The 576,716-nt window shown below is 45.6% G+C and overlaps 5 protein-coding genes across 13 annotated transcripts in view; 3 read left to right on the top strand and 2 right to left on the bottom strand.

Moving 5' to 3' along the window:
* The first annotated feature begins 24,121 nt into the window (after nt 1-24,121).
* TOM1L1 (target of myb1 like 1 membrane trafficking protein) lies at nt 24,122-160,286 on the top strand. Of its 3 annotated transcripts, XM_068262552.1 has the most exons (17): nt 53,232-53,276; nt 61,027-61,103; nt 88,429-88,513; nt 93,779-93,857; nt 98,483-98,632; nt 105,822-105,953; nt 119,859-119,939; nt 120,638-120,754; nt 122,882-123,015; nt 129,875-129,935; nt 130,410-130,578; nt 142,526-142,616; nt 144,682-144,742; nt 153,794-154,022; nt 155,790-155,865; nt 156,655-156,728; nt 157,612-160,286. In XM_068262552.1, the coding sequence occupies exons 3-16, from the start codon at nt 88,476-88,478 to the stop codon at nt 156,713-156,715; spliced, it is 1,479 nt and encodes a 492-aa protein (XP_068118653.1). In that variant the 5' UTR covers nt 53,232-53,276; nt 61,027-61,103; nt 88,429-88,475; the 3' UTR covers nt 156,716-156,728; nt 157,612-160,286. The 3 variants fall into 3 exon arrangements, with proteins under 3 accessions (XP_068118652.1, XP_068118654.1, XP_068118653.1); XM_068262551.1 differs by lacking the exons at nt 53,232-53,276; nt 61,027-61,103 and adding an exon at nt 24,122-24,447; XM_068262553.1 differs by lacking the exon at nt 61,027-61,103 and having other exon boundaries at nt 53,223-53,276.
* A 6,606-nt stretch (nt 160,287-166,892) lies between these two features.
* COX11 (cytochrome c oxidase copper chaperone COX11) lies at nt 166,893-185,519 on the bottom strand. The gene is made up of 4 exons (XM_068263628.1): nt 185,263-185,519; nt 171,468-171,623; nt 168,564-168,689; nt 166,893-167,209 (listed from the first exon to the last, which is right to left on the bottom strand). Exons 1-4 carry the CDS (start codon nt 185,503-185,505, stop codon nt 167,027-167,029), a joined length of 708 nt encoding a protein of 235 aa, XP_068119729.1. The 5' UTR covers nt 185,506-185,519; the 3' UTR covers nt 166,893-167,026.
* Nucleotides 185,243-375,382, top strand: STXBP4 (syntaxin binding protein 4). Of its 4 annotated transcripts, XR_011025330.1 has the most exons (18): nt 185,671-185,738; nt 193,459-193,506; nt 199,792-199,924; nt 225,712-225,818; nt 227,439-227,568; nt 229,712-229,787; nt 231,762-231,841; nt 239,587-239,683; nt 245,597-245,709; nt 251,722-251,811; nt 260,690-260,755; nt 264,518-264,694; nt 272,081-272,197; nt 279,120-279,169; nt 288,005-288,132; nt 337,350-337,407; nt 371,131-371,771; nt 371,802-375,382. XR_011025330.1 is itself a non-coding variant. In XM_068263627.1 (17 exons), the coding sequence occupies exons 2-17, from the start codon at nt 193,484-193,486 to the stop codon at nt 371,243-371,245; spliced, it is 1,560 nt and encodes a 519-aa protein (XP_068119728.1). In that variant the 5' UTR covers nt 185,243-185,567; nt 193,459-193,483; the 3' UTR covers nt 371,246-375,382. The 4 variants fall into 4 exon arrangements, 3 of the variants coding, with proteins under 3 accessions (XP_068119728.1, XP_068119726.1, XP_068119727.1); XM_068263627.1 differs by lacking the exon at nt 185,671-185,738 and adding an exon at nt 185,243-185,567 and having other exon boundaries at nt 371,131-375,382; XM_068263625.1 differs by having other exon boundaries at nt 371,131-375,382.
* A 74,402-nt stretch (nt 375,383-449,784) lies between these two features.
* Nucleotides 449,785-490,002, top strand: HLF (HLF transcription factor, PAR bZIP family member). 2 transcript variants are annotated; one of them, XM_068264039.1, is made up of 4 exons: nt 449,785-449,946; nt 459,830-460,165; nt 484,048-484,268; nt 488,527-490,002. In XM_068264039.1, the coding sequence occupies exons 1-4, from the start codon at nt 449,838-449,840 to the stop codon at nt 488,743-488,745; spliced, it is 885 nt and encodes a 294-aa protein (XP_068120140.1). In that variant the 5' UTR covers nt 449,785-449,837; the 3' UTR covers nt 488,746-490,002. The 2 variants fall into 2 exon arrangements, with proteins under 2 accessions (XP_068120140.1, XP_068120141.1); XM_068264040.1 differs by having other exon boundaries at nt 488,530-490,002.
* A 72,151-nt stretch (nt 490,003-562,153) lies between these two features.
* The window catches only part of MMD (monocyte to macrophage differentiation associated), a 190,236-nt gene continuing 175,673 nt past the window's right edge, over nt 562,154-576,716 (bottom strand). For all 3 annotated transcript variants that reach the window (XM_068263061.1, XM_068263060.1, XM_068263062.1), the window contains exons 5-7: nt 576,278-576,379; nt 574,650-574,719; nt 562,154-572,743 (exon numbers count right to left, since the gene is read on the bottom strand). In XM_068263061.1, the coding sequence (XP_068119162.1) occupies nt 572,540-572,743; nt 574,650-574,719; nt 576,278-576,379 (376 nt within the window). In that variant the 3' untranslated portion in view covers nt 562,154-572,539. The remainder of the gene's footprint in view (nt 572,744-574,649; nt 574,720-576,277; nt 576,380-576,716) is intronic.

Genomic DNA, 576,716 nt, shown 5'->3' on the forward strand with positions numbered 1-576,716 from the left:
TTGACTCAGGGGGCCGAATAATTACGCACACCCCACTTTGCAGTTATTTATTTGTAAAAAATGTTTGGAATGATGTATGATTTTCGTTCCACTTCTCATGTGTACACCACTTTGTATTGGTCTTTCACGTGGAATTCCAATAAAATTGATGCATGTTTGTGGCAGTAATATGACAAAATGTGGAAAACTTTAAGGGGCCCGAATACTTTTGCAACCTACTGTATATGCCACGTTGGGGGCGTGTATCAAAAAAGGACACCTGGAAAAGAGGGCGAGGGATATAGCCGAAATTATAGGTTGTAATGTAAAACAATAATTTTCGTTTATAGCTTGTAAACGAATATGTAGTGCTAAATAGGTTAAATAAACGGAAATCAGACTGCAAAATACCGTCTGTAACAACAAACGAATTCTGAAATGAAACTTCAAATAGCGTCTATAACAAAAAAACAATATTTACACTTGTAGCCGTCCCCTGCACACCATGCAATTTTTACTTCAGATCCTGTTCGAGTGAGTGATGAGATCGATATTTAGATCTGACATTGATGGGATGTGGAAGAACGCTAGGGCAAACACGTATGTGATTTTCCGATCAGATTTCCGGTCATTTTTCTGATTAGGTATTGATCAAACATGAATCAAAAGGACATACACATGGAGAATTGAGGAAACTATAACGCTCGCCTTATAACTCTGCATTTTGTGTGTGTGTGTGTGGGGGGGGGAGTGTTTGCTATTCTGGGGGTACATCTGCCCACCTATATGGGGGAGGGGGGGCGACCTACTTAAAGGACATCCGAGGTGAAAATAAACAAGAATTGTATCTAGCCTCGTTCACCTAAAAATGACTTTTATTTTAGACAGTTTTATTTTGTACATCTATTTTTTACGTTTTCACTGTTTCATTGTCTCTGCTCGATGACATATGCATTGAAGAATGCCAGAGCTAAAATCTATGAACTATTGACCCTTTTTATTTCTTCCTGCTCCAGGAGGCCATTTACTGACAGGAAAGTATTTTATGTCTGTAATTACTTATCAGTGAGGGTTATGCTATAGTCTGACCCAGTCCTGACCCGGACAGAAATTGTCACTTGCATACCTGATGTTTAACTCTTTCAGGCAGAGAGAGAAAAAAAGGAACACAGCCTAGTTATTAGTGTGCTTGATACTGTACATACACATGTCTATCTCATCATGTCACATGTCACCTCGGTTGTCTTTTAAAGTGTACCCAAGGTGGTACACGTTCTCCTCCAGACCACCGCTGCTTCCCGGGACCCTCTTGAAGAAAAAAAGAGGGAAGCCTCTAGAATAGATCATTTCCAGTCTTCCCACGTCCGTGCTACTACGCAGGCGCGCCCATGTTCATGCGGGTGCAGCACAGCCATGCTGAGGCATGTAGAGTAGCGTGGATGTGATCTTCAAGAGGGTCCTGGGTAGCAGTGGTGGTCCGGAGGAAGTGCTTTTTCCAGAGACTTCCCACTTCTTAGGTAAGTATATGTGTTTTGTTGTTGTTGATTTGTTTAATACTGGAGACACATCTGCTCTCTATACAGGCACAATTCAGTGGAGGTGCACTTTGGAATCCCTGCCCCTTTGGTTACAGCAGGGTTATCCACTAGGCAACCTAGGCAGGTGCTCGGGGCCTAGTGGGCGTCAAGGGGCCAACCTGCCACCTTCTCTGACCACTCTCCGCTTAAGCAGGGCCGGTTCTAGACTTTTCGTTGCCTGAGGCAAGCTTATGATCGCACAGCACCTGACAATTTGCACTGCACGTTATAGCTACAGTAAGCCCCCCCAAAAATACCCTCAGTATAGGTAGGTATAGGTGCCCCCAGTATTGGTAGCTAAGTACAGTTGACCCCAGCCGCAGTATAAGTTGGCCAGGTACAGTTGCCCCCAGTATAGGTTGGCCAGGCACTCTCTTCACTTCCTATTTCTGTCTGGTGCTGCCTGGAGACTTCTGCCGCCTGAGGAAGTCACCTCACTTGGCATTATGGGTGAACTGGGTCTGCACTTAAGCTTACCAACATGACCACAAGGGGTCCCCAAATCTACTACCTTGGCTTGGTCCTTAAGCCATCTCTGCATCTGGTGCTGGAGAACGTTCCTTGCAGATGCCCAGCCCAGATGCTCTTGCCCATAGCTGGGAGCGCGGCTAGAGGATGAAGAGGGAGCATGCACTGGAATGGTGGACTCTACAAGGATTCAGGAAGTTTATGCACCATCCAGAGGCTTCCAACTACTGAGGCAAGTACATAAGTCACCCCACCACCACCATTTTGAGGGTGCTTTAACCATACCTCCCAACTTTTTGAGATTAGAAAGAGGGACACTTTAAGACACACCCCCGCCACACCTCTAATCACACCTATACCACACCCCTAGCCACGCATACCACTAAAAGTTCATAAGCAATGATGTCATTTTAGAACTCAAACCACACTGGTCAATTCTATCATCACTAGTTTTTCTTCATATTCTCATTTTTAATAAAGAAAGATATCAATTTAAAAGATAATAATCAAGTTTAGAGTCGATTCAATACATTTTTCAGTAGAAAAAAATACAAATATTTACCTAGATGTGTACATCAGTCCTAAAAGAGGGAGGAAGAGGGACAGAGAGATTTGGTTCCCAAAGAGGATCTGTCCCTCCGAAAAAAAGGGACCTGAAGTCGGAACTTCCTCTCTGCTCTAAAAGATAAGCAGCAGCATAATAACCTTTAAAGAAAAACATTTCTACAGCTGATACAAATCTTGCAATAAATCTGCACTGTTTCTAATTCCTGCTTTCAAGGAAGCAAACATATTGTTAACATCTGTGTTTACAAAAGGGATCAAATTACAACTTGTGATTAAACACAGATGAGGGGGAATTAGACAGGCTAAACTCCCTAAATACATACAGGGTGCATTTCTCTGTGTTTTCCTTCTGTCCTGTGCAAGAGTTCAGGTGCACTTTAATCAGTACAGTATACTATGCTGCAGCCACTCCAAACTGTTTGCCACCAATATATACAGCTGAACTGAAGATATTCTTTGGTTTATTTCATTTCTTTTTTATCCACAGCGAATTTGGAGCTGTACTTTCAATCTTATATATAGTCTATTGACTCCCATTAAGTAAACATTACAGATCTGGGCAGCGACGGCCAAAAATTTCCCTCAGCAGCTGGGATTCATGTTTTGGAACGCCGGCCGGCCGACATCCCAGCCTGACAGCCATATCTGGCCCAGGCTTTTTTGCAAGACAGGATTCCGGGTGCCAAGCCAGAAACATATTACCGTGGGCAAGCAGGCCCTGTTGTAGTTTCAATTATTCATGGCAAAAATGAATGCAAAGCTGACAAGGGAGATTCGCGATGTGTAGATGTGTGTGTTTCCTCTCCAGACGCGGCCGCGTATACCGGGGCCTCCAAATTCACCGTGATGTGATTTAGCTGGTGGTTGTCGAGTTTCAATAACGAAAATTAAAAGTCAGTTTAATTAAATAGCTGGAGGAAGATGGAGGTTGTCAGGGTAAGGAATGCTTGGGAACAACTGCAATGCAAAATAATCACTGGTTATAACCGTTTTTATTCATTCATCATGTTCAATTCTAAATAGTTTATTATTATTATTATTATTATTATTATTATTATTATTAGGGAATAGGAAGTGTTACTTATGAATATTTCACATTTCATTTTTAATTACCGGACTCGATACCACCCATAGCATTTACGCCTGGGACCCACTAGGGCGATTGAGGGCCAGTGCACAGCAAAAAGCGATAGCGTAATCACAAACGCTCAGCACTTTCTGAAGTGATTTTTCAGAGCGATTCTCTAATCATACAAGCAAACAGTTTATCAGCGCCAAGGAAATAGAACATATGATCGCTGCTGAGAATAAACAACGTCCAAAGTCCACAAAATTAGTATTAAGATGTCAGCACCAGGGCCGGCCCTAGACTTTTTGCCGCCTGAGGCAAAATTAGAAAAAATCGCCGCCCACCCCCCAATACAGTGGGCGGCGTTGCAGGAAGTGACGTCAGTGGAGCGCACGCTGGAACGCGGAAGAGGTGAGTGATCCCCGCCCGTTGCCTCTTAATCATAGAGCTGGTACTTCACTTTTTAAAGCTGGAGGGGAGCGCAGATCGGGGGACCCAGGCGAGGGAGGGGGGAGTCCGACCCCCCTCCCCACCGCTAGGCCCAATACCCCTTTCTGCCCGCTACCCCTCCAGCTTGGCGGGCGGCCCCCCGCACCCATAGATAGGCGGGTGTCGCCCCCCAGAAATGCCGCCTGAGGCAAATGTTTCACCCCGCCTCATGAGCGGGCCGGCCCTGGTCAGCACAGATCAAAGAGGAATAAATACAGTCTGTAAAACTTCACCACGGTGATATTCCGACCTCACATGGTCTCATGGCCAACCATCACCAGAAAAGAGTAAGAGGGGATTCCCTGATGACGCTAGATTGCGAAACCGGTCGGAAAAAAAGACAGGCGGCACCTTTAATGTGTTATTGGCTGTGGACCAGCTTACACGCGCAGGTTTTTATTAGGGGTTCTCCAGTTCCTGGGCCCCGTATGTAAGTCTCTGTTTTTATCTTGTTTTTTACGGTCTATACTGATTGTTTTTACAATAAACGGTTTACACTTAGAGTTGCCATTTTTGTTGTGTTTATATATTGGCCATCCTGGATACCATACCATATATCAGAGTGAGGGAGTGGTGGAAGTTTGGATCCATATCTGCTCCAGGTTCGTTAGGATTACCACTGAATGTGAGACATACAACCTTATAATGTGGGTCGTTGGCAGCTGGTAAGCTCCTCTTATTCTTTTCTGGTGATGGTTGGCCACGAGACCATGTGCGGTTGGAATATCACCGTGGTGAAGTTTTACTGACTGTATTTATTCCTTTTTGATCTGCGCTGACTTCTTAATACTGATTTTCTAATCATGCCTAGCGATTTTTGGAGCATTTTGGTGTAGCGTTTTTGTTTGTTTTTCTTACAGTACGTATAGCTGTAAGGGCCCATTCACACTTGCGTTTTCAAAAAGCGGGCGTTTTTGCCTGCGTTTGCAGGAGTGATTTTTCTGCGATTTCACGTGGAAAAATCAATGAACACTGCGTCGATTTTTCCGCGATTGCGTTTAGCGCTTCTATAGCACTGAAACGCGAGCATCGGGAAATCGCTGGAAAATGGTGCAGACGACGCATTTGCGTTTCACGTTTTTGGGCTATTTTGGGCAATTTGCGGCAATTAGCGCAAATTTCCCAAGTAAGAACGGGCCCATAGGGTTTTACTACACTAGCGTTTGAGCATTTTGCCGAAATCGCGGCAAAACGCTCTAGTGTGAATGGGCCCTAACTGATCAGGTTTTGTAGCAAAAACCCTTGGAAAATAGCTCTTTTCTAGCACTTTTTAGAGAGATTTTCCACTTTCCTATACTTAACATTGAGGCTGAATTGCCTCAGAAATCAGCATAATTGCAGCAGGACCCGCGTTTGGGAAAAAAATCACATCGCTCTGGTGTGCTCCATCCCATTCAAATACATTAGCCAAGCACTTTTCAAAGCGCTGGCATTTTTAAAAGCGCTCAAAAGCGCTCTTGGTGTGCACCAGCGTTTTACAAATTAAGAGTGAAAAGCAATAATTCCCAGATTATTGGCATCAATTGCAAATAATAATAATTCAGTTAGATAAATAACAGGCCATGAATATATATATATCGCACCAGGAAATATTCACAGCGTCTCTAAAGGCCGAGGCTGAACGCATCATTTGACAATTTACACGCTACTTGAGCAAGTACCAGCGGCGAATCATGTATAAATACACCCAGCTTCTCTAGCGTTTGGTCGGCTTGGGTTATTGCAACGTCAAGCTGAAGAAAGGGAATTATTTGCATGCAAAAGACCACTAACAATGGCTGCCAGTGACCAGGCAAATTGAGGTCAGGCCTACAGGGGGTAACTCCAGTGTAGCTAAGGAAGGGTGGAGGTTATACTATAAGACATTTTCAACAAATCATTAAATGTTACATTTAATTTATATACCAAATCTAGCAAAATCTTTTAAAAATCAATTGATGTTTGATCGTATTGTCCACTGAGCCCTGATCCAGGAAGACTGTTTACAGAGGAACTGTAGTAAAAATAACATAATGAATATAATTGCTTATTGTTTACAATATTCATTTATAGAGTTTCTAGTCAGTGTTTGCTCATTGTAACGTCTTTCCTCTCCCTGATTTACATTCTGAAATGTATCACTGGTGGTGAGATCTTTAGTTCTGTCAGGTGATCTGTACGGAATGTTCGTTACTGAGAGTACTATGCACAAAGGGAGATATTGCTTGCTTGGCAGTTGGAAAAAAATGTTATTTCTCACAATGCAACAAGGTTCACAGACAGTAAACTGTCAGGACCATGGTCATGACATCACACTGTGGGAAGGTTTTCACCACAATCAGACATACAGACCCCTCCTGATGATCTATTCATGAAAAGGAAAACTTTTCTCAGGGGAAAGGGGGTATCAGCTACTGATTGGGATGAAGTTCAATTCTTGGTTCCAGTTCCTCTTTAATGTGAAAGCGCGGAAGTGAGTGCGCCCCCAAATTACCTGTTTCGCCAGTGTTATTTTCAGTACAATTTAAACAACCACTCTAGCGAAAAAAGAAAGCAGTTAAAATTTGACAGAACCAACAGGGTTTGGACTAGTCAATCTCCTCATGGGGGATTCTCAGGGTTTTCTTTGTTTTTAAAAGCATTTCCTGAACGGCAGTTGCTATTGCTAAGTCTAATTGACAAAATAGTGTGCAAGGAGGGAGTAGGGGGGCTAGCTGGTATCTAACTATTTTGGAAATTAAACTGTCATTGAGGAAAGGCTTTTAAAAATAAACAAAAACCCTGAGAATCCTCCATGAGGAGATGGTCTAGTCCAAAACCTGTGAGTTCTGTCAGATTTGAACGGCTTACTTTTTTCGCTGGAGTGGTCCTTTAACCACTTAAGGACCACAGGCTTAAAGAGAACCCGAGGTAGGTTTGAAGAATATTATCTGTATACAGAGGCTGGATCTGCCTATACAGCCCAGCCTCTGTTGCTATCCCAAACCCCCCTAAGGTCCCCCTGCACTCTGCAATCCCTCATAAATCACAGCCGTGCTGCTGACAAACAGCTTGTCAGAGCTGGCTGTGTTTATCTCTATAGTGTCAGTCTGCTGCTCTCCCCGCCTCCTGCAGAACTCCAGTCCCCGCCTGCATCCCTTTCCTCCCTGCTGATTGGAGGGAAGAGACGGGGGCAGGGACTGGAGCTATGCAGGAGGCGGGGGAGCAGCTGAGACTGACACTACGGATGTAAACACAGCCTCACAGCACGGCTGTGATTTATGAGGGATTGCAGAGTGCAAGGGGACCTTAGTGGGGTTTGGGATAGCAACAGAGGCTGGGCTGTAAAGGCAGATCCAGCCTCTGTATGCAAATAACATTCTTTAAACATACCTCGGATTCTCTTTAAGGACTACTTAAGGACCACAGTTGTGATTAGTCACTGATGAGAGGGAATCAGTCAGGCTACACTCTCTAAATACATACAGGGTGGATTTCTCTGTTTTCCTTTTGTACAGTGCTAGAGTGGAGTTCAGGTCCACTATAACTGGGGATATTGAAGATTCCAGAGAGTGCCTTTGCCGGTTGCGCAGGCCAGAGGCCCTCAGAGCGTTTTTAATGAACCGTAGCGGTCGGCTTCCACCAATTAATCTTTCTATAGGTGTTGTTCCTTAAAATGGCAGACGGGACGTTTCCAGACATGGAGAGACTATTGTGCTCAGCAAAGCGCGGTGCTATTGATTGGAGGCCGCCATGGCGGGTCAGACAGGGAGGCCCCGGCGATAGCTCATTTTCTTTCCGCATCGGCGAGCTAACACTATAAAGCGCGGCTGTGGAGGTCTGGCCTGCGGTTTAAAGGTAAAAGCGTACATTTACCGCTGACATGGAGCGTGTCTGGTATTATTGTGTCATTCCGCTGATAACGATATCAGTTCCCGACTGCTTCCAACACGGGCAGAGCGAAAATCGCGCTTGTCACAGAGCCAGCGTATCCTACCGTTCGCCTCTGGCCTCGCAGGGGATCCATCAGAATATAAACCAGAGGAACAGGATTGCTAGCCTAGTGTTTAAAGAGGAACTTCAGCAAAAAAGGGAAAAAAATAAAACAATACATTGCAAAGAGAGAAGTTATAAAATAGAAGCGAGATCAAGAAATGATTGATATTCGCCATGTAATTTGCTCATATTGTTTGATCCACTATACTATTGGAAGATAAGTAAAAAAAACAGTGGTAGATGAGATGGCAGTTGGAAACGGAAACAGGAAAAAAGGGCGCAGGCAGCTAGTGGACAAAATGGGCGCCGCCATTCACTCCCAATATAAATATCATTTAATGGGCGCCGAACAGGAAAAAAGGGCGCCGGAGAATAATAACGTTTTACAAGCGGCGTCCGGAGATTTTTTAATGTTTTATAACTGTGCTTGTGATGATTTACGTTTAGAAAATGCACCCGTGACGAATAACGTTTATAAAGATACTAAACATATTTAACCTATTTAACCAAAACGTTATTTAAAATTTTATCCCTTACTGTTTGTAAAACATTATTATTCACAAAATAAAGCGATCAGAACGTAACGTAAATTGTAATATATTTTATCCTTTACTGTTTTTAAAACATTATTCTCCACACAATAAAGCGACCACTAAGGGGGGGTCTTAGGTTTAGGCACCACCAGGAGGGTCTTAGGTTTAGGCGCCATCAGGGGGGTCTTAGGTTTAGGCACCATCAGGGGGGTCTTAGGTTTAGGCACCACCAGGGGGGTCTTAGGTTTAGGCACCATCAGGGGGTCTTAGGGTTAGGCACCACCAGGGGGGTCTTAGGTTTAGGCACCACCAGGGGGGTCTTAGGTTTAGGTACCACCAGGGGGGTCTTAGGTTTAGGCACTACCAGGGGGGTCTAGGGGTTAGGGATAGGTTCAGGGAGGGTTCTGTGTGAGAGTAGGATTAGGTATAGTTTTAGTTAAATTTTAGTAATACTTACTAACGTTTTACAACACTTATTACGAACTTAGTTATCTTTATATCATCGTTATAAACAATATTTTCAGATTTTATTATACGAAGAAACAATAAATGAAGGTTATTCACAATAATATACGATTACAACCATTAAACATATATTATCTTTTTTTAAGAAACGTAATTATAAGTTTCACTTTTGAAACAGGGAAGATTAACGTTTTCACAATTGCCGATTTCATACACATTATTTAATGATTTATAAATTTGTAAGACATTATTTTTAAACGAAAAACAGTACAATATTTTTATAAACGCTATTAGTGCTTATCGTTTACACCCCACGCCCTTTTTTCCTGACGCCCTTTTTTGACGTGCGCGTTGGAAACAGCTGCTTTGCAGAATTTCCCACATTGCAACAAGGCACACAGGGAGGAAACTGTCCTGACATCACACTGTGGGAGGGGTTTCACCACAATATCAGCCACTCAGACACCCCGCCCGATTATCTCTTCGAGAAAAGGTAAAGATTTATCATTGGAAAGTGGGTATCAGCTACTGATTGGGATGACATTCAATCCTTGGTTACAGTTCCTTTTTAGGATACCAGTATGTATACAACTTGCATTTACAAAATCATCCTGAAATTGGCCTATATAATCAATCATGATAAAAGTATGGTGACTGTTAGAACATTTAAAAGACCACTATCACGAAAAAAGTAGGCAGTTAAAATCTGACAGAACCAACAGGTTTTGGGCCAGTCCACCTCCTCATGGGGGATTTTCAGAGTTTTCTTTGTTTTCAATAGCATTTCCTGAACAGCAGTTTAACTGCCAAAATAGTTAGATACCAGCTAGTCTCCCTACTCACTAGAGATGGCCCGTAATTCCAAATACGCGAATCGGGCGAACCGCAATAGACTTCAACTTGCAGGTGATTTTTAAAAACTACAAAAATTGTTTCTGGCCACAAAAGTGATGGAAACGTGATTTCAAGGGGTCTAACACCTGGAGGGAGGCATGGTGGAGTGGGATACACTTCGAAAGTCCCCGGGAAAATTACGGATTTGACACACAGCTGGGTTATAATCCCTAAAGGGCAGAAATCACATTGCATTGCTAAATTGGAGGCATAAAGTGCTTTTACATCATCTTGCGTGTCTATACATGGACCAGGTAGTGCAAATAGTTTACTGCTTCACACTGACAGACCAAACTCACTGTTTAACGCACCGCCGCAAAGGCTGTTTGTATTTGTGTGCTGTTTTTATTAATGTGTGCATACCATTGGTGTTTGTGTTTTATGATCAGGTGCCTTCGCAAAGCAGTTGTCCCTAGTTGGGTGTTGGGCTTTCCACGACTCAAGTTTCTTTTGGCAGAGGTTGCAGATGGCATTGCTGGTATCAGAGGCACACACACAAAAAATGCCACACTGGTGAGCTTTGGAATGTCGGCATTCGGGTGGTGTCAACAGCAGGCCTTGAAGGGCGTGTATCACTAAATGTATCATGTATGAATAACTCCTCTGACACATCAAGTGGAGCGTCTGGGTTGCTACTGGTAGTAGTGTTAAGTTTTTGTGTGAAATCAGAAGATGAGCAGGAGGAGGACGGTGCGTCAAGGAGTTCTGTGCGGAAGCTGTAGAAGATGTGGTGCGCTGTTTTAGCCAGTCAACCATGTCCTCAGAATTTTAGGGTTTGAACATACCTGCCTTCTGAACACTGTACATTGGTTGAGGGCCACACAGCATCACGCCAGCACTACCTCGAAAATACCAGCGCAGTAGCCTGCCTCTGCCTGTTATTTTTCCCATATTATTATGCAGTACTACTAACAATATTCAATAACAGTCTGTGTAATCACAAAGAGGCACGCAATAAGTGCCAAATACACAGCAGCTGTGTGTGTGTGTGTATCACTTTGCTGTGTACTTTAACACACACACACAGATATCCACTGGTCTAATACACTGTGCTGTCGCAGAAATACAGTGGAAAGATATGCACTGGTCTAATACAGTGTGCTGTCACACAAATACAGTGGAAAGATATGCACTGGTCTCATACAGTGTGCAGTTACACAGATGCAGTAGAAAGATATGCACTGGTCTAAAACAGTGTGCAGTCACACAGATACAGTGGAAAGATATGCTGTGTTAGACCTGGGCCGGCGGCGGGGAACGGCCGATCGTTGGAGGACGGCGTGGGACACTGCAGCTGCAGGGGGCCGTTAGAAGCCCCAGTAACTGCCCGTTTTTATTTTCAACACCTCCCTCCCCCAGAGAACCCCATGTGTTAGATATGCACTGGTCTAATACAATGTGCAGTCACACAGATGCAGTGGAAAGATATGCTCTGATCTAATACTGTGTGCAGTCACACAGATACAGTGAAAGATATGCACTGGTCTAATACAGTGTCCTGTCACACCGATACAGTGGAAAGATATGCACTGGTCTAATACAGTGTGCAGTCACACAGATGCAGTGGAAAGATATGCTCTGATCTAATACAGTGTGCAGTCACACAGATACAGTGAAAGATATGCACTGGTCTAATACAGTGTCCTGTCACACCGATACAGTGGAAAGATATGCACTGGTCTAATACAGTGTGCAGTCACACAGATGCAGTGGAAAGATATGCACTGCTCTAATGCAGTGTGCAGTCACACAGATACAGTGAAAGATATGCACTGGTCTAATACAGTGTCCTGTCACACCGATACAGTGGAAAGATATGCACTGGTCTAATACAGTGTGCAGTCACACAGATGCAGTGGAAAGATATGCTCTGATCTAATACAGTGTGCAGTCACACAGATACAGTGAAAGATATGCACTGGTCTAATACAGTGTGCAGTCACACAGATGCAGTGGAAAGATATGCTCTGATCTAATACAGTGTGCAGTCACACAGATACAGTGAAAGATATGCACTGGTCTAATACAGTGTCCTGTCACACCGATACAGTGGAAAGATATGCACTGGTCTAATACAGTGTGCAGTCACACAGATGCAGTGGAAAGATATGCACTGCTCTAATGCAGTGTGCAGTCACACAGATACAGTGAAAGATATGCACTGGTCTAATACAGTGTGCAGTCACACAGATGCAGTGGAAAGATATGCTCTGATCTAATACAGTGTGCAGTCACACAGATACAGTGAAAGATATGCACTGGTCTAATACAGTGTCCTGTCACACCGATACAGTGGAAAGATATGCACTGGTCTAATACAGTGTGCTGTCACACAGATGCAGTGGAAAGATATGCACTGGTCTAATACACCAGCAGGGGCGTAGCAATAGGGGGTGCAGAGGTAGCGACCGCATCGGGGCCCTTGGGCCAGAGGGGCCCCGAAGGGTCCACCCTCTATCACAGTATTAGCTCTCTATTGGTCCCGTGCTGGTAATAATAACTTCTATAGATGCTTTGAATAGTAGTAATCCTTAACAAGCTGTTCCCCATCCCCTTCTTGCACCTCTGACACTGGGGTTGTCCTTGGCAGGTTTTGGTGCGCCGTATCAATTGTTATGTATAGAGTGCTTGGGGGGCCCCATGTAAAACTTGCACCGGGGCCCACAGCTCTTTAGCTACGCCACTGTACACCAGTTTAGCCCAATGAAAAGTAAAGGAGGTGGCGAACGAGCATAAAAATGTGCTATTCGCTGCAGACACGAACAGCAAAAATGTGCGCGAACTACCCGCCGGGAAAACCGTTCGGGCCATCTCTACTACTCACTTGCACACTATTTTGTCAGGCAGGTCTCTTTCACACCACAGCTGATTTTTGTTGTTTTGGTGCAAAGTCAATACTTTGTGTTAACCAAGGTAAAATGAAAGTCCATAGACTTTCATTTTACCTTTCACATCCAAAGCTGCGTTTTGGCACGTTGCGATATGACGCAGCCGGGAGCATTTAATCGCCCGACGCAGGCCTTTTCCCGTCGGATGAATTATAACTACCGCTGCTAATCAGCGTCGCACTGCAACATCCCGACGTCCACACCGCAGATCATAGCGCTTGCAGGAAATCGGCTCCAGCAAGCGTTATGTAACGTAAAAGAAGCCTTAGGCTACTTACACACCAAGACGTTGCGTTTTAGGGGACGTTGTGGTCGCATAACGTGCCCCTAAAGCAACGCATGGTGGTGCGGGAGAGGACGGTAGAGTGAGCCTCGTTAGGCGGCTCTATCCGCATAAGGTCTTCCAGGGTGGTGCTGATTGGCCGGCGGGACCACGTGATGCCCAGCCTGCATGGGGGACAAGGGGTTAAAATGTTTCAGGAGAGGGGACCCCACATAATTAAAAAAAAAAAATGACCACACTCTAAACATAAAAAAAAAAATTGGGAAAATAGGAAAAAAATGCCAGGGATCTTCATGAAGCCATATTGTGGCTGTATAGCAATCCCTGGCCAAAGCACTGCGGCTGCGTATGGACCCCCTGGAAACCCCGTCAGGAAATGTATTGCTCCTTCTTTTGATACATGTAAAATTACACTACCGTTAGGTACTAAAAGTGACATTTAACGCATTTAAAAGTATACTTTTATCCTTCGAAACGTTAAAATCAATTTTCTCAAAAACTATAAGGTCTTTTTGAAAAATTGTTTTTTTCCTCTTATTCCCAATGATCTTAACATATCCTGCAAATGTAGGGTTTCTAGAATTCAAGGTGGATTTGCTATTAGTCATTAAAGTCGGCTAGTTTTTAAATGTGTATTTTTTTTTCCTTTGAAACTTTAAAATCGATTTTCTCAAAAACTATAAGGTCGACTTGAATTTTTTTTCCTCTTGTAGCCACTGGGGGCCCCTACAAGCTCTGGGGCCCTGGGGCAGCTGCCTCCTTTGCCTCTATGGTAGCGCCGGCCCTGGTTGGAGGAGCGTTACAGGCTGCACTAACGTGCACCTGTAACGTCCCTGTGTGGAAGCAGCCTAAAGGTGCGTACACACGTCAGATAAAAATGAAAGATCACAGACCAATCTTACCCCCTTTCATGTAGTATGAGAGCCATACTCTACACAGACTATTCTATGGAGCTGAACTCCCCATCAGACAGAAATCTTTGCAAGATGCTGCACACACAGATGCTGTACACATGCAAAAGATCAGTATCTGCAAAAGATCTGTTCCTGCAAAAGATCCGTTCCTGCAAAATGCATTCAAAGTCTATGATATCTGCAGATCTCGTACACACCTTGTTTAATGGACAATTATCTGTAGATCAGATCCACCAGGTTGGATCTTCAGATCGGCAGATAATTGTCTGATCTGCAGATGAATGTCCATTAAACAAGGTGTGTATGAGATCTGCAGATATCATAGACTATGAATGCATTTTGCAGGAATGGATCTTTTGCAGGAACAGATCTTTTGCAGATACTGATCTGTTGCATGTGTACAGCATCTGTGTGTGCAGCATCTTGCAAAGATTTCTATCTGATGGGGAGTTCAGCTCCATAGAAAAGACTGTGTAGAGTATGGCTCTCATACTACATGAAAGGGGGTAAGATTGGTCTGTGATCTTTCATTTTTATCTGACGTGTGTACGCACCTTTAGACTTTGAACTGCTGTTCAGGAAATGCTTTTGAAAACAAAGAAAACCCTGAGAATCCCCCATGAGGAGAAGGACTGGCCCAAAACCTGTCGGGTCTGTCAGATTTTAACTGCCTGCTTTTTTCGCGATAGTGGTCCTTTAAATGAATAAAATTGCTTATTTTTTTCAGTATTCATTTATGAATTATTTGGGTCTCTTTTCCCCTAACAAATGCAATTGTGATCTCGCTGTGGTGCAATAGCATTTCTTTCTGTTTCCCCTACTGCAACTCTGTATGGCGCAATTGCGGTGCATGTGCTATTTCATTTGAGAGGAAAAAACTGGGCAGGAAAATATTTAGAATAGCTAAATTGTGCGCTTGGCCCAGCTACAGACCTGCACTGCACCTACGCCTACCTATTGCCTGATGAAGCGGGGTCATACCTGCGAAACGCGTTGCATTTTTCCCTGGAGTATGTAAATAAATTTGTTCTGCTAAACTTTGTTGGCATATCTTGTGTCTGTTTGGAGGAAGTAAGTCCACCACTGCCTCCACAAATTTTACACTTTTTAGATATTTTTATTCTTCTGGCACCTCTGTATCCCTGCTACATTGAATTGTGGAGGGGCCACCAGGCCGTGAAGGGCACTAAGGGGAGACAAGAGAAGGGGTGTGAATATTGGGGGGCTATCAAAGTTTTGCTGGCGGGCCCCATGTAGATGAGCGTAATGACTTAATTACGATTTCGCGAAATTTCACGTAATTAGTGTAATTACGATTATGGCCGTAAGTACATAATCATAATGAAGAAGGATTTTGCGAAATTCCGCGCAAGCGTAATTTTCGCGTAATTTTTGCATTACAGTGGGTATCGCGAAATTACGTTTGCCTTGCATGCAACCGTTTGTAAGCGTAGTTACATAACGTAATTTCGCGATAGTTCATATTACTGTAAGCGTTAATTTTCGCGTTGTTTTCGCGTTACGGTGGGTATCGCGAAATTACGTTTGCCTTGCATGCAAACGTTTGTAAGCGTAGTTTACACCCTTGAACTGCGCATGCTTAGTTTTTACATTATTTAACGCGAAAAAGCGTTTATATGCGAAAATTCGTTAGCATTCGTCTGACTACCGCTGATTCGCTTCTGACTGGCTAATGCGAACAAGTAATTTTTTATAGCTAACAAGTAATTACAAAATTCGCAAAATTACGAAGAAATGCGAAATTACGGTATGGTTTAACACGAAATTACGTTATGGTTTAACGCGAAATTACGTTATGAACGAAACGCGAAATTACGCATTGAAAATTACGCTTACGGTATTTTCAATTATGATTTTAATGGCAATTACGCTACGATAATTTCGCATCGTAATAGCAAATTTCGCCTGCGTAATTATAGTAACGCGAAATTTCGAAAATTTCGGCTCAACCCTAGCCCCATGTACTGTAGTTACGCCACGTCTCTCTAAACACATCCTTCGGCAAGCGCAGAATGATGTAACAAAATAAGAGAACCTGTCTTGTAATTTCAGCATGTATATAGGGAACTGATTACATTGCATACTAATATGTAAAAAAAAACACTAGGAGTCCACAGATCATCTAATGCTAGGTACACACGATACAATTTTCTGTCAGATTTACCTGCAAGATCGATTTTTTCCAATATGTCCGAACTGAATTTCGATCGATTTTATGATCGATTTTTCGATCGATTTCCATACAATTGAATGGAAACTCGATTGAAAAATCGATCAAAATTCAGATGGGACATGTTGGAATGAATTGATCTGCCAGAAAATTGTACCGTGTGTATCTAGCATTATACAGATGGGCAAATATAGAGCAGTGTCCTTGTAAAATGTGATTCACCTGAAAATTATCCTCTGGCAAACATGCAGATTTCCTTTTATCATAAAGAGCAGAAAATGCAACATATTAAAGAAGAATTATACTTTTTTTTTGTCTCAAATGGGTGATATAATGAAACGTTTACTATATTACTATTATTACAGAACCTACGTCCAGCAGGTGGTGCTGCGGACCTGACTGGACGTAGATTCAATGTCCTGCTGAATTGCGCGTTCCCGCAGATACCGCCAATACCGCCGTTTTCTCCCGGCCTCAATACACTTGCCCTGCCATCTTTACGACGGCAGAGCTCTGTGAGCCGGGCAGGAGACGTTTTCGTTGGCTCCTGGCCCTGTCTTCACTGTAAGCCAATCCCATTGTCTTATATTGATTGACAGGGTCAGGAGCCAATGAAAGCGGCTCCTGACCAGCGCACAGCTTTCTGCCATCATAGAGACAGCAGATAGAGGGACCTGTGGCGGGGACAGAACAGAGTGACTGGCGAGACCGGAGGATTATTGCGGCGATTCGTCGGGAGGCGGCAATTTACTGTACTAGCAGTCTCTTTGGGGGTGAAAATAAAATCTGACACTTACTTGGGGCTTCTATCAGCCCCCTGCAGCTGTAATGTCCTGGGCCGTCCTCCTCTGATGTTCCGTTCCCCGCCGCCGGCACCAGGCAATTATTTGTCGAACGCATAGACGAATAATGCGCGCTCCCGCTCTCGTCATCGAGAGCTTACTGCGCAGGCGCAGTACGAAGCTTTCTTGCACTGCGCCTGCTCAGTAAGCTTCTGATGACACGTGCGGCTACGGCTACGCAGCCGCAGTTGGATGAGATGCCGCGTTAGACCTGGGCCGGCGGCGGGGAACGGCAGATCGTTGGAGGACGTTGTGGGACATTACAGCTGCAGCGGGCCTTTAGAAGCCCCAGGTAAGTGTCTGTTTATATTTTCAACACCTCCCTCCCCCAGAGAACCCCTTTAGGGGGGCAGAGGCTGCTGTTATGGAAATGGTTAATTAGGCCAGTTTGAGAAAACTGGAGCGAGATTTGCAAGCAGCACGCACCACCAGGCGCTCATGTTCACCGCACGCATGCCCACGCCTGCCGTCCAAGCCAACGTTTGCCGCATGCGCCACAGCACCTTCCCTGCGATCTCACATCCTGACACGGATGCAGATACTAGGGCTATTATCAGGTAGGATATGTTTATATAGCACTGACATCTTCTGCAGCACTTTGCAAAGTACATAGTCATGTCACTGGCTGTCAGAGGAGCTCACAATCTAATCCTACCGTAGTCATAGTCTAATGTCCTGCCATGTTATTATTATGTATTTATACAGCACTAACCTCTTCTGCAGCACCTTACAGAGTACATAGTCATGTCACTGGCTGTCCACAGAGGAGCTCACACTCTATTCACTACCTTTGTCATAGTGTAATGTTTTACCATATTATTATGTATTTATATCGCACTGACATCTCCTGCAGCACATTACAGTGTACATAGTCATGTCACTGACTTTCCTCAGAAGAGCTCACAGTCTGCTCCCCACCATAGTCATTGTCTCGTGAGGCCTGGTAGATTCCCTGCCTTTGTTGATCTGAACAACTGCCATCCAGGATGTGCTTTTGAAAATAAAGAAAACCAAGGAGAATCCCCCATGAGGAGATGGGGTAGTCCAAAACCTGTCAGTTCTGTTTCTACTACCTTCTGTACGTGACAGCAACATAGGAGAAAAGTAATTTATAGCACATTTTACTCTGGGGGAAATGTACTTTTTATTTATGTTTTCATGCATTTAAAATGTTACAATTTTCTTTGCGATAGTGGTCCTTTAACTGCTAGCCGACCGCGTAGTGCCGATGGGCGTGGCCGCGGCGGCAGCCCCAGGACCGCCTAACGCGTAAAGTCCTGCAGCTCGCTTTTGAAGTAGATCGCGCGCACCGCTGCGTCCTTGGGTGTGACACAGTTGTCACTTCCAGAGGCTCGGGGGTGATTCGCTGTCATAGGCTGAAGCCTATGACAGCCGATCACAGTGATTGGCTGGCTGGGGGAGGGAGGAAGGGAAAATAATAAGAAAAAATACCACATTTTATTACAAAAATAAAGAAATAAATATTTGTAAAAAAACAAACAAACATTGGGGGAGCGATCAGCCCCCACCAACAGAGAGCTCTGTTGGTGGGGAGAAAAGGGGCGGGGGAAGCACTTGTGTGCTGAGTTGTGCGGCCCTGCAGCGAACCATTAAAGCTGCATTGGCCAAGTTTATGAAGAATGGCCTGGTCTTTAGGGGGGGGGGGGGGGGGGGGGTGTTAAAGCCTGTGGTCAGCGATTTAAAAAAAAAAAATGTGCATATACAAATAAGAAGTACGGTACTTCCAGAGTAGTATGGACTAGTCCAAAACCTGTAACTTCTGTCCGATTTCTACTACCTACTGTAAGTGACAGCAGCATAGGAGAAAGTAATTTATGGCTCATTTTACTCTGGAAAAGATATACTGCTTATTTGTCTATGTTTGAACATATTCTAAATTTCAGAATTTTTCCCCATAGTGCTCCTTTAAGTATTAGACTATCGATATTTTGGTTAATTTTAATATTTCACTAGCAGCTTTCTCGAGCACCCAAATCACCTTAGTGCCCTTATTAAATGTACGTTTCACTGAGACGCCAGCCGGGGGATCCTTAAATCTCTTCACATGAGCAATATCAGTAATCGATTATATCTGCCCAGCCAGTCCTGTCCCAATCAATGGCGTTTTTATCTGTGGTTTATTGTAGTGCGTGTGTGATGTTTAGGCTGGCTGTCTTGCGTTGCGCTCTGCCCCCCCCCCCCCCCCCCCCCCCCCACCAAGAATAAATCACTCTAACACGTGCACACGAGAGGCTGAATTTCGATCGGGCAGCATCTTCAGCGAGAACGCATCACATTATGTCTATCCGAGCGTCTTCACCCGCCTTGGCAGACTCTGAAGAGGTTCAGCATCTGCCTTGAAATACAACAACGCAGATTAACTCTCTTAAACAGTACACAGGAAAGAAAAAAAACTGGTAATTCCAGTCCAAATTATAGCATTCCCTTTTTTTTCCGTGCCTTTTAATGATGAATTGAGTTGTCCTAATATAAAGCAGCAGAAAACATCCAAGGTGGCCGAGGCGGGATGCATCAGCTAGGTCACACTGCCCCCTGGTGTTGGATGTTTGAACTTTTAGATAGAATTGGAAGCAGGGAACTTTAGCGAAAAGGGGGAAAAATAAATAAACACATTGCAACGCAATAGAGAACAAGAAATTATTGGTATTCAACATGTAATTTGTTCATATTGTTTGATCCATAATCAGCCTGCAGGTATCATCTTTACTGCTGGCAGACAAGAAAAAAACACCAACTGCCGTCCTACCTAATAAAACCTAACTGTCCCTGTGTCCCTGGGACTGTGCTTTTTGCTACTGTGCATGTGCGCAGCATGGACAGCCGTTGGGACAGGAGGATGGGGACAGTTAGCCGGGCGGGTGCGTGGACAGGTGCATGAGCACTAGCATGCGGCGGTGAGAGAAAGTTTTTAAAGGGGAACTGAAGTAAGAGGTATACGGAGGCTGCCATATTTATTTCCTTTTAATCAATACCAGTTGCCTGGCAGCCCTGCTGGTCTATTTCTCTGCAGTAGTAACTGAATAACACCAGAAACAAGCATGCAGCTCGTCTTGTCAGATCTGACTTTAAAGTCTGAAACACCTAATCTGCTGCATGCTTGTTCAGGGGCTATGACTAATAGTATTAGAGGCAGAGGATCAGCAGGGCTGCCAGGCAACTGGTATTGCTTAAAAGGAAACAAACATGGCAGCCTCCATATACCTCTCTCTTCAGTTCCCCTTTAAACGGGCTTAGGTCTACTAGTCATCTATAACCACACCCCCTAACAATGTGATAGGCTAAAAGGTTTTTTTTTTTTTATAGCTATACACATGTACAGAGGGAGATGGTTGATTGGCAGTTTGAAACAGCCCACAATGCAACAAGGCTCCCACAGTGTCATGTCAGGACATTCCCTCTCCATAGGTGAATATCTGACTTTATTCTTTCTTGGCTTCAGTGTCACAATTAAAGGACAACGGTAGTGAGAAGATTATGGAGGCTGCCATATTTATTTCCTCTTAATACCAGTTGCCTGGCAGCCCTGCTTATCTATTTGGTTGCAGTAGTGTCTGAATAACCCCAGAAACAAACATGCAGCTAATCTTGTCAGATTTGGCAATAATATCAGAAACACCTGATCTGCTGCATGCTTGTTCAGGGGCTGTGGCTAAAAGGAATAGAGGCAGAGGATCAGCAAGACAGCCAGGCAATGGGCATTGCTTATAAGGAAATATAAATATGGCATATACCTCTCACTTCAGTTGCCCTTTAAACCTGAAGTAAGAGGAAATGGAGGTTGCCATATGTATTTCCCTTTACAGAATACCAGTTGCCTGGCAGCCCTGCTGATCCCTTTGGCTGCAGTAGTGTCTGAATCACCCATGTAAAACAAGCATGCAGCTAATCTAGTCAGACTTCAGTCAAACATCTGATCTCCATGCTTGTACAGGGCCTATTTGAATTGTTCAGAACCCAATAAATATGGCAGTATCCATATCTGTCTCACTTCAGGTGTCCTTTAACCCATTCGCGTTCCGTCGTTTTCACTTGAGCAATGTTCACCTCCCATTCATTAGCCTATAACTTTATCACTACTTATCACAATGCACTGATCTATATCTTGTTTTTTCCGCCACCAATTAGGCTTTCTTTGGGGGGTACATTTTGCTAAGAGCCACTTTACTGTAAATGCATTTTAACAGGAAGAATAAGAAAAAAAACGGAAAAAATCATTATTTCTCAGTTTTCAGCCATTATAGTTTTAAAATAATACATGCCTCCATAATTAAAACTCACGTATTGCATTTGCCCATATGTCCCGGTTATTACACCGTTAAAATTATGTCCCTATCACAATGTATGGCGACAATATTTTATTTCGAAATAAAGGTGCATTTTTTCCGTTTTGCATCTATCACTATTTACAAGTTTAAAATAAAAAAAATATAGAAATATTTCATCTTTACATTGATATTTAAAAAGTTTAGACCCTTAGGTAAATATTTACATGTTTTTTGTTTTTTTTATTGTAATGTTTTTGTTTTTTTATATTAAAGGGGAACTGTAGTAAGAGGTATACGGAGGCTGCCATGTTTATTTCCTTTTAATCAATACCAGTTGCCTGGCAGCCCTGCTGGTCTATTTCTCTGCAGTAGTATCTGAATAACACCAGAAACAAGCATGCAGCTATTCTTGTCAGATCTGACTTTAAAGTCTGAAACACCTGATCTGCTGCATGCTTGTTCAGGGGCTATGGCTAATAGTACCAGAGGCAGAGGATCAGCAGGGCTGCCAGGCAACTGGTATTGCTTAAAAGGAAATAAACATGGCAGCCTCCATATAACTCTCTCTTCAGTTCCCCTTTAAACATTTTATTTGGGTAGTTTTGGGAGGGTGGGATGTAAACCATAGTTTTATAATGTAATTGTGTGTTGTTTTTAATTTTTTTTACTTTTAGTTGTAGTTTTACTTTTTGGCCACAAGACGGCGGCCATGAGTTTGTTTACATGACGTCACTCTAAGCGTAACACACGCTTAGAGTGACGCAGGCAAGAGCCAGAAAAAGCACAGCTTCCGAGAGAAGCTGTCGCTTTTTCAGCGGGGGAGAGGAATCAGTGATCGGGCACCATAGCCCGATTCACTGATTGCCTGGCTAATGAACCGCGGGCCGGGAGCACGCATGTACGCGCGCAATCGGCCGCGGGAGCGCACGGTAGCGTGCATGGTTCCTGGACGTAGTTTCTACGTCCAGGAACCAAAATAGGTTAATTACTGCCAGGGAGGACGGAGACGAGCGGATTTGGATGCGATCCGCCGGCCGCATCCGCCTGTAAATCCCCTTGGCTATTGTATTTCAATGGGCTGGTGCACACCGGCGGTTTGAGGTTTTTAGCAAACCGCAAACGTGCAGCAGGAGGCGAGTTTGCGGTTTGCTACAAACCTCAAACCGCCAGGGTGCACCAGCCCATTGAAATACAATAGCCAAGCCGATTTACAGGCGGCCGGCGAATCCGCTCGGTGTGTACTGGGCCTAAGCCAGCATAGCTGTTTGTCCTACAAATCCCCTAGCTCCTGCATTCCTGGTGCGTGCTCCCATCCAAATCGCCGTACAAGAGGGATGGATCAGACATACTGTGCATGCGCAGCCAAGTACCTCCAGGTTAAAGGTTGGCAGGAAGCCTCACTACTGATAAAGACATCCCATTAGCATCCATTTAAACATACCAGTTCGACTCCAGTATCCTTTAAAGTGTACCAGAGATGGGGCTTCCTAAATAAAATATACATACCTGGGGCTTCCTCCAGCCTTCTCTGGCCTGATTCTTCTCCCTCTCCGTTAGCTACTAGCCCTGGAAAATCTGTCAGTCGGGGCCAGTTGGTGAATGCGCAGTCCAGCCAGGCGCGCTCCCCTGTCTCGCTCTTGCCACCGGGTGCATTCTGCACCTGCGCAGTAGTACTGTGCAGGTGCAGAATGCTCCAGGTGATGTGAAAGTGGTGGGAGCCGGGCTGTGCATGCGCAGCTGGCCCCAGACCAGAGGACTTTCCAGGGCCAATTGTGGGCGAACGGAGAGGGAGAAGAGGGTGGCATGGGAGAGATCAGGCCGGTGGAGGCTGGAGGAAGCCCCAGATATGTATATTTAGACGTTAAAAGGCCATCTCAGGTTCCCTTTAAGTTCATATGAATTTGGCTGCACCCATGACCACACCCACATTCTGGTGTAAAGCCCCACCCATTTTTGAGACAAAATATTGGTAGGTTTTTAGAAATCATTGCAGAACTGTCTCAGACATCTTAAGAAATAACTAAATGCAGTGCAGTTTCCTTCTAAAACTGTTGTAAAATAGGAGGAGTTAGGAGGGTCTCTCAGACAATGCAGTGTGTAAAGGAAATTGCTGTTGCCGAGGTAACCAATACATCTGCTGTATTGATACCAGCAGGCTCTGAGGAGGAATTCATCAGGGGGGAGGAGCCCTTCACAAATCATGCTTAGTCTAGTCTGCACTATCTGTAGAAGTGCTATTAAGCACTTATTAATCTGCAGCAGTTTAGGGATGGATTTGCAGTTTTCTTAACTGTAGTGCAGCTCAAGAAATTCACGCTGAACTGCAACTATTAAGTAGGATTTGAGAAGTTTCTTATTTTCATGCAGAACAGTCTCCCTGCTGGTTAGAACAGTTTAAGAAGAAAAAACTGTCTGTAATGCTTTGATAAATATAGCCCTGGACCAGTAAAGGGGCCAGCCAGGCCCCTAGGTGCACATCAGGCCCTAGACAGCTGCCTAAACTGTCTTGTGGATAATCCGGCTCTGCTGGTACCTAAGCTGAATGTATCTATTAGACTGTTATGCTAGTGTTGGTATAGCAGCTGGAATGGAATGCTGAGAATCTGGACTGTGTGTATCTCAGCATCACTGCTGCATTACCAGGGTGACACAGTGACTCTGTGTGCAGGAACAGTATAAACATAGGAGAGAGCAGATCTAGTCTTCTTCTTCCCAGCTTCCCTCCTGTATTAGAGGACTCCAGATCCTCCCTGTTATTATCAGCACACGTGACAGTCACAGTCCACCGAGAGAATTACCTAGAGCTGTTTCCTGGCTTTGTGTTCCACCCAGATCCTTCCCCGCCCCACAGTTCCCAGCCAGGTAACCTTTCTCCGCTCACACAGCTCATGACTCCTGGAAACTGCAAACACAGGGCTGACCTCACTGAATCAACACGCCTCACTGTGGATCTTAACTGGTGAAAGTTTAATGAGTGGAAGGACTGTGGCATGGCTTTCACCAAGAACGTCAAGGACCCTTTTAGTACTCCGGTGGGGCATCTCATAGGTAAGCAATGCCAGAGGTTGTGTGACAACATCTGCAGAGCACAGGAGGCTGGATCTGGTCTCAGAAAGAGTGATTGAGTGCAGGGTCAGGTGTAGACTTTTTGTTGCCTGAGGCAAACTTGTGAGGATCCCCCCCCCCCCCCTTCCCGATTTGGAATGATCGCACAGCACCTGACTATTTACTCTGCTTCATTTAATGTTCTCACATTACATGCTGCAGCTCAACACAATAGCACGCTGGCTGGCTGTGAGTATGTGACAAACTAACTGCTCACCCTCAGCCACTCCATTCCTCCTCAGTCAGGACAACAGTGTGATCTCCTCTCTTCTGCTGTGAAAGTCAAATAAAACACTGCTGCTCTCCTGCCTCCCCCTCCTCACCCACTGTCAGACTCCTCACACAGCACAACAAGCTGCTTTTCCCCAATGATGACCTCTTTACCTCGCTCTCCTTTCGCTTCTCCTCCTACTCTGACTGCATGCTGTAAGTGTAAACAGTACAAACATTCTGCCCCTGTAATCTCTGCCGCCTGATGCAACGGTTTCACCTTGTTTCCTGAGAGAACCAGCCTTGATTGAGTGTTACGGCTAAGGAAAGAGACAGTTAGGGGGCCCATACATCACTTGAGTTTGTGGGTTGGTCGACCTTTCGATCCAATAATTTTATCGGATCGACGGAAAATTGATACAGCAACATGGTCAGCTGACCAAGGATCAATTGGGAATGCTGGCACGATCTAGGTTGCAAGGGCAATGGTAACAGCGTTCGATATACCAAAAACTAACATGGGGCAGCACGGGCGTAGCAGTAAGCATTCTTGCCTTGCAACGCTGGGTCCCCGGTTCGAATCCCAGACAGGTCAACATCCGCAAGGAGTTTGCATGTTCTCCCCGTGTCTGCGTGGGTTTCCTCCTGGCACTCTGGTTTCCTCCCACATACCAAAAAACATACAGATAAGTTGATTGGCTTCCCCCTAAATCGGACCTAGACTACAATACATACACGGATTGTATAGACATAGACATATGACTGTGGTAGGGATTAGACTGTGAGCCCCTCTGAGGGGCAGTTATTGACAAGACAATATACTCTGCACAACGCTGCGTAATATGTCGGCGCTATATAAATACTTAAATAAATAAATAAATAAACAGACCCCCAGACGGTCTTCACAAAAGCGTATGTGTGTCTCCCTTGCCCGTGTGCAGTGTTGAAGGCTCATCTGACACTCCGGCTTGAATCCTGTCGCTACATGCGCCAGTGTCACATGGTACAGGCCTTCAGAGTGATGCCAGAGACTCCAGAGGACAGAGTCGGGTCAAGGTCCTCCAGCACCCAAAGCTGAGCCACCAAAGTGCGCCCCTCCACCCCTCCCACCCCATCCGTCACACACTGATACTTATTAGACTAAGAGGCGCCCCAGGGACCCCAAACCCCTACACCTTAATCTCTAGTTATCTGGCTTGTAGTCACTGCCATGTATCCCCTTTTCTGATTTCTCTCTGCTTCAAACACAATAGGGGAATGATAGCTGAGTGGGTTGTGCGCCCCATGTTACACTTCACCCCTAGGCTGGAGCCTCTCTTGCCTCTCCCTCAGCCGAACCCTGCCAGAGGAAGCCAGGGTTCATGCCAGCATGTGACAGGTAAACCTTCAACACTGGAACTGATTTTTTGCAGGATCTGATCTGTGCATGTGTACACCATCTTTTTGCACAGCATCTGGCAAAGATTTTTATCTGATGGGGAGTTCAGCTCAATAGAATAGACTGTGTAGAATATGCTCTCATACTACATGAAAGGAGGTAAAATTTGTCTGTCATCTTTCATTTTCCAAAGACTTTTATCTGATATGTGTACCCACCTTTAGTCTGTAGGGTACCAAGTCTTAATGACTGTCTGTAGGGTACCAAGTCTTAGTGACTGTCTGTAGGGTACCAAGTCTTAATGACTGTCTGTAGGGTACCAAGTCTTAGTGACTGTCTGTAGGGTACCTAGTCTTAATGACTGTCTGTAGGGTACCAAGTCTTAGTGAATGTCTGTAGGGTACCAAGTCTTAGTGACTGTCTGCAGGGTACCAAGTCTTAGTGACTGTCTGCAGGGTACCAAGTCTTAATGACTGTCTGTAGGGTACCAAGCCTTAGTGACTGTAGGGTACCAAGTCTTAATGACTGCAGGGTACAGAGCCTTAGTGACTGCCTATAGGGTACCGAGCCTTAGTGACTGCCTGTAGGGTACCGAGCCTTAGTGACTGTCTGTAGGGTACCAAGTCTTAATGACTGTCTGTAGGGTACCAAGCCTTAGTGACTGCCTGTAGGGTACCGAGCCTTAGTGACTGTCTGTAGGGTACCAAGTCTTAGTGACTGTCTGTAGGGTACCAAGCCTTAGTGACTGCCTGTAGGGTACCGAGCCTTAGTGACTGTCTGTAGGGCACCAAGCCTTAGTGACTGCCTGTAGGGTACCGAGCCTTAGTGACTGTCTGTAGGGTACCAAGCCTTAGTGACTGTCTGTAGGGCACCAAGCCTTAGTGACTGTCTGTAGGGTACCAAGCCTTAGTGACTGTCTGTAGGGTACCAAGTCTTAGTGACTGCCTGTAGGGAATCGAGCCTTAGTGACTGTCTGTAGGGTACTGAGCCTTAGTGACTGTCTGTAGAGTACCAAGCCTTAGTGACTGCCTGTAGGGTACCAAGCCTTAATGACTGTCTGCAGGGTACCAAGCCTTAGTGACTGCCTGTAGGGTACCAAGCCTTAATGACTGTCTGCAGGGTACCGAGCCTTAGTGACTGGCACTGACTGCCTGTAGGGCACCAAGCCTTAGTGACTGCCTGTAGGGTACCAAGCCTTAATGACTGTCTGCAGGGTACCAAGCCTTTGTGACTGCCTGTAGGGTATCGAGCCTTAGTGACTGTCTGTAGGGCACCAAGCTTCAATGACTGCCTGTAGGGTACCGAGCCTTAGTGACTGTCTGTAGGGTACCAAGTTTTAGTGACTGTTTGTAGGGCACCAAGCATTAGTGACTGCCTGTAGGGTACCGAGCCTTAGTGACTGTCTGTAGGGTACCAAGCCTTAGTGACTGCCTGTAGGGTACCAAGCCTTTGTGACTGCCTGTAGGGTACCAAGCCTTAGTGACTGTCTGCAGGGTACCAAGTCTTAGTGACTGCCTGTAGGGTACTGAGCCTTAGTGGCTGTCTGTAGGGTACCAAGCCTTAGTGACTGTCTGTAGGGTACCAAGTTTTAGTGACTGTCTGTAGGGTACCAAGCCTTAGCGACTGCCTGTAGGGTACCAAGCCTTAGCGACTGTCTGTAGGGTACCGAGCCTTAGTGACTGTCTGTAGGGTACCGAGCCTTAGTGACTGTCTGTAGGGTACCAAGCCTTAGTGACTGTCTGTAGGGTACCAAGCCTTAGTGACTGCCTGTAGGGTACCGATCCTTAGTGGCTGTCTGTAGGGTACCAAGCCTTAGTGACTGTCTGTAGGGTACCAAGTTTTAGTGACTGTCTGTAGAGTACCAAGCCTTAGTGACTGTCTGTAGGGCACCAAGCCTTAATGACTGTCTGTAGGGTACCGAGCTTAGTGACTGTCTGTAGGGTACCAAGCTTTAGTGACTGTCTGTAGGGTACCAAGTTTTAGTGACTGTCTGTAGGGTACCAAGTCTTAGTGACTGTCTGTAGGGCACCAAGCCTTAGTGACTGTCTGTAGGGTACCAAGCCTTAGTGACTGTCTGTAGGGTACCGAGCCTTAGTGACTGTCTGTAGGGTACCAAGTCTTAGTGACTGCCTGTAGGGTACCAAGCCTTAGTGACTGCCTGTAGGGTACCAAGTTTTAGTGACTGTTTGTAGGGTACCGAGCCTTAGTGACTGTCTGTAGGGTACCGAGCCTTAGTGGCTGTCTGTAGAGTACCAAGCCTTAGTGACTGTCTGTAGGGCACCAAGCCTTAATGACTGTCTGTAGGGTACCGAGCTTAGTGACTGTCTGTAGGGTACCAAGTTTTAGTGACTGTCTGTAGGGTACCAAGCCTTAGTGACTGTCTGTAGGGTACCAAGCCTTAGTGACTGTAGGGTACCAAGCCTTAGTGACTGTCTATAGGGTACCAAGCCTTAGCGACTGTCTGTAGGGTACCAAGCCTTAGTGACTTTCTGTAGGGTACCAAGTTTTAGTGACTGTCTGTAGGGTACCAAGCCTTAGTGACTGTAGGGTACCAAGCCTTAGTGACTGTCTGTAGGGTACCAAGTTTTAGTGACTGTCTGTAGGGTACCAAGTTTTAGTGACTGTCTGTAGGGTACCAAGCCTTAGTGACTGTAGGGTACCAAGCCTTAGTGACTGTCTATAGGGTACCAAGCCTTAGCGACTGTCTGTAGGGTACCAAGCCTTAGCGACTTTCTGTAGGGTACCAAGTTTTAGTGACTGTCTGTAGGGTACCAAGCCTTAGTGACTGTAGGGTACCAAGCCTTAGTGACTGTAGGGTACCAAGTCTTAGTGACTGTAGGGTACCAAGTCTTAGTGACTGTAGGGTACCAAGCCTAAGTGATGTCTGAAGGTTACCAGACCTTAACGTACTCTTGATAGCTTACTGGGTAAGGGCTCTGCCTCTGACACAGGGGTCCAGTGGTTGAACCTCGGCTCTTCCTGTCCAGTAAGACAGCACCTATTCAGTAAGGAGACCCTGGGCAAGACTTGGAAGCACTGGGAGATACTTGGAAATTAGAACATTACAATTTTTAAAATTTATATTGTTTTGAGAAAATTTGAACGTTACAGTTTTTTACATTTTTATCGTTTTGAAATTTGAAAGTTGTTGTGTTTGAAATTTTTTGTCTTTTGTATTTACGATTCATTTCGTTTTTGAAAATTATTGCTTTGAAATGTATATTGGTAATTTTGAAAATGACAAGGCTGGGAAGGGAGATGTTACGAAAACATAAAATTTGTACATACAAACAAAATAATATGACAAAAACTAAAACATTGCAAGTTTCAAAACAATAACATATTTCAAAAACTTTAATGTTCTAATGTTGAAAACAATATTTATAGGGTGCCCAAATTTCTGCTTTGGGTGCCGCATTAATGATATTTGCATTAGCAAATTAGGGTTAGGTTTACGTACCACCTGGGGGGGGTCTTAGGGTTTAGGCACCACCAGGGGGGGGTCTTAGGGTTATGCATCACCAGGGGGGTCTTAGGGTTACACACCACCAGGGGAGGCTCAGGTTTACGCACCACCAGGGGGGTCTTAGATTTAGGCACCACCAGGGGGGGTCTTTGTGTTACGCACCACCAGGGAGGTCTTATAGTTACGCACCACCAGTGGAGTCTTAGGGTTCCGCACCACCAGGGAGGTCTTAGGATTAGGCACCACCAGGGAGGGTCTTAGGGTTAGGCACCACCAGCCAGGGGGGTGGTTAGGGTTAGGCACCACCAGGGGGCTCTTAGGCTTAGGCACCACCAGAGAGGGTCTTAGGGTTCTGCACCACCGGGGGGATCCTAGGGTTACGCACCACCAGGGAGGGTCTTAGGGTTAGGCACCACCAGGGGGGTCTTAGATTTAGGCACCACCAGGGGGGTCTTAGATTTGCACACCACCAGGGGGAGTCTTAGGGTTAAGAACCACCAGGGGGGTTAGGTACCACCAGGGGGGAGTCTTAGGGTTAGGCATCAGTAGTGATGTGTTCTGCGTGAGGGTAGGTTAAGCTGTATTAAAATATCAGTAAGGTTTTCTAATGTTTTGTTAACGTTATTAACAATTGAACATGTTTTCAGCTCCACCCCGCACCCAGTTGAAAACTTATTAAGATTTCTGCTTCACCCCTGCGCCCATTTTTCCTCGCTCATCTATTTCACGCACTCATCATTATGTTTGCTTTTTAGCTTGTAATTCCTGTGTGTTCCTTCACTCTGTATATTATTGTGTATTTGCATGTTACATACGAGCTGTGCTACACTCTTAGCATATACAAATGAGAACCATTAGGTCGTCTCTCCAGGTACTAATGTAGTCAGAGTATTGCAGGCCGAATGGCAATTGTTATGTCACATGAACACACTGTACATTGTTTTTATGAGAGCTTTACACTGTCAGATGGTAATAAAATCCCCCTGAGAGCCACCATATTGCACTACAATAGCATCCTGCTCTGTTAGTTAAATAAATAAATATACAGCATCCCACAGGGTGAGCACACGTCTCACATTTTGGCTAATATTTTATTATATCTTTTCATGGGAAAACACTGAAGATAGGATACTTTGATACAATGAAATGTAGTCAGTGTACAGCTTGTATGACAATGTAAATTGCCTGTCCCATCCAAATAACTCAACACAAAGCCATTCATGTCTCAACTACACAGTGGTGTAGTGGTAAGCGCTCTCACCTTGCCGCGCTGGATTCCTGGTTCTATATCCCAGCCAGGGCACTATCTGCACGGAGTTTGTATGTTCTCTCCGTGTCTGTGTGGGTTTCCTCTGGGCACTCCAGTTTCCTCCCCAAAAACATACAAATAAGTTATTTGGCTTCCCCCTAAATTGGCCCTAAACTACAATAGAGATAGAGTTTGCAACGAACAAGGGGTGTTTGCGTTCGCATCGGCAGGTGAACACTTGGCGTGTTTGACCCGCTCCCGCTTGACCCATTATAATGGAGCCAAACTTTGACTCATCACTGCAGAGTCAGCAGACACATGGCAGCCAATGAGCTATCCCTCCAACCTGGACCTTCCCCCCACCTATCAGAAAGCCAGCACAGAAGCCATTTTGCAGTCTGTGTTTGGCTTCTGTGCTAGGCAGATGAGGGACAGTGTGCTGTGACAGGAAAAGAGTTAGGTAGGCCTGTGTTCTGTGTCTTCTCAGTGCAGATTCTTGCTGCTACTAAATTGTCCTAAACAGCTAAGTCCTTAGGGCTGGTACATTGTTTTTCTTGCTATTGTGTTGCTCTTCTGTGTCCAGTGCACACGTTAGTTGCTGTAGACAGGTCTGCTGGTCCTAGTAGTGCACTGACCATAACCCAATAATCCTTCACCACCACTACTGGCATCTAGTATCCACTACTGACCCCTGTATATAAGACCTCAGTGCAGAATCAGTGTTTTTTGGTCACTTAATTGTCATTGAACTACCTCAGCCTGACCACCATAGAGGCTGGAAAACCGCAATCGCCTGCACTCCCATGAACGTGCTCACAAGCATGATGGCCACTACACAAGGATTGCCGCCGAGAGGACTAACATTTATGTCCTGGGGGTGTCAACTAGCAAAAACAATGCAAAGCTCACCTGATGTTATCACTAATGGTCTTTGCAGTTGTTTGCAGTGCATTAAATGCTGTGTTTGGTCTGTCAGTGGGCCTAATCCTTACACTACCTGTTTTAAAGCACTTTATTCCACCAACTTGGGAATGTAATGTGATTTCTGCCCTTTAGAAATTAAAACACAACTCTGCATCAACTACGTAATTTTTGGTGGGACTTTTGCCATGGATCCTCCTCCGGCATGCCACGGTCCAGGTGTTAGGCCCTTTAAACAACTTTTCCATCACTTTTGTGGCCAGAAACAGTCCCTAAAGGTTTTAAAATTTGCCTGCCCATTGATGCCTATGGTGGTTCGCCAGATTCACCTGTTCAAGAACTACAAGAAGGGGACCCCCAGATGCCCACCCCCTCCCAGGAGAAAGGGGTATAGGGGTACATAGTACCTCTTACCCATTTGCACAAAGGGTTAAGTGACATAAAAACAGAACGATGAAAAAGTCCTTTAATATTTTTAATTAACCAAAAATACTTACCTGTACCTTTAAAACAAAATATTCCCATGAGAGACAGCAGGGACTCACACCGGCTGGACAGGTGATGTATTGCTGCATCGGTCGTTGAGGTATCGAACGCTGCTAATGAAGCGATCCCAACCCGCCGGCAATCAAGTAAAATTTTCCACCTGGGCAGATCGGCGGAATCAATTTTCGGATGGCTTTTGCGTTATCGATTTCACAGCAGATTCAATCACAGTGATCAAATCTACTGTCTATAGGCGAGAAATCAGGCTAGTGTATGGGCACCTTAAGGTACAGCTTATGCTTGTCGAGAAAAATTAATTTTGAGGGACCAAAAAAAATTAATTTTGAAGATATCAAAGGTTGGAGAGTAACGGATGTGTTGTGGAAGGTCATTCCAGAGGAGAGGTGAAGCACGTGCAAAATCTTGTATACGTGGAAGGGAGTAGGTAATTCTAGAGGACAAAAGAAGGTCATGAGGAGATCTATAACAAGATTATACTGTAGTAAAAAAATAGTGGAACAGTACTCAACAGTTCATATTACCAATACAGTCCGTATGACTAAGTTCAAATCAATGCATACTTCCTGTTATATTTTCATATGCCTTCCAATAATACTTCCAATAATACTCATTATATAAACAAACGTATATAATAGTATGTTTAAACAAAGATAATTTTATATTTATTATATATAATTATCGTATATTATATCTTCCACCATAAACTTCATTATTCAGTGCAATGTCCAACTGAAAAAATGGTACGCTCCTTAAAGGAGTCATAAGGGGAAAAAGGATAAAATAAGTGGTGCTTACTGGGGGCTTCCTCCGGCCCCAAGCTCCCCCCGCAGCCGTTCGCCGCAAGTCCGTCCCGGTCCCCGGCGATGACCTCAGAGCGACCTCCAGGTTGGCCTGTACTGCGCCTGCGCAAGCGGCGCTGTCAATCACCGACACGTGGGCCAGTGCGGACTGCGCACTACACCGTTGCGATTCCATGGCCGGGAATGTTCTGTGCCTGTGCAGTAGTACTGCTCACCTATGGAGAGGTCCACCGGTGGGTGGGATCACTCTGCTCCACCCCCCTGCCCCATTTGCTGCCCATAGAGGGCTTTGTAAGAACTCGTGTCTCCCAGTGCTTCAATAGATGGGTGGCTCCATAATGTGAATGTGTAAGCATATGTGCAGGATAGAGCCGCCAGACATCAGGTAGTGATGAGCATAAATTACTCCCATGCATAATTACGCATCGAAATACGCAATTATGCATCGTAATCGTAATGCAACATTTTGGAGGAATAGCATAACTAATTTCGTAATTAATTGTTACCATTTGTAATTACGCACAAATTTAGGAGTAATGTACGCATAATTTCATGCCGACTGGCGGTGAATAGCAAAGCCCCCATACATGCTATTACTACCACGATTGCTACATATGTGTGTACAAATTACAAAAAGAACTGTTCAAAAAGATCTTGTTGTTTTTGAGTCAGACTTGCTGCAGATAGGTAGGGTAGGTAGGGAAAGCATTAGCTAGGCCTGTGTTCTTGTTCCTAACTGACTACTTGCTGAAAGCACCCCAAATATCCCTTTTGAGGGCTAGTACATCGGTCTCCTGTTTTTTATTTCGTGTGTGACACTCCACAGCCCACTGACACCCACAGCTGTTCACACTACTGCTATTGTGGCCACATTAAGTTGCAGGCACAGAGTACCACACCAGTGCATTATTTGTAGGAAGATACTGTGATTTCTGCGCTTTGGGGATTAAAACCCGACTTTGCATCAACTTTGTAATTTTTGGTGGGACTTTTGGCATGCATCCGGCCTCCGGCGGCATGCCACAGTCCAGGTGTTAGACTCCTTGAAACCAATTTTCCATCACTTTTGTGGCCAGAAACAGTCCCTGTAGGTGTTAAAATTCGTCTGTCGTCTCGTCTGCAAACATCTGCGGAAGTTTGCAAAATGTGATGTTTGCGATGTCTCTACTACCACTCTGTATAACTGCCGAGTCCTCCATACCGCTGGCTCCATCCACGCTGACCCTGGCCTGAACACTAGCGGTGCACTGTGCCGGGGGTCACACATGACGTCAGCGGTAGCTTCCCTGAGCACTCAGTATAGCTATATTCCATCGGATCAGTGAATAATGGCACACAGTGCCTATGCATAAAAATGGCGCCGCATTAAATAGATATGCTTATCACTATTTATCGTAAGTACTGCATAATGATGGTGCACAGGACAAAGGAGAAAGACGGCACACAGTAACGTTATTTATCAATAGTGCTGTTCATATGCCAAACAGCAGACGTTATTTAACTGCAAAACGGTGAATGGATTTAATGTATCACTGTCAAGGTTAGGGTTAGGCACCACCAGGGGAGTCTTAGGGTTAGGCACCACCAGGGAGGTCTTAGGGTTAGGCACCACCAGGGAGGTCTTAGGGTTAGGCACCACCAGGGAGGTCTTAGGGTTAGGCACCACCAGGGAGGTCTTAGGGTTAGGCACCACCAGGGAGGTCTTAGGGTTAGGCACCACCAGGGGAGATTTAGGGTTAGGCACCACCAGGGAGGTCTTAGGGTTAGGCACCACCAGCGGGGTCTTAGGGTTAGGCACCACCAGGGAGGTCTTAGGGTTAGGCACCACCAGGGAGGTCTTAGGGTTAGGCACCACCAGGGAGGTCTTAGGGTTAGGCACCACCAGGGGAGATTTAGGGTTAGGCACCACCAGGGAGGTCTTAGGGTTAGGCACCACCAGCGGGGTCTTAGGGTTAGGCACCACCAGGGAGGTCTTAGGGTTAGGCACCACCAGGGAGGTCTTAGGGTTAGGCACCACCAGGGAGGTCTTAGGGTTAGGCACCACCAGGGAGGTCTTAGGGTTAGGCACCACCAGGGGAGATTTAGGGTTAGGCACCACCAGGGAGGTCTTAGGGTTAGGCACCACCAGCGGGGTCTTAGGGTTAGGCACCATCAGGGAGGTCTTAGGGTTAGGCACCACCAGGGAGGTCTTAGGGTTAGGCACCACCAGGGGGTCTTAGGGTTAGGCACCACCAGGGAGGTCTTAGGGTTAGGCACCACCAGGGGGGATTTAGGGTTAGGCACAACTAGGGAGGTCTTAGGGTTAGGCACCACCAGGGGGGGGGTCTAGGAGTTAGACACCACCAGGGGGGAGATTTAGGGTTAGGCACCACCAGGGAGATCTTAGGGTTAGGCACCACCAGGGGGGTGATTAGGGTTAGGCACCACCAGGGGGGTGATTAGGGTTAGGCACCACCAGGGGGGTGATTAGGGTTAGGCACCACCAGGGGGGTGATTAGGGGTTAGGGATAGGTACAGAGAGGGTTCTGTGTGAGAGTAGGGTTAGGTATATATTTTATATCACCGCTTTTTACAACGATAAATAACGATACAATGTTAATGATAACGATAAGGCTTTAACGTTAAATAGCGACAAACGAATTATTATTATTTTAAATTATTATTATTATTTTAGAGCCAAATAAATGTGTGCTATATGAATGCTGCACTGGTAATCATTAGGAGGTGTAACAATAATAGGGAGCAGCTCGTGCAGCCACAGGGGGCGCACAGGGCTATGGGGGGCCCCAACTATTAATCTTCCCTCCCCCCAGTATTGGTGTAAAGATCATGTTGGTCACACTTATTTTATAGCCCTAGCAACACTGAAGGGCCCCATTGAAGTTTTGCAGGGAGGCCCCTTGATTTACCTGGAGGTAAGTGTTTTTTTAATACTCCTCATTACATTTTAACTATTTTATTGTTTTAAAGGTACCACCCATTGCCTTTACCATACTTTACACACCCTGTATTGCATTAGGTTAATTTTTAGTCTTGAGGTCAACAGCATGCAGCACACAAGGCCTCCATTTGTTTATTGTGAATAAGGACCAATAGCAGTTTCTTTCTTGCTGTTTAACCACTTCAGCCTACAGTGTCGTTTCACCTTATGCATCCTAGCAACTTTCACCTCCCATTCATTCGCCAATAACTTAATCACTACTTATCACAATAATTGATCTATATCTTGTTTTTTTCGCCACCAATAAGGCTTTCTTTGGGTGGTACATTTTGCTAAGAATTATTTTTTTTAAAATGCATTTTAACAGGATTATTAAGAAAAAAATTGAAAAAATTCATTATTTCTCAGTTTTCAGCCATTATAGTTTTAAAATAATCCATGCTACCATAATTAAAACCCACGTATTTTATTTGCCCATTTGTCCCGGGTTATTACACCATTTAAATTATGTCCCTATCACAATGTATGGGGCCAATATTTTATTTGGAAATAAAGGTGCATTTTTTCAGTTTGCGTCCATCACTATTTACAAGCTTAGAATTTAAAAAATTATAGTAATATTAGCTGACCTAAGCCTGTTTAAAAAATGGGCTCTAGGTCTTTCACCGCCTGCCATGTGCACAACCGCTGCACGCACCCGCCCGTCAATGCATGCGTCGTGTGCACCCGCCTGCCCACTCGGCCAGTCAGCCCGCCTCCTGCCCCGCCCTGCGTCCTGTCCCAACGGCTGTGTCGGTGCAGGGCATGCACAGTAGCGTAAAAGCACTGACACAGGGACACTTTTATTTTATACATAGAGATACTCGCTTGACATGCATATTAAAAAAAGTTCAGACCCTTAGGTAACTATTTATGTTGTTTTTTTTTTGTTTTTCTTTACTGTTTTTTTTTTTTTATTAAAAATTTTATTTGGGATTTTTCGGAGTGGGAAGGTAAACAGGTTATTTTAAATATAATTGATTGTGTATATTTAAAAAAAATAATTATGTAGATGTAGTTTTGCTATTTGGCCACAAGATGGCCAGTGATTTTTTTTATTTTTTTTTGTCCTGTAAGCGAGAGCTCTTGCTTACAGGAACTGAAGGGGTGACGTGGGACATAGAAAAATCTTGGCTTTTCAGAGAAAGCCATCAGTTTTTCTTAAGGTGGCCACACACCATACAATTTTTTAAATATCTGTTCAATCAATTGCAATCAATTTTTCTGACGGATTGTAACATTTCAAAAATATGACCAATGTTCCACACACATATGTTCAATTTCTCCCCCAATTATGATAAAAATGATTGGAAACTCTAACAAAATTGCTAGAGTGTGTATATTAATAAATTGACAATCCAACACACACCATACAATCTTTAGAAAGATTGAAGAAAAATATCTGGCATTCCGGATCGATTAAAATCGAAGAAAACGGGAAATCCGATCGGATTTTTCAGTCGAATAAAAAAAAAAAAACTTTCGGTTTTTTTGGGAGATCCGATCGTTTTTATTGAATTACCGTAAAATCGGATCATTTTATTGTACCGTGTGTGGCCACCTTTAAGGTGGCCACACACCATACAATTTTTTTAAATATCTGTTCAATTTAAGAATTGCAATCAATTTTTCTGACTGATTGTAACATTTCAAAAATATGACCAATGTACCAATATCACTATGTTCAATTTTCCCCCAATTATGATAAAAATGATTGTAAACGCTGAGAAAATTGTTAGGGTGTGTATATTAATAAATTGACAATCTAACACACACCATACAATCTTTAAAGAAATTGAAGAAAAATATCTGGCATTCTGGATAGTTAAAAATCGGAAAAAACGGGAAATCCGATCGGATTTTTCAGTCGAATGAAAAAAAAGCTTTACATTTTTTGGGAGATCCGATCGTTTTTATCGAATTGCTGTAAAATCGGATCATTTTATTGTATCGTGTGTGGCCACCTTTAGGGGGACATAGATGAAGGAATGGGATCAGTATTCCCATTCATTGATCTCAGGTGCAGCGGAAGACAGCGGGAGTGCGTTCGGGAGCGCGTGCGGTGCCGCAGCAGCAGTGTAGGCTATCTGGATGGATATATCCATTTAGATAGACCCAAGTGGTTAAAGTGGGATTGTCACCATAAATATCAAGTTTCAACAGCAACTGGTCTGAATGTATTAAGGCGATAAAGATGCTAATCCTGCATTCAAAACTTTTTCTGCTGTTATGGTTCGGAGTTTTCACATACCTTAGGAGCACCGGCCCTTTAATTGCCATTGCCATCGGCTGGCAAAACAACTGCATGCTGGGGGGTCTTTTTAGCTATAATATATTCCTCCTCTTCCCTTTATTTCCCCCTTCTTCTAATGACATAAGACATTGCACTTCCTAGTATAGACTTCAGTGGGAATGTCTGAAGACGATGGGAGGACGGTGGGTAATGAATACACAATTAGCAAGAGGAGAAAAAAGAGTGAGAGAAGAAATGATGTCAGGATTAGCTTCAATCAAAGGTAACCAAGATGGAAACTGTCTAGAATAGGATTCTCTGCTTTTCCTTTATAAAATTCACAGGAATCATAATGTGGACAGTGCAATACATCTGTTATGTAAGTAGAACTAGTATTTATCTACTTATATACAGTATGTGATTTTATTTCTAAGTTGGCATGGGTGTCACTTGTTAATTAACCACTTGAGGACCCTGGGCTTAAAGCCCCCTAGTGACCAGGCTATTTTTTTATAAATTAGGCCACTGTAGCTTTAAGGCCTCCCTGCAGGGCCGCACAACTCAGCACACAAGTGCCCCCCCCACACACACACACACCTTTTATGCCCACCAACAGAGCTTTCAGTTGGTGGGGTATGATCGCTCCCCCAACGTTTATTTGTTTTTCTATAAATATTTTTTTTGTTTTATTTTTAAATAAATGTCCCTATTTTTTCCCACCCTCCCCTCCCTCCCTCCCCCCACCAGCCAATCACCGTGATCGGCTGTCCTAGGCATCAGCCTATGACAGCCGATCACTCCTGAGCCTGTAGAGGGGACAGGCCATCCCCAGTACAGCGCTGCTGCTGATCGCAGCGCTGTACAGAGTAAATAATGGTTTCGCTGTCTAACAGTCTCCTAGCGGCGATCGCCACTGGGAGGCTGAGCGGCATCGGCAAATCCCCGTCCCAGGACTTTATGCCGACCGTGACGCAGTCACCAAGAAGTTAAGCACACCTGAAGTGAGAGGTATATGGAAGCTGCCATATTTATTTCCTTTTAAAAAATACCAGATGCCTGGAAGCCCTTCTGATCCTGTTTCTAATACTCTTAAGGTGGCCGATCGACCATCCTATTCAATGATTATCGAATCTGATGAAAATCGGTGCCACCAAAAGCATGCCATTGCCCGATCAACGATGTATTGATCAGGCATGCTGTAAAATCTCGAGCCGACAAGCTCGATATTGTGTGCGCGGCAGTAACACCCCCTCCCCTTCCCCGGCGCCCCTGCTTTAATACTTTATCTGACCGGTGTCTGCCGATGTGTCCGCACTCCACTTCCGGATTAGCGCCCCACGTTGCCGTGGTTGCTGGTGCGTTGCACGAACTTGGAAGAGAAGTGTGGACACAGTGGCGGAGACAGTGGCGGAGGTCCATGCACATTTGGGGGGCGTGGCCAGGGGTGGCGAGGTGATCAATTCCTGAAAGATTCACTGAAATCGATTGGGAATCAGCCTGTGACTTATGGTGGCCAACAGATCTCTCGCCGGTCAGATTCGATCGGTCTATTCTTCGATCAGCTTCCAAAAATCGCTAGATGTAGGGGTAGCTTTAGACATAGACCTTAGACAAGCACACAGATCAGGTGTTCCTGACTGAAGTCTGACGGGATTAGCTGCATGCTTATTTCATGTGTGTGATTCAGCCAAAGAGATCAGCGGGGGCTGCCAGGCAGGGATGTGCTCACGAGTAGTTATGAGTAGCTGGCTACTCAAATTCGTGATTCTTATGAGGCTTAATTGCCTCAGGTGTGTGCACGGGGTACAGGGGTTAATTACCCAGATGTCCGGTGCTTCTATGCGTATCACACTCTCGCACGCGTCCAATCGGACGCTTTCCATGTCTCACTACCGCGCACTTCCTCCTTCCGGCCAAAGCTAACTACTCGTGAGTACCTCCCTGCTGCCAGGCAATTGGTATTATTTAACCAGTTGCCGACAGCTCCACGCCAATTGGCGTGAACGCTGCGGCAGCCCCAGGGCCGCTCCGCTCTGATTGGCGTGAACACGGCGGCAGCCCCAGGACCGATCCACGCTGATTGGCGTGAACGGCTTTTTATGGGGCTTGCAGGAGATCGCGCACGCATCTCCGCTTGGAAGGCGGAGCTCCGCCTTCAGTCTCCCAGCGGCTTCAGTCTCTTTAGTCTCAGCCGACCATCCATCATTGGCTGACTGGGGGGGAGGGAGGGAGTTAGGGGGAAAAAAATAAATAGGTAAATTTATTTAAAAAAAAATAACAAAAATATTTATTAATATAAATAAATAAATAAATAAATAAACACTGGGGGAGCGATCAGACCCCACCAACAGAGAGCTCTGTTGGTGAGGAGGAAGGGGGGGGGGGGGGGGAATCACTTGTGTGCAGAGTTGTGCGGCGCTGCAGCGAGGCCTTAAAGCTGCAGTGGCCTAATTTACAGAAAAATGGCCTGGTCTTCTTTAGGGGGGTCCTCGAGTGGTTAAATGAAATAAATATGGCAGCCTCCTTATCCCTCTCACTTCAGGTGTGCTGTAGCACAAGAAACACTTGCAGTTTGTACATAGAGAAAGAAAGAAGTCTTGTGATCTATAGTATGCGCTGCGGCTCTGCAGTTTGCACGCGGCGATGTCACTTAGCAGTGACTGGCAAATAGTGTGTCAGGGTAAATGAATGGTTTGGCGTGACATATGACAGAGGAACCAGGGCTAATAATTAACTCCTGACATGACGCGGAGGAACGGCAGAGCCTGTGTCATCCGCAGCCAGCCCGCATTTATTGCTTAATTGTCAATAGTTCAGCAAAGCCTTTCACTGCACGAAACAAGAAATGAAATAATAACATGACTTCCTTTCAGCTTACTCATCTAAAAGCAAACCTGAATTCCTGTTTCCTCCTCTCGACCTTTATCTCTGTCATATTTTATATACAGAGAGAGCATCACTTCATCCCCGCACATCTAGAAATGCTATCTAGGGCTGCAGAATATTTTGTCTTCACAGGGCAGTTTTGAGGCATAGGCAACCAAGGCAGATGCCTAGGGTAACACAAGCAGGGTAGGGCACCATTAAGCTATTCCTAAAGCAAACCTGAATTTCTGTTTCCTCCTCTCGACCGTCATCTCTGTCATATTTTACATACACAGGTAACATCACTTCATTGCCGCCAGGGCCGGCCTTAGGTTTCACAGCGCCCTGAGCATAACCAGATTTTGGTGCCCCCCCCATTCATCCTGTTCACACGCACGCACGCACCCACCCACCCACACAGTGACAGTTAGTGACAAGACAATATATACTCTGTACAGCGATGTGTAATATGTCAGCGCTATAAATACTTAAATAAATAGTGTATATATACAGGATCTTCTCAAAAAATTAGCATATTGTGATAAAGTTCATTATTTTCTATAATGTACTGATAAGCATTAGACTTTCATATATTTTAGATTCAAATACACACAACTGAAGTAGTTCAAGCCTTTTATTGTTTTAATATTGATGATTTTGGCATACAGCTCATGAAAACCCAAATTTCCTATCTCAAAAAATTAGCATATTTCATCCGACCAGTAAAAGAGAAGTGTTTTTAAAACAAAAAAAAGTCAACCTTCAAATAATTATGTTCAGTTATGCACTCAATACTTGAGTATTAAGCTCATCCAGAGTGTTGGATCTTGCGTCTCTCAACTTTCTCTTCACAATATCCCACAGATTCTCTATGGGGTTCAGGTCAGGAGAGTTGGCAGGCCAATTGAGCACAGTAATACCATGGTCAGTAAACCATTTACCAGTGGTTTTGGCACTGTCAGCAGGTGCCAGGGCGTGCTGAAAAATGAAATCTTCATCTCCATAAAGCTTTTCAGCAGATGGAAGCATGAAGTGCTCCAAAATCTCCTGATAGCTAGCTGCATTGACCCTGCCCTTGATAAAACACAGTGGACCAACACCAGCAGCTGACATGGCACCCCAGACCATCACTGACTGTGGGTACTTGACACTGGACTTCAGGCATTTTGCCATTTCCCTCTCCCCAGTTTTCCTCCAGACTCTGGCACCTTGATTTCCGAATGACACGTAAAAGTTGCTTTCATCCGAAAAAAGTACTTTGGACCACTGAGCAACAGTCCAGTGCTGCTTCTCTGTAGCCCAGGTCAGGTGCTTCTGTCGCTGTTTCTGGTTCAAAAGTGGGTTCATGCTTCCATCTGCTGAAAAGCTTTATGGAGATGAATATTTCATTTTTCAGCACGACCTGGCACCTGCTCACAGTGCCAAAACCACTGGTAAATGGTTTACTGATGCTAGTATTACTGTGCTCAATTGGCCTGCCAACTCTCCTGACCTGAACCCCATAGAGAATCTGTGGGATATTGTGAAGAGAAAGTTGAGAGACGCAAGACCCAACACTCTGGATGAGCTTAAGGCCGCTATCGAAGCATCCTGGGCCTCCATAACACCTGAGCAGTGCCACAGGCTGATTGCCTCCATGCCATGCCGCATTGAAGCAGTCATTTCTGCAAAAGGATTCTCGACCAAGTATTGAGTGCATAACTGAACATAATTATTTGAAGGTTGAATTTTTTTGTTTTAAAAACACTTTTCTTTTATTGGTCGGATGAAATATGCTAATTTTTTGAGATACGAAATTTGGGTTTTCATGAGCTGAATGTCAAATTCATCAATATTAAAACAATAAAAGGCTTGAAATACTTCAGTTGTGTGTATTTGAATCTAAAACATATGAAAGTCTTATGTTTATCAGTACATTACAGAAAATAATGAACTTTATCACAATATGCTAATTTTTTGAGAAGATCATATTTTATATATATATATATATATATATATATATATATATATATATATATATATATATATATATATATATATATATATATATATATATATATATTTGTGTTGTGTTACACTTTGCTTTGATCTTATGGGGTCAGCTCAGCTGGGAATATATCTGCTGGCTGCTGTATATTATAAGCAACTAAAAGGGGATCTGGTAGCTTAAAGGTAGCCATACACTGGTCGATTTGCCAACAGATTCGACCAACTGACAGATCCCTATCTGATCGAATCTGATCAGAGAGGAATCGTATGGCTACCTTTTACTGCAAACAGATTGTGAACCGATTTCAGCCTGAAACCGTTCACATTCTGTTGTGGTGGTGATGGTGCTGCCGCCGCTCCCCCCGCCCGCCCGCATACATTACCTGCTCCGCCGGCGCGACTCCAGTCCCCAGGTCACCGCTGCTCCGTCTCCGCTCTGGTCTCTGGCCCCGGCATGCTTTACTTCTTCCTGCCCGGCAGAAAGTTTAAACAGTAGAGCGCCCTCTACTGTTTAAACTTCCTGCCGGGCAGGAGGAACTGAAGTATGCCGGAGACCAGCGCGGACACGGAGCAGCGGTGACCGGGGGTAGTCGTGCCGGCGGAGCAGGTAATGTATGCGGCTCTATTGCATTGGTCGTCGGGTACTCGAACGCCGCTAGCGACGCGCTCCCTACCCGCGGGCGATGGACGCTAATTTTCCGCATGGAGCGATCGACGGGATCGGACGAAAAGGATCGAAATTAAGCGTGTAGCGCGAACGATTGGCAGCAGATTCGATCCCAGTGATCGAATCTGCTGTCGAAACGGCGGCAAATCGGGCCAGTGTATGGCCAGTTTAAGCCCATATATAGCCTAAGTATATATATATATATATATATATATATATATATATATATATATATATATATATATATATATATATATATATATATATATATATATATATATATATATATATGGGATGGGGAGCGGAGCCTTACTTTTAGTTGGGGAGATGGCCAGCCCAGGTCTCGAGGGACAGTCACACCGACTGTCACACAGCCAGGTCAGGGCAGGGTGGCTGGCACTGTGCCACTGAACACGCTTCCATCCTCCTCCTATCATGGGGCCAGCAGCGTGGGGAGGAGACTCTCACACTACCTCCAGGAGGCTGCAGCAGTTGTTGCTGGTCTTCGCCCCTCATCACCCCCAGCGGTACCAGGGGGCGGAGCCAGAGGGAGACAGTCGAGCAACTAAGCCGGAGCCCGCAGCCGCTGGCCGCCGCTGCAAGTGAGCAAATAAATTAACAATATGCGGCCGGGTGGCAGGAGAGCGGTGCCCCCCCTGGAAGCCGGCAGCCTGGCGCCCTGAGCGATCGCTCCGGTCGCTCAGGTCAAAGGCCGGCCCTGATTGCCGCTCATCTAGAATCGCTATCTAGGGCTGCAGAAGGTATTGTCTTTGCAGGGCAGATTTGAGGCATAGGCAAATCAGGCAGACGCATAGGGTGACACAAGCAGGAGGGTACACCACAAAGCTATTCTTAAAGGGGGCCTGAACTCAGAACCTCCTCTCTGCTCTAAAAGATGCGCAACAGCATAATATAATATTTAAAGAAAAACATCTCTCTGCTACAGCTGATATAAATCCTGCAAGAAAGCTGCAGGGTGTGTACTTCCTGCTTTTATGGAAGCAGACATATTGCTAACATCCTCTGTTTATCAATTAGCTCTCTGCCGTGGCAGTCAGCTGACACAGGAAGAGATCAAATTTACAACTTATGCTTAGTCACAGGGAAGGGGGACTTAGACAGGCTAAACTCTCTAAACACATACAGGCCTAGAGCCTTGTACAGTACATTTGCTAGATGGTTCTCAATGGAGGTAGCTGCTCAGGGCCACTTCTGCTAAAAATCTAGCATGTGTACAGCGACCACCGACCTCTCTCTGTGCCTTGGCCAGCGATTGGCCTGGCGGATCAACTCAGCTTAGGGATGGCTGAGGGCATTGTTCTCCCCACTAGCCCCGCCTACATGTGCCGCTCTGCCAGACCCCTCCCGCCTGTATAGCAACAACACGCGTTGCCACCTTGTAGAGACTCTGCCTCGCACTGTCGTATGAGTGATTGAGTCGGATCCCTCCTTAGAATAGGTTCACTCTTTTAAAAACTTATCCGTGGCTACGTTGTTTTGGCCTGGATCATATCAATGTTAAAAAAGCAGCCTTCTTCACTCAGTTTCAAAATGGATCCGTCTGCATTCCGGGGGATTCGTTTTGAAAAACTGAACGGACAGTCCGAATTTGCATGATTTTCACGGATACACGGAGGGGTACTGAAAATCATTAGTGAGACGGATCCCCCTCTACACAGGCAGATTTGGACAGTTCTATGTCTTAGCCTGTGGGTGGGGAGGAGGCCCCATGCTGGAGGAGGTAGCAGCCAGGACGGGGTGACAGCGGGTGGCGTGGAGGGGGGGGGTCGACCCCCCCTCTCCTGGGTCCCCTATCCCCGATCCCCCTCCAGCTATTTGTGCAAAAGATGTTAAAATGTAATATCTGCAGCGAGCAGGGAAGCCAACCTTCTCTCCTTACTTCCTCCCCTCGCCGCGTCACTTCCTGCAATGCCGCCCTCCGAAGTATAGAGGGCGACAATGCAGAAAGTCTAGCGGCGAGCTGTGGAACGCAATGAGAGAAGGTAAGCGTCCCCGACATCACCTTTTAACAAATGTTTGTGCAAATAGCTGGAGGGGACTCAGGTGAGGGGGGCGGGGGAAGACCCCCTCCCCGCCGACCGCTGACCTCCCGTCCTGGCTGCTTCCCCCTCCAGTTCGGTGGACTGGAAACATAGTTTCAAACATAGTTAAAAACTGAGGGAAAAAAAATTACCAAACCAAACGGATCCGATCTGTAAACAGACAAGTGTGGACCTAGCCTTAAGGCAGCCACTAACGATCCAATCTATTTCATCCAATTTTACCAAATGTATGTAGTATAAGGGTAAACTGAGTGAATATATTGAATGGATACTTTAGGCAGTTACCTTCTATTACATAGAAATGGTAAGATTGGATGAAAAAGATTGTATCGTTAGTGGCCACCTTTAGCGTGCAAGACTTTACCCATGTGAGCATACTGGCCATTGATCAGCATTCTACTGAAGCTACACAGAGATCTGAATTCTGTACTTGATGTTAAGGTCTTCCATATGCTGCAGTCTGGAATCATAACATTAAGGGCAATTGTAATGAGAGGGATATGGAGGCAGCCATATTTATTTACTTTTAAGCAGTGGTCTGGCTGTCCTGCTGATCCTCTGCCTCTAATACATTTAGCCATAGCCCCTAAATAAGCATGCAGCAGATCAGGGGTTTCTGACATTAGTGTCTGATCTGGAAAGATTACTGTAGCTGCATGCTTCTTTCTGGTGTGATTCAAGCACTACTGCAGCCAAACAGATTAGCGGGGCTGCCAGGCAACTGGTATTGTTTAAAAGGAAATAAATATGGCAGCCTCCATGTTCTTCACTTCAGTTGTCCTTTAGTATATACAGTGGGATGTGAAACTATGTAACTATATATACAGTGGCATGTGAAAGTTTGGGCAACCTTGTTAACCTCCTTGGCGGTAACCCCGTGTGTGACACGGGGTAAGCCGCCGGAGGGTGCCGCTCAGGCCCTGCTGGGCCGATTTACATAATTTTTTTTTTGCTGGACGCAGCTAGTACTTTGCTAGCTGCGCCAGCACCCCGATCGCCGCCGCCGCGCGCCCGATCGCCGCTATCTGGTGCGGCGCGCGGCCCCCCCCCAGACCCCGAGCGCTGCCTGGCCAATCAGTGCCAGGCAGCGCCGAGGGGTGGATCGGGTCTCCCAATGACGCATCCCGCCCCGTCGCCATGGCGACGGGGGAAGCCCTCCAGGAAATCCCGTTCTTTGAACGGGATTTCCTGATCGGTGATCGCCGAAGGCGATCGAAGCGGGCGGGGGGATGCCGCTGAGCAGCGGCTATCATGTAGCGAGCCCTCGGCTCGCTACATGATAAAAAAAACAAATTTAAAAAAAAAACTGCTGCGCTTCCCCCTGGCGGTATTTTTCATACCGCCAAGGGGGTTAATCGTCATGATTTTCCTGGATAAATCGTTGGTTTTTACAATAAAAAATGTCAGTTAAATATATTATATAGGAGACACACACACAGTGATAATTGAGAAGTGAAATTAATCACTTGTCATTTGTCAAATGTCATTTTATTGCTTCCAAAACCTTTAGAACTAATTATTGGAACTCAAATTGGCTTGGTAAGCTCAGTGACCCCTGACCTACATACACAGGTGAATCCAATTATGAGAAAGTGTATTTAAGGGGGTCAATTGTAAGTTTCCCTCCTCTTTTAATTTTCTCTGAAGAGTAGCAACACGGGGGTCTCAAAACAACTCTCAAATGACCTGAAGACAAAGATTGTTTACCATCATGGTTTAGCGGAAGGATACAGAAAGCTGTCTCAGAGATTTTAGCTGTCTGTTTCCACAGTTAGGAACATATCCAGGAAATGGAAGACCACAGGCTCAGTTCAAGTTAAGGCTCGAAGTGTCAGACCCAGAAAAATCTCGGATAGACGGAAGCGACGAATGGTGAGAACAGTCAGAGTCAACCCGCAGACCAGCACCAAAGACCTACAACATCATCTTGCTGCAGATGGAGTCACTTTGCATCTTTCAACCATTCGGCGCACTTTACACAAGGAGATGCTGTATGCGACAGTGATGCAGAGGAAGCCTTTTCTCCCCCCACAGCACAAACAGAGCAGCTTGAGGTATGCTAAAGCACATTTGGACAAGGCAGCTTCATTTTGGAATAAGGTGCTGTGGACTGATGAAACTAAAATTGAGTTATTTGGGCATAACAAGGGGCGTTACGCATGGAGGAAAAAGAACACAGCATTCCAAGAAAAACACCTGTTATCTACAGTAAAATATGGTGGTGGTTCCATCATGCTGTCGGGCTGTGTGGCCAGTGCATGGACTGGGAATCTTGTCAAAGTTGAGGGACGCATGGATTTCACTCAGTATCAGCAGATTCTGGAGACCAATGTCCAGGAATCAGTGACAAAGCTGAAGCTGCGCAGGGTCTGGATCTTTCAACAAGACAGCGACCCTAAACACTGCTTAAAATCCACTAAGGCATTCATGCAGAGGAACATTGCAATGTTCTGGAGTGGCCATCTCTGTCCCCAGACCTGAATATAATTGAAAATCTGTGGTGCGAGTTAAAGAGAGCTGTCTATGCTCGGAAGCCATCAAACCTGAATGAACTAGAGATGTTTTGTAAAGAGGAATGGTCCAAAATACCTTCAACCAGAATCCAGACTCTCATTAGAATCTACAGGAAGAGTTTAGAGCATACATGTCAAACTCAAATCTGGCCCTTTAGAGCCATTCAATTTGGCCCTGAAGGGGTTTCCCCACTTTGCATTATGTTCGGCCCATTCTACACCAACCAGGGAAGCTATATTGGAGGTGAAGCCCTAGATCACCAAGGAATCTATATGGGGAAGTAGGGGGGAAATAACCAAATACTAGGGAACTGTAAAGGGGAGAGTGGGGGTCTCTAGACACCAGGGAAGTATTGTATAGGGGAGGGAGGACCACTAGAGAACTTTATAAGCTAGGTCCCAGTGTACAGTTTCGGCCCACTTTGTATTTGAGTTTGATACCCCTGGTAAAGGCTGTAATTTCTGCAAAAGGAGGCTCTACTAAATATTGATTTCATTTATTTTTTGTGGTACCCAAATTTATTCACCTGCCTAATTTTATTTAAACAATTATTGCACACTTTCTGTAAATCCAATAAACTTAATTTCACTTCTCAAATATGACTGTGTGTGTCTCCATATGATATATTTAACTGACATTTTTTATCGTAACAACCAACGATTTATACAGGAAAATCAGGACGGTTAACAAGGTTGCCCAAACTTTCGCATCCCACTGTAGTTTCATTTCTGGATAAACAGCAAGTAGCAGGTTTATTACAGATTACAAATCTCTCTGAGTAAATGAGTAATGCGTACAGATAAACTTATCTCCTCTTTTAATTTGTTAGCGAGTGACTACGCCTTTAGAGTAAAGTTTGCTGGGAAAAATGCAAAAATAAACACCCACTGAGCACTTTATTGCACTGAGCTTTCCTTAGCAAAGCTGATCTTTACCTTTAAGGCTGGTTTCACAGTGGGACGTTACAGGCGCACGTTAGAGCAGCCTGTAACGCACCCCACCGCACAGCAATGAAAAATCAATGGGCTGTTCACAGTGCCCACGTTGCGTTACATAGTAACGCTGCGCCACCAGACAACGTACTGCATGCAGTACTTTCTAAGCGGCAGAGCCGCGTTAGACTGCTTGCACATGCTCAGTAACGTTGGGGAGGAGCGGAGAGCGGCCAGGCACATGGCTAATTAATATTCACTGCACTCAGTGACGTGCAGTGTTTACTTCCTGGAGCGGCCGCTCTGTGCAGCGATTGGCCGGCGGGACCACGTGATGCCGCATGCGCACAAGAGTATGCATCACGGCATCACGGACGCCAGAGTGAACTGCACAACGCGGCTCACTCTGACGTCCACCTTAGAGAGCACCAGGCGTTGCGTTAGGGGCACGTTATGCGACCATAACGTCCCCTAAAACGCAACGTCCTGGTGTGAAACTAGCCTTAAAGTGGACCTGTACTCTTGCACAGGACAGGATGAAAGCATAACAGAAATGCACCCTGTATGCATTTAGAGACCTGGTTAATTCCTCCTCATTTGTGTCTAATCACAAATTGTAATCTGATCTCCTCCCCTGTGTCACATGACTGCCTATGGCAGAGATGGCAGATAAGTCCATTTGAAAGCGCTGGATGTTAACAATATGTCTGCTGCCATGAACCGGGAAGTAGAAGCAGTGCAGAATTGTTATAGGATTTGTAGCAGCTGTAACACAGAAACACTTTTTTTTTTTTTTTTTTTTTTGAAGGTTATTATGTTATTGTGTATCTTTTAGGAGAGGAAGTTCTGAGCTCAGGTCCACTTTAAAGAACACCTGAAGTGAGAGTGATATGGAGGCTGCTAGGGCCTCCATCAGAAAATTCTGGGCCCCATACTTGGAAAAGCTGCTGGCCCCCATATAACACACACACACACACACACACTCACTCACACTCACACTCACACACACACTCACACACACACACACACTCACACACTCACACGCACACACACACACTCACAGTCACACTCACACACTCACAGTCACACTCACGCTTGCACACACACACACACTCACAGTCACACTCACGCTCGCTCGCACACACACACACACACACACACACACACACACACACACACACACACACACACACACACACACACACACACACACACACACACACACACACCACACACCCACACACCCACACACACACACACACACACACACCTTCTCTTGAATCAGAACCTCTTCCCCCTTATATTCTAATGTGGAGGGGGCCACAGATGGTTTCACACCCAAGTTCCCCCCGCAAAGTAGAGATGGGAAGTTCGGATCTTTTCAATGATCCGGATGATTCGAATCGGATCATTGAAAAGATCCGTATCTTTGATCCGAATCTTTGATCCGAATCTCGGATCATTTTACTACCGAAGCATTCGGGGGTGAAATGACTAGCAGGACAGGTCTTTCCCTGCTGTGGACAGGAGAAGGGGAGGGGGGTGGACACACAGAGAAGGGGAGAAGATGGACAGAGGGCAGGGAGTGGACAGAGAAGGGAGGAGGGACGAGCAGAGAGCAGAAATGTTTCTTGCACACAATACCCACATGCTGCAATCATATACTTTACATATATTTCACCTATATGTTCATCTGTGTACTTTGAAAGCAAACGTCGCACAGTGAAAGGAAGCATACCCCAAAGCATCCCCAGAAGTGAAGTGCAGCTGTTTAGAGCGAGTGCAGGAGGATCATATTTCCCTGCAATCACAGTGCCTGCAAAGTTACTGAGCTGTGCTGAGCTGAGCCAAAAGCTTCCAATGTGTTCACTGTGCACAACTACGGAACAGACAGCCTATAATCAGCAGCACGTTATAGCCAGTATGTGTGCTCTACACATATCTGGCAGTGGCACCCATGTCCCCTCTCTCTCATCTACCTGTCTCCCTGCAAGGCTGCCTCCCATCCAACAGAGAGATCCATCTCAGCTCTGCTTCCAGGACCCCGCTGAGAGGGGGCGTGTCGCTCCTGGCCCCGCCCCATTTGCGATCCGAATCACTCATTTTGATGATTCGGACGATTCGACTCACAAAATAGATTCGGATCAAAGATCCGAATCGTTCATGATCCGGACAACACTACCGCAAAGCTGCCCATCTTACTTCTACTGCAGACCAGCTCAGTACCACACATACTCCAGCTGCAGTTTGTGACCGGTGGCAGCAGAGATGTGCACTCGCGGGAGAGGGTGACGGGGGGAGTGTGTGTGATGTGTTGGGACCCAGCCTGTATCCTGGGGGGGGGGTGAAGTGTGCCACGGTTCGGGCCCCAGCCTCATCTTGGGCCCCATGCTGTTGTCCCTCCTGTGATGCCTATCGGCGGCCCTGGAGATATTTATTCCCCTTTAAACATTATGAGGTGCCTGCAATGCCTAGCAGTCCTGCTGATCTTCCTGGCATCAGTAGTGGCTGAATCACACACCTGAAACAAGCATGCGTCAAATCCAGTCAACTTTCAGTCAGGAGGAAAAACGGAACGGCATTCCAAGAAAAACACCTGTTACCTACAGTAAAATATGGTGGTGGTTCCATCATGCTGTGGGGCTGTGTGGTCAGTGCAGGGACTGGGAATCTTGTCAAAGTTGAGGGACGCATGGATTCCACTGAGTATCAGCAGATTCTGGAGACCAATGTCCAGGAATCTGTGACAAAGCTGAAGCTGCTCAATAAACTTCATTTCACTTCTCAAATATCACTGTGTATGTCTCCTATATGATATATTTAACTGACATTATATTTAACCAACAATTTATACAGGAAAATCATGACGATTAACAAGGTTGCCCCTCTGTAGCCAGTAGTAGGTGGCCGCAGCATAGGTAGCGAGGGCTAGGTGTAGCCAGTAATAGGTGGCCGCAGTATTCGTAGCCAGGGATAGGTGTAGCCAGTAATAGGTGGCCGCAGTATAGGTAGCCAGGGACAGGTGTAGCCAGTAGTAGGTGGCCGCAGCATAGGTAGCCAGGGACAGGTGTAGCCAGTAGTAAGTGCTTGCAGGATAGGTGTAGCCAGTAGTAGGTGCTTGCAGCAAAGGTAGCCAGGGACAGGTGTAGCCAGTAGTAGGTGCTCGCAGGATAGGTGTAGCCAGTACTAGGTGCTTGCAGCAAAGGTAGCCAGGGATGGATGTAGCCAGTACTAGGTGCTCGCAGGATAGGTGTAGCCAGTAGTAGGTGCTAGCAGCAAACGTAGCCAGAGATAGGTGTAGCCAGTAGTAGGTGCTTGCAGCATAGGTAGCCAGTGACATGTGTAGCCAGTAGTAGGTGCTCGCAGCATAGGTAGCCAGGGATAGGTGTAGCAAGTAGAAGGTGCTCGCAGCATAGGTAGCCAGGGACAGATGTAGCCAGTAGTAGGTGCTTGCAGCAAAGGTAGCCAGGGATAGGTGTAGCCAGTAGTAGGTGCTCGCAGCATAGGTAGCCAGGGATAGGTGTAGCAAGTAGAAGGTGCTCGCAGCATAGGTAGCCAGGGACAGATGTAGCCAGTAGTAGGTGCTTGCAGCAAAGGTAGCCAGGGACAGGTAGTAGGTGCTCGCAAGATAGGTGTAGCCAGTAGTAGGTGCTCGCAGCAAAGGTAGCCAGGGACAGGTGTAGCCAGTAGTAGGTGCTTGCAAGATAGGTGTAGCCAGTACTAGGTGCTCGCAGCATAGGTAGCCAGGGAGAGGTGTAGCCAGAAATAGGTGGCCGCAGCACAGAGAGCCGGGGGAGGGAGAGCGGAAGCAGCAGCAGTGATAAATACTCACTTGCCGTCAGCAAGGTCCTTCACCGATGTACGGCTTCATTCTACTTCCTGTTCTTGCATCATCTTGTAATAGCACCCAGGGGGCGCTGTTTCAGGGAAATGTGATGCAAGAACAGGAAGTACAATGAAGCCAGCACATCGTTCAGGATGGAGCTGACTGCCTGCAAGTGAGTATTTGTATCCCCACCGCTGTTCGTGCGCTCGCCGCTGCGTCGCCCCGCCCCCTAAAACCGGTAAAACGAGATTGTGCACGGTATGGTTACCGTCCACAATCAAACCGTGGTATACCGTAATACCGCGGCAACCCTAATTTACATAGCACTGACATCTTCTGCAGCACTTTACAGAGTACATAGTCATGTCACTGACTGTCTTCAGAGGAGCTCACAATCTAATCCTACCGTAGTCATAGTCTAATGTCCTTCCATGTTATTATTATGTATTTATATAGCACTGACATCTTCTGCAGCACTTTACAGAGTACATAGTCATGTCACTGACTGTCCTCAGAGGAGCTCACAATCTAATCCTACCATAGTCATAGTCTAATGTCCTACCATATTATTATTATTATTATTATTATTATTATTATTATTATTATTACTGACTGTCCTCAGAAAAGCTGACAGTCTAATACTATAATAGTCTAATGTCCCTACCATATAATTATTATGAATTTATATAGCACTAATATCTTCTGCAGCACTTTACAGACTACATAGTTATGTCACTGACTGTCCTCAGAGGAGCTCACAATCTAATCTTCACCACTGTCTAATGGCTGGTACACAATTTATAATCTCTACCATAGACATAGTTTAATGTCCTACCATATTATTATTATGTATTTATATAGCACTGACATCTTCTGCAGCACTTTACAGAGTACATAGCCATGTCACTGACTGTCCTCAGAGGAGCTCACAATCTTATACTATTATAGTCTAATGTCCTACCATATTATTATTATGTATTTATATAGCACTGACATCTTCTGCAGCACTATCAAGACTACATAGTTATGTCACTGACTGTCCTCAGAGGAGCTCACAATCTAGTCTTTACCACTGTCTAATGGCTGGTACACGCAATGCAATACTTTTCTAAATTCTCCATCTATCTGTATGCAGAGCTGGAGGACCTGTCTGATAGCTGCAAAGATGCCAGATTACCACCACAAGGCGGTTTTTGACAGTCGGCCTAAGGCACTTAGAGATACAAATCCGGCCCTGCATAGACCCTGAACAAGCATGCTGCAGATCAGGTGTTTCTGACATCATTGTCAGATCCAACAAGATTAGCTGCATGCTTGTTTCTGGTGTGAGTCAGACACTTCTGCAGCCAAATAGACCAGCAGGTATTGTTTAAAAATATATAAATATGGCAGCCTCCATAGTCCCCTTGCTATAGTTGCCCTTTATTTCTTGGCCAATAATATCTCAATGGAATATGATTTCCCACAGTGGGGTGCGTCCCTCTCAGTTGTCCCCACCACATACAGTGTCTGCGTTTGTGTTGGGGAGGGGGTGACACAGGCTATCTCTAAATTTCTATTGCCCTGGGCTCTAGCCTAGGAAGCCTTCTCACAAGCCCAGGCCTGAGTCTGGGATATCTGTAGATAGCAAGCCTTGGTTTCGCTCTGCAGATATTGGCATAGTTACAGTATCGGCTGCAAACAACATTTTTTTTTTTTTGCTCTTTCCGCTGTAACAATTGATGTGGGAAGTTATTGGCTGCGGAGATTGTAAACATTGCGCTGAATCATCACTCCGGGCGATTTACAATTTACCTGCCGAATATTCTTACTGCTAAGCAACATTCATACGTTTGATTAACAGCGAGCGCTGCCTTTGATTACTGCGCTAATGAAAAGTACGCAGGCTGGTGATCCGTCCGAAGTATCTTTACAGCGCGAAAACAACAAAAAGGAAACATTTATAGAAGCAGTTTGCAACTTGCCATTGTAAGTGTGAGGCTATTATGATTTAACAGCAGGTAAATTAATCTCATAGCTTGTAGTGAGATAACCGTGCCATAGCTTTTCAGCCGTACGCCCACGTATACATTCTACTCCGCTCTCCAGCAGAGAGTTACTTAAAGAGGAACTCCAGTGAAAATAATGTAATAAAAAAGTGCTTCATTTTTACAATAATTATGTATAAAAGATTTAGTCAGTGTTTGCCCATTGCAAAATCTTTCCTCTCCCTGATTTACATTCTGACATTTATGACACGGTGACATTTTTACTTCTGGCAGGTGATGTCAGTGGTAGGAGATGCTGCTTGCTTTAGTTGGAAACAGCTGTTATTTCCCACAATGCAACAAGGCCCCGACAGTGTGATGTCAGACCATGAGAACTCATGGGAAAGGGGGGTATCAGCTACTGATTGGGATGAAGTTCAATTCTTGGTTACGGTTTCTCTTTAAAGGAGTTATCCGGGCTATATAAAGAAATAAACGCTACTTACCGGGGGCTTCCTCCAGCCCCAAGCTCCCAGGACCTCCCTCGCCGCACCTCTGCGCGCAGCCGTTCGCCGGAGCTCCGTCCCAGTCCCCGACGATGACGTCAGAGCGACCTCCAGGTCACTCTGTACTGCGCCTGCACGAGCGGCGCTGTCAATCACCGCCACGTGGGCCGGAGCGGACTGCGCAGGCGCAGTACAGAGCGACCTGGAGGTCGCTCTGACGTCATCGGCGGGAACCGAGACGGAGCTCCGGCGAACGGCTGCGCGCAGAGGTGCGGCGAGGGAGGTCCTGGGAGCTTGGGGCTGGAGGAAGCCCCCGGTAAGTAGCGTTTATTTCTTTATATAGCCCGGATAACTCCTTTAAGAGCTTTCATAAAACAGCTGCGATAAAACAGTACTAATGTCCGCCAGGGAGTGATGGACGGAGCACTGCGCTTGCCCAGACTGCCCGCGACCGGCCGGAGTTCACTCGTCTCTGGTACACTTTAAAGAGGAACTCCAGTGAAAATAATGTAACAAAAAAGTGCTTCATTTTGACAATAATTATGTATAAATGATTTAGTCAGTGTTTGCCCATTGTAAAATATTTTAAATCCCTGATTTATATTCTGACATTTATCACATGGTGACATTTTTACTGTTGACAGGTGATGTAGCTGCTGCATGCTTTTTTGGCAGTCGGAAACAGCTGTAAACAGCTATTTCCCACAATGCAACAGGGTTCACAGACAGGAAACTGCCAAGAGTATGTACTCAGAATCTCTTTGTGGGAGGGGTTTCACCACAATATCAGCCATACAGCGCCCCCTGATGGTCTGTTTGTGAAAAGGAATAGATTTCTCATGTAAAAGGTGGCTGGATGGTGTAATGGTTAAGGGCTCTGCCTCTGACACAGGAGACCAGGGTTCGAACCCCAGCTCTGCCTGTTCAGTAAGCCAGCACCTATTCAGTAGGAGACCTTAGGCAAGTCTCCCTAACACTGCTACTGCCTATAGAGCGCACCCTAGTGGCTGCTGCTCTGGCGCTTTGAGTCTGCCAGGAGAAAAGCGCGATATAAATGTTATTTGTCTTGTCTTGTCTTGTCTAAAAGGGGGTATCAGCTACTGATTGGGATAAAGTTCAATTCTTGGTTGGAGTTTCTCTTTAAGCAATACCAATTGCCTGGCTGTCCTGCTGATCCTCTGCCTCTATTACTTTAAGCCATGGACCCTGAACAAACATGCAGCAGATCAGGTGTTTCTGACATTATTGTCAGAACTGACAAGATTAGCTGCATGCTTGTTTCTGGTGTGATTCAGACACTTCTGCTGACAAATAGTTCAGCAGGGCTGCCAGGCAACTGATATTGTTTAAAAGGAAACAAATATGGCAGCCTCCATATCACTCTCACCTCGGGTTCACTTTAAGAATGTAACATTTTTTAATTTTAAAATATAAGCCATTTTTAATCATTAAAGAGAACCAGAGGCGAACAGATGGGACACAGAGGCATGTTCTTCTCTGCCTCATGACATGCCTCTGTGTCCCCCCACCATCGCACTATAGCCCCCCCAAATTATCAGCAATAGTTGTCGCTATCCTGGAGGGTAATGGGAGGAGAGGGATTTCCTGCTCAAAATGCCCATTTGGGGCGGTCCTGCAGGCTTTCCAGAGCTGCCATTGGGTGGGTCTCCCTGGCCATGCCCCCTGCCGGCTGCCATTGGGTGGGTCTCCCTGGCCACGCCCCTGCCGCTCCCCTGCCTCCCTGCACACGGAGAGAGATCTCTCTCCTTCCAGCATCGTCACCCAGAGGTCACTAAAGTGAAAGTGGGGCAGTGCGGGCCTCAGGAGCGGCAGAGAGCAGAGGAGCCCAACCCCCGGATCACATAGCCTAGGTTTTTTTAATTATATGAGCCCACCTCGGGCCTGAACTAAGACCTGAACTAAGAACTTCCTCTCTGCTCTAAAAGATACGCAACTACATAATAACCTTTAAACAATAAACACTTCTTTGTTACAGCTGATACAAATCCTGCAATAAATCAGCAGTGTGTCTACTTCCTGCTTTCATGGAAGCAGATGTATTGTTAACATCATGTGCTTTCAAATGAGCTTATCAGCCATGGCAGTCAGGTGACACAGCTGAGAGATCATATTACCACTTGTGATTAGTCACAGATGAAGGGGAATCCGAAAAGCTAAACTCTCTAAATACATGCAGGGTGCATTTCTGTTTTCCTTCTGTCCTGTGCAAGAATTCAGGTCCACTTTAAAGTGCACTTAAACTGAGAGGGATATGTGTGTTCCTTTTAAACAATACCAGTTGCCTGGCAGTCCTGTTGATCTCTTTGGCTGCAGTAGTGGCTGAATCACACATGCAGCTAATCCAGTCTGACTTCAGTCAGAGCACCTGATCTGCATGCTTGTTGAGGGGCTGTGGCTAAAGGTATTAGAGACACAGGATCAGCAGGAGATTCAGGCAACTGGTATTATTAAGAAAAAAAATCCATATCCTGCTCAGTTTGGGTTCACATTTGGGGCCTTGTTCACATCTAAAAGCCGGCATTTTGCGATTCTGTGAGTGATTTCTTTCCCCCTCCCGGCGCTTTCCTGCGCGCTACGATTTTGTGTACAGCGCTTTTCAAATCGCTTTTGCGAAGCGTTTTGTTTTTTTACTTCCTATTGCAAGTCAGGAAGTGAACTATTTGACCTGGAAAGGAATAAATACAATGCATTTATTCATAAAAGCGCTAAACGCAATCACTGCACAAAGCGATTTTGTGAGTGTTTTTGCATTTTTCCTATACCTTCCATTGTAGCAAAATCACCCTTAAAATGGTACAGGCAGCGCTTTGCTGAGCGGAAAGCTGGCGAAACGCTCAGATATGAACTATCCCATAAGGATTCATTGCACTAGCGATTGATAGGGCGTTCTTTTTTAATCGCCAGCACTCAAAAAACCCACAAAATGCCCTAGGTGTGAACAAGCCCTAAAAGACGATGAAGTGAGAGGGATATGGGCGCTGCCATATTTATTTCCTTTAAACAGTTTCCTGATAATCTTGAAAATTATGCAAATTAAAGAGACTGTAACGAAAAAAAGTTCCCCTGGCGGGTACTCCCCTCGGTAGGGGGAAGCCTCTGGACCCAATCGAGGCTTCCCCCGTCCTCCTGTGTCCCACGGCGGTCTCGCTGCAGCCCACGGAACGCACAGCCGACAATTTGTCAGGCTGTGCAATATTTACCTTTTCTGGCTCCAGCGGGGGTGCTGTTGCGGCTCTCCGCTCGGAAATAGCCGATCTCTGTCGGATCCGCTCTACTACGCAGGCGCAGGAGAATTGTGCCTGCGCAGTAGAGCGGGCCGACAGCGATCGGCTATTTACGCCTACCTCCGAGCAGAGAGCTGATCCTGCGCTGGAGCCGAGAAGGTAAATATTTACCGCTGCCGCCGTGGGACACAGGAAGACGAGGAAAGCCTCGATAGGATTCGGAGGCTTTCCCCACCCGGAGTGAGTACCCCCCAGGGGAACTTTTTTCGTTACAGATTTTCTTTAAAGATGATCCACAAAATCGTAATCACAATCACATTTGTAATTTTCTGAAAATAAAGCAAAAATTCTCAAAAGCAAAATTACACACTACAATCAACACTAATGATGTTCCTGGAGGTGGGGACACTTTATCCCAGTGACTTAGGGCCCGTTTCCACTACTGCGGAAACCGGGCCGAATCTGCAGAGTTTTACCACAGGCGAATCGTGCAGGGAAACGCTGCCATAGAAAACTATGGCGCCGCCGGCCGAATCGCTTACCTTAGCGATTCGGCCACTATTGCCGTCAGTTTCCGTGCGGGAGGCTGGGAATCCCATAGCCGTTCATGGCACGGCTTCTGGGATTCGTCAGCGTTCCGCGCTGACAAGGAAGTGCCACCGCGTGTCTCGCAGCCGCGCGCGGTAGCCAGTGGAAACGGGCCCTCACGTATATAAACAAAAAAGGTGCAGGCACTCCAGGTATTTGTGATGGTCCGACAATGACAGCGTTTTGCACGGTGTGGGGAAGGTGACAAGGTGCGCGGTAGCTGTCCAAGTCAATAATATTCAAAGTCCACTTGAGACAGATAATAGGAAAATGCCTTGTCAAGGCAAACAAAACGTCTTTGTTAGGAAATGGCAATACAATTAGGTGATCAACATTGCTGCATTGGCCTTATGTGTTCCGTTGCAAGGAAAGCCCCATTTTAAAGGTGGTTGTAACATCCGAAAATAAAAAATTGCCTAAAAATAGTCACTGCACCAAATATATATGTAAACCCTTTTTTTCTAAAATGGGTCCCTATACAGTACTGTATGTCCCCTTTTGTTTGTTTGTTTGTTTGTTTACCTGGTCTGTGTACCTCTGCTGAACAGTGCTGAACTGTGCAGTGCCAGCAGGAAGTGGGAAATCTTTTTGTTTTGTTTTTTTAGCTACAGTAACAAGCTTATCTCAAAATGCAAATAACAGAAACTTCCCATATCAGATAACATAAGGACACTGTGATTAGAAGGTAATTTAAATCCCCTCCCTTTGAAGAGTTTACACAGTGATGTAAGCTTGTTATCTAGGTGATGTTTGCTGTGGGAGGGACAGTAAGGTTAAAGGTGCGTACACACGCACTACTAAAGAGAACGACAGGTCCGTCAGACCCTCCCGCTGGGCGGTCGTTCTCTTGACAGTAGTGCGTGTGTACTGTCTATCTGCAGACTACTACTGTCTACTCCCTACTACTGTTGGGAGAACGACCGCCCAGTGGGAGGGTCTGATGGACCCGTCGTTCTCTTTAGTAGTGCGTGTGTACACACCTGTAAAATAAGCAGGGTTAAAAAAGAAAAGGGCAGAGCAGTGATGTCACTTTTAGCATCGCAGAGAAACAGTAAAGATGGAAACCAGCAGAAATATAATTTTCCTTTTTCATATAATATGTCTCGGGCCCGTTTCCACTTGTGCGGTGCGGAATCGCCGCGGATCCCCCACTGACGAAATCGAATGCGGGTGCGATTCTGCGTGCGTATTTTACCGCGATTTTGCATAGGTTAGTAGTGATGCGATTTTAACCATGTCACTGCCGGTGTGATTTAACATTACTTTCTATGCGAAATCGCATGAGAAATCGCGGTAGAATACGCATGCCAAAACCGCATGCGATTTCCCTATTAAATACATTAGCGGCGATTCGCATAGCGATGTACGGGCTGCGAATTCTGACGGCTCTTCCGTGCAGATTTCTCCCGCACAGAAAAACACTTAGGATTACTGACAAGTGGAAACAGGGCCATCCACTTGTATTGGCTATGCGAATCCGCATGCGGACAACCCATGCGGATTCGCGATAGTGGAAACGGGCCCTTAAAGCTAACAGTGAACCCTAAAATGAAAGGATAGGTAAGCTAAATAAATAGTTTCTTACTGGATGATTTAATTTACCGTATGTTTTTCAGATAATATGGAGTTTCATCCCAGTGGACCTGAACTCTTCTTGCACAGGACAGAAAGAAAACACAGAGAAATGCACCCTGTATGTATTTAGAGAGTTTAGCCTGTCTAATTTCCCCTCATCTGTGACAAAGCACAAGTTGTAAATTGATCCCTTAGCTGTGTCAGCTGACTGCCAAAGCAGAGAGCTAATAGGTAAACACAGGTTGTTAGCAATATGGCTGCTACTATGAAAGTAGGAAGTAGACACACTGCAGATTTATTGCAGGATTTGTATCAGCTGTAGATATGTTTTTCCTCAAAGGTTATTATGCTGTTGCTTATCTTTCAGAGCAGAGAGGACGTTCTGAATTCAGGCCCGTGGGGTGGACCTAGCCCTGTGGGTGAATGGAGAGCGTTTGTTTTATACTTCTTACATCTCTGCATGTCTTTGTTTTGCAGCACAGATGACGTCACTGTGATTACCTTATCGGTATAACGTGACTTTATTGCACAACACAGGGATCAGGTGCTGCTGTGTATTGTGCCTGTATGTAAACAGCCAGAGCAGGTGGTGATTGTGTATATTACTCTCTCCCTGTGGTACGTGTACATTTAGCTGGTTTAAAGTGCACCTGTGAGATAAAAAAGTGAAAAGATAGATACTTTCCTCAGTAGAGGGATGCCTCTGGATAGATCAGGGGCTTCCTCTGTTCTTCTCAGCCTTTCCGTTCCAGAACTGGAACCCTCTGAGACTAGCCAACAACCCTTGTCGCGTATGTTGTCGTGGCCTCGCTCCCGTTCATGTACGAGCGCAGGTGCAAGTACCACTGACAGGGTCGGATTTACTATAAGGCACTGTAGGCACATGCCTACAAGCGCCTGGTGATGGAAAGGCGGCTCAATCTCCTCCCCTAGTGCCTCCATCCAGCCTTGCCAATGCAGAGTTCTGATGAGAGTGTAAATGAGAGGTTACAGACCCGGGTCTCTGCATTCCACTGACCAGATCTCCCTTCAGTTGGGGGCACCTCTAGCTACCTAATACTTGGGGGCACTTATAGCTACTTAAAGGAGAACTGTAGAGAGAGGTGTATGGAGGCTGCCATATTTGTTTCCATTTAAACAATACCAGTTACCTGGCTATCCGGCGGATCCTTTGCCTCTAATACTTTCAGCCATAGACCCTGAACAAGCATGCTGCAGATCCGGTGTTTCTGACATTGTCAGATCTGACAGATTAGCTGCATGCTTGTTTCTGGTGTTATTTAGACACTTCTGCAGCCAAACAGACCAGCAGGGCTGCCAGGCAACTAGTATTGTTTAAAAGGAAACAAACATGGCAGACTCCATAGCCTTCTCACTTCAGTTGCACAATAAGGGAAAGAGGCGCCCTGATTTGAATATAAGCTTTTAAAACCAGTTTAAAAACGAAAAAGAAATATGAGGTATCTTACCTCAATGACGAAATCTCTGTAAACCTACAAAAGATTTTTATTTGAGCACAGGCAACGTATTTCGCGGGACTGAGCCCGCTTCCTCAGGCCAATACAGTGCCTAGAACAGCAGGAAGAGTTCCTCAATATACATATTTCATGAAAAATTATAAAAATAATAATGGTCAGAGTACATATATAAATGAATAAATAGCGTAACATGATTTAATTTGGCAGATTTATCCATGCCCTAATAGTTGATTCCATGCTGTGCATATGCAAACGCATATTTATGCGCACGCACACACACACATCAAAGAGAACACACTACTGTGTCTCATATCTAAGAGCAAACTTGATGGTTTAGTCTAAGCTCCATTTGCCGTAATGCACAATACCATTATTGTTATGCACCTTCTAGATGAACGATAAATATACATATGCATATACATACACACACACACATATATGTATGTATATATATGTATGTATATATATATATATATATATATATATATATATATATATATATATATATATGTGTATGTATATGTATATTTATCGCATGGAATCAACTATTAGGGCATGGATAAATCTGCCAAATTAAATCATGTTACGCTATTTATTCATTTATATATGTACTCTGACCGTTCTTATTTTTTATAATTTTTTATGAAATATGTATATGCATGTATATTGAGGAACTCTTCCTGCTGTTCTAGGCACTGTATTGGCCTGAGGAAGCGTGCTTAGTCCCGCGAAATGCGTTGCCTGTGCTCAAATAAAAATATCAGAATCATCTTTATTATCGCCAAACACACCGAGTGGTGTGCCTGGAATTGCTTGTGGTTCACATGGCATATACATATAACAACACATAACAATGCATGGTAGAGATAGCAAAGGCAAGCAGGACGTACATACATACATGCATACATACATACATTTAGAGCATCTCAGTATTAAATGGAGTCCTGGGGGGGGGAAGTGATCGCTACTGTGGGAGTCCATGTTTCAGTCAGAGTTTACAGCTGAGAGGGAGGGATGCCTGGGGCTATGGTGACCCCGGGATGTAGGCCGGGAAGGGGGGGGGGGGGGAGTTTTGAGTTCAGTGAGTTCAACAGAAGAACTGCTTGTGGGAAGGTGTTCATGCGCCTAGTGGTCTTGGCGGGGATGGATCTAAGACGGCGTCCCAGTGGAAGGGTCTCGAAGTAGCGTCTGCCCGGGTGGGAGGGGTCAAGTAAGATCTTGGAGGCCCTTGTCTTCATTCTTGTGGAGTAGAGGAGATCTAGGGAGGGCAGGTGGGTGCCAATGATCTTTTCTGCAGCTTTAATCACTCTGTGGAGTTTGTATTTGTAATCTTTTGTAAGTTTACAGAGATTTCGTCATTGAGGTAAGATACCTCATTTTTCTTTTTTGTTTTTAAACTGGTTTTAAAAGCTTTTATTCAAATCAGGGCGCCTCTTTCCCTTATTGTGCATAGTTATACCCCCGTACATATTTGTCCGAGGAGTGGTGACAGAACACCCGTTGTTTTACCACGGTTGATGTTTTGTCCATCCTTTTTCGTCTAAGAGAGCGACCGCAACCAGGTCCGTCCAGGACCACCCCGAGTGGAGTCAGGTTTATGGTCTCCACCTGCTTCCTGTGGTCGGTTGCCCCTTGCAACCCTCCTTTGTGATTAGCCCTTTCAATCAATTGATTTCTCCACACACCTATTATTGACATACTGCACTATTGGGCTCCCTTTTTTGTCTCCTGTATTTTTTTCCATAGGGTGCCAAGACCCCAACCACAATTTCTCACTTCAGTTGCCCTTTAATACTGAGGATAGCTCTGGCTACCTAATGCTAAGGGGCACCTGTAGCTACCTATGAGGGCCAACAAAGAGAGAAGTGACAGCTGGGCCAGCCAGCACACTTGTGGTGTGGATCCTAATCCCAACAGGCAATATTAAGGTGTCCATAAACCTGACAATTATGGGTAGATTCGACAAAGAGACAAATGTATCTCTAATGGAATATGATTAGAGATACATTTGTCTGTTATGCAAAGCTGCCCATATACTGCAGGCCGATTCCCGTCTGATTCCAGCATGAAATCTTCAGGGAATCGGCTGAGCCCGCCACATCCGCACTGCTGCTGCCCCCAAATGTTTAAATGTACCCCCCCCCCCCCAGTGTGTACATTTATACAGTACCTGTCCTGTAGCAGCCTCGGCGCGGTGTCCGTCTATCTCGCCAGGTTGTAAGAGCCGCTTACATACCTACACACCAGCAGGGCATAGCGTCTGACTTCAGATGCTATGCAACACTAGCATGTATACGGAACCCGGCGAGATGGACGGACACTGCGAGGAGGCTGCTACAGGACAGTTAATGTATAAATGCACACACCGGCAGGAAGGGGAGGTACACACATTTATACATTGCGGCGGGGGTTTTCTCATTTTGTCGCTCATTCCAAAATCGTCCGCCGTACCGCCGCGCACCGGACCAACCAACTTCGGCCCGACTTCTTGCAGTATGCGCGATCGACCATGCGACCAATTCCTGTCCTGAAATTGGTCGCTTTTTGGGTCAGGCATGCACTTGGTGTCATCACTGGATGTTCATCCAATTCGATTATAATCATCGATTTGGATAGTCGATCGGCCGCCAATTGATTGACAGAGTTCAAGTGCACACACAAGGCACCATGCATGTTTTGTTTCTACTAGACCACACAAGCATGGGGGGGGGGGGGGGGGGGGGGAGCCTGTTGAACTTTGTTGGGGGGCTGGCCATATGAAAGATACGCAACTGGCAGGGGCTTAACTACAGGGGAACAGGGGGCCCAGAGCTTTCATTCTTCAAATCAGGTGTTTTTGTGGCTACACTTGTTATTGGTGGACAGATTACATTACAATGTCCGCACTTGCTTTATGACCCCTGTAAGATGAGGCCTCCAGGCTGTGAGGGTCACCAGCAGGGGCATAGCAATAGGGGTTGCAGAGGTAGCGACCGCATCGGGGCCCTTGGGCCAGAGGGGCCCCAAAGGGAAATCCCTCAACTACAGTATTAGCTCTATTGGTCCTGTGCTCATAATAATCACTTCTATAGATACTTTGAATAGTGGTGATCATTAACAAACTGCTCCCCATCCCCTTCTTGCACCTCTGACACTGTAGTTGCCATTGGCAGGTTTTGGTGCGCCGTATCAATTGTTATGTATAGAGTGCTTGGGGGGCCCCAATGTAAACCTTGCATCGGGGGCCCACAGCTCCTTAGCTACACCACTGGTCACCAGGCAAGAGAAATGGTGTGAGCATTAGGGGCCCCATCAAAGTTTAACTGGGGGGGCCCTATGATTTATAATTAGGCCCCTGGCACTGGGCACCAGTTTGCATGTGTGTGTGTACGAGATTTATACCTATGAGGGTAGTTTCACATATGATGTGGTGTGATTGTCCTGTGGCATGAGATCCCGGGGCAGGACAATCACACCGCAGCATTTCCCCTTGCACATTACTCTGTGGCAGACAGTGGCAACAGGGTAATATGCATAGCTCCACCCCGAACAGCTGGACTGGAAGTACATCACTGTTTTTCGGCCAATCAGCACATGCAACACCACCGCAACATTCTTGTACTCCTCGTTGGCAACGCACTGCAGAGTGTCGCCTCTGCTTCGTCGGAAGAACTACTGCCACATCACGCTGCACCACAGGTAGTGTGGCCAGTCTCAAAGAGACTAATGCCCACTGCGACGGGGGAGATCAGTGGGGGAGCTACCATTATGTATGAAATATTATAGTATATTGATGTTTTTTTATCCCATAATACTTACATAACACATTTGGAGCACACTCTCACTTTTTCTTACATAACTGTGAGAAAACGCGGAGAAGCCGCCGCGTGTACTGGCGGCAAGGCGGCTGATTCCGCGTCCAGCGCGGCGGAATCTGAAAGAACGCGGAAGAGCCGCCACATGTATGGACAGCAAGGCGGCTGGTTCCGCGTCCAGCGCGGCGGGTTGCACGCAGCAGCGTACATCTGGTGTGGCTGAGTCTGTTAATGCACATAGGTTCAGGAATACGCGCGCTGAGAGGCAGAACTTTTATGATGGCCAAGGAGGGATCAGCTGACCAGGCTGGTCAGCTGACCTCAGAGCTGGTAACCATTGGTTCATCACTTAGGGGTGGCACCAGAGAGCGCTGCTCTATATATAGTTACTGCTAGCCACTCACAAGTGGTCTGCCGTTGCGAACACTACGTGGAAGCACTCAGACCTTTGTCAGATCCAACAGTGTGTTTGAACCAGGAGGACCTGGGAATTCACACTGAGCCAGATTACTTGTGTTATTATTCTGTTATACTTCAGACTAGTTCCAGGGTGTAGAGACCACAGACCTCACACCCAGACTAGGGAACTTGTGTTACCATTCAGTTATATATCAGACTAGTTCCAGGGTGTAGAGACCACGGACCTCACACCCAAGTCTAGGAAACTTGTGTTGTCATTCTGTTATACTTCAGACTAGTTCCAGGGTGTAGAGACCACGGACCTCACACCCAGACTAGGGAACTTGTGTTACCATTCAGTTATATATCAGACTAGTTCCAGGGTGTAGAGACCACGGACCTCACACCCAAGACTAGGCATTGTTTGATAATAGTTATGACCTATTGCTTTCCTGACTATTCCTCTGCTCTCTGATTCGGTACCACGCATATCTGATATTCCGTTGCCAAACCCTGCCTGTCTTGGATACCGAATCAGCTTTCTGTCTTTGTACTTTGTCTGTCCGTGTGTTGCCGACCTGGCTTGCCCGACCTCGAGAGCTATCTCTCCCCTTAAGAGATAGTCTCCAGATCTGTCAGTGACATCCACCTTCAGGTGTCACTCACTCTCTGGTCCTTCCTACCTTCAGCCTGACTCCACCCCTTGGAGAGTCTCAGGCTGCTGGGAGGTTTCTGTACTCTCTAAGAGCAGTATTGCCCATACTGCCTAAGATCACCTGCTCAGCAGGTGCGTTACTCAAAGTCATACTGTTACACCACACTCACCATTACATACAGGTGTCCAGAGGTTAGTACTATATCTGTATTATTGGTGATTCTGCAGATCATCAATAATCAGGTATATATCTGCATTCTTGGTGATACTGCAGATCACCAATAATCAGATTCTCTCTGCGTGCTGACACCAATCGTTACAATAACCTATTGGGATTACCAGGATCCGGGTCATGTACTTGCACGTCTGCCATTGTTGCTGGCGGCTTGTACTTTCTGATAAACCAATTATGTGCGATTAGACATTTTCTAGCTGCCAGAGGGTTTTCTTTTATTGTATATTTTTGCATGTGTTATGGCACCGGATGGCCACTTTGATGCCAAGCTGTTGTTTTAAGTGTGTTTGGATGTCTTGTGTTGTCAGTATCTTTGATGTAACAAAGAAAGTATTAGATATTCATCCTCAGTCCAGTACTTTTCTCCCTTTGTTTGATGGTTTTTAGCCGCGTCTGCTTATAAAGCGGAGGCAGATCACAGAGAAATTGTTTTTAAAGAGCTGTAGTAGTTTTGTAAGGAACAACGTCACTGCGATGCCAAAGTCATTATAGTTACATAGTTATTCGGGTTGAAAAAAAGTCATACGTCCATCGAGTTTAACCAGAAGATACACACCAGCCTGCACCCTCACATATGCCTGTTGATCCAGAGGAAGGCGAAAAACCCTTATAAGGCACAGTCCAATTAGCCCCAAAAGGGAGAAAAATCCTTCCCGAATCCAGATGGCAGTCAGATAAAATCCTTGGATCAACACCACTGGGCATTACCTAGTAATTATAGCCATGGAATGGATGCCTTTCAACACAAATAAATCATACACCTAAACTACACCTACACTAACCTCTCCCCTACCTATGCCTAACATTAACCTTCCCTCTACCTACACATAACACTAACCTCCCCCTACCTACGCCTAACACTAATCTCCCCCCTACCTACACCTAACACTAACCTCCCTCACTACGTACGCCTAATACTAACCCCACCTCTATCTACACATAACACTAACCTCACCCTACTTACACCTAACACTAACCTCCCCACTACCTACACCTAACATTAACCTCCCTCCTACCTACACCTAACACTAACCTCCCCCACTACCTACGCCTAACACTAACCTCCCACCTACCTACACTAACCTTCCCTCTACCTACACCTAACACTAACCTCCCAAATACCTAACACTAACCTCCCACTACCTACACCTAACACTAACCTCCCACTACCTATGCCTAACACTAACCTCTCCCCTAACCATGCCTAATACTAACCTCCCCCCTACCTACACCTAACACTAACCTTCCCTTACCTACACCTAACACTGACCTCTCTCCTACCTATGCCTAACATTAACCTTTATCCTACCTACGCCTAACTCTAACATGTACCCTACCTACACCTAACACTAACCTCATCCCTACCTACACCTAACACTAACCTTATCCCTACCTACACCTAACACTAACCTCATCCCTACCTACACTTAACACTAAACTCCTCCCTACCTACACCTAACATGTTATGCCTAACAATAACCTTACTTCTACCTACGCTTGACACTAACATTTACCCTACCTACGCCTAACACTCCTCCTCTCTACCTACGCCTAGCACTAAGCCCCTCCTACCTACACCTTACACTAAAATCCCCCCTACCTACATCTAACACTAACCTCCCCCCTACCTACTGTACACCTAACACTAACCTCCTTACTACCTACACCTAACACTAACCTCTCTCCTACCCATGTCTAACACTAACCTCCCCCCTACCTACACCTAACACTAACCTCTCTCTTACCCATGCCTAACACTAACCTCCTCCCTACCTACACCTCACACTAACCTTCACCCTACCCATGCCTAACACTAACCTCTCCCCTACCTATGCCTAACACTAACCTACCCCCTACCTACACCTAACACTAACTTCTCCCCTACCTATGCCTAACACTAACCTTTCCCCTACCTACACCTAACACTAACCTCCGCCCTACCTACACCTAACACTAACTTCTCCCCTACCTATGCCTAACACTAACCTCTCCCCTACTCATGCCTAACACTAACCTCCCCCCTACCTACACCTAACACTAACCTCTCCCCTACCCATGCCTAACACGAACCTCCCCCCTACCTACACCTAACACTAACTTCTCCCCTACCTATGCTTACACTAACCTTCCCCCTACCCACATCTAACACTAACCCCCCCCCCCCCCCCACACCTGCACCTAACACCAACCACCTCACTACCTACAACTAAGGGTGGCCATACATGGTACAATTTTTAATTTTTTTCGATTAGATAATTTAGTTAGATTATTCTGTTAGATCGAATATAAAGATTTTTCCAGCATGTCTGATCTAATTTTTCTCGAAAAAAAAACGGGCTAATCGTTCGAATTTCTTGATAAAAAAAAAATATATATTTTCAACTTTCATTCGATTCGATCATTTAGATCGAATAAACAGGATAATCGAATGTTTTTATTGTACCATGTATGGCCACCATAACACTAACCTCTATCCTACATACACCTAACACTAATCTCCCGTATCCTTCACCTAACACTAAACTCCCCCTACCTACACCTAATGGTGGCCATACATGGTACAATAAAAACATTCAATTATCCCGTTTATTCAATCTAAATGATCAAATCGAATGAAAGTTGAAAATATATATTTTTTTCCATCAAGAAATTCGAAGGATTATCCCGTTTTTTCGAGAAATATCAGATTGGACATGCTGGAAAAATCTTTATATTCGATCTAACGGAATATTCAAACTAAATTATCTAATCGAAAAAAAATTAAAAATTGTACCATGTATGGGCACCTTTACACCAACCTTCACCCTACTTACACCTAACACTTACCTCCCCACTACCTACACCCAACACTAACCTCCCCCCTACCTACACCTAACACTAACCTCCCCCCTACCTACACCTAACACTAACCTCCGCCCTACCTACACCTAACACTAACCTCCCCCCTACCTACACCTAACACTAATCTCCTTTATCCTACACCTAACACTAACACCCCCCCCCCCTCCCCACTATCACTACCACCACCAGGGGCGCCGCGAGGCATAAAGCGAACCAAGCTTGGGGCCTCAAGATTGTAGGGGCCTTGGCGGCTCAGTGACGTCGGCGTGACGTCACTGTTTCCCCGCAGCCCCACGGGGCTGGCAGAGCAGAGCAGGGCAGGGCTACGGGAAGATGGCCGCCGCCGAAGCCCTGCTCTGGAGACTATTTATATGCCTCCAGTACAGGGCTTCGGGTGGCCATCTTCCCGTAGCCCTGATTCAATCAGCGCGGGAGATTGGAGGAGGGAGGGAGCTCCGTGGGAACTGCGCGCCTGAGGAGCCGGCCAGGAGAGGAGACGGGGAGAGAAGACTTCTGCCAGTGCCACTGCCAGGGGAGTAAATTCTTTTCTTTTTGCAGCTCTGAAAATGTGCCCTAATTGTGTTTGATTTCTGCTGAAAATGTGCCCTAATTGTGTTTGATATCTGCTGAACTGTTCCATAATTGCGTTTGATTTCTGCTGAAAATGTGCCCAAATTGCGTTTGATTTCTGCTGAAATGTGCCCAAATTGCGTTTGATTTCTGCTGAAATGTGGCCCTAATTGCGTTTGATTTCTGCTGAAATGTGGCCCAAATTGCGTTTGATTTCTGCTGAAATGTGGCCCAAATTCTGTTTGTTTTCTGTTGAAATGTTGCACAAATTGCGTTTCTTTTCTGCTGAAATGTTGCACAAATTGCGTTTTTATTTTCTGGTGTCTGGGGTAACTGTTGCTGCATTTATTATTTAATGGTCATAGTTGGCTACGGTTAAGCTCCGCCTATACAATGTCATGGCCAAATCCATCTGCGCGCGGCTCAATCACCCCCACATCCATTTTCCCCGCAAACAGCCCCGCCCCAATCCGCCCTCCAGCTCCACCCACATGTCATGGCCATGCCCACTTATGCGGGATAGCCACACCCATTTTTCGCCACGGCGCGCTTCTCGCGCCGCAGGATAAGGCCACTTCCTACAGTCCGCTTGGGGCCACAAAAACCTTAGCTGCACCCCTGACCACCACAAATGCCTAACGCTAACCACCGCTACTACCACCATCACCATCAGCACCACTTATGCTTAACACTAAACCCCCACACCTAAACCTCACACTAACTTCTCCCCAAGCTATACCTAGTCCCTGTTTGCTGATGTCTAGGGTTCGGCCCCATAATATGTCGCTAGAGCCATGTCAAGCTCATAGGGCCTGATTCACAAAGCGGTGCAAACTTTTTTGCGGACTTTTGCGCGCGCAAAGTGCTGCGATTTGCGCGATCGTGGACTTTTGCGCGCGAAAAAGTCAGCGAAAAAGTTTGCACCGCTTTGTGAATCAAGCCCCTAGTGTTTGTGTGTTAGTAATATCAGTTTGCCTCTTTATAAGTAGGTCTCAGTGTTTTGTTTTTCACTTTTCTTTTTTTTTCTTTGCATCCACTAGTCAGCAGTGAGCTACTGCATACCACTGAGTGGTGAGCAGGAATAGGGAAGCATCTGTGCCTGCAGTGGGAACGTAAAAATCACAGCATGACCGTTCCCAGAACTTCCCAGACTGCCCGTATCTGATTGAACTTCAGTCTCATTCCGGCATGCATGTTACTCCATTATTGCCAATAAAGCAGTGAATTTGTAAGCGATCGCCCGGCGCCTTTGCGCCTCTTCCAGCCCGAGCCGTGCCGCATTTGTGGAACTCACTGTTATTACTCTCCAGTCAATAGCTGTTAAGTCACCCCTCTCGGAGGAGGCAGCCCGTAGCCCCGAGCAGCATGTCAATGCCGCCTCCTCTGTGCATTGGGGAGTGCTGTGTCTGGGGTCGCACTGTCAGAACAGATTGCAGAGTACAGCTCTGAGACACAGATGGACTCCCAGCATGCACCCTGCTGAGCTCACACAGCACTGAGGCACATCAAATATTACTGCGGATCAAATGACTCCCCGCAATCATATCCTACCACCTCTCTCTGCCTTCATATTCAACCACTGCCCTTCATTATTAACCACTTCACCACTGAGGGGTTTTTCCTCTTCTGGACCAGAGCAATTTTCACCTGTCTGCACTCCTCCCTTTCATTCGCCAATCACTTTATAGCTACTTTTCACACCAAAACAATCTATATCTTGTTTTTTTCACCACCAATTAGACTTTCTAAGGTTGGTATATTTAGCTAAGAATTTTTTATTCTAAGTGCATTTTAACAGGAATATTTAGAAAAAAAAATTAAAAAAATCATTATTTCTTAGTTTCCGGCCATTATAGTTTTAGTATAGAACGTTCTACTGTGGATAAAACCCACACATTTTATTTGCCCTCTTGTCCCGGTTATTACATTTAAAATATTTTCCTAGTATAATGTATAGTGACAATATTTCATTTGTCAATAAAGGTGTATTTTTTTTTACAGTTTGCACCCATCGCTAATTACTAGCCCATATTTACAAAAATATGCGGAAGCACGCACAGCGGCAGACGGATATCTACATCCGTGGGACTTCAGATGAAGTCCTGCAGAGCATAGATATACTGTACGCTGTGCAGCAACTAGTTAAGCCGTACTCTATATTCACCTTTGCACATCAAAAATGAAGCAAAGCACTGAGGCATCACACGGGATGGGAATATTAAAAGCCACTCTAGTGAGATAAAACACAAAAGGAAGGGGGGGGGGAGTGGTGCCCAAGGTGTAATAAAACAGGGGGGCCCTAGATGAGTGGGGGGCAGAGGTGTGTGTGTGTGTGGGGGGGGGGGGGAACTACTAATCTTCACTTCTTCCGATACAGGGGACAATACTTTAGATCAGGTGTTCTTGTGACCACACTTGTTATGGATGTGAAGATCAGGAGGGCCACACTTGTTATGGGTGTAAAGATCAGGGTGGCCACACTTGTTATGGGTGTGAAGATCAGGGTGGCCACACTTGTTATGGGTGTGAAGATCAGGGTGACCACACTTGTTATGGGTGTGAAGATCAGGGTGGCCACACTTGTTATGGGTGTGAAGATCAGGAGGGCCACACTTGTTATGGGTGTGAAGATCAGGGTGGCCACACTTGTTATGGGTGTGAAGATCAGGAGGGCCACACTTGTTATGGGTGTGAAGATCAGGAGGGCCACACTTGTTATGGGTGTGAAGATCAGGGTGGCCACACTTGTTATGGGTGTGAAGATCAGGAGGGCCACACTTGTTATGGGTGTGAAGATCAGGGTGGCCACACTTGTTATGGGTGTGAAGATCAGGAGGGCCACACTTGTTATAGGTGTGAAGATCAGGGTGGCCACACTTGTTATGGGTGTGAAGATCAGGGTGGCCACACTTGTTATGGGTGTGAAGATCAGGAGGGCCACACTTGTTATGGGTGTGAAGATCAGGGTGGCCACACTTGTTATGGGTGTGAAGATCAGGGTGGCCACACTTGTTATGGATGTGAAGATCAGGGTGGCCACACTTGTTATGGGTGTGAAGATCAGGGTGGCCACACTTGTTATGGGTGTGAAGATCAGGGTGACCACACTTGTTATGGGTGTGAAGATCAGGGTGGCCACACTTGTTATGGGTGTGAAGATCAGGGTGGCCACACTTGTTATGGGTGTGAAGATCAGGAGGGCCACACTTGTTATGGGTGTGAAGATCAGGAGGGCCACACTTGTTATGGGTGTGAAGATCAGGAGGGCCACACTTGTTATGGGTGTGAAGATCAGGAGGGCCACACTTGTTATGGGTGTGAAGATCAGGAGGGCCACACTTGTTATGGGTGTGAAGATCAGGAGGGCCACACTTGTTATGGGTGTGAAGATCAGGAGGGCCACACTTGTTATGGGTGTGAAGATCAGGGTGGCCACACTTGTTATGGGTGTGAAGATCAGGAGGGCCACACTTGTTATGGGTGTGAAGATCAGGGTGGCCACACTTGTTATGGGTGTGAAGATCAGGGTGGCCACACTTGTTATGGGTGTGAAGATCAGGAGGGCCACACTTGTTATGGGTGTGAAGATCAGGAGGGCCACACTTGTTATGGGTGTGAAGATCAGGGTGGCCACACTTGTTATGGGTGTGAAGATCAGGGTGGCCACACTTGTTATGGGTGTGAAGATCAGGGTGGCCACACTTGTTATGGGTGTGAAGATCAGGGTGGCCACACTTGTTATGGGTGTGAAGATCAGGGTGGCCACACTTGTTATGGGTGTGAAGATCAGGGTGGCCACACTTGTTATGGGTGTGAAGATCAGGAGGGCCACACTTGTTATGGATGTGAAGATCAGGAGGGCCACACTTGTTATGGATGTGAAGATCAGGGTGGCCACACTTGTTATGGGTGTGAAGATCAGGATGGCCACACTTGTTATGGGTGTGAAGATCAGGAGGGCCACACTTGTTATGGATGTGAAGATCAGGGTGGCCACACTTGTTATGGATGTGAAGATCAGGAGGGCCACACTTGTTATGGGTGTGAAGATCAGGATGGCCACACTTGTTATGGGTGTGAAGATCAGGGTGGCCACACTTGTTATGGGTGTGAAGATCAAGATGGCCACACTTGTTATGGGTGTGAAGATCAGGAGGGCCACACTTGTTATGGATGTGAAGATCAGGGTGGCCACACTTGTTATGGATGTGAAGATCAGGAGGGCCACACTTGTTATGGGTGTGAAGATCAGGAGGGCCACACTTGTTATGGATGTGAAGATCAGGGTGGCCACACTTGTTATGGATGTGAAGATCAGGAGGGCCACACTTGTTATGGGTGTGAAGATCAGGAGGGCCACACTTGTTATGGGTGTGAAGATCAGGGTGGCCACACTTGTTATGGGTGTGAAGATCAGGGTGGCCACACTTGTTATGGGTGTGAAGATCAGGAGGGCCACACTTGTTATGGGTGTGAAGATCAGGGTGGCCACACTTGTTATGGGTGTGAAGATCAGGGTGGCCACACTTGTTATGGGTGTGAAGATCAGGGTGGCCACACTTGTTATGGGTGTGAAGATCAGGGTGGCCACACTTGTTATGGGTGTGAAGATCAGGGTGGCCACACTTGTTATGGGTGTGAAGATCAGGGTGGCCACACTTGTTATGGGTGTGAAGATCAGGAGGGCCACACTTGTTATGGGTGTGAAGATCAGGAGGGCCACACTTGTTATGGGTGTGAAGATCAGGAGGGCCACACTTGTTATGGGTGTGAAGATCAGGAGGGCCACACTTGTTATGGGTGTGAAGATCAGGAGGGCCACACTTGTTATGGGTGTGAAGATCAGGAGGGCCACACTTGTTATGGGTGTGAAGATCAGGGTGGCCACACTTGTTATGGGTGTGAAGATCAGGAGGGCCACACTTGTTATGGGTGTGAAGATCAGGGTGGCCACACTTGTTATGGGTGTGAAGATCAGGGTGGCCACACTTGTTATGGGTGTGAAGATCAGGAGGGCCACACTTGTTATGGGTGTGAAGATCAGGAGGGCCACACTTGTTATGGGTGTGAAGATCAGGGTGGCCACACTTGTTATGGGTGTGAAGATCAGGGTGGCCACACTTGTTATGGGTGTGAAGATCAGGGTGGCCACACTTGTTATGGGTGTGAAGATCAGGGTGGCCACACTTGTTATGGGTGTGAAGATCAGGGTGGCCACACTTGTTATGGGTGTGAAGATCAGGGTGGCCACACTTGTTATGGGTGTGAAGATCAGGAGGGCCACACTTGTTATGGATGTGAAGATCAGGAGGGCCACACTTGTTATGGATGTGAAGATCAGGGTGGCCACACTTGTTATGGGTGTGAAGATCAGGATGGCCACACTTGTTATGGGTGTGAAGATCAGGAGGGCCACACTTGTTATGGATGTGAAGATCAGGGTGGCCACACTTGTTATGGATGTGAAGATCAGGAGGGCCACACTTGTTATGGGTGTGAAGATCAGGATGGCCACACTTGTTATGGGTGTGAAGATCAGGGTGGCCACACTTGTTATGGGTGTGAAGATCAGGATGGCCACACTTGTTATGGGTGTGAAGATCAGGAGGGCCACACTTGTTATGGATGTGAAGATCAGGGTGGCCACACTTGTTATGGATGTGAAGATCAGGAGGGCCACACTTGTTATGGGTGTGAAGATCAGGAGGGCCACACTTGTTATGGATGTGAAGATCAGGGTGGCCACACTTGTTATGGATGTGAAGATCAGGAGGGCCACACTTGTTATGGGTGTGAAGATCAGGATGGCCACACTTGTTATGGGTGTGAAGATCAGGGTGGCCACACTTGTTATGGGTGTGAAGATCAGGAGGGCCACACTTGTTATGGGTGTGAAGATCAGGATGGCCACACTTGTTATGGGTGTGAAGATCAGGAGGGCCACACTTGTTATGGATGTGAAGATCAGGGTGGCCACACTTGTTATGGATGTGAAGATCAGGGTGGCCACACTTGTTATGGATGTGAAGATCAGGGTGGCCACACTTGTTATGGGTGTGAAGATCAGGGTGGCCACACTTGTTATGGGTGTGAAGATCAGGAGGGCCACACTTGTTATGGATGTGAAGATCAGGGTGGCCACACTTGTTATGGATGTGAAGATCAGGGTGGCCACACTTGTTATGAATGTGAAGATCAGGGTGGCCACACTTGTTATGGATGTGAAGATCAGGGTGGCCACACTTGTTATGGGTGTGAAGATCAGGGTGGCCACACTTGTTATGGATGTGAAGATCAGGGTGGCCACACTTGTTATGGATGTGAAGATCAGGGTGGCCACACTTGTTATGGATGTGAAGATCAGGGTGGCCACACTTGTTATGGATGTGAAGATCAGGGTGGCCACACTTGTTATGGGTGTGAAGATCAGGATGGCCACACTTGTTATGGGTGTGAAGATCAGGAGGGCCACACTTGTTATGGATGTGAAGATCAGGGTGGCCACACTTGTTATGGGTGTGAAGATCAGGATGGCCACACTTGTTATGGGTGTGAAGATCAGGGTGGCCACACTTGTTATGGGTGTGAAGATCAGGGTGGCCACACTTGTTATGGGTGTGAAGATCAGGGTGGCCACACTTGTTATGGGTGTGAAGATCAGGAGGGCCACACTTGTTATGGGTGTGAAGATCAGGAGGGCCACACTTGTTATGGGTGTGAAGATCAGGAGGGCCACACTTGTTATGGGTGTGAAGATCAGGGTGGCCACACTTGTTATGGGTGTGAAGATCAGGAGGGCCACACTTGTTATGGGTGTGAAGATCAGGGTGGCCACACTTGTTATGGGTGTGAAGATCAGGGTGGCCACACTTGTTATGGGTGTGAAGATCAGGGTGGCCACACTTGTTATGGGTGTGAAGATCAGGAGGGCCACACTTGTTATGGATGTGAAGATCAGGGTGGCCACACTTGTTATGGATGTGAAGATCAGGGTGGCCACACTTGTTATGGATGTGAAGATCAGGGTGGCCACACTTGTTATGGGTGTGAAGATCAGGGTGACCACACTTGTTATGGGTGTGAAGATCAGGGTGGCCACACTTGTTATGGGTGTGAAGATCAGGAGGGCCACACTTGTTATGGGTGTGAAGATCAGGGTGGCCACACTTGTTATGGGTGTGAAGATCAGGAGGGCCACACTTGTTATGGGTGTGAAGATCAGGAGGGCCACACTTGTTATGGATGTGAAGATCAGGGTGGCCACACTTGTTATGGGTGTGAAGATCAGGGTGGCCACACTTGTTATGGGTGTTAAGATCAGGGTGGCCACACTTGTTATGGGTGTGAAGATCAGGGTGGCCACACTTGTTATGGGTGTGAAGATCAGGGTGGCCACACTTGTTATGGGTGTGAAGATCAGGGTGGCCACACTTGTTATGGGTGTGAAGATCAGGGTGGCCACACCTGTTATGGGTGTGAAGATCAGGGTGGCCACACCTGTTATGGATGTGAAGATCAGGGTGGCCACACTTGTTATGGGTGTGAAGATCAGGGTGGCCACACTTGTTATGGGTGTGAAGATCAGGGTGGCCACACTTGTTATGGGTGTGAAGATCAGGGTGGCCACACTTGTTATGGGTGTGAAGATCAGGGTGGCCACACTTGTTATGGGTGTGAAGATCAGGGTGGCCACACTTGTTATGGGTGTGAAGATCAGGGTGGCCACACTTGTTATGGATGTGAAGATCAGGGTGGCCACACTTGTTATGGATGTGAAGATCAGGGTGGCCACACTTGTTATGGGTGTGAAGATCAGGAGGGCCACACTTGTTATGGGTGTGAAGATCAGGGTGGCCACACTTGTTATGGATGTGAAGATCAGGGTGGCCACACTTGTTATGGATGTGAAGATCAGGGTGGCCACACTTGTTATGGATGTGAAGATCAGGGTGGCCACACTTGTTATGGGTGTGAAGATCAGGGTGGCCACACTTGTTATGGGTGTGAAGATCAGGGTGGCCACACTTGTTATGGGTGTGAAGATCAGGAGGGCCACACTTGTTATGGGTGTGAAGATCAGGAGGGCCACACTTGTTATGGGTGTGAAGATCAGGAGGGCCACACTTGTTATGGGTGTGAAGATCAGGGTGGCCACACTTGTTATGGGTGTGAAGATCAGGATGGCCACACTTGTTATGGGTGTGAAGATCAGGATGGCCACACTTGTTATGGGTGTGAAGATCAGGGTGGCCACACTTGTTATGGGTGTGAAGATCAGGAGGGCCACACTTGTTATGGATGTGAAGATCAGGAGGGCCACACTTGTTATGGATGTGAAGATCAGGGTGGCCACACTTGTTATGGGTGTGAAGATCAGGGTGGCCACACTTGTTATGGGTGTGAAGATCAGGGTGGCCACACTTGTTATGGGTGTGAAGATCAGGAGGGCCACACTTGTTATGGGTGTGAAGATCAGGAGGGCCACACTTGTTATGGGTGTGAAGATCAGGAGGGCCACACTTGTTATGGGTGTGAAGATCAGGGTGGCCACACTTGTTATGGGTGTGAAGATCAGGATGGCCACACTTGTTATGGGTGTGAAGATCAGGATGGCCACACTTGTTATGGGTGTGAAGATCAGGGTGGCCACACTTGTTATGGATGTGAAGATCAGGAGGGCCACACTTGTTATGGATGTGAAGATCAGGAGGGCCACACTTGTTATGGATGTGAAGATCAGGAGGGCCACACTTGTTATGGATGTGAAGATCAGGAGGGCCACACTTGTTATAGGTGTGAAGATCAGGGTGGCCACACTTGTTATGGGTGTGAAGATCAGGGTGGCCACACTTGTTATGGGTGTGAAGATCAGGAGGGCCACACTTGTTATGGGTGTGAAGATCAGGAGGGCCACACTTGTTATGGGTGTGAAGATCAGGAGGGCCACACTTGTTATGGGTGTGAAGATCAGGGTGGCCACACTTGTTATGGGTGTGAAGATCAGGGTGGCCACACTTGTTATGGGTGTGAAGATCAGGATGGCCACACTTGTTATGGATGTGAAGATCAGGGTGGCCACACTTGTTATGTGTGTGAAGATCAGGGTGGCCACACTTGTTATGGGTGTGAAGATCAGGGTGGCCACACTTGTTATGGGTGTGAAGATCAGGGTGGCCACACTTGTTATGGATGTGAAGATCAGGAGGGCCACACTTGTTATGGGTGTGAAGATCAGGAGGGCCACACTTGTTATGGGTGTGAAGATCAGGAGGGCCACACTTGTTATGGGTGTGAAGATCAGGAGGGCCACACTTGTTTTGGGTGTGAAGATCAGGAGGGCCACACTTGTTATGGGTGTGAAGATCAGGGTGGCCACACTTGTTATGGGTGTGAAGATCAGGGTGGCCACACTTGTTATGGGTGTGAAGATCAGGAGGGCCACACTTGTTATGGGTGTGAAGATCAGGAGGGCCACACTTGTTATGGATGTGAAGATCAGGAGGGCCACACTTGTTATGGGTGTGAAGATCAGGGTGGCCACACTTGTTATGGATGTGAAGATCAGGAGGGCCACACTTGTTATGGATGTGAAGATCAGGGTGGCCACACTTGTTATGGGTGTGAAGATCAGGGTGGCCACACTTGTTATGGATGTGAAGATCAGGAGGGCCACACTTGTTATGGTTGTGAAGATCAGGAGGGCCACACTTGTTATGGGTGTGAAGATCAGGGTGGCCACACTTGTTATGGGTGTGAAGATCAGGAGGGCCACACTTGTTATGGGTGTGAAGATCAGGAGGGCCACACTTGTTTTGGGTGTGAAGATCAGGAGGGCCACACTTGTTATGGGTGTGAAGATCAGGGTGGCCACACTTGTTATGGGTGTGAAGATCAGGGTGGCCACACTTGTTATGGGTGTGAAGATCAGGAGGGCCACACTTGTTATGGGTGTGAAGATCAGGATGGCCACACTTGTTATGGATGTGAAGATCAGGAGGGCCACACTTGTTATGGGTGTGAAGATCAGGGTGGCCACACTTGTTATGGATGTGAAGATCAGGAGGGCCACACTTGTTATGGATGTGAAGATCAGGGTGGCCACACTTGTTATGGGTGTGAAGATCAGGGTGGCCACACTTGTTATGGATGTGAAGATCAGGAGGGCCACACTTGTTATGGATGTGAAGATCAGGATGGCCACACTTGTTATGGGTGTGAAGATCAGGAGGGCCACACTTGTTATGGGTGTGAAGATCAGGAGGGCCACACTTGTTTTGGGTGTGAAGATCAGGAGGGCCACACTTGTTATGGGTGTGAAGATCAGGGTGGCCACACTTGTTATGGGTGTGAAGATCAGGGTGGCCACACTTGTTATGGGTGTGAAGATCAGGAGGGCCACACTTGTTATGGGTGTGAAGATCAGGATGGCCACACTTGTTATGGATGTGAAGATCAGGAGGGCCACACTTGTTATGGGTGTGAAGATCAGGGTGGCCACACTTGTTATGGATGTGAAGATCAGGAGGGCCACACTTGTTATGGATGTGAAGATCAGGGTGGCCACACTTGTTATGGGTGTGAAGATCAGGGTGGCCACACTTGTTATGGATGTGAAGATCAGGAGGGCCACACTTGTTATGGATGTGAAGATCAGGATGGCCACACTTGTTATGGGTGTGAAGATCAGGGTGGCCACACTTGTTATGGGTGTGAAGATCAGGGTGGCCACACTTGTTATGGATGTGAAGATCAGGAGGGCCACACTTGTTATGGGTGTGAAGATCAGGGTGGCCACACTTGTTATGGGTGTGAAGATCAGGGTGGCCACACTTGTTATGGGTGTGAAGATCAGGGTGGCCACACTTGTTATGGGTGTGAAGATCAGGGTGGCCACACTTGTTATGGGTGTGAAGATCAGGGTGGCCACACTTGTTATGGGTGTGAAGATCAGGAGGGCCACACTTGTTATGGGTGTGAAGATCAGGGTGGCCACACTTGTTATGGGTGTGAAGATCAGGAGGGCCACACTTGTTATGGATGTGAAGATCAGGAGGGCCACACTTGTTATGGATGTGAAGATCAGGGTGGCCACACTTGTTATGGGTGTGAAGATCAGGGTGGCCACACTTGTTATGGATGTGAAGATCAGGAGGGCCACACTTGTTATGGATGTGAAGATCAGGAGGGCCACACTTGTTATGGGTGTGAAGATCAGGGTGGCCACACTTGTTATGGGTGTGAAGATCAGGAGGGCCACACTTGTTATGGGTGTGAAGATCAGGAGGGCCACACTTGTTTTGGGTGTGAAGATCAGGAGGGCCACACTTGTTATGGGTGTGAAGATCAGGGTGGCCACACTTGTTATGGGTGTGAAGATCAGGGTGGCCACACTTGTTATGGGTGTGAAGATCAGGAGGGCCACACTTGTTATGGGTGTGAAGATCAGGATGGCCACACTTGTTATGGATGTGAAGATCAGGAGGGCCACACTTGTTATGGGTGTGAAGATCAGGGTGGCCACACTTGTTATGGATGTGAAGATCAGGAGGGCCACACTTGTTATGGATGTGAAGATCAGGGTGGCCACACTTGTTATGGGTGTGAAGATCAGGGTGGCCACACTTGTTATGGATGTGAAGATCAGGAGGGCCACACTTGTTATGGATGCGAAGATCAGGATGGCCACACTTGTTATGGGTGTGAAGATCAGGAGGGCCACACTTGTTATGGGTGTGAAGATCAGGAGGGCCACACTTGTTTTGGGTGTGAAGATCAGGAGGGCCACACTTGTTATGGGTGTGAAGATCAGGGTGGCCACACTTGTTATGGGTGTGAAGATCAGGGTGGCCACACTTGTTATGGGTGTGAAGATCAGGAGGGCCACACTTGTTATGGGTGTGAAGATCAGGATGGCCACACTTGTTATGGATGTGAAGATCAGGAGGGCCACACTTGTTATGGGTGTGAAGATCAGGGTGGCCACACTTGTTATGGATGTGAAGATCAGGAGGGCCACACTTGTTATGGATGTGAAGATCAGGGTGGCCACACTTGTTATGGGTGTGAAGATCAGGGTGGCCACACTTGTTATGGATGTGAAGATCAGGAGGGCCACACTTGTTATGGATGTGAAGATCAGGATGGCCACACTTGTTATGGGTGTGAAGATCAGGGTGGCCACACTTGTTATGGGTGTGAAGATCAGGGTGGCCACACTTGTTATGGATGTGAAGATCAGGAGGGCCACACTTGTTATGGGTGTGAAGATCAGGGTGGCCACACTTGTTATGGGTGTGAAGATCAGGGTGGCCACACTTGTTATGGGTGTGAAGATCAGGGTGGCCACACTTGTTATGGGTGTGAAGATCAGGGTGGCCACACTTGTTATGGGTGTGAAGATCAGGGTGGCCACACTTGTTATGGGTGTGAAGATCAGGAGGGCCACACTTGTTATGGGTGTGAAGATCAGGGTGGCCACACTTGTTATGGGTGTGAAGATCAGGAGGGCCACACTTGTTATGGATGTGAAGATCAGGAGGGCCACACTTGTTATGGATGTGAAGATCAGGGTGGCCACACTTGTTATGGGTGTGAAGATCAGGGTGGCCACACTTGTTATGGATGTGAAGATCAGGGTGGCCACACTTGTTATGGATGTGAAGATCAGGGTGGCCACACTTGTTATGGGTGTGAAGATCAGGGTGGCCACACTTGTTATGGGTGTGAAGATCAGGGTGGCCACACTTGTTATGGGTGTGAAGATCAGGGTGGCCACACTTGTTATGGGTGTGAAGATCAGGGTGGCCACACTTGTTATGGGTGTGAAGATCAGGGTGGCCACACTTGTTATGGGTGTGAAGATCAGGAGGGCCACACTTGTTATGGGTGTGAAGATCAGGATGGCCACACTTGTTATGGGTGTGAAGATCAGGAGGGCCACACTTGTTATGGATGTGAAGATCAGGGTGGCCACACTTGTTATGGGTGTGAAGATCAGGAGGGCCACACTTGTTATGGATGTGAAGATCAGGAGGGCCACACTTGTTATGGATGTGAAGATCAGGGTGGCCACACTTGTTATGGGTGTGAAGATCAGGGTGGCCACACTTGTTATGGATGTGAAGATCAGGAGGGCCACACTTGTTATGGGTGTGAAGATCAGGATGGCCACACTTGTTATGGGTGTGAAGATCAGGGTGGCCACACTTGTTATGGGTGTGAAGATCAGGAGGGCCACACTTGTTATGGGTGTGAAGATCAGGATGGCCACACTTGTTATGGGTGTGAAGATCAGGAGGGCCACACTTGTTATGGGTGTGAAGATCAGGGTGGCCACACTTGTTATGGATGTGAAGATCAGGGTGGCCACACTTGTTATGGATGTGAAGATCAGGAGGGCCACACTTGTTATGGATGTGAAGATCAGGGTGGCCACACTTGTTATGGGTGTGAAGATCAGGGTGGCCACACTTGTTATGGATGTGAAGATCAGGGTGGCCACACTTGTTATGGGTGTGAAGATCAGGGTGGCCACACTTGTTATGGGTGTGAAGATCAGGGTGGCCACACTTGTTATGGGTGTGAAGATCAGGGTGGCCACACTTGTTATGGATGTGAAGATCAGGGTGGCCACACTTGTTATGGATGTGAAGATCAGGGTGGCCACACTTGTTATGGATGTGAAGATCAGGGTGGCCACACTTGTTATGGGTGTGAAGATCAGGGTGGCCACACTTGTTATGGATGTGAAGATCAGGGTGGCCACACTTGTTATGGGTGTGAAGATCAGGAGGGCCACACTTGTTATGGGTGTGAAGATCAGGGTGGCCACACTTGTTATGGATGTGAAGATCAGGGTGGCCACACTTGTTATGGATGTGAAGATCAGGAGGGCCACACTTGTTATGGGTGTGAAGATCATGGTGGCCACACCTGTTATGGATGTGAAGATCAGGGTGGCCACACTTGTTATGGATGTGAAGATCAGGAGGGCCACACTTGTTATGGATGTGAAGATCAGGAGGGCCACACTTGTTATGGGTGTGAAGATCAGGGTGGCCACACTTGTTATGGTTGTGAAGATCAGGGTGGCCACACTTGTTATGGGTGTGAAGATCAGGGTGGCCACACTTGTTATGGGTGTGAAGATCAGGGTGGCCACACTTGTTATGGGTGTGAAGATCAGGAGGGCCACACTTGTTATGGGTGTGAAGATCAGGGTGGCCACACTTGTTATGGGTGTGAAGATCAGGGTGGCCACACTTGTTATGGGTGTGAAGATCAGGGTGGCCACACTTGTTATGGGTGTGAAGATCAGGGTGGCCACACTTGTTATGGGTGTGAAGATCAGGGTGGCCACACTTGTTATGGGTGTGAAGATCAGGAGGGCCACACTTGTTATGGGTGTGAAGATCAGGGTGGCCACACTTGTTTTGGGTGTGAAGATCAGGGTGGCCACACTTGTTATGGGTGTGAAGATCAGGGTGGCCACACTTGTTATGGATGTGAAGATCAGGGTGACCACACTTGTTATGGGTGTGAAGATCAGGGTGGCCACACTTGTTATGGATGTGAAGATCAGGGTGGCCACACTTGTTATGGGTGTGAAGATCAGGGTGGCCACACTTGTTATGGGTGTGAAGATCAGGAGGGCCACACTTGTTTTGGGTGTGAAGATCAGGGTGGCCACACTTGTTATGGGTGTGAAGATCAGGGTGGCCACACTTGTTATGGATGTGAAGATCAGGGTGACCACACTTGTTATGGGTGTGAAGATCAGATTGGCCACACTTGTTATGGATGTGAAGATCAGGGTGGCCACACTTGTTATGGGTGTGAAGATCAGGGTGGCCACACTTGTTATGGATGTGAAGATCAGGGTGGCCACACTTGTTATGGGTGTGAAGATCAGGGTGGCCACACTTGTTATGGGTGTGAAGATCAGGAGGGCCACACTTGTTATGGGTGTGAAGATCAGGGTGGCCACACTTGTTATGGATGTGAAGATCAGGAGGGCCACACTTGTTATGGGTGTGAAGATCAGGGTGGCCACACTTGTTATGGGTGTGAAGATCAGGAGGGCCACACTTGTTATGGGTGTGAAGATCAGGGTGGCCACACTTGTTATGGGTGTGGAGATCAGGGTGGCCACACTTGTTATGGGTGTGGAGATCAGGGTGGCCACACTTGTTATGGGTGTGAAGATCAGGGTGGCCACACTTGTTATGGGTGTGAAGATCAGGAGGGCCACACTTGTTATGGGTGTGAAGATCAGGGTGGCCACACTTGTTATGGGTGTGAAGATCAGGGTGGCCACACTTGTTATGGATGTGAAGATCAGGAGGGCCACACTTGTTATGGGTGTGAAGATCAGGGTGGCCACACTTGTTATGGGTGTGAAGATCAGGGTGGCCACACTTGTTATGGATGTGAAGATCAGGGTGGCCACACTTGTTATGGGTGTGAAGATCAGGATGGCCACACTTGTTATGGGTGTGAAGATCAGGGTGGCCACACTTGTTATGGGTGTGAAGATCAGGGTGGCCACACTTGTTATGGATGTGAAGATCAGGGTGGCCACACTTGTTATGGGTGTGAAGATCAGGAGGGCCACACTTGTTATGGGTGTGAAGATCAGGGTGGCCACACTTGTTATGGGTGTGAAGATCAGGGTGGCCACACTTGTTATGGATGTGAAGATCAGGGTGGCCACACTTGTTATGGGTGTGAAGATCAGGGTGGCCACACTTGTTATGGGTGTGAAGATCAGGGTGGCCACACTTGTTATGGGTGTGAAGATCAGGAGGGCCACACTTGTTATGGGTGTGAAGATCAGGGTGGCCACACTTGTTATGGGTGTGAAGATCAGGGTGGCCACACTTGTTATGGGTGTGAAGATCAGGAGGGCCACACTTGTTATGGGTGTGAAGATCAGGGTGGCCACACTTGTTATGGATGTGAAGATCAGGAGGGCCACACTTGTTATGGATGTGAAGATCAGGGTGGCCACACTTGTTATGGGTGTGAAGATCAGGGTGGCCACACTTGTTATGGGTGTGAAGATCAGGGTGGCCACACTTGTTATGGGTGTGAAGATCAGGGTGGCCACACTTGTTATGGGTGTGAAGATCAGGGTGGCCACACTTGTTTTATGACCCCTTTGAGATGGACCCCCAGATCCTGAAGGGCACAAAGGGTAGGCAAAAGAAGGGGTGTGAACATTGCGGGGGGCACAACAAAGTTTTGCTGGGGGGAACATATGACTTGTAATTACGCCACTGACTGTACACAAACCAGATCATCAGCAGTGGTGGTCGGCATTGACCGCCTCAGCTGACTTTAATCTTGTGTGTGTGTGGGTGTCACTTTAGCCTAGGCTGTTTATGAAGTATTCTCCTTCTAGGGAGATCAGGTGTTGTTTCTACTGACTTTGGAACACAAAACAAACCAACATTCCGCAGTGATGCTCCTTGTCTGCAGTAAAGATGTCCCTACCTGTGATAAATGTAAGAACATAAATGGGGCGCTGATCCTCTTTGAGGCTGGTGTGACCTGCACCATGCTATATTACACATAATGCAACAATCAGATTATGCAATACTAATGGATTGTTTAGGACTTGTGCTGTGTGTGTTTAGGTAGATGAAGCATCTCTTATTTAGAGGGGCGGCAGTCACAAGAGATACCTCCAATATTAGTGCTGTATGCTGAGGGCAATGTGACGGTGATAGACTGTTGTTCTCACCCATAATAATGGTTTAGCCCGTAGCATACCTTATATACTCACGTATAAGCCTAATTTATCAGCTCAAAAAAATGTGCTGAAAAGTTACCCCCCGCGGCTTATATGCGAGTCAGTGGAGCAGAACGGATGGTGGAGCAGGTTTTGTTACTGGCAGAGGAGCACAAGGATCATGCACTGGTGATTCTACTTGTACCAGCTGGCTCCCTGCTGTGTCTGTGCCCCCCATCCCCTGCAACCTGGTGTGCAGAGTGTGCTGCTCTAGACAACCTGTGTCCCCTGGCTTGTGGAGCAGAGCTTGCAAGCAACCTGTCCGTGCAATGACTGGGGATTCTTCATGTGTGGCATTCGCTGTGTCTCATATCTATGACGCCATCTATGTATCCTTGGGGTACATCTGGCTATGGAGAGGGCGACTGACATGTACTGGGGGCACAACTGGCTATGGAGAGGGCGGCTGACATGTACTTGGGGCACATCTGGCTACTGGGGAGGGGCTATACTGGGGAGGGGCTTATGCGTGAGTCAATTACTTTTTCCTGTTTTCTGGGGGAAATGTGGGTACCTTGGCTTATGCGCAGGTCAGCTTATATTCTAGTATATACGGTAACTTCTTCAACTGGTTTTTGTTGGTATTCTGCCTCTTAGCAAATCAGATAACAAGATACTTACTTTTTAGGTTATAGACAAGGCAACAACTTTATTTAACCTGCTGTGCTCTCCTTTTCAGACATAAACACAGTTGGGACAGTCCGAGAAGAAGACTGGGGCCAGTATATGAATATATGTGACCAAATTAACTCGACGGTGGAAGGGTGAGTGCATAGTGCTGCTTGAAGGAAAGCAGAGTAAGTAGATTAATTCATACAGTCTATAAGGGCTTGTTCACACTACAAGAGCTTTTCTTAGCGCTTGTGATTTTAAAAGCTCCTGCTAATGTTATCCTATGTGAGTGTTCACACTGGAGCGATGTGATTTTGTAAAATCAGTGACTCAGCAAACTTGAAGGCCTTGTTCACATTATAAATCGCCAGCGCTATCGCAAGCGCTAAGCAATTTATTGAGCTTTTTTCAAAGCACTTTTCCCTGCGCTTTGAGCTTAGAAAAGTGCTTTTGTAAGCGCTTTTGCTGAGTGATTGATATTTTCACTTCCTGATGTCAGTCAGGAAGTTAACTCTTTGACCCGGAAAAGAACAAATACAATGTATTTATTCTTAAAAGCGCTGGAGAAATCGCTACACAAAGCACTATTCCAAGCGTTTTGCGCTTTTTCCTATACCTTCCATTATAGCAAAAGCGCTAAGAAAATGGTACATGTAGCGCGTTTGCTGAAAAATGAAACGCTCATACTGTATGTGAACACTCTCATAGGAAATCATTGCACAAGCGCTTTTAGTGCGATTTCTAAAATCGCCAACATTTAAAAAAAATGCAAACACTCATAGTGTGAACAGGCCCTAACTCAGTATTGAAACTTCATCCTAGTCAGTAGCCAAGACACCCTTTCTCATAAGAAATCTTTACCTTTTCTCAAATAGATCATTAGGGGGAATCTGTGTGGCTGATATTGTGGTGAAACCCCTCCCACAGTGTGATGTCATGACCATGGTCCTCCTGACAGTTTGCTGTCTGTGAACCTCATTACATTGTGGGAAATAATGGCTGTTTCCACCTGCCAAGCAACCAGTATCTCTGTATATGCACATAGATATAGATATAGAAGGCTTTGCTGTGATTCTCTACAGCCCTACGAGCAGGGCCGGATTTAGGCCAAGGCCACCTAGGCCAGGCCACCTAGGCCATGGCCTAGGGCACCACAGTAGAAAGGGCACCAAAGCAGAAGGCTAAACTGGTGCAGCCTTTGCAAGTTTGCAATGCAGGGAGGTCAAGTGAGCGCCTGACCATGGTACTCTGCTGCTAGCTGCCTGTGCAGCAGCCACCTGGCTCTCTGTGCACGTTTGCATTGTGGCCGGTGGCTATGGACTTGGTCAGCATTGGAGATGGAAAGGAAGAGGAAGCTTCTGCACTGGAGAAGAGCAGATAAATGAGTGACACAGATGGCTGTTGTGGTGTGAAGGCGAGCTGGCTACCTATACTGAAGGGGGGTGGGAAAAGGAGGGATTAAGGGAGTCATCTGGCTACCTATACTAGAGGGAAAGTGGGGAGGAGTCATCTGGCTACATATACTAGAGGGAAGGGGGAGGGGTCATCTGGCTACCTATACTGGAGGGAAAGGGGGGAGGAGTCACATACCTATACAGAAGGGGGCGGCTGGTGACAGTGGCCTAGGGTGGTAAAGAGTACAAATCCGGCCCTGGGTACGAGCCCTATCTAGTCTCCTTAGCTCACCCTGAAGTCTGGTATAAGTTTTTGAACAAATAAGTATTGAGGCCCAACAGAGTTTGATTTTTTTTCTTCTCTAAATTCTCATGACCAGACCTCCGCATTTTGAAATCAGAAAAAAAATCTGTTGGTCATCTTCTATAGCACTTCGGTTTCAGGGCCGAATCATACACTTTCTTTTCTAAGATGTTTTTGTTTTCTCCCAAAACTAATAAAGCAGAATTAATGAGAATTAGTGTTTTTGAAAAATATTGTTTTGAAATTCGTTTTGACAATTATTATTCATTTTGTAAATTATCATTATTTTTTTTTTTTTTTATCACTTTGAAATCTGCTTTGAGAATTATTAGTTTGTAAATTATTGTTTTGAAATGTATCGCTTTTTGTATTTATGTTATTTGCAACAGAGAAAGGGGGGTTAAGGGTTAGGCGTCAGGAAGGGGTCTTAGGGTTAGGCATCACCAGGGGGGAGGCTTAGGGTTAGGCACCACCGGAGGGGGGGGGGGGGTGTCCTAGGGCTAGGTACCATCGGGGGGTTCTTAGGGTTGGGCACCACTGGGAAGGGCTCTTAGGGTTAGGAACCACCGGGGGGTGGGGGGGTCTTATGGGTTAGGCACCACCAGACCAATAGGTGGTCTTATGCTGGGCATACACGGCTCGATTTTGCCGCTTGATTCTCCCGCTCGATCGTTTCGCCGCTCAATTCCGCAGTCATTTCTATTGTGTTCCGCTCATTTTTCTTAGCTTTTTCCATTCACTTCAATCCTGAATCAAGCAGCGAAACGATCGGGCGAGAGAACGGACATGTCGGAAATTATCTATCAGGCTCCCTTAATGGTTCAAAATTGAGCCGTGTATTCCCAGCATTAGAGTTAGGCATCGGTAGAAGGAGGGTACTGTGTGAAAGTTGGGTTAGGTTTAGTTGTAGTAAATATTTACTAGTGTTTTACTATACTCATTACAACTGTAAATATATTTTCATTTCCATTGTTATAGACGATATTTTGCCCATTTTAATATCATTATTTTAATGTATTTATTATTTTATCTCAGCTTAAGATGAAGAAATTATAAAAAAAAATTGTAGACAATAGCTTAAAATTTCGGTTATACCCCATGCCCTTTTTCCTGGCGCGCTTATTTGATGCATGCAGTATGGGGACCGGAGGAGGCACGACTGGGAGTACTCAGTATGGGAAGGAGCAGCGCTCAAAAGCCAACATGAAAAAGGATTGGAAAGGTCGTCCATCAGAGGCTGATGTTATTATTTCTTTTATAAATATTTTACAGTCCTGTTACTTCTGTGCAGCCAGAGATTTCACTCGTCCTGTTTTAGCTGCTGGTCTGTAACTGCCTACTAAACCGCAATACAAGGGGAACCGTTTTGGGCAGCTGCTCAGAGTTAAAAAAATCAATAAATAAAATAAGAAGCAAACAGAAAGTCACGGAGCGCGGCGTCCTGCTGCTGCAGCTGTCTTTCTGCCTGGTACACCTTGCACTAGACTGAGACTATTCAACTATGACAGCGAACTGAACAGAGACTCAGGGCCCTTTCACACTGGGCGGTGCGGTAAATTTACCGCACCCCACCGCAGCCTAATGTTAATCTATGGGGTAGTTCACACTCCTCACGTTGCAGTGCGCTGCGCCGGAAGTGCCCTATCAAACGCGCTGCCCATACCTACCTTATCTTGCAGCTCCTGCGGCAACCTGCAGCGATCTGCGTCGGACCGGAAGTCATGTAAGTCTATAGCAAATAGACTACATGCATTTAAAAATCCCACTGCAGTTTTTCACGTCGCACATGTGCGGAAGCATATTATAGCAATACGCGTCAGCGCACATCATGGATTGGCCAACAGGAAGTGAGCGTCACTTCCTGCTTGGACAGATGCCAGACGGGAAATACCGCATACTAACTCGGCCTGTTTTTGGTGGTGTGCACCGCCACTCCCCGTTCACCCTACCCCGAGGCCTGTTGATTTCCAGCTCACCACTGCTGGAACCCCTTGCTTTAGCTTCAGGGGCAGGCCTACCATGAAGCCACCCAAATCACGTGATCGAGTCGACCTGCTGCTGCAGCTGTCTTTATGCCTGCTACACCTCACACTAGACTGAGACTTTGCAAATATGACAGCAAACTGAACAGAGACTGAAGATCTCCAGCTCACCACTGCCGGAGACCCTTGCTTTAGTTTCACATGCTTAAGGCGGTAAAATCTAGGAGGTGGCGTTTGGACACACAGTTTGGGCCACTGAGCACCTGCCTGCACTCTGCTCCCCAACCCTCCTTCAAGACACACACACTACTCTTCTTATCCCCGTATCCCCAACCTCATTTGACCAGTGGCACCTGCCACCCTTCCCATCATAAGCAGGTGAGGTGTCGATATATGCTTCTTTTCGAGGCATGCGTGACCAAGCATCCAGAAGGACGCGGAACGGCCGTCTCTTGCCCCACCCTAGTGCCCACCACCCCTCCTCTACTCCCACGACTGCCTTAGCTGTCTATATGCAAGACATGAGCTAGGAGCAATTCCAGTGTATGGACTTAATGATGTTGAAGATGCTGCGATAAATCACTATTGGCAAAGGACGGTATGGTTCACGTGCTTTTCTCTGTTCAAGAAATTGATGCTATGGTAAAACCCCATCACCGGCGAGAAATCACCATTGCCAGTCAGAGGGGAAGCTTCGCGACCAATCAGGCAGGGGGTGCTGACACCAGACCAGCCAATCACAGCCGTCCGCTGCTCCTTTTGCTAAGTGGTGCCAATCGCCTCGCGGGCGGGACTACGGCACTGTCATTGGGCCAATCACTGCGCTCAATCATTAGCAGTGACATCTGATAGGTCACTGCTACTGATCGAGTGTAGTGATTGGCTCAACGATGGTGCCATGGTCCCACTCACAAGACCATTGGGACCAGTTAGGCAAAGGAGCAGCGGGCAGCTGTGATTGGCTGCTCTGGTGTCAGCACCCCCGCCTGATTGGTCACGTGGCAAAGCTTCCCCTCTGACTGGCCATGGTGTTCTCTTAGGATCATTGGAGAAAAGAAACAAGTTCCAACAGGCACTGCAGTTAATTCATCTTTATTTGTGTTTTCAGTGTGATTTAAATCACAGCGTGCGAGGTTCTTGTATTCAAAAGGCAGATGCATAAGTCATAAGCAAACAACTTGTGCTATGATGACAGCATCAAAATTATGCATGAGATAGATCCTACCATATCAGAGGGTGGTGGTGGGTGCAGGGAAAAAAACGATAGCATAATGGCCGTTTCGCACCGCAGTGCTTCTTCCGAGGCTGATCTATGTGGATCAGCCTCGGAAGAAGGACCGCCGTTCGAACCGGCCATTAGGCTATCGTTTTTACTGACTATCGGGATTACTGAGCCCCACAAATTTCCACGCACCTTTTTTTATACACGCTATGGCCACGTCGACCAGTTTATGGCCACCTGTGTTACACTTCAGAGCTAGCAACATTTTGGATTTTCACAGCCAGCCAGAGGGGGAACATAAACAAAAATCAATAATAAAAAAAAAATCCTCCCCCTCCCTGCCTCTGATGGTTTATTTGTGACTTGTGATATTTCAGTGGAACACTCGCTTCAGAAATCTCCAGCCCCCGCAGCTTGATCCTGCGTGTTCATGTCTCTGCACGTCTCCTTGTATAATGAGTCCACGCAGGCCAGGCCATGGTTATTCATCAGTAATGCGATCTCTCTGTCTCCAGGCCAAAAGATGCAGCCAAAGCCCTGAAGAAAAGGATCGGCAAGAACTACAATCAGAAGGAAGTGAGCCTCTCCCTCTCCGTAAGTAAACTGACAGAATCTGTGCTCGTCACGGAGCCAATAGGGGTGAGATCGCGTGTGGCCGCGCACTCAAACGGAACCTGAATTCTGGATAGCGTGCTTTAGGGCTGGTGCACGCTTAGGCCTAGAACCCACTACAAAGCTCTATGGCTAATCGCTAGCGTTTTTAATGAGCGTTTTGTAAGCGATTTCATGAGCGTTTTCTGGCGATTTTAAAAAGTGTAGGCAATTTGCCAGCAATTGTGTAGCGATTTGCGATTAGCGTTTTTAATTCTGATTGGTCCATTCAATTAATTTACATTTTTTGCAGTGTGCAGTAATTTAAAAACGCTAGCAAAATCACTCTGTATAGCGATTCATGAGCGATTATGCCAGCGTTTATATATTTTACATTGCAGAAAAGCTAACGCAAAATGCTAACGCACAAAGATGCTGCATGTCCTGCATTTGTGATTTTGATCATCGCAATTAATCCAGTGGAATTTGACCCGTCCATTAACATTAGCTGGGCGTTTAGGGAAATCGCTAGCATTTTGAATCGCTCCCTAAATGCTCAAAAAAATCGATCTAGTAGGTTCCAGCTGAGCTTTTCTGGGCCCATTCACACTAGAAGCGCTTTTCTGAGCATTTTGCGATTGAGTAGACTGCGATTTTAATGAAAGTGAATGAGAGCGATTTTAAAAATCGCTAATCAATCGCAAACGCTCAGAAAAGCGCTTCTAATGTGAATGGGCCCTTAGAGCGCTTTGTGATTTTAAAAGCTCCTGCTAATGTTACCCTATGTGAGTGTTTACACTGGAGCGATGTGATTTTGTAAAAATCCCCCATTGCATTGCATTAGCAAGAGCTTTTAAAATCACTAGCATTTAAAAAGCTCTTGTATTCCTTGATTACATTACAAGTGCTAAACGATTTGGTTAGCAGTTTAAACAAACTGTGTGAATGGTAGCTTTAGGTTGGTGCGCACTACGACACAAAGAGCAATTTCGCTCTTTTTTAAAGAGACACTGAAGCGAAAAAAAAATGATGTTATTATGATTTGTATGTGTAGCACAGCTAAGAAATAAAACATTAAGATCAGATACATCAGTGTAATTGTTTCCAGTACAGAAAGAGTTGAGAAACTCCAGTTGTTATCTCTATGCAAACAAGCCATTAAGCTCTCCGACCAAGTTAGTGGTGGAGAGGGCTGTTATCTGACTTTTATTATCTCAACTGTAATTGAACTGTTTACTTTTCCTCTGCTAGAGGAGAGGTCATTACTTCACAGACTGCTCTGAAAGACTCATTTTGAATGCTGAGTGTTGTGTAATCTGCACATATTATAGAATGATGCAATGTTAGAAAAAGCACTATATACCTGAAAATAAAAGTATGAGAATATTTTCTTTGCTGCTAATCTTCTATTAATTATTCATAGTACACAACCAATTCACTATATCATATTTTTTTTTTCGCTTCAGTGTCTCTTTAAGCGCTGGCGATTTTAAAAATTGTTAGTGCAATGGTCGCTTATGTGAGTGTTCTCACATAAGCGATCCGCTTTCTATTGAATCGCAAATGCGGCTTCTGCACCATTTTCTGAGCGTTTGTGTTTAATAGAAAGAATAGGTAAATCGCAAAGCGTTAAAAAATGGGCTTTGAGTTGCGATTTCCAGAGGTCTTTAAAGAATAAATGCATTGTATTTATTAATTTCCGGGTCAAAGAGTGCACTTCCTGACTTGTGTCAGGAAGTGTAAAAAATCCTCGCTCCACATAAACGCTTAGAAAATCGATTTTCTAAGCGCAAATTGCAGGAATAAGTGCTTTTAAGGGCTCATTCACACTATAAGAGCTTTGCTAAGCACTTGTGGTTTTAAAAGCTCCTGCTAATGTTATCCTATGTGAGTGTTCACACTGGAGCGATGTGATTTTGTAAAAATCCCCCATAGGATTGCATTAGCAAGAGCTTTTAAAATCTCTGGCGTTTAAAAAGCTCTCGTAGTGTGAACCGGCCCTAAGGCCTTGTTCACATTATAAATCGCAAGCGCTGAGCAATTTACTGAGCAATTTTGTTAGCGCTTTTCTAAGCGCTTTCAGAGTGATTTGCGCTTAGAAAAGCGCTTTTCTAAGCGCTTTTGTGTTGGGTTTTTTTTTTTACTTTCTGACATCAGTCAGGAAGTGAAATCTTTACCCTGGAAATGAATAAGTAGAATGTATTTATTCATTAAAAGCGCTCAGGAAATCGCTTTTCCAATCGCTTTTTCAAACGTTTAGTGATCTCCCTATCCTTCCCATTGAATTGCAAAAGTTCTGAATATGGTGCAGGAGCCGCATTTGCGATTGGATAGACAGCTCATTGCTTATGTGAGAACACTCACATAAGCTACCATTGCACAAGAGCTTTTAAGGCAATTTTTTTAAGTCACCAGCACTAAAAGAAAAATACATTGCCCCTAATGTGAACAAGCCCTAAGTGCGTTTGATAAAACATTATTTTAAATTAATTATGCTTAACCAGTTCACCTCTAAGGGTTTTTTCCCCTTATGGACCAGAGCAATTTTCAATTTTCAGCGCTCCTCCTTTTCATTCACCAATAACTTTATCACTACTTGTCACAACAAAATGATCTATATCTTGTTTTCCTTTGCCACCAATTAGGCTTTCTTTCTTGGATGAATGACAGCTGGCTTAAACTAAATGCTGACAAAACTGAGGTTCTTGTCATCGGAGGTCAGGCCCTAGCAGCAAAGCAGCTCCATACATAGTGAGCACCACTGAGGTTAGGGAACTCAGACCTTACTAGCTCCAACACTGTGCACAGCTTGGATTTACTAATACTAATACGTAACTCCCAACTGTCCCTCTTATATTTTTCTTATGGAATCTTTATGGTATGCGTGACTAGGAGTGTGCTGAGAACGTGACTAGGGGCGGGGCAGCGGTGTGGCTTAAGCAGGGCCGGATTTACCATAAGGCACTGAAGACCTGTGCCTACAGGCGCCTGATGATGGAAAGGTGGCTCACTCCCATCCCCAAGTGCCTCCCTCCTGCACTATCTAGGCAGAGTCCCGAGCAGAGTATAAATGAGAGGTTATGTACCCGGGTTTCGGCATTCCACTGACTAGATCTCCCTTCAGTCAGTTGCACCTCTAGCTACCTAATACTTGGGGCACCTCTAGTTACTTAATACTGAGGAGAGGATAGCTCTGGCTACCTAATACTAAGGGACACCTGTGGCTACCTATAACGGGAAAGAGAAGTAATGGAGAAGTGGCAGCTGGGCCAGGTTTGACAGGTATTTGTAGGTTCATGGAGGGCAAGTCAAGGCAGGGTACCAGGACCTCTTTGCCTATGGGTTCCTGAGACGTAAATCCTGGGCCTGGGCTTAAGTGTTCCACTTTCCATATCTTAAAAAGTTGGGAGGTATGGGTTTGCTGATTGATGGGGAATTAAACTTCAGGAGTAAAATCTTAGCTGTCGTGAAACATTCCTTCTTTCACCTAAGGGAAACTGCAAAAATTAAGCACCTCATTCCTTCAGAGGACCTTCCAATCCTAGCCTTCAGCACATCACGGCTGGACTATTGCAATGCCCTCTATGCAGGCCTTCCAAATAAAGAACTACATCGCCTGCAGCTAGTACAGAATGCTGCCACAAGACTGTTAACAAGCCAACCCCGCCATTGCCGCATAACACCGATCCTTTGCTCACTACACTGGCTACCTATAAAATGGAGAAACCTTTTCAAAATTGGCATGCCAATATTCAAATCCCTACACGACCTAGGCCCAGGATACCTGAAGCATCACCCACAACCTCAGATCAGGGCCGCCGATAGAGCATCACAGGAAGGCCTGGTGTATGGGGCCCAAGTGTTTCTGGGACCCAGCAAACAACCCTGTATACTGTATACACAGATTTTTTCCCCGCCTCCAACTGCTTCGATTGAGTTGTTGGGAGGGAAAGAGGGTGGGGCAGTGAGTGGGGCTTTCTCCCAACTTGATGTGTCACATATTGCCACGGCTTATAGAAATTGCTATGGGACTACAAGAAAATAGCCAGCGGAGTCTGCATTTGCAGACATATCTTTCTCCAGCGGCCATTTTCTTGTATGGGGCCCACACATTTCTGAAGGCAACCCTGCCTCAGATCAAAGGGATCCAATAAGGTCTCTTTCACACGGGCAGTTGATCTGTGTGCTCACCAAGCAGTTACCAAGCAGCAGTAAGCAGTTGCCAAGCAGCAGCGAGTAGTTGTGAGAGGTTGACAGGCATTTCACAGCCTATCAACTGCCCGTGTGAAAGGGCCCTAACTTGACCACCCTCAGATTCCAACAAAAAACCTTTAGAACAGTGCTTTTGGTCATGCTGCCACTACCCTTTGGAACACCTTGCCAAACTTAATCAACACAGCTCCAACCCTGGACACGTTTAAATCAAAACTGGAAAGCCACCTGTTTAGTCTGGCATTTATGATCACATAACTTTCCCCTGTACACATCACTATGAACTGATCTGAGACAAGCTTATGTGCTTTGGGTCCTAAGGGGGGAAAGCGCTTTAAAAAATGTTTTCTTGGTGTTGTTGTCATTCAGAATAGTGTCTTATCTATATGTGTATGTTCTCTCTGCCTGTTGCCCAGCTGCTGGAGTTCTGCATGCAGAACTGTACCCCAACCTTCAAGTCTTTGGTGCTGAGGAAGGAGTTCTGCAAGGATGTCTTGGTCAAGCTTCTAAATCCAAAGTACAACTTGCCTGTCCACTTGCAAAACAGAATCCTCCGCTTCATCATGGTGAGTTGCTTATAAGTAAAGTCTAAATCTAGACACTGTGGTCATACGGATTTCACTGAACATTTTTTTTAAAGGGGAACTTTAACCAAGGACTGAACTTTATTTCCAATCAGTAGCTAATACCCACTTACTGCGAAATCTTCACCTTTTCTCGAATAGATCATCAGAGAAGGTCTGTATAGCTGATATTGTGGTGAAACCCCTCCCACAGTGTGATGTCATGACCGTGGTCCTGACAGTTTGCCCTCTGTGAACCTTGTTGCATTGTGGGAAATAATGGCTTTTTCCAACTGCCAAACAAGCAATATCTCCCTCTGTGCATTGAACTCTCAGTAACAAACATTCTGTTCAGATCACCTGGCAGAACTAAAGATGTCATCACCAGTGATACATTTCAGAATGTAAATCAGGGAGAGGAAAGATTTTACAATGGGCAAACACTGAATAAATAATCTATAGGTGAATATAGTAAAAAAAATAAGCAATTTCATTCATTATGTTATTTTCACTACAGTTTCTCTTTAACTACAAAGACAGCCCCACGCCAATGGGCATGGTCGCGGCGGCAGCCCCAGGACCGCCTAACGCCAATTGGCATCAAGTCCTTGGGCTGGGATTTACAGGAGATCGCGCACAGGCTGCGCGGCATCTCCTTCTTGAGGGGCGGAGCTCCGCCCCGACTTCAGTCTCCGACTTGCCGCTCGGGACCGCTTGGGAAACCACCATCTTTACACAGTGTACAGCGCTGCGATCAGCAGCAGCGCTGTACTGGGGACAGCCGTGTGACATGGCTGTCCCCCTGGGGGACTCAGAAGCGATCCGCTGTGATAGGCTGAAGCCTATCACTGTGATAGGTAGATGGGGGGAGGGTAATTTTCATATAAAAAAAATAAACAATCATAAAAAAAGACACAGCAAATGTTTGTTTATAAACAAACAAACAAACCTGGGGGTAAATCAGACCCCACCAACAGAGAGCTCTGTTGGTGGGGGAAAAGGGGGGGGGGGGATCACTCATGTGCTGTGTTGTGCGGCCCTGCAGCTTGGCCTTAAAGCTGCAGTGGCCATTTTCACAATAATGTGCATGGTCTTTAGGGGGGTTAATCACTGTGGTCCTCAAGTGGTTAAAGAGGAACTGTAGTGAAAATACCATAATTCATAAAATAATATTAAATGATAACATATTTAGTCAGTGTTTGCCCATTGTAGCAACATCTTTAGTCCTGTCAGATGATCTCTGCAAAATGTTGGTTACTAACAGTTCTAAAGCCAATTCAAAGTATGGGCCAGTACACACCAAAAACCGCTAGTGGATCCACAAACGCTAGCAGTTTATGAAGCTGTTTTTCAGAGCGAGTCTAGGCATGTTAGAGCGATTTTCTAAACATACCTAGCATTTTTGAAGCATTTTTGTGTAGCAGATTTTATATTTTGTTTCAGTAAAGCTGTAACTGAACAGCTTCTGTAACAAAAACGCCTGGAAAATCGCTCTGATCTAGGGCTTTTCAGAGCGATTTTTCACTTTCCTATACTTTACATTGAGACAGAAACGCCTCAGAAAACTGCAAGAATGCTGCATAAGTTTGTAGCGCTCGCTATGTTACTCTGAGAAGCTGTGATATCTTTGATAACGTGTGATATTTGAGTTATCACAGTTTAGTGAATCAAGCCCTTGGTGTGCACCAGCCCTATATCTGGTCTCCCAGAATGCACAGGGGGAATTCTGCATAGCTAATCAGCCTAGAATAAGCCTCACTGGGAAGGCAGGATACATACAATATACAGCAATACAGAGCTGTAGGAAGAGTTTCTGATGCTGAAACCAGGATATTTAACGTAAAAGTGGGTATTCTGAATTATTTACTGCATTCTACTATACGTCTTTAGGGTTCCATTTTTAAAATTAACATACAAAAAAAATTCATTTTTTTCAAAAGTAAAAGGAAATGGCCCTTATCCCATTAAAAGCTATGAAGCCTCATGCCCTTCCTCTCCTGCGCACCTCCTCATCAATTGTGTTCCCCAATGGCTGTGCACAGCAGACATGGCCTGGAGCATTCTGGGCATGCGTGGTTCATAACAACTGTAACCGTGCATGTGCAGGATTCTCCCAGCCGAGGCTGATGTGCACACCCATTTACTATAGGAGTGCGCAAGAGTGTGCAAGTGGATAGAACATGAGTGGCTGAGATAAGAATGGAGGGGAAAAGCAAGGAGACAGAGGGGCAAAGCACAGGGAGGGAGGGACAAAGCACAGGGAGGGAGGGGCAAAGCACAGCGAGGGAGGGGCAAAGTAGATAGAGGTAGGGGCAAATCACAGAGAGGGAGGGGCAAAACACAGAGACAGAGAGGCAAAGCACACTGGCGGAGGGGCAAAGCACATAGACAGAGAGGCAAAGCACAGATACGGAGGGGTAAAGCACAGAGACTGAAATGAGGTCGGCAAAGCTGAGGGGCCACCAAGATTATGGGGGCCCTAAAGAACCCCTCATGGTTAGCCACTTCATATTTCTTATTTTCAGTGCGGGTGCAATTTAGTACACTGCATTTAAAGAACTCAAAATATTCTCTTATGAAATCCACCTCTATGGAAATGTGCAAGGACACAGTGGAGGCGTTTTAGGGCATTACGTTTGATGGCGTCCAAGTTGCTGTAACACGTACTGCTCAAGAACTATCCGCTGGGAAACAATGCACCCATTAACTTAGGAAAATGTAGCAAAATGTGTGAAAATGCCAGATGTCCAAATAATTGTTAACAGTTTCTTGCTCAGATAAACTCTCGCAAAATGTCCATGTGTGTGTGGAAGGCCCTTTTCCATTGGCGAAAGTGATGCGATTCTGCTACGCATGACTTTCGCGGTGCCCGCGTCACTTCCCCAATGCGGAAGTCAATTGATGAAATGGGACGTGGCTCCGGGTGGATGCAGCCGTGCGAGAATCTGCAGCATGCTGCAGATTCTTGGATCGCACCGCACAACATGCACGCAGTGGAAACTATTCCATTGCCATGCATGTGTTTCAGCACACCCGCGGTGCGATGCGGCTATGTGGCGCTTCTAGTGGAAACGGGCCCTTACTGTAGGGCCCGTGGCCCGGCATCTTTCTCTGTTTAGATGAAAAGCTGTTTCGGTCCAATGCTCTGGTCGGCACAGGTGCACTATGTCCATGGCTGTACGCACGCATTCCTATGGGAAGAAGTATCCTGCACACACGGTCAGAAGGTTCCCAAGCGGACATACTGCGCATGCGTATGTTGTATGTTCGAAGCAGAGGGCACTCGGGCCATCTACATCTTCCCACGGGAGTGTGCGCGTTCTCCCATGGACATGCTGCACCTGCGCCGACCCTGCCCACCAGGGCTTTGGACTGAACAGCTTTTCTTCTAAATGGATATCGATTGAAAATTAATCGAAAGGACATACACACGGAAAGATATCCAGTATTTCAGTCGATATTTTCCAGCTTGTCCGATCTGCTCCCAATAGAGAAACAGATCGATTTTGAGCTTAGGAACGGTTGCTAGCAATCAGTAGGCTGTATAGTTTGTAGCCCAACCCAGTGGCATACCTAGGCCATTTGACACCCGATGCTGGGTATTAAATGACTCCCCTTCCACCCCTGAGTTAGTGTGGCATGCTAAGCGCGCTACGACACTGCTCTGGTTAGGCGTTGGTAAGTGTGTGTGTGGAGGTGGGGGAGTGCTATTGTTAGGCATAGGTGAGGGAGGGCAGTGTTAGATATAGGTATAAGGGAGGTTAGTGTTAGGTGTATGTTAGGCATAGGTGGTGGGGGTCAGTGCTAGGTGTAGGTATGGGTGGGGGTGTTAGGTGCAGGTATAGGGTTAGGTTAGGCCAGCATATGTGGGGGCCCCAGTTAGTGTTAGGTGAAGGTGAGCAGGTTCTAAGGCATAGGTGGGGTGGGGAGACCTCAATCCTCAATGCAGACTCTGCCTTCTCTGCCTGCAGCCCACCTTCACCTAACGCTAACTACTGCAGAGTATTGCGAGCGGAAGGAAGCTGTGGTGTGCCATTAACTCACCTGTTCCATCGCCGGAGTCCATGATGCGTCCTCCTGTCACATTCCTCTCTTTTCCTAGCGCAAGGCGTGTCTTAAAGTGGGATGCAAAAGTTTAGGCAACCTTGTTAATCGTCATGATTTTCCTGTATAAATCGTTGGTTGTTAAGATGTCAGTTAAATATATCAAGTAGGAGACACACACAGTGATATTTGAGAAGTGAAATTAAGTTTATTGGATTTACAGAAAGTGTGCAATAATTGTTTAAACAAAACTAGCGGACTCGCTGCGTAGCATACGCCGCATAAGAGGGTAGCGGGCAGGAAGGCGGTATTGGGCACATTGGCGGGGAGTGGGGACGGACCCCCATCTGCGCCCCTGCCCTCCAGCTTAAGCTCAGCAGCAGCCGTCACCACTATTAGTAAGAGGCAGCGGGCGGGGATAACTCACCTCTTCCGCGTTCCAGCGTGCGTTCCACTGTCGTCACTTCCTGCAATGCCGCCCACTGTATTGTAAGTGGACGGCATTGCAGGAAGTGACGGCAATGGAATGCACGCTGGAACGCGGAAGAGGTGAGTCATCCCCGCCCACTGCCTCTTACTAATAGCGGCGGCTGCTGCCGAACTTAAGCTAGAGGGAGAGCGCAGATGGGGGACCCAGGTGAGGGTGGGGGGTCTGACCCCCCTACCCGCCGCTTTGCCCAATACCCCCTTCCTGCCCGCTACCCCCTCCAGCTCGGCGGCAAGTGTAGAACCGCCCCTGGGGGCAGGGCGCTACTTCTTCTTCTTGCTTGGACCGGCCCCTTCTTTTTGCTTGGACCGGCCCTGGGGGCAGGGCGCTACTTCTTACTTGGAGGTTGAGGCACTTAGCCTATTTTATATATATATAGATTAGGCAGGTGCGTAAATTTGGGCACCACAAAAAAGAAATGAAATCAATATTTAGTAGATCTTCCTTTTGCAGAAATTACAGCCTCTAAACGCTTCCTGTAGGTTCCAATGAGAGTCTGGATTCTGGTTGAAGGTATTTTGGACCATTCCTCTTTACAAAACATCTTCTCTAGTTAATTCAGGTTTGATGGCTTCCGAGCATGGACAGCTCTCTTTAACTCACACCACAGATTTTCAATTATATTCAGATCTGGGGACTGAGATGGCCATTCCAGAATGTTGTACTTGTTCCTCTGCATGAATGCCTTAGTGGAGCAGTGTTTAGGGTCGTTGTCTTGTTGAAAGATCTAGCCCCGGCGCAGCTTCAGCTTTGTCACTGTTTCCTGGACATTGGTCTCCAGAATCTGCTGATACTGAGTGGAATGCATGCGTCCCTCAACATTGATAAGATTCCCAGTCCCTGCACTGACCACACAGCCCCACAGCATGATGGAACCACCACCATATTTTACTGTAGGTAGCAGGTGTTTTTCTTGGAATGCTGTGTTCTTTTTTCCACCATGCATAACGCCTCTTGGTATGCCCAAATAACTCAATTTGAGTTTCATCAGACCACAGCACCTTATTGAAGCTGGCTTGTCCAAATGTGCTTTAGCATACCTTAAGGCTCAAGCGTCTCTGTTTGTGCTGTGGGCGGAGAAAAAACTTCCTCTGCATCACTCTTGCAAACAGCATCTCCTTGTGTAAAGTGGTTGAACGATGCACAGTGACTCCATCTGCAGCAAGATGATGTTGTAGGTCTTTGGTGCTGGTCTGTGGGTTGACTCTGACTGTTCTCACCATTCGTTGCTTCTGTCTATCCGAGATTTCTCTTGGTCTGCCACTTCGAACCTTAACTTGAACTAAGCCTGTGGTCTTCCATTTCCTCAATATGTTCCTAACTGTGGAAACAGACAGCTGAAATCTCTGAGACAGCTTTCTGTATCCTTCCGCTAAACCATGATGGTGAACAATCTTTGTCTTCAGGTCATTTGAGAGTTGTTTTGAGACCCCCATGTTGCTACACTTCAGAGAAAAATAAAAGAGGATGGAAACTTACAATTGACCCCCTTAAATACTCTTTTTCATAATTGGATTCACCTGTGTATGTAGGCCACTGTGCTTACCAAGCCAATTTGTGTTCCAATAATTAGTTCTTAAGGTTTTGGAATCAATAAAATGACCAATGCCCAAATTTATGCACCTGCCTAATGTTATTTAAACAATTATTGCTCACTTTTTGTAAATCCAATAAACGTAATTACACTTCTTAAATATCACTGTGTGTCTCCTATATGATATATATAACTGACATTTTTTATCGCAACAACCAACGATTTATACAGTAAAATCATGACGATTAACAAGGTTGCCCAAACGTTTGCATCCCACTGTACTGGAACGCATGGCCAGCACTGGGGGAGAGGGCTGACAGCTGAACACTGAGAGGAGGTCGGACATCACTGGACTCCGACGGTGTAGCAGGTAAGTTAATGGCACGCAGCAGCTTCCTTCGGCCCGTAAAACGCTTCCTTCGGGTGGTTGAAGGAGGTCTACTCTCCAGTATCACCCTCCTTGCCATGGTGACACCTGCCGCCAGCCTGTTCGTACACAACTGGCCCAACCCAATCATTTTCTGGAGTAAAAATTGCCTGGTGTTTACCAGGCTTTAGATTATAATGAGTTGTGTTCTTTTCTGCTCTTGTGCCATCATTTTATGTGGTATTGCTGATGTTTGTCATTGACATCCTTTATTATCTGCAAGGCTGGATGTATGCCTTTTGTGCCCCTAGGTCAAGTATGTTGTGGCTCCGCCTTCATGTGCAGCAGCACCCCTCCCATTCCATGTGCAGCCCCCTCTTCCATGTGTATCATCCATGTACTGCAGCCCCTCCTATTCCATGTGCAGCCCCCTCTTCCATGTGTATCATGCATGTACTGCAGCCCCTCCCATTCCATGTGCAGCCCCCTTTTCCATGTGTATCATCCGTGTACAGCAGCCCCATTCATTCATGAACAACTCTTTTGAACATCAGTTTCCCTTTTTCTTGTGTTGCTACCCATGTTCAGCCTCCTCTTTATGTAGCAGCCCCTCTTTAATGTCCAGGTGCCCCCTTGGCCTGCAGCCGCCCAAGGCCCATGCCTTCAAGCCTTTCCAGAAATCCGGCCCTGATTATTTTTTATACTGCTTTGTGCAATATGGCAATGACAATGTTGATAAAGCATCTCTGCCTCTTCCTAGACGTGGTCCAAAGGTTCATACAACAATGTAGACCAGACAGAGGTCAAAGAACTCCACCTGGATATGATCAAGAAAGGGATTCAGTTTCCGCCTATGGAACCCAGCGCGGATGAAATACGGGCATCCCAAAAGGTAAGGACAATGAATCCTCCTATGCATAGTTCAGGCTGGTCCATGCTTGTGCATAGGCTAGCAACGCAGGTGGACGCACATTTTACAGGAAGACATGACACCTGCATTGCTGGTCGCTTCAGTGCTGATCCCAGAAAAGGATTCACAGAAAATGAGGCCCTAGGCAATGTAGCGTATTTGTCTCCTCCCCGCTAGCCTCAGAGCTTCTTTGGTAACACACGGGGTTACCGCCAAGGAGGTTAAGAAGGCAATCTTCTGTTTTGGGATCAGAAAAGTAAGTGAACTCCCCGTGACTCTGTCCGCAGGTTCAATGCTGAAAGGTGCCAAAGTGCAGTTTTCGGGTACATTTTTAGAAAGTGAAAATGAATTGGTCTAAGAACAGCAGCTTGGTCCTTAATGGAGAAGTAATTATTACTGCAGATCTTTTTTGATACTGAGAAGTTGTGACACTATTCTCCTACTCAAGTTGGTGGTTCTTACCAATAAATGGAGGCAAATGTTGTTAGGATATTGAGATTTACATATCTGATCCACCTACAGTAACATAAAAGTACTGCAGTCTAGGTACTGCATTCTAGCTGTATGTTAATGTTAATGTTGTGTCTCAATAAAGTTTGTTGTTGTTCTACTGACCATGAGGCTGATCAGACAACCATACCTCCCAACTTTTCGAGATGAGAAAGAGGGACACTTAAACCACACCCCTGCCACACCCATGAGCACACCCCCATCACAACCCTAGCCATGCATACCGTAAAGATTTCATAAGAAAAATATGTTGTTTTATAATTCATACCACATTGGTCCTTTCTATCCTGGTTCATTTTCCTTCATATTAACATATTAAAATGAGTATTAAATCAATTTAAAGGATTGGAATAAAGTTTAGAGCCAATCAAACATATTTTTCAATAGAGAAATATATATATTTACATAGAAAGAGGGACAAAGTCCTGAAAGAGGGACAAATGAAGAGGACGGGGGACAGGGCTCCCAAAGAGGGACTGTCCCTCCAAAAGAGAGACAGTTGGGAGCTATGAGACGACTGTAAAAGAGACATCAACCAAAAGTGTCAATTATTTGTTCTGAGCTCCTCCAGACTATAGGCAAGTCCACCCCAAATAACTGCAGCCTAAAATATGGTTTTACACGTTACTGGGCTGCGTCTCTGTTTGCTGTACATTCCTATTGTGCATCTGGACTCTGCCCATTAGAGTCTTAGTCGTCTGTCGGAATGAATTAAAAGTTTGACAGGTGGCAAAATGTTTTGAATTCTTTGCCGAGGCTTTGAAGGGAGGTGCCAGGGTTGGCCAGTTTATTGTTCTTCCCAGGCAACGTGGCCAATTTAAGGTTCCCCATGCAGATTATGCAAAGCACATGTGTGGAGACATAAAATAAGTGTAAAGGTGTCTCTGAACATTAAAATGAACCTAAATCGAAAAAAAAAAAAATGAGTTTAACTTACCTGGGGCTTCTATCAGCCCTCTACAGCCGTTGTGCCTGCCCCTTCTCTGAGCGATACTCCAGGTCCTTGCAGTGCCGCTCCTTCATATGGATGCGTGGCACCGGTCGGAGTGCCTCCTGATCGCCCTCCCGTGCATGGGAGTGCTCTGCGCATGTGCAGTACGGGGAAATCTCTACCGTGCATGCGCACAATACTCCCGGCAGCGTGATCGAGGATGCGTGCAGCTGCGCATGTACAGTGGCTGTTGACTCGATAAGTTGCCTGGCCAAAAGAGGGGCTCTGCTGGGGGACTGGAGACTCGGTTTGTCCCGGCACAGGGCGGCTGCAGGGGGCTGGCAGAAACCTCAGGTAAGTTAAACTTGTTTTTTTTTTTCTTCAATTTAGGTTCCCTTTAAAGTATACCTGACCCAAGACTAAGCCACTGAAACAAAAAAGACCAAGGTAAGTAAAAGACTGCCAATTTTAGTTCCGTTCAGGTTCCCTTTAAAGGGGAACTGAAGAGAGAGGTATATGGAGGCTGCCATGTTTATTTCTTTTTAAGCAATACCAGTTGCCTGGCAGCCCTGCTGATCCTCTGACTCTGATAATATTAGCCATAGCCTCTGAACAAGCATGCAGCAGATCAGGTGTTTCAGACTTTAAAGTCAGATCTGAGAAGACTAGCTGCATGCTTGTTTCTGGTGTTATTCAGATACTACTGCAGAGAAATAGACCAGCAGGACTGCCAGGCAACTGGTATTGACTAAAATAAATATGGCAGCCTCCGTATACCTCTTACTTCAGTTCCCCTTTAACCTCTCTGTGACTGCCTAATGCAGGATGGCGGCTGCAGAGTGGCTCTCTCGTTCCTCAGTCACGCCATAAGGTGTGATCTCGCGAGAGGCACGATTTGCAGTGAACGGGCGCTCGCTCGAGCGCTCGTTCCCTGCAGTAAACACAGGGGACCACCGAGATCAGCCTTCCAGCCTCCATCGGGAGCTTACAGGTTACCGGCGACGGTGAATGGAGGATTCATCGGAGGAGATCGCTGGTCATAACAGCTGCAGGGAGCTGATAGAAGCTCAGGTAAGTGTCAGTTTTAGTTTTTTTAGACATGCCACAGAACCCCTTTAACCTCCTTGGCGGTAACCCCGATTTGTTTAATTTTTTTTTTGCTGGACGCAGCGAGCACTTTGCTAGCTGCGTCAGCACACCGATCGCCGCCGCCCCGCGCTCCATCGCCGCTATCCGTCGCGCCGCGTGCCCCCCCAGACCCCGAGCGCTGCCTGGCCAATCAGTGCCAGTGGCTGTTGAGAGTACACAGGGGTGGTATGCAGTGACCCAGAAGATAACCCAAGGTCAGGGTTGGCACAGAAGCAGAGTGCTGTACATACAGTGTGTGATTACATCCCTACTGATTACCAAGTGTGGTGTATTTTGTTGCTGTGTGGACATTGTTTGACTGAAAAAGTGGTATTGTTTTGTTTTAACCCTAAGAAGACTCACTGGCTGGTATGTTGTGACCCTTGATCTACCAATGAGCTAAAAATCCCCAGAATATCACAGGTGCTAATACTGGGGGCAGTTCTGGCTACAGCCAGTGGCGTAACAATAGGCCCTGCAGCTCCTGCGCCCCCCCTGGGGCCCGCTCAGGGCCGTTTTGTGGGGGCTGGAGGGGTGGCAGCATGAGGGGAAAGCCTTGGCCACAGTCAGCGGGGAGAGGGGAAGTTCCCCCCCTCTCCCTCACCTCGGGGTTCTCCCCTCTGCGCTCCCCTCCAGCTAGTTACAGTGTGGGCAGTGGGCAGCGGTGGGCAGATACATACCATCTTCCGTGCGTTCCACCGCATACTTTTCGCTCTAGCGGCTGACGTCACTTCCGGAAGTGACGTCAGCCGCTAGAGCGAGAAGTCTGCGATGGAACGCACGGAAGAAGTTATGTATCTGCCCGCCGCTACCCACACACTGTAACTAGCTGGAGGGGAGCGCAGAGGGGAGAGCCCCGGGGTGAGGGAGAGGGGGGGGAACTTCTCCTCTCCCCGCCGACTGTGGCCAAGGCTTTCCCCTCATGCTGCCACCCCTCCAGCTCCCACACCACGGCCCCGAGCGGGCCCCAGGGGAGGGGGGGGGGGCGCTTTTAAAATTCTGCAGGGGGGCCCGGTGGGGTCTAGTTACGCCCCTGGCTACAGCATCACAGTTGCACAGCTCCCAACTGTCCCTCTTTTGGAGCCCTGTCCCTCTTTCCTCCTCATTTGCCAATCTTTCAGGACCAATGGACAGATCTGTGTAAATATATATATTTATTTCTTTACTGAAAAAAATGTTTAATTGACTGCAAACTTCATTCATATCCTTTTTAAATGTATATATTTCTTATTTTCAAATGTTAATACGAAGGAAAATTAGCCAGGATATGGAGGACCAGACCGGTTTGAGTTATAAAACACCACATTCGTCCTATGAAATCTTTATAGTATAGGTGACTAGACTTTAAGTATTCCTCTTTCTTATTTCAAAAAGTTGGGAGGTATGCAATTGTGTCCCTGAGTCTACGGTAGGGCCCAATTTATACTCCCTCTATAGCCTAGAAACTGCCCTGCCTGGCAAATACCTTTGCGGAAAAGACTCGATTTCCCTCACATGCCTACATAGCAGAGGTTGGAGATTATTATCACAAGCTGATATCATCATTTTTCCTGTGTACTTTGGCAGCCTTGCAGAGCTTTGTGTGGCTAAGTATCGGTAGCAGGTTTTTTGAAGGAACAGAGAGTTATTGTGGCGTCGCGGCGACCGCCCTGGGGAGGGTATCGTGTTCTCACCCCCTCCTCTGACTTCAGAGGTTATCGGCGAGTTCCTGTGAATTCCGGCCCACTGAAGCTCCTAATTATGACGATGTACTTGGATGTAATGAGATCCTGTTTATCTCGCTCGTCCAGCCTTATTGTTTATATTATGTAATTAATCAGCGTGTTCAGACATCGGCGAGCTCTCCGTCTTCGGATTCCCTTCAGAAATGGGAAATAATACTTTCGGCCCCCCTTGTGTGAATGAAAGGGGGATCTGTGACAGCGCAAAATACCCGTGTGACAAGCTCCAGATGGAAGCTGCCATTAGCAAAATGAAAGGCTTAAAAAGCTGTAACAAAAAGAAAACCCTCTAGGACAGGCATTGGCAAACTTGGCCCTCCAGCTGTTGAGGAACTACAAGTCCCACAATGCATTGCAGGAGTCTGACGGCCACAGTCATGACTCATAAAGGCAAATGCATTGTGGGATTTGTAGTTCCTTAACAGCTGGAGGGCCAAGTTTGCCCATGCCTGCTCTAGGAGATACTTACCTCAGGAGGGGGAAGCCTCAGGCTCCCAATGAGGCTTCTCCATCCTCTGTAGCCTGGGGAAAGCCAGCACTGTCTTCCCCAAAACTTCCACAACAAAGCCTGACAATTACTGTGCAGGCTCGGCAATATTTTCCTACCGCGATCCTGCGCAGGCGTACTAGCGGCTCTTCCTTTGGGCTAAGCCGGAAATAGCCGAGCCCGATCAGAGCCCGAGTAGAGCTGATACAATCTGGCTCAGCTATTTCTGCCTTAGCCTGAACGGAGAGCCGCTAGAGCTCCTGCGCAGGATCGCGGTAGGTAAATATTTACCTCGCTGCTGGATTGCCGTAACGGAGGAGAACAGGGGAAGCCTCGTTAGTATCCAGAGACTTGCCCCTCCCGAGGGAAGTATCCCCCGGAGGGTTTTTTTTTTGGTACAGGTTTTCTTTAACCTCTAGGCGACTGTGTCACGCCGATGGGAGTGGATACGGCGCCAGCCCCAAAACCGCCTAACGCCGATCGGTGTAAAGTCCTGGGGGCGTGTTTTGCAGGAGATCACATCTCCACTTGGATGACAAAGCTCTGCTCCACCATTGGTTTCCCAGTGGCAATTGCCGCTAGGAGACTGTTAGAGGGCAAACCCGCCATCTATTTACAATGTACATCGCTGCGATCTACGGCAGCGCTGTACTGGGGACAGCCTTGTGACATGGCTGTCCCCCTGGGAGACACTGGAGTGATTGGCTGTCATAGGCTTATACCTATGACAGCTGATCACAGTGGTTGGCTGTCGGGCTGGGAAAATAAACATTAAAAAATGGTGACATTTATTTAAAAAATAATCAAATAACTATTTATAAAAAAAAAAAAATAAACACTGGGGGGCAATCATTGCCCACCAACAGAGAGCTCTGTTGGTGGGCAGAAAAGAAGGGGGGATCACTTGTGTGCTGAGATGTAAGGCCCTGCAGCGAGCGCTTAAAGCTGCAGTGGCCTATTTTGTTAAAAATAGCCTGGTCTTTAGGGGGGTTTAATCACGTGGACCTTAAGTGGTAAACCTGAAGCGAAAATAAACGTATGATATAATGAATTGCATTGTGTGTAGTACAGCTAAGAAATAGAACGTTAGTAGCAAAGAAAAGAGTCTCATAATTTTATTTTCAGTTATATTGTTTTTTTATAACATATCATCATTTGGTCACAGTTGCAGTTTTAGGCTACATTTCCACTAGCTGCCGCGCGTCCTACGAGACTCATGGCGGCACTTCCTGTAGTGCGAGTATGCAGCCGAATGCCGGAAGCCACGCCATGCATGGTTATGGGATTTTCTGCCGCTTGCGCAAAAACTTTCTGCAATGTCACCCGAATCACTATGGCAAGCGATTTGGACGGCTGCCGCATTATCCCCATGGAAGAGTTTCCCCGCGCGATTTGCCTGCGGGAAAACTCTGCGGATTCAGCCTCTTTTCCGCACTAGTGGAAACGGGCCCTTAAAACCACAGTCTTTTAATCTGGAAAACAAAGTAGAAATAATGGCCCTTTGATCTTTCCTGCAATAAAACCTTATCTCAAGCTGTCTTTCACTGTTTAAGTGCTTCAGAAAACAGGACTGTATTCTTCCCAGTGGGTCTAATGCTGGGAATACACCATACGTTTTTTTCGACAGATAAATGGTTCGATTAAAAATTTCTGACATGTCCAATCTGATTTTCGATCGTTTTTCTGAACAATTTCTCATAGAAGTCAAGGGCAAACCCAGGATTTTCAAGGGGGGGGAGGGGGGGCGGATTCCTGAAAGGATTCCCTCAGCCATGTACAATACAATATAATAATATTGTATGACATCATGCTGGGTACACGTAATGTAATTTCCCGTCTGACTGACAGGATCTGACCTTTATTTCCTAAATGTCCAATCTGCTCCCGATCGACAACGAGATCGATCAGGACTCAGAGCAGTTTGGATACAGATAATAATGAGGACAGCTGGGATTGCTAATGAAGGGTAAAGTAAAGCATTCACACAGCAGGGCACAGGGCTGTGCTCATGGCTCCAGTCAAAAATGGTGCATATGAAAAAATGGCGCACGGTGATGCCGCTGTTTTTTTGCCGCTTATCGTTATTTAACAATAAGCTATAAACCTTATTAAACATTATTTAACGTTTAGCTATAAAACGTTATCAGCCAGATGGCAGAGGCTACAAATATAAATGCCAGGGCTCTGCCACTGAAAGTACTTTCTTACCCTGTGCATGATGCTCCAGGCTGGTGGCTGGCTGGCAGTGGCCGCTGTCTAGTGGTGCTGGAAGTGGTCAGGCAGCCGATCCCGTGTGGGTGACCCAGCACACTGCTGCCTGCGTGGCATTCCGGCTCCTGCTGCTGCACTCTCCTCCTGCCAGCATCATCCTTGCGCTGTGCCAACCAGCCTCATCCCGGGATCTGCTCTTCCTAGACGGCAGAGGTGGCAGGACTAATGTGTCCGCTCTCCACCCGTCCACTCCTCTCTATCCCTCCTGCTGCTGCACTCTCCTCCTGCCAGCATCATCCCCGCAGTGTGCCAACCAGCCTCATCCCAGGATCTGCTCTTCCTAGATGGCAGAGGTGGCAGGACTAACGTGTCTGCTCTCCACCCGTCCACTCCTCTCTCTTCCCTCCTGCTGCTGCACTCTCCTCCTGCCAGCATCATCCCCGCGCTGTACCAACCAGCCTCATCCCAGGATCTGCTCTTCCTAGATGGCAGAGGTGGCAGGACTAACGTGTCTGCTCTCCACCCGTCCACTCCTCTCTCTTCCCTCCTGCTGCTGCACTCTCCTCCTGCCAGCATCATCCCCGCAGTGTGCCAACCAGCCTCATCCCAGGATCTGCTCTTCCTAGATGGCAGAGGTGGCAGGGCTAACGTGTCTGCTCTCCACCTGTCCACTCCTCTCTCTTCCCTCCTGTTGCTGCACTCTCCTCCTGCCAGCATCATCCCCGCGGTGTGCCAACCAGCCTCATCCCAGGATCTGCTCTTCCTAGATGGCAGAGGTGGCAGGACTAACGTGTCCGCTCTCCACCCGTCCACTCCTCTCTCTTCCCTCCTGCTGCTGCACTCTCCTCCTGCCAGCATCATCCCCGCGGTGTGCCAACCAGCCTCATCCCAGGATCTGCTCTTCCTAGATGGCAGAGGTGACAGGGCTAACGTGTCCGCTCTCCACCCGTCCACTCCTCTCTCTTCCACCCTGCTGCTTATTTTGAAACTTGAAAAAGCCACCACATACGAGGAAATTGTGTCAGTGAATGATCCAGCAGCCGAGGAAACACTCCTCACAGTGGGTTAATTAACGTTAAAGACGGTAAAATGATAATTAGCGATATGCCGCTTAACAATTTAACCTTTCAATGAGTTTTTCGTCTGTGCGCCATAATTAAACATTGATATTGCTAAATAACGTTAAGGCTATGTTTTCAATGCAGCGCCATTTTTAAACATCGGCACTATGCGCCATTTTTCTCTGACCCCGTGCTCATACCTGACTCTGTTAAGTTCCCTAGAGCTGCTCCATGATCTGTACACACACTGCTGCTCCATGCTCTGTACACACGCTGCTGCTCCATGCTCTGTACACACACTGCTGCTCCATGCTCTGTACACACACTGCTGCTCCATGCTCTGTACACACACTGCTGCTCCATGCTCTGTACACACGCTGCTGCTCCATGCTCTGTACACACACTGCTGCTCCATGCTCTGTACACGCTGCTGCTCCATGCTCTGTATACACACTGCTGCTCCATGCTCTGTACACACACTGCTGCTCCATGCTCTGTACACACGCTGCTGCTCCATGCTCTGTACACACGCTGCTGCCCCATGCTCTGTACATATGCTGCTGCTCCATGCTCTGTACACACGCTGCTGCTACATACAAAGTCAACTATAGCAGGGAAAGAAAAGGGGCGGTGCTGTTAGCTGCAGGATGCCTGCACATATTCTGGTGTCTAAACTTGTGCCTGTCCCCAGACACTGCACCGCCCTGGTCTGAGGGGGATTCTGAGCAGCTGTAATCCCCCCCCTACCTCCTGCGTTTGCCTATGGAAGTGAATGGAAATTGAAAAGCAAAGATAAGAAAATCGATCGGAAAATCGATCGAAAATAAGATTGGACAGTAAATCGACTGAAAAATCTCATCGTGTATTCCCAGTATTATAGCTCAGAGAAGCTCTTTTGCATAGATAACTGAAGTTTTTTTAACCCTTCCTGTAGCGGAAAACAATAGGAGACTCTTCTTTGCTACTAATGTTCTATACCTTAGCTGTACTACACGTACAATTCGTTATCGCATAAGGTTTTTTTCACTTCAGGTTTGCTTTAAAGGACAATCGAGGTGACATGTGACATGATGAGATAGACCTGTGTACGTACAGTGCCTAGCACACAAATAACTAGGCTGTGTTCTTTTTCTTCTTTCTCTGTCTGAAAGAGATAAAATTCAGGTATGCAAGTGACAGTTTCTGTCCAGGTCGGGACCGGGTCGAACTGGGTCAGACTATAGCATAACCCTCACTGATAAGGATTTACAGCCATAAAACACTTTCCTGGCGGTAAATGGCTTTTGAGAGCAGGATAGCGATAGAAAGGGTCAATAGTTCATAGATTTGAGCTCTGGCATACTTCAATGAATGTGTCATTCAGCAGAGACAAAAACTGTAAAAACTTAAAAACTAGATTGAAATATGAAATAAAACCGTGGGATATCTAAAAAAGTTATTTTTAGGAGACTGAGGATAGATACAATTGTTTTTCTCATCATCTTAATTACACCTTGGATGTCCTTTAAGGCCAGCGAATGAAAATTCCCCACAGAAGTGTGTATCTCTGTGTGTGGGCGTGTGAGTAGGGATCCCTCGTTGCGCATTGTATACTGGCGCCCGCCGCTGCGACTGGCCCTTAGCACCGAGGTAATAAACTACCGTCACTTGGCACATTGACTGTCCTCATAACGCGCTCTGGGAGGACCCAATCTTCACAGCGCAATCATTCCTGGATTAAATCCTTCACCTTGCCGGACCTATATTTATAGTACAAGCCTTCTGGAGAAAATTAGATCAGTAAGTAATTTATCGTGGGAGAGACTTCGACGCCCTCCTTTGTGTTTGCCAAACTCTACATCGCAAAGCAAGCTTCTGCAAAAAAATAAAATAAATTGGGCTTTAAAGACGGTAGCTGTTGGGCCACTGCAAAAAGGCCGTTATCATTTCCAAGGCTCTAGAACGCTCTCTGCAGAGAGGAGAGGGAAAGCCGAAGACACACTTCTCACTCAAGCGCCATGACGGAACAAGTCAAAAATGTCAGCTCCAAGAGGTACCAATGGGGGGTAAGAGTCACAGGACATGGGAGAAACTATCACCCCTGCCATCGCAGGGGGGCCGGGAGGCTTTGAGAGCCCCTCCCCCCTCTCCATAACGGCAAGTGTAGCCAATTAACAAAAAAAAACCTCCCCGCTCGCTCACAGAAACCGTCCCTGCCACCTCCTCCCACCATGCAGAGTAGCGGGAGGATCTCTCATTTTTTGCTGCTTCCAGACGCTGCTTTACCGCATTTGCCATTCGCCAGCTCCCAATCACATGATCCCAATGGGGTTTGGGGACCAAGGGGCCCAATGCTATTATTTTTGCAGGTTATGCCACTGCTCAAGCATATATAATACTGTGTTAAAAACAACTAAAATGAGAAAAGTGGAGGAGGTTTACCTCAAAAGTGACAACTTCATGTAACAAATGACAATATATTATGCAATGCATTTTGTGAGCTCCCAGAGGCATTAGACCTGGGGGAGTAGGCCCGGTACCTGCTTGGGACCCACGGTGGTTATGGAGTGGGGGGGGGGGCTTATTATTCATATTATTCCCCCTCCCTGGAATACACAGGCCCACACCAGAGCAGGAATTGTTGTAGCCATACTTGTTATGGGTGGGTGGAGTCAAGGCTGTTTCTGGCCATTTTGGCGCCCCAGGCCAGGCACCTTTTGCCTCCCTGCCCCAATAACATGATCAGGAAGATCATAACCTACATCACTTAGTTTTGTGGGCACCAATAAGTAATTGATAGTTTACATAGAAATAATGTTGTTTCACAAAATAAGTATGTAAATGATACACACATTATTAACAGGCCATATACATACATCTCACTGGCCCAAACACACTAAATCCATATATCAAACCTTTAAAATAATGTTTGCTTTTGTTTTTTTGGAGGGTTGGAGGTTTGTATCCACTTTATTAACATTACACTGATTATGTACTGCCTGGGTCTTTATAGGTTGGAGTATTGTCCTGGAAAGCCAACAGTCGAAACAGCGGTGTTCATTCAGGTGCTAGGTGCAGGGGGGTAAGGGGGGACTTGTGGGTGTGTGTGTGTGTGTCTGCATCATTGCCACTGTTCAGACTACAAGGGGGCGGGCCCAGACTGAACTCTTTGAGAAGATTGTGGCTTACAACACAGGCAGTCTGTTGTGCAGGAAGTTGCCAGTGCCTGGGCTCCTGGCCAGTTTAAGTTATTTTTGTGACATCAGCTAATTATGGATCTTGTAAAACAGATAAAAAAGAGTGTCTACACAAATCTAGGAGCACATTTGTGCTTGGACTGCTGCTGTGGTTATTTTCACCTTTGTGGTGGGACTTTATATGAATATAGCTACTGCAACTACTTTTTTAGTTTGCTCTCGTTTTATTGCCCACTTTTATTCCTTTTCCTAGTTTCCCTTCAGGCCGTGCTAGCGCGGGTCCCTAAACATTTCCGCCCGCGTACTTTGTGATTTACAGTCGAATAAAACGTTTTGAAGCATTTTCTTGCTGGAGCGCTGGGTGATTTGGAGGAATAAATTCTTTAAAGTGGATACTTTAGCAGAATGAAAAGATTTTCTCTTGTGTGACTCAGGAAGTTACGGCACGCGCCGCATAAAATAACTTTTCCCAAATATTGATGTAAAACTTTGCCAGGTAAATATCTCTCAAATGGGTGATTCAGCCCTGCATTACATATAAACGTAGATTATAGCGGCTTTTATGTGGAAAACTCAGCGATCAGTCCTCATTTAGTAAAGCGAGGCCTAAAAAGCAAACGGGATGAACCTTTTACTGATCTGACAAAAAACTGCGATCTGATTGGGTACAATTGTGAGTATAAAAAGTGTATAGAAAGAGAGTGCTGGTCCGTTTCATTGGTCAAATGTGCATTTTACTGCTTGCTTCCTCTCCTCTCTAGATTCAGCAAGTAGGTGGGACAAGTGTGACGATAAGAACAATAGACGTCAGGCAGGCTACATTTCCCAGCATCCCTGAATGATATCAGAAACCATGTGAAGAGGCGGGGCTTGAAGTTAGCAGGAAGTAGGAAGTGAGACCTCAGCCTGAGAGGTCTTAAATCTGTGTAGATAGGTACACCGTTGTACAGGAGTCACATGACACCACCTAAAGGGTCGGCACAGCGAATGCACAAATGACTCTGAGTGCATTCTTCTCCTGCTCACCCCACTAGCAGGGCCGGATTTAGGCCAAGGCTTACTAGGTCATGGCCTAGGGCACCACAGGAGCAAGGGCACCAAACCAGCAGGCTAAACTGGTGCAGCATTTGCAAACTTGCAAATGTTGCAATGCAGAGAGATTGGGTGAATGCCTGACTGCAGTACTCTGCTGCTAGCCGCCTGTGCAGCAGCCACCTTGCTCTCTGTGTACGTTTGTATTGTGGCCGGCGGCTATGGACTTGGGCAGCATTGGAGACAGTAAGGAAGCTTCTGCACTAGACACGAGCTGATGGCTGCTGCGGTGTGCAGGGGAGCTGGCTACCTATACTGAAGGGGGTGGGAAAAGGAGGGATTAAGGGAGTCATCTGGCTACCTATACTGGAGGGAAAGGGGGGAGGGGTCATCTGGCTACCTATACTGAAGGAGGGCGGCTAGTGACAGTGACTTTGGGCGGTAAAGTACGAATCCGGCCCTGCCCACCAGCTGGAAGCGGTTTTGTCATTCGCAGTGTGTTGTCCCTTCTCCTCCCTCAGGAGGCTGCCATCTTCATTCCCTTATAAACAATGCCAGTTGCCTGGCTGTCACGCTGTGCTTTTGGTTTTAGTTGTGTTGGAGCCATACACCTGCAACAAGCATGCAGCAAGCGGAGTTACACAAGAGTCACTGCATCTGCACTGCTGCTCATTCTGGGCCAGTGACTTACAGTATTAGAGGCGGAGCATCAGCACAGAAGTCAGGCAACTGGCATTGTTTATTATTAGAAAATGAAGATGGCAGCCTCCATATTCCCCTCACTTCAGGTTCCCTTTAAATTTATGTGCATGTCAGTGTAAGTAGCATATCACTAAGAAACTCTAATGCTGAGCTGGGTTCTGTGAAGGACATCACTATAGTCCTTGAAGTTACAATACGGAACCAGATTTCTGGGAAGGCCACAAAGGCCCGGGTCTTGGGCGCTCACTGACCAGGGGGGGTGGCTAAACATGGAGGAAAGCTTCCTGCATGTGGAAGAGGAGGCTGCAAATGGAAAAGGGGGTCAGCAAATGGAGCAACACATGGAAGAGGGAAGCCGCAGGGCTGTTTTCATGGATAGTATAGATGGAAGAGGGGGCTGCACATGGTATGGGATAGTGGCTACAGCAATGTAAGGGAATCCACAAGAAAACTGGCCTAGAGGCGTAAAAAAGTATAAATATGGCCTTGCTGAGCAGCAGGTGTTTCTTTACGAGCCTTCTTCAGCCTATCACACATAGCATCACTATTTTATTAGGGATCCAAACAGTAGGTTAGATGCGTAAAATTCCAGGGAGACATTTATCAAGCATTATTGCAACAGACTCAGGTAATCCTTATTTTGAGTAAATCCTGCTTCATTGTGTTCATATCAAAGTACTGGTGTTTTTGTTTTACTTTTGTGACCTCCAGGATCCCAGACAGAAAACTGATTTATTGTGATTGTCCTGCAGGCATTCGCAACAGATTTTTGTCGTAAGAGCAACATGTTCTAGGGTTCTAGGTATGCCTCTGATCATATCGGTACTGTAGCTACTACCCCCCATATATCATGTGCCATAAAAGTACTAAACTATTGCACCAAAGTGTGCCACTTGACTTTGATCAGTGCGTTGTCATGTTTCTGCAGACCAGCACACCTCGTCCTTCGGACACTGTCCCAAGCAAGTCTTGTCCAGAGGTATCTGTGGACCATCTATCACCTGAGCAGGTACAGTGAGATAAAAATGTGTGTGTAACGCTGGCTGAGTAAACACGACACACCTGCTATATCATTTAACAAATGTCTGAGAAATGTACAGCATACACTGCAGTCCACGGCCCTTTTCTAACTGCACGAGTCACAAGATAAACAGAAGAACATGAGACGGTTAAAGCGAACCTGTGAGGTGTGCATTGGCTTAATTTAGATACCTACCTTGGTAGGGAAGCCTCTAGATCCTATAGAGGCTTCCACCGTCTGCAACAGCCAGGCCGATCCAGTACTGGGAGCCCGGAAGAGTTACCTTTCTGCGCCTGTACAATAGCACCACCACCACCACCAAAAGACGAGCCCGATCGGGTCCGTGCTACTGTGCAAGCAGCTCGTGGGTGCGCAGTAGTATGAGTACGATCTGGCCCAGCTTTTTCTGAAGAAAACCAAGCAGACATGCACAAGCTGTCAACAAGCTTTCTTTCGTGGCGTCCCAGTGCTTGAAAGGCGTGCAGAGGAGATGGGGATCCAGAGGCTTCACCCTCCCAAGGTGAGTACCTTATAGTGGTACTTTTTTTTAAATCAGGAAAAATATCACCTAGGAGAAAAAGTGAATTGAATAAGGGCCAGGGTGTCTGCCACATATCCACCACATAACTAGCAGTGATGTGAACTGCTAAAGACTATACAAAATGACGTGATGATGTGTTCTCTAGATCGGCAAGCTGTACAGCGAGCTGGACCTGGTTAGGATGAATATGAAGGTCATGTCAGCCATATTGCTGGAGAACTACCCGGGACATGAGATACCAGGAGACATGGAGCTCTTGCAGGTAATGGACTTCTCGATTATACTTGATGATATGTAAGGTATTGATCTACAGCGTGTCTACTAACGATTCAATACAACAATGTCTACTAACAAGTTTACTTCAAATTGTGCACTTTATGGTTAGTCATGGTCATGTCTAGGAGAACTTATGGAGAAGCATGTGATTTGTTTTAGCATCTGATTCACTTTACACCAACAACTGCATCTCCACAGATCCATCTGTACAGGTTCTGAAGGTTGCAATGGGGATGAGTCAGTGGGACAGCTTTCTTCCCGGTGCAGCCGCAACAACTTGGAACCTAACGCCAAGACTATGGAGATGATAAGTGAGAGACTTTAGGAGAACCTTCCCTCCCCCCCCCCCCATGCCCTTTCCCTAACCATAATAAACAGATCTAGAGTGACCCAAGTAGAGTCATTCAAATTTCTTGGGTCCATAATCTCCAGCATCTTACAATGGGGCAACAATACTGTCACTATCATCAAGAAAGTGCAACAGAGGGTGTACCACCTACGGCAGCTGGCCTACCACAAAAATGAATGGTGCAGTTCTATACTGGGATCATTGAATCCATCATGACATCAACTATGATTGTCTGGTATGGCTCAGGCTCTGTAAGAGAAAAGGTGAGACTGCAGCCCATCATCCGATCAGCAGAAAGAATAGTTGGCTGTAGCTTACCTTCCCTGCCTCTGACTCCTCTTACCCTGCTCACTCCATCTTCCAACTTATGCCTTCAGCAGGCCTGGTTCTAGACTTTTTCCTGCCTGAGGCAAACTTGTGACTTTATTTCTCTCTCTTCCTTCTCTCTGTTCTCCCATGGTCTCCTTCTTGCCTCCCACCTTCCCCCAGCTCTTCTTTTCTCTACTCTGCAGCTCCCACTCTCTCTTTCCATGACTTCCTCTGTTATATCCTCTTCCTCTCATTTTTCTTCTATCCGTCTTCACCCTTTGTGGTTTTCTCACCTTTGTCTTGCTCTTCCTTTCCTTTTCCTCTCTTATTGTTCTGCCTCCGTATTTTCTTCCTCTTCACCTTCCACTTTCTCCTTATTCATCTCTACAACTTTCCTTCTCTCTCTTTCCTCCCCAGTTTTTTCTCTCTTGCCTTTTCCTTGTTTGCTTTCCCACTTCTCCTCTTCCTCTCCTCTTCTATTCTTCGAAGCAGGGAAAAGGGGTGCCCAAGGCGCTGTGGAAAGAAGGGTGCCACCATAGGCAGCAATGAGCGTACTGCGCAGGCCCAGTATGGTCTGTGGCAGTGCAGTACGCTCCTAGTGACATCAGCGGGAGCGAGGACACGGCAACGCAGGCGCAGTGATTTTAGTCTGAAATTCCAGAAGTGAACCTGAGGCGGGGCCGGAGCATTGGTGAGTGGCTGCGCGGGCACAGGATGTCTGCGGGGACCCATTAGAAGCCCCGGGTAAGTTCAACTCATTTTCCTCTGACCACCCCACAGTATTCCTTTAAGTAGTAGAATATCAGTAGTTTTACCAATATCCTACTAGCAGCAATATCCGGTGCCTTTTTTTACATATACACCTTTTCTGCCTCTCTTCATGGTTTCTCCGTTTCCTCGGACTCCTATCATTCTTTGTCGCCCTCTCCTTTTCTATCTCTCTCTTCTTTCTCTTGCACTCCACACCCTCTCCCTTTCATGGACCTTCTATCCTTCCTGTCCTCTCTCTCTCCTCTCCCCTTTACCTATCTGTTTCCTTCTCTGCTTTATATCTCCCTCTGTGGCGCACACAGCTTCTCTCCAGTGACTGCTAACTATCCACTAACAATGTACATTTCATACTGCGCCTTATTAAAAGCGAGCTCCTGGCCTGGCGGTGCCTCCTGTCTCCGCACACAGGGTGTAGATCAATGGCGGTTTTACTGCTTCCTCAGCTTTTAACACGGTCCCTCTACCTGGCTGTGCCTGCAGGCGCTACAAATGAGGAGGCAGCCCGGGAATCCATATCCCCAGATTATATCTACAGGAGCTGCATTGTCAGCAGAGGAGTCATCGCACTCGGCTGTCACTTCAGATTCACATTGCGACCGGTGATCTTCCGCAGCATAAAGTCATGTGTGTGTCGGCGGCGTGTCACTCATTAGTGCCTGACGCTTGTTGTTGCTGCTTTGACAGGAGTTGCAGAAAGTGTGTCAGGAGATGCAGGCCCGGATCCTCAAGCTCCTGGAGACGGTACAGAACGAGGAGGTCATTATCGAGCTGGTGCAAGTCAATGACGATCTCAACAATCTCTTCCTGAGATACAAAAGGTAAACATCAGCTTCCATTAACGATCACCCGCCTCCATGTAATGGAGAGGGAAAACCAACAAATGTATCATCTGCCTGCATAACATTAAAAGAAGCTTTCCACATCCACTAAAGAAAAAAGTAATATTTTCAAAGTCAACCGGTGACAGGAGGAAGCCATCCAGTGTCAGGAGGAAGCCATTCAGTGTCAGAAGAAAGTCACTTAGTGTCAGGAGGAAGTCACTTAGCGTCAGAAGGAAGCCATCCAGCATCAGGAGGAAGTCACTTAATGTCAGGAGGAAGTCATTCAGTGTCTGGAGGAAGTTATTTAGTATCATTAGGAAGCCATCCAGTGTCAGGTGGAAGTCAGTGTCGGGAGGAAGTCATTCAGTGTCAGAAGGAAGTCACTTAGTGTCAGGAGGAAGCCATTCAGTGTCAGGAGGAAGTCACTTAGAGTCAGGAGGAAGCCTTTCAGTGTCCGGAGGAAGTCACTTAGCAGTTTATTCATTTACAATAGCACGCTCAAGCAGCGTGGGTTAATACATGTGTGCGCATGCCAACAGTCCTGTAGGGTAGCGTGCACTCTTAAGTAACATGCGACCATTCCTACTTCCACATGATGTGATGGTAGTGCGACCGTGATACATAACATAGTAACAGCCACGCTAGTAACGGGATGGCATTATCATTACATCATACGTAAGTACAAACGATCGCGCGTAGGTTAAGAGCACATGCTATGCTGACAGGACCACGCATAGCGTACACTGGCATGTATTAACCCACGCTGCATGAGCGCAGTACATTTAGTGAACCAACTCCTTAGTGTCAGGAGGAAGCCATTCAGTTTCAGGAGTAAGTCATTCAGTGTCAGAAGTCAACCAGAGTCAGGAGAAAGTCAATTTAGTGTTAGGAAGAAGTCATCCAGTCTCAGAAGGAAGTCATCCAGTGTCAGGAGGAAGTCATTCAGTGTCAGAAGGCAACCAGTGTCAGGAGGAAGTCATCCGGTGTCAGAAGGAAGTTGATCATAGTCAGGAGGAAGTCATTCAGTGTCAGAAGAATGTCATCCAGGAGGAAGTCACGCAGTGTCAGGAGGATGTCAGTCAGTGTCAGGAGGAAGTAATCCAGCTTCAGGAGAAATTCATCCAGTGTCAGGTGGAAGTCATTCAGTGGTTGTGAACACAGTTTGAACTCTTACAACAACTGACCTCTAGTATATTGGGATGGGGTACCCCTATATTTCAGGTACATAAAGATCGTGAAGCGCAATACCAATATTTTGGAAGTAATTCAGTGTCAGGAGGAAGTTATCTATTGTCAGGCGGAAGTCATTCAGTGTCAGAAGTCAACCATTGTCAGGAGGAAGTCATCCAGTGTCAGGAGTAAATTATTCAATGTCAGGAGGAAGATAATTAGTGTCAAAAATAAGTCATCCAGTGTCAAGAGGAAGTCATTCAGGGTCAGGAGGAAGTTAACCAGTGTTTGGAGGAAGGCCTTCCAATTTAACTTCTCAAGCATGCCTGTTGTTCCTGTGATCCTATGCAGAGATGGGCAATGAGATCCTAAAAATTGCAGCTCATATGCAAACCTCATGTCTGCTGTACACAGCTTTGCATTTGCACAATCAAAATGAACAGAAAGTGCATGACTAAACATGAAAGAGACACTGAAGCGAGAATAATTCTCACTTCAGAGCTGATAGTTAGCAGGGGCACGTGTGGCCCTGCTAAAACGCCGCTATCGCGCGGCTAAACGGGGGTCCCTTCACCCCCAACCTTCCCCCCCCCCTGCAAAATCAACACTCAACAAATTGGTCGTAGATTTTGCTGCTCCTAGAGGCTGCAGCCCTGCCTCTAGTCGCGTCTATCAGCGGCGCATCGCGGGGGAGGGGCGGGGAAGAGGCGGAGATACGTGCTGACAGACGCGCGTGGGGCAGGGCTGCGGCAGTTAGCCCTGCCTCAATCTGGAAGAGATCCCCGGCTGCACAGAGGGGATTTGTGAGGTAAGGGACCCCCGTTTAGCGGCGCAATAGCGGCGGTTTAGCAGGGGCACACATGCCCCTGCTAACTATGAGCTCTGAAGCGAGATTTATTCTCGCTTCAGAGTCTCTTGAAGCGCTGCTCGACAAAGCCATATATTAGTAAGTAAAGAAATATTGTAAAAGAAATAAGCACATTTTTTTATATATTATCTTTTTATTCAATTTTAAAGCAAATTAGATAATATACAAACATATATAGTATATATATCAGCCATAAACAGAATATAATACCAATATCTGGATAAACAAGAATATGCAAATAAACCTGTCACACAAAGAGACAAATAAGAACAAAAGAAACACAATATAATTTCAACCTGTCGCAGCCTAGCCGTCACTCAAATGAAATGGGATTATTAATATCAAGTAGGAGAAGGAAGGGAAACACATTCCAATAATATAGAATATCTGAATAACATCAAACAATACTGCCATATTCCTGTATAGTCCACCAAACTTCCCAAGGTCGCCAAATGTCATTACATTTATCTAATGAATCATTCAGGCGAGCTGTACGTTCTTCCATTCGCCTTACCGCCAGAATTTCATTGATCAGAGCCTCTTTAGTTGGCGGAGTTCGAGAACGCCACAGTGCAGCATTCCAACATTTAGCAGTATTGAGGATAATGCCGTGAGTTTACTAGCTAGTCGCGATTGTTTAGGAAAGGGGTACCCCCAATAACATCTTTAAAGGGACTCCGAGCAGTGCAAAAACTATGGAAAGATGCATATCATTTTAAAGCTCTCTTTCTCCTCTTTCGAATGATATATAAACCGCCACCCTACGCCTTTTAGTTTTCGCTATTTTCGCGATTGAAATTGCCGTGGCCGCGATTTCGATCGCGAAAATAGAGAAAACTAAAAGGCGTAGGGCGACAATTTAGGGGTCGTCAGAAAGAGGAGAAAGAGAAATGATAACCATCTTTCCATGGTTGCATTGTATTACACTGGGTGACTTTTTCTCAAAGTCAGCAGCTCCATTTAGCAGAAAAAGTCGCCCTGTGTAATACAATGTAACTATGGAAAGATGGATATCATTTTAAAGCTCTCTTTCTCCTCTTTCTGACGATCCCTAAATCGTCGCCCTACGCCTTTTAGTTTTCTCTATTTTCGCGATCGAAGTCGCAGCCGCTGCAATTTCAATCGCGAAAATAGCAAAAACTAAAAGGCGTAGGGCGGCGATTTTTATATCATTGGAAAGAGGAGAAAGAGAGCTTTAAAATGATATGCATCTTTCCATAGTTTTTGCACTGCTCGGAGTCCCTTTAAAGGTCTACGTTCTAATTGTGTTTCCCATATTTTACTGAAAATGTCTTTCATTCTATTCCAGAAAGGGATTATGCGAATGCACTCTCAAAAGATATCATATATAGTACCTCGTGCTTCAGAAATAAGCAATTTTAATCATGTTATATTCACTACAGTTCCTCTTTAATAGGCACCTTTAGGCGTGGTTCTTATTAAGCTGTAGTCAAATCAGGGCCGGGCCGAGGCATAGGCTGGAGAGGCTCCAGCCTCAGGGCGCAGTGTAGGAGGGGGCGCACAATTCATTCAGCTGTCATTCCTAATTGTGTTTGAAGCAGAAAGAAATAAGAAAAGGGGATACATGGCAGATATTAAGGTGTTGGGGAGGTTGTGGGCCCTGTGGCGCCTCTTAGTCTAATAGCAATCAGTGTGTGATGGCTGGGGTGGCAGGGATGGAGGGGCACACTTTGGTGTCTCAGCCTTGGGTGCTGGAGGACCTTGTCCCGCCTCTGAGTCAAATCATAGGAGAGGACACAGGACTGTCTGCTCTGAACAGGCCATTTTGAATGTGCCGCATTATGAACCAAGACTTAGGGGAAAACAAAAATACATTTGCCAGTAGGTTTGTGGGAAGTGGGAGGAGAACTTTATAAACATGGAAACTATGCAGATAATAACCTGGCCAGGAACTTAACCTGAGACTTGAGAGCTCCAAGGTAGGGGTGCTCGGATACCACTTTTCACTATCTGGAACTAATTTGGATCCGGATACCCAGGTATCCGATCCGGGTCAGATATCAGAGTTCAACATTTTCCAATCCGGATCCGAATGGGATATCCGACCCCAGTATCTGGAATATCCGTCCGGATTCGGATATCTGGATAGAAAAAACGGAAGTGCCCTTTAAATTGCTTTAAAAAGGGTTTTAGGGTATATGAGGCATGTATCATCATTATTTTGCAGAGGGGAGCACTAATTGATGATGTGGGGACTTAAAATCCCCCCCCCCGCCCCAAAAAAACGGCTGTCAATTAACATTAGGCTTAGGTTCCAGACAGCGGTTGGGCAGCCCACATTGTGTCCAAAGTGCAACGGCACAACTGGGACATGACAGTTTTCAGCCAAGACACCTCCAAAAAATGACGCAGCAATTGTGTTTTGGGTTAAATATAGGTGGTATCAGTGGCCTGTGGCACACTGGCATGGCAGCAGGAGCAGGACAATGCAGCAGCAGCAGGTGTAGCGTGTGCCAGGAGCATTCTGGAAGTGGCAATTGGCATTTAGCACGTGTCACGTGTGCCAGGAGCATGCCGGAAGTGGCAATTGGCACTTAGCACGTGTCACGTGGTACTTGGCACGTTCCACTTGGCACGTGTCACGTGGCATTTGCCATGTGTCACATGACATGTGCCAAGTGACACGTGCCAAGTGCCACATGCCAAGTGACACGTGCCAAGTGACATGTGCCAAGTGCCACGTGGCAAGTGTCGAGTGACAGTCAGACAGCAGAGGAGAAGACACTAGTGCACACTAACTGTCACACTGGCACTGCTCACAGCACAGCAGTTCTGTAGAAAGCTAACACAGTGGTACTACTACTCTAACAACTACTAGCACACTGACTGCAATACTACAGTACTAACTACACAATAACAGTAATCCTATCCCCTAATCCCTAAACTAACCTATACCTAAGGCTAATAGCTGGCCAGCAGACAGCAGCTGGCCTGGTCTGTGCACAGCACACACACAGACACATATCAGCTGTCTGCACCACACACTCTGACTGTCACACAAATTACATCAAGCTAATTAATGGTTTAACAATAGTGTAGTGATAGTGAAGGGGTTAAGCACTGAACAGCTTTCTGTTTATCAATGCTAGGCCAGTAGCACTGGAGCACACACTCTAACTGTCACACTATGACATCAATCAAGCTAATTAACGATTTAACAATAGTGTAGTGATAGTGAAGGGGTTAATCACTGAACAGCTTATCACTGTGTACAGCCCTAGGCTAGCAGCACTGGAGTACACACTCTAACTGTCACACTAGTCTATGACATCAATCAAGCTAATTAACGATTTAACAATACTGTAGTGATAGTAGTGAAGGGGTTAATCACTGAGCAGCTTTAGGTTTATCACTGTGTACAGCCCTTTGTAGGCCACCAGCACTGGAGCATGTCTCTCGGTGTGCATTCAGCAAGACGCTCTGTCTCATCATGGCAGCCCTCCTTATTATACAGGGGGGCTGGCCAATGTTCCTTTCTGTGATTGGGTGCCAGGGCTTAGGCTGGGAGGCCATTGATTGGCTCAATGAGGTCAGGTGGGGCTGGCCAAGGTTCCCCTCTGTGATTGGTTGCTAGGGCTTCTGCTGGGAGCCCTCTTATTGGCTCCAGGATGTCCTCTCCTTAGTTACAGTATTTGGGATCCTGATACCCGCAAAATCCATGGATATCTGCGGTATGCGCCCAAATATCCGCAGATAGCTATCCGGATTTGGGCCCAGGTATCCGGAATCTGAATCCGGTCGGATAGTTGAAAAAAGTTTGGATATCTGGGTTACCCGGATATCCGGAATCCGGATGAGCACCACTGCTCCAAGGCAAGGGAGCTAACAGCTTATTATAGACTGTACTGCACTGTAAAAGGTACGCTTGTATCAGTAGCCTCATACTGGCAGGTTGCAGGGGGAAAACGAAACTGGACACCCTACACTATGGCAAATAGTGGAGGAGAGTGGTGAGGCTAGCAGAGCAGTGCTAAACCAGTCATCACTAGCCCTGCTGCACATTTATTTTTGGAGTGGTGGGGCGGGCCAGAGGTACTGCCTCTAACTGTGAAGCATGAGATCTGAGTTTGACCTCTGTTTCAGAGAAAAAAGGGGGGGGGGGGCATTAAAAAGTAAATGACAATCAAGTTGTCTGTGGCTATTATCTTATCAAGTTGATAAGTTATTATTCAAATGGTTTATGCAAATACAGGCAGCTTGATGATGGACCACTCGAATGTCAGCTCGGCTTCATTGCATCCATTTTCCAGCTGCATACATTTGTTTAAAAATTTGCATAATTCTGCGTAATCTCTGAAATATTTAGATCTCATTGACCATCTTTAGGTTGTGTACACACATCCAATCTCGACTGGCCAATTGTGCCACTTCCTTTTAGTCCAACAGATTTTGAATAGTATGAAGAGATTGTGTTGGCAAACTCTTATACTACATGGAGGTGGTAAAATTGGCCAATAATTGGCCAATTTAAATTGGATGAGTGTATGCACTCTTAGAAGAACCAAGTTTAGCTATGTGATTATAGCCCTATGTGGGTATTGCAGTGGCTGGATAGTTAAGGGCTCTGCCTCTGACACAGGAGACCAGGGTTCAAATCTTAGCTCTGCCTGTTCAGTAGCCAGCACCTATTCAGTAGGAAACCTTGGGCAAGACTCCCTAACACTGCTACTGCCTATAGAGCGCACCCTGGTGTCTGCAGCTCTGGCGCTTTGTGTCCACCAGGAGAAAAGCGCAATATAAATGTTCTGTGTTTGATACATCATATTATTTTATGATACAGATAATGTTTTATTTCAGGTTTTCACGCACTAGGGTAAGCCAAACGGCGGATACTGTGAGACGAGATGAAACAGTAACGGTAAGAGGATGAAGATAAAAAACTGATTTTGAATATATTAATATAATACATGGTAACATTTTATATATACAGAGGGGCTTCAGCACACAACAAGAAAACAGTGACAGGGGCTCTTGGTTACGCTTTAACGCGCTTAACCTCACCAACTGCGCCAAAGTGTACCCAGTCTGGTGAGCCCCGTCACTGTCTTCCTGTTGTGTGCTGCAGCACATATATATATATATGTGTGTGTGTGTGTGTGTGTGTGTGTATACATAAAATCGTGTGTGTGTCACCACCACTGGAAAACTCCTTGACCAGACTACCTCAGAAGATGTGTTCTGGGGGTCTGACGCGCCCCCCCACAAGATGCCATAAGCTCTCAGGGAGGGGAGTGAGCCTCCATCATCACATCATCAGGCGCCTGTGGGCATGTACCTACAGTGCCTTATTGTAAATCCGGCCCTGCTTACGCCCTCTTTCTTTGACTTTCAGGCTAACACCAATCAGCCTTCGGCACCTACCAGTGAACTGATTGAACTTAGCCTTGAGCCCTTACCCAGCGTACAGAACCACATCAACGGGTACCCTCCTGCTACCGCCACTGCCAACGTGCTGCCACCCTCTGTGCCAGCGATTACTCCACAACAAGCCCGTATTTCAGGTATGTGTTGGGTTTTATGGTCCATTTGCAAGTCGTTGTGTGCTAAAAACTCCTGCTGCCAAAAAAGTCATTAGGACCAGTTCAAATAGATCCGTATGGAAGGAAATGATTTATGAGACCCGTTAAGCAAGAGGAAACCAAACACAACAGGATTACGGCCTGAGAGGCAAAATAAATAAATGTAGGCATACACTATGTGAGTTTTTATAGATTATACATTCAGGTATTAACCACTTCACCGCCTGGGTACAGTATATCTACGCTCCTCTGGACTTCAGTTCCCCGCCCGGAGCGTAGATATACACACCCCCTGCCGCTGCCCGCGCTCTCGCACGTGCTAATGTGGGCAAATCTGACTATCTAAAGGGGAGAGGCACACCTGGCTAGCTAAAAAACAAACATTTGTACATTTGGCTCCACCCATGACTACGCCCACATTGTGTTGCATAGCCACACCCATTTTTTGTCCTTAGGGGGCTTAAAAACTGTCTTTGTCCCCAGGCACTGAAAACCCTAGCTACGCCCCAGTGGGACGTTTTATCATTTAAACATTGATCTGACAATTGAAGGAAGCAAACAGAGAGCCCACTATAGTGTAGTCTGTATACTCAATGGTTATTTAAAAATGCGAAGAATGAAATACACCTTAAACTTTAAGGCCTAAAGGCAACCACTGTATGAACAGGCGGGACGAACAAACCTCAGAAGCAGTGTAACTCCTTCCTGTGAGCGGCGATATACACAGAGCAGCCCAGCGGGGCGTGAGGGAACATCGCCTGGAGCGCCTATGGTGAGTCATTGCAAATACCCCTCTGCCGCTGCCGGACACTTCTTTAATGGAGGGTGGAGCACGGAGGTGGACCTGAGGTGAGGGAGGGAGGAGTCTAGCCCCCTCGCCGCAGCTGAGTCCCAGTGTACCGCTGCTCTACCCCTCCTTCACTGCGCCCCTACCTCACAGTGCCCTGGGCAGCTGCACGCCCTGCCCGCCCCTCGAAGCAGGGCAGCTGGAAGCACATGGCGACGCCCCTCCACCAAGGGTAGACAATAAATACTGGTATAATCGATAAAATAGAGGTGCCAACAAGTGCAGACTCGGTGCCTCTGTGACACAAACTAATGGCCCAAAAAATCAACAAACTGATCAGATCTAAATGATCTGATCGATCCAAAAAAACAGATCAAGCTCATTTATCTGATCGAATTGGTGGTTAGCAGGTTTTCAGCCGTTAGCGGACATGATCATCTGAAATGAACGATCCTCCATGGGAATGTATCATTAACCTCCCTGAGCTCGGGCTATGCCGCGCAGGAGGATTTCTCAGGCTCTGTTAGGGCGATTCGCCCCATTCAAAGTGCTGTGCGCGCAGCCAGCACTTTGCTAGCCGCGCGCACAGCTCAATCGCCGCCGCTGTGCGGCGATCGCCCGCACGCAGCGGCGGAAGAGGGGCCCCCCCCCCACCAGAGCCCTGCGCTGCCCGGACCAATGAGTTCCGGGCAGCGCTATGGGCTGGATCGTGTGCGCCTGACGTCAGGACATCAGCTGACGTCCATGACGTCATGCCGATCGTCGCCATGGCGACAGGAGAAGCCAAACAGGGGAACGCGTTATATACGCGCTCCCCTGTTTGCTATTGATGGCGGCGACGATCGCACTAGAGGGACACATGCGCCCTCTAGTGGTGTTTCATGTAGCTACCACTCTGGTAGCTTTACATGAAACAAAAAAAAATTAAAAAAAAAGGATTTTTGCCCATTTGGCAAAATAAATTAACCGCCAGGGAGGTTAATAGCCACTTTAAGGCCCTATTTACACATTGAGTTGTGTCGTGTTGCATCCCATTTGCCAAATTAGGACACAATGCGACAACTCAGCGCAATGCATTACGTGTAAATAGGGCCTTAAGTTGTGCCTTTTCTTTGAAAAACTTTTTTTTTTTTTTTTAATTAAAATCTTTTTATGCAGAATAGGTCCAGAATGATAGTCCTAGTCTCTGTTCTAAAAGATTAGCAACAGCATAATTACCTGTAAGGAAAAACATTTATTTGTTACAGCTGATGCAAATCCTGCAATAAATCTGCAGCATGTCTACTTCCTGCTTTCATTGAAGCAGGCATAGGGTTAACATCCTGTGTTTACAAATTATCTTCTCTGCCGAGGCTGCCAAGATTCCTGAGCTGACACGGCTTGAGAGATCAAATTACAGCTTGTAAATGGTCACAGATAAGAGCGGATTAGACAGGCTGCACTCTCTAAATACATACAGGGTGCATTTCTCTCTGTTTTCCTTCTGTCCTGCGCAAGAGTTCAGGTCCACTTTAAATGTATGTAAAAAAAAACATATATTACATGCATATAAAAATATGTTGCCTGCATAGAGACTTTAAATAAGGTAATAGTACTACTTTAGTGGTAACAGAGGGTTAGGTCTTCTGCACGCCTCTTCCTGCTAGGACTCTATTCCCCGCGGTGCGCACATTGCTATTGATCAGTCTGGATGAGCGCTCAGGCAGAATGACCTCATTGCGAATGCACACACCTATCGGGCTTTGTGCCTTTTGCTGAGTATCTGCTCCGTAAACAAGGTTCAGGGGTAGGAGTTTGCTAAAGAAAAATCAATGTTGACAATCATTTCCATTTCACCTACTTTTATGGGTGTGCAAATACTCAGAAGTGGAGATCAGTATCCTTCCAGCGCAGTGCTGTCTCGGGGGATCATGGGAAATATTTCTACCAGCCATATGTGAATGTCAGGCAGCTCTGTTAAGACAGCGTTCACATTTGTCCATGTGAATTCCCCATGTCATTATTCAGTTTTTCCGCTCCTCCGATCCTGCATTTTGCATTTTATTTTTTATTTTTATAATTTGTGTGTGTGTGTGGGGGGGGGCTAATTTAAAGTGCACCTGAGACAAAAGTCTTCTCAAGTGTTATACTCACCTGGGGCCTCCTTCAGCCCCCTTGAAGCCACTCAGTCCCTCGCCATCTCTCCGGGCCGCTCCTCTCCCCCGCTGGATGACCCGGTCTTCTGTCCGATTCTCACTTTGTCGTAACTACTGCAGAACACTCCCAGTCGCGGGAGCACAGTGAAGGTGAGCATGCAGCTTGGCAGCGCATGTGCGATGAAGCACGACTCGGACAAAAGAACGTGCCATCTAACAAGGGACAGGAGTGGCCTGGGGAGACGGCGAGGGACCGAGCGGCCTCAAGGGGACTGGAGGAAGCCCCAGGTGAGTATAACATCTGAGACGACTTTTTTCCTTTGTGATTTAGCATTGTTGCGCATGTTTTTCATGCGATTTTTAAATTACACTTTTTCCGTGCATATTGAGAATGTATTTAATTAAAGGGAGATGAAACTCTATATTAATTAAACAAAAAATCCAAGAAAAAATATTACTTTTTTAGCTTACCTATACTTTTGTTTTTAGTGTTCACTGTCATAGTTTTCTTCATATCACATTTCTTCTAAATCTATTTCTGCTGGTCTCCATCTTTACTGTCAAAAGTGACATCACTTCTGCCTTTTTTTCATTTTTTTTCATTAAAGCGGATCCGAGATGAAAAACTAACTATAACAAGTAACTTGTCTATATATCTTATCTAAAGTTTAGATAATTTACACAGCAAATCTAGCTGCAAATGGCTTCAATAGAATATGATTATTTCTTCCTGTGATACGACAGCAGCCATGTTGTTTGTAAACATTACACAGAGGCAGGCTTATCTGCATCTTCTTTGAAAAAAAAATGAATCCCCCCTCCTCCTCCCTCCTCCCCTCTGCCTCTGAAATATCTGGCTAGTAATACCTTCCCCTCCTCCTGCTCAGACTGAGCTCCCATGAGCCCTTGCTACTTCCAAGGCTCTCTGAAAAACTGTGGGCGAGGCTTGTTTAGTTTATAGGGAATTAGAGTATTAAAACAAAAACAAGAAAGTATTTGGCTTGAGGAATGCCCTATAAACAATAGGAAAGGAACACAATTATGCAATGAGTAAAAGTTCATCTTGGATCCACTTTAACCCAGCACTGGCCCCTTCCAGGAGAAGTTGAAGGTGGCAAATTCACTGCCTGTCAGCTGTTCCTCCCCACCTACCAGGCACTTGCTAGCGGTCGGCATGGGTGGTGAACAGGCGGCCCCCGTGGAGTTCTATCTGAGCATGGCAGTTGCTTTGCTCAGACGCTACATGAGACATTTTTTGGCCCCCAGGTAATGCTGCCGCATGTCAAACATAACATGCCAGGTGTTACTGAACACTGTCATACGGCGAGTATTCTCGTCCAGATAGGCGCCACTCAAGGCTAACTGGACGAGTTTCCTCGTCCAGCATTTAAGCCGCGGGCACGTGACCATTGCTACGAGCGGCAGTATTTCCATGTCGGGGGTTGGGGAAGAGAAGCAAGGCTTTCCCGAACCAATCGCAGTGCCTGTAATGAATGGACCTGATCCCGATCAGGGGCCATCGTCCATTCATAAGAAAGAGCGTGAATGAACGTAAAAAAAAAAAAAACTAGGGAGTGTTTCTAGCACCTTCTAGTGGCGAAAAGTTAAATAACACACACCACACAAGCGAATAAATGGGAAAAAAAAATAACTTAAAATTAAATGAATCCATAAATAGTTGCCTTAGGGAAGTGTTTCTCAAACCTGTCCTCGTGGATTTTCACTTGTAGTGCAGCTCTAGAAATTCATGCTAAATTGCCACTATTACCTAGGATTTAAGAAGGTTCTTATTATCATGCAGAACTGTTCTCCCTGCTGGTTAGACCTGATTAAGAAGGAAAAACTGTCTGTAATGCATTGATAAATCTCCCCCTGAGACACTAATTACCCCACCTGTGCATAGGGGAGGTTGCCTGCAAAAACATGCACCGTTTGCCACGAGGACAGGTTTGAGAAACACTGCCTTAGGGACCTTTTTTTAATATGTATGTCATGACAGTATATTACTGTTATTTTAGTACATAAGGGCTTACAATTGATGGGACACAAAAAATCCCACCAAAACAGAAAAAAATACATCTTTACTTCCAAATAATATATTGCCGCCATACATTGTACTAGGTACATCATTTAAATGTTGTGATAGCCGGGATTAATGGGCAAATAAAATGGGTGGGTTTTATTTACAGTAGCATTGCTTATTTTAAAACTATAGGGGATGGAATTGGAGAAATAGTATATTTTTTCTTTTCTTTTTTGTATGTGCCTAGGAAATGCATAGAAAATAATCACTGGAAACGAGTTTGTGGCGAAAAAAACAAAGATATAGATCATTTATGTGTGATTAGTAGTGATAAAGTTATTGGCGGATGAATTCGCTATGCTGACGGGGAAAATTGCTTCCATCCTGAGGGTGAAAACACCTGCGGGCTGAAGTGGTTAAAAGCAAAGCAAGTAAACTAAAATAGACTGTTTGCCTGTTTGCTATTATTCCTGCAATGCATAGAGCTAAACTTTTTTTACTCCACTAAGAAAAGTGAATCTCACTTTAGAGCTCTTTGCAGCCCTAATTTCTAAGATTAAATTCTGAACCAGTTAAACCCCACACCGCAAAGTTAACCACATAAGTATACTTAGCAACCGTTCACTGAGAGCCAGAAAAGAACTTGAAATACTTTAGTAAGGTAGACAATAATTGACAGGGAGATTTAACAGGTGTTGTCATGCCAACCCTAGTGCGCTATTTAATTATCCAGCTACTTCACAATTTAGACCATGTCAACATTGGCTTTCTCCTGGCCTGACCCTAGAACTGGTCGCCACGGCAACAAATGCAATCTAACATTTTTCTTATTCTGCATATTGTACTTTGTACCAGAAGAACTCCGCCCACGGCACTTGTTTGATTGCTGTCTCAGTACAGGTAATACCCCCTTTCTATAAAACTATTGTTTGTTCAACCTGACTTAAATACCATAGTCCATGAATACCAGTGACTTCACTTTTACGTAAGAAAAAAAATATAGTGTGGTAGAAAGAAGTAGCATTCCTGGCACTGTCGCTTGCTAGGAACATGTTTATTCATCCATGCTGGCATTCAGCTTACAGTAAAAACAAATGGCAGAATCACATCCCAACCAAGTTGCCATTGACTAAGTACAGTGGGCACCGGGCAAAAAAAGCCTGACGACTGGTTCGCGCCAACCGTCTTCCGAGGCTGGTGTTTTTTATATTAATATATTTTAATATATTAACCACTTCATCCCAAGGGTTTTTGACCTTAACGGACAAAAGCAATATTCACCTTCCTTTCATTCGCCAATACCTGTATCACTACTTGTCACAACAAAACGATCTATACCTTGTTTTTTTTCGCCACTAATTAGGCTTTCTTTGGGTGGTTAAAATGCATTTAGAATAAAATAATTCTTAGCATAATTTAAGGACCACTATCGCGAAAAAAAAGTAGGGAGTTAAAATATGACAGAATAGTCAGGTTTTGGGCCAGTCCATCTCCTCATGGGGGATTCTCAGGGTTTCCTTTGTTTTCAACAGCATTTCCTGAACAGCAGTTTAACTGCCAAAATGGTAAGATACCAGCCAGCCTCACTGCTCATTTGCTTGCTATTTTGTCAGTTAGACTTTGCAACTGCTGTTCAGGAAATGCTGTTGAAAACAAAGAAAACCCTGAGAATCCCCCATGAGGAGATGGACCAGTCCAAAACCTGTCGGTTCTTTCAGATTTTGACTGCCTACTTTTTTCACAATAGTGGTCCTTTAACAGGAATAATAAGGCAAAAAAAAAATGAAAAAAATTCATTATTTCTAAGTTTTCGGCTATTATAGTTTAAAATAAAACGTGCTACTGTGAATAAAACCCACATATTTGCCCATTTGTCCCGGTTATTACAATGTTTAAATTGTGTCCCTAGTACAATGTATGTCAAGAATATTTTGTTTGGACATAAAGGTGAATTTTTCAGTTTTGCATCGTGGCTAATTACAGCCCCATATATGCAAATACAATAGTAATATACCCTCTCATGTCATACATAGTAGAAAAGCGGAGTCCTTAATGCAACAATTTTTTTAAAATGCTGTCATTTTTTTTAAAAAGTGTTTTTATTTTAGTAGCTGGGGGGGGGGGGGGGGGTATTCATTTATTTTTATTTAATTTAATAAATGTAAAATGTAATGTGAAATGTGTTTATTTATTTTTATATATTTTTTTTTTTTACCTCTAGATGTCCTCACACTCTTTGTCTCTGTGAGACTGAGAGGGTGTTGTAAGGGCAAAGCTCACTGGCTTCTCGTTGAAGCCATGATCTTTGGTTACGGGCACTCTAATTGGTTCAAGGAATGCTCCTTCCCTTTCCCCAATCACTGCCCTGCGGGTCCCGGTAAGCAGGGCAAGGGGGGGGGGGGGCGTGATCGCAAATGGCAGTAGCAGCGAGGGGGGACATTTTAAAACGTCTGTTGGTCCGTTAACAGGGACCAACAGGATGTTTTAAAACAGCGGGTGGGCGGGTAGTGGTTAATAATATTTTTATATTGCAGTTGTTATTTTGTATTCTAGATAGATAGATAGATAGATAGATAGATAGATAGATAATCTTTGGGTGTACCCAGCAATAAAGATTATACAGTATACAGTAGTATACAAATATGATAAAATAACAAATATGAAAAAATTAAAAAAGAAATAACAGCAGGAGAAAATAACAAATAGGAATAAAGTAAAAGCAAAAGAAGATCATTAAAAATAGAAATAAAGTAAAGGTAAGAGTGGGATAAAATTCTAGACAGAAATAAGTAAAAAAAAAAATTAAAGCAATAAAAGCAATTTAAAACAACAGTGAAAAAAATAAGTAGGAATGAAAATAAGAAAACATGACAAATAGATGTAAAATGAAATAAGAAAAGATAGCAAATAGATGTAAAATAAAATAAGAAAAGATGACAAATAGATGTAAAATAAAGTAAAGCGTGAGGTCACAGTATGGATTACACAATAGTACTGCGTGTGAACTCACTGCCCACACAATCACACAGGCTAATAAAACAATAAACTGAAGCAAAGGAGAAATGGAAGCAAACAATATTACGCTACGTATAAACAAAACAGTGTATATCAAGCGCTCACGCACATAAGTCAACTTTTCCTCAAGTAATATACTCCATATAGTCCAGACTACATCCACCAAATCCAATCAATTGGTCTATTTGTGGATGGAGCACTTCCCAGATGATTGTGCAAATCAAGAGTTAATATAAAAACTTTGGCCTCGATTCATAGCGCATAGTGCGGTAAATGTGAAGTGTTTTCGGTAAATCACCGCATTCGGTATTTTAGGCTGGGAACACACTAGGCAGTGTGCGGGAAATGCAGCGTTTTGCTGCATAAGCGTTTGTACGTTTTCTGTGCGTTTGCAATTTTCATTTTTTTTCCCGCATGTGTGTTTTTCTTGCAATTTGCGTGCGTTTTAATGCGTTTTCGGTTCGCATAAATAAATAGCATATGCGTTTTGTATGCTTTATTTTTTATGTGTTTTAAAGGGACTCCGAGCAGTGCAGAAACTAGGGAAAGATGCATATCATTTTGAAGGTCTCTTTCTCCTCTTTCCAACGATATATAAACCGCCGCCCTACGCCTTTTAGTTTTCGCTATTTTCGCTATCAAAACCGCGGCCGCCGCGATTTCGATCACGAAAATATCGAAAACTAAAAGGCGTAGAGCGGCGGTTTATGTGTCGTTGGGAAGAGGAGGAAGAGAGCTTCAACATGGTTTGCATCTTTCCATAGTTTCTGCATGATTCCCCCCTCCCTGCGGCCTCCCTCCCTACCCTTCGATCGCCGCCGTGGCATTAGTCCGTCCGAAAATCCCGTTCTGAATGGGATTTCCTTTAGGGCTTCCCCCATCGCCATGGCGACGATCGTGATGACGTCATCGACGCCATGACGTCATCCGGAGTCCCGATCCACCCCGCAGCGCTGCCTGGCACTGATTGGCCAGGCTGCGCACGGGGTATGCGGAGGGGGGGCTCCTTTCACGTTGGGTAGCGGCGGATCGGCGGCGAGTGGCGGCGATCGAATCCCCCACGCAGCTAGCAAAGTGCTAGCTGCGTGATTTTAAAAAAAAAATTGCAACATCGGCCCAGCGGGGCCTGAGCGGCGCCCTCCGGCGGTAATGGACGAGCTGAGCTCGTCCATACCGCTAAGGAGGTTAAGCCAGGTACACACACACTAACACTGACTGATTTTACCAGCACCATGTAGTATGTAGGTCAATAGATAACGAATACTATGGCCTCAATTCACTAAACTTATCTCCTGTCTTTAATAACTCTTCTAGAGTTGTTACCATGGTGATAAGGCATGTCGTATTCAGGAAACATTTTACCTCAGGCAAACCTAAAGTTAACTCTTCTGTCTTTAAATTAACTCTCCAATCCTTAAAATAACTCCAGAGTTAAAGACAAGCTGCATGTGAAAATAACTACAGAGGAGGTAAATTAACTACAGGAGAGGTAACTTAAGGAATGAAGATGTAAGATAACTCTCTCACGTGTTGAGGTACGTTTTCTCTTGCCTTATTATCTCTAGCATGATCTTAGTGAATTGAGGCCTATGAGTGTTAGCAAGAAAAAAGAGCGCCAGCTAAGGGTGGACGAAAAGGGTACCACCATAGACTTTAATGCAATTATCGTTAATGCGGTGAAAAAAGCAGAAAAAAGGGTGCAGCGATAAATATCGTTAACAACATTAGAACATTAGAGTTTTTTAAGTATGTTATCGTTTTAGAAGCTTACAACGTTATAGGTTTTGTCATATTAATTCATTTGTATGTACAGATTCTACATTATTAAAGATATTATCGTTTTTATGTGTAACAGGGTGTTTCTGCAGAGGGAGTGGTTAGGGTTAGGCACCACCAGGGGGAGTGGTTAGGTTTAGGCAACACCAGGGGGGGGGGGGGGTTAGGGTTAGCCACTACCAGGGGGTGGCTAGGGTTAGGCACCACCGGGGGGTTGGTTAGAGATAGGCACCACCGGGGGGTGGCTAGGGTTAGACAACCCCAGGGGGGGGGATGTTAGACACCACCGGGGGGTGGTTAGGGTTAGGCACCACAGGTGGGTTAGTTAGGCACCACCGGGGGTGGGGGGGGGGGGCGGTTAGGGTTAGGCACCACCTACAGGTGGCTAGGGTTAGGCAACACCGGGGGGTTGGTTAGAGATAGGCACCACCGGCAGGTGGTTAGGGTTAGACAACCCCAGGGGGGGGATGTTAGACACCACCGGGGGTGGTTAGGCACCACGGGTGGGTTAGTTAGGCACCACCGGGGGGTGGTTAGGTTTAGGCACCACCTACAGGTGGTTAGGGTTAGGCACCACCGTGGGAGTTATGCACAATTGGGGGGGGGGGGGGGGTTAATGTTAGGCGCCACCAGGGGAGTGGTTAGTATTAGGCTCTACCAGCGGAGGGTTCTGTGAGAGAGTAGGGTTGGGTTAAGCTGTATTGTTGAATTACATAACAATTCTTAATGTTAATATATTTTCGTTATTATTTCCCATCTGTTTTTACGACGGTATTTATCATTAACCAAGTTTGACAACGATGTTCTTTTTTTATGCACGCCTATGAGCAGATTGTGTCGGTAATCTCACATACTACAGGACATGGAGGTTGTGAAATTGGTCAGCGATTGGCCGTTTATATATGAAAGTGTGTACCAGGCTTGAAGATGCATACACACGTCCAATTTTTATTGGCTGATTTTACTAATTCCATGTAGTATGAAAGCTAAAATTGACCAATTAACCACTTTACCCCCGCCCGTACGGATTTCTCCGTCCCTTTTTCCATCCTTTAACCCCCAGGGACGGAGAAATCCGTACTTTGCGCACTCCCGCCGCTGCCCGCGCTCCCGCTCGTAAACACGCCGCCCGCCGCTAGTAAACACGCCGCCGCCCGCTCGCCCAGAGAGCAACGAACGGGAAAATCCATTCCCGTTCGTTGATCTAAGCCCCACAATGATCTGCTGCCGCTCGGCTGAGCAGCGCGATCATTGTGAGCAATAACAAAGTTCCAGCCTCTTTCTACTTCCTGCAAGCGTCCTTCCGGACGCTTGCAGGTCGCATGAAACAAAAAGTTACTGTTGCCATCTTGTGGCCAAATAGTAAAACTACACCCTAACCATTTTTTTACACACAAATAAACTAGTTTTACACAAAAAAATTAACTCCTTACCTCCCACACTCCCCAATTTTTTTTTTTTTGTAATTAAAAAAAAATAAAAAATGTACAATTTAAAAAAAATACATAAATAGTTACCTTAGGGACTGAACTTTTTAAATATTTATGTCAAGAGGGTATAACACTGTTACTTTATAAACTATGGGCTTGTAATTAGGGATGGACGCAAAACTGAAAAAAATGCACCTTTATTTCCAATTAAAATATTGGCGGCAAACATTGTGATAGGGACATAATTTAAACGGTTTTATAACCAGGATAAATAGGCATATACATTTAATGGGTTTTAATTACAGTAGCATGCATTATTTAAAAACTATAAAGGCCGAAAACTGAAAAATAATAATTTTTTCCCACATTTTTTCCTATTTTCCCATTAAAACACATTTAGAATAAAATTATTCTTGGCATAATGTCCCACCTAAAGAAAGCCTAATTGGTGGCGAAAAAAACAAGATATAGTTCATTTCATTGTGATAAGTAATAATAAATTTATAGACGAATGAATGGAAGGAGCACTGAAAGGTGAAAATTGCTCTGGTGGTCAGGGGGTAAAACCCCTCAGTTGGGAAGTGGTTAAAATTGTATGTGCGTACCTCGCTCAACTAAGCCGCTTCCATTGAATAAAACCACTGTGGAACTGAGCCTGCAGAAGGGTTGCGATGGACGTGTCTCTTTCCCCACCGCATGTAAATATGATGGGCATTGAGTAATAGTGTGAGGAATGTAACTCTGATTCATTGTCACATTTTAGATGCTGCTGTCGCACCGCAACCTGCTCAGCAGAGCAATTTCATGTATCCACAGCAAGAACTGCTGGAGCTGAGGGAAGCTGTGAATAATCCGTGAGTGACAATTTATGTACAACAACACCCCCACCTACTGGCCACCCTGATTTATGCCGCTTGTCAACTTGTCTTGTAGCATCGCTCAGCCTGTCTGTGGTTAAAGGAAACACGAGGTGACAATAACCTGATGAGATAAACAATTGTATCTATCCTTAGCCTCCAAAAAAATGACTTTTTATTTTTAGATATTCCACAGTTTTATTTTTAAATCCACTTTTTAAGTTTTTACTGTTTCATTGTTTCTGCTCGATGACACATTCATTGAAGTACGCCAGAGCTAAAAATTGATGAACTATTGACCCTTTTTACCACTTCTCTGCTCTCCAAAGTCATTTTGTGCCAGGAAAGTGTTTTATGGATGCAATTCCTTATCAGTGAGGGTTAAGCTATAGTCTGACCCGGGCAGAAATGGTCACTTGCATACCTGATTTTTAACTCTTTCAGACAGAGAAAGAAAAAAAATAAACACCTCATGATTACCTGTATGCTTGGCACTGTACATACTCACATCTATCTCATCATGTCACATGTCACCTCGCGTATCCTTGAAGTGATGTAGCTGTCAGAGCGCTGCAGTGCAGATTACTGCCGATTACACCTAAACTGAGAAGGCTATGGAGGCTGCCATCTTTATTTATCTTTTAAATAACACCTGTTACCTGGCAGCCCTGCTGATCTCTTTGGCTGCAGTAGTGTCAGGCAGAGGATCAGCAGGACAGCCGGGCAATGTGCATTGTCTAAGAGGAAATAAATATGGCAGCCTCCATGTCCCTCTAATTTCAGGAGTCCTTTAAAGGAAACTTGTAGTGAGAGTGATAAGGAGGCTGTCATCTTTATTACCTTTTTAAAGCGAACCTTAAGTCAGAAAAAAAAAATGACTTTTACTCACATGGGGCTTCCAATAGCCCCCTGCAGCTGTCCGGTGCCCTCGCCATGTCCCTCCGATCCTCCTGGCCCCGCCGGCAGCCACTTCACGTTCCCAGCCACAATATCGCCACCTATGCTGCTATAGCATATAGCACATAGCATGTAGCAGCATAGGTGGCGATATTGTGGCTGGGAACGCGAATAATCACTCACGTTCCCAGCCTGTCGGCTCCTGACGGCGAAACCGGAAGTGGCTGCCGGCGGGGCCAGGAGGATCGGAGGGACACGGCGAGGGCACTGGACAGCTGCAGGGGAGTATTGGAAGCCCCAGGTGAGTAAAACTCATTTTTTTTCCTGACTTAAGGATCACTTTAAAAATGCTACTTGCCTGGTTGTTCTGATAATCCTCTGCCTCTAAAGCCCTGTACACGCGTTTGAAGTCGGCCGAGGCAGCTAATAACAACCACCTCAGCCGATAATCAGGTGTATGTACAGAGGCTTGCGACCCCCTGACCTGCAAGCAATCCGGCCAGCAGATCAACTCGTCCCCAGCGACAGCAACGGCCAACTTCGTAGTGCACCGCCCACCGCGTGATGTCATATATGCTGCTCTGTTGCTGATTTAGCACCCTTCCTCAAAGGCATCGCAGCATATCCGCTCCCTGGAAAATACGCTGGATTGCATTGTATCTTGCTTTGCTAGTCTCTCCGGGCCCCTAGGTCATATCAAGAAAGTATAGTATAGTATAGTAGTCAGATGTGGCCCTAACGCCCCCCACCCCTGCAGAGTTACAGAGGCAGTTGTGACTGGGAGACATTTACCTCCTCTGAGTTCCAGGCGCAGGAAGTCCCATCTGTCTTCTCTGTAGTGTTGTTGCTCTGCACTTCCTGCTCCTCACAACAGGAATTTTACTGCTGGCAGGTGCATCATTGTGGAATGTTTGGTTACTAAGAGTTCTGAAGCCAGTACAAAATATACCTGATCTCCCAGAATGTCTGGGGAGGAGGGGGAATTACATACCAATATATAGCAACATTTAGACATAGGAAGTGTTTCAGTGGTGAAACCTGGAAAATTACTGCAAAAGTTGGCATAGTGATGATGCTTTACTGCATTCTACTATATGTCACTACAGGGCCTCTTTAAAATGAGATGACATTAAAACATTTTAATCAATGTCTGTTTCTTTTACAGGCTTCCATTTGCGATACAAAGTCAACTGCCGCCCCTTCCTCCCAGATATGTGTATGACAATGTAAGTTTGTCTCTTCCAACTTCAGTGATTGTATCAACCAAAAATGATGGCAGCAGGCCCCCTGGTTGTCAATCAAGCTTTAAAAGACAACTGAACAGAGAAATATATGGATGCTGCCATATTTATTTCCTTTTAAACAATACCAGTGGCCTGGCAGTCCTGCCGATCCTCTGCCTCTAATACTTTAAGCCATACCCCCCGAACAAGCATGCAGCAGTTCAGGTTTTTCTGACATCATTGTCAGATCTGGCAAGATTAGCTGCATGCTTGTTTCTGGTGTGATTTACACCCAACTACAGCCAAAGAGATCAGCAGGGCTGCCAGGCAACTGGTATTGTTTAAAAGGAAATAAATATGGCAGCTTCCATATCCCTCTCACTTCAGTTGTCCTTTAAAGAGACACTGAAGCGAAAGAAAATTATGATATTATGATTTGTATGTGTAGCACAGCTAAGAAATAAAACATTAAGATCAGATACATCAGTGTAATTGTTTCCAGTACAGGAAGAGTTAAGAAACTACAGTTGGTATCTCTATGCAAAAAAGCTATTAATCTCTACGACTTTCAAAGTCCTGGAGAGGGCAGTCTTCTGACTTTTATTATCTCAACTATAAGTGAACAGTTTTCTTTTTATCTGCCAGAGGAGAGGTCATTACTTCATAGACTGCTCTGAAAGAATCATTTTGAATGCTGAGTGGTGTGTAATCTGCACATATTAGAGAATGATGCAATGTTAGAAAAAACACTATATACCTGAAAATAAAAGTATGAGAATATTTTCTTTGCTGCTAATCTTCTAGTAATTATTCATAGTACACAACCAATTCACTATATCATATTTTTTTTTTCGCTTCAGTGTCTCTTTAAGTGTACCTGATCTCTGCATATCATTTCATTTTTTAATACAAGCTAATTGTGTGTTTTTTTCTGAATCATGGCTAGCTGCATGCTTTTATTTGCTCTCTGTGAAGCCCCATTCTCAGATATTTCCACTCCTTGCATAGGGACTTCCTACAAGACTACAGGCAGGATGAGAACATACAGTACGTGAAAAAAAAATGGATCCAGTGTCATAACTACAAATAATGAGGCCCTCCAGCAGAACTTTTAATGGGACCCTCTTACCCTGTATGTGGCCCTCACAGCCGTGGGACACATCTGGCAGTAGTCGTAAAACATGTGTGGCCACGTTTTCCTCCCTTAAAGGGACTCGAGCACCCGTTCATGAAAAACATAAAGTGAACATCCCCATAAGGGGGGAGGGGGGCTGGGGTTTATTACTTACCTACGGGAGGCTGCTCCTCTAGTCTCCAGTCCGTATGGGGTTCACCATCTATGGTCCATCTTCCCCGGGGGCTGACCACAGCTTTAAACTTCCAGCAGTGTTGTACGCTCCCGGACGCCTCACATCGACCAACTACATCTCTCGGCCTACATTACGGCGGTCAGATGCATGTGACACCATCACTGGGGCTTCAAACTGTGGTCACTTCTTGGGGAAGATGGCGAATTCCATACAGACAGGGGCTAGAGGAGAAGGCCCCCATAGGTAAGTAATGATGCTCACCCCAACCCTGCCTGTCTCCACTAGGATAGCCACATAATGCCCCCTAACCCCAGGTAGAGAAGCAGGTGCCATTATGGCTGTCTGTCTTACTGTGCTGTGCAGTCTTTCTCCCTATTGCCCCTGCTTCCCTGCATCACTCTGCAAGACCGTGATTGGAGGATACAGGGAGAGATCCGGAGGGGGGAATAGAGTATGAAGGAGAGGCCCTCCCCAGTCTGGGCCTCTGTACGGCTGCACTTGCCATGGTGCCAACCCCCATTAAGAGTGTACATTTAGTGGCGTAGCTAAGGACCTATGCCCCCCCCCCCCCACACACACACACACAAGCACTCTGCACATAACAATTGATACGGCGCACTAAAACCTGCCAAGGACAACAGCAGTGTCACAGGTACAACAAGGAGGAGCTAATACTGCAGCCCAAGGGCCCTGATGCGGTCGCAACCTCTGCATCCCCTTTTGCTACGCCACTGTGTACAATAAATATAATATGTGCTTGATAAAGCAGTCTGTTGAAAAGGTGCAGAAAACAGCTGGTAGTAGAATATCCGTAAATGTACCAATATTCTACTACCTCATTCATATAGTAGATTATCTGTAATATTTACTGATATTTTACTATGACTAGTGGGCAACTAACCTTAACCATCCGCAGTGGACACCAAACTGTACCCCCAACACTGTAACACCCCCCCCCCCCCCCCCTCCTTTCACTACTGCTCTGCACTAGTTATGCCTCTGCATGGGACTTCACAGACACAAAGTAAAGGTACACAGCTGGACATACAGTGAAAAATTCCTTTTATTTAAACAAACATCCAGATTTTAGGCACACTTGGCTGCTTCAATAACCTGTCCTCTACAGCCCACGTTCCCAACACCAAGTTTCTGCACCCCAAGGGGGACTTATATAGGGCTCAACTTGTTGCAGTCATTTGGAGAATAGAGATTAAAAACTGACTATTTATAAACAATTCTGAATAAGCAGTCTCAGTACAGTAAAAGCAAAAGAGAAAATCTGAAAAAGCATTCATGTATAATTCTAGAGTACTTCTAGCAGGGGTGAGCCTGGGGTACCTGGCACCTGGGTGCAAGATTTTCTCTGACACCTATGGGAGTGGTTAAATTAACCGCACCCAACCACATAACCACACCCATGTCCTGCCTAATCACACCCACACCTTCCACCTCTTTACGCATGCATGTGATTCCTACCCCTCTTCCATGGGCTTACTCCTGGCTGGCTTTGGCTGCCTGCCAATCTGCTAGTCTCTGGACTGACTCAGGCTGAGAGGCTCTGCGAGTGCGACGCAGTCACACACTGCGTATTTATGGCTGCCTGCGGCCACCCTACTCTCGCTCGCTGTCGTCGGCTCCTCCCCCCGCCAAGCCCAAGCGTGAGGTGGGCTGCCTGTATCTTTCCCGTTGCGCTGCGCAGCCTGCCAGGGTTGCCAACCTTTCACGTTATTTTTTACTGACAAATACTTAAAAATATACTGACAAAAGATTATTTTTACAAACAAAATTTCCCCACTAAATGCACATAAGAGACAGCATTTCACCAGTAAATGCACGTAATGACAGACAGCCTTTCATCAGTAAATGCACATAATGAGAGACAGCTTTTCCCCAGTAAATGCACATAAGAGACCGCTTTTCACCAGTAAATGCACATAAGAGACCGCTTTTCACCAGTAAATGCACATAATAAGAGACCGCTTTTCACCAGTAAATGCACATAATAAGAGACCGCTTTTCACCAGTAAATGCACATAATAAGAGACCGCTTTTCACCAGTAAATGCACATAATAAGAGACCGCTTTTCACCAGTAAATGCACATAATAAGAAACCGCTTTTCACCAGTAAATGCATATAATAAGAGACAGCTTTTCACCAGCAAATGCACATAAGAGACAGTTTTTCACCAGTAAATGCACATAATGCCAATCAGCCAGTGTCCCCAGTATATGTAGCCAGCCTCAACCCCCTTTAGGTAGTGAGTGACAGGGACCCCTTTAGGCAGTGAGTGACAGGGACCCCCGTTTTGGCAGTGAGTGACAGGGACCCCCGTTTTGGCAGTGAGTGACAGGGACCCCCGTTTAGACAGTGAGTGACAGGGACCCCTTTAGGCAGTGAGTGACAGGGACCCCTTTAGGCAGTGAGTGACAGGGAGCCCTTTAGGTAGTGAGTGACAGGGACCCCTTTAGGCAGTGAGTGACAGAGACCCCCGTTTAGGCAGTGAGTGACAGGGACCCCGTTTAGGTAGTGAGTGACAGGGACCCCTTTAGGCAGTGAGTGACAGGGAGCCCTTTAGGTAGTGAGTGACAGGGACCCCTTTAGGCAGTGAGTGACAGGGAGCCCTTTAGGCAGTGAGTGACAGGGAGCCCTTTAGGCAGTGAGTGACAGGGAGCCCTTTAGGCAGTGAGTGACAGGGACACCTGTTTAGGCAGTGAGTGACAGGGACCCCCGTTTAGGCAGTGAGTGACAGGGACCCTTGTTTAGGCAGTGAGTGACAGGGACCCCCATGTAGCAGTGAGTGACAGGGACCCCTTTAGGCAGTGAGTGACAGGGACCCCTTTAGGCAGTGAGTGACAGGGACCCCTTTAGGCAGTGAGTGACAGGGACCCCCATTTAGGCAGTGAGTGACAGGGACCCCCGTTTAAGCAGTGAGTGACAGGGAACCCTTTAGGCAGTGAGTGACAGGGAGCCCTTTAGGCAGTGAGTGACAGGGAGCCCTTTAGACAGTGAGTGACAGGGAGCCCTTTAGGTAGTGAGTGACAGGGAGCCCTTTAGGCAGTGAGTGACAGGAAACCCTTTAGGCAGTGAGTGACAGGGACCCCCGTGTAGCAGTGAGTGACAGGGAGCCCTTTAGGCAGTGAGTGACAGGGACCCCCCTCTAGCCGCCGCTCCCCCCTCACCTTGCAGTGTCAGTGTCAGACCTCAGGATCAGCGGGCGACCCGACCAGTAAGAGCAGGCGCCGGACGCACCCGCTCTATATGCGGAAGTGATGTCACTTCCGCATATCAGTGCGGTGTGCTAGGTCCTAGCACCCACACTATTGGTCGCCGCCTGATCGAGGTCTGACGTGCTAGAGGGGGGGAGGGGAGCGGCGGCTAGAGGGGGGGAGCGGCGGCTAGAGGGGGGGAGCGGCGGCCAGAGGGGGTGAGCGTGAGCAGCGGCAGGGCGGCGCCTGTCAGAGACAGGCGCCTGGGTGCACATGCACATAATGAGAGACAGCTTTTCCCCAGTAAATGCACATAAGAGACCGCTTTTCACCAGTAAATGCACATAAGAGACCGCTTTTCACCAGTAAATGCACATAATAAGAGACCGCTTTTCACCAGTAAATGCACATAATAAGAGACCGCTTTTCACCAGTAAATGCACATAATAAGAGACCGCTTTTCACCAGTAAATGCACATAATAAGAGACCGCTTTTCACCAGTAAATGCACATAATAAGAAACCGCTTTTCACCAGTAAATGCATATAATAAGAGACAGCTTTTCACCAGCAAATGCACATAAGAGACAGTTTTTCACCAGTAAATGCACATAATGCCAATCAGCCAGTGTCCCCAGTATATGTAGCCAGCCTCAACCCCCTTTAGGTAGTGAGTGACAGGGACCCCTTTAGGCAGTGAGTGACAGGGACCCCCGTTTTGGCAGTGAGTGACAGGGACCCCCGTTTTGGCAGTGAGTGACAGGGACCCCCGTTTAGACAGTGAGTGACAGGGACCCCTTTAGGCAGTGAGTGACAGGGACCCCTTTAGGCAGTGAGTGACAGGGAGCCCTTTAGGTAGTGAGTGACAGGGACCCCTTTAGGCAGTGAGTGACAGAGACCCCCGTTTAGGCAGTGAGTGACAGGGACCCCCGTTTAGGTAGTGAGTGACAGGGACCCCTTTAGGCAGTGAGTGACAGGGAGCCCTTTAGGTAGTGAGTGACAGGGACCCCTTTAGGCAGTGAGTGACAGGGAGCCCTTTAGGCAGTGAGTGACAGGGAGCCCTTTAGGCAGTGAGTGACAGGGAGCCCTTTAGGCAGTGAGTGACAGGGACACCTGTTTAGGCAGTGAGTGACAGGGACCCCCGTTTAGGCAGTGAGTGACAGGGACCCTTGTTTAGGCAGTGAGTGACAGGGACCCCCATGTAGCAGTGAGTGACAGGGACCCCTTTAGGCAGTGAGTGACAGGGACCCCTTTAGGCAGTGAGTGACAGGGACCCCCATTTAGGCAGTGAGTGACAGGGACCCCCGTTTAAGCAGTGAGTGACAGGGATCCCTTTAGGCAGTGAGTGACAGGGAGCCCTTTAGGCAGTGAGTGACAGGGAGCCCTTTAGACAGTGAGTGACAGGGAGCCCTTTAGGTAGTGAGTGACAGGGAGCCCTTTAGGCAGTGAGTGACAGGAAACCCTTTAGGCAGTGAGTGACAGGGACCCCCGTGTAGCAGTGAGTGACAGGGAGCCCTTTAGGCAGTGAGTGACAGGGACCCCCCTCTAGCCGCCGCTCCCCCCTCACCTTGCAGTGTCAGTGTCAGACCTCAGGATCAGCGGGCGACCCGACCAGTAAGAGCAGGCGCCGGACGCACCCGCTCTATATGCGGAAGTGATGTCACTTCCGCATATCAGTGCGGTGTGCTAGGTCCTAGCACCCACACTATTGGTCGCCGCCTGATCGAGGTCTGACGTGCTAGAGGGGGGGAGGGGAGCGGCGGCTAGAGGGGGGGAGCGGCGGCTAGAGGGGGGGGAGCGGCGGCCAGAGGGGGTGAGCGTGAGCAGCGGCAGGGCGGCGCCTGTCAGAGACAGGCGCCTGGGTGCACATGCACCCGCCCAGGCGGGGCCCTGACTTCTAGCGAATATATGCGTGTCAGGGGGTACTTGAGATGATGCTGCCTATGATGAGGGTACTTAGCGAAAGCAGTCTTTCATAAATGGTACATGCTGGTCTAATGCTGAGAAAGACTGCTCTGCTGCAAGAGGCAATGAAATTTTACAGTGGACCTATAATGAAACAAGTGTACCTGAAATGATCAAAAGTTGTTAATATATACTGTACTTACCCAGAGGCTTAGCTAGGGTTTTCAGCGCCAGGGGACAAAGACTGGTTTAGCGCCCCCTTCCCCATGGTTAGGCCTGTGGTGCTTGTAATTCCCTCCTCTGTGCCCTCCAGACTGTCTAGTCAAGACATTTGACCTAACGAATGGCTGCCGCATGCCCAGTAGCTTTCCTTTATTTGGGTAGACAGCGCTGTCCCTCCCAGCGGCTCTCACTGCCAGCCACACATTCTCCTCAGCTTTGGTTCTCCAGTGGGGGCGAGCATCTTTCAGGCAGGGAGGGGGTTCCTCCCAGTCCCAGCAAGGCACGCTCTCCTCTACTGCTGTATCTAGTTTCTCTGGTGGGGTGGAGTGGAAGAGGCTGCAGGATAATTGTTCATTCTGTGCATCATGGTAGATAAAAAACAAAGGGAAGGGAGCACCGACCAGCAAAAGTGAATAAGCAGCGTGCCAAAGTACCAGCCCAGTGCCTTCTGGGGTGTACAATCCACTAGCACACAAAAGGACTGGCACCGCTTAATGTATTCAAAGCTCTTTATTCCATGTCAATGGCAGCAGTGACAGACCGCTGTTTCGGGTGAGACACCCTTTATCAAACTGCAAGAAGCCCAAGAAGGGTGTCTCACCCGAAACAGTGGTCTGTCACTGCTGCTATTCACATGGAATAAAGAGCTTTGAATACATTAAGCGGTGCCAATCCTTTTGCCTGCTAGTGCATCATGGTAGATATGCTGCCAGCGGCGGCCACTAAGCGCACCTAAATCACTGCGCCGGGGACATATGTTCCCTCTTGCCCACCCTTAGCTACGCCTCTGTACTTACCTCTATGTTCTTCAGAGCCCTAGTCGTGACTGGGTCCAGTTGCAGCCCGGTGCATATGCTGCGCACTCCATGTGTCTTCGTGGATTGAGCTCCAGCATGGCAGCAGCCATGGCCGGGAGTGTCATGGACATGCGCAATTGGGAAAGAATAGGAACTGTGCATGCCCAGGCCATTTATGGCAATGGCTGCCAGGAGTTGTATCATTAGGCCAAAAAGTTCAGAGCTAGCGCCCCCAACCTCTGCCACTGCGCCCGATTATCTGGCTCCTCCTTCATATTGTCAGGCAGACCTCAGAGACAGACAGCGAGTAACAGTGCGCAGCTTGCCGGGAGGTGGACATATCTGATCCACGGTCCCACCCCACTGTAATAGTACTGGGCTTTCATCTTCACCATTCCCCATGGTGTGTGGTGCCCATACTTAGGGCCGGCACTTCAACAGAGGCAAAAAGGGGGGGGGGGGGGGGTAACATCACCTTAGGGGCCCTGGAGGTGATGTGGTTAGAAGGGGGGTGTCAAGGCCCCTTTTACTTTTGCCCCAGGGCACCATTGTAGCTAGATCTGGCCCTGCTCGTATTGGTAGCTATTGGTAGCTAGTCCCGATTTGATGATCAGAATATCCATACACGGCCCCCTCATCAGGTCGGGACAAGCCTCTAGTACTGGGATCGCTCACCATGCGGGGAGGGAAGAAAACAGAAGCTTTGCATTCGTACAGCCGGGCAGAATGTGAGTGACTGAGGATCAGGGATGTCCACCTCCTGGCCAGCTGCAAACTGTCGCTCCCTGTTTGTCTCTGAGGTCTGCTTGTGCTCTGAAATGTGGGCTTGCTGCCTGATGGGGGGTGCCCCAGATTCTCTCAGATCCTAGCGATGCCCCTGGCTGCTACACACAGCAACGTAGGAACGAGTATAGAGAGGCGGGTGTATGGACAGAGCATGGGTTTTCAAGATCTAAAGATCCAACCAGAGTTCCAAACAGGGCATACAGTAGCAAGACGGTGGGATGGCCGGATGAAATAGGGAGCCTGGAGGGGTAAACAGCCTATAGATCAGTGAGGTAAGTATATATTAACTATTTTTTCACCTTAACTTTCCTTTAAGGTGTACCTGAACTGACCTGTTACATGATGAGATAAACGTGTATATATAGGACTAGTCCTACTAAGACTTTGTCTGTGGTCTCTTTCTACTTTTTTTGTGCATTCCGATAGTTAAAAAAGTGTGCTTTTATGTATGTATTGTATTTATGTATGTATGTATTTATACTTTTATGTATTTATGAGGCAGTTGCATGCAGCTGCAGCTCTTCTGGAAAGTAAACAGAAGCCCAAACACTTCTATTTGGCTGAGGAAACACTGCTGATAACAGGATGGGCTGTAAAGATCAAACAGCAGAATTAAACAGATTTTACAGTATGTCATACTGACATGGCTTCTGTTTAGAATTCATATTCAGAAAAAGGTGGTCCGCATCCAAAGTTCTCCACAAACAGTAATGTCTTTATTTGGGACTTATTAGAATTCAGTATTAGAAATTTAGCAGCAATTGATAGTTGTCCAGTCATAGCAAGATGTGGGATGATCATGTATTTCTCTTTTCTTAATACTTTAGGTTCAGCATCCTGCTGGTCTCTTCCCGCCCCTTCAAAACCCAGCCCTGCTCATGCCTCCTTTCCAAACTCCTCCCCTTTTCATGCCAACACCTCAGCTTTCTGCACCTTTCCTGCCAGCAGCTCGCCAACCCACGCCGTTCCTACAGGCAGAGCCAACACTTCTTCCTGCCATCCCGACTCTGAGCCCTACTGCCGCCCCGCTAACGAAAGACACCACAAAGAAGCCAGGTAAGAAATGACATCAACCCAGAAATGTGTAAACCTAATGGATTATTCCACTTAAGTGCAAAGATCAGTAATGTGTCATCTTGATATAGTACACAAATGAGAACCCGCCACTCATCTACTATAAACATACGAAACTTTATTACTTCAAACTTGCAGTGGATATAAACTAGTTCTCCACACCCCTCCCAAACCCATTAAAATCCCCCAGACACACTGGTTTCCATAAGGAACGCTCCTATGAACATGCACACTAGCTTCCACACCACACATAGTCCTTTTTAAATTTTGTGTGAACCAAGCTGGGCCATACAAGTCCACCGGGCGTACAGTATCAATTGGGCCTTCTTATAAGAGCACCTAAAGTCCTGTGTGATAGAGCACCCTCACTCAGATGCAATTCCACGTGCTCACCAACTCCCATCTTGATATAGGTCATTTTGTAACACGCTGTTGACTTTGCGGTGGGTCGGCATCTGATCGGGAGCTTCCAGCGCAATCGCATAGCGCCCAACTGTCCCTCTTTTGGAGGGACAGTCCCTCTTTGGGAGCCCTGTCCCTCTTTCTTCCTCATTTGTCCTTCTTTCAGGACTTTGTCCCTCTTTCTATGTAAATATATATATTTCTCTACTACAAAATGTGTTTGATTGACTCTAAACTTTATTCCCATCCTTTCAATTGATATATTACTAGTTTTAAAATGTTACTATGAAGGAAAATGAAGCAGAATAGAAAGGACCAGTATGGTTTGAATTATAAAACAACATATTTTTCTAATGAAATCTTTATGGTATGCGTGTCTAGATTAGTAGGGCAGCCAGGCAATTACCGGTAGCAGTGTTTAAGGGGAAAAAAATGTAGCCTTCATATCCCTTTACTTCGGGTCCTTTAAGCTTGATGACCCACCTCTTCTCCCTGTGCCCCTCCTTTGAGTTTGTGTGATACCATTGCGCATTGGCATGATACAGTGCAACCTGGCTGAAGGCCACAAATGGGAGGGCTGGGATCAGCATCAGGTAGACAGGCATGGTGTACAGTGATGTGGGGTGAGGGGGAGGAGTCATTGTGGGATAGGGTACCAAGGGGAGGATCCATGAAGGAAAATAGCTTTTATTAGGCAAATAGGAGTATTTTTCGCTCTAGGTTTATGGCAATTTACATGTAAAGATCCTGCTTCCTTGCCAACAAAGAGTCCTGTGACCTCACAGTAACTCAGCCTCCACTTGAAGGAGAACCAAACAGATAGAAATTCACCTTTAATGGTGAAAGAAAAAAAAAAAAAAACTTGCTTCTTTGCAGCCTTGTCATGTGGTAGTATAAAATCACAATTTGGCTGAATTTGTTATCAGTATGTGTATAAGAAATTGGTCGGTGCGTTGGTCAGGGTCCGTTTCCTGGAAAGGCCACCAAGGCCCGGGCCTTGAGCGGATGCAGCCCAAGGGCGCACCTGGACATGAAATAGGGGATGCTACATATGAAAGAAAAGGCTGCAAATGGAGGGCAACACATAAAAAGGGAAGCTGATGTCCAAGAGTGCTGTGCATGAAGAAGAGGTGCTACTGTACAGGAATGCTACACATGGAAGAGAGGGGCGGTATATGGAATGGGAGGGGCACTGGCACACTTGGAGGGGGGGGGGGGAATATACTTGGCCTAGGGGCGAAAAAAAGAAAAAAATCCAGCCTTGGTGTTGGTTTAATCAGTGTTGTGTTATGCAGTGTTTTATGTTACATAATATATATTGCTATATGATATATACTTCTATTACAGGCGATGCCAACAGTCCAGCACCAAATTACTACGAGCTCTTAGAATTCGATCCTCTTGCTGAAGGCACTGAGACAGAGTAAGTTGGAGACATCATTTAAATGGGTTTATATGTTTAGTTTTTTATACGATAATTATCATATTCAGAACTTAAAAAAAAAAAAGAATGTGGGAAAGCTGGGGCCTATTCAACGGAGCAGTTCAAAAGGGCGCATTACACATCCTACTGAAAAGGGCGCCTGCTATAATATTTATAGCCGCAGCTCACATAGCAGGCAGGCTCAGCACCTATTTTAGCAGGTGCCCTTTTCAACCGGGTGCTGGGGGTTGAAGTTAGGCACCCATTGGGTTAAGTTTAAGTGCCCATAGAGGGTTCAGATTAGGTGCCCGTGGGGTAAAGGTTAGGTGTCCACAGGGGGATTTAAGCCTAGGCACCCACCAGGGGGGTTAAAGTTAGGCTCCGACTAGGCACCCACCGGGGGGGGGGGGTTAAGGTTAGGCGACCACTGAGGGGGAGGGGATAAGCTTAGGCAGCCACCAGGGGGTTAAGGTTTGGTGCCCACCAGGCAGGGGGTAAGCACAGGTGCCCACCAGGGGGTTAAAGTTAGGCTCCCACATAGTCCAAACACTTTGATCACAAGAAGATGGCACTGCATCAGATTTTAATGGCAACAGCGCCATCAACTGGCAGCCAGTTATTCCTACGTCAGGCTATGTCTGACATTGATGCTATGGGAGATGCCGGACATAAGATTGGAAAGGGTTAATGTTACTGAGAAGGCCATTAGTGATGACCCCACATTTGATCTCGGATCCACTTTAATAGGAGAGCTCTGCTGAGTAATGACCGAGTTGTTTTGTATTGCAGAATAATATATGAGGAAATCGACACCACGTCATGGAAGCCTACGAAGGGTTCGAGCTGCTAGCGTTCTCCGCACGGTAATAATCAATACTTTGTCTCCATAATCTGACCCTCGTCTTCTCTTCTATCCTGGGTAACGTGACTGCAGCTGTGTTAGTACACTTGTAGCATAGAACAAAGCTTTGTAATGATGACAGTTGCACAGATGTCCATCAGTGTCAGCAGCCTTCCTTCAGTGACTCTCTATGTCAGATCGGGCGATTGCTTTTGAAGTTCTCACGGTTAGCTGCAGCGCGACATCTCCTGCTTACCTTCCCCCTGGCAGAGCGCCCAGCAGCTCATCTGTACTCTGATTGGGATAAACTGTCACCCTAGACTGGGCCACCTTCAAGGCATCACAGGGAGAACTACTGTATGGGGCCCAGCAAACAGTGCCACACAGGGGCCCCAGCTGCACTCTGTGTCTGTCCCTGTCTGCCCATTAATATGATGAGAGGTGCCAGGAAACCCATCCAGGAGTTACCTTAGTCAGTTAATGAATATCAGAGCAGTTCCTGGTCGGTGGAGTGAGTGTGGAGAACACGCAGCAGCTGCATTAAAGGCTTACTTTGACCTGAAGAAGTGCCTCTGGGCCACAAAACGCATTGTTCTTCCTTCTTACAATGAACTGTGAAAATTGTAATTAACTGTTATTGTTTCTAGAAAGTAAGCCAATACCGGTGTTCTTTTTTGGACAGTTTTTCATTATTTGATAGTTTTTGGGCCCTCCTGCTAGTGTAATCCTAATGGGTTTGTGGGTTGTTGGGACATGTTGGATCTTTAGGCAACATCATTAGGTGATTTTGACCTATGGGGGGACCTTCGGGTGCTGGAGGACCTTGGCCCAGCTCTGGATGTTACATGCTTTGATCTCTTTGAAAGAAAAATGTGACCGTTTCTCACCTTATGTTTTAATTGTAGACTCCATGGTACGTCGCTGCAATTAACCCCGGCAGGATGAATTCCCATTCTTCAGTACGGTCGGAGAAGATGAAGGCCCAACCCTCTGAAATGAAAAATGGTTCGGTGCTCGGGGGCCGAAGGAGGATAATGAACAGAAGCGCCTTTCAGACGTAGTTTTATTTTCAGATGCAATTAAAGAAAATGCGTGATAGATCTGGGGACAGACGAAAAGACTTAACCATTTACAGAAACCGCGCCAAAAAATGTGACACTGCATTACCACCGAGGTGATCCTTAGACTTTAGAGGGCAGCTGGATGTGCAGGCACAAGCCAACTGCCCTCAGGGTGAGAAGGGCCATATTTACCGCTGGGGCCTTAAAGAAAACCCATAGTGGGATGAGGGTAAAAGTTGGATACTTCAGTAGCTGGAAGACTCTGAATGGTCTACAGGGGTCCTGGATCCTCGTAGAGCCCAACGTTCCAGTGCAGTATCCCTCTTTATCTTCTGGCCACACTCTTGGCCATGGACAGTGCATACATAACGTCTGCACATGCCCAGTAGAACAAAGCCATTCGTGGATGCCTTTTTTCTTCTGTGCCCAAGCAGTTTGGTCTATTAAGAGTACCATAGCTCATGGGGACCAAGAACCACTAGGACTCTTTTAGCCCAATATATATTTACTTGTACTTTAGCCTGCTCAATAATGGGCACTAGAGAACAGTGGCGCTCACATGTGCAACCTGCACACCCGCCCCCGACATAGCGTGCCTGTGCACGGCTGCAACTCTGTGCGCACATGGCGGAGACCCTCAGCAGCAGACACAGCCGAAAGAGGACGCAGGCACCTGTGGCTTTATTAGATACGTTTTAGCAAGCACTTGCCATCCTCTGTGGCTTTTTTCCCCATTCCTATTGGACTGCTGGACAGTCTAATACACGCAGCTGCATATGCACAAGTTTGTGTGCTACGCATGCCCAGTACACGACAACAATACCATTTGCACTGGGAAGTGCCAAGGGTAGCTTCTAAAAAAATGTTTTTCCATTATTTTGAATGTTTCCTTCCTGCAGCCACCAGACATTTGTTCTTAAACGTACATGTTATTACAGAGATTATTGGAATATTTCATGTTATTGTCATCTGTTACTTTTGGGGAGATGGAGAATTTACAACTACTGATAATCAATGAGATCCAAATTCTTCAGATATTATCCAAATTTTTATGCAAATATATGCAGTTTGAAAATGGACCAATCAATTTAACCTCCCTAGTGTGCAGTTGTTGCGGCCGCGGGAGGGACATTTTTGTTTTAAATTGATTTTAAATAGTGTAGCTAGCACTAGGTTAGCTACACATGTGCCCCAAGTCCCCCGGGCACCGCTCTGGTTCCCCCCGATCGCTGCTGGCTATATTTACCTAGCCGTGATCCCGCAAGAACCGCAACTTCCCCGAACAGCTTCTGTCATCGCTATGGCGACGATCGGACATGACATCATGCGCAGGCCCGATCCTCCCCATAGCGACGCCTGGAGGCTATTGGAGAGGCTGCGCCATCGTGGCTTCCAGGGGAGGTATGTATCAGGGCAGCGATCGGGGGGATCAGAAGGTGCCGGTGGCGATCGGGAGACACATGTGGCTAGCCAAGTGCTAGCTACATGATATAATACAAATGTGTTTAAAAAAAAACAAACTCATTCATAGTCTATGATATCTGCAGATCATCATACACACCTTGTTTAACAGACATTCATCTGCAGATCAGATCCACCAGGATCTGCAGATGATTGTCTGATCTGCAGCTGAATGTCAGTTAAACAAGGTGTGTATGATGATCTGCAGATCTCATAGACTATGAATGCAATTTGCAGGAACGGATCTTTGGCAGGAACAGATCTTTTGCAGATATTGATCTTTTGTGTCTGTACAGCATCTGTGTGTGCAGCATCTTGCAAAGATTTCTGTCTGATGGGGAGTTCAGCTCCATAGAATAGACTGTGTAGAGTATGGCTCTCATACTACATGAAGGGTGGTAAGATTGGTCTGTGATCTTTCATTTTCCAAAGACTATAGTCTGATGTGTGTATGTGGCCTTACAATTGGGTGGGGGAGGTGTATCGACTGAAGGGCAGGACCATAGGGAAACCTAAACAGATATTTTGCATTACATTTCAGCATCAGATTGTCTTCTCCGATCTCATGTGGGATATTATACGTGATCTAGCAAGCCTAGAATTTTTCAAAACTGTCAGCTAATGAATGCTTACGAGTTTTCATTGTCACCTGGGTCCTATCAGAACATAGCAGTGGCTGCTCAGAGGTATGTTATTTAAAGCAAACCCGAAGCGAAAATGAAACTTATGATATAATGAATTGTATGTTTAGTACAGCTATAGAAATAGAACATTAGTAGCAAAGAAGAGTCTCATATTGTTTCCAGTAAGAGCCAGGTCGGCATGTTCTGCACTTGCGCAAGCGCACCGCTCAATGGTGCTCACGTGGCCTGGAGCGTACTGCACAGGTACAGTACTTCTGCACAGGAGGAGATCACGGGACCCCGAAGCAGCGCCGAGAGTCAGATAGGCTGCCAGGGGCTGGAGGAAGCCCTAGGTAAGTAGATCTGAAGGGAAAATAAAACTTACGATATAATGAATTGTATGTGTTGTACAGCTAAAGGTGGGTACACACTTGAGATAAAAGTCTTTGGAAAATGAAAGATCACAGACCAATTTTACCACCCTTCATGTAGTATGAGAGCCATACCTACACAGTCTATTCTATGGAGCTGAACTCCCCATCAGACAGAAATCTTTGCAAGATGCTGCACACAAAGATGCTGTACACATTCAAAAGATCAGCATCTGCAAAAGATCTGTTCCTGCAAAAGATCCGTTCCTGCAAAATGTATTCATAGTCTATGAGATCTGCAGATCCTCATACACACCTTGTTTAACAGACATTCATCTGCTAATCAGATCCACCAGGATGGATCTTCAGATGATTGTCAGATCTGCAGATGAATGTCTGTCAAACAAGGTGTGTATGAGGATCTGCAGATATAAATAGACTATGAATGCAATTTGCAGGAACGGATCTTTTGCTAATTCTGATCTGTTGCATGTCTACAGCATCTTTGTGTGCAGCATCTTGCAAAGATCTCTGTCTGATGAGGAGTTCAGCTCAATAGACTAGACTGTGTAGAGAGTGGCTCTCATACTACATGGAAGGGGGTAAAATTGGTCTGTGCTCTTTCATTTTCCAAAGACTTTTATCTGATGTGTGTACCGACCTTAAGAAATAGAACATAAGTAGCACAGATATAAGTCTCATATTGTTTCCAATACAGGAAGAGTTAAGAAACGTCACTTGTAATCTATACAAAAGAGCTTCTGAGCACTCCGACGAAGCTTGGTTGGCTACAGTGCTGTTTACTGAAGCACTTATTTCAACCTGTTTCTTGTTTATTTAAAGAGAACCCGAGTTGGGATTTAATTATGCTAGTGGGGCACAGAGGCTGGTTGTGCACACTAACACCAGCCTCTGTTGCCCCATGGTGTGCCTCCAAGCCCCCCTGCGCGCCGCTATACCCACGCAGTGCTGGCGACACGCAGCGCTACCCACCCGCGTCACTTCCCTCCAATCAGTGAAGGGAAGGGACACGGGCGGGTAGCGCCGATACGGAGGAGGCGGGGGAGCGGCGCTAACAGACAGGCAGAGGTAAACATTGTGCTGGCGACACGCTGCGTGTCGCCAGCACTGCGGATGGTATAGCGGCGCGCAAGGGGGTCTTGGAGGCACACCATGGGGCAACAGAGGCTGGTGTTAGTGTGCACAACCAGCCTCTGTGCCCTACTAGCATAATTAAATCCCACCTCGGGTTCTCTTTAAGGTTTTACTGCAGGGAAGTTCAAAGGGTCATTAGCGCTGCTCGGTTTCATAGTTTAAAAAGCAGTGTAGTTTGTAGGCTGCAAATATTAGAGAATGATGCAATGTTCTAAAACCAAAAAGCTATATAACTGAAAGTAAAAATATGAGACTTCTTTTCTTTGCTACTAATGTTCTATTCATTATATCAAAAGGTGTTTTTTTTTTCGCTTCAGTGTCACTTTAAAAGATAAACAAACGTATAAGTATGGTGGATGAATCCAAAATTGCCGTATAATTTGCAGCTGTAACACATTACCTGTACTGAATGTACTATCCCGCAGAGATCTGCAGATTCTCAGTTTCCTCATTGTTTACATTTGCACCACCCATCTGTCCACATCCACCAGGGCTGCTGTATCTGCGGCCTGCTTGTCTGACATGCCTCTGTCCACATCCACCAGGGCTGCTGTATCTGCAGCCTGCTTGTCTGACACGCCTCTGTCCACATCCACCAGGGCTGCTGTATCTGCAGCCTGCTTGTCTGACATGCCTCTGTCCACATACACCAGTGCTGCTGTATCTGCAGCCTGCTTGTCTGACATGCCTCTGTCCAAATACACCAGGGCTGCTGTTTCTGCAGCCTGCTTGTCTGACCCATCTGTCCACATCCACCAGGGCTGCTGTATCTGCAGCCTGCTTGTCTGACATGCCTCTGTCCACATCCACCAGGGCTGCTGTATCTGCAGCCTGCTTGTCTGACATGCCTCTGTCCACATCCACCAGGGCTGCTGTTTCTGCAGCCTGCTTGTCTGACACGCCTCTGTCCACATACACCAGGGCTGCTGTATCTGCAGCCTGCTTGTCTGACATGCCTCTGTCCACATCCACCAGGGCTGCTGTTTCTGCAGCCTGCTTGTCTGACATGCCTCTGTCCACATCCACCAGGGCTGCTGTTTCTGCAGCCTGCTTGTCTGACACGCCTCTGTCCACATACACCAGGGCTGCTGTATCTGCAGCCTGCTTGTCTGACATGCCTCTGTCCACATCCACCAGGGCTGCTGTTTCTGCAGCCTGCTTGTCTGACATGCCTCTGTCCACATCCACCAGGGCTGCTGTTTCTGCAGCCTGCTTGTCTGACACGCCTCTGTCCACATACACCAGGGCTGCTGTATCTGCAGCCTGCTTGTCTGACATGCCTCTGTCCACATCCACCAGGTCTGCTGTATCTGCAGCCTGCTTGTCTGACACGCCTCTGTCCACATCCACCAGGTCTGCTGTTTCTGCAGCCTGCTTGTCTGACATGCCTCTGTCCACATGCACCAGGGCTGCTGTTTCTGCAGCCTGCTTGTATGACATGCCTCTGTCCACATACACCAGGGCTGCTTTTTCTGCAGCCTGCTTGTCTGACATGCCTCTGTCCACATCCACCAGGGCTGCTGTTTCTGCAGCCTGCTTGTCTGACATGCCTCTGTCCACATCCACCATGGCTGCTGTATCTGCAGCCTGCTTGTCTGACATGCCTCTGTCCACATCCACCAGGGCTGCTGTATCTGCAGCCTGCTTGTCTGACATGCCTCTGTCCACATCCACCAGGGCTGCTGTATCTGCAGCCTGCTTGTCTGACACGCCTCTGTCCACATCCACCAGGGCTGCTGTATCTGCAGCCTGCTTGTCTGACATGCCTCTGTCCACATCCACCAGGGCTGCTGGATCTGCAGCCTGCTTGTCTGACATGCCTCTGTCCACATCCACCAGGGCTTCTGTATCTGCAGCCTGCTTGTCTGACATGCCTCTGTCCACATCCACCAGGGCTGCTGTATCTGCAGCCTGCTTGTCTGACATGCCTCTGTCCACATTCACCAGGGCTGCTGTATCTGCAGCCAGCTTGTCTGACATGCCTCTGTCCACATCCACCAGGGCTGCTGTATCTGCAGCCTGCTTGTCTGACATGCCTCTGTCCACATCCACCAGGGCTGCTGCAGCCTGCTTGTCTGACACGCCTCTGTCCACATCCACCAGGGCTGCTGCAGCCAGCTTGTCTGACATGCCTCTGTCCACATCCACCAGGGCTGCTGTATCTGCAGCCTGCTTGTCTGACATGCCTCTGTCCACATCCACCAGGGCTGCTGTATCTGCAGCCTGCTTGTCTGACACGCCTCTGTCCACATCCACCAGGGCTTCTGTATCTGCAGCCTGCTTGTCTGACATGCCTCTGTCCACATACACCAGGGCTGCTGTATCTGCAGCCTGCTTGTCTGACATGCCTCTGTCAGAGCTCTCTTGTCCCAATAATTGTCTGTTTTAATGACTAAAATATAATAAATGTTTGAAAAAAAGATTTTTAATCTAAATATGCACTGTATGATATTATGTGCCTATATACCATAGTTTTTTTTTATATATATATATTTGCTTTTTAATTTATATAATGATTTTCTAGTATCAATAAAAAATGTGACAGCTGTAAGTCTCAGAGTCTACTTATTTTACACTAAATTTATTTAAAGAACTGTAATGAGAGGTATATGGAGCCTGTCATATTTATTTCCTTTTAAAGAGAAACTCCGACCAAGAATTTAACTTTATCCCAATCAGTAGCTGATACCCCCTTTTACATGAGAAATATAATGATTTTCACAAACAGACCATCAGGGGGCGCTGTATGACTGATTTTGTGCTGAAACCCCTCCCACAAGAGGCTCTGGTACCGTATGGTACTCTGGGCAAACTGCCACAATGTAACAATGTTCACAGACAGGAAATGGCTGTTTATAGCTGTCTGCAACAGCCAAAACAGCTAGGAGCAGCTATATAACCTGCCCACAGTAAAAATGTCACCATGTAATACATGTCAGAATGTGAATCTGGGAGAGGAAATATTTTACAATGAGCAAACACTGCTTCATTTTTACCATAATTATGTATAAATAATTTAGGCAGTGTTTGCTCATTGTAAAATCTTTCCTCTCCCAGATTCACATTCTGACATGTATTACATGGTGACATTTTTACTGTGGGCAGGTTATATAGCTGCTCCTAGCTGTTTTGGCTGTTGCAGACAGCTATAAACAGCCATTTCCTGTCTGTGAACATTGTTACATTGTGGCAGTTTGCCCAGAGTACCGTACGGTACCAGAGCCTCTTGTGGGAGGGGTTTCAGCACAAAATCAGTCATACAGCGCCCCCTGATGGTCTGTTTGTGAAAATCATTATATTTCTCATGTAAAAGGGGGTATCAGCTACTGATTGGGATAAAGTTCAATTTTTGGTCGGAGTATCTCTTTAAAGGCAGAGGATCAGCAGGACAGCCAGGCAACTGGTATTACTTAAAGAGTAACTGTCAGGCTGCAGAAGCTAATTTAAACCTCTATTCTCCTGTGTTAAACAGTTTAGACAGAAGCCAAAAAGGCATTACTAAAGATAAAAATCTCTCTTACATTTGATGTGTGCTTATCAGCAAAGCTAAGCTCCTAAGGAGGACGCAAGCCGCATTCCATACTGCAAAGCATTCTGGGGCCCTCCCCTCGGCTGCTAAGGAGAAGACGGGATCAAGTTTCAGCAGCTTCTAACTCAGTCCAGCCACAGCACAGATAAATCTCCGGGCAGAGTACACTGCAGGAGTCCGCTATTGTTCCTAGCCACATGGCTCATTAATATTCACTGCACACTGTGTTATTCTGTACGAGCTCCTCTGTGATCAGGAAGCAGGCAGGACATGACGACACATTTGGCTTCACAAACATGGAACCTGCCATGAGCTGTCAGGAGCATCATTCTCTGCATATACTATATACAAATTCTGTGAAATCCAAACGTGGACAGTGAAATGCATATGTAATGTAAGTACAGCCAATCTTTAGCTACTGATATATGTGTTTATTTTCTCTGAGACCTTATACCTAACAGCTCCTCTTTAAAGAGGAACTCCAGTGAAAATAATGTAATAAAAAAAGTGCTTCATTTTTACCATAATTATGTATAAATAATTTAGGCACTTTTTTTTATTACATTATTTTCACTGGAGTTCCTCTTTAAGTAATACCAGTTGCCTGGCTGTCCTGCTGATCCTCTGCCTTTAAAGAGATACTCCGACCAAAAATTGAACTTTATCCCAATCAGTAGCTGATACCCCCTTTTACATGAGAAATATATTCCTTTTCACAAACAGCCAATCAGGGGGCGCTGTATGGCTGATATTGTGGTGAAACCCCTCCCACAAGAAACCCCGCCCACAAGAAAAGTTCAAACTTTTGGCAGTTTCCTGTCTGTGAACCTTGCTGCATTGTGGGAAATAGCTGTTTCCAACTGCCAAAAACCATGCAGCAGCTACATCCCCTGCCAACAGTAAAATGTTCACTGGAGTTCCTCTTTAATAATTTTAGCCATAGACCCTGAACAAGCATGCAGAAGATCAGGTGTTTCTGACATTTTCAGATCTGACAAGATTAGCTGCATGCTTGTTTCTGGTGTGATTCAGACACACTGCAGCCAAATAAATCAGCAGGGCTGCCAGGCAACTAGTATTGTTTAAATGAAAATAAATATGACAGCCTCCATATCCCTCTTGTTTCAGTTGTCCTTTAAGCATTTGCACTAACATGCCTTTGTAAAGCGGGCCTGAACTTAGAACTTCCTCTCTGCTCTAAAAGATAAACAACAGCATAATAACCTTTACAGAAAAACATTTCTTTGTTGCAGCGGATACAATCCTGCAATAAATCTGCAGTGTGTCTACTTCCTGCTTTCATGGGAGCAGACGTATTGTAAACATCCTGTGCTTTCAAATGAGCTTATCTGCCATGGCAGTCAGCTAACAGTTGAGAGGTCAAATTACAACTTGTGATTAGTCACAGATAAGGGGGTATTACACAGGCTAAACTCACTAAATACATACAGGGTGCATTTCTCTGTTTTCCTTCTGTCCTGTGCAAGAGTTCAGGTCCACCTTAACACGAGGAAACAAGAAAAGGAAATATATCACTAAATATTTTTTTCTTTACATAAACATGTATGCGACACGATTTGCATGCAGTAAAAAAGCAGAAAGCTGTATGATTTAAAAAAAAAAAAAACCGCAAACTGCAACTTACAACTGTAATTTGATCTCTCAGCTGTGTCAGCTCAGGAGTTTGGGTAGTCCTCGGCACATCGGCTAATTTGCATCACCCATGACTGCGCCCATATTCTGCTGCGTGGACACGCCCATTTTTGGGTGCTTCCTGGCCCATCCAGGTGTGTGTGTGGGTGTGTGGGTGTGTGGGTGGTGGGTGGTGGTGGTGGTGGTGGTCGGAATGGTCTGTCCCTGGACGCTGAAAACCCTAGCTACACCTCAGTTTTTTTTTTTTCTTTGCTTAGCTTACCCAATCTGCATTTCCTTTCACCAGGGGTTTCAGCTGCTTTTTCAGTCCCCGATTTTCTAGAATGGATACGATTGTATTTTGTATAATTTATTTATTTAAATATAAAAATCTAGAATCTCCCAGTATTCTGTTTCAATGATTAAATAAAGATAATCAGAGTCCCCGAAAAGCAGCAGCAGCAACAGTCAGTGAACGAAGTGATTGGTCAGTTGTATCCCGGAAGCGGCAGTTTGTGACCGTCTTTGGCTTCGAAAAATGTGTACGATAGCATGATGTTGTCCACCAAGCCCATCCTGGGGTCCTCCGCAAACTCCGGGTCAATGAAGAAGAAAACGGGCATGTCCACCTCCTCGTGGGGGTTCAGACGCTGCTCCTCAAAGCAAAAGCACTACAAAACGGATGATAAAACACGAGGAGACGTTATTTTCCAACTGACTGTTAAGTGCACACAAAATAAAATACTTTGGAATTTACCTCAGATTGTAAATTTAGAACAGTGTCTGAGTTGGCCTTCAAGGCAAATATGATGTGGGGGGGAATCAGTTTAGGTTTCATATATACGTACCTTTCTGGAGGGCACACTGCTTCCTAATTCTGTTGTCTGGGGGGGCATGCAGCTGCCCAAATCTGTTTTCTGGGGGGCACGCCCGGCTATCTAATTCTGCAGGGGGGTGGGGCAGATGTTTACCTCATTTTGGTGTTTGGCAGCATGAGGCTACTTAATTCTTATAACTTAAAGGAGAACTGTAGTGAGAGGTATATTGAGGCTCCCATATAGATTTCCTTTTAAGCAATACTAGTTGCCTGGCAGCCCTGCTAAGCCATCTGCCTGCAGTAGAGTTCTCCTTTAAAGAGAAACGCTGACCAAGAATTGAACTTTATCCCAATCAGTAGCTGATACCCCCTTTTACATGAGAAATCTATTCCCTTTCACAAACAGACGATCAGGGGGCGCTGTATGGCTGATATTGTGGTGAAACCCCTCCCACAAAAATTCTGAGTACGTACTCTTGGCAGTTTCCTGTCTGTGAACCTTGTTGCATTGTGGGAAATAGCTGTTTAAAGCTGTTTCCAACTGCCAAAAAAAAAAAAAAAAACATGCAGCAGCTACATCACCTGCCAACAGTAAAAATGTCACCATGTAATAAATGTCAGAATGTAAATCAGGGAGTTAAAAGATTTTACAATGGTCAAACACTGACTAAATCATTTATACATAATTATTGTAAAAATGAAGCACGTTTTTTAATTACATTATTTTCACTAAAGTTCCTCTTTGTCAGATTTTACACATGATTGTTGTTCAAATGACTTGTTATTCAAAGGTCTCGTACACACACCAACACAACAGCTGATATGCTAATCTCAGCTAATTTACGTCTTTTGACTGGTCAATGGACTGGATAGAACAACGGAACAGATTGAACGACTGATCAAAAACCGTTATGTTTGAAAGGCCATTACATGTACAAACGTCTCCCGGTCGTTTGTTTACACGTTCGGACCTAACGGTGCGTACACACGCACTACGGCCGCCAACGACGGGTCCGTCAGACCCTCCCGCTGGGCGGACTTTCAGCCGACAGTAGTAAGTGTGTACGCACCTTAACTGTCGTTTGAATGACCGGTTAGTTTAACTGTCAATCAAACGACCGATTTGAACTACAAGTCGTTCGGAAAAAGCAGATGTATGTACGTAACTTTAGGGGCACAAAAGATAGCTTAATGGTAGGATACCTTACCTGAATTTTGTTAAAATATTGTCCAGCTTCATAGGGGATGACATTGTAAGTGGAGATTCCGATGATCGGCTTGTCTGTGGAGTTTTTCGCCTTGTAGAATGCTAGTGCAGTCTCCCCTGGGACCAGCTGTATGCAGAAACAAAAGGGCATGAGATACAGGGGCTTGATTTGCTAAAGTCCTGTAAAAAAGGATTGTCAGCCATAAAATCAAATTCCGTTTACCCACTGATCTGTGTTTATTATGTAGTCTACATCCTGACCCTGCACTGCAAGCATTCCAATATAATCATAAATGTTTCTGCTACGATGAATCTTATCTCAGTCAGCCTGGCTCTATTTTGGTAGATTAATGGGGAGGGAGAAGCTTGTTATCTCCCCTCCCACATTCCTGCTCCTCACTGACTGGCTGAGGGCAGTTTAGTGTGACAGGAGGCTGAGAAGGGAAATAGAAGATAAATCACCTCACCCCTCTGCAGAAGCTGCTGAAATCCGATCTATGTATCTATGTTGTGCTCACGTGTTTACAAAGCAAACTAGATGTGACAGTACAGTTCTGCATACACCATTTCAAGCAGAGGAGTAAGGGAGGAAATAAAATCAGGAAAGGCTTCAGAGGGAGAAAATGCCTAGAAGAGATGGACTAGTCCAAAACCTGTCGCTTCTGTCAGATTTCTACTACCTGCTGTAAGTGACAGCGACATAGGAGAAAAGTTATTTATGGCTCATTTTACTCTGAAAAAAAAACGTACTTCTTATTTGTCTATGTTTGTACATATTTTAAATTGTTACAATTTTTCACCATAGTGCCCCTTTAAAACTATAATCGCTGAAAACTGAGAAATATTTTTTTCAATTTTTTTTTCTTATTTTTCTCATTAAAATTAATTTAGAATAAAATAATTAGCAAAATGTACCTCCCAAAGAAAGCCTAATTAGTGGCGAAAAAAACAAGATGTTGATCATTTTGGTGTGATAAGTAGTGATTAAGTTATTGGCAAATGAATGGGAGGAGCACTAAAATGTGAAAAAAAATTTGTCCATGAGGGGAACGCCACCTGTAGTGGTCAAGAGGTTAATATGCTTTTCGCACCTAAAAAGATACCGTAACCAAGAATTTAACTTTATCCCAATCAGTAGCCGATACCCACTTTCCCATGAGAAATCTTTTCCTTTTCACAAACTGATCATCAGGGGGCTCTGTATGGCTGATATTGTGGTGAAACCCCTCTCACAGTGTGATGTCAGGACCATGGTTCTGACATCACACTGTGGGAGCCTTGTTGCATTGTGGGAAATAACAGCTGTTTCCAACTGCCAAAAAAAACAAACAGCATCTCCTTCCACTGACATCACTAAAAATGTCACCATGTGATAAATGTGAAAGGGGAACTGAAGTAAGAGGTATACGGAGGCTGCCATATTTATTTCCTTTTAATCAATACCAGTTGCCTGGCAGCCCTGCTGATCATCTACCTCTAATACTATTAGCCATAGCCCCTGAACAAGCATGCAGCAGATCAGGTGTTTCTGACTTTAAAGTCAGATCTGACAAGACTAGCTGCATGCTTGTTTCTGGTGTTATTCAGATACTACTGCAGAGACATAGAACAGCAGGGCTGCCAGGCAACTGGTATTGATTAAAAGGAAATAAATATGGCAGCCTCCGTATACCTCTTACTTCAGTTCCCCTTTAAAGCGGAACTGTAAATACAATTTAAGCACACTGTTTCACTTACCTGGAGCTTCTGCAAGCCCCCAGCAGCCGCCCTGTCCAGCGCCGGTCCTGCCCGAGCCGCCGTTCTCCCGCCGCCAGCTCCGTTCCGTTGCTAGACTTCAAAGTCGACGCCAGCGCAGCCCTGCCAAGCGTATCCTTTCTTTGTGTTTCCCTCTGCAATAGCAGGGGACGCAAAGAAAGGATACGCGTGGCCAGAGCAGCGCAGGCGCAGTGGCCCGGCGGTGAAAACGAAACTAGCTGGCGGCGGGAGAACGGCGGCTCGGGCAGGACCGGCGCGGGACAGGGCGGCTGCTGGGGGCCTGAAGAAGCTCCAGGTAAGTGAAACAGTGTGCTTAAATTGTATTTACAGTTCCGCTTTAAAGCTAGATTTTACAATGAGCAAACACTGACTAAATTATTTATACATAATTACTGTAGAAATGAAGCTTTTTTTTTTATTACATTGTTTACACTGGAGTTCCTCTTTAACGCTTAATGTTGATGAGCCATTTCTACTGTGCATTGTTTAGTGTTTAAAGAAAACCTGAACTGAGAATTAAAAGTCAAATAAACATACACAAGACATACTTACCTTCCATGTAGTCTACTCCTCAGTGTCTTTCTCCTGTCCCACGTCCTGTTTGTTCACTGTGATCAAGGGAATTTTCCGTCCTCCATTTTGAAAATGGCTATTACCCATAACAGCTTTCTGGTCAGCACACAGTTAAACTGTAACATCGCCCACTTGAGCCATAGGGAAACATGGACATTACCTGGTACATCAGTTGACCTCTAAGCTATAACTGACAGCAACTGATATTTTATTGACAGCAACTGATATTTTATTGACAGCAACTGATATATTTCAGATCTGACAAAATATTGTCAGAACTGGAAGGGATTATTGTCAGAAGAAAATGGCGAGCTTCTGAAAGGAACTGATGGCAAGGTAACTAGGTAATGTTCATTTGAAGTTACCTCATGTGTTTATTTTAAATATTTTTACTCAGTACAGGTTCTCTTTAAACATTACCATATTGGCCTTGAAGCTGTAATGCAAATAACCCATTTCTCTGATTACCTCATGCCTTATATACTAGGCTATTCCTACCAATCCAATAAATCTGCAAGAAGATCCCCTTTAATGTCCCAGTGCTTTCATTCAGTCCTGGGACCACCAGAACACTCACATAGATCTCAGACTGCTGCGGCCGAAAGTTCCACTGAAGGCTGGCGTGTACATCAGCGTTAAATGTGACTTTTATCACTCGATCTTTCACGGGCTGCATAGACTCCACCTGGTCCGAGCTATGTCCCGCCACTGCCTTCCCACCGAGGCCTGTAGCCTAAATGACATAAAAACCGTGTGAGATTCTAAGACATACCGTATATACTCGCCTATAAGCTGATGCGCGTATAAGCCGTGGTACCTACTTTTTCCTCAGAAACCAGGAAAATGTGATTGACTCACGTATAAGATACAAGTAGTATGGCCGGTAGGGGGCAGCATTAGGGACTGTACAGTCGGTAAGAGGCAGCATAGGGGAAGGGGGTAGTATACCTGGCAGAAGGGGATAGCAGGAGCAGTAGGGGGCAGTACACCTGGAAGTAGACCGGCAGTATAGCCGGTAGGGGGCAGTATAGCCGGTAGGGGGCGGTATTAAGGGCAGTATAGCCGGTAGGGGGTGGTATTAGGGGCAGTATAGCCAGTAGGGGACGGTATTAGAAGCAGTATAGCCGGTAGGGGGCGGTATTGGAGGTATATACATGGCAATAGAGAAGGTAGGGGGGATATAGAGGATAGTAAGAGGCAGCATAGATGGCAGTTGGCGTAGCAGTTGTATACCTGGCAGCAGTGTAGGGGTTAGTAGGACCAGTAGGGGGCGTTATACCTGGAAGTAGGGGTAGCAGTAGTACCTAGCAGCAGTATAGGGGTTAGTAGGACCAGTAGGGGGTGGCATACCTGGCAGTAGGGGTAGCAGTAGTACCTGGCAGCAGTATAGGGGTTAGTAGGACCAGTAGGGGCAGTATACCTGGCAGTAGGGGTAGCAGTCGTACCTGGCAACAGTATAGGGGTTAGTAAGACTAGTAGGGGGTGGAATACCTGGCAGTAAAGGTAGCAGTAGTACCTGGTAGCAGTATAGGCATTAGTAGGACCAGTAGGGGTAGCATTAGTACCTGGCAGCAGTATAGGGGTTAGTAGGACCAGTAGGGGGTGCATACCTGGCAGTAGAGGTAGCAGTAGTACCTGGCAGCAGTATATGGGTTAGTAGGACCAGTAGGGGGTGGCATACCTGGCAGTAGGGGTAGCAGTAGTACCTGGCAGCAGTGTAGGGGTTAGTCGGACCAGTAGGGGGCTGTATATCTGGCAGTAGAGGTAGCTGTAGTACCTGGCAGCAGTATAGGTGTTAGTAGGACCAGTAGGTGGTGGCATACTTGGCAGTAGAGGTAGCAGTAGTACCTGGCAGCAGTATGGGGGTTAGTAGGACCAGTAGGGGGCTGTATACCTGGCAGTAGAGGTAGCAGTAGTATAGCAGTATAGACGGTAGTTAGTAGGATCAGTAGGGGGCGGTATACCTGGCAGTATAGGGGGTAGTTAGTAGGACTGGTAGGGGGCAGCATACCTGGCAGTATAGGCGGTAGTTAGTAAGACCAGTAGAGGGCAGCATACCTGGCAGTATAGGGGGTAGTTACTAGGACTGGTAGGGGGTAGCATACCTGGCAGTATAGGGGGTAGTTAGTAGGACCAGGGCTGTGGAGTCGGAGTCGGGCAATTTTGGGTGCCTGGAGTTGGAGTCGGGAAAAAATGCACCGACTCCGACTCCTAATGAATTTGTAACTGTAATTAAAATAGAAAGTATGATAAAATGTTCTATTTCTCAGATAATAGTCATTAAAAATAATGTATATATACAGTATATATACAGTAATAGCTGTGCTTAGTCCACAAAAATGAAATAAACCAATTAAAATTAGTTACTTGTGCTGCTTCAATAAAGCAGTCCCCGTATTTTTAAGGTCAGATATACATATCTGATTGTGACTGTATATATGATGTGTACACGGGAATCTCTTATATATACTGAATAACATCTATGCTGTAAGAATAAAGCCTGATGTGTAGCCGTGTCACTAATAGAGATGGTCAACGAGATGGAAATAATTCTGCATTGATGCTGATTTATGCAAATGTATGCACTCCCTTTGCTGATGAAATCAAATAATTTGATATGTTGTTAAAATTTGGTTTGGGGACTACAAATTAAAGGGTAACTGAGACGGATGAAAAGTAAAGTTTTATACATACCTGGGGCTTCCTCCAGCCCCCTTTAGGCTAATCGATCCCTCGCTGTCCTCCACCACCCGGATCTTCTGCTATGAGTCCTGGTAATTCAGCCAGTCAGCGCTGTCCGGCCGCATACCGCTCCCACAGCCAGGAACATTCTGCACCTGCGCAATAGTGCTGCACAGGTGTAGTATGCTCCTGACGGCGGAGTGTGTGCATGCGCACTACGCCCGACTAGCTCAAGTACCTGGACTCATAGCAGAAGATCCAGGTGGTGGAGGAGGACAACGAGGGACTGATTATCCTGAAGGCGGCTGGAGGAAGCCCCAGGTATGTATAAAACTTTAATTTCATCTGTCTCAGGTTTACTTTGTTACACAGTAGTACTATACTCTACATATGCACTCCCCACAGAGCTGCAGGGAATCCACTGAGAATGCTGTGCACATTGAACACAGAGGTGTCTGTTTACAATCTCCTCATTCCCCTGCAGAGTACCTGCACATCATTCTTACATGTACCCACACTTACATTGCCTAGGGCCTGATAGATGTTCTTTGTTCCGGTTTGTACCTTTTACAAGTACTCTTACCAAGGACAAGTTTTAGTCTAAAGGGAATAAATATAGTAGTCTACATATCCTTCTCACTTCAGTTGTCTTGTAAAATTCCTAAGCGTTGGCAGTTAAGAGACGAATTTCATGTTACATACTTTTAATCAACAAAATTGTAATATGCAAATTAGAGGAGTCGGAGTCGAGGAGTCGGAGTCGGTGGAATCCTAAACTGAGGAGTTGGAGTCAGTGGATTTTTGGACCGACTCCACAGCCCTGAGTAGGACTGGTAGGGGGTAGCATACCTGGCAGTATAGACGGTAGTTAGTAGGACCAGTAGGGGGTAGCACACCTGGCAGTAGTTAGTAAGACCAGTTGAGGGCAGCATACCTGGCAGTATAGGGGGTAGTTAGTAGGACTGGTAGTGGGCAGCATACCTTGCAGTATAGGCGGTAGTTAGTAGGACCGGTAGGAGGTAGCATACCTGGCAGTATAGGCGGTAGATAGTAGGACCAGTAGGGGGCAGCATACCTGGCAGTAGGGGTAGCAGTAGTACCAGGCGGCAGTATAGGGGTTAGTAGGACCAGTAGGGGGCAGCATTGGTGATATATACCTGGGGGGCTGTAGAGGGGATAGGAGGACCAGTAGGGGACAGCATACCTGGCAGTATAGCCGGTAGGGGGCAGCATACCTGGCAGTATAGACAGTAGTTAGTAGGACCAGTAGGGGGGAAGCATACCTGGCAGTATAGGCGGTAGTTAGTAGGACTGGTAGGGGGCAGCATACCTGGCAGTATAGACGGTAGTTAGTAGGACCAGTAGGGGGCAGCATACCTGGCAGTATAGGCGGTAGTTAGTAGGAATAATAAAATAAAATTGATACCAGCGCTCAGCAGGATCTATAAAAATGATTGGGTCATAGACCTCCTAAAACCTCTAGTCTGACATCACTCTACAATTAATATTGGTAATAAATATTGTATGGTTTCACAAGTTCAGCCCGTTTCTTACCCTCTCTGCCAAAACACTAAATGTGAAACGTTCCAAACACACACATTAGTACATGTTATATGACAGCAAAAAGTCCAAGTGCAAGAGTCCCAAAACCTCAGACCTCAGAATTCAACAGGAAGTCCCGGAGATCTGATTATTAATACTCAATAAAACAACAGATGATATCCTTCTTCAGGAAACCAGATATGCTCACCAGATATATATGCCAAGCATGACATTTGGCAAACAACGCAGGCGGCCCAGCCAGTATCTCATCGGATCCTCCTGAGTATCTTCAAACTCGTCCAGCCATGTGTGAATAAGGAAAAAAAGGAGAGAGAGCCTCTATGGCGTAGTATGTTAAACCTCCTCACCGCAAAGTGCTCATAGCACACATTAATATGCGCTGTGACCCATCACCTCCTATGTCCTCTTCACACAAGCAATAACAAATTAAGCCTCTTACCAAATAGCGTGGCTGACCCGATCAGACCAGCAAAAGCGCTTTGGTGAGTTCACCTTGTATCTGCTTTCCAATTTCATAAACTTTCCTCAGCCCCTTCAACTCAAACAGAGACTGACATAGCGTAATACCGTCTTTATTCCAATAAAAAAGGATTAAAAGTGCACTTACAAGATTCAATTTAAAATTGCGCATATCAGAGAAACATCCTCGTGGTTCAGCGTCTCCCTCTGTGGCTAACTCCGCCCGACTAGTTTCGTCAATGATGACTCATCAGGAGCTTAGCCAACCACCAGAGGAGACGCTTTAAATACTCAATTGTCAGCTCCAATTCTCAGCATGTTGAGGTGACGCCCACCAACTACCGGTATCTTACAGTCTCCACCATTGGCTGTAAAACTTTTGCCATTACGTGCATACGAAATTCCTAGTTGCTACGGAAGTTGTCCGTTACAGCCCATCTACAGTACGCAGCTCCTACGGGATTCCTGATTGTTACGGAAAATATCCGTTATAGCCCATCTCCAGTGCGCAGTTACTCCCCCACATATATACCATCCCAATACGTTCCACCAACCATTAACATTACCTCCATCCGGAATTCCGGATTACTACAGAAGGTATCCTTTACCTCCCATCTGACAAGCGCAGTTCATACCCTTAAAAGTGTGACTCCCATTGCATTTCATCACCCATTTGCTACATGGTTGTCATGGGAACCCACCCATTACAATAAAACAGATAGGGAATGAGCCCCAGTAATTAGGCCCGCAGGATGGCACGACCATGCTCATAATCATTGTCCACCCCACCACCCATACTATACCAAACCCCACCCCTTTATGTGCCTGATCCCACCCCCCTCTAATGCAACCATATACTGATTGAAATATTGAAAATACACATATCCTACTTACTGCTATGTGAACAAAGCGACGAACCCCCTAAAGGGCAAATGTGCCTAAACTCATTGATGTCTAACTGACATCTGCCCAGCTAGATTTAAATAGCTATGTAATCCGTGTGCTCACCTCAACATGTGACACATGATCACACCTATAAATTGTGACACATAATGCCAACCATAAGTTAAAACAGACCCAATCTAATCATCAGCAATGAAACAGTTTATGTCCAGTTCCACATTCAACCCCCCAGGACTAAGTGTTTTCAACTCATAAATCCAACGGGTCTCCATTTTCGAGATTTCTCTCACCTTGTGGCAACCCCTCCATTTAGTAGTGAGTTTCTGTACCCCCTGAAAAGACAACAGGGCAGGATCCCGGCCATGGGCTTCATCAAAATGTTTAGATACACTGTGACCCTGGAAGCCCCTGAGAATGTTATTAATATGTTCTCCCACCCTTGTTTTTAATGCCCTTTTTGTTCTCCCCACGTACTGCAACCCGCACGGGCACCCCAGTAGGTATACCACATGCGTGCTGCAGCAGTGGATAAATTCACGTATCTTATATTTCTTTCCTGTTACTTGATTTTCTATGGTCTGGGTCCTAATCCCCCTAGCCCTCTCACAAGTGGTACACTGCCTACATGGAAAAAAAACAGTCTGGCCCCATGCATCAGTCTTGTTTGTAACCTTCGGCCCCTCAATGTATGTTCTAACCAGCTGTCTCTGCAAATTATCTGCCCGTCTATAGATGAATCTAGGTTTTATAGGTAGTGCAGCCCCCAATATTGGATCGTTTCTAAGCAGACTCCAGTGTTTTCTAATTACATTTTCCACTTCCCTATACTGGGAATTGTAGTCCAAAAATATAGCATGTCCAAAGTCAGTATATGTTGAGTCCTCTTTATTTTTATTGGTCAAATATAAGTCTCTGTCATTATGTAAAACTTCCTCTGCCGTTCTTACCAATTGTTTCCGTGCATACCCCTTTTCCACAAATTTCTCAATTAACATCCCTGTCTGTGTGATATAATCAATGTCTCTTGAACAGTTTCTGCGAATTCTACAGAATTGCCCCTTCGGTATATTCTGTAACCACCTGGGGTGGTGGCAACTGTCAGTGGGTATGTAAGAGTTTCTATCTGTTTTCTTAAAGAAGGTTTTGGTACCCAATATACCTTCCCTTTTCATAAGTATAATATCAAGAAAGTCCAGCTCCTCCATCCCACTTTTGAAGGTAAGGTGAATGCCTAACTCATTAACATTTAACCATCCCACAAACTGCTGCAATTCTTCCTCAGTCCCCTCCCATATCCAGAACAAATCATCTTTGAACCGTTGCCAGTTGGTCACTTTGGTACTCCTGGGGTGGGCCAATATCCTCCTCTCCCACTGATCCATGAATATGTTTGCCACACTGGGGGCATACTTCGCCCCCATGGCACAACCTAACGTCTGTAGGAAGAAGTCCCCCCCATACCAGAAATAATTGTGGGTAAGGGAAAACTGCAATAGCTGTAGGATGAACTCGATCTGTTGTTCACCAAGCACATCCTGCTCAGAAAGGGCCCGTTTCACGGCTTTTAAAGCTTCATCATGGGGGATTATTGTATACAGGGATGTTACATCTGCTGTGACCAGCAAACAATTATCATCAATACTGTACCCATTAACAGTCTGCAAGAAATGCTTCGTATCCTTAAGGAGATGGGGTAGAGTCTGCACCACCGGTTGTAAGAATGTATCTATGTATTCGCCTACCCTTTGGTTTAATGATCCTATCCCACTGATAATGGGCCTACCAGGGGGGGATTGAAGGTTCTTATGAATCTTAGGGTTGATGTACATGACCGGAATCCTAGGGGCATCAACCACAAGATATTTGAACTCTTCATCTTTCAGTATACCAACATCAAGGCCCCCCCTCAGAATTTTTAGCAGAGTTTCTTTATACTGTGCAGTTGGATCCCCTCTTAACTTCATATATGTTGTTCTATCATCCACAATTTTCCTCATTTCCTGCTTGTATTGTTGTTCATGTAAAATTACCACCCCTCCCCCCTTGTCAGCAGGTCGAATGAGCACTTCCTTCTTTTTGCTTAATTGCTGGATTTGTTTCAATTCATTGTTATTCCTCTTAATCTGTATATTCTCAAGATCTTTTAATACCATATTCTTAAAATTCTGGACAGTCCCATCCCTAGATTGATCCGGGGGGTTGAATGTGGACTTGTTCCTCAAACAAGTATGCACAAACTCAGAGTTTGCACCACCCCTATTCATTTTGGAGCTAGGCCCCTCCTTAGACAAAAAGTATCTCTTGATATTCAGTTTCCTAGCATATTTATGTACATTAATGTATGTTTCGAATTTATTCAGTCCCTGTGTAGGGGCATACTTCAATCCCTTATCCAGAATCTTCATCTCTGAGTTGGTGAGTGGAACCCCACTGATATTAAAGATTCCTTTCCCCATCACTCTCTTCTTCTTTTCTGATCTCCCTCCTCTTCTTCCTCTTCTATTTCCCTTTTTCTTGTGTTCCTCATGTGATATTCTACATCTTCCCATTGACTCCTCCCTCCCCCTCTCCCCCCTAAAAAATGGTGATGAATAGTTTCCTCTGCCTCTCTATTCAGTGGTTCAAAGCGGTTATATGTTGGTGGGTAATTTCCCCACTTTTCTCTTTCCTCCCAACTACCTCTTGCTGGCTCTCTCCTTAGTGGACTGGATCTTCTGATGGGCGGTTGTTTGGGTTGATCATACCCATATTGCTTGGGATTATACCCTCTGCCCCCTCTTAAACCTGGCCTTCCTCTATAAGGTCTTCCCGGCTCCCATCTATCCACTATGGGGGCCCTATTAACCTTCCCACTGGGTGAGGGGTAACTATACTTGTCTTGGTGCCCTTAGTAAGGTGATGCAAAAAACTGAGAGGGAGGTAAGTGAGCAGCGCATTCACCGATTTCAGAATGACTGGCAGGAGTACAAGAAAAAGGTAGCTTATAAATGGCAAATAGAACAGAACAAACGACACACTAAGGATAGGGAGGAGGAAGAAAAAAAGAAGAATGTAGTTGGTGATGCCCATAACTCTGTAGCACATCGGGTGGAGCAGCAGCCTCAAACACCCGGGGTGTATAGTATTAGAAACGAAATGGAATATTATCCCCAAAACTTGCCTGGGAGATTTAGAAACCAAGACAAGTATAGTTACCCCTCACCCAGTGGGAAGGTTAATAGGGCCCCCATAGTGGATAGATGGGAGCCGGGAAGACCTTATAGAGGAAGGCCAGGTTTAAGAGGGGGCAGAGGGTATAATCCCAAGCAATATGGGTATGATCAACCCAAACAACCGCCCATCAGAAGATCCAGTCCACTAAGGAGAGAGCCAGCAAGAGGTAGTTGGGAGGAAAGAGAAAAGTGGGGAAATTACCCACCAACATATAACCGCTTTGAACCACTGAATAGAGAGGCAGAGGAAACTATTCATCACCATTTTTTAGGGGGGAGAGGGGGAGGGAGGAGTCAATGGGAAGATGTAGAATATCACATGAGGAACACAAGAAAAAGGGAAATAGAAGAGGAAGAAGAGGAGGGAGATCAGAAAAGAAGAAGAGAGTGATGGGGAAAGGAATCTTTAATATCAGTGGGGTTCCACTCACCAACTCAGAGATGAAGATTCTGGATAAGGGATTGAAGTATGCCCCTACACAGGGACTGAATAAATTCGAAACATACATTAATGTACATAAATATGCTAGGAAACTGAATATCAAGAGATACTTTTTGTCTAAGGAGGGGCCTAGCTCCAAAATGAATAGGGGTGGTGCAAACTCTGAGTTTGTGCATACTTGTTTGAGGAACAAGTCCACATTCAACCCCCCGGATCAATCTAGGGATGGGACTGTCCAGAATTTTAAGAATATGGTATTAAAAGATCTTGAGAATATACAGATTAAGAGGAATAACAATGAATTGAAACAAATCCAGCAATTAAGCAAAAAGAAGGAAGTGCTCATTCGACCTGCTGACAAGGGGGGAGGGGTGGTAATTTTACATGAACAACAATACAAGCAGGAAATGAGGAAAATTGTGGATGATAGAACAACATATATGAAGTTAAGAGGGGATCCAACTGCACAGTATAAAGAAACTCTGCTAAAAATTCTGAGGGGGGGCCTTGATGTTGGTATACTGAAAGATGAAGAGTTCAAATATCTTGTGGTTGATGCCCCTAGGATTCCGGTCATGTACATCAACCCTAAGATTCATAAGAACCTTCAATCCCCCCCTGGTAGGCCCATTATCAGTGGGATAGGATCATTAAACCAAAGGGTAGGCGAATACATAGATACATTCTTACAACCGGTGGTGCAGACTCTACCCCATCTCCTTAAGGATACGAAGCATTTCTTGCAGACTGTTAATGGGTACAGTATTGATGATAATTGTTTGCTGGTCACAGCAGATGTAACATCCCTGTATACAATAATCCCCCATGATGAAGCTTTAAAAGCCGTGAAACGGGCCCTTTCTGAGCAGGATGTGCTTGGTGAACAACAGATCGAGTTCATCCTACAGCTATTGCAGTTTTCCCTTACCCACAATTATTTCTGGTATGGGGGGGACTTCTTCCTACAGACGTTAGGTTGTGCCATGGGGGCGAAGTATGCCCCCAGTGTGGCAAACATATTCATGGATCAGTGGGAGAGGAGGATATTGGCCCACCCCAGGAGTACCAAAGTGACCAACTGGCAACGGTTCAAAGATGATTTGTTCTGGATATGGGAGGGGACTGAGGAAGAATTGCAGCAGTTTGTGGGATGGTTAAATGTTAATGAGTTAGGCATTCACCTTACCTTCAAAAGTGGGATGGAGGAGCTGGACTTTCTTGATATTATACTTATGAAAAGGGAAGGTATATTGGGTACCAAAACCTTCTTTAAGAAAACAGATAGAAACTCTTACATACCCACTGACAGTTGCCACCACCCCAGGTGGTTACAGAATATACCGAAGGGGCAATTCTGTAGAATTCGCAGAAACTGTTCAAGAGACATTGATTATATCACACAGACAGGGATGTTAATTGAGAAATTTGTGGAAAAGGGGTATGCACGGAAACAATTGGTAAGAACGGCAGAGGAAGTTTTACATAATGACAGAGACTTATATTTGACCAATAAAAATAAAGAGGACTCAACATATACTGACTTTGGACATGCTATATTTTTGGACTACAATTCCCAGTATAGGGAAGTGGAAAATGTAATTAGAAAACACTGGAGTCTGCTTAGAAACGATCCAATATTGGGGGCTGCACTACCTATAAAACCTAGATTCATCTATAGACGGGCAGATAATTTGCAGAGACAGCTGGTTAGAACATACATTGAGGGGCCGAAGGTTACAAACAAGACTGATGCATGGGGCCAGACTGGTTTTTTTCCATGTAGGCAGTGTACCACTTGTGAGAGGGCTAGGGGGATTAGGACCCAGACCATAGAAAATCAAGTAACAGGAAAGAAATATAAGATACGTGAATTTATCCACTGCTGCAGCACGCATGTGGTATACCTACTGGGGTGCCCGTGCGGGTTGCAGTACGTGGGGAGAACAAAAAGGGCATTAAAAACAAGGGTGGGAGAACATATTAATAACATTCTCAGGGGCTTCCAGGGTCACAGTGTATCTAAACATTTTGATGAAGCCCATGGCCGGGATCCTGCCCTGTTGTCTTTTCAGGGGGTACAGAAACTCACTACTAAATGGAGGGGTTGCCACAAGGTGAGAGAAATCTCGAAAATGGAGACCCGTTGGATTTATGAGTTGAAAACACTTAGTCCTGGGGGGTTGAATGTGGAACTGGACATAAACTGTTTCATTGCTGATGATTAGATTGGGTCTGTTTTAACTTATGGTTGGCATTATGTGTCACAATTTATAGGTGTGATCATGTGTCACATGTTGAGGTGAGCACACGGATTACATAGCTATTTAAATCTAGCTGGGCAGATGTCAGTTAGACATCAATGAGTTTAGGCACATTTGCCCTTTAGGGGGTTCGTCGCTTTGTTCACATAGCAGTAAGTAGGATATGTGTATTTTCAATATTTCAATCAGTATATGGTTGCATTAGAGGGGGGTGGGATCAGGCACATAAAGGGGTGGGGTTTGGTATAGTATGGGTGGTGGGGTGGACAATGATTATGAGCATGGTCGTGCCATCCTGCGGGCCTAATTACTGGGGCTCATTCCCTATCTGTTTTATTGTAATGGGTGGGTTCCCATGACAACCATGTAGCAAATGGGTGATGAAATGCAATGGGAGTCACACTTTTAAGGGTATGAACTGCGCTTGTCAGATGGGAGGTAAAGGATACCTTCTGTAGTAATCCGGAATTCCGGATGGAGGTAATGTTAATGGTTGGTGGAACGTATTGGGATGGTATATATGTGGGGGAGTAACTGCGCACTGGAGATGGGCTATAACGGATATTTTCCGTAACAATCAGGAATCCCGTAGGAGCTGCGTACTGTAGATGGGCTGTAACGGACAACTTCCGTAGCAACTAGGAATTTCGTATGCACGTAATGGCAAAAGTTTTACAGCCAATGGTGGAGACTGTAAGATACCGGTAGTTGGTGGGCGTCACCTCAACATGCTGAGAATTGGAGCTGACAATTGAGTATTTAAAGCGTCTCCTCTGGTGGTTGGCTAAGCTCCTGATGAGTCATCATTGACGAAACTAGTCGGGCGGAGTTAGCCACAGAGGGAGACGCTGAACCACGAGGATGTTTCTCTGATATGCGCAATTTTAAATTGAATCTTGTAAGTGCACTTTTAATCCTTTTTTATTGGAATAAAGACGGTATTACGCTATGTCAGTCTCTGTTTGAGTTGAAGGGGCTGAGGAAAGTTTATGAAATTGGAAAGCAGATACAAGGTGAACTCACCAAAGCGCTTTTGCTGGTCTGATCGGGTCAGCCACGCTATTTGGTAAGAGGCTTAATTTGTTATTGCTTGTGTGAAGAGGACATAGGAGGTGATGGGTCACAGCGCATATTAATGTGTGCTATGAGCACTTTGCGGTGAGGAGGTTTAACATACTACGCCATAGAGGCTCTCTCTCCTTTTTTTCCTTATTCACACATGGCTGGACGAGTTTGAAGATACTCAGGAGGATCCGATGAGATACTGGCTGGGCCGCCTGCGTTGTTTGCCAAATGTCATGCTTGGCATATATATCTGGTGAGCATATCTGGTTTCCTGAAGAAGGATATCATCTGTTGTTTTATTGAGTATTAATAATCAGATCTCCGGGACTTCCTGTTGAATTCTGAGGTCTGAGGTTTTGGGACTCTTGCACTTGGACTTTTTGCTGTCATATAACATGTACTAATGTGTGTGTTTGGAACGTTTCACATTTAGTGTTTTGGCAGAGAGGGTAAGAAACGGGCTGAACTTGTGAAACCATACAATATTTATTACCAATATTAATTGTAGAGTGATGTCAGACTAGAGGTTTTAGGAGGTCTATGACCCAATCATTTTTATAGATCCTGCTGAGCGCTGGTATCAATTTTATTTTATTTTTATTTGTGAATTAGGGCATACACTCCCTGTTGATCAGAGCGCACCAGGTGTAGAAAGTTCAGTTATTGAAGACACTAATTACGATTACATTGCACCTGAGGAGCGCACTTTCCCTTTTCTATAATGGTAGTTAGTAGGACCAGTAGGGGGCAGCATATCTGGCAGGATAGGCGGTAGTTAGTAGGAGGTAGCATACCTGGCAGTATAAGCGGTAGTTAGTAGGACTGAAAGGGGGCAGCATATCTGGCAGTATAGGCGGTAGTTAGTAGGAGGTAGCATACCTGGCAGTATAGGCGGTAGTTAGTAGGAGGTAGCATACCTGGCAGTATAGGCGGTAGTTAGTAGGAGGTAGCATACCTGGCAGTATAGGCGGTAGTTAGTAGGAGGTAGCATACCTGGCAATATAGGCGGTAGTTAGTAGGAGGTAGCATACCTGGCAGTATAGGCGGTAGTTAGTAGGAGGTAGCATACCTGGCAGTATAGACGGTAGTTAGTAGGACCAGTAGGGGGCAGCATAACTGGCAGTAGAGACGTATAGTGGCAGTATTGCCGGTAGGGGGCAGTATTGGAGGTATATACCTGGGGGGCTGTATAGAGGATAGGAGGACTAGTAGGGGGTAGCATACCTGGCAGTATAGCCGGTAGGGGGCGGCATACCTGGCAGTATAGGCGGTAGTTAGTAGGACTAGTAGGGGGCAGCATACCTTGGAGTAGAGACGTATAGTGGCAGTATAGCCGGTAGGGGGCAGTATTGGAAGTATATACCTGGAGGGCTGTATAGAGGATAGGAGGACCAGTAGGGGGTAGCATACCTGGCAGTAGGGGTAGCGCAGTGTTCTCCCCAGGCTCTTTTAGCCGGGTGCTCCACCCGGCTAGATTTGGTGACCACCCGGCTGTCATTGGCTCACTTTCTCACCACCTCCTATGCTGTAAGCAGAGTTGCCCTGCATTTTCATCTCTACCCACCCGGCTGCTTTTTCATGCCACCCGGCTACTATTTCATGCCACCCGGCTGGAAAATAATTCTGGGGAGAACACTGTAGCAGTAGTACCAGGCAGCAGTATAGGGGTTAGTAGGACCAGTAGGGGGCAGCATTGGAGGTATATACCTGGGGGGCTGTAGAGGGGATAGAAGGAGCAGTAGGGGGCAGCATACCTGGCAGTATAGCCGGTAGGGGGCAGCATACCTGGCAGTAGAGGCGGTAGAGTGGCACGGCGGCATAGGACACCCCCAGCATCCCCACCACCGTGGCGGTCACGTAGGTCACCACCGTCTTGTTGCGGGTCCTCCAGTCGGGCTCGGGCCCCCGGCTCCAGAACCCCCGGCACCCCCATTGTGCACCCCGGAGAGAGGTGCTGAGTAGCCCGGAGACCGCCCGGCACCCCGTCCCCCTCCACACTGCTAGCAGCATGCTGCGGCCCGTCGTCATGTGACCCGGCGGTGTGTGATCTCGCGAGACTTCGCTCAGCTGTGGCCGGAGTGCTGTGCGAGGTAAGGGAGGGGGCTGGGGGGGGCCTTGTATCCAGCGATCCCCTGCTGCACCCCCCAAATGTATGATGTCTGTCTCTGCCCCATATGCCATGTGTGATCTCTACCTCTGCTCCCCTGTATGATCATCACAGCCTCCATATATCAGGCGGGATCTCCATCACTGTCCCTAATGTATGAACTCTATCACTGCCCCCCTGTAGCATGTATGATCTCCATCACTGTCCCCCCGTAGCATGTACGATCTCTATCACTGCCCCCCCCCCCCCCTGTAGCATGTATGATCTCTATCACTGCCCCCCCTTTAGCATGTATGATCTCTATCACTGCCCCCCTTGTAGCATGTATGATCTCTATCACTGCCCCCCCTGTAGCATGTATGATCTCTATCACTGCCCCCTCTGTAGCAATTATGATCTCTATCACTGCCCCCCCCCCCCCTGTAGCATGTATGATCTCTATCACTGCCCCCCTGCATGGTGTATGATCTCTATCACTGCCCCCCCTGTAGCATGTATGATCTCTATCACTGCCCCCCCCTGCATCGTGTATGATCTCTATCACTGCCCCCCTGCATGGTGTATGATCTCTATCACTGCCCCCCCTGTGGCATGTATGATCTCTATCACTGCCCCCCCTGTAGCATGTATGGTCTCAATCACTGCCCCCCTGTATCATGTATGATCTCTATCACTGCCCGCCCCCCCTGTACCATGTATGATCTCTATCACTCCCCCCCCCCCCTTTAGCATGTATGATCTCTATCAATGTCCCCCTGTAGCATGTATGATCTCTATCGCTGCTTCCATGTAGCATGTATGATCTCTATTACTGCCCCCCTGTAGCATGTATGATCTCTATCACTGCCCCCCTGTATCATGCATGTTCTCTATCACTGTCCCCCTTGCATCATGTATGATCTCTATCATTGCCCCCCCCCCTGTATCCTGTATGACCTCAATACCTCCCCCCCCCCTCCCCGTATCATGTATGGTATCCATCACTGCCCTCCCTGTATCATGTATGATCTTTATCACTGCCCCCCTGTATCATGTATGATCTCCATCACTGCCCCCCTGTATCATGTATGATCTCCATCACTGCCCCCTTGTATCATATATGATCTCTATCACTGCCCCCCTGTATCATGTATGATCTCTATCACTGCCCCCCTGTATCATGTATGATCTCTATCACTGCCCCCCTGTATCATGTATGATCTCTATCACTGCCCCCCTGTATCATGTATGATCTCTATCACTGCCTTTCTGCATCATTTATGATCTCTATCACTGTCCCCCCTGCATCATGCATGATCACTATCACTGTCCCCGTATTATGTATGATCTCTATCTCTGCCCCCCCTGTATCATGTATGATCTCTATCACTGTCCCCCCCTGCATCATGTATGATCACTATCACTGTCCCCCCTGCATCATGTATGATCTCTATCTTTGTCCCTCCTGTGTCATGTATGATCTCTACCACTGCCCCCCTGTATCCTGTATGATCTCTATCTCTGTCCCTCCTGTATCATGTATGATCTCTATCACTGCCCCCCTACACCATGTATGATTTCTATCACTGCCCCCCTGTAGCATGTATGATCTCTATCACTGCCCCCCTGTATCATGTATGATCTCTATCACTGCCCCCCCCCCCCCTGTAGCATGTATGATCTCTATCACCCCCCCCCCCCCCATAGCATGTATTATCTCTATCACGGTCCCCCTGTAGCATGTATGATCTCTATCACTGCTTCCATGTAGCATGTATGATCTCTATACCTGCCCCCCCCCCCCCCACTGTAGCATGTATGATCTCTATCACTGCCCCCTGTGTCCTGTATTATCTCTATCTCTGTCCCTCCTGTATCATGTATGATCTCTATCACTGCCCCCATACATCATGTAGGATCTCTATCACTGCCCCCATACATCATGTAGGATCTCCATCACTGCCCCCCTACATCATGTATGATCTCTATCACTGCCCCCCTACATCATGTAGGATCTCTATCACTGCCCCCATACATCATGTATGATCTCTATCACTGCCCCCCTACATCATGTATGATCTCTATCACTGCCCCCATACATCATGTAGGATCTCTATCACTGCCCCCATACATCATGTATGATCTCTATCACTGCCCCCCTACATCATGTAGGATCTCTATCACTGCCCCCATACATCATGTAGGATCTCTATCACTGCCCCCATACATCATGTATGATCTCGATCACTGCCCCCCTACATCATGTATGATCTCTATCACTGCCCCCCTACATCATGTATGATCTCTATCACTGCCCCCCTGCATCATGTATGATCTCTATCACTGGCCCCCTGAATCATGTATGATCTCTATCACTGCCCCCCCTGTAGCATGTATGATCTCTATCACTGCCCCCTCTGTTGCAATTATGATCTCTATCACTGCCCCCCCCCCCCTGTAGCATGTATGATCTCTATCACTGCCCCCCCTGTAGCATGTATGATCTCTATCACTGCCCCCCCTGCATCGTGTATGATCTCTATCACTGCCCCCCTGCATGGTGTATGATCTCTATCACTGCCCCCCCTGTGGCATGTATGATCTCTATCGCTGCCCCCCCTGTAGCATGTATGATCTCTATCACTGCCCCCCTGTATCATGTATGATCTCTATCACTGCCCGCCCCCCCTGTACCATGTATGATCTCTATCACTCCCCCCCCCCCCCCCCTTTAGCATGTATGATCTCTATCAATGTCCCCCTGTAGCATGTATGATCTCTATCGCTGCTTCCATGTAGCATGTATGATCTCTATTACTGCCCCCCTGTAGCATGTATGATCTCTATCACTGCCCCCCTGTATCATGTATGATCTCTATCACTGTCCCCCTTGCATCATGTATGATCTCTATCATTGCCCCCCCTGTATCCTGTATGACCTCAATACCTCCCCCCCCCCCTCCCCGTATCATGTATGGTATCCATCACTGCCCTCCCTGTATCATGTATGTCTATCACTGCCCCCTTGTATCGTGTATGATCTCTATCACTGCCCCCTTGTATCATGTATGATCTCTATCACTGCCCCCCTGTATCATGTATGATCTCCATCACTGCCCCCCTGTATCATGTATGATCTCTATCACTGCCCCCCTGTATCATGTATGGTATCCATCACTGCCCTCCCTGTATCATCAGTGTTCTCCCCAGGCTCTTTTAGCTGGGTGCTCCACCCGGCTAGTTTTGATGAGCACCCGGCTGTCATTGGCTCACCTCCTCCTATGCTGTAAGCAGAGTTGTGCAGAGAAGCGCCAGTTCTGCATTCTCTCATCTCACCCCACCCGGCTACTTTTTCATGCCACCCAGTTGGAAAAAAATTCTGGGGAGAACACTGATCATGTATGTCTATCACTGTCCCCTTGTATCATGTATGATCTCTATCACTGCCCCCCTGTATCATGTATGATCTCCATCACTGCCCCCCTGTATCATGTATGATCTCCATCACTGCCCCCCTGCAGCATGTATGTCTATCACTGCCCTCCCTGTATCATGGATGTCTATCACTGCCCCCTTGTATCATATATGATCTCTATCACTGCCCCCCTGTATCATGTATGATCTCTATCACTGCCCCCCTGTATCATGTATGATCTCTATCACTGCCTTTCTGCATCATTTATGATCTCTATCACTGTCCCCCCTGCATCATGCATGATCACTATCACTGTCCCCGTATTATGTATGATCTCTATCTCGGCCCCCCCTGTATCATGTATGATCTCTATCACTGTCCCCCCTGCATCATGTATGATCACTATCACTGCCCCCGTATTATGTATAATCTCTATTACTGCTCCCCCCCTGCATCATGTATGATCTCTATTTCTGTCCCTCCTGTGTCATGTGTGATCTCTACCACTGCCCCCCCTGTATCCTGTATGATCTCTATCACTGCCCCCCTACACCATGTATGATGTCTATCACTGCCCCCCTGTAGCATGTATGATCTCTATCACTGCCCCCCTGTATCATGTATGATCTCTATCACTGCCCCCCCCCCCCTGTAGCATGTATGATCTCTATCAACCCCCCCATAGCATGTATTATCTCTATCACGGTCCCCCTGTAGCATGTATGATCTCTATCACTGCTTCCATGTAGCATGTATGATCTCTATACCTGCCCCCCCCCCCCCACTGTAGCATGTATGATCTCTATCACTGCCCCCTGTGTCCTGTATTATCTCTATCTCTGTCCCTCCTGTATCATGTATGATCTCTATCACTGCCACCATACATCATGTAGGATCTCTATCACTGCCCCCATACATCATGTAGGATCTCTATCACTGCCCCCATACATCATGTAGGATCTCTATCACTGCCCCCCTACATCATGTATGATCTCTATCACTGCCCCCCTACATCATGTATGATCTCTATCACTGCCCCCCTACATCATGTATGATCTCTATCACTGCCCCCCTGCATCATGTATGATCTCTATCACTGCCCCCCTGCATCATGTATGATCTCTATCACTGCCCCCCTACATCATGTATGATCTCTATCACTGCCCCCCTACATCATGTATGATCTCTATCACTGCCCCCCTACATCATGTATGATCTCTATCACTGCCCCCCTGCATCATGTATGATCTCTATCACTGCCCCCCTGCATCATGTATGATCTCTATCACTGCCCCCCTGAATCATGTATGATCTCTATCACTGCCCCCCTGAATCATGTATGATCTCTATCACTGCCCCCCTGCATCATGTATGATCTCTATCACTGCCCCGGTATTATATATGACCTCTATCTCTGTCCCCCCTGTATCATGTATGATCTCTATCACTGCCCCCCTGCATCATGTATGATCTCTATCACTGCCCCCCTGCATCATGTATGATCTCTATCACTATCACTGTCCCGGTATTATATATGACCTCTATCTCTGTCCCCCCTGTATCATGTATGATCTCTATCACTGCCCCCCTGCATCATGTATGATCTCTATCACTATCACTGTCCCCCTGCATCATGTATGATCTCTATCCCTGCCCCGTATATCATGTATGATCTGTATCACTGCCCCCCTGCATCATGTATGATCTCTATCACTGCCCCCCTGTATCCTGTATAATTCCCATCCTATCCACATGCAACATAAATGATCTCTGTTTTGCCCCTATGTATCATGTATGGTCCCTGTCCTGACCTCTCTCATGTATGATCTCCAGTCTAACCCTAATGTCATGTGTGATCTCTATTTACTGTCCTCTATATAAAAGCGTTGTTCTCGCATAGGACTCAAAGTGCGTTCATGTATGAGCTCCATTTTATATCCTAAGTGGTACGTGTACCCTTGGGTGTACTTGGGGTGGGTATAGGGACACTGGTGCAATGCGATTTTTCTATTTTTATGGAGGCTTTGTGATTAAAAATTGAATGGGATTTTAAATCGCAAGTGCACCAGTGTGTACAGGCTCTTACAGTCAGTCTATTGCAATGATTTTTGTAATAAAAAAAAAATGTTTTTATAGAAGCTGGAATAAGGATTTTTAGTTAATTGAAGGTTACCTGTAGCCACCTTTAAAAATTAAAGTAAACAAAAAGCTACATACTCAGAAGCGGAAAGTCTTTAGATCCTATAGAGTCTCCTTGTTCCCCCGCTGTCCCTAGTTTAGATTTCCTGCTGGCTTTGTCTTCGGGTCTCCTCAGAAGGCTTCGGATGTACTCGGGTCTCCTCAGAAGGCTTCGGATGTGCTCGGGTCTCCTCAGAAGGCTTCGGATGTGCTTGGGCCTCCTCAGAAGGCTTCAGATGTGCTCGGGTCTCTTCATAAGGCTGCGGATGTGCTCGGGTCTCCTCAGAAGGCTTTGGACGTACTCGGGTCTCCTCAGAAGGCTTCGGACGTACTCGGGTCTCCTCAGAATTGCTTCGGAAATGCTCAGGTCTCCTCAGAATTGCTTCGGACATACTCGGGTCTCCTCAGAAGGCTTCGGATGTACTCTGGTCTCCTCAGAAGGCTTCGGATGTGCTCGGGTCTCCTCAGAAGGCTTCGGATGTGCTCGGGTCTCCTCAGAAGGCTTCGGATGTGCTCGGGTCTCCTCAGAAGGCTTCGGATGTGCTCGGGTCTCCTCAGAAGGCTTCGGATGTGCTCGGGTCTCCTCAGAAGGCTTCGGATGTGCTCGGGTCTCCTCAGAAGGCTTCGGATGTGCTCGGGCCTCCTCAGAAGGCTTCGGATGTGCTCGGGTCTCCTCAGAAGGCTTCAGATGTGCTCGGGTCTCTTCAGAAGGCTTCGGATGGGCTCGGGTCTCCTCAGAAGGCTTTGGACGTACTCGGGTCTCCTCAGAAGGCTTCGGACGTACTCGGGTCTCCTCAGAATTGCTTCGGAAATGCTCAGGTCTCCTCAGAATTGCTTTGGACATACCCGGGTCTCCTCAGAAGGCTTCGGACGTACTCTGGTCTCCTCAGAAGGCTTCTGATGTACTCTGGTCTCCTCAGAAGGCTTCTGATGTACTCTGGTCTCCTCAGAAGGCTTCTGATGTACTCTGGTCTCCTCAGAAGGCTTCGGATGTACTCTGGTCTCCTCAGAAGGCTTCTGATGTACTCTGGTCTCCTCAGAAGGCTTCGGATGTATTCTGGTCTCCTCAGAAGGCTTCGGATGTGCTCGGGTCTCCTCAGAAGGCTTCGGATGTGCTCGGGTCTCCTCAGAAGGCTTCGGATGTGCTCGGGTCTCCTCAGAAGGCTTCGGATGTGCTCGGGTCTCCTCAGAAGGCTTCGGAGGTGCTCGGGTCTCCTCATCAGGCTTCGGACGTACTCGGGTCTCCGAATACTGTACCTTCAGAGATGAGCAGCTCCGTACTGCGCCTATATCCTATTCACCTTGCTGCAAGGCACTGTGTATTGACCGGAGGAAGCGGGTTGGTACCCATGAAACGCGTTGTCTATTTTGTGTTTTGAATAAATACTTTTCCAGTACAACTGGTGTTTTTTGTTGATTACCTCTCGTTCTTATTGTAACTATTAGAAGTTTATGTATATTTTTACTGGTGGTAGCCTCCATCCTTACGAGTATGCAGCCCAGAGCTACTTTTCTTTGGAAGCACTTGAGGACCTGAGTACTTCCAAAGCCTTCCAAGAAGACCCACAGGCTTCTTCGACATTAAAGTCAGATTTCTGCAATCTAGGCCCGGCGGTGGAACAGATGGATGCAGAGAGGACCAGGAAGAGCCTTCCCTTTTCTTGTTTGATAAGCATTTATAAACAAATCTTGAGGACTCCTAAAATAAATATATATAGTCAAGGTATACAGCCTATTTGTCCTTTTCATCCATCCTGTCGATGTAGGGCTGGATTCACTCTCCTCTCCCTGCAGAGTTGCAAGTGTAGCGTAACAGGCTCACCCCTTGGCAGCTTTTTGCACCGATCTCCATGGCTACAGTGGCGTCATGTGACCCACCATTAGTGCCAGCAGGTCAAACGGTTGCCTGTTACGTTCCGCTTGCAACTCTGTGCATAAGGAGTGAGGGGGGAGGAGACTGCTAATACTGGGGGCACACCTGGTTTGCTATACTGGTGCACACGTCACCTGGCTACAAAAAATCCTGCAGTGCTGCTGTAAAGAAAAGTTATATTTACCTGCGGAGTCTTGCCCCCCGAAACTGTCCCAAAGACACTGCATCACTCCACTTTCAGCGCCTGGCCCCGCCTCCCTTCTCTCCCCGTAGTAAAAACGCCCGTCTATTCATTGCAGTATTGTTTTTCTCCGAGGAAAAAGTCTAGTTATATTTGTCTTACTATGTTTTCCTTTTTACATTTTTTGTTGTTCTGCAATTGACTAGCATTTCTGGATTTCATAGCATCATATTTTGTTTGTTCATCAGGTGTACCTGGCCAGGCATCTTAATTATGGCTTCCCCCATCCAGATAAGGTATACAAATCTTATATTATTAACTACAGCTATATGGAAATGGGAGATATGGTTTCTGAAAAACATTTCTCCTCCATTGGCACTCTAGATAGTGTCTGAACATATGACTTACAGTTTTTGCATCCCAGAATCCAGGTCACAGCTTTTTTGTAGGTTTTTGGAAACTCCAACTTCCATGGGAATTCTAGGCTTAAAGTGGATCCGAGATGAAAAACTAACTATAACAAGTAACTTGTCTCTAAATCTTATCTAAAGTTTAGATAGTTTACACAGCATTATATAGCTGCAAACAGCTTCAAAAGCTTATGATTATTTATTCCTGTGATACGGGAGCAGCCATGTTCTGTTTCTCACATTGTCACAGGCTGAGGGCTGGAGATGCTATCAGCTTGCCTGTGTGTAAATTCAGTCCCTCTCCTCCTCCCTCCTCCCCTCTGCCTCTGAAATCAATGGCTAGTAACCTCCTCCTCCTCCTGCCCAGACTGAGCTCTCATAAGCCCTTGCTACTAATGCTGCATACACACTTGAGATAAAAGTATTTGGAAAAGGCAAGATCACAGACCAATTTTACCCCATTCCATGTAGTATGAGAGCCATACTCTACACAGTCTATTCTATGGAGCTGCACTCCCCATCAGCTAAAATTTTTTGCAAGATGCTGCACACAAAGATGCTGTACACATTCAAAAGATCATTATCTGCAAAAGATCTCTTCCTGCAAAAGTTCCGTTCCTGCAAAATGCATTCATAGTCTGAGATCTGCAGATCCTCATACACACCTTGTTTAACAGACTTCATCTGCATATCTCACAATCATCTGCAGATCTGAAAATCCATCCTGGTGGATCTGATTTGCAGATGATTGCCTGTTAAACAAGGTGTGTATGATGATCTGCAGATATTATAGACTATGAATGCATTTTGCAGGAATGGATCCTTTGCAGGAACAGATCTTTTGCAGATAATGATCTTTTGAATGTGTACAGCATCTTTGTGTGCAGCATCTTGCAAAGATTTTATCTGATGGGGAGTTCAGCTCCATAGAATAGACTGTGTAGAGTTTGGCTCTCATACTACATGGAAGGGGGTAAAATGGGTCTGTGATCTTGCCTTTTCCAAAGACTTTTATCTCAAGTGTGTATGCAGCATTAGGCTCAGAGTGCCAAGGCTCTCTGGAGAAGCTGTGGGCAAGGCTTGTTTAGTCTATAGGGAATTAGAGTATTAAAACAAAACAAAAAAAAAGTATTTGGCTTGAGGAATGCCCTATAAACTACATGAAAGGAACACAATTATGCAATGAGTAAAAGTTTATCTCGGATCCACTTAAGGACAACTGTAGTGAGGGGTATATGGAGGCTGCCATATTTATTTCATTTTAAACAATACCAGTTGCCTGGCAGCCCCGCTGATCTATTTGGCTGCAGTAGTGTCTGAATCACACCAGAAACAAGCATGCAGCTAATCTTGTCAGATCTGACAATAATGTCAGAAACACCTGATCTCCTACATGCTAGTTCAGGGTCTGTGGCTAAGGCCGGTTTCACACTGCTAACTGCTAAAAACGATCGGAAAATCGATCGAAATTCAGATCAGACCTGTTGGAAACAATTGGTCTGGCAAGTAAATCTGCCAGAAAATTGTATGGTGTGTATCTAGCATTAGGGCCGGTTTCCACTGTGAGCACGGCCGTTTCCGACTCATCTGCGTGCGGTGAAGATGCTGCGTGCAGCAGAAATCCGTGTATTGTGTATTAGAGAATAAGATGGCAGCCTCCGTATTCCTTTCACTTCAGGTTTTCTTGAACCTAAGGGCCCTTTTACACTTAATGTGTTAGCATTCGTTAGTATGCTTTGGTACGCATTTTTTCCATAGCAGTGCATTGTAAAAAAACCTTTCACTTAAAGCGCTTATAGTGTGAACTGAGCTATAGGAAAACATGGGCAATACTTTGAAAATCAGTTTTCTTTCAGTTATAACTGATTAAGTGTAAAAGGGGCCTTAGGATGCATACACACATCCAATTTTGATTGACCAATTTTACCAACTCCAAGTAGAATGAGAGTCAACAGGTATTGAGTACTCTGAGCAGATTGTGTAGCTAAACCCTCATTCTACATGGAGGTGGTAAAATTGGTCAGTGATTGGCCAATCATAATTTAAAGTGTTTGCCAGGCTTAAAGGGGCACTATAGCGAATAATTGTAAAATGTAAAATATGTGCAAACATATACAAATAAGAAGTACATTTCTTCCAGAGTAAAATAAGCCATGAATGACTTTTCTCCTACGTTGCTGTCACTTACAGTAGGTAGTGGAAATCTGACGGAAGCGATAGGTTTTGGACTAGTCCATCTCTTCATGGGGGTGTAAGGCTTGGTGGTATAATTCTCGGAGTCAGTGTGTATGTCCCAGGCTATAGGTCTCGCTCTTTATCTAACTATCCCTGCTTGGCCCACCACTAGCTGACACCTACACTGTCCCTGCCTGACACACCACTAACTGACCCTAATTAGGACTTAGGTGAGCAAGGCATACAAGCTGACGTAGAAGGCAGATATACCACCAGGAGCCACTACTGAGGCTAGTAACACAGTTCAGCAGTATCACATACAAAGTTCAGGTAATAAGTAATCCAGGTATGACAAGTCTTCATGCAAAGTTATTCAATAGCAAATGGTAATTTGATCTGAGTTAGGAAATAGTCTGAAACAGACTTGCATGCAGTATTTAGCAACAGATGATAGTGGATAGAAGTATGACACAGTTCCTTTTAGTCTGCATGAAAAGTTATGCAACAGATAGCAGATTCCCAGATGATATGTGACAGGTTATGCGAGATTATATGCACACTGTCGTTGACTGAATAGGAAAGTAGACTATACTTATTGTCCAGTCCCAGTTGCATACAAGGAATATCCTGTAACAGTCCAAGGTAGGTCCAGTAACTAGCAGAGGTCGGTCCAGGCAGCAGACAAGGGATATCCAGTAACTAGCAGATCGTCGGTCCAGGTGGCAAGCATAGGTTTTCCAGGAATCAAGCAGCGGGTACCGTATGTACTCGAATATAAGCCGACCCCACCCCCCCAAAAAAAAATGTTAACACAAAAAACAGGGGAAAATGATTGACCCGAGTATAAGCCATGGGAGGGGGCTGGTGGAGGGTGGGTAGGAATAACAGAAGCTATACTCTCCACAATACTCCCTGTAAGCCTCATATGTTTATACTAAACTATAATATAAAAATACTGATAGAAATGCACCCTGTATGTATTTAGAGTGTTTAGCTGTAATTCTCCCCCATTTGTGTCTAATCACAAGTTGTAATTTGATCTCTCCCTTATGTCTCCTGAATGCCACGGCAGATAAGCTCATTTGAAAGCACAGGATGTTAATATTTCTGCTTCCAAGATAGCAGGATGGGGAAACAGTGCAGATTAATTTGCAGATTTTTATCCGCTTCGACCAAAAGAAGTTTTTCTGCAAAAAATGCTGTTCTATGTGTATCTTTTAGAGCATAGAGTAAAGTTCTGAGTTCAGGTCCGCTTTAGTATGACACCCCCCCCTCCCCGAGTGCCCCCGACACATGCAGAGTACAGCAGTGACTCCTGAGTGCCCCTGTCGCCATATGCCGGTGTTATCTCTGTAAGGCAACCTGTAAAATGTCCTGGCGTGATTTCAGACATGTGGCAGCCCCCCTCACGAGTCTCTAAACCTCTCCCCCGGCAGAGCGGAGCAGTAGTATTCATCTGCATTGTGTCCCCGTCGACATACACAGGCTACATGTGCAGAGTGTAGGGGTACGGCGGAAGCTTTCACTCTCCACTCCAGACCGTCCAGTTTTCCCTGCTTGCCTGTTGCCGGCTTGCATTTATGACGTTATGCAATGGCCTCTCACCACTAGCGGCCGCCATAGACATGAGCCGGCGACAGGCAAGCAGGGAAATCCTGAGTGGTGAGTGAAAGCTTCTGCTGTACTGCACATATAGCCTGTGTGTGCTGGCGGGGAAAAATGTTAACTACTATTGCTCCGCTCTGCCGGGGAAGTTTGGAGAATCGGGGCGGGCACATGTCGTCACGCCGGGACATTTTACACATTGCCTCTCTTCTCACGATACCGGCAGTATTCTGCTGGCATATGGCGAAGGCAGCACTCGGGGGAGGGAGGGGGGTTCACTACAGCACAGAGCACATGGTGGGGAGCACTCACAGCACTGTTAGGACTCGAGTATAAGCCGAGATCCCCACCTTTGGGCCAATTTTTTGGACACAAAAATTCGGCTTATACTCGAGTATATACGGTAAGCGCAACAGAGTAGTCAAATACAAGCTGAGGTCAATATCCAGAATATCAATAACAATAGAGTGCGCACAGAGCAACTAGCCAAAGCTATGCTTATCATGGGCGATGACTGGGAGTACTCTGCAGGTTTAAAGGACCTCTGTCGCGAAAATCGTAAAATTTAAAGTATATGTTAACATATACAACTAACCAGCAAGCTCATGGTGACCCAGAACTCATTGGAGTGTGTAAGGGACTACAATGGTCATGCCATGCACTGATGAGGATCAAACAATCCGAAACAGTCTGTATGCATGTTGGATTATAATGGCTCTGTACAAATTAACAAGCTGACACATCATTGCATTCCAGCGGTTCTGGAGGTGTGTTTAGCTGCTAAGGGTACAATGGTTAATTTGCATATATTCAGCAGTGTTGCTCTGGGAGACATCTCAAGCTCACTCCAACCTGAATTATCGCAAATTCTTTCTGTTTTAAGAAAGCAAACTTTTGTTTTTCATATACAACTAAGAATTGTGTTTTTTTCCAGAGTAAAATGAGCCATAAAATAGTTTTCTGTGCTGGGAATGCGCCCTCCGCTTATCAGGAAGTGCGTCCTGTGAGCCACCGGCAGCATCATCAGCGGGGAACAAGTGCCGAGACCCGGAAGTTGTGGACTCAGCCCTGGTCTCGGCGGAATCAGCCCCCACAGGTATATTCCTTATAGGGGGATTCTCAGGGATTTAATTATTTTCAAAAGCACTTAGTGAATGGCAGTTGCTCTGTCCAGCTGCCAAAAAACTGTAGCGAGCAGGGAGGCTGGCCAGCATCATTGTTTAAATCCTTTTTAGGGAATATCTTTATAAAGAAGAAAAGCTTTGCTGAGAATCCCCTATGAGAGATGGACTAGTCCAAAACCTGTCACTTCTGTCATATTTCTACAAAAGCAACATAGGAGAAAAGTAATTTACGGCTTATTTTACTCTGGAAAAAACCTACTTCTTTTTTGTCTGTTTACACATATTTTAAATTTTACATTTTTTCGCCATACTGCCCCTTTAAGAGTTTACCTAAACAATCTGTTCATTGTACTGTATTCAAAATCCATTGGCCATCGCACTACATGGAAAAATTGGTAACTTATTTGCCAATTAAAATTGGACATGTGTATGCAGCCTTGGAAGGGGGGGGATATGTATTTTTATTGGAATTTTGATATATATTTTGGAATGAAGTTTATCTTTTAGTACTTTGACAAGAGTCAAACGAATTGACTATTGAGCGCATGTAAATTTACACATTTTCAAACACATTTGCAGTGTTCTCCCCAGGCTCTTTTAGCTGGGTGGTCCACCCGGCTAGTTTTGTTGAGCACCCGGCTGTCATCTGCTCACCACCTCCTCTATTGTAAGCATAGTTGTGGAGAACAGCGCTGGCCCTGCATTCTGTCCTCTCGCCCCACTCGGCTACTTTTTTTATGCCACCCAGCTGGAAAAAAAAATTATGGGGAGAACACTGCATTTGGCCAGGTATTCTGCCCCTACTCTCTGCTTCTGAGCGCTGTTTATATTCATCCCTGATCCTGATTGCTGTTAGTGTGATGTGTTCTGAAGTGTACACAATAGTCAAGATATCACAGAACATTGTGAATGCAGTGGGTAAGATATAGTAGAAACATAGAGATCTAAAAAAAAACCAGTTGGACAAACCATAATCTTCAGCCAGTCTTCTTTTGGCGCGTACATCAATCTACTACACTCAGGGAATGAGAACAAGAGAGAAACAATCGCAGAGAAGAGAAAGGATAAGAAGAAAGAGAAGAAAAAGAAAGTAGGAGAGACAGTCTTGATATGAACTGAACTAGAACAGAAATGAGTCACGATGGTCTAAAACTTTGTGGAACAACTTTTGAGTTGAAACCATGAGATAATGGCAGAAAGGGCCTGGATGACAGAAGAGGTTTAGTTGTTTTTTTATATATATAATTGGATGTGTCTTGTTTTCCAGTGAGGAGTTGGTCCGGACCATCAGTCTTCCCAAAGAGACCAGCCTGGGCCTCAGCCTCACGGGAGGAGTTAACGGAACGGAGGGCCCCCTGATCCTCGTTAAGGACATAATCGCTGGTGGGGACTGTCACAAGGTCAGTATCGGTTTCCTGTAAGCTGAGTTTGCTCTGTGCGTGTGTAACTAAAACGGGACATGCTTGGGGCACGCACTCACTTCCTGCGATACCTTTTTCCATAACACCATCCTCCTTCTCATTCGTATAGTCAGTTATGACTCTTTAGTTTTGATTTATTAAAGAGAACGTGTAACGAAAAAAAGTTCGGTAGGGGGAAGCCTTCGGGTCCCAATGAGGCTTCCCCCTCCCCTGTAGCTGCAGGCAGTCCAGCGCTGGCTCCTCCAAAGTGTCCCAGAATCCTCCCTCGACAAGCGCTGATAAGCACTAATTTCTTTACCTTTCCTGGCTGCAGCAGGGATGCTGTTGCAGCTCTCCGCACGGAGATAGGCGGAAATAGCCGATCTCCATCTGGTCCGCTGTACTGCGCAGGTGCAGGAGACTTGTGCCTGCGCAGTAGAGCGGCCCGACAGCGATTGGCTATTTCCACCTATCTCCAAGCGGAGAGCCGATACTGCGCCTGCGCTGGAGCCGGGAACATAAATATTTACATTCCCGCTGTTCGGGGAGGTTTATCGCTGCCTCCGTGGGACCGAGGAGGACGGGGGGAGCCTCAATAGGATCCGGAGGCTTCCCCCACCCGAGGTGAGTACCCCCCAGGGGAGGGTTTTAAAGTTACAGGTTTTCTTTAAGCAGCAGCGTGAGTTAAAATTAAGCATTGCAAGGTAAAAATCAGCACATGCGTGCTACACGAGGTAGTGCTGCAAACAATGTCCTCCGTAGATCGCAGCGCAGTACGGGGGACAGCCGTGTCACTCGGCTGTCCCCTGGGGAGATCACTGATGCCTATGAGAGAGGCTCACTAGGATTGGCTGGCAGGGGGTGTGAGGGGTTAAAAAAGAAATAGCACAATTTAATAATAATAAGTAATATTTCGCTGCCGGCATGTTTATAAACAACATGCCGGCAGCGAACCAACAGAATGATCTGTTGGTGGACAGAAAAGGGGGGGGGGGGTTGGCGGATCACTTGTGTGCTGAGTTGTATGGCCCTGCAGCGAGCCCTTAAGGCTGCAGTGGCCTATATTGTAAAAAATGGCCTGGTCACTAGGGGGGGGGGGGGGGGGGGGGTGTAAGCCTGTGGTCCTCAAGACAATCACATAAAGTGCACCTTAAACTGAGAGGGTTATGGATGTTTCCTTTTAAACAGTACCAGTTGTCTGCCAACTCTCCTGAACTTTTTGGCTGCAGTAGTGGCTGAATCGCACACCTGAAACAAGCATGCAGCTAATCCAGTCTGACTTCAGTCAGAGCACCTGATCTGCATGCTTGTTCAGGAGCTGTGGCTAAAAGTATTAGAGACACAGGATCAGCAGGAGAGTCAGGCAACTGGTATTTTAAAAAGGAAAAATCCATATCCTTCTCAGTTTAGGTTCCCTTTAAGGAAAAACGTCAGAAAGGAACAGACCAAAACAGAACATGCTCCATCATTTTAACTTGGATTGGTAGAATTCACAGAGACCTTATGAAGCTTGACTTCCCCCTTCACGAGGGACTGTACTCAAAATATCATAACAACATTTATTTTTTTTTTTCTACAATATTCATGTAGTCAGTGTCTGCTCCTGTATTTTCTCTCCCTGATTTACTTTCAGAAAATTATCACAGGCGACCAACATCTTTAGTCCTGTCAGGTGATCTATGCAGAATATTTGCTTACTGAGAGTTCTAAAGCTAGTGGAAATAATGCAGATGCCTGGGGTCTTAGAATGCTCTGCGAGGAGCATGCCACATAATAAACAGCCTAGGCTAAGCCTCACTGAGGGGCGTGGCTACATACCAATATATGGCTATAGGAAGTGTTTGTAATGCTGAAGGCAGGATAATTAACTTAAAGGAATCCTGTAATGTCGGCGAGGGGAGCGCAAACAAGGACGCGCGCGGCAAGGATTGCACAGACGCAGTGGCCGTCGACTTGCGATAACGAAACTGAGCCTTGGTGGGGGACTGGCGGATCGTACAGAAACGGCGCGGGTACAGGGCAGCTGCAGGCAGAAGCCCCAGGTAAGTGAAACTTTTTTTTTTGTGTGAAGTTACAGGTTTCCTTTAAAAGTGGGTATCCTGAATGAATTGCTGCATTCTACTGTGTGTCACTACAGGGCCTCTTTAAGAGCAAGTCACTGTTGATGGAATTTAATTTATGCAACATTTTCATATCAGAGGCCTTAATCCTCATTAAAATGCAAGGTTATCACCCTATTCCTGGTGTATAACTAGAACCGGTTTGTTAGCTACCCTCAATATATGCCACTCCATATACAGATTGTGTGTGACTTGGTGATACATTTGTGACACATCCGGTATTTCCCTTGTGTCCTATTTTTGTAGTATTAGTTACATAGTTACATAGTTATTCGGGTTGAAAAAATAAATACGTCCATCAAGTTCCACCAGGAAATAAAGTACAACATCAGCCTGCTCCCTCGCATATGTCAGCTGATACAGAGGAAGGCAAAAAACCCTTACAAGGCATGGTCCAGTTAGCCCCAAAAGAGAAAAATTCCTTCCTGACTCCAGATGGCAATCAATCAGATAAAATCCCTGGATCAACACCACTGGGCATTACCTAGTAATCGTAGCCATGGATGTCTTTCAATGCAAGGAAAGCATCTAAGCTCCCCTTAAAGGGAATATCCGCGCAGCTGCAAAAAAATAATACAAATCCACTTACCTGGGGCTTCCTCCAGCCCGTGGCTCCAGTACTGCGCAGGCGCAGAACTGAGCCTGCGCAGTACAGCCCGGAGGACGTCCGATGACATCAACGTGCCGCCGTAAGGCGCATTTTGGAGCGCACAAGAAGCCCGACCTGGAAGCCGTCCTGGCCAGGTCGAGTGCGACACCGGAGAAGACCGGGAGCCTGCGGAGCGGCGCCGAGGGCACGTCCTGCCTGCCACGGGCTGGAGGAAGCCCCAGGTAAGTGGATTTGTATTTTTTATTTTTTGCAGCTGCATGAATCTTCCCTTTAAAGGGAACCAGAGACGAAGCACCCTCATGTATTTTACCATATATATCAGTGGGAACATTAGAGAAAACACCTACCCTGCTCTCATTTTGCTGTTTCATTCTGCACTGCACAGCTTGTTTCTTATCAGCCCTGATAAAAATCCCTGACTGAGCATTCAGTCTGGCTTTGCTCAGGAATTACTATAGCTCAGTCTGTGTTTTCTCATGGCTAGTCATGTCAAGTCCAAGCCTGCCCCCTGCTGGCTCTGCTCAGGAATCATTATAGCTGAGTTATTATAGCAAAGCCAGACTGAATGCTCAGTCTGGGATTTTATCAGGTCTGATAAGAAACAAGCTGTGTAGTGCAGAATGAAACAGAAAGCATGGCAGGTGTTTTCTCTAATGTTCCCACTGATCTATATAGTAAAATACATGAGGGTGCTTCGTCTCTGGTTCACTTTAAACACTTATATAGAATTTGCCATAACTACTTTCTGCGGCCATACATTCCACATTTTAATCACTCTACTGTAAAGAACCCTTTCCTAGGGGCAATTTAGAGCGAAACCCATTAACTATATCTATTGTGCAATCTTTTGTTGCCTGCTTTGTGGATTAGGAAATACTACTATGGCTTCAATTCATCAAGCATTACCGCATTCGATAATGCTGAAAACAGCTGACTTAACGGAGCACTTAAAGTGAACCTTAAGTGTCCCAAAAAAAATGAGTTTTACTCACCTGGGGCTTACCTCAGCCCCCTGCAGCTGATCGGTGCCCACGACGAGTCGCTCTGATGCTCCGGGTCCCGCTGGCGGCCACTTCCGGTTTCGCCGTCAGGACCCGTCAGGCTGGGGAACGCGGCTGATACTACGCGTTCCCAGCCAAAATAGCACCCCTATGCGGCCATATGTCCGCATACGGGTGCCTATGCGGACATATGGCCGCATAGGGGTGCTATTTTGGCTGGGAACGCGTAGTATCAGCCACGTTCCCCAGCCTGACGGGTCCTGACGGCGAAACCGGAAGTGGCTGCCAGCGGGACCCGGAGCATCAGAGCGACTCGTCGTGGGCACCGATCAGCTGCAGGGGGCTGAGGTAAGCCCCAGGTGAGTAAAACTCATTTTTTTTGGGACACTTAAGGTTCACTTTAAGAAAATGTTAACCTGCTGGGCGGTCTGGACGAGCTCAGCTCGTCCAGTACCGCCGGAGCCTGCCTCTCAGGCCCTGCTGGGCCGATTTGGCTCAAATAAAAAGCAGCACACGCAGCCGGCACTTTGCCAGCCGCGTGTGCTGCCTGATCGCCGCCGCTCTGCGGCGATCCGCCGTGAGCAGCGGCGAAAGAGGGTCCCCCCAGCCGCCTGAGCCCAGCGTAGCCGGAACAAAAAGTTCCGGCCAGCGCTAAGGGCTGGATCGGAGGCGGCTGACGTCAGGACGTCGGCTGACGTCGATGACGTCACTCCGCTCGTCGCTATGGCGACGATGTAAGCAAAACAAGGAAGGCTGCTCATTGCGGCCTTCCTTGTTTATTCTGGGCGCCGGAGGCGATTGGAAGAACGCCTCCGGAGCGCCCTCTAGTGGGCTTTCATGCAGCCAACTTTCAGTTGGCTGCATGAAATAGTTTTTTTTTTTATTAAAAAAAAACCCTCCCGCAGCCTGCCTGGCGATCTTAATAGAACGCCAGGCAGGTTAATTCATCAAAGCTGTTACCGAATGAGAAGCTGAAATGACAGAGCAATGAGATAAATTACCGACTTGTGCTCAACACATGTCAGCAAATGTCAGTAAATGTTAATTCATCAAGGTTACCACATTCGCTAGCACATTCGGTGTTTATCTCCAGCTCTCCCCTGTCGTTACAGGCTTCAAAAGCCTTCTGTGTGAATGTTTTCATGATTAACAGGAGCAGGCAGCCAATAGAAACAGCCCCTGTTCTCCTGCAAGTGCCGCTGATAGGTGCTGATAGGTCACAGGCGTCTCCACACAAGCTTCCAGACCCCCCAGGCAGTGAGCAGAGAGAATGGTGGTGTAACCCTTTGAGTCCCTGTTTGAATATGCAAAGATGCAAGTGGTGAAATCACCATGCATGGCATTTGTAATGTCTCCAGGAAGTTTATCTACGTTGTGGCAAATAAGTAAAATGTTAAGAAACACTGATGGACAGATTCAGAGCAGCAGAGGCAGTATAAGTAACAGTAAATATAACACGTTTACATGTAAAGGGATGTCTGGATGCCTTCTATTGTTATCAGCTTGTAACAACACAGAGACATTCCAAGCTGCTCTGCACCACTCTGCTGTTATCTAACAGCCTTTGATGAACTGAAGCCGTAGTACTTCGGTAACTTAACGAACCTCTACCACACATGGGAAAATATTGATGAATTAGCACAGTGAAGTGTAAAATACCGAATGCGGTATTTTAAGGACTGGGATTTTGTTATCGAACACCCTTTGATGAATTGAAGCCTTTATATACTTGAATATAAGTCGACCTTGTGTATAAGTCGACTCCAATGTTTGACTCTTAGGGCCCATTCACACTAGAGCGTTTTGACAGCGATTTCGGCAAAACGCTCAAGCGCTAGTGCTGTAATACCCTATAGGCCCATACTTACTTGGGCGATTTGCGTTAATCGCCGGTGGTTAACGCAAATCGCCAAATGCAAACGTGTAGCCTGCACCATTTTCAGGCGATTTCCCGGCGATTGCGTTTCGGTGCTATAGAAGCGCTAAAAGCGATCGCGGAAAAATCGCTGCAGTGTCCAGTGATTTTCCGCAGTTAAACGTGGAAAAATCACTTTTAAGTTTGAATGGGGCCTCTAACTGGAATTTTTTTATTGACTCAAGTATAAGTCTACCCAGAAAAGTTAATAGCTGCACTTTGAAACCAGAAAGAATTAACAGTTGCACTTTAGCCCAGGAGGGGTTAATGACTGTACCGCATACAGTATTGCAGCCTCCTGTCCCTTAAGGAGGACCTGAACTGAAAATGAAAAATCAAAATAACCATACATCGGTCATACTTACCTCCTGTGTAGTCTACTCCTCAATCTCTTTCTCCTCTCCTGCGCAATGCGTTTGGCGATTGCGTTTGTCCACTGTGATCAATGGAATTCTCCATCCTCCATTTTAAAAAATGGTTATTCCCCCATAACAGCATCCTGGTCAGCACACTGTTAAACTAATATCACCCACTTGGGCCATAGGGAAACATGGACATTACCTTGCGCATCAGTTGTAACTGACAGCAACTGATATATTTCAGATCTGACAAAATATTGTCATACATATGACATACAGTATTGCAGCCATTGACCCCTCCTGCAGCCCAGTATTTCTCTTCCCCCCGACCCTTTCCTTGTTAATTGTTGTGGCCAAGACTTTCAGACCTGTGTTTTCTTAGCATTTCCTTTATAAAGAAAGTGACACTGAACACTGTGTGTATATTGCTGAAAATGGTAATGTCACAAATAGTACACACATTACTCAGTGTGCTCAGTGTTGTTTGTGACTCGTGTATAAGTCGACCCCCCTATACTTTTATTTAGTGAGACAGACCTAAATTTCTAGACTTATACTCAAGTGTATACAGTGTTTATATTCACACTCTCTAATGTATATCGATTTGCATATACCTTTGTCTACTGTGTGTTTTAAAAAAAAAATTACCACTAGAGGCCAGTGTTGCCTCATTTTTGTTGCTCACTGCTAGAAGCAAACATTGAAATGTCTCCAGCGTGTGAGATTCAGCATGCAGATTGAGGTGCAGCCACACAAAGTAGATTTGTGTTAAATGCCAGTGACATCCAGTAATGCAGCCTGGCATGGCTGCTGGCGGATTCTTCTTTTTATATTTTTTGGTAGGGCCATATTGATGTCCAAGATCAGCTATTGTATCCCTTTCCCCCCTCGCAAATAGAAGTATGTATTCACTGTGAAAAAAAAAAAAAAGTAACTTAAAGCGCAGCTGAACTCAGAACTTCCTCTATGCTCTAACAGATAAACAACAACATAATTAGCTGCTCTGCCGAGGCAGCAGGGATTCCTGAGCGGACAGCTGAGAGATCAAATTACAGTTGTGATTAGTCACAGATGAGTGGGAATTAGACAGGCTAAACTCTCTAAATACATACAGGGTGCATTTCTCTGTGTTTTCCTTTTTGAGTGGTAGACTGACTCAGCCCATTTCCGTATCCCTTCATGCTGCATCCTCCAGTATTGTGCCGCCCACTCCCATGCTATGGCCATGTGTCCTTCCATGACACTGAGTAAGAGCACAAGTAACAGGATAATATAGGCGGCCCCTTTCCCATAAGCTGTAACAGGAGAGTGGAGTTTTGAAATCTCCCACAAACAGCTGCATGTTTACAGAACATTACACAGTGCTGTTATGCTTGGTGTTGTTCTAAGCATGCAGACGCCCCTCTATGTTACAGCATTGTGAATCCGGATGATGATCCGTTCATTCATCAAGCAGCGCAGCTTAATGAGACGAGCACAAGCTCAGCGCACGCTATGCTGCAGTAGTGCAGTTAGTGTGCATTGTTAACTTACCCTCTGAACTAACGGCCGCTCCACGGAACCCCTCCTGAGCACCGGCGGGTCCAGTGGCTTTAATTGACGTAATCTCAGTGCTTTGATTGGCCCAGTAGGCTACCTGTCACTTGGCAGGCAGGCTATTGGGCCAACAATAAAAGTGCGTGGATTGGGTTCAGTGGAGCAGCCGTTAGAAGTGAGCGTAAGTTACCAGCGCACACTAGCTGCACTACCGCAGCATACAGTGCGCTTAGCTCGTGCTCTTGTCATTAAGCTGTGCTACTTGAGCAGTGCAGCTTGATGAATCAACCCCAGTGTCCCTTTTCTCTCATCTTATATTCAATAACGGAATCCTCTATAATAAAACCCCTGTGTCTGTGCCTCCTGTCTCTGTAGCATGGTCCGTGCTTTTGGCCAGCACTGACCCAGAGACAGGAGGTCAGGGACGGGGCCAGGGAGTCGAGCGGGCAGCGTGTGAGCAGGCGGCCGGATGTGCGGCGGGTGAGCGTGTGGCGGTGGGTGAGCAGGCGGCGGAGTGGAAGCGCGCGCGCCCAGGAACACAGACCTAGAGCCTATTTTTAAACGGGCTTAGGTCTACTAGTACCGTAATAAAATACCAATTGTCCAACCCAAGGCCCAAATGTGGTGTTCATGAAATAGAAGCGTGAGGAAAAATGGTTGCTGGATGAAGCCTATGTAAAGGGGCCCATTCACTTACCGATTTCCCCGCCAATATACAGCCGATTCGATCACTGTGAGGAAATCGTTGCGCAAATGCAAACAGAACGATCGATTTCAGTCCGAAATCGATCGTTCCCAACGATTTTCGTTGTTCTGTCCGTGCAGAAGATTTCCCTTGATCGCCGGCGGGTCGGGAGTGCGTCGTTAGCGGCGTTCGAATGCCCGACGCAATACAGCGGCAATACATTACCTGCTCCGGCCGGCGCGAGTCCCCGCTCTCTCCGCTGTCTCTTCTTCGCTGGATTCCGGGTTCCGGCTGGCTACTTCCTGTCCCGGCAGGAAGTTTAAACAGTAGAGCGTCCTCTACTGTTTAAACTTCCCCGGACAGGAAGAAGTGAAGCCAGCCGGTCCGAAACCTGGAGCCGAGCGCGGAGAAGAAGACAGCGGTGACAGGGGATACCCGCCGGCCAGATCAGGTAATGTACAGCTGGCGGGGGGGGGGGGGGGGGGGGCGGCGATAGCAGCAGCTTCACAGATTGTGATCGGTTTCAGGCTGAAATCGATTCACAATCTGTTTGCAGTAAAGGCAGCCATACGATCCCTCTCTGATCAGATTCGCCCAGAGAGGGATCTATCTGTTGTTCAATCTGATGGCAAATCGAACATTGTATGGCCACCTTTAGTCTAAGCGATCAATACCACTGTGAATTGGGCGCCAAATGAAAATGAAAAAATATTTACAGTGGTAATGAGGGAATAAAATATTGGTAAATGTTACCGATATTTTGCTACAGCTAAACCTAACCCTAATCTCACACAGAACCCTCCCCCTTCCTGATGCCTAACCTTAAAGTGGACCTGAACTCAGTACTTTCTCTCTGTTCTAAAAGATACACAACAGCATAATGGCCTTTAAACAAAAATCATGTATTTGTTACAGCTGATACAAATCCTAAAATAAATCTGCACAGTTTCTACTTCCTGATTCATGGAAGCAGACATATTGTTAACATCCTGTGCTTTCAAATTAGCTTATCTGCCATGGCAGCCAGGTGACATGGAGAGAGCTCAAATTACAACTTGTGCTTAAACACAAATGAGGGGAAGTAGACAGGCTAAACTCTCTAAATCCATACAGGGTGATTTTCTCTGATCTTTTGTTTTCTTTCTGTCCTGTGCCAGAGTTCAGGTCCACTTTAACTGCCCTTCCCCCACACATGTCTACCATCGCCGCAAATAATGTAAATACAAAAAAAAATGTGAGAAACAAATTTCAAAATGTGAAATTGATAGATTTCAAAATAAGTAAAAAAAAAACAAAAACCCTTATTTATCAGCAGGACAGCCAGGCAATGTGCATTGGATGCCCATTAGGTAGATCACGAAGGACTTCATGGTAGATCCTGACCCCACTACATTTTTCATTCTGTATATATGTTACGGCCAAAACCAGAAATCGGCCAATTCTAGAATTGGCCGGCCGTTTCTAGAACTGGCCGATTTGACGTCGGCCAAAGTCCAAAATGCTGGGAATTTCTGACATTGGCCGGCCAGTTCTAGAACTGGCCAAAGTCAGTCGGCCAAAGTCCAAAACGCAAAAATCCCAGAACATCCCGGGTCCTGTCCAGAAACATGAATGGCACTCGGAAACTTCTTTCTATTTGTTAGTTACAGCTGATACAAATCCTGCAATAAATCTGCAGTGTGTTTACATCCTGCTTTCTTGGGGAGCAGGCATATTGTTAACATCCTGTGCTTTTAAATTAGCTGCTCTGCTGTGGCAGTCAGGTGAGTGCTATGCGTGGCTGGAGGGGGGGGGGGAGGCTTTGCTGAGGGGAGGGGGGGCCTTTGCTGGGCGCTTTGCATGGCGGGGGGAGGGGATTTGCAGGGCGCTTTGAATGGCGGGGGGGGGGAGGGGGATTTGCTGGGCGCTTTGAATGGCGGGGGGGGGGAGGGGGATTTGCTGGGCGATTTGCATGGCTGGGGGGAAGGATTTGCTGGGCGCTTTGCATGGCTGTGGGGGGGGGGGGGGGAGGGGATTTGCTGGGTTTTTGCATGGCTGGGGTTTGATATGCTGGGCCCTTTGCATGGCCAGGGGGGGCTTTGCTGGGCACTGTGCATTGCTGGGGTAGTTTTGCATGGCTGTGGGGGGTGGGGGCTTTTCTGGCTGCTTTGCATGGCTGGGGGGAGGGATTTGCTGGGCGCTTTGTATGGCTGAGGGGGGGGGGGGGTATTTGCTGGGTTTTGCATGACTGGGGGGGGGGGGGGGATGTGCTGGCCGTTTTGCATGGCTGGGGGGGGGGGGGGTCTGCTGGCCGTTTTGCATGGCTGGGGGTAAATGCTGGGCGCTTTGCTGGGAACTGTGCCTTGCTGGGGTAGTTTTGCATGGCTGTGGGGGCTTTTCAGGCTGCTTTGCGCTTTGCATGACTGGAGGGGGGCAGCCTGCGCTATTTCCAGACCCCAGATCAGAGCGGCGGAGAGGAGCTGAGCAGCGCGCACACTACCCGCCCTGACCCATACACTTCACATGCGGAAGTGAGCAATGACGTCACCTCTGCATGGAAGTGTATGCGTCTTGCGGGTCGCGTGTGCGGCGCTGCTCTGCCTCTCTTTACCTCTCCGGTCCGGGTTGTCCTGATGTGAGGTCTGGCTAGCGGCATCAGGGGAGGGAGAGGTGAGCGGCAGTTCGGGACTTGGCCAGCCACACTTAGCCAGAACGCGTTCTGGCCGGCCAAAGTCCGGAGGAAACGTTTATTTCTGATATTGGCCGCATCAGCCGGCCACTTCTAGATTTGACCGGCCAGAACCCGAAGTGGCCAGACTTCGGGTTCTGGCCGTAACATATACAAGGGGACTCTTAACATTATACATGGGTAGATCATTTTGACTTGCTGATTTTTTTTAAAGTAGCTCACAGGCCGAAAAAAGTGTGGGCAACTATAGTTTAATGCAATCCAGAAGCAAATTTAAAGAGGAACTCCAGTGAGAATAATGTAATAAAAAAAAAGTGCTTCATTTTTACAATAATTTATTTATAAATGATTGAGTCAGTGTTTGCCCATTGTAAAATCTTTTAAATCCCTGATTTACATTCTGACATTTTTACTGTTGGCAGGTGATGTAGCTGCTGCATGTTTTTTGGCAATTGAAAACAGCTGTAAACAGCTATTTCCCACAATGCAACAAGGTTCAGACAGGAAACTGCCAGGAGTACCACGGTCCTCAGAGTTTCTTGTGGGAGGGATTTCACCACAATATCAATCATACAGCGCCCCCTAATGGTCTGTTTGTGAAAAGGAATAGATTTCTCATGTAAAAGGGGGTATCATCCACTGATTAGGATAAAGTTCAATTCTTGGTTGGAGTTTCTCTTTAAAAACAAACAAACAAAAAAAAAACCCAGATACTTAGGAGAGGGAAGGCCCTGGGTCCTATAGAGCCTTCCCTTTGCTCTCATGCTCCCTTCGTTCCAGCGCCGTCACCACAGTCCAAGTCTCCCACTGGGGGAGGTTTCGGAAGTCTTCGGGGGACCAAGTGCTCCTGAAAATGCGGCTGCTCCATACTGCGCATGCACCAGAGAGCGCGCTGGGAGCACTTGGGCTTCTGAAGCCCCCTGCAGCGTCACAGAGCAGTCTTCCACCCATCGGGTGGAGACTGTTAACAGGGTTGAAAGCGATGGAATGCAGGGACTATAAGAAGAACAGGAAGGCTGTATAAGCAGGGGGTACCCAACCACCGGTCCGGAGCCCAATACCGGGCTGCAGGACATGTTGTGCTGGGCCGCGGTCCCCTGCCTCACTGCAGTGCAGCCGCGGCTGTAACTCGCTTCACTGGCAGCCCCGCAGCTGTTTGCTGTGTAGCGTGCGAGGCCACTATTGTTAAAGTGAACCTCCAGACTAAAAATCGACTCAGCAGCACTGAAAAGGCCTGGTGTTTCTTTAACAGTTTCACAGCATCAGAACTTTGTTTCTCTTATACAAGCCTCATTTTTAGCTGCACAGAAGAAAACTGCCCGGGCAGTTTTCCCCTGATGCTGTGCAAAGCATGATGGGATTTCTGATGATGATGTTCTCGTTCTGCTGTTTTGGTGCAACTTTTTTTTTTTTTTTGTACATTTTTAATTTGACATTTGAAGCCTAGCGTGTGCAGCTGGGAGGGGTTATCAGGACACTGGACAGTTGGAACTGTCTCATGCTCCTTGTCACCTACTTTCAACCAAACAGATGGCTGCCCCCATGACAAAGATGGCAGCCCCCATGAATCACAAACATTTGCCTGTTCTTTTAAAACAGGGTGGGTAAAAGATTATATTACCTATTTATTCTAATTAACATAACTAATGTAACTTAATGACAGTATGTTTGTTTAGGCTGAAGTTCCCCTTTAAGCCACTGCTCATAAAAGACCTGCAAGCGATCATCCTGGCGGATCTATTAACCCTCACAACGTATACGATTATAAGTATCTGCAGCGTTACGTCTTCTGCTCCTCCTTTCCCACCACACTCCTTAGTAGAGAATGGGTAGACTGCACTGTTTTATGGCACAGAAGCAGTATAATTTGAATCAGTCAGCTCTTGCACCCGTGGGGGGGGGGGGGGGGTCTGCTCAGGGCCTTTTGGGGGGGCAGGAGGGGTCGCAGCATGAGGGGAAAGCATAGCCACACAATCCCCCACTCCCTCACCTCGGGCTCTCCCCTTCACCATTAATCAACGGTAGCAGGCGGCGGGCAGGAACCCTCATGCGTTCCAGGTGCCGGAGGTTCCACTCTCTAAGTGTCTGACGCTACTTCCTGTTTTAAACAGGAAGTAGCGTGAGGCACTTAAAGATCGGACCTCCGCGGTGGATGGAGGTATGTGTTCCTGCCTGCTGCCACTGATTGATGCTGAGGGGAGAGCCCGAGGTGAGGGAGTGAGGGGACTGTCCCCCCACCCCAGATGTGTGGCCATGCTCTCCCCTCATGCTGCGACCCCTCCTGCCCCCCAAAACAGCCCTGAGCGGGGGGGTCCACATTTTTGCTGGGGGGGCCTAGTGATTTCTTGTTACACCCCTGTTTATGAGCTTGATTTCTCCCCATCCCGGTCTGCCCTGCCTTGGGAAAAAATGACTTGCGTGAAAGCGGTCCTCGGGTTGGGGACCCCTCCTCTATAGGACCCTATAAGCAGAGCCTTCCCTCTGCTTATGTAAGTATGTTTTGTTATTTTTTTTTATTTGCTTCATGACTGCTTTAAATGGAAATAAATACACCAGCTTCCATGTCCCTCTCACCTGTGCATCTTGTGTTCTTTAATGGAAATGAATCCATTGAATTTCATTAGCATGCAGATTTCCAGTATGTGAAAATGCAGAAATTCACATGTAGTGGAAATAGGCCATAACTCTTTAGCTGCTGGAATGGTAACCCAGACAGGTGTATACGGTACTTTGCTTTACTTACATAAGGAACACTTCATGCCTCTGGATTTTTTCTATAGAGCATATCTGACATAGGGACAGATCCTAGGCAGTAGGCAGACTAGTCATTTTGCACATATCACTGTAGTGACTGCCAGTACCGATATTTTACATATATCCCTACAGTGACAGGCAGTACTGATGTTTTACATATATCCCTACAGTGACAGACAGTAATGATATTCTACATATATCACGACAGTGACAGGCAGTACCGATATTTTACATACAGTATATCACTGCAGTGACAGGCAGTACTGATATTTTACATATATCACCACAGTGAGAGGCAGTCATGATATTTTGCATATATCACTACAGTGAAAGGCAGTACTGATATTTTACATATATCACCACAGTGCGAGGCAGTGATGATATTTTGCATATATCACTACAGTGAGAGGCAGTACTGATATTTTACATATATCACCACAGTGAGAGGCAGTGATGATATTTTACATATATCACTACAGTGAGAGGCAGTGATGATATTATTCATATATCACTACAGTGACAGGCAGTACTGATATTTTACATATATCACCACAGTGAGAGGCAGTACTGATATTTTACATATATCACCACAGTGAGAGGCAGTGATGATATTTTACATATATCACTACAGTGAGAGGCAGTGATGATATTTTACATATATCACCACAGTGAGAGGCAGTACTGATATTTTACATATATCACCACAGTGAGAGTCAGTGATGATATTTTACATATATCACTACAGTGAGACGCAGTACTGATATTTTACATATATCACCACAGTGAGAGGCAGTGATGATATTTTGCATATATCACTACAGTGAGAGGCAGTACTGATATTTTACATATATCACCACAGTGAGAGGCAGTACTGATATTTTACATATATCACCACAGTGAGAGTCAGTGATGATATTTTACATATATCACTACACTGATGGGCAGTGATGATATTTTTCATATATCACTACAGTGACAGGCAGTACTGATATTTTACATATATCACTACATTGATGGGCAGTGATGATATTTTGCATATATGACTACAGTGAGAGCCTCTGTTGCTATACTGTTTCCCCCCACAGTCCCCCCCTGTGTTCTGCTGTTCCCCCATAAATGAATCGTCGTGCTGGCGACACGTAGCGCTTCACCAGCCAGCTGTTTACATGTGAAGTGTCAGTCTCTGCTGCTCCCCGCCTCCTCCATAGCGCCGGTCCCCGCCCACGTTCCTTTCCCTCCCCGCTGATTGGATGATTGGAGGGAAGGGACGCAGGTGGGGAACGCAGGAGGAGGCGGGGGAGGGGCAAGAGTGACACTTCACATATAAACAGCCGGCTGGTGACACGCTGCGTGTTGCCAGCACATCGTTTGATTTATGGGGGCACAGCAGAGCGCAGAGGGGAGACTGGGGGAAACAGTATAGCAGCAGAGGCTGGGCATTATATGCAGACCCAGCCTCTGTGTGCTAATTGGATTCTTAGAACCCACCTCTGGTTCTCTTTAAGCAAAACAAAAGGGAGTATTTTATGGCCTGCAACCCCTCCCAGAAAGCAGTCCATTTAGTTGAGCCTTTTGGCTGCTTCAATTCCAGAATAATGAGGACTTTGCTGTATATTTTAACGGTTTCATTGGTCACCCTAGTAAAGTCTTCACTTTTTGGTCACCAACGTAGTGGCTGTGTAAAAGAAAAAAGATTTTCTTTTACACAGACATATCATATATGGAACAGACATAAGAACATGACCTCTTTACAGCAGAGGCCCTCTTTAATCAAGCATTAATATATTGGCCCAGATCTCTGTCAGGGCAGGAACCCACTAGAGCAATTTTTTTGAGCGTTTAGGGAGCGTGATAAATCGCTAGCGATTTCCCTAAACGCTCTGCCAATGTAAATGGATGGTGCAAATTCCACAGAAGTGATTGCGATTAGCAAAATCGCAAACGCAGGACATGCAGCATTTTGTTAGCGTTTGCGCTTCAATGTAAAGTATATAATAGCTGGCGTAATCGCTCATCAAAACCTGCACGGAGCGATTTTGCTAGCGTTTTCAACTTAATGTACACTGTAACAAAATTAAAATTAATAGAAAGGACCAACCAGACTTTAAAACGCTAATCGCTACACAACTGCTGGCAAATGATACACTTTTTAAAAGCGCTCCCTAAAACGCTCAAGTAATGACTTAAAAACTGCTCATACGAAACGCTAATGATTGCGATTAGCGATTGCGTTTTGCAGTGGGTTCCAGGCCTGATGGTTTCCTGATGCCCTCAGAGCTCCTCAGAAGAGTACCTGACTATCAATTAGTTTATGTAATATTTACACACGGGTTCTCAACCTTTCCTCGGTTCAATTACCAGGTGAGACGTTACAAAGGCGAAGGCGGGGAAGTTGTTCCGAGGCCCATCTACGTGTCACCTCCCGTTTTCGTTTCTCGGGGCTGTGTTAACGAGATTACATTTTCACCGGCGTAATCAGGTCAATGACTGTGGGTGACATAACCTCACAGTTATCACGATGAACTATATTCCGCAAGCATATGGGCTGCTAACCTACATTCCTGTTTTTTACAGAAAGTAGCTATAGTGTTATCGGTGCCATAGATTAGACCAATATGGAGCAGGATGGCTTACCTGGTAAGCTGTGGCTGGGGATCCTAATCATGTGTGTTGTAAAACTTGTTGACCAGGTATAATGCTGGGAATACACCATACAATTTTCTGTAAAGTTCAACATGTTGGAAATTTATCTATCTTAAGGTGGCCATACACTGGTCGATTTGCCATCAGATTCGACCAACAGATAGATCCCTCTCTGATCGAATCTGATCAGAGAGGGATCGTATGGCCACCTTTACTGCAAACAGATTGTGAATCGATTTCAGCCTGAAACCGATCACAATCTGTGGAGCTGCCGCTGCTGCCGCCCCCCCATACATAACCTGTTCCGACCGACGCGAGTCCCCTGGTCCCTGCTGTCTTCTTCTCCGCTCCGGGCTCCAGACCGTTCCTGCAGCTACTGAACTTTCTGTTCAGGGGAAGTTTAAACAGTAGAGGGCGCTCTACTGTTTAAACTTCCTGCCGGCACAGGAAGTTCTGTGTAGCTGCAGCCGGTCCGGAACCCAGCGCGGAAAGAAGACAGCGGGGACCAGGGGACTCGCGCCGGCCGGAACAGGTAATGTATACCCGCTGTATTGCGTCGGTCGTCGGGCATTCGAACGCCGCTATTGACGCACTCCCGACCCGCCGGCGATCAAGAAAAATCTTCCGCACGGACGGATCGACGGGAACGATAGATTTGGGACGGAAATCGATCGTTCTGTCAGCGGTGTGCGCGGTGATTTCACAGCCGATTCGATCACTGTGATCGAATCGGCCGTATATCGGCGGGAAAATCGTTAGGTGTATGGGCCCCTTTACCAGCTATCTGCCGAGCAATTAGGCATTGTTCTACTCAGCAGGAGATAAACAGAAGACAATGCACCAGAGATAATGACCATTCTCTACAGAAAATAATCTAATTATGCATTCTAACAGAAAATCTATCAGAAAAATCTAACAGATACACTGGTTGATTTGCCATCAGATCCGACCAACAGATAGATCCCTCTCTGATCGACTCTGATCAGAGAGGGATCGTATGGCTGCCTTTACTGCAACCAGATTGTGAATCGATTTCAGCATGAAACCGATCACAATCTGTGAAGCTGCCGCCGCCACCCGGGCCCCCGCATACATTACCTGCTCCGGCCGGCGCGTGTCCCCTGGTCTCCGCTGTCCCTTCTCCGTGCCGGGGACTGTGTGGCTTATGTTGTGTTGAAACCCCTCCCACAGTGTGATGTCCTGAGTGTGGTCCTGACAGTTTGCTGTCTGTGAACCTCGTTACATTGTGGGAAATAACAGCTTTTTCCAACTGCCAAGCAAGCATTATCTCCCTTTGAGCATAGAACACTCAGTAATGAACATTCCGTACAGATCACCTGGCAGAACTAAAGATCTCGCCACCAGTGATAAATTTCAGAATGTAAATCAGGGAGAGAAAAGATTTTACAATGAGCAAACACGGACTAAATGATCTATAAATTAATATTGTAAACAATAAGCAATTTTATTCATTACATTATTTTCACTACAGTTCCTCTTAACCACTTCGGGACCACAGTCTTTTCGCCCCTTAAGGACCAGAGCCTTTTTCTCCATTCAGACCACTGCAGCTTTCACGGTTTATTGCTCGGTCATAAAACCTACCACCTAAATGAATTTTACCTCCTTTTCTTGTCACTAATACAGCTTTCTTTTGATGCTATTTGATTGCTGCTGCGAGTTTTACTTTTTATTATATTCATCAAAAAAGACATGAATTTTGTCAAAAAAATGACTTTTTTAACTTTCTGTGCTGACATTTTTCAAATAAAGTAAAATTTCCTATACATTTGAGCGCGAAAGTTATTCTGCTACATGTCTTTGATAAAAAAAAAAACATTCAGTGTATATTTATTGGATTGGGTAAAAGTTATAGCGTTTACAAACTATGGTGCCAAAAGTGAATTTTCCCATTTTCAAGCATCTCTGACTTTTCTGCGCACCTGTCATGTTTCATGAGGGGCTAAAATTCCAGGATAGTACAAATACCCCCCAAATGACCCCATTTTGGAAAGAAGACATCCCAAAGTATTCAGTGAGAGGCATGGTGAGTTCATAGAAGATTTTATTTTTTGTCACAAGTTAGCGGAAAATGACAGTTTGTGACAAAAAAAAAAAAAAAAAAAAGTTTCCATTTCTTCTAACTTGCGACAAAAAAAAATGAAATCTGCCACGGACTCACTATGCTCCTCTCTGAATACCTTGAAGTGTCTACTTTCCAGAATGGGGTCATTTGTGGGGTGTGTTTACTGTCCTGGCATTTGGGGGGTGCCTAATTGTAAGCACCCCTGTAAAGCCTAAAGATGCTCATTGGACTTTGGGCCCCTTAGCGCAGTTAGGCCGCAAAAAAGTGCCACACATGTGGTATTGCCGTACTCAGGAAAAGTAGTATAATGTGTTTTGGGGTGTATTTTTACACATACACATGCTGGGTGGGAGAAATATCTCCGTAAATGACAATTTTTTTATTTTTTTTACACACAATTGTCTATTTATAGAGATATTTCTCCCACTCAGCATGGGTATGTGGAAAAATACACCCCAAAACACATTATACTACTTCTCCTGAGTACGGCGATACCACATGTGTGGCACTTTTTTGCACCCTAACTGCGCTAAGGGGCCCAAAGTCCAATGAGTACCTTTAGGATTTCACAGGTCATTTTGAGAAATTTCGTTTCAAGACTACTCCTCACGGTTTAGGGCCCCTAAAATGCCAGGACAGTATAGGAACCCCACAAATTACCCCATTTTAGAAAGAAGACACCCCAAGGTATTCCGTTAGATGTATGGTGAGTTCATAGAAGATTTTTTTTTTTTGTCACAAGTTAGCGGAAATTGATTGTAATTGTTTTTTTTCACAAAGTGTCATTTTCCGCTAACTTGTGACAAAAAATAAAATCTTCTATGAACTCGCCATTCTCCTAACGGAATACCTTGGGGTGTCTTCTTTCTAAAATGGAGTCATTTGTGGGGTTCCTATACTGCCCTGGCATTTTAGGGGCCCTAAACCGTGAGGAGTAGTCTTGAAACCAAATGTGGCAAAATGACCTGTGAAATCCTAAAGGTACTCATTGGACTTTGGGCCCCTTAGCGCACTTAGGGTGCAAAAAAGTGCCACACATGTGGTACCGCCGTACTCAGGAGAAGTAGTATAATGTGTTTTGGGGTGTATTTTTACACATACCCATGCTGGGTGGGAGAAATATCTCTGTAAATGACAATTATTTGATTTTTTTTACACACAATTGTCCATTTACAGAGAGATTTCTCCCACCCAGCATGGGTATGTATAAAAATACACCCCAAAACACATTATACTACTTCTTCTGAGTACGGCGATACCACATGTGTGACACTTTTTTGCAACCTAGGTGCGCTAAGGGGCCTAACGTCCTATTCACAGGTCATTTTGAGGCATTTGGATTCTAGACTACTCCTCACGGTTTAGGGCCCCTAAAATGCCAGGGCAGTATAGGAACCCCACAAGTGACCCCATTTTAGAAAGAAGACACCCCAAGGTATTCTGTTAGGAGTATGGTGAGTTCATAGAAGATTTTTTTTTTGTCACAAGTTAGCGGAAAATGACACTTTGTGAAAAAAAAAACAATACATATCAATTTCCGCTAACTTGTGACAAAAAATAAAATCTTCTATGAACTCATCATACACCTAAAAGAATACCTTGGGGTGTCTTCTTTCTAAAATGGGGTCACTTGTGGGGTTCCTATACTGCCCTGGCATTTTAGGGGCCCTAAACCGTGAGGAGTAGTCTTGAACCCAAATGTCTCAAAATGACCTGTGAAATCCTAAAGGTACTCATTGGACTTTGGGCCCCTTAGCACAGTTAGGCTGCAAAAAAGTGTCACACATGTGGTATCGCCGTACTCAGAAGAAGTAGTATAATGTGTTTTGTGGTGTATTTTTACATATAACCATGCTGGGTGGGAGAAATATCTCTGTAAATGACACATTTTTGATTTTTTTTACACACAATTGTCCATTTACAGAGAGATTTCTCCCACCCAGCATGGGTATGTGTAAAAATACACCACAAAACACATTATACTACTTCTCCTGAGTATGGCGATACCACATGTGTGACACTTTTTTGCAGCCTAGGTGCGCTAAGGGGCCCAACGTCCTATTCACAGGTCATTTTGAGGCATTTGTTTTCTAGACTACTCCTCACGGTTTAGGGCCCCTAAAATGCCAGGGCAGTATAGGAACCCCACAAGTGACCCCATTTTAGAAAGAAGACACCCCAAGGTATTCCGTTAGGGGTATGGTGAGTTCATAGAAGATTTTATTTTTTCTCACAAGTTAGTGAAAAATGACACTTTGTGAAAAAAACAATAACAATCCAATTTCCGCTAACTTTTGACAAAAAATAAAATATTCTATGAACTCATCATACACCTAACAGAATACCTTGGGGTGTCTTCTTTCTAAAATGGGGTCACTTGTGGGGTTCCTATACTGCCCTGGCATTTTATGGGCCCAAAACTGTGAGTAGTCTGGAAACCAAATTTCTCAAAATGACTGTTCAGGGGTATAAGCATCTGCAAATTTTGATGACAGGTGGTCTATGAGGGGGCAAATTTTGTGGAATCGGTCATAAGCAGGGTGGCCTCTTAGATGACAGGATGTATTGGGCCTGATCTGATGGATAGGAGTGCTAGGGGGGTGACAGGAGGTGATTGATGGGTGTCTCAGGGGGCGGTTAGAGGGGAAAATAGATGCAATCAATGCACTGGGGAGGTGATCGGAAGGGGGTCTGAGGGGGATCTGAGGGTTTGGCCGAGTGATCAGGAGCCCACACGGGGCAAATTAGGGCCTGATCTGATGGGTAGGTGTGCTAGGGGGTGACAGGAGGTGATTGATGGGTGTCTCAAGGTGTGATTAGAGGGGGGAAATAGATGCAAGCAATGCACTGGCGAGGTGATCAGGGCTGGGGTCTGAGGGCGTTCTGAGGTGTGGGCGGGTGATTGGGTGCCCGCAAGGGGCAGATTAGGGTCTAATCTGATGGGTAACAGTGACAGGTGGTGATAGGGGGTGATTGATGGGTAATTAGTGGGTGTTTAGAGGAGAGAATAGATGTAAACAATGGATTTGGGAGGTGATCTGATGTCGGATCTGCGGGCGATCTATTGGTGTGGGTGGGTGATCAGATTGCCCGCAAGGGGCAGGTTAGGGGCTGATTGATGGGTGGCAGTGACAGGGGGTGATTGATGGGTGGCAGTGACAGGGGGTGATTGATGGGTGATTGACAGGTAATCAGTGGGTTATTACAGGGGAGAACAGATGTAAATATTGCACGGGCGAATTGATAAGGGGGGGGTCTGAGGGCAATCTGAGCGTGTGGGCAGGTGATTGGGTGCCTGCAAGGGGCAGATTAGGGTCTAATCTGATGGGTAACAGTGACAGGTGGTGATAGGGGGTGATTGATGGGTAATTAGTGGGTGTTTAGAGGAGAGAATAGATGTAAACAATGGATTTGGGAGGTGATCTGATGTCGGATCTGCGGGCGATCTATTGGTGTGGGTGGGTGATCAGATTGCCCGCAAGGGGCAGGTTAGGGGCTGATTGATGGGTGGCAGTGACAGGGGGTGATTGATGGGTGGCAGTGACAGGGGGTGATTGATGGGTGATTGACAGGTAATCAGTGGGTTATTACAGGGGAGAACAGATGTAAATATTGCACGGGCGAATTGATAAGGGGGGGGTCTGAGGGCAATCTGAGCGTGTGGGCAGGTGATTGGGTGCCCGCAAGGGGCAGATTAGGGTCTAATCTGATGGGTAACAGTGACAGGTGGTGATAGGGGGTGATTGATGGGTAATTAGTGGGTGTTTAGAGGAGAGAATAGATGTAAACAATGGATTTGGGAGGTGATCTGATGTCGGATCTGCGGGCGATCTATTGGTGTGGGGGGGTGATCAGATTGCCCGCAAGGGGCAGATCAGGGGCTGATTGATGGGTGGCAGTGACAGGGGGTGATTGACGGGTGATTGACAGGTGATTGACAGGTGATTGACAGGTGATTGACAGGTGATCAGGGGGGATAGATGCATACAGTACACGGGGGGGGGGGGTCTGGGGGGGGTCTGGGGAGAATCTGAGGGGTGGGGGGGTGATCAGGAGGGAGTAGGGGGCAGATTAGGGACTTAAAAAAAAAATAGCGTTGACAGATAGTGACAGGGAGTGATTGATGGGTGATTAGGAGGGTGACTGGGTGCAAACAGTGGTCTGGGGGGTGGGCAGGGGGGGGTCTGAGGGGTGCTGTGGGCGATCAGGGGGCAGGGGGGGGGGGGAAATCAGTGTGTTTGGTGCAGACTAGGGTGGCTGCAGCCTGCCCTGGTGGTCCCTCGGACACTGGGACCACCAGGGCAGGAGGCAGCCAGTATAATAGGCTTTGTATACATTACAAAGCCTATTATACACTGTTGCAGCGGCGATCCGGATGCCAGTAACCCGCCGGCGCTTCCGAACGGCCGGCGGGTTACGGCGAACGGGGGGCGGAGCCAGTCCCCGGCGGCTGATCGCGTCACGAATGACGCGATCGCCGCATAGCCACTCCCGCAGCCGCCCCCGCCGATGGGCGTATTGCGGTCGTTTGGGCCCAGACTTTGCCGCCGCCCATCGGCTGGGGGCGGTCGTTATGTGGTTAAAGAGACTCTGTAACATCAAAAACATCCCCTGGGGGGTACTCACCTCGGGTGGGGGAAGCCTCCGGATCCTAATGAGGCTTCCCACGCCGTCCTCTGTCCCACGGGGGTCTCGCTGCAGCCCTCCGAACAGCCGGCGACAGACCCGACTGTCAGTTCAATATTTACCTTTGCTGGCTCCAGCGGGGGTGCTGTGGCTGCTTTCGGCTCCGAACTACACGGAAATACCCGATCTCACTCGGGTCCGCTCTACTGCGCAGGCGCCGGAAACTTGCGCCTGCGCAGTAGAGCAGACCCGACGGCGATCGGGTATTTCCGCCTACTTCGGAGCCGACAGCCGTCAGAGCGCCTGCGCAGGAGCTGGGAAGGTAAATATTGACGTCATCTTTCACGGAGGGCTGCAGTGAGACCCCTGAGGGACGGAGGACGGCGTGGGATCCCTCATTAGGATCCGGAGGCTTCCCCCACCCGAGGTGAGTACCCCCCAGGGGATGTTTTGACGTTACAGATCCTCTTTATAAGCAAACCTTAAGCGAAGATAAATTGTATGTGTAGTACAGCTAAGAAAAAGAACATTAGAAGCACAGAAACGAATCTTGTATTGTTTTCCAGTACAGGAAGAGTTAAAGAGGAACTTCAGCCTAAACAAACATACTATCTTTAAGTTACATTAGTTATGGTAATTAAAATAGATAGGTAATATAATCTCTTACCCACCCTGTTTTAAAAGAACCGGCAAAGGTTTGTGATTTCATAAGGGCAGCCATCTTTTTTGGTTGAAAGGAGGTGACGGAGCATGAGACACAGTTCCAACTGTCCTGTGTGCTGATTACCCCTCCCAGTTGCTAGGCAACGTGAATAACAGCATAGGAAATCCCATCATGCTTTGCACAGCATCAGGGGGAAAAAGACCGGGCAGTTTTCTTTGATGGGGGGGAGCTTAGCTAAACATGCATCTAAAAATGAGACTTCTATAAGAAAAACAAAGTTCTAATGCTGTGAAACTGTTCAAGAAACACCAAACCTTTTCAGTTCTGCTGAGTTCACTTTCTGGAGGTCTGGACTTTAAGAAACTTCAGCTATCTATGCAAAAGAGCTTCTCTGAGCTATTCGACCCACTGGGTGGAATACAGCCCTGTTTTTTGAAGCACTTAAACAGCTAAGAAACAGTGAGAGGCAGCTTGAGATAAGGTGTTACTGCAGGAAAGTTCAAAGGGTCATTATTTCTGCTTCGTTTTACAGCTTAAAATACAGTGTGGTTTCTAAACTGCAAATATGACAGAATGATGCAGTGTTGTGGGGGGGAAAAAAAAAAGCGATATAAGGGCCCTTTCACACCTAAGCGGGAATCGCGCGATTCCCGCAAATCGCTAAAGCCTTTGCGTTTTTTAAAAACGCTAGCGCTATATTAGTGTATTGCAGTGTTCACACTTGAGCAATTAGCGATAATCGTGGGTGTTCCGCGATTATCGCTAATCGCAAATGTGTTGCATGCAGCATTTTTCCAGCGATTTAGCGGCGAACACCATTAGCATATATAGATACGCTAATCGCGATCGCTCCAAAAACGCAAATTTGTACAGTGATTTTTTTCCACGGTAAATCGCGGAAAAATCACACACGGAAAACGCTACCGCAAATCGCTAGTGGTTAGCGCTTTTAGGTGTGAATGGGCCCTTACTGAAAATAAAAGTATGAGACTATTTGCTTTGCTACTAATGTTCTATTCATTACCTGTACTACACATAAAATTCATTATATCGTATATCACTGTGCATAGCTAATTAATATAGAGAACCTGGCAACATGAAGAAGGGCAGGAGCCCGAAACAGCGGACTGTCTTGCCTATTGGTTCTTTTTAATGTGTTTTTGATACTAATAAAACAAGATTTACCCTAAGGAGGTGGTGCGAACTTCCATTTGATCTACTACTACTATTCTCTGTGGTATCCGGAGACAAGCCCTGCACACCTTACCCCCTTTCTTCTGACTTAGGGCCTGTTCATACTTGCTGCGTTTGTAGAACGCGTATAAATTCAAAGAAACGCAAGTTGAAAAACGCATGCGTTTTTCTTGCGTTTGAATGCGTTTTCTATTGCGTTTTGCACAAACACGTGACCCAGGGGAAAAAAAAGAATTATGGGAACCGCAGAGGAAAACGGACGCTAAAAACGCAATAGTACGCGTTTTTGATACGCGTCCATAGACTTTCATTGCGTCCGTTTCTATGCGTATCGCACAGAACTGCGTGCAGCAATGCGGATGAGAAACGTATGCGTCTCATACGCATACATGTGAACTAGCCCATTTAAAAGCATTAGGAGCCGTTTCTATGCGTTTTTGGTAGCAGTACGCGTTCCCTGAAAACTGCTAGGAACGCATATAGTGTGAACAGGCCCTAAGGGTGGAGTGCCAGAAGAGTGCGATTGGCTCTTTCTTACGTTAGCTAATGAATATATACATAAGCTCACAGCTTCCACTTTATCACCGCTCTACAGAACCGCAACAATCCCGACGGCACAATCGTTCTTTTCACCACACAGATAGCCGCCACATTTGACAGATAAAACCATATTTGTTGTTGTCGTTAATGAATAGCGATGGCTGTGACTGACTGGCTGCCTCTTTGCAGTTATTATTAGCTCTGTAAATAATGAGTTATATTTGTTAGTTTTCTTTTTTCGCTCCCCCCCCCCCCCCCTCGCTAAATGCTTGCTTTTAAACCTTAGATGGCATCTGTGTTCTCCGCGCGCCGCACTTCATTTAATTAAGCCGCGCTTGTCGAGAGTTTCCTCATCGATAGTCTCCACTTTGTCTCCCTTTAATTAGGATGGACGCTTGCGCTGCGGAGACCAGCTCGTCTCTGTGAATAAAGAGTCATTGATCGGCGTGTGTTGCGAGGATGCCAAGAGCATATTAAACAGAGCAAAATTAAGGTAGCGTATTTTATCCATGTGTACGTCTTTTTAACCTTAAAGTGCATCAGTCATTCTTTTTTACAGTACGCTAAGGAGGGGGAGAGTCAAATTTTTTTTTTTTTTTTTGCATTCTACTATATGTAATTACAAACACACAAAACACTAAGGGCCCTTTTCCACCAGCGCAACTGAATCGCAAAAACGCAAACCGCTAGCGATTTTACAATCGCTACGGTTTGCTTTTTAACATAGGAATCGCGGTAAGTCATTTCCACTACCGCAATTCGTTTTTGCGGGGAACGCGAACGCGCGGCGGAGCGATATTTGCCGCGATTTTGCTATGCAGTGCATAGCATAGCAAAATCGCGGCCGCGAACGGGGAATCGCCGGTAATTGCGATTCAGCAATCGCTAGCGTTCAGCGTGAACGCTAGCGATTGCTAGTGGAAAAGGGCCCTAAGAGAGGGCTGGTGCACACTGAGCGGCTTTTTCAGCGTTTCTGCAGCCGCTAGCGGCTGCGGATACGCTTGGTCAATGTATCTCAATGGGGGTGTTCACACCAGAGCGGGAGGCGTTTTGCTGAAACGCATACTCCCGGGGTGAGGCATTTTTTGGATTGTGGATCCGCTTCTGCCTCAATATTAAGTATAGGAAAAACGCAAACCGCTCTGAAAAACTGCAGTTCAGAGCGGTTTTGCAGGCGTTTTTGTTACAGAAGCTGTTCAGTAACAGCTTTACTGTAACAATATCAGAAATCTACTACACCAAAAACGCTTCACAAAACCGCAAAATGCTAGCTGAAACGCTACAGAAAAATAACATAAAGCGTTTCAAAATCTGCTAGCATTTTGCGGATCTGCTAGCGGTTTTTGGTGTGCACCAGGCCTTACTCAGGATCAGGAGGACTGCTAGGCAACTGGTTATGCTTAAAAGCAAATGAATATGGCAGCCTCCATATCCCTCTCCTCCATAAGCTCCAGGTAAGGTAAAGTGGATCTGAGATAAACTTTTACTCATTGCATAATTGTTTTCCTTTCACAAATAAATATATATACAAAATAAACACAGCAGGAGGGATCAGAGCCCACCAACAGAAAGCTCTGTTGGTGGGCAGAAAAAGGGGGGAAGGGGAATCACTTGTGTGCTGAGTTGTACGGCCCTTCAGTGAGCCCTTAAAGCTTCAGTGGCCTGAATTGTAAAAAAAATAGCCTGGTCACTAGGGTCCTGAAGAGGTTAATACAGCATGTTTTCACTGTTACTTCTTTCACATGGCAAATTTCTGCTGTCTGTTTTTGCCTGCATGGGCAACACCATTTTTCTGGTGATGTCGGCACTGTGCACAGAAGAGAGATACTGTAATTTGCAGCAATTTTATGTTTGCTGCAGCAGAAGCAGTTTATCTTCAATTCTTTGTGAAGGGGGGCTATAAATTCCATCCTGGTTGATTTGGTGTCGGCAGAACGAATCTACACAAACAAATTAGCTTTGCACTTCTGACTGGGGTCAATGTGGACGTCTGCTATTATTGCATGCAGTCCGCCATCTGAGATGTGGTAACAATCCTTGCTATTTGCTCTCCTCTGAAGTAAAATTACAGTAGCTAAGTACCTTTACATTGTCTCTTGTCTGTTTCTTGTAGGAAGGGTGCATGCTGGGAAATTTCATTCATCAGGCCAGGAGAACCCCCGCCAGGCTCTGATTTTCCAGCACAGAACACTCAAAAATCAGGAGATCCCGTCTCAAGGAGGTCCTCTTCTACCAGCGGAGAGGTAAGTAGGTATATCACTCTGTCCGCTGCTTGTTAGAAAAGTTTTAGAACTCTGCCTCCACAACTCCCCTCTGTAAATCCCTGCACTGGCTGCCTATCCACTCCAGGATCACCTGTGCCGGGCCTACAAATATATACACAAGACCTGCCCGACCTATGTATCTGATCTCGTCCACAAATATGTACCAGTCCTCCCCCTTCGGTCCTCCAGTGACCTCCGCCTGACCTCCCCACACATTTCTCACTCCCATGCACGCCTGCAGGACTTCTCAAGAGCTGCCCCACTCTCTGGAACTCCCTTCCCTCCACCCATTAGGCTGGCCCCATCCTTTAACACCTCCTCATGATAGCCTATCCCCCTTCATCAATGCTCTGCTGAGCACCTATTATGCAACCCGTACCTAGTGCGGCCTTACCACCTCCCTTTAGATTGTAAGCCGCTTGCAGGGTCCCACCCGATCCTCCCACCTTTTGTATCCAACTTGATCATGTACCCCCAACATTGGGTGCCCTTCCTGCGGACTGACTTGGACTTGAATTAAGTGATCTTTCCCCAGACGAGTTTCCCTGCATTTCCCCTGATGAGTCTCCCTGCATTTCCCCTGACGAGTGTCCCTGCGTTTTCCCTGACGAGTGTCCCTGCGTTTCCCCTGACGAGTCTCCCTGCGTTTCCCCTGACGAGTGTCCCTGCGTTTTCCCGGACGAGTGTCCCTGCGTTTTCCCGGACGAGTGTCCCTGCGTTTTCCCGGACGAGTGTCCCTGCGTTTTCCCGGACGAGTGTCCCTGCGTTTTCCCGGACGAGTGTCCCTGCGTTTTCCCGGACGAGTGTCCCTGCGTTTTCCCGGACGAGTGTCCCTGCGTTTTCCCGGACGAGTGTCCCTGCGTTTTCCCGGACGAGTGTCCCTGCGTTTTCCCGGACGAGTGTCCCTGCGTTTTCCCGGACGAGTGTCCCTGCGTTTTCCCGGACGAGTGTCCCTGCGTTTTCCCGGACGAGTGTCCCTGCGTTTTCCCGGACGAGTGTCCCTGCGTTTTCCCGGACGAGTGTCCCTGCGTTTTCCCGGACGAGTGTCCCTGCGTTTTCCCGGACGAGTGTCCCTGCGTTTCCCCTGACGAGTGTCCCTGCGTTTCCCCTGACGAGTCTCCCTGCGTTTCCCCTGACGAGTCTCCCTGCGTTTCCCCTGACGAGTCTCCCTGCGTTTCCCCTGACGAGTGTCCCTGCGTTTCCCCTGACGAGTGTCCCTGCGTTTCCCCTGACGAGTGTCCCTGCGTTTCCCCTGACGAGTGTCCCTGCGTTTCCCCTGACGAGTGTCCCTGCGTTTCCCCTGACGAGTGTCCCTGCGTTTCCCCTGACGAGTGTCCCTGCGTTTCCCCTGACGAGTGTCCCTGCGTTTCCCCTGACGAGCGTCCCTGCGTTTTCCCTGACGAGCGTCCCTGCGTTTTCCCTGACGAGCGTCCCTGCGTTTTCCCTGACGAGCGTCCCTGCGTTTTCCCTGATGAAGGGTTTTGTTTGTCCTTGTAGGGACCAAGAACACCTAAACAAGAAATAGATAGAATCCAGGAGCCCAATGGTGCAGTATCGTTAGATATAGGGGTACAAAAGCATATATGATTTATATACTTACAAAGGTGGGCTGCAGTTCCTGCAACCCACTATATAAGCCTGCAAGGAATTTACTATCCTCCGATCAGTGCTCCAGGTCCTGCCGGACCTACTGGATGGTCGCTCTCCTGTAGTTCAATACATTTATTTATTTGTCGTGTTTATAAAGCAAAATAGGTCTGACTGATACAAGGGTGGGGTGGAGGCGCCCAAAAAATATGGGTGTTAAAACATAATGTGTAAACGAGAGGTGATCGCTTACCTTTCCAGAAGATACAGACACCAGTTCAACTTGAAAAATATTTTTATTAAAACATTGACAACGCGTTTCGCTGGTCATGGCCTGCTTCCTCGGGTCAATACAAAAAAAATGCCTTACCAGCCTAAGGAGTAGAGTGTAGGTGCTTCAATGTGTTATATTTTAAAGTTTTAACACCCATATATTTTGGGGAGCTTCCACCCCACCCTTCGTTTCCCTGATGAGTCTCCCTGCATTTCCTCCGTGTGGCTTTGTCACCCTTCTCTTCTGTTTTTACTTGGACAGAGTCAGGATGGGCGCACCGAAGAGCCGCGCCTCATCAGCCCCTGGGATCGAAGCCTCGTGGACAAGCCTGAGTCAGGTAAGCGACCCCTGCGCTATTTTCGCACCTCTAATTCCGCTCCCACCTTTGTGGAAAGTGGCGCCGTTAATGCAGCTTTTATGCGCTGCACAAAAGGCACGGGCGCCTCTTCACAAGGAGTGGATAAAAGGCATGTGAATGAAATGTCAGCCAGTTCCTCTGATAAGGCCCCTCCACAAGACCTCTTACGAAGCGCGAGCGCAGAAATGACTGGGAAGAGACGGCCGCCGCTCCTCGGAGGGTCGGGGTAATCAATAGATCTCGCGGAAGACACATAATGAACGCACATCTGCAGAATCGAGCCAGATTATGTTACCATGGAGGCAGCGTGCTTTCAATTTAATGCCCTGCTCAAGTAGATTGCTTTTTTCCTTTTTCGCCTCTTTAGTGCGGGGAAGGAGCGGGTGATGGGGTGGGGCAGTAGAAAACATTCTGCACTGACTGCTGGAATACCTTCATTTCTAGATAAAGTGCGATTTGCACTTAAAGTGGAACGAAAAACTCTTTTTTAAATGTCGTCGGCTCCAGACAGCATGAGGGGAAGAGGGAATCACGGTGACATGAAACGCAGTTACATTTTTGCTCCGAAACGTTAAAGGACAACTGTAGTGAGCGGTATATGGAGGCTGCCATATTTATTTCCTTTTAAGCAATACCAGTTGCCTGGCTGTCCTGGTGGTCCTCTGCCGCTAATAGTTTTAGCTGTAGCCCCTGAACAAGCATGCAACAGATCAGATGCGTCTGACATTATTGTCAGATCTGACAAGATTAGCTGCATGCTTGTTTCTGGTGTAATTCAGACACTACTACAGCCCAAGAGATCAGCGGGGCTGCCAGGCAACTGGTATTGTTTAGTGCAGCCTCCATATCCCTCTCACTTCAGTTGCCCTTTAATTTAGACTGACTGGTTTCCATTGAGTGTCTTTTTTGTAGTCTTCCCATCTGTAAAAGAAAAAAAAAAAAAAAGAATTCCAGCTTGCTGCATATTTTCGTACCATGCATCCATTTTGTATGCAATGATTTTCCAGCTATACTAGGTCAGGGTTGTCAAACTTAAATATAAAGTGGGCTTAAACTGAATACTGGGACCAAGTCGTGGGTCAACATCTATGTCTAATCACCCCCCCCCCCCCCCCTCCCTTATAAAGTTCCCTGGTGTCTTAATCCTCCCCTCCAACCCCTATGCAGTTCCCCAGTGTCTAGTGGTCCTCCTCCTTCTCTATACCAGGCATGGGCAAACTTGGCCCTCCAGCTGTTCAGGAACTACAAATCCCACAATGCATTTGCCTTTATGAGTCATGGCTGTGGCTGTCAGACTCCTGCAATGCATTGTGGGACTTGTAGTTCCTCAACAGCTGGAGGGCCAAGTTTGCCCATGCCTGCCCTATACAGTTCCCCGTTCTCTGGTGGCCCTCACCCTCCCCTATACAGTTCCCTGGTGTCTAGTGGTCCTCCTCCCTCCCTTATACAGTTCCCTAGTGTTTAGTGCTTTCCACCTCCCTCCCTCATATGGTTTCCCTGGAGTCCTAGGGCTCCAACTCCAATGTAGCTTCCCTGGTGATTTACAGTGGGCATAATGCAAAGTGGGGAAATTAAATAGCCAAATTAAATTGCTCTGAGGGCTAGATTTGGCCCGTGGCCCAGAGTTTGACATGCATGGTGGAGTCGGCCATCGCTCGGACAATTGCAAGGGGATTGCTTGCAGGGCGGCAGTCGGGGGCTACTGTACACACACCGGATTATCGGCCAAGGCCATAGTTATTAGCTGCCTCAGCTGACATTGAACAAGCATGTGTATGGAGCTTCAGTTATGAAGAGATAAAATGTGAGTTAATAAGTAAGGTGTGATAAAACTTCAGATACGTTTAGTGAATGAACGCCATAGTGAGCTGTTAGGGTGAATTGTAGTTGTGGGCGTTGCAGTGTTCCATAAACCTCAGTGATTGGCTCACACCCTGTAACTTGTGTTTACAGCTCTCCTCCAGAGACCCAGCCGAGAAAGGTTGACACCGCTCACTGCTGAAGCCCGGCTCCGAGTGGAGACGCTAGAAATGGTAAGGCTGCTTTAAAGACAGAGCTCTGATGGTCTCAGTTAGAGGTGGCTCGAACATCTGATTTTCGGTTCGCGAACCTCGAACGCAAACTTCCGCAAAAGTTCGGTTCGTGCAAACTTTCGCGAACCGCAATAGACTTCAATGGGGGGGTGAACTTTGAAAACTACAAACATTCCTGCTGGCCAGAAAAGTGATGGAAAAGATGTTTCAAGGGGTCTAACATCTGAGTTTTTGCATGGCGGAGTGGGATAGACGCCAAAAGTCCCGGGGAAAAATCTGGATTTGACGCAAAGCAGCGTTTTAAGGGCAGAAATCACATTGAATGCTAAATTGGAGGCCTAAAGTGCTTTAAAACATCTTGCATGTGTATACACTCATATAGCCGTCGTAGCTTCATTGTGATACGCAAGCCCCTTCACCGCGGCAAGGTAACGATCACGAAGGGGAATTGACACATGCACATGCCTTTTGTTTTGTTGTTGCAGCTGCAGTGCAGCTAGAAAAATTAGGCAGGCGTGTACACGCACCAGAAAGGCAGGCATGTACACGCACCAGCGGCCTTAAAGTTTACAGAATCTGCCTGGAGTCCTGGACCCTGTTGGTGGTGGCGGAGAAGGCAGTCAAGTGGCCTGCAGGCAGAGATGCTGTGTGGGGAGCGACTCAGTCTTGGGGCAGGCAGCCAGTCACACGGCGTGCAGGCAAAGATGCTGTGTGTGGGCACTGACTTAGTCTTCGGGCGGGCAGTAGCCCTCCGGGATCCATGCCTCATTCCTTTTGATAAAGGCGAGGTACTGAACACTTTTGTGACCTAGGCGACTTCTCTTCTCAGTGACAATGCCTCCAGCTGCACTGAAGGTCCTTTCTGACAGGATGCTTGAGGCAGGGCAAGACAGAAGTTGGATGGCAAACTCTGACAGCGCTGGCCACAGGTCAAGCCTGCGCACCCAGTAGTCCAGGGGTTCATCGCTGCTCACAGTGTCTACATCCACACTTAAGGCCAGGTAGTCTGTTACCTGCCAGTCAAGGCGTTGGTGGAGGGTAGATCCGGTAGGGCTAAGGCGAGGCATTGGACTAAAGAATGTCCACATGTCTGACATCACCATGAGATCACTAGAGCGTCCTGTCCTTGCCTGCGTGGACATGGGAGAAGGATTACTGGCAATGGTACCTTTTATTCCGTTGTGCTGTGACATCACCCTTAAACGCACTGTAAACCATAGTTGCCAGCTTGTTCTGCGAGTGCTGCATCCTTTCTCCCTTCTGGTGATTTGGAAACCTCTCCGCCACTTTGTGCTTATACCAAAGGCCTAGTAGCACGGGCACCTAGTACAGCTCATTCCCCTTGAGTTTTTTTATACGGGGGTCCCTCAACAGGCTGGACAGCATGAAAGACGCCATTTGCACAAATTTGGATGCAGACGTACTATCCTTCTCCTCATGCTCCTCCTCAGTGATGTCAGGTAAGTTCTCCTCCTCGCCCCAGCCACGAACATTACCACGGGAAAGTTGAGCAGCACAAGCCCCCTGCAACGCCTGCTACGGTTGTTCTTCTGCCTCCTCCAAAAAAAAACCTTCCTCATCATCTGACTCCTCTTCCCCACACGACTCTTCCTCCTCCTCCCCCCTCCTCTGTTCTGCCGCAGGTGTTGAGGAAACATCTGGTTCAGACAATTGATCCCACGACTCTTCCTCTTGTTCCTGTAACTGTTCCTGTTCACACTCCTCCACAGCTTGATCCACCACTCTACGCACGGCACGCTCCAGGAAGAAAGCATATGGGATCAAGTCGCTGATGGCGCCTTCACTGCTACTCACCAGGTTTGTCACCTCCTCAAACGGCCGCATGAGCCTGCAGGCATTTCGCATGAGTGTCCAGTACTTCGGCCAGAACATCCCCATTTTCCCAGAGTGTGTCATACTGTAGTTGTAGAGATACTGGTTGACGGCTTTCTCCTGTTGTAGCAGGCGGTTAAACATAAGGAGGGTTGAATTCCAGCGAGTCGGGCTATCGCAAATCAAGCGTCTCACCGGCAAGTTTTTTATCTGCTGAATATCGGCCAAGTGTGCCATGGCCGTATAAGACCGCCTGAAATGCCCACACAACTTCCTGGACAGCTTCAGGACGTCCTGTAAGCCTGGGTACTTACACACAAATCTCTGAATTATTAGATTCAGCACATGTGCTATGCAGGGTACATGTGTAAACGTTCCCAAATTCAAAGCCGAAATGAAATTGCTGGCGTTGTCACACACCACGTTGCCGATCTCCAGTTGGTGCGGGGTCAGCCACTGATCCACCTGTTAAGAGAAGCCAGGAGAGCTGCTCCAGTGTGACTCTCCGCTTTGAGGCAAGACATGTCTAAGATGGCGTGACACCGTCGTACCTGGCATGCAGCATAGGCCCTGGGGAGCTGGGGCTGTGTAGCTGGAGAGGAGATCGCAGCACCAGTAGAGTTGAACTGCCACTCAGCCAAGGAGGAGGAGGACGATGACAGCGAAGAGGATGTAGCAGGAGGAGTAGGAGGCCTGCCTGCAAGCTGTGGAGGTGTCACAACTAGGTCCGCTGCACAGCCACTTACTCCCTGCTTGCCAGCAGTCACCAGGTTGACCCAATCGGCTGTGTAAGTAATGTACCTGCCCTGACCGTGCTTGGCAGACCAGGCATCCGTGGTCAGATGGACCCTTGACCCAACGCTGTGTGCCAGAGATGACACCACTTGCCTTTCAACTTCATGGTACAGTTTGGGTATCACCTTTTGGGTTAAATAATTGCGGCCTGGTATCTTCCACTGCGGCGTCTCAATGGCCACAAATTTTCGGAAGGCCTCAGAGTCCACCAGCTGGTATGGTAACAGCTGGCAAGCTAACAGTTCCACCAAGCCAGCTGTCAGACGCCGGGCAAGGGGGTGACTGGCAGACATTGTCTTCTTCCACTCAAAAATTTTCCTCACTGACACCTGGCTGCTGCTGTGGGCAGAGGAGCAGGAACCGCTCAAGGTGAGAGGCGGAGTGGAGGAGGGTGGCTGTGATTGTGAAGGTGCAAGGGAGAAAGCGGCTGAAGATGATGCACCTGAAGGAGGAAGAGGAGAAGGAGGGTGGCTTTGCTGCTGTGTGCTGCTTTTCAGGTGGTCTTGCCATTGCAGTTTGTGTTTTTTCTCCATGTGCCTTTGTAAGGCAGTTGTCCCTACGCGGGTGTTGGCCTTTCCACGGCTCAATTTTTGGCGGCAGAGAGAACAGATGGCATTGCTCTGATCTGAGGCAGACAGAAAAAAATGTCCACACCTCTGAGCCAAGGGGTGTGGGCACTATGGTGGCGTCAGCAGCTGACGTTGAAGGGCATGTTGGCTGGCTTTCCATAGGTGGCGATACATGGCGCCGGACACTGCCACCAGCTGTTTCTGACGACGAGCTCCCCCTGCTTCGTTCAGGAACTTGTCTCCTCCTACTCCTCTCTAACTCCCGCTCTGAACTGTCCCTCTGTTTATCTCCTCATTGGGAACCCACGTGACATCCGTATCATCATAATCATCATAATCCTCCTCTCCAGCTTCACTTGCATCAGACACCTCCAAAACTGCACCAACAGCAGGTACTTGATCATCCTCCTCCTCACATCTTGCGTCTATAGTGTCGCCTAACTCAGACATATGAGGTGGTGTAACTTGCTTAGCGCCTTTATCTTGTTGTAACAATAATGGCTGTGAATCAGTGAATTTCCCACCAAATAACTCCTGTGAAGTGTCAACTGCAGCGGATGTGGTGCTTCTAGTAGTGCTGGTGGCTGCTGAAGATGAGGTGTTCTGTTTTAAATAGTCAACCACGTCCTGACAATCTTGGAAGTTGATGGGACGTGCCTTTTTCTGAGCACTATACTTTGGTCCTGGGCCACACAAAATCACGTCAGCACGACCTCGAACAGACCTGTCATGTGGCCTGCCTCTGGGTCTGTCCATATCGGTGGGGATGAAGTGAAAGGTATGCACTGACTTGACTAATACAATGTGCAGTCACACAGGTGCAGTGAAAGGTATGCAGTGACTGATATTACAATACAATGTGCAGCTGTCACACAGGTGCAGTTAACCGGTATGCACGGACTGGTATATTAAACAGCGTGCGGTCACACAGGTACTGTGAACAAGTGAACAATTATGCAATGACTAGTATTACAAATGTGCAGCTGTCACACACACAGGTTCTGTGAACAGGTGCAGTGACTAGTATATAATATAACACTGCGTGTGCGCTCACGTAGGTAGGTGCACTGAACAGGTAGGTATGCAGTGATTGGTATTACAAATGTGCAGCTATCACACACACAGGTAGTCACTAAATGTGCTGGGCCTGGCAGTGGCACAGTAGGAATTACCAAGAGGCCAAGGGCCAGCTGCGACTGACTGACAGGGCTGTATATGCAACGCAAGTGTCTGTGGGACACACACACAAAAAAAAAATAGATCACAAGAACAACATTAGCTCTCAAAAGAGCTGTTGAGGGGTGCTTTTTAACAATAAGTATCAGCAAGGAGCAAGCTAACAAACCTAACAAGATCCTAACTAAGCTTTCCCTATGTCTACAGCAGGTTCTCTCCCTTCTCTAATTACTGCAACCACACGAGTGAGTGAAAAGGCTGCGGCTGCCTGCCTTTTATAAGGGGGGGGGGGGCTGCAGGAGGAAGTGTAGCCTGATTGGCTACCCTGTGTCTGCTGACTGTGCACCGTGCCATTTCTGTATAGAACTAAACTTTGAACTCATGCTAAACCAGGGGTCAGGAACCTTTTTAGCTAAGAGAGCTATAAATGCCACGTATTTTAAAATTTCCCTGAGAGCCATACAATATCTCACGTCCCTGTTGCTATGGTGATGTGTGTACTGTTGATCCGCCTGGCAGCGGAAGTATCAGACACGTCTTCAGCTTCTCTTGGGTTTCAGCAACATCAGCAATTTCCCAGAGAGCCAGACAGGAGAAATACAGACTAACCGCTTGTACAATTAGCTAGCTAACTTGGGGGTTGATTCGTTTCATAGGACGAGATCCCCGCACTTTGGGCCAATAGGCTGCCTGTCAAGTGACAGACAGCCTATTGGGCCATTCAAAGTGCGGAGATCTCGTCCTACAAAGTCACTGGACCTGACATGGTCCAGGGTGGGACAGTTGGAGCGGGCGTTAGTTTTGGGGGGAGCGCGAGTAGTTCGTAGTGCATGCTACAGCAGTAGCGTGCCTACTTTGAAAATTGTACTTGCGCTGTCACTCGAAGCTGCGCTGCTTGAGCAGTGTTGCTTAGTGAATCAACCCCTTAAGGTGTGAGCCAGATGTAGCCATCAGAAGAGCCACATCTGGCTCCCGAGCCATAGGTTCCCTACCCCTGTGCTAGACTAATCTAGCCTGTGTACAGCAGCCTGATGCCTTGGCCAGCAATCAGCGCGACAGATTGACTCGGCCGAGCGCTTTGCTCTCCCTACTAACCCCACCCAAATAATTGAAAGTTCTGAAAAAATTGATTGGAACTGTACATCAAGTAATTGACAATCCATCACACACCATACAATTCTTGATAAAGTTAATGTGACATTTCCAACATGTCCAAATCTCCAAAAATTGAAAAAAAACAAAACGGAAATTCGATCGGATTTATCAATCGAAAACAAAAGCTCTCGTTTTTTGGGGGGGCAACCAATAGAAATTATCGAATTGGTGAAAAATTGGATCTTTTAATTGTATGGTGGGTGGCCACCTTAAAGGGATACCTAGAGAGACTTAAAGAGGAACTCCAGTGAAAATAATGTAATAAAAAAGTGCTTCATTTTTACAATAATTATGTATAAATTATTTAGTCAGTGTTTGCCCATTGTAAACTCTTTCCTCTCCCTGATTTACATTCTGACATTTATAACATGGTGACATTTTTACTGTTGGCAGGTGATTTAGCTGCTGCATGGTTTTTTTTTTTTTTTGGCAGTTGGAAGCAGCTGTAAACGGCTATTTCCCACAATGCAGCAAGGTTCACAGACAGGAAACTGCCAATAGTACGTACTTAGAGTTTCTTGTGGGAGGGGTTTCACCACAATATCAGTAATACAGCGCCCCCTGATGGTCTGTTTGTCAAAAGGAATAGATTTCTCATGTAAAAGGTGGTATCAGCTACTGATTGGGATAAAGTTTAATTCTTGGTCGGAGTTTCTTTTTAAAGATGAATAAAAAAGAAGAATCGATACTTACCCGGGGCTTTTTCCCGCCCCATAAACACGTCTCTCTAAGTCCCACGCCATCCTCCCACGGCCTGCCGTTCAGCCCACGATCAGCCCCGTTATCACGTTCAGTCGATGCCAGTCAGGGTCTACTGCGCATGCGCAGACCTCCCGTGGGAGGACTACGTGGGACTGAGAGAGACGTGTTTATGGGGCGGGAGGGAGTCCCGGTTAAGTATCGATTCTTTTTTTTTTTTATTCATCTGTGAGTCTCTTTAAGCTAGAAAAAAAAAATCAGTTTTACTCACCTGACGCTTCTACCAGCCCCTTGCAGCCGCCCTGTGCCCTCTCAGTCACTCGCGGATCCTCCTGTGCCCCGCCGCCAGCTGGTTTTATTTTCGGCTGACAGGCTCACTGCGCCTGTGCAGGCCTGGCCACGCATCTCCTTCTACACGTTCCCGTCCGCAATAGTACTACTGCGGATGGGAACGCGTTGAAGGAGACGCGAGGCCAGGCCTGTCTGCAAATAGAAAGTAGATGGCGGTGGGGGACTGGAGGATCTGTGAGTGACTGTGAGGGCACAGGATGGCTGCAGGGGGCTAGTAGAAGTCCCAGGTGAGTAAAACTGATTTTTTTTCCCCCTGGCTTAAAGAGACACTGAAGCGAAAAAAAAAATATGATATAGTGAATTGAATGTGTACTATGAATAATTACTAGAAGATTAGCAGCAAAGAAAATATTCTCATACTTTTATTTTTAGGTATATAGTGTTTTTTCTAACATTGCATCATTCTATAATCTGTGCAGATTACACAACACTCAGCATTCAAAATGAGTCTTTCAGAGCAGACTGTTCACTTACAGTTGAGATAATAAAAGTCAGATAACAACCCTCTCCACGACTAACTTAGTCGGAGAGCTTAATGGCTTGTTTGCATAGAGATAACAACTGGAGTTTCTCAACTCTTCCTGTACTGGAAACAATTAGACTGATGTATCTGATCTTAATGTTTTATTTCTTAGCTGTACTACACATACAAATCATAATTTTTTTTTCGCTTCAGTGTCTCTAGGGAACCTAAACTGAGAAGGATATGGATTTTCCCTTTTAAAATAATACCAGTTGCCTGACTCTCCTGCTGATTCTGTGTCTCTAATACTTTCAGCCACAGCCCCTGAACAAGCATGCAGATCAGGTGCTCTGACTGACGTCAGACTGGATTAGCTGCATGCTTGTTTCAGGTGTGAGATTCAGCCACTGCTGCAGCCACAGAGGTCAGCAGGACTGCCAGGCAACTGGTATTGTTTAAAAGGAAATATCCACATCCCTCTCGGTTTAGGTTCCCTTTAAGTGTCCCTTTAACAGTTTTTCAGCTGGATGTCAAAGGTTAGCACATGTGTATTTTACATTCCATATATAAATATTGTCTGCCAATGCTATAGTTTAACACGGTATTTACATTTAGAAAGCACTCTTTACTGGTAGCTTCTCTTGCAGCAAGTGTCCTCAGCAAATTGTGTTTGTAGTGATTGATTGATTGTATAATTCATGTAGGCACTTATGTTTCTTGGCATAAGCCCAACAGAAGATCAGAAGCATTTATTACGATCCCAGCTACAGGTGGACGGCAGTGGAACAGTGTCTTATGGAGGTGATATATTTCTATGAACTGCATTATCACTCAATATTTACCATGTGTGGAGCATATTGGCATGTGGAGCGCTAAAGGTGCCCACACTTCAAATGATGTATGGGCAGATTGACCTAGAGACAGATCTTTCTGCTCCTTGCCTTGACAAAGGGGACCTTGAGCGGCCCCCGAAACAGTCGTCGGCCTTGCAGATCTGACATTGATTGCACGTGTATGTGGTGGGACAATACATTTCTGCACTTGTTGTTCCTTCAAGCCTGTGTGCGGACTCCTTCATATCCAAGAGACAGATCAGACGATGTATGGGTAGATCGACCAAGAGACAGATCAGACAATGTATGGGCAGATCGACCAAGAGACAGATCAGACAATGTATGGGCAGATAGACCAAGAGACAGATCAGACGATGTATGGGCAGATCGACCAAGAGACAGATCAGACGATGTATGGGCAGATAGACCAAGAGACAGATCAGACGATGTATGGGCAGATCGACCAAGAGACAGATCAGACGATGTATGGGCAGATAGACCAAGAGACAGATCAGACGATGTATGGGCAGATAGACCAAGAGACAGATCAGACGATGTATGGGCAGATCGACCAAGAGACAGATCAGACAATGTATGGGCAGATCGACCAAGAGACAGATCAGACGATGTATGGGCAGATCGACCAAGAGACAGATCAGACAATGTATGGGCAGATCGACCAAGAGACAGATCAGACGATGTATGGGCAGATAGACCAAGAGACAGATCAGACGATGTATGGGCAGATCGACCAGGAGACAGATCAGACGATGTATGGGCAGATCGACCAAGAGACAGATCAGACGATGTATGGGCAGATCGACCAAGAGACAGATCAGACGATGTATGGGCAGATCGACCAAGAGACAGATCAGAAGATGTATGGGTAGATCGACCAAGAGACAGATCAGACAATGTATGGGTAGATCGACCAAGAGACAGATCAGACAATGTATGGGCAGATCGACCAAGAGACAGATCAGACGATGTATGGGCAGATAGACCAAGAGACAGATCAGACGATGTATGGGCAGATCGACCAAGAGACAGATCAGACGATGTATGGGCAGATAGACCAAGAGACAGATCAGACGATGTATGGGCAGATCGACCAAGAGACAGATCAGACGATGTATGGGCAGATAGACCAAGAGACAGATCAGACGATGTATGGGCAGATAGACCAAGAGACAGATCAGACGATGTATGGGCAGATCGACCAAGAGACAGATCAGACAATGTATGGGCAGATCGACCAAGAGACAGATCAGACGATGTATGGGCAGATCGACCAAGAGACAGATCAGACAATGTATGGGCAGATCGACCAAGAGACAGATCAGACGATGTATGGGCAGATAGACCAAGAGACAGATCAGACGATGTATGGGCAGATCGACCAAGAGACAGATCAGACGATGTATGGGTAGATCGACCAAGAGACAGATCAGACGATGTATGGGCAGATAGACCAAGAGACAGATCAGACGATGTATGGGCAGATAGACCAAGAGACAGATCAGACGATGTATGGGTAGATCGACCAAGAGACAGATCAGACGATGTATGGGCAGATAGACCAAGAGACAGATCAGACGATGTATGGGCAGATCGACCAAGAGACAGATCAGACAATGTATGGGCAGATCGACCAAGAGACAGATCAGACGATGTATGGGTAGATCGACCAAGAGACAGATCAGACAATGTATGGGCAGATCGACCAAGAGACAGATCAGACGATGTATGGGTAGATCGACCAAGAGACAGATCAGACGATGTATGGGTAGATCGACCAAGAGACAGATCAGACGATGTATGGGCAGATAGACCAAGAGACAGATCAGACAATGTATGGGCAGATAGACCAGGAGACAGATCAGACGATGTGTGGGCAGATCGACCAAGAGACAGATCAGACGATGTATGGGCAGATCGACCAAGAGACAGATCAGACGATGTATGGGCAGATCGACCAAGAGACAGATCAGACGATGTATGGGCAGATCGACCAAGAGACAGATCAGGCGATGTATGGGCAGATCGACCAAGAGACAGATCAGACGATGTATGAGCAGATCGACCAAGAGACAGATCAGACGATGCAAGGGCAGATCGACCAAGAGACAGATCAGGCGATGTATGGGCAGATCGACCAAGAGACAGATCAGACGATGTATGGGCAGATCGACCAAGAGACAGATCAGACGATGCAAGGGCAGATCGACCAAGAGACAGATCAGACGATGTATGGGCAGATCGACCAAGAGACAGATCAGACGATGCAAGGGCAGATCGACCAAGAGACAGATCAGGCGATGTATGGGCAGATCGACCAAGAGACAGATCAGACGATGTAGGAGCAGATCGACCAAGAGACCGATCTGTCTCTGATCAAATCTCTTCAGAGATTGATCTGTTGGCTGCTAATACACCGCAGACCGATTTCCGATCAGGTATAATTGAATCGGAATAGTCGATCGGCCGCCAAGTCGCTTGATGTATGGGCACTTTAAAGCGGAACAAAGTGTTTCAGTTTCACTTACCTGGGGCTTCTGCCAGCCCCTTGCAACCTTCCTGCCTGGCGCTCGTCCTCCACAATCCTCCATTCTCCCGCTGCCAGTTAGTTGCTTTACCGTCATACCGTGGACTTGTAAGTCGACGGCAACTGCGCCTGCGCGCCTGCGCGCCCCAAGCCACATGTACCTTTTGCGTTCCAGCCCACAATAGCATCCTGCGCTAATAGCGCAGAAAGCTATTGCAGGTGGGAACGCAAAGAAAGATGCGCATGACCTGGGGTGCACAGGCACAGTTGTCGCGTTGGCAGTAACGAAACTGCACCGTGACAGGAGAACAGAGGATCATGGAGAACTGGCATAGGACAGGAATGCTGCAAGGGGCTGGCAGAAGCCCCAGGTAAGTGAAATGTGTGTGTGTGTGTGTGTGTGTGTGTGTGTGTGTGTGTGTGTGTGTGTGTGTGTGTGTGTGTGTGTGTGTGTGTGTGTGTGTGTGTGTGTGTGTGTGTGTGTGTGTGTATATATATATATATATATATATATATATATATATATATATATATATATATATATTTACAGTGGGTTGCAAAACTATTCGGCCCCCTTGAACTTTTTCACATTTTGTCATATTACTGCCACAAACGTGAATCAATTTTATTGGAATTCCACAGGAAAGACCAACACAGAGTGGTGTACACATGAGAAGTGGAACGGAAATCATACATGATTCCAAACATTTTTTACAAATAAATAACTGCAAAGTGTTGTGTGCATAATTTTTCGGCCCCCTTTGATCTGCAGTCAGTTGCCTATATACATTGCCTGATGAGTGCTAATGACTAAATAGAGTGCAACTGTGTGTAATCTAATTTCAGTACAAATACAGCTGCTGTGTGAGGGCCTCAGAGGTTGTCGAAGACCTAGGTTCTCAACATGCGGTACACGTACCCCAGGGGGTACTTCTAATAGTTCCAGGGGTACTCAGGCTTGATATACTTAACCAAGAATAACAAATTTTAGAGTTTTACAAAATGATAAATCTTATTTAAACATCAAATAAGTATTTTAGCTAATTAAAAGCAATAGTAAATGCTTGGAAATGGTTTAGATCCAATTATCATGTACTACTACAAATAATATACATTTGTCAAGGGGTACTTGTGATAGTGTTTGCTATGCTAGGGGGTCAGTGGTGAGTACAGGGTTTTAAAAGGGGTACATACCAAGAAATGTTGAGAAACACTGGTCTAAGAGAATATTGGGAGCAACAACACCGTGAAGTCCAAAGAACACACAAGACAGGTCAGGGATCAAGTTATTGAGAAATTTAAAGCAGGCTTAGGCTACAAAAAGATTTCCAAAGCCTTGAACATCCCACGGAGCACTGTTCAAGCGATCATTCAGAAATTGAAGGAGTATGGCACAACTATAAACCTACCAAGACAAGGCCATCCACCTAAACTCACAGGCCGAGCAAGAAGAGCGCTGATCAGAAATGCAGTCAAGAGGCCCATGGTGACTCTGGACGAGATGCAGAGATCTACAGCTCAGGTGGGAGACTCTGTCCATAGGACAACTATTAGTCATGCACTGCACAAAGTTGGCCTTTATGGAAGGGTGGCAAGAAGAAAGGCATTGTTAACAGAAAGCATAAGAAGTCTCGTTTGCAGTTTGCCACAAGCCATGTGGGGGACACAGCAACCATGTGGAAGAAGGTGCTCTGGTCAGATGAGACCAAAATGGAACTTTTTGGCCAAAATGCAAAACGCTATGTGTGGCGGAAAACTAACACTGCACATCACTCTGAACACACCATCCCCACTGTCAAATATGGTGGTGGCAGCATCATGCTCGGGGGGGGGGGGGGGGGGGGGGGTGCATCTCTTCAGCAGGGACAGGGAAGCTGGTCAGAGTTGATGGGAAGATGGATGGAGCCAAATACAGGGCAATCTTGGAAGAAAACCTCTTGGAGCCTGCAAAAGACTTGAGACTGGGGCGGAGGTTCACCTTCCAGCAGGACAATGACCCTAAACATAAAGCCAGGGCAACAATGGAATGGTTCAAAACAAAACATATCTATGTGTTAGAATGGCCCAGTCAAAGTCCAGATCTAAATCCAATCGAGCTGTTTTGCAAAGAAGAATGGGCAAGGATTTCAGTCTCTAGATGTGCAAAGCTGGTAGAGACATACCCTAAAAGACTGGCAGCTGTAATTGCAGCAAAAGGTGGTTCTACAAAGTATTGACTCAGGGGGCTGAATAATTACGCACACTGACTGCACTCAGATCAAAGGGGGCCGAAAAATTATGCACACAACACTTTGCAGTTATTTATTTGTAAAAAATGTTTGGAATCATGTATGATTTTCGATCCACTTCTCACGTGTACACCACTGTGTACTGGTCTTTCACGTGGACTTCCAATAAAATTGATGCATGTTTGTGGTAGTAATGTGACAAAATGTGGAAAACTTCAAGGGGGCCAAATACTTTTGCAACCCACTGTATATATATTATATTCAGTTCCACTTTAAATGAGCATTAGATTTTTATACTTTGCCAATATTGTCCTTTTTTCCGGTAAGACCAACTTCTTTCCAACTCCGCTAACCATACTGTAATTGTCCTCGATTCGATATTGGAAAATTTGATTGAAATATATCTATTTTATAGAACCCCCCAAAAATTGATTTAATAAAATGAACTAAATAAAACAAAACAAATCAATCTGTGTGTGGCTACTCCTTACCCTTGATAACAAAGATTTGACTGGAATGTGGGGTATTGAAAAAAGATTTGTCAGACTTTGTTATTAAAGTGAACCTCCAGACTAAAAATCTACTCAGCAGCGCTGAAAAGGCTTTGTGTTTTTTTAACAGTTTCACAGCATCAGAACTTTGTTTCTCTTATACAAGCCTCATTTTTAGCTGCACAGAAGAAAACTGCCCGGGCTTTTTTCCCCTGATGCTGTGCAAAGCTTGATGGGATTTCTGATTTTGTTGTTCTCATTCTGCTGTTTTGGTGCAATTTTTTTTTTTTTTTTTTTTTAATTTGACATTTGAAGTCTAGCGTGTGCAGCTGGGAGGGGTAATCAGGACACAGGACAGTTGGAACTGTGTCTCCTGCTCCCTGTCACCTCCTTTCAACCAAAAAGATGGCTGCCCCCATGACAAAGATGGCAGCCCCCATGAATCACAAACATTTGCCTGTTCTTTTAAAATAGAGTGGGTAAGAGATTAGATTACTTATCTATTCTAATTAACATAACTAATGTAACTTGATGACAGTATGTTTGTTTAGGCTGAAGTTAGATAGGCTCTTCCATTATTATGGGTGTTTTATACCTACATGTTGTGTCTCTGTTAGACTTCGTCAGGGTGAGCAAAGAGATATTTAACCTCCAGCTAGAAGACCGAGACCTGGGACAACTCTTGAGAGTAAACAATGGCGCCCACTTGTTGGACTCCGCTACCCTACAGGTAAAAATTCTCTAACGGTTGTCTTAGCAATTGTGTGTTGGTGTATGTCTACTTAAAGAGGAACTGTAACCAAGGATTGAAATGTATCCCAATCAGTAGCCGATACCTCCTTTTCCCATGAGAAATCTTTATATTTTCTCAGTTAGATCATCAGGGAGATCTGTATGGCTGATATTGTGGTGAAACCCCTCCCACAGTGTGATGTCATAACCATGGTCCTGACAGTTTCCTGTCTGTGAACCTGGTTGCATTGTGGGAAATAACAACTTTTTTCAACTGCCAAGCAAGCCATATCTCACTCTGTGTATAGAACTCTCAGTAACGAACATTCCATATAGATCACCTGGCAGAACTAAAGATGTCACCACCTGTGATACATTTCAGGATGTAAGTCAGGGAGTGGAAAGATTTTATAATGGCCAAACACTGATTAAATAATCTATAAAGTAATATTGTAAAAAATAAGTAATTTTATTCATTGTGTCATTTTTCACTACAGTTCCTCTTTTAGTGTGCTTAAAGGGAACCTGTACTGAGTAAAATTATTTAAAATGGACACATGAGGTAAATTCAAATGAAAATTACATAGTTACCTTGCCATCAGTTCCTCTCAGAAGCTCACCATTTTCTTCTGACAATGATCCCTTGCAGTTCTGACAACATTTTGTCAGAACTGAAATATATCAGTTGCTGTCAGTTATATATCATTCGCTGTCAGTTATAGCTGAGAGGACAACTGATGTGCCCGGTAATGTCCATGTTTCCCTATGGCTCAAGTGGGTGATATTACAGTTTAACAGTGTGCTGACCAGGAAGCTGTTATGGGGTAATGGCCATTTTCAAAATGGAGGACGGAGAATTCCATCGATCACAGGGGACAAACAGGATGCGGGAGAGTAGAAAGAGATTGAGGAGTAGACTACACAGGAGGTAAGTATGACTTGTGTATGTTTATTTTGACCTTTAATTTTCAGGGGTTTTTTTGTAGCACTATATAAATACATAATAATAACAGGCAGAGCTCAGCCTACTCCTAACAGGACTCTGGTATGGCACACACAGAATGCTCCTGGCTGGACTTTTGCTTCTCATGCTGCATCTCCTGTGTCAGTGGGAACTGGAACAATAAAACTTATAAAAAGAAAATAGACTAGTTTGGTTTAGACTAGAGGACTACTCCATCGAAAAAAGTTAAGCAGTTAAAATCTGGCAGAACCGACGGGTTTTGGACTAGTCCATCTCCACAGCAGTTGCTAACTCTAACTGACAAAAAAGTGTGCAAGCGAGTAGGGAGGCTGGCTGGTATTTTACTATTTGACAGTTAAACTGCCCTTCTGGAAATGCTTTTGAAAACAAAGAAACCCCTGAGAATCCCCCATGAGTAGATGGACTGGCGGTTCTGTCAGATTTTAACTGCTTACGTTTTTTGCTGGAGTGGCCCTGTAAAAAATGTTACAACTGGTTAGAAATGCTGCTGTCAGCTGTTACTGCGCTCTAGTAATGAATCTTGACCTCTTTGGGCTACTGTGAGCCACGCCTCCTCTTTAGCTGCAGTTCGACAGGCCAATCCCAATCCGTTCAGGGCTCTTTCACATTAGACAACGCGTGCAGGAGCCGTTCTCCTGCACGCATTAAATGGCCTGCGGCGTGTCGTCGGGATACTGCGGTGCGATGCAATCAGAAGTGGTAGCTATTAATTCACCCAACGGGAAAACGATGGCTCCCGGTGGTTCAACGCTCCTGGATGCGTTGAACCACAACGCACCGAAACGCAGTGTTGGGTGTGAAAGGTAAAATGAAAGTCTATGGACAAAAAGTATTGACTTTGCGTTAAAACACAGGAAAAGGCCTCTAATGTGAAAGATCCTTTAAAACTTAGCTGAACGTTTTTCAGAAGAGTGAGTGTGTCCTTATGAGTGTATCAGAACAGACTGCAGCCCAACGTGGCCTCCAAAAATCACTCTGAACATCTCTATCCATGCTGTTCCTGGGAAGATTTATCCATCTGTTTCTGTAAAAATAGGCTCCTTATTGCCCAACAAACGAGAGGGAAGATGAGCGGAGCTCCCGGTGAGATCAGAACTGAAATAGCTTGTATTTAAAAGGCCTCTGATACCAACCAGCAAGACCTGGCAACAGCGCATCTCAGGCAAACGGGAATCTTTTTCCATCAGCGTTCTGTTCGTTAAAGCCAAACTCTTATGTAAGCGCAATTCTAAACATGCTGTCCCTTAAAGAGGACCCGTAACCAAGAATTGAACTTCATCCCAATCAGTAGCTGATACCCCCTTTTCCATGAGAAATCTTTACCTTTTTCTAATACATCAACAAGGGGCTGATACTGTGGTGAAACCCCTCCCACAGTGTGATGTCAGCACCTAGGTACTGACATCACACTGTGGGAGCCTTTTTTGCATTGTGGGAAATAATGTATGTTTCCAGCTGCCTAGCAACCATTATTTTCCTCTGTGCATATGTATATCTATAAAAAAAAAAGCAACCTTTTAGCCTATCACATTGTTAGTGGGTGTGGTTATAGATAATGGCAGTTGGTTCTGTCTAGTTTTTTTATGTCTGCCAGCAGTAAAGATGATGACTTGCAGGCTGATTGTGGATCAAACAATATGAACAAATTACATGCCGCATACCAATATTTTTTTTCCCCTCTCTTCTATTTTTTAACTTCTCACTTTGCAATGTATTGATTTTTTGTTTTCACTTTTCGCTACAGTTCCTCTTTGAAGGGAACACGGGGTGAGAATAAACTGATGAAATAAACAAATGTATTTATCCTCCTACTTTTAAAAATGGTTTTAAGATTTCCCATGGCTGTATTTTATATTTAAACACTTACAAAGTAGATTGAATGTTTTATTGTTTTTACTCAATGGCAGCCTATTAGGTGTCCCAGAGTTAAAATGCATGAACTATTTACCTTTTTCTATCGCTACGCTCCCCTCAGAAGTTGTATTCTGCCAGGAAAACTTTTATGATTGTAATTTTCTTATCAGTGAGTGATGTTTGTTATATTCCTGACAAGGTACCGACAAGACAAAAGCTGCCACTTCCATGGCTGAAAATTAACTCTTTCAGACAGCAAAATAAAGAAAAAAAACTAAAACAGCTTGGTTATTAATGTTTTACGCTGTACATACACATGTTTATATTATCACGGGTACGCTTTAAAGAGATTCTGAAGCCTAATAAAATACTTATTTTTACCTTCTACTTATGTTCAGCAATATCAGCAGTCCTGAACCACCACAGTCCCGCAGCAGAACAATGCCTCTATACCCCTGAAATCCCCGGGGCAAAAATCGGGGATTGCTTCCTGAAAGAGGCAGAGCTTTGCGCTTTAGCTCTGCCTCTACTGTAGTCCATCTGATCGCCGCCTCTCCCCGCCCCTCTCAATCTTCTTTCACAGAGAAGGACGGGGAGAGGGGCGGAGATCCACGCAGATTGACTTCAGTAGAGGCAGAGCTACAGCGCTAAGCTCTGCCTCCCTGGGGAGAAAAAGCCACGACTTTGAAAGTCGTGGATTTTTGCCCCAGGATTTTGGGGTTATAAAGGCATCTTTCTGCTGCGGGACTGCAGCGTTTCAGGACTGCTGATATTACTGAACATAAGTAGGGGGTAAAAAGAAGTATTTTATTAGGCTTCAGAGTCTCTTTAAGCCTGGCACCCACATCCAAATTCGATTGGCCAGACAATTTTACCATCTCCATGTAGTATGGGGCCAACAGCATTGGAACACTATGAACAGATTGTGTAGGTAACCTCTCATACTACATGGAGGTGGTAACATTGTCCAATCATTGGCCAATAAAAATTGTGTGTGTACACGCACCCGAAGGAACCTTACACACACACAACAGAATTTGTGTGTGATTTCCGTTTTTGCGAATTAGCTTTCGCTGCACATCTAATGCAAGTCAATAAGCATCTGTTATGTGAATTTTTGTATCCAAATTTTCTGCAGAAAAAATAGGGCCTACTTTTTTTTTTTTCGCAGTGGACAATGCGAATCGTATACGATGCAAGTCAATGGGAATGCAGATTTTTGAATTTGAATGTGATGTTAGAGGGGTTCTTTAACCTTTAACAAAGAAAAAGTTTCACTTACCTGGGGCTTCAGCCGTCCTGTCCCGTGCGGCCCTCAAGGGTCCTCATGTCCCCCAGAGCTGGGTTACTTTCCCTTTCTTCGCCTAACTAGACGAACGTGCATCCTGTTCTTGTACTGCGTCTGCGGAGGAAGCTCCTGGAGACGCGAGCAAGGACGAATGTGGCTGCGCAAATGCAGTGGCGTTTGTCTAGTTAGACGAAAAAAGGGAAAGTGACCCACTCCGGGAGACATGAGGATCCTTGAGGACCGGTGTGGACACAGGACGTCTGCAGGGGACCGGAAGAAGCCTCAGGTAAGGGAAACTTATTTTTTTTTTTAAGGGTTAAAGAACCCCTTTAAAGGGCAACTGTAACAAGAGGTATATGGAGGCTGTCACATTTATTTTCTTTTAAAGGGAACCAGAGACGGCTAGAGATGGAAAATGAAAAAAGCTTTTATACATACCTGGGGCTTCTTCCAGCCCCATAAGCCTGGATCGCTCCCACGCCGCCATCCTCCTCTTCCTCTATCGGCAGTACTGGGTTCCGTCACTTCCGGCGAACGCGGCCAATGCACAGGGGCTCCCTCCATACCCTTACGCATGCGGCTGCGCAGTATGGAGCCGCACGCGTACGGATATGGAGGGAGCCCCTGCGATGCGGACAACTGGCCGCGTGCTGTGGCCGACTGGCCGAAACTACGGGACCCGGTACCGGCGGATACAGGCAGCGGAGGACGGCGGCGTAGGAGCAATCCGTGTGTATGGGGCTGGAGGAAGCCCCAGGTATGTATAAAAGCTTTACTTTATTTCATCTCTGGTTCTCTTTAAGCAATACCAGTTTTCTGGCAGTCCTGCTGATCCTCTGCCTCTAATACATTTAGCCATAGACCCGGAACAAGCATGCAGCAGATTAGGTGTTTCTGACATTATTATCAGATCTGACAAGATTAGCTGGGAGGGCTTATGTGAGAGTTAGGTTAGGGTGAAGTCATATTAAAATATCAGGAAAATTTACCCCTATTTTACCAACGGGGTAAAAGTAGATTAAAGAATATAGGTCAATTTACTTATATTCTACTATACGGTAAGCCAGGCCCTTTTGAACCTGCAGCTTCTTTTTACATGTACTCTCTGGAAAGCCTCCGGACCATCCAGAGGCATCTCAGTACTTAGCTAAGTATCAAAATCCTGCCCCCTTCCCCCCTCCTCCTGGTCACAGGGATGCTTCAAAGCAAGAGAAAAATGATTGTGGTCTCCATTTTTAATGCTGCATCCTTTCCAAGTCAGTGGTCCATGCATCTTAGAGAGGAAATCCTGTGAAAATAATGTAATAAAAAAGTGCTTCATTTTGACAATTATGTATAAATGATTTAGTCAGTGTTTGCCCATTGTTAAGTCTTTCCTTTCCCTGATTTACATTCTGACATTTATCACCTGGTGACCATTTTACTGCTGGCAGGTGATGTCAGTGGAAGGAGAGGCTGCTTGCTTTTTGGCAGTTGGAAACCGCTGTAAACAGCTATTTCCCACAATGCAACAAGATTCACAGACCGGAAACTGCCAGTCCTGGCATCAAACTGTGGGAAGGGTTTCACCACAATATCAGCCATACAGAGATGATCCGTTTGTGAAAAGGAAAAGATTTGTCATGTAAAAGGGGGTATCAACTACTGATTGGAATGAAGTTCAGTTCTTGGTTACAGTTTCTCTTTAACTCTGCACAGCCGACTCCTTCTATTGGACATGTGCTCACTCATTCACAAATGCAGAGGAGGAGTTGAAGCACGGCTGTACGGGAGGGTAAAGGGGAGGGAGGGAGGGGACAGGAAGGGGAGGGGAAGGGTGGTGAGGTCTGACCGCCAGAAAAATAATAGAAATACACTTTCAAACTGTTTTGTCATTTGGGCAGATGCAGTCATGTGACCTCTCAGAAACCGATGATGTCAGCAGACTGAAGAGAGAGCGAGATGATGCACGTGCCCAGATGAAGGTTCTCAAGGTAAGATTTGTTTTGATAGAGTTAGTAAGCTGCGCTTACCCTGACATTGAAACAAAAATTAAGCTAGAAAAAAAATATACCTATGAAGTGGGAAGGCTCTGGATCCTATCCTTCTCTGTCTCCTCTCTGTGTCCTGGTGAACCACGCCCGCCCCAAATTCACTTTTAGGAGCCCTTGTGTCTCCTAGTGTTCCTGTAGACCACACATGTCAAACTCCGGCCAGCGGGCCAAATCTGGCCCTCTGAGACATTAGCACCTGGGCGTTACGGACGAGCTCAGCTCGTCCAGTAGCGCCGTGGCGGATTGCTCGGGCCCTGATGGGCCGATTTGAATAATTTTTTTCTTAAATACGCAGCTAGCACTTTGCTATCTGCGTGTTTTTCCGCTCGCCGCCGATCCGCCGCTACCTGCCGCGAAAGAGGGCCCCCCCGCAGACCCCTTGCGCAGCCTGGCCAATCACCGCCAGGCTGCGCTATGGGGTGGATCGGGACTCCCTGTGACGTCACGACGTCGATGACGTCATTCCGTTCGTCGCCATGGCGATGGGGGAAGCCCTGCAGGAAATCCCGTTCAAAACGTAATTTCCTGATGGGTATAATCGCCGGCGGCGATCGGAAGAGGTAGGAGGATGCCGCAGGGAGGGGGGAATCATGTAGCTAGCGCTGGGCTAGCTACATGAAAAAAATATAGGTTAAAAAAAACCTCCCGCGGCCGTGCGGCGCATATAATCAGAACGCTAGGGAGGTTAAATTTGGCCCCATGTGGTTTCCCCACTATGCATTATGTTTGGCCCACTCTGGACCACCAGGGAAGCTGTATTGAAGGTGAAGCCTTAGATCACCAGGGAAGCCATATGGGAGAAAGCACTAAACCCTACGGGACTGCATAGGGGAGGGTGGGGGGCACTAGACACCAGGGAAGTGTATAGGGGAGGGAGAGAAGACCACTTGACACTGGGGGGAACTGTATAGGAGTACAAGAGGAATCACTGCCGGGAGACTTGGGTGCAGGATACAGCTGGTATGGCTTATCCTGCTGCTGCACAAGTTCCCGGCGATGTTAATTACTATTCCCCCTCCAGGCCGCCATGGATAGTGGGGAATGAAATAATTTGGCTTCTAGCTATTGCTGGAGGCCAAATTAGAGTGTTTTATAAGTAACTTTAGCTCCGGCTTCTAACGGCGCCGAAGTTACTCGCTGTGCGCCGCTAAAGCCGCAATTCCTATTACGGCCTATGGTGGTGCCGGCTGGGCCCAAATCTCCTGCGCTGGAATGAAAGCATTTGCTGTATAGGAGAGGGAGAAAAACCACTAGACACCGGGGAACTGTATAGGCATTGAAGAAGAGCCATGCCAATAGACACACTAGGAAACTTTATAAAGGAAGGAAGGTGGCTACTAGTCATTGAGGTTGGACCGCAACTTGGTCTGAGTGTTCAATTTCGGCCCACTTTGTATTTAAGTTTGACACCCATGCTGTAGACGGTGAAGGTGATGGCGGTCTGAATCCGTCTCTCGTACCCCTCGGTTGGCTTTCTGTTTTTTCCTGTACAGACAATGTAAAAAGTATGAACTCTAAAAGTTATTGATTAAAAAAAAGCCATTTAAAGAGACACTGAAGCGAAAAAAAATATATGATATAATGAATTGGTTGTGTACTATGAATAATAACTAGAAGATTAGCAGCAAAGAAAATATTCTCATATTTTTATTTTCAGGTATATAGTGTGTTTTCTAACATTGCATCATTCTCTAATATGTGCAGATTACACAACACTCTGCATTCAAAATGATTCCTTCAGAGCAGTCTGTGAACTAATGACCTCTCCTCTGGCAGAGAAAAAGACATTTGTTTACTTACAGTTGAGATAATAAAAGTCAGATAACAGCCCTCTCCACCACTTTGAAAGTCGTAGAGATTAATGGCTTTTTTGCATAGAGATAACAACTGGAGTTTCTTAACTCTTCCTGTACTGGAAACAATTACACTGATGTAGCTGATCTTAATGATTTCTTAGCTGTGCTACACATACAAATCATAATATCATAATTTTTTTTTCGCTTCAGTGTCTCTTTAAAAAAGTTCCAGGGCCAATATAGAGAAGATACTATTGAAATAGAGAAAAACAATTAATGACGGATGTCCTTCGTTTCAAGGTTGCCCCGGCGCTGCTCATAAAGGAGCTTTTATTAATATCCTTTTGTCTCTTCCGCCTAATAATATTGGCGTAGACTTTCACGGTTAAAGGCGATGTAGGATTATGCATTGTCTGAGTCAACCCCAAATTTGAACAAAATTGTAATTTAATTATTTTCCTTTGGTGCTCATGCCCACATTCATTTTTATTTATTTAAGTATTTATATAGAGCTGACATATTATGCAGCGCTGTACAGAGTATATTGTATTGTCCCCTAACTGTCCCTCAGGGGGCTCACATAGTCATATATCTATGTATCATGTAGTGCATGTATCAAAGTCTAGGGCCAATTTAGGGGGAAGCCAATTAACTTATCTGTATGTTTTTGGGATGTGGGAGGAAACTGGAGTGCCCGGAGGAAACCCACACAGACGGGAAGAACACACAAACTCCTTGCAGATGTTGACCTGGCTGGGATTCGAACTGAGGACCCAGCGCTGCAAGGAGTACGCGAACATGCTTTCGCACGCACGTTTAGAGACACGGACCGTACACATTTAATAAGCGTGATGTATTTAACCAGGAAACCTGCACTAAGCTGCCCCCCCAGACTAAGCCACCGCCCACAACTGCACCGCCCACACTAAGGTGTTGCCGTGCTAAGCCACTGCCCACACTAAGCCACCACCCACAGGTCCCATGCATACTTACAGCCTTCATTTAGTGTCTGTTTTCACTAGTGCAGAATCCGCAGAAAATGCTGTCTATTCCGTCAATAGGCTTCCCTTTCAAATTGCGCGCAGCCTGTCAGAGGGGGCAAAGGGAGAGGCACGGCAAGAGAGAGCCAGGGGCGGACCTTCCGCCTCTTCCGGCCCTCCTCCACCTTCCTCCACTTGTCTGACTGAGTGGCGTCCACTCTGCACCACACCGGGATACCCCTTGCTGGCGCTGCATGCCCGGTGCGGAGTCCTCAGAACAGTGGCGACCTGCTATGGAGAGGAGAGCGTGGCCTAGCAACTGCGCATATACAGGAAGTAAGCTCTTCCTGCACACGAGCTGTTATTATGATACCGCCCTCCTCTCTACTGTGGGTCGCCGCTGATCTGAGTTCTCCGCGTCGGGCATGCAGCGCCAGCAAGGAGGATCTTGGTGTGGTGGAGGAGGGATGCCCAGTTGCCCAAAGATTAGCTGTCCAATCAGTCTCTCGAGTATCTACTCCAGGACACTCCTCTTTACGGCTGCCCAATTGGCTCAGGATTTATTTAGTTTTTCCCAGTAAAAGTTTAAATTTTCTTTTCAGACACAGTTATCCTTTAAGTTAGCTGGATTGCGATCACAGGGAAGGAGTCTGCTGTGAAAAACACGCCAGGCTATCACTCTCATTACAGAAAGATGGTCAACCCATTTCGGCCAGTTAATATAATCACGATTGCGGCGGTGAACAAATGGCTGATTTGACCCAGTTAATATCAGGAGCATCTGCAATGAAAGTCGCTGCAACCTTGAGCTCGAGAAAAAGAGAGATAGACTAGATGGGATTTAAAAGCATTACTGCACTATAATGTAATATAAAATAATATACAACATAATATAAACAGTATACTATAGCTTAGATAATCTATTAGGGAAAGTATTATTATTATTATTATTTAGTATTTATATAGCGCCGACAGTAGTAGTAGTACAGGTCCGTCTCAAAAAATTAGCATATTGTGATAAAGTTCCTTATTTTCTGTAATGTACTGATAAACATTAGACTTTCATATATTTTAGATTCATTACACACAACTGAAGTAGTTCAAGCCTTTTATTGTTTTAATATTGATGATTTTGGCATACAGCTCATGAAAACCCAAAATTTCTATCTCAAAAAATTAGCATATTTCATCCGACCAATAAAAGAAAAGTGTTTTTAAAACAAAAAAAGTCAACCTTCAAATAATTATGTTCAGTTATGCACTCAGTACTTGGTCGGGAATCCTTTTGCAGAAATGACTGCTTCAATGCGGCGTGGCATGGAGGCAATCAGCCTGTGGCACTGCTCAGGTGTTATGGAGGCCCAGGATGCTTCGATAGCGGCCTTAAGCTCATCCAGAGTGTTGGGTCTTGCGTCTCTCAACTTTCTCTTCACAATATCCCACAGATTCTCTATGGGGTTCAGGTCAGGAGAGTTGTCAGGCATATTGAGCACAGTAATACCATGGTCAGTAAACCATTTACCAGTGGTTTTGGTACTTTGAGCAGGTGCCAGGTCGTGCTGAAAAATGAAATCTTCATCTCCATAAAGCTTTTCAGCAGATGGAAGCATGAAGTGCTCCAAAATCTCCTGATAGACAGCTGTATTGACCCTGCCCTTGGTAAACACAGTGGACCAACACCAGCAGCTGACATGGCACCTCAGACCATCACTAACTGTGGGTACTTGACACTGGCATTTTGGCATTTCCCTCTCCCCAGTCTTCCTCCAGACTTTGGCACCTTGGTTTCCGAATGACATGCAAAAGTTGCTTTCATCCGAAAAAAGTACTTTGGACCACTGGGGCAACAGTCCAGTGCTGCTTCTCTGTAGCCCAGGTCAGGCGCTTCTGCCGCTGTTTCTGGTTCAAAAGTGGCTTGACCTGGGGAATGCGGCACCTGTAGCCATTTTCTGCACCCGCCTGTACACGGTGGCTCTGGATGTTTCTACTCCAGACTCAGTCCACTGCTTCCGCAGGTCCCCCAAGGTTTGGAATCGGTCCTTCTCCACAATCTTCCTCAGGGTCCGGTCACCTCTTCTCATTGTGCAGCTTTTTCAGCCACACTTATTCCTTACCACAGACTTCTCGCTGAGGTGCTTTGATACAGCACTCTGGGAACAGCCTATTCGTTCAGAAATTTCCTTCTGTGTCTTACCCTCTTGCTTGAGGGTGTCAATGATGGCCTTCTGGACAGCAGTCAGGTCGGCAGTCTTACCCATGATTGCGGTTTTGAGTAATGAACCAGGCTGGGAGTTTTTAAAAGCCTCAGGAATCTTTTGCAGGTGTTTAGAGTTAATTAGTTGATTCAGATGATTAGGTTAATAGCTCGTTTAGAGAACCTTTTCATGATATGCTAATTTTTTGAGCCAGGAATTTTGGATTTTCATGAGCTGTGAGGCCTGGTGCACACCGGAGGAGTTTTTCTGAGCGTTTGAGTTTTTAAATCTGCTGCTAATGTTATCCTATGTGTCTGTGCACACTGGAGCAATGAGGTTTTGTAAAAAAAAAAAACATAGCATTACATTGGGAAGAGCTTTTAGAGGTTTCAAAAGCTCTTCCCAATGTAATGCTATGGGGTTTTTAACAAAACCTCATTGCTCCAGTGTGCACAGACACATAGGATAACATTAGCAGCAGATTTAAAAACTCAAACGCTCAGAAAAACTCCTCTGGTGTGCACCAGACCTATGTGTGTAATGAATCTAAAATATAAAAGTCTAATGTTTATCAGTGCATTACAGAAAATAATGAACTTTATCACAATATGCTAATTTTTTTTAGAAGGACCTGTATATGCTCGATGTTGATAGCAGTGAGATATGGGTATCTTAAAGCATACTTGAACTAATATGTGACATGAGATAAACGTGGGTACGTATAGTACACGTATAGTACTAAAGACTTGTAAACACGCTAGGTAGTTCCCGGACGAAAATCTGGCCTGTGTATGGCTGCCCCTGACCCTCCACGTTTCACCAAGAGATCCAGAGTGCCCCTCCCACTCATGTGCTGTGCATTGTCCCTCCTCCCTGCTCTGTAGCAACATTATCAGTACAGCACTGGACCTAAGGCTGTCACCCACTGGATCAAATCCCAGTCCCTGTGGGCGACTGTACTCATGCATGGATCAGCACATTTTGGCACTGGGTTTGGCAGGCGTCTAATGGTCTCCAATGTAAATTATTGGTATTCTGGTGCTCAGGTGGTGAGTTGGACACCCAATGCGGACACTAGTATCCGATCAGCAACAGTAGTAACCTATTGGCTACTATATAGGGTTCTGTTACGCTAGCCAATCGGCTATTTGTAGATTAGTGGGTTAGTGTTAGGCACTAGGAGGGGGCTAGTGTTAGGCACTAGGAGGGGGCTAGTGTTAGGCACTAGGAGGGGGCTAGTGTTAGGCACTAGGAGGGGGCTAGTGTTAGGCACTAGGAGGGGCTAGTGTTAGGCACTAGGAGGGGACTAGTGTTAGGCACTAGGAGAGGGCTAGTGTTAGGCATTAGCCGGGGAGTTTAACGTCAGATATTAGATGGGAAGGTTAGTGTTAGAACAGGGTGCCGGGTAAGTTTACAGTAAAGTATCGGTAATGTTATATTACCATTATTTCCACTATCCGCACCACTCGGAGCTCAACTCACCCGGTGATTCCACAATATGTACTTCTCATGCGTTTGTGTGTATGTTCCTTTTTTATTTTTTTTCATTGCAAATGTTATTAAACCTGTGATTTATCTACATAAATGGCAGAAGGGCTAGTTGTCGAATGCAAAAACAGCTCTCCTGAGAAGTAAATGGAAGCCGAAACACTTGTATCTAGCTGAACGAACACTCCTGATAACAGGATAGTGCTTAGGAGTTCAAAGGGTCATTATTCCTTTGTTTGGGAGCGGAATGAACCAGATTTTACATGGCATCGACATGGTTGCTGTTTAAACTTCAGATTCACTATTACTACTACATATACAAATAGTGATCACATAAGTTTATTTATAGTTTAGGTTTGTGTCAACTATGACTACAGCACTGCAGTAAAGCCATCAGACACCGTTATCAGTAGTTTACCGTTTGGCGAGCCTCAATAATGGGAATTGTGGTGATCTTTATCTGCAGAGGGGCAGCAGCTGGTCTTGCGTCTGACAAGCTCCTGCCAGTGCCGGCTTTGTACACGGGACAGCGAGTTCTTACACTTTTACAGCCTCAAGTAGTCCTGTGATTTATTTTTACATTTAATTAGCAATTGCTTTTGCTGTAGCTTAGCGCTCAGGTCAAGGAGTGCTCAATAGGGCTCTTCAGCCGAGTGGCGCAGTACTGTGGCAGCGACAGTGGTGGGGGGCAGCGGTATAATAAACACTAGCGATTGCTGATTGAGAGCAACAATAAAAGACATATGATGGCTACCAAATAGACAGGACAGAGAACATTTATATCGTTCTTTTCTCCTGGCGGACTCCAAGCACCAGAGCTGCAGCCACTAGGGCGTGCTCTTTAAGCAGTAGCAGTGCTAGGAAGTCTTGTCCAAGTACACTATCCAGCCACAGGTGGTCGCTTTTCTGATGCACAGGTTTTTTTTTTCCGTATTTAATTTTACACACTTTTCCATGGGTGAGAAATAGTTTTCTTATGTAGAAAGAACTTTAGGAAGGGCTCTCACTTATTGCAATACTGCAAATCACACACAATTTTCAATAACTACTATATTTTTCGGACCATAAGATGCACTTTCTCCCCCAATAATGGGCGTGGGGAAGTCCCTGCGTATTATGATCTGAATAATACACTGGGACCAGTAGCAGGTGTTCCCCCCCCCCCCCCCTGAGTAGTCTCAGCGAGGGCAGTCATTGACAGCAATGACTGAGCTGTGGTACCACCCTTGAGACCATTGGTTCCAGTAACAGTGAAGAGCACCCCAATCATGCAGGTCTTCCGTAAAATGTCCAGAAAATTGGGCGCGTTGCCTATAAATTATTTTATCACTGCTTGCTCATGTAAAAACTTCTCTTACCCGATCTACATTCTTACATTTATCAGTGAATCCAACATCTTAAAGAGGAACTCCAGTGAAAATAATGTAATAAAAAAAGTGCTTCATTTTTACAATAATTATGTATAAATGATTTAGTCAGTGTTTGCTCATTGTAAAATCTTTCCTCTCCCAGATTCACATTCTGACATTTATTACATGGTGACATTGTTACTGTGGGCAGGTTATTTAGCTGTTTCTAGCTGGTCTGGCTGTTAGGAAATGGCTGTTTACAGCTGTCTCTGTCTGTGAACATTGTTACAGTGTGGCAGTTTGCCAGGAGTACCGCGGTATTCAGAGCCTCTTGTGGGAGGGGTTTCAGCACAAAATCAGTCACACAGCGCCCCCTGATGGTCTGTTTGTGAAAATCATTCTATTTCTCATGTAAAAGGGGGTATCAGCTACTGATTGGGATAAAGTTCAATTCTTGGTTGGAGTTTCTCTTTAACTGCTGGCAAGGTGCATCAATTGGTATTGGGCCCCCCCCCCCCCCCTGCCCCCTCTATGAAATGAGCAGAAATATCACATGATTTACTAGTTTGCTCTGGGGCAGAAGGCTTTGTGACATCATAGCCTAGGCTAAATATGCCCGGGTGGGGTTACACACTAATATACACTGAGTGGCCAAAAAATTAGAGGCACTCTCTACTGACGAGTTGGCCCACCTTTAGCTCTGATCACAGCCAATATTTTTCTTGGCATAGAGTGCGAGGTCCCTTTTTCTCCTCCCCCCTCCTCTTCCTCCTGCCCGGTCTGAGTGCTCTTCTGCAGAGGTGTGCTGTCCCGCCTCTTCTTAGTCTGAGTGCTTCTGTGCCGAGTTACGCTGTGATGTCCTCCACTCCTAGTCTGAGTGCTGCTGTGCAGCATTATGCAGGAGGCTCCCCCAGCTGTAGACCTATACCTCATGTTTTCATGTTTGCATCCTTTGGAGATTTGCTATGGACCGTTTTACCTTGTGACAAGGCTTCTGTTATGTCTTTTAGGAACAGCTCCTGGAATCTGAAAAGCAAAGAAGTCAGCTGAGCGCCGAACTCACAAGCGTAAAACAGGTGAGCGAGCGCCTATTATTGGCTGAATAATTATAACCGATGTCTTTTACATCATTTCAAAGATGGAGGACCGTGCAGCGCAACAATGACAATACGGATCTATAGTAAAACAAACCAACCAAAACAATTAAAATCCTATGTTTACATATAAGCTGTGTTTGCCGGGACTGCAGAATTCCTGAGCTGACACAGCTGAGAGATCAAATTACACTTGTGACTACTTACAGAGGAGGGGAAATTAGACAGGCTCTTCTCTCTAAAAAACACGCATGGTGTATTTATCTCTATTTTCCTTGCATCCTGTGCAAGAGTTCAGGTCCACGTTGAAGTACAAATTTAGCTTTATAGCCCTTTCTTTTTGCATTTAAAGGGTACCTGAACAGACACGTGACTGTCACGCATCTCACTAGGTTGCGTTCATTTTTTTTTCCCACACTGTGGTATACACATATACAAGGGCGGGCGACCAGCAGGGATCGTGATTTCATCCTTCCGGTGAAAGTTTGAGCTCTGTGTCTATACAGACGCTCCTCTAGGCTAGCGAAGAGGACCAGTGGAGTGGCACAAGATGGGCGGGGCAAGTACGAGAACAATACCCTCAGTCTAGGCTTGGCCAACATCAGATCACTCGCCTACACATTGAGGGGCATCAGGGCAAGCTGTACAAACTAGATTCCCGCAGTAGTAGTAGTAGTTACACCTCATTTCATTAGCAAATATTGGTGTGGCCAGTACTATTACTGTGCAATTAAACTTTATAGATATTTTATGCCTGGTACACACCATGCAATTTCCTGTCAGATTTCCGGTCGAATCGATAATTTCCGCCAGCTCCGATCTGATTGCCGATCGTTTTTCTGATTGATTGCCGGGATCACTTCTGTGCTAAGTTGATCAGAAATAGATCGGACCTGTCGGAAATTATCGATTTGACTCCAAATCTGATGGGAAATTGCATGGTGTGTACCAGGCATTAGAGCTGCTCGTTGTGATTTGTCTGAACACCTCTGGTGTTTCTTTGGGCGTTTAACAAAGCTAAAGCGCGCAATGTTCTGCAGCCGTATAGCCGGTCTGACTAAACCTGAAAATATACCTCTGAATTTTTCCCACTCCTGTCCATTTTGCTTTTGACAACATGTGATATACGTAAAATTAAAACTTCATATTTATTATTTATATAGCACCAACATCTTCTGCAGCACATTACAGAGTACATAGTCATGTCACTGACTGTCCTCAGAGGAGCACACGATTGAATCCCTGCCATAGTCCTAGTCTAATGTCCTTCCATATTATCAGTATGTATTTATATAGCACTGACATCTTCTGCACCGGAGCTGTCAAAGGACCTGTCCCGCAGAGGAGCTCACAATCCAATCCCTACCATAGTCATGTCCATTGTAGTCTGGGGCCAATTTAAGGGGAAGCCAATCAACTCATCTGTATGTTTTGGGGATTTGGGAGAAAACCATAATGCCTGGAGGAAACCCACGCAGACACAGGAAGAACATACAAACTCCATGCAGATAGTGCCCTGGCTGGGATTTGAACCGAGGACCCTGGGCTGCAAGGTGAGAGTGCTAACCACTACGCCATTGTTGTGCCCAATAAATAAAAATGGGGGGGGGCATTAGGAAGGAAGTGTGTGACTGTGGTTGTCTTGTCTAGGAAGCATAAATGACCAGAAACGACCCTAGTAGGTGGTTGTTGACGTCGGTGTTGTTGATCACTGTACTTGTATGCATCAGTACGGTTACATGTTAAATATAACTAGACTGACACTTTGACAATGCTTTTCACTTCTTCCTTTCACATCTAATAAAATTGTCCGGTACGCGTTGTCTTTATCCCCCATCGACAACAGCCAAGCTTTTCATGCCCCGCCGCGTTCCACGCTGTCCGACCATCTCGCTATCTGAAGTGATAAGTGTCCATTGTCTTAAAAAGGATCAAATTAAATTTGACCACCGCGATCGATTTTCTCACATTGAAATGAGCAAAGCTGCAGATGAAAGCTGTCTCGTGGAAACTCAATAGTTCTGCAGAAACGCTGCCACTCGTTGGCTCGGTCAATAGACAACGCGCCAACTTCTCCAAAGTACCTCTTCAAGCTGCAAGTGTTCAGAAACTCTGCTGTCTGTTAATTGAGCTGTTTGTTCTTCGTTAAGAAGTTTGTTTCCATCTGTACAAAAAAAAAAAAAATTCTTATAGTAAATGCCTAATTAGTCTATGAAGTAGATTTTTGTCACCCAAAATGATCGTTGGTGAAGAATCTAGCATCTGCACAGGTATTCCACAGTGTTGCTGATTATATTAAAGTCAATGGGAACCGTTTAATAAAAATATGAATCCAGATACTTACCTAAGGAGAGGAAAGGCGCTGGGTCCTATAGAGCCCTCCCACTCCTCTCTCGGTCCCCGTTCCAGCGCTGGCTCCCCCGTAGCAGTATTTGACCAATTTAGTCAAATACTGCTGTCCCCGTCGCCAAAGGGAGGCTTCGGAAGTCTATGGGAGCCCGAGTGTTCCCGAAGATGGGCCGTATCATACTGTGCGCAGTATGGGGCCACCTGTCTTCGGGAGGACTCTGCTCCCGAAGACTTCCGAAGTACCCCGCGGCAGGGCATTCAAATGGAGTAGCTCCTGCTGCAACAAGGGGACCGGAAGAGGAGCACCTTCCCTCTCCTTAGGTAAGTATCTGGTTTATTTAAAAAAAATCCCATTTACTTTCTCTTTAGTAGCCAATTTATTTAGAGACTTGCAGGTGCTCCGGGTCAATTTCTTGTTTGTTACATTTCGTCTCCTCAAATTAGTACTGTTGCATTGTTCTCCCCAGAGATTTTTGTCCAGCTGGGTGGCATGAAATAACCGGGTGGGGGACAATGCAGGTTCGGCGCTTCTCTGCCTAACTCTGCTTACAGCATAAGAAGCGGATGAGGAGGTGAAACGATGATAGCCGGGTGGTCACCAAAATTAGGAGGTATCCCCCTGATGTCTGAATTTGGGCAGTTCCCATACGTGCCCATGTGTCATACAGCTCCACGAAATATGTTGGGGCTTTATAAATCAATATAATAAATCAATAATAATAATAATGTGTCATTTCACGCAAAAAGTTTTCACGGTATTCACATAAAAGTAGAGACTGGGAGTTTCCGAGAGGTTGCCAATTGAATATACCAGATCAGCCTTTCTTAACCTTTTACCTTGGAGGAACCCTGCAAATACTTTTTGGACCTTCAGTATAATGTCTCCTTATTCTAGTGCTTTTTATTAATGTGCTCATTATTATTCTGAATTTAATGCATCTTTTTACAGTAGCCCCTATTATAGTGTGCTCACCCCACGATAAGGAAAATTGCCAAGGAACCCCTGCAGAGTACTCAAGGAACCCTGGTTGAGAAAGCCTGTACCAGATGGTATGAACTAGCCTGCTGCAGGCGTTGATTTAGCTGTTAAAATTTTTTTTTGAAAAAGTGACCACGCCCACAGTTAAGCCTCACTCACAACACACTTTATAAGTGTGCTTCTGACTCCGCCCCCTGTCCATCCAAAGGTTTTGGTGCCCAGATTTTTCGGGGTATTTAGTCTGTGAGAAATTGGGTAACCCTGCCCATGGCATACCAACAACATAGGGGTATACATGGGACAACTGCTTTTCATTTAATCACTTTTCAGGAGGCATAAAGCATTGTTTTAGTGAGTCCTAAGAGGACCAAGCCGTTTTTCCACAGTTATGATTTGTTTTTCTTTTCTCGCTACAGGAAGCCAAAGCCGCTGTTGAGGAGACCAGAGCCCTGCGTAGCCGCATCCACCTGGCTGAGGTGGCCCAGCGACAGGCCCGTGGCGTGGAGATGGACTACGAGGAGGTCATCCGTCTGCTGGAAGCTGAAATCACCGAACTGAAAGCCCAGCTCTCCGACCACTCCGGCCACACTAAAGTAAGCCCTGAAGCCATCTCCCCCGTTACCATGACTCCCTGGGAGGCGGTCAGGTGACCTTAACGCTCGCTCGCTCTCTCTCTCTGCAGCAAAGTAGGTCAGTGTTTGTCTTGTGTTATTCAGTACTAGCAGTGATGAGCAGCGATGAGGACTCTGCTGGTGAAGCCACTTTTCTCTTCTATTCAAAACTGGTCTTAGTGTAATTATCCCTGGCAGGGAAAGCAGAAGTTTGTGCCAATAACCTGACCGCACACTAAAGAGCGGCCGCTCACAAGCAAGTGGTGGTCTGCTGTGCAGGAAGGACGCATAAACCTTAGCTTTTTTTTTTTTAAGTTTATTTATTTTGGGGGTGTGGGGGATTTCTTGTTTTGTTTTATTTTTTCCTTGAAAGTCTTTATTTTCCGAAGTGTACGGCTTTAACAATTTTTGGACCAGCGCCATAGTTTTCAATAAAGTAACAAAAATAACAGTTACAGTGGCCTCAATTCACGGAGCATTATCAAACGTTTATCAAACACTTTATCAAACATTTGATAATTTACCTCATGGGTAAAACCTCATTTTAAATTCACTAAGGTGTTATATATTTATCGAATGTTTTACCGATAAAACGTTCAACAAATATATAACACCTTAGTGAGATTTTACCCATGAGGTAAATTATCAAACGTTTGATAAAGTGTTTGATAAACGTTTGATAATGCTCCGTGAATTTAGGCCAGTGTGTGCGCAGGGCAAAAAGACCTATAATTAGATGTAAAGAAAAAATTACCCGACAATAGCACCACACTGACCAAATAATCAAATCACATGATCTTTATTAAAGAGGAAATCCAGTGAAAATAATGTAAAATAAAAAAAAAAAATTGTACAATTACTGTATGTATAAATGATTTAGTCAGTGTTTGCTCATTGTAAAGTCTTTCCTCTGACTACATAGAAAACAATAGTGCAGCACCAGACATGCTATTGAAAGCACTTGACTTGATTTGCATTGCAAGGAGCACAGGTCCAAAAAATTGCACAACAGTGTATATACGAAGTTATGGACGGCTCAAAAAAGAGTTGTAATTCAAAAAACCTTTAGGGCTGGAACCCACAGGAGCGTTTTTGGCAGCGTTTTGGCAGCACTGCGATACGCTAGCAGTTTGCCAAAACGCTGGGCTAATGTTAATGGATGGGGCAACTTCCACAGGAGCGTTTGCGTTTCCCAGAAACGCAAACGCAGGACCTGCAGCATTTTGGGAGCGTTAGCGCTTCAATGTAAAGTATTGAAACGCTAGCAGAAACGCTCAGCAAAACCTAAACTGAGCGGTTTTGCTAGCGTTTTGCGGTTCAGCACACTGTAACAAAATGAAAAATAATTCACAGGACCAATCAGGATAAAAACGCAAAACGCTACGCACCCGCTGGGAAAAAAAATACAATGTTGCAAAACACAACCAAAAACGCGCATGAATCCGCTTGCAAACCGCTCAGACAAAACGCTAGCGGTTGCGTTTTGCGTTTGCTGATTTCAGTGGGTTCCAGGCCTTATTGCATGTCAAAAATTAAAAACACCCGTGTGAAGCTTGCAGGGCAAAGCATAAGCCAGACCCATTAAAAATGCATAGAGCTCATTGCCCCTATATCCAATGTATTTATTGGATTTATAAAGCACCAACATATTACGCAGTGCTGGACATTAGTTTAGGTTACAGACAATATTTAGGGGTGGCATACAGCAATATGACAATACAGGGATACAAGAAAAACCAGAACATGCAGCACAGTATGAGTACAAGGTAATGCTTAGTCAGTCACGGGATCTGAGCATGGAGATTAGGCAAGTTAGGTTCACTCAGATGCATAGCATGGGTGCACAGTAATGGAGGTGCATGATCAGGTAGGACACAAAAGGAGGAGGACCCTGCCCGAAGGCTTACAATCTAGAGGGAGAGGTAGGGACACGAAAGGTAGGGGACCAGAGTTCAGCTGTGGGTTTAGAGCACTTGTGAGGGGTGGTAGGCCAGAGTGAAAAAGTGAGTCTTGAGGGCCTTCTTGAAGATGTTGAAGGAGGGGGCTGCCCTAATGGGTGGAGGTAGGGAGTTCCATAGTGTTGTTGAGAAGTCCTTGAGGCGTGCATGGGACTGGGTGATGCGAGGGGGGGGGGGACTGCGCTCAGGCGGAGGAGCGGAGTGAGCGGCTAGGTGTGTACCTCTGAGTTAGATCGGAAATGTAGGTTGGACAGGTTTTGTGGACAGATTTGTAGGTCAGACACAGTATCTTGAATCTGATTCTGGACTGGATAGGAAGCCAGTGAAGAGATTCATGGAGGGGAGCCGCCGTGGTGGAGCGATGGGAGGAGTGGATAATTCTGGCTCCGCATTCATGATGGACTGCAGTGGGGCTATTCGGGTCATAGGGAGACCAGACAGAAGGGCATTGCAGTAGTCAAGGCGGGAAATTATGAGGGCATGGATGAGGAGTTTGGTGGTGGCAGAGGTCAGGAAATGGCGGATCTTGCAGATGATCCAATGATGTGGGGTGCCCCCATACACACAAGCATTACACAACTCATTCAAACCCCATGACCACGGTAAAGTCCGCAATAACGAGTTCATGTCCGACCCGACATATCAAAAAGTGACTTAAAGAGGAGCTGTTAGGTATAAGGTCTCAGAGAAAATAAACACATATATCAGTAGCTAAAGATTGGCTGTACTTACATTACATATGCATTTCACTGTCCACGTTTGTACTTCACAGAATTTTTATATAGTATATGCAGAGATTGATGCTCCTGACAGCTCATGGCAGGTTCCATGTTTTTCTGTCTTCTATGAAGCCAATTGTGTGGTCATGTCCTGCCTGCTTCCTGATCACAGAAAAGCTCGTACTGAATAACACAGTGTGCAGTGAATATTAATTAGCCATGTGGCTAGGAACAATAGCTGACTCCTGCAGTGTACTCTGCCCGGAGATTTATCAGTGCTACGCGCTGGACTGATTACAAGCTGCTGTAACGTCTCATTAGCAGCCGAGGGGAGGGCCCCAGAATGCTTTGCAGTATAGTATGCGGCTTGCGTCCTGCTTGGGTCTAACAGCTTTGCTGATAAGCACACATCAAAGGTAAGAGAGATTTTTATCTTCACTAATGCCTTTTTGGCTTCCTTCTAAACTGTTTAACACAGGAGAATAGAGGTTTAAATTAGCTTCTGCAGCCTGACAGTTAAGGTAGCCATACACTGGTCGATGTGCCATTAGATCGACCAGCTGACAGATCCCTATCTGATCGAATCTGATCAGAGAGGGATCGTATGGCTGCCTTTACTGCAAACAGATTGTGAATCGATTTCAGCCTGAAACCGATTCACCATCTGCTGAGCTGCTCCTGCCGCCTGTCCCCCCCCCCCCCCGTATACATTACCTGATGCTGGCTCCCGGGCATCTTCTCCGCATTGCACGGCTCTGTTCCGGATCCATTACGGCGCTTCCTGTGTTACTCCGTGACCAGGAAGTTCAAATAGAGCGCCCTCTATTTGAACTTCCTGGTCACGGAGTAACACAGGAAGCGCCGGGATGGATGGAGCCGGAACAGAGCCGTGCAGCACGGAGAAGACGCCCGGGAGCCAGCCTCAGGTAATGTACACCTGATCGGATCGGCCGCCGCTAGCGACGCGCACTTTACCCGCGGACGATCGAGGGTAATTTCCCGCACGCCGTGATCGGACCGATCCGATTCCGGGAGGGAATCGGATCGGCGGCTGCGTTTACCGCAAACGATTGGCAGCAGATTCGATCCCAGGATCGAATCTGCTGTCGAAACGGCCGGGAATCGAGCCAGTGTATGGCCACCTTTACTCTTTAAGAGATGGCTGCTTGTAAAAAAGCAAACAGCAGCTACTTCCAGTGACATCACCTGACAGCAGTAAAAATGTCACCATGTGATAAATATCAGAATGTAAATCAGGGAGAGGAAAGATTTTACAATGGGAAAACACTGATTAAATCATTTATACATCATTATTGTAAAAATGAAGCACTTTTTATTACATTATTTTCACTGGAGTTCCTCTTTTTAAGTTCCAACTGTAATCAATAATAAAGAGAATTTTTAAAAAAATCACTAAAAAGTGACAACGCTGGTGTCCCTTATAGATAATTCAAACAGTCAATATGAGTATGTAGATAGTATAACAATTAATCCCTCTCACCTAATAGTGTAAATATACAGTAGGATGCGAAAGTTTGGGCAACCTTGTTAATCATCATGATTTTCCTGTATAAATCATCGGTTGTTACGATAAAAAAGGTCAGTTAAATATATCATATAGGAGACACACACAGTGATATTTGAGCAATGAAATGATGTTTATTGGATTTACAGAAAGTGCACAATAAATGTTTAAACAAAATTAGGCAGGTGCATAAATTTGGGCACCACAAAAAAGAAATAAAATCAATATTTAGTAGATCCTCCTTTTGCAGAAATTACAGCCTCTAAACCAGGGGTCAGGAACCTTTTTGGCTGGGAGAGCCATAAACGCCACATATTTTAAAATGTATTTCCGTGAGAGCCATGCAATATGTTTCAAACTGGGACAGTGCGCATGCGCAGCAGAGGGCTCAGGTCCTTATTGCCATGGTGATGTGTATACAGTTGACCCTTCGGGCAACGGAAGCGTCCGACACGTCTTCAGCTTCTCTTGGGTTTCATCAACATCAGCTATTTCCCCAAGAGCCAGACAGGAGAAATACCGACTAACAGCTTGTATAATTAGCTAATTGACTTGGGGGTTGATTCATTTTGTAGAAAGAGATCCCCACACTTTGGCCTTATTGGGCCGATCAAAGTGCAGGGATTTTGTCCTACAAAGTCACTGGACCTGACAGGGTACAGGGTCAGACAATTGGAGCGGCCATTAGTTTTGGGGGGAGCGTGAGTAAGTTAGTAGTGCATGCTACAGCAGTAGCGTGCCTACTTTGAAAATTTTACTTGCGCTGTCACACTAAGCTGCGCTGCTTGATCAGTGTAGCTTAGTGAATAAACCGCTAACTGTGAGCGAGATGTAGCCATCAAAAGAGCCACAACTTGCTCCTGACCTATAGGTTCCCTAACCATGCCCTATGGGATCCAGAGCATTCCTTCTCCTTTCAAGAGTATCCTAAAGAGACTCTGTAACAAAATTGTCAGCCTTATTTCTTCTATCCTGTAAGTTCCTATACCTGTTCTAATGTGGTCTGGCTTACTGCAGCCTTTTCTAGTTGCACTGTCTCTGTAATATATCTAATCTTCTTTTCTTTGTCAAGCTTTGTGGAGCCAGGGAGGAATGCACTGCCTCTGCTGTGATAGGGAGCAGTTATGCACACCCCCTGCAGGCTCTGTGTATGTGCTTTGTTTATTAATCACAGACAGCTCTCTGCTCTCAATTTCAGCTTGTCTGAGGGGGAAGGGAGCTTCCCATGCTAAGAAACTGAGAATCCCTGACTGGAGTTCACCATGTAATAAAAACTTGTAGTGTACTGTAAACTTGTAGTATACTGAAAAAATTGTAGTATACTGTAACATGATATACACACACACACACACACACACACACACACACACACACACACACACACACACACACACACACATACACACACACACATATACACACACACACATATACACACACACACATATACACACACACACATATGCACACAAACACATACACACACACATATACACACACACACACACACATATACACACACACATATACACACACACTTCACTATATCATATTTTTTTTTCGCTTCAGTGTCTCTTTAAATATATACAATATATACAAAAAGTTCTTATTTTCAATATGGTATATACGAAAAAAAATCAGTACTAGGATTTGGTACCGAAACCTGTTTTGGGTGAGGCAGGAGTGTTACACCGTCCCCTGAAGTGTGTCCTCAGTTATACAAGCATGCGTATGAGGTGCGAATAGCATCCCGATCTCAAGACGCTGCATCCTATTTAGCGGAGCCGGTGGCACGTCAATCAACACTTTTTCTTTTTTTTTTCTTTTTTTTTTAATAAACACTTGGTGATGAAAACATAAAGAAATGGCACATTTCCTATTAAAGGATAATGATCATGCTGATAATATATACAGTTGATGGTATAATGAGACTTATTCTGGGAAGTAATAAAGGGTTCCTCTTTTCAGAGCAAGTCACAGGTATACAAGTCTTGATTTCATTCGGAGAGTTTGCTTTTGTCAAAACCATTTTCTTTCCTCCGTGTCACCTGTGTCTGATAAATCCATACAGCCAACCTGAATGCAAAATAAACTTAAAAGATTGTTTATAGTAGGTGTAGTACTAATGATAAAAGTATCTTCTCTTGAGTTTCATATTCTTATTTGTAATTAAAGTGGACCTGAACTCTTGCACAGGACAAAAGGAAAACAGAGAAATTCACCCTGTATGAATTTAGAGTTTAGCCTGTCTAGTGCCACCTCATCAGTGAAATTTGATCTCGGCAATGTCAGCTCAGGAATCTTGGCAGTCCTGGCAGAGCAGCTAATTTGTAAATGCAGGATGTTAATCCTATGTCTGCTTCCATGAAAGCCGTAAGTAGACACACTACTAATTTATTGCAGGAGTTGTATCAGCTGTAAGGAAGAACATTTTTTTTGTTTTTGTTTAACCACTTAGGTCTATCTGCACTCCCGCGGCACTCCCGCCGCCTTCTGCTGCTTCTGAGATCAATCAATAGGAATACAGATCCCATTCATTGATCTATGTCCCCCTAAGAAAAACCGACGGCTTTTCTGAAAAGCCGCGATTTTTCTATGTCCCACGTCACCCCTTCAGTTCCTGTAAGCGACAGCTCTCGCTTACAGGATGAAAAATCAAAAAATCACTGTGGCCATCTTGTGGCCAAATTATAAAACTACATCTAAATACAATTATTTTGAATACCTTCTGTTTTAAGAAGGCAAACTTTTTTGTTTTGTTCTTGAATTTGGTTTGGAAGGTGGGCGATGCACTTTGTTTTCCTGCGATATTTGTATACTGTATTTTTGGACTGTAAGACTCACTTTTACAGGGACAACAAAGGATGATTTGCCCATTTCAGCAGTGATGCATTGTGGGAGACATCATATGTTCACTCCAACCTGAATCATTGCAAAATTGCAAATACCTTCTGTTTTAAGAAGGCAAACTTTTGTTTTCTATAAAAAGAACAAATGGATAACAACAATAATAATAATAATCTGTTTTCCCCACCACATAGTGCATCAAATATGTAAATAGGATTGTCTAGCTAGGACATCAGAAATCGGGCCTCTGCGACCTAGTGACCCTTGTCTCATCCCGTCAGTTGTACATCATTTTCCCCCTTTTTTTTTTTTTACTCAGGACAGCGGGCAGGATTTGAAGCGCAGAATCACCGTTCTCGACTGTCAGCTGCGAAAATCTGAAACCGCGCGCAAAACGTTTGAGGTGTCCACGGAAAAACTGCTGCAGTTTACAGAGGTGAGTTCTCCCTGTACGGCTGTTAATGGAATGTCAATAAGGCAAGCCTGAATCAAACATTATTCACCTGATCTCATGTCTGACATGTTCCTTCTTATTTAAAGGTCCACTATAGGGGAAAAAGTGTAAAGTATTAAAGTGAATGAGAATCGATAAAAAATTAAACAGATACTTACCTAAGGAGAGGGAAGGCTCTGGTCCTATAAAGCCTTCCTGCTCCTCTCCCGGTTCCCGTTCCAGCGCTGGCTCCCATGTAGCTGTAATCAACCAATTTGGTGAAATACTGCTCACTCTGCCACCAAAGGAGGCTTTGGAGGGGCCGCTCCATACAGCGTAGGCGCAAGCGCCCTCTCTCGCTCTTTGAAGCGTGCGCAGTATGGACTCGCCTGTCTTTGGGAGGACTCGCTTTCCGAGGACTTCCAAAGTACCCCGCGGCGAGGGATTCAAACGGAGGAGCTGCCTCTGCAACGAGGGCATCAGGAGAGGAGAGGGAAGGCTCTATGGCACAGGTGTCGAACTCCAGGCCTGGAGGGCCATATCCATGCCAGTGTTTAGGATGGACTGAGAAAGAGAGGAATGTGTTCTACCTGATGGACCACACCTTTGCTGATTCAGACCCATCAATGAATTTGAGCTGTCTCAGAAATGTGTGAGGACCTCGGCCCTCGAAGGACCGGTTTGACATCCCTGCTCTATGGGACCCAGAGCCATCCCCCTCCATAGGTAAGTATGTTTTATTTTTTTTAATACGATTCCTATTAGCTTTAAATAACTACATTTACATATAGCATTTGTCCCGTAGTAAAATAAACTATAAATACTATTCGCTTTTGTGGCTTGTCACTAAAGCTACATACTGACCCAAAGTTGGATCGGGGAACCCACAACAACGCGAATCGATGAACAAGCGCTCCCCTACCCATCTTCCTACCGTGGGAACGCCCGACGGCGGGAGTCGTCAAGGATCCGCAGTGACCATCATTATCGCATCGCATCACAAAACATTTTTTGTGTAATCATGCACACCTCCCCATGTCACAAAATCACTAAAACACTCACTCGGCGCACAAAAAAAAAAAATCACCGGTTGCAGTAAAAGTCTGACAGATTTTTGGACTAGCCCATGTCCTAATGAATTATACTGGTAGGTGGAGTCGCCCAAAATAAAATTCTTAAAACAAGGTAATTGGGAGTAGTAGACTTGCGTCTCCTGTAGACAAAATAACCAATACAGCACTATATACCTTCATAAGATCTATTGCACAGAAATCGAGTTAGGCCCCGTTCACACTGCACGCGTTGCCGTCCGGATTTCGGCAACGCATGCAGGAGGCCGACACGCACCACATCAGAAAGAGCATAGACTGCACTGTTTGATGTTCACATTGCATGCGTACCAGACCAGTGCGGTCCGGGAACACATGCTGCACACAGTTTTTAACAAAACGCGGGGCTGACCCATTCACTTTTAGTGAATGGGATCCATTCACTTTTAGTGAATGGGATCAGCCACGCAACGCATAGAAACGCAGATGGTGTGCGTTCGTACGCGTTGCGTTCATGATGTGGACGCGGCCTTAGCGCATTCCGCAAGTGTGGCCCACTTTCTGAAGTCAATAAAAACCACTACAAAAGTGCCAGAAGGCTAGTGTGATAAAGACTCGAGCACCTCTGAAGTCTCTATCACTTTAGCCTTCTGGCAATTTTGTTGTGGGTTTTATTGACCCGAGGAAATGAGCAACAACCATGATACGCGTTGTATAACCCGATTTCTGTCCAATAAATCTTCTAAAGATATGTAGAGCCTTATTGCCTGTAAATCTTATGAAGATATATTGAGCTATCTCTTCATGGGGGATTCTCTGGGTTTTCTTTGTTTTTCAAAAGCTTTTACTGAACCAGCCGTTCAGTAAGTTCAACCACCAAAATAGTGTGCGAGGGAGTAGGCAGGCTGCATAGATCCTCTCAACGGAGTGTTTTGGTAAAGAATGAAGTACTGAGCATACCCATGAGAAGAAGGACTAGTCCAAAACCTGTCAGATTTGTCAGATTTTTACTGACTACTGTCAGTGATGGCAACATAGGAAGAAAAGTACTTTATAGTGCATTTTACTCCGTGTGTTTTATATGTATGTGTTTCAATGTATTTTGAGTAAAGTATATGTCATTTTATAGCGTTTCTTATGAATGCTAGAACCCCTCCATTGTTTAAAAATTAAAATTTGTCACTGAAACAAGCGTACGCCACATCCCCTCGCCCGAGAGATCTTCAGCACGCCGTTCAAAAATAGTGACGGTGGCTTCTCTTACCAGTAAATTACAAGTGGAATGGCGGCGTTACGGGCAATTTATCACATCAGACTGGAAGCCGGGGGCATCGGGAAGAGGTGTGAGATGGATAATCATATATGCTTTTTTTTCCCCCACAGCGGAGAGGAGTATTGGCTTTCGTAATGAGAAAATAGGCTAGGCAGAATCCCCGCGGCTGGCATGTCGCAGTTTTAAAACGAATTGCAGAAGCAGTGGGTGCCAGTCGCCTGCGCATCTTTTTCTTCAGGTGCTTATTGTGCACTTCCTGCGAGGGGTTATGGGTAAAGGTCAGAAGCAGACACTGTCTTCTTACGTTTATCCATCAGCATGAAATCTATCAAAAATCTACCGAACTGCGGCGCTTCCCTGTTCCTCAATCCGCCGCTACTCCCGACTCACCACCAATCGATATCTTCTGTCCTGAGCGATCGACTTCGGCCGGAGATTGATCAGGCCGGCTTCTATTTATTTATTAAGTTTTTATATAGCGCCGACATATCACACAGCGCTGTACAGAGTATATTGTCTGGTCACTAACTGTCCCTCAGAGGGGCTCACAATCTAGTCCCTACCATAGTCATATGTCTATGTGTGTATAGTGTAGTGCATGTATCATAGTCTAGGGACAATTTTGGGGAAGCCAATCAACTTATCTGTATGGGTTTTTTTGGGGATGTGGGAGGAAACCGGAGTGCCCAGAGGAAAACCAACCAAGACACGGGGAGAACATACAAACTCCTTGCAGGTGTTGACATGGCTGGGATTCGAACTGGTGACCTAGCGCTGCAAGGCAAGCGCACTAACCACTATGGCAACATGCTGCCCACCATGACATAGATTCTAATTGATTTTGTACAGAAGGGATCAGAAATCAGATCGGACCTGTCGGAAATGATCAATTCATCCCAAAATGCGACAGGAAATTGCATGGCTCTGCCTTTGACATGGGAGACCAGGGCTTAAATCCTGGTTAGGGTCAGTACTTATTTAGTAAGGAGTCCATTGGCAAGACTCCCTAATGCTGCAGGGTGGCCACTTGAGCACACCTCTGGTGGCTGCAGCTCTCCAGCGCTTTAAAGGAGTTAGCAATCAAAATGTGCTGCCCCATGATATATTTACTCAGGGCTTCCTCCAGCCCCTTGCAGCCGACATGTCCCTCGCAGCATCTCCGCTAGTAGCCACCGACCCGGGGCCCCTGCCGGTGCGGTGTCTGTGGTTAACGTGGACTTGATTGACAGCTGCGCTCGCGCAGTAGGGGAGGTCGGCATCTGCACCGGCGGGGACGCGGCGGCTGCATGCGGAGATGCTGTGCGGGACATGTCGGCTGCAAGGGGCTGGAGGAAGCCCCGGGTAAGTATATCATGAGGCAGCACATTTTGATTGATAACCCCTTTAAGTCCGACAGGAGAAAAGCGCTATTCAAATGTTAGGATTATTATCATTAGTACTGTTATGTTGGAGGGAGGAGGAGGAGTTAGTATAGTGAAGACTGATTGACAGACTTTGACATTGTGTTGCGCTACCGTTTTTTTAACACAGGGTAACGCTACAGCAATGAGAACCTATGGGGCGTGTCCTACCTACCCTGCTGCGATTCGCCATAAGTATCCGATTTGGCACGACGACAGCAGCACGTTATTGACGACTAGTGTTAGTCTATGGCGCCTCAGATATTTTAAACCGATTCACGTTGCTCATGCCCACAGATGTGTTTTTTTATCTGCTGTAACAAAGAATTGTTTTTGTGTAAAGTTTTATTTCGCTGTTGCTTATCTTTTAGAGCAAAAAGGGCGATCTGAGTTCAGGTCCAATTTACAAGAGAACCTGTTGATTGACCACTGATCTTTATCGCCTAGGCGTTGTAATAGTTTATGCAAACAGCACTTGTGGACGGTCTCCAGCGCTTACCAAGAACACAATAGCCAGGTTAACATCCATCAGCGGTTTTGCGGTCCGCACAGCTGGACGGCTTTTTCGCCATACGTCCAGATTAGGCGGTTAATGTCTGTTCGGCTCCCGCCGCCACCTCAGTAACACGCGGGGCTCTGACGCAGGGCATTAACGAAAGCCTCCCCACCCGTAGCTTTGAAGAGGGACGATTTTTTTTCTAGCCTGCGGTAAAGATCAAATAAACCATTATTTGCAGAACAAATTAATTAGCTTTAAATGTAACTTTTTTTTGTGCGTTTAGGCGTAAATTTTCCTTTAAGTGCTTAAAATCTCTCTCTTCCACTTTATATATATTATTTTTTTTTTATTATTATTCTCCTCTCGTCAGTAAGAAATTGCCACAAAAAAATTCAGCCATAAATCAAAGCTCTACACTTCCCTTTTTTGTGCTCTTGTATCTAACAGCATGTGAATATAAAAGAAAATAATTAAGTTGTGCCGGAGAAAAAAAATTACAGCCGCCATTTAGAAAATGTACGTCCGCAATTTAAGTCGATTATTATCTTGTGAGTTATTGCAGCCCGAGACTCTCAAAGGCTTTATGCTCTGTCACATACTTTTCTTCTCCTTGCCCTCGTACGCCGGGATTAATGGCGCTCACGCTTATTATAGTCTTTCTTCTCCTTGTATAGATCTTTTAGTTCAAAGTTGCCTTAAGTGATTAAATGGACAGAAAGTTTAAGAAACGTACAAAAGTCTACGACGTCAGGTGAGTTAAGCTCCTGACTTGATGTGGCTCTTGAGTGGTTCGAGAGGACCATGTATGGCGTGGAGCCTACTTGATTTCCCACTTTGCCTGATGGACCACTCTTACCTCCATTTGGTTCAGGATAGGATGAAGTAGGCAGGTGGGGAGATTAGACCTGAGCCCACTCGCGTTAAAAATGTCGCTCTCCATAGAAGTAAGAAGAAAGGGGGTAACGCTTTTCCACCAAGGGTGGGCACTCAGAATAAACAGTTGTTCAAAAAGGAGGCGCCAGGTAAGGATAAAATAGTTAAAGTGGACCCAAATTAAAAATACAAGATTACAGAAATGAAATCTATTTTCTAAATTATAATAATAATTAGCAGCCTTTTTCAGCTGCATGATGACAAATATAAACTATTTTACCTTTATTGGAGGAACCCCTCCCTTCCTTTCATATTGACGGGACAGAATCCGGCAGACTGGTGGAGGAGATAAAAAACAAAACACAGGATGCTAATGATGATATCACAGGGGAGGTGATCTCTGCTTGTGTGAGATTTCACATAGACGACGCCCCTGTGAGGGAGGGTAGCTGATGATAAACTCACTCATGATCTAAAACCACCTACTAAGCTCAGAAGTAATGGCTGCCATCTGTATAACCCTAGTTATGAAAAGAGAAGGGTGAAAAGAATGCACTGAAATGCTCATAGGCTTGAAGGAGTGTTTATCTTTGTATGTGTCAGAGTGGTGTAACTAAATATTCTGAATTAAAAAAAAATGTTTGGTTTGAGTCCGCTTTTAAAATCCATTTAAAAAGGGAGAGGAAGTGGTGGACTTCCCTCCCACAAGTAGACACACAATCAGTTATTCACTGAAAAATATCTTTATTCAAGTAGACTCCAGAATGATAGCAACGCGTTTCACAGGTTATATCCCCTTCATCAGGCGATATGCGGAGCTTGTAAAGATCCAGGCCAGGTATGAGCACCTCCGCCTCCTCCGACCTTTAGAAAAAACAGACAGGTACCCAGTAGCGCAATATTTCACTAGGTTTTTTTTAGGAGGAAATTGGCTCTTGAGAGAGTGGTTAGAGAGGACCATGTGTGGCTGGGAGCCTGCTTTATTTCCCACGTTGGATGATAGACTTCCTCCCTTTGGCTCAGGATAGGGTAAAGCAGGCCTGGATTTACCTCACAGGAGCCTACAGGCACAGATGTCCTGGCATCTTAGACTTCACCCTCCATGAACCCACAACCCCACCAAACTCCGCTGTAAGTGTGCTGGCAGTCCCAGCTGTCACTTCTCTCTTACTTCCCCTGCCCGTCATAGGAAGCTACAGGTGCCCCTTAGTATTAGGTAGCCAGAAGTACCCTCAATATTAGGTAGCTAGCGGTGCCCTCGACTGAAGGGAGAGATCGTCAGTGGGATGCTGAGAACCGGGTGTAAGTAACCTCTCATTTACACTCTCATCAGGATTCTGCATAGGGAAGGAGGAGGGAGGTAATTGGGAAGGGCAGTGAGATGCCTTTTCAATATCAGGTGCCTTATGGCAAATCCAGCCCTGTTTAAAAGGATTTATACAATGATGCTGGCCAGCTTCCCTGCTCGCTGCACATTTTTTTGGCAGTTGGACAGAGCAACTGCCATTCACTAAGTGCTTTTGAAGATAAATAAATCCCTGAGAATCCCCCCATGAAGAGATGGACTAGTCCAAAACCTGTCGCTTCTGTCAGATTTCTACTACCTACTGTAAGTGACAGCAACATAGGAGAAAAGTAATTTATGGCTCATTTTACTCTGGTAAAAAAAAAACTACTTATTTGTCTATGTGTGCACATATTTTACATTTTACAATTTTTCGCCATAGTGCCCCATTAAGTTGTCTCTCGCTGTTGCAACAGTAAGAAACAGTCAATTCTTGGCTTTGTCTCATAAGGGAATATATTAACCAAGAAATGTTTTTCTCCATAGAACGTCTATGAGTTGCTCTCCAGTGAAGCCGGCTCTGCTCTAAATCTTTGGTGAGTATACCCCACTCATAAATTGCACCTCTGCTCTCCTCATCATCCCTATTCATCTACACTTCTGCACAAATAGAGTTCAGGTGACACAAGAATCCCTTCTTATTGTAAAAACAATTGGAATCGACATGCCATGTAATGCAGGGGTCAGGAACCTTTTTAGCTGAGAGAGCCATAAACGCCACATATTTTAAAATGTAATTCTGTGAGAGCCATATGTTTCAAACTGGGACAGTGCGCATGCGCAGCAGAGGGCTCACATCCCCGTTGCTATGGTGATGTGTATACAGTTGATCCGCCTGTCAGCTGAAGTGTCAGACACGTTTTCAGCTTCTCTTGGGTTTCATCAACATCAGCAATTTCCCCGAGAGCCAGACAGGAGAAATACCGACTAACAGCTTGTACAATTAGCTAGCTGACTTGGGGGGTTGATTCACTTTGTAGGACGAGATCCCTGCACTTTGGCTTAATAGGCTGCCTGTCAAATGACAGACAGCCTATTGACAGGCAGCCTATTGGGCCAATCAAAGTGCGGGGAACTTGTTCTACAAAGTCACCGGACCTGTCCAGAGTGGGACAATTGTGCATGCTCACTGGCGTCGTGAGGGGGGTGCGACCCGCACCAGGTGGGGTGACCCCAGCCGCCCTAGAGGGGGTGCGCTGTATGGACGGGAGAGCCGCAGCCGCGGGGAGGGCAGCCCGACCTCTCCCTCCCTTCCTCCCCCAGGGCTGCCCTCCGTGCTCCCCCCTCCAGACTTCATAGAGCAATGCGCAGGGAGCCTGTGCTAAACGACTCACCTCCCTGCGTTCCCATCGCCGCTGGTCTTCTCCTCTCTGCATACGCTGTTACACACACTGCTTCCGGCTAAACAGGAACCAGTGTGTCTAACAGCATATGCGGAGAGAAGAAGACCAGCGCCGATGGGAACGCAGGGAGGTGAGTCGTTTAGCACAGGCTCCCCTGCGCATTGCTCTATGAAGTCTGGAGGGGGAGCACGGAGGGCAGCCCTGGGGGAGGAAGGGAGGGAGAGGTCGGGCTGCCCTCCCCACGGCTGCGGCTCTCCCCTCCATTAGGGGGGAACTTACCTAATACTGGGGGGCACCTACCTATCTAACCTATACTGGGGGAACCTACCTAATCTAACCTATACTGGGAGAACCTACCTAATCTAACCTATACTGGGGGGGCAGCTACCTAATCTAACCTATACAGGGGGGCAGCTACCTATCTAAACTATACTGGGGGAACCTACCTAATCTAACCTATACTGGGGGGCAGCTACCTATCTAACCTATACTGGGGGCAGCTACCTATCTAACCTATACTGGGGGCAGCTACCTATCTATCCTATACTGGGGGGCAGCTACCTATCTAATCTATACTGGGGGCAGCTACCTATCTATCCTATACTGGGGGGGCAGCTACCTATCTAACCTATACTGAGGGCAGGTACCTATCTAACTTATAATGGGGGGCACCTACCTAATCTAACCTATACTGGGCAGCAGCTACCGATCTAACCTATGGTGGGGGGCACCTACCTAATATAACCTTTAGTGGGGGGCACCTACCTAATCTAACCTATACTGGGGGGCACCTACCTAATCTAACCTATACTGGGGGGCAGCTACCTATCTAACCTACACTGGAGGCACCTACCAATCTAACCTATACTGGGGGCAGCTACCGATCTAACCTGTATTGGGGGCACCTACCTACCTACCTAGCTAGCCTATACTGGTGGCAGCTATACTGGCTACCTATATTGGAGGCACCTACCTAACCTATACTGGGGGCACCTACCTATCTAACCTATGCTGGGGGCACCTACCTATCTAACCTATGCTGGGGGCACCTACCTATCTAACCTATGCTGGGGCAACTATTCTGGCTACCTATATTAGCCCACTGCCTTACAGTTACCCCCACCCATGTGATGTCATGTCCACACCCATTTTTTTGCCGCTGCACGCTTCGCTTTTTTTTTGGGGGGGGGGGGGGGGTGTTGGTGAATTATCCGCACCGGGTGTCAAACACCCTAGCTACGCCACTGTGCATGCTACAGCAGTAGCGTGCCTGCTTTGAAAATGTACTTGCGCTGTCGCACTAAGCTCCGCTTCTTGAGCAGTGTGGTTTAGTGAATCAACCCCTAACTGCTATCCAGATGTAGCCATCAAAAGAGCCACATCTGGGTTCCCTATCCCTGCTCTAATGAGTGTATTAATTGAGAAAGATGCTAATCCTGCATTCAAAACTTTCAAAACTTTTTCAGCTGTAATGGTTTGGAATTATCACATACCTTAGGAGCACTGGCCCTTTAATTGCAATTGCATGCTGGGGGACCTTTTTTTTTATATTTTTATAATATATTCCTCTTCTTCCCTCTATTCCCCCCTCCTTCTAAGGACATAAGACAGTGCACTTCCTAGTATAGACTTCAGTGGTAGTGTCTGAAGATTCTGGGAGCAGGGCGGGTAACGAATATACAATTAGCAAGAGGAGGAAAAAAAATGAGGGATGAAATGAGGTCAGAGGTAACCAAGATGGAAACTGTCTAGAATAGGATTCACTGCTTTTCCTTTATAAAATTCACAGGAATCATAACGTGGACAGTGCAATACATCTGAATTTTGATTGTCTGTTTTATGCCCTGCCCACTTTCCCTGAGTTTTTTACCTTGGTCACCAAGTTACCCTACTGTGCCAAGTTTGGGGACTCTGGCTTTATTACTTTGAGAAGTGCAGCCTTTTATATTTTTCCCATTGACCTGAATGGGTGAAATCTGATTGTCTGTTTGTGGTTCAATGCATGAAGGGGGGTGGGGGGGGGGGGGACGGACCCCCAGAACATATTATCCCAGGTAGTAAAGGATCTGTTTACCACATTTTCAGTGGTCAAGGTGTTTTCGGGTGCTTGCGACACATACATACACACACACACACACACACACACACACACACACACACACACACACACACACACACACACACACACACACACACACACACCTCTGATTTTATATATATATATATATATATATATATATATATATATATATATATATATATATGATAAAGAGGAAATTAGTAAATAGAGAGGAACTTTACTACTTTACTGCCTCTGACTGAAGCCAATCCTGATGTAATTTCCTCCACTACCTTTTTTTTTTTCCTCCTAGAAACTGCACTGTAATATCTAGCTTGCTTTGTAAACACATGTGAGCACAACATGAATCATATTTCACACAGGGGTGAGGTGTATTTCCCTTCTGAACCGCGTGTCACTCTGAACTGCCCTCAGCCAATCACTGAGGAGCAGAAATGTGGGAGGAAAGATAACAAGCTTCCTTCTCCCTGGCAATATAACAAATAGAGCCAGGCTGACTAAGATAAGATTTATTACGGCATAAACATTTCGGATTATATTGAAAATGCTTGCAATGCAGGGGCAGGATGTAGACTGCATAATAAACACAGAGCAGTGGGTAAATGGAATTTGATTTTGTGGCTGACAATCCCCCTTTAAACAGAGGTAGAATCAGTGAGGATATATATTGTGATATTCACCAGCACCTTATGTCAGGACATTTTTACCATAGCTGAGTACAACTACACTAGCACCTTGGCATCTATAATATGGCTTCCTGTATAGATGCTGACATGGATTTAGCTGTTCAGCAGTGCCTGACCACATGACAGCTCTGTAATCACCCCATTAGACTGCACACAAGGAGCATTTCTTTCATATAATCACACAGAACTTGGTTGATCCCTGACCTAGTTTTTCTCTTTCTTGCACATTATCCTGGTGAAAATCTCTGCTGGGAGGCGGTTTCACGTCCGCAGGGGTAATATAGAAACAGGAGAAATCTGTAACCCTGTAACCGGCTCTGCAGAGCAGGGCAGCCTGTGTGTGTTTATTTCATGTGAACGGGCACTCCCAGTTATTCAGCATGGACTCCTGTGGTCTTATTTATTGTAAGCTTTATTACACCCCCACTTCATTGCTGCTAAGAATTCAAATGGCAAAATAAATGGTCTTTGTGTACCTTCCAACTGTACATGTACAGGCCCTGGACACAGGAGGGACGGACTGCACCCCCTCCAAAAAGTGGGCCTTGGCACATACAGCAAATAGAATGGTACATAGTTACAGTGCCTTCACAGCATGTCCCAGCTTCCTAGTGTCCCCAGCGTGCCCCAGCTCTCCAGTGTCCCCATAATGTGTCCTACCGCCCCAATGCCCCCCCCCCATAAAGTGTCCCACCTTTCCAGTGTCCCCCATAGTGTGTCCCAGCTTCCCAGTGTCCCCCATAGTGTGACCCAGCTTCCCAGTGTCCCCATAGTATGTCCCAGCTTCCCAGTGTTCCCCATAGTGTGACCCAGCTTCCCAGTGTTCCCCATAGTGTGACCCAGCTTCCCAGTGTCCCCCATAGTGTGCTCCAGCTTCCCAGTTTCCCCCATAGTATGACCCAGCTTCCCAGTGTCCCCATAGTGTGCCCCAAATTCAGTGTCCCCCATTGTGTGACCCAGCTTCCCAGTGTCCCCCATAGTGTGACCCAGCTTCCCAGTGTCCCCCATAGTGTGACCCAGCTTCCCAGTGTCCCCCATAGTGTGACCCAGCTTCCCAGTGTCCCCCATAGTGTGACCCAGCTTCCCAGTTTCTCCCATAGTATGACCTAGCTTCCCAGTTTCTCCCATAGTGTGACCCAGCTTCCCAGTGTCCCCCATAGTGTGACCCAGCTTCCCAGTTTCCCCCATAGTATGACCCAGCTTCCCATTGTCCCCATAGTGTGCCCCAAATTCAGTGTCCCCCATAGTGTGCCCCAGCTTCCCAGTGTCCCCATAGTGTGCCCCAGCTTCCCAGTGTCCCCCATAGTGTGCCCCAGCTTCCCAGTGTCCCCCATAGTGTGACCCAGCTTCCCAGTGTCCCCCATAGTGTGACCCAGCTTCCCAGTGTCCCCCATAGTGTGCCCCAGCTTCCCAGTGTCCCCCATAGTGTGACCCAGCTTCCCAGTGTCCCCCATAGTGTGCTCCAGTTTCCCCCATAGTATGACCCAGCTTCCCAATGTCCCCATAGTGTGCCCCAAATTCAGTGTCCCCCATAGTGTGCCCCAGCTTCCCAGTGTCCCCCATAGTGTGCCCCAGCTTCCCAGTGTCCCCCATAGTGTGCACCAGCTTCCTAGTGTCCCCCATAGTGTGACTCCGCTTCCCAGTGTCCCTCATAGTGTGACGCTGCTTCCCAGTGTCCCCATAGTGTGACGCTGCTTCCCAGTGTCCCCATAGTGTGACGCCGCTTCCCAGTGTCCCCATAGTGTGACGCCGCTTCCCAGTGTCCCCATTGTGTGACGCCGCTTCCGAGTGTCCCCATTGTGTGACGCCGCTTCCCAGTGTCCCCATAGTGTGACGCCGCTTTCTAGTGTCCCCATAGTGTGACGCTGCTTCCCAGTGTCCCCATAGTGTGACGCCGCTTCCCAGTGTCCCCCATAGTGTGACACCGCTTCCCAGTGTCCCCCATAGTGTGACGCCACTTCCCAGTGTCCCCCATAGTGTGACACCGCTTCCCAGTGTCCCCCATAGTGTGACGCCGCTTCCCAGTGTCCCCCATAGTGTGACACCGCTTCCCAGTGTCCCCCATAGTGTGACGCAGCTTCCCAGTGTCCCCCATAGTGTGACGCAGCTTCCCAGTGTCCCCCATAGTGTGATGCAGCTTCCCAGTGTCCCCCATAGTGTGACCCAGCTTCCCAGTGTCCCCCATAGTGTGACCCAGCTTCCCAGTGTCCCCCATAGTGTGACTCAGCTTTCCAGTGTCCCCATAGTGTGACCCAGCTTCCCAGTGTCCCCCATAGTGTGACCCAGCTTCCCAGTGTCCCCCATAGTGTGACCCAGCTTCCCAGTGTCCCCCATAGTGTGACCCAGCTTCCCAGTGTCTCCCATAGTGTGACCCAGCTTCCCAGTGTCCCCCATAGTGTGACCCAGCTTCCCAGTGTCCCCCATAGTGTGACCCAGCTTCCCAGTGTCCCCCATAGTGTGACCCAGCTTCCCAGTGTCCCCCATAGTGTGACCCAGCTTCCCAGTGTCCCCATAGTGTGACCCAGCTTCCCAGTGTCCCCCATAGTGTTTCCCAGCTTCCCAGTGTCCCCCATAGTGTGTCCCAGCTGCCCAGTGTCCCCCATAGTGTGACCCAGCTTCCCAGTGTCCCCCATAGTGTGACCCAGCTTCCCAGTGTCCCCCATAGTGTGACCCAGCTTCCCAGTGTCCCCCATAGTGTGACCCAGCTTCCCAGTGTCCCCCATAGTGTGACCCAGCTTCCCAGTGTCCCCCATAGTGTGACCCAGCTTCCCAGTGTCCCCCATAGTGTGACCCAGCTTCCCAGTGTCCCCCATAGTTTGCCCCAAACTCAGTGTCGCCTATAGTTTGACCCAGCTTCCCAGTGTCCCCCATAGTGTGCCCCAGCTTCCCAGTGTCCCCCATTGTGTTTCCCAGCTTCCCAGTGTCCCCCATAGTGTGTCCCAGCTGCCCAGTGTCCCCCATAGTGTGACCCAGCTTCCCAGTGTCCCCCATAGTGTGACCCAGCTTCCCAGTGTCCCCCATAGTGTGACCCAGCTTCCCAGTGTCCCCCATAGTGTGACCCAGCTTCCCAGTTTCCCTCATAGTATTACCCAGCTTCCCAGTGTCCCCCATAGTTTGCCCCAAACTCAGTGTCCCCTATAGTGTGACCCAGCTTTCCAGTGTCCCCCATAGTGTGCCCCAGCTTCCCAGTGTCCCCCATAGTGTTTCCCAGCTTCCCAGTGTCCCCCATAGTGTGTCCCAGCTGCCCAGTGTCCCCCATAGTGTGTCCCAGCTTCCCAGTGTCCCCCATAGTGTGTCCCAGCTTCCCAGTGTCCCCATAGTGTGACGCGGCTTCCCAGTGTCCCCATAGTGTGACGCCGCTTCCCAGTGTCCCCATAGTGTGACGCCGCTTCCCAGTGTCCCCATTGTGTGACGCCGCTTCCGAGTGTCCCCATTGTGTGACGCCGCTTCCCAGTGTCCCCATAGTGTGACGCCGCTTTCTAGTGTCCCCATAGTGTGACGCCGCTTCCCAGTGTCCCCATAGTGTGACGCCGCTTCCCAGTGTCCCCCATAGTGTGACACCGCTTCCCAGTGTCCCCCATAGTGTGACGCCACTTCCCAGTGTCCCCCATAGTGTGACACCGCTTCCCAGTGTCCCCCATAGTGTGACGCCGCTTCCCAGTGTCCCCCATAGTGTGACACCGCTTCCCAGTGTCCCCCATAGTGTGACGCAGCTTCCCAGTGTCCCCCATAGTGTGACGCAGCTTCCCAGTGTCCCCCATAGTGTGATGCAGCTTCCCAGTGTCCCCCATAGTGTGACCCAGCTTCCCAGTGTCCCCCATAGTGTGACCCAGCTTCCCAGTGTCCCCCATAGTGTGACTCAGCTTTCCAGTGTCCCCATAGTGTGACCCAGCTTTCCAGTGTCCCCCATAGTGTGACCCAGCTTCCCAGTGTCCCCCATAGTGTGACCCAGCTTCCCAGTGTCCCCCATAGTGTGACCCAGCTTCCCAGTGTCTCCCATAGTGTGACCCAGCTTCCCAGTGTCCCCCATAGTGTGACCCAGCTTCCCAGTGTCCCCCATAGTGTGACCCAGCTTCCCAGTGTCCCCCATAGTGTGACCCAGCTTCCCAGTGTCCCCCATAGTGTGACCCAGCTTCCCAGTGTCCCCCATAGTGTGACCCAAACTCAGTGTCGCCTATAGTTTGACCCAGCTTCCCAGTGTCCCCCATAGTGTGCCCCAGCTTCCCAGTGTCCCCCATTGTGTTTCCCAGCTTCCCAGTGTCCCCCATAGTGTGTCCCAGCTGCCCAGTGTCCCCCATAGTGTGACCCAGCTTCCCAGTGTCCCCCATAGTGTGACCCAGCTTCCCAGTGTCCCCCATAGTGTGACCCAGCTTCCCAGTGTCCCCCATAGTGTGACCCAGCTTCCCAGTTTCCCTCATAGTATTACCCAGCTTCCCAGTGTCCCCCATAGTTTGCCCCAAACTCAGTGTCCCCTATAGTGTGACCCAGCTTTCCAGTGTCCCCCATAGTGTGCCCCAGCTTCCCAGTGTCCCCCATAGTGTTTCCCAGCTTCCCAGTGTCCCCCATAGTGTGTCCCAGCTGCCCAGTGTCCCCCATAGTGTGTCCCAGCTTCCCAGTGTCCCCCATAGTGTGTCCCAGCTTCCCAGTGTCCCCCATAGTGTGACCCAGCTTGCCAGTGTCCCCCATAGTGTGACCCACCTTCCCAGTGTCCCCCATAGTGTGTCCCAGCTTCCCAGTGTCCCCCACAGTGTGTCCCAGCTTCCCAGTGTCCCCCATAGTGTGACCCAGCTTCCCAGTGTCCCCCATAGTGTGACCCAGCTTCCCAGTGTCCCCCATAGTGTGTCCCAGCTTGCCAGTGTCCCCCATAGTGTGACCCACCTTCCCAGTGTCCCCCATAGTGTGTCCCAGCTTCCCAGTGTCCCCCACAGTGTGTCCCAGCTTCCCAGTGTCCCCCATAGTGTGACCCAGCTTCCCAGTGTCCCCCATAGTGTGTCCCAGTTTCCCAGTGTCCCCCATAGTGTGACCCAGCTTCCCAGTGTCCCCCATAGTGTGACCCAGCTTCCCAGTGTCCCCCATAGTGTGACCCAGCTTCCCAGTGTCCCCCATAGTGTGATCCAGCTTCCCATTATCCCTCAGGGAAGAAAACATAATGCAGTACATTAGCATTATTTAAAAGGGACTACTTTATTAGTGCGATAATTCAGAATAGTTCCAAATGAATGAGGAAATGGTGCATTTCAATTGTTGCTGTCTCCTAAACAGTGATCGCATCCCAGCATTTCCATCTCACATGTCAAGATTGGCCAAATCTAGATCTGGTGTTGCTGCGGCCATTGCGACAGAAGCTAAAGAACTCTCCCGATCTGTCCGCTCCCTCGTAGAAGCGGACTGTGAGTATTCCTTCCTTTCTCTAACTCCTTATGACTGTTTGAATGATTAATGTAAAACTATAGATAACAAAAACAAGCATTTATAAAATTCCATTGCTGTCAATAACTATATCCATTGTAAATAAGAGGACAAACAAAGAACATGCACACTGGGAGCCTGATCTGATGTAATACATTACTTGTTAGGTATAGAAGAAGGGATTATCACCGCTAGATGTATACTCATAAGTCTGGGTTGCTGAGATAAGCAACCACTCAAGGTTAGTGATGTCAGCTACGAGTACGTAGCTATGTGTAATCGAAATTTAAATTACACAGCGCTGCCAGCGGCAGAGGGAGGGTAACTTACCTACAATGCCGGCTATAGCCGATGCATTCCACTTGCGGTCCACGTAATGCCACCACTTCCTTCTTTGGATTTGAAGGAGGAAGTACTGGAGTTACTTGGACTGCAAGTGGAACGCATGGGCTGTAGGCGATAGGTATGTTAACACCCCCCCCCCCCCCCGCCACAGGTTAGCGCAATTTCAAGTTCAATCACTAGTAGCTATGTACTCGTGGGTAGCAATACTACTCAAGATGGCACATTGGGAAGTACTGTTGCCACTTGATCTTGCTTCAAAAAATAGAATCTAATGCCTACTACATACCCGACAAATTCCTCTCAGATCAAGGGGTGGAATTAATAATGTTCAGCATATCCGGTCTGCCCCCGATCAAAAATGGGATTGATTTTCAGATGATTACTGCACAAAATCTCAATCGGAAGCAGATCGATCAATATGTCAATATGATAAGAAATTGCATGTGTGTACCAGGCAATATGGTCAAAGCATAAAGTTCAACCCTCCAACAGGGGCAATAACGTAGGAAAACAAACAACTGCTAAAGACTCCCAAAAGGGTAAAAAATAAATAAATAAGCAGATTAAAAAGAAGGTAAGTGTTGGCTTACCTTCATAAGGCTCAACTGGTCAGTTTTTCAGACTGTTATTCGATTATTGCACAAAAAGACAGACAATGGCACCGATATTTTTCTACAACTAACCACCTAACCACCCCCTACCGATGTCTAACCCTAACCAACCCCCTACCGATGCCTAACCCTAACCAACCCCCTACCGATGCCTAACCCTAACCAACCCCCTACCGATGTCTAACCCTAACCAACCCCCTACCGATGTCTAACCCTAACCAACCCCCTACCGATGTCTAACCCTAACCAACCCCCTACCGATGTCTAACCCTAACCAACCCCCTACCGATGTCTAACCCTAACCAACCCCCTACCGATGTCTAACCCTAACCAACCCCCTACCGATGTCTAACCCTAACCACCCCCTACCGATGTCTAAACACCTAACCACCCCCTACCGATGTCTAACCCTAACCAACCCCCTACCGATGTCTAACCCTAACCAACCCCCTACCGATGTCTAACCCTAACCAACCCCCTACCGATGTCTAACCCTAACCAACCCCCTACCGATGTCTAACCCTAACCAACCCCCTACCGATGTCTAACCCTAACCAACCCCCTACCGATGCCTAACCCTAACCAACCCCCTACCGATGCCTAACCCTAACCAACCCCCTACCGATGTCTAACCCTAACCAACCCCCTACCGATGTCTAACCCTAACCAACCCCCTACCGATGTCTAACCCTAACCAACCCCCTACCGATGTCTAACCCTAACCAACCCCCTACCGATGTCTAACCCTAACCAACCCCCTACCGATGTCTAACCCTAACCAACCCCCCTACCGATGTCTAACCCTAACCACCCCCTACCGATGTCTAAACACCTAACCACCCCCTACCGATGTCTAACCCTAACCAACCCCCTACCGATGTCTAACCCTAACCAACCCCCTACCGATGTCTAACCCTAACCAACCCCCTACCGATGTCTAACCCTAACCAACCCCCTACCGATGTCTAACCCTAACCAACCCCCTACCGATGTCTAACCCTAACCAACCCCCTACCGATGTCTAACCCTAACCAACCCCCTACCGATGTCTAACCCTAACCACCCCCTACCGATGTCTAACCCTAACCAACCCCCTACCGATGTCTAACCCTAACCAACCCCCTACCGATGTCTAACCCTAACCAACCCCCTACCGATGTCTAACCCTAACCAACCCCCTACCGATGTCTAACCCTAACCAACCCCCTACCGATGTCTAACCCTAACCAACCCCCTACCGATGTCTAACCCTAACCAACCCCCTACCGATGTCTAACCCTAACCAACCCCCTACCGATGTCTAACCCTAACCAACCCCCTACCGATGTCTAACCCTAACCACCCCCTACCGATGTCTAACCCTAACCAACCCCCTACCGATGTCTAACCCTAACCAACCCCCTACCGATGTCTAACCCTAACCAACCCCCTACCGATGTCTAACCCTAACCACCCCCTACCGATGTCTAACCCTAACCAACCCCCTACCGATGTCTAACCCTAACCAACCCCCCACCGATGTCTAACCCTAACCAACCCCCTACCGATGTCTAACCCTAACCAACCCCCTACCTATGTCTAACCCTAACCAACCCCCTACCGATGTCTAACCCTAACCACCCCCTACCGATGTCTAACCACCTAACCACCCCCTGCCGATGTCTAACCCTAACCAACCCCCTACCGATGTCTAACCCTAACCAACCCCCTACCGATGTCTAACCCTAACCAACCCCCTACCGATGTCTAACCCTAACCAACCCCCTACCGATGTCTAACCCTAACCAACCCCCTACCGATGTCTAGCCCTAACCAACCCCCTACCGATGTCTAACCCTAACCAACCCCCTACCGATGTCTAACCCTAACCAACCCCCTACCGATGTCTAACCCTAACCAACCCCCTACCGATGTCTAACCCTAACCAACCCCCTACCGATGTCTAACCCTAACCACCCCCTACCGATGTCTAACCCTAACCAACCCCCTACCGATGTCTAACCCTAACCAACCCCCTACCGATGTCTAACCCTAACCAACCCCCTACCGATGTCTAACCCTAACCACCCCCTACCGATGTCTAACCCTAACCAACCCCCTACCGATGTCTAACCCTAACCAACCCCCCACCGATGTCTAACCCTAACCAACCCCCTACCGATGTCTAACCCTAACCAACCCCCTACCTATGTCTAACCCTAACCAACCCCCTACCGATGTCTAACCCTAACCACCCCCTACCGATGTCTAACCACCTAACCACCCCCTGCCGATGTCTAACCCTAACCAACCCCCTACCGATGTCTAACCCTAACCAACCCCCTACCGATGTCTAACCCTAACCAACCCCCTACCGATGTCTAACCCTAACCAACCCCCTACCGATGTCTAACCCTAACCAACCCCCTACCGATGTCTAGCCCTAACCAACCCCCTACCGATGTCTAACCCTAACCAACCCCCTACCGATGTCTAACCCTAACCAACCCCCTACCGATGTCTAACCCTAACCAACCCCCTACCGATGTCTAACCCTAACCAACCCCCTACCGATGTCTAACCCTAACCACCCCCTACCGATGTCTAACCCTAACCAACCCCCTACCGATGTCTAACCCTAACCAACCCCCTACCGATGTCTAACCCTAACCAACCCCCTACCGATGTCTAACCCTAACCACCCCCTACCGATGTCTAACCACCCCCTACCGATGTCTAACCCTAACCAACCCCCTACCGATGTCTAACCCTAACCAACCCCCTACCGATGTCTAACCCTAACCAACCCCCTACCGATGTCTAACCCTAACCAACCCCCTACCGATGTCTAACCCTAACCAACCCTCTGCCAATGTCTAATTCTAACCACCACACTCCAATGCCCCCCCCCCCCCCCCAGTTGATGCCTAACCCTAACCAACCCCCTGCCAATGCATATATATATATATATATATATATATATATAATATATATATTGTATATTATGAATGTGTAAATCTGTATGCATATATCCTACCTAATAAAACCTAAGTGTGTCTGCATCCCATGTCCGTGTGTGTGCGCTACTGCGCATGTGCCGCACGGACAGCTATTGGGACAGGAGCAGGAAAGTGGCTGGGCGTGGGCATATGCGCACGACAGGCATTGTGTGAGCGTGACGGGCATGTGTGTACATGCGGTGATGACAGACCTGGAGACTGTTTTTAAAGGGGTTAAGGTCACTGATATAGATATATATATATATATATATATATATATATATATATATATATATATATATATATATATATATATATATATACATATACATATACATATACACATACATACATACATACATACATACATACATACATACATACATACACACACTGTATATATATTCATACATTTTATTCTCATACATTGTTGTGTATTTGTTGTATACATCTGTGTCCATCCTAGTGGGCTTTCCATTATGGTTTCCCAGCAGGGAAGCCCCCCATGCCATGAAGTGTTCCATTTGTTTGCCATAATGAGATGATGAGCCCAGGAGGGGTCATTGAGGTCACAATGAGTGACAGAGAAGCGGCTGGGCTGGAAATGAGGTGTTAGGAAAGTAATAATGTCACTGTCATTATTATACAATCAGGCACACCTGCGCCTATCCACTCACTACTGTTTACTTGTAATACCCCTTAAAGTAAACCCGAGGTGAAAATAAACTGATGAGATAAACAATTATATTTATCCTCCTACTCCTAAAAATAACTTTTTTCAAGTATTCCAGGCTTTTCTTTTATATTTAAACCGTTGCAAAGTAGGCTGAATGTTTTACTGTCTCTAACCAGTGGCAGCCTTTTAACCACTTGAGGGCCACAGTGGTAAACTGTTTACTATAATGGCCACTGCAATATTTGTTTCTTTTTTTTAATAAATTTATATATATATATCCCACTCTCCCTCCCTGCAGGCAGCCAATCACGGCGATCAGCTCTCATAGGCTTCACCCTATGAGAGCCGATCACTCTCTTGTCCCCCAGTACAGCTCTGCTGCTGATCGCAGCACTGTTCATGTAATTAGACGGGGGTTTCGCTGTCCAACAGTCTCCCAAAGGCGGGGGAGGAGCTCCGCCCCCTGAACAGGAGAGGCGCACGCAGGCTGCAAACTGCAGCCCCAGGACTTGACGCCAATTGGCGTTAGGCGGTCCTGGGGCTGCCCATTGGCGTGCAGCAGTCTTAGAGTAGTTCAAGTGAATCTGAAGCCAGGATGAAAATAAAAAACAGATACTAACCTAAGTAGAGGGAAGGCTCTGGGTCCTATAGAGCCCTCCCTTTCTCCTCCTTGTGTCTTCGTTCCCCCGCAGGCTCCACAGTTTGAATCTCCCGCCACAGGAGACTTCGGCAGTCTATATACGCCTTTTGTGCTCTTGCGTGCGCAGTATGGAGCAGGCCTGTCTTCGGAAACCCAAGTGCTTCCAAAGGCTGCCGTACTCTCCCCAACCCGGAGGAGAGCAGTCCACGGCCAGATTGGTTGTGAACTGCTAACGGGGTATCCTGCGGGGGAACGCAGAGAATGGGAGGAGACTGGAGAGGCTCTATAGGACCAGAGCTTTCACCCCTTCTTAGGTGAGTATCTGTTTTTTGTTTTCATCTTGGCTTGAGACTTTTTAAGTTCTCCAGAGTTAGAAAAAGGTCAGTAGTTCATGTACAGTGGTGTGAAAAACTATTTGCCCCCTTCCTGATTTCTTATTTTTTTGCATGTTTGTCACACTTAAATGTTTATGCTCATCAAAAACCGTTAACTATTAGTCAAAGATAACATAATTGAACACAAAATGCAGTTTTAAATTATGGTTTTTATTATTTAGTGAGAAAAATAACTCAAAACCTACATGGCCCTGTGTGAAAAAGAAATTGCCCCCTGAACCTAATAACTGGTTGGGCCACCCTTAGCAGCAATGACTGCAATCAAGCGTTTGCGATAACTTGCAACAAGTCTTTTACAGCGCTCTGGAGGAATTTTGGCCCACTCATCTTTGCAGAATTGTTGTAATTCAGCTTTATTTGAGGGTTTTCTAGCATGAACTGCCTTTTTGAGGTCATGCCACAACATCTCAATAGGATTCAGGTCAGGACTTTGACTAGGCCACTCCAAAGTCTTCATTTTGTTTTTCTTCAGCCATTCAGAGGTGGATTTGCTGGTGTGTTTTGGGTCATTGTCCTGCTGCAGCACCCAAGATCGCTTCAGCTTGAGTTGACGAACAGATGGCCGGACATTCTCCTTCAGGATTTTTTGGTAGACAGTAGAATTCATGGTTCCATCTATCACAGCAAGCCTTCCAGGTCCTGAAGCAGCAAAACAACCCCAGACCATCACACTACCACCACTATATTTTACTGTTGGTATGATGTTCTTTTGCTGAAATGCTGTGTTACTTCTACGCCAGATGTAACAGGACACGCACCTTCCAAAAAGTTCAACTTTTGTCTCGTCGGTCCACAAGGTATTTTCCCAAAAGTCTTGCCAATCATTGAGATGTTTTTTTAGCAAAATTGAGACGAGCCTTAATGTTCTTTTTGCTTAAAAGTGGTTTGCGCCTTGGATATCTGCCATGCAGACCGTTTTTGCCCAGTCTCTTTCTTATGTTGGAGTCGTGAACAATGACCTTAATTGAGGCAAGTGAGGCCTGCAGTTCTTTAGATGTTGTCCTGGGGTCTTTTGTGGCCTCTCGGATGAGTTTTCTCTGTGCTCTTGGGGTAATTTTGGTCGGCCAGCCACTCCTGGGAAGGTTCATCACTGTTCCATGTTTTTGCCATTTGTGGATAATGGCTCTCACTGTGGTTCGCTGGAGTCCCAAAGCTTTAGAAATGGCTTTATAACCTTTATCAGACTGATAGATCTCAATTACAGTACTTTGTTCTCATTTGTTCCTGAATTTCTATGGATCTTGGCATGATGTCTAGCTTTTGAGGTGCTTTTGGTCTACTTCTCTGTGTCAGATCGCTCCTATTTAAGTGATTTCTTGATTGAAACAGGTGTGGCAGTAAGCAGGCCTGGGGGTGACTACAGAAACTGAACTAAGGTGTGATAAACCACAGTTAAGTTATTTTTTTTAACAAGGGGGGCAATCACTTTTTCACACAGGGCCATGTAGATTTGGAGGTTTTTTTTCACTAAATAATAAAAACCATCATTTAAAACTGCATTTTGTGTTCAATTATGTTACCTTTGACTAATAGTTAACGGTTTTTGATGAGCAGAAACATTTAAGTGTGACAAACATGCAAAAGAATAAGAAATCAGGAAGGGGGCAAATAGTTTTTCACACCACTGTATTTTATCTCTCCATGCCCCCAGAAGTTTTATTCTGCCATGAAAACTTTTATGGCTGTAATATGCTTATCAGTGATGTTTAGTTTATTCCCAACAAGGTTCCAACAAGGCTGCCACTTGCATGCCTTAAAATTAACTCTTTTATGCAACAAAATAAAAAAACAGCCTGATTATTAATGTTTTGCACTATACATTCACGTGATAATCTCATCATGTCACGTCGCCTCAGGCGCACTTTAACACTGTTTACATTATGCCATTTAAAATCGTTTCCATGGATGCATGCTTTTTCCCCTGTCCGCCATTGAAATAAGCCGTATCTGCAGGGATAAATAAAGCACAGATACCTTCTTTCAGAACCCATGATGCTGAGCACACAGGTTGTGTGCCTGTTTCCAAAACTCCTTTGGATCATCTGAGAGTAGCCGTGACTACCTCCCCCAGCTTTGTAGAAGACCTCTTTTATGCCACCTGCTTGGGCATGACAGGGCGGGTGGGGGGGAAATGAAGCTAGCTCGGGGTCACCACTCTGCTCGAAGGGCGTATTAAAACCAAAGCATGTGCTAACCAGGCAAATCTAGTGAGAGGAGAAGTTTTCTGACCTATTCTTTTAGCAGTGCTGCAAGCTGTAGTTTGGCATCAGAGAACGTAGCACAGGAGATGTCTGCAGCATTCGTCAGACAACAATAGCAGGATCTATTTTAAAATGTTATGTTTTGACAGGTTATTGGATTTCAACCTGACCAATGGGAAGGCTATACACAGTAGAGTTATCCAGCACAGGCAGGGTTGGCAAATGCAGAGCAGCGAACAGCACTTGCCAGAGCTCCAGGCTCAGGACCTGTTCACTTCTTGTAGCTGCTGGCTGCTTTACCGCAGCCTCCTCCCAATGTGTCACGTGACTCAACGTAGGTCAGGTGTGTCACGGGGCTGGATTTGTACTGTTTACCACCCTAGGCCACTGTCACCAGCCTCCCCCCTTCAGTATAGGTAGCGAATGACCCCTCCCCCTTCCCTCTAGTATAGGTAGCCTGATGACCCCCCCAGTATAGGTAGCCAGTTGACCCCTTCCCCTTCTCTCCAGTATAGGTAGGCAGATGACTAATTTCTCCTTTTCCCACCCCACACCTTTCAGTATAGGTAGCCAGCTCGCCTTCACACTGCAGCAACCATCAGTGTCACTCATTTCTCCGCTCGTCTCCAGTGCAGAAGCTTCCTCTTCCTTTCCACCTCCAATGCTGCCCAAGTCCCTAGCCGCCGGCCACAATACAAACGTACACCGAGAGCGAAGTGGCTGTAGCACAGGCACCTAGCCGCAGAGTAACGCAGTCATGCGCTCGCCTGATCCCCCTGCATTGCAGTATTTGCAAGGTTGCAAATGCTGCACCAGTTTAGTCTGCTGCTTTGGTGCCCCTCCTCCTGTGGTGCCCTAGGCCATGGCCTAGGTGGCCTTAGCCTAAATCTGGCCCTGGTGACACACATCAGAAGACTGGTATGAAGACGCAATGGGCACACGGCGGGGGCGAGTACACACAACTTCACTTGAAGTCGGCGCATTACGGGAGCCGCCAGCAGGACCGCGAAGGGGGCCAGGAGGATGCCGCGGACCTCGTGGGCGACAGTGGACTGGAGGAAGCCCCAGGGAAGTCCCGTTTTCTTTCTTAGGACAATGCTCAGGGTCCCTTTAAGGATCCTGTTTTGTTGTCTCTGTTCCTGTGGAAGATCTTCACTCACTTAAACAGAAGTTTGGCTAATTCTCAGAAAGGAGATGCAAGCCTATCTAAAGATCAGGAGCACATATCCTAATGTCCTCTGCTGGGACAGATAGTGCATCAAACTAATCCCACAAGGGAGCTAACAAAATACATTCATATGTACCATGCACAGACCAGCATAAGGTGTATGGATGCTGGCAATGGTCCCAGACAGGGGAAGGGGGGCAGCGCACTGGATAAAATCCCAGCCACAATGATCAAATACAAGAAAAAACAAAGAATCCAGTCTCCTCAGCTCAACCTATTTTGGTTCCTGGACGTAGAAACTACGTCCAGGAACCATGTGCGCTACCGCACGCCCCCGCGGCCGATCGCGCGCGTGCACGCGCACTCCCGGCCGCGGATTCGGTAGCCAGGGAATCATTGTATCGGGCTATGGTGCCCGATCACTGATTCCTCTCCCCCGCTGAAAAAGCGACAGCTTCTCTCAGAAGCTGCGCCTTTTCTGGCCGTTCCCTCCCCGATACGCCACTCTAAGCGTGTGTTACGCTTAGAGTGACGTCATGTAAATAAACTCATGGCTGCCATCTTGTGGCCAAAAAGTAATACTACAACTGAAAATAAAAATAAATTAAAATGAACACACATTTACATTATAAATCTATTGTTTACCCCCCACCCTCCCAAAACTACCCAAATAAAATGTTTACTATAAAAAAAAAAACATTACAATAAAAAAACAAACAAACATGTAAATATTTACCTAAGGGTCTAAACTTTTTAAATATCAATGTAAAGATGAAATATTTCTATATTTTTTTTTTATTTTAAACTTGTTAATAGTGATAGATGCAAAATGGAAAAAATGCACCTTTATTTCCAAATAAAATATTGTCGCCATACATTGTGATAGGGACATAATTTTAACGGTGTAATAACCGGGACATATGGGCATATACAATACGTGAGTTTTAATTATGGAGGCATGTATTATTTTAAAACTATAATGGCTGAAAACTGAGAAATAATGAATTTTTCCATTTTTTTCTTATTCTCCCTGTTAAAATGCATTTATAGTAAAGTGGCTCTTAGCAAAATGTACCCCCCAAAGAAAGCCTAATTGGTGGCGGAAAAAACAAGATATAGATCAGTTCATTGTGATAAGTAGTGATAAAGTTATAGGCTAATGAATAGGAGGTGAACATTTCTCTCGTGAAAACCACGGAACCTGAATGGGTCAAGCTAGGACATTTAAATATTTTAATATGTAATGAGGAGGTGCTGGAGGTGTGGCAAATAAAACAACAAGTTTATTCAACTAACCCTCCGCACACTCGCATGCAAATTCTTGTGCAAGTTATTTCACACAACTTATGCAAGAACCAAAGCTATCCCTACAGCTAAGTTAAAAGCTGGGGTGTTCGTAAGGCCTCTGGCACACTACATACGATTCCGATTTTTAATCGGAATCCGATTATTGATTACAGTTAAAAAACATAGCAGGATGCAGTACTTTTTTTAATCGGAATCAAAAATGTAATTGAATAAAAAAAAAAAAAATCAGAATCGCATGTAGTGTGCAAGAGGCCTTAAAAGAATACAGAGGTAAGCCACCTCATTTTTTCTTATATACTGTACATATATCATTACTATATTCCAAGGGCGCCTCCTGAAAAACACTATCCGGTCTAGTAACACACCTCCAAGTGAGGTGACAATCCCCTCAGATTTGCAATCCTAGCAGATAGAGAGGAATAACGAAGGAGAGCGACCGCCCAGCTCCAGAAGGACCCGGGATACCGAGCGGAGACGTTTTTTCTCCGCACGCGCATTTGGTGGTTGCAGGATAGCAACCCGACATTGTGAGTATATTGTCTCACAAATACAAGCACTCAACCATATTAACGATACTGCACCATCAGGCTCCTGTCCTCCCTCTAACTCACAGGTCCTGAGATGCCCAATCGCAGAGAGGGATTATCAGATTGACCCAATCCACTACCTATGCAGCAGATCAGGTGCTCTGACTCAAGTATGACTGTATTGGCCCCATTATTATTGTATTGTTTCAAGTTTGGGATTCAGACACTGCTGCAGTCAAATAGATCAGTAGGATGCCAGGCAACTGGTATTGTGTAAGGCGTTCTATTGATTGCACCAGGGTGGCTGCGCAGCACAATTTTTTAATTTTTTTTTTTTTTTAATCATGTAGCTAGCTTAGCGCTAGCTACATGATAGCCTCTGCAGTGTCATCCCCCACCCCTTCCGATCGCCTCCGGCGATCGGAGCAAACAGGAAATCCCGTTCAGAACGGGATTTCCTGTTTGTCTTCCATCGTCGCCATGGCGACGATCGTGATGACGTCATCGACGTCGTGGCGTCAGAGGGAGTCCCGATCCACCCCTCAGCGCTGCCTGGCATTGATTGGCCAGGCTGGGCACGGGGTCTCGGGGGGGGGGGCTGTTACACGGCGGGTAGCGGCGCATCGGCGGCACGCAGCTAGCAAAGTGCTAGCTGCGTATCTTTAAAAAAAATTATGAAAATCTGTCGACCAGGGCCAGAGCAATCCAGCGCGGCAGTCATGGTCGAGCTGAGCTCGTCCATACCGCTAAGCTGGTTAAAAGAAAACAGATATGGAATCCTTGATTAACATTTTTTTTTTTTTTTTTTACTGGGATTGGAATAGTTTGTGAAGCGTTCCTAACTACTGCTGCAAACGTTTTACTGCTTGTCTCTTTGTTAATGTTATCAAATTCCTTTCACACTTCACTGACTCAGGGTGATGGGCCAGTAAATCATGAGGGGAGGGGGGAATCCCTCTCCCTACATCTGTTAACACTGTGTGTAAGACATGCCCCTCCTATACGACAACAAAAGAAGGGATTGATTGAGTATGTGCCATGCCCTAGCCACTGCTCATGGGCGGGGCACTTTGACGACACAATAGCTCTTCTACCAAAGCTATCTTGGTTGAGACCCAACCAGTAGCTTCACTGTAATATCGCTGGCGGAAGTGCAGGTGTCTGCATGGATACAATGTGGGATTTCGGTGAAGTGGGGCCTCTGAGGAGGACTAGATTTAAAGAGAAGCTCCAGTGAATATAATGTAATAAAAAAGTGCTTAATGTTTACAATAATTATGTATAAATGATTTAGTCAGTGTTTGCCCATTGAAAAAAAAACTTTCCTCTCCCTGATTTACATTCTGACATTTATGACATGGTGACATTTTTACTACTGGCAGGTGATGTCACTGAAAGGAAATGCTCTTTGCTTTTTTGGCAGTTGGAAACCGCTGTAAACAGCTGTTATTTCCCACAATGCTATAAGGCTCCCATAGTGGGATATCAGAATCATGGTCCTGACATCCCACTGTGGGAGGGGTTTCACCACAATATCAGCCATACAGCGCCCCCTGATGATCTGTTTGTGAAAAGGAAAAGATTTCTCATAGGAAAGGGGGTATCAGCTGCTGATTGGGATGAAGTTCAATTCTTGGTCACGGTTTCTTTTTGAAAATGTGTGTTTTGTTCAGCTTGTTCTTGTAGAAATCCTCTTTAATCAGGTGTTTGGTATCCTGGCCTTCTGTACATGGTGTCCTGCCATTAAGCTGGCTCTGGTTACATCTCGTGCTGATGGAAGCACTAATTGACCTGTTTCCTTCTCGCCTCTCCTGCACCCGTACGGCATGTCTAGGCCCCGCCCCCGGCCTTTCATAACTCAGCACGATACTGAAAAAAAAAAATCAGCAATGAAATCTAATCTTTTGAGAGCGTTGGTTGTACGGAACAAGAAGTAGGTCGCCGGTGGATGCAGGTTCAGCAGCGCTCCCGCGGGACATCGCCTCGCATTATCTGTTGAATTACAGCTCACCGTGTTGCTGGCTTGGCTGATTAGAGTTCACAGATTGTAGAGACGGAATGAAAATCCTCTGCAAAGCACTTTTCTGTTCTCTGCCAGAGACAGCTTAATTCAAATGGGCTGGTGGCTTAATTAGCCGAGAACATCTCAAAGATGAACTTCTGTACTTTTTGTGAGTTTTTTTTTTTTTTTTTTTTTTCGTACTCCACATAATTGCAAAATATTTCATATTTTCACCGTCCGTTGCATCAGCATAAAATGTGACCTGTTCTTGGGGTTGTTTAAAGCGGACCTGAACTCTTGCCCAGGACAGAAGAAAAAAATAGAGAAATGTACCCTGAGTGTATTTAGAGAGTTTAGCCTGTCTAGTCCCCCCCCCCCCCCCCCTGATCTCATCTGTGACTAATCACAAGTGTAATTTGATCTGTCAGCTGTGTCCGCTGGCTGCCTCAGCAGAGCAGCTTATTTGTAAACACAGGATGTTAATCCTAGCTGTGCTTCCATGAAGGCAGGAAGTAGACTCACTGCAGAATTATTGTAGGATTTGTATCCGCTGTAACAAAGAAATGTCAGGTCCACTTTAACAGATAACACATTGGGCTTGATACACTAACCAGTGCTAACTCAGTTAGCACATGTAAGGGCCCATTTCCACTATCGCGAATTCGCATGCGTTTTTCGCATGCAAATTCGCATAGCGATACAAGTGAATGGGACTGTTTCCACTTGTCAGGATTCCTTTGCGTTTTTCTGTGCAGAAAAAATTTGCACGGCAGAGCCATCAAAATTCGCATACCGCTATGCAAATCGCATACAATTTATTTAATAGGAAATTCGCATGAGGTTTGGTTATGCGAATTCGCATGCGAATCTGCATAGAAACAATGGAAAAGCACTCCAGCATTGCCATGGTTAAATTCACATACATTGTCATCCATGCGAATTTGCATGAAAATTTGCATGGACCCGCATGCAAAATTTGCATCCGCATGCGAATTTTTACCGCGGCGATTCGCACCGCACAAGTGGAAATGCAGCCTTAAGGCTGCATTTCCACTTGTGCGGTGCGAATCGCCGCGGTAAAAATTCGCATGCGGATGCGAAATTCGCATGCGGGACCATGCGAATTTTCACGCGAATTCGCACGCGATTTCGCACGGATGGCGATGTATGCGAATTTAACCATGGCAGTGCTGGTGTGCTTTTCCATTGTTTCCATGCGAATTCGCATGAAAATTCGCATGAAAATTCGCATATCCAAACCTCATGCGAATTTCCTATTAAATACATTGTATGCGATTCGCATAGCGGTATGCGGTATGCGAATTCTGATGGCTCTGCCATGCGAATTTTTTCTGCACAGAAAAACGCAAAGGAATCCTGACAAGTGGAAACAGTCCCATTCACTTGTACTGCTATGCGAATTTGCATGCGAAAAACGCATGCGAATTCGCGATAGTGGAAATGAGCCCTAAGGCTTTGCATGTGCAAACTAGGGTGCTAAGTAGTTTGTACGGGCAAAGCTGTTGCTGTTCGTGTGCTATTTTAGCGCACGTACGGCGTTACGCGGTGCGCGCGTACGGTTCTGTGCGCTACGCTCCGTTCATGTGATAAGCCGTGACTTTGCGTGCAAAGTCTCCTTAGCACACCACTTAGCATGCAAAGCGAAGTGCTGCGCGCGAAACTTTACGCGCGTAAACTCTTATGCGTGAAGAGCCAGTTTGCATGTGCTAAGCGGCTTTTCACTGGCGTGCGAACACGTAGCACGTTTTTGTGAATCAAGCCCCTTATCTTCTTTTCAAAGAGAAGTGTAGTATTATTGGTTAAGGTTTATATTTTTGTTTCCTAGTATGGGTTCTTACATTATTTGCAAATTAAATATTATTATAAAGCAAAGTTGAAGTCAAGTTAATCAGCCTTTGGTGTATAAAACACATTCTAGTTCCAAACAATTTAAAGCAAACGTAAAGCCAAAAAAGAAAACTTATGAGATAATGAATTGTGTGTGTAGTACGGATAACGAATAGAACATTAGTAGCAAAGAGTCTCATATTTGTATTTTCAGTTATATAGCTTTTTGTTTTATAACATTTCATCATTCTGCAATAGCATTCTGTTATAGCTTAACCATTTAGGCCCGGTTCACATTAGCGGTCGCCGTCCGGAATCGCCGTGCCGGAGCCGACCCGCATGCAGAACGGACGGAACGGACGCACAGCATAGCAATGAAAGCCTATGCGTCCGTTCACATGCGTCCGTTTCGTCCGGACCGGATCCGGACTCCGGCATAAGACCCAACATGCGCTATTTTTTGGTCCGGCTCCTCCGGCAGCCGTATCCGGAGCGGAGCCGGACTGCACCATCCGGCCAATACAAACCAATGAGAACCGGAGAGCGCACAACACACTGGCTAAAAATCCGGATGTTCTACCCCACTTCCTATGCGTATTGAAGCGGCGATTTTGGATGGGGACACATGGGCAAGCATTTTGGAGTGGAGCAGCAGTGATTTTAAACGTGCTGGAGATGTTGGCAGTATGTCGGAGGTGGATGTGGTTCTGGATCCGGTCAGGTCATCCGGTCCGTTTGGCAGAGAACCGCAAGTGTGAACGGGGCCTTAAGGAGGCCATGTGCGCTCCCGCGGCCAATCGCGTGCACGCGCGCTCCCGGCCGTGGATTGTTAGCCCAGGAATGAATCAAACGGGCCATGGTGCCCGATGATTGAGTCCTCTCCCCTGCAGAAAAAGCGATGGCTTCTCTCAGAAGCCTCGCTTTTTTCTTGTTCTTGTGTCCCCTACATCCCTCTAAACGTACATGTTACGCTTAGAGTGACGTCATGTAAACAAACTCACGGCTGCCATCTTGTGGCCAAAATGTAAAACTACATTTAAATGTAAAAAAAAAAAAAATCAACACATATTTACCTAATAAAAATTACTATTTACATCCCACCCTCCCAAAAATACACAAATAAAATGTTTAATAACAAAAAAAAAAAAATTACAATAAAAAAAACAAAAAACACCTAAATATTTACCTAAGGGTCTAAACTTTTTAAGTATCAATTTAAAGATGAAATATTTCTATTTTTTTATTATAAGCTTGTAAATAGTGATGGATGCAAAACGGAAAAAAATGCACCTGTATTTCCAAATAAAATAATGTCGCCATACATTGTGATAGGGACATAATTTTAACGGTGTAATAACTGGGACATATGGGCAAATGCAATACGTGAGTTTTAATTATGGAGGCATGTATTATTTTAAAACTATAATGGCTGAAAACTGAGAAATAATGAATTTTCTTCCTGTTAAAATGCATTTACAGTAAAGTGGCTCTTAGCAAAATGTAACCCCCAAAGAAAGCCTAATTGGTGGCGGAAAAAACAAGATATAGATCAGTTCATTGTGATAAGTAGTGATAAAGTTATAGGCTAATGAATGGGAGGTGAACATTGCTCGGATGCATAAAGTGAAAACGACCGAGGGCTTAAGTGGTTAATACTCTGTGTTTTAAGCTATAAAACAGAGCAGAGCTAATGCCCCTTTGAACTTTCCTGCAGTAAAACCTTATCTCAAGCTGCCTCTCACTTTCTTGGCTGTTTAAGTGCTTCAGAAAACAGGACTGTATTTGACCAAGTTAGATCAAGAGCTCAGAGAAGCTCTTTTGCAAAGATAACAATTGAAGGTGTTTTTTTTTAACTCTTCCTGTGCCGGAAAACAAAATGAGACTTTTTTTTTCTTGCTACTGATGTTCTATTTCTTAGCTGTACTACACATACAATTCATTATCTCATACGTTTATTTTTGCTTCAGGTTTGCTTTAAAGGGACACTTAAGCCAGAAAAAAAAAATGAGTTTTACTCACCTGGGGCTTCTACCAGCCCCCTGCAGCAGTCCTGTGCCCTCGCAGCCACTCACTAATCATCTGGTCCCCTGCTGCCAGCTAGTTCCGTTTTTGCCGACAGGCCCGACAGGACTGGCCACGCGTAGCTTTTTCCGCATTCCCAACTGTAATTATTGCTATTGCGGGCCGCAACGCGTACAAAAATACGCGTTGCCGCATTATGCCGCATATTTTTGTATGCGTTGCGGCCCGCAATAGCGCTAATTACAGTCGGGAATGCGGAAAAAATGTGGAAAAAAAACTCATTTTTTTTTCTGACTTAAGGTTCACTTTAATGAACAAAGAACACCAGTCCATGTAATAAATTCATAAACAGGTTAATTTATTAAAGCCCAACTATAAACCTAAAATTGAAGTTGTTAAATTCGTAAAGCACACATTGGAGGCCCAACCAGTACAAAATTGTGCTGCGACTATAAATATATTGTGGGCGTGTTTAAAGAGAACCCGAGGTGGAATATTTAAATCTTAATAGGACCCAGAGGCATGCCATGTGCACAATGACATGCTTGTGTCCTTCTGTCACTGCTGCCAGTCCCCCCTCCCCCGGAGTCTGCTGTCCCCTCGATGATATCGCCAGGCTAGAGACAATCTTGTCGCTAGCCGTCTGTTAACCTGAGGCTTGTCAATCAGCCTCCTCCGCATTGCCACCTCTATTACAGGCTCCGCCCGCCGCTCCCCGCCTCTGCTAGCTTCCTCCAATTGGAAGCCAAGCCACGACCCAGGAAGTACTTCTGACATGCCTCAGGTAAACAGAACGGCTAGCGACAGGCAGATTGTGTCTAGCCTGGCGATATTTTCAGGGGGGGGGGGGGGGGGGGGGACAGCAGACCCAGGGGGAGGGGGGGACTGGCAGCGGCAGTAGGACACAGTGGCATGTCATTGTGCACATGACATGCCTCTGGGTCCTATTAAGATTTAAATATTCTGCCTCTGGTTCTCTTTAAAGAGTGTTTGAAGCCAAAATAAATTCTTTTTACAGGCTATCTTAAGTAGTATGAGTAGAGTTGAAATGCTGCATTCCCGCGGCAGAATGAGGTTTTATTACCCCTCAAATCCCTGGGGCAAAAATCGGGGAGCGCTTCCTGTAAGAGGCAGAGGTTTGCTCTGTAGCTCTGCCTCTACTGGAGTCAATCTCTGCCGATCACAGCTTCTCCCCACCCCTCTCAGTCTTCCTTCACTGAGAGGGGCGGGGAGAGGCGGAGATCCACGCACAGATTGACTTCAGTAGAGGCAGAGCTACAGTGCTAAGCTCTGCCTCCTCGGGCAGCACAATTCAAGACTTTGAAAGTCGTGGATCTTTGCCCCGGGATTTGGGGCTTATAAAGCCCTTGTTCTGCTGCGGGAATGTGGCGTTTCAGCTCTATTATTTGCCATTGCCTTTTCATGTTGCTGTTTTTGGCTGTTTAAAGCTGCTCTTGCCTGCAGCATTACACCTGTCTGTACAGATACAGGATCCCTGCCTTGGCTGACTTCCTGCTCAAAAGGTGGGGTTTTGAAATCCCGCTTCCTATAAAGTAAAAGTCTACAGCAGGCCAGCATAGTGTGTGACACCAGCTCCTGGCCTTCCCTTATGCATAAAACTCAGTATGGAGGAGGTGGGTAGTGATTAGTGCTACTTGTCACTTGTCACCTCCTTCAGCCACATTTTCTCTGCTGTAATACTGGGAATATGTAACCTGGCCTTAATTTTTCTTCCTGTCTTGGGGGTCATATGTTTACTCCTGAGTAACCCTCTCACCAGCTAAATCTGCAGGGGCCAGGAAGCGAGCCGGAGTACACTGACGAGCACATCTGGGGATGGGGGGTTGTTTTGTTTTTTCAGTTTTGCGTCCAGTTGGACATTAAATACTTTCTGCCATAAAACGTAAAGCCCTTGTGTGCAGCATGCAGCATATTTTATAATCGAATACATCAGTAAACCTATTTGTCACCATGTCACAAGCAGCTATAGCTGACAAACTTCCTCTGCTAAGCAAGGCCAAATTACATAGATAATTAGGTCTTATCAGAACTTTCCTGGAAAGCACAGCTCCCCCGCTGACAAACTCCTAATTCATGGTTGACAACGTTCCATATAATACAAGGTGAACAGAGGCGCCAAAAGAGTAAAATTAGATACGTTTAAAACATTGGGAGGCAGTGGTGGACTTACCTCCTCCAAGTAGACACAAAAACATATTAACGCTTAATTAAAACATAGAAAATGTATTGATGCACTCCAAGGTTCTTTGCAACGGGTTTCGCAGATATGACCCTGCTTCATCAGGCAATGGGGTTAGGAGTATATGGCAAATGCTGGTTTCAGGCTGGGTCAAGTGTTCGGCCCAGACTGAGACCTGCATTTGCCATATACTCCTACCCCATTGTCTGATGAAGCAGGGTCATACCTGCGAAGCGCGTTGCGAAGAACCTTGGAGTGTATCAATAAATCTTCTGTTTTAATCACTTGAGGGCCGCTGTGTTAAACTCCCCTAAAGAGCAGGCCATTTTTTACTAATTGGGCCACTGCATCTTTAAGGCCTAGCTGCAGGGCCGCACAACTCAGCACACAAGCCTATGACAGCCTATCACTTCCCTTGCCTCTGGAGGGGACAGCTGTGTCAAACAGTGGTCCTTTAAGGGGGAAAAAAAACCTGTGGTGGGGAAGTGGGTAATGCTCAGAGTACTGCTGTAGAGCCCCTCTTAAAAACGTGTTGTAGCTTTCAGCCTGGGGTTCCACTTATAAGGACCACATTGTTTGCTTTAAGAGGTGGATTTCCACTGTCCTCATTTTAACCAGCGCCGTTTGAAGTTTTTGCTGTGAGGCAACGAGTTGGCCGCCTCCATCAAGCTGCATCCAGTTTCTCGTTCAGTCCGGGCGCTTTCCTATTGATCATTTTGCTGCAACCACGGGTAGTAATGAGTCATTTAGTTCTATAAATGCTTGAAGGTTGATTACAAGGCGTGGAGGCCGGATGACGCGTACAACCGCTTCGCCGCTCACCTTCCCTCAATGTCAGCCTCGGTTGTTGCCATGGCGATCCGCATCAACGTTCCGAGCGGCACAATGGCCCGGGATAAGTTTTTTTTAATAGTGTTTATCTCTCCGCAGACACATGACGAGCTCGGAGGATAAGGTCAGTCAAATCTTCAGCTGTGGAAAGTTTAGCTAATTCGCCACACACCAATTATTACGTCGGGAAAGGACGGTGGTCTGTGATCGCCGAAATAACAGGCATGAGAACGTTACGTCCTCAAATGCTTTCCTGTATCTGCTTGATCGTTGTTCTGAAACATAATCTGTAAGAAATATAGGGCCATATGCAATTCACTTTTTCTCCTGAGTTTTCCCCTAGGTCAGTGATCTGCAATTTTTGCTCTCCAGCTGTTAAAGCAGGAGGATTAGCCATACTATGCCAGGGGAAAGAAAACACATATATAAGTAGATATCTACTTGCATGTATTGTACTGTCCACGTTTTTGATTTCAGTGAATTTTAAATAGTAAATGAAGAGAATTCTGTTCCTGGTGGGGACCATGTCTTTTGCCCACAGTTGGAGGCTAAATCCTGATGTCATTTCTGCCCTTAGCGATTGGAGAAAAGAAAAAAAAAAGTTGAGTCACCTCAGCCTTGCTTGTAAAAACAAGTGAGCAGGGGATCGTGTTTCAGATAGGCAGCTAGGCAGGGAAATAAATGGAAGAGGAGGAATATATTATAGCTGAAAAGAACCCCCAGCATGCAACTGTTTGGCACTGACTATTAAAGGGCCAGTGCTCCTAAAGTATGTGATAACTCCAAACCATACCAGCAGAAAAAGATTTGAAAGTTTTGAATGCAAGATTAGCATCTTTATCACTTAATACACTCAGACTAGTTGCTCTTAAAATTTGATTTTTATGGTGACAATCCCACTTTAAGGATCTACAAGTCCCAGAATGCATTTACCTTTCACGAATCAGGACTGTGGCTGTCAGACTCCTGCAATGCATTGTGGGACTTGTAGTTCCTTAACAACTGGAGAGCCAAGTTTGCAGATCACTGCCCTAGGTGATATTTTCACACCATATGCAATTCATTTTTTTCACCTGAGTTTTCTCCTAGGAGATAATTTTTCATCTTCAAGTTAAATTAACTTTTTAGTACTTTGCAGTGGAAAAAGTACCAAAAAGTAGGTAAAAAAGTACTCTCAAAATTATTTTGAGTATTTTCTTGCTTGCCGGTGGTGTAAAAGGCATTTTATTTACAAGTTGTGAAAATATCACCTAGAAAAAAACTCAGGTGAAAAAGTGAATTGCATGTGGCCACTTGTCATAAAATGCCTTTTTAAACCACCAGCAAGCAAGAAAATATTAAAAATATATTTAATGGTACTTTTTCACCAACTTTTGGGTACTTTTTCAATTGTAAAATGCTGAAAAGTTATTTTAACCCCAATTTATTTAGAGGCTTGCAAGTGCTCCAGGCCAATTTCATTTAGCACATTTTTTAATTTCTTACTTTGCTTCTAATTAGTACTGCATTTTTAGTGCTAGTAATGTGTATTTGACTTGTCACTAGGGTGCAGTGTGAGACAACAACAGAGGTATCTGTGTGCTTGGCATTGTACATACCCATGTCTATCTCATCATGTCACGTCACCTCGGGTATCCTTTAAAAGGCATTTTATGAAAAGGTGTGAAGACATCACCTCGGCGAAACCTCAGTAGAAAAAAGGGAATTGCGTACATGCTATAGACCCTTGTGCAATTCACATGGGCCTATATGTAATTCACTTTTTCACTTGAGTTTTCTCCTACAAGAAAAAATTTCATCTTCCATTTAAAATAACATTTCAGCAATTTGCAATGGAAAAAGTATCAGCAAGTAGGTAAAAAGTACTATCAAAATTATTTTGAGCAATTTTTTGCTTGCTGATGGTTTAAAAGTCATTTTATTGACAAATTTCAAAATATCACCTAGGAGAAAAGTCAGGTGAAAAATTGAATTGCATATGGGCCAATGTGTGAAAATAGCACCTAGGAGAAAACTTAGGAGAAAAAGTGAATTGAATAAGGGCCACACTTCCAGGCCAACGGCTCAGACACTCTCAAGCTTCCTGATAAGCTGTTAAGGTAGCCATACACTGGTCAATTTGCCATTAGATCGACCAGCTGACAGATCCCTATCTGATCGAATCTGATCAGAGAGGGATCGTATGGCTGCCTTTACTGCAAACAGATTGTGAATCGATTTCAGCCTGAAACCGATCACAATCTGTTGAGCTACTCCTGCCGCCTGTCGTCGTTCCCCCCCGTATACATTACCTGATGCTGGCTCCCGGGCATCTTCTCCGCGCTGCACCGCTCTGTTCTTGCTCCATCCCGGCGCTTCCTGTGTCACTCCGTGACCAGGAAGTTCAAATAGAGCGCCCTCTATTTGAACTTCCTGGTCATTGCAGTGACACAGGAAGCGCCGGGATGGAGCCGGAACAGAGCCGTGCACCGCGGAGAAGATGCCCGGGAGCCAGCGTCAGGTAATGGTTACCTGATCGGCCGCCGCTAGCGACGCGCTCCCTACCCGCGGGCGATCGAGGGTAATTTCCCGCACGGCGCGATCGACGGACCGATCGGCGGGTGCGTTTACCGCGAACGATTGGCAGCAGATTCGATCCCAGTATCGAATCTGCTGTCGAAACGGCCGCGAATCGGGCCATTGCAACAGATAGTCAGACCATGGTTCTTAAAACTTAAAATGTATACATATGACAGCTTTTCCTGCATAAATAAAACTGCTAGAATTCTGATTTGCACAGCAGCTGCTGATTTACTGCCTGAGGAAGCGGGCGTAGTTCCATGAAACGCGTCATAATTTTTAGAGTACATAGTAAAAGTTTTTTTGAAGACAAATTTTTGCTGTATCTTCTATGGGGAGGTACCGTAAGTGTTACTACCCCCAATTTTATTGATTTTAATTCATTTTAAACTGATATGCACCTCTGTTCCCTCTGGATACTGCACATCGAGACCACCATTGCTGCAGGGGTCTTACTGCAGAGAGTGACTTCTTAAAGTGGACCTGAACTCAGAACGTCCTTTCTGCATTAAAAGATAAGCAACAGCATAATAACCTTCAAACAGAAGAAAATTTCTTTGTTACAGCTGATACAAATCCTGAAATAAATCTGCAGTGTATCTACTTCCTGTCTACATGAAAACAGACATATTGTTAACATCCTGTGCTTTCAAATGAGCATTTCTGCCTTATCTGCCATGGCAGCCAGGTGAGACTAAGATCAAATTACAACTTGTGATTAGACACAAATGAGGGGGAATTAGACAGGCTAAACTCTCTAAATACATACAGGGTGCATTTCTCTATGGTTTCCTTCTGTCCTGTGCAACAGTCCAGGTCCAGTTTAGGGCCCATTTCCATTGCAACACAGAGCCACGTGGCTCTGCATTGCACGTCACTACTGGGGGCGGAGCTTGTGATCCCATTCATTATACTGAATGGGATTGCAGGTGCAATTGCCTCGAAATGCAGGCAACCATGCACTGTCATACTAAAGTGAATTGCAGCGCATGAATGGATACGGCAGACTGCTGTCCCTGCGATCACGTTTCCATAAGCGCGGCTGAAAGCACGCAATATGGAAATGAGCCCTTAAAGGACTTCCGAGGCCAAAATGAAGAAAATGACACTATACCTTTTTATTAGCAGAATCCACGGAGGATGTCCTGCGCATTCCCCGCTCCGTTCCGCCGTCAATGCAGGCCTTTCCGTTCCCCCAGGGCATGGCCCGACCCCACCGAACGGGTCGCATCGATTCCACCTCTAAGATGGCCGCCGCCTTGATCTGCCTTGAGTGCGACTGCGCAGTGATGTGAGCACGCCCGACGTACACTTGGGGAGCATGCCGGGACCCACTACGCGTCGGGAGGCGGGCTAAAGGCTGCGCAGTCGCACTTGCGGCAAAGCGTACTGCGCAGCCGCGGATCAAGGCAGCGGCCATCTTAGAGGTGGAATCTATGTGACCCGTTCGGTGGGATCGGGCCATGCCCTGGGGGAACGGAAAGGCCTGCATTGACGGCGGAACGGAGCGGGGGACATGCAGGACATCCTCCGTTGATTCTGCTAATAAAAAGGTATAGTGTCATTTTCTTCATTTTGGCCTCGGAAGTCCTTTAACCACCCAAGGGGATGGGTTCAAGTTCCCCTCATGCCTATAAAGTGGTTGCCTATTGGTATCCCACACTGGTGAGTATAACTTTATACTTATTACTCAATACCTATTTTGGTCTGAAAAGGTACACAATAGGGGGCTCTCTATATCTTAATGGTTCCTCAGGGTCCCTTTCCCCCTAAGATCCAACCCACTTAATTACAGTCAAAGCTTCAGTTTTGCAATCACATAATGTTACCGGATCTGGCCCCCCTTAAGGTGGTCATAGAGTTATAGATTTTCTCTGCAGGTTTGATCTCTATGATGTCATTATTGTTCTCACAGAACGGAAACGCTCTGTTGATTGGGGGTGGGACAAGAGTGGCGGTAGCTCAATGGCCCATAGCGGTTTCCTACATTAAGCATTTATGCAGCAGTTACCTAAGATCTGAGAAGTACCTGAAGGATTCCTCCAGAGTAAATAGGTTAAAGAACAACTATCAAAGAAACTGTTTTTCTGTAAATCCCACATACCTATAGAGCTTTTAGCCTGCAACACTAGAAAGCTTTTCAGAGGTCTCTCAGCACAGCCTCTGTGAAAAAAACCCTTCTTTACCCAGCTGTTTGTAACAATTTTGTTTTGGCATTTGGGGGGGGGGGGGGGGGGGCTGCAGAGCTGAACTGTAACCTGGCTGTAAACTGTTTACTTTTATACTGCGAGGCAGAGAGAGACACAGGAACTCAGAGCTGCAGCTGATGATTATTTGCACACATTTGGAACTTTTTCTGCTTCCCATAATTCTGAAGAGATCCCAGTCACAGAGCCAGTGAAGAATGTTTCTGTATGCTGGATATGCTGGACACAGAATCCATAGGTATTCCCACAGTGAGAACTGTTCTCTGTAAATTTCATTTTCTTCATACAAAACATGAAAACATGAAAACAATAATTTATATTGCTATTTGCTAGTAATTACTGGAAATATATATGGCATTTAGAATTTTAGTTCACTTTGATAGTTGTCCTTTAAGAAATATTGGATTCCAGTATCATCAAAAAGTCTTGATGGAAGACTATCCCATAATAAAATTTTACATTTAAAAAACTGTTCTGCCAACGTTTACAATTTACAAATTCTGCAAAACCTGCCAGGTACACTTTACAACGTCCAAATTCATTTGTGGTCCTCAAGTAATAGACATGGCAATAGATCTCCTGTAATTGTTTTGATGGGATTAAGGCAATCCAGCCTTCATTGAAGTGTTTTATTTCCTTTTCGATTTGTTAAATCACTATTCAGTTCGCACTTCCACATCGATGTCCACAATAAGAAAGAACCAGAAATTACGACAAGGTTAATATTCTTCCCCCCCTTCTTTTCTTCACCACGCGTTGTCCATGAATGGTCGGGAGATGAAGGCCAAACCTCGTTGAATGCCGTTTTGCTCAATGAATGAGAGTCTGCCTTACCCTTTCAGAGCAGAATTGTGTCACCAGGACCCTTGGATAACCTATATTTTTTTTTCTTGTTGTTACCTTCCTGGAAACGCACACCGGAACTGCGCAATTAATGGACAACTCTGGGAAAATGGAACATTCTGCCATTATGTCATATAGACAAGAAATAATAACACGCCAGGTCTTCTTTCAATGTGGAGTATTATCAGCGTGTCAATAGGAGACTTCTGGGTGAGATTCAGAACATGTGGACAACCCGCAGAGATAAACTCTTACAAAGAAAGGATGTTCTCTGTGCGCCTAACGGTCAAACACCAAACGGCGAGAAGGCCCTCTTCAGAAACTAGGGAAAATTTATTGTATGTTTTTGTTTTTTTACGGCATCCCTATAAATAAATGTATAGAAAGTCAGATCGTATGATGCAGAGCTATATATATATACCATCTGATGCATACTGTAATGATCACAGTAGTTGAATTTTGGCCCAGACTGTGCCGATAGCTTTGAATATTGGTAACATTCTGTTACCTATATCTAGCTACAGGTAGTGGCGGTTCTTTATCGATCAGCTGTATTCCTGACTGTATATATTGTTTTTTTCAATACAAACTAGGATTTCATTATATGCCATTTTTTTCCCTCAAACGATTTTGTTTTCTATGAATTTTAATGGGAAAACAAAGAAAAAAAAATAGAAAAAACATTTATTTCTCAGTTTTACCAATTCCACTTTAAAAATGAAAAGTGCTACTGTAGATAAAAAAGCACAAATTTTGTTTGGCTATTCTTACCGCTTATCGCAAAACTTAGATTATATTTCGGTCACAATTTATGGTGAAGATATTTGATTCTGAAATAATGCTATAGAGTGTATTTTTCACTATGAAATGAGAAAATAAAAGTATTTTTAATGGTAAAAATCAATCTCATTAGCTCAGGAAACCTATATTCCCGTTCACCAATTAGTGCTGCATCAGATAGTGTCAGAAATGTGCACAGGAGCAAGCCCAATCCTGCACAGCACTGCTTCTGTATAAGTCAGTAGGTCTACTGACTCGTGACTTAAGGTGGCCATACACTGGTCGATTTGCCATCAGATTCGACCAACAGATAGATCCCTCTCTGATCGAATCTGATCAGAGAGGGATGGAATGGCCACCTTTACTGCAAACAGATTGTGAATCGATTTCAGCCTTCCCGATCACAATCTGTGGAGCTGCCACCTCCCCCCCCCCCCCCATACATTACCTGTTCCGACCGGCGCGAGTCCCCTGGTCCCCGCTGTCTTCTTCTCCACCCCGGGCTCCAGACCATTCCTACAGCTACTGAACTTCCTGTCCAGGGGAAGTTTAAACAGTGGAGGGCGCTCTACTGTTTAAACTTCCTGCCGGGACAGGAAGTTCTGTGTAGCTGCTGCCGGTCCGGAACCCAGCGCGGAAAGAAGACAGCGGGGACCAGGGGACTCGCACCGGCCGGAACAGGTAATGTATACCCGCTGTATTGCGTCGGGCATTCGAACGCCGCTATCGACGCACTCCCGACTCGCCAGCTATCGAGAAAAATCTTCAGCACGGATGGATCGACGCGAACGATCGAGTTCGGACGAAAATCGATCGTTCTGTCAGCGGTGTGCGCGGCGATTTCAGAGCCGATTCGATCACTGTGATCGAATCGGCCATATATCGCCGGGAAAATCGTTAGGTGTATGGGCCCCTTTAGATGAAGTCACAGAGGACTTATATCTACTGACTTGTGGTAAAGAGATGCATTGTCATTTGCAGTTTAAAAGCTCTACTAGTAGTGGTACTAATTGGTGAGTGATTGGTAAGTGGCACCTAAGTGCTTGAGTTTGGCACTGGCTTTGGTAAGTGTTCGGCAACCGACGCGACTGTCCATCAAAAGGTTGGTACTTGGCCCTATGATTTTTAACTATGCCACTGCGCCCATGGAATAAATTATAGTGCTGAGAAATAAAAATAGTGCTGAGCTGTGGGAAATCTGCTTTCTGCTCCACCTCATCCTGGATCTGAAGGAGGCTGTATGATGGGTCTACCATCAGAGGTGTAACTAGACTTAATAGGGCCCTTGTAACGATTGTGGAATTCTCTCCGTGATCAGCGCACAGGTGCGCTGACACTGCGGAAATCCTCCACAAACGTATAATTTGCGGGAACCCAGCAGAAGGTGCAATGCACCTGTAGAGGGAAATTCCTGTCGGCAGGTGGAGCTGTGGAGTGCAGAGGAACAGCTACTCTGCCCTACCACACATGCCAGACAGGAATTGTACGAAGGGAAGAAACGCAATCGCAAGAGAGGCGATTGAGAATGAGCGGAGAGACAGATTGTATGTGTGTGCACCAAACTAGTCACCAAATGAAGTAGGAACGCGATCGCGAGAGGTGCGATCGCCAGACGTGACACAAGGCTACAGCAAGGCGGAGCACGAGAGTAGCAAAGGCACAGCAAATCATACAATGAGGAGATAAGGAAAATAACAAACGCTAACTGAACGCGAACACCGCACTCATTCGCAACAGTGCACGCGTTCATGCGCGGTCTCCACGTGATAAGCACAATAGAGACAAGCACGCCTAACTAACCACTGACAGACAAACATGAAACAGAGGACGCGAGCGCTTGCTTAACGGTTACCTCACCGAGCCTCCAGCAAGCATTCGTAGCAGACAAGACAGACACACAAAAACAGGAACAGGCGGGAGATAGGATCCACAGCACTAGCAAAAAGAGGCTAGTGCGATCCAGGGAGACAGAGAGATGGAGATCAGACGGATCCACAGCACTAGCGCTAGGCGAGTGCGATCCAGGCAGACAGAACAGAGGGATCCACAGCGCTAGCGCAAGATGCTAGTGCGATCCAGGAATACAGAACAGAAGGATCCACAGCGCTAGCGCAAGATGCTAGTGCGATCCAAGTACAGAGTAGCAGACCAGAAGGATCCACAGCACTAGCGCAAGAGGCTGGTGCGATCCAGGAAGACAGAACAGAAGGATCCACAGCGCTAGCGCAAGATGCTAGTGCGATCCAAGTACAGAGTAGCAGACCAGAAGGATCCACAGCACTAGCGCAAGAGGCTGGTGCAATCTAGGAAGACAGATCAGAAGGGGCTACCAGTAACAACCGCTGTTCTGGTTAGCACCCAGACACACAGAACGATTTCCTGTCGACCACCGCTGGGACAGGACAATCGCAACAGACAAACAAAACAGATAAGCAATCCTAGCTGCACTAGGGAACCTGCCGAGTGCAGTCCCAGGAATTACTCTAAGCTGATATTCAAACAATGAGCAAGGCTAACACTCTCCAGAGTGTTTCACAGGATGACTCCTTATGACCAGCCAAGGTCTGTGATATCACATAGTATTTATAGAGCAAGCCTACAAAGGATGTGGCTAGGCAATCTGCATGACAAACATATGCAAATTCCTGAGCAGCAAGCTGCAATACTGACAAAAGGTCTCTCTTCCAGAGACCTGCAGAATGCAGACCTGAACAATGGTCAAAAAGCTGCCTGCCTGCACAGGCAGCTGAGCAGATCATTACAGCCCTCCTTCAAAAATGATAGGATGGGACCCATCTTGGTTCCCTGAACCCCATGCAGGTCACATGATCGGGAGACAGCGAATGGCAGCAGAGAGTGTTCTGCTGTGAAGCAACATCTAGAAGCAGGAAAAAATTACACACGCTCCTGCACACAGTTTACAGGGAGGGTTTTTTTGCTACTTGGCTGCACTTGCAGTTGGGGAGAGGGAGGAAGAGGAGCCCCCCTGACAGGGGTCGCAGGGGTGATTGCTACGCCCATGTCTACCATGCTGTTGGTTCCCCTTTAATAGAACTAGGAGAAAGGGCGGAGCCTTGCCCACACTAGCCAGCATTGACTGAACAGAACTACATTTCAGGCCCCAAAACAAAACCAAGCATGTCACATGACTGTATGTTTTTCTTATTACTAAAGGTTTTTAGAGGAGAGTTTGAGCTTGTGAACCGTGAGCTGACACAAATCAGGAGCCTCCAACATGCAGCACCCAATCTCCTTCTAGCACTTTTTTTTACAGTGTCCCAAGCTAGAACCAGAGCTGGATCTTCCACAAGGCAACCTAACCAAGTGACCTGGGGGGGGGGGGGGGGTGTCAAGGTACCTGCCTGGCATCTCCCGATTTCATATCTCGCCTTGCGGCAAGTAAGAGGAGCCAAACTTATCTTGCCTATTGCCCTGTTTAATAATACAGTATACCTGAAGTGGAAAATGCAAGTTTCATACTTACCTAAGTAGAGGTAAGGCTCTGGGTAGTATTATTATTAATGTATAAAGCGCCAACATATTCCATGGAGTTGTACAAAATAATAAACACGCATGGGGTACAAAATAATACAGACAGTGTTCTACACCAATATGCGAAATACAGAGTCGGTACGAAATTGATAATCACAGTGACAAAATTAATATGAATAAATGTATACCAAATTCCAAGGCACAAAAGGGAGGGAGAGTCCCGCCCTTGTGAGCTTACAATCTAAAGGAATAGGGGAGGAACAAGAGGTGGGGTAGTATGCCATATTCATACCTAGAGGCAGGGTGTTTTAGGTTATCTGGTAGGAAGTACAACTTGGCCAGAAATCAAAAGGTTAACTGGCCTAAGGTAGAGCGTATGCTTGACGGAAAAATTGAGTTTGGAGGGCATGTTCAAAGATATTAAAGGTTGGAGAGAGGCGGATGTGTTGTGGGATAGGATCCCAGAGGAGGAGTGAAGCATGTGAGAAATCTTGTACACGTGAATGCATGGAGGTGAGTCGAGAGGAATACAAAAAGGCCATGTGCAGATCTGAGATTGTGGCTGGGTTGGTATCGGGAAACTAGTGAGGAGATTTACAGTGGAGAGAAGTTGTGTAGCGCTTTGTAGGTTAGGGTTAAGAGTGTGAATTGAATCCTCTGGTTAATTGGTAGCCAATGAAGAGCTTGACAGAGAGGAGCAGCAGAGGAAGAGCAAGAAGAGCTTTCCCGTTCCTTAGTGCGGCCTGTTGTTCCTCCACCACAGTAATTATGCACTCATCCTAGGAAGTACTTGGAGACACGGCTGAACAGCTTTATCGACAGTGGAGGAGCAACAGGCCCCACAGAGGAAGGGGAAGGCTCTATACTATCCAGATCCTTTCCTCAACTTGGGTAAGTATCAATCTTGGTACTCTGGCTATAGCCGTTTTATTCTTTTTTAGATCAGATAAAATTGCAGCTCAGACACGCTGTCCGGCTATCTCATCTTCTGACAGATCCATGGAAAACTTTTCACCAGAGTTAAAGTGAGCCCGAGGTGAAAATAAACTGAGGAGTTAAATAATTATATTTATCCTCCTACTCCTAAAATTGACTTTTTTTAAAGGGGAACTGAAGAGAGAGGTATATGGAGGCTGTCATGTGTATTTCCTTTTAGACAATACCAGTTGCCTGGCAGCCCTGCTGATCCTCTGCCTCTAATACTATTAGCCATAGCCCCTGAACAAGCATGCAGCAGATCAGGTGTTTCAGTGGTTCAGACTTATAAGTCTGATCTGACAAGACTAGCTGCATGCTTGTTTCTGGTTTTAATCAGATACTACTGCAGAGAAATAGACCAGCAGGGCTGCCAGGCAACTGGTATTGATTAAAAGGAAATAAACATGACAGCCTCCATATACCTCTCTCTTCAGTTCCCCTTTAAGTATCCCAGGTTTGTTTGTTTTTTTATACAGTATTTAAATATTTACAAAGTAGGTTGAGTGTTTTATGGTCTGTAATCAGTGGCAGCCTATTAACCACTTAATGACAAACAGACTTATAAAAACGTCCTGCTAGAGCCTCTTAAAGCAGTATTGTCACCATAAAAATCTGCACTTACCTGGGGCTTCCTCCAGCCCTTCGCAGGCAGCGAGTTCCCCCGGCATCCTCCTGGCTCTTCTCCGCCATGCCCCCGTTACCGGCGGGCTGGCTTTTCCTGGTTCGTAACGCCGCTCGTCATCACACCGGCCGCTGCGTGTCATCACGGCGGCGGGCGTGACAGGTCTGCGCATGCACGTTTTTTTCCAGTAAGTGCAGTCTGTTAATTTCGGGCACTCCTCAGTGTCCCTTTAAGTCATAAAGATGCTAATCCTGCATCTTTATCAACTTTTTCTGCTGTTGAGGTTTGGAGTTAGCACATACTTTAGGAGCCCTGGTCCTTTAGTAGTCAGTGCCAAACAGTTGAATGCTGGGGGTTCTTTTTATCTATAATATATTCCTCCTTTTTCATGTACTTCCCTGCCTAGCTTCTTATCTGAAACACCTCTGCTCACTTGTGTTTACAAGCAAGGCTGAGGTGACTCAGCCATTGGAGGAGAAAAAAAAAAGACAGTGCAGTTCCTAGTATACATCTCAGTGGGTGTGTCTGAAGACTCTGGGAGGCTAATGAATACACAATGAGCAAGAGAAGAGGGGGGGAGAACAAGAGTCAGGGAGGATAGGCTGTCAGCAAAATGGCCACTGCCTACAATAGGATTTTCTGCTTTTCCTTTATAAAACTCACAGTAATCATTACGTGGATAGCACAATACATCTGTTATGTAAGCAGAAGTAGTACTTATCTACTTATATATGTGTGTTTTATTTCTACGTTAGCATTGGGTGTCGCTTGTTCTTTAACGGCTCCAACACGTTTTTATAAGTCAGACAGCGCTGCTGCCGCTGTGCGTGTGCACGTAAAATTAGTGAGGAAAAAAAATACATAGAAAAAAAATACACCTTTTTTTCCAAATATATTGTCACCATACTTTATACTAGGGACATAATTAGAATCTTGTGATAACCGGGACAAATAGGCAGATACAATGTGTGGGTTTTATGTACAGTAGCAGTGTTTATATTAAAACTATAGGGGATGAAATTGGAGAAATAGTGTATTTTTTCCTTTAAAATGCATAGAAAATAAAATAATTACTAAAAACAAATATCAACCCCAAAAAGCCTAAGGGCCCGTTTCCACTCTCGCGGAAACGGCCGCGAATCCGCAGAATTTTCCCGCAGGCAAATCGCACGGGGAAACTCTGCCATAGGGGATAACTGCTTGCAGTAGCGATTCGGCCGGAACCCCCTACAGAATTCGCGGCGGAGGCTGCGATTCCCATAGCCGTGCATGGCACGGCTCATGGGATTCGCCCGCGATCCCGCCCACCTGCTCAGTGCCGACGTGCGTGTACGAGATGCACGCCGCACTAGTGGAAACGAGCCCTAATTGGTGGTGAAAACATTTCATTGTGATTAGTAGTGATTAAGCTATTAGCAAATGAAATGGATGAGCACTGAAAGGTGAAAATCGCTCTTGTCCGTTAGGGTAAAAACCGCTTTGGGGTGAAGTGATACCCGAAGTGACATATGACATGAGATAGACATGTGTATGTACAGTACCAAGGACACAAATAACTAGGCTGTGTTCCTTTTTTTCTTTCTCTGCCTGAAAAAACATCAGGTATGTAAGTGGCAGTTCCTGTCTGAGTCAGGACTGGGTCAGACTACAGTGTGACCCTCACTGATAAGACATTCCAAATATAAAACACTTTCCTTTCAGAAAATGGCTTCTGAGAGCAGGAAAGAGATAAAAAGGGATAATAGTTGATAGATTTTAGCTCTGGCATACTTCAATGAATGTGTCATTGAGCAAAACAATAAAACTGGAAAAACTTAAAAAGTAGAGTCACTTTAACCACTTCTGTGCCAGGGGGGGTATTTTTCTGATCGGTCCTGCGTGGGCTCTCCAGCCCGCAGCACCGATCAGATAGCAGCCAGGGCGATCAGACTTCCCCCCTTTTTTCCCCACTAGGGGGATGTCCTGCTGGGGGGGTCTGATCGCCGCCGGCTGCTTGCGCTTGCGGGGGGAGGGCTCTTCAAAGCCCCCCTCTGCAGCGCTTCCTGGCCTCCTTCCCCTTCCCTCCCTCTCCCTCCCCCTGTGAGCGGCGCAGGACGGATTTCCGTCCTGCGCCTGATGGGATAGGCTTTAGCAGAGGAACGGCACAGTAGTGTAAAGGATGGATAAACGATCTTGTAAATGTGGCAAATTAGCTTCATATTGTCCTTTGATAAAAAGTGTATTTATAATTCATTACGGTTTTTGGTCCCCTGAAGAAAGACAACTCTAGACTAGTGTTTAGTTTATTAATCAGCCAAAGGTGGCTATATTCAGAATATGTATTATCGAAACAGAGGCACCAGTATGGAATAAAATGTATTCAAAACAATTTAAAAAGGGAGGCATTGGGTGGGCTTACCTCCCTGTTAAAGAATCAATATAACAATATCCAAATGCTGCAACTCGTTTCGCATGTCTATGGCTCACTTCCTGAGGCAATTAAAGTAGCAACTGCAAAAAGTTGAGCCAAGGCCAGGCACCTTTTCGCACTTTTTGCAGTCGCTCCGGTTTTTTATTTGTGTAAAAAAAAAAACACCTAAGGAAGGACTATGGTCAGTAACATGTAGTGTACCTGTTCCGCAATACACAGCAATTAATTTGCAGCCAGTGGTATACCGTCTCGTTCTTTATTTGGATGCTTCTCTCACTCATCCCTTCCCTCTAGTGCCGGCACTTCCTGGTCGTGTCATTACACACCCCGACCAGCACAAGAGGGAAGGAGTGAGCAAGAGAAGATGTTGATCGCCGTGGGCTCCCAGGATCAGGTGAGAGATGCACGTGGCTGCTGCCGCTAATTGCATTTCCACAGGGGCAGTGCAGGAGGACATGGAGGTGGACAGGAAGAGGACACAAAGGGGGACAGGAAGAGGACACAATGGGGACTGGAGGACGACACCAAGGGGGGATGGGAGGAGGCCACAAGGGTCACAGGAGGAGGACACCAATGGGGACACGGAGGAGGACACCAAGGGAGGATACCGAGGGAGCACAGGGACACCGAGGGGCACAGAAGATGACACCAAGTGGGGACAGGAGGAGGCCACAAGGGGACAGGAGGAGGACACCACGGGAGGATACTGAGGGAGCACAGGGACACCGAGGGGCACAGAAGATTACACCAAGGGGGGACAGGAGGAGGACACCAAGGGAGGATACCGAGGGGGCACGGGGACACCGAGGGGCACAGGAGAGGACACTAAGGGAGGACAGGAGGAGGCCACAAGGGGTAGAGGAGGAGGACACCAAGGGGGACACAGAGGAGGACACCAAGTGGGGACAGGAGGAGGCCACAAGGGGACAGGAGGAGGACACCACGGGAGGATACTGAGGGAGCACAGGGACACCGAGGGGCACAGAAGATTACACCAAGGGGGGACAGGAGGAGGACACCAAGGGAGGATACCAAGGGGGCACGGGGACACCGAGGGGCACAGGAGAGGACACTAAGGGAGGACAGGAGGAGGCCACAAGGGGTAGAGGAGGAGGACACCAAGGGGGACACCAAGGGAGGATACCGAGGGTGGACAGGAGTTGGACACCAAGGGGGACTGGAAGAGGACACCAAGGGGGACTGGAAGAGGACACCAAGGGGGACAGGAGGAGGCCACTAGGGGGACAGGTGAAGGACACAATAATTGAGGGGAGAACATCTACAAGACGCCCCTGGACCATGGACACACCAAGTTTAGTATATATATTTTTTCCACCTGTTTCTTGCCCTCTAAACCTAGGTGTCTTTTATAGTCCGGAGCATCTTATAGTCCGAAAAATATGGTACATACAATGGGTCCTAATAGCCATTAGGACCCTGGTACTACTGTAACTGACATTGATGTGCTGATACAAGTGCCTGTAACCGAAATATTATTGTGGATGTTTTATTGCATGAAATAAAGAAGCGATTGCTTGGCATTAAAAGTTTAAGTTTAATTTCTGGGAGAACAACAAGGGAGTGGAAGATACCTAGGCCCATAGTCGTGCTAGCGTTTTCACGCTCATGCAAATTTTCGCACGGATTTGCGAATTTTGAAAATTCGCGATTGGACGTGAAAATTTTACGCTAGCGAGGCTGTGCTATGAGTTATCACGGTTTAGTGAATCGAACCCCATATGTGGTGCCCATAAGGACACATCGCTACAGGGATTTCCTACAAAAGTGGCCATATACTTTTCAATATTTTCCATCGATATCAAGCTGATTCGGTCCTAGAAATTGATGCTGCAGATGATTCCTGAACTATCAATTTCCAGGCAAAATCAGTCGATACCAGATGGAAGATTTTGCTCGATGCTTGACTGGTGGCTGGTTAGGAGCACATCATTAGCAGTGTTTTGATTTTAGGCATGGGCGTAACAAGAATTCTTTGGGCCTGCCACGAATAGTTGGATGTGATCCCCCCCCCCCCCTCTCCATTAACACCCCTTCCCCAAACAGAAATTGCAAAGGCAGGCCAGGTGGGATATTTAAAAAAAAACATACTTACAGTACAGGTAGCCAGGTATAGGTTTGCCAGGTATAGGTGCCCCCAGTATAGGAAGCCTAGTATAAGTTCAACCAGTATAGGTTAAGTCAGGTAAAGGTGCCCCAGTATAGGTTAGCCAGGTCTATAGGTGCCGCGGTATAGCTCACCCCCACTGTGTGCCCACTGCTCCTCCTCCGGTGCCGCGCTCCCCTCCTGCCGCTAAAAACGGCCCTGGGCGGGCCCCCGACCAAGCTTCACCCCCACGGGCCCCCCTGCACCTGCATCCGTTGCAGGGCTGTTAAGCCTCTGATTTAGGGCCTACCGATGTAGCAGCGGAACGACTCTCATCTGTCCGCCGGTGCTTCCTCTTGTTTCTTCACTCCCAGGAAGCTGTGTGTCACGTGACAAACACTGGAGGCCAGAGGCCTCTAGTGGTGAAATGAGATATGTGCCTTGGTGCTCTTGGGCCCTGTTCACGCTTGAAACAGTGAATGCGATTTTACATTTACTTTTTTCAGCAATCGCAATGTGAGATTCTGATTCTAGTGAATGTGAATCGGGCCACAATCGCCAGGAAAATGCTGCATGCAGCTTGTTTGCGATCAGCGATAATGGCTGCTGTAAGGGTAATCCCAAAGGATTACTCCTGCAGCAGCACTTTGTTGATTGCCGGCTTGGCCGCTGACATGCCCTCGTCGCGCACCCGAGGAAGCATGATTTGGCCAGGCTACCAGGCCGTCCAGCAGGGGGCAGGACAGCAAGGAATTTAGCGTCCTCAAGGGGGCTTAAAGTGAACCTGCACCAAGTAAAATTATTTTAAAATAAACACATAATGTAACTGCAAATGAATAATACATACTTACCTCGCTGTCAGTTCCTCTCAGAAGCTCACCTTTTTCTTTTAATTATGATTCCTTCCAGTTCTGATAAGATGTTGTCAGAACTGAAATATCGCAGTTGCTGTCAGTTATATATCAGTTGCTGTCAGTTATAACTGGAAGGACAACTGTTGAGCAAGGCAATGTTCATGTTTCCCTATGGCTTACGTGGGCGATGTTACAGTTTAACAGTGTGCTGACCCGGAAGCTTTTATGGGGTAATGGGCATTTTCAAAATGGAGGACAGAGAATTCCATTGATCACAGTGGACAAACAGGATGCAGGAGAGGAGAAAGAGATTGATGAGTAGACTACATGGGAGGAGAGTATAAGGGGTATACTGTATGTTTATTTTAACTTTTAATTTTCAGTTCAGGTTTGCTTTAAAGTGGAGATGAACTTTTACTCATTGCATAATTGTGTTCCTTTCCTATTGTTTATAGTGCATTCCTCAAGCCAAATACTTTTTTGTTTTTGTTTTAATGCTCTAATTCCCTATAAACTAAACAAGCCACGCCCACAGGTTTTCAGGGAGCCAAGGCACTTTCAGACAGTAGCAAGGGCTCATGGGAGCTCAGTCTGGGCAGGAGGTTTCAGAGGCAGAGGAAAGGAGGGGGGGTTAGGTTTTTTTGCTCAAGATACAGATAAGCCTGCCTCTGCAATGTTTACAAACAACATGGCTGCTGTCATTGTATTACAGGAAGAAATAATCATATTCTATTGAAGCTGTTTGCAGCTAGATTTGCTGTGAAAACTATCTAAACTTTAGATAAGATATATACACAAGTTACTTTTTATAGTTAGTTTTTCATCTCGGATCCGCTTTAAGGAAGCCTTCAGGTAAGTATGGCACATGAGCCTGTTTTTCACTCATGGAACACTTTAGTTTCAAACATTTTATTGAACTTTTCAATAAGAAACAAGGTTGCTTTTGACATAGCCCTTAGCAAAGGGCGCATTCTCATATTGCACTTACAGAGTAACCAAACAAATTAAACTATAACATGAACAGTTAACAGCATGGCACAGAGTCAAGGTAGCAGTTGGGTCAGATAGGTATCTTTGTGTGGCACAGTATTAGAAGGACAAGGCACATGATCTTAGACCTGTTAATGTGGCGGCGGCGAGCCAGGGCTGCCAGGTTCTGGTGAAGGATAGTGTTGTATCATTGAGTATAGCATTCATCCTTTCGGATATTAAGATATCCTTTATAATGAGGTCTGTTAGTTCAATGGAGAGAAACGGCTTTTGCCACTGTCTGGCAATGTGTAATCTTGCAGCCTTGGCAATATGTTGGGCTAATCTATGGTTAGGATATTTCCACTTAAGTGGTTTGTTACCCAGTAGAAGGTGGAATGGGTCTGGAGATAAGGGTACCTCTAGGGCAGTACTTATGGCGGACGAGATGTCCTGCAAAACTTCTGAGCTACTGGGCAGAACCACCAGATATGTGCTATATCGCCGATTTAGCCACAGCCTCTAAAGCAATATGATGATGTGGATTTTGAGAACTTGTGGAGCTTTTGGGGCGTTAAGTAGGTGCGGTGGAGGATTTTATAGTTTGTCTCAATATGTGAGTAGTAGTTGCTACCTTTGGTGAGTGTGAGACAGCATTTTGCCCAAGTTTTTTCAGGCAGTGTTTGTCCTAGATCCATCTCCCAATCAGTCATGGGTTTTAGTTTATAAAAGTCTGGGGGTTGTGAGATAACCGAGTAGATGTATGAGATCAGCCCTCCCTCCAGTGGGCGCAGTGCGCACCAGGCCTCGTATGGAGTACGAGTAAATGTAGCATTAGGGTCGGTTGTAAGGGATTTCAGGAAATGAAAGATTTGTCTGGCTCTAAAAAATTCGGTAGTAGGGAACGATGTGGTTAAGCAAAATTGTTGCCAAGAAGGTATTTTATCGTTTATTAGAAGTTTTTCTATGGTAGTGATTCCTTTAAGGGTCCACCAATGAAAGGCTCGGGGTTCGAGGCCCGGTGGGAAAGCGAAGTTGTTAAGTAGTGGAAATTGTTTCGGCAGTGGGGATTGTAGGTTTTTGTTGAATTTGATACGATTCCATATATGTAGTAAGTGAGCAGTCAGAGGTGACTTAGTTAGTTGATTGGCCTGTGGAGCTTTCAACGCCCACTGTAGCGAAGCGAAGGATACCGGGTATAGTAGGGCATCTTCGATGTCTGCCCAAAGAGGGCGGTTATGTTGTGAGTGGATTTGGGCCATCTGGGCGATTTGAGCCGCACTATAATAATTAAAGAGGTCTGGGACTCCCAAACCCCCTCTAGATCTATTCATATGCATTATTTTCTGGTTTATTCTGCTTTTTTTGCCATTCGAAATAAATTTGAAGATAAGTGTCTGTAGGCTTTTAAGTGATGATTTTGTTACCTGTATTGGTAATGTTCTAAATAGATAGAGTAGGCGCGGTAAGAGGTTCATACGAACCGCTTGTATCCGGCCCGTCCAGGAGATGGAGGGAGTGTTCCATCTAGAGATATCTCTTTGGAGTTCATTGAGCATGGGTTTGTAGTTAAGGGCATAGAGGTTTTTGGGGTTAGCAGGTATTTTAATACCCAAGTAGGTTAGGTAGTTTGTTCTAAGTTGTAACCCCAGACTGGCAGCCAGGGACGTTGCGCTATGTGCTGAAAGATTAGTTAGCAAGATTTCTGATTTATTAATGTTTAGGCATAAACCCGATATAGAACCAAATTGTTTAACTACCTTAAGCAGATTGGGGACCGAGGTATGGGGAGAAGTCAGAGTGAGAAGGAGGTCATCGGCAAATAAGTTGGCCTTGTGTTCCGTGTTGCCTACCCTAAGACCTTGTATGTCTGAGGACGATCTAATTTTGTTGGCTAGGGGCTCGATAACTAGGGCGAAGATAGCGGGAGATAGGGGACATCCCTGTCTGGTGCCCCGCTGTATGGGTATGTTAGTAGGGTCGTTAGAGGGAAGTTTCAGTTGGGCTAAGGGGTGTGAGTAAAGGCATTGTACAGCTTGGAGTAGTGGGCCATTTATCCCCGCCTTTTGCAAGGCTAAATGCATGAATGGCCAGTCTATGGTATCAAATGCCTTTTCCATGTCAAGGGAGAGTAAGGCGAGTGGTACCTTGCGGGAGTTAGCTATGTGTAGAAGGTTGACTACTTTTCTGACATTGTCAGGAGCCTGACGAGAGGGGATGAAACCCACCTGGTCTCTATGGACCAGGGGGTTTAAGACTTTATTTAATCTCACCACTAAGATCGAGGTTAGCAATTTGTAGTCGAGGTTGAGGAGGGAGATTGGTCTGTAATTGTTTACATCTAGTGGGTCTCTCTGTGGTTTGGGGATTACGGCTATAGCAGATTGTAGAAATTCAGGTTGGGGGGTTTTTCCGTCCAGGATAGAATTGAATAAGCGTTTTAAGTATGGGGTTAGTACTTTCTTGAATTTTTTATAGTATGGGGCCGAGAAGCCATCTGGGCCTGGGGCTTTGCCCGTTTTGAGTTTTTTAATAGCGAGCATTATTTCTAGGTCTGTGATGGGGGTGTTGAGGGCCTGAGATTTCTCTGGGAGCAGGTGTGTGGTCCTTAAGTGTTGATAAAAGGGGGGAGTAAACGGATCTTCCCTGCCAGGGGGTTTGGCGGCATATAGTTTTCTATAGTAGTCTGCAAATTCAGAGTGTATTTTGAGTGGGTCTGAGGTTAGGTTGCCTGATTTGGTGCGTATCTTTAAGATTTTGTTGATGGCTTGAGTGTGGCGCAACTTTCTAGCCAGCCAGGTGTTGGGTTTGTTATACTGTACGTATTGTTTGGACTTAGTCCATCTGATAGCTTTTTCTACGCGGGCTGAAAGGAGAATCTCTATTTGAGTTTGTATATCAGCGATCTGTTTGTGAAGGTATCTGGAGGGAGAATTTGCGTGGGCTCGTTGAAGTTGGGAGAGCTTATGTTCCAGATTTAGTTGGGTATTAGTTTTATTTTTTTTTCTCTGAGAAGCTATTTTGATTAGGTGCCCCCTGATAACAGGTTTGTGGGCTAGCCATAGGATGTCTGGTCTGATATTGTCTGTATCATTTATTCGGAAATATTCGTGCAGTTTTTCCTCAAGATCTAGTATGGTTTCGTTGTCGATTAGGAGGCTTTCATTGAGTCTCCAGGGTGGGCGGGCTAGCGGAGTTATTAAGGAGCTGCATGCTGTCCAGACAATGTCATGGTCAGACCACGAGCTAATGACATGGCGAGAAAAGACTAGGTTGGGGATCAGAGATGCTGAGATATAGATCATGTCGATCCTAGAATACGTCTGATGGGCTGAGGAGTAGAAAGTGTAGCCACGGTTTGAGGCATTATGCTCCCTCCAGGTATCGACCAGCTGAAGTGAGGATAGTGTTGCGCTTAGAGATTTGGATAATTGTCTTTGTCTAGCAGTGTTGGTAGGATGGGATCTATCTATTGTTGGGTTGGGGGCTACGTTGAAGTCACCCGCCCACAGTATGGGGCAGGGGGGTAGATCTCGTATTTTGTCTAGTATATCTTTCACTGCTTGCAGAGGGGACTCAGGAGGTGAGTATACATTAATTATGCAGTATTGGAGCGATTGAAAGCTCCCAGTTAGAATAATATAGCAACCATCATCATCTGTTATACATTTGTCAACATCAAAAGGTAGGGAGTTTTTCAGTAGTGTGAGTACACCCCTATGTTTAGTATTGGAGGAGGAGGCAAAGTGTCTCTGATATTGTTTATGGAAATATCTTGGGGCGGATGTCTTTGTAAAGTGTGTTTCTTGAACACATATGATGTCTGGTTGACATTTTTGATAATCTATGAATGCTTTACGGCGTTTGTAGGGAGAGTTCAATCCCTTCGCATTGTGGGAGATAATATTTAGATGAGACATTTTCAAAGATAATTTGTGCTCGATCACCGTGCCTCCTTCCCCACCACTGTCCATACATAGTGATGCTTTTTAATGATTGTAGTGAGAGCTGTGCCATTGTTAACAACAGAAAACAGGGAGACCAACATGGTCTAACAATAAACAAAATAACACTGAGGGCTCGTTTCCACTATCGCGAATCTGCATGCGTCCAACGCATGCAGATCCGCACATGTAATACAAGTGGATGGGCCTGTTTCCACTGTAGCGTTGTTGAGGTGCGTTTTTTTCAGCGTGAAAAAAACGCACAAAAGAGCCAACGATTTCGCCTGCGTCGGGAATCCGTGCGAATCGCCGCTAATGTATTTAATAGTAAAAACGCATGCGTTTGTTACATGCGTTTTTACCCGCGATTTCGCGTGCGATTTCGCACCTTTTTCAATTTTATTTAGCCCTGGCAGTGTCATGGTTAATTTCGCATGGCACCCTGCCATGCGAAATCGCATGCGAAATCGCGGGTAAAAACGCATGTGGAAACGCATCCGCATGCGTTTTTACAAGCGTCGGAATGCGGCCGAAATCGCGTCGCAACAGTGGAAACAAGCCCTAAGAGTAGGAGTTGAGGGATATGTCCTCATAGTAATGGTGTGAGCTGCCATTAATAATATCCATCTGGCAGCTCGGACCATTATGTTAGGGGCAGCATAGCTTAACTTCGGCAGCCGACTAAAAACATTAATAAACACCTTAGGTGAGGTCAGGTTATAACATTAGAAGAACAATAGCTCCTTCTGGTGAGCAATCCAGGGGGAGAGTTTTTATATATCAATAACATTGAGGGAAAGGGGAGAAGGTTGCAAAATGATTGGAGTTCACAGGATTTAATAAAGGTGATATGTAAGCTGGCCATCATAAAGTCCAGAGAATAGGGTGTATCTGTGATTGTGGAGAGGTAGTTTTATTTGGGCCCCTTGTAGATTGGGCGAAGGAGGTTGCCTTCTGCTGAGGTCCTTGATATGTTTTGATGAGCGATGATTTATAACATCTAATGAGCTGCGGAGACTTGTAGTAAGGGTGAGGGTGTCTGAGTCTTTCGCTTGGCTAGGTTCTGTTTGGGCATACACCTGGGTAATAGTGTGTAAGAACACTTAGGTATATTACAATGTGCAACCGCTGATCATTGGGCGATGTCTCAGCCAGAGGTGCATTGGGAAGGGAGGATGATTATAGGGTGAGCCTGTGAAGCCTGCGTGAGTCTGCTTGACTTTAGGCGCCCAAGTCAGCAAGAGAGAGTTACTTACTGGGTCCCTGTAGGTAGGGGTGTCTAGTGCATCGTTGGTCACCTCATAGCTTTAAGATGCGGAGACCCGGTGGGGTTCAGGGAGATGAATCCTGTGCGTTGCCCTGACGTGAGCGTCTTGCAGACCAGATTCGCGTAGGTCTAGACTTGCGTTGTTGCTGCGGTACCACGGGCATAGGTTCCATCCGTATACCGGCTGCCTCTAGGTGTCTTCGGCCCTCCTCCAGTGTGCGGCAGGTGTAGGTTTCTCCTCCGTAAGTGAAGGACAGGTAGAACGGGAAGCCCCACCGATAACGGACTTCCGCCTTCTGGAGTGAGAGGGTGATCGGGCGCAGGGCTCTTCGGCGCTGGATCGTGGAGGCCGCCAGGTCGGCATACAGCTGGACAGTTTGCGGAACGGTCGGCAGAGTGGATAGGTTGCGGGCAGCGTTCAGTATTAGGTCCCGGACTTCTTCAAATTGAAGCTTTAGGACGACATCCCGGGGTAGATCCGGATTCCGCGGTTTCGCTAGGGCCCTATGGATCCGAACCATACGGAAGGCTGCCGGTTCCATCTGGGGTAGCAGTGCGGTGAAGAGATTGAGGGCCACAGGTTTCAGGTCGGTGATTGTCTCCGGAAGGCCTCTAATTCTTATGTTGGCACGCCTACTGCGGTTCTCCATATCCTCAAGTTTCAGTTCCATGAGGTCTATCTTTTCCGTATGAGTGTCTATTTCTTGCTTGTCCATCTCCTGGGCTTCCGCAATGGAGTCTGTTTGCTTTTCTAGCGTATCTACGCGGGTGCCCAGCTCTCGGATCTCGGTGGTAATGTCCCTGACGGCCTCTTGTAGTTCAGTTCGGAAGACACGCTGTATTCTGGTTATCAGCTTGTCTTGGCTTGGAGGAGGCGAGGATGGCTGGTCAGGTCTGCTTTGTGGAGATGATGCCGGCGGAGACTGCTTGCCTGAGGTAGGGATGGTATGCTGAGGCGTTTGGGTAGCTCCGTCGGCCATCTTTGCTTGATTGGCGCCGCTTGGGCGTCTGAGTTGCGGAGGTCTTGCTTATCTTTGGGGTCTTTGGTCTCAGGTTTTCTTTCCCCTTACCTCTTCTGGACATACTTATGTGTATTCCTTGAGAATTGTGGAGCATTTGGTGCGGTAGTTAGTGCTATTTTTGGCTATAGAAGGCTGCCGAAGAGCGGAGCAGACAAGGATCACATGTGCTCCCTTCAGCGCCGCGCATGCGCCCCCCCACTCAGGGAACACTTTAACTCTTTTAAGTAAATGTTCTCTCCGTGTTTACTGTACCCGGTGAAGTACCAGCCTACTTACCGGGATCTAGAGATTTAGTTTACTATACGCGAAGTTCAAAGGTTACTATAATGTGATTATACTGTCGCGTTAACGTATACAAAAGGCCTCTAGAAGAAAAGGGTGAGCCTGGAACGATGTACAGCACAGTCGTGACCGTTCTCACCTGGCCCTTGGAACAGGTAGATTATCCCCTCTCTCTAATTCGCAGGAGTTAATTGTGCTTCGCATTACACAGGGCTCAGGATGTATATGCCTCCTAATCGCTGGAGTAGCACTCAGTCTATTGTTGCACTTCATACATAGGTGTATTAGGCGTAATTAGGGCTCATTTCGCTGGGCCATTATTGGAGTGCGCTATTGTGCGTACGCCTGAATGACAGACACAGATAAGCCAGTGTATTTGTTTATAGACAAAGAAACAAGCCGACGCTTCGGCCACTAATTCACAATGCTGGTTATTCTGAAAACCCTCAAAGATTAAACCGGTTTATTTTCAGAAGCAGCCCTGATTCCGAGAATCGTGTTACGATTCAGCATGGAGACCAACCAAGTAAAGTAAATGTAATTTCAATTAAAAAGAACTTATATAGAAATTGTAGTTAGTGGCTTCCATCTGTTATTAACCTCCCTGACGGTATGATTCCTTCTGATTTTAGGGTCTAAAAGCGGTGCACTTTTTTTATGTGCTAGACCCTAAAAGCATGAAAACATTCATACCACGAGCAGCCCCAGCACTTACTCACCTCCCTGGGATCCAGCGCTGCGGTTTTCCCTCCGTCCTTTGGGTGGTGCTGTAACCCTATATTGAGATTGCCGGCTGTCATTATGACGACAGGCGATCTCACCAGGGGGAAGCAGAGCCTCAGAGGAGAGGAAGAAGAATGGCGACCGACATCGGGATCCCCCGGGAGGTGAGTTGAAACGACCGCTGCGCGCATTGCTCTGCATAGAACCTCCGGCAGCTACCCCAAGTGTAGGTTGGGGTTACCGCTTTGAGCTGCGGTTTTCCGCCCCGACTTCAGCTCGGGGTTACCGCCAAGGAGGTGAATAATGTGGATCCCCCTACTTTTATCTGAAAGGTGTCTTGTAGATTTTTTATTTTACTTTGTTTTACCCTGAATTGTCAGCCATAAAATCTAATTACATTTACCCACTGCTTTGTGTTTATTATGCAGTCTTCATCCTGACACTGCATTGTAAGAATTCCAAAATAATCATAAATATTTCTGCTGTGATGAATCTTATCTCAGTCAGCCTGGCTGTATTTGGAACATTGTTGGGGAGAGGGAAGCTTGTTATCTCCCCTCCCACATTTCTGCTCCTCAATGATTGGCTGAGGGCAGGTTAGTGTGACAGAAGGCTGAGAAAGGAGAAGCTGCTTAAATCCGATCTATGCTGTACTCGCATGTGTTTACAAAGCAAGCTAGATATGACAGTGCAGTTTCTAGGAGAAAAAAGAGTAAAGGAGGAAATGACATCAGGACAGAGGCAGCAAAGTTGTAAAATGCCTGTAACAGTTTTCTCTTTATTTACTATCTAGAATTCACTGAAATCAAAACGTGGACAGTACAATACATATGTTATGTAAGTAGAACAAGTAGTTATCTACTTATAGATGTGTTTTTTTTCCTTGGATAGTATGGCTGTCCCTGCTGCTTTAAATTGGTGATCTTTGTACAGAGTCAGAGAATGTGACGACTCCTTGCATCTGTATGTAAAACAGCTAGTAGATATGAGAACTTTCTTTCAATTTTGAATAATCTTTATTGGAAAGGAACAGTTGCGCGCCTTCAAATAACGGTCACTAATGCTGTTTGCAGCAGGATGGGTTCACCTGTAGTGAACTTTCATCTCATAATGTTTAGCATGACCTCTGACCTGAAGCCAGCTAGCCAATAGGAATGGAGTATACTGTAGTGGATATATGTTCATGAACTTGTTTTTCCATTGGGCCTTGCTGGTTCGCCAACAGCAATGGCCAGCTTACTTTAACCTGCCTGGCGTTCTGATAAGATCGCCAGGGAGGCTGCGGGAGGTTTTTTTTTTAATAAAAAAAAAACTATTTCATGCAGCCAACTGAAAGTTGGCTGCATGAAAGCCCACTAGAGGGCGCTCCGGAGGTGTTCTTCCGATCGCCTCCGGCGCCAAGAATAAACAAGGAAGGCCGCAATGAGCGGCCTTCCTTGTTTTGCTTCCCTCGTCGCCATAGCGACGAGCGGAGTGACGTCAGCCGCCTCCGATCCAGCCCTTAGCGCTGGCCGGAACTTTTTGTTCCGGCTACGCTGGGCTCAGGCGGCTGGGGGGACCCTCTTTCGCCGCTGCTCGCGGCGGATCGCCGCAGAGCGGCGGCGATCAGGCAGCACACGCGGCTGGCAAAGTGCCGGCTGCGTGTGCTGCTTTTTACTTGAGCCAAATCGGCCCACCAGGGCCTGAGCGGCAGGCTCCGGCGGTACTGGACGAGCTGAGCTCGTCCAGACCGCCCAGCAGGTTAAATGATAGGTTATTCTGGGGATTAAAGGGCCACTATAGCAAAAAAAAGTAAACAGTTAAAATCTGACAGGTTTTGGACTAGTCCATCTCCTTATGAAGAATTATCAGGGCACTTTCACATCGGTGAGGTGCGGTATTTTTACTTTCCCCCACTCCCCCTGACGGACAAGGGAAGTCTATGGAGACTTTCATTCTGTCACGTTATGGAGCAGCGGAAGTGACGTTTTCGCTGCATCCCTGAGGCTAGTATAAAACGACATTAAAGAGACACTGAAGCGAGAATAAATCTCGCTTCTTGTCTCATAGTCAACAGGGGCATGTGTGCCCCTGCTAAAACGCTGCTATCCCGCGGCTAAACGAGGGTCCCTGACCCCCCAACCCACCCCCTGCAAAATCAACGACCAACTTGGTCGTAGATTTTGCTGCTCTTCAGGCAGGGCTAACGGCTGCAGCCCTGCCTCTCAGCGCCGTCTATCAGCGGCACATCGCCGCCTCTCCCCCGCCCCTCTCAGTGAAGGAAGACTGAGAGGGGGGGGGAGAGGCGGAGATACGCGCTGACAGACGCGCGTGAGGCAGGGCTGCGGCGGTTAGCCCTGCCTTAATCCGGAAGAGGGGATGCGCTGCTCGGAGGGGATTTCGCGGGGTAAGGGACCCCCGTTTAGCCGCGGGATAGCGGTGTTTTAGCAGGAGCACACATGCCCCTGCTGACTATGAGGTCTGAAGCGAGATTTATTCTCGCTTCAGGCTCTCTTTAACGCGTGTACTTGCGTCGCTCTGCGTCGGGCTGGAAGTCATGTTAGTCTATGGCGACGCAGGGGTTTTTAAAACATCTGTGTCGCGGCGCGCATGCGTGGAAGCGTATTTTTACAATGGGTAATGATGGGCACTTTGGCATTCCCCGGTAGCAGGAAGTGACCACAAGTGCGCATTACTTCCTACTTGACCTTATGCCAGATGGGGAATACCACGTAGCCTGGTTTTGGTGGTGTTGCGGGCGCGCCGCACCACTGGCTTGCAGTGTGAAACCAGCCTCAGTTTGTTTTCAAAAGCATTTCCTGAAGAGCAGTTGCTAAGTCTAACAGCCAAAATAGTGTGCAATCGTGGATGGTCTATTACTATTTTTTTACAGACTTAGCAACTGCCATTTAGGAAATGCTTTTGAAAACAAAGAAAACCCTGGGAATCCCCATGAGGAGATGGGCAAGTCCAAAAGCTGTCAGTTCTGTCAGATTTTAAAGTGTACCCGAGGCGACGTGACATGATGAGATAAACTTGTGTATGTGCAGTGCAAAACATATTAATAACCAGGCTGTTTTACTTGTTTTTTACAGTTGGATATCTAAAAAAAAATTCACTTTTACGAGTTGGAGGATAAATACAATTGTTTATCTCTTCAGTTTATTTTCACCTCGTGTTCACTTTAACTGCTTACTTTTTTTGCTATAGTGCTCCTTTAAAAGACAGAATGTTGTTGCTGGCCAACGCACTTAAAGTGCAGACCAGTGCCTTCTAAATACTTTTTTTTCAATTTGAACAATCTTTATTTAGATGTAACTATTTTGCACTTTCACATAACACCAGAAGTGTTTGTAAATAAAGACTTCCCTGTTTACTAATGATCAAATAATATATTTACGGTGCATACACACGCTAGATTTTCATTTCCCAAATGAATCATGCATGATCATTTTGGATGAAAATCTACATGGAGTGCAGCTGCCCCCTGACATCAGCAACTGTCCCCTTCATCAGTTTGCTGAGTTAGTTACTATTCAGTAATTAACTGTTACTCTTGTATTGCCAGTTGCTGTTGTAATGCCAGTCGCAAAATTGGAGGGCACAACTCCTCATTCTCCCCTACCCCCCTTCCCAGTCCAGCTTGTATGCAGATTTAAAGGACAACTGAGGTGACATGTGACATGATGAGATGGACATGTGTATGTACAGTGCCAAGAACACAAATGACTATACTGCATTACATTTTTTCTTTCTATGCCTAAAAAAAGACAAAAACCAGGTATGCGAGTGACCGTTTCTGTCCAGATCGGTACTGGGTCGGACAATAGCTCAGCACTTACTAATAAGGAATTGCAGCCATAAAACACTTTCCTGGCAGTAAATGACTTCTGAGTGCAGGAACGAGATAAAGAGTCAATAGTTCATATATTTGAGCTCTGGCATACTTCAATAAATGTGTCATTGAGCAGAGACAATGAAACAGTAAAAACTTAAAAAGTAGATTTAAATATAAAGTAAAACTGTGGGATATCTAAAAAAAAAAAAGAAAAAAAAAAGTCATTTTTAGGAGAAGGACGGTAGATACTATTGTTTATCTCATAAGTATGATTTCACCTCAGACGCTTGGAGCTGGACTAATCAGATATATTTCCTGATGAATTTGTGAGTTTGATTGGCCCAATTCCAAACTGCATTACATGTGCATTCCAGAATAGCACCTCTATGACCATCTCTACTCATCCTGAGATCACCTGTACACTGAACAAGGGTAGTAGACTATCACCCGTAGTGATCACATTTATTCCCTGGTGTTATTGCAGCTTTAGATGTGTATCTGTAGTTGATGAATGTAGCGCCTCCCTGTAAGTCCCCTGGCGTATTCCTGATCTGTGTGTCTCTCTCTCCGCAGGCCTCCCTTATGGATGGGAAGAAGCTTACACAGCAGATGGTATCAAGTACTTTATCAAGTGAGTAGTTCAGCAGCGTAAGCAGTATGAGGCACATCTGGCGGGGAATAGGTATAAGATGCAGAAGTACACAGAGGAGGAGGGGGGCAGCAGCTACGGCTGAATTCTGAACTGCTGTACAGCTAGCGTGAGGCCTGCCTGTCTGCAAGCTTGAGGATGCTGTGCTGGTGACAGAGGAGTCACTGGAGGGGAAGGTGGCCATGTCTCTGCTGTATCTGTCCCCATTTCCCCCTTGCTTACTTGATGTCCTCCATCCAAACAGTCAGGTTCTGTTCCCACTAGCAACAAAAAAAAAGTATTGTTTCCACAACGGAGAAACAGACCTATTACTATTGATTTATAAAGCACCAACATATTCCGTGGCGTTGTACAAGGTAAGGGCGCTCTGGCACCCCGTAGAGCGTTTTGCGGTTCGTTTTCATTTTAAAAAAAATTCTATTGACTTGTAATAAAGTCGCTGTAAAATCGCAGGAATTGCAACTTTTTGAAAAATCACCATCGCTGCAATTTTGCCTCGATTTTAATGAAAGTTAATGGAATAGTTTAACCCTCCTGGCGGTTTGCTTAAAAATCGCCAGGGGGCAGCAAATCTTTATTTTTTAATTTTTTTTTTGTTTTTTCATGTAGCGAGACAAAGTCTCGCTACATGATAGCCGCTGCTCAGCGGCATCCCCCCAGCCCCTCCGATCGCCTCCGGCAATCGGCGATCAGGAGATCCCATTCAAAGAACGGGATCTCCTGGAGGGCTTCCCCCGTCGCCATGGCGACGGGGCGGGATGACGTCACCGACGTCATCGACGTCAAAGGGGATTCCGATCCACCCCATAGAGCTGCCTGGCACTGATTGGTCAGGCAGCGCACGGGGTCTGGGGGGGCAGCTGCGGCGCGGCAGATCGGCAGGTAGCGGCGGCGATCGGGCACTGCACGCAGCTAGCAAAGTGCTAGCTGCGTGCAGCAAAAAAAAAATTATGCAAATCGGCCCAGCGCGGCCTGAGCGGTGCCTTCCGGCGGCATAGCCCGAGCTCAGCTCAGGCTTGCCGCCAGGAAGGTTAAAAAAAAACGCCCCGCAAAACGCTCTCGGGTGTGCCAGGGCCCTAAGATACAAACATGGGGTACATAATACAGACAAGGTTATACACTAAATGCAGTAAAACCCCCATTATCCGGCTTCGGCGGGGAGTGGCTGATGCCAGATAAGTGTAGATTATGGTTGCTTGAGAGTCCGTGTTAAACATAGGCCCAGCTAAAAACAATACTATACTCCACACTGTGTACTTACCATAAAACTTGTATTCATGTTAAACCTAGCTAAAGAAAATGTACTGTACCCCACACTGTATACTTACTATAAACTTCATATTACTATGAAATAAAGTAATTAAAAACAAATTAAAACAAAAGACAAACTTAAAAGGAACCTTAACTGAGAGGGATATGGATGTTTCCTTTTTAACAATACCAGTTGCCTGGCAGTCCTGCTGATTTCTTTGGCTGCAATTGTTTTTGACTCACACACCTGAAACAAACATCCAGCTAATCCAGTCTGACTTCAGGCAGAGCACCTGATCTGCATGCTTGTTCCGGGGCTGTGGCTAAAAGTATTAGTGACACAGTATGAGTCAGGCAACTGGTATTATTTTAAAAGGAAAAATCCATGTCCTCCTCAGTTTAGGTTCTTACAGAGAGTCTGAAGCAGAATTTTTTTTTTTTTTATTGTGCAGCCATCTTCAGCATTATATTCCAAGTTGTTTCGCTGCATCCCAGTGGCAGAACACGTGTCATACCCCCAGAAATGCCCTAAGTATATTCCAGGATCGCAGCATTTTGGAGGAGGCAGAGCGTGTGCAGTAGCTCTGCCTCTTCTCCAGTCAATCTCCGCTGATCTCGACCTCTCCCCGCCCCTCTGTCTTCTTTCACTGAAAGGGGTGGGGAAAGGCGAAGATTGACTGGAGAAGAGGCAGAGCTACTGCGCAAAGCTCTGCCTCATCCTGGCAGCAAAATCCACAACCTGGAAAGTCGTCGAATTTAGCTAGGGTATTTCGGGGGCATAAATAACTCATTCTGCCATGGGAATGCGGCAAATCAGCTTGGAATTGAATGCTGAGGGTGGCTGCACAATAAAAAGGAGGTACACTTCTGCTTCAGACTCTCTTTAACTTAAAGAGGAACTTCAGCATAAACAAACATACTGTCATTAAGTTACATTAGTTATGTTAATTAAAATAGATAGGTAATATAATCTCTTACCCACCCTGTTTTAAAAGAACAGGCAAAGGTTTGTGATTTCATGGGGGCAGTCATCTTTTTGGTTGAAAGGAAGTGACAGGGAGCATGAGACACAGTTCCAACTGTCCTGTGTCCTGATCACCTCTCCCAGCTGCTAGGCAACGAGAACAATATCAGAAATCCCATCATGCTTTGCACAGCATCAAGGGGAAAATGCCCAGGCAGTTTTCTTTGATGGGGCGGAGCTTAGCTTCTAAGCAGCTAAAGATTAGGCTTAGGTATGAAAAACAAAGTTCTGATACTGTGAACCTGTTAAAGAAACACCAAGCCTTTTCAGTGGTGCTGAGTAGATTTTTAGTCTGGAGGTTCACTTTAATGTAACAGAGGGTTATTACTGTATAGCGAAAAGTAAAAGTATATGTATGCATCCTGCAAGGCCAGGACTTTTGTTTCTGGTTGCTTGAGACTTCTGATTGACTGAGTTCTGGATAATGGGGTTTTTACTGTGTAGACACTGGTACATAATACCAGTGGTATAGCAATAGGCCAGCGCTGCGTAATATGTTGGTGCTTTATAAATACAATAAATAAAAATAGATAAATAAATAGAGGATGTAGAGATTGCATCTGCAATGGGGCCCTTGGAACAGAAGGCCCCCCTGAATCGCAGTATTAACTCTTCAATGCTGCTATGCTGTTAGTAATTGCTTGTATAATTGCTTTGAAAATTGATAATCTTTAACAAACTGTTCCCCTCCTGTGCTTACACCTCTCACACTGGAAGTCTTTGGGCAGATTTTTTTGCGCTATATGAATTGTTATGTATAGAATTCTTGGGGAGCCCAGCGTAAAGCTTGGGCCCCAAAGCTCTCCCAGAGCATAATACAGAATTGGTAGACCTAGTAATTACAGTGACAAATGTAACGTGATGAACAGAATGTATGGCAAATTCCAAGACACAAAAGTGTGTGAGAGCCCTGCCCTTGTGAGCTTACAAAGTGCAAGACAGAAAGAGGTGCCCCAATTGTGATACAATATGTAGTGAGTGGAGGTAAGTAATAGGCACTCTGAAACAGAAATACATAGCTCAGGCACTGTCTCGTATTGACCCGAGGAAGCGGGCAGGTCCCACGAAACGAGTTTTTCTTTTTATTGGTGTCTAACGATAAAAATCTTCGGGCTATGCCGCGCAGGAGGATTTCTCAGGCCCTGCTCGGCCGATTCGCATAATTTTTTTTTTTTTTTGCAACACGCAGCTAGCACTTTGCACTGGGCTCGCTACATGATTTAAATTTTTTTTTTTTTAAACTGCTGCGCTGCCCCCTGGCGGTTTCTAATAGACTGGCAGGAGGGTTGAAGAGACTCTGTAACATTAAAGGGCAACTGAAGCAAGAGTTATATGGAGGCTGACATATTTATTTCCTTTATAACAATGCACATTGCCTGGCAGTCCTGCTGATCCTCTGCCTCTAATACTATTAGCCATAGACCCTGAACAAGCATGCAGCAGATCAGGCGTTTCTGACATTATTGTCAGATCTGACAAGATTACCTGCATACCTGTTTCTGGTGTGATTCGAACACTTCAGCAGCCAAATAGATCGGCAGAGGTGACAGGCAATGTGTATTGATTAAAAATAAAAAAATATGGCAGCCTCCATATCCTTCTCACTTCATTTCCCCTTAAAAAAAAAAAAACCCTCTGTGAGATACTTACCTCGGGAGGGGGAGGCTTCAGGGTCCCAATGAGGCCTCCCTCTCCCCTGTAGCGTTAGGGTTATCCAGCGCAGGCTCCCCCGAATCCTCCCCCAACAAACTTGACAAGGCTTGATATATATTTACCTCTCCGGGATCCAGCGCAGGTGTAGTAGCTGCTCTTTGTCCGGGCTAGACAGAAATAGCCGAGCATAATCGTATCCTATCTACTGTGCAGGCGCAAAAGGACTCGCACCTGTGCAGTAGAGCAGATTGATCAGGTTTGGCTATTTCCGCCTTAACCCGAATAAAGAGCAGCTAGTGCGCCAGCGCAGGATCGCGGTAGGTAAATATTTACCACGCCGCACTTCGGGGTACCTCGACACTGAGATGGAGGACAACGGGGATGCCTCATTAGGATCCAGAGGCTTCCCCCTCCCGAGGTAAGTATCCCCCAGAGGGATTTTTTTAGAATATAGATTATATTTTCTTTAACCCCTTATCACGAGGTAGTACTGTTTCTTTTACCGCCGCTCACTACATAGTGTATCTTAATTGGGGCACCTCCTCCCATTTCGCATTGTCTCCTCCCCAGTCCCACCTCTGCAACTACATCCAGTGGTCCTTTGTTTTACCTCGAATGTGATCAACGTTAACCCAACTGAGTTATCTTAACCACTTAAGGACCTGGGGATTTCTGTCTGATCTGTGCTGCGTGGGCTCTCCAGCCCGCAGCACAGTTTGTGATTGCTGCAGGGCGATCAGACTCCCCCCCCCCCTTTTTTTCCCCACTAGGGGGATGTCCTGCTGGGGGGGGGGGGTCTGATCGCTGCCACTCTGTGTGGCCGAGCAGGCGGGGCTCCTCAAAGCCCCCCTCCACAGCGATATTCCTCCCTCCCTCTCCTTCCCTCCCTCTCGCTCTGGTTCTGGGCGGCACAATCCGTCCTGTACCGCCTCCAATTGGCTTTAGCCTATCAGACGGCGGCAATCCCCGGCCTATCAGAGGCTGGGGATCACCGATCTCCTTTACGGCGCTGCTGCGACAGCAGCGCCGTATGATGTAAACACAGGGGATTTCTTCCCCGCGTGTTTACAATTAGCCTGCGAGCTGCGATCGGAGGCTCGCAGGCTGTTCACGGAGACACCTTTCGTGAACTGACATGGAACGGTTTCCATGGAAACCCCACTTCGACCTGCCGACGCCTATCGGTGTTAGGCGGTCGTTAAGTGGTTAAAGAGGAACTCCAGTGAAAATGTCATAAAAAAAGTGCTTAATTTTTACAATACTTATGGACACATGATTTAGTCAGTGTTTGCTCATTGTAAAAATCTTTCCTCTCCCCGATTTACATTCTGACATTTATCATATGGTGACATTTTTACTGCTGGCGGGTGATGTCACTGGAAGGAGAAGCTGCTTGCTTTCTTGGCAGTTGGAAACAGCTGTTATTTCCCACAATCCAACAAGGCTCCGACAGTGTGATGTCAGGACCTCAGAGCTGTGAGGCGCTGACATCACACTGTGGGAGGGGTTTCACCACAATATCAGCCATACAGAGCCCCCTGATAATCCGTTTGTGAAGAGAAATAGATTTCACATAGGAAATGGGGGATCAGCTACTGATTGGGATGAAGTTCAATTCTTGGTTACAGTTTCTCTTTAACCGAGTGGAGAAGGTCCTTCTCCACATGGCCAAAATTGTGGTTGCCTGTAGCAACCCATGAATGTGAGTAGTTTTTCTTTACATTTCCCATTTAACCAGAAATACTACACTATTGGCGCTCCTGGCAGGGCCGGATTTCTGGGAAGGTCACAGAGGCCATGGTCTAGGGCGATGAAAATCAGCAGGGCGCAGGACTTGGAGAGATAAGAGGTCACATGTCAAAGTAAATCACCTCTCCTGTTTTGCTCTGGTCTGCCTGAATTCCAGAGATCCCTGCATCTCTCTTACTTGTGCAAAGTGTGTGTTATGGGAGTCAGCATCTGCTGTCACCTGTATGATGAAAGGGGACAAATAATCTGCTGTGAAGAGAAAAATATATGGGCTCAAGTAGCAGAACTCTTGAGTTCCGATTCGTTTTTTTCATGCAGCACGCATTCACGGGCAGGAATTAGCAGCTCTCCCTCTCCCTGACTGATGTTAGTTTATTACTAGTAGGTCAGTGCTGTTAAAGACCTCAGATCTGTTGAATTTATGGCTTTTTTTTCTCCTAGAGAATGACAACAACATTCTTTTTGCTACAGTTTAACTCTTTCCTGGCTTTTTTTTTGCCAGCAAAGTACTGTGTTGACCATCAGTGAAAGCAGGATGTTTTGAAACAGAATGACAACTGTTGCATTGATTGTTTTGTAAATATAAATAAATGTATCTCCTGCTGACTGTATATATAGCTGTGTGCCTAGCATCTTGTATACAGTAACAAAGTCTGAATACAGCTCATTAGCCAAAGGCTCACTGTTTTTCTTTTGGTTAGCCAATATAAAGTGTTATTCTGTTACAAAACTTCCTGATGACTGATTTTAAGATCTGTCTTAAAGCGGAATATAACCCTGCATTTCAACTTTGCTCTAAAACATTATTTACAGTATATTATATGCAACCAGCATTTTTTTTTTAAGTAGACCAGCATTGGAAGGGTTACACAGAGCTTTAAAGTTCCTGGACAGAACTGCAGACGCATCCGAAGCTGACATAGATACATTTTGTTTACATAAATGTATCTAAGTGTGGCATGTGACTCACTCTCTCTGACTGAGAAGGAGCTGGAGGACAGCCAAATAGTGTGTAACATTTATCACTTGTTACATTCTATTTAGTTAAATGTATCAATCTGAATGTCTGCATATCTCTCCAGGAACTTTAAACCTCTGTGTTTAACCCTTCCAATGCTGGTCTAGTAAAAAAAATGCTGGTTGCATATAATATGCTGTAAATAATGTTTTAGAGCAAAGTTGAAATGCAGGGTTATATTCTGCTTTAAGTGCTAAATTGTCACTGTGTAAAGTACACCTGAGCTTATGCTGGGTACACACAATGCAATTTTCTGACAGCTTTACTGTCAGATCGACTATTTCCAACATGTCTGATCTGCTTTCCAATCAATTTTCTGAATGATTTTTCATAGAAGTGAACAGAAAATTGATCGAAAAATTGAAATTAGATCAGACATGATGGAAATAATCGACTCGACAGTAAATCTGTCAGAAAATTGGATCATGTGTACCTAGCATTACACTACATCTATGCCAGCATGTGTAGTGTCGTATCCTACTTACCTGTTCTCTGGTTTGGATGGGCTTCACTCCTTTGCGCTGCACTGTCCCCTACTTGTGGCTCTGACGGCAGCAAGTAGCACAGAGGACAAAGAAGCAGCGATGTCCACTGGGGCTCCTTGTGATTTTGCACTCCTGTATGCATGTGCACAGGAGCCGAGGGAGTGTTATGGGTATGTGTACTTGACAAGTGCTGCTGAGTGCTCATACATGAGCATCATTTCTGAAGTGGGGCAGCACGGTGGCGTAGTGGTTAACTCTCTCGCCTTGCAGCGCTTGGTCCCTGGTTCGAATCCCAGCCAGGGCACTATCTGCAAAGATGTAGTGGGATGTGGGTGTCAAAAACACCCTCTAGTGAAAAGATACAGGAGACAAAAGTGGGAGCCCAATGGTGTAGTATGTCAAAAACAATGGAACGTAATAAAAGTAAGACACTACTCACAAAGGTGGGTTGCAGGGGGGCAACCGACCACAGGAAGCAGGTGGAGACAAACCCGACTCCACTCGGGGTGGTCCCTAGGGACCTGGATGCGGTCGCTCTCCTTGGTAAAAGAAAGACGACAGATATCCGCCGTGGTAAAAGCCACATGTGGTCTGTACCCACCCCTCAGACGGGTGAGGTAAGGGGGTATGATTGCACAATAAGGGTATAAGAGGCGCCCTGGTGTAATAAAAGCATCTAAAAGCAGTTTAAAAACGGAAAATAAATTTGAGGTAGCTTACCTCAGTGACGAAATTTTTTTTGTGTTTTACAAAGGTTTTTATTAGTAGCACAGGCAACGCGTTTCGCGGGTCAGAGCCCGCTTCCTCAGGCCAATAACAGTGCCAAACTAAATGACAGATTCAGCAAAGGGAGGCTCCTTACCCTCGTCACTGAGGTAAGCTACCTCAAATTTATTTTCCGTTTTTAAACTGCTTTTAGATGCTTTTATTACACCAGGGCGCCTCTTATACCCTTATTGTACTATCTGCAAAGAGTTTGTATGTTCTCTCAGTGTCTGCGTGGGTTTCCTCCGGGCACTCCGGTTTCCTCTCACATTCCAAAAACATACGGATAAGTTAATTGCCTCCCCCTAAAAAATTGGCCCTAGACTACAGTACTTACACTACATAATATAGACATATGGCAATGGTAGGGATTAGATTGTGAGCTCCTTTGAGGGACAGTTAGTGACAAGATATATATATATATACACTGTACAGCGCTGCGTAATATGTCGGCGCTATATAAATACTAAATAATAATAATAATAAGTATTCAAGCCCAGAACACTATCGCCTGCTGTGCATGCAGACAGGAGCGCAAAATTACAAGGAGTGGACAGAGCATGCACTGCTTCTTTGTTGAACGGGGCAAAGCAATAAACCAGAGGGGGGCCCATTCAAACTAGTCAGAGTTGGACAGAATAGGGGGGCGGTTGGTGACAGCCGGTCTGAGGCGCTGGAAAGTACAAATCCGGCCCTGGCTCCTGGTGCTATTTCTGCCTTCTTTTCTTAAAGGGTACCTGGGTTTTCAAAGCTGAAATTCATCTGCAGGACCTCCCAGAATTACAATCTAAAGGAATAGGGAGGAAACCAGAGGTGGGATTATGTACACTATGTATACCTAGAGGCCGTGTGATTTTAGGTTATCTAGTATGGAGTATAACTTGTCCAGATTCACGAAGCCCATGTTATTTATAGGATCCATCCACACTTGTCAGTCTGCAGCAGATCCATTTGATCCATTGCGGTAAGTGAAACACAAATTGAGACCCTGCACAATTTTTCCCAGGTTGCCAATGAATCGAATGCTGACAGGATCGATGCAAGCCTATGAGGACGCACAGTGTCCATTCTCATTAGGCTGGTCACCACATACCTTGCTGCTATACTCACCTGTCTTCTGTGGCTTCATTTATCTCAGGCCCTCCGCCACTGCATGGGACACTCAGGCATGCGGAAGCATCAGGCTCCTATTGGATTGCTTAAAAACTATGAGGATCCTGCATAGCAGCAGGGAGTATTCTCATTGGCTCACTGAGTGGTGGACCAATGAGAATCCTCCCTGTTGCTAGGCAGAATTCTCATTGCAGTCCAATGGGAGCCTGTTTCTGCCAGGACTCAGATGTATAGATCAGCCAAGTGTACCGTGCAGTGGAGAGCTGTGCTACGTTGGCAGGACCGGAGGAGGCGGCAGCCACAACAGCAGAATGTATGCACAACAGTGAGGGTGCATACACATATCCAATTTTCATTGTCCAATTTTACCACCTCCTAGCAGAACGAGCGCTTACCTACACAATCTGTTCATAGTACTTAAAATCTGTTGGCGGTCATACCACATGGAGGTGGAAAAATGTGCCACTCAAAATTGGATGTGTGCACCAGACTTAAAGAAAACCTGAACTGAAAATTAAAAAGTCAAAATAAGCATACACAAGTCATACTTACCTTCCATGTAGTCTACTCCTCAGTGTCTTTCTCCTGTCCCGCGTCCTATTTGTTCACTGTGATCAAGGGAATTTTCCGTCCTCCATTTTGAAAATGGCCATTACCCATAACAGCTTTCTGGTCAGCACACAGTTAAACTGTAACATCGCCCACTTGAGCCATAGGGAAACATCGACATTACCTGGTACATCAGTTTTCCTCTTAGCTATAACTGACAGCAACTGATATTTTACTGACAGCAACTGATATATTTCAGATCTGACAAAATATTGTCAGAACTGGAAGGGATCATTGTCAGAAGAAAATGGTGAGCTTCTGAGAGGAACTGATGGCAAGGTAACTATGTAATGTTCATTTGAAGTTACCTCATGTGTTTATTTTAAATATTTTTACTCAGTACAGGTTCTCTTTAAAGAGAAACTCAGATTAAGAATTGAACTTTATCCCAATCAGCAGCTGATACCCCCTTTTACATGAGAAATCTATTCCTTTTCACAAACAGACCATCATGGGGCGCTGTATGGCTGATATTGTGGTGAAACCCCTCCCACAAAGAAATTCTGAGTATGTACTCTTGGCAGTTTCCTGTCTGTGAACCCTGTTGCATTGTGGGAAATAGCTGTTTAGAGCTGTTTTCAACTGCAAAAACAGCAAGTGGCAGCTACATCACTTGCCAGCAGTAAAAATGTCACCATGTGATAAATGTCAGAATATGAATCAGGGATTTTACAATGGACAAACACTGACTAAATCATTTATACATAATTATTGTAAAAATGAAGCACTTTTTTATTACATTATTTTCACTGGAGTTACTCTTTAAAGGGAAGGTTCAGGGACTAGCTAAAAAAAATAAAAATCCATTTCCACTTACCTGGGGCTTCCTCCAGCCCGTGGCAGGCAGGAGGTGCCCTCGGCGCCGCTCCGCAGGCTCCCGGTGGTCTCCGGTGGCCGACCCGACCTGGCCAGGCCGGCGGCCAGGTCGGGCCTCTTCTGCGCTCCATGGTGCGTTCCACGCCGGCGCGCTGACGTCATCGGACGTCCTCCGGGTTGTACTGCGCAGGCTCAGAACTACTAAGCCTGCGCAGTACAGCCCGGAGGACGTCCGATGACGTCAGCGCGCCGGCGTGGAACGCACCATGGAGCGCAGAAGAGGCCCCGACCTGGCCGCCGGCCTGGCCAGGTCGGGTCGGCCACCGGAGACCACCGGGAGCCTGCGGAGCGGCGCCGAGGGCACCTCCTGCCTGCCACGGGCTGGAGGAAGCCCCAGGTAAGTGGAAATGGATTTTTATTTTTTTTAGCTAGTCCCTGAACCTTCCCTTTAAGTGTAGTTAGCCATACCTGAAGCCTTGTACATGCACTAGATGGTTCTTAGCCGAGGTGGCTGTTCCAAGTTGCCTCTGTCGAGAATCTAGCCCGTGCACAGTGGCTCCAGATGCGTAGGAGAGAGATCTGGGCCGCCAGATCGTCTCGTCCAAGAGCTGGCCAAGTCAATTGTTCTCCTTACCTCTCCATGCAGTAACGAGGATAAACATAAACCACTTGCCTGTGCTTTAAAGGATACCTGAGGTGACATGTGACATGATGAGATAGACATGTGTATGTACAGTGCCAAGCACACTAATCACTATGCTGTGTTCCTTTTTTTCTTTCTCTGCTTGAAAGAGTTAACTATCAGGGCCCATATGCAATTAACTTCTTCTCTTGACTTATCATCTATGTGATAATTTCACAAGTTGTCAATTAAATGCCTTTTACACCACCAGCATGCAAGAAAATACTCAAAATAATTTTGATAGTACTTTTTCACTTACTTTCTGGTGCTTATTTAGTTGTAAAATGCTTAAAAATGATTTTAAAGAGAAGATAAAAAAATTATCTCCTGGAGAAAACTCAGGAGAAAAAATGAATTGCATATGGGCCCAGGTACGTAAGTGGCTGACTCAGTCCTGACTCAGACAGGAAGTGACTACACTGTGATCCTCTCTGATAAGAAATTCCAACTATAAAACCCTTTCCTAGCAGAAAGTGGCTTCTGAGAGCAGGAAAGAGATAAAAATGATCAATAGTTCATAGATTTTAACTCTGGCATACTTCAATGAATGTGTCATTGAGCAAAAACAAAACAGTTAAAGCTTAAAAGTAGATTTAAACATAAAATAAAACTGTGGTATATCTTAAAAGGTCATTTTTAAGAGTAGGAAGATGATACAATTGTTTATTTCATTCGTTTATTTTTGCCTTGGGTGTCCTTTAATATTCAAATTCAGGATAGGAAAATATTTATGTGGAAACGGGATTAAAAAATGTGAGTTTCAATTGCTGTCTGTTTTCCTATTGGTGAAATTTCCCTCCAGTTCCTGTTTCTGTGACCTGCATACCCCTCTTTGGCTTTAACCAGTTACTTAATGCAGTACAGTATATCTACGCCCTTGAGACTCCATCTTAGCTCCAGGGGTGTAGATATATGTACTCCATCGTGATTGCTTGCCGCATGCGTTCCCTTCACTGCTCGTTAGGACATTGATCTGTGAATGGGAACAGGTGTTCCTAAAGCAGATCAGAGTGCCTGTAACTAATGATCGCCAGCAACAGCAAAATGCTGGTGGTCATTAACAAAGTGAAAGTAAAAACACGTACAAGACACTTCAATACACAGGAGTAAAGTGTGGGGACAACCAGTAGCCAAAAAATAAATTTGAATCTACATATATAAGTATGAATTAAAAAAATAAAAAAAAAATCTCCCATTAACTTATCAACCCCCCTCCTCAAAATAAAACACTTGTAGAAAAAAAAGTCACAGCATTAAAAAAAAAATAGTTACCTTAGGGATTAAACCTTTTTAAATTTCCAAATAAAATAATGTCACCTTACATTGTACTAGGGACATAATTTAAATGCTGTAATAACCAGGACAAATGGGAAAATAAAATGTGTGGATTTTATCAACAGTAGCATGTTTTATTTTAAAACTATAATGGCTGAAAACTAAAGCTGGCCACTAATGGTTCAATTTCTAGCAAAAAATCGTTAGAGCAATCAGAAATTCTGATTGGAAGTGAAATATTGTAATACATCGTTCACTACACCATCAACGAACCAATCTTTGCTTCCTATCTATCACAACCAACAAGAAAATCCAAATTTTGGTTCGACGAAAATTCATTCGGACGACTTTTTTTTTTCACTCGTTCATAATCGATTGTGTCCACCAATGGAGATTATTTACAACCAATCCGATCAGAATTTCGGATTGCTCAAACAATTTTTCGCTAGAAATTGGACCGTTAGTTGCCACCTTAAGAGAGAATTATTTAAAAAAAAAATGTCCCAGTATTCCCATTAAAATGCATATAAAATAAGATAATTCTCAACAAAAGGTCTCATCCAAAGAAAGCCCAATTTTTGGTAAAAAGAAAACCAATACATAGATCATTTAGGTGGGATATGTAGTGATAAAGTTATTTGCAAATGAATGGGAGGAGCGCTGAAATGTCAAAATTGCTCAGGTCCAGAAGGGGAGAAACCCCCTTAGTAGTTAAGTGGTTAATACAAACCTGAGTGGTCCTGGGTGCAGGAAATAAGTGTGTAATAAGGTTATAATAGCTCTAAACGTTCTTCCCCATTTCACAAACCTTTACCAAAAAAAAAAAATGTTTTTTGTCCCTGAAGGAGAGAATTCCGCTCTTCCTGTCAGGACAGGATGTCAGGTAGAATGTTCAGGGTCACAGATGGCCGTAAAATTCTAAATGGGTATTGAACTTTGCCCCATGCTATCCAATATGAAAAAAAGCATTTTTTTCCCCACTAGAATTATGCTGTAGATAAACACACAAATTGCACGTTTAAACTGTTTCTTGTACAAAGAGAATTGGTCATTCTTTTATATTTTTTTTCTTTTATTTCTATATTACTGAAATAATGAAGCCCACCTGCTACAGGCTCGCGTCCCACTGACTTCCCCTCATTATTTCCCCTATCAAGCGTCCCGACGTGCGTTCTGTCCCCGCGCCGCACTCGGGTTTTTCTTTCCTCCGCCGTGTTTTTCCACCTCGTGCGTAATTACAATCAAATAAATCTGCGGGCAGCCGTTAAAAGATGGCTCCCACCGGGGGAAATATTCCCGTCATCAAATAGTTCAGAGATGGGGAAACAGAACAGCGGTTTATTCGGTTAACCCATTCCTCGCTGGAGAAAGGACGATCTCCATTGCCTTGCCTTTGGTAATCTGCGAAATAAGGAATCAGTTCCTCGAACGACTTCAGAGCTGTTGATCGAGGTTAAGGTGGCCACACGCACCACACAATAAAAAGATCTGATTGTATACCAATACAATAAAAACAATCGGTTTTATGGAAACATTTAACGTTTTATTTTTCCTTTTTTATTTGATTATTTGATTTTTATTCGATCAACAAATCTGAATTTTTCATCTTTTGATTCGTTTCGAGCATTCCAATTAAATTTTCTGATTGATCTTCGAGGTACCACACACCTATTTTCGAGATTGCGGCAATTCAGGATTAAAAGATCGTAAACGCTGAAAAAATTATTTGGTTAGACAAAATTGAGAGAAAAAAGTGACTTTTCGAAAAACACGTAACGCACAACTGGAATTTACACTTTAACATGATAGTTCCACATTTTTGCTTCCGTTGTCAAGCAGCATTCTTATATAATATTAAACATATATATCTAATATTACATTCACATTACATATCAAACTCATCCCATCTTTTCATTATATACACCCAATCTTCCATCATCCTATCCTTTTTGTTCTTTATAAAAGCAGTAATAAAGTTTGGTATGTACGGAATAGTTACATACAATGTTTTCTGGTTGAATACAATCTATCACACACCACACAATTCTTGATAACATTGGTCTGAATTTTCCAACATGTCCAATCTGAAAAAAAAAACCCTGTGATTTCTTGATCGAAAAACAAAAAAGATTTCGATTTTAATAGGTCAGGTTTTTTAAATGTTACAATCAATCAGAAAAATTGATTGTAATTCTCAGATTGAACAGGATGTTAACCCTAACGGCTTGATTCACAAAAGAGTGCTGTTAGCACGGCCGTTTTCGCGCGAATGTTCGCATTGCGGGCGATCGTGAATTTTCGCGCTAAACGATAACGTTTTCGCGCACAAACGCGAATTTTCGCGCAAAAACGATAGAGATTTTGCGGCAAAATTCGCGTTTCCCCGCGGAACCGTTATTGTTTCGCGCGAAAATGTGCGATTGCGCGCAATGCAAAAATTCGCGCGAAAACGGCCGTGCTATCAGTTAGCACCCTTTTGGGAATCCAGCCCTAAGTCTGCTTCCATGAAAGCAGGAAGTAGACATACTGCAGATTTATTGCAGGATTTATATAAGCTGTAACAAATAAATGTTTTTCTTTTTAAAGGTTATTTTGCGGTTGCTTATCTTTCAGGGCCCATTTCCACTATCGCGAATTTGCATGCGTTTGCCGCATGCAAATTCGCATAGCCAATAAAAGTGGATGGGACTGTTTCCACTTGTCAGGATTTCTGAGCGTTTTCGTCCGCATCAAAAATTTGCATGGCAGAGCCATCAGAATTCGCATACCGCTATGCGGATGTATGCAAATGTTCATGCGAATTTGCATGGAATCAATTGAAAAGCACAAAGGCACTGCCATGGTTAAATTCGCATACAGCGTCATTCATGCGAATTCGCATGAAAATTCGCATACAAACGCATGCGCAAATTTTTTCCGCTGCGAATCGCACCACACAAGTGGAAATGGGACCTTAGAGCAGAGAAGCAGTTCTGACTTCAGTTCCGCTTTAGGGTGGCCACACACGATACAATAAAATGATCCAATTCTATGGCAATTTTACAGCCGATTCAATTCAAATGTATTGTTTGTACAGAAAAATTGAAAGCAGTTTCAGTGTTCTCCCCAGAATTTTTTTCCAGCCGGGTGGCATGAAAAAGTAGCCGGGTGGGGTGTGATAACAGAATGCAGGGCTGGCGCTTCTCTGCATATAGCAAAGGAGAAGGTGAGCCGATGACAGCCGAGTGGTCACTAAAACTATCCGGGTGGAGCACCCGGCTAAAAGAGCCTGGGGAGAACACTGAGTTTTTTTATATACTGGTTGAATTCATATTTTCTGGTTGAACTCAATAGATGTATGTCTTTTTCAGCCCAAAATAAATATTATTATTATTATTATTGATTTATATAGCGCTAGCATCTTAACTATGAGAAATTGCAAGTGGCTGATTTTTCTGATCCTTTTTTTATGAAAATTGGTGTTGGATAGATTGTCAATCTCTTGACTTATAGACCTAAGCATTTATTTTCAGGCCAGGTTCACAGTGGTCAGTTGCATAATGTATATTATGAGTGCCAACTGCAATGGAGACTGGACATAGACTTTAAAGAACATATGTCATGTAAAAAAAAACCCTCTGGGGGATACTTACCTTGGGAGGAGGAAGCCTCTGGATCCTAACAAGGCTTCCCCCGTCCTCTGGTGTCCCAGCAATTCAGCTCTGCGACCCCCCCGAACCGTGGTGAGGTAAGCATTTACCTACCGTGATCCTGCGCAGGGCGCACTAGCGGCTCTCCGTTCGGATTAAGGCTGAAATAGCCGAACTCGATCAGATCCGCTCTACTGCGCAGGTGCTAGTCCTTTGCGTCTGCGCAGTAGAGCGGATACGATCGGGTTCGGCGATTTTTGCCTTACCCGAACGAAGGGCCATTACTGCATCTGCGCAGGATCGCAGAGAGGTAAATATACCATTGCTTGTCAAGCTTGTCGGGGTAGGTTTCGGAGGAGCCAGCGCTGGATTCCCCGCGGCTGCAGGGGACGGAGAAGCCTCATTGGAACCCTAAGGCTGCCCCCGCCCGACGTAAGTATCCCCGAGAGGGATTTTTTTTCTTTTTTAGTACAGGTTCTCTTTAGTACAACTGAGCACTGTGAACTAGGCCACAGCGTTTTCGCTCTTTTTTTTTTTTAATAATGCATGTTACACATTGGGCATATTTTTCAAATGTTACAATCAATCAGAAGAATGTATTTCCCAGGTTTAAAAGAAATATATAAAAAAAAATATATAGTATGTGTGGCCACTTTTAAAAGGGGAATCTGTGGATTTATTGGACTCGACCTCAGAGTGATAACGCGAGAGAGGTATAGTCAAGAATAAACTGATTTTACTGAATATAATTCAACTGTCAATTCACAAAGACTGTTAGGATGGCCATACATGATCCAATTTATTTACGGCAATTCGATTGGGGTCTGTACATCCATAAAAATGACAATCTACCCTACACTATTCAATTTTCATAAAAATTGATCAGAAAAACCCACCACTCCCAATCTTCCTTTATCAAAAAAGAAAGGAAAATTCGGTCAACTTTCTCAAATTAATAGAATAAAAGCTTTCATTTTTTCTGTAAAACCAATCGTTTTTATCAACCTGTTGTAAAATCGGATCATTTAATTGTATCCTGCTTTTCTAAAGGATCGCATGCCGCTTGGGTATGGACCAATGAAAACCACCAGGAAGTACCTCTGATTGGAGGAATTCTAACCTGGATATGAGGAATAAATTGGATTATAAGCATCTCATTGACCATGTTTAGATTTGTGTTGGTGTTTGAATTTGGCATATCGAATTCGAAGCACCCAAATACTCCCAAACACCATACTTCAGCACCGAACAAGTGGCCAGGGTCACAGAGTTCATTTACTTGCTCTTCATGGTGCGTTTCACGTGACTTTGATACGTCCTGCTTCCAAAGATGGAAGACGGAATCACATGGAACACGCCGTGAGGCGCAAGTAAGTGAACTGCCCCAGTCTGATTGCTTGCTATTGAAATGTGTTGGGAGGGAGGGTGAATAGATGCCCTGAAAAGAAAAAAACACAGAGACAACAAGAGCCCCAATAGTGTAATATCTAGGATCAAAATATTAGTGTAAGGAAAGGGAGGTTACAAGAGGGGCAACTAACCTCTGCTTCACAGAAACATGGTTACACGAGGACATCCCCGAGAGCGCCCTCCTTCTCCCAGACTACAGCCTAATCCGAGCAGACCGAGACCCTGTCCTCTCCAGGAAGAAAAGAGGGGGGGGGGCATCTGTTTCTACATCAGCTCCTCATGGTGCCCCACCTTGTCGATACTCGACAAGAAGTGCTCCCCAGACCTGGAACTCCTACTAATTAACTGTAGGCCGACATACTCGCCGCGCGAGTTATCCTCGTATGTCCTTGCGGGAGTATACTTCCCTTCTGATGCCGATGCCAAATCTGCCCTGCTGGTCCTCAACGAGACCATCTCGCAGTGGTAGACATCCCTCCCGGACTCACTGTTCATCATTGTTGGGGACTTCAACAGGGTCAACCTCCGACAGGAGATGCCACGCTATTACCAACATGTAACCTGCCCTACCAGAGGCCAGAACACTCTTGACCATTGTTACACAGCACTGAAGGATGCTTACAAGGCGGTCCCATGGGCAGCTCTTGGATCCTCGGACCACTGCCTCATCCATCTTATTCCCACCTACAAGAGGCGCCTGGAATCAGCTAAACCAACACTCAAGACCGTAAAGGTGTGGTCTGACGAGGCCAAGCTGAAACTGCAAGCCTGTTTCGACTGCACTGACTGGAAGTCCTTAGAAGCGCCAGACCTGGATGAATGGGCAGATAATGTTGCTTCATACATCAGTTTCTGCGAGGATTCCTGCGTACCAACAAAAACGTACAAGATATACCCGAACAACAAGCCATGGTTCACTAATAAGCTTTGTCGACTGCGGAGAAGCAAGGAAGCTGCACACAAGTCCGGCAACCAGGAGGACTACAGGAGAGCGAGAAACGACCTCAATCGGGAGCTGAGAGTAGCCAAAAAGGAGTATGCTGCAAGAATGGAACAACACCTGCGATCTATGGACACTAGGGCTGTATGGAAAGGGCTGAAGGCCGTCACTAACTACAAGCCCGAACCTAAACATGCAGCACCCAGCCTAAAACTCGCCGAGGAACTTAGCAGATTCTACTGCAGGTTCGAGAACCAGGTGCGGGAGGGGCGGCTGGTAACGACCACCCCCGCTCCAGACACTGCGAGAAACGTCCCAAATCAGCCCACCCCTTTGGCGGTGAGCGAGGCCGACGTCCTGCGCCTCCTATCTACGCTAAGCACCAGGAAAGCCTCCGGCCCGGACGGCGTATCTCCAGCCTGCCTGAAAACCTGCTGTCAACAACTTGCTCCCATCCTCTGTGACATCTTCACCAAGTCACTGCAGGAAAGCAAGGTTCCCACTTGCTTCAAGAGGTCAATCATCATACCTGTTCCAAAAAAGCAGGGTGTCGCGGACCTTAACAATTTCAGGCCGGTGGCCCTGACGTCTGTCATTATGAAAGCCCTGGAGCGTGTGGTCCTAGCCTACCTCAAGCTCTCCACTTTGCCCCAACTAGACCCCCACCAGTTCGCTTACAGAGCAAACAGGTCCACCGATGACGCAATTAATATCTGCATGGAGCTCATCAATGACCACCTTGACAGGCCAAACACTTATGTCAGAATACTTCTCCTGGACTTTAGCTCAGCTTTCAACACCATCTGTCCACGCATACTCCAAGAAGACCTAGCCGCACTGGGTGTTCACTCAAGCCTACGCCTGTGGATCACAGACTTTCTCACCAACAGGTCCCAAGTCGTCAAGCTGAGCAACATCCGCTCCCAAGCAGCGGCAACGAACACGGGCTCCTCAAGGCTGCGTGCTATCTCCGCTACTGTTCTTCCTCTACACGAACAATTGCAGATCGGAGACAGACTCTGTCAAGGTCATCAAGTTCGCCGATGACACCACCATTGTTGGCCTTGTCACTAAGGATAACGTCCAGGAGTACTGTCAGCAGGTGGAGAGGATTTGCAACTGGTGCAAGGAGAACAAGCTGGTGCTTAACGCAGCAAAGACGGTCGAGCTAATAGTCGACTTCAGGAGGTCTGCTCCCACCCCACCTCCAATCTATATTGATGGCACCGAAGTGGCCAGAGTGCCCTGCGCCCGCCTTCTGGGCACTACTATCTCCAGCGATCTCAGCTGGAAGCCCAATATCAGTGCCATCCAACGGAAAGCAAGGCAGAGACTTTACTTCCTCCGGCAGCTAAGGAAGGTCGGCATGACCCAAGAGATTCTGACCAGTTTCTACTCCGCCACCATTGAGTCAATCCTCTGCTCCTCCATCTCGGTCTGGTATGCTGGTGCCACCGCCAGCGACAAATTAAAACTACAGAGGGTCATTAGGGCGGCAGAGAGGGTCATCGAGTGCCCCCTCCCCTCACTTGCACTACTGCACAACAAGAGACTGAAATCCAGCTCATTGAGGATTGCCAATGATCCCTCGCACCCAGGCCACCGATACTTCAGTCTACTCCCTCTGGGCCGGAGACTACGAGCCATCCCCACAAAGACTGCGAGACACAGAAACTCCTTCTTCCCATCGGCTGTCAGCCACTTGAATTCCCTCCATATACTTCCATCAGTGCAAGCCCAAACTAGCTGGGGGGCAGGCTGCTCCACGCCTGACCAGTCAACAGAAACAACCACCTTGCAAGACTAACAAGTCTAACTGCTGGTCATCAATAGGCCACTAAATGAACTGTGATGTATGTATGATGTTAAATGCACAATGTAATGCAATCTATCTCTGTCGCTATGCATTCTTCTCTGTCTTCTTTCCTGAGCTATATGTATGTGCCAAAAATAATTCCGGGCATGATCGCTCATGCTTGCCGAAATAAACGTATTCTGATTCTGAAGAGGCAGGTGTAAATGTATAACCCAACTCCACTCATGTTTACAGGAGGACAAACTGAATGTGGTCCTCATGTAAAAACTACCACTGCTCCTGATGATGGCAGAGCCCCAACAAGGGTCAAGGAACACACCTCCGAATGTGAGCAAGCACAGGAGGGAGGAGAAGAGGCGCCGAGGGGTATAATATAACTGAGTTAAAACCAAATAAAGACAAAATTCATAGAATAAATGAACTTTATTATGCACAGGCAATGCATTTCGTGGGTCCGTGCCCACTTCCTCAGGCCGATTAAAGTGCCGAAGCGGTGCTTGCAGCCTTGATTAGAGCGCCTCTGATCTAGGCTACAAGCACCGCTTCGGCACTTTAATCGGCCTGAGGAAGTGGGCACAGACCCACGAAATGCGTTGCCTGTCCATAATTATATGAATTTTGTCTACATTGAGGTAAGCCACCTCATTTTTTTTTCCTCATTTCATTGCTTTTAACTCCCATTTTATTATACCCTGTGGCACCTCTTCTCCTTCCTCTTTCGCTACTGAAATGGTGCTGAAGTTTGGTTTTTGGGTGATTTGAATTCGATATGCCGGATTCGGACACCAACAATAGTTTAGATGTCACCCTCTGGATGTATAATGGAGCAGGGTCATGTGTATGTAGCCTCTTGCCTGGAGTCAGGGGCATAACTAGAGGGGAGCAACGCCTGCAGCCGCAGGGAGGCACAGAGCTGTAAGGGGGCCCTAACTATTACTTCACTTCCTCTGATAAATGGATCCAACTTTCAGGTGTTTTTTGGCTACCCATGTTATCGGTGTGAACATTATGACGGCCACACTCGTTTTATGACCCATGCGGGGTGAACCGCCCAGGCTGTGACGGGCACCAGGAGTTGGCAAGGGAAAAGGTGTGAGCATGGGGGGGGAGGGCATCAAAGTTTTTCTGAGAGGCCCCATAATTTATAGTTACGCTCCTGCCAGCACCTATTCAGTAAGGAGACCTTGTGCAAGACTCCCTAACACTGCTACTGCCTATAGAGCTCATCCTAGTGGCTGCAGCTCTGGCCCGTTGAGTCTGCCAGGAGAAAAGCACAATGTAAATGTTATCTGTCTTGTCTAATTTTGCAAACACCAGCTTAAAGTTTTGCTTCTTAAAGAGCTCCGACTTATTATATTGTGCCGGCTAATTGCTGTCATCTCCACTTATCATCTTCTAACAGACTACAAGCTGATCAAACGTTATTGGACCGCCTGCCTACTCTATTTAATCAGCAAATACCTTTTTTCTGTTATGCTTTGATTTCCATGCAAAGGTTTTTCATCTTTCGAGCAGAATGTGAATATTTCAGGTGGGTTGTAGGAGACCTGTGCTTTCTTAACGTGTAATGAGGTCTTGGGGGAGTTACCAAGCAGGCTGGGGTGGCAGAGGGCCAATAGGATCCATCATAGATATGCTGGACGGGCGGGCTGTTCTTTCTTCTCTTTTGGCTTTCATAGTCGGGAACCGGATCCTCTGGAGTCAGAGTTTTAAGGCTGTGGTTGGGTTTGAAAACACCAGGATATTTTTGAAGCCACTGTTGACAAAGTTGCTTTCATGCAAAACTGCTCAAAGCTCTTCTGTACAAAAAAAAGAGGGTGAAAATGCTAGAGTAAGTAGAAATTGTTACATCATTAAAGGATAACTTCATTTTCAAGAAAAAAAAATAAGCTGTTCCCTCGAAGACCAATATATATGTTCTAACGATTTTAGAAAAGGTTACTGCAGTGGCAGTCAACTTTCTAGATGTTGAGAGTCTCACCTGCAGTCCCTGACTTCCCCAGAAGCCTCAGAGTTCTTCAGCCTACGTTGCCGCGGTCCTTCTCCAACTCTGCAGCCTCTAGTTAGGTCGCGACTACCAAGCTGGGGGTGGCCGGCAGCAACACAGATTGGGGTAACCAGCCCTGGGCCATCCATGACCCCAGGTGAAGCCACTTCCTCAGGCAGTATCCTGTGTCAGGGAGGCATCCCTCCTCCTCTCCCTGGCCACTGCTCGTTTCCCTTCTCCAGGGCTGGCGGTGGGGAGGGGGGCCGACATCATTCCTCCCTCCCTCTCCATGGGACCCCCTCCTGTCTTCTCTGCAGAGCTGGTGCAGCAGTGAGGGTTGTAATTAACTCACATGCTCTCTCTACTTCCTGTTTCCCTGCATGACGCGTGATTTTGCGCATCATACAGACATTGGGCGTCCAGATAGGAGACCTGAGGAGGGGACACATGCATGGAGCAAGCGAGTGAGTTAATTACAACACGTACTGCTGTGCCAGCTCCAGCTCAGGAGGGGCCCATGGAGAGGGAAGGAGGAATTATATCAGGCCCCCCTCCCCACAGTAGCACCTATACCTGCTTCCTATACTTGGGGCACCTATACCTGCTACCTATACTGGGCACACCAATCTCTGCTAACTATACTGGGGGCACCTATACCTGGCTACCTATACTGTGGGCACCTATACCTGCTACCTATACTTGCAGCACCTATACCTGCTACCTATACTTGGGGCACCTATACCTGCTACCTATACTAGAGGCATCTATACCTGCTACCTATACTCGGGGGACCTATACCTGGCTAACTATACTGGAGGCACCTATACCCAGCTTCCTATACTGGTGGCACCTATACCTGGCTAGCTATACTGGTGGCACCTATACCTGGCTTCCTATACATGGGGCACCTATACCTGGATACCTACCTACGTATACTGAGGGTGTTTATTTTCTTTGTTTGCACCGCAGCTATACCGTGCAGTGCAAATTGCCGGGTGCTGTGCGATCATTGCAAAATGGGAGGGGCATCCTCACAAGTTTGCCTCAGGCAGCAATAAAGTATAGAACCGGCCCTGTGGGTAACCCGAGCCCCGTCAGAGTTATGCAAAAAAAAAAAAAAAAAAGACTGCTATGGCCGCATTTCTGAGGATGCGGATCGATCAACTCAATGAATGAATAATGACGGATCGGGTAAGTAATTAACTCTGGCACCCCCCCCCCCCCCCCCCCAATCCTGTATCTTTAAAGTGGAACTGAAGTAAGAGGTATACGGAGGCTGACATATTTATTTCCTTTTAAGCAATACCAGTTGCCTGGCAGCCCTGCTGATCCTCTGCCTCTAATACTATTAGCCATAGCCCCTGAACAAACATGCAGCAGATCTGATGTTTCAGACTTTAAAGTCAGATCTGACAAGACTAGCTGCATGCTTGTTCTGGTGTTATTCAGATACTACTGCAGAGAAATAGACCAGCAGGGCTGCCAGGCAACTGGTATTGATTAAAAGGAAATAAATATGGCAGCCTCCGTATACCTCTTACTTCAGTTCCCCTTCAATACAGAGCCTGGTGTGAAAGAATATGCCTTTTATACTTAATTTTTATACTACTTTTGTACTCTTTAAATCAGATTGAGGAGAAGGTTAGTTAACCTGCCAGTTTGTCTTTGGGTTGTAGGAGGAAACCAGAATGCCCAAAGGGCACCCACACAAACTTGGTAAGAACATACCAAATCCATCGGTTTGGAATCCTGGTTAAGACTGAAACCTTTGACTTCAGCGTGGCAAGGAATTTATTACTGAAGTAATACAGACACAAGATGACAGTTGCTCAATGTGTCCATCTTTCATAGAATTATCTTTAGCATCACACTGAAAAAACCTTGGTCAATATAAATCAAATGAGTGAGTGTTTAATGAGTGAGTGTTTAAAAAGTAATGGCCCAAAAAACGAACCCTGTGGAACTCCTCTTTGAGCATGGAACCAGAGTACTAGTGATCTCTAATGTCGTTTCTACAATATAGTGCCTAAACCCTTAGGCCCGGTTCACACTTGTGTTATTTTGCGGACCGCAAAGTCCGCAAACGGAACGGACGATTAAGGGTCCATTGTTAATCAATGGACCCGTGCGCACTCGTCCGTTCCTCCGGATGCGGTCTGCGGTCCGGAATTTTCCAACCTGCTCCAATTTTCCGGACCGGTCCTCCATCCACCGCCGCCGGACGGATCCGAACAAGAAATCCAGCACAAGAGGAACTGATGAGAAATGGAAGTGCACAACACACTTCCGGATGTAAGCCGGACATCCTACCCCACTTCCTGTGGGGTTCTCTATGGTACAGGTGGCCATGTGGATGTATCCAGCGCCGGACAGCCCCCAGCCTCTCCACAGCCACCCCAGAACACAGCGGAGGACGGAATGACCCGACCATCCAGACGCAGGGCCCCGCGGGCCGAGGAGGATGATGTCCGCACAGCAGGCTCTCCCCAAGAAGGACTCCAGCGCTTTTCCAGACCTTCCAGGCCCCTCTTTGAAAAAGGAAACGGATCCAGGACGCATGAAGAATGGAAGAAGATCCGGATGCAAACTGAACGTGACCTGACCGGATCCTGATGGCGAACAGATGTTCTCAGAACGGACCTGCCACTGGTAAGTATTTGATCAAAACGCAAGTGTGAACCGGGCCTTAACCATTCTGATGCCTTACCAGTGATTTATAGCGAAGCGGTAGTTTTACCTCCCTTTTTATAATGTGCAAAAGTGAAATATGCATGGATTTTCTCTGCTGCTTATTTTACTGTTGTACTTTTTTCAAACTTAAGAAGAACAAAAGTAATAAAGTTTTGAAGATCAGAGGTCAGAAGAGGGGAAAAAAAACGCCCGCAACAAACGACAGCGCAGAGAGGAGATAATCGTTTTGGGAGTACGCGAGTCAATAACAAAAATTGTATCAAACTTAATTAGAAAAGTGCAGAAGTGGCGGACACCTTGCTTTAGCATTTGCTTCTCTCATACATTTAGATGATGTTAGAAAATAATGAGATCTCAGCATGTTACCTATTCTGCTCGGAGAAATTGCGAGTCGATGTGGAATAACCGGAATTTCACTTACTCTTTGTTCTGTGAAGTTGATCAGCGGTGCCGTCGCCGGAACGTTTGAGATTGGTTTGCGCTGTTAGCTTGTCGAGCTATCCTTAAAAAAGTAAAACTAAATTGCCAGTTTTGCTAATTATTTAAGGCAGAGCTGGAGTGAAACTACAAATAGCTTGTCTGCTTGTCTGCTTGATAGTTTAGCATGAGCTGTCTGGAAGTAAAAAACAATATACTTACGTCGTACAGAGGTTCTTGACCCATAGCTGTGACAATCTCCTGCCTCCATAAGTATCTTACAATATAGTTAAAAATAATGCATTTTGAAGAGTAGTCTGCTATGTAGTCAGTACAAAAATCATCCAGCTCCGACTCGTTAGTTCATGAAACCACCGATGCAATCCAGGTACACAAAATTGCTCCAACTCTACACCCCTTGCAGGGCTATGGAATGGGAACAAATATCATCCAACTATGACTCCTCCGTTCATGAAACCACCAACGCAATCCAGATACCCAAAATTTCTCCAACTCTACAGCCCTTGCAGGGCTATGGAATGGGAAAAAATATCATCCAACTCCGACTCCTCAGTTTATGAAACCTCCAACTCCAGGTTCCCAAAAATTGCTCCGATGCCTTGGCTCTGACGCCTTGGCTCCGACTCCAAATCCCATCCACTTTTTTTGGTTAAAGGATACCCGAGGTGACATGATGAGATAGACGTGTATTATATTGTATAGTGCCAAGTGCACTGATAACTATGCTGTGTTCCTTTTTTTCTTTCTCTGTCACTTACATACCTGTGGCAGTTTCTGTCTGGGTTGGGACTGAGTCGGACTACAGCATAACCCTCACTATAAAAGAATTACAACCATAAAACACTTTCCTATCAGAAAATGACTTCTGAGACCAGGAAAGAGATAGAGCAAGTCAATAGTTCTTTGATTTTAGCTCTGGCATACTTTAAGGAATGTGTCATTGAGCAGAAACAATGAAACAGTAAAAACTTAAAAAGTACAGTGGGATGCGAATGTTTGGGCAACCTTGATAAAAAAATGTCAGTTAAACATATCATATAGGAGACACAGACAGCGATATTTGAGAAGTGAAATGAAGTTTATTGGATTTACAGAAAGTGTGCAATAATTGTTCAAATAAAATTAGGCAGGTGCATACATTTGGGCAAAGTTGTCATTTTATTGATTCCAAAACCTTTAGAACTAATTATTGGAACTCAAATTGGCCTGGTAAGCTCAGTGACCCCTGACCTACATACACAAGTGAATCCAATTATAAGAAAGAGTATTTAAGGGGGTTGTAATTTTCACTCCTCATTTAATTTTCTCTGATGAGTAGAAACATTGGGGTCTTAAAACAACTCTCAAATGACCTGAAGACAAAGATTGTTCACCATCACGGTTTAGGGGAAGGATACAGAAAGCTGTCTCAGAGATTTCAGCTGTCTGTTTCCACAGTTAGGAACATATTGAGGAAATGGAAGACCACAGGCTCAGTTCAAGTTAAGGCTCAAAGTGGCAGACCAAGAAAAATCTCGGATAAACAGAATCGATGAATGGTGAGAACAGTCTGAGTCAACCCACTGCCAGCACCAAAGACCAACAACATCATCTTGCTGCAGATGGAGTCACTGTGCATTGTTCAACCATTCAGCACACTTTACATAAGGAAATGCTGTATGCAAGAGTGATGCAGAGGAAGCCTTTTCTCCGTCCACAGCACAAACAGAGTCGCTTTAGGTATGCTAAAGCATATTTGGACAAGTCAGCTTCATTTTGGAATAAGGTGCCGTGGACTGATGAAACTAAAGTTTAGTTATTTGGGCATAACAAGGGATGTTATGCATGGAGGAAAAACAACACAGCATTCCAAGAAAACATCTGCTACCTACAGTAAAATATGGTGGTGGTTCCATCATGCTGTGGGGCTGTGTGGCCAGTGCAGGTACTGGAAATCTTGTCAAAGTTGAGAAACGCATGGATTCCAATCAGTTTCAGCAAATTCTGGAGACCAATGTCCAGGATTCAGTGACAAAGCTGAAGCTGCACCAGGGCTGGATCTTTCAACAAGACAATGACCCTAAACACTGCTCAAAATCCACTAAGGTATTCATGCAGATTGCAGAAGAACAAGTACAATGTTCTGGAATGGCCATTTCAGTCCCCAGACCTGAATATAATTGAAAATCTGTGGAGTTAAAGAGTGTCCATGTTCGGAAGCCATCAAACCTGAATGAACTAGGGATGTTTTGTAAAGAAGAATGGTCCAAAATACCTTCAACCAGAATCCAGACTCTCATTGGAACCTACAGGAAGCGTTTAGAGGCTGTAATTTCTGCAAAGGGAGAATCTACTAAATACTGATTTCATGTCTTTTTTGTGGTGCCCAAATTTATGCACCTGCCTAATTTTGTTTAAACAATTATTGCACACTTTCTGTAAATCCAATAAACTTCATTTCACTTCTCAAAAATCACGGTGTGCGTCTCCTATATGATATATTTAACTGATATTTTTTATCCTAACAACCAACGTTTTATACAGGAAAAACATGACGATTAAAGGGACTCCGAGCTCAAGTAAAAAAAGAAAGTTGTACTCACCCGGGGCTTTTTCCAGCCCAGTGCTGGTCGGGAGGTCCCACGACCGCGTCCTGGCTCCTCTCCTAGTCCCCGCTCCGGAATGGCTGACCGGCCGCAGCCCGGGCGACACTCTGCTGAGTGTCGGGCTGTTCCTTCCGCGTATGACGCGGATGACGTCACACGCCAGCCGCCTCGCGTCACCACGGTGGCCGGCGTGTGACGTCAGCCGCATCATACGCGGAAGGAACAGCCCAACACTCAGCAGAGTGTCGCCCGGGCTGCGTCCGGTCAGCCATTCCGGAGCGGGGAGAAGGAGAGGAGCCAGGACGCCGTCGTGGGACCTCCCGACCAGCACTGGGCTGGAAAAAGCCCCGGGTGAGTACAACTTTCTTTTTTTACTTGAGCTCGGAGTCCCTTTAACAAGGTTGCCTAAACTTTGGCATCCCACTGTAGATTTTAATATAAATTAAACCTGTGGGATACCTAAAAAAGTAATTTAAAGGAGGAGAATGGATGCAATTGTTTATCTCATAAGTCTATTTCTTACCTCGGGTGTCCTTTAAACCTGCGTTTATGTCTTTGGATGGTCTGGACACAGTCCTCCAGAGAAAACATGTTCACTGTAAATGTCATATTTTCTTCTCATAAGAAATGAAAAGAGGAAAAAAAAGCCTTTGTATTGCTATTTGCTAGTAAATACTGGAAATATATGTGGCATTTAGAATTTTAGTTAACTTTGATGGTGGTGGAAGGTCGAGGTTAGACCTGGTTGGTTTCCGAAGGTCAGATAGTTTTGTGTAGATCAGAAGGTTGCAGAATCTGCTGTTTCTGTTCCATAATGGCTGCCAACTTGCTTTACGCAAATCCTGAAAAGAAAAGACTTTCGGAGCTTGTGATTTTTTGGTAACACTGGGCACTTGAGTTCACACATTAAAGGGGAACTTCAGCTTAAACAAACATACTGTGATTAAGTTACATTAGTTATGTTAATTAAAATAGATAGGTAATATAATCCAGGGCTGAGGAGTCGGAGTCTGGGCAATTTTGGGCACCCGGAGTCTGAGTTGGAGTCTGAGCCGTTGATTTCATAAACTGAGGAGTCTGAGTCGGGAGTCGGATGATTTTTGTACAAAATCCACAGCCCTGTTAAGTATTAGACTAAGGAGTCGGAGCCATTTTGGGTACCCGGAGTTGGAGTCTGAGTCATGGTTTCATAAACTGAGGAGTCGGAGTTGGAGTCGGAAGATTTTTGTACCGACTCCACAGCCCTGATATAATCTCTTACCCACCCTGTTGTAAAAGAACAGGCAAAAGTTTCTGATCTCATGGGGTCAGCCATCTTTTTCATGGGGACAGCCATCTTTTTTTGGTTGAAAGGAGGTGACAGGGAGCATGAAACACAGTTCCAACTGTCCCGTGTCCTGATCACCCCTCCCAGCTGCGCGCGCTAGGCTTCAAATCTCAAATTCAAAATTTAAAGAAACAAATTTGCGCCAAAACAGCAGAAGGAGAACAACAACATCAGAAATCCCACCATGCTTTGCACAGCATCAGGAGAAAATGCCCAGGCAGTTTTCTTCTGTGCAGCTAAAAATGAGGCTTGGGTAAGAAAAACAAAGTTCTGATGCTGTGAAACTGTTAAAGAAACACCAAGCCTTTTCAGTGCTGCTGAGTAGATTTTTTAGCCTGGAGGTTCACTTTAAAGGATTACCTCTGACTCCTCCTCTGAGAGAGGATTGACTGTTTTAGAAGGGGACAGCAAACAGAGCCGTAGCTAGAAATCACTGGGCCCCGCAGCAATATTTTGGTTGCAGATCAAAAGAAAAGATCTATTAAATCGATCCACAGCATTAAAGAATTCAACTTGCGATTGTATAAACCAGTTGCAATTGTACAGTATCTATGGAAGAATGCTGTACACCGATCGAGAATTGCTTTAAAGGACAACTGACCTGACAGAAATATGGAGGCTGTCCTATGTGTTTCCTTTTAACCAATGCACAGTACCTGGCTGTTCTGCTGATCCTTTGCCTCTAAAGCTTTGAACTCACCTGGTGATTTTCCCAACAATTTTCCAGACAACTGTGGATTTTTACACGGCGTTGCCAGGTGGGAACAGAAGCACGATTGCGAACGTTGCATAGCGATGCGCAATAACTAAAGACCGACACGGCAGATCGGATCTTTAAGATCCCCGACAACACTAACGCGATCGCTGGAATTCTCGCTCCCGCCACTGTGAACGTCGTGTGACCTCGCGCTTAACCCCCCGACAGGAAGAGGCGCGTCGCTAGTGACCGTTGTCAAGGGGACGTCGCAGGACCCGTCGAGCGGTGAGTAAGCAGCTTTACATTTTTAGCCATAGACCATAAACAAGAATACAGATCAGATGTTTGAATTAAGGTGGCCACTAATGGTCCAATTTCTAGCGAAAAATCATTAGAGCGATCAGAAATTCTGATCGGACGAAAAATCGTTCACTACACCATCAACTAACCAATCATTGCTTCCTATCTATCACAACCAACAAGAAAATCCAAATTTTGGTTCAACGAAAATTCAATCGGACGATTATTTTTATAATCGTTCATTATCGATTGTGCTCATCAACTGAGATTATTTAGAACCAATCCGATAAGAATTTCTGATTGCTCAAACGATTTTTCGCTAGAAATTGGACCGTTAGTGGCCAGCTTTAAAGGGAACCTGAGAGCGATATGGAGGCTGCCATATTTATAGCCTTGTAAACAGTGCCAGTTGCCTGGCAGCCCTGCTGTTCTTCTGGCATAAGTATTGTCTGAGCTAAAACCCTGGAACAAGCATATGGCTAATCCAGTAAAACCTGAATCAGAGTACCTGATGTGCTGCATGTTTGTTCAGGGTGTATGGCTTAAATTATAAGAAGCAGAGGATCGGCAGGGCTGCCAGGCAACCGGTATTGCTTAAAAGGAAATAAAAATGGCAGCCTACATGTCCCTCTCAGGAAATTATCAGTAATGTGAGCACATTAAGTATCGATTGGGCCCACCAGCTTTTCTGTTTACACACAATATGATCTGAACAATCTGATTGAAATTACGATTGTTCACAAAAAATTGTACCCTTAGTAGGCATATTTACACATCGACCCACCAAGCTTGGATATTCTGGACAAACGACAGTCAAGTGACGCTGTTATCACCATAACGGCAGTTTTACAGTTAAATCAGAGATTATTCAATGCGCTGATTACTGCATGTCCTAACGCTTTAACCACGCTTTGTGCACCGGGCTAAATATACACGCGGGCATCGAGTGATCAGGAAGTAATCTCCTGCAGTGACCAGATGTCCGCCCCCTGCCTCCTGTGTCCAGCGCAATGTCATGCCTGACACATGACTATCCGGACCCGCGTCTCGTAAGCCCAGCGGCTGTATATAATCTCTATTACATGCCTGGTCAATAAGGAAACGCCAAGAGCAGTGACCGGCACACATCTGCATTAAGGATCTGCTGCTGTCATTTTCTGATGCGCTGTATGTGTTTATGGAACGTTTGATGTCAACATGTTAGAACTGCATATCGATTCAGCGCTGCGTCATCTGGGAATAAGGCATACCTCCCAACTGTCCCTCTGTTGGAGGGACAGACCCTCTTTGGGAGCCATGTCCCCCTGTCCCGCTTTCTATAGCGGAGTTACCCTTAAAGGAAACATTCAAGGATGAAAATAAAATGATCTACCTACCTGGGGCTTCCTCCAGCCCCTGGCAGCCGGTCTGTCCCTCATCGCAGCTCCAGGGTCTCTCTCGCAGGCGTGCCTGCGCAGGACGCTGCACGCCACGTGAGCGCAAGTGGCGCGGCCGCGTGCAGGTATAGAATATGCCAACCTGGCGAAGTCAGCATCTGCAACGGAGGGGACCCCGGAGCTGTGGTGACGGACAGATTGGCCCCAGGTAAGTAGATCCCTTTTTTTTTAATCTTCCTCGGACCTTTCCTTTAAAGAGGAACTGTGACCCAGAATTTAACTTCATCCTGATCAATTGCTGATACCCCCTTTCTCATGAGAAATCGTTACCTTTTCTGGAATAGATCATCAAGGGGCTCTGTATGGCTGATATTGTGATGAAACCCTTCCCACAATATGATGTCAGAGCCATGGTCCTGACAGTTTGCTGTCTGTGAACCTCGTTGCATTGTGGAAAATAACAGCTTTTTTCAACTACCAATCAAGCAGTATCTCTCTCTGTGCATAGAACTCTCAGTAACGAACATTCCACAGAGATCACCTGGCAGGACTAAAGATGTCGCCATGTGATAAATGTCAGACTGTAAATCGGGGAGAGGAAAGATTTTACAATGGGCAAACACTACAGTTCCTCTTTAAGATACACATTAACACCACAATTGCGATATACGATCATTGCAATTGATTGGAAACAATCGTTCTAGAGCACAAACATTAAGGAACGCACAATCGATTCAATTGTGCCCAGTGGAATTCCTCTGAAAAAAGCAGATCTACGAAACTGTCGGTAAATTGATTTGTCGATTCATACCACTAACGATATCCGATCGATCATGAAGTCGACCGGATGAAGATATAAATGGGCCCCTTTAGAGCCCTTTTCCACTGCAAATCACAAAGGCGCTGCGAACTGATTGCCATTTGCTGCTGCTTACAGGCGTGCTTTTCCGTGCATTGAAGCGTGATTTTTCATGCAATCATCGTTATGTACGACGCAGTTGCAATATCCTGGAAATAAAAGGTAGGGCTCAGCACTGTTGGTAGCATCAGCAGGATTACTTTAAACTGCAGTGTTGTAAAGCAACCACAAGATGTCACTGTCTGCACTATGCTGCAATGATCTCTATGGTATTGTGATTTCCTGTATTCACTCTTTCCTCTCTGCTCTAAGTAAGCTGCATTACCTGTTGATGGCATATATTTTATCTGTACATGTTTTTTTTCAGGCTAGGTGCACACTAAGCAGGAACGCAAGCTTTGCGGAAAACGCTGCGTTTTTGCTGCTAATGGAAATCTATGTGCCGCATGAAAAATGATAAAACACATATGCGTTTTGAAACATGCGTTTTCATTCGTTTGTTGCATAATATTCAAAAATGCTTTAAAAGCACACAGAATGAAAGTCAATGGGAATGCAATATATTGTGTTTTGTTTGCTTTTTTCATGCATTTTTATATGCGTTTTTTTATTGTTTGTGATGTATTTTGGCTTCCTGTTGTCTTCCTAGTGATTTGCATAAAACGCAATATAAAAACGCATTAAAAATGCATACAAAGCGCATATGCGTTTTGTATATGCGAACTGCAAAAGCATAAAAACGCACGCAAAACACTAGAAAAATGCATGTATGGGGAAAAAAGTGAATGCACTAAAAACGCACACAAACGCACAACAGAAACGTGATCTTTCACGCACTGTTATGTGTGCACCCAGCTTTAGTAAAGAGTTCTCACTTGAAACACCGGGTTGTACTGAACACTCTACTCCATCAAGCTCCCCATAGGTAAATTGCAAGAAAATTGATTTCTGTGCAGTAACATATACTACAACCTAAACGCAGAAAAACTGTGATTGCCTTTACGTAAAAAAAATCGATTTGCGTCTGAACTCTGCAGTGGGAAAAGGGCACTGCAAATAAAGTGTTAATCAACCAGAAAATCTTTTTTCATTAGTTTCAGGAGTACACCCTCCCTTCCAAACTAAAAAAGGAGGCTTGTCCTACTTGTCTACTGTTGTTGTTGTTGTTGTCTGGAAAGTAACCCCTCCCATTCATTTTTATCTTTCGCAGCCATGTGACAGAAACAACATCATGGACCCACCCGGTGACCAGCGCACTGAGTCTGACCTATCCGGAGGACAGCGGCGAGGAGAGCCCCCGAGATCCCCCCGATATAAAGTGCTGACCAGGCTGTCCAAACAGCTTTATAGACTACAAAGGCCAGCAAACAAGAGGGCATTCCTGCACAGGCCTCTGTGGTCTTTGCCATTTGGGGGTCCTCCGTTGTGTTAGTTTTTAAGCTCATGTAAAGATAAGAGTACTCCTGAAACCTCTTTGCTCCTCCACCTACATCCAGGTGTATCAAGCAACCTAAAGCTAATGTAAATTGGAAAAAAAAACACAAAAACAGATACTTGCCTATAGAGAGGGAAGGCTCTGGGTCCTATGTAAAGTGCAGGCTTTCTCAACCAGAGTTCCCTGGAACCCCAGGGTTCCTTGAGTACTCTGCAGGGGCTCCCTGGCATTTTTCCCCATCGTAGGGGAAGTATAATAGAGCACATTATAATAGGAGTATCAGAATAATAATGAGCACATTGATAAAAAGCACTAGAATAAGAAAGTGAAATAAACAACCACACCTACTTTTAAAGACCATGCCTCCAGCAAAATAAATGCAGGGGTTCCTCAAGATCCATAAATTATTTGCAGTGGTTCCTTGAGATCCAAAAATTATTTGCAAGGTTCCTCCAGGGTAAAAAGGTTGAGAAAGGCTGCTATAGAGTGACCAGGGTTTTCCGTCATGTTCGTCATTTGCAATTATCGTACGTCGTTACTGCCGCACACCCAATCGAGCATGACGGCCTGAGCTGTCCGATCGATACACCGTGACCAACTTCCACCCAAAATTGGTCAAGTTGTCGACTGGGCATGCTGTTGGTGGCACTGATTTTCATCAGAATCAATGGAATTTGATGGTCGATCGCTTGCCAAGACAATAGGTGTGTAGCCACCTGTGAGCCATGTGCACAAATACAGGACATGGCGCTTGCAGGGATTGGGACCTGATCCCTCAGGTGTCGCTAGTCTGGAAGTTCTGTTGCTATGCGGAGGAGGGGATAAGGGCCAACTGAGTGGTGCTGGTGTGATGTCACTTGGTGGGCAGAGTAAGTGGGGAGAACAATGCTCTCAGCTGTCATTCAGCTAAAGCAATCCGCCAAGCCATTCACTGGCCGAGTGGGGTCAGGGGCCAAAGTACACAAGCTAGAGTCTCGGCAGAGGTGGTTGTTATTGGCCATGTCAGGTGAGTTTCATTCAGCACAGGGATGTCCCACTCCAGTCCTCAAGGACAGAGGTCCTCACACATTTTTGGCAGAGCTCAAATTAATTGGTGGTACTGAGATGAGTTCATCGAATACAACGCTTTTCTCCATTTCTCATTCCATCATAAACACTGGCATGTCTTAGGCCTTCAAGCATGGACACCTGTGATCTAGCATGTGTACAGGGCTTTACTCTTGTGCAGCAGAACTCCTGGAGCATCATGTGATCAGTTTGGTCATGTGATAAGTTGTGAGCCTCTGATTTGCTGGTCCAGATCATTGGCCAAGCCTGTTTCCTGTCATGGCTAAAGCAGAAAGTGACAACAGCAAATCAGAGCTTTACAAACCTACCACCTGACCACGCTGGTCACTTGCCTCTCCATGAGTTCTGCTACACACAAGAAACTGCCAATTACGTCATTGCTGGACGCCCACCATCCATGACATGGTTTCTGATTGGCTGTTGCGTATTACTTAATTTTGCGCTTTCGATTGCCTTCTTGCCAGTCCCGTATGGTTTTGCAAAAATCTTCCACTAGCTTTATCTAGAGATTTAAGAATACCAACATTCTTTGCCGTTATTCTGTCAAATTTTCTGTTTGCTGTTGGAAAGTATTTCTTTATGTTCCTGCCTTGAAAATACACGTATTTCTCAGGATGTGGCGTATACTGCTACGGGCGAAACCGCAGCCCTCTGTCACTTGTATGAGTCCAAGTAACTGCCACTATGCACAGAGATGGATTAAAGAGAATCTGTATTGTTAAAATCGCACAAAAGTAAACATACCAGTGCGTTAGGGGACATCTCCTATTACCCTCTGTCACAATTTCGCCGCTCCTCGCCGCATTAAAAGTGGTTAAAAACAGTTTTTAAAAGTTTGTTTATAAACAAACAAAATGGCCACCAAAACAGGAAGTAGGTTGATGTACAGTATGTCCACACATAGCAAATACATTCATACACAAGCAGGCTGTATACACCCTTCCTTTTGAATCTCAAGAGATCATTTGTGTGTTTCTTTCCCCCTGCAGCTATCTTCCACTGAAGTGTCAGGCTGTTTCTTCCTGCAGAGTGCAGACAGCTCTGCCTGTATGTAATTCCTCAGTATGTGAAAGCCCAGCCAGCTCAGAGGAGGATTTCTCCAGCTTGTAAAAGATAATAGAGCAGAGAGAAGCTGCACTAATCTAAATAACACACAGGCAGTGTGCAGAGAGAGGCCTGGAGGGGGGAGATGCATCACAGAACCACAACACTGAAGAACTTGGCAGCCTTCCAGGCACAGGCTGACAAGTCTGACAAGGGAAAGATACATTGATTTATTACAGAGACAGTGATAGTATAAAGTGCTGCAGTAAGCCAGAACACATTAGAATAGCTTTTGGAACTTGTAGAATGATAAAAAAACAGGATGCAATTTTTGTTACGGAGTCTCTTTAAGATGTATTGGGGCCCTAGGCAAGGTGTTGGGGCCCTCTTGTGGTTCTTTTGGTAAACTGAAAAGTGGAGAGAGGTCAAAGAAGGTGGCAAGTGGGCACTTTGGCACCCACTAGGCCCCAGACACCTACCTAGGATGCCTGGTGGATGATCCTGCTCTGACTATGCAGCTGCTGAAGATTTGAGACGAGCAATTAATGAAATGGGTCTAATAGTCGCTTGGTTCTGCAACAAACCGTTTACTGCCACTTGGGTATCTCTGGCATAGAGAACATAAACTCCAGCCGTCCTGCATGGGATTCCTGAAAAGCAGGGGCGTAACAATAGACCCTGCAAGGGATGCAGCCGCAGAGGGGCCCAGAAGCCACAGGGGGCCCTGTGGTGGGAGAGGTTTCTTTTCCCTGTCCTGAGAGACTGACAACTAAGGGCAAGAAGAAGAAAAACGTTTTGCTCTCTGCACAGTTGTTGAAATGACTGCATCTGCTCAGCCACTGATAAGGAATCATACAAAGTATTGCAGACAAAGATTTGTAGACAGTCCCCATTCAGTTTTCAGCAGGGTCTCGTGTACAGCACTGCTCTACCCCCAGCCTCTCTACCCCTCCAGTATACCTGTGCAGAAAGCCAGGGGGGAGGGATCCCTAACCAAAGTTACGCAGGTGGGCCCAATGATTTCTAGTTACGCCCCTCCTGAAATGAAGTATGTTACTCAGTGGAAGAGGGTTGTAATCCTTCCTCCGGTCACATCAGATCATAATAAAAGTTGGTAAAAAAGGCTGACTACCCAGTCAGGTTAGCTGATTTCGGACCAACTGCTCTGGTCACTTTAAGGATCAGCACCTTTTTTTTTTCTTTTTACATTTCCTGAGCACTGTGATTGGCTCACAGTGGTGGATCAGCACAGAGTTTTGTGGGAGGTGGTCCAGAAACTGGTGGGAGGGGATATTGTCTGCAAAAGTGGAAAGGAAAGTCTCCAAGGCTGAGGTGAGTATGATGGGGATTTTGAGGGTGCTGGGTACATGTTTAGGTTAGCTGGACAGGCAGAAGGGAGAGATCAGCTAGAAAAAATATATACAACATGACTTTAATCTCTTGATTCGCTCTCCTTTTAAACTCCTAGGATCTAGAAGGCATGTTTTTCAGCAATAAGAAAAATAGGTATTCAAATATAGTTGCAATAACTGATATAACCAGAGGGGGCGCAACAGCTTCCAGTAAACAGTAGTCATAGTTCGGTTACACTTCGTGATATCTCAGGCTGTTTAAGCTAGCCCTCCTTATATGTTTAGCCTTTTTATAATAGATTTTCTATATTTTTTGATACATGTTTAAATATACCGTATGTACTGTGAATAATAGAAAAATGTTGCCCCTTTTTTTGTATGCATTTTCCGAGTTGAGAGTATTTTTCACATTTGTAGTGTTGATTTTTTTACCATTGATCGATGAGAAATGACTCTTTGGGGATAATATTGAATAATACTGTATCTATATTTTAGACTGGTCTACGCAAAGATTTACTTGTAACCAAAATAAACTGACCAAATTTAGATAAAAAAAATAAAATATTTGCCACTTCTTTCGCGGAGTTCTTTGTCTTTTGTTGTCATTAATTATTTAAACCTTTTGTGCGCACTTTTAGGCTGGAAGCACAGTGTTTAAATTGTGCGTGTTTTGCAGCACATGGAAATACGTGATTCCACTAGCCATTGAAGTTAATGGCTCATTTGAGAATCACATGTCGTTTACGTTTGTTCCAATTTTTTTCTGCTATTTTAACCATTTGACCACTACAGGTGGTGTTACCCTTATGGCCCAGAGCAATCTTTACCCTTCAGTGCTCCTCCCATTCATTCTCCAATAACTTTATCACTTTTTATCACACCAAAATTATTTATATCTAGATTTTTTCACCACCAATTAGCCTTTTTTTGGGTGGTACTTTTTGCTAAGAATTATTTTATTCTATATGCATTTTAATGGGAAGAATAGGTAAAAAAATGGGGGGAAAAATATTATTTCTCATTTTTCATGTATTATAGTTTTAAAATAAAATGTGCTACTGTGGATAAAACTCACACATTTTGCTTGCCCAGTTGTTAAACAATATTTTAAACAAGGTTTAAAATATTTCCCTAGCGCAATGTATGGCAACAATATTTTATGTGGAAATAAACGTGTATTTTTTTTTTTTATAGTTTTGTTTGTTTTAAACTGTTTCACTAATTACAAGCCCTTATTTGCAAAAATAACAGTAATATACCCTCATGACATACATAATTAAAAAAAAAAAATCAAGTCCCTAAGGTAACTATTTATGTATTTTTTTTTATTATTTTTTTAAATGTCACCTTTATTTATTTATTTATTTAGTTTTTACAAATGTTTTATTTTGGTAACTCCTGTGAACAGTTCGCAGGAAATGCTGTGTGTGTTCTTACTTTTTACTTTGTCAATGACTTGGGATCATTGAGCACTGGCACTTTGTTCGGGGGAATGTGAATATGTGTTTCCATTCACTAATCAGTCTATTAACGGGTGGCGACGAGAACGCGCAGGAGCGCACGCGTTGGGCGATAACGGCGAGGTATGTATATCTATGCTCCTAGAGCAAAGATGAAGTTTCAAGGGGTGCAGATATACTGGTGACAGTGGAACAGCGGGTTAAAAAGCACAACATTCTACTTATTTGCGTGTACTTCTTAATTAAATACATTGCACTGCAACCTGAAAAAATAGCAAACGTTTGTGGAAAATTGTGTGCTGGAAACAGGATTGGAAATGCAGAGCGCCACAAACCGCTTGAATGTGTGCTCTGCCATGTGTGCTTCCAGCCTTTTTGACAAGTTTGGTAAAGACTACCACTTTTCTTAACCTGTATGAATGTGAGGTATTCAGAGTAGCAGTTTTAAAGAGAACCAGAGACGTAGAAGAAATAGATTTATACATACCTGGGGCTTCCTCCAGCTCCATAAGCCTGGATCGCTCCCACGCCGCCATCCTCCCTCTGTCCGCCAGTACCGGGTCCCGTAATTTCCGCCAGTCGACGCAAGCGCTGTGTGCTCCGTCCGTACTGCGCAGGCGCATGCATACAAAGCCGGAGGGAGCCCCTGCGCATGCGTACAACTGGTTGCTTCCGGCGGAAGTGACGGGACCCGGTACCGGCGATAGAGGCCGTGGAGGATGGCGGCGTGGGAGCGATCCAGGCTTATGGGGCTGGAGGAAGCCCCAGGTAAGTATAAAATCTTTTTCAATTTTTTACCTATGCTTTGTCTCTGGTTCCCAAATTTTATTTGCCAATTTTACCATTTCCATGTAGTTTGAGGGGACAACAGATTTTAAATACAATAAACAGATTGGGCTCTATTCACAAAACTTCACACAAATGATTTATTTATCTCCTAAATAATACAAATAACCTTTGAGGACATTCACAAGCGAAATAATCACTCAAAGTAAGTTGTTCCTGGTTAACTTCATTTCAATATTACTGATCTTGTCTTAATTATATTATATTTTTGCTCTGTGGGAGCTTAAAAATGTAACCTAGATGAGGAGAAAACAGGAAAACAGGTGAAAAAGCCTTGTGAATCATGTCCCATGAGGTGGCCACACAGGGTCCAATAAAATGGTGAGACCGTTTGATTAAAAAAAAAACAATCGGTTGTTGTTGTTTTTTTTTTTAATTCGAGCAAGAAATCCGATCGGATTTCCCATTTTTATTTGATATAAGTCGCTCGGGAGTGGTGGATTTTTCTGATCAATTTTTATGAAAATTGAACGGTGTAGGGTAGATTTTAAATGTATTAGTGTATAGACGCAAGCAATTTTTTCAATCTTTTTTTTTTTTTTCAGAGTTGGGGAATAATTGCACACAGGTGTGTGTGTGTGGTACATTGGTCAAATGTTTTAAAATGTTACAATCACTTAGAAAAATTGATTATTCTATGTAAAAAAAAAAATAAAATTGATTATTCTTCAACTGAAAATACATTTCGAAAATGGTTACAGTACATGTGTGGCCACCTTTTGTTGTGCAGCTGAATAAGGTAGATTTTAAATGACACTGATATAGTTGATGTTTACAACGCAGTCTTATAAATCCAGACCTTAAAGGATACCCGAACTGACATGTGACATGATGAGATAGACATGTGTATGTACAGTGCCTAGCACACAGATAACTATGCTGTGTTCCTTTTTTTCTTTCTCTGCCTGAAAGAGTTAAATATCAGGTATGTAAGTGGCTGACTCAGTCCTGACTCAGACAGGAAGTGACTGCAGTGTGACCCTCACTGATAAGAAATTCCAACTATAAAACACTTTCCTAGCAGAAAATTGCTTCTGAGAGCAAGAAAGAGATAAAACGGGGAATTTGTTATCAGTGAGGGTCACACTGTAGTCACTTCCTGTCTGAGTCAGGACTGAGTCAGCCACTTACATACCTGATATTTAACTCTTTCAGGCAGAGAAAGAAAAAAAGGAACACAGCATAGTTATTTGTGTGCTAGGCACTGTACATACACGTCTATCTCATCATGTCAAATGTCACTTTGGGGTATCCTTTAAACTCAAAATAAGGCTATGAGACTACAAGAAAGATCTGTTTAAAGTGTGAGGGCCCGTTTCCACTATCGCGGAAACCGCCGTGATTCCGCAGAGTTTCCCCGCACATGAATCGCACGGGGAAACTCTGCCATAGGGGAGAATGGCGAAGCCGGCCGAATCGCTGCGGTAGCGATTCGGCAGGAAGCCCCCGCAGAATTCGCTCGGGAGGCTGCGATTCCCATAGCCGTGCATGGCACGGCTCATTGGATTCGCCTGCGATCCCGCTGACCCGGAAGAGCGGCCGTGTGTCTCGCAGACGCAGCGCCGCTTGTGGAAACGGGCCCTAACTGTCGAACATAAAATAAAAAATGAATTCTTTGTTTATCTGGTAAACAAGTAATAGGGATGCTAACCAGGCAATCCAAAAGATAAAAATTACTAGTACTTTTCTTGTTGATAAATGATCATTCCCCGGTTTACCTGACTCTTATTTGGTTATTCTTTTTTGTTATAGAAAACTCACTAAAACCAAAACGTGGACAGTGCAATACATATGTTATGTAAGTAGAGCAAGTATTTATCTACTTATATATGTGTTGGTTTTTTTCTGAGATAGTATGGCTGACAGCTCCTCTTTAAAGCAGTAGGATTAGCCATACTATGCTAAGGAAAAAAAAACACATATATAAGTAGATAAATACAGGTAGTCCCCGGTTTACGAACGCCCGACTTAGGAACGACCCGCCGATACGAACGCCGTGACCTTAGCTCCGGCCCTGTCGCAATGACGTCATGCTGCCGGGGACTACCTCTTCTGTGCCGTTTTAAATGCAGAGTAAGCGCAGCGGAAGTTAAATAGAGGACATCTCATCTGATCCTCAGCGGTAGAAGGTCCCATCGTGGTGCCCGGAAGCTGCACAGCCCGTCCTCTCGCTCCGTCCACTGTTCCCAGGCGGCTTCTTATGCGTCGCATAATGACGCAATCAGGAGAAGCCCCCTAGTGGCGGCACCTGCTAATGCATCATTATGCGACGCATGAGAAGCCACCGGGGAACAGTGGACGGAGCGAGAGGACGGGCTGCGCAGCTTTTGCCCACAGTTTAGGCTAAATCCTGATGTCATTTCTGCCATTTACTTTTTTTGTTCTTTTCTCCTCCAATCGCTTAGTCGCCTCAGCCTTGCTTCTAAACACAAGTGAGCGGAGGATCATGTTTCAGATAAGCAGCTAGGTAGGGAAATACTGGAAGAGGAGGAATATATTATAGATAAAAAGAACCCCCAGCATGCAACTGTTTGGCACTGACTATTAGTGCTCCTAAGGTATGTGATAACTCCAAACCATAACAGCAGAAAAGTTTTGAATGCAGGATTAGCATCTTTCTCACTTAATACACTCAAACCAGTTGCTGTTGAAATTTTATTTTTATGATGACAATCCCGCTTTAAGCATTAGTCTGGAGGGTGGACGGACCCAGAGACTCCAAGGACCAAAAAGACACAAAGGGAACAAATACCAGGAGCCAGTTGTGTGGTATGTCACTGTATAGGAGGATTTCAGAACAGGGAAAATTGCTCACACATTCGGTTGCAAGACAAGTGCAACCACCACTAAGACTTGCTGCAGAGGAATACCTGCCAGACTGCCACCGACCAGGATTGTGAGGGTCCTCACCGGTTGCGTTCCCGATGATTCGGTAGACCTTCAAGGGCTGGGCTAGGCTAAAATGAGCCTCTTCCTAACAGGCGTAAAATTAAGAAAGAGAGGCAGCGGTTGGCTTAACTCTCCTCTGAGGCACTCGAGTCTTTTCATTCCAGCCATTCTACACTTTTTGTGGGTTCTATTGACCTGAGGAAGGGGGCAACACCTGTGAAATGCATTGTTACTCCCTATTTTCTATGCAATAAACTTGAAGTCCCTTTGAGTTGCATTGGCTACTCTGTCTATGGGAGAGGTAAGACCTCCACTGCCTCTCCTTTTTAATCTGTTTTAAGTTGTTTTATCATTTGATAAGCTTCCACCCACCAGTGTTAAACATTAGTACTACACATAAAAACAAATTATCTCATAAGTTTATTTTCAGTTCAGGTTTGCTTCAACTACTGTACGTGTAAGTGGGTAGCACACCTGTCCATCAAATCCACTCCCATTCCTATAGTGGTAATTAATAGAAGTAACAAGAGTAACAAAAATTGTTAACGACCCCTCCCACCCAGGCCACAGCTTCATCAGACGTCTCAAACCAGGACGGAGCTTTCACGCCAACCCCGCCCGGACCACAAGGCGTAGCAACACTTTTTTCCCCCGCAGCAGTCAGACTCTTGAACTCTGCCAGTTCCACTCTCCCCCCTGCAGTCAAGTCCCCCCTTCCCCCCCTCCTTAGGCCATAGCTATCGGCTGACTGCCACCTAAATACGGGTGTTACTGCCCTGTTCACTGTTACTGTCTTGCTATACTGTAGGTTGTATTACTAAACTGTCATTATCTTGCAACATGTTTTTTGTCTCTGTATATCTGTGTTGTTTTGTGTACTTCCAATGTTGTATTACATTCACCGTGCCTAATTAATGTGCCAAACCCAATTCCGTGAATGGCCCGGCCACGCTTGCCGAAATAAACCAATGTTGATTCTGATGAGCTAAGGGTACATTCGCACTATGAGCATTGTGTTGCGTCATAACAATATTTTGGGTGCGGTGCCTCCCCTGTGCGTTGGATGCCATCATATCACAAGCGCAAGGTGAGCTGTGCGCTACTAGACACTACATACTATAACCCCCAGGGACAAGAACCCACATATCACATGCCTTTGAGTAATAGATATGATCCCCTTGCCCAACAAAGTCAATATGAGAATTTTTTGGGGGAGGACAGAACGTACCACCAAACAGATTGGGTGGAGGAAACAGGTTACCTCCCAGGAAAAAGAGGAGCAGAAGGGGGACAAGGGGTGGAAGAAGGGAGCGCCAAAAAAATAAAGAAAAAATAGAAGGTAAAGGAATATTCAATTTGAGTGGTGTCCCACTTACTAATGGGGAGATACGAGTCCTTGATGAAGGCCTGAAGTTTGCCCCTAAGAAGGGGTTGAACAAATTCGAAACGTATATTGATTTAGAGAAGTTCACACGCAAACTTAATTTGAAAAAATATTTTTCTAAGAGGGAAGGACTCAATGGCAGAACCTATAATCCAACGACTTTGACTCAACCCATTCGGTATACACACACTACCCTTAAGAACAAATCCGTATTTAACCCACAAGAGACAGGATTCCAAGCCATAGGGGCTTTTAAGAAAATGGTCAGTAATGAAATAAGGGAGATTCCAGAAAAAAGATACCCGGGGGTGAAGAATGTTGCCAAAAGCCTGTTAGACACAAAAGGACTGGTAGTGCGACCGGCAGATAAGGGGGGAGGGGTAGTGGTCCTCAACAAAGTGCAATACAGGACTGAACTGAATAGATTGGTACAGGACGAGGACACATATGAAAAGCTTAGAGGGGACCCCACGCAACAGTACATGACCGAATTAAGACAATTACTGAGGAAAGGGTTGGATATGGGGTGCCTGTTGGATGCCGAATACAGGTACCTTATCCCTAACTCTCCTAAAATCCCAGTGATTTATCAAGTACCAAAAGTTCATAAGGACCTGGTTAATCCCCCGGGAAGACCCATTTTGAGTGGACTGGGTTCCCTGACCCATAGACTTGGCCAATACCTTGATAACTTCCTTCAACCAATGGTTACTAAATTGCCCTGTATACTAAGAGATACGAAGCATACCATTCAAGAGGTTGAGGGACTGGATGTTAGTGAGGGGACTTTGCTGGTGACGGCAGATGTCTCCTCACTCTATACAAGTATACCACAAGATAAGGGTATAGAAGCAGTCAGATACTACATGGAAAGGGAGGGGGTGCTGCCGGGAGAACAAGTTGATTTTTTGTTGGAGGTATTGAGATTTGCGTTAGAAAAGAACTACTTCTGGCATGGGGGCAACTTTTATAGGCAACATAGGGGATGTGCGATGGGGGCGGGGTTCGCACCCAGCCTGGCGAATCTGTATATGGGCAGATGGGAGGAGGGGGTACTAATGGGGGCATCACAAAACGTGATCACTTGGAGAAGGTATATTGATGATTTGTTAATTATGTGGGGGGGCACGGTAGAAGAGTTGGACACATTTATGGCACAACTTAACGATAACACGCTAAATATTAAGATATCGTATGAGCACGACACTGAAAAGATAAGTTATTTGGATCTCCAACTTATGGTCATGGGGAACAAAATTAGAACTAAAACACATTTTAAGGCCACGGACCGTAATGGATATATTTCTACAACGAGTGGCCACCACCCTAATTGGATTAAGAATGTCCCTAGGGGACAGTTCACACGACTAAGAAGGAATTGTAGTAATATGGAAGACTATGAGGTCCAATCACATCTTTTGAAGGAAAGATTTATGGAGAAGGGGTATGAGGAAAACTTTTTGGATAGGGAAATAGAAAGGATCAGACACATAGACAGACGGACTTTGGTGCACCAGGTGAATAATGATGGAAACCAAGATAATACACATAGTTTGGCATTTATCACTGAATACAATAGTCAATATAAAGAAGTAGAAGGCATAGTGACTAAACACTGGGAAATTCTGTTGTCCGATGGGGAACTGAGCAAAGTATTGCCGCAAAAACCTAGGTTTATATATAGAAAAGCCCCAAACCTAAAGAACATTCTGGCCCCAAGTTGTGTGGAACCCCAAAAACAAGCCTCTAGGTTTCAAGGATGGCAGCGTCCATGGTTTCACCCATGTAGAGATTGTAAGGGGTGTAGAGAGGCCAGAGCTGGAAGAGTAACACATGTAAGGGGAAAATCCAATGGGAAACATATAAAAATAAGGGATTTCATCACGTGCAATGATAGGTATGTGATATATGTAGCATGGTGTCCGTGTGGAACACAGTACGTTGGAAGAACAACGAGGCCATTAAAAGAAAGGATAGGAGAGCACCTTAGGAATATAGCGAAGGGACTGATAAGCCATAGCCTGTCGGCCCATTTTAAAAAAGTACACAACAGTAACCCCTCACTCCTGACATTCTGTGGAGTTGAAAAGGTTATGAGGCCGTGGAGGGGAGGGGATATGGTGAAGGAGGTCTCACAGAGGGAAACTAAGTGGATATACCTCTTGGATACTTTGAAGCCAAGGGGGCATAATGCTGAAATTGACTTGGTCTGTTTCCTTGCTGATGACTAGATGTGGGGGGGGGATGCCTCTGGGATCAGAATCCCAATATCCCATGTAATTTTTGGAGTGGAGAAATAGCACTTTATTTATTGTTTCTAGGTGGATCCAGCACATTTAAAGGGGTTCATGAGTGAGATGCAGGGGGGGTGGGGGGGCCGTTTGAGAGAGTGTTATGATGGTTAAGGGGCACAGAAATTGAGGTATCACTTTAAGGATAGCGGGAAGGGGTATCCTGGAGGCAACCCAACCTATGTAACAAATATAGGAAGGAATAAAGAGGAAGCAATGGAAGTGTGTGAAAAGAAAGAAGTGGGGAACATATCTGTCTAAAGGAATACTGTAATATAATAATATCACACGAAAAAATGTAACGTTTGCTGGTGTGTGAAGTATAGGGACGAAAACCTTATAGGAAATTATCCTGCGCATGTAGGCTGTATTCTGTATGTGCTATTTATAAGCAGTAAATATCCCATCCCGCGTTCATGGGCTAGGATGCGGGATGGTTAAGTTGAAGCGGCCACCGGGAGGGTTTTGGAACGCATAATAAACGTACAGGGAAAGGCGCTGGGTAAGGAGGAAGGTTGCCTTGGTAACCACCACTGGCAAGGGAGGGTGGAGTTACGTGCCGCGTACGCGGCGGGGAGGGCGGAGACGCGCGCTTAGAGCGCGGCTGATGAGGCGCTTAGTGGACAGAGGACATAGGCTCTGATGAGCGGAGAGGGAAGGAGTACACGAACACGCCCTCTAGGCGTGCAAGACCCTCCCAGAGAACAGGAAATGCCCCTGGGTGTGTAGAACCACCCTGGGACGCAGGAAGAACGGGCCAGAGACTGCTTCCTGTAACTGGACGGCAGCTATAGGGCAAGGGGCATAACTTCCGGGTTAGGGAGGGAGGGAGGGGATCTTTCAATCTCAGCAGAGGGTATTTAAAACAGACAGGTGCAGGCCGCGCATGCTTCTGAGGAGTCGCCTAGAGCGACGAAACCGGTCAAGTACACGCGGCCTTATCACTATCCGAGGGGAGGAACGTGGACGCAGAGGGGAAGGCGTTAGAAACAGCGCTCTACAGCCAACCCGGTGGCCAACGTTTGGGGTGGAGCCCACAAAAACTCTATACGAAAATACCCTGGATATGTTTGTAAGTGTGCAATCTTTTTATTAATAAAACTTTTATACAATTTTACGCTATGGGAGCTCTGGTATATGTCTTTTTGAGGTGAAAAGAGCCAGCAACTGATGCAGAAAGTGGTGAGGAGGTGATCTTCCATTCAAACGGCAGGGGGCGGCCAGATGACCCCACAAGCGCTGTAGACCCATCTAACTGAGGGTCATTTCAAACGGTGAGTGGCCACTGCTTGGGGTGTGGTGGTGGTGTCTCACTGAAGTGGAGTAATCTTGCCTGACCCTGAGTAGGAGGAGTGACGTATACCACTTGGAGTGTGGAACGCAGCTTTGCTGGTGTCTTCGTGCGCAGCCATTTGTTTTGAGACTACATTTATTATGTCAATGTCACAAAGGGATGGTGACGTGGTGCCCAGCATAGCAACGCGTGCGTTACAGGGAAAAATGCTACTTTTTTAAAAAAATCTGTTGCAATGTGTCGCATGCGCATCACAATGAATTCAGTAGGGACTTAGCCTAAAAGTAATGCAGGCATAAAATCCTACTAGTTTAACACTTGTACTGGCCACCCTTCTCTTCCGTGCTTGGCAAAATGAGAGTCGGGTCAACGAAATGCAAATGCTTCCGGACTGCATGCATATTTAAAGCAGGAGAAATAGCCATACTATGCCAGGGGAAAAAATACATACTTGATCTACCGTACTTACATAACATATGTATTGTACTGTCCACGTTTTGATTTCAGTCAATTTTATATAGTAAATGAAGAGACTTCTGTTCCTGATGGGAACCATGTCTTTTGCCCACAGTTTAGGCTAAATCCTGATGTCATTTCTGCCCTTTACTTTTTTTTTCTTTTTTCCTCCAATCGGTGAGTCACCTCAGCCTTGCTTGTACGTGAACAGAGGATCATGTTTGAACTAGGCAGCTAGCCAGGGAAATAAAGGGAAGAGGAGGAATATATTATAGATAAAGAGAACCCCTAGCATGCAACTGAATGGCAATGGCTATTAAAAGGCCAGAGCTCCTAAGGTATGGGATAATTCCAAACCATAACAGCAGAAAAAGTTTTGAAAGTCTTGAATGCAGGATTAGCATCTTTATCACTTAATACACTCAGACCAGTTGCTGCTGAAATTTGATTTTTATGGTGATAATCCCACTTTAACACAAATTGTACGCAGCTTGAACCTGTGCCAATCAAAAGCACTTCCTGCCAATTAGGTATTGGCCCAATTCCAAGATACATAAGGTTTGCAGCTCTGGCTTGTAAGGAACCACCCACTACTGTCCACCCCATCATGTTTTGCAGTGTAAAAACAGCGTGACACCACTGTAGTAAATTCAGCAGATATTCGTTACTGGTGTCACTTGTCTGATGAAACCTTAATCATTTTATTTCTTGGGTTTGCCTGGGACGCACTTTTTAAGACCCCCCACCACCATCCCCAAAAAATGCCACAATTTGGCGTAGTGAATAACACTCTTGCCTTGCAGCACTAGGTCACCAATTTGAATCCCAGCCAGGGAACCATCTGCATGGAGTTTGTATGTTATCCCTGTGTCTGCATGGGGTTTCCTCTGGACACACCAGTTTCCTCCCAAATCCCAAAAGCATACAGATAAATGAATTGGCTTAACCCTAAATTGGCCCTAGACTAGAATACACATATGACTATAGTAGGGATTAGATGGTGAGCTCCTCTAAAGGAAAGTTACTGACATGACTGTCAGTGCTGTGTAAATTCAGAATAATAATAATATGGTGGGACACTAGACTATGACTATGGTAGGGATTGTGAGCTTTTCTGAGGACAGTCAGTGACATTATTATGTCCTCTATAAAGTGCTGCAGAAGATGTAAGTGCTATATAAAAACATAATAATAATATTATTAGACTATGACGATGGTAGGATTAGATTGTGAGCTCCTCTGAGGACAGTCAGTGAGTCACATGACTATGTATTCTATAAGGGACCATTCACACTTACGCGATTAGCGGGTGATTGCCGCTAATTGCTAAAGCGCTAACGCTTTTTAAAGCGCTTGTGCTTTGTCATCCTGTGGCAGTGTACTCACTTCCGCGATTGGCGCCGATCGCAGGAGTTTTGTGATTAGCACCAATCGCAAACATGTTACCTGCAGCATTTTCGGGGCGCTTCTGGAGCGATCGCAGTACAGTGCTTATGAAGCGCTGGCCGTGATCGTTCTGAAATCGCGGAAGTGTCCATTGATTTTTACCGCTATAATCCCGGTAAAATCACTTGCGCAAAACCGTTTTGCTATTTTCAGATGTGAATGGGGTCTAAAGTGCTGCAGAACGTGTCAGTGCTTTATAAACGCATAATAATAACTTCAGTACAAAGTTTTTAGCAAAGGCGCCACGTAGGTCTTTCTTCTTCGAGACCCTTAAAAATCAGCTGTCTAGGCAGGATTTCCAGAGGCTGTGAACAAAAACAAGGTGTTTAGTGAGAAATTGTGCGAATGGCGAGAAACGGGATTGTATCCTTTTGTCATCGTCGTCTCAGGAAACGCACATTTGCAGTTAGAGAAGTGTTTCTTTTCACAGCCGCCTGGCAGGTACACGGCACAGACTTCACCGCTGCCAGAGCTGACCGAGAATCACCGCTTGGATCGCTGCAACGAGGGAGGATGGCGCGGCTGACAATATAGGTCGGCGTTTAATGATAAAAGCTGCTGATCAGATCTTCACACGCACGGTGAGGTGTCAAGTAGTGATTAACACTCGGAGGCTGCTTCTGGTAGGCGCTTATTATTAAGGCAAGTTCTGTGTGACGATCAGCCAAAACGTTTTCTGAAGACCTAGTTCAGGACGTGAAGGAAGAAAGGTGGCCATTAACAATGCAATTTTTCATCAGATGCAATCTTTCCACGCAATTTGAACACTCGTAACTAATCGGAAGGCAATTATCAAGTGTTCCCATTAACAGAACAATTTAAGAAGGTTTTACATTCTTATTCGATCGTAAAATACAACTTTTGGATCAATAATTTTTCCTTTTCCAATCAACCAAAGAATCATATCACATCAATTTGGGCCGCAAACGGCGCAGTTTTCAATACAATTAATTCATAAAAAGTGTTGAAAGATCGAATCTGAAGGAAAAATTGTACTGTTAATGAGTACCTTAATGCTCAGTACACACCATGCAATTTTCGGTCAAACCGGTTATTTAGTCCACTTTGATTTCTGACCTTTTTTTCTGATCAATTTTGTATAGTAGTGATCAGAAAAACGATTAGAAAAACAGTCGGGGATCAAATCAGACCTGTCGGAAATAATCGATTTGACTGTCAATTTTTACGGAAAAATGCATCATGTGTACTAAGCATTAAAGGTGCTCATTAACGGTGCAATTTTTAGCGAACGATCTAATGAAGATCATTTACATCGAAAGAAAAGATTGTATTTCATTGCTCCACAGCATGAAAGAATCCAACTTGCTATCTAAACTAATACAGGTGCCCACTAACAGTACAATTTTCAGCGAACAATCCCCAAGTGATCAGATACATTTCATAGGGAAAAAAAATGTCATAACACATTGATTATTTAACCATCAACGAACCAATCTGTATTTCCTACTCATCATAAACCAATTATAAAAAACATTTTTCCGACTGACATAATTGTCGTTGAATGATCACATTTAGAATACTTCAAAGTCGATTTGGGACATCAATGAGGTTTATTTTCTGCCAATCTGATTCTTCGCTGAAAATTGTGCTGTTAGTGGGCACCTTTACGATTGTGTCTAAGGGTGCCCAATAATGATACAATCTTGATTTTACCATCTTACTCCTCCTATGTAATACGAAAGACTACCTAAAGCAGTGCAGTCCAACTGGCGGCCCACGGGCTGCCAGTTGGAGTATTATTTTCACATTCCCAGCAGTGAGTGTTTACTTCATGCAAGATAGGTTGTTTATTCATTGCTGTCGGTGTACCTATTTTGAAGATATTTGCTCATTTCTTGCCCCGTTACCAACATGGAGGATGTAGCTTTCAAGTGGGATTGTCTGCCATAAAATCAAATTCTATTTACCCGTTGCTCTGTGTTTATTATGTAATCTACATTCTGACCCTGCATTTCAAGCATTCCAATATAATCATAAATGTTTCTGCTATATTCTGGTACATTGCTGGGGAGAGGGAAGCTTGTTATCTCCTCTCCCACATTTCTGCTCCTCACTGATTGGCTGAGGGCAGTTCAGTGTGACATGAGGCTGAGAAGGGAAATACACCTCGCCCCTCTACAGAAGCTGCTGAAATACGATCTATGCTATGCTTACATGTGTTTATAAAGCAAGCTAGATATGACAGTGCCGTTTTAACAGAGCTCAGTGGGGAGGAGGGCTGGCAATGAATACATCATTTCAGGCTGGAGAAAAAAAAAAGAGTTAGGGCTCGTTTCCACTAGGAGCGGTGCGATGCGGCTACATAGCCGCATCACACCGCAGGTGTCCTGAAACACATGCACGCCAGTGGAACAGTTTCCACTGCGTGCATGGTGTGCGGGGCGGTGCGATTCGATAATCTGCAGCATGCTGCAGATTTTCGCACGGCCGCATCCGCCCGCAGCTGAGTCCCATCTCCTCAATACACTTCCGCATCGGTGGTGGAAGTGATGCGATGCTGCTGCGTAGCCACACTCGCATCACTTCGCAAATGGAAACACGGCCTAGGGCCCATTCACACTAGAAGTGCTTTTCTGAGCGTTTTGCGATTGATTAGCGGTTTTTAAAATCACTCCCATTCACTTTCAATAAAATCGCAGTAAAAATCGCCACCATTTTCGTATACGTGATCACAAAATCGGGGCGATTTTTCCACAATTTTGACAGCGATTTTAATGAAAGTGTATGGGAGAGATTTTAAAAACCGCTAATCAATCGCAAAATGCTCAGAAAAGCGTTTCTAGTGTGAATGGGCCTAAGGGAGGAAATTGGCTTCAGTCAGAGGCAGTAAAGATGGAAAATGCCTGTAACAGTTTTCTCTTTACTTACTTTATTAAAGTCACTGAAATCAAACGTGAACAGTACAATACATATGTTATGTAAGTAGAACAAGCATTTATCTACTTATAGATGTGTTTTTTCCCCCTGGGATAGCATGGCTGTCCCTACTGCTTTCATCTGAAAACAGTAGTCTCGGGGGACAGGAAAAAAATGACTGCAACAAAAAATAGTCAGGGGTTCCATTGCTTTATTTTCTGCCGTCTCGGTTCCTTTTGCTGCGGCGTCCCCATTTGCTGTCGGTTCTACCCCTCAGCACACTATCCAGAACTGTCATGTATTGGCTTGTTGTTGTTCTGCCATTGGGATTCAAAAAGAAAAAAAGTCTGTAATTGAAGCTAAAAAACTAAATACAAAATTGACTTGCATAACATGTGCAGCTTACACGCATGTTGTAGTTGTTGATGTTGTGGGTTTTTTTCTGTATTTATTTATTTAATTTCTTTTTCAGTTTTCTTTTATTTATTTTTTTTACGAAGTCGAGTTGATTTTCTTCTCTCTTTTTTTTTTTTTTAATTACTCCTCGCACCTTGCTTTCCCCGAGAGTGAACTTTGTAGCTTCAGGTCTTTACTGGTTATTATACGATGAATGGCGTTCTGTACGGCTGCGCTCCCCTCGCTATGGTGTTACGTAATAACGCCCAACAACGCCAATAATGATAATAAACATTAATTACCCATTATTGACACTAGAACATCTAATTACATGCTGGAGAGAGCGTGGTGGACAATACAACTATATGAGACAAAGGAGAAAACCTATATCTACTGTACGTCGTGGCGTAGGGAAAGGATGAATTATAGAACTGTAGTAGCGTAAATTACAGCACTTCACTATCCTTACATTCATTCATCATTTGTAAACCCTTTGAAATCTATTTTCAGTACATCTGCTTAACTATAACGTACAATGTTGTCTTTCATTTCAGTCCCAAACATGAATAATGAAAACCCAATTACACAAATGAGTCCAAAACAGTGTGCTAGTTATTGTTGAAAACAGGGAAATGATCAATAGTTCTGAATGGTCGGGGTGTTTGAGCTGTTGAATTCCTGGATTGTCCCTCCCCCTTCCCCTTGGGCAGGAGGGATGACAATAATTGTGATTCACTGCATTTTTTTTATTCTGTTTTACATTAACATTGCAATTTTTTATTCTGGTTTACATAAATGAGCAGAATGTCAGAAGGTCTGGTAACATATCAGTGGCGTAGCTAAGGAGCTGTGGGCCCCGATGCAAGACTTACATTGGGGCCCCCCAAACACTCTATACGTAACTACAGATCCGCAAAACGCTAGCATTTTTTGATGCGTTTTTTTCTTATTATGAAGCGTTTTGCGGTTTTGTGTAGCGTTTTTTACTTACAGTGAAGCGTTTTTGGTAGCGTTTTTGTGTAGCAGATTACAGGTATTGTTACAGTAAAGCTGTTACTGAACAGCTACTGTAACAAAAACGCCTGGAAAACCGCTCTGATCTGGCGTTTCATCAAGCGGTTTGCGTTTTTCCTATACTTAACATTGGAGCCTCCCGCTCTGGTGTGCACCAGCCCATTGAAATACATTACCCAAGCGTTTCCACATCCGCAAGCGGTTCTAAAAACGCTACCAAAACCGCTCGGTGTGCACTAGGCCTCAGAGTTGCAAGAAGGGGATGGGGAACAGTTTGTTAATGATTACCATTATTCAGAGTATCTATAGAAGTGATTATAATGAGCACAGGACCAATAGAGAGCTAATACCGCTGTTGAGGGAGGGCCCCTCTGGCCCAGGGGCCCCAATGCATTCACAACCTCTGCAACCCCTATTGCTACGCCCCTGTAAAGTATCCTTTAGGATTTGTTCACATCTGAAATTGAAATCGCAAATGCCAGCGTTTTGCGATTTTTTTTTTTTGTATTTTTTTTTTTTTAGTGATTTTTTTTCCCCCTCTCGGCGCTTACCTGCGCGCTACAATGTTTTGTAAATCGCTTTTCAAAGCGCTTTTGCAGAGCGATTCTATTTACACTTCCTGACGCAAGTCAGGAAGTGAACTCTTTGGCCCGGAAAATAATAATTACAATGTATTTATTCTTAAAAGCGCGAACCAATCACCGCAGATATGGTGATATATTGGGGTGCTGATGCTGTTAAGGAATAGAGTAAAAATACTTTCATTTTTCTATCTGCTGTATATTTTGTCAGAGGTGTAGGTATGTCAGCCAGTCTGGCTTTTGGAAGGTGTCACCTGGATAATGTCTGCATGTAGATTAAATTTGCTTTCAGGGCAGAGATCAAGGGAACTGCCATTGTCTTAACTGAATAGACCAGTCACCTTCAATAAGCAATTGTCACCTGGACTGGCTGCAGTATGCTTTGAAGCAAGATCACACCAGCCTGAGCCAGGACTTCACACAGGACATCCTGCTGCAATGTGAAAGCCTTAATCAAGTTTTCACCTGGAGTTGAAAAGCCCCACTTCACAATCTGTTGATGTATAGACTTTTACCTGGAAATGGAATTATGACTGAGGATGTAATTAAATCTAGTTCCCCCCCCCCCCCCCCGTCCACACAGGCTTACAGCCTCGAGGCGAATATTTCATATAAAAACCAGGGGACAGATACCTCAAATCAGTCCCCTCCTGACGGTAGTTGCGGCTGGTCTCCTGGCCCAAGCTAGTGGCCTCCTGGTCTAACCAGAATTGTGTCCGTCCACAAAAGTCCAAGGTTCTTCTATCTGGATCCCTGTATTTTGGTAAGCAAATTGCTTGGTGTGTATTTTTGTAACTTTTACTTTTGTAACTTTTTATTTGTTTTTTTGTAATCTTTTGTATATATTCTGTTCTGCATTGTTCCACTTTTTTCCCTGGAATATTACATTATTATTTAATAAGCCTGACTTCTGCTGTACTAAACTAACACTCATAGCCTAGAAGAGACTGAAGTGTAACCGTGTATAAGTTTCATGCCTAATTGTACGCTTGAGCAACACTACCGTATGAGATTGTAATTGCATTGCGTGTATGAGGCACTTCTGCGCTCGACAGCCGAGTGGGAAGTCTAACAGTACCGTTCGGAACGACTGTTAGTGGTTTTGCTGCACGATAGTGTAACTTGCATTACAAATCAGTGCCTGATTGTGCTGTGTTACTGTACAACTGTACTGTGTGTGTGGGTGCGTGGCGTTCCCGTATTCGGCCTAAGCGCAAAGCTGACCTGAATACGAAAACGCAGAGTGCGCGTTGAGCCCTCGACAGCTGAGTGGACGTGTCTAGCAACGGCTAGTGGTGGCAGTGGGAAGTGTTTGAGGGGTCCCAGCCTGGTTTGTAGCTTAAATAAGGCTATTCCCCGCTTAATCTGGTCAAACCCGCAGTCGGGAACCGTATACGCAGGCGTGCCACGGCCCGTTCCTGACAGCAGAAATCGATTTTGTGGGGGTTTTGCGCTTTTCCTAAAACCATACCTAATACCATACCTTCCATTGTAGCAAAAACGCCCTAAAAATGGTACATGCAGCTCTTTGCTGAGCGGAAAGCAGACAAAATGCGCTGATATGAATTATCCCATAAGGATTCATTGCACTGGCGATTTTAATGCGGAATGCGTCTTAAAAAAAAGCAAAACGCCCTCGTTGTGAATGAGCCCTCAAAGTAAACCTGAGGAGAGAGTGATATTGAGACTGTCATATTTATTTCCTTTTAAAGGACAACTGAAGTAAGTAATATGGAGGTTGCCATATTTATTTCCTTTTAAACAATACCAGTTGCTTGGCAGCCCTGCTGACCCTCTGCCTCTAAAACCTTTAGGTATAGACCCTGAACAAGCATGCAGCAGATCAGGTGTTTCTGACATTAACCTCCACAGCGGTAAGCCCGAGCTGAGCTCGGGCTAAGCCGCCGTGGAGGATTTCTCAGGCCCTGGTGGGCCAATTTCCACGCGGTTTGCTTTGTTACACGCAGCTAGCACTTTGCTAGCTGCGTGTACAAGCCGATTCGCCGCTATCCGCCGCATTAGAGGGCCCCCCCTGAGATCAATCACCGCCAGGCTGCGCTAAGGGGTGGATCGGGACTCCCGCAGACGCCATGATGTGGATGACGTCGACGGGGGAAGCCTGTAGTCTTTTATCAGATTGCAGACATGTACTTGTGAGGGTCCATATTTGATGTGTGTGTATACTGTGTGCCTCTGGGGAAGCGGTCTTTGGCCGTGAAACAAGTGTCAGGCAGTCTTTATGTGATTTGGAAATCCGAAATTGAGTCCGCATGCTTGTCCTGTAATCTTGAAGAAACTTTACTGAGAAGAATTAAAAGACTAATTGTTCATTTAAAGCCCCGTGATTGTTTGGAATTTGTGTAGCATGTGGCTAATCTAGTCAGATTTGAACCTAGAGCAAAACGCCCTAAGTGTGAACAAGCCCTAAGGGACCCCAAGTTTTTCTGGGGGACGCCATGAGCTGTAGTTACTTGTAAGTTGCTGTTTATTTTGTTAATCACTATACATTTGTCAGTGTAAAATTTTATATTGATAGTCACTTCTGTATTATATACTAATGTCAAATTTTTGATGTATGTTACTGTATTTTTGGACTATAAGACTCACTTTTTCTCCCTCAACAGTGGGGGGGGGGGGGGGGGGGGGAGTCACTGCGTCTTATAGTCCAAATGCAGGGAGTTCCTGACTTGTGAATGGCTGCCAATACAAACCCACCTGCTGCAATGTTGAGGACTCCCTGTACTGTGCCCATGCAGAGTGGGGCACAAAGGAGCATAGAGGAGAACACAAGGAGGACATAGGCAGACACATGGGGGACATGGGAGGATATAGGGAGACACAAGAGGTACAAGGGGGCATGAGGTACAAAGGGGACATAATCCACAAGATGCCCCTTCACCATGGATGCACCAGGTTTAGTATATATATTTTTCCCCTGGTTTTTGTCCTCTAAACTTAGGTGCGTCTTATGGTCAGGAGTGTCTTATAGTCCGAAAAATACGGTAATTTTTTTTATGCACTTAAAGAGTAACTGTTAGCCCCCAAAGTGAAATTTAAATCTCTACAGCAATGTTTTATTTAGTATTAAAGTGATCCAAAAAGCCAATGCAGAACTTAAAAATCAATATAATTTTGTTACTATGTAGCCTTTTGCCCAAGCTAATGACGCAACGCCGCATATCAGATACTGATGAGCATGCAGAGCATGCCTATGTCTGCCCGACCCCCCTCTCCCCCCAGGACCAGGTGCCGATCTATTTGCACCACAAACAGCTGACCGCTCTGACAGGGAGAGAGAGCGGCAGCACTTCCAGCGCAGCCACGGCAGAGCAGCCGCCGCCGTGCATCTCTCTCACATGTCTCACATGTGACTCGGCGGCGGCTGCTCTGCGTGGCTGCGCTGGAAGTGCTGCCGCTCTCTCTCCCTGTCAGAGCGGTCAGCTGTTTGTGGTGCGAATAGATCGGCACCTGGTCCTGGGGGGAGAGGGGGGTCGGGCAGACATAGGCATGCTCTGCATGCTCATCAGTATCTGATATGCGGCTTTGCGTCCTTAGCTTGGGCAAAAGGCTACATAGTAACAAAATTATATTGATTTTTAAGTTCTGCATTGGCTTTTTGGATCACTTTAATACTAAATAAAACATTGCTGTAGAGATTTAAATTTCACTTTGGGGGCTAACAGTTACTCTTTAAGTTAGTTTCTTACTTATGGTGTTTTTTAAATCATCGTTAATTTTAACCACTTTACCCCCGCCCGTACGAATTTCTCCGTCCCTTTTTCCATCCTTTAACCCCCAGGGACGGAGAAATCCGTACTTTCCGCGCTCCCGCCGCTGCCCGCACTCCCGCTCGCTCCAGCGCGCATTCGCGCGGGTAAACACGCCGCCGGCCGCTCGCCCGGAGATCAATGAACGGGAAAATCCATTCCCGTTCGTTGATCTAAGCCCCGCAATGATCCGCTGCTTTTCCACTAAGCAGCGCGATCATTGTGAAAAAAAAACTTACCCGGCCTCCTACTACTTCCTCCAAGCGTACGGAAGGACGCTTGGAGGTCGCATTAAACAAAAAGTTACTGGTGCCATCTTGTGGCCAAATAGTAAAACTACACCCTAAACATTTTTCACATACAAATGAATTAGTTATACACAAAAAATTAACTCATTACCTCGCACAATCCCCATTATTTTTTTTTTTTTGTAATAAAAAAAATAAAATAAAAAAAATTTACAATTAAAAAAAATACATAAATAGTTACCTTAGGGACTGAACTTTTTAAATATTTATGTCAGGAGGGTACAACACTGTTACTTTATAAACTATGGGCTTGTAATTAGGGATGGACGCAAAACTGAAAAAAATGCACCTTTATTTCCAAATAAAATATTGGCGCCAAACCTTGTGATAGGGACATAATTTAAACGGTTTTATAACCGGGACAAAGGGGTAAATCAATTTCATGGGTTTTAATTACAGTAGCATGCATTATTTAAAAACTATAATGGCCGAAAACTGAAAAATAATTAATCTTTTCCCACATTTTTCCTATTTTCCCATTAAAACACATTTAGAATAAAATAATTCTTGGCATAATGTCCCACCTAAAGAAAGCCTAATTGGTGGCGGAAAAAACAAGATATAGTTAATTTCATTGTGATAAGTAATGATAAAGTTATAGACAAATGAATGGAAGGAGCGCTGGAAGGTGAAAATTGCTCTGGTGGTCAGGGGGTAAAACCCCTCAGTGGTGAAGTGGTTAATACTAAAAATAGTAGTCCTTACATTAAAACAGCTTCATTTAGAAAATTCATTGGGTGACTTGATTGGCCAGTTTAGCGATATGTAAAATATTTTGACACATGTCTGTGAACGCCTCCCTCCCAGAGATGCAGTGGTGGGGTGTCTGGGCACACTGGAGAAAAGAACACAGGAGACAAAACAATGGGAGCCAAAATAGCGTAGTATGTCAATAAATAACCAAATTAAAGAGGAACTCCAGTGATAGTAATGTATTAAAAAAGTGCTTCATTTTTATAATAATTATGTATAAACGATTTAGCCAGTGTTTGCCCATTGTAAAAGCTTTCCTCTCCCTGATTCTGACATTTATCACATGGTGACATTTTTACTGCTGGCAGGTCATGTCACTGGAAGGAGATGCTGCTTGCATTTTGGGCAGTTGTAAACTGCTGTTATTTCCCACAATGCAACAAGGCTCCCACAGTGTGATGTCAGTACCTCAGTGATGTGAGGAGCTGACATCAGTCTGTGGGAGTGGTTTCATCACAATATCAAACATACAGAGCCCCTGATGATCCGTTTCAGAAAAGGAAAAACCAATGTGATCTAAATAAAGTTTTGTATTTTCAAACTTTTCGAGTTTGACCATTTACCGCCATCCTAACGTATTAAAACGTCATGCTTACCTCTATTAACAGCAACATGACGTTTTAATACGTCGCGCATTCCCGCCGCTGCTACCGCCGTGTGTCCGCCGCTACCGCCGCCATTACCGTCGGGATCCCGTGCTGGGCGATTGGGGAAGAGGACTGAACAGTCCTCTACCCAATCGCAGTGCCTGGAGTGAATGGACGTGACCGCGAACAGCGGCTACGTCCATTCACATAAACAGGAAATGTAACAGTTTAATAAAGTGTGTAAAAAAAAAAAAAAAAAAAGTGAACACGTCCTATGAGTGTTCACCAGCGCCATCTTGTGGCCAAAAAGTATATTACACTTACAAAATACATACATTTTCAAGTATATACACATCATTAATAAAATTACACTTCCAACCCTCCCCCCCAAAAAAAACACTTGTAAAAAAAAAATCAGCTTAAAAAAAATAAATAAATAGTTGCCTTAGGGACTCAGCTTTTTTTATTCTATATTTTATGGGGGGAAATTAATTTTAATTTATTACATAGGGGCTTGTAATTATGGCCAGAACAAACAGAAAAATAACCACTTATATTTCAAAATAATATACTGTCGCCATACATTGTGGTAGGGACATAATCTAAACGGTTTAATTATCGGGACCACTGGGCAAATAAAACGTGTTTGTTTTATCCACAGGAGAATGTTTAATTTTAAAACTATAAAGGCTGAACACTGAGAAATAATGATTTTTTTTCTTTTTTTTTCTGTTTTTCTCATTAAAATGCATTTAGAATAAAAAAATTCTTAGCAAAATGTACTATCCACAGAAAGCCTAATTGGTGGCGAAAAAAACGAGGTATAGATCATTTTCTTGTGATAAGTAGTAATAAAGTTATTAGGGAATAAAAGGGAGGAGCGCTGACAACTGAAAATTGCTCTGGTCCGTTAGGATAAAAACCCTTGGGGGTGAACTGGTTGAATTACATTTTTGGATACGTACTGTACACAAACCAGCCTCCCCCCCTTATTTAAAGCGGTCTGAAAGTCAGCATTTCTACTCTGCTCTAAAAGATTCCTGACAGCTTGAAAGCTACTGTCCCAGAATTTTTTTTAGCAGAACATCACTGAAATGGTTAGACAAAGCACTTTGTCCTGCTATTCAGCTTCAAATCCGCCTCCAAACTGGAGATCACAGTATCTTTGTTTGCATTCCAATGTTGATACATGTTTGTAAACACAGTGTAAGGAGTGAAAAGGAGCTCTGTGCGAAGCTCTCTGTGCTTCAAGCACACAAACAGCTCAGAACAGCTAACTACAATATGCTAAAATATAATAAAAAGCAGTTTGACTAAAATGCACTGGCAGGTTTCAGGGCAAGATAAACTACACTTTGGAAACTTGTAATCTGTAAACAGACAATATTACTTATGCACAAAAGAAAATATGATAACTGTATGAGTAATAAAAAGCAGGAAAACACATTTTTATTGACTGTTATGTTGGAGTTTCAGACCACTTTAAGGGGGTTGAGTAGAAGTGAATGAGACTTGTTCACCAGTTTATTGTATAAAAAATTTCCCATTTGAAACCCTCACCTACAGCAGAGTGTGGGGGGTGACTTATGCACAACACAACATTCTCACAAGAGAAAAAGGAATATTATTTAGCACAGGCAACACGTTTCACGGGTCTAAGCCTGCTTCCTCAGGCCAATAAAAGTGTCAGTGTATAGACAGCCAATAGGATAAAGTGCTCCATGCTCCATTCAGGTACGCCACCTCACTACTTTACTTTTTTTTTTTTTTTTGCGTTTTTTAAAAGCAGGGTTTTATCCAATACTGGGCACTTCTTCACCCCTGTTGTACCTCCCTCCCCAGAATTCTCTAGTAGCTACTTTTGACCAAAATGGAGAAGACCAATTTTTTTTTTTTTTTTTTTGCATCCCACGGCCACGTTACCCAACACGCCTGACCCTGGGCACCTTCGAAATCTGCAGAGTTTCACTTTGCAGCGTTCATTCCTTCAGCGCGGGGTCTGCCGCCGCCTAATTGCTGCTCCCCGTGATAAACAAGTATATAAAACATATTGAAGATGGCAAAACTTCCGCACCTGGCCTCTCGCAATCTGCTGAATCGTTTTTGTCGAGACGGAATTTATTTATTTAAATGCGCCATAAATTGTTCTACAGGGAGGTGGAAAATAATAAAGGTATTCTGCGGAAAATAATATCTCTTGGATCATCTTTAATTTTTAACTGATGTCGAGATCTTTTTTCTCGCGGCTAAATACAAACGGGGACACATTAAGGGGCTCGTAATAACAGAGGAAATGCACGGATAAGTTAATTTTTGAAAATAAAATGAAAAGGTGGGAAGGTGGCCGCGGGACGCGAGTGCTTCCGAGCTTACCGTAAGCATTTTATATATTTATTTTTACTTAATTGCAGGCGGGGAGGACGGAATGGGAGACGAGACTCAGCAATAACGTTTTTCAAACTTCAGCAATCCAAGAAAAGTTTCAAGACGATGGAGGACAGTTCCACGTTCCTTATTTCATGATTTAAAGAGGGACTGTTACCAAGGATTGAACTTTATCCCAATCAGTAGCCGATACCCCCTTTCCCCATGAGAAATATATTTCTTTTCTCAAATAGATCATCGGGGGGGCTGTATGGCTGATATAGTGGTGAAACCCCTCCCCCAGTGTGATATCAGGACCTAGGTCCTAACAGTTTCCTCTCTGTGAACCTTGTTGCATTGTGGGAAATAACAGCTGTTTCCAACTGCCAAGCAACCAGTATCTCTCTCTGTGCATCTGTATATCTATTAAAAAAACAACCTTTTAGCTAGCCTATCGCATTGTTAGGCCTGGTGCACACCAAAAACCGCTAGCAGATCCGCAAAATGCTAGCAGATTTTGAAACGCTTTTTTGTTATTTTTCTGTAGCGTTTCAGCTAGCATTTTGCGGTTTTGTGAAGCGTTTTTGGTGTAGTAGATTTCAGATATTGTTACAGTAAAGCTGTTACTGAACAGCTTCTGTAACAAAAACGCCTGGCAAACCGCTCTGATCTAGCGTTTTTCAGAGCGGTTTGCGGTTTTCCTATATTTAACATTGAGGCAGAAACGCATCCACAATCCAAAAAATGCCTCACCCCAGGAGTATGCGTTTCTGCAAAACGCCTCCCGCTCTGGTGTGAACCACCCCATTGAGATACATTGACCAAGCGGATCCGCAGCCGCAAGCGGCTGCAGAAACGCTGAATAAGCCGCTCGGTGTGCACCAGCCCTTAGGGAGTGGGATTATAGATAATGGCAATTGGTGCAGGTTTTTTTTTTTTCATGTCTGCCAGTAGTAAGGCTCCCTGCACACTGCAAATCCGTTTTCCGATTCCGTTTCCGATTCCGATTCCGTTTCCGATTTTCTTTGAATACATTCAACAGAAAAACGGATCAAAAAACGCAGCATGCAGTTAAGATTAAAAATCTGAATCGGAATCGGATGTAAAAACAGATTAAAAATCTGAATCTGAATCTGATTTGCTTGCAGTGTGCAAGAGGCCTTAGATGATTACGAGCAGACTGATTGTGGATCAAACAATATGAACAAATTACATGGTGAATTTCAATAATTTCTTGATCTCTGTTCTATTTTTTAAATTCTCACTTTGCAATGTGTTGATTTATTTTTTCACTCGTTTCGCCGTTTCTCTTTAAAGTGCGCTTGCAAGAGCAAAAATCTAAATTAAAAAGGAATTGTAGTGAAATATAACATAATTAATAAAATTGCTTGTTTTTTACAATACTCATTGATAAATTATTCAGGCTAGGTTGACAGTGGAACACCATGGCCGCGCGTTATAAAGTCATGTAACACTGTGTACCGCACTGCACTGTTAAGGCTATGCGGCGTTCACAGTGAAATGCGCATGCTTGTTCGGGGTCTATGGCTAAAAGTATTAGAGGCAGAGGATCAGCCGGACAGCCAGGCACTCTGTATTGCTTAAAAGGAAATGAATATGGCAGCCTCCTTATTCCTCTTGCATCAGTTGTCCTTTAAGCTCCCATCCCGCAAAATGACAGAAGAAGCCTGTATAAAACACAGTGGCGGTGCGTCGCTGGAAATTGTCACCTGCATCGCTTATCCCTTGTTGTCACTTGTGTGACCTCTCAGGCTGTGTTTGTATCTTGATGAGGAGCTGTTCGCACCCCTGTGGCAGGTCACAGCTACTGTGAAAAGAACGATAACAGCAGCTCTCTGGCGCACGTGTAACTGAGGCTCTGCCGACAAGGCTGCTGCTAGTCACTCTTTTATTCTTACAGCGGAAAAGTTCCACTTCATTTCGCAATAATCAGAGACTAACCATGAAACGTTTGAGGTTAGGTGCACACAGAACATAGCATGAAAGGTCGCAGTTTAGGTCATGTGCATATTTTTTTGCGTGCGTTTTTTGTGCGTTTTTGCACTGTTTTTACTGCGTTTTGTTTTGTTTTTTTACCGCAGATGTGTTTTTCAAGTGTTTTGTGTGCGGTTTTATACATTTGCGTTTCGCATATACAAAGCGCATATGCATTTTGAATGCGTTTTTCAATTGCGTTTTATGCAAATAACTAGGAAGACAATAGGAAGCAGAAATGCATCACAAAACATTTTTTTTAACAAAAACGCATGAAAAACGCATACCATTGCGTTTCCATTCACCTTCATTATGTGCGTTTTTGATGCGTTTTTGCATACTATGCAACAAAACCAGCGTTTTTGAAAATGCACACATACAAAACGTATATGTTTTTTCCTATGGCCCTTAGACTTCCATTAGTGGCCAAAACCCAGCGTTTTCCGCAACATGTGCGTTTCTGCTAAGTGTGTACCTAGCCTGAAGCTGAACTCTGCAGGCTAATGCCTTGTTTCCACTTGAACTATTTCAGTCGTGATCTCAGTCGCGTTTTCGGCAACCTGAAGTGATTCAATCCACAGGGAGATCAGAAGTGCATAGATTGCTTTGTTTGATGTTTCCAACCATGCATTGCAGAATCGCAACACACGGTTGCTGGCAGCCTCCGTATCTCTCTCACCTCGGGTTCCCTTTAACTATAAATTGTTGGCTGGCTGGAAAAGTCACTATTACTAGCCACCAGTGAAGAGTCATCTGTTACACTTCGCTGACCTGAAGATCTGGAAGATTTATTTGTTTGCAGGCTGGGAACACCGAGAACGTCTTCTTCAGCACTTTATTAAAAAATAATAGAATATACAAACTTTGTATTTCACCAGAGAAGCAGATTCTCCTACACAACGTGTTTCTTAAAGAGAACCCGAGGTGTGTTTAAAGAATGTTATCTGCATACAGAGGCTGGATCTGCCTATACAGCCCAGCCTCTGTTGCTATCCCAAACCCCACTAAGGTCCCCCTGCACTCTGCAATCCCTCATAAATCACAGCCGTGCTGTGAGGCTGTGTTTACATCTGTAGTGTCAGTCTCAGCTGCTCCCCCGCCTCCTGCATAGCTCCGGTCCCTGCCCCCGTCTCTTCCCTCCAATCAGCAGGGAGGGAAGGGAAGCAGGCGGGGACTGGAGTTCTGCAGGAGGCGGGGAGAGCAGCAGACTGACACTATAGAGATAAACACAGCCAGCTCTGACAAGCTGTTTGTCAGCAGTGTGGCTGTGATTTATGAGGGATTGCAGAGTGCAGGGGGACCTTAGGGGGGTTTGGGATAGCAACAGAGGCTGGGCTGTATAGGCAGATCCAGCCTCTGTATGCAGATAATATTCTTCAAACCCACCTCGGGTTCTCTTTAAAGGGATACTGTAGGGGGGGGGGTCAGGGGAAAATGAGTTGAACTTACCCGGGGCTTCTAACGGTCCCCCGCAGACATCCTGTGTTGGCGCAGCCACTCAACGATGCTCCGGCCCCGCCTCTGGTTCACTTCTGGAATTTCAGACTTTAAAGTCAGAAAACCACTGCGCCTGCGTTGCCGTGTCCTCGATCCCGCTGATGTCACCAAGAGCGCACAGCGCAGGCCCAGTATGGTCTGTGTCTGCGCAGTACACTCCTGGTGACATCAGCGGGAGTGAGGACATGGCAACGCAGGCGCAGTGGTTTTCTGACTTTAAAGTCAGAAATTCCAGAAGTGAACTGGAGGCGGGGCCGGAGCATCGGTGAGTGTCTGCGCCAACATAGGATGTCTGCGGGGGACCATTAGAAGCCCCGGGTAAGTTCAACTCATTTTCCCCCGACCCCCCTACAGTATCCCTTTAAGTCGTGTTTTCTGTTTTGCTTCTTATAAAGATATTTTTTATAGGCTATCTCTGCATCCAAAGAGGACAAAAACAATCCTCATCAAATAGTCTTTATATATTTTTAAATAATTTTACAAGCTGCATTATTCTCAGGTACATACAGTTACTTTGGTGTGTGTGTGCGTGCGTGCGTGTGTGTTTTTACTATCCTCCCCTCTAATCCTCTCCATTTGCTTTACTGTAAAAGCACCCCGGTGTGGCTGACAGCTGGTACTGAGATGGGAGTGATTAATCCCGACTGCTGAGTATGCAGAGCCTGCATCGCCACAGATGAGTAGGATCCCTCTTCTCTGTAGAATCAATGCACCGTTGCAGCGAGCCCAGCAAAGTCATAGGGATGTGTCAGATGTTGAAAGAGGCAAATCTACAAGGTGTGTGTTAAACAAGACAAGCAGTTTATAAGATATGCGTGGTATTAATGGACTCTTGATAAGTCAAATATGAATCTAGTATATTTGACTGCCAACTATATACCTTCTGAGACTTATCTGTTAAATCTTTTATTTACATGTGGCTCCTACTCATGTCATGTTTTAATCTTTAAAGCACACCTGACCTGAGGCAAAGCACAGAGGTGTGTTCATGCTGGATTTGTGGGTTGTCCGTTCCTCTTCACTCACTTTTTAATATACATTTGGCCGCAGCGAGCCGGCCACTTCGAACACAATACATTCGGTGACATTAACATTTTATATTACGTGAAGTATTCATTTAATTAGCGCCAACTGCCGACAAGTGGTTACATTAACACTTGTGTTCATGTTAAGTTTTAATGTAATTAGCGCCACCTACCGGATGCGCCCGACTAACGGAAAAGTACCCGTTTTTCTAAGCGAAAAGCACTGGGAAAGCGCTTTAAAAAAAGCAAAACAAATCGCTCAGCGCTTGCAATAGCACTGGCGATTTAAAATGTGAACAACTAAGTAACATAACATGAAAGGCTGTGTTTTATGTTGAGCGGTTTTGGTACTATTCCGTTAGCTGGGCGCAACCACCAGGTGGCGTTAATTACTGTTCCCCCTCCAGGCCGCCATGGATAGTAGGGAAAGCTGTAACTCTGGTGGAGTTTTATCGCCACCTAGTGGATGCGCCCGGCTAACGGAAAAGAACCGCATTTTTTTCTGTGTGCGTTTTTGATGCATTTTGGGTTTTTTACCGCAGATGCGTTTTTCAAGCGTATTGCGTGCGTTTTAATGTGTTTGTGGTTCGCATATACAAAACGCATATGCCCTTTGTATGCGTTTTCATGCTTTTAACAATTGCGGGTACTTCTCCGTTAGCCGGGCGCCACCGGCAGGCGGCGCTGTTGTAGCGAATTTTGATGCGCAGTTGTATCTAATTCCATTCATAGTTAGTGAACGTAGTACTGTGTGAATGGAAGCGCCGCAGGTGGCGCTAATTACATTGATACGCAACGTAACTATACAGTGTTAATGCCAACGAATACATTGTATTTGAAGTGGCCGGAATTAAAATGAAGGCGGCGGCATGGTAACACATGAAGCCGCCGCCTTCGTCTGTTGTTCTCCTTCTCCCCCTTTGCCCTCTCGCTTGTATACAATGCTGCCAGCCTGCGGGGACATGCGTGTCCCCCCAGAGTCGTTCGTCGCGGCAGGGAATCTTGCTTGTTTCCTCGCGACGAACGACTCTGGGGGGACACGCATGTCCCCGCAGGCTGGCAGCATTGTATACAAGCGAGAGGGCAAAGGGGGGGAAGGAGAACAACAGACGAAGGCGGCGGCTTCATGTGTTACATTGCCGCCGCCTTCATTTTAATTCCGGCCACTTCAAATACAATGTATTCGTTGGCATTAACACTGTATAGTTACGTTGCGTATCAATGTAATTAGCGCCACCTGCGGCGCTTCCATTCACACAGTACTACGTTCACTAACTATGAATGGAAATAGATACAACAGCCAATCGAAATTCGTTACAACAGCGCCACCTGCCGGATGCGCCCAGCTAACGAAGAAGTACCCAATTGCGTTTTATGCAAATAACTAGGAAGGCAACAGGAAGCGGAAATACATCACAAACATTTTTTTTTTACAAAAATGCATGGAAAACGCATACCATTGCGTTTCCATTCACTTTCAACGCATGCATTTTTTATGCGTTTTTGCATATTATGAAACAAAACCAGTGGTTTTGAAAACGCACGCATAGAAAACGCATATGCGTTTTTTTCCTGTGGCCTATAAACTTCCATTAGCAACAAAATCACAGCGTTTTCCGCCACGCTAGTGTTTCTGCTAGGTGTACACCTAGCCTAAAAGTGCTGACTGAAGAAAATCAAACACCCAGACTTGAAGCACAGCCAATGGCAGCTGCATGGAATTAGAAAACAAATTGGGCTCTATTCATAAAACTTTCCCGCAAGTTTTCCGCTCAAAACAGCAGACTTTCCCGACCATTTATCCAAGTGGGGATTCATAAAAGCTGTTCCCGCATGAAAATCTACAATCCCCCAGCAGAGCGAGAAATTTCCGCCTTCTCCAGTGTTTTTCTAGATTTATCTAGAAAAAAGTAACAAAATGGCCATTCATAAAGTTTAGAGGAAGCGGTATGTGGACGGGAAATACCGCTTCCTCTGATTTTGCGGATTACATACAAGTGAATGGGACAGACCTCCCAGAGAGAGCAGTGCACGGAGGGACTCTGCCGCTGAAGTGTTTCCGCATGCCTTCCGACAGCTTACCGCCAGCTTTCAGCGGGAGATCTCCGCTCTTGCATCGCAGCTGGCAGGATTTTTATAAATTACCACCCAGAAGTCTAAAATACCGCTGCGGTATTTTCCCTCCAGGAGTTTTTTCGCCAAACATTTTTTATGAATACAGCCCATTGTGCTTAGAGCTGAATTTCCCAACAAAATCCTGATTTTTCAGGTGTCTTCCCTGTTAACAGCAGGTGGCAGTAACCTCACACAGGTGTTTCTGAACATCTCCTGGAACATGATAACACCGGCAGGTGACTCACACTGGCAGCTGGCAACAGATCAGTGAGTAAACGTGACCGTGCGGTTTATCTGCTGAAATCCTAAATACTCATATAAATGGATTGTCTTATGGAAAAGATCTGTATCCTAAAAGGGAACCGGAGATGTTGAAATATAGTGTATTTATACTTACCTAGAGCTTCCTCCAGCCCCATGAGGACTGTGGCCCCCATCACTGTCCTGTTCGGCCATTCCGTTCTGCGCTATGCCTCCCGGTAATCCAGCCGGCCGCGGTCTTCTGCGCCGCACACGCACCTCTCATCACGCTACTGCGCAGGTGCAGAACACTCTCGTGGACAGGAGCGCAGCAGGGGCGATCGCGTGGCGGAGCAAAAGCCCACAGCTGGCCACGACTGCCCGGATTACCGGGAGTCATAGCGACAGGGTTGGTCAGGACGGCGAGGGGAGCCACGGTCCCCATGGGGGTGGAGGAAGTCTATATAAGCCACAGTTTACCATCTCAGGTACACTTTAAAGTGGACCTGAACTGTTGCACAGGATGGAAGGAAACGGAGAGAAATGCACCCTGTATGTATTTAGAGAGTGTAGCCTGTCTAATGCCCTCTCATTTGTGTCTAATCACAAGTTGTAATTTGATCACTCCCCAGTGTCACATGACTGCCACAGCAGAGATGGCAGATAAGCTAATTTGAAAGAACAGGATGTTAACAACATGCTTTCTGCTTCCATGATTCAGGAAGTAGACACATTGCAGATCTATTTTATGATTTGTATCAGCTGTAACAAAGAAATGTTTTCCTTTAAAAGATATTATGATTTTGTGTATCTTTTAGAGCAGAGAGGAGGTGTGAGTTCAGATCCGCTTTAAGGCTGCTTTCACAGTACGGGCTCGTTTCCACTAGTGCAGTGCGAATCGCCGGGATTCCACAGCTGAGGAAATCGCATGCGGATGCGATTCCGCGTGCGTTTTCTGCCGCGATTTCGCATGCGATTTCGCATAGGCAGGTTATATGCGAATTTAACCATGTCACTGCCTGGTTCAAGTTACATTAATTTTCATGCGAATTCGCACGCAAAATCGCGGCAAAAAACGCATGTGCGTTTTCCCTATCAAATACATAGCCTGCAAATCGCCTGCATTCCACACGCAGGCGAATTCTGTAGGCTCTACCGTGTGGAAAAATCCTGCACAGAAAAATGCAGGAAAAAAAACTGACAAGTGGAAACAGGGCCATCCACTTGTATTGGTTATGCGAATCCGCATGTAGACAACCCATGCGGATTCGCTCTAGTGGAAACGGGCCCTTAGACGTTACAGGCGCACGTTAGTGCAGCCTGTAACGCAGCCCAACTCACAGTAATGTAAAATCAATGGGCTGTTCACAGTGCCCACGTTGCGTTACATTGTAACGCTGCACGTTCAAATAAAGTGCAGCATGCTGTGCGTTCTACTCGGTTTTAGCCGCGTTAGACTTTGTGCACATGCTCAGTTATGGTTTTTTTTGGGTGGCTGGAGAGGAGGCGGGGAGAGTCCGCTATTGTAGCCAGCCACATGGCTACTTAATATTCACTGCACTGCAGTGTTTACTTCCTGGAGCGGCCGCTGATTGGCTGGCGGGACCACGTGATGCGGAGTGCTCTGATCACGTGGTCTTCGCAGCACATAGGACACAAAAGGCGCACCAAGAGCTGCATAACGCAGCTCTAGGTAGCGTCCTCCTCCAACACCATCAGGCGTTGCGTTAGGGGCACGTTATGCGACCTATAACGTCCCCTAAAACGCAACGTCCTGGTGGGAAAGAGGCCTAAAGGAAATCAGAGATGAATAAAGGCATTTACTTGGAGCTTCCTCCAGTCCCTTTAGGCTGTGGGCTCCCTTGCCATCCCCCAGGGGGGTGCTCTGTTCCTCCGCTGGCTGGCCCGGTACATTTGTCCTGTCGCGGTCAGTCGCGCATGCGTGGCCCAGCTGCCTTGGCCCTACTGTGCTCCTGAACCCGGGAGCATTCTTTGCCTAATTTAGCCTTAGGCACCGAAAAGTCTAGAACCGATCCTGGGAAACTCAAGGTAGTAATAAACTGATGAGATAGGCAATTATCCTAAAAATGACTTTCTTTAAATCCCCCAGTTTCATTTTCTGTTTAACAGCTAAAAAAGTAGGTTTAATGTTGTATTGTCTAAGTAGAATGATACAGTCTTTCAAACAGTCTGAGAGAGCTCTAAGCCAAAATACATGAACTATTGGCCATTTTTATTTCTGCCATGCACTCGGAAGATGTTCTCTGCCAGGCAAAAAAAGAGTTCTGTGACTGTAATTATTTGTAAGTGAGAGCTATGCTGTAGTCCGACTTGGCCCCGACTGGAAAGAAGCTGTCACTTGCATACCTGATATTTAAAGGGCACCTAAACTGAGAGGCAGATGGAGGCTGCCATATTTATTACCTTAAAGTAAGTGTGAAGTAAAAAAACAAACAAAGGGAAAAGGCTTACCTATTGAGAAGGAAGGCTCTGGATCCAAAGAGCCTCCCTTGCCCTGTCTCGGTCCCCTCCTTCCAGTTGTGTGTATTCGACCAAATGGTCAATTACATGTCCTTGAGCCCTTGGAAGACTTTGGAACCACTCGTGTCCCAGAGTGCTTCCTAAGGCGGATGACTATGGAGCTGCCCATCTTCATAAGTACTTGGGGACACAAGTGCTTCTGAAGCTTCCCAAGGCGACAAATGTAAATGGGGGTGATGCAGTTGGAATGAGAGGAACAAGAGAGCACAGGGAGGGCTCTATAGCAGGGCCGGATGTGGCCCCCAGGTCGCCATGACAATTTTTTGGGTTAGGCCACTCCTCTGGCAGGCCCATCTTTTTGTTTGCACTTGGCTCTGTCCCCTTCAGCCGAACAATCCAGGGCTAGAGACAACCCATGATGTTGGACAGCACTGCTCTATAGGATCCAGAGCATTCCCTGTCCCTAGGTAAGTATTTGCTTTTTTTTTTAACTCACTACACATTACTTTTAAGGCTCATACACACATCAGACTATAGTCTTTGGAAAATGAAAGATCACAGACCAATCTTACCACCCTTCATGTAGTATGAGAGCCATACTCTACACAGTCTTTTCTATGGAGCTGAACTCCACATCAGAAAAAAATCTTTGCAAGATGCTGCACACACAGATGCTGTACAGACACAAAAGATCAGTATCTGCAAAAGATCTGTTCCTGCCAAAAATCCATTCCTGCAAATTGCAATGATAGTCTATGAGATCTGCAGATCATCATACACACATGATTTAACTGACATTCATCTGCAGATCAAGCAATCATCCGCAGATCTGAAAATCCATCCTGGTGGATCTGATCTGCAGATGAATGTCAGTTAAATCATGTGTGTATGAGGCTCTGCAGATCTCATAGACTATCATTGCAATTTGCAGGAATGGATTTTTGGCAGGAACAGATCTTTTGCAGATACTGATCTTTTGTGTCTGTACAGCATCTGTGTGTGCAGCATCTTGCAAAGATTTTTTTCTGATGTGGAGTTCAGCTCCATAGAAAAGACTGTGTAGAGTATGGCTCTCATACTACATGAAGGGTGGTAAGATTGGTCTGTGATCTTTCATTTTCAAAAGACCATGGTCTGATGTGTGTATGTGGCCTAAGCAATACCTGTTACCTGGCAGTCCTCCTGATCTCTTTGGCTGCAGTAGTGTCTGATTTACACACCTGAAACAAGCATGTGGCTAATTTAGTCAGCCTTCAATCAGAGAACCTGATCTGCATGCTTGTTCAGGGTCTATGGCTAAAAGTATTAGAGGTAGAGGATCAGCAAGACAGCCACGCATTCTGCATTGTTTAAAAGGAAATTAATATGGCAGCCTCCATGTCACTCTCACTTCTGGTGGGCTTTAACTCTTTCAGGCAGAAAAAAAGAAAAGGAACACAACATAGTTATTTGTACAGTGCTGCCCATAATTAGTCATACCCCTGGCAAATTTCGACTTAGTTACTTTTAGTCAACAAACAACTAATTTTTTTTATGGGAAATGACAGAGGTGTCTCCCAAAAGATAAGACAAAGGCCTCAATTCACTAAGATCATGCTGGAGATAATAAAGCAAGAGAAAACTTACCTCCACACAGTAAGAGTTATATTATCTCTTCATTCCTTACGTTACCTCTTCTGTAGTTAATTTACCTCCTCTGTAGTTAAGTTACCTCCTCTGTAGTTATTTTCACACGCAGTTAATGAACAGCCTGTCTTTAACTCTGGAGTTATTTTAAGGATTAAAGAGTTAACTTAAAGACAGAAGAGTTAACTTTAGGTTTGCCTGAGGTAAAATGTTTCCAGAATACTACATGCCTTATCACCATGGTAACAACTCTAGAAGAGTTATTAAAGACAGGGGATAAGCTTAGTGAATTGAGGCCTATGTACAAGAGGCATTATTGTGGTAAAAAAAAACAAAAACATCTCTCAGCTTTTATTTACATTTGAGCAAAAAGTGTACAGGCCAAAATTATTCATACCCTTCACAAACTGTCACAGTCTGTGGGAAAATCCAAAGTTATGTACCATTCCAAATAGTCCAAGCTGTTCTAAAGCATCCTAATTACCCTGATTAATTGGGAACAGCTGTTTTAATCAACTCAACAGGTGAAAAACAGCGGCTCTCTGCAGTAGGTTTGTGGACAGGCATGACTAAGACAAAGGAGCTAAGTGAGGACCTGCGGCTGCGCATTGTGGCTACAAGGAAAGGCTACAAGGCCATTTCTAAATGTTTTCAAGTTCTAGTAGATACAGTGCCAAGTATTATTAAAAAATACAAGATGATCTGCACTGTGGAAAATCTCAGAGGATGTGGTCGGAAGCCAAAAGTGACACCTGTGCTGGCCAGGAGCAGGGGAGCCTCTAGGCATAGGCAGTACAGGCCATTGCCTGGAGTGCTATTGGTCCTGGGAGGGCGCCATGTTGCTGGATTAAGCAACGCTCCCGACTAAGCCCGCCCCCACGGGTGCTCTATTGCTTGCTTCTAATGCATCTGCTTAGTGTAAGTTGCAGGCAGCTGCCACTGTGTCCCTCTGTACCTTGTACATCCTCCCCCCCCCCCCCCCCTTGTGCCTCCTTCTGTCCCTTTTGTGCCTCCTTCTGTCTCCTTGTGCCATGTCTGACCCCCTGTTTGTCCTTCTGTCTTCCTTTATGCCTCCTGTCTCCCTTTGTGCCTCCTTCTGTTTCCATATGCCTTTTTCAGTCCCCCTGTGCCACCTCTTCCTCCTTCTGTCCCCCTGTGCCTCCTTATGTCCCCTTGTGCCTTTCTTTGTCCCCCTGTGCTACCTCTGCCCCTTTATTCCTCCTTCCCACTCTGCCTCCTTCTGTCTTCATGTGCCTCTTCAGTCCCCATGTGCCACCTCTGTCCCCTGCACTTTCCTCTGTCCCCCTGTGCCTCCTTCTGTGCCCCTTTGTGCCTTCTGTCTCCCTGTGGCTCTTTCTGTCCCCCTCTTCCTCCTTCTGTCTCCCTGTGCCTCCTTACATCCCCCTCTGCCTTCTTCTGTCATCCTTTTGTGGCTCCTTCTGTCCCCCTTTGTGCATCCTGCTGTTCCCCTTTGTGCCTCCTACTGTCTCCCTGTGTGCATCCTTCTGTTCCCCTTTGTGCCTCCTACTGTCTCCCTGTGCCTCCTTCTGGCCCCTTTATGCTTTTTTTCTGTCCCCATCATGCCTCCTTCTGTCCCCTGTGTGCCTCCTTCAGTCTTCTGTGCCTCCTTCCTTCTTCCAGTGCCTCCTTTTGTCCCCCTTTGTGCCTCAATCTGTCCCCCATTGTGCCTTCTTTTGCCCCACTTTGTGCCTCCTTTAGTCCCCCTTTGCCTCCCACTGTCCTTTTTTTGTGCCTCCTTCTGGCCCTCATGCCTTCTTCTGTACCGCCCACTGCCCCTCTGTGTGCCTCCTTCTGTCCTCCTTTGTGTCTCATTCTGTCCCCCATTGTGCCTCCTTTTGTTGCCCATTGTGGCTCCTTGTGCACCTGTGTGCCTCCTTCTGACCCTCATGCCTCCTTCTGTCCCCCTGTGCCTCCCTATGTCGCCCTGTGTGCCTTATTCAGTCCTCCTGTGCCTCCTTCTGTCCCACTTTGTGCCTCATGAAAGTGGAGCCCTGCGTATGTGTATTTTCTGGTGAAACGCTGCCGCATTGTGTATTTCCTGGTGAAACGCTGCCCACGTTGTGTATTTTCTGGTGAAACGCTGCCCACGTTGTGTATTTTCTGGTGAAATGCTGCCGCATTGTGTATTTTCTGATGAAACATTGCCCTCATTGAGTCTTTTCTGGTGAAACGCTGCCACAATAAGTGTAATTTCTGGTGAAACGCCACATTACGATTAGATTTCTGTTTAAACGCTGCTGCAATATGATTATTTTCTGATGAAATGCTTCCGCAATACATGTATTTCCTGGTAAAACTGTGCCGCATTATGATTATTTTTTGGTGAAACACTGCCTCATTACGGTTATTTTAATGGGGGGGGGGGGGCGCCAGAGGTTTTCTCGTATGGAGTGACAAAATGGTTAGAGGCGCCCCTGGCCAGGAGGATAGTCAGTGAGGTGAAAAATAATCACCACCAAGGCCATCCTGGTGAATCTGGGTTCTGCTAGTGGCAATATCTCAAGGCAGACAATCCAATGGACACTGCACACTGCTGGGTTCCACTGATGCAGACCAAGGAGGACGCCACTTCTCCAGATAAGGCACACAAAAGCTCGCTTGGCCTTTGGAAATGCTCGTCTGGACAAAGAAGAAGACTTCTGGTCTTCTGTGTTATGGTTAGATGAAATAAAAATGTAATTGTTTGGTCACAATGATGTTTCCTTCATTTGGCGTAAAAAGGAGAAGCCTTCAACCCAAAGAACACCATTGCCACTGTCAAACATGATGGCGGGAACCTAATGCTTTGGGGGGGGGGTTTATAAGCCAATGGACCAGGGAACCTAATCACAGTAAACGGCACCATGAAAAAAAGCAGTACATGAGGATTCTCAACGACAACATCAAGCAGTCTGCAGAGAAACTTGGCCTTGGGCACCAGTGGACATTTCAGCAGGACAATGCTGACACACAGCAAAATTGGTGAAGAAATGGTTAGCAGACAACAACATTAAGGGCTAGAACCCACTAGAGCGATTTTTTGAGCGTTTAGGGAGCGTGATAAATCGCTATCGATTTCCCTAAACGCTCTGCCAATGTAAATGGATGGTGCAAATTCCACAGAAGCGATTGCGATTAGCAAAATTGCAAACGCAGGACATGCAGCATTTTGTTTGCGTTTGCGCTTCAATGTAAAGTATATAATCGATGGTGTAATCGTTGATCAAAACCTGCACGGAGCGATTTTGCAAGCGTTTTAAAGTTACTGTACACTGTAACAAAGTAAAATTAATTGTAAGGACCAATCAGACTTTAAATCGCTAATCACTACACAACCGCTGGCAAATTGAATACACTTTTTAAAATCGCTCCCTAAAACGCTCATGAAATCGCTTACAAACTGCTTATACAAAACGCTAGCGATTGCGATAGCGTTTTGTAGTGGGTTCCAGGCCTAACACTTTGGAGTGGCCCAGTCGGAGTCCTGACTTGAATCCAATTGAGGATCTGTGGAAGGAGCTAAAGATCTGGGTGATGGCAAGAAGACCCTCCAACCTGAAAGATTTGGAGCTCATTGCTGAAGATAAATGGGCAAAAATACCTGTGGAGACATGCAAAAAGCTGGTCTGAAATTATAGGAAGCGTTTGATTGCTGTAATAGCCAGTAAAGTTTTTTTATCCATTGATTATTGAGAAGGGTATGAATAATTTTGGACTGGGCACTTTTTTCCAGGGCTGTGGAGTCGGAATTGGAGTCGGGGCAATTTTGGGCACCCGGAGTCGGAGTCGTTGATTTCATAAACTGAGAAGTCGGGAGTCGGATGATTTTCTTCTTGTACATTGTCTTATTATCTTTTGGGAGACACCTCTGTCATTTCCCGTCAAGAAATGACTTGCTGGTTGAATAAAAATAACCAAGTAAAAATTTGCCAGGGGTATGAATAATTATGGGCAGCACTGTATGCTTGGCACTGTACATACTGTACATACACATGTCTGTTTTATCATATCACATGTCACCTCTGGTACAGTTTAAATGAATGAGTGTACGTATGACTCGCCCGTACAGGATTGTCAACTCATAACAGACATTTCCGTTTTCCTCAGATACCAGAAAAATTAAAATCAGGGACTGAAATTAAGAAAATGAAAAAAAAAAAAGACAGTCAAGATAATGTTGTTAAATAAACCTGAAAGGAACACTCCAGGCAACCGTTTTAAGTAAGCTTTGTGTGGGAGGTGTAATAGCTGTTCATAAATGAAGTCTGGTGCTTGAAAGACTGCCAGTGTTTTCACAAAATAAATATAAAGTAGTTGATCATGAAACCGTGATTTCCTGTACTTCCTGTGTGGAGAACCACGTGTGGGCTAAACAGCTCTTAGCACGGTTAGTTGGGTTTCTGCCCCGCCCACTCAGTGTAGTAAATGAGATCTGCTCTGCGTGAATACCCACCCACACAGCGGAATCTTCCTAATCGGATCATGTGCGTTTCCAATGGATTTCTAAGGAACCTCGTAAGACTATTACAGTAAACATTTAGTCTTTTTTACAATTAAGATATTAGTATTTAAAGCAAACCTGAAACAGTGGCGGCTCCCGCTTTTTTTTTTTTTTTGGTGGGGGTTGGACAAAGGGGGTATGATGGCTGGGCTGGTGGGGCCAATTTGGGTGATTAAATGTTTGTATGGCGAATTTTAAATATTTTTTGCCTAACTCAGGTGATAATATTAACCACATAACGACCAGCTAACGCCGATAGGCAGGGGCTGGTAGTTTGTGGATTTCCATGCGTTCCATGTCAGTTCACGGAGGGAGTCTCCGTGAACAGCCTGCGAGCCTCCGATCGCGGCTCGCAGGCTAAATGTAAACACACGGGAAAGAAATCCCCTGTATTTACATCCATACGGCGTAGCAGCGCCATAGCCATAGCAGCGCTATAAAGGAGATCGGAAATCCCCGGCCTCTGATTGGCCGGGGATCGCCGGCATCTGATAGGCCGAAGCCCATCAGAGGCGGCGCAGGACGGATCGCCGTCCAGTGCCGCCCATAGCAAGAGGGAGAGAAGAATAGCGCTGCGGAGGGGGGCGTTGAGGAGCCCCCCCGCTCGGCCACACAAAGCGGCGGCAATCAGACCCCCCCCAGCAGCAGGACATCCCCCTAGTGGGGAAAAAAGGGGGGAAGTCTGATCGCCCTGCCTCAATCTTGATCTGTGCTGCGGGCTGGAAAGCCCATGCAGCACAGATCTGGGAAAGCAGCCCCGGTCCTTAAGTGGTTAAGGCTAACATGTTCAACAATGATCGGAACCAAATGCAAACATCACAAACAGAACTCGGGCTTTTGAGCAGAGCAGATTGTCCAAATGATGGTGCTATTATGGAAGAAAAGATACCTACAGATGTACTTGGCTAGTTGCCTCGCATGCCTTAATCCTTACTTGCTAGCAAGCTGCTCCTGTGTGGACAGACCACAGACCAATCATTCCAGCCCACAGCCTGTGTCCGACGACTCTTCGGGGCAGGAGGGAGAAAACACTGTGTGTGTAATTCCTTATCTTAGTAGCTAAACATTGTTGCACACCAATTCTTGTATTTTATAGGCAAGAAGATTTGAACCTGAATAATACCATGTATTGGCTAATTTAAAAGAAAAAGAGTAAGCTTTCAGCTAGTAAGCCTTCTTCAGACTCTATTCCTGTTGACTGACAATGTTAGAATATACAATCAGAAGGTAGTAGATAGATTTTTTTGCAAATATAAGTGTCATCCAGATACATTAACTAGAAGGGATCTTGCAAGGGTTGTGAGGTATTTGTGGCAAATAGATAAGTCCCTTGGTTTACTTACTACCTACATAGAGGTTGACATGGAGAGTTTTTTTACAGACCCTATCCTGTTCACTGTACGCTCCTGGAGCCTGGAAACAGATTTCAGTATGTTATTGAGCGGAAGGGCACTCAGGGTAGCACAGTGATTCCCAGGGGGGCCAGTGTCCAAGCATGCCCCAGTGTAGCGCGCCACTGACCTGAAGTGAGGTTTGATGCTGACCTAAGTAGAGGGGAGGCTCTAGATATTATAGAACCTTCCTGGTGCTCAGTCTGTCCCGTTGTTCCTGCGCCATGCTCGGTTAAAGGTATTCGCACCGCTAGGTCTTCGGACAGCCTTCAGAACTACTTGCGTGTGTGTGCGTGTGTGACAAAGGGAGTGCTTGTCTTGTGTTGTGGATGGCACATATGTTGCACCTGGGATCCGGCGCTTTCTGGGTTAAGCAGGTCTAGAGGCTGTATTTGGACTTCGCTGATGCAGGTTTGCATTAGCCAAATCCTGGTCTGGGTCTTGAGCTGGCCAGGAGTAGGTGCAGGGTGGGTGGTCCTGGCCCTCAAATCCTGGGTGGAGTTGTCCACCAGGTTTTCTGCTGTGCAGCTGCTGGTTACTCAGGCGCAAGTGTGTAAATAGTCAGCAAACTAGTGTGCAGATGGAGAGAGTGAGGAGACGGACTGATGAGCACGTGGATTATAGCACCGGAGATTTTGGCGCAGCCGGCACCTCCATAGACCGTAATAGGAATTACGGCTATAGCGATGCACAGTGAGCAACTCCGGCACCGTCAGAAGAGGGAGCTGAAGTTACTTTTAAAACAGTGTAATTTGGCAGCCAGCAATAGCGGGAAGCCGAATTACATCATTCCCCACCATCCACATGGACCCGGAGGGGGAATAGTAATTAACGCCGCCGGAACTTATGCAGGAGCAGGATAAGTCTCCTGGCAGCAAATTCTTTGGTACGCACAGACTGAGTGCTGGTGCACAATTAGAGCGCTTCTGTGTGCTTTTTAAAATGACAGCGCTTTCAAAAGCGCTTGGCTAATGTTTCTCTATGGGATGGATCACACCAGAGCGATGTGATTTTTCCCACAATGCAAACGCAGGTCCTGCAGTATTTCTGAGGAGATTCAGCCTCAATGGTATAGGCAAGTAGAAAATCACTCTGAAAAGCGCTAGGCTAGATCAGAGCGATTTGCCAAATGTTTTTGTTACATAACCAGTACACTAGCAGTTGTAATATATCTAAAAATAAATAAATTAATTAATTAAAAAAAGCTGCACACAAAATAAAACGCTCCCAAAAATCCCTAGGTATAAATAGAAAATCGCTAGGCACATGCCTAGAATCGCCTTGAAAAATCACTTCTAAAAGTGCTGAGTGTTTGCGGTTTCGCTAGCGCTTTTAGGTGTGCACCGGCCCTGTCAGAGTGTCAGAAGTAGCAGTCTGCTGTTGTTTGGACATTTCTGGAGCTAGAAACACTAGCGGTGTGTTGGAGGACTGTTCTGTGCATGGTGTGTTACATGTTTTGCTATCACCATGTAAGTACTGTTTTGCTTTCCTGCGCTGTTTGGTTTGTTTGTTTGTTTGCCACGATAAAGCACCGTTTGTTTGTGAGATACTGTGCCTGAGCCTGTCTGTAACTCTGTCTGGCCCCGCTTGAAGCTGATCCCTCACATTGCGTTCCCGAATAGTTGAAAAGACACTCGAGTGTATCCATACTGTGCATGTACATGCCCGGACTTGCGCATGCACAGAACCGTATGCTCATCTTCAGAACTACTCAGGGACGCATGTAGTTCCGAAGGCTGCACGATAGTACCAAAGAGCTATTCAACCTAACAGGTGCAATAACTTCAACAGGGGGCAGCCTGGGAAGGACAGGAGGGAGGGAGGACCTGGAAGGCCCTGTGGTATCCAGAACCTTCCCTCTACTTAGGTATATATCAAATCTGAACTGTGTTTCCTCACCTCAGGTTCCCTTAAAGAAAATCTGTATTAAGAAAAATGCCCCATGGGGGTACTCACCTCAGGTGGGGGAAGCCTCTGGATCCTATCAAGTCTTCCCTGTCCTCCTCTGTCTCACAGCGGCAGCGATGTAAATATTTACATTCCCGGCTCCAGTGCAGTAACGGCTCTCGGCTCCGATATAGGCGGAATAGCCGATCCTAGTCGGGTCTGCTCTACTGCGCAGGCGTAAGTCTCCTGCGCCTGCCTAGTAGAGCGGACCCGACTGAGATTGCTTATTTCCGAGTGGAGAGCCGCAACAGCGCCACCCACTGGAGCCAGGGCAGGTAAATATTGAACAGCCTGACAAATTCTTGGCTGAGGGGCAGACAGAGACTACGCTTCATTTTTGCAATATTCCTTAGGTGAAAGAGGGAATGTTTCACAACAGCCGAAATTTGATTCCAGCTAGCAGCCGTCCATCTGTATCATCCGTAAATATTGGGGGGGGGGGAGTATTTAATGGGTTCCTGAGATTGCGTAAAAGGAATAAATCATACATACCTGCAGCTGCCTCCAGGCTGATTGCTCCCTCCCCATCCTTTTTGCGCCACCTGGTTGCTCCGTAATTTGCCCCGGAAAATCCTCCAGTCCGGGCCAGTTGGCGCAGTTGCATCTGGCCGTGCACGTTCCCCGTAGCCAGGAGTGTACTGCGCCTGCGGACTTTACTGGGCAAATTGCGGAGTATCCAGGCGGCACAGGACGGCGGTGTACCGGTCAGCCTGGAGGAAGCCCCAGGTATGTATCACTTCTTCATTTTACACCATCTCAGGTTGTCTTTAATCCTTTCCTCGCCATGGATTTGCTTTAAATAAGTTGTAAAAAGTTTTGTTTTTGTTACTTTCAGTGGATAAGCTGTGCTGTGGCTTGTCCTGCAGTACTTATTACAGACCTGTGCATTAGGCGTATTCTCTAGAGATATGAAATGAGTACTGCACGTCCCCTGTTAGTTACTATGCAGCCCACAGCGCGCTCCCGATGCCTCTCTCATCGCGGCGCGCCTCCGCCTCTTCCCTTTCTCCCAGCACTCAGCTGCGCGCTCCCGCGCTTAGCCTCACAAGCGCGCGCCGCACCTTGCTTCCCCGGCTCGAGCTCTGGCAGCCTCAAGAAGACAGCGCGATCCCCACGTGACCGTTCAGAGTGAGCCGAGCCTTTCTCCGCTCCTCTCTCCCGATTGGCTCAATGTAGGTCAGCCGCGCCCCTTCACGTGACAGAACAAACAGTCCTAGGCCGCGCTTCGTGCAACGTGATCTGGAACACCGGGTAAATTATTGGGTTGTCCTTGGAGCAACCTGCTTGAAAGTGGCGCGGGCGGGCAGGCAAGTCTGAAGAGTTTAGTATCAATTCTGGCTGATGTTATTCTGATACAAAGTTGCAAAAACAGCAATACTAGCAGCGGAATAGAAGATTATAGATTATGAAAGATTATAGGTTTTGTCAATCAGAGGTGAATAAAAACAGCGTGTTCACTGGTTCACACGGACGTCTGTCGCCTGGAGGCGGACGGAAGCCGCGTCTTCCTGTGACGTCGACGCCTCGTTTAGGGGCAGCGGTACGGCGATCGTCGGCTTCCCGTCGCGATCAGCGTTTCTTGTTCCCGCAAGGGGACATGAAGCCGCGACGGCTAGGCGACCCTGGACGTCGCATGCGTCTTCTAGGGCCAGCTGAAACGACCCGTTAAATTGGGATCGGAACGCCGCATTTGCGCAATCGACGGTAATCGCGCAATGCTAAATGCTCCCATTCACTTGAATAGGAGCGTTTAGCCAACGAGTCCCGAACGCTTGGCGGTACATGCCGCAAAATATTTATAATATGGTCCAATGATAAAGTTGATTCTACCCCACCTCCTTCTAACGCTATTAATAATAATCTCTTCCAATACAATTATAAAATGCTTATATTAGTACAGCTGAGGAAGATTTGAGCTAATAAAATTTTTTTGTTTTATTTCGTGTCCACCAGACAGCATCTTTGTTGTTTGACAGTTTCATAAACGGAGGAGGTCTTTTTATAAACTCTGATCACCAGAAAAGTAATGTTATTCCACTAGAATTAGATGGGAGCGGGCTCTCCTCCAATGAGACACATGGTTAGTGCAGGGGGGACAGCTTTTAGATGAGAGAGCCCTCTCCTCCAATGAGATGCATGGTTATTGCAGGGGATGGAACGGTCCTGTAGGAAGCAGGGTTGACAAATCATCACTTTAATTACTGACGTGTTTAAAGTCTGCAGGTTCTGGGGCTATTTACACAGTGAGAACCATGCAGTAGTACTGTGGTAGACGTAGAACGCTCCCAGCGATGGGAGCGTGGTTGGGCTGCACATGCGCAGTTGGCCCCCGGACCGGAGACTTTTTGGGGCCAATTGTGGACAAACGAGGAGGAGTACAGCGTGGGAACAATAAGCTTGGAGAGGGCTGGAGAAAGCCCTAGGTACCCATCTTTGGTTTACTTTCAGGCCTGGAACCCACTGCAAAACGCTATCGCTAATCGCAAGCGCTAGCATTTTGTATGAGCAGTTTGTCAGCGGTTTCATGAGCGTTTTAGGAAGTGATTTTACAAAGTGTATCAATTTGCCAGCGATTGTGTAGCGATTAGCATTTTAAAGTCTGATTGGTCCTTTCAATTAATTTTAATTTTGTTACAGTGTGTGGTAAGGTTAAAACGCTAGTAAAATCGCTCCATGCAGGTTTTAATGAGCGATTAAGCCAGCGTTTATATACTTTCCATTGAAGCGTTAACGGTCCCAAAATGCTGCATTTTACGATTTGAGGAATCGCAAACACTCCAGTGGAAGTTGCCCCATCCATTAACATTAGCTGAGCGTTTTGGCATAACGCTAGCGTTTTGAATCGCTCCAGAAATGCTCACAAAACCGCTCTTGTGGGTTCCAGCCCTCAAAGAATACTGTGGGGTAGGGGGGGGAAAGATTTGAACTTACATGAGGCTTCTAATGGTCCCCCGCAGACGTCCTGTGCCCGCGCAGCCACTCACCAGTGCTCCGGTTCCTGCCGCCGGTTAACTTCCGGAATTTGCGACTTTAAGGACGCAAAACCACTGCGCAGGCGAGAAATTTCCCACAAGAAATCTTTACATTTTCTCCAGTAGATCATCAGGGGGGTCTGTATGGCTGATATTGGGCTCTATTCTCAAAGACTTCCCGCATGCGGTAAAGTACATGCGGGAAGTTTGCGACCAAAATACCGTCAAGTTGACATTCTCAAAATGTTCCGCATGTTTTTTCCGCTTGCGGAAAAAGTGTGGTAAAAGTGCGGGATTCATGCGGAAAAATTTCCGTAAAAGTCGGTATTTTCCGCAATAAAAAATCAATTCTCAAAAACGTTCAGGCGCATCATTTCGTCATTTACCAATTTTTTTTATTTATCACCTACAAGTAGTAGGTGATATATTCCGCATCCCATTGACTTTAATGAAGTGTGGAGGTTTAAGGGCTCATTTCCACTATCGCGAATTCGCATGCGTTTTTCGCATGCAAATTCGCATAGCAATACAAGTGAATGGGACTGTTTCCACTTGTCAGGATTCCTTTGCGTTTTTCTGTGCAGAAAAAATTCGCATGGCAGAGCCATCAGAATTCGCATACCGCATACCGCTATGCGAATCGCATACAATGTATTTAATAGGAAATTCGCATGAGGTTTGGGTATGCGAATTTTCATGCGAATTCGCATAGAAACAATGGAAAAGCACACCAGCACTGCCATAGTTAAATTCGCATGCATCATCATCCATGCGAATTCGTGTGCGAATTCGCATGGACCCGCATGCGAATTTCGCATCCGCATGTGAATTTTTTCCGCGGCGATTCGCACCGCACAAGTGGAAATGCAGCCTAAGGGCTGTGCTTGCTGGACTTTTTTTTTTTTTTTTTAAAACACTTTTTCATGCGACCTTTTTACCGCATGATTCCCGCATGAATAATAGCTGTTTCCGCATCTTTTTTTCCCGCATGCGGAAAACATGCAGAAAATATTAGTGAATGTGGAAAAAATGCGGGGTTTACCGCTGGCGGATATATAGCGGTAAAATTTTGCGGAAATTTTGGCTCTTTGTGAATAGAGCCCATTGTGGTGAAATCCCACCCACAGTGTGATGTCATGATCATGGTCCTGACAGTTTCCTGTCTATGAGCCTTGTTGCATTGTGGGAAATAATGGCTTTTTCCAAATGCCAAGCAAGCCATATCTCCCTCCCTCTGTGCATAGAACTCTCAGTAGCGAGCATTCCATACAGATCACCTGGCAGAACTAAAAGATGTCACCACTAGTAATACATTTCAGAAAGTAAATCAGGTAGAGGAAAGATTTTACAACGGGCAAACACTGGCTGAATGATCTATAAATTAATATTGTTAAAAATAAGCAACTTTATTTATTATGCTATTTTCACTACAGTTCCTCTATATGTACAGTCCTAGCTCTATATTCGGTATGTGATTATGCCAAAGTCTAAAGGGAACCTAAAGTGAGAATGATATGGATTTTTCCTTTTTAAGTAATACCAGTTGCCTAAATCTCCAGCTGATCCTGATACTTTCAGCCACAGCCCCTGAACAAGCATGCAGATCAGGTGTTCTGACTGAAGTCAGACTGGATTAGCTGCATGCTTGTTTCAGGTGTGTGATTCAGCCACTACTCCAGTCAAAGTGATCAGCAGGACTGCCAGGCAACTAGTATTGTTTAAAACGAAACATCCATATCCCTCTCAGTTTAGGTTCCCTTTAAGGAGACTCTGTAACAAAAATTGCATCCTGTTTTTTATCATCCTACAAGTTCCAAAAGCTATTCTAATGTGCTCTGGCTTACTGCAGCACGTTCTACTATCACAGTCTCTGTAATAAATCAACTTATCTCTCTCTTGTCAGACTTGTCAGCCTGTGTCTGGAAGGCTGCCAAGTTCTTCAGTGTTGTGGTTCTGCTATGAACTCCCCCTTCCAGGCCCCTCTATGCACACTGCCTGTGTGTTATTTAGATTGATGCAGCTTCTCTCTGCTCCATTATCTTTTACAAGCTGGATAAATCCTCCTCTGAGCTGGCTGGGCTTTCACATACTGAGGAATTACAGACAGGCAGAGCTGTCTGCACTCTGCAGGAAGAAACAGCCTGACACTTCAGTGGAAGATAGCTGCAGGGGGAAAGAAACACACAAATGATCTCTTGAGATTCAAAAGGAATGCTGTATACAGCCTGCTTGTGTATGGATGTATTTTCTATGTGTGGACATACTGTACATCAACCTACTTCCTGTTTTGGTGGCCATTTTGTTTGTTTATAAACAAACTTTTTAAAACTGTTGTTAACCACTTCTAATGCAGCGAGGAGCGGCGAAATTGTGTCAGAGGGTAATAGGAGATGTCCCCTAACGCACTGGTAGGTTTACTTTTGTGCGATTTTAACAGTACAGATTCTCTTACCCGAAGTGACATGTGACATCATGAGATAGACATGTGATTGTACAGTGCCTAGCACACAAATAACTATGCTGTTCTCCTTTTTTTCTTTCACTGCCTGAAAAAGTTAAATATCAGGTATGTAAGATATACGATATTTCCATTTTTTAACCTCTTTCTTGCTCTCAGAAGCCATTTTCTGCTAGGAAAGTGTTTTATAGTTGGAATTTCTTATCAGTGAAGGTCAAACTGTAGTCACTTCCTGTCTGAGTCAGGACTGAGTCAGCCACTTACATACCTGATATTTAACTCTTTCAGGCAGAGAAAGAAAAAAAGAAACACAGCGTAGTTATTTGTGTGCTATGCACTGTACATACACATGTCTATCTCATCATGTCACATGTCACTTCGGGTATCCTTTAAGGGTAGGAACACACTAGGCAGAATTGCATAGGCATTTTCCATAGCACATAGTGGAAACCGCATATGCGATTCTGCCTAGTGTGTTCCCACCCTAAAGTGGACCTGAACTTTTGAACAAGACACAAGGAAAACAGAGAAAAATGCACCCTGTGTTTTTTTAGTGAGAAGCAGCTGTCCAATTCCCCCCTCATCTGTAAGTAATCACAAGTGTAATTTGATCTCTCAGCTGTGTCAGCACAGAAGGAAGTAGACACACTGCATGTTTATTGCAGGATTTGTACCAGCTGTAACAAAGAAATGTTTTTCTTTCTAGGTTATTATTATTATTTTTTAGATCAGAGAGGAAGTTCTGAGTTCAGGTCCGCTTTAAGAGGCGATGAGAGGGGGTCAGTGAATAGGTTAATAGCAGCCATGTGGCTGCACGCTGATCTGTCCATTTGCAATGCTCTTTTTCCTGACCTGTTCTATAATTCACGTATATGTGAATAACACGTGAAGTCCACATGCATAATGCTATCCGTCATACGCTCAGCCTTGGATGGCCCAGGGTGGAATGAGGGGCCTTCTATACAATGTATTTATTTTTACTGTGTTTTATATCTGTAATGCATGTGAAAGATTTTCTTGTAAAACACTAAGGTCCGGTGTTAGTCGAGGAGTAGATATACAGGAAAATTAGCTACATTCTATTTCTGGATTCCAACAGTAAATTATCAGTAATCTTCACTGATATTTTACAATAACTAAACCCAGGGCCAGACTTACAATAAGGCACTGTAGGCTTGTGCCTACAGGCGTCTGATGATGGAAAAGCAGCTCCAATGCAGATTCCTGATGAGAGTGTAAATGAGAGGTTCCTCAGCCTGCTCTCAGCATCCCACTGACGAGAACTCCCTTCAGTTAGGGGCACCACTAGCTACTTTATAGTGAGGATAGCTCTGGTTACCTAATACTAAGGGGCACCTGTAGCTACCTATGATGGGCAAGGGAAGTAAGGGAGAAGTGACAGCTGGGACAGCCAGCACACTTGCGGTGGGGTTCAGCGGGTGTTTGTGGGTTCATAGAGGGTGAAGTCTAGAGTGCCAGGACGTCTGTGCGTATAGGCTCCTGTGATGTAAATCCAGGCCTGGCTAAACCTAATCCTACTCACACAGAACCCTCTACTACTGATGCCTGTCCGGTGTGTACCAGTGTTCTACGTGGATGCTTAGGCTGTATTCACAGTGGTCGTTTGCACAGCGCACACGTTATAATGGTGTGAACTGTACTGAAGACTGGACATAGACTTTATTGCAAAGCCTGCCTGCAGTGAGTTAAAATAACACAATCATTTTACAATGCAGTACTGTGAACAGGCCCACAGACTTGTATGGGCAGTGAGCTGACATGTAGAATCATTCTGCAATGCAATTGAGCACTGTGAACGGGGCATAAAAGATTAGCTTCAGCATGATAACCTTTATGGGGGAAAAAGAACTCTTCAATACAAATTATGAAAATCCTAAAAAAAAATGAAATTTTTAACTTGATTTCATTTTTTTCAGAAGGCACTGAATGGGTTAAGCATCGGTGTTTAATGTATGAGGAGAGTTGCCTAGGCAGAGCTCTCCTGCAGTCTATTCACAGTTGCAGATAAGAACTAATTACACAGGTTGATCTACATCAACAAACACAGAGAAGTGAATTTCTTCAGCAACTTTATGTTGAAAAAAAAAGACTTTTCATTGTGTGCTGTGCAAGAGTTTGGATCTGCTTTAACCCATTAGCAGCTTCAATAGAGCTATATAATTTGACATAAATGCACTGCTTTTGACCTCAATGGGCAGAACTCAACGTGCTTTACATTTTTGGAATGCATTGACCTCGCTCTCTGGTAGCAGAAACTATACAAACTGAAGGCAGACGTCCTCTGTTATTGTCTCACACTGCCCCCTAGTGACATTTGACCATACACACACATTACAGCTGTACTAATTAGAAGCAAGGAAATGTTACAAATAGGAAATAAAAAAAATGTGTTAACATAAATTGGCTTGGAGCACTTGCATGTCTCTAAATACACTGGCTGCTAAAGGGTTAACCTTGGCGGTATGGATGAGCTCAGCTCGTCCATGACCGCCACTGAGCACCGCTCCCGCCCTACTGGGCCGACTTGCACAATTTTTTTTTTAAAAACACGCAGCTAGCTCTTTGCTAGCCCCAAAGATTAGTGGCACCTGCCCCGGATGTCTTTCAGGCAGAGCCGGCTGTGGTGTCTCAATGGTGGGTATGCTGGTAGCTGTGGTGCATCAATTGGGGGTATGCTGGGTGCTGTGGTGCCTCTATGTGGGCATACTGGGTGCTGTGGTGCTACGCTCGTTCGCCCGGTTAATCGATTATTTCCAACATGTTCGATCGGGTCTCGATTGATACAGCCGTCTATTTACTCATGTTAAGTATACAAAATCGACGGATGTATCGATTGAAACCCGATCGATGATGTCTGAAATAATCGATCGATCCCGTCGTTCGAACGGAAAATCGCATCGGTTGTACCCAGCATAAGTGACTGCCTATTTATGTGACATGCTGCATTTTGTTTTGTTTTCTTTATTAATGGAGAGGGGGCTTTATCTAACATTTTACTGGGCAGTCCTTAGACCGCTGTTAAGTTAATGTAAATTTGGCTCTGCCCATGGCCACACCCACATTCTTGTGCATGGTCACACCCATTTTCCGCCTGGAGTGCCCCGGATCTCTTGAGTGTGATTTTATGAAATTGTGCAAAATGCGCTTGCTGCATATTATGTAGTGTATCCCAAAGGCATCACATTTCCAATTTTCTGCGCATTTGTGTTCTTAAATTTGTAAAAAAAACGGACACTGTTTTCTAGCTTGCAACTTACAATTCGTGGTCCGAGGCAAGTCTGTGGGAATGCAGGAAGTTTGCATAAAAATTTGTGTTTTGATTTGCGCTTTGCAAGAAAATTTGCATGCGGTTTTGAAGTTAATTAGATGTATTTTCATATAAATTAGCTTCGATAGTCACGGGAAAATCACAGTGCAAATTCGCATCTACAAATGCATATAAAAATCACAAAAACATTCAGGAATGATTGTTCAAAAAAAAGAATACAAAAATCTCAAATGCAAAATCGTGCATGCAGAAAATCACATGATTTTTCCTGAAGAAAGTGTAAACAATTGTATGTGGTAGTAGATTTGCATTGAGCAATATTTTGTGAATTTGTGCTCTTTTTGCAGTAAATATATTTAAAAGTCCGTGGCTGGCTGTCTCCAGTAGCTCCATTTTATGTTTAGATGACAGTTCAATTCTACTGGACAGAGAGCTGTCCAGACTCCTTCTACTATCACATCATTCATAATCTCCATAAACCAGTCTTTATCCATCAGCACAGATCATTTGTCCCTTCCCATCCCTAGTCTCTGCTGGTTAAAAAATAAAATCTTTGAGGCCAGAACTGCAGCTTAATCAATATAATAATGATAATAATGTACTGCAACTGCGGTGCTGGTCAGGAAGTGTCAATCTCTAGGCAGTAGGGGGAGGAGTTAAACAGAAGGAGACGTTACGAAGGGTAGTTGTGGGCTCAGCAGTGGGTGTTGCTCATTAGCTGGGGAAAACCCAATCTCCCAACAGCTGCAAGCTTTTAACCGCTTCACAACTCAGGCGTTTTACCCCTTTAGCATCCAAGCAATTTTCACCTTTCAGCGCTCCTTACATTCATTCGCCTATAACTTTATCATTACTTATCACAATGAAATGAACTATATCTTGTTTTTTTTCGCCACCAATTAGGCTTTCTTTAGGTGGGACATTATGCCAAGAATTATTTTATTCTAAATGTGTTTTAATGGGAAAATAGGACAACATTTGGGGAAAAAAATCATTATTTTTCAGTTTTCGGCCATTATAGTTTTTAAATAATGCATGCTACTGTAATTAAAATCCATGTAACTTATTTGCCCATTTGTCCCGGTTATTAGACCATGTCAATTATGTCCCTATCACAATGTTTGGCGCCAATATTTTATTTGCAAATAAAGGTGCATTTTTTTCAGTTTTGCGTCCATCCCTAATTACAAGCCCATAATTTATAAAGTAACAGTGTTGTACCCTCTTGATATAAATATTTAAAGATTTCAATCCCTAAGGTAACTATGTTTTTTTTTATTGTAATTTGTTTTTGTTTTTTTTTTAATTACAAAAAAAAAATTGGTAACGATTGGGGAGTGTGGGCGTTAAGGAGTTAATTTTATGTTGTAAACTAATGTATTTGTATGTGAAAAATGTTTTGGGTGTAGTATTACTTTTTGGCCACAAAATGGCCACAGTAATTTTTTGTAAATGCGTCCTGCAAGCGTAGGAAGTACGCTTGCAGGAAGTTCAGGGAGTCTGGGAAACTGATTTTTTTTTTCACAATGATCACGCTGCTTCTCATAGAAGCAGCCGATCAATGGTGGGGGGCAGAGATCAACGAACGGGAATGGTTTTTCCCATTCATTGATCTCCGGACGAGCGGGCGGCGGCATGCAGGAGCGCGCACACATGCCAGCGGGAGCGCGGACAGCAGCGGCGGTAGCGGCGGGGTGCGTATATCTACGCTCTGGGCGGGGAACTGAAGTCCAAAGGAGCGTAGATATACTGTACACAGGCGGCGAAGTGGTTAAATATAAATCTCCGGATCATGTGACTTTCTGTGGAACTGCAGCAACAAATGTGAAAACCAGGGCTGTGGAGTTGGAGTCGGAGTCGAGGAGTTGGAGCAATTTTGGGTACCCGGAGTCGGTAGTTTCATAAACTGAGGAGTCGGAAGATTTTTGTACCGACTCCACAGCCCTGGTGAAAACTCTGAGAAATGGCCTAGTCCCCTATTCATCTTTACTGACAATGATGAATCTGGAAAGGTGGACTGGGTTCTAATAGTGTGTGCATCAAAACTCCATTTTAAAAAAAATCTTGCCTCATGCACAGGCTTCCCACTACTGAGGTAAATGTCTAACGTTTACCTGTTACAGGTTTGCTGTAACAAACTGTCAGCCTCCCCTGCTTACATCTCCCTGTCACTGTGGATGTCCCCTCCCCTGCTTACACCTCACACTGCGGCTGTCCCCTTCGCTGCTCACACCTTGCTGACACTGCAACTGTCCCCTCCCCTGCTTGCACCTCCTTGATACTGTGGCTGTCCCCTCCCCTGCTTACAATTCGCTGACACTGTGGCTGTCCCCTCCCCTGCTTACAATTCGCTGACACTGCAGCTGTCCCCTCCCCTGCTTACACCTTGCTGACACTGCAGCTGTCCCCTTCCCGCTTACCCCTCCTTGACATTGCAGCTGTCCCCTCGCCTACTTACACCTACCAAACACTGCAGTTGTCCCCTCCCCTGCTTACACCTACCTGACACTGAGGCTGTCCCCTCCCCTGCTTACACCTACCAAACACTGCAGTTGTCCCCTCTCCTGCTTACACCTCCTTGACACTGTGGCTGTCCCCTTCCCATTTAAACCTACCTGACACTGGCTGTCCCCTCCTTTGCTTACAACTCCCCGACACTGTGGCTCTCCCCTCCCCTGTTTACACCTCCCTGACACTGTGGCTCTCCCCTCCTCTGCTTACACCTACCTGGCGCTGCAACTGTCCCCTCCCCTGCTTACACCTACCTGACACTGTGGCTGTCCCCTCCCTTGCTTACACCTACCTGACTCTGAGGCTGTCTCCTCCCCTGCTTACACCTTCTTGACACTGTGGCTTTCCCCTCCCCTGCTTACACCTATCTGACACTGTGGCTGTCCCCTCCCCTGCTTACAACTCCCCGACACTGTGGCTATCCCCTCCCCTGCTTACACCTCCCTGACACTGTGGCTGTCCCCTCCCTTGCTTACACCTACCTGACACTGCGGCTCTCCCCTCCTCTGCTTACACCTACCTGACACTGCAACTGTCCCCTCCCCTGCTTACACCTATCTGACACTGTGGCTGTCCCCTCTCCTGCTTACAACTCCCCGACACTGTGGCTATCCCCTCCCCTGCTTACATCTCCCTGACAGTGTGGCTGTCCCCTCCCCTGCTTACACCTACCTGACACTGCAACTGTACCATCCCCTGCTTACAACTCCCCGACTCTTCGGCTGTCCCTTCCCCTGCTTACACCTTCCTGACACTGTGGCTGTCCCGTTCCTTGCTTACACCTACCTGACTCTGAGGCTGTCTCCTCCCCTGCTTACACCTTCCTGACACTGTGGCTTTCCCCTCCCCTGCTTACAACTCCCTGACACTGTGGCTATCCCCTCCCCTGCTTACACCTCCTTGACACTGGCTGTCCCCTCCCCGTTTAAACCTACCTGACACTGTGGCTGTCCCCTCCCCGTCTAAACCTACCTGGCACTGTGGCTGTCCCCTCCCTTGCTTTCACTTACCTGACACTGTTGCTGTCCTCTCCCCTGCTTACACCTACCTGACACTGCAACTGTCCCCTCCCCTGCTTACACCTACCTGACACTGTGGCTGTCCCTTCCCCTGCTTACACCTCCTTGACACTGTGGCTATCCCCTCCCTGTTTAAACCTACCTGGCACTGTGGCTGTCCTCTCCCTTGCTTTCACTTACCTGACACTGTTGCTGTCCCCTCCCCTGCTTACACCTACCTGACACTGCAACTGTCCCCTCCCCTGCTTACACCTACCTGACACTGTGGCTGTCCCTTCCCCTGCTTACACCTTCCTGACACTGTGGCTGTCCTCTCCCCTGTTTACACCTCCCTGACACTGTGGCTGTCCCCTCCCCTCCTTACATTTCCTTGACACTGTGGCTTTCCCCTCCCTTGCTTACAGCTACCTGACACTGTGGCTGTCCCCTCCCTTGCTTACACCTACCTGACACTGTGGCTCTCCCCTCCTCTGCTTACACCTACCTGACACTGCAACTGTCCCCTTCCCTGCTTACACCTACCTGACACTGTGGCTGTCCACTCCCCTGCTTACACCTCCTTGACACTGTGGCTGTCCCCTCTCCTGCTTACACCTACCTGACACTGCAACTGTCCCCTCCCCTGCTTACACCTACCTGACACTGTGGCTGCCCCCTCCCCTGCTTACAACTCCTTGACACTGTGGCTGTCCCCTCCCCATTTAAACCTACCTGACACTCTGGATGTCCCCTCACTTGCTTACACCTACCTGACTCTGAGGCTGTCTCCTCCCCTGCTTACACCTTCCCGACACTGTGGCTATCCTTTCCCCTGCTTACACCTTCCTGACACTGTGGCTGTCCCCTCCCCTGTTTACACCTATCTGACATTGTGGCTATCCCCTCCCCTGCTTACACCTCCTTGACACTGTGGCTGTCCCCTCCCGTTTAAACCTACCTGACACTGTGGCTGTCCACTCCCTTGCTTACACCTACCTGACACTGTGGCTGTCCCCTCCCCTACTTACACCTACCCGACACTGTGTCCCCTCCCCGTTTAAACCTACCTGACACTGTGGCTGTCCCCTCCCTTGCTTACACCTACCTGACACTGCGACTGTCCCCTCCCCTTTTTACACCTACCTGACACTGTGGCTGTCCCCTCCCCTGCTTACAACTCCCCGACTCTGTGGCTGTCCCCTCCCCTGCTTACACCTACCTGACACTGTGGCTGTTCCCTCCCCGACTCTGTGGCTGTCCCCTCCCCTGCTCACACCTTCCTGACACTGTGGCTGTCCCTTCCCCTGTTTACACCTGCCTGACACTGTGGCTGTCCCCTCCCCTGCTTACACCTTCCTGACACTGTGGCTGTCCCCTCCTTTGCTTACACCTACCTGACTCTGAGGCTATCCCCTCCCCTGCTTACACCTACCTGACACTGTGGCTGTCCCCTCCCCTGCTTACAACTCCCCGACTCTGTGGCTGTCCCCTCCCCTGCTTACACCTACCTGACACTGTGGCTGTCCCCTCCCCGACTCTGTGGCTGACCCCTCCCCTGCTTACACCTTCCTGACACTATGGCTGTCCCCTCCCCTGTTTACACCTACCTGACACTGTGGCTGTCCCCTCCCCGACTCTGTGGCTGTCCCCTCCCTTGCTTACACCTACCTGACACTGCGACTGTCCCCTCCCCTGCTTACACCTCCATGGCTGTACTCGGCAGATTTTGATGTTTTATATTGATTGGCTGTGTATATTTTATATTGATTGCCCGTGTATATTGACAGTGTAAAACTGGTAGAGCCTAATTCTACATCACTCATGTAGACCTTATACCCTGTTGTCTCAAGCACATTATTGTGACGTAGAGTAGTAGAGGTGTTTCAGCACCCTAGAGAAAAAGACACAGGAGACAAAAAAAAGGGGAGCCCAATGGCAAAATATGTTTTCATATACATGATATCAACAGGTAAGGTAATTGTACGACTCACAAAGGTGGGTTGCAGAGGGGCAACCGACCACAGGAAGCAGGTGGAGACACAAACTCATTACCTCCCACACTCCCCATTTTTTTTTTTTTTTTGTAATTAAAAAAAAATTAAAAAATTTACAATTAAAAAAAATACATAAATAGTTACCTTAGGGACTGAACTTTTTAAATATTTATGTCAAGAGGGTATAACACTGTTACTTTATAAACTATGGGCTTGTAATTAGGGATGGACGCAAAACTGAAAAAAATGCACCTTTATTTCCAAATAAAATATTGGCGCCAAACATTGTGATAGGGACATAATTTAAATGATTTTATAACCGGGACAAAAGGGCAAATACGTTTCATGGGTTTTAATTACAGTAGCATGCATTATTTAAAAACTATAATGGCCGAAAACTGAAAAATAATTATTTTTTTCCCCACATTTTTCCTATTTTCCCATTAAAACACATTTAGAAAAAAATAATTCTTGGCATAATGTCCCACCTAAAGAAAGCCTAATTGGTGGCGAAAAAAACAAGATATAGTTCATTTCATTGCGATAAGTAATAATAAAGTTATAGACGAATGAATGGAAGGAGCGCTGAAAGGTGAAAATTGCTCTGGTGCTCAGGGGGTAAAACCCCTCAGTGGTGAAGTGGTTAAACCATGTGTTGTCTGTCTAGACCAGGCATGGGCAAACCTGGCCCTCCAGCTGTTAAGGAACTACAAATCTCACAATGCATTTGCTTTTATGAGTTATGACTGTGGCTGCCAGACTCCTGCAATGCATTGTGGGACTTGTAGTTCCTTAACAGCTGGAGGGCCAAGTTTGCCCATGCCTGGTCTACACCCCACCAACAGAGTATGTTGGGGGGTAGCCTCCCTTTGCTGATGGGCTATTTGCAATTGGCACTGTTATTGGCCTGAGGAGGCGGGTTTAGACCAGTGAAACGCGTTGCCCCTGCTAAATAAATATATCTTTATCTATACAAAAATCTCGTCATTGAGGTAAGCCACCTCATTTTTTTTGATATTCTCTTGTTTTTAATCCAATTTTATTCACACTGGGGCACCTCTTTGCCCACATTGTACATTAATGTGACCATGCCAGACAACAATCTGCACTACATGACAGTCGTGGGGATGGGAGGGGGGCTTGGTTGAGCAGCCTGTACTGTGCTATGGAGAGGGCAGGGGGTTGGAGAAGCAGGACGCTTCACACTGCGTGCATCTGAAAAAGATCTGTGCAATTGCTATTTGCTTGTATTATAGGGGATGCAGGATGCCTGTACAGACCTCAGACTGCGAGCAGAAAGAATCGCAAACTGTGAAATCTGTACATCCCTCTTAGTCTCATCGCATCCTCGTAATCTTTTATACCCAGACACCTGCTTCTACCTATTCAGACATGGCGAGTGGGTAACAGGACTATAGAACCCCTTTATCCCCCTTTCATACTGCGTCTCCTATTAAATCTTTTTAAATGTCTGACGCCAATAAAAGACCCTTTTGAAGAGCTACTGGAGAACTGCTTTGCCGTCTTGCCGCCTTTTGTTGGCAGCGATATTTATTTAACGGTTTTTGTAAATCAAGTGCGGTTGATTAGGGAGGTATGAAGAAATCCCCCCCCCTTTCCTGGTCTTCTGGCCCTTTCTTTCCACCTGATTGCTTTTTAACAAAGTCGGATTAAATAAGCGCACTCGTCAGTCCGTATTTGGCTGTGTTGTTTTTCTCTGTCTCTCTCTTTTAGTCTTTCTATTAGACCGCCCCGCACATATTGCATTCAGTTGCTCCAATTACCGGTTAATGTTTTTCTTTCTGAAACTAACAAGGCTCTTGGTTTATCTCCCGTAGAACCGTGGAGAGCTCGGCATCCATCAGCGATTTCTAAAGACTAATAATGATCTATAATTACATTCAACCTTTCTAAATGTTTTTTAGCTGTGTGTCTGTGTGTGTGTCTGTGAGTGTGTGTCTGTGTGAGTGTGTGTCTGTGTGAGTGTGTGTCTGTCTGTCTGTGTGTGTGTGTGTGTGTGTGTGTGTGTGTGTGTGTGTGTGTGTGTGTGTGTGTGTCTGTGTGTGTGTCTGTGTGTGTGTGTGTGTCTGACCCAGTGCACACCAAAACCGCAAAACGCTAGAGGTTTTTGAAGCTGATTTTCAGAGCGATTCTAGGCATGTTTACAGAAGTTTTCTAAACATGGCCAGTGTTTTCTGGAGTGTTTTTGGGTAGCAGATTTTGTAAATTGTTACAGTAAGCTGTTACTGAACAGCTTCTGTAACAAAACCGCTCTGATCTAGCGTTTTTCAGAGCGGTTTGCGCTTTTCCTGTACTCTACATTGAGGCAGAAACGCTTCTGCAAACCTCAAAAGTGCTGCAGGACCCACGTTTGCGGTTTGCTAAAAACCTCAAACCGCTGCCGTGCACCAGCTCATTGAGATACATTAGCCAAGCATTTTCACAGGTGGAAGCGGTTTGCGAAACGCTTCAAAAACCGCTCAGTGTGCACCAGGCCTTTGTGTGAGTGTGTGTTTGTTTCTATGTATTTTTTTTCCTCTTGCACCTGTTGCATATCGGAGCAACATGATACGTTAAGTTGCCTTTTACTCGGATGTTTCTTCAGGCAGGTTTCACAGCGCAAATCGGCGTTAGCAGTGCCTCACCGCACTGTCAAAAACAGGGATTGCCGCATTAGTACACAGCAATCCCCTTCTGGCTAACAGCCAAACAGGAAGTAATGGTCGCTTGAACTCACTTCCTGTTTCAGATGGCAACGTAGGTGTGCTCGCGGTAGATCAGTGACTTCCGGCGCACCGCATGCTGTATGAAAGCACCCATAGGCTTTGATTGGCATAACAGTGAGGTGCGGTAAAATGACCCACCGCACCAGTGTGAAAGGCCCCTAAAGGACACCTTAAGTCAGAGGGATATGGAGGCTGCCATATTTAACCATTTCCGGACCGACCGTAGTAAATCCTACACCGCACTTGTGGCTGTCTAAGCCTGATGCAGCATAGGAATTACGCCGCCCCGTTTCCACTCCTGACGCGATCCTGCGCACCCAAGAGGGGATATTAAGCAGTCATATGACAGCTGACATCCCCCCTCAGTGATCAGGAGCCATCGTGATTGGCTCCTGATCACGTGATCACTACGATCGCCGTCGGATCATAGTGATCACTAACAGAGCAGCTGAGGTCTGAGGGGAAGAAAAGGATCCACTCACCTTCCTGACATTCCCCCGGTGATTGTCGCTCCCCTCCGCTCTGGCCGGCATCCCCCCTCGCTCTGACGTTAGTGTCGGGTCCTGGCTCCTAATAAGGCTTCCTACTGCAGGCACGCTGTAGACCTGCGGTCAGCAAGGCAGAAAAAGAATACTTACCTCAGTAGGGGGATCCTCCAGAGGCTTCCCCTGATTGTTCTAGTGCCCTCTGTTGCTTTCCAAGACCCTCTTCATCTTTGCAGACGTGCTTCCCTCTGTGTACGTGTGCGGTCACATGTGTAAGCGCCAGTGGGTTTCCACCAGACACAGAGCCGCTCGTACATGGAAAATAAAGCTGTGCACAGTTTCTTTACTACTGCGCAGGCGCGAGTCGTACGATGCATCTGCGTAATGCATCTGCACTTATACACGGAGGGGAACGAACATTCTTTAGAAAGAATGTTGAAGATTGTTTAGAGGGTCCCAACGCAGAACATAGGAGGGGCATAGGAAGATCAGGGAAGCTTCTGGACCATCCGAGGTAAGTCAAGGGGGGGGGAAGAGGTGCCCAGAATAGGAGAAAACTGCGTTAAAATCAACGCAAAGATGAATAAAGGTGAGGTGGCCCCTAATGCTGCCTTTTTATGCTTTTGGCACTTTGATTCAGCCTGAGGAAGTTGGCTGGAACTCACAAAACGTGTTGCCAAGTGCATATTAATATTCGTTATTATAAAATATTCGAATTTGGCTTCATTGAGGTAAGCCACCCTGTGATGATATATGTGGTGGTGGTGATGATGATATTTACGGTAATATACAGAACATGGATACCGTTTTTGATTAGTAACTAAGGTAGCCTCCATCTTGTTTGTCTACCTCACATGTGTGGAGATATGACATACTGTAGTTGTCGCCTGGAAATAGTACATTTGCATCTAAAGGCGAACTCTTGTGAATAGTAGGAGCAGGAAATGCTAAATTGGTTTGCTAGCCTCTGGCAAGTAAATGGAGAATTAGGCTAAAAGCCAGTCATGTCCTTACCTTTGGTCTGCTATGAAATACTGTCTCAGATGTGTATTTTGCTTGTAGTAAGGAAGTCTAGAGTGCCTACAACAAGGAAACAGGTATTTAGACTATTAGCCAGCAGATGTCCAGAATTCACACCTGGACTGGCTGCAGTGTGCTATGGTGCAGACCAGCACCTACAAACCAGCACAGGAGCCAGGAATTTACAAATGACAGCCTGCTGGAATGTTAAAGAACTCCAGGCCAGCCAGGAAGCCCTTAATCAGAAGTATTTTGATGTGTGTGTGTTAAAATACAATTTTACCTGTGAAAATTAGATCTATGGGGAGATTGGAAATGTCTGGAAAGTTAATTAAAACTAGTTCCTTCCCTTCTAAACAGGCTTGCAGCCTCAAGGCATATCTCCCAGCATAAAAGGCAGGGCCAGCTGCCTAAAATCATCTTCTCTTGGAGGTAGCGCATAGCTAGAGATGATCCTGAGCGAATCAGAAATTCTTGTCTTCCCACGACCAAGTTAGACCTCGTATTGGTAACGTTCATTCCCGTTGGTATTTTTATGTAAACTGTCTTGTGTGTATCTGTTTCCTGTGTATCTTTGTAATTTTTACTTTGTTTTTGTAAATCCTTTTGTATATATTCCTGACTGCATTGTTCCACTTTTTGGAATATTAAATATTTATTTAATAAGCCTGACTTCTGATGTACTAACAGCTCATAGCCTAGAAAGAGACTGCAGTGTAATTTGCGTTACAAGTTCAATGCCTGATTGTGCCTTGCTACTGTACGATTGTATTGTGTGTGTGACGTTCTCGTATTTGGCCTAAAGCGCAAAGCTGACCCAAATACGAAAACGCGGACTGCATGCAGTCCACTCGACAGCAGAGTGGGAATTGTTGAAGTGTCTAGCAGCAGCTAGTGGTGGCAGTGAGAAGTGTGTTGAGGGGTTAGCTTGAATAAGGCTGCTCCCCCTCTCGATCTGGTCAAACCCGCAGTCGGGAACCGTATCTGCAGGTGTGCCGCGGGGCCGTTCCTCACACACCCTACCTTTATTCTACTGTAGTTGATTTTAACACAGCTGTATCCTATTCTGGGTGCCTCCCCCCTCCCACCCCTTGTGCTATACACACTCCTTCGGTTCGGGCAGAGGCGTAGCTATGGGTGGGCAAGGGGGAACATATCTCCCCGGGCGCAATACTGTAAGGGGGCTCAGCAGAGCCACTGCACCCCCACAGGTGTGAGTGGTGGCTCGCTGGCTGCCTGAAGTGCCCCTGCTCCTCTCCCTTCCACTGCTGAGGAGTGCATAAGCGTTAACAGCAGTAGAAAAAGCAGGGCACATCTGGCTGTCTAAATGGGAGATGGGGGGCACATCTGACTATTTAAAGGGGGGCACATCTGGCTGTAGGGGGGCACATCTGGCTATCTAAATGGGGTTGGGGTAGTGGTACACACCTGGCCATCTAAAGGGGGCACATTTGACTATTTAAAGGGGGGCACAGCTGGCTATCTAGACAAGGGAAAAGGAACATTATTTAGCTATCTAAATGGGGGGAAGAGGGGCACGTATTGCTATCTTTAGGGGGGATGGGGGTACATCTGGCTATCTAAACAGCATTTTTAAATTTGACTCCACCATGACCACGCCCACATTCTGATTTGTGGCCACACATATTTTGTCCAGATGGGGGGAGGTGCAAAAACTGTCTTTGTCCCCGGGCACTGAAAACCCGAGCTACGCCTCTGTCTATGGGAGGGGCATCCTAGTTGGTAATGGTGTGTTGACGCCACCTCTTAGCCATCTGGTCTCCTTTTTTACCAAGGAGTGGCCGAGTCCAAAGTACTGGACGCCCGGGTGGAGTCGGGTTTGTGCATCTCCACCTGCCTGCAGTGGTTGGTTGGTTGCCCGCCTGCAACCTTCCTTTGCTAGTACCATCATTCACCTGCTCTAGTTCACATTATTTGAATGTTGTACACCAGCGAGGCTCCAGGTTGTCTCTGTTTTTTATTCTTTTCCTGGGTGCCTGATTATCATCCTAACAACCCATATCTGAGGTAAGTATCTGGTTTTTTTTGTTTGTTTGTTTACCAACTTTTTGCTTGCTTTAGGTCTCCTTTAAAGGACCACTATAGCAAAAAAAAGTTAGCTGTTTAAGGCCTCTTGCACACTACATGCGATTACGATTTTTTATCTGATCCGATTATGGATTCCGATTGAAAAACATACTGCATGCTGCTAAGATTTTTAATCGGAATCCAAAATCGGACGTATAAAAAAATCAGAATAGCATGTAGTGTGCAAGAGGCCTAAAGGATACCTGAAGTGAAAGAGTGGCCTCAAGTTGTCACACAACAACCTTCTGCCCCAATGCACTCTGGGAGACCAGGGGCCATATGCAATTCACTTTTTCACCTGAGTTTTCTCCTGGGAGATCATTTTTTTCATCTTCGATTTAAAATTACTTTCCAGCACTTTTCAACTTAAAAAAGTAGGGGAAACATTAACATCAAAATTATTTTGAGTATCCTCTTACTTTCTGGTGGCTTAAAGAGACACAACTTTCCAGGTCGTAGATTTTGCTGCCTTGGGGAGGCGGAGCTTAGCGCTGTAGCTCTGCCTCCAGTTGCATCAATCTCTGCGTGGATCTCCGCCTCTCCCCGCCCCTCTCAGTAAAAGAAGACTGAGAGGGGCAGGGAGAGGCGGCGATCAGTGGGAAGTGACGTGAGTAGAGGCAGAGCTACAGCACAAAGCTCTGCCTCTACAAGGAAGCGATACCGGAATTTTGCCCCGGGGATTTGGGGGGGTTTAATTACCTTGTTCTGCTGCAGGGATGCAGCGGTTTAGCTAGGCTGATACTGCTTTACATAAATGTCTAATAGAGGATTTTTAAAAGGCTTCAGACTCTCTTTAAATGGCATTTTATTGACAAGTTTAAAAATATCACCTAGGTGAAAACTCAGGCGAAAAAGTGAATTGCATATGGGCCCTTGTGTCTTTGCTCACATAACGTACAACTAGCAAAGATCCACAGTCATTCTTCTTGCCAGCAGTAAAGAGGTCGCCACCATTGATAAATGTAACAATGTAAATCAGGGAGAGGAAAGAATTTACAATGAGCAAACACTGTCTAAATAACTTATTAACAAATTATTGTAAAATATAAGCAATTTTAATCATGAACTTATATTTGGTAAAGTGTCTCTTTTAAGTCTCAGTCTCTGTTTATCCATTCTTAAATACCACTCAACGACCGCCTAACGCCGATAGGTGGCGACAGGTAGTTAGTGGTTTCCCCTGGAAACTGGCTTTCCATGTCAGTTCACGGAGGGTGTCTCCGTGAATAGCCTGCGAGCCTCCAATCGCGGCTCGCAGGCTAATTGTAAACACGCGGGGAAGAAATCCCCGCTGTTTACATCATACGGCGCCCTGCGTGGTTCCTGATCTGTGCTGCAGGCTGGAGAGCCCACGCAGCACAGAATCACCAAAAATAGCCCGGTCCTTAATAATTTTCTCAATAGCTTCCCCCTATGTCCCATCTGTTACCTGATCCAGATTTCTGACACCAGCAATCAGCAGCTGCTAACTTTACTCAAGAGGCCAAAATTGCTGCTGTTACATTGCAAACCAAGAGCTCCTGTGACTGACAGTAAGCTGGAGGCGGGGCCTAAAAACCCTGCCCTATTTCCAGCATGAAACAGAAGCAGGGCCTGGCTGTTGCCTGCACGCACAGTCCCCACTCCTAAAATGGCGTTATTTAATTAATAATGGGGGAACTGCGATCATGTGATCTTATCAATAATCAAACAATCTAATTGTCTGTATTTGTATTGCAACTGAAACACGTTTCAATAGATTAGGGGGCTTAGTGATTTTGTTTTTTCTAACTTACCTGCATCTTGGATTTATAGTAAACCTGAAGCGGAAATAAACTTATGATATAATGCATTGTATGTGTAGTACAGGTAAGAAATAGAACATTAGCAGCAAAGAAAAGGAGTACATATTAACTCGGCGCCGCTCAGTTCGGCGCGGGGAGAGCCGAATTACGTCTCGCACCGCTGCCGCAAAACTCCGAGGCGGCGCTAAATACTATTTTGCGACAACTCGGAAGGAGATGTAATTCATGGTCTAGCAGCCGCTGGAGCCCGGAATTACCGCTACGCGCCCCGCGCAACATAACATTGCCGCTATGTGGTGCCCAATGAACTGATCCGAAGAAAAGAGTCTCTTATTGTTTCCAGCACAGGAAGAGTTAAGAAACCTCAGTTGTTATCTATGCAAAAGAGCTTCTCTGAGCCAACTTGGGTCAAAGACCGTCCTGTTTTCTGAAGCACTTATACATCAAAGAAACAGTGAGGTCTTGTGCACACTAAGGGAGTTTTCGGCTTTTTTTAACCAACGGCGATTTTCAAAATTGCCCTACAAGCGCTTGTGCAATGATTCCCTATGAGAGTGTTCACATCTGAGCGGTTTGATTCCGATCCGCTCACCAAAGTGCTGCCTGTACAGTTTTTGGGGGCGATTTGCCTCAATGGAAAGTATAGGGAAATCACAAAACGCTTAAAAAAGCAATTTGTATAGCTTAGAAAAGCACTTTACAAAAAATCGCATTGCACAGGTAAGCGCCAGAAGAGCGCTAAAAATCGCGTTCAAAATCGCAAAACGCTGGCGTAAGCCATTGTGATTTTAGATGTGAACAAGGCCTGATAGGTTGAGATAAGATTTTACTGCAGGAAAGTTCAAAAGGACATTAGCTCTGCTCTGTTTCTTGGTTTAAAACAGTGTTTCTCAACATTTTATTGGTATGTACCCCTATTAAAACCCTGTACTCACCAAGTACCCCTAGCATAGTAAACATTATCACAAGTACCCCTTGACAAATATATATTTAATCCTAGTACATGATACTTGGTTCCTAAACCATTTCCAAGCATTTATTATTGCTTTTAATTAGCTAAAATACAAATCTGGTCTTGTTTAAATGAGATTTATAATTTTCTTAAACTCTAAATTTGTTGTTCTTGGTTAAGTATAGCACACCTGAGTACCCCCTGGAACCATCAGATGTACCCTCTGGGGTACGCGTACCACACGTTGAGAACCTAGGGTTTAAAATACAGAGTGTGGTTTGTAAACTGCCAATATGATAGAATGATGCAATGTTCACAACAGAAAAGGCCTCACCGAGGCTTGTAAGCAGGTGAGAAAAGTGTATTTCCAAGAGGAATTGAGATAACTGATATAACTTAGCAGATAGTTTAATTCAGTACATTGAATTTCCCCTTTCAATGTGCAGAAAAGATGTTGTGAAAGGCATCATAATACAAGTGTGAAAGACAGTACCGATACCTGTGACTTTAGCCTCAGAAGTGTGAACAGGCTGGGATGATGGGAGCAGCTATTGGTGGAGATAATAATTCCTCTCTGTGCTGCAGTAGGATAATGAGAGGTAAATACTGCCCCCCGCCTGCCACTGACAATGGCGGTGCCACTGCCAGTTATAATCATAATGTGCTGGTAAGTGGAAACGCTGCGAAAGGGCGAAGAATATATTTTATCCCGCCCTAAAATAGATTCACGAAATAAGTCAATAATTATGTTAATAACTGTAAAGAACCCTTTCCTAAATAAAAGGAAAAACGTTTTAGCCATTTATTTAGGAAAGAGTTCTTTACAGTTAGAGTGATTAAGATGTGGAATGCATTGCCACAGGAAGTCGTTATGGCAAACTCTATACCTGCATTTAAAGGGGGCTTAGATGTTTTCCTTGCGTTGAAAGACATCCATGGCTACAATTACTAGGTAATGCCTAATGATGTTGATCCAGGGATTTTATCTGATTGCCATCTGGAGTCGGGAAGGAATTTTTCCCTTTAGGGGCTAATTGGACCATGCCTTGTAAGTGTTTTTTCGCCTTCCTCTGGATCAGCTGACATATGCGAGGGAGCAGGCTGGTGCTGTACTTTATACTGGTTGATCTCGATGGACGTATGTCTTTTTTCAACCAAAATAACTATGTAATAATACCATATGTACAGGGGCATAGCAATAGGGGTTGCAGAGGTAGTAACCGCATCGGGACCCTGGGGCAAAAGGGGACCACCAGGGGCAAACGCAGGATTTTTAAGGGGGGATTCCTGAAAGGTCCAGAAGCACGTATGTCCCGAGTGCTTCCGAATACAGGTGGCTCCATACTGCCCATGCACAAAAGTGCGCTGGCGTATTACGGAGCTGCCTATCTTTGGAAGTACTCAAGGACAATAGTGTTTCTGAGGGCTTCTGGTAGCAGCAAATGTGAACGGGGTACAGCGCTGGAACAACTCCCCGAGAGAGGAACGGCAGATAGACTTAGTTTGGACAATTCAGTGGAATATGCCACATAGTGTCACATAGCGCAAGCGATACCCATATGATGCAGGGTTATATGCAGCTGCGGAAGATGGTGGCGCTATATAAATACTAAATAATAATAATTTGCCTCACCAGGATTGCACTTTTATTTAGCTTTCCTGTAAGACAAGAACACACAGTCAGCTCTAGGGGAAGAGGGTAACAAAGGTGAATGAGGGAGGGCTGGTGCACACCAAGAGTGCTTCTGAGCGTTTTTCAAATCGACAGTGATTTGAAAAGCGCTTGGCTAATGTTACCCTATGTGGGTGTTCCCACAGCAGCGTTGTGATTTTTTCAAAATCGCAGGTATACTGCATGTAGCATGTTTTTGAGCAATTCATTCAAAAATCGCTCTGAAAATCACTTCACTAAATCACACTCACAAATTGCTAGCGATTGCTATTGTCATTTTGGCGTTGCTCTAGCCCAGAGAGAGGAGTGGAGAAATTGAGAATAGCCTGAGATGGAGCAGAGAACTTATCTGTATTGAAGTCCCACATCACACAGGCTACTTGCCTGTAATCAGACTCCTGTCCCTGTCAGTCTCTCACACAAGTCAGAAAGAAGCCCTCCTGGAGTCTAGGGACTGTCAAAAACTTTTCAGCTTGTTATCCACACCTTATCCACACATGCAGTCATTATAACAATGGGGAGAGACCAGACAGATGTTTGCCCACAGACCCTGAGTCCAGGCAAGCTCTGCATCATGCTGTGCATATTTACCAGCTTGCCTGCACTCTAATTTCATCATGTCTGACACTTCTGTGCTGTGGAGAGTCCAGGACTCCATAATCAACATTCTCTCACTGCAGGCTGCATCTTCTTGTGAGGGTTGTGAGGGAAGCTCGGCTGCTAGCTGGAGGGAGGCACCAGAAGTAAGAAGGGAGGGAGAATGAGGCTGTTTATATTATGCGGGCTTCCCTGGCTGAATACACAGCTCAGTGCAGGGGGGAGGTTCCAGACACCCGGAATAGCCCCCTGAGTTCGCCAGTGACCACCCTCATCCACATTATTAGCTCTTTATTGGTCCTCTGCTGGTAATAAACACTTATACAGATGCTTTGAATGGTAGTAATCATTAAACTATTCCCCATCACTTTTTTGCACCTGTGTGGTTGTCCCTTGCAGAATATGGTGCGCTGTATCAATTGTTATGTATAAGGTGCTTGGGGGCCCCAATGTAAAGCTTGCATTGGGGCCCATAGTTCCTTAGCTATGCCACTGCGTATACACTCACGTATAAGCCAAGGAACCCACTTTTCCCTCAGAAACCAGGAAAAGTGATTGACTCCCGTATAAGCCCGCTCCCCAATATAGCCCCCTTCACAGTAGCCAGATGTTCCCCCAGTACAAGTCAACTTCCCTCCCCATAGCCAGATGTGCCTCAAGGCTGATACAGCTGTGTCTCATGAAGCCACAAGATGGCGTCATAGATATGAGACACAGTGATTGCCACACAGGAAGAATCCACGATCATTGCACCCCTGACACATTGCTTGCATGCTCCACTCCACAAGCCAGGGGACACAGGTAGTGTTGAGCAGTGCACTCTGTTCACCATGTTGCAGGGGATGGGGGGGGCACGGACACAGCACGGAGCCACCTGGCAAGAGCAGGATCACTAGTGCATGATCCTTACGCTCCTCTGCCAGCAACAAAACCTGCTCCACTAACTCACATATAAGCCGACGTGGGTAACTTTTCAACACATTTTTTATGCTGAAAAATTAGGCTTATGCGCGAGTATATACAGTAATATAAATCAGTGCCCAAGACACAGATGCTAGTATGTGTGTGTGCGTGGGGGTGGTCAATCTCTTATGTATGTACAATAAATTTTCTAGACTACACCCCCTTCTCTTCTGAGGGGTGCACCCACGAAACTGCCCTAAAGTGAACCTCAACCGTGTAAATTTATTAAAATAAACACATGATGTACCTGCAAATGCTTATAACATACTGACCTCACTGTAAGTTCCTCTCCAAAGCTCACCATTTTTTTTAACAAGGATTCCTTCCAGTTCTGACAAGATTAAGTCAGAACTGAAATATCATTTGCTGTCAGTTATACCTGAAAGGACAATTGAATGTGCAAGGTAATGTCCATGTTTCCCTATGGCTCAAGTGGGCGGTATTACAGTTTAACAGTGTGCTGACCAGGAAGCTGTTACAGGGTCCATCGATCACGGGACAAACAAGATGCGGGAGAGGAGAAAGAGGTTGAGGAGTAGACTACAATGGAGGTAAGTATGACGTGTATGGGTTTTTTTTTGTTTTAATTTTCTGTTCAGGTTTACTTTAAAGGACACCTGAAGTGAGAGGTGATATGGAGGCTGCCATGTGTATGTAACTAGTTGCCTGGCTATCCAGCTGATCCTCCGCCTCTACTACTTTTAGCCATAGCCCCTGAACAAGCATGCAGCATATCAGGTGTTTCTGACATTATTGTCAGATCTGACAAGATTAGCTGCATGCTTGTTTCTTGTGTGTGATTCAGACATTAATGCAGCCAAACAGGTCAGCAGGGCTGCCAGGCAACTGGTATTGTTTAAAAGGAAATAACTATGGCCTCCTCCATATGCTTTTCCCTTCAAGTTCCCTTTAAGCTGTTGTGCTACATTGCTCCACCCACTTTTCAACCATGTGACACACTCCCGCCTTGTTCCCTTGCCTTCCATGAGCAAATCTCCATCCTCTGCAATCTGCGTTGGTGCAATGGGTAGGGTGGAAGGCCTAACACCCCAGCTTTCCAGTCATTGCTTTACCATTAGGTCTCTTTTACAGTAGGATGTTGCGTTTCCATGCGACATTAACCACTTCGCCGCCCGGGTCCAGTATATCTACGCTCCTTTGGACTTCAGTTCCCTGCCCGGAGCGTAGATATACGCACCCCCTACCGCTACCGCCGCTGTCCGTGCTCCCACTAGCACGTTTGTGCGCTCGTGCATGCCGCCGGCCGCCGGCCGCTCGCCCGGAGATCAATGAACGGGAAAAAACGTTCCTGTTCGTTGATCTGTGCCCCCCCAGCAATTATCGGCTGCTTCTGTGAGAAGCAGCGCGATCATTGTGAAAAAAAAAAGTTTCCCAGCCTCCGTGAACATCCTGTAAGCAACGCTTACAGGACGCATTCACAAAAATGTACTGCGGCCATCTTGTGGCCAAAAAGTAAAACTACACCCAAAAACATTTTTCACATACAAATACATTATTTTACAATATAAATTAACTCATTAACTCCCACACTCCCCAATTGTTACCATTTTTTTGTAATAAAAAAAAAAATTACAATAAAAAAAAAACAAATAGTTACCTTAGCGACTGAAATCTTTAAATATTTATAGCAAGGGGGTATAACACTGTTACTTTATAAATTATGGGCTTGTAATTAGGGATGGACGCAAACCTGAAAAAAATGCACCTTTATTTGCAAATAAAATACTGGCGCCAAACATTGTGATAGGGACATAATTTAAACTGTGTAATAACTGGGACAAATGGGCAAATAAGTTACATGGATTTTAATTACAGTAGCATGCATTATTTAAAAACTATAATGGCCGAAAACTGAAAAATGTTTTTTTTTTTCCAAATGTTTTCCTATTTTCCCATTAAAACACATTTACAATAAAATAATTCTTGGCATAATGTCCCACCTAAAGAAAGCCTAATTTGTGGCGAAAAAAACAAGATAGGGCCTTTTTCCACTAGCCTGCGATTTGCGATTTGCTTCTGATCGCAAATCGCAAGGTACATTAAACTAATGGAAACTGCAGCAGCAATTTCCATTAGTGCGATCCGATTGCGATGCGATTTTGGTCAAATCGCAATCGTAGTTCTGCCGCGTTTTGTATGCGATTGAGCTGTACTATAATGAGTATAGTAGCGCAATCGCAATCGCATGGTGGAAATTGAAACGCGATTGCGATCGCAATCGCGATCGCATTTCATAGTGGAAAAGAGCCCATATAGTTAATTTCATTGTGATAAGTAATGATAAAGTTATAGACGAATGAATGTAAGGAGCGCTGAAAGGTGAAAATTGCTCGGATGCTGAAGGGGTTAAACCCCTCAGTTGTGAAGTGGTTAAGGTCGCACAACGCGGCCCTAACGCAACGCATATAGACTTTAACTTGGACGTTTTCTTTATGTGTCTCTGGGTGCGGCGTTTTCGTCACACAGTGATGGAAAGAAAACGGCGCATGCGTTACATTTAAAAAAATATATATAAAAAATTACTGAGCATGTGCAATACACATAACGCAGCAGATTCATCGCTAAATGCACAGCATGCAGCACTTTCTAATAAGGCTACACATTACACACAACGCAACGTGTGCACTGTGAATGTCGCACAGACTTACTATTGCTGTGCGTTAGTCTGTGTTGAAACATTTTCTAACGTGCGACTTTAACGTTGCACTGTGAAAGAGGCCTTACTGTTATCTGTGAACTATCCCCCCTTATGTTTCTGTAAAATATTGCACATTATGCTCTCAATGAGTCTGACCTCAATGATAATACTACATTTTAGATAATATTTTGCTTTCTTCAGGGCTTGTTTCCACTGTTGCGACGCGATTTCGGCCGCATTCCGACGCTTGTAAAAACGCATGCGGATGCGTTTCCACATGCGTTTTTACCCGCGATTTCGCATGGCAGGGTGCCATGCGAAATTAACCATGACACTGCCAGGGCAAAATAAAATTGGAAACGGTGCGAAATCGCGGGTAAAAACGCATGTAAAAACCGCATGCGTTTTTACTATTAAATACATTAGCGGCGATTCGCACGGATTCCCGACGCAGGCGAAATCGTTGCCTCTTTTGTGCGTTTTTTCTCCGCAACAAAAAACGCACAACGCCACCGCAGGAGTGGAAACAGCCCCATCCACTCACATTACATGTGCGAATCCGCATGCATTGGAGGCATGCGGATTCGCGATAGTGGGAACGAGCCCTCAAACAGAAGGTATTTGGAATGATTCATCTTTAGCGGTACTGGGCAATTAATTATATTGTTGGAAAGAAAAACAATAACATTTATTTCTGTAAATAATAATTGTAAAAACTATAATGCAGTTCTTACATTATGATAAGTAGTAGATTTGTTTTAATGTATTCTTATTGTTATTGGAATAATAATGCATCCATAATGTAATACATGGATTATTAATAAATTGTTGATGATGACGATGATGATGATGATAATAATATTATATATTAACCACTTTACCCCCCGCGGTACGGATTTCTCCGTCCCTTTTTCCACCCTTATAAAACCAAGGGACGGAGAAATCCGTACCTCCCGCGCTACCGCCGCTGTCCGCACTCCCGCCGCTCGTGCACGCCGCCGCCCGCTCGCCCGGAGATCAATGAACGGGAAAATCCATTCCCGTTCGTTGAACTAAGCCCCCACAATGATCTGCTGCTTCTATGAGAAACAGCGCAATCATTGTGATCTTCCCAGCCTCGTAGTGCTTCCTGTAAGCGTCCTTTCGGACGCTTACAGGTCGCATGAACACAAACTCACTGTGGCCATCTTGTGGCCAAATAGTAAAGCTACACCCTAAAGCATTTTACATATACAAATACATTAGTTTTACACAATAAATTAACTCATTACCTCCCACACTCCCCAATTTTTTTTTTTTTTTTGTAATTAAAAAAAAATACAATAAAAAAAAACCACATAAATAGTTACCTTAGGGACTGAACTTTTTAAATATTTATGTCAAGAGGGTATAACACTGTTTATAAACTAGGGGCTTGTAAATAGGGATGGATGCAAAACTGAAAAAAAAAATGCACCTTTATTTCCAAATAAAATATTGGAGCCAGACATTGTGATAGGGACATCATTTAAATGGTTTTATAACCGGGACGAATGGGCAAATACATTTCATGGGTTTTAATGACAGTAGCATGCATTATTTAAAAACTATAATGGCCGAAAACTGAAAAATAATATTTTTTTTCCCACATTTATTCCTATTTTCCCATTAAAACACATTTAGAATAAAATAATTCTTGGCATAATGTCCCACCTAAAGAAAGCCTTATTTGTGGCGAAATAAACAAGATATAGTTCATTTCATTGCGATAAGTAATAATAAAGTTATAGACGAATGAATGGAAGGAGCGCTGAAAGGTGAAAATTGCTCTGGTGTTCAAGGGGTAAAACCCCTCAGTGGTTATTTTTATAATGCAGTTTTTACATTATTTTTAGTAGTAGTAGATTTTTTGAATTTTATTATTATTATTAGAATAGTAAATATTAATCCTAACAATATCAATAATATTAGCAATGTAAATATTTTAATTTCTAATCTATAACTATTGTGCAATAATTGTATTATTATTATTATTATTATTATCACTTCCTGTACTGAACTTACTGTACTACTGCTATACAGTGCTGTTTGCCTCTCCTAACTGGCAGAGCAGAAAAGCTGCTGGGGCGGCGATGACAACCAGGCTGTGGCTGTACAGTAAACAGAACAGTATGTGCAGTGGGGAGCCCTCCCAGCTCTCCTATTTTGGAGTGGGGAGGCGTGTCCGTGACATCACAGCTGTCAGCAGCCGCACATGGAGATTGGGATGATCGCAGGCTGGCAGCACAGATCGGATCAGCAGCCGCAGAGAGAGGAGCTCCTAGCCCTGCCTGCAGCACTATGGACAAGATGACCCGGGTCCTCAGCCCTACCTATATACCCCCCACCTATGGAGTGCTCAAGTCTCTGCTGGAGAACCCGCTCAAGCTGCCCCTACATCACGAGGATGGTAGGAGAGAGCATAGAACTGGGGGGAAACTTGTGTGTGTGTTATCTGTGTGTATTATAAATAATAATAGAAAATTATAATTTTTTATAAAAAAAAAATGGTAATGGGATAATATATGCTATGTGTATAAGTGATGAGATAAGACATATTATGCGTGTGTATATAAATATTGTGTGTGTATGTATGGATATATATATATATATATATATATATATATATATATATATATATATATATATATAATTGTATTTATAAAGTGCCAACATATTACGCAGCGCTGTGTATATGTATGTATATATATGTATATGTGTGTATAAATATTAGGACAATATGGATGTATAAATAGCGGGATAATATTATATATATATATTTGCACAGCCGAGTTTGTATGTTCTGCGTGGGCTTCCTCCGGGCACTCCAGTGTCTTCCCACATCCCAACAACATACAGGAATTGGCTTCCCCCTAGATTGACCCTAGACTATGATGGACTATGCTAGGGATTAGATTGCGAGCTCCTCTGAAGGACGGTTGGTGAATAGCTACATGGCTATGTTTATATACTCTGTAAAATCACTGCGGAAGATGTTGGCGCTATAAAAATACTAAAGGATAGTAATAACAAATGTAATGCTATATATATATATATAGAGAGAGAGAGTTGATATATAATGTGCTTAGATGTCACTGAGTGATATATTTGCGTCTCCCTTGCAGCACGGGGGTCTTGGGCTCTCTTTCCCAAGCTGATCCCCTTTCTGCATGAGGGACAGATTTCTGACTCGGCTATAGGACTATGGTTTGCGGTTACAATGTTGTCAGATGAAGGTGGTTAATCAATCTGTATTTGGATTTAGTTCTGACTCTGTGATTTTTATATCTCCTGCTACGCAGAGATTTTGGGTTCAGTGTCCAGTCAGGACCCTCATTTGTGCGGAACGGAAGCTGAACTGTTTTACTGTATTGTTTTGTGCTTTATAATGGAATAGATATTGTAATATATAGATAGTGCTTTATATGCATAGCGTTTCCGGTGCTAGCCTCACTCACTCTGAGATAGATAGATAGATAGATAGATAGATAGATAGATAGATAGATAGATAGATAGATACTTTTCATGTTTGCAATGTTTGTCCTTATCAATCATATTACTATTAAAATTACACACATATATTCTACATTTTCCTATCCTGTCCAGGTAGCTTTGTGTACAAAACTGGAACTTTTTTGCTTTTTCGGTCTGTTGTTTTGTGAGTTGGCTTGCAGTACTAAGGATTGCCGGTTAGCATGTCTATCCTGCAACTGTCACGTTGTATTGTTATTGCTTGGAAATTAAGTTTGTATAGCCTAGTAGCTTGTATAAATCCTGTGTTAGTCGTTCTGCTGTGGTGTAGCAAGAATTTGTTTCCTAATCGCCACTTTTCCATGGCAAAACTTAGATTTTGTTTCCAAATTGTTACTTTCTAATAGATTGATATAGCAAAGTACTGATTAGTCAAAGCATACAGTACATTCAACTGACCATCATAAAGTCTAATTGTACAATCTGGTTGGTTTAGACAAGACACAGAACGTTTATATCACGCTTTTCTCCTGACGGACTGAAAGTGTTTTAGGGCTGTAGCTGCTCCATGATCGAATAGGATCATTAGGGAGCCTTGCCCAAAGATCCCTTACTATTGTACATATTGTTTCAAGCTGGGATTCAAACCCTGGTCAAAGGCTCAAATACAACATCAACGGCAACATCCTTACCAATACGCTATCCAGTTGACCCTGGTTTAGTTAGAATTGTACAGGGATCTCAATGTATATGGGCTCGTAGGCGATCCAGCCGTAAGATTGCTGGAGGTTGTATGAAAAATGATCTGGATAGATTGGAAAGGATTTTATTGGATTGGTAGTCATACACGTGCAGATGCCCAGGTGATTAAATATAAGAACAATTCTGATCAGCTGTATATCGAGTAGTGTGGATCAATACCTGTTACGATTTCGAACAAGTTCTACAGAAAATGAATCAAAATCATTTTTTAAAAGAAAGTATTACAATAAAATGATCAATGGGGTGCAAATTATTTCTCCTTTCATTCAAATGTCATGTAAATTATATGCAGCTGGAAATTGGACCTATCAGGATAACTTCCTGTCAGATGTTATCGGTCCAAGTTCAAGCCCCATAACATTTACATGTAATTTGAATGCAAGGAGAAAATATTTCTATCTTTCTCATCATCACTTATTATTGACCGCCCCCTTCTCCTAATCAATTTCAAGGGTAATAACTGATTAGCTGCCAGATTTAAAGAGACCTAATCAATGGCGGATATTGCTGTGCCCTGCAGGCGATAAAACTGGGCCCTTTAAATTATTACATTTTGACATAAACTTGATGATGTTTGGACCACGTGATCTAACCTTAAATTGATTCCAACACATATGGCCATTGACACATTGTGCTTGGAATATATATATCTATATCTATATATATAATATATATATATATATATATATATATATATATATATATATATATATATATATATATATATATATATATATATATATATATATATTAATATATATAGCCAATTTTAGCAGACAAACCAATTACTGTTCACTGATCTGTACACAGTAAAGTTCTATTGACACTGATGAGGACCAAAAAAAAACCCCTCATGATATAATGAATTGTATGTGTAGTACGGATAATTGATAGAATATTAGTAGCAAAGAAAAGGGTCTCATATTTTTATTTTTAGTTATAGAGCTATTTTGTTATAACATTACATCATTCCCTGATATTTCCAGTTTACAAACTACACTCTGCATTTTAAACTATAAAACAGAGCAGAGATAATGGTCCTTTGAACTTTTATGCAGTAAAACCTTATCTAAAGTTGTCTTTCACTGTTTCTTTGATGTATATGTGCGTCAGAGAATAGCACAGCTCTCTGACTTCATTAGTGTAGAGCTCAGAGAAGCTCTTCTGCATACATAACAAGTGAAGTTTCTTAACTCTTCCTGTACTGGAAACAATATAAGAGTCATATTTGCCACTAATGTTCTATTTCTTCTATTTCTTAGCTGTACTACACCTACAATTCATTATATCGTATGTTTATTTTCACTCCAGACTCTCTTTAATTCTTGAGCGTTGACTTACGAGCCCGAGATGGCTGTTTATGCTCTTATTTCATTGCATTGAGCTTTCTTATCTACCACTCCTAGCAGTCTGGAAAGACCCTTGATACAGCTGTCTGTTGTACTGCCTGAGTTCATTACTCCTATATGAATTCTACCCCCTTGTTCATACCTTTTCTCAAAGAAGCAAAAAATGTTACCAAAAAGGGCAAACTGTCCTCGATGATACCGCTATGTCCAAGATAATAGTGTATGGGAAAGTACTAATTCTGCTTAGAACTTGCCTGATTACTATTTTTACCATTTTGGTTGTAAGGGATAAATCGCCACCTTAGCAAACGCTGATATATTATTTTCGCCCATAGGTGGTGTAGACATTTTGATTAGCAAACAATTGGCCAATTTTAATACTTCCATGTAGTATGAGGGTCAATAGATTTTGAATACTATGAACAGATTCTGTAGGTAAGCTCTCCTACTACATGGAAGTGGTAAAAAAAAAATTGGCCAATCATAGGCCAAGCAATATTGGATGTGTGTATGCATCCTTATTGTCATTTATAGTAGCAGTGCTAAACCTGGTACACACTTTCAATTATGATTGGCCAATAACGGAACCGATTTTTCCTCTTCCATATAGTATTAGGGTGGACAGATATTGAATATTATAAGCAGATTGTGACACTTTTTAATCTAGGACATCCTCCTCTGTAAGCAGGGCTGCTGGCTAAGACAAGTAGCCCCCTCTTTGTCACTTTCACCTTGTTAAACCAATAATGCCTGGTACACACCATGCAATTTCCTATCAGATCGATACGATCCTTTCCGGCATGTCCAATCTGATTTCTAATTGATTTTGTACAGAAGTGATCAGAAAAACGAAAAATCAGATCGGACTTGTCAGAAATTATCCATTTGACCCGTTCATCTGACAGGAAATTGCATGGTGATGTAACAGCATAACAGGCATAACAGCTACAACTTGACTGTATTAACTGATGCATCAGCAATTGTGCCTGGCCATGCGATATTGGCTGTTGGAAATCTTGCCAGGTGAAAGAGATCAAGCTAAGAGGGGGATCCCCATTACAGTCACATAAGGAGGTGTCCAATATTGGAAAGTGTGCAAAGTATACGGAAGATTTAAAGGACCACCCCAGCGAAAAAATAGTAAGCAGTTAAAAGGTGACAGAACAAATAGGTTTTGGACTAGTCCATCTCTTCATGGGGGATTCTCAGGGTTTTCTGTTTTTTTCAGAAGCATTTCCTGAAAGGCGGTTGTTAAGTCTAACTGCCAAAATGGTAAGATGCCAGCCTCCCTATTCGCTTGCACACTAGTTTGGCAGTTAGACTTAGCAACTGCCGTTCAGGAAATGCTTTTAAAAAGCAAAGAAAACCCTCTCCGAGACGTCGGCCTGTTCAAGCATCATCTCCCTCCGATACCCGATAAGAGGTCATAGTACTCTCAGGTGACTGTGAGAAGCACATCTGTCAGCAGGGAAGGACTAGAGATTATTTGCTGTATTTCAATTCATGTGACAGTTGGAAAACATGAGCAGTTAGTGGTGAATTATCCCAATTAGGTTTGTGATGGGGCTGCCTTTATTTAGTGCTGCCAGTTCTGGTCTAAGTTCAGGAGAGTCTTGTATGATCTGTGCTTAATCCATCAGAGGAACATTCCCCTTTCATGTTGCGCTCGCTGCAGCCTTATGACCAGAGAAACGTTTTTTTTTTTCTTTTTTCTGGTTGGGGGATAAAAGGATTGCTGCTAAACGTAGCGTTCAAGCACATGACTTCTTACCGCTTCAGAGATCGCTTAATGAGATTACAGCGCAGCCCGTCTGGCGAACCGCATGCCAAACGCGCCTCGCCATCTCCCCAAAACGTTTTGTCCACTGAAAACTGTAGGGTCTGCCAGGAGAGGGTCAATAATAAGTGAACCTAGCGCGGTGGTGTAGCGGTTAGCGCTCTCGCCTGGCAGCGCTGGGTCCACGGTTGAAATCTCTACCGGGGCATTATCTGCATGGAGTTTGCATATTCTCCCTGTGTCTGTGTGGGTTTCCACCGGGCACTCCGGTTTCCTCCCACGCTACAAAAACATACAGATAACTTAACTTCCCCCTAAATTGGCTCTAGACTATGATATATACACAAATGTCTACCTAAAATTGGCCATAGACTACAATATAAACATAGATATGACTATGGTAGGGGTTAGATTGTGAGCCCCTCTGAGGGACAGTTAGTGACAAGACCATATACTCTGTACAGCGCCGTGGAAGATGGCGCCGCTATATAAATACTAAATAATCATCATCGTGCTAAAATTTACTCCTTACATTTGCAGATAAATCTGTTCCCAGTTTATAAAAGTCGACCTCTATGACTACTTAAAGGACCAGAAAAAAGTAGGCAGTTACAATCTGACGGAACCGACAGGTTTAGGGCCAGCCCATCTCCTCATGAGGGATTCTCAGGGTTTTCTTTGTTTTCAACAGCATTTCCTGAACAGCAGTTTAACTATTTTGTCAGTTAGACTTTGCAACTGCTGTTCAGGAATGAGAATCCCCCATGAGGAGAGGGACTGGCCCAAAACCTGTCGGTTCTGTCAGATTTTAATGGCCTGCTTTTTTTTTCCTTGCAATAGTTGTCCTTTAAAGGACACTTTAAGTGAGAGGGATATGGAGGCTGCCATAATTGTAACCTGTAAAACAATACCGCTTGCCTTTCATGCATCAGTAGTGTCTCAATCACACACCTGAAACAAGCTAATCCAGTCATACTTCAGTCAAACATCCGATCTGCTGCATGCTTGTTCAGGGTCTAGGTCTATAAGTATTAGAGGAAGAGGATCAGATGGACAGCCAGGCAATAGTTATTGTTTAAAGGAAATAAATATGGCAGCCTCCATATCGCTCTCACTTCACGTATCCTTTGAAAACCTTCTGCATCAATTTTTCGGGAAAAATGGGGTCAAAAAAAGGTGTGTTGGTAAAAGAAAAACGTGGGTGGCAGAAAAAGTTTAGAGAAAATGGTGCCAAATTTGCGTATCTGGGTGGTTGCTCTGATTTTATCCAAAGGTCTATACCCGCAGCAAGATTTCATGTGTTAAAATAACAGAGGAACGATTGTTCCAACCGACATTGCGTAGCTATCTTTCAAAGAGGCAGTAAACAACGGTTACAGGCGGCGGAGGTACAAACGTGCTCGTGCATTTCGAAAGGCTGCAGTTGACAACCGTTGCCCCGGGGTTAACCACAATTTCTGCATAGTTAGATGTTTTTGTCGAATTTGATATATAGTTGGGCAAAAATATTGTATAGTATATGGGTACCTTTTAAGGTACTTGTATTTAATCTTTACATATGGCTTTTCCCTGGAGCTGTTAGTTAAGCCGTCCGTTTCTGTAGTTATCTCCTGATTCTTTCAAAAATGGGCTGAACACTGTCTATATCTATGATATGATACGAGTATACCATATTTTTCAGACTATAAGACACTCCTGACCATAAGATGCACCCAGGTTCAGAGGACAAAAACCAGGGGAAAAAAAATATATACTAAACCTGGTGCATTCATGGTGAATGTGCATCTTGTGGATTATGCCCCCTTTGTACCTCATGTGTCTCCCTTGTGTCTATGCCCCTTTGTGTCTCCCTTGTGTCCTCCTGTGTCCACCATGTGTCTGCCTCTGTCCTCCTCCATGCCCCTTTGTGTCCCCCGTCCCTGTCCCTGTGTCCTCCTTTGCATGGGCACAGTGCAGGGAGTCTCTGTTCATTCGTATTGGCAGCGTTCACAAGTCAGGATCTCCCTGCATTTAGACTATAAGACACAGTGACTTTTTTCCCCACTTTTGGGGGAGAAAAAGTGAGTCTTGTAATACAAAAAATACAGTACTTTGAAAGCTCAGAGATGCGTGTGTACTGATCTCAAGTTTAAATACTTTCCGAAGGCTTCTTTTCACGTTATCAGAGACAAGCAGTTTATCCCAGTCAGAGCCCCAGTCATTCTATTGTTCCTCAATCAGATAGTATTATCTGTGGATCTTGAGGTTCATACACATGTAATGCACCACCCAACGTACAACGTGACCAAGCGCACAACTAGTTGTTTACACCACAAGTACACACACAACCAACTCACCTAAATAGTATGCACGCAAGCTAAACGATAAACTGCACAACGTGTCCGCATTCAAAAACAACAAAGTTGTTCCCAAGACTTCTACACACACGTGCCAACCTGCACGATAATTGGGCAGGTTGATCCAGCAGTTGGATTTGGCAAACAACCTGTTATCAGTTGGTCATCTGGTTGTTTGCCAGCCGTACACACGTCCAACTTATCTTCTAACAGACCAAGCTTTGAAGATAGTTGGGCAGATTGTTTGGGCGCGTGTACGAGCCTTTCTCATAGCTTTATCTTAGGATCTTACATTCAAGCCATTTCCCTATTCATTTCTGACTCATTTCCGGACATGATGGCCAGATTACTGCCTAGGAGACAAAATGTTAATTAATATTCAAAAGTTGCTGCTGGTAGAAGGATATATTAGAAAACTTAACAGATCAAGTAAACGGGGGAATCTCCGACCTAGTAAAGAGGGGAATCCCTGCTCCTATAAACAAACTTGCTTACAGGTGTAACTGGTGCAACTGTCAAATGTTAGAAAGGGTCTTACTGAGTATAGTATAGTATTATAGACCTACATTAAAGTAGACCTAAATTGTTGCACAGGACAGAAGGAAAACAGAGAAATGCACCCTGTATGTATTTAGAGAGCTTAGCCTGTCTAATTCCCCCTCATCTGTGACTAATCATGAGTGTAATTTGATCTCTCAACTGCCTCAGCAGAGAATTATTAAACACAGGATGCTAACAATATGTCTGCTTCCGTGAAAGCAGGAAGAAGACACACTGCAAATTTATTGCAGAATTTGTATCAGTTGTAACAGACACTTTTTTCTTTAAAGGTTATTATGCTTTTGCTTATCTTAGAGTAGAGAGGAAGTTCTAATTTTAGGTCCGCTTTAAGGCATTTCTCCTCCTATTCCCATTACATAAATGATTATAAGAGTAGCTGAATATAAATAAATAGTTTTGCCATTAATATGATATTGAGTTACATTTTTTTTTTCATCTGTAGCCAAAAATAATATTTTTCCGTTGCGCGTGGATTTTGTTTAATCTGTAACGCTTCAGAATTTTCATTAGGTTGTGATGGATGGTAGGATATTACCGTTCTTTATCTGAGATTTTTATCTGACCTAAGTTGTATGTATTTCGAGAATGCATGCATTATGTGGGAAATTTTTCTTGATCCGAAGCTGACATTAGTTTACTTTTACATAATTACAATGAATAATGCAATACGCTTGCAGTCCTGATTTTAACCCTTTTTAAGGTTTGGGAGTGTCAGCCTTAATATGTAATGTATAAAGCGGTTACTGAATACCTAGAGTGATAGTAAACTAGCTGCAGTGCATGCTGGCGCCTGTTTGAAGTAGTCCTGGACTCTTGCGCAAGACAGAAGGAAAGCAGAGAAATGCACCCTGTATGTCTTTAGAGAGTTTAGCCTGTCTAATTCCCCTTCATTTGTGTCTAATCACTGGTTGTCATTTGATCTCTCCCCTGTGTCACCTGACTGCCACGGCAGATAAGCTCATTTGAAAGCACAGGATGTTAACAATATGTTTGCTTCCATGAAAGCAGGAAGTAGAAATAGTACAGATTTATTGCGGGATTTGTATCAGCTGTAACAAAAATGTTTTTGTTTGAAGGTTATTATGCTGGTGCTTATTTTTTAGAGCAGAGAGGACATTCTTAGTTCAGGTCCGCTTTAATGTACTGGAGTGCCAGCGCTAATATGTATTGTATAAAGCTGTTAATGAATGCCTATAGTGGTAGCAAACTAGCTGCAGTGTGTGCTGGTGCCTGTTTGAATAATGATATATGACAAAAGCAACTGAAACTGTAATAACGGAATTATCTGTGATAAGGGTGCATACACACGTCCAATTTTGATTGACCAATGATTGGATAATTTTACCTTTATGAAGGTCAACAGATTCTGATTACTTTGAATAGGCAGTATAGGTAAGCTCTCATACTACATAGAGATGGTAAAATTGGCCAATCAAAATTGGATGGGTTTACCAGTTTGATTCCATTAATCTAAATGAATTGGCCAGCTGGAATTTGGCCACGATCGATCATTTCAGATTGATTACCGCAGCGATTGGAAACTCTTGATTGCTCATAGAATTGTTCTGTTAATGGGCACCCTTAAGCCTGGTGCATGTATCCAATTTTGATTGGCCATTGATTGGCCAGTTCTACCACTTCCATATAGTATAAACTATACACAATTTATTCATAGCAATCAAAATTTGTTTGCCCTCATACTGCATTGAAGTAAAATTTGTCATTCAAAATTGGATGTGTGTGCGCACCTTAAAAACGAATTTAGTTTGTTTAACCTGACAGATCACTTTGATAGGCAGCAGGTTTGTTTCAGTGTTTATCAGTAGCAAGCTCAGGCAGCTGATAAGATACCTCCCGACTTGACCCTCAGTATAATGCATCAGATATCCAAGAGGCAAGAAACACCAAATAAACACTGTAAACTGCTATGCCTCGGTGATGAAACTGTGGTGAATTAAAACTGGGAATTCTGATATTTACCGATAGGTTCCTGTTTTAGAACTACCGATGGTAATATCCTCACTCTTGTCATTTCAGCCTTCATCAAAGAGAAAGACAAAGAGAAGAAGTTGGAAGATGACAACACGGGCAACTCCATCCCCCAGTCGGCCTTCTTGGGGCCGACCCTGTGGGACAAAACCTTGCCTTACGATGGAGACACCTTCCAGCTGGAGTACATGGACCTGGAAGAGTTTCTCTCCGAAAATGGCATTCCACCTAGCCAGTCCTCCCACGAACTGAATACTCACCAGCCCAGCTTGCCGCCGGCACCGGTGACCTCCCCCTCCGTCATTGACCTCAGCAGCCGAGCATCCACCTCCGTCCTACCAGGCCTGGTGCCCCAAAACTGCATGCACAGTCCAGTGAGACCTGGTGAGTTTACATTACGTGACATTTATTTACTGCAAATGATTTGAATACTGCTGACCTGCTATGTGTACCGTTAAGGAGTAGTTGCACCATTAAAAAAATAAGCCTTCTAATAAAACAAGCAAATATTAAGGCTTGGTTTTCGTCCCCTATGTTGCCATCTGTAAGCAGGAACACCAAACGCTCCCTCTCGGTCTGATTAGAAGGTTCGGCTATAGAGGTTCTTTGTCTTTTGAGGGTCTTTTCATGATATCTTTAGGTTCTTCCTCTGACCACGTCCAGGTCATATACTTCCTGCTACAACAAGGAAGTCCTGTCTTGTGTTCTTAAACGTAAGTGTTGTTAAATCCTTAAAGGACATCCGAGGTGAAAATAAACTGATGAGAAAAACAACTGTATCTATCCTCCTCCTCCTAAAAATGACTTTTTAAGATATCCCACAGTTTTATTTTATATTTAAATCTGGTTTTTAAACTTTTTACTTTTTCATTGCGTCTGCTCAATGACACCTTCATTGAAGTATGCTAAAGCTCAAATCTATGAAATATGAACCCTTTTTATCTCTCTCCTGCTCCAGGAAGCCATTTATTGTCAGGAAAGTATTTTATGGCAATAATTACTCATCAGTGGCAATAATTACTCATCATATCGGACCCAGTCCGATATGGGAAGAAACTGTCACTTGCATACCTAATGTTTAACTCTTTCAGGCAGAGAAAGAAAAAAAAATGGAAAACAGCCTAGTTATTTGTGTGCTTGGCACTGTACATACACATGTCTATCTCATCATGTCACATGTCACCTCAGTTGTCCTTTAATGCTGTAGAGAAGATGCAAATGTGGGAATTTATGAACATATCACCCCGGGAGTCACTTATGGTGGCCATACATGGTACAATTTTTTCATACAATCTTACCATGTCTATGTAATATAAGGGAACTGCCTAAATTATCCTTTCAGTATATTCACTTAATTTACCCTTATACTACATAGAAATGGTAAGATTGTATGAAAAAATTGTACCATGTATGTCCACCATTAGAGATAATCTGTAGGGTAAAGCTAAAGGGAAGACACTCTTCCAAGGTTCTCCTAGTATGGAGATGATTGGAGAACTTAAAATGGTCCTGCAACCCTCACTCGTGCCATATTGGACCATAGGCAAAGTATAGTAAATTAGCAGTTGAGTGATTGAGGTTGCATTCATTTTCCCATTGTCTTTAATAACTTCAGAACAATTTGCAGTCATTAGGGAAGAAAGATGTTCATGTTGTGGGTCCTTGCAGGCCACAGCACACAACTGCTAATTCACCAGCCTCACTGGTCCATTTTGTCTTAGGGGAGTGTGCCATACTTTTGCTACCTCGTATCGGATGATTTCTAATAAATCCAGGACAACTTTACTGAAATGTTCTACAGCCCCAAAGAACAATAATCACAACCCAAATCAGTCCAAAGCAGATGTTTTCAAAAGAAATTTACTCAGTGACTTCTTTTGTCTCTCGAGGACTCTAGTGGTGAGATTTCTGTTCTTCAATTCCTGGTTTGTATGAGTGATCCTATTCCAGCTTTTATTCTATAATTCAAAGGCTGTGATATGATAAAAAAAGAACTAGAACTCTAAAATGCACAGAATCAAAGTTGAAATAGAGACAGAATCAGTTGGGTATAAAATAGCAGATCACAGTGGACAAGCTCCACGACACTTGGTCTCCTACGGTTGTCCATCACTTCTGATCAGAAATGGATTAAGATAAAATGGGGCCCTTGGTAAGATAGCGCATTTTGTCCGCCGCTGATGGTCACCTGACTTTTTTTTTGTAAGAATGATGCAGGCCCCTAGACTTTCTCCAGGCCTTAGGCAGCTGCCTAAGTTTGCCTTGTGGATGATCCGGCCCTGCCTCTGATCCATAAATTGATGTCTCCTGGCCATTGAAAGGTTAAATAGCTTTAAGGGAAAGCGTGCGGATGGACTGGTACAGAAATATTCCTGAATGACTCTGGAGAAAAATAGAAAGAGCGAATGAATTTCTGTCATTTGTACGGCATTACTTCAGAATTCAGCCATTTTTAGCTGCCATTATTTGTGGAGGATCGCTTTCTTAGCTGGCGGACGGCGTATGAAAAGATACATCCTCGTCAAGGTTGCTCGTAACCATGGATTGTGCCCACGCGCTTCTGCAGTTGGTAGCTTTGTCAGTGTCCTTATAAAAAGACACAATTCCTGAGAGCTGTGCACATCAGGGCAGATCGACCGTGGCTCTCCGAGTCTGTCTCCTCCTAACGCATAGCTCTGGCCATGGAGAGATGTTCTTCCTCTAAAGGAGAGATCAAAGTGTCAATCCATCGCTAATAGCTCTGCTTTTAGTTAGATGCCTGTCCGATTAATCACTCACCACATCTCCGTTAAAGATTATTATGTTGTTGCATATGTTTTAGAGCAGAGAAGTAGTTCTGAGTTCAGGTACGCTTTAAAAGCCACAGCTCAGCGACTCTACAACCTTAAAACCCCGCCCCATTCCCAGCCTGAATCAGATACAGTGCCTGCATGATGACTGCATGCACAGTCCCTCTGCCAGTTTTTCTTACTTGCCTGGACTTAGGTGGTTATTGTCCAGTTTCCTGACCTCCCTCCCCTCTAGCATCCATCTTCATATCAGGTACCCCTTACTTCCTAGTGTTTGTCTTACAAGTTTTTACCCCAGCCGTTTCAGATTGAATGCTTTGCATTTATCAGGCCATGGCAGGACAATCGCTACTGAAGAGTCCCGTAGTTCTGTACCAATTATAGCATGGTTGGCTAGCAACGGCTAAAAGACACATTTCATTCATTATAGCTCACGGATCTCTCTGTTGCCCGCGCAGCTGCTGCAGGAAGTTATGCAATAGATTAGCCAGAGGATGCGCAGAGGATGATGTCACACCGTTCATGCTAAGTGTGTAAAAAGTGTGTCACCCACAGATCTGAGTGCCTAGGCGGGAGGGAGGCGGCATAACTGTGCCAAGCAGCCATCGCTGTCTCTCTGCGCTCTACACTACAGTTATTGAGAAATTCTGCTGTTGTCGACTTAAAGAGGACCAGTAGCGAAAATAACGTAATTAATAAAATTGCTTATTTTTTATATATATTTTTTTTACAATATTAATTTATAGATGTTTCAGGGTTTGCTCATTGTAAAACTTTTCCTCTACCTGATTTACATTGTGCAATTTACCACAGGTGGCAACATCTTTAGTCCTGTTAAGCTACGTACCCGTGTGGCGATTTTTCTAGTGACTATTCCTGCGAGCATTCCCACATTAAACGAACGACGTGTGCCATGCAACTGCTATTGTTTAAAAGGAAATAAATAGGTGTCCTTTTGTGCCTCTGAAGAAGCGGGGGGACCCGTGAAACGGCTGTTAGGCCGACCACTTTTCTACTCCTACTGTCTTGCATGTACCTGCTGGAATAAAAGTAATACTGAATTATTGCAACCAGTGCCGGATCTGCTGTTGTTCTACCCTTGGGAAATCGATGTGTTTGGGATTGCGAGCACGGTTTAATTGCAATCAGGTTCCAGCTGCTGTTTCCAGCCCATTGAGTGCCAGTCTCATCTCTTTTTCTTCTCTGCACTTGGTCCTTTAAAGTGGTTCTGAACTCTTGCACAGCACAAAACCTTGAGAAATGCACCCTGTATGTATTTAGAGAGCTTAGCCTGTCTAATTCCCCCCTTATCTGTGACTAATCACAAGTGTAATTGATCTTTCAACTGTCAGCACAGGAATTTTGACAGTCCTTGGCAGAGCAGCTAATTTTTAAACACAGGATGTTGACCCTATGTCTGCTTCTATGAAAGCAGGAAGTAGACACACTGCGGATTTCTTGCTGGATTTGTATCAGTTATAACAAAGAAATGGTTTTCTGTGAAGGTTATTATGCTGTTGCTTATCTTTTAGAGCAGAGAGGAAGTTCTGATTTCATGTCCGCTTTAAAGTGGACCTGAACTTTTGCACAAGACAGAAGAAAAACAGAGAAATGCAACTTGTGTGTATTTAGAGAGATTAGCCTGTCTAATTCCCCCCATCTGTGACTAATCGCCACTGTAATTTGACCTCTCAGCTGCACCAGCTGGCTACCTCGGCAGAGCTGCTAATTTGTAAACTGGATGTTAACCCTATGTCTGCTTCCATGAAAGCAGGAAGTAGACATACTGCAGATTTATATCAGCTGTAACAAAGAGAGGTTATTTTGCTGTTGCTTATCTTATAGAGCAGAGAGGAAGTTCTGAGAAATCTGATAACAAACATTTGTTTCTGTTTGGTTTGTTTTTTTCTCTTCCACTATGGGAGAATCGCCTGTATAATTGGGCCACAATCGACCAGTGTATAAACAGCACACGAGCGGATTGCCTTAAGCATGGCTGTGCGCCAAGACTCCGCCCCCTCCACGCTAATCGCTGCTAAGTACAGCTGCATGCATAGATGAGAGCACCCTGGATTAAGCATAAATCTCTGTTTAAACGGTCCCTGACAATTATCGTCAAAGAACGAGACGAAAATAAACCTCCTCCTCCTCTGAATAGTTTTTTGCCTGCTTTGTGTTTTATCTGAACGCCTGGATAATAAGCAGGTGTTCCTGTGCGAAGTCTCAGCCCGCCCCTCCTGTGTTTGCTTTCCCAGCCTGTAACTGAGACACGTGTGAGCGCACGGCGCCGGGTTACTCACATTTCAGCTCATGTGAGCGCGGATTACTACGCCGAGCACTGTACACATGGTTCTGCCCTGTGCGGCCACACTGTTCTGTACTGATGCTGCTGATAGCGGGGCGGGGCGACGGCCGGCCAATCCCTGACCTGTACATCATCGGGTGGCAACCAAAGTGTTTTCACTCAATCTGGCAGCGATCCTGGTACACTAAGCTTGTTCTCGTTAAAGCAGACCTGAACTTCCTCTCTTCTCTAATGCTGGGTACACACGATACGTTTTTCCACTCGATTTTCCACCCGATCATTTTTTATGCTCAATTCTGTACTCCATTCTCTTATTTTCCGCTCGTTTTTCTTATCTTTTTCCATTCACTTCTATGAGAAATCGAGCCAAAAAAAAAACGATTGGAAGGAATATCGGACATGACGGAAATTATCTATCAAACGGATCTATCGGGGGTAAAAACGCATTGTGTATTCCCAGCATAAAAGATAAGCTATAGCATAATAACCCTTAGAGAAAAACATTTCTTTTTGTTACAGCTGATACAAATCCTGCAATAAATCTGAAGTGTATCTACTTCCTGCTTTCATGGAAGCAGATATATTTCAAAGATGGTGTTTCCATAGCAATCAGGTACTTGCTTACACATTCTGGCGTCCAGGGGGAAGAGGGTGACAGCTAGATGTGGTTGCTACGGTTGTGAAGCATGAGCCCCTTCGATGGCCATATTACCATCAGTGTTCTCCCCAGGCTCTTTTAGCCAAGTGGTCCACCCAGCTAGTTTTGGTGAGCACCCAGCTGTCATCGGCTCACCTCCTCCACTGCTGTAAGCTGAGTTGTGCAGAGAAGCGCCGGCCCTGCAGTCTCTCATCTTGCCCCACCCGGCTACTTTTTCATGCCACCCGGCTGGAAAAAATTCTGGTGAGAACACTGACCAAACATCCTTTTGCGTTAAGACTTGGCGACATCCTGTCCTCTCCTTCCAGTTTATTGTTCCTGCACAATTTCCAGCTTCATTTTTTTTTTATTTTTTTTTCTCCTCCGTCAGTTTATTTTTGTATTGCAGGATATGAACTAAACATCGTGTTCTATATTGTGTTGTTGTCGTTTTACGTTTAGAAATGTCATGTTCCTTATAGCGTAACCGGGACACAAGCCGTCTGTTCTATGAACGAATAACTAAATTCTTCGCTTCAAAGCAGTCTGAAAAGTATTTTCCGAAGGTCCCCCGTACTGGGACATCAGTGGGATTCCCCCGCTGTTGCGTACACTGCAGGGCTGCGCAACAATGCTTAGCCTATTTTTGACGGTAGTGGCATCGTAAACATCCAAACTCAGCTTGCAGCTATTAAAAAATACACTCCAGTCAATCATGAAAATACAGCCAACCTGAAGTGAAAAAAAAAAACTTATGGTTCAGGATAATTAATTGTATATGTAGTATGGCTAATACATAGAATAGTAGCAAATAAAAGTGTCATTTTTATTTTCAGTCATGTAGCTTTTTTTTTTAAATATTTATTTATTTTTCAACATTGCCTCATTGTGTCCTATTTGCAGGTTAGAAACCACACTCTGTCTTTTCAGCTATAAAACAAAGCAGATATACTGACCCTTTGACCTTTCCTGCAGTAGAACCTTATCTAGAGCAGTCTCTCACTGTTTCTTGGCTGGTTAAGCGCTTCAGAAAACAGGGCTGTCTTCAACCCACGATTGATCAGAGAGCTCAGAGAAGCTCTTTTGCATAGATAACAGCTGAAGTTTCTTATCTCTTCCTGTACTGGAAAACAATATGAGAACTTTTCTTAGCTACTAATGTTCTATTTCTTAGCTGTATATAATGCACTTTAATTCTGATTCTAGAATATTTTTTGGGGGGGAAACCAGAAAACTCCCACGTGTGCATCTCTTAAAGTTCCCCCAGAAGCAAATGTATTTGTCCTCCCTCTGCTTTTTTATGGACCTGACAATGGGGGGTGAGTTGGGAATACTTAGTCTATATAGTCTCACGTCCGAGCATTTGGTATTCCGAAAAGACTAGGTTAGAGATGGAAAGTGTACTTATCCTTAAAGGAGAACCCCTTAAAGCGAAACTGAACTCAGAACTTCCTCTCTGCTCTAAAAGATAAGCAACAGCAAAATAACCTTTAAAGAAAACATTTCTTTACTACAGCTGATAGAAATCCTGCAATAAATATGCAGTGTGTCTACTCCCTGCTTTCTTGGAAGCAGACATGGGGTTAACATCCTGTTTACAAAGTAGCTGCTCTGCCACAGAGATTCCTAAGCTGACTCAGCTGAGAGATCAAATTACACTTGTGAATAGTCAACAAATGAGGGGGAATTAGACAGGCTAAACTCTCTACATACATACAGGGTGGATTTCTCCGTTTTCCTTTAAGTTTCAAGCACCTCTCTCAGCCAGCTGGTTAAATGACAGCTTTAAGGGCAGTAGTGTTGTCTTTAACCCACTGTAAAATACCCGTTAAACTCTTGATTTAACGTCACTCCGTGAGACCTAGTGTTTTTAATGGTGCCGGTGCTGTTTTTAGCTGTATTACAAAGTATATGACGAACAAGGGGAAAACCGCATTCAAAGATCAGTGGTAATAAATGATATATTAGGAGATGTTGATAATTAATCCATCCCAGAAGTTTGCCTTTGAACCGCACTGGCTCAGTTCCGTGACCAGCACTTGGGGAACAAGGGAACAGAGTTCATTATTGTAGCCGTAGATCAACAGACTTATTTAAAGCAATAATCCAGTCCCTGGGGGCGCGGATAGTGCGTCACAAGCCTCTGTCCCTGGTCACAAGGCCTGCTCGCTGCAGAATCCCCTCTGTCTTAAGTCGCGGCAGAGTAGAACTTCCCCGCGGCAAGTGGGCTTCTGGCGACGTTCTTAAGAAGAACAATAATTCTCTTTGTGGCCCGGGGAAAAAAATGGTTGTTACTAATAGAAAATGCCCACGAACAATGGTTCCGTCTGTTTAAATGGTTGTTTTGATTTGAGAGCGTACGCCGATGTGATGCGAGGCCTGTCTTCTGCACTCCGTAAACAAGACCCACCCAAAAACGTCCCACCCTTCAGATTCAGATGTCCGCGTTTGGGGAGGTCAGACAACTGAAACGAAATTCTGTCTAATAAAAATGTTGTACCAGTGCGATTGCAAACGCACCATGATGACCAAGGCGGTGGAGTTGGAGCAATTTTTGGGTACCTGGAGTCAGTGGTTTCATAAACTGAGGAGTGGTTTCATAAACTGAGTGGTTTCATAAACTGAGATGATTTATGTACCGACTCTACAGCCCTGGTAAGGATTAAGTTGACCATTAATGGTACAATTTTTCCTTCAGCTTCAATCTTTCGACGCGCTTTTATGATCGAAATATCGGTAAACATTTCTGATATTTTAATACTGTAATCCAGCAGTAGAATACTGCGCCTAAGCAAAGGAAAAAAGAAGTCCAAAAATGAATTGCGTGGTCTGATATAAATTGGCGGGACACGTTTGTTTAGCACATTGTGAAATCCTCCCTTAGGAAAATAGTCTAGGGAATGAGTTCCAGCATTAAAATAGACTCAAACCTGCATGTGTTACTGTTATGGTTATCGACAATGATAAAGTCCACGAGAAGCGTGGTGAGAATCCTGGCGTGTCCTGTACAGTACGTACAGTGATTGTTTACCCCGGCCGCGTGCCAACACTCCTGTACAAACTCTACTCCACTTCTGGCTGTCCTAGTAGGTGATAACTGGCAGTGCTGTGGTACACAGTGTGCCCCGGGTGGAGGCGTGTTCCTGGCAATCCCTTCTCACGTGGATTGGCTTGCGCTTGGTACAGAACACTGGCATGCTGTACTTTCACTTTGGCCGCTGAATCACGGGACATCTGTGTACAGTACAGCAGAGTACAGTACGCTGCGTACAGTCGCCGCGGCTGGGACAAGCCATTGTTTGTCTGTTGAGTAATCCAAAGCAGGGTTTTAATTGTTTACAACTTCGCCATGTGATGGGAGATAAACCGCTCACGTTGCCAAATCATGGCAGGTGACCAAAATCCACTGGTCCCCGCGGCACACAGGGTGAATTATTAAAGGGTGTTTCAGCATCGGTTGAGATAAGATCTCAGTGATTTCATTTCAGCTGAGAACATTGCTAGGTCTGATTCCTTTGTTATTACTAAGTTTGTTTATAAGGGAATGAAGATGGCAGCCTCTGTGTTCCTCACTTTAACGCCTGCAGTGTTCAAGTAATTACTCCCGCAAGCAAGGTGGGGGTCTCTGGGGATCCTTATGGCTAAAGTACGCCAAACAGAGCACGGTTGCCAAGGTTACACTTGAGCACAATCCAAGCTTATCGTCAGTTTTGGGAATTGTTAGCCAGCCACAGACTGAATAAATGCAGATGTTTGTTCCACCTGCGCTTGCACGTTACCTGTTGTACTTTCTTGCATGACTGGACTAACACAGCAGCTGGGGTAGGAAATTATAACACACAACAGATGACAGGAAGCTACATCCTGTAGGCAGCTAAACGCTTCTATTGTACTTCCTCAAGTTATTCCTTCCTTCTATAGCCCTTCTATGCACAGACTAAAGAAAGTTGTTCAGAAGTGACTTGACCAGTATTTGGGGGCAACACATATTTTTTGACTTTTTATTTGAATAGCTTGTTAAATATGTGCTAGTGGCCATACTAGCTATTGACTACATATTCTTGACCATCCACTGGTTAGTTAGGCTTACTTTAAAACTTATTTAAAAAGAAAAGTTTTGAAGTAGTTTTGAATATCCTGAAAGCATGACCATTGTTCCCCTATTGCAGCAGAGCGATTGGTAGGGGTTGATGCTGCCCGTGGACACAGGACTACACTTCCCATGATTCCTAGAGGTGACTGATAGCAATTAATAATACACCCCTCTGACAGCTCTGAATCTTAATGGCTGACAGCAGTTTGCAGCTCTTCTGTTGGTCATGTGGTGGCAGCAGAAGGAAAAGAACATGTAGTGTAGAGACAATTGATCAGCACCAGATGCCACCGGCAGTCTCCAGGGGATTGGTGGGAAACTCTGTGCCTCCAGAGAAACAGGCAATCCAGCCGTTTCAGCGCTGCTTGCGAAACTGCTGTCAGGCCTTTTGTCTGCTCTATGTATCGGTTTATGTTGGGGATAAAATAAATGGGTGGAAGCTGTTTGCAACTCTACTGGTGCCCAGATCTACTTTGTTGCTAGAAGGAAAAGAACCACAGAAATCACGGTTGTCTTCCCAGCATAGGAAGCGTAGACTTATCTATTTTTTCCAGCACCAACTGAAGAAACTTGCAACAGATAGTTAAGATAGTTCATTCATTTTCTATTTTTTTCCTCATGACATGCACGAACAACGTCTTCTGTAATAAATACGTTTTATGAAATGTTTGTACAAAAATTGTTACCCTTTAAATCAGGGGTCCCCAAACTTTTTCGGTCAAGGGCCGGGTCAATATACTTCAGACTGCTGGGGGGCCAGAACATACATAAAATCATGTTGAAAAACATTACATTGAATCTAGGTATTGATCCCCCCCAATCATGGGCGGAGGAGAACTCCCAGCAGCAGCCATGTGGATGGGTGGTGCCAGCACTGCTATTCTATATGCGGGACGACAATATTTAATGGTGCAGTGAGCAGCATCTATAAGTTATACATTATGTGTTTGGGGGCCAGTGAAAAAGCCTTGGGGGGCCGCATTCGGCCCGCGGGCCTTAGTTTGAGGACCACTGCTTTAAATGTACAAAGGAAGGACGGAACAATGATTCATGTGGCTGGAGGAGGAGCTATGACCAGACTGTATTGGTCAGTTGAACAGAGGAGGAACAGAAGGGCACAAAGATGTGTGCTGTGTGGCTAGGCTGCCCAAGTCACAAAACAGCATTAAAGACCTCTTTACTGCTAAGAGGGAACTTTCTTATAATGTATTTCAGCTGTTTATCTAGCTGCTTGAGATCAGCGTACAAACACATTTATTTGCTCTGAAGGGTGTACAGAAATCTATGAAGCCCAGGAGCGTGGAAGGGGCTTTCTTGCTCAGTGACACAAGGCGATCTCATTGGCTGGGAGGACAGAGGTTATCGAGTGCAGGCTCCTTTCTACAGAGCAGCTGACTGAACCCGGCACACGAGACCCTCTCGAGTCTTCCAGCCTCATCGCTCCTTAAAAGGTCCCTTAGTAACAGAAATGCCTCCCGCTGCCAAACGAGGACTCTCATCTGAAGCATTCTGCAGGGAATTATGGAGTCTGAGCTGCAGATACCAGCCGAAGAAAAAAACAGAAATAGAAAACAGGCATCGCTGGAACATATGTCAGGCTTCATGAGTTTATATCCCCGAGTTGAGATATCGAGAGGCCTACGTGGCGGGGTGGATGAGATCAGGCAGCAAGCTCAGTGCCAGTGGCGTAACTACAATTCATGGGGCCATCTTGCTAAACTTTGAGTGGGCCCCAATGTACACACCCCTTCCCTTACTTCCCCTTGGGCCCCATCTCATAAGGGTCATAAAACAAGTGTGGCCATCATGATCAGGGCTTGTGGGACTTCAAGATCCAATAGGACAGACAGGTTCTGGCCAATCAACCAGACTTTATGGTTAAAGACAAGGACCAGAGGATGGCACTGGTGATGGATGTGGCAGTGCCAAGTGACAAAACGTCAAGGAAAGGGAGTATGAGAAGCTGGAGGAGTATCAGGACTTAAAAGAAGAAATGGAGAAGATGTGGAAAGTGATGGCCAGAGTGGGTCCCAGCAGTAGTTGGACACTTGGGGCTATAATCTACAAAGATGGCAGAGCTCCAATAGATCCCAGGAACAACATTAGAGCTCACTGTTCAGAAGAAGGCAGTGCTTGGAACAGCTAAAATACAATGCATAACCCTCAGGCTCCCAGGCTTCTACTAGAGAACCGGAGCTCGAGGAAGAAAAAGCTACCACCCTCGTGGAATAAGCAAATATTTTTTGTTTTGTTATACCTTTTTTATGTGTTTGTGCCTCGATAAACAGATCAACATTCCTTTTCTTGACCTTGCTGCCTTGACATAGCAATGCAAAATCGTGCGTCAGAAATATGCCGGAATTTCTGAAATCCAGAAGCACACTGATAATTTTCATGTCTTCCTGGAAATGCGTTTTCAGGATTCCTGCCTGCTGTCATGGCATTGCTGATAGCAGGAGGGCGTTTGCCCTTGCCGCATTTTGAGTTGCCCTCATTTTTTAAAGAGAGGAAGCTTATGGTGGAGCAAGCTCTCATTCAGGTCTGTCTAATTCCTTTCTTTCATTTTTTTGGGAATGCTTACGCTTCTAAAGCATTATTTTAATTAGCTTTTCACTATTTTTTTTTATTTCAACTCTATGATCACTTCCCCAATACCCCCCCCCCCCCCACACACACACACACACTCACACTCACTCACAGGACCCGCTAAAGTTTTAGTGATGATGACATGCTAGGGCACCCACCCAAGGCTCTGCCTGTTTTTTGGAAAAGAGCTACTGACACTTCAGTAGCCTGGCTTTCCAATGTCACGTTTATGATGGGATTGGTTGGGGGACGTAGGTGTGTGTGGCTGTTGCAGCCTTAAGGTCCTCCTTCCCTTTTGTGGATCAGGGCGTGGCTTGGCCTTATAACTCGCCATGTTGGGGGGGGAAGATGGGCGATGCGTAGGATGACCAAATTGGCTTGTGGCTTCCTAGGATAAGGACAGGGACGTAACTCCAAATCATGGACCCCCCCCCAGTAAAACTTTTGATGGGGGCCCCCCAATGTCCACATCCTTTCCCTTGCCTCCCCGAGTGACCCTCCCAGCCTGGGGACCCATCTTGCAAGGACCAGAACAAGTGTAGCCACTAAAACACCTGATCTGAAGGATGGACCCATTTATTGTAGTGAGTGAAGTAGCAGTTGGGTGCCCCTTACGGTTGTGGGCCCCCCTGGGGTTACGGGATGCTCCCCTTTAGTTACGGCCCGCATAAGAAGTCAGTCAGTCCAAAGCAGTTGGGTTGGGGTCACATGACTCCCAAAGTTTAGGAACCCATAGGTGTTAATTTAGGAGGTAACATTGTTACGTTTGGTATAAAGAACAGGATATGTTAAATAAGGGAAGTTGGTGTGGGGGTAGGGAGTTAGAATAAAGGTGGCCACACATGATACAATAAAATGATCAGATTTTACGGCCGTTCGATTAAAAAAAAAAAGTCGGATTTCCTGAAAAATCTAAAGCTGTTTTTATTTTTATTTAAGCAAGACATCCGATCGGATTTCCCGTTTTTATACGATAAAAGTTGAACGGGAGTGGTGGATTTTTCTGATTTAATTTTTATGAAAATTGAATGGTGTGTGGTAGATTGTCTATTCATGAATATATACACCCAAGCAAATTTTCTCAGCATTTACAATAATTTTTATCATAATCGAGGAAAATTGAACATAGGGGTGTGGTACATTGGTCAGATTTTTGAATTGTTACAATCAGTCAGAAAAAATGGATTGCTATTCTTGAATTAAACAGACATTGTATGGTGTGTGGCCACCTTAAAACTTTAAAGGATTTTGTAATATTTTTGTGCACAAATATGTAAAGGTTAAGGCATTGATTGTACTTGAATAGAACAGCATTCTTTAGATGGAAAAAAAAATCATGCCAATAGCTCATTTCTTATACAGAACAGTCAGACACTGAATAGCCCTATATTTTTTTATATCAAACATTTATTTATTTTTACATAAGCATGGCTTGCAGGCACTGAATACTGCATAGAAAACATTTGTATGCTCCGTAATCTTTTTCTTCATGTTTTAAATTTCTTTATGCATTTGATGCATGTCCTCAAAATAACTTGCCTCTGCTGGTAAAATATATATTATGTTCTTTTTTTTTTTTTTTTACAAACTGTACAGATCTGAAGGCCACACGGGAGTTTTCAGAATATAAAAAGAGTTACATATTGATTCTTGACAAGACATTCTTACCGGACTTGACAAGGCTTTTGTTTAAATCAGTCTTTTGATGCTCATGGGCACCCATAAATTCTGTACATGGAGGTAGGCAAGATAGCAACTACAGCCATGCTAACCAATGGAGGTGAGATGAGATAATTCTTATCCAATCGGGTGGTTTGTGGTATGCCCATTACCTGATGTGACTTTGTGCATTATTCTGAGGTTCCAAGGTCTTCTCGACAAACGTGCTTTATGGTTATTGGTTGCCTTGCAACCAGGTACCAGACCAAAGCAGAAGAAGACAACCACAGAAGCTCTAAGTTGAAGAGGTCTGTGTGGAACCCAAGACTAGATGGCCTTGCACTATATGGAGCTAGTTTTGGGTACACCCATCCCAGCACCTTGCATGCTTCCTTCTTCTTTTGTGGTGGCTCAAGATCTCCTTGATGGTCAACCACTGACGAGAGAGCATAATTGTGGTGAGAAGGACAACTGCCTTCCCCTGCAGGCAAACTGTGTATTGACTAAGTTAATTTGAAATGATAAGTTACTACCTACCCTCCACCTAAATATTGATTTATATAGTTTATGATGTACCCCACTATTTTAGGGTATGTACCCGAAAGAGAACACAACTTCTGTGCTTAGTTTTTCTCTGGAAGGCAATTATAAATCTGTGGAGGGGGTAAAACACTGTGGGAAATTAAGTGGGGGGGAGGGACAGGATATGGATTTAACTAAGTTTTTTTTTTATGTTTTTGCATTTTTTTCTTGGTGGACTGAAAAGACAAGGACAAATAACATTTATATTGTGCTTTTCTCCTGGCCAACCACTATGATGAATTCTATAGTCAGTAGCAATGTTAAGGAGTCTTGCCCAAGGTCTCCTACTGAATAGGCACTGGCTTACTGAACAGGATTTGAAACCAGGTCTCCTGTGTCAGAGCCTTTAACCAGTGCACTATCCAGCCCCTGCAAAAGGGTGACTTTGCCATATCAGGGGATATACTGTACATGTTCCTACACAAAATGATTTTATTTTAATTTAGTTTCAATGCATTGAGTGTTCATGGATGACTATAGGAATGATCTGTTTGTCAATAGAACCTAACATTGCAATGGTTTAGCTTAAGGTTGAGATTGTGACTTTCCATGTTTAGGTAATATTTATAGCATTGAAGGCTGGGAAAAGTCCATATGTGACTATACGTCCTAATGAGGACATTAACGTCAAGGTTATTTCAATCACCATGTTTAAATTGCGCGTTAGCGCTTATCTGTTGTGTGCCTAGAGTGATTGTGGTTCTGTTTTCCTTCTTTAGAATCTACAGTTGAAGGCAAATTGTTAATAATTGCTTTGATTATTATGATGAGGTCTTTGGGTTCTTTGTTGCAAAAAAATAGTCAGATGGAATTAGTAGTTCATTAGAGCTACAAAATGGCCCTATATTAGACAGTTCTTTCATGAGGATCAGAGGATAACATCAACATGAGGCTCCTCTTTTTTTGAGCCAGTTGGGGGCTCTACCCATTAAACTTTCAATGATTGTCCTTCCATGGGACAATTCAAGGCTGTCCTTTCACTGGCTAATCACATCCTCAACTCCCGATCTTCTACCATCTCCAGGATCAACCATATTGCTGTAGCCATTGTGGGAAGGCGCATTATTATGTAGGACACAGGTGTCGGACTCCAGTCTTTGAAGGCCATATCCATGGCAGTTTTTAGGATGAATTAAGAAATGGAGTAATGAATTCTACCTGATGAACCACAAAGTTCCTGATTCAGTCCCATCAATCAATTTGAGCTGTGCTAAAAATGTTTGAGGACCTCAGCCTTTGAGGACTGGAGTAGACATCCTTGAATTAGGAAAAAGGGTTGTAGTGACTCATCAACCTTATGACCATGGCCAACTGAGCCCCACTGTGACCCTTCTTTGTCACACCAATGACAACATTTGGCAACCTTGGGTTCCACCCATGGGACAATTCAAGCCTCTCCTTCCACATGGTAATCAGGTCCTCACCTCTGGGTCTTCTGCCATTTTCAAATCAACCATATTTCTGTAGTTATTGTGGGAAGGAACATTCACGTAGGAAAAGGCATCATAATAAGTTATCACTTCTATGGCTGTGGCCAGGCTTAGGAATCGGCTTAGCCCCGCAGTGGACCTTTTTTGCCACACTAATGACAATCTTTGGACAGCCCTGGTCATTGACATCTACATTGCTATGTAAGGTAAGTATCCTATGTCCTATCCTACAATCCTCCCTCTAAGCAAACTCCCATTAATCCTTCTGGCTGGTACCTTTCGGTACTCCAGACAGATTGGCAACCGAGTGGTTAAGGACCGACTGCAAAGTTGATCAGCAACTAATTTTGCTAGAAAAAAAAAAATCCTGGAACATTTGTCTTTCTTACTTTCACAGTTGTCATGGAAACTGGAGAGTTTTGACTAGTGGCGTAATAGCCGGTTTTTCTGTGGACTATTATAAGGTTCTCTCAGATAATGATGTGAAGTTTACATCATCTTAAAAAATAAAATACAGGAGCATTCGGCATAGGAAAGGATATAATTAACAGAAAACTGCTGAATGTAATAACGGCCTACTAGGTTGGCTTCACTGAAGGCTTTGGTGTCCCACTTTGGTGACCAAGGCAACATGTGACCTCAGTAACCTCTGCCCACAGTAACACGTTAATAGGAATCATAAACGATAGATGAGGTAAGTTAGTTCCACCACGCAACCCCAGTCATCTGTCTTTGTGTGTTTCCGAAGGTCTCTGCCATGTAGAAGGCTGTTTCATAACAAGCTGTTTTGCAGAACACTTAGCCGCAGATACAGTGCGTTAGCGGATCAGACGTCCTGAGTGGCAGTTCTGGCAGTTTTATTGAAGGAAATGAAGTGTGCGCTGACCTACATTGCCCCACGTTGATTAGCTCAGTATAACTGGCCTGGATAAGTGGCGTGCTACCTTAGCTGCCCTGCCACTGCCGCGTGTTTCCATGTCGTACATGGGCTCAACCATGGTCGCCCCAATGTCCTCACTGAGGAGAGTGTATTCTGAGTGCTTCTGTGTGTCCTGTTTGTCAGTAGCAAAAGAACAGTTAAAGCACTACTCCGCCATAAACCTTTTACTTCTTTCTTTATCTAAGTGGAAAGGGATACTGTAGGGGGGTCGGGGGAAAATGAATTGAAGTTACCCGGGGCTTCTAATGGTCCCCCGCAGACATCCTGCGCCCGTGCAGCCACTCCCTAATGCTCCGGCCCCGCCTCCGGGTTCACTTCTGGAATTTCAGACTTTAAAGTCTGAAAACCACTGCGCCTGCGTTGCCGTGTCCTCGCTCCCCTGATGTCACCAGGAGCGTACTGCACAGGCCCAGTATGGTCTGTGCCTGCGCCGGGCGCTCCTGGTGACATCAGGGTAAGCGAGGACACGGCAACGCAGGCGCAGTGGTTTTCAGACTTTAAAGTCTGAAATTCCAGAAGTGACCCGGAGAAGGAGCCGGAGCATTGGGGAGTGGCTGCACAGGCACAGGATGCCTGCGGGGGACCATCAGAAGCCCTGGGTAACTTCAACTCATTTTCCCCCGACCCCCTACAGTGTCCCTTGAAGCTTCTTGATCAGCTGTTGCCAAATAAATTACTTTAACCACATGCTGAACCTCCTAAAGGATGCTGTGGAGCCCAGGAGCAGATGGGGGCCCAGTGTGTCCCTGCCATTGTCAGTCACTAGCAGGGCCGGATTTCTGGCAAGGCCAAATAGGCCATGGCCTAGGGCAACAGAAGTTTGGGGGCGGCTCAGTGAGGGGCAGTAAAGCTGTTCTATGCAGCCATCCCTATCTACAAGGACAGCTTTAACCTTTGAACTCTCTGTCCTGTACTTGTGTCGTCCCTGCAAGACCTGTAAGCTCTATTCTGCAGGTATACTTCAGCCTAACTCTCATGGTGACTCAATGGGTCCATCATTAACGACTCGAGATGGCAATCATAAAAGTTCTTAAGGAAAACATAACTTATTATCTATACGCGTATTACTGAAATGGTTATTGTCTGTGACTTCCAATGATGGAAAGTAAGTCGAATTGTCGGGCACATAGAGATAACAACCATACGTATAGTTGGCCTTGGGCGGTAATTAGTACAAATCCGGCCCTGGTCACTAGTACTTAGTCTCAGATGCAGAGCTTGCAAGGATGATGTGTTGAGTATGAAGCAGTCTCAAATGCAGAGCTTGCAAAGATTACGTGTTGAGCAGTTTGAGGCCTGGTGCACACCAGAGGAGTTTTTCTGAGCGTTTTGAGTTTTTAAATATGCTGCTAATGTTATCCTATGTGTCTGTGCACACAAGAGCAATCAGGTTTTGTGAAAAAAACCCATAGCATTACATTGGGAAGAGCTTTTGAAACCTCTAAAAGCTCTTCCCAATGTAATGCTATGGGTTTTTTTGTTTTTTTTTTACAAAACCTCATTGCTCCAGTGTGCACAGACACATAGGATAACATTAGCAGCAGATTTAAAAACTCAAAACGCTCAGAAAAACTCCTCTGGTGTGCACCAGGCCTGAGATGTGAGGCTTGCAAGGATGATGTGTTGAGTATTGAGCAGTCTCAGCTGCAGAGCTTGCAAGGAAGATGGGTTGAACAATGACCTATGCGAGGAGGCAGAGTGTTCATCACCATAATCCCCCAAAAGCATAGATTTGCATATACCATTTCTCAAGTGGAGCCAGGTTTGTGGGCCCTGTCAAAAGGTTGCTTTGAGTTCCCATGATTTGTAATTGGGCCTGTTCCAGAAATAAACATCCGATCACCTCACCTATTGTTGTCTTTCTGCTAGACTATAAAAAGAGATGTGACCAAGCAGCCCCCTGGCACGTGCGTGTGAGAACATGAGTATGACAGACACCAGTATGGCCGCCTAGTACACACTGAAAGCCATTAAATCCTTTTTTTTTTTTCCCCTCAATGTAATGGAGTCTCTCTATGATGATAAAGGCTAATTCTCATTTCCTATAAACGTGATATTGATGTGTACGCCACCGCGGTCACATAAGCCGGCAGGCATTGGGTTTCCCCTGCAGGAGACGCTTGTTTATTGCACGCTTTGTTGACGACGACATGCTGGATCAAGGGACCTGCAGCTCCGTTTCATCGACATAAGGCTAGCGAAATGGCGCACGTGTCCGCGGGGGCCAGAACACAAATAGATATTAAAGCTTTGAGGTTTATGTGGGATCCCAGCGAGTCGAAGCATAAAGGTAAACAATATTTTTATCTCTCCGAAGAACTGGACTGATCGCGTATTGGGAAATGCGTCAGACAGGAATGGTACAATGGCAATTACGGCAAGTGCCTACCATCACAAATACTTTAATGTCTTTTCCATTTCAGAAATATAACCCATTTCGTTTTTTTCTAAATTTAGCCAATCCCTTTTTGAACCTCTGGATAAACCATAAGCCTCGGGCTTACATGGAGACGTACATGTTTCCTTCACTTTAATCAAGCAACACCGAACAACAGCTTCAAGATGACAGATAGCAACATTGGGGTTTGCTTAAAGCTGGCCTCTATGAAAAAGAATAGTTATAATAATAATGTGTCCACTACCCCTGGGAACAATCCAGAAAATAAGTCAACTAACAAAAATAGCATAAAACAAGTTCAACCTCTCGTGTCTCACTTGAACCTCAGGGTGCGTTTCCACTAACGCGAATTTGCATGCGTTCCCCGCATGCAAATTCGCATAACCAATAAAAGTGAATGAGCCTGTGTCCACTTGTCAGGAAAACGGAGCGTTTTCTTGTGCAGGAAAAATCTGCTCAGCAGAGCCATCCGAATTCGGACACCGCACACACGCATGCGATTCGCATACAATGTATTTAATAGGGAATTCGCATGGTGTTTTTTCATGCGAATTTTCATGCGAATTCGCATACGATTTCGCATGGAATCAATGAAAAAGCACACAGGCACTGACATGGTTAAATTCGCACACAGCGTCATCCATGCGAAATTGTATGCAAATTCGCGGTAAAATTCGCATACAACCGCATGCGATTTCACTCCTGCATGCGAATTCGTCCGCGGAGAATCCGCGGCGATTTCCCACCGCACTAGTGGAAACGCACCCTAAATCTAAAGGAAGAAAACCACCACGAGCCACCTGACTAGATCAAACTTATCACCATCTTCTACTGCAGCCATAGCGGTGGAGGTCCATCAGTGTAAGGAGACTGTCCAAGCCCTTTTGTTATAACTGATCTACTTCCTGTAGTAAGATGTAGTTGTTGGGCGGGTAGATCCACCCACACCACCCACACTTTTATTGATTTTAATTGGTACTAATTTTATTCTACTGGCGCCTCTGTATACTACATCCTGTAGTAAGATATTCCATATTCTTACATACTTTTACTTTCCACAGCCCCCTTTCTAAACACAGTAGAGTCCTGGTTATCTAGAACTCAACTAACCAGAAGTCTCAGCCAACCAGAACAAATCGCCAGCAGTACTCAGTGGTGAAGGACAACTTCTTAGGCTGTTTGTAGGCTCTGCTGGGCTTAAAGACTGCGTTACATGGCTCCCCAATGTTAATATATTTTCAATTATTGTATGTTAACAATTTAAATGGTCTGAAAGTCAGCATTTCTACTTGGCTTTAAACGATTCCTCACAGTTTTAAAGCTACTATCCCAGAAATCTTTTTAAGCAGAACATCACTGAAATGGTTAAACAAAGCACGTTGTCCTGCTATTCAGCTTCAAATCCGCATCCAAACTGGAGATAACAGTATGTTTGTTTACAGTCCAATGTAGATACATTGTGTGTGACAAGTAAAAAAACACTCTCTGAGAAGCGGTGTCTGCTTCAGGCACACACACAGCTCAGAATAAAGGTTTGTATACACGTCCGATAAAGATCGTTCGTTACGAACGATTCGTGACGTTTACACGATATTCAAATTAGACCGAAAAGATTGTTCGTAATGAACGATTGTGTACACACGTGAACGATATAAGTATAAAGTACTGAACGATGAACGATAAAAAAATGCATGCGCAAACGGAAGTGACGTTATGACAGGCAATAAGAACATGCGTACTACTCCACAGATAATCATTATCGGACGATCTTTGTACACACTGCAACGTTTGAACGATTATCTTTCGCCGGGTTGGATCGGTCGGATTGAACGATAACGGTCGTTATTGTCCAAAAAAAACGATCGTTGGAAAATTTGGAACGCACGATTATCGGTCCGATTGTCGTTATCGTTTGTTTTCGAACGATCGTTACCGTACGTGTGTACTCAGCATTACTCATTTGATTTTTATTACATACTGTATTAAAATCTTCTGTTAGAATAAAATGCAATGGAAGCTTCCAGGGCAAGAAAAACTACACATTAGAAACTTGTAATTTGTAGACAGACAATATTACTTGTGCACAAAAGCAAATATGATAACTGTGTGAGTAATAAAAAGTACAAAAACTCATTTTTATTAAAAGTTATGTCAGCCTTCACAGACGATCCCCAATGGACAGGATCTAAAGAGGCACAGTCTGCGGAAGTCTGGGGTAATCTACCACTTGTCTGCCCAGCCCTGTACACATGCAAACCTCTCCTTCTGTGCATGGCAAGAGTTAATGTTCGAGAGGATTACAGTGTAAAATTAGGCTTGTAAACTGGGTTTAGCAACTCGACCCTGAATGACTGAACTACTCAGGAAACTTGGCATATTATTGGCTTATTTCTTCAAGGAACCAGAGCAGACTTGAGACTGGATAGAGCTCTAGAGGAGGAGGATACCAACCCAGATAGTGACGTAACAATAGACCCTGCAAGGGATGCAGCCGCAGGGGGCCTAGAAGCTGCAGGGGGCACCGTGGGGGGGCTCTTTTCCCTGTCCTGAGAGACTGACAACTAAGGGCACGGAGAGAAAAAGCTTTCTCATTTCTGCACAGTTCTAATGACTGTGTCTGCTCAGCCATTGATAAGGAGTCATACAAAAGTTTTGCAGACAAAGCTTTGTAGACGGTCCCTATTGAGTACAAAGCAGGCTCTTGTGTACAGTACCCAGCCCCCAACCTGTCCACCCCATCCCCAAGTGCTGTGTACTGTAGTGATGCTGGTGAAGTCTGCCGTGCCAGTTCTGCTCCATCTGAGGACAGGGTGAGTGTAATAAGCTAAGGCTGGGAGCACACACATCTGTCAGTTTTCTGTGTGCATTTTTCTGCAGGGGGTCGACAACTGGGGGAAGGGGGCCCCATCCTGAGTTTCGCAGGGAAACCCAGTGATTTCTAGTTACGCTCCTGAACCCATACATTGTACTCCAACATATCATCATCTCTACCATGTCTCATGTCTTTCCTTAATACTCTCATAAGTTCACAGCCCTACCACTGGAGACTCACTTGATCTTGCGTACACAAAAATAAATTTAAAGAGGCACCGCAACGGCGTATAGTAGAATGTAATACACTATTCAGGATACCCAATTTTACGTTAATTATTCCGGTTTCAGCATCAGAAACTACTACGGTGCATATATTGCTGTATATTGGTGCACACCGCGAAACTGTCACTTTGCATACATGCTTCTGACAAAGCGGAACTTGTCTGAAACGGCTGTCAGGCCGCAAGCTGTACCCTCACTGCTGCCTATCGTCTGTCCTTTGATGCATCACTGAACCTTGCAAGGATGATAACATCTGTAATTCTCGAGTGCCCAGCTCTCTACAGCCTTCGCATGACATTAGCAAGAGCTTTTCAAATCACAAGTGCTGCTAGAGGGTCCCAACAAGCGCTGCTAGTGGGTCCCAGGCCAAACACGGAGGGGGGCTGCACAGGCCATCAGCTCTTTGGGGCCTCAACCATATGGGGCAGCGGCTGGAACTTCCAGAGCCTGGGCCCAGCCATGCAGAAGAGGTAAACTTTCGAGATAAACCCTCTCCTATCTCAGAAGAGATCATGTGACTGCCTGGAAATGCTATTTCTGTCGCTGGCAAATTTGAGAGTCACGCCAATCAAGCTCTTGGACGACTCCTTAATCAGGCAGCTTTCTCTACCCTTTTTTTCCAGGGCTGATTGCTGCCTCCACCATAAAGGGATTTTAATCAGGATTTTCAGCTGGTTAATGACAGCTCGGGCTCTGTGATGCGTCTGCCGTGAGACGACTGACTGGTGCCCTCTGCTGGGACTTAGCGGTACTCCCGCTTAACGCGATCTGCAGAAGCAAACACACAGGGGGGGTCTGCTAGGCTGAGATTCCATATTAAAGGACAACTGAAGTGGGAGAGACATGGAGGCTGCCATATTTATTTCCTTTTAAGCAATACCAGTTGCCTGGCAGTCCTGCTCATCCTCTGCCTCTAATACTTTTAGCCATAGCCCCTGAACAAGCATGCAGCAGATCAGGTGTTTCTGACATTATTGTCAGAACTGGTCTACCAGGTAACTGGTAATGAATATGGCAGCCTCCATATTCTTCTCACTTCAGTGGTCCTGAACTCAGAACGTCCTCTTTGCTTAAAAAAATAAGCAACATCATTAAAACCTTTAAACAAAAAATGTCTGTTACGGATTATGCAAATCCTATAATAAATCTGCAGTGTTTCTACTTGTTGCTTTCATGGAAGCAGACATGTTAACATCCTTAGCTTATCTGCCGTGGCAGTCAGGTGACAGAGAGAGATCAAATTACAACTTGTGATTAGACACAGATGAGGGGGAATTAGAAAGGCTAAACTCTCTAAATACATACAGGGTGCATTTCTCTGTCATTTTTCCTTGTGCAAGAGTTCAGGTCCACTTTAAAAGGCCTGTTTGTATTGCAACTAGATGGTGAGAATTCACTATCCTTGTCTGGGCCCCAAAAAGCGGACGCTAGCGTTTCTGGTGTGTGTGCACCTAGCCTTAGCCATAGGCCCTGGACAAGCATGCAGATCAGGTGCTCTGACTGAAGTCTGACTAGGTTTGCTGCATGCTTGTTTCAGGTGTGTGATTCAGACACTACTGATGCCTGAAAGATCAGCAGGGCTGCCGGACAACTGGTATTGTTTAACAGGAAATATATATGGCAGCCTCCATATCCCTCTCACTTCAGTTGTCCTTTAAAACTGACCTATGAGATGATTTCATAAAAATCTGTTTTTATGTGGCCAGCATGAGAGTTCATTGATGTTAAATAGCGTTTTTTCATTTTTCCAGGCCAGCTTCTGCCGACACCCCGGAACACGCCAAGCCCCATCGACCCCGAGACCATCCAGGTGGCGGTGGGCTATGAACCGGACCCCGCAGACCTCGCAATCTCCAGCATACCCGGACAGGAGATGTTTGACCCCAGGAAACGCAAATTCACAGAGGAGGAGCTTAAGCCGCAGCCAATGATCAAGAAGGCCCGCAAGGTCTTCATACCGGAGGATCTGAAGGTAATTTGGAAACGGTGTGAACCATCTTCTGGGGGGTTGTGAGTTTTGGTTTGCAGTTACGATGGTCTTTGCCGGAGTCCTACATGGAGCAGGTCATGTGGGCGGCGTAATCGTCAGGGGTCTAATGGATGCCTGTATTAGTTTTTAGCAATGGGGTGTCCAGGTGGTCATTTGAGCACCTGGTGCGGTTAGTAGACAATTGGGTACTACATAGTATTTAATAGTTGTAGCCAGTTGACTGGCTACAACTATGGGTCGATTGGGCCCCCAATTTTAGTTTAGTGTTAGGCATTTACGGGGAAGGGCGGGTAGGTTAAGTATTTGGTGAGGAGGGGTAAAGCTTAGGCACTAGCTAGGGGGTCTTAGGCACTTATGGTGGTGGTTAACAGAGAGGAGCCTGAATTTCACATTTTTCATAATTATGAAAGTTGCAATTACGACATAAAATTGTAATTTGTAAATCAGAAAAATCATATTTTGTAATTTCATGTCGAATTTGTAATTCCATATTTTATCATAATGACAAAAATCATAATTTCTTGTTTTACACGAAATAACGGGTAAAACAAAATCATCATTTTGTGTTTTACGCTGAAATCCGTTTCGAAAATGACCATAAGTATGGAAAGTTTGTGTGTGGTTTTAATTACACACAATTTTGCGTAATTTTCCATGCTTACGATTTTTTCATTACCATCGTAATTATAAACATGATGCACGATTCCATGAAATCGTAATTACCCAATTCAATCATCACTGGTGGTCAGGGTTAGGCATTAGGTCATGAGGCTAGGGTTAGGTACCTTCAGGGAGAGTTAGGGTTAGGCATTAGTTATGGGGGGTTAGGGTTAGGCACTTATGAGCGGTTAAGTTTAGAATAGGTGTCTGGTAGTGCACAGTAAGATATCGGGAATTTAAAGTTACTGATATTTTACTATTAGCAGCATTTAGGATGAATATAGCAAGATAGCAGATTTGGCTCTCCCTGGTAGTATAAAATGAAGAATGGGGATCAGAAAAGGTGTCAGCCAGGTCCCTACATCCACCAGGCCCTAGGCATCTGCCTAAATTGCCCTGCAGATAATCAGGCTCTGCTTACCACCCGGGTGTTTTTGGGTGACTGTGGCGTGCAGGACAGACACAAATACCATCTGCCACTCGCTAAAATTGAACATAAACACAAGGCGTGTTTAGCGCTTTCCATAAACGCCGCCATTTGGTGGCAGCGTACAGCACCTGATGAGCCAATGGTGTAGATTTAGGATCATGTTATAATGCAAATATAAAGATAGCAGATTTTCATGGTTTTTGCCGTAGTACCCCTTTAAAGGGAACCAGTGGTGAGAGGGATATGGTGGCTGCCATATTTATTTCCTTGTAAACCATGCCAATTGCCTGGCAGTCCTGCTGATCTTCTGGCATAAGTAGTGTCTAAGTCACAACCCTGGAACAAGCATATGGCTAATCCAGAAAAACCAGTCAGAGTACCTGATCTGCATATGCTTGTTTAGGGTTTATGGCTAAAAGTATTAGAGGCAAAGGATCAGGAGGACTGTCAGGCAACTTGTATTGTTAAAAAAGGAAAATAAATATGGCAGCCACCATATCCCTTCTCACCTCGGGCTCAAGTTCCTGCACGTGCCTTCAGCTTTACCCAACATAGCGTAATCTGACTGTGATGTGGGCGGAACACCAAAAAAGAAACAGAAAAAAAAAATCACATTTCCTAATTATTTTGTAACCAAATACAGTTGAGCTAGAGAATTGTACTCCATCCAAAGAAGTAACGTGCCTGTTTTTCTCCCTAATCACATCATTCGCTCCAGTCACTTAACAGGGAACCTAATCTCAGAGGAAGGGGGGGCCTCAGTGTCTTATAACCACCAGCTGATTGGCTGTTTTACTCCATGGAAGAGGGGTAAGGAGATTAAGCCTGTCAATCTCCTTGGAAGGTCACGTGACGCCCGTCTGCCAACCTCAGCCCGAGGGGGGGGGGGGATTAAAAGATTTGCTTTTTTTGCAATTTGTAAAAATAAGCAGAGACGGTACTCGCAAAGCCGCCTCCGTTGCAGGTGAACTGGATAGGAAAATAAGGTGCACAGATGGATTTTTCTCGCAGGGACAGGTGATCGCGGCGGGCGCATTTCCAGGGATTTTCAGAGCGTGGGTGGCGACATTGTTTCTTGATTGGACTGGTAAAGGCCGGATCCGAAATGAGTACATTGTATCCCGTGAAAGACGGGCTGCTGCCATTCGCAGATCCGCCCCTTCTGCATCGGAAATGAAATATTGGACATTTATGTAACTTGATGCTCTGTTGTATAATATAGACCTTGCATTAAAGAAAACCTGAAGCGGAAAAAAACAAACGTATCATTGTTTGTGTAGTACGGATAATGAATAGAACATTAGTTGCAAAGAAAAGAGTCTTTATTTTCAGCTATAAAGATTTTTTTTCTGTAACATTGCATCATTGTGTCCTATTTGCAGTTTACAAACCACACTCTGTCTTGTAAGCTATGAAACAGAAATAATGACCCTTTGAACTTTCCTGCAGTAAAACCTTATCTGAAGCTGTCTCTCACTGTTACGTGGCTGTTTAAGAGCTTCAGAAATCAGGACAGTATTCAACCCAGTGGGTCAAATAGCTCTGAAAAACTCTAGATAACTGATATCTGTAATTTAACTCTTCCTGTGCTGAAAAACAATATGAGACTCTTTTCTTTGCTACTGATGTTCTATTTCTTAGCTGTACTACACATTCAATTCATTATCTCATACGTTTATTTTTGCTTCAGGTTTGCAAGACCAGGATTAAATAAATGAATAAAAGTAGTTCTCTCTCCCCCAATTATATCTGTTATTGCAAATTCATTTTTGAATTTTTTTTTTCACCTGGTCAACTTCCGCCTAGGAACAAGACAATGTTCATTCTTGTGCTTAAAGGATACCTGAAGTGACATGTGACATGATGAGATAGACATGTGTATGTACAGTGCAAAGCACACAATTAGCTATGCTGTGTTCCTTTCTTTTCTTTCTCTGCCTGAAAGAGTTAAATATCAGGTATGTAAGTGGCTGACTCAGTCCTGACTCAGACAGGAAGTGACTACAGTGTGACCCTCACTGATAAGAAATTTGAGTCAGGATTGAGTCAGCCACATACATACCTGATATTTAACTCTTTCAGGCAGAGAAAGAAAAGAAAGGAACACAGCACAGCTAATTGTGTGCTAGGCACTGTACATACACATGTCTATCTCATCATGTCACATGTCACTTCTGGTATCCTTTAAACACAAAGAGATAATACAATAGAGGTGAATTCATTCCTCTTTATTTCCGAGCTTGTACTATCTCTCCTGTAGATGAAATCTCATCAGATAATGCAGGAAGCGGGAATGACACAGTCAGATGGTGGATTTGTAAGACCTTGATTGACAGGGCATGATGACTTTGTCAGCATGCGTCATTTCCTCTTTATCGTACACAATTCTTTTAGCTTATGCCTTCAGGACGAGAGATACCGGTCAGTCACAACTAAAACTTGTAGGCACAGGAACAGCCTTTTTTTTAAGGCAGTACCCATGCTTAATGAAAGGACTTGAAAGCATTACAATATAAAACTACAAATGAAAGCTTCTCATTCTGTTTACTATCCTTGACTTGTAATATCTAAAATGTCTGCCCTTGTGTTGTTTTGTTTGTAACTTTTAAGCAACTGCCAAGTCAAATTCCTTGTAAGTGCCCTTGTCTTGTAACTTATTTGCACCCCATCCCCCCCCCAAAAAAAAATCACCATTAAAAACCTCTTCCCATGATGGACTGACTCTACCGTGACTCCGAGGAAGGCTGTTCTCTTTTTTGGTATCTCCTTTCGGCAATCTGTGGGTGGTGGGGTGGAGGGTGCTGGATGGTGTTAATCTTACCTCGATTGACTCCCAGAAGTTTGCATCATCATTTCCCATAATGCATTTGTAGATTAGTTACTACTCGGGTCCTAAGCTGCAGGTAAAACAACCTTAATTGCTTCTCTACTATAGTCGAACTTATTTTTTTGGTTGACAGGGACAGTTTCCAGACAGGGCACAGAAATATGTGAACCTGTGTTGAGGTCCAATATTAATTGCTGCAATTCATTTTTGTCTGGGGAACTGATTTAATGCTAAATAGCTGAGTTGTTCATTGGCATTTGTATTCATTTGCTGTCCTCTCCAAGTCTAACATCCTCTTTCCCTTTTGTCTTTGAAACAATGAGCAGGATGAAAAATACTGGGCCAGACGCAAGAAGAACAACATGGCCGCCAAGAGGTCAAGAGACGCCCGCCGGTTAAAAGAGAACCAGATCGCCATCAGAGCCTCTTTCCTGGAGAAGGAGAACTCGGCCTTGCGGTTGGAGGTGGCCGACCTTAGGAAAGAGCTGGGGAAATGCAAGAACCTTTTAGCAAAGTACGAAGCCAGACATGGTCCCGTCTGAGGGCCCCATTGGCCACGGAGACACTTAAGACATTTTCATCTCTGCCGTGTAGCATTAAACACATACCAACCTAATTCTTTCATCAGCACTTTACTGGAAGAAAGGACTGACTTGCAATTCCTTATTTTTTTTTTTTACCATTTTTCCCCCCTCATTTGTGTTTTTGTCTGGGCACTTTCCGTATTATGACGTGCTTTATCGAAAGACACCACTTACCTTGACTGTGTTAAAAACTTTTTCAAAATCTGCTGTAGCATCTGCTTTTTTCTCCAATACCTTCACCATTTTGCTCTGGAGTAAATCTGGTGACTCTTAACTGGCTCAGAGTAGGAGGAACTTTATGAAAGACATATGACCTTTTATGGACTTTAGAGGTCTTGTGGACTACTACTCGGCCAATCAGCATTGTATAAATTGTTTATTCTGCTAAGTTCACGGTTTCATGTTTCAAGTAATACCCGAGTCAGTGTCAAATGAAAAACATGCATACTTTTTCAAAAATGTCATAAATTTCTATCAAGGACACTAGCCATGGATAACGAGTTTGAAAACTTACGAGAGAGCTCATTTTTTAATTGTTCTTTATTATTGTTAGATTTAACTGGACCAATTCAGTGAAAAACAAGCATTGTCCAGTTAAAATCTGGTGTTTGGTGGTGTTAGTGAGTTGAACCACCTACTGGCAGCTTCCATCGCTTGGGGTCTCCGGCAATGAGATAACCGCACTGTGGTTCCAGCTCCACTCCCAGCAATCTGCAGGAGGTCTGAGGTTTGGAAAATACTGCAGAAGATGGGACGCTTCATAGAATATAAAGGGCAGACCAGGGTTGCTCAACTGGAGACCTCACCACTTACCATATAAGGAGCCAGTGTGGGAATCAGCCCACTAACTGAAAGTTCAGTTTTTGGTGGACCCACCCTTGCAACGAGTTGGCCTTCAAACTTGTAGCCTATTGAAGTATCTGCATACCAGTGTCAGCTGATGATCTGAGGTCAAACAAGGGTTGGAATGGGCGATGTTATGTCATTAATTTATCTTATAAGTCATGTGATCTGCCAACTGTCCAGAAAAAATGTGAAACACGTGTTGTAATCTGTAATAAAACTGTGTGTATATATTTTTTTAGCTTAGGGCAAGTTTATATGAGTGCCTGAACATAACCCATGAACCTCATGTAGTCTGATGGCCTTGTGTTCACTTGCCCTAAGACAGGGTTTCTCAAACCTGTCCTTGTGACTCCCCAACAATGCATGGTTTGCAGGCAACCTCAGCCATGCACAGGTGGGGTAATTAGTGTCTCAGATAGGTGGATTCCGTGTAGCTGAGACACTAATTACCCCACCTGTGAATAGGTGAGGTTGCCTGCAAAACATGCACTGTTGGGGAGCCATGAGGACAGGTTTGAGAAACACTGCCCTGAGATACAGAGACTTTGCTTAGATGTTGCACTTTTCCATTTGTGTCAAGCAATAATCTTTTTATCGCCTAAAGACATCCTTTTAACACAGGTTTTTGGGGTTTATTAACTGTATTTGATCCCTATTACAGGTCTGTTTTTTATATGCATTTAACAGATAATGACTTTAAATGAATTCTGTATAAAGCAAGTTTTGCAAAATTGGAAAAGAAATATAGGTGCTGTGCCAACTCATTGATAATTGTCTCCTCCTTAGAAACTGTTTGATTCACGGCATTATGAGTCACACCTCCATTCTAGAGACTGACAGCCGTGATAGGCTATCAGTCCACAGGGAGGTGTGGCATCAGTTGACAGGCTAATCAACATTCCCCCTGCATGTCCATATGGTTAAAAGGGGGAGTGTTTTGGACCAACTGAAAATAAGCAGGCAGCTAGAGGTCGCTCAGGGAGGATCCATGAGTTAGTATAACAGGTATTTTCTATTTTATTTTAAAAACTTTATTTAAAGACTTTGGCACTTTGCAAAACTTTTTTTATGCATAATTTATATAATAATGTTCATAAGTAATATTCTATTAAATGTCAAATAAATAAGTGCCTGTACTGAGGTTGTAAATGAGAATTCCGGGCATTCTGAACATTTTTCTAATAGCCAAGGAAAAGCATTACAATGGATAACCCCCTGCCTGCCACAAAGCACTCCTTGTATCTATACTAGCCATATAGCGGGACCTCATCGTAAGCAAAGAATTGAGTTATTTTTGTAGAAATTTTTTTTTTAATCCAATTGCACTTTAACTGCCTCATACATGTGCAAACATTTGTATTACTATCTCAGTAGCTATATAATAATTTTTATATACTAGAACTGAAACACTCACTCCTCCCAGTACCTTAGATCTCAGCGATAAGTTTAGGTCACATGATCTTGTCTGGCGGCAGCACTTCTATATATGTGGGCGGGCTGTTCCGAGAGTAGGTGGCGTGAAACTGCACTCGTCTAGCCTGTAAGTTTCAGAGGAGGGTAGAGTAAGTGGTAAATCAGGTGTGAATAACTGTCTACGGGCTTAGAACTTATCAAATATTATAAACGTTCGGTTATTAATGTGCCTGGAGCTTTGAACCCCCTTGTAGCACAATTCCTTTTTTTGCCCCTCTAAGGAGTGTGTGCTTTAAATTTTGTAACAAAATCCTTTACGGCTCCCATGACCTCATTTTGAAGGGTTTCATGATTTGATCTGTTGGATACCTGATTGTTTAATAACATCCACCAAACAGAAAATGGCAGTCTGTATGAAGGGCTAAGCAAGTTTGTCAACGTCTACAAATTGAAGTTGCTGGATTGACATTCTGCTTAGGGGTTGTAAGGCTTCATTCTTTAAGGACAGACTCGAGAACAACACAGATAACTAGACAAAATGATCAGTTGTTTAGTTTATCTCCGTTTACATCTACAGTGTCTAAAGTTTGGAGGAACGACATGGCATCTTTATTTTTTCAAAGTATGGGGCTAAGCTCAGGGGTCCAAGTCAAGCAGTGCTGGCTACAGGAACATGGCTGCATCCCAACAAGGCTTATGCAAGTGGCGCAGAATGATGATGTCACATTCAGTGCCCTTTGATATATGCATGAGAAGGCTCCTGGTCCATTCTAAAATTACAACTTAAAGCAGCTTTGTAATTCTTCACAAATAGAAGTAGCCATCCCCTTTAAAATCAGTTGGAGGGGTAAGACATGGAGCTTGGGACCAAATATGGTAGGGACTTGTCAAAACAAGATAGTGGGATGCATTCATTAGTAGGAAATGCACTAGGGCTGGTAACAACTGTAGCTTACCTTAAAAGAGAAGTAATACCCTGTGCCACTTTCCCCCAAAACAGATATCTGTTTTGATTGGCACAACTGTTTGCACATGTAGTGAGCCTTAATGAAGATTAGGGTTTGTGTTAGAATTTGGTGCCACGTGGTTCGGAACTCGAACATGCGCCTTTAGCACAGAACAGCAGGATGAGGTGCATTTCAACGCAATACTTCCTCCTTCCAGCTTGGAATGCATGTGTTGGGGCTTCCAAATCACGTGGTGCTGACTTTAAACACCAACAATACTTAAGATGCAACAAACTCATTTTATTGGTGGCTACGGTACATTGGCGACATTCATACTAGCGCCTGTTTATAGACCTACCCATAAGGCATTGTTGTTTTCAAATTAATACTTCATTTTCATCTGTGGTCACATGTTCATTACTGCTTCGAATAATGTACTCTGCCATTGGCGCAGGTCTGGTATTGCAACTGCCTAAATACGGTGGAATTTACAACTGCGTGGAGCACCTATAAGCTTATATAAGAACACCAGCGTTAAAGTGCCCTAGCAATGTACAAAACGGGCGTGAACCTCGGCAACCCAAAGCTCTCAGAGAAGTGGAGAGTGAACGCTAGGTGCTGTTGGTACTGCCTTTTGAACATTGCTTCTAGCCCTACTAAAGGCTAATCCCAGCTTCACTTATTATAGTTTTGGTTAGAATGGCAAAGGTTTAGAATCAATTATGCGCATCACTTCCTGTTCCAGTTTTGACTTGTACAGGAAGTGGAATAAATACACTATTGCTTAGGGCAGAGAATTTAAAATGTTTACAATGCTTTTATATGTAACTTGCTGTCTTTGTGACCACTCCCCTGTGTGTTGCCACAGCAGCAGTGCAGGAAGTCTCAACAAGGACAACGATGGTATTAACCACAAACCCGATAGAGGTTTCAACATTTCCCCGCGCTGCCACAGTTAAAAATGTATAAATGTTTTGGTCGTCAATGCCCTTTGAAGAACAAATCCAGGAATATTTTTCACTTTGGTTTTGGATAATGTAGAGATTTTTTATGGGAGGAGCGGCTATTTGTGTTCTTCTCTGAAAGATTTATCCCCAACACCCACTTCCTGTCTCTAGGAGATTTGTGGCTTTAAAAAAAAAATTAATGGTCCCAGGGATGGTTTATTGGAGATCCTAAATCTTTCCCTTTCTACCAAACTGCTTTCTTTGTTATCTTGGTCACTCATGGGCAGATTTCTTCACTTCCTGTCTGGACAGGAAGTAACTAATTCTCACAGATGAGAATGTAGGACAACAATTGAGGTTCTAAAACCTTGCAGCACAATCCAAAACTATATATTTTTTCACAATTCAATCCATCTATTATCACAAGGATTTATGGTTTGTTCTTGCATTTCACACTACCTGTTTGTATAGCTCTCACTTTTGTATCAAACTGTGTTTTTAGTGTTTTCAGATTCAATTTGTACTTTTTTTTTATGTTCTTGTAAACCTGTTAGCTGTGAAAAGACTTGTTTGCAAAAAAAAGTATTTTTTTTGTTCTTTTTTGTACTGTTAATTAAGGCGAAAGAAACGCATTTGAAATATCCATTGTTTCTTTATTTTTACACGATAGGTTAAAGTGTTAGTGTGCTTACACTCATGTAGTTAAAATGTTTTTAAAAAATGCCCAGATCAATATCATGACACACTCAACATTACTAATTTAAGATGTTTAAAAACGTGAACATACTGACGCGAGACTGGATTACACTAAGAAATTAGTCGTAATTAGTCTGCACTTCTCTCTACCTTCCTTGTACTGAAGTGGCGATAAGATCTGCAAAGGAATGATAAGTAGTAAGGACAAGAGAGGAGAGAACTGAAAACTGGAAGCAGTAGGGAGGGGTTTTGAAGTTTAAGTTTTAAAGTGGACCTGAACTCATGCACAAGGAAAGCACAGATTAACCCACCCTGTTTGTGTATAGAGTGAAGAGCCTGTCTAAAGGTGCCCATACACTAGAACGAATATGGGCAGATTAGACCAAGAGACAAATTTATCTCTAATCGAATCTGATTAGAGATAAATATGTCTCTAATTGAATCTGCCCATACACTGCAGGCCGATTTCAGGATGAAATCATCCGGGAATCTGCTGAGCCGCCGCTGCCCGCCCGCCGCCCCAAAAAATGTATAAATGTGTGTAAATTATGTAGTGCATTTATAGATTACCTGTCCTGAAGCAGCTCGCCGGGTCCATCCATCTCGCCGGGTAAGCCGCATACACGATAGCGGTGCATAGCGCCTGACGTCAGCCGCTATGCGCCTTCGTGATGTCAGAGCGCTGCCGGCGAGATGGATGGAAACCGCATGGAGGCTGACACCAGACAGGTAATGTATAAATGCCCTCCACACTGCATACATTTATACATTGCGGCTGGGGTTTAGTCGTCTCGTTGCTCATTCTCAATTTGGCCACCTGACCAACCAACCTCGGCCTGAAATTTTCCAGCATGCACGATCGACCATGCGACCAATTTCTGTCCCGAAATTGGTCGCTTTGTCGGTCGGGCAAGCAATTTTCGTTTAATTCGATTATAATAATCGAACTGGATGGTCGATTGGTTGGTTGCCTGGTTGGTTGCCTAGTGTATGGCCCCCTTAACTCCTCCTTAGCTGCAAGAAATCACATTGTAATTTGACCTCTCTGTGTCAGCACAGGAATCTCCTGCAGCTCATTTGTAAACACAGGATGTTAACCCTTTATCTGTGTTCATGAAAGCAGGAAGTAGACACTGCAGATGTATTGCAGGAGTTGTGTGGGCTGAAACAAAGAAATGTTTTTTCTTTAAAGTTTATTATGCTGATTCTTATCTTTTCGAGCAGAGAGGATCAGCACACACTGTAACCAGTTTCCCACCCATATAGGCATAGTGCAATACCTGCAGTGCAGGGGATGGAAATATAACATGAGTAAAATCAGTCATTCACATATGCTGCTATAGTGATCAGGGCACCATTTTAAACACGTGTGTGTACGCTAACCTAGATCTGGTACACACTGTAACAGAGACACAAGCTTTCTATAAATAGGGGGCTTTAATAGGCCCTGGAAAAAAAATTGTATGGAAAAGAACCAGTCCCCACCATGGTTATTGAAGAAATGCATGATTGGTAGGAACTCTGCCTGAGATCATACCGCAAGGAGGGCGTAGGTGGCAGTGGGGGTCTGGTTCACGGATTACACTTGAACACTGGGCCTCAGGTTAACTGTGCAAGCGGTTGAATGTAGATGGAACTTGTACTCTGTGGATTGTCAGTGGTGCTGTCCCTATACTGAGGTTAATTTTAATAATGTTATGTTTTTGTTTTTTATTTTATTTTGTCCCCCCCCCCCGTATGAATTATTGTAAGTTATGTTATACAATTGTACAGTTTAAGTCTATTGGGGTGGGGGAGGGGGGGTTGCACAGTGGTTTCTTATGAGAGATGTTCTGAAGGACATTGTTGTACAGAGGAAAAACATGAAAAAAAGAAAATACAGAGTATATATTAATATACGACATTGTCTTTTTTTTTCGTGTGTGTGTGTGTGTGTGTGTGTGTGTGTGTGTGTATAGAAAGAGAGCATGTGTGTGTGGAAAGAGAGCATGTGTGTGTGGGAAGAGAGCATGTGTGTGTGGAAAGAGAGCATGTGTGTGTGGGAAGAGAGCATGTGTGTGTGGGAAGAGAGCATGTGTGTGTGGGAAGAGAGCGTGTGTGTGGAAAGAGCATGTGTGTGTAGGAAGAGAGCATGTGTGTGTGGAAAGAGAGCATGTGTGTGTGGAAAGAGAGCATGTCTGTGTGGAAAGAGAGCATGTGTGTGTGGAAAGAGAGCATGTGTGTGCTTACAATTTTCTTGTTCATTTATGTGTATCCCTACACAAGCTTGGCCACAACCTCAGATCCAAAGGATCCAATAGCTTGACCACCTCCAGAGTCCAACTAAAAATCTTTGGAGCCAGAGCTTTCTGTTATGCTGCCCCTAACCTGTGGAATGCCTTGCCAAACTTAATCAAGACCGCTCCAACCCTGGACACATTTAAATCAAAACTGAGAAGCCACCTGTTTAGTCTGGCATTTATGATCACATAACTTTTTGACCTCATCGCAGTGAAAGGGTCTAATACAGAACACACTACATACAAACTGTTTTTGGAAGCCAACATCCTCCATTATGTTAATTTTGGTACATCTGTTTTAAATGCAAGATGTGTAATTGCCTATAATTGGGTTCTGCACATCTATGCTGGTAGTCATTCAGATGCAGCCTGTCTTGGGAAGCACTGCCCCCACTCCCTGCTGATTCCTAGTGAAAAACTGCTCTGACCTCAAATGCCATGAACCCGGTGTGAATATAAACCTCTTAACCTTAGACTGCCAGCTCATTTTTAGCTACACGCATGCCCAGATTTAAATCACTGGAGCCTATAGACAGATGTCCTGGCACCCTAGACTTTGCCCTCCATCAACCTACAAACCCCCCACTGAACCCCACCGCAAGTATGCTGGCTGGCCCAGCTATCACTTCTCCCTTACCCATTATAGGTAGCTACAGGTACCCCTTAGTATTAGGTAGCCAGAGGTTCTCTCAGTATTAAAGGAATACTATCAATACCCAAGTGTTCTAAAATGACAATGTACAAATAATGTCTAAGTAGCTGTGTAAACATTTTTCCTACTTTTCATGTTAAATATCAGAGGCAAAAACTGTAATTTATTGAGGGTAGGATTTAGCTATATTGGGACAAATCAATTGCAGAAGGGGTGTCTGCTTCAATGCACAGCCAGAGTTGCATATCAGACTACAGAGAGCAAATATCAAACATATCAAACTCTGAAAGCAATAACAGTATGAAAAGCTGTGAGAATTAGTTACATTTCCTCTGCTCTCTTCAGACACTTCAGTCAGAAACACAGGACACAGGAGCTGCAGCTGTTGGGAGCTCTCTTCTCTGTCACACAAAGATTTACACATAGAGTTAACTGATCAAGTGTGAGGGGAATTTCCCCTCTCCTCATGGCTCAGTCAGTCAGTTTTGGCATCAGTAAAGTTTGAATGTATTTTGCTAACAGTAAACAAAGAAGTTGCTACTAAAATGTATACACCAGTACTTAGCAGCACTTCCCAAACAATTCCTGTGTCAATTGAAAAAAATATGTGAATCGATAGATTTCCTTTAAGTAGCTAGAGGTTCCCCCAGTTGAAGGCAGATCTCATCAGTGGAATGCTGAAAGTCAGGCGAGTAGCCTCTCATTTAAAGGATACCCAACTGACATTTGACATGCTGAGATAGACATGTGTATGTACAGTGCCTAGCACACAAATAACTATGCTGTGTTCCTTTTTTTTCTGTCTCTGCCTGAAAGAGTTAAATATCAGGTATGTAAGTGGCTGACTCAGTCCTGACTCAGACAGGAAGTGACTACAGTGTGACCCTCACTGATAAGAAATTCCTAGCAGAAAATGGCTTCTGAGTAGAGTTGGGCCGAACGGTTCGCCGGCGAACGTGGTTCGCGCGAACGTAGGTGGTTCGCGTGCGGGTACCGCACGCGAACGTTTTGCGGAAGAAGTTCGGTTCGCCCCATAATGCACCTGAGGGTCAACTTTGACCCTCTACATCACAGTCAGCAGGCCCAGTGTAGCCAATTAGGCTACACTAGCCCCTGGAGCCCCACCCCCCCCTTATATAAGGCAGGCAGCGGCGGCCATTACGGCCACTCGTGTGCCTGCATTAGTGAGAGTAGGGCGAGCTGCTGCAGTCTCTCATATAGGGAAAGATTAGTTAGGCTTAACTTCTTCCTGGCTGCATACCTGTTCTGTTCAGTGAGCCCTCAGCCCACTGCATACCTGTACTGTGATCCTGCCACTGCATACCTGTTCAGTGATCCTGCCACTGCATACCTGTTCTGTTCAGTGAGCCCTCAGCCCACTGCATACCTGTACTGTGATCCTGCCACTGCATACCTGTTCTGTTCAGTGAGCCCTCAGCCCACTGCATACCTGTACTGTGATCCTGCCACTGCATACCTGTTCAGTGATCCTGCCACTGCATACCTGTTCAGTGATCCTGCCACTGCATACCTGTTCTGTGAACCCGCCACTGTATACCTGTTCTGTTCAGTGGACCCGCCACTGTATACCTGTTCTGTGAACCCGCCACTGTATACCTGTTCTGTTCAGTGGACCCGCCACTGTATACCTGTTTAGTGAACACGCCACTGCATACCTGTTGTGTTCAGTGAACCTGCCACTGCATACCTGTTCTGTGAACCCGCCACTGTATACCTGTTCTGTTCAGTGGACCCGCCACTGTATACCTGTTCTGTTCAGTGGACCCGCCACTGTATACCTGTTCAGTGGACCCGCCACTGTATACCTGTTCAGTGGACCCGCCACTGTATACCTGTTTAGTGAACACGCCACTGCATACCTGTTGTGTTCAGTGAACCTGCCACTGCATACCTGTTCTGTGAACCCGCCACTGTATACCTGTTCTGTTCAGTGGACCCGCCACTGTATACCTGTTCTGTTCAGTGGACCCGCCACTGTATACCTGTTCAGTGAACCCGCCACTGCATACCTGTTCAGTGAACCCGCCACTGCATACCTGTTGTGTTCAGTGAACCTGCCACTGCATACCTGTTCTGTGAACCCGCCACTGTATACCTGTTCTGTTCAGTGGACCCGCCACTGTATACCTGTTTAGTGAACACGCCACTGCATACCTGTTGTGTTCAGTGAACCTGCCACTGCATACCTGTTCTGTGAACCCGCCACTGTATACCTGTTCTGTTCAGTGGACCCGCCACTGTATACCTGTTTAGTGAACACGCCACTGCATACCTGTTGTGTTCAGTGAACCTGCCACTGCATACCTGTTCTGTGAACCCGCCACTGTATACCTGTTCTGTTCAGTGGACCCGCCACTGTATACCTGTTCTGTTCAGTGGACCCGCCACTGTATACCTGTTCTGTTCAGTGGACCCGCCACTGTATACCTGTTCAGTGATCCTGCCACTGCATACCTGTTCAGTGAACCCGCCACTGCATACCTGTTGTGTTCAGTGAACCCGCCACTGTATACCTGTACTGTTCAGTGAACCCACCGCATCAGTGCGCATACCTGTGCAGTTAAGTGAACCCACCTACCTACGTGAGTGCACGCAGTGTGATATACCACTCCGTGCATACCCGATATGGACAAAACAGGTAGAGGAAGAGGAAGAGGTAGTGGCAGAGGCAGAGGAAGGCCACCCGGCAGGTCTGCGCGAGGTCGTGTAAATGTAATTTCGTGTGGACCTGGCCCACAGTACAGTGCTCGGAAGAAGGCACGTCCCATCACCTCCCAAGATTGTCAGGACGTGGTTGAGTATTTAGCGACACAGAACACCTCATCTTGCTCAGCCACCAGCGCTACTACTAGCACCACTTCCGCTGCATTTGACACTTCGCAAGAATTATTTAGTGGTGAAATCACTGATGCACAGCCATTGTTGTTACAGCCAGATGAATTTTCACCAGCTCATATCTCTGCGTTACGCGGCAACACTATGGATGTAACGTGTAAGGAGGATGAAGGACCTACTGATGGTGCATGTTTGGATTTTTCTGAGTCAAGCGAAGCTGGGCAGGATGATTACGATGATGACGATGATAGGGATCCTCTGTATGTTCCCAATAGAGGAGATGAAGAGGGGGACAGTTCAGAGGGGGAGTCAGAGAGTAGTAGGAGGATAGAAGTTGCTGAAAGAAGCTGGGGCAGCTCTTCGTCAGAAACAGCTGGTGGCAGAGTCCGGCACCATGTATCGCCACCTATGTACAGCCAGCCAACTTGCCCTTCAGCATCAGCTGCTGAGGTCCCCATAGTGCCCACATCCCAGGGTGGCTCAGCGGTGTGGAAATTTTTTAATGTGTGTGCCTCAGATCGGACCAAAGCCATCTGTTCGCTCTGCCAACAAAAATTGAGCCGTGGAAAGGCCAACACTCACGTAGGGACAAGTGCCTTACGAAGGCACCTGGAGAAAAGGCACAGACAGCAATGGGATGGCCACCTGAGCAAAAGCAGCAGCAGCACACAAAAGAAAAGTCACCCTCATTCTCCTCTTCCTCCTTCAGGTGCATCATCTGCTTCTGCCGCTTTCTCCCTTGCACCTTCACAGGCACCCTCCTCCACTCCGCCTCTGCCCTTGAGCGGTTCCTGCTCCTCTGCCCACAGCAGCAGTCAGGTGTCCGTGAAGGAAATGTTTGAGCGGAAGAAGCCACTTTTGGCCAGTCACCCCCTTGCCCGGCGTCTGACAGCTGGCGTGGCGGAACTGTTAGCTCGCCAGCTGTTACCATACCGGCTGGTGGACTCTGAGACCTTCCGTAAATTTGTGGCCATCGGAACACCGCAGTGGAAGATGCCAGGCCGCACTTATTTTTCGAGAAAGGCCATACCCCAACTGCACCGTGAAGTTGAGAGGCAAGTGGTGTCATCTCTTGCGAAGAGCGTTGGGTCAAGGGTACACCTGACCACGGATGGCTGGTCTGCCAAGCACGGGCAGGGCCGCTACATTACCTACACAGCCCATTGGGTGAACCTGGTGGTGAACGATGGCAAGCAGAAAGCGGCGGACCAAATTGTGACACCTCCACGGCTTGCAGGCAGGCCTCCTGCCACCTCCTCTCCTCCTGCTACATGCTCTTCGCTGTCCTCCTCCTCCTCCTTGGCTGAGTGGCAGTTCTCCTCTCCAGCTACACAGCCCCAGCTCCGCAGGGCCTATGCTGCATGCCAGGTACGACGGTGTCACGCCATCTTAGACATGTCTTGTCTCAAAGCGGAGAGTCACACTGGAGCAGCTCTCCTGGCTGCTCTTAAGAAACAGGTGGATGAGTGGCTGACCCCGCACCACCTGGAGATAGGCAACGTGGTGTGCGACAACGGCAGCAATCTGCTTGCCGCTTTGCATATGGGGAAGCTGACACACATACCCTGCATGGCACATGTCATGAATCTAGAGGTTCAAAGATTTGTGGCAAAGTACCCTGGCTTAGCGGATGTCCTGAAGCAGGCCAGGAAGTTCTGTGGGCATTTGAGGCGCTCTTACACAGCCATGGCACGATTTGCAGAAATTCAGCGTAAAAACAACATGCCGGTGAGACGCCTCATTTGCGATAGCCCCACTCGCTGGAATTCGACCCTGCTCATGTTCTCCCGCCTGCTAGAACAGAAGAAAGCCGTCACCCAGTACCTCTACAACTGGAGTAGAACGAAACAGTCTGGGAAGATGGGGATGTTCTGGCCCGACAACTGGACACTGATGAAAAATGCATGCAGGCTCATGCGGCCGTTTGAGGAGGTGACCAACCTGGTGAGCCGCAGTGAGGGCACCATCAGCGACTTAATTCCCTATGCGTACTTCTTGGAGCGTGCTGTGCGTAGAGTGGCAGATGAAGCTGCGAATGAGCGTGACCAGGAACCGTTACGGCAGGAACAGGCATGGGACCAATTTTCATCAGACCCAGCTGTTTCCTCAACACCTGCGGCAGCACAGAGGGGGGAGGAGGAGGAAGAAGAGAGGTTGTGTGCAGAAGACGAGACAGACTCAGAGGATGATGAGCAAGGTGTTTCTTTGGGGGAGGAGGAGGAGGGGACAGCGGCAGGAGAACAACCGCAGCAGGCGTCGCAGGGGGCTTGTGCTGCTTAACCTTCCCGTGGTATTGTTCGCGGCTGGGGGGGAGGAGTTTGACTTACGTGACGTCACTGAGGAAGAGCAAGAGGAGATGGAGGGTACTGGATCCGACTTTCTGCAGATGTCGTCTTTTATGCTGTCCTGCCTGTTGAGGGACCCCCGTATAAAAAACCTCAAGGGGAATGAGCTGTACTGGGTGGCCATACTACTAGACCCTCGGTACAGGCACAAAGTGGTGGACCTGTTACCAACTCACCTGAAGGTGGAAAGGATGCAGCACATGCAGAACCAGCTGTCAACTATGCTTTACAATGCCTTTAAGGGTGATGTGACAGCACAACGCCAGCAAGGTACCACTGCCACTAATCCTCCTCCCGTGTCCACGCAGTCAAAGACAGGACGCTCCAGCGATCTCATGGTGATGTCGGACATGCGGACGTTCTTTAGTCCAACGCCTCACCGTAGCCCTTCCGGATCCACCCTCCACCAACGCCTCGACCGGCAGGTAGCCGACTACCTGGCCTTAAGTGTGGATGTAGACACTGCTGTGAACAGCGATGAGGAACCCTTGAACTACTGGGTGCGCAGGCTTGACCTGTGGCCAGAGCTGTCCCAATTTGCCATCCAACTTCTCTCCTGCCCTGCCGCAAGCGTCCTCTCAGAATGGACCTTCAGCGCAGCTGGAGGCATTGTCACAGAGAAGAGAAGTCGCCTAAGTCACAAAAGTGTTAAGTACCTCACCTTTATCAAAATGAATGAGGCATGGATCCCGGAGGGCTGCTGCCCGCCCCAAGACTAAGTCAGTCCCCGCACACACAGCATCTCTGCCTGCACGCCGTGTGACTGGCTGCCTGGCCTGCCCCAAAAAGACTAAGTCGCTCCCAGTCCCTCCACACAGCATGTCTGCCTGCAGGCCGCTTCACTACCTTCTCCGCCACCACCAACAGGGTCCGGGACTCCAGGCGGATTGCTGAATTTTTTAGGCCGCTGCTAGCAGCGGCCGCTGTAATAATTTTTATGGTGCGTGTACATGACTGCCTAATTTTTCTGGCTGCACTGCGGGCAGCTGCAACAACAAAAGAAAAGGCATGTACATGCGCCCATTCCCCTTCGTGATCATTACCTTGCCGTGGTGAAGGGGCTTGCGTATCACAATGAAGCAATGACCGGCGCCTAGATGAGTGTCTCGGGGGGCACACAAAAGATAATAAGGTCGTTGCTTCATTGTGGTCAGACCAAATTTGATCAGCTGGACAGTCACTGTTCTGTCATTCAGCTACATCAGCCAGGCCGACCATATGGGCTGTAAAGCCACCAAAACCTGCACTCTCGCCATGGTGCGCACCAGTCCAGCACGGCCGTCACTACACAAACAGCTGTTTGCGGTGCGTTACACGGTGAGTTTGGTGTGTCAGTGTGAAGCAGTACCTTAATTACACTACCTGATTGATGTATACACATGCAAGATGTTTTAAAGCACTTTAGGCCTGTCATTTAGCATTCAATGTGATTTCTGCCCTTAAAACGCTGCTTTGCGTCAAATCCAGATTTTTCCCGGGGACTTTTGGCGTGTATCCCACTCCGCCATGCCCCCCTCCAGGTGTTAGACCCCTTGAAACATCTTTTCCATCACTTTTGTGGCCAGCATAATTATTTTTTTTTTTCAAAGTTCGCATCCCCATTGAAGTCTATTGCGGTTCGCGAACTTTAACGCGAACCCAACCTTCCGCGGAGGTTCGCGAACCCGGTTAGCGAACCGAAAATCGGAGGTTCGGCCCAACTCTAGAGCAAGAATGAGATTAAAAGAGGAATTTCTTATCAGAGAAAGAAAAAAAGGAACACAGCATAGTTATTTGTGTGCTAGGCACTGTACATACACATGTCTATCTCATTAAGTCATATGTCAGTTTGGGTATCGTTTAAACTCGACTTGGGCCTCTGCACAGGGAAAGGAGAGGGAGGCACTCAGAGAGTGGAGTGAGCCACCTTGCCATCATCAGGTGCCTGTAGGCACGTACCTACAGTGCCTTATGGTAAACCCAGCCCTGGCTACACGCCAGTGCCAGCTATGTTTGTATCATGATTGTTAAACATCTTGCCCAGAGCTACATGTACCAAATGTCAATAGGATTGTTATTGAGGTGCGAATACATTTTGGGTGATTGAGAATTATACTAATTATTATGAAAATCTATTGTAAAATGGACTAATCGAATGTTGCAGTAAAAACATTTCACTGGTCTATAATTAACCGCTATACATCCACCTCACGTCCATAGCCGGCCTTTGATATGAGCAACCGTAGCGGTCGCTCAGGGCACCAGCTTCCAAGGGGGCGCCTATAGCTGGTTGCCTATACTGAGGGCACCTATAGCTGGCTACCTATACTGAGGGAGGGCACCTACTCCTGGCTACCTATACTGGAGGCACCTACGCTTGGCTACCTATGGGGAGGATGGAGACCTTCAACTGACTTCCTATACTGGGGGCACCTATGCTTGGCAAACGATATTGAGGGCACCTATACATGAGATCCAATACCAGGGGCATCTATACCTGGCTACCTATCTATACTGAGTCTGAGAGCATTTTGGAGGGGGGCCGGGGGGCGCACTGCAGCTACAATGCGTGGTGCAAATTGTCAGTGCTGTGCTATCATTCTAAATGGGGGAGGAGGCGGCTAACTGTCCCACTGATTGTTTTTATTAATATTCCTGAAAGGTTGTAGCCTTCATTTTTAAGTGTATTCATGATAATGCGCTCTTTCCATTTATTCATGGTTATTAATAGCATTTTCCTATTATACATATGTGACGTGTCACGAAGATCTGAGTATTTGGCATGATGTGTCACAACATCAAAAAGGTTGGGAACCGCTGTCCTGGGAGATATCTCAGGAGAAAAGGGGAATTGCATATGGGCCTGTGTGTGTGTATACATGCGTGCGTGTGTGTATATGCACATGGGAAAAGGATGAAGGGGGGGCGCACAAAAATCAGATTTCGCTCAGGGCGCTGTGAAATTTAAGGCCGGCCCTGCTCACGTCAGTGGGCGTGACTGGAGTGGTAGCCCCAGGACCGCCTAGCGCCGACTGGTGTGCAGTCTGTCCTGAAGGCATGTTTTGCTGGGGAGCGGAGCTCTGCTCCGTCATTAGTCTCCGATCTACGGCAGCGCTGTACTGGGGCTGGCAGCGCTGTCATAGGCTGGCAGAGAAATGGAGGGGTATAAAACATAAAAAATTGCATATATATATTTATTTATTAAAAAAAAAAAAATATCCTGGGAGCCATCACAGCCCACCAACAGAAAGCTCTGTGTGCGGCCCTGCAGCGAGGCCTTAAAGCTGCAGTGGCCTATTTTGTAAAAAAATGGCCTGGTCACTAGGGGGGTTTAAGCCCAGGGTCCTCAAGTGGTTAGGCTGCATAGATTTGCAGTATCATTTGCATTGTTCAGCATCAACTTGGAATTATTTGCATATTTCAAATAAAGTGGAATGTCAGCACTGAGCCCCAAAAAACGTTGTACTAAACGCCTTTTAGACATCAGTAACTCAGTATATGGGGATACATAAGTGTCTATTGCCATCCGCTGTAGGCTGTAGTAGTAGAATTAAAACCATTTAGATACTGAGGTTGTTTTCACAGTTCAGTAGAGATGGCTCAAACCTCCGATTTTTCGTTCACGAACCTCGAGCGCAAACCTCCGCAAAAGTTACCGTTCGCGCGAACCATGCAAACCGCAATAGACTTCAATGGGCGGCCGAACTTTGAATAATACAAACACTGTTTCTGGCCACAAAAGGGATGGAAAAGATGTTTCAAGGGGTCTAACACCTGGAGGGGGGCATGGCGGAGTGGGATACCTGCCAAGAGTCCCGGGAAAATTATAGATTTGACGCACAGCAGCGTTTTAATCTGTAACGGGTAGAAAACACATTGCATTCCTAAATTGGAGTCATAAAGTGCTTTAAAACATCTTGCGTATGTATACATGGATAAGGTAGTGTAAGTAGTGTACTGCTTCACACTGACACACCAAACTCACTGTGTAACGCACTGCAAACAGCTGTTTGTGTAGTGATGGCCGTGCTGGACTGGTGTGCACAATGGCGAGAGTGCAGGCGATGGCTGTTTTCAAGCTCATATGGTTGGGATGAGGTAGCTCAATGTCAGAGCAACAGTGACTGTCCAGCTGATTGAATTTGGTCTGACACGCACAATCACAAGAACATTAGCTCTCAAATGAGCTTTTTTTGTGGTGCTTTTCAGCAACAAATATCAGCAAGGAGCAAGCTAACAAGACCTCCTAACTATCGCTTTCCCTATCTCTCCAATGTCTCTCCCTTCTCTCACTAATTCAGCAGCAGACAGAGTGAGAAACTGGCCGACGCTTCTGCCTTTTATAAGGGGAAAGGGGAGGGGGGGTCCAGGAGGGAATGCAGTCTGATTGGCTGCCATGTGTCTGCTGACTGTGATGTAGAGGGTCAAAGTTTAGCCCAATGATGTAGTATAGGGGGAGGGTCGAACTCGCTAAATGTTCGCTTTTCGACGCGAACTCGCATTGTTCGTGTGAACAAGTTCGCATTCGAACTGTTCGGGCCATCTCTACACTTCAGCGCAACTGATTATTTTGGCAATAACTTTATCACTACCTATCAAACCTAAATGATCGCTATATTGTTTTTTTACGACAATTTTTTTTAGTAATAACCTTATTTTCTATGCATTTTAAAGGGAAAATAAGGAAAAAAATACAATATTTATCCATTTTCAATGTAAACTGTTCGTACATTAAACCCACACATTTTATTTGACTATCACTCCGGTTTATAAAAAAATAAATAAATAAAATATAATTTGTATTTATGAGCAGCATGGTGGCATAGTGGTTAGCACACTCGCCTTGCAGCGCTGGGTCCCTATTTCGAATCCCAGCCAAGTCAACTTCTGCAAAGAGTTTGTATGTTCTCTCAGTGTCTGCGTGGATTTCCTCTGGGCACACTGGTTTCCTCCCACATGCAAAAAACATACAGATAACCAGTGGCGTAGCTGAGGAGCTGTGGGCCCCGATGCAAGGTGCAAGAAGGGAATGGGGAACAGTTTGTTAATGGATTACCACTATTCAATATAAAGTATCTATAGAAGTGATTATTATGTGCACAGGACCAATAGAGAGCTAATACTGTAGTTGAGGGAGGGCCCTTTGGTGCCCCTCTGGCCCAAGGGCCCCAATGCGGTCGCAGCCTCTGCAACCCCTATTGCTACGCCCCTCAGATAAGTTAATTGGCTTCCCCCTAAATTGGCCCTAGACTAGGATACATACACTACACGAAACATACATACATAGGCATATGACTATGGTAGGGACTTGATTGTGAGCCCCTCTGAGGGACAGTTAGTGACAAGACAATATACTCTGTACAGCGCTGCATAATATATCTGCGCTATATAAATAAAAAAAAAAAAAATCATGAATCAGGTACATGATGGGTCATTTTAATTATACATTTAGTGATAAATTTCAGCTGTTGTGAAACATTCCTTCTTTCACCTAAGGAATATTGCAAACATTAAGCATCTCATTCCTTCAGAGGATCTTCTAGCTCTAGTTCATGCCTTATCACATCACGGCCGGACTATTGCAATGCCTGCAGCTAATACTGAATGCTGCTGCAAGACTGTTAACAAGCCAACCCCGCCATTACCACATAACACCAATAGAGATGTCGCGAACCTCCGATTTTCGGTTCGCGAACCTCCGCGGAAGGTTCGGTTCGCGAAAAAGTTTGCGAAACGCAATAGACTTCACTGGGGAGACGAACTTGGAAAACTAGAAACACTTATGCTGGCCACAAAAGTGATGGAAAAGATGTTTCAAGGGGTCTAACACCTGGAGGGGGGCATGGCGGAGTGGGATACACGCCAAAAGTCCCGGGGGAAAATCTGTATGTGACGCAAAGCAGCGTTTTAAAGGCAGAAATCACATTGAATGCTAAATTGCAGGCCTAAAGTGCTTTAAAACATCTTGCATATGTATTCATCAATCAGGGAGTGTAATTAGTGTACTGCTTCACACTGACACACCAAACTCACTGTGTAACGCTCCGCAAACAGCTGTTTGTGTAGTGACGGCCGTGCTGGACTACTGCGCACCATGGTGAGGATTGCTCTTCCTCACTCAGTGATGTCTGGTTAGGTAATGTCTGTCTGCCTTATCAACTTTCAATGGTTCTTTCTCTACCATTGTTAAAGCTTACATCTATTTTTTTTACATTACATTTTCTACTTGCTGTTCAGTACCTGCAACGTGAATCTATTATGGAGGGCAAGGCTGCCATTGTGACCAAGGGTAATGGTGGGGGAACCCTTCCTGGTGTGATTCCGGTCCGGAGTTGGAGCCTAACAAACGGTCGGCTACCAGCACACATGATCCATTGCAAGGAGGGCAGCAGGCATGCCCGCCCTGAGGTAGTGACCAAAAATAACAATACGGGACTCGGGAGGCCCTGCGGTTTTTGAAATGAATTGACTTTAAATCCTTTAACGAGAATCAGTTATTGAGGGCAAGTCTGCCATTGTCACCACGGGTAATGGCCGGGGAATCAAGGTTGGATTCCGGCCCGCAATGGGAGCCTGCTGAGACCCATGCTGTACCTTCCCTGACTGTGCTTTGCAGACTAGGCATCTGTGGTCAGATGGACCCTTGACCCAGCGGAAGACAAACCAAGTCGAAAGCATTTGCCAAGAATGTTTTATGGAGGGCAAGTTTGCCAATTTTTTCAATTGTGTGAAACTGTAGATGGTACTATAGTCTCAGTACCATGGTGACTAGTGACCACTGACCACGAGTAATGGCCGGGGAATCCGGTTTCTATTGCGTTCCTGGGTTGGAGCCTAAGAAACGGCTACCACCACACATCCAGGCAAGGAGGGCAGCAGGCATGCCGCCCCGAGGTAGTGACCAAAAATAACAATACAGGACTCAGGACTTTTGAGGCCCTAATTGTAATGAATCAACTTTAAATCCTTTAACGGGAATCAGCTATGGAGGGCAAGTCTGATGGTGCCTTCACTGCGATTCACCAGGTTGGTCTCCAGCGAGAATCTGTTATGGAGGTCAAGTCTGCCATTGTGACCACTGACCATGGGTAATGGCGGGGGAACCCTTCCTGGTGTGATTGCGTTCCGGAGTTGGAGCCTAAGAAACGGCTACCACCGCACATCCAGGCAAGGAGGGTAGCAGGCATGCCCGCCCAGAGGTAGTGACCAAAAACAACAATACAGGACTCAGGAGGACTTTTGAGGCCCTAATTGTAATGAATCAACTTTAAATCCTTTAACAGGAATCAGTTATGAAGTGCAAGTCTGCCATCCATTCAAGTGCAAGTTATACACTGACTGGCAGGCAGGGGCGTAGCTAGAAATGACTGGGCCCCATAGCAAAAAAAAATTATGGGCCCCCCCCCCCCTCCCCCCACGACCTTCCAACCCCACGGACCTCGGACCTCCCACCCAAACATTTTTGTGGGGCAATCTGATTTCCCCACAAAATGCAACCAGATTGTCGGCAGATTTCCCTACAATATGCAACCAGATTGTCGGCAGATTTCCCTACAATATGCAACCAGATTGTCGGCAGATTTCCCTACAATATGCAACCAGATTGTCGGCAGATTTCCCTACAAAATTCAACCAGATTGTCGGCAGATTTCCCAACAAAATGCAACCAGATTGTCGCCAGATTTCCCCACAAAATGCAGTATATGTAGTTAGGTCTATAGTGGGATAGCATTAATTACCTGGAGGGAGGGTGGTTGGGCAGGCTGGCACACTATGTGCGGTGCAGGCAATGCACTGGGTAGGCAGTTAGGTAGCTGGGTGGGAGGGTAGGGAGATAGGTAGACGAGTGGGAGGGTAGGCAGATAGGTAGACGGGTGGGCAGTTAGGTAGCCGGGTGGGAAGTTAGGTAGAAAGGTGGGCAGTTAGGTAGCCGGGTGGGAAGTTAGGTAGAAAGGTGGGCAGTTAGGTAGCCGGATGGGAAGTTAGGTGGCAGGGTGGGCAGTTAGGTAGCCGGGTGGGCAGTTAGGTAGCTGGGTGGCAGGGTAGGCAGATAGGTAGCTGGGTGGCAGGGTAGGCAGTTAGGTAGCTGGGTGGGCAGTTAGGTAGCTGGGTGGCAGGGTAGGCAGATAGGTAGCCAGGTGGGCAGCTAGGTAGCTGGGTGGGCAGTTAGGTAGCCGGGTGGGCAGTTAGGTAGCCGGGTGGGCAGTTAGGTAGCCAGGTGGGCAGTTAGGTAGCCGGGTGGGCAGTTAGGTAGCTGGGTGGGAGGGTGAGCAGTTAGGTAGCCGGGTGGGAGGGTGGGTAGTTAGGTAGCCGGGTGGGCAGTTAGGTAGTGGGCAGTTAGGTAGCCCTCAGTTAGGTAGCCGGGTGGGAGGGTGGGCAGTTAGGTAGCCAGGTGGGAGGGTGAGCAGTTAGGTAGCCGGGTGGGAGGGTGGGCAGTTAGGTAGTGGGCAGTTAGGTAGCCGGGTGGGAGAGTAGGCAGTTAGGTAGCCGGGTGGGAGGGTGGGCAGTTAGGTAGCCCTCAGTTAGGTAGCCGGGTGACAGGATGGGCAGTTAGGTAGCCAGGTGGGAGGGTGAGCAGTTAGGTAGCCGGGTGGGAGGGTGGGCAGTTAGGTAGCCGGGTGGGAGAGTGGGCAGTTAGGTAGCCTTCAGTTAGGTAGCCCTCAGTTAGGTAGCCGGGTGGGAGGGTGGGCAGTTAGGTAGTGGGCAGTTAGGTAGCCGGGTGGGAGGGTGGGCAGTTAGGTAGCCGGGTGGGAGGGTGGGCAGTTAGGTAGCTTTCAGTTAGGTAGTGGGCAGTTAGGTAGCCGGGTGGAAGGGTGGGCAGTTAGGTAGTGGGCAGTTAGGTAGCCGGGCGGGAGGGGAGGTAGCTGCCTCACCTGGGGTCCCCCCTCTTTTTATCAGCGGCGGGAGGTGCATCATATACAGAAGGCTCCGTCGGAGTAATCAGCCACTAGAGGTTCAGCTGCCTCCGGGCTACGGTGTCCCCACTATATTGCTGCTCGCAATAAACCAGGAAGTGGTGCGAGCAGCAATACAGTGGGGACACCGTAGCCCGGAGGCAGCTGAACCTCTAGTGGCTGACTACCCCCGCCGGAGCCTTCTGTATATGACTCACCTCCCGCCGCTGATAAAAGGAGGGGGGACCCCAGGTGAGGAGGGGGGGGGGGGGGGGGGCACTGAGGTGAGGGAGGGGGGCCCCAACCGGCGAAACAAAATGTAAACAAAAAAAAATAATAAACAAAAAAAAAAAATTCCTCTCGGGCAGCTGCGGGCCCCCTATGACGTAGCACTGCCGCGGGGCCCCGTAGCAACGCTATGGCGGCTATCCCCATTGCTACGCCACTGCTGGCAGGTATAATACAATGTGCAGTCACAGATGCAGTGAAAGGTATGCAGTGACTGCAAACAGCCATTTGTGTAGTGACGGCCGTGCTGCTGGACTGACGCGCACCATGACGAGAGTGCAGGTGATGGTGGCTTTACAGCCCATATGGTCGCCCAGCTGATGTAGCTGAATGACAGAACAGTGACTGTCCAGCTGATCAAATTTGGTCTGACCACAATGAAACAACGACCTTATTATCTTTGGTGTGCCACCCCCACCCGAGACACTCATATCTCGGTCATTGCTTCATTGTGATACGCAAGTCCCTTCACCGTGGCAAGGTAATGATCATGAAGGGGGATGGGCACATGCAGGGCCGGGCAGAGGCTGAAGAGGCTCCAGCCTCAGGGCGCAGTGTAGGAGGGGGCGCACAATTCATTCAGCTGTCATTCCCAATTGTGTTTGAAGCACAAAGAAATAAGAAAAGGACATACATAGCAGTGACTGCAAGCCAGATAACTAGAGATTAAGGTGTTGGGGGCCCTGGGGCGCCTCTTAGTCTAATAGCAATCAGTGTGTGACGGGCCGACGGCTGGGGTGGGAGGGATGGAGGGGCGCACTTTGCAGTCTCAGCCTTGGGTGCTGAAGGACCTTGTCCCGGCTCTGGGCACATGTACATGCCTTTTTTTTGTTGCAGCCGCCCGCAGTGCAGCCAGAAAAATTAGGCTAGCAGCGGCTTTAAAAATTCTGGAATCCGCCTAGAGTCCTGGACCCTGTTGGTGGTGGCGGAGAAGGCAGTCAAGCGGCCTGCAGGCAGAGATGCTGTGTGTGGGGACTGACTGGTCTTCGGTCATGCAGTAGCCCTCCGGGATCCATGGCTCATTCATTTTGATAAAGGTGAGGTACTGAACACTGTTGTGACTTAAGCGACTTCTCTTCTCAGTGACAATGCCTCCAGCTGCACTGAAGGTCCTTTCTGACAGGATGCTTGAGGCAGGGCAAGAGAGAAGTTGGATGGCAAATTGGGACAGCTCTGGCCACAGGTCAAGCCTGCGCACCCAGTAGACCAAGGGTTCATCGTCGCTGCTCGCAGTGTCTACATCCACACTCAAGGCCAGGTAGTCGGCTACCTGCCGGTCCAGACGTTGGTGGAGGGTGGATCCGGAAGGGCTTTGGCGAAGCGTTGGACTAAAGAATGTCCGCATGTCCGACATCACCCCGAGATCGCTGGAGCGTCCTGTCCTTGCCTGCGTGGACTTGGGAGGAGGAGGATTACTGCCAGTGGTACCTTTATTGCGTTGTACTGTCACATCACCCTTAAAAGCATTGTACAGCATCATTGCCAGCTTGTTCTGCAAGTGCTGCATCCTTTCCGCCTTGTGTTGAGTTGGTAACAGGTCCGCCACTTTGTGCCTGTACTGAGGGTCTAGTAGCGTGGCCACCTAGTACAGGTCATTGCCCTTGAGTTTTTTGATACGGGGGTCCCTCAACAGGCTGGACAACATGAAAGAGGCCATCTGCACAAAGTTGGATCCAGACGTACTCTCGATCTCCTCTTGCTCTTCCTCAGTGACGTCACGCAAGTCCTCTTCCTCCCCCCAGCCACGAACAATACCACGGGAACGTGGAGCAGCAGAAGCCCCCTGTGACGGCTGCTGTGGTTGTTCTTCTGCCGCCGCCTCTTCCTCCTCCACAGAAACACCTTCCTCATCCGAGTCTGACTCCTCTCCTTCCCCACACGACTCCTCCTCTTCCTCCTCCTCCCCCCTCTGTGCTGCCGCAGGTGTCGAGGAAACATCTGGTTTGCATGAAAAATCTCTCCCACGACTCCTCCTGCCGTAACTGTTCCTGTTCACGCTCCTCCACAGCTTCATCCACCACTCGACGCACGGCACGCTCCAGGAAGTAAGCGTAGGGGATCAAGTCGCTGATAGTGCCTTCAGCGCGACTCACCAGATTGGTCACCTCCTCAAACGGCTTTATGGTCCTGCATGCATTTAGCATCAGTGTCCAGTTGTTGGGCCACAACATCCCTATCTTCCCAGATTGTGTCCTTCTACTGTAATTATACAGGTACTGGGTGACGGCTTTCTCCTGGTTTAGCAGGCGAGAGAACATGAGCAGGGTGGAATTCCAACCGCAAATGAGGCGTCTCACCGGCAAGTTGTTTCTCCGCTGAATGTTGGCAATGTTGGCAAAGCGTGCCATGGCCGTGTAAGACCGCCTGAAATGCCCACACAACTTCCTAGCCTGCTTCAGGAAGTACTCTAAGCCTGGGTACTTTGAGACAAATCTTTGCACGACCAGATTCAGCACATGTGCCATGCAGGGTACATGTGTCAGCTTTCCCAAATTCAATGCGGAAATGAGATTGCTGCCATTGTCACACACCACGTTGCCGATCTCCAGCTGGTGCGTGGTCAGCCATTGCTCCACATCTTTGTTAAGAGCAGCCAGGAGAGCTGGTCCAATGTGACTCTCTGCTTTGAGGCAAGACATGTCTAAAATGGTGTTACACCGTCGTACCCGGCATGCAGCGTAGGCTCTGGGGAGATGGGGCTGTGTAGCTGGAGGAGGAGGAGATGGCAGCAAAGCTAGAGTTGAACTGCCACTCAGCCAAGGAGGAGGAGGAGGAGGAGGATGGCAGCGATGAGGATGTAGCAGGAGGAGAAGGAGAGGAGGTGGCAGGAGGCCTGCCTGCAAGCTGTGGAGGTGTCACAAGTTGGTCCGCTGCGCAGCCACGTACTCCCTGCTTGCCATCGGTCACCAGGTTGACCCAATGGGCTGTGTACGTAATGTAGCAGCCCTGCCCGTGCTTGGCAGACCAGACCACGGGGTCAGGTGGACCCTTGACCCAACGCTCTTCGCAAGAGATAACACCACTTGCCTCTCAACTGCACGGTACAGTTTGGGTATGGCCCTTTGTGAAAAATAGTTGCAGCCTGGTATCTTCCACTGCGGTGTCCCAATGGCCACAAATTTACGGAAAGCCTCTGACTCCACCAGCTTGTATGGAAAATAGCTGCCAGTCACCCTCTTGCCCAGCTGTCAGACACCGGGCAAGAGGGTGACTGGCAGAAATGGGCTTCTTCCGCTCAAAGACTTCCTTCACAGACACCTGGCTACTGCTGTGGGCAGAGGAGCAGGAACCGCTCAAGGGCAGAGGCGGTGTGGAGGAGGGTGGCTGTAAAAGGTGCAAGGGAGAAAGCGGATGAAGACAATGCACCTGAAGGAGGAAGAGGAGAAGGAGGGTGGCTTGTCTTTTGGGTGCTGCTTTTCCTCAGGTGTTCTTCCCATTGCTGTTTGTGCCTTTTCTCCAGGTGCCTTCGTAAGGCACTTGTCCCTACGCGAGTGTTGGCCTTTCCACGGCTCAATTTTTGGAGGCAGAGAGAACAGATGGCTTTGCTCCGATCTGAGGTACACACGTTAAAACATTTCCAAACCGCTGAGCCCCCCTGGGGAGATGGCACTACGGTGGCATCAGCAGCTGACCTTGAAGGGCATGTTGGCTGCCTGTCCATAGCTGGCGATATATGGCGCCGGACACCGCCCCCAGCTGTTTCTGAGGACGAGCTCCCTCTGCTTCTTTCATGGACTCTTCTCCTCCTACTCCTCTCTGGCTCCCCCTCTGAACTGTCCCCCTGGTCATTTCCTCTATTGGGAACATACGTGGCATCCGTATTATCGTCATCATAATCCTCCTGCCCAGCTTCGCTTTCCTCAGACACCTCCACAACTGCACCAACATCAGGTGCTTCATCATCCCCCTCCTCCCACGTTATGTCCATACTATCGCCCCCTAACTCAGACGTATGAGGTGGGGTAACCTGCTTAGCGCCTTCATCTTGTTGTAGCAGTATTGGCTGTGAATCAGTGATTTCCACACCAAATAACTCCTGCGAAGTGTCAAATGCAGCGGATGTGGTGTTGTTGTAGCGCTGGTGGCTGAGGGAGATGAGGTGTTCTGTGTAAAATACTCAACCACGTCCTCACAATTTTGGGAAGTGATGGCACATGCCTTCTTCTGAGCATTGTACTTTGGGCCAGGTCCGTACGAAATCACAGCAGAACCACCTCGCACAGACCTGCCAGTGCCAGGTGGCCTTCCTCTGGGTCTGCCTCTACCTCTTCCTCTACCTGGTTTGTCCATTTTGTCCATCTCGGGGTGATGCTAGGTATATGCAGTGAGGTGGGTTCACTCAACAAAGGTAGTTATATGCAGTGAGGAGAGTTCACTCAACACAAAGGTAATTTTATGCAGAGAGGTGAGTTCACTCAACAAAGGTAGTTTTATGCAGAGAGGTGAGTTCAGTCAACAAAGGTAGTTATATGCACTGAGGTGAGTTCACTCAACACAACGGTAGTTATATGCAGTGAGGTGAGTTTACTCAACACAAAACGGTAGTTATATGCCTTGAGGTGAGTTCGCTCAACACAACAGCTAGTTATATGCAGAGAGGTGAGTTCACTCAACAAAGGTAGTTATATGCAGAGAGATGAGTTCACTCAACAAAGGTAGTTATATGCAGTGAGGTGAGTTCACTGAACACAAAAAGGTAGTTATATGCACTAAGGTGAGTTTACTCAACACAAAGGTAGTTATATGCAGTGAGGTGAGTTCACTCAACGCAAAGGAATTTATATGCAGTGAGGTGAGTTCACTCAACACAAAGGTAGTTCTATACAGAGAGGTGCGTTCACTCAACAAAGGTAGTTATATGCAGTGAGGTGAGTTCACTCAACACAAAGGTAGGTATATGCAGTGAAGAGGTGGGTTAACTAAACACAACAGGTACTAGTAGGTATATGCAGTACTGTGTAGTACAATGTGCAGCTCCCTGTCACACACACAGGTAGTCACTGAATGTGCTGCTGCTGCTGGGCTGCTGGCAGTGGCAAACACTGTATGAATTAGCAATGCTGTCTATGCAACAACACAAGTGTCAGTTTGACACACAGAAAAAACAAAAAACAAAAAAAAAAACAGGATTAGCTCTGAAAAGAGCTGTTGAATGAGGGGTGCTATTTAAGCAATTAGGTTCAGCCAGGAGCAAGTTAAAAAGCCAAGAGCCTGACTAATCTGTCCCTAGGAGAACAAGTCTGCAGCAGCTCGCCCTATTCTGACTAGCAGCAGGCACACGAGTGAGTCTAATGGCCGCCGGAGCCTGCCTTATGTAAGGGGGGGGGGGGGGGGGGGGGGGGCTCCAGGGCTGAGTGTAGCCTGATTGGCTACAATGTGCCTGCTGACTGTGATGTAGAGGGTCAAAGTTGACCCTCATAGAGCATTATGGGGCGAATCGAACTTCCGGGAAAGTTTGCCTTCCGTTCGGCGAACCGTTCGGGACATCTCTAAACACCAATCCTTTGCTCACTTCACAGGCTACCCATAAAATGGAGAATCCTTTTCAAAATTGGCATGTTAACATTCAAATCCCTACATGACCTAGGCCCTGGATACAAGGATTTGTTGCAACTGCATCACACCCTCCACAACCACATATCAAAAGGATCCAATAACTTGACCACCCCCAGAGTCCAACGCAAAACCTTTGGAGCCAGAGCTTTCTGTCATGCTGCCCCTACCCTCTGGAGCACCTTGCAAAACTTAATCAAGACAGCTCCAATCCTGGAGGTGTTTAAAATGAACCAGGGTCGAAGCACCCTCATGTATTTTACCATATATCAGTGGGAACATTAGAGAAAACCCCTACCCTGCTCTCTGTTTCATTCTTCACTGTTCAGCTTGCTTCTTATCAGCCATGATAAAATCCCAGATAAGCATTCAGTCTGACTTTGCTCAAGAATCATTATAGCTGAGTCATTATAGCAGAGCCACAAGGGGGCAGCCTTGGGCTTTAAAAGACATCAGAGAAGACAGACTCCGCTATAATGATTCCTGAGCAAAGCCAGACTGAATGCTCAGTCTGGGATTTTATCAGGGCTAATAACAAGCAGGCTGAACAATGCAGGATGAAACAGAGAGCAGGGTAGGTGTTTTCTCTAATATTCCCACTGATATATATTGTAAAATACACGAAGGTGCTTCGTCTCTGGTTCACTTTAAATCATATCTGAAAAGTCACCTGTTTAGTCTGGCATTTATGATCACATAACTTTTTCCTCTGTACATATCACTGTGTACTTATCTGAGACAAGTTGAGGCGCTTCGGGTCTTGTGGGAGAAAAGCGCTTTACAAACGTTTTGCTGTGGTTTACGGTACAGAGTGAAAACCGCCTCCTGTTAAAAACGCGGAAGTAAAAGTAACTGAATCCATCCCATGGCGTTGTGTGCTCTCCGCTGTGCACATAAAGCCTTCTACAACTATAAATATCTCTGTATACTGTATTTTTCCTATGGAGTGAGAATAGAAGGCTTGAGAAACAGCACGTGAGCCTCAGCCTAGGTAAAGTTATCTGGCGCAGATAACTATAATCTGTGAAGGTCTGTTCTCAAACAAATCCTTGCATGAACCTCAGATTCCTCAAGCTAGCCTGTCAAGGGGCTTTGGTGTGGTTGCTACTTCTGCATTCTCAGAAAAGCTGCCAACCAGGACCCTGGGCACCAATTAGGCCCTAGGCACCTGCCTAAATTACTTTGTGGATGTCTCAGGGCTGCCCCTGGCAAACCTGCAAGCCCACAAACCCCACCCATTGGCAGCTTCAAAGGATTGATCTTGATCCTTTTGACCTCAGCCGGCAGAAATGGTTGTGCTGTAAATTCTTGGTATGCTTTGATGGCTCTCTAGTAGCAGAAAATGAAAAGTGAAGCAGAAAGTAGCAGAAAAGAAAGTGAAAACAGAAGTCCTCTGTTATTGTATCACACTGCCCCCTAGTGACAATTGGCCATACATACACATTACAGCAGTGCTAATTAGTAGCTGGGAAATGTAACAAATAAGAAATTTAAAAAAATGTGCCAAAATGAATTGGCCTGGAGCACTTGCAAGCCTCTAAATAAATAGGCTGCTAAAGGATTAAGAAGCACCTGGCCCTGTGCTATTGCCCATTAACCCCTGTAAATGTACAGCTGTAGCTTAGGTCAGGGTGGGATCGGAGTACCTCTCCCAAACTAAACTCCCAGAGGCACAAGGCAATATAAACGCGTATGAGAGAAATCGGCACGGGAGACTTGGGCGCAGGATACAGTCGGTATATGGCTGATCCTGATGCTGCACAAGTCCCGGCCGTGTTAAATACTATTCCCCCTCCAGGCCGCCATGGATGGTGGGGAATGAAATAATTATTGTGTTTTAAAAGTAACTTCAGTTCCGTCTTTTGACGGCACCGAAGTTACTCCCTGTGCGCTGCTGTAGCTGTAATTCCTATTACAACCTTTGGTGGCGCCGGCTGCACCCAAGTCTCCAGCGCTGGATTCACTGTGTTCGATATAAACTCCGAGAGGCAATACAAACTCCACGCCTGCAATATGTTTTGGCTCTTTCTGGCTGGATTGTACTTATTGCCAAGCAATAGCACAGGAAATACGAGATAACGAGACTAAAGAACAGGCTTCCATTTATTAATGTGTACTTTCTATACATATCACTTTACTTATCCCAGAGAGAATAATGGCTGGCAGAATTGTTATCTAAATTGTTATCTAAAGGCTGGACAAACACCTCCCGCTCGCTGCAGCAAGAGCTCCATGATAAGTGCCAAATTAAGTGCATATTTATGAGTCAAATGAAGCTTCAAATTCTCATAATTGCTCCACTGGTTTTTGTGCAGGAACTGGGGTTGATAAGTGGATCAGCCATACCAGAGCTCCCTCTTGTGGTTTTCTGAGAGAACTGCAATGGTTTCCTTTATAAAGAAAAACGTTCATATTTAGAGCAATCTCAACTATCCAGGCCAAATCACCAGCAGTCGCCAAGTGACGCATTTGTGGCAGGCCCTCCCATTCGCTTCCTCTACAACAGCCCCCATCCCCCTTGCATGCCGCCACACAGACCTCAGATCAGAGCAACCCTGAGACAGGCGAGTGGCTCCCGTAGCAGCGCATATAGAGGACGCTGATAGGCGAGCTGCTGTCATGTCGCAGCGGTGCAGTGGGTCGCTCTGATCTGAGGTCTCTATAGCGGCGGTGGCAGCATGCATGGGGGATGGGGGCTGTTGTAGAGGATGTGGCTGCCAGCTCAGAAGGGAACACGAGTGGTGGCCGCGGAGGGGAAGGGGGGGAGGGGAAGGGGGGGGGAGGGTTGTGCAAGCACTGGCGGACAACTATACTGTGGCAACTATAGTGCCTATATTGGAGCAACTACACTACCTATACTGGGGGCAACTATAGTGTCTATATTGGGGCAACTATAGTGTCTATATTGGGGCAACTATACTACCTATACTGGGGGCAACTATACTACCTATACTGATACTGGGACAACTACAGTGGTTTGCAAAAGTATTTGGCCCCCTTGAAGAAGTTTTCCACATTTTGTCACATTACTGCCACAAACATGAATCAATTTTATTGGAATTCCACGTGAAAGACCAATACAAAGTGGTGTACAAGTGGAATAAAAATCATATGATTCAAAAAAAATATTTGTCGGCAACACACGAGCATAATTATTCAGACCCCTTTGGTCTGAGTGTAGTCAGTTGCCCATAAATATTGCCTGATGAGTGCTAATGACTAAACAGAGTGTACCTGTGTGTAATCTAATGTCAGTACAAACACAGCTGCTCTGTGACGGCCTCAGAGTCTAAGAGAATATTGGGAGCAACAACACCATGAAGTCCAAAGAACACACCAGACAGGTCAAGGATAAAGTTATTGAGAAATGTAAAGCTGCAAAAAGATTTCCAAAGCCTTGAACATCCCACGGAGCACTGTTCAAGCGATCATTCAGAAATGGAAGGAGTATGGCACAACTGTAAACCTACCAAGACAAGGCCGTCCACCTAAACTCACAGGCCGAACAAGGAGAGCTCTGATCAGAAATGCAGTCAAGAGGCCCATGGTAACTCTGCAGAGATCTACAGCTCAGGTGGGGGAACTATTAGTTGTGCACTGCACAAAGTTGGCCTTTATGGAAGAGTAGCAAGAAGAAAGCCATTGTTAACAGAAAAGCATAAGAAGTCCTGTTTGCAGTTTGCCACAAGCCATGTGGGGGACACGGCAAACATGTGGAAGAAGGTGCTCTGGTCAGATGAGACCAAAATTGAACTTTTTGGACAAAATGCAAAACGCTATGTGTGGCGGAAAACTAACACTGCACATCACTCTGAACACACCATCCCCACTGTCAAATATGGTGGTGGCAGCATCATGCTCTGGGGGTGCTTCTCTTCAGCAAGGACAGGGAAGCTGGTCAGAGTTGATGGGAAGATGGATGGAGCCAAATACAGGGCAATCTTGGAAGAAAACCTCTTGGAGTCTGCAAAAGACTTGAGACTGGGGCAGAGGTTCACCTTCCAGCAGGACAACGACCCTAAACATAAAGCCAGGGCAACAATGGAATGGCTTAAAACAAAACATATCCATGTGTTAGAATGGCCCAGTCAACGTCCAGATCTAAATCCAATCGAGAATCTGTGGCAAGATCTGAAAACTGCTATTCACAAATGCTGTCCATCTAATCTGACTGAGCTGTGTAATGATGGGTGTCAGCACACAGAGAGAATCTGATTATTGATGATCATCTGCAGAATCATCAACAATACAGATGTATACTTGATTATGGATGATCTGCAGAATCACCAATAATACAAGTATGACTAACCTCTGGACACCTAATGAAGTGTAAGTGTTTGGTGTAACTGTAGGCTATCTCCCGTGAGGCGGGAGACACAGGCAGCTTGGCCAGGAACCACCTGAGGGGCAGGTGGCCCTCGGCTCTCCTTGAGAGAGTGAATAGAGAGAACCTGGAAACCAGTGATACTTGGTGATCAGATAATAGACTGTACTGCAGCCAGGGGACTCCAGAGGAGTAGGGGCCACTGGCTGCTAGCAGGCCGGACTCTCTGAGGAGCAGGAGTCCTGATAGCTAACTGACACTTGGTGGAATAGTGTCACAGCTAGTACAGATAGACTGAGCACTCAAGGGATGAGTGACAGCCTGGAGGGTCGGGCAGGCCAGGTCGGCAACACACGAGCAGTTAAGGTACAGAGACAGAAGGCTGATTCGGTAACTGGGTACAGGCAGGGTTTGGCAACAGGTAGGCAGATATGCAGAGGTACCGAATCAGAAAGCAAGAGAGAGGTCGACAGAGCAAATAGTCATAACAGATATAAAGCACAGTCCTAGTCTGAGGTGTGAGGTCCTTGGTCTCGACACCCAGGAACTAGTCTAGAGAATAACTCAGCAATGACACAGTAATCCTAAGCTTGGGTGTGAGGTCCTTGGTCTCAACACCCCGGAACTGGTCTAAAGTATAACACAGTAATAAAACAGTGATCCTAAGCTTGGGTGTGAGGTCCTTGGTCTCAACACCCCGAAACTGGTCTAAAGTATAACACAGCAGTAATCTGGCTAAGTGTGAATTCCCAGGTCCACCTGGTTCTAACACACTGTGAGATCTGACTGAGGTCTGAGTGCTCACACGTAAGTATTCGCAACGGCAGACAACCAGAGACTGACCAGCAAGATCTATATATACTGCAGCGCTCCTCCGTGCCGCCCTGCGCCACTCAGCCAATCAGTAACCGCGCTGGGATCAGCTGATCGACCTGAACAGCTCATCCCTCTCCTACTGGCATAAAGGGCTTGCCTTGTAGTGCGCGCGCGTAGCTCTCCATCTGTGTGCACTAGAAGGCCCAGGCAAACCAGAGGCAAACCACCGGTCTGAATGCAGAGACAGCCGCCCCGCTGCCAGACCGCGCAATCCATTACAAGCTGTAGCTGTTTTGCAAAGAAGAATGAGCAAGTATTTCAGTCTCTAGATGTGCAAAGCTGGTAGAGACATACCCTAAAGACTGGCAGCTGCAATTGCAGCAAAAGGTGGTTTTACACAGTATTGACTCAGGGGGCCGAATAATTATGCACACCCCACCTTGTAGTTATTTATTTGTAAAAAAAGGTTTGGAATCATGTAGGATTTTTGTTCCACTTCTCACATGTACACCACTTTGTATTGGTCTTTCATGTGGAATTCCAATAAAATTGATTAATGTTTGTGACTGCCCACACAAGTCGCTCCCCACACAGCATCTCTGCCTGCAGGCCGCTTGACTGCCTTCTCCGCCACCACCAACAGGGTCCAGGACTCCAGGCAGATTCCTGAATTTTTAAGGCCGCTCCTAGCACCAGCCGCTATACAAATTTTTCTGGTGCGTGTACATGCCTGCCTAATTTTTCTGCCTGCACTGCCGCTGCAACAACAAAACAAAAGGCATGTACAAGTGTCAATTCCTCTTCGTGATCATTACCTTGCTGCGGTGAAGGGGCTTGCGTATCACAATGAAGCAATGACCGCCGGCTATATGAGTGTGTTGGGGGGCACACCCAAGATAATAAGGTCGTTGCTTCATTATGGACAGACCAAATTCGATCAGCTGGACAGTCGCTGTTGTTCTGTCATTGCGCTACCTCAGCCCCGCGACTGTATGGGCTTGAAAACCACTGTTGCCTGCAATCTCGCCATGGTGCACACCAGTCCAGCATGGCCGTCACTATACAAACAGCTGTGTGCGGTGCGTTACACAGTGAGTTTGGTCTGTCAGTGTGAAGCGGTACACTAATTACACCACCTGATTGATGTATACACATGCAAGATATTTGAAAGCCTCCAATTTAGCATTGCAATGTGATTTCTGCACTTTAAACGCTGCTGTGTATCAAATCCTGATTTTTCTCTGGGACTTTTGGCATGTATCCCACTCCGCCATGCAAAACTCCAGGTGTTAGACCCCTTGACACATCTTTGCCATAACTTTTCTGGCCAGAATTAATGCTTGAAGTTTTGAAAGTTCGCCTGCCCATTGAAGTCTATTGCGGTTCGCAGGACCGCAGTGCTAAACCCCCCTAGTGACCAGGTAATTTTTAGTAAAATAGCCCACTGCAGCTTTAAGGCTGAGCTGCAGGGCCGCACAACACAGCACACGATTGATTCCCCCCCCCCCCCTTTTCTCCCCACCAACAGAGCTCTCTGTTGGTGGGGTCTGATCGCACCCCCCATGTTTATTTTTTTTAAAATAAATATTGTTAGCTTTTTGTTTTAAAAAAAAAGCTGTTTCTTTAAAAATCCTCCCTCCCCACAGCCAGCCAATTATGGCGATCGGCTGTCATAGGCTTCTGCCTATGAGAGCCGATCGCTCTCTTGTCCCCCAGGGGGACAGCCGTGTGACACGACTGTCCCCAGTACAGCGCTGCTGCCGATCGCAGCGATGTACATGGAAATAGACGGCGATCACGCCGTCTAACAGTCTCCCGAGCGGCAATAGCCGCTCTGAGACTGAAGGTGGGGCGGAGCTCCACCCCCCAAGCAGGAGATGCGCGCGCAGCCTGCGCGCGATCTCCTGCAAATCAGAGCCCCAGGACTTTATGCCAATCGGCATTAGGCGGTCCTGGGGCTGCCGCCACAGCCATGCCCATCAACGTGACGCGGTCGGCAAGAGGTTAAGGGACAGGAGGGGTAAATGCCTGCAATACTGTATGCAGTGCAGTCATTAACCCCTCCTGAGTCCTGAGCCCCAAGTGCAGCCATTAACTTTGCTGAGTAGATTTATATTTAAGTCAATAAAAAATTCCAGCTTAAGAGGGTCAAATATTGGAGTCGACTTATACACGAGATCGACTTATATTGGAGGATATACGGTAGGTTACAATTTTGATTCGAATTTTTGCATTTTCACAAAGAATTTTCTCATTTGTGTCTCTTGGGCATGATAAATACACGTTTTAAAAACAGCTCCCATCTTAAGCTACTGACCTTTATATATCTATTCCCAGAAGTGTATATCTCTCTCTTCTTAACCCTTGTAGTGAGAAATAAAAAATAAAAAAAAACACAGTCTAAATCTATGCAGGATTAATTACTTTTCATAATGTACATAAAAACTGTTATGTAACATATTTAGTGTACTTATCCTAAAATTAAAGAAAAAAAAATTAAAAAAATTTCCAAGGGAAATAAAAAGTTGTCATAATTATCTGTTACGCGAGTTAATTTTGTAAAACTTTGACAAACAAATATGCAAAAAGATTTCCGTTGATCCCTCCCACCCTGCTCACTCCATCTTCTAGCTTATGCCTTCTGAAGTCAGATACTGGCCAGTCGCAATAAAAACTTCCAGGCACAGGAAAAGCTTATCCTTAAAGGGAACCAGAGACGAAGCACCATCATGTATTTTACAATATATATCAATGAGATCATGACGGAATACACCTACCCTTCTCTCTGTTTCATTTTTCTCTGCTAAATCTGCCTGTTATCAGCCCTGATAAGAATACCAGACTGAGCATTCAGTCTAGCTTTCACTGGAATGATTTTAGCTGAGTCAATCTTCTGTGGTCTTTTCAAGCCCAAGCCTGACCCCTTGTGGCTCTGCTTTGAGGATAACAGGAAGATTTAGCTGAGAATAACCCAGAGAGCAGGGCAGGTGTTTACTGTCATGTTCCCACTGATATATATGGTAAACATAATATTCAATAAAAACATGTTTTCCTACTTTTTATATGCCATATGGTTATATTTGCATTTGTGCATAAGTATTATTATTCATGTAGAAATTACAAGTTCCCAAAAGTACAGTTTTTTGCTTTGTAAGCTGACTTTGCATTTTATTCCTAACTGGTTTTATTCATTATGTATTGAAGGCAAAATAGCTTTGAGTGTCTGTCTGTGTCCAGCAGCTTCTCCACAGTCAGAGAATGGGTCACATTTCTCATTTGATACATTTAAGTAAACACAAGATAATCTACACTTACCTTGAACTTTCCAGCCCTGTGTGTCACCCTTTGAATGCTGTTTTAGTAAAAAAGAAAAATGCTGGTTGTATATACCGGTAATATGCTGTAAATATTTTTTTAGAGCAAAGAAGAAATGCTAGGTTTCATTCCGCTTTAAGGCGGTAGCCATGCTTAAAGGGACACTTAAGTCGAACAAAAAAAATGAGTTTTACTCACCTGGGGCTTCCAATAGCCCGCTGCAGCTGTCCGGTGCCCTCGCCATCTCCCTCCGATCCTCCTGGCCCCGCCGGCAGCCACTTCCTGTTTCGGTGACAGGAGCTGACAGGCTGGGGACGCGAGTGATTATTTGCGTTTCTTGCCACAATAGCGCCATCTATGCTGCTATAGCATATATCATATAACATATAGCAGCATAGAGGGTGCTAATGTGTCTGGGAATGCGAAGAATCACTTGCGTCCCCAGCCTGTCAGCTCCTGTCACCGAAACAGGAAGTGGCTGCTGGCGGGGCCAGGAGGATCGGAGGGAGACGGCGAGGGCACCGGACAGCTGCAGGGGGCTATTGGAAGCCCTAGGTGAGTAAAACTCATTTTTTTTTTTACTTACCGTAAGTGTCCCTTTAATGCAAAACCACGCTACAGCTGCTAGGACTGAAAAGCACTGCAATACAGAACTGAAAATGAACACTTCTCATCCTGTTTACTGCCACAATAACTAATATACTGTCCTTGACTTGTAATATCTACGCTGTCTGTCCTTGTATCATATTGTCTATGTCCTTTAAGCGACTACCAAGTCAATTTCTGTAAGTGCAAGCTTATTTGGCCAAAATAAAATTAATTCGGATTCTGAAGATATCCAAAAAAGCACTTTAGGTTTTATTTAAACAATGCAGTGTCTGTCCCATCTACAGCACGGTGATTTTCTGAGATAAATCATAAACATACCGTACAAAAATTCAAGAAAAACAGCAAACAAGTGTAACAACAAGGCATATGGTAGAATCTCCGTCAATGCCAACTATTTGTGCGTTCTTTTATCACCTTCGTTTACATGCTGGATATTAAGTTTTCTCTTCCGAAAAAAAGAGTTTTGTGAATTTCGAGAGGTTAATATTTACTCCTCCAAATTTTTTTTTATTTCTGGCTCTTTTATTGTATAATTTATTCTGTGTTAAAAGGTTCAGCTGGCATAATTATAAGTGCATTCATCCTTTATTATAAAAAAAGCTTTCCTATGCATGTTCAGTTTTAAAGAGAAGCTGTCAGCCATACTATCTCAGAAAAAAAACACATATACGGTAAGTAGATAAATACTTGCTCTACTTACATAACACATGTATTGCACTGTCCACGTTTTGATTTTAGTGATATTTCCATAGTAAAAAAAATTTTCCTAGGATTCTCCATTTGACTGTGTCTATCTTGTAGCAAATCCTGACATCATTTCCTCCCTTACTCTGTGTATCATTGCCCACCCTCCTCCCAGTCTTCAGACACTCCCACCCAGCTCTGCAATAGAAAGTGCATTGTCTCAGCATGAGAAATATGATAGGAACTGAGGTGTGGGAGGGGAAAATGGAAGGGAAAGAGGCTTCAGCCATCAGGCTGCATTAGTTATGTCTTAGGGCAGTGGTTCTCAACCTTTTCAGCACGTGTACCCCTTTGTGAGTCATCTCTAGGCAAATGTACCCCCTATCCGAGAAAGCCGTGGCAAAAAGTGGGCGTGGTCATTACATTATGTGGGTGGAGCCAAATACTAGCAACATACAGGTAGTCCCGGATGTTCCCCTGTATCTCTTTTGTTCCCCTCTAGATCCCCGTGTCACCTCTTGATCCCCTGTCCTAGCTAGGTATAGGTTCCCCTCATATAGGTATCCAGGTATAGATTCCCCAGAATATGTAGCAAGGCATAGGTTCCCCCAGTATAAGTATCCAGCCATAGGTGCCCACAGTATAGGTAGCTAGCTATATGTGCCCCAGTATAGGTAGCCAGGTATTGATGCTATAGTGTAGGTAGAGAGCTATAGGTGCTCCAGTATAGATGGCCAGATACAGGTGGAGCCCCAGTGTAGGTAGCAAGCTATAAGTGCCCCAGAATAGATTACCCAGGTGCAGATGGTGCCCCAGAATAGATTACCCAGGTGCAGATGGTGCCCCAGAATAGATTAGCCAGGTACAGGTGGTGCCCCAGTGTAGGTAGAAGGCTATAGGTGCCCCAGAATAGATTAGTCAGGTACAGGTGGTGCCCCAGAATACATTACCCAGGTGCAGGTGGTGCCCCAGAATACATTAGCCAGGTACAGGTGGTTCCCCAGTGTAGGTAGAAGGCTATAGGTGCCCCAGAATAGATTAGTCAGGTACAGGTGGTGCCCCAGAATACATTACCCAGGTGCAGGTGGTGCCCCAGAATAGATTAGCCAGGTACAGGTGGTGCCCCAGTGTAGGTAGAAGGCTATAGGTGCCCCAGAATAGATTAGTCAGGTACAGGTGGTGCCCCAGAATACATTACCCAGGTGCAGGTGGTGCCCCAGAATAGATTACCCAGGTACAGGTGGTGCCCCAGAATACATTAGCCAGGTACAGGTGGTGTCCCAGAATACATTAGCCAGGTACAGGTGGTGCCCCAGAATACATTAGCCAGGTACAGGTGGTGCCCCAGTGTAGGTAGCAAGCTACAGGTGCCCAAGAATAGATTAGCCAGGTGCAGGGGGTGCCCCAGAATAGATTAACCAGGTGCAGGTGGTGCTCCAGAATAGATTAGCCAGGTACAGGTGGAGCCCCAGTGTAGGTAGCAAGCTATATGTGCCCCAGAATAGATTAGCCAGGTGCAGGTGGTGCCCCAGTGTAGTTAGCGAGCCTATAGATACTCCAGTATAGATAGCCAGGTACAGGTGGAGCCCCAGTGTAGGTAGCAAGCTATAGGTTCCCCAGAATAGATTAGCCAGGTACAGATTGTGCCCCAGTGTAGTTAGCAAGCTATAGGTGCTCCAATATAGATAGCCAGGTAGTGCCCCAGTATAATCTTACATAGCCCCGTTCCTGCGTGGACTTCTCCTCTCACCACGTCTTCCCGCTATGGTTACTTCCGGCAGCAACTCTGATGTCATGAGAGGCTGCCGGGTACCATGGCGACAGGATGCAAGGCGGCGATAGGAGAAGAGCCCGGAGATAGAAGGGATCAGAAAAATGATTGGAAATCAGATCGGACCTGTTAGAAATAATCAATCCAACCCGTCTATCTGACGGTCAATTGCATGGTGTGTACCAGGCATTACCCTACAGTCTAATTGCAGAGAAACCGTGATTGAGAGCCCTAGATTATTAACCCTTAGGGTGCCTATGAACAGTACAATTTTCTTGTGAATAATCGTAAATTCGATCAGATTATTCATGTTGTATTATATGAAAGCGGAGAAGCTGGTGGGCCCAAGCGATCCTAAATGATTGCGTTAATAATTGTTTTATCCATCGCCTCGGCGGATTTCTTCATCGATAGGGACACAACTGGTTTGAATATTGGGAGTAGATTGGATTCTTTAATCCTGTGTTGTTGTTTTTTTTCCATTTCAAAAATGCATTTGTTCATACAAAAAAACAAAACAAAACAAAAAAAAAAAATCACCCCATTAATGGGTAACTTTGCAGGGAGAAAAGAGGTTTTTTTGATTAATTGATTTCTCTACAGTTTGGACAGAGCATTTTGAATTTAATGACTTTGAGCTATTTGATTGTCAGAGCCCTTGCGTCCAGAGGGTCAAACTGGGCAATTGCCCAGGGCCTCAAACTCAATAAGGGTCTTACAAGTCTGGGACTGTAGAGGCCACATGTTTACGGTCAGTACAGTACTATAATGGAAGGTACCCCACACACAGGGCTGAATTGGAGGGCAGGTCATATAGGTCAGTGCCTAGGGTGCTAGAAAGCCCAGGGGCGGTTGCTGCGGTGTGTCCCATGTGTGGGCTCTCACCCTCGCTGTCCGTGCATCTGCTCGTTCACTCCAGCAATAAGCCTGTAAGAGCGGTGTCCTACTCTTCCTGGTGATGTAACCCACGTGTGCAGGCGTTACCCTAGTAACCAGACAAACGTGGGATCATTGGTCTGTACAGACCTCATGACTGGGTCCCTTGTCGCCGTAGCAACAGCAGCGCCGCTCACCCATTGCCACATTCCACTCTTTTAAAAGTATTGATGGGCAGACACTAGCCCAGGTGCCAGCACAAGCATTGTATTGACTGGTCTATAAAGACAACATGGTAGGATCATCTGTAGCCATGGAAACCAAGCATCCCGTCCATCGCAGTGGCGGCGCTATTACAATTACAGTGGTCCGTGGGCACAAATGCATATGTCCATTCAATCAGCATGTGGGGGATATGCATGTGTTCTCCCACCGTTGCGTTATACAGAATGCCCAGGCAAAGCGAGAAATGCAAAGCCTTTCATATTGCGGCAGTGGCATAGCTAGAGGTTATGGGGCCCCATAGCAAAGCTTCATGGGGCCCTCAGATGTAGGCACTCTTTAGCCATGCCACATGCCTCTACCAATTTACACTCTCGTGCAATCTACACTGCGTAAAGTCCATGGGCACTGATAATCAGAGGATGCAGGAACACAAGAAATGTAATAATGAACACAACAGTACCACCTGGGCCCCCTCTGCTCCAGGGCCCCATAGCAGTTGCTATGGCTGCTACGCAGGGCCGGTTCTAGACTTTTTGCTGCCTGAGGTGCAAACTTGTGGTGATGCACCCCCTCTCCTTCCCGATTTGGAATGATTGCACAGCACCTGACAATTTGCTGTTTCATTTAATGTCCTCACAGGACATGCTGCAGCTCAACCCAATACCGTACTGGCTGTAAGTCTGTGAGTCTCATTCTCTTCCTACTCTGACTGCATGCTGTTAGTATAAACACATTACAAACATTATGCCCTTGTAATCTCTGCCACCTGATGCAAATGTTTCACCTTCCTTCATGAGAGAACCGACCCTGCTGCTATGGCTATTGCTACGCCGTGCATCAGCGCCTGGATTTTAGGCTGGATTCAGGCTTGGGCTTAGCGATTTAGGCTGATAAAAAGTGAACTGTTTATAGACTTTGAATGGCACCCACATTACAAAGCGCTAAAGTTTCCTTTGCAGCGTCGGTGTGAAAGTACCCTGCAAAGTTGGCTAGCGTGCTGCATTCTACTACATTGTCACTAGATGGTGCTGGTGTTCTTTTAAATGTATTTCGTCCACAACTCTCTCCAATACGGCAAGAACAGATCATGTTGGACCAGCGTGAGACAAGATCAGTGGCGTAGCTAAGAAGCCGTGGGCCCCAGTGCAAGTTAAGCATTGCCCCCCCCCCCCCCAAGCATGCGATAGATAACAATTGATACAACGCACCAAAAACCAATCAAGGACAACCAAAGTGTCAGAGGTGCAATAAGGGGATGGTAAACAGTGTGTTAATGATCACTACTATTCAAATCAACTATAGAAGTGAATATTATCAGCACAGGACCAATAAAGAGCTAATACTGTGTTTGAGTGTGTTCCTCTGACCCAAGGGCCCCAATGCGGCCGCTACCTTTGCACCTCCTATTGCTACGCCACTGGACAAGGTCTACGCCACTGTGAGGGACCCAAAACGATCCTACACAATCAGGGCCGGGTCGAGGCATAGGATGGAGAGGCTCCAGCCTCAGGGCGCAGTGTAGGAGGGGGCGCACAATTCACTCAGCTGTCATTCCTAATTGTGTTTGAAGCAGAAAGAAATAAGAAAAGGGGATACATGGCAGTGGCTGTAAGCCATATAACTAGATATTAAAGGGACACTTAAGTCAAACAAAAAAAATGAGTTTTACTCACCTAGGGCTTCCAATAGCCCCCTGCAGCTGTCCGGTGCCCTCTCCGTCTCCCTCCGATCCTCCTGGCCCCACCAGCAGCCACTTCCTGTTTCGGTGACAGGAGCTGAAAGGCTGGGGACGCGAGTGATTCTTCGCGTTCCCAGACACATTAGCACCCTCTATGCTGCTATATGGTATATGATATATGCAGCATAGATGGCGCTATTGTGTCCAGGAACGAGAAGAATCACTCGCGTCCCCAGCCTGTCAGCTCCTGTGACACCGAAACAGGAAGTGGCTGCCGGCGGGGCCAGGAGGATCAGAGGGAGATGGCAAGGGCACCGGACAGCTGTAGCGGGCTATTGGAAGCCCCAGGTAAGTAAAACTCATTTTTTTTGTTTGACTTAAGTGTCCCTTTAAGGTGTTGGGGAGGTTGTGGGCCCTGTGGCCCTCTTAGTCTAATAGCCATCAGAGTATGATGGCTGGGGTGGGAGGGGTGGAGGGGCGCACTTTGGTGTCTCAGCCTTGGGTGCTGGAGGACCTTGTCCCGGCTCTGTACACAATCAAAACATGATCCAGTTGACATGGGAGATTTTTTTTTCCATCCTTACGGTCATTACTGGTTTTGATATTGTGAATAGGTTGGATCAATTAACGCTGCAGATCGATGAAGAACAATTTATTTATTCTATCTGAAAATAAGCATGAACATTTTCGACGATTAGTAACTTCAGAAAGGAATTTTTTCAGTATGGATTAAGCAGACACAATCTGAAAACTCGGAAATATAACTGTGCTGTTAATGGGCACCATTAAGTTGCTGTTACTGATACAGCCTTGATTGTACAATCTTAAGTTTGCCATACATGTATCAATTTTGTGGCCTGATGATCGACCACCTGATTCGATAACTTTGTCAAAATGGATGAAAATAGGTGGCACAGCAAGCATGCCAAGTGACATTCGATCGATTTCAGGGTGTGTATGAGCAGCCAATAGACCCTGCAAGGGATGCAGTTGCGGCGGGGCCGAGAAGCAGCAGGGGGCCCCATGAAGGGAGAAGTTTCTTCCCCCTGTCCTGAGACACTGACAACTAAGGGCACAGAGAGAAAAAGCTTTCTGTTGTTTGCACAATTGTTTTAATGACTGCATCTGCTCAACCACTGATAAGGAATCATACAAACTTTGTGTCTTGTGCAAAGTGTCTTGTGTACAGCCCCCAGCCCCCAACCTCCCTAGCCCTCCAAGTGCAGTGTACTGTAGTGATGCTGGAGGAGTCTGCAGAGCCAGTTCTGCTCCATGAACAGAGATGGACAGATAGAGTGTAATAAGCTGAGGCTGGGAGCACACTCGTCTGTTGGTTTTCTGTACACCTTGTGTGCAAGGATGGGGGGGGGGGGGAGGGGGGAGGGGGCCCCATCCAAAGATTCGCAGGAAGGCCCAGTGATTTCTAGTTACGCCCCTGCTCTCTCCAATCATATAGGATCAGAGAGAGATCTGTCTCTAAAGCTACCTACACACATGCGACAACGATCGTTCGTTGTCAACGACGAACAAACTTTTAATTGATGAAAGAACGACCTATGTAAAGTTAGTTTTAAAAGGTGTGTAACGATCAGATCGTTAGAACGAACGTTACATCACGTAAAAGCAACTATTGCGCCTGCGCATAAAAATGAAAAGTTCTATGGAGAAATAGTGAAATGCGCATGTCAAGCCTAGTACGAACGACCATTTCCAACGATGTACTACTCCTTGTTAATGATCGTCGTTGGAAAAAATCCGCCAAGCAAGATCGTTCGTTTTTAACGATCTAGCTCGTCCGTCAGACTTAATAGTCGTTGGCTGCTTTTTTTTTAAACGATCGTCATTTGAAACGATCGGGGAACGATCGTTTCAAACGACTATAGTCGCATGTGTGTATGCACCTTTAGTCAATCTGCCTATACATTGTCTGATCTATGGGTATGACCTTTACCCCTTCTATGCAATATAGGGGAGCTACCTAAAGTATCCGTTCCTACAGTATATGAAGTATCAAAGTACGGTAAGTTCAGCTCAGTTTACCCTTCTACTACATGGATTTAGTAAGATTGCACAATCAAGATTGTATCATTAGTGGGCACTTTTGGACAGATCATTGCCTGAAAGGATCAATAAAATTGCCTGTTGCTATACTCCAGGATGTACCTGATACCTTTAAAAACAGAGCTGAACTCAGAACTTCATCTCTGCTCTAAAAGATAAGCAACAGCATAACAACCTTTAAAGAAAACATTTCTTTGTTACAGCTGATGCAGATCCTGCAATAAATCCGCAGTGTGTCTACTTCCTGCTTTCATGGAAGCAGACATATTAACAACAACCTGTGTTTACAATTTAACGTGGCAGCCAGCTGACACAGCTGAGAGATCAAATTACAGTGAGGATTAGTCACAGATAAGGGGAGAATTAGACAGGCTAAACTCTCTAAATACATACAGAGTGCATTTCTCTCCGTTTTCCTTCTGTCCTGTGCAAGAGTTCAGGTCAAGTGCTGCTGAAGTAGGCAATGTAGGCAAGGCCTCCAGCACAGACAGGGAAGGAGTTAGACATGCTAAACTCTCTAAATACACACAGGGTGAATTTCTCAATGTTTTCCTTTTGTCCTGTGCAAGAGTTCCACTTTAATAATGGATAACGGTGTGGTCCTCCGCTATACTGACTTGGATTCTCAACATCCCTGTGACTGGTAGAGATGGCTCGAACCTCCGATTTTAGGTTCGCGAACCTCAAACGCGAACTTCCGCAAAAGTTTGCGTTCCCGCGATCCATGCGAACTGCAATAGACTTCAATGGGTAGGCAAACTTTCAAAACTACAAACACTAATTATGGCCACAAAAGTGATGGAAAAGATGTTTCAACACCTGGAGGGGGGCATGGCGGAGTGGGATAGATGCCAAAAGTCCCGGGGAAAATTATGGATTTGACGCAGAGCAGGGTTTTAAGGGCAGAAATCACATTGCATGCTAAATTGGAGGCCTAAAGTGCTTGAAAACATCTTGCGTGTGTATACATGGATCAGCAGGTAGTGTAAGTAGTGTACTGCTTCACACTGACAGACCGAACTCACTGTGTAACGCACCACAAACAGCTGTTGTGTAGGGATGGCCATGCTTGACTGGTGCGCACGATGGCGAGAGTGCAGGCGATGGCGGTTTTCAAGCCCATATGGTCGCCGAGCTGAGGTAGCTCAATGACAGAACTACAGTGACTGTCCAGCTGATCGAATTTGGTCTGTCCACAACGAAGCAACGACCCTATTATCTTGGGTCAGGTGTGCCCCCCAAAACACTCATATAGCCGATCATTGCTTCATTGTGATACGCAAGCCCCTTCACCTTGGCAAGGTAACGATCACGAAGGGGAATTGACACATGTACATGCCTTTTGTTTTGTTGTTGCAGCCGCAGCAACAATGTGCAGTCACACAGGTGCAGTGAAAGGTATGCAGTGACTGCTGCTGTAACAATGTGCAGTCACACAGGTGCAGTGAGAGGTATGCAGGGACTGCTGGTATAACAATGTGCAGTCACACAGATGCAGTGAAAAGGTATGCAGTGACTGCTGGTATAACAATGTGCAGTCACACAGATGCAGTGAAAAGGTTGCAGGGACTGCTGGTATAACAATGTGCAGTCACACAGGTGCAGTGAAAATGAATGCACTGACTGCCGGTATATAAAACAGCGTGCGGTCACACAGATGCAGTGAAAGGTATGCAGTGACTGGTATATAAAACATTGTGCGGTCACACAGGTGCAGTGAAAAGTATGCAGTGATTGGTATTATAATACAATGTGCAGCAGTCACACTAGGCACTGAATGTGCTGGGCCTGGCACAGAATAGCAATTAGCAAGGGCCAGCTGCGATAGACAGGGCTGTATATGCAGTGTCAGTGGGCCACACAAAAGAAAAAAAAAAACACATCACAAGAACATTAGCTCTCAAGAGAGCTTTTTTGTGGTGCTTTTCATCAACAAATATCAGCAAGGAGCAAGCTAACAGTCCTAACTATCTCTTTCCCTACCTCTCCAATGTCTCTCCCTTCTCCCTTCTCTCACACAGAGTGAGAAAATGGCAGACGCTGCTACCTTTTATAAGGGGGGGGATCCAGGAGGGAGTGCAGCCTGATTGGCTGCCATGTGTCTGCTGACTGTGATGTAGAGGGTCAAAGTTTAGCCCAATGATGTAGTATAGGGGGCGGGTCGAACTCGCATAAAGTTCGCAATTTGACGCAAACGTGAACTCGCGTTGTTCGCACGAACAAGTTCGCGTTTGAACCGTTCGGGCCATCTTTAGTGACTGGCAGCAGCCAGGAAGGGTGATGTATATGTGATCATACATCTGTAATCATCATGCTGTTGATACTCCTGGATTAAAATTGAAGCTTCCTGAACTGGTGCCCACAGATTTCTTTGCTTATGTTGTTGGACTGACTTGGATTCTGATGGCGGCCGTGACCTCACATCTCTGGGACGCACTGATGCAGGCCGGACATGAGATCTTCTTGGTGTGACGCCACCGGCCTGAGGGACGGAGTATGAGATGCTATTTCTAGCATGGAATCTTGTGATATATCCCCCGGCTTCCTCTGACAATGTAATACGTCCTGCTATCGCTGTAAATAGAATCATGCAATCATCCCACATCAAGCCAACTCCAGGGAGGAATTTCACTAAAGCCAACTTTAAACAGACAAGAAGCTCGTTTTTAATTTTTTTTTTAAATGATTATTATTTTGGTATCTTAATTCCGTACTACGCGGTAATCCCTGAAGGCCTGGGCCACACTGCACCGCTGACACCAATCTGCAGTCTGAAACCGGCCTCAGGGGTTTCTTTGTTTTCAAAAGCATTTCCTGAATGGCAGTTGCTAACTGCTGACATAGTGTGCAAGCGAGTAGGTAGGCTGGCATCTTCCTATTTTGGCAGTTAGACTGCCGTTCAGGAAATGCTTTTGAAATCAAAGAAAACCCTGAGAGTCCCCCATGAGTATGAACATGTTGGTTCTGTCAGATTTTAATTGCTTACTTTTTTCGCTACAGTGGTCCGTAAAGGGGATGAAGTGTGTGTGTGTGGAAAGTGGGACGAGGGGCAGATGCTAGGTAGAGATGGCCCAAACTTTTCGCCGGCGAACAGTTCCCGGCGAACTTCGGTGGTTCGCGTTCGCCCACGATCGCAAACTTTATGGCGGTTCGATTTGCCTCCCATAGTGCACCATTAGGGTCAACTTTGACCCTCTACATCACAGTCAACAGACACATTGTAGCCAATCAGGCTACACTCCCTCCTGGAGCCACTCCCCCCCCCTTCTAAAAGGCAGGCAGCACCAGCCTTTTCACTCACTCGTGTGCCTGCAGTAATTAGAGAAGGGAAAGCTGCTGTAGACTCTCATAGGGGAAGCTTAGTTAGGCTCTTGTAAGCTTGTTAGCTTGCTCCTTGCTGATTCTTATTGCTAAAGAAGCACCCCTCAACAGCTCTTTTGAGAGCTAATCTTGTTCTTGTGATCTAATTTTTTTTTTTTTGTGGCCCACTCAGCTCTGTCAGTCATTCGCAGCTGGCCTTAGGTGTAATTGCTACTGTGCCACTGCCAGGCCCAGCACATTCAGTGACTACCTGTGTATGCGACAGGCAGCTGCAGATTAGTAATCCTATCCCAATCACTGCACCTGTTCAATGTTCAGTGCACCTACCTACCTACGTGAGCGCACGCATTGTTAATACCACCAGTCATTGCACCTGCTCACGGCTGTACCTGTGTGTGTGACAGGTGCACACTTGTAATACTCGTCACTGCATATACCTACCTGTTGTGTTCAGTGCACCCACCTACCTACGTGAGCGCACGTATTAATATCACCAGTCACTGTACCTGTTCACGGTACCCAGGCAGCTGCACATTTGTAATACCCATCACTACATATACCTACCTGTTGTTCACAGTGCACCCACCTATCTACATGAGCGCATGCAGTGTCACTGCACCTGTTCACTCTACCTGTGTGTGTGACAGCTGCACATTGTATTGATACCAGTCACTGCATACCTGTTCACTCACCTGTGTGACTGCACATTGTATTAGTCAAGTCAGTGCATACCTTTCACTTCATCCCCCTAATATGGGAAAAACAGGCAGAGCCAGAGGCAGGCCAAGGGACATATCTGGGTAATATAGAGCCTATGGCAAACACTGAAATTTCACGCCCCCCCATTCAGAGCCCCCCTTCCCCCCTAAAAACAACAACCCTTATCGCCTGCATGTATTAAAGTTGCCTATGCTTTTTGGCTTGGCATTGCTAAAGTTACTTTTTTTTTGGAATTATCTCTTCTTATTCCCTCTCTGTACTCTATTCTAACATTAAGCCAAGTAACCATGTTCTCCACATAACAGAACTAATCGGATTTGAGGTCTGAGTGACGAGGGGGCCTGGGGGCAGGCATGGCGGTGCAACACAGGAGCAGGCATGGTGTCCATGTTGCTGTGGCGCCCATGGCATGAGCCATACCTGTACCCCTCTAGATACGCCTCTGCCCGGCAGGTCTGTTCGAGGTCGTGCTGTCGTGATTTCGTGCGGCCCTGGACCAAAGTACAGTGTTCAGAAGGCGCGTGCCATCAACCCCCAATATTGTCAGGACGTAGTTGACTATTTAACACAGAACACCTCATCTTCCTCAGCTTCCGCACAGAAGCGCGACATATCTTCCTCCTCCTGCTCGGATTCTGGCACTCCACTTAACACTCAGTCGGCCACCACCACCAAAGTGCCATCACCCCAGGGCTCAGCGGTGTGGAAATTTCCTTTGTGTGTCTGCCTCAGCTGAGAGCAATGCCATCTGTACTCTCTGCCACCGTAAATTGAGCCGTGAAAAGACCAAGACCCGCCTAGAGACAACTACCTTACGAAGGCACATGATGAAAAAGCACAAACTGCAATGGGATGACCACCTGAGGAAAAGCAGCACACAAAAGCAAAGCCACACACCGCAGTAGAAGATACCAGGCCACAATTTTTCAAATAAGGCGATACCCAAACTGTACCGTGATGTTGAAAGGCAAGTGGTGTCATCTCTGGCACACAGCGTTGGGTCAAGGGTCCATCTGACCACGTGGTCTGCAAAGCATGGTCAGGCCTGCCCGACTAAGTCAGTCCCCACACACAGCATCTCTGCCTGCCCCAAAACTAAGTCGGTCCCCACACAGCATCTCTGCCTGCAGGCCGCTCAACTGCCTTCTCCGCCACCACCAACCTGAATTTTTAAGGCCACTGCTAGCAGCGGCCACTATAATAATTTTTCTGGTGCGCGTACATGCCTGCCTAATTTTTCTGGCTGCACTGCATCTGCAACAACAAAACAAAAGGCATGTACATGTAAATGGTATCATCCAGATCTAAAACTTCTTGCAATTCCCCTTCGTGATCTTTACCTTGCCTCGGTGAAGGGGCTTGGGGGGGGGGGGGGGGGGTTTAGGCACACCCAAGATAAAAAGGTTGTTGCATCATTGTAGAAAGTCCAAATTCGATCAGTTGGACAGCCACTGTTGTTCCGTCAGCTACCTCAGTCCGGCGACCATATGGGCTTGAAAACCACCACAGCCTGCACTCTCGCCATGGTGCGCACCAGTCCAGCACGGCCGTCACTACACAAAGAGCTGTTTGCGGTGCGTTACACAGTGAGTTTGGTGTGTCAGTGTGAAGCAGTACTCTAATTACACTCCCTGATTGATGTATACACATGCAAGATGTTTTAAAGCACTTTAGGCCTGCAATTTAGCATTCAATGTGATTTCTGCCCTTAAAACACTGCTTTGCGTCAACTCTAGATTTTTCCCCGGGACTTTTGGCGTCTATCCCACTCCTCCATGCAGAAACTCAGATGTTAGACCCCTTGAAACATCTTTGCCATCACTTTTCTGGCCAGCAGAAGTGTTTCTAGTTTTCAAGATTCGCCTCCCCATTGAAGTCTATTGCGGTTCGCGAAAGTTCACCTGAATCGAACTTTCGCAGAAGTTCGCAAACCGAAAATCGGAGGTCCGGCCATCTCTAATGCTAGGCTGCCCGCACTTGCTAAGGATAGGGGGATGTTTACGTAGGCCACACCACAGAAGTTATAGGGGTGGAGGAGGAGTCATGTTGGCCGCACACATTATGGAGGGGTGGTTACACAGGCCAAATGTTATTAGTGGGGACCTTCTGAAGGCCGAAACCAGTTTGGAACCGGAGACAGGGCAATCTATGTTGATTGGAAACACACTGTACAAAGGGTATCTGGATATACTACATGCTGTTTTATCTGAAGGGTCCCTGTTGCAAGTGCCCACGATGTGAGTAAACATACACCCTTTTATAATATAATTGTGGAAATAAAAGGTCTGTTTTATTTGGATCCTTTGACCACTGGTCCCTTGTGTTTTTGCCTCTGGTGATGGTCACCTGTCTATTGTGGAGCACTTCTGGGTGGCTGAAGGCAATCTTTTGACTACCAGCACTGAGGCATTGTGTGATATGTTCTCTTACAGCTAAATCTTGTGTTCCCCTTGACATTGGTATTGTCCAGAACCTCCACCTTCCCTCCCCCTGACATTGGTATAGTCCAGAACCTCCACCTTCCCTCCCCTTCCATCCCTCACACATTCTCACAGTAGCTGTGCAGCAAACGTGTAATGTATTGGAGGCCACATGAGCGCTAACGCCTTGGCATGTGTTACTGAAGAAGCTATTTGCTTAGCAGCTACACAAACACACGTCAGGCAGTTTAGATATTAGGAGCGTTCGCAGCATCCCTGGAATAACCCGCACTGACAAATGTAGAGATGGATGGTTCCAGCTATCTGCAGGGGATAAACTCACATTCCTGCCAATGGGTCTAGCTCTCAGCTGGCTGGATATATAACCATAAAGAGACAATTTGTCAAACATTCCTCCGGAAACCTTAAAGGGAACCTGAACCAAGTAAAAGGATTTAAACGAGGACACCCATGCTAACCTAGAAATAAAAAACGCATATATGGGCTGGTGCACACCAAAACCCGCTAGCAGATCCGCAAAATGCTAGCAGATTTGCTAGCGTTTTGCGGATTGCTGCTGCGGTTTTCAGTATAGTAGATTTCATATATTGTTACAGTAAAGCTGTTACTGAACAGCTTCTGTAACAAAAACGCCTGCAAAACCGCTCTGAAGTGCCGTTTTTCAGAGCGGTTTGCGTTTTTCCTATACTTAACATTGAGGCAGAAACGCATCCGAAATCCAAAAAATGCCTCACCCAGGCATTTTTCGTTTCTGCAAAACGCCTGCCGCTCTGGTGTGCACCACCCCATTGAGATACATTGACCAAGCAGATCCGCAGCCGCAAGCGGATCTGAAAACGCCCAAAAAGCCGCTCGGTGTGCACCAGCCCTATAAGTAGATTAATACTAGTCCACGTTAGGACTCCTGTGAATTTTATAAAGGAAAAGCAGAGAATCCTATTCTAGACAGTTTCCATCTAGGTTACCTTTGAATAAAGCTAATCCTGACATTTCCTCCCTCACTCTTTTTTCTCCACTTGATAATTGAGTATTCGTTACCCGCCCTCTTCCCAGAGTCTTCAGACACTCCCTCTGACATCTATACTAGGAAGTGCACAGCCTTATAGAAGGAGGGGGAAATAAGGGAAGAGGATGAATATAATATAGATAAAAAGACCCTCCCCCCCAGCATGCAACTGATTTGCCAGCCGATGGCACCACAATATCGGCCATACAGACCTCCCCTGATGATCTATTTGAGAAAAGGTAAAGATTTCTCATGGGAAAGGTCATACTGGCTACTGATTGGAATGAAGTTCAATAATTAACCTGCCTGGCGGTATGGACGAGCTCATTACCGCCGGAGGCTGCCGCTCAGGCCCTGCTGGGCCGATTTTCATCAAATAAAAAGGAGCACACGCAGCCGGCACTTTGCCAGCCGCGTGTGCTACCAGATCGCCGCCGCAGCGCGGCGATGCGCCGCGTGCAGCGGCGAAAGAGGGTCCCCCCAGCCGCCCGAGCCCAGCGCTGCCGGACCAAACAGTTCCGGCCAGCGCTAAGGGCTGGATCGGAGGCGGCTGACGTCAGGACGTCGGCTGACGTCCATGACGTCACTCCGCTCATCGCCATGGCGATGAAGAAAGCAAAACAAGAAGGGCCGCTCATCGCGGCCTTTCTTGTTACTTCTGATCGCTGGAGGCGATCAGAAGTACGCATTAGGAGCGCCCTCTAGTGGGCTTTCATGCAGCCAACTTTCAGTTGGCTGCATGCAATAGTTTTTTTTTTTTATTACAAAAAAAAAAGTCCGGTCGCCAGCCTGGCGATCTTAATAGAACGCCAGGTTGGTTTTAAAGTTCCTTTTTAACTCATTAGCAGCTCCAATAGTTATCTCGTTTGAGATAAGTGCACTGCTTTTGACGTCAGTTGGCAGGACTGGTTGTGCTGTAAAATCTTGGAATGCTTTGATCTCTACTAGCAGAAAATATAGAAACTGAAAGCAGAAGTGCTCTATTATTGTATTACACTGCCAGCGCAGCGTGGACAAGCGTCTAGTGAGACGCGAAATGGCCGTCGCAAGTTCCTACTCGTGCTCGGCACCCCCACCTCCATCACACCACCACTGCACGGACCAATAGATGGAGACACTCTTGGTATGGATCCTGTATTGATGTGATGTGAGTCTACTGCAATAAACACTAAGGACGGAAGGTGCCCGATGTTTCTCCTCTTTTTCTTTTTGAGCGCAATGGTTACAGATCTTTCTTCACACAATTACCCGATGTGAACACGTCCTGGCAGAGGACAACAGGAATCAACGGTGGTTTGGTGAGCCATTTGCCTTTTTACACTCACAATACTTCTATATACCTGAGGGAGTGCCACTTTTCTACATATGTAATTGTCTTACACTGCCCCCTAGTGACAAGTGGCCATGATACACATTATAGCAGCACTAATTAGAAGCAGGAAAATGTAAAAAAAAAAAAATTGGCATGGAGCACTAACCTCTAAATAAATTGGCTGCTGAAGGGTTAAAGGATACCACAACTGACATGTGACATAATGAGATAGACATGGGTATGTACAGTGCCCAGCACACAAATAACTATGCTGTGTTCCTTTTTTTCTTTCTCTGCCTGAAAGAGGTAAATATCAGGTATGTAAGTGGCTGACTCAGTCCTGACTCAGACAGGAAGTGACTACAGTGTGACCTTCACTGATAAGAAATTCCAACTATAAAACACTTTCCTAGAAGAAAATGGCTTCTGAGAGCAAGAAAGAGATAAAAAAGGGGGAAATTCTTATCAGTAAGGGTCACACTGTAGTCACTTCCTGTCTGAGTCAGGACTGAGTCAGCCACTTACTTACCTGATATTTACCTCTTTCAGGCAGAGAAAGAAAAAAAGGAACACAGCATAGTTATTTGTGTGCTAGGCACTGTACATACCCACGTCTATCTCATTATGCCACATGTCAGTTGTGGTATCCTTTAAGGGTAGTCTAGTTTTAAATATGGAGCTGCTTGTAAGGGTTTTTTTCGCCTTCCTCTGGATCAACAGGGATATGTGAGGGAGCAGGCTGGTGTTGTACTTTATACTGGTTGAACTCGATGGACGCATGTCTTTTTTCAACCAAAATAACTATGTAACTATGTAACTATGCTTTAACCTGCATACAGTAGCGTTCCTACCTAAGGGCGCAGGGGGGCGGGGCGCACCGGGTACCAGTCAGCCAGGGGGGTGTCGCCACGACCCCCCTACACCTGACTAAGGAGGGGAAGAGCAGCGCTAGGAGGAGGGGTGACAGCAGGGATAGCGGCGGGGAGGGGGAAATATCCCCCCCTCCCTCACCTGGGTCCCCTCCTTCTGCCTCTCTACTCCCCCCAAAAATGCAGGCAGCGGGCGGGTGGCAGTGGGCAGCGAGCAGGCGAGCGCGGAGTATACTCACGTTACTTCCGCGTATCAGCCTGGAACGCTGCGTCACCGTCACGTGCCTCTTCTGCGCCTCCAATCATTGGAGGCGCAGTAGAGGCACGTGACGGCGACGCAGCGTTCCAGGCTGATACGCGGAAGAAACGTGAGTATACTCCGTGCTCGCCTGCTCGCTGCCCACTGCCACCGGCCCGCTGCCCGCATTTTTGGGGGGAGAAGAGAGGCAGAAGGAGGGGGACCCAGGTGAGGGAGGGGGGGATATTTCCCCCTCCCCGCCGCTATCCCTGCTGTCACCCCTCCCTCTAGCTACACGGGGGGGGGGGGGGAGGAGCACTATACTACCTAAACTGGGGGCCACTATACTGGAGGCAGCTAAACGGGGGGGGGGGGGGGGGGGCACTATACTAGCTACACTGGGGGCATCTATGGGGGCCACTATATTACCTATACTGGGGGGGGGGGGGCACCATACCAGCTACAATGGAGGCAACTATACTATCTAAACTGTGGGCCACTATACTAGCTATACTGGGGCAACTATGGGGGCCACTATACTAGCTATACTGGAGGGCAGCTAAACGGGGGGGGGGGGGGGGGGGGCACAATACTAGCTACACTGGGGGCATCTATGGGGGCCACTATATTACCTATACTGGGGGGGGGGGCACCATACCAGCTACAATGGAGGCAACTATACTATCTAAACTGTGGGCCACTATACTAGCTATACTGGGGCAACTATGGGGGCCACTATACTAGCTATACTGGAGGGCAGCTCTACGGGGGCCACTATACAAACTACACTGGGGGCAGCAACACTACCTACATTGGGGGCAGCAGCTATGCTGCCTATCCTGGGGGCAACTACACTAGCTATATTGGGGCAACTATACTACCTTCACTGGGGGCAACTAGCTACCTATACTGGGGGCAACTGCTAGCTACCTATACTGGGGGCAGTGGCGGCACGGGGGGGGGGGGGGGGGTGTGCTTTGGGTGCTGAAGTGTGTGCTTTGGGTGCTGAAGCACCCCTTAAAATTCTCCAAGCACCCCCCAGCGTGAACTGACTTTCGGCATCTAATAGATGCCGTATCAGTTCACCGCGGCGGCAGAGCAGGGCTATAGTAAAATGTCCGAAGCCCTACTCTGGAGACTTTGGGAGTTGCTGGCTGCAGAGGATCGTGGGAGCTGCGCACTGGACGGAGGCCGGAACAGGAGCTCTGCTGCAGGTGAGTAAATGTTTTTTTTTTTTTTTTTCTTTTTCTTTTTAATTTATATTAGCAGCCAGGGGTAGCGTTTATGTTCTGGCCAGGTCTGCTACACGATTGAAGTGTTTTCTGGACAGGTCTGCCACACGATTGCATGTATTTTCTGGGCAAATCTGCCGACATGATTGCCTGTATTTTCTGGGCAAATCTGCCGACATGATTGAACGTATTCTCTAGGCAAATCTGCCGACATGATTGAACGTATTCTCTGGGCAAATCTGCCGACATGATTGAACGTATTCTCTGGGCAAATCTGCCGACATGATTGAACGTATTCTCTGGGCAAATCTGCAGACATGATTGAACGTATTCTCTGGGCAAATCTGCCGACATGATTGAACGTATTCTCTGGGCAAATCTGCCGACATGATTGAACGTATTCTCTGGGCAAATCTGCCTACATGATTGCATGTATTTTCTGGGCAAATCTGCCGACATGATTGCCTGTATTTTCTGGGCAAATCTGCCGACATGATTGAACGTATTCTCTGGGCAAATCTGCCGATATGATTGAACGTATTCTCTGGGCAAATCTGCAGACATGATTGAACGTATTCTCTGGGCAAATCTGCAGACATGATTGAACGTATTCTCTGGGCAAATCTGCCGACGTGATTGAACGTATTCTCTGGGCAAATCTGCCGACATGATTGCATGTATTTTCTGGGCAAATCTGCCGACATGATTGCATGTATTTTCTGGGCAAATCTGCCGACATGATTGAACGTATTCTCTGGGCAAATCTGCAGGCATGATTGAACGTATTCTCTGGGCAAATCTGCAGACATGATTGAACGTATTCTCTGGGCAAATCTGCACACATTACGTGTATTTTCACCTGGGTTCACGTCAAATTACAGTTAGCTCCGCCCTCATCCGATCATGGCCACGCCCATTTTTTGCCGCGGCGCGCGAAAATGTTATAGCGCCACCCATTTTTTGCCCCTTTACCTTTTTTTTGGGGGGGGGGGGGGGGTGTCTTATAATACCCAGCACCGGGTGTCAAATGCCCTAGGTACGCCACTGCCTGCATATAATTTGTATTAAATCTTCATGCCAGGCTATGGAATTAGAATGCTGTTGGCCTTGGTCTAGTTGTTGCTGGCGTTCGCACTGTTTCAGCCTGTGTGTGAATGCTGAGGTGATGAAGGCGGAGCTCCCGCTCAGTGAACGCACTGCAGAGAACTCACATGATTGCGGTGGCCGCACAATACAGGGAAGTGTAGCTGATATAGAGAGGTGATAGACGTACAATGCTGTGATGTTTTCTGAAGATGCAGAGTACACAGTTCACTCATTTCTGGCCGACACGCAAATCTCACCTGAAGCAGCAGCTGTGAGATAAGCTTGCTGGAGTCGCGCTAACCACATATTAGGTTTCCAGTGTTTGCTTTAGGTCAGATGTGTAACCTATGGGATGTTCTGCAGTGTACATTTAACCACTAGCTGCCTCAGCGGCAGTATATCTATACCACAAGGTTGGTCTCTTACCGCTCCAGGGATGTAGATATTCATCTTCAGTTCCCTATGTTTCGGCACGCTGGAAGGAGGCGACACCCCCCATCCTCTCCCCCCCACTGATCAGTGAATAAAAGTGCAAGTTTCAGTGATCGCCGGCATCAATGAGATGCCTGCGCTCATTGTAATAACAGAAGTAACACGTCCATGCATTACTTCCAGTTAGCGTACTATTGGTATGCTAACAGGAAATAGTGTGCCAAATAGTAGAATTACACCTACATACATTTTTTTTTAAATAAAAAGGCCTAAACATACTATGAAAATTAACCCCTTCCCTCCTACACACTCCCATAGTTACCCAAATAAATCTTTTGCACAAAAAGAAAAATACATAGTTACCTAAGGGACTAAACTTTGGTAATATGTATGCCAAAAGGGTATATTACTGATATTTTTGAAAATATGGACTTGTAATTAGGGATGGATGCAAAACTGAAAAAAAATGCACCTTTATGTCTAAATAAAATATTGGCGCCATACAGTGTACTAAGGAAATATTTTAAAGGTTGTATTAACTGTGACAAAAGAGCAAATAAAATAGATGTGTTTTAATTACAGTAGCATGTTTTATTTTAAAACTATAATGGCCGCAAACTAGAATAATATTTTTTTTTCTTACGCCTGTTAAAATAATTTTTAGCAAAAACATATCACCCAAAGAAAACCTAATTGGTGGCGAAAAAAACAAGATATAGATCATTTTGTTGTGATTAGTAGTGATAAAGTTATTGGCGAAGGAAAGGGAGGAGTATTAAAAAGGTGAAAATTGCTCTGGTCCATAAGGGGAAAAAAAACACTCAGAAGCATTGGACCAATCAGAGAATGGAGAATTTTTCCATGGAAATTGAATTGCCTTGGAAATTTTAGGGCAATCAGAAGACTTTGGAAGTAGGCCAATCACAGAATGTAGAAGTTTACCACGGTTGCCTATTGGAATGCGGTTTTGGCGTAATAGCGTACATCCTCAAAAATGACCAGATTCTGCTAAATTTTTTATTTTTAAAATTAACTTTATTGACAAAAAAAAATAATAATTTACATTTCTGTGGGAATGGGAAATTAAGACACTTATCGGAAAGTGAAAATCCGCTTCCCCTCTTAACATAGAGAAATGCACCCTGTATGTTTATAGATACAGTGACCAGATTTGTCTCGACTCAACCCAGGACTGGAGGGGGCGTTAGTGCTGCGGGCGAAGCGCCAGAAAATGGGTGTGCCCATGACTGTAGTTAAAAATGGGCGTTTCCATGACATGGTGTGAGCGGAGCAAATTGTAATGTAATGCTGTAACTCTGAGGTAGAGTTTCCTTCCAAAACACAAAGTGACCCTAAAGGTAATTAGGCAATGTTTCCCAAACACATAAGAAAGTAGTGTTCCCACAATGATGTGGTGAAACGGGAGATTCGCATCATGGATGTCAGTCCATGACAGGACTATGTACTCTATTAAGTGCTGCAGAAGATGCCAGTGCTATATAAATACATATTAATAATAATAATAATATGGTAGGACATTAGACTATGACCATGGTGGAATTAGAGTGTGAGCTCCGCCAAGGACAGCCCACGACAAGACTACATTCTCTGTAATGTGTTGCCTAAGATGCCAGTGCTATATGCATACATAATAATACCGTAGGCAGGGCTGTGGGGTTGGAGTCGAGCAGTCGGAGTCAGAGCAATTTTTGGGTACCTGGAGTCGGTGGTTTCATAAACTGAAGAGTCGGAGTTGGATGATTTTAGTACGGACTCCACAGCCCAGATCATAGGACATTAGGCTATGACTATGGAGGGATTAGATTGTGAGCTCTTCTGAGGACACAGTGACATGACTACGTTCTCTGTAAAGTGCTGTCTAAGAAATACAAAGTCTCTCCCCTCACAGCAAAGTGGTACCTGTGTCTTGCTGCCTGTGACCTGGTGTGGGGTGGAGGATCGCCTTGTCCCTCGTGGCTTGGCTGTCTGTATGTCCTGTATACAAGCAGTGGCTGAGCTGTTACTCTGGGGGCGGGCCAGGCAGCCACACAGCTTGTTTTGTGGGCGGATCGGAGGGTGGAGGAGAGAGGGCAGATGCCGTGTCCGCTGATTGAGGAGGACGGAGGCGACGGGGCACGCGGCCATTGATGACCAGACATCCCGGGGCCGGGATGTCCACCAGCCAACCAGGGACAGGGGACCCGGAATCTGGGTAAAATGGGATGTCTGGTCACCATAATTTAGAAAGTTTAGCATGTTTAATTCCCCCAATTAATTTTAATCGATTGTGCCCATCAATGGAGATTATTTACAACCAATCCGATCAGAATTTCTGATCGCTCAAACGATTTTTCACTAGAAATTGGACCATTAGTGGCCACCTTAAAGGGAACCTAAACAGAGGGATATGGATGTTTCCTTTTAACCTCCCTGACGGTAAGCCCGAGCTGAGCTCGGGCTAAGCCGCCGCGAAGGATTTCTCAGGCCCTGGCGGGTCGATTTGTACAATTTTTTTCTGTTACACGCAGCTAGCACTTTGCTAGCTGCGTGTACTATATGATCGCCGCTGCTCCGCCCCGATTCGCCGCTACCCCCCCCCCCCCAGACCCCTTGCGCAGCCTGGCCAATCACTGCCAGGCAGCGCTAAGGGGTGTATCGGGACTCCCTCCGACGCCATCCCGATTGTCACCATGGTGATGGGGAAAGCCAAACAGGAAATCCTGTTCTGAACAGCGGCTATCATGTACCTAGCGCTAGGCTAGCTACATGATTAAAAAAATAAAAAAAAATTCTTACAACGTACCAACAAGGACGAGAAATTTATCGAGTTTATTTGTGAGTGTTTACACTTTGTGTTGGCACACAATGCTTTCATGTTTGACGGCCGTTGGTACCAGCAGGTCGCGGGACAGCCATGGGGACCCCGGTGGCGTGCTCCTTTGCAAACCTATTCTTAGGGGCGTGGGAAGAGTCTGCCGTGCATTCGGATTCCAATCCATTCCGGAGGCACATCAGACGGTGGTCCAGGTACGTGGACGACGTCCTGGTGGTGTGGTCTGGAACCCAAACTGAATTTGAGGATTTTGTGAATCACATAAATGTCAATCAAATTAACATGCAATTTACATCGGAAATGTACGGTGACGAGGTGGTCTTTCTCGATTTAAGACTCAAGATAACGGATGAGGGATTGGTCAGTGAGGGATATCGAAAGCCAACCGCGACCAATTCAGTCCTCCATGCAAAGAGCTTCCACCCTAAGCATGTGGTGGATGCAATTCCATACGGTCAATTTTTACGCCTACGGAGGAATAATCGGTCGCGTATCGCTTTTGACGAACAGGCGACAGAGTTGACTGCCAGATTTATTAAGAGGGGTTATGATCCACACCTGCTGATTAGAGCTAGAGGGCAAGCCGCAGAACAGGATAGAGCAACTTTGCTAAAGGGCAGAGCAGTAGGAGGAGAGAAAGATAATAGAATGGTTTTCTCTTTTGACTACAACCCCATGGCTGGCAGAATTAGACAAAGTATTTTCAAACATTGGGGGATGATCAATCAGGATCCAGAATTAATGGGGAAGGTGAAGGAACCCCCTAGAGTAGCATTCAGAAGAGCACCTACCTTGGGGAATTACCTGACCAGAAGTGAATTTGTGTCACCTAAACGAACAACCTGGTTAGATCGTTACTCCACTAGAGGGAATTTTAGATGTGGATTTTGCAAGTATTGTCCTAAGATGCTCACACAGAAGGTTGTTGATGTCGGAGGGGTCGAATTTCGAAGTAAGGGGCTATATACCTGCCAGACTGACCATGTGGTTTATGTGTTGTTCTGCCCATGCAAAAGATATTATATAGGTCAAACAACCAGACCTTTAAAGAAACGTATTGGGGAACACATCAGTGTCATTAAAGCTGGGAAGAGTTGTACCAGACTAGTTTTGCATATGAAGGAGGCACATGGAGGTGTAAGTCATGGGTTGAGATTTGCGATCCTGGAAAAGGTTGAAGCCCCCAGGAGAGGGGGGGACAGGGAGAAATTACTCCTCAGAAGGGAAACATGTATAATATTACGTACGGAAGCCATGGGACCAGCAGGCCTGAATGAGAAAATAGAATTAGCATGCATGTTAGATCCATGATTGAGATCAATTGATGTCTTGGACTTATTTCTATTCGTATTTACAACGTATATTTAGAACGCTGTCTCTTGTGGGTGACCTCTTATATGGTAATTTGTGTTGCTGAAATATGTGGCTGATTTGATGGAATTGGGGATCCCTTAATGTGGCTCATGGTAGTATTCCCCTAATCAATCTCCGCGTCCCCTATATAAATATTACGGCGATAACAGTTTACATATCCATTTACGAAATGTTTTGATGTAATTTCAGTAGTGGTGTATTATAGCCTAATTAGCTTTGTGACTGCAGTTGAGTCTGAATCTCCCCAGGTCTTGTGTGTTTTTAAACGTTTGTGCTTATTCACTCATGAAGTCACAGTAATTGTCACTTGTTTGCCACTTAACACACATCACTGTGAGGTGTGCCGATCCGGGAAGCATTTTGAACATTAATGGGGATGGTTGTGAAATAAGCAATACACCCACATTAGACTACGTTTCTTTCTATATGCCCTGCTAAAATATAGGCAGGCTTCCTAAGCCAATGCGTATTGGAGTGGTCAAGCGGAGTGCTCTGCCATCCATTGGTGGAAAGAGACGGGGCGGAGACATATCGCCCTCCTCTCGTATTCCACCACGCACAGGCTTTTGGGTAATGTAGTCTACTGCTGTTCGATGACGCACATCCCGTGCTCGGCAACCTCTCCTATTGGTCTTCATAATTTTGGCATACGCGACACCCGGAAGGGGCGGGGTTCACCGCCGCATATACCGGATGCCTGCGTATTGCCACAGTAACGGGAGCACAGCGTGACCAAGCGTCTAGCAAGACGCGAAACGGCCGTCGCAAGCCCCTACTGATGCCCAGCATCCCCACCTCCACCTCACAGCCACCGTATTGACCACTCGTGGAACACACTCGTGGTATGTAACCCTGATGGATGTGGACATTGCACAATAAATTTTAAAGACGGAAGGTGCCCGGATGTTTTCTTTCCTCTTCGTTTTTCCAGTTCCAATATCTGTCACTCTACCTGTTCCGAAGTGCACACGCCTGAGCAAGTCACACATAAGGGGCTACTGGAAGGAAGGTGAGAAGAGTTATTGTTTGCCTGTCATTTTTTGTCACTGACCACTGATAAGTATATGGTAGGGAGTGCCACTCACAAAACGCTGTATCTACATGTCACATAAGTAGTGGCTGAATCACACAGGTATGGCTCTCATACTACATGGAGGTGGTAAAATTGGCCTTAGGGCCTTTTTCCACTAGCCTGCGATTTGCTTCTGATCGCAAATCGCAAGGTACATTAAACTAATGGAAACTGCAGCAGCAATTTCCATTAGTGCGATCCGATTGCGATGCGATTTTGGTCAAAGCGCAATCGTTGTCCTGCCGCGTTTTGTATGCGATTGAGCTGGACTATAATGAGTATAGTAGCTCAATCGCATGGTGGAAATTGAAACGCGATTGCGATCGCATTTAATAGTGGAAAAGAGCCCTTAGAGCTTACATTTTCCAAAGACATTTATCTCATGTGTGTACCTAGCTTTACCCCTCTCACGGCAGGTTCCCTTGAATGCATAATCTGATTAGATCTGGATCAGTCTCGCCTTATTCTGATAACTGTAGAAAATAGCCTGGCAGGTCAAATATCACATCAAATATCCATTTGTCTAAAGAATTAGCTCCGCTTCTTACCTGCTCTACTTGTGAGGATTCCTTGGAGCTTACAGAAGCCAGACAGAGCCAGATCATCTACAAGGCAGTTACCTAGGGCCTGGAGATAGTCTAGGGGCCTCGTGGATGCTAGCTCCACCAAATCTTACTAAATAAAGCCAGTTGATCAGCAGCAGTGGGCAAAAACTGCTTCTTGTCTAGGGCCCCATTTCATCTTAAAGGGCAACTGAATTAAGAGGGATATGGAGGCTGCCATACTGATTTCCTTTTAAGCAATACCAGTTGCCTGGCGCGAACACGCTGAAACCAGCGCAGGAGATTTGGGTGCAGCCGGCGCCACCATAGGCCGTAATAGGAAGCAGCTCACAGGGAGTAACTTCAGCGCCATCAGAAGACGGAGCTGAAGTTGCTTTTAAAACGTAATAATTCGGCTTCCTGCAATCGCTGGAAGCCGAATTATATCATTCCCCTCCATCCATGGCAGCCTGGAGGGGGAATAGTAATTAACATGGCCCGGACTTGTGCAGGATCAGCCATATACCGGCTGTATCCTGCGCCCAAGTCTCCAGCACCGTTATCTCTCGTATGCGCCTGGCAGCCCTGCTGATCCTCTGCCTCTAATACTTTTAGCCATAGACCCTGAACAAGCATACAGCAGATCAGATGCGTCTGACATTATTGTCAGATCTGACAGGATTAGCTGCATGCTTGTTTCAGGTGGTATTCAGACACTACTGCAGCCAAATAGATCAACAGGGCTGCCAGGCAACTGGTATTGTTTAAAAGGAAATAAATATGGCAGCCTCCACATTCTTCTCACTTCAGATGTCCTTTAATCGTTTTCCAAGGAGTTGAGGCTGTAAGTAGTACACTCCCATACAGACCCTTTCAGCAGAGATCATTCCATCGTGGGGTGCAAAAGCAAGGGAGAGGGAGGGGTTTAAATTAATTGGTCCTTTTTCAAGCTGCATATATTTGCATAAAAATGTATAATTTTTCAGAAGTATTTGCATCTCATTGATTATTCCTACTCAGGAATAGGGATGTCAGTGAGATGCAAATCATTTTGAGTTGATACTGCATTATGCAAATTTATGCAGCTTGGGCATGAACCAATTAAATCCCGCTGAGGTCAAATTTTATCGATCCATTTTCAAGCTGCATACATTTCCATACAAAATTTGCATTATCCTGCATCAACTCAAAATGATTTGCATCTCATAGATCTGATGGCCAGGATTATGCAAATCTTGCATGCAAATATATGCAAATCTAAAATTGACCAATCAAATTCTACCTTGTCAGGATTCACTGGGTGAACTTGAATCCTGCTTCAACTCGGAACAATTTGCACCTCCTTCACCATCCCCTAGTCAAGAAGATGCAAATAATTCAGACTTGCATGGAAATACACTTATATGCAGCTTGGAAAAGGCAGGAATGGCATTTGATTGGTCCAGAGCCAGCCTGCATACAATTTGCATGACATTTCCATGAAAATTGGAATTCTGAGTGTCTATATTATTTATGAATGCCGCAAACAGACAGCAGGAGCGGACTGATCTGCTAGTCTACATCAAATAACATTGGATTCCACTAAAGTCCCAGGCAGGATTAGAACACTTATCCCAGCATGCTTCAGGGCTGGTTCAAACCAAGAGTGCTTTTAAAAGCACTAGTGTTTCTTAAAGCGGAACTGAAGAACGTATTGAAACAACGGCCTCTATTCATAAAGCATTCCCACATGCGGTAATTCTCAAAACAGCTGACTTTACCAACCATTTAGCAAAGTGTCCATTCATAAAACCTGTATCCGCATGAAAAGCGGACATTCCTGAGCAGTGCGGGAAATTATCGCCTTGTGTGGTGATTATCACAACACGTCACTACATGTCAATTCATAAAGATTAGAGCCAGCGGAATGGGAACGGACAATACCAGCTGTTTAGATAACCCAATAAGCATGCGGATAACAGCCAAGCTAATAGGGACAGACCTCCAAGGCAGAAGCAGTGAGAGCAAACAAGGCATCCCGGAATAACCAGGCTGTGTTTATTAACCCCTTGGGTACCTGTTTTCAGATAAATTTCACATCAGAAAGCCTGCATGTGTAACATTTCTTGAAGTTCTTCTAAGCTGCGGCAATTAAATAGATTGTTTAGAAAGACTATTAGACAGATTCTGCGCAGATTCAGGGCAAGGAGAGGCCGTTTTAAAAATAATGCACATGTAAAGGGATGTTGGGGCTGACTCCTTTATAGTAACTGTCTCTGCACAGAGAAAATGTATCAACTCAGGCAGCACCGCCAGTTTAGTGCGGGAATTCTCCACCTTTTATCTCAAGTGGAAACTTTTTTATGAATTAGCACACAAAAGTCTAAAATACAGATGCAGTGTTTTCCCTCCAAGATGTTTTTTTCCCGCAAATGTTTTATGAATAGAGCCCAAAGTGTTTCACTTACCTGGGGCTACTGCCAGCCCTGTGCAGCCTTCCTGTCCCGCACTGTCCTTCACGATCCTCCATTCTCCCGCCACCAGCTAGACTTAAGTCGACAGTGCCTGCACGCCCCGCTTACCTCTTTCCTCGTTCCAGCCCGCAATAGTGTCTTGTGCTATTAGCACAGGACGCTATTGCAGGCTGGAACACTGAAAAAAGCACAGGCGCTGTGGACTTAAAGGATACCACAACTGAAATGTGACATAATGAGATAGACATGGGTATGTACAGTGCCTAGCACACAGATAACTATGCTGTGTTCCTTTTTTTCTTTCTCTGCCTGAAAGAGTTAAATATCAGGTATGTAAGTGGCTGACTCAGTCCTGACTCAGACAGGAAGTGACTACAGTGTGACCCTCACTGATAAGAAATTCCAACTATAAAACACTTTCCTAGCAGAAAATGGCTTTTGAGAGCAAGAAAGAGGTAAAAAAGGGGAATTTCTTATCAGTGAGGGTCACACTGTAGTCACTTCCTGTCTGAGTCAGGACTGAGTCAGCCACTTACATACCTGATATTTAACTCTTTCAGGCAGAGAAAGAAAAAAAGGAACACAGCATAGTTATCTGTGTGCTAGGCACTGTACATACCCATGTCTATCTCATTATGTCACATTTCAGTTGTGGTATCCTTTAAAAGTTGACGATAACGAAATTAGCTGGCGGCGGGAGAACGCAGGATCGGCGCGGGACAGGAAGGCTGCACTGGGTTGGCAGAAGCCTCAGGTAAGTGAAACACATGGTTTTAATATGTTCTTCATTCCACTTTAAATCGCTTGGCTAATGTGTTTGTATGTAGGCAGAGTCACAATAGCCCCTGTAAGCCCTGCGATTGCAAGGGAGCCCCTCCTCCTCCCATCTGCATGCAGAGTAGCGCAGGGAGCATTATATTTACCTGCTTACAGCACAGTGGATCACAGCAGCAGCACTCTGCTGCTCTTCATCCAGCTCCCGATCATGTGACTTGCATCAGTCATGTGATCAGCTGCTTGGTGAATGGCAGTGGGGAGAGTGTGCTGTGATGTACAGAGGAGACTCGCAGCTCTGGAAGCAGGTAATATTGATGCAGCCCTGTGCAAATTTTGTATGCAAATTTATGCAGCTTAAAAATCAATCAAATCCTGTTGGGGTAAAATTCATTTGGTCCATTTTCAAGCTGCATAAATTTATTTACAAAATTTACATAATCCTGCATCAACTCAAAATTATCTGCATGTCATTGACCATCTATTACGGGCTAGTTTACACCAGAAGACGTGTTTCCGCCGCCCCCGTACAGGAAAACTAAAAATGCTAAAAATGCTTTGAAAACCGGTAAACATCAATTTTCAGACCTAAAACTCACTAGAGCTTTTAGGAAGCGCTTTCAATTGCTAGCAATTTCCCTAAACGCTCTGCCAATGTAAAGGGATGGGACTGATTCAACTAGAGTGATTGTGATTAAGGAAATCGCAATCGCAGGCAGCATTTTGGGAGCGTTTCCATTCTAATGAATTGCAAAGGAGCAGGGAAACTTGCTCCCAAAACGCTATAACAAATCGCTAGCGATTGCAATAGCATTTTGCGCTATTGGGTTCCAGGCCTCAAAGTGTTTTTTGCCCAAAGCTGTTCATTTCCAGGCCACAAGAACAAAAACAATCGCTAAATGCAAATGCTCTAAAATTGCTAGGTATAAATAGAAAACCGCCGGGCACAAGCCTGGTATCTTTACAAAAATCGTTTGCAGTTACACAGCTAGGTTCACAGTGGGACACTGCAGTGCTGCATTATAAAGTCTTATAACTCAGATTACCGCACTGCAATGAAAAAAAAAGTGTATCTGACATTCACAGTGCGACTTTAGCATTGCATGGTAACGTGTTGCGTTATGGCAATGCACTGCTGCAGTGCATTACCTCTAAACGCACACGTTACCAGGTACAGGAAAGCATGCTTTTCATTGCCTTTATGCTTTACCTACTTAATGCAACATAAACACAGCATTCATGAGCATTACCGCTTTGTTTGTTGCGTTGTAATGTTCCGTTGCAAGTTTTCAAGCCAACTTCCTACTGTGTGAACCTAGCTAGCCTCAACTAGCCCTTACCTTGTTTCAGGATCACTGCAGAGCACAGGAGCTAGAGGTTTAAAGGAGAACTGTAGTGAGAGGTATATGGAGGCTGCCATATTTATTTCCTTTTAAGCAATACCAGTTGCCTGGCTATTCAGCTAATCCTCTGCCTCTAATACTTTCAGCCATAGGCCCTGAACAAACATGCAGCAGATCAGGTGTTTCTGACAAATTTAGACAGATATGACAAGATTAGCTGCATGCTTGTTTCTGGTGTGATTCAGACACTTCTTTAGGCAAATAGACCATCAGGGCTGCCAGGCAACTGGTATTGCTTAAAAGGAAATAAATATGGCAGCCTCCATATCCCTCTCACTACAGTTCTCCTTTAAGATAGGCCATACACTGGTTAAGGTGGCTAGCAGATAGATCTCTATCCGGTCATTATCTGATCAGAGACTACACTGCATGAAATGAATAGAAAATCTGTGCACCTCTGTTAACACACTCCCCCTCCCCACACACACAACCCTCACCTGTCCACAGCGTGGTTCCGGCTGCTCCTTCTTTCGCTCCCGAGTCTTGGGGTGCTTGTATGACATATGCTACAGAGCAGTGTTCACCAACCCTGTCCTCAAGGCCCAACAGTGCATGTTTTGTGGAAATCCACAGAGGTAGTTAATCAGCTCTGCTGAGACACTGATTACCTCACCTGTAAATGCTTGTGGTTTCCTGCATAACATACACGGTTGGTGGGCCGAAGGCTGGGTGCACACATAACATAACATGAAAGGCTGCGTTTTATGTCATGTTTTCATTTTATGCTGTGTGCATTTTTACTTCGTTTTTGGTGTGTGTGCGTTAGCGCTTTTGGTACTTATCCGTTAGCCGGGCGCATCCGGCAGGTGGCGACAAAACTCCACCAGAGTTACATCTTTCCCTACTATCCATGTCGGCCTGGAGGGGGAATAGTAATTAGCGCCACCTGCCGGATGCGCCCGGCTAACGGATAAGTACCGCGTTTTTTTTACCGCAGATGCGTTTAAAGGGACTCAGAGCTCTTAATAAAAACGAAATTGGTACTCACCTGGGGCTGCCCGGCGGCTCCCAGCGACACTGGGCCCAAGTGTCGGGCTCCTTCCTGAAACGGCACGTCTGTTGTCACCACGCCGGCCGGCATGACAGTACTGCACATGCGCGGTTTAATCGTGCATGTGCAGTACTGTCACGCTGGCCGCTGTGATGACGACAGACGTGCCGTTTCAGGAAGGAGCCCGACACTCGGGCCCAGTGTCGCCGGGGAGCCATTTCTGGCCAGGCCCTGGGAGAAGAGCCAGATGGACGCCGAGGGACCTCCCGACCTACGGTGGGCTGCAGAAAGCCCCAGGTGAGTACCAATTTTGTTTTTATTTAGAGCTCGGAGTCCCTTTAAGTGTTTTGCGTGCATTTTAATGCGGTTCACATATACAAAACGCATATGCGTTTTATGCAAATTTTTAGGAAGTCAATAGAGCGGAAATACATCCCAAAACAATTTTTTTTTTTACTAAAACGCATATGAAAACGCATGTAAAACGCATACCATTGCGTTCCCATTGATGGAAAAAACAGAGCAGTGGTGCAGCAATGAATAGGTAAGCAGCCTGGGTTAAAACTCAGGGTCAGTCCTCAAGGCCTAACATGGAAGTCAATAGTAACAAGCTGGAGAATTGCCTTCCCATTGACTTTCATTATGTGTTTTTGATTATGCAACAAAACCAGCATTTTTGAAAACGCACGCGCGTTTTTTCCTGCGGCCCATAGACTTCTATTAGCGGCAAAAATGTAAAGTTCTTCACAACACTAGCGTTGCTGCTATGTGTGCCTAGCCTTAAAGTGAATCTCCAGACTAAATCTACTCAGCAGCAGGGCTGTGCTCACAACTAATCCTTACTCGTGATTCAAAAATGAGACTTAATTGCCGCAGCTGAGCGGCTGGATGATGAGGGGTTATTTACTCATAATTTCGGTGTCCTGCCTGTGCTTCAAACAGCTTGCACGCATCTTATTGGATGCGTTGCAAGCCTCACTACGCACACTTCTTCCTTCCGGCTTGGAGGAAGTGCGCGATTGAGGCTTGCAACGTGACCACTACGACGCGTGCAAGCTTTTTAAAGTGCAGGCAGGACACAGAAATTATGGGTAAATAACCCCTTATCATCCAGCCGCTCAGCTGCGGCAATTAAGCCTCATTTGAATCACGAGTAAGGACTTGTGAATACTCATGAGCACATCCCTGCTTAGCAGCACGGAAGCTTGGTGTTTCTTTAACAGTTTCACAGCATCAGAACTTTTTCTTACCCAAACCTCATTTTTAGCTGCACAGAAGAAAACTGCCCGGGCATTTTTCCCCTGATGCTGTGCAAAGCATGATGGGATTTCTGATGATGTTGTTCTCATTGCCTAGCAACTGGGAGGGGTGATCAGGACACAGGAAAGTTGGAACTGTGTCTCATGCTCCCCGTCACCTCCTTTCAACCAAAAAGATGGCTGCCCCATGAAATCAAACATTTGAATGTTCTTTTAAAACAGGATAGGTAAGAGATATTACCTATTTTAATTAACATACTAATGGAACTATGACAGTATGTTTGTTTAGACTAATGTTCCCCTTTAAGGACAGGGTTGGGCAACTCTGGTATAGAGGACAGACACTAGGAGCAGTGGCATGTACCTTAAGTGATTACTAGGGGGCTCAAGTATTGGGCCTCTAGCATTTGTTACATCACACAGGAGCCCGGGAGCGAAGAGAGAGGAAGGTGCAGCGAGAGAGGACGTCAGAACTGCGCCGTGGACAGGCGAGTAGCTTTGTCCCTCATTGGATTGAACGCCGCTAGCAACATGCCACCGATTGACCAAAATTTTCCATCCTGAGTGATCGGCTGATTTCGGATGAAAATTGGCCGATAGGGAAAAGTTTGCAGCACAGATTTCTAGCAGATTCAATTAAAATGTTTGAATTTGCTGGATATCGATGCAAAAAAATGATAAGCGCGTGGCCATGCTTAGAGCAGACCTCGTATCCTGATTTCCTGTGTCCCCATGTCACCCCCAGTTTGTCACTGAGGTCAGTCTATGACCTGTTTGGGTTTTCGTGTTTGCATCGCATTTATCATTCCTACTCAGCAATACTAACAGTTCTAAGTTTATGCAAATTTGTTACATAGTTATTTTGGTTGAAAAAAGACATACGTCCATCGAGTTCAACCAGAAAACAAACCACACCAGCCTGCTCCCTCACACATCCCTGTTGATCCAGAGGAAGGCGAAAAACCCCTTACAAGGCATGGTCCAATTAGCCCCAAAAGGGAAAAAATTCCTTCCCGACTCCAGATGGCAATCAGATAAAATCCCTGGATCAACATCACTAGGCATTACCTAGTAATTGTAGCCATGGATGTCTTTCAACGCAAGGAAAGCATCTAAAGGCTCATACACACATCAGACTATAGTCTTTGGAAAATGAAAGATCACAGACCAATCTTACCACCCTTCATGTAGTATGAGAGCCATACCTACACAGTCTTTTCTATGGAGCTGAACTCCACATCAGAAAAAAATCTTTGCAAGATGCTGCACACACAGATGCTGTACACATGCAAAAGATCAGTATCTGCAAAAGATCTGTTCCTGCCAAAGATCCGTTCCTGCAAATTGCATTCATAGTCTATGAGATCTGCAGATCATCATACACACATGATTTAACTGACATTCATCTGCAGATCAGACAATCATCTAGAGATCTGAAAATCCATCCTGGTGGATCTGATCTGCAGATGAATGTCAGTTAAACAAGGTGTGTATGATGATCTGCAGATATCATAGACTATCATTGCAATTTGCAGGAATGGATTTTTGGCAGGAACAGATCTTTTGCAGATACTGATCTTTTGTGTCTGTACAGCATCTGTGTGTGCAGCATCTTGCAAAGATTTTATCTGATGTGGAGTTCAGCTCCATAGAATAAACTGTGAAGGTATGGCTCTCATAGTACATGAAGGGTGTAAAATTGGTCTGTGATCTTTCATTTTCCAAAGACTATGGTCTGATGTGTGTATGAGCCTTAAGCCCCCTTTAAATGCAGGTATAGAGTTTGTCATAACGACTTCCTGTGGCAATGCATTCCACATCTTAATCACTCTTACTTTAAAGAACCCTTTCCTAAATAAATGGCTAAAACGTTTTTCCTCCATGTGTAAATTTTAATATGTTCAGCTTGAGGGTAGGAACACACTAGGCAGAAACGCTAGCGTTGCCGAAAACGCACATAATGCAAGTCAGAGGGACCACATGAAAAAAACACGCACATAAGTCAACGGCGACTCAGCGGTATTGCGTTTTAGTGCATTTATGCGTTTTGTATTATTTAAATATTTAAATTTGATTTATTTCCGCTTCCTGTTGACTTCCTACTGATTTGCATAAAACGTGTATGTTTTATACATGCGAACCACAAACGCAGTAAAACACATGTGCGGGAAAAATGCGAACACACAAACGCATAAGCAACAAAACACTACCTTTCCCCCACTGCCTAGTGTGTTCCCACCCTCAAATTGGACCAAACAATTTAAACATGGGTGGGACGTGATTGGGCCAATTTCAAGCTGCATATACTTGCATAAATATTTACATAAATTTGCAAGTCATTGAACATCCCTATTTCTCAGGTGTTAGTGTGCTGCTTAACACCTACAGAATCACTTTATAACTCCTGGTAGTCCTAAAAATACCATGAGGGTGTGCACACATCCAATTTTGATTGACCAATAGTATTCAAAATCTGTGGGCCCTCATACAAAATGGAAAAGGTAAAGTTGGCAAATTAAAATTGGGTGTTTGTATGCACCCTGACATCTCAGTAAGTGTTATTTCACACTACCACAGGGCACTCATAGCAGGTGGAGTATTCTTATCCGCTATACCAATGCCGTACAACTTCGTGTACAGGGGGTGTGTCTGATTTTTTTTGGCTGGAGGGGGCAGAGCATCAATTTCCTGGCTTTGGGAGGCGTAGCCAATCGCAAACAAAAGGTAGGCCTGACACAAAAAATAGTCCGGGCAAGTGAGTGCGGCCCACGGACCACCAGCTGGACAGCCCTGCGCTATACTATCTTCAATAGACTAGATTGATATAGCCATGTATCTGCTGATTATTGAGCAGATCGAGAATGTCTCTTACAATATCACAACAGCCATTCCCATATCCTGTGAAAAGGGACAATGTGAATGGGCCTACGGGATAGCATGGATTTGCTCTACATGTCCCTTGGGGAATAGTTTAGCAATAGATTTAGTGTAGATCAAGTAGAGCAAACTCATTTTGGGGTTCAAATGTGGATTCTGCGGCTAAAAACACAGCTTATGCTGAAAAACACAGTGCCGCACTTTTATGCTACGTATACACGATCAGTTTTTGCGTTCGATAATTTCCGTCATGTTCCGATATTACTTTTGATCATTTTACCGCTCGATTTCTCAAAGGAGTGAACGGAAATTGTTAAGATAAAAGAATTGAGCGGAAAAGAAAATCGACCGAAAAAACGCATTGTGTGTACCTAGCATTAGAGCTACTTCACACTACAAATGCTTAAAAACTATAACAAGTAACTTGTCTATATATCCTATATAAAGTTTAGATAATTTACATAGCAAATCTAGCTGCAAACAGTTCCAACAATTTATGATTATTTATTCCTGTGATAGAATGAAAGCGGCCATGTTCTGTTTGTCACATTACACACTGGCAAGCTGATCTGTATCTCCAGCCCTCAGCCTGTGAAAATTTCACTCCCTGCTCCTCCTTCCTCCTCCCCTCTGCCTCTGAAATCTCTGGCTAGTAACCTCCTCCTGCCCAGACTGAGCTCCCATAAGCCCTTGCTGCTAAGGCTCAAAGTGCCAAGGCTCTCTGGAGAAGCTGTGGGCGAGGCTTGTTTAGTTTATAGGGAATTAGATTATTAAAACAAAAAAAGTAATTTTGCTTGAGGATTGACCTATAAACTATATAAAATGAACACAATTATGCAATGAGTAAAAGTTTATCTCGGATCCACTTTAAGCACTAGAGATTTTAAAAGCTCTTGTTAATGCAATAGTATGTGGGATTTTTACAAAATCACATTGCTCCAGTGTGAACCGGATATAGGATAACATTAGCAGGAGCTTTTAAAATCGCATAGCTCTTGTAGTGTGAACGAGCCCTTAGAGGTAAAATAACCAGTGGAGATTTCATAGGATCTGCTTCAAACACAAAGTCGACCACAATTCTTGTTATAACAAGATATTTATTTTCCTTACACTCTATCGTATGAAGATAACGGATAAAAAGGTGTACAGAGAAAAATGTCAAAGTGACAACTGCAAACATGGGTAAGGACTTCCTGAAGAGAAGTTGATGAAAAAGCTACAACAGTTAACACAGTGAATAGCTCGGCCGATTTAGTGGTTATCTCAGGATCTGAGCGACAAACATGTACAAAGAGAAAACACAATCAAAAAGTACAAACAAAATGCAGCAAATAGTGAGAATGCTTTCAGCTTTCATAAGAAAAATCATCACAAAGTACAAAACACCGTTGTAGGCAGAGGTATAAATTGATATTCAAAGGATTATTCCACTTCATACTCATTCTGGGGGATGCTGGCGAAATGGGTCACCGTCCATGTTCTTGTGGTTCTGAAGGAAACCAGGGCTATGATCTCACGATAGATCGCCATCCATGTTCTTGTGGTTCTGAAGGAAACCAGGGCTATGATCTTTGAGATTGGAGTTTTCAGGTCTGTGGCCAACTTTGACGGGATCCTTTATCTCTTAGTTCCCCCCACCGCATCCCTCCCTTCTGGATTTACATTAGGGAGAGTGCAGAAGACCACAGAGTCTCAAAGGAGGACACCACATCAAAAGATCTAGCTGCTGGAATTCCTCAAGGAATACAAGACGTGGGAACTGATCTGTTAAGGATCTTCAGCCTGATGATTGTTGGGAGGTCATAAGAGATCCTGTAGGCAGACCATGGACTTATGAAAACTCCTCTAGTTATCGGTTAGGGTTCGGAACCCTTGCCGGGTTCATAATGGATCACAGTGAGGGAATGGATAAGGATGGGCTACACAGAATTAAACTATAAAGGCGGTGTAAACTTGCAGAGGTCATAAGTTAATAAATAAGATTAACGTTAACACGCCAGGGCCTCCTTAAAACACACCTGAAGCGACGTAAAAAAAACAAATAAAAACCTAAGAAAACAGAAGCCTCTGGATCCATAGAGCCTTTCTGGTCCTAGCTCCGTCCCACTGCTGCAAATAACCCTTTGGGACTCCTTGTGCAGGCTTTGCCAGTACTTGTGTCCTGAAGTACTCCTGAAGACGAGTCCGTGCAGTATGGATGTGCCCGTCTTCAGAAGCACTCAGTGAGGCTAGCCAAAGAGTCCCGAAGGCACGAATTTCGAACAGGGGTGGACGAGAGAGAGAACCGAGAAAAGTCTGATTTGGATATAGAACCTAATAGTGGTCTGATATGACTAAGGCAATACTTGCAAACACTCCAACATTTTTTCAGGGCCACTTAGGATCTGCAACCCAGAGAACCTTAAAAGGTCAAGCCCACAGGTTTTATAAAAGAGGAATGCCTGCACATAAGTGTAAAGTAGAATGCATTACCTACACTTGTCTGCAATTACTTTCAGGAAATTGGTACAGGAAGCAGCACCAAGATCCCCCAGTAGCCCTAGTTGCACAATGGGAAAATAAATGATTAATTCATTCGAGCACGGAGTACCTAAGCAAACCATAACTTACCCACAAGTTAAAATGTTTTGAATAGACTATCTTTTTAAACTGAGGGCATTTAAGGTTATCGCTAATGCTGGTTGCATGGGGTTAATTTTGCTGGGTGCATAAAGAATTGGAATATCTTACAATTTTTATTTTGTAAGATTTCAATATCCGAAATTGCAATTCCCTCTGTGGAAATCACACCTCTGACACACTCTGTGGTTTTATCAAGATCAGATGATGAAAACAGTGTTCCTCCTACAGCATCACCTAGTGGTGTTATCTGGTACTGCAACATGATAGAAATGGATGGATTTTGTAGAACAGTTAGCCCTGTTAATACTGACGTTTTTTAGGAACGTTATACTTTACTTTTGGAAACTATAAAGTGTATACAAAAAAATACCTGCTAGACGTGCAGCATATTTAGGGAGGAGCCACAGAAAATGATTTATCAAGACAGGTGCAAAAAAAAAAAAAAAATTTCCTGAGCACCCAATCAACAATCCTACACCTGAAAATGGATTGGCTGCTCTGGAACACTGTCCGCCTTTCATTAGGTTTACTGTACTTGTCTAGATACATCAGTCAGCGAAATTCAGATACAAACTGTATGAAAACAGCAAAACCCAAATATTCTGCGGAATCTGAAGGCAAAGCACGGAAGAATGTCCGATATATCCATATACTGCCTGAAGGGTTGTGAAATTGCTGAAGGACCAATTGATAGAAAGCGCTTCCTCAACTTGTCCCAGTAGAGAGACTTCTCCTCTCACTATTCAGTTCACTCGCACACCCACCTTCCCACAAGTCCAGTTATTTGATAAGCTCTAAGCCTTTACAATTTACACACAGCCCTCATCTCTGCACTCTTTTTTTTATTAATTTCCACCAAGTCATTACAAACTTAGGGGGTGCGGCCAGGGAGAGAGAGCTGACCAATGCCAGCTCTGGAAACCCTGCAGGAACGCTTTATACAGGAAATCCCTCTCACACATATTTACCCTCGAGATAGCGACAAATATTGTCGCTATTCTCGGGAGGCTATAGGGTGGGGGGAGAGAGCGGTGGTGGGGGGACACAGAGACATGGCATGAGGCAGAGAACATGCCACTGTGTGACATCTGTCTTCCCCAAAAGCCGCCTCGGGTTCTCTTGAAAGTTCCATTTTATATTCTTCCCAAACCCTGTGGTGGATCGAAGTCTAGAAACCTACTGCAATATCCTGAATGATAAGCAAGTACTGTTATTGTTTCTTACACTCTAAAGTCTTCTAATCCAGACAGCTGAAAACTGTGAGGAAATTCAATCACAGAATGAGTAGATCTGCAGCTCCGCCCAGCATCCTGGCAATACCCCCTCCCTTCTGCTGAGTCATGCTGTCTACTCTCCTGTGTACTGAGACAAGGCAGCTGCTCTATGTGTTCAGTGCTAAAAAGAGCAAGAGAATTCCAACAAAAGAACAGACAGCATGATTCAAGGGTTAAGTGGGGATTGGAAATTAGCGCACAAGTTTAGCAGAGCTGTAGATCTAATTGTGCCATGGTTGAAATTATACAGTTTTCAGCTGGCTGAATAAGGAAGAGTAAAGCCAGTACGAAGTAGGAACAGCAACATTCTTAGTACACAGTTCTAGCGGTGGGTAGAACAGGTGACCTACAAGACACATTGTGGCGTACAAGAGGAATCGGTGCGGGAGACTTGGGCGCAGGATACAGCCGGTATATGGCTGATCCTGCTGCTGCACAAGTCCCGGCCGTGTTAAATACGTTTCCCCCTCCAGGTCGCCATGGATGGTGGGGAATGATATAATATGGCTTCCAGCAATTGGAAGCCAAATTATTGCGTTTTAAAAGTAACTTCAGCTCCATCTTCTGAAGGCGCTGAAGTTACTTCCTGTGTGCCCAAGTCTCCTGCGCTGGATTCACTGTGTTCGCATATAGTGAGTGGCAAGTCTTCAGGACAAGTTTAAGTGGACCTCAACTCAGAACTTCCTCTCTGGTCTAAAAGATATGCAACAGCATAAAGGCTTTAAAGAAAAAAAGTTTTGTTACAGCTGATAAAAATCCTGCAATAAATCTTGCCTTTATGGAAGCAGACATAGGGTTAACATCCTGTGTTTACAAATTAGCTGCTCTGCGGAGGATGCAGAAATTTCTGAGCTGACAGATCAAATTACAGTTTTGGTTTCAGATGAGGGGGAATTAGATGGGCTAAACGCTCTAAACACATACAGGGTGCATTTCTCCCTTTTCCTTTTGTCCTGTGTGGGAGTTCAGGTCCACTTTAGGAAGTACTGCTGGAGTAGGCGCTACAGGCAAGGCCTCCAGCACAGACAGGGAAGGAGTTAATGGCAGACTGCAGCATTTCATCACATGTGCTCTGCCAGTCATGCTGTTACTCCCACTTGTTCCAGAAACTGCAGTCACGCCATCTGCACGGAGGATGGCTGCGACCAGAGTTAGGAAAGCTTCCTGCTTATACACTGTGTTGGGTTGTATTTGTCAGTTGCAGGCTTCAACCAAGCAGATAAAGGGGACCAGTCACAAATAAACAGAGCTAACCCTCTAATTCTCCACTTTCCGTTGGTAAAGCACACCTGAAGTGGAGAGGGATATGGAGGCTGCCATATTTATTTCCACTGCACATTGCCTGGCTGTCCTGCTGATCTTCTGCCACTAATACTTTAACCACTTCACCACTGAGGGGTTTTACCCCCTGAGCACCAGAGCAATTTTCACCTTTCAGCGCTCCTTCCATTCATTCGTCTATAACTTTATCATTACTTATCGCAATGAAATGAACTATATCTTGTTTTACGCCACTAATTAGGCTTTCTTTAGGTGGGACATTATGCCAAGAATTATTTTATTCTAAATGTGTTTTAATGGGAAAATAGGAAAAATGTGGGAAAAAAATTAATTTTTCAGTTTTCGGCCATTATAGTTTTTAAATAATGCATGGTACTGTAATTAAAACCCATGAAATTTGCCCTTTTGTCCCGGTTCTAAAACCGTTTAAATTATGTCCCTATCACAATGTTTGGCGCCAATATTTTATTTGGAAATAAAGGTGCATTTTTTTCAGTTTTGCGTCCATCCCTAATTACAAGCCCATAGTTTATAAAGTAACAGTGTTATACCCTCTTGACATAAATATTTAAAAAGTTCAGTCCTTAAGGTAACTATTTATGTATTTTTTTTAATTGTAAATTTTTTAATTTTTTTTTTAATTACAAAAAAAAAAAAAATGGGGAGTGTGGGCGGTAATGAGTTAATTTTTTGTGTAACACTAATTTATTTCTATGTAAAAAATGCTTAGGGTGTAGTTTTACTATTTGGCCACAAGATGGTAACAGTAACTTTTTGTTTATTGCGACTTGCGAGCGTCCTTCCGGACTAGGAGGCTGAGTGTTTTTTTTTTTTTCCCACAATGATCGCGCTGCCCATCGGAGAGCAGCGGATCATTGCGGGGCTTAGATCAACGAACGGGAGCGCGGAAAGTACGGATTTCTCCGTCCCTGGGGGTTAAAGGATGGAAAAAGGGACGGAGAAATTCGTACGGGCGGGGGTAAAGTGGTTAAAGCCTGTAGGTCAGTCTCTCTGCCTGAAGTCTGACCTGAGTAAACACATCCTTGTTTCAGGAGTGTGATAATGGATGCCAGGGAACTGGTATTGTTTAAAAAGAAGTAAATATGGCAGCCTCCATATCCTCACACTTCAGGTGTACTTTAAGTATTTATCCTAATTTGGATCTGTTTGTTCTTAAAAGGGGGCTACTCGAGCAAAAAACAATCCTTATCCAAGCATTATCTCAGTGAGCTAGATCATACATACATACCCGTTCTCACCTGATCTTTCCTATAAAACTCTGCAGGTTTCCTATGAAAGATAGCTTACATGGCTTTGACAGCTGCTACCGAGATGGGAGCGATTACACCAGAGACAGCATCCCTGCAAGAGATCAGAGGATCCCTTGCTCTTTGTAAAGGTGGCCACACACGATACAATAAAATGATCCGATTTTACAGCAATTCAATAAAAACGATCGGATCTCCTGAAAAAAATGAAAAGCTTTTTTTTTCCATTCGACTGAAAAATCCGATCGGATTTCCCATTTTCTGGGAACTCCTTCCATACCAGCAGTCTCTGGCCCCTTAAGGACCAGAGACTGCTGGTTTAAAAAAAGAAAAATAGTAATACATCCATTCACAGTGCTCCATTGCACCAGGCCGCAACTTTGGGGAGGGGTTGATTTTTCCAGATAGACAGATAAGTCGCATTCACTTTCTGTGCGGACCCAGCTGAGAGATCAAATTACACTTGTGATTATTTACAGATAAGGAGGAATTAGACAGGCTCTTCTCTCTAAAAATACACAGGGTGCATTTCTCTGTTTTCCTTGCGTCCTGTGCAAGAGTTCAGGTCCACTTTTAGGTGCTCTATACTCAAAGAACTATACCGTCTTACTGTCTATACTGTCCAAAGTTTCAGTGTATTGGCCAAAATGTATGACAGAGATACAATATGGTGATCCTAGAACGATAAACAGAAAAGCAAAACAAAAACTATGGCTACACAGGTGTGATTCAGACAAGGCAAAGTCTTCAGTACAACCGTGAGAAAATTAACATAATACAAAAACACAGGTGTTTTATCTTAATATAAGACGCTTGAAAAAAAATGTGTTAAGATCCTTGAACAGTGCTGGGATCTTGAAATGTTAGCAAATGAACAAAAGATCTGACGTGGGTACGACAACGCCACCTAATGCTGATGTTGAGGATTGTTGTCCCAGATGTTAAAGCGGACCTGAACTCAGAACTTCCTCTCTGCTCTAAAAGATAAGCAACAGCATAATAATCTTTACAGAAAACAACATTTCCTTGTTACAGCTTCTAGATCTCCTCCAGAGATGCTACGGTATAGTTAATTCCTGGTTTGCTGGGAGCACAGAAAGGGTTAAATTCCTGTGTTTACATATTAGCTCAAACTTAGGCAGAATTGGCAGACAGCTCAAATTACACTGGCTTTTTACTTGCTGAGTAGGGAGAATTAAAACAGGCTGTTCTCTACAAACACACACAGGGTGGATTTCTCTGTTCTCCTCCTCTCCAAGAGTTCAGGTCCGCTTTAAAGGGTTCTTCTCGTTCACAATTATCTTGGTTTGAAAACTTGAAGTGTAACCATTGATGGGTGCTGCCGATCAGGACTTTCTGGAGAATTGTGCCGTTTATATATCAACATCTTCCCGCTTGGGTGAATAAGCTGTGCAGAGTAGAAGCCCTTGCTACTTATTCTTAACACCTGTAATAAATAAGAGCTGAGAAGCCTGGCCTGGTAGAGCACTGTACTCACATCTCCCATACTACACCTTCCAGCATGCATAGCGGTGCCCGCGTGACTCCCAACGTTATACCGCCAGAAGCCGTGGTCAGCTTGAAAAGACGGCACATGTTGTACGGGCTGAGGGCCAGAGGAGCAGCACCCTGTAGGAAAGTATTTGTTCTCCCCAACCCCCGCACCATCAGCAGCACACACAATAAGAACCTCCCAAAATAGTCATTGCTCATTTCAACCTGCGAGAATAGAGACAGTGCTACTGAATGTTGTTAGTTTGGTTACACTGACCCGGGTTTAATAATGAGGGCTTGTAAGGCCCAAATCCAAACTGAAGGGACAACCATATGAGTATCGGAGCAGCCTTCCTGGACCAAAAATGCCACCCTTAGCCTCTCTCACTTATAAGGGGACCTCAATTCCCAGTGCATCACCTGTGTGCCACGTGTGATGACATCCCTGCGTGTCAAGCCAGGGAAAACCAATATTTGTGGCTGCTCCTGCACTTGTGCTCCACCCTCTGCACCAATCAGGGATTGAGAGAGGGGAGAAAGGGCTGGACCATGTGCAGAGCCCTGAGGGACACTCCTTTAGGAATATACAACCACCTCCATGGCAGTGGTGAAGATAGCAAGTACGCCTAAAATAAAATTGATTTGGCAAGGTAAGTATGCCCTCTGCTGTGGACAGACCTATGACTAATCCTATAAGTGCTTTTTAAGCAATGCATTTCATAGGTTCTTCAAGGCTATGCAACAGTGGGCAACATCATTTTTGTTTTTCCCAGTATGAGACAATTGAAAAAAAGTCTAGTCCAGGTTTGCTTGACAACTTATGTTCTCCCGCCACTGAGAACAGCGTTATACCAGGTCCATTGTATCATGAATGGACTCCTTCAACTAGGACCGAGCAGCTGGATCTGAAAACCCTTTGATGTAAGGGCTCATGTTTAGGTATTGGAATTCTAGCGGTTGGAAATACACGATGAGGGCCTACATTGAGACATTCGGCTACAATGATAATGAATCCCCTCGGATTAGGCGTTTCAATGCCAATGATATACACAAAATAACTTGGTCATTACGAACACTTATTTACACAACACAAGCACCACAATAAGTACATTTTAAATACAAGATTGCCTGTGCGTCCTTAGTTAATACTGGTGGCTATGAAGAGTAGAGGCTCTTAAAAGAACCTGTCAAAAGACTGGGGGAGATTAACACCAAACGTGTAATGTTGAACACAGCAGGTTAAAAGCACCAAGAACTGCATGTGGAAGGACTTCCTAAATTCAAAGGTTAAGAGCTTTCGTATCCACTGCAGTTTAACTCCCCAGCCCTGGAGTCGAGGCAGTTTTTGGGTACCTGGAGTCAGAGTCGGAAGTTTCATAAACTGAAGAGTTGGATGATTTTTTTACCAACTCCACAAGCCTGCATGGGAAGCATAGTCTTATGCCCAGACAGCAGTAAGTGCAGGAGGCAGCCTCAGGGCCTCCCAATCGCCTTGCTGCTAGGACAGAACAAAGGGGTTAAGATGATGAGGTCATGAGGATAGTCAAAATGTTGTCAACATATTGGTTAGATTTTTTTGTTTAAAACTAATCCGATCAGAGGAAGGGTCAGGAATGAGTGTGCATGACAATACAGGAGTTTGTGGTTTCTCTTGCGTGGTTAAGATTTGGGGGCTAAAAATTGGTCATGGATCGAAACAGATTTTGGAATACTTTAGCTGCAACGGAAAAAAAACCTGATTTGGTGAAAACTTTGGCCTCCCAAACTTTATCATCTTAAATAACGAAACAACCTAATTCTCTGCAATTAAATCCAAACTGGTATCCTCTCACTACAAGTTTCTTTAAACTCATAGGTCGCATGTGCCACCTAACTAAAGCAGTTCGAAGGAGGGATGTTGGGAGAGGGGTACACCATCTGCATGAAAATCCAGACCACTCCTACCTGGGCCAAGCCAAGTCATTTTCAAGAGGGGTATCTATGCTTTCTCTTAGCACCATATTCCATACACACTTACACTGGGGACCTAGTGAGAGCTGAACACTCTGGATTTTCCCTCCACTATTACTTCTCCATCCATGGGGTCTATTTTTCAGTAGAAAGTAGACACCCTCTCTACTCTACTTCAACACCTAATGGGCCAAAAGGGACTGGTCTTGCTTGCATATTTTCAGACCATTTGGTTTCCAAAGACATTAAGTGTGGACAAGGTGGAAGCCGGTACGCGCTAAGGGTAGGAGAGATGGGACATATGGGAGGTTGAGGGTGGCATTTTGGATAGCTGTACTTTTTAAGTAAAGTTATTTATATTCCTCCTCCTCTTATATCAGAGGCTGCTGTGTCCAGGGAAAACCTACAGGATGCCTGCAAGTAAGGTCTCATGCACACAAGCCAAGATTAATTTCTCTTTCACTGAAAGTCCATCAGATGATCGGACCGTCCATAAGCAAAATTTTCTTCTGACTAATCAGAAGATTGACCAGTCGTCAAAAACCTCCGGTTTTGTACAGGTTTAAGAACCTCTAAACTTTACAAAACTCCTCGTACACCTTGTAGTTGTAAATAAATACTCAACTGTCACAGTTGCAAACTTCTTAATACGTTTTACAGCAGTTATGCAGCGTACTGGTATGCTGTGTAGGGGCTGTGAACAACGCCCCAGTTATTCAATATCAGTGATGACTTCAGTTTTTCCCCACCTTTTTTTGACTGCTATATAACAAAGCTTACCATTTACCCCATTTACAAGCAAAGCGTATGCCGCTTAGCATTTGGAATGTATAGAATTCATATATATAGTTTTTTTTGTCTTTTACATTTTAAGTGCTTTTAAAAACAGAGGAAGGAAAATACCCTCGTTATACATTAAATCTTGGCATTTTTAAACGTTTTGAAATACTTGAATTCGCATTTGTAAAGAAATACATCTGTGTTTTTAAAAAGTAGAATCAAACGGCTGATAAAAAAAGAACTTTCGAGCATTGTAAACATTAGGTAAGCCGGTTAGAGGACTCAGCTGGTCTGGCTCTTCGGGGGCGTGTTCTAGAAAGGCAGGAAAGGAAGAAGCAGAGGTGTGGCTTGTGGCAGCCAATCAAATGTTGCCTTAAAGATTTTACCCATGAGGATACTAGGAGGGTTAATTAATTCTGGGTGAAAACACTCTGTAGTGAAAAAAGGGCAGCTGGAATCTGATTGGCTGCTACAGGCCACTCTTCCGCTTCTTTCTTTTTTTTTTTCAGAATGCCTTCCTAGGTGGTAGCTGAGTACTTAACGGGCGATGCCAGCTTTGGAGCCTTAGAACAGGCCAGCTAGGGGCACAATATTGGCTGAGGAATGGGCCTCGAGTCAAACTGCTATGAAGATTCACATCTTTTTCACAGTAGGTTGTGGAGAACCAGGTATCGTCAGTGCATTTATCCGGTGATAACACAATACCTCCTTCGCTTCATACATTCTTTTCTGTATCAAGTAATACTGATAGTGTTTTTTTTAAATCTCTCTCTCCATCTTTCTGCACCGCTTCGTCATAAGTGACGGATCAGGTCTGAAGCCGTGCTCTTGTACAGGTACTTCCAGATGGCATAGTAATGCACAGCAGCTGCCATCGCTACAAAGAGGTGCCAGATGGCATGCGCAAAAGGGATGATACCATCGCTCTTGAAGAAGACGACGCCCAGGCAGTAAAGGAGGCCTCCCCAAGCCAGTTCCTGCAAGCCCTCAGTGTTGTTCTGTGTAGGGAAAAAGATGATACAGTTAGATAAACTGCAAAATTAAAACAACACGCCTTAACCACAGTCTCAAATCCTTCTTCCACTTTCCTAAAGACACAAAGCACTGGCTGCTTTGATTTAAGCAAAGGCATAGGAGAATGCTGAGAATTGGCTTGGTCCTGAAGTGGTTTTTAATGCTATGTTCGCCTCAGGTTCCCTTTAAAGGGAACCAGAGACGAAGCACCATCATGTATTTTACAATATAGATCAATGAGAACATGACATTCAACACCTACCATGCTCTCCGTTTCATTCTTCTCTGTTAAATCTGCCTTTTATCAGCTCTGATAAGAATCCCAGACTGAGCATTCAACTCTAGCTTTCACAGGAATGATTTTAGCTGAGTCAGTCTTCTGTGATGTCTTTTCAAGCCCAAGCCTGACCCCTTGTGGCTCAGATTTGAGAATAAATAGCAGGAAAGCAGAGCCACAAGGGGGCAGACTTGGGATTGAAAAGACATCACAGAAGACTGACTCAGCTATAATCATGCCGGTGAAAGCTAGACTGAATGCTCAGTGGGGGATTCTTATCAGGGCTGATTGCTCTTTAAAGAGACATTGAAGCGAAAAAAATCGTGATCTAATGAAATGATTGTGTAGTACAGATAATTAGTAGAACATTAGTAGCAAAGAAAATATTCTCATTTTTTATTATTTTATTATCAGAATATATATATATATATATATATATATATATATATATATATATATATATATATATATATATATATATATATATTCTGATAATAAAAAATGAGAATATTTTCTTTGCTACTAATGTTCTACTAATGGTGACATCTTTACTGCTAGCAAGGTGCATCACTGCGGAAGGTTTATTTATTAAGTGAGCAGGTACATCACATGATCTCCCAGAGTCATCTGTTGTAGAATGCTGTGACAATTACTGGGATTCGATCACAGCAAACGGATCTTCAGGGAATCAAATTAGAAAATTGATGCGTGTATGGGCACCTTACAGTCAACCTTAAAGGACATCCGAGGTGAAAATAAACGGATGAGAAAAACAATTGTATCCATCCTCAGTCTCCAAAAAATGACTTTAGACAGTTTTATTTTATATTCAAGTCTAGTTTTTACTGTTTCATTGTCTCTGACATACTTCAATGAAAGGGTCATTGAGCAGAACTCAAATCTATGAATGAATGACCCTTTTTATCGCTTTCCTGCTCTCAGAAGCCATTTATTGACAGGAAAGTGTTTTATGGCTGTAATTACTCAGTGAGGGTTATGCTATAGTCTGACCCCGTCCGACCCAGGCGTAAACTGTCACTTACATACCTGATGTTTAACTTTTTCAGGCAGAGGAAGAAAAAAAAGGAACACAGCATAGTTATTTGTGTGCTAGGCACTGTACATACAAATGTCTATCTGATCATGTCACCTTGGTGGTCCTTTAACTGAGGGCTAAAAAAAAAAAATTCCACTTACCTGGGGCTTCCATCGCCCCCTGCAAATGTCCTGTGCCCGCACCGGTACTCTAGGATCCTCCAGTCCCCGCAGCCAGCTACTTTTGATTTTCGCCAGGCCAATGTGCCTGCACGGCCCTAGCTGCACGCGTCCTGATCGCGCTCCGATCAAGGATACACATGACCAGGGCCACGCAGTGAAAATGGAACTAGCTGGCTGCGGGGGACCGAACGATCTGGCGCGGATGTCTGCAGGGGTGCGGTGGAAGCCCCGGGTGAACTTTTTTTTTCCACCCCTGGTTAAGGTTCACTTTAACATCACGGGCAATGAATTGACTTTGTAAAATCGATATGCCCTTAAACAAGATTATGCAGCATCGGCCCAGCTCCACGTGCAAGTCACGAAGGCGTTTCTGATCAATACCAGTAAATCCTTACCATCGATGTCACTACCAGGGCAGGAGAGAATCCCATCGCCAGATAGAAGAGCAGCTCAACTACTTTATACCTGCAAGAATAAAAGAGGCCATTAACCACTCAGTCTTGAAGAACAACTTGTTTTATATACTTATTCACTGTCCGCAATAAATGGTTAGTGTACTTATACACCAGGGAGCGCTCCCGACTTGAAAAACGCTAGCATTATAATTTGATCTGAGGAAACGGACTGCGATCCCAGAAACGAGTTATCTTTCAAGTGTCTGGTTTCTATTAAAAATGGATCATTTTATTTGGGCTGCCCACCTCTTATTAGAGGTGAGCCAATTTTTTATGTTTTATCCAGTCGACATCCCCACTTCCACATATTACATCTTGGAGCGCCTCTTCCCTCCCTCTGATATTCTATACCTGTCCCCTTTGCTCGGGGTGTTGGCCATGTCTGTTGGCTCCTTGGAACCCTTACACCATTTTCCTTTTTCCTTGAGTGTGACCACATTGTTAAAGACCAAAAAACCCAAGTGAGGAAGGGCTTTCCTCACCACTGTGGTTGCCGGTCTTGCAACCTACCCTTGTGATTATTCTGCACATTTCGTTGTTGAGTGTCTCGACATACTACACTATCAGGGGCTCCTGGTGACCGAGTCATTTTTTTGTCTCCTTTGGAAGGTCCTTGTACTCCATTAGTACCATACCCTTTACTTGCATTATTGATATGAGCCCTATTTTGGAATACGGTGCCCATGCTGATAGTAAACTACTTTACATGCTCAAATGTAGACCTTAGTATTTGACTCTTAATTTGGAAAGCAGCTAAATTTAACCTTGAGCCCAAGTGGCCAGCCCACACGGGCATTACAATTGTGCGGGGGGGGGGGGTGTAGCTTCATAGGAGCCCAGTGAGCATGTTGCCAAATGCAATTACGGTCATCACAAGAGAGGCAGGGGCAGACTTACCCCATTGCTCTCTCCTCATTGTCTGCCTCCCCTCCCCTGATTGGCTGCTGTTTCTTTGTGCTCTGCCCCCACTCACATTTTCCATGCTCTCCTCTTTTTTGGGGGGACTTCCTACACACAACGCTGCACAGCTCCGTTAGCAGTATTGGCACACAATTGAATAAAGAGAAAGTACGAAGTACGAAGATCAATCGCCATCCGGCGATATGAAGGATTAACAGCAATTATCAGCCAAACCGATCCCCCAGGACAAATCGGTTAACATCAGGAGTGTCAAATTGAAATACAAAGTGGGCCGAAATTTAACACAGAGACCAAGTCACGGGCCAACCTCAAATGTCTAGTGAACACCTCCCCCTCAAAGTTCCCTGGGGTCTAGTGGCCCTGTTCCCTCCCCTATACATTACACTGGTGTTTAGTGGTCAGCCCTCCTCTATACAGTTCTATGGTGTCTAGTGGCCCCCACCCTCCCCTATACATTTCCATGCAGTCTAATCCTCACCCTCCCTTCCCTATATAGCTCTCTGGTGTCTAGTACATTCCCCCTTCCTCCCCCATATGGCTTCCCTGGTGTTCTAGGGCTTTATCAGGATTAACCGCCAATCCATTTTTGATGAGTGTACAGAGCTTTAGAATCACATGTACCCCCCCCCCCCCCCCCAAGCACTTACTTTTCATGGTACAGAAACACGTATATGGTTCCTCCTGCCGCCATTAGCCAAATAAACCACCTCATGTGAGACGCCAGAGGCCCCAATTCCCGGAGATTTAACCTGGGCAGAGAAGACATGTTCAAATGAATCATACTATGAGCAAACGTGTTCAACCCGCACACCCTTGGCGTAAGCCGAGAAGTAATCAGACGTGCACAAGCCTAAATGTTCACGGTGAATGACCACACCCTCTCTACGAATCCATCTACAATGCGACAGGGCTGACACTTCCTCAATGTTCATATACATTATGTATGCAGACACAAAGCCAACGTTTCGGGACACAAAAGTGCCTTCTTCAGGACAAACAGGTCTGTCAAGTACATGAATGGGTCTTCAATCACGACAGCCAGAAAAATCTGCCGCTCCTACATCTACAGATCAGGGGAAATGCTCT

The sequence above is a fragment of the Hyperolius riggenbachi genome, chromosome 12 (assembly GCF_040937935.1).
Source record: "Hyperolius riggenbachi isolate aHypRig1 chromosome 12, aHypRig1.pri, whole genome shotgun sequence".
In the NCBI taxonomy this organism is placed as follows: domain Eukaryota; kingdom Metazoa; phylum Chordata; class Amphibia; order Anura; family Hyperoliidae; genus Hyperolius; species Hyperolius riggenbachi.

Coding starts and splice junctions, on each gene's coding strand:
- COX11 (XM_068263628.1), bottom strand. CDS start 185,505: ATGACGACGGGCCGCAGCATGCTGCTAGCAGTGTGGAGGGGGACGGGG. Junction 171,624..185,262: donor TCTACCGCCTCTACTGCCAG/GTATGCTGCCCC, acceptor TATGTCATTTAG/GCTACAGGCCTCGGTGGGAA. Junction 167,210..168,563: donor AATATTTTAACAAAATTCAG/GTAAGGTATCCT, acceptor TCCGTTTTGTAG/TGCTTTTGCTTTGAGGAGCA.
- STXBP4 (XM_068263625.1), top strand. CDS start 185,686: ATGATCATCACAGCCTCCATATATCAGGCGGGATCTCCATCACTGTCC. Junction 231,842..239,586: donor GAGTGGAGACGCTAGAAATG/GTAAGGCTGCTT, acceptor TAATTCATGTAG/GCACTTATGTTTCTTGGCAT. Junction 239,684..245,596: donor TGGAACAGTGTCTTATGGAG/GTGATATATTTC, acceptor TGTCTCTGTTAG/ACTTCGTCAGGGTGAGCAAA.
- HLF (XM_068264039.1), top strand. CDS start 449,838: ATGGACAAGATGACCCGGGTCCTCAGCCCTACCTATATACCCCCCACC. Junction 449,947..459,829: donor GCCCCTACATCACGAGGATG/GTAGGAGAGAGC, acceptor TTGTCATTTCAG/CCTTCATCAAAGAGAAAGAC. Junction 484,269..488,526: donor TCATACCGGAGGATCTGAAG/GTAATTTGGAAA, acceptor TGAAACAATGAG/CAGGATGAAAAATACTGGGC.
- TOM1L1 (XM_068262551.1), top strand. CDS start 24,390: ATGGCTTTCACCAAGAACGTCAAGGACCCTTTTAGTACTCCGGTGGGG. Junction 88,514..93,778: donor ATTAACTCGACGGTGGAAGG/GTGAGTGCATAG, acceptor CTCTGTCTCCAG/GCCAAAAGATGCAGCCAAAG. Junction 120,755..122,881: donor GAGACATGGAGCTCTTGCAG/GTAATGGACTTC, acceptor CTGCTTTGACAG/GAGTTGCAGAAAGTGTGTCA.